The sequence below is a fragment of the Canis lupus genome, chromosome 19 (assembly GCF_048164855.1).
Source record: "Canis lupus baileyi chromosome 19, mCanLup2.hap1, whole genome shotgun sequence".
Lineage (NCBI taxonomy): Eukaryota > Metazoa > Chordata > Mammalia > Carnivora > Canidae > Canis > Canis lupus.
The window spans coordinates 26,327,009-26,814,595 of NC_132856.1; the positions used below are offsets into that span (position 1 = coordinate 26,327,009).

The window sequence follows — 487,587 nt, forward strand, 5'->3', positions numbered from 1 at the left end:
CCAGAGTCTCCTAACACCCAGTTTTCCAGCTTTAGTCATAAACCATTCATCATATCAAGAACCAGAAAAATTTCAAACAATTTATAAAGGCAATCAATATGTCTGAAAATCAAGATGAGAGGAAGGTTAAAATTACCTGATACGAACTTAAAGCAAACAAATAATCCAATTAAAAAATGGGCAGACAATATGAACAGACATTTCTCTAAAAAAAAGTACAGGTGGTCAACAGACACATGAAAAGGTGCTCAGCATCACTCATCATCAGGAAAATGCAAATCAAAACTACAGTGAGATACCGCCTCACACCAGTCAGAATGGCTAAAACCCAAAAATCAAGAAACAAGTGTTAGCAAGGATGTAGAGAAAAAAGAACCTTTGCTGGAAATGCAAACTGGTGCAGCCACTATGGAAAACAGTATGAATTTCCCTCAAAAAGTTAAAAATAGGACTACCCTACAATTCAGCAATTGCACCACTGGGTATTTACCAAAAAAAATATAAAACCACTAATTCAAAAGAATAGGTGCCTTGTTTATTGTAACACTATTTACAATAGCTAAATTATGAAAATAGCCTAAGTGTTCATCAGTAAATGAATGGATGAAGAAGATCTAGTGTATGTGTGTGTGTGTGTGTGTGTGTATAATTTCACACATAAAAAGAATAAAATCTTGCCATTTGCAAGATGAAGCTAGAAAGTATAATGTTAAGTGAAATAAGTCAGAGAAAGAAAAATACCATATGATTTCACACATATGTGGAATTTAAGAAAAAAACAAACAAGCGAAGAAAGAAAAAGAGAGAGAGAGAGACATACCAAATAACAGACTCTAACTATAGAGAACAAACTGATAGTTACCAGAGGGGAGGTGGGGGAGGATGGTGAAATAGGTGAAGAATATTAAAGAGTATACTTAACATGATGGACATTGAGTAATGTACAGAATTGTTGAATCACTATATTGTATGCTTTAAACTATTAGAATACTGTATGTTAACTATACTGGAATTAAAATTAAAAATTTCACGGAAAAAAATTTAAAGCAGCCATGATAAAACTGCTTCAGTGAGCATTCATGAGCAGAATCAAAACAAATTAAAAATAGAACATCTCAGCAAATAAGTAAAAGATACAGTGAAGAACCAAATGAAAATTTTATGACTGAAAAATACAATAATCGAAATTTTAAAACTCAGTGAATGAGTTTAAACGCAGAAGAGAGTGGACAGAAGAAAGAATAATTGAACTGACTGACAGAAAATTAGTAATTACCCAATCTAAGCAACAAAGAAAAAAAAATGGACTGAAAAAAAAAAAACATGAACAGAACCTCAGGAACCCGTGTTACTATAAAATTTGTGCCCTCAAAATCCTAGAAGGGAGAAAAAGAAAAAACTACAAAGTACTTGAAGAATTAATGGTTGGAAAGTTCCCATATTGGCAAATAAAGCTGCAAGAACCTAAGCAAACTCCAAACAAAATAAATCCAAAATCTACAAGACACATCATGGTCAAACTTCTGAAAACTAAACATAAAGAAATAGTCATGGTACTAGCAAGACAGAAATGACATTTCTGGGGGAAAACCCATTTGAATGACAGTGTATTTCTCATCAGGAACCATGGAGGCAAGAAGAAAGTGGTCTTTTTCTTTTTTCTTTCCTTTTTTTTTTTTTTTTTTTTGAACATTTTTCAAGTACCGAAAGATAAACAATTGTAAACCCAGATTTTTTTTTTTTTTAACACACACGACTGGGGTGGGGGGAACAGAGGAAGACTGGAGTGATTGAATCTTAAGTGGGCTCCATGCTCAGAGCAGAGCCTGACACCAGACTCAATCTCATGACCCTGAAATCATGACCTGAGCCAAAATCAAGAGTTGGACATTTAACTGACTGAGCCACCCAGGTGCCCCCACCCACCTCCCCTCTGGTAACTATCAGTTTGTTCTCTATAGTTAGAGTCTGTTACTTGTTTTGTCTCTCTCTCTCTCTCTCTCTTTTATTCAGTCATAAAAGGGACATTAAGACAATTTTCTTAGGAAAACAAGAATTTTTCACTAAAAGAATGGCTGAAGAAAGTTCTCCAGAGAAAGAAAATTATAAATTTTTTTAAAAACTCAAGAGTATTAGGAAAGAAGAAAAAAGACTATAGACAAAAATATGGGTAAATACAACAGATTGCCCTTCTATTGAGTTTCCTGTTATGTTTGATGGAAGCAAAAAATTATAATACTGCATATTGTAGTTCTAGGTATAGAAAGAGGAACTCTTTTAAGTTGATTATATTATAAACAGGGAAGGCTAATAGACATAAAGGGAGATAAAGTTACTACACTTTACTTAAATGGATATAATGATGGCACCAGTAGACCAACGAGTTATGTGTGTATATAATGTAATACCTAAAGCCACAATTAAAATAGCTATTAAAATACAAATGAAATTCTAAAAAAAAAAAAAGGTAGACTATAAAAGCCAAGAAATAGAAAATGGAATAGAGAAAAAAAAGAAAGCAAAAATTTAAATGGCAGACTTAAGCCCTAATATATAATTAATTATGTTAAATACAAATTATATATATACCAATTAGAGAAATTATTAGATATAGTATATTGTATGCAACTACATTTTTAAAATACACACATACACATTAAAAGGCTGAGATTGGGGGGGAGGAGCAAGATGGCGGAGGAGTAGGGTCTCCAAATCACCTGTCTCCACCAAACTACCTAGAAAACCTTCAAATTATCCTGAAAATCTATGAATTCGGCCTGAGATTCAAAGAGAGACCAGCTGGAATGCTACAGTGAGAAGAGTTCGCGCTTCTATCAAGGTAGGAAGACGGGAAAAAAGAAATAAAGAAACAAAGGCCTCCAAGGGGGAGGGGCCCGCGAGGAGCCGGGCTGAGGCCGGGGCGAGTGTCCCCAGGACAGGAGAGCCCCGACCCGGAGGAGCAGGAGCTGCACCGACCTTCCCGGGGGAAAAGGGGCTCGCGGGGAGTTGGAGCAGGACCCAGGAGGGCGGGGATGCCCTCGGGCTCCCTGGGACAGTAACAGCAACTGCGCGCCCAGGAGAGTGCGCCGAGCTCCCTCCCTAAGGGCTGCAGCGCGCACGGCGGGACCCGGCGGGACCCGGAGCAGCTGAAGGGGCTCGGGCGGCGGCTCCGCGGAGGGGGCTGCGGGGCCCCGGGAGCAGCTCGGAGGGGCTCGGGCAGAAGAAGAGGCTCCGTGCGGTGGGGGCTGCGCGGTTCCAGGAGCAGCTCGGAGGGGCTCGGGCGGCAGCTCCGCGGAGGGGGTTGCACGGCCCGGGAGCGCGAATCCACCAGCGCAGGCTCCGGAGCACAGGGCGCCGGGACACAGCCCAGGATCCCGCCTCCCCCGGGACAGGCAGAGGCCGGGAGGGCCCAGGACAGCGAGGACGCTCCTGCCCCAGCTGAGCAGATCAGCGGCCCCGCCCCGGAGCCTCCAGGCCCTGCAGACGGAGTTCCTGCCGGAGCTGAATCCAGGTTTCCAGAGCTGCCCCGCCACTGGGGCTGTTCCTCCTGCGGCCTCACGGGGTAAACAACCCCCACTGAGCCCTGCACCAGGCAGGGGCACAGCAGCTCCCCCAACTGCTGACACCTGAAAATCAGCACAACAGCCCCTCCCCCAGAACACCAGCTAGACTGACAACTTCCAGGAGAAGCCAAGGGACTTAAAGAACACAGAATCAGAAGATACTCCCCGGTGGTTCTTTTTTTGTTTGTTTTTGTTTTTGTTTTTGTTTTTGTTTTGTTTTGCTTTTTGATTTGTTTCCTTCCCCCACCCCCTTTTTTTCTCCTTTCTTTTTCTTTCTCTTTTTCTTCTTTTTTTTTTTTTTTTTCGTTTTTTTTTCTTTTTCTTCCCTTTTTTTTTCTCTTTCTCTTTTCTTTCCTTCTTTCTCTCCTCTCTTTTTCTCTTTTTCCCAATACAACTTGCTTTTGGCCACTCTGCACTGAGCAAAATGACTAGAAGGAAAACCTCACCTCAAAAGAAAGAATCAGAAACAGTCCTCTCTCCCACAGAGTTACAAAATCTGGATTACAATTCAATGTCAGAAAGCCAATTCAGAAGCACTATTATACAGCTACTGGTGGCTCTAGAAAAAAGTATAAAGGACTCAAGAGACTTCATGACTGCAGAATTTAGAGCTAATCAGGCAGAAATTAAAAACCAATTGAATGAGATGCAATCCAAACTAGAAGTCCTAACGACGAGGGTTAACGAGGTGGAAGAACGAGTGAGTGACCTAGAAGACAAGTTGACAGCAAAGAGGGAAACTGAGGAAAAAAGAGACAAACAATTAAAAGACCATGAAGATAGATTAAGGGAAATAAACGACAGCCTGAGGAAGAAAAACCTACGTTTAATTGGGGTTCCCGAGGGCGCCGAAAGGGACAGAGGGCCAGAATATGTATTTGAACAAATTCTAGCTGAAAACTTTCCTAATCTGGGAAGGGAAACAGGCATTCAGATCCAGGAAATAGAGAGATCCCCCCCTAAAATCAATAAAAACCGTTCAACACCTCGACATTTAATTGTGAAGCTTGCAAATTCCAAAGATAAGGAGAAGATCCTTAAAGCAGCAAGAGACAAGAAATCCCTGACTTTTATGGGGAGGAGTATTAGGGTAACAGCAGACCTCTCCACAGAGACCTGGCAGGCCAGAAAGGGCTGGCAGGATATATTCAGGGTCCTAAATGAGAAGAACATGCAACCAAGAATACTTTATCCAGCAAGGCTCTCATTCAAAATGGAAGGAGAGATAAAGAGCTTCCAAGACAGGCAGGAACTGAAAGAATTTGTGACCTCCAAACCAGCTCTGCAAGAAATTTTAAGGGGGCCTCTTAAAATTCCCCTTTAAGAAGAAGTTCAGTGGAACAGTCCACAAAAACAAGGACTGAATAGATAACATGATGACACTAAACTCATATCTCTCAATATTAACTCTGAATGTGAACGGGCTTAATGACCCCATCAAAAGGCGCAGGGTTTCAGACTGGATAAAAAAGCAGGACCCATCTATTTGCTGTCTACAAGAGACTCATTTTAGACAGAAGGACACCTACAGCCTGAAAATAAAAGGTTGGAGAACCATTTACCATTCGAATGGTCCTCAAAAGAAAGCAGGGGTAGCCATCCTTATATCAGATAAACTAAAATTTACCCCAAAGACTGTAGTGAGAGATGAAGAGGGACACTATATCATACTTCAAGGATCTATTCAACAAGAGGACTTAACAATCCTCAATATATATGCTCCGAATGTGGGAGCTGCCAAATATATAAATCAATTATTAACCAAAGTGAAGAAATACTTAGATAATAATACACTTATACTTGGTGACTTCAATCTAGCTCTTTCTATACTTGATAGGTCTTCTAAGCAAAACATCTCCAAAGAAACGAGAGCTTTAAATGATACACTGGACCAGATGGATTTCACAGATATCTACAGAACTTTACATCCAAACTCAACTGAATACACATTCTTCTCAAGCGCACATGGAACTTTCTCCAGAATAGACCACATATTGGGTCACAAATCGGGTCTGAACCGATACCAAAAGATTGGGATTGTCCCCTGCATATTCTCGGACCATAATGCCTTGAAATTAGAACTAAATCACAACAAGAAGTTTGGAAGGACCTCAAACACATGGAGGTTAAGGACCATCCTGCTAAAAGATAAAAGGGTCAACCAGGAAATTAAGGAAGAATTAAAAAGATTCATGGAAACTAATGAGAATGAAGATACAACCGTTCAAAATCTTTGGGATGCAGCAAAAGCAGTCCTAAGGGGGAAATACATCGCAATACAAGCATCCATTCAAAAACTGGAAAGAACTCAAATACAAAAGCTAACCTTACACATAAAGGAGCTAGAGAAAAAACAGCAAATAGATCCTACACCCAAGAGAAGAAGGGAGCTAATAAAGATTCGAGCAGAACTCAACGAAATCGAGACCAGAAGAACTGTGGAACAGATCAACAGAACCAGGAGTTGGTTCTTTGAAAGAATTAATAAGATAGATAAACCATTAGCCAGCCTTATTAAAAAGAAGAGAGAGAAGACTCAAATTAATAAAATCATGAATGAGAAAGGAGAGATCACTACCAACACCAAGGAAATACAAACGATTTTAAAAACATATTATGAACAGCTATACGCCAATAAATTAGGCAATCTAGAAGAAATGGACGCATTCCTGGAAAGCCACAAACTACCAAAACTGGAACAGGAAGAAATAGAAAACCTGAACAGGCCAATAACCAGGGAGGAAATTGAAGCAGTCATCAAAAACCTCCCAAGACACAAGAGTCCAGGGCCAGATGGCTTCCCAGGAGAATTTTATCAAACGTTTAAAGAAGAAATCATACCTATTCTCCTAAAGCTGTTTGGAAAGATAGAAAGAGATGGAGTACTTCCAAATTCGTTCTATGAAGCCAGCATCACCTTAATTCCAAAGCCAGACAAAGACCCCGCCAAAAAGGAGAATTACAGACCAATATCCCTGATGAACATGGATGCAAAAATTCTCAACAAGATACTGGCCAATAGGATCCAACAGTACATTAAGAAAATTATTCACCATGACCAAGTAGGATTTATCCCTGGGACACAAGGCTGGTTCAACACCCGTAAAACAATCAATGTGATTCATCATATCAGCAAGAGAAAAACCAAGAACCATATGATCCTCTCATTGGATGCAGAGAAAGCATTTGACAAAATACAGCATCCATTCCTGATCAAAACTCTTCAGAGTGTAGGGATAGAGGGAACATTCCTCGACATCTTAAAAGCCATCTATGAAAAGCCCACAGCAAATATCATTCTCAATGGGGAAGCACTGGGAGCCTTTCCCCTAAGATCAGGAACAAGACAGGGATGTCCACTCTCACCACTGCTATTCAACATAGTACTGGAAGTCCTAGCCTCAGCAATCAGACAACAAAAAGACATTAAAGGCATTCAAATTGGCAAAGAAGAAGTCAAACTCTCCCTCTTCGCCGATGACATGATACTCTACATAGAAAACCCAAAAGTCTCCACCCCAAGATTGCTAGAACTCATACAGCAATTCGGTAGCGTGGCAGGATACAAAATCAATGCCCAGAAGTCAGTGGCATTTCTATACACTAACAATGAGACTGAAGAAAGAGAAATTAAGGAGTCAATCCCATTTACAATTGCACCCAAAAGCATAAGATACCTAGGAATAAACCTCACCAAAGATGTAAAGGATCTATACCCTCAAAACTATAGAACACTTCTGAAAGAAATTGAGGAAGACACAAAGAGATGGAAAAATATTCCATGCTCATGGATTGGCAGAATTAATATTGTGAAAATGTCAATGTTACCCAGGGCAATATACACGTTTAATGCAATCCCTATCAAAATACCATGGACTTTCTTCAGAGAGTTAGAACAAATTATTTTAAGATTTGTGTGGAATCAGAAAAGACCCCGAATAGCCAGGGGAATTTTAAAAAAGAAAACCATATCTGGGGGCATCACAATGCCAGATTTCAGGTTGTACTACAAAGCTGTGGTCATCAAGACAGTGTGGTACTGGCACAAAAACAGACGCATAGATCAGTGGAACAGAATAGAGAATCCAGAAGTGGACCCTGAACTTTATGGGCAACTAATATTCGATAAAGGAGGAAAGACTATCCATTGGAAGAAAGACAGTCTCTTCAATAAATGGTGCTGGGAAAATTGGACATCCACATGCAGAAGAATGAAACTAGACCACTCTCTTTCACCATACACAAAGATAAACTCAAAATGGATGAAAGATCTAAATGTGAGACAAGATTCCATCAAAATCCTAGAGAAGAACACAGGCAACACCCTTTTTGAACTCGGCCATAGTAACTTCTTGCAAGATACATCCACGAAGGCAAAAGAAACAAAAGCAAAAATGAACTATTGGGACTTCATCAAGATAAGAAGCTTTTGCACAGCAAAGGATACAGTCAACAAAACTCAAAGACAACCTACAGAATGGGAGAAGATATTTGCAAATGACATATCAGATAAAGGGCTAGTTTCCAAGATCTATAAAGAACTTTTTAAACTCAACACCAAAGAAACAAACAATCCAATCATGAAATGGGCAAAAGACATGAACAGAAATCTCACAGAAGAAGACATAGACATGGCCAACATGCACATGAGAAAATGCTCTGCATCACTTGCCATCAGGGAAATACAAATCAAAACCACAATGAGATACCACCTCACACCAGTGAGAATGGGAAAAATTAACAAGGCAGGAAACAACAAATGTTGGAGAGGATGTGGAGAAAAGGGAACCCTCTTACACTGTTGGTGGGAATGTGAACTGGTGCAGCCACTGTGGAAAACTGTGTGGAGGTTCCTCAAACAGTTAAAAATATACCTGCCCTACGACCCAGCAATTGCACTGTTGGGGATTTACCCCAAAGATACAAATGCAATGAAACGCTGGGACACCTGCACCCCGATGTTTCTAGCAGCAATGGCCACGATAGCCAAACTGTGGAAGGAGCCTCGGTGTCCAACGAAAGATGAATGGATAAAGAAGATGTGGTTTATGTATACAATGGAATATTACTCAGCTATTAGAAATGACAAATACCCACCATTTGCTTCAACGTGGATGGAACTGGAGGGTATTATGCTGAGTGAAGTAAGTCAGTCGGAGAAGGACAAACATTATATGTTCTCATTCATTTGGGGAATATAAATAATAGTGAAAGGGAAAATAAGGGAAGGGAGAAGAAATGTGTGGGAAATATCAGAAAGGGAGACAGAACATAAAGACTGCTAACTCTGGGAAACGAACTAGGGGTGGTAGAAGGGGAGGAGGGCGGGGGGTGGGAGTGAATGGGTGACGGGCACTGGGTGTTATTCTGTATGTTAGTAAATTGAACACCAATAAAAAAAAATAAAAAAAAAAAAAATAAAAATAAAAACTAAAAAAAAAAAAAAAAAAAAAAAAAAAAAGGCTGAGATTGGTAGAAACAAACAAAAACATGAATAATGTAGACTTTAAAGCAAAGAAAATCACCAGATGAAGAACTTTACATGATGATAGTCAAACCACCGTGAAGACAGACTAACATTAGGTTTGTATGCACCAAACCTAGTGTTTGCAAACCTAGAGCTGCAAAATATGGAAAGCAGAAACTGATAGAACTAAAGGAGAAATAGACAAAGAAAATATTATATTTCAAGATTTCAACTGTCCTCTCTCAACAATTAATTGGACAAATGGACAGAAAATCACTAAGCATGTGGAAGAACTCAATAGTGCCAGCAACCAGCAGCAGCAAATCAACATTTATAGAAGACTCTACCCAATAACAGCAGAATACACATTCTTTTCAAATGCCTACAGAACATATAAAAAAAAGTGGTACATCTTGGACCATAAAAGGAACACTAAGAAATTTAAAAGAATTGAAATAAAAAAACTGACCACAGTGAAATCAAACTAGAAATCAATAAAGTTAACTGGAAAATCACCAAAATTTGGAAACTAAAGAACATACTTTTAAATAATCAATAGGTCAAAGGGGAAGTTTATAGAGAAATTAGGGAATCCAAAGGACTAAATGAAAATGAAAACACAGCATATCACAATTTGTTAGACACAGCTAAAGTATTGCTGAGCAGTAAATTTATAGTGCTAAATGTATGTAAAGATGAAAAATCTCGTATAAAGAATCCAAATTCCCACCTCAAGATCCTAGAAAAAAAAAAAACAAAAACAAAAACAAAATAAACCTAAAGCAAAAAAGAAGGAAAGAAATAACAACAGGAGCAGGAACCAATGAAACTGAAAACAGAAGAACAATTCTTGGAGAAAGGTCTATGAAAAAAAGAGCTGTATATTTGAAAGGATCAATGAAATTGACAAATCTTAGGCAATAGTAATAAATTAAAATTTAAAATAAATAGTAATAAATAAAATTTTTTCTCAATAAAAAAGAGAGAAGACATGGATTATCAATATCTGGAATGAAATGAGGTTATCACTACAGACTCTGCAGACCTCAAAAAATAACAAGTAAATAATATAAATAACTCTACACACACAAATATAGCAACTTAGATGAAATGGACCAGTTCTTCAAGAGACACAGACTACAGCTCACTCAGTATAAAAAAAAAATCATTTGAGTCGCCATTAAAAAAATTTTTGTTAGTAAGATTTGTTGTGTAAAAACTTCCAAAAACATGACCAAGTGGGATTTATTTTCAGGATGCAAGGTTGGTTCAGTTTTCAAAAATCACTCATTGTGATCCAAACTCTTAGAGAAATAGAAATAGAGAGAACTTCTTTAACTCAGTTCCTAGCATCTACAAAAAGCCTACATCCGGAATTATACTTACTAGTGAAAGTCTGAATACTTTCTCCCTAAGATCCAGAACAAGGGAGGTTGTCTGGGTGGCTCAGTGGTTGAGCATCTGCCTTGGACTCAGGCATGATCCCAGGGTCCTGGGATGGAGTCCCACATCGGGCTCCTCACAGGGAATTTGGCTACGTCTCTGTCTCTCTGTGTCTCTCATGAATAAATAAATAAAATCTTTTTTTAAAGATTAAGAAAAGAAAGATAAGGAGTAATGCTGGGGAGGAGACCTCTCTGTGTCTCTCATAAACAAACAAATAAATAAAATCTTTAAAAAAAAGAAAAAGAAAAGAAAGATAAGGAGTAATGCTAGGGAGGAGACCTCTCTGTGTCTCTCATGAACAAATAAATAAATAAAATCTTTTTTTTAAAAAAAGGCTCAGGAACAAGAGGAGGATGCTCATTCTTACCACCTTCATTTAACAATTTGCGTAAGTGCCAGCCAATGCAATAATGAAGGTAAAGGAATACAGATGAGAAAGGAGGAAATAAAAAAAAAAAAGAAAAGAAAAAAGAAAGGAGGAAATACAACTGCCTTTACAGATGACATGACTATCTCCTAGAAAATCTCAAGGAATCAACCAAAAAACTTCTAGAACTAATAAATGAGTTCAACGAGGTCACAAAATAAACATATGGAAGTTAATTTTATTTCTATGTAGCAATAATGAACACATGGATGCTGAGTTTTAAAATATAATGCCATTTAAAATCCTTCAAAAACAAAAATATTGTATAAAATACTTACAGAACTTCTATGCTTATAATAAGCACAAAATACTTCTGAAAGAAATCAAAGAAGATCTAAATAAATGGAAGGACTTAGTGTGCTCATGGATTGGAAGACTCAAAATAGTCCAGTTGTCATTTCTTCCCCCAATTTTATACAGGTTTCATTTGACTTCTGTAAAAAAAATCTCAGAATATTGTTTGTAGATGTAGACAAGATTATTCTAAAATTTATATGGAAAGGTAAAGGAACTAAAATGATCAAAATAATTTTGAAAAAGAATAGATGAGAGAGATCAGTCTACACATTTTCAAAATGTGTTATGTATCAATAGTAGTCAAGACTGTGGTATTGGCAGAAGGATAGACACATAGATCAATGGAACTAAATACAGAACTCAGAAATAGATTCATCCAAATATGCCCACTGATTTTGACCAAGGTGTAAAAATAATTCAATGGAGAAAAGAGGGTTTTTTCAATAAATGGTGCTGAAGGAAGTGGACATCCATAGCCGGAAAAAAACTGAACTTCAATATAAACCTCATGCCTTATGCAAAAACAAATAAAAAATGGACTAGAGAACTAATGTAAAATGTAAAACTATAAAACAATTTCAAAAATAGCAGAAAATCTTTGATATCTAGGAGTAGACAAAGAGTCCTTAGACTTAACATCAAAAGTAAGATCCATAAAAGAGGGAAAATGGTAAGTTGGACTTCATCCAAATCAAAAACTTGTGCTCAGCAAAATATCCTGCAAGGGGATGAAAACACAAGCAATATATTGAGAAAAAATATTTGTAAAACACATATCCAACAAAGGACCAGTATCTAGACTACAAAAGAATTCTCAAGCTCACCAGGAAAAAAAAAATAAGCTGACTAGAAAATGGGCAAAAGACATAAAAAGACATTTCCCTAAAGAGGATATACTGATGGCAAGTAAACACATAACATGTTCAACGTCATTGGCCATTAGGGAAACACAAATTGAAACCTCCTAAGATATCACTACACACCTATCAGAATGGCTGATGTAAAAAAAAGTAGAGACCACACCAAATGCTGGAGATGATGTGAAGAAACTAGATCACCCATGCATTTCTGGTGAGAAAATAAAATGTTATAGTCATTCTGGAAAGCAATTTGGCAGTTCTCCAAAAGGTTACATACTGAATCATTCCATTGATATAACGTTCTTGAAATAAGAAAATTATAGAAATGGTTACCAGATTACAGTTGCCTGGGGTGAAGAGGAGGGTGACGGTGGGAGATAAGTGGATATAGCTATCAAAAGACAACATGGGAGACCCTTGTGTTGATGGAAATATTCTGTATCTTGATTGTGTCCGTGTCAATGTGGTTGTGATATTGTACTGTAGTTTATAAGATATTGCACATAAAACTACAATTATCTCAAAAAGTCAACTTTTTTTTAAATGTATGTATTTTCTTTTGGGGTTTCTGGGTGAAAGATTTGTAATTCCATGGACTTTTACTTTAATGCATGATTAAAGGCTACTTCCTAGTAATCTAATAAGTGAATTACTCGGAGTTTTTTAAACCTGGTATTCATTCATTAGAACCAGAAGATTACTCTGGCTTTTAATTCTGCCTTCTGCTGAGAAAACTATCTGTCTTTCATGGTTTCAGAGAACTATATCGCTCTTACTATGTATGTAGCCATCAGCTAACTGATCATTGGAATCCCTGAGCCCTGGGGGTAGAATATGTTGGAGCGTTTTATCTTACTTGACTGTCATTTTCAATTTCTCTTCAAGGTGTTTTGGGTTTTTTTTTTTTAATTTTAAATTATTCTTGGTTTAGCCTCCCAGTTGATTGAGTTTGTGAACTTGTTTGCTTAACTCAACAATGTGTAAAAATTCCTATTTGTATGAGCAATATGTCTAGCATATAACTTTCCATTAACTCAACTTGCACATATCTTTTGTGTTGTGGTTAAGAATGAATCATCCTCCCCTGTATTGCTAAAGCCAATATACACAAACATAATTTGCTTAGACACTGACCCTTCTTATTATCACTGAATTGTCTTTCCACTAGAAAGTGAGAGAGCTTGGTTGGGGGTGACCGGGAAGACTTTTGTTCCACTAACTGCCCATGGCCAGAGAAGTGTGAAGGCTCTGATCATAGACTCTCTGGTTAATGACTCATTCTCCTAACTGAGTTGAATAGCAAAAAAAAAAAAAAAAAAAAAAAAAAAAAAGTCCCGATTGGGGTTGCCAGCAAATGCAGATATCATGGTGCTTGAATGAAACAAGACAGAGATACGTTGACCACCACATGCATAAAAGGCAATGATAGCTATTGTTATGAACGGTAACGATTCTGACTTACATTAACGTCCAGGTGGAGGCTCTTCCTCTCTCAGGCCAAGGATGCACTGTTAAAAATACATTTTTATTTCCTACGGAACAAAGTGGGCTTTGTACATTTGTTGGTGCCATTTGTGGTGGAGAAGGACTTTCTCGGATTGCTTTGGAATGATGAAGAGTGCGTCTCTCATCCAAGAACTGAAATGATACGTTCAGGTGAGTCTGGAGTCCAAATCCTCAAAGGAGGGATTTAGGAGGGATTTAGCATTTGGGAGGATCAGGTTTAAACCAAACAATCCTTTAAGAAGAAATTCCATTCAAGTTCTTTCTTTAAAACAGGAAATTAAACAGAGTCATTATAAGGCAAACTCCGGAGAGTGGTAGCACAGTTTCTCCCTACTGTTAGTGGCATGAATTTCATTTGGGGGTCATCTGTGAATTGAAAACTCTATTTAAATTTGATCCTGGTGACCACAGCTCCTTTAAAGTGCAATGATCACAATTCTGGGCAAAATGTGTCATTTTAGAAACATATACCTGAAGTACAACTCCTTGCATAATTATCAAGATTTAAATCCTCCTAGAGTATTATTTTAAGTATTTCATTAAATTCACGGGCCTATTTCCAAAAATCTTGTAGCAGGGGAGAGGGCCAGATTATAGAACATGAATTCCTTCAAGACCCTGGTAGAGTTAACATACTTTATTAAAATTACTTGAGGCAAGCCAGAGAACTAAACTGGTGAAGCAGGCATCAGTTGGCACATTTTCCAGATGTTTTTATTTTTTAAGTTTCATTAAGTGAATATCGGCAGAATAGCCAATGCTGTGTAAACGCAGCAAGATCGAACCCAACCCAGTAAATAACTCTTTCAATTGCTTTCAACAAAGCCTTCTCTCCAAAACTGAATTGCACATTGTTCTTTATGAACACAAGAAAGACTTCCTACACATCCTCTTAAATTCTTAGCAGGGCAGAACGTTGGTGCAAACTCCTCTTGAAACATTTAATAGTGAATACTTAAAATTAATCTGACTTTACTGGCATATTTTTTTCTTTGAGCAAAAATGAGGGCTTTGGGGAAAACTATTAGATTCAGTCAAGGTCTTCGCTTGTCTTATTCAGTGAGATGTTCTCCAAGAGATCCACTGTCTTATTCAGTGAGATGTTCTCCAAGAGAGTTAATGAGGGCCTGGGAGTGGGAGCATGCTTGCCCTATTTAAGGAAGAGCAAGAGAGGCTGTGAGGAGGAGCAGAGAGAGAATGGGGAGAGCTGTAGGAGATTGGGGTACCAGCACCACTCTCTATAGAGCCTTGCAGTCCAGTGGAAACACTTTGGCTTTTTACTCTGAATAAGAAAGGAGGCCATCAGAGACTTTCCAACAGAGCGGTGACCAGATATTGAGCTGGGCGTGGAGTCAACATCCTTGGGACCCCAGGTCCCCAGATGGAAATCAGGGGCTGTTGGGAAGAGCAGAGGGGAGCAGATGCTGGGGAGAGAGCCAACAATGTGTACTGCACACTGGGTTTTCCCACAGTGAATGATAGAAAGAAAATAAAAAGAAGTATGCTTTTGAAACCAGAGATATTCACACATGTGTAACACACACACACACACACATAGTCAGAGAGAGGGAGAAAGAGAACTTTACATCCCACAGACCTTTGTAGCCATGAAAAAGTGAACAACGTATATAGAAACAAAAGTCTTGAGTGCTTTGATCAAAACTAATTTTTTTTTTAATTAGGGTCACTTTGAGGAGTTCAGACTCCTCAGGAGTATATGTTCTGGTTCCATCTGTCCAATGTTGCAGGAAACAGTCTGTTTTGGCAGTTGACTGTGTCTACAATTCTTACATAAAATATGTTAAACATCTGTCCCTGATCAACTTAAATATCACTGCCTTTATTGTGTCTAATGCTGGCCCATCAAAATATAACTTCAAGAGAGGACTTTTTTTTAATTCCCAGCCCATCTTAAGAAGAAGCATAATCATATTCTCAGGACTAAACGGGAACCTTACAATATAACAATTTCAGTATAAGTTTCTTTGTAGACAAGTATCTTTAATTTGGAGACCACGTGGGATGAATTTGACCCAAACCCAATTTAAATATATGTCCATCCTTGTTTGTAGCTTGTAGCTTAGAGGTATCTCTTTTTTGTTAGCCAGAGCAACACCAAACCCAACATCCATGAACGAATGAACTTTCATCTGTGCTAACATGCGAGCCAGTGTGGAATTTCTACACAGCCATGACTCTTATACTCCCAAGGCAGTCCTTTAGGAAAGGTTCTCTCTACACATAACACCATGAATACTCTTTCCTGTTGACAGTCTACTGTGTGCCAGGTACTGAGTGACATTCTTCACATACAATAGTCCAGCTTCATCCCTATTTTATAGCTGTGTGACCTTGAATCATGAACTTACTAGCTATGAGCTTTAGTTTCCTCATCTGTAAAATGGAGAGAACTTTATAAGGTTGTTGTAAGGATTAAGTGAATTAATATACATAAATTGCTTAAAATAATACCTGGAACATCATAAGCACTAAATGTATAGCCTATTAATAATCATATTTAATAATCCTCACAGCAGAGTTATAAAATAATACCATTATGTTTCCCACCTTCTTGGTGGGAAAGAGAAGATAAATGACAATAGCGGCGATCATGATATACTACTAATAGCTGGGCTAAGCAAATCTATTATCACTAATGTTTCCCACACCTTTATTCCCACTGGGAAGCCAAGAAGTTAAGGTCACATGGTTGGATTGATGGAACCAGGATTCAAATCAAGTCTTCCAATAGAAATATCTGTGCTCTCTCTGCTATACCAGACTACCTCTATCCTTGAGGAGTTTGGTCTGCATGGTAGAAATCAATTCTAAATCGAGTCTTCATAAATTGGCCAGTGAGTTTTGAATCTCTTTTTTTCTTCCCCTGACCAAATGAGTAAGTTTGGCATCTTAAGACCATTATTTTTTTTTAAAGTTTTCAAACTGTATCCTTTTTTTCTCCAATGTTACGCTTTTGTCTATTTCTCCCTTTGGTTAAAAAGTGAAAGTAATTGTTAAAATGGATTTTAAAAGGGCTTCTTGATATTAAAGCCTATCTCAGGAAATGAGTTGGCCATGGGAGGATGGGTGGTGCATTAATACAGATTGAACACAGGCAGTCTCTGCTTGCCAGAACCAATATTTTCTTATGTAAGCAACAAGTTTCAAAGCAACAGAATATTAATATGACCATGGGTTAGAATCGTTTTCACACTGTGCGGTTGAGGGATGATCCTGCGTGGAATCATCTGGATTGCTGCTTAGTAAAGGGCAGAATGCTGGGCTGAACTAGCTGAGTCCAAAGATTGAGGGTAAGAGTCAACCATCTGTATTTTCACAAGTTCCCTATGTGATCCATATGCACAGTACAGGTTGGACTGTTGCTTCATATATCTGACTTCCCATTATCCTCATCATCTTTAGCACAGACACCCAGATTCGGAATGGAGACCTTTACACACAGTCAGATATCAGGAAAGCACTTTTCAGGGGCACCTGGGTGGCTCAGTCGGTTGAGCATCTGCCTTTGGCTCAGGTCATAATCTCAGGGTCCTGGGATCAAATCCTACATTGAGCTCCCCACGTCCCTCCCCCTCTACACACACTTGTATTCTCTCTGTCTCTAAAATAAATAAATAATGAAAAAAAGAAGGAAAGATCTTATCAGCAGTCAATAAGAGGTAGAGAGCAGAACAGGTGGGAAATTACACTGAGGAGAGATCGTGTCATGCTATATAATCCCTTGAAGCTTCTCTTCAGTGTGAAGTCTAAGCCCATGAATTCAAGGGTTCAGGGAACCCAGGATGTAGGGTGTCTCCTCCCCATTCCACATTGCCTGATCAGCTGCAAGATGGACAGGCTACAGCAGAGGACAAAGGCTGGGCCTCCTTTCAGCCTGCCTGATGCTACTAACACATTCACAGCTCTATTAATTAAACATAAGGTTTGGATATTCCGTTCCTGATTTGAGCCAAGCTCCAAAATGAGATGATGAAGAGGGCAGGGGAGGTAGAAATAATAGCAGTGGCCCAATACTTGAGGACTTACGATGGACTCTCTCTGGCCTCTGGCTAAGCACTTTGTGTGCAATATCTCATTTTATCTTCACAACCCAAGAGGTAGGTCCTCTTCTACCTTCCTTTTGTTGATGAATAAACGGAGGCACAGAGGAGCTGAGTAATTTGCCTCAGACCTTTCAGATAGGGGGACAGAAGCATAATACTACTGCTAAATTCTCTGCTCAGCTTCAGACGTCTGGCCTCAGTTAGAAACAAGATCCCATATACTGCTTGCCTACTGATTATTCACTTAGATACATATATGTAGAAAACAATAAAACAAGGAGTATGTTTTTACTCACATGCCTTTGGTGTTTGAACATGGTATAATTGGGTCTAAGTTGAAATTGACCAGCAGCAAGTGTCTGAAGACCAAATAGATCAGTGTCTGGTGAACACTGACCACATTTCAGTTTATAGGGATTTACCAAGATTGGGACAAACTCCGCAAAACCACAGCCAGCTCTAGGCCTGTGTCGTTAAAGGTAGATGATGCTTTTTGGGCAATCACTGTGTGCCAAGTACTGGGTGGGAACCTCTCATATATTTTTTTCATTTAACCATCAAAACAATCCCAGTATGGTAGTGACTACTGCAACCCCATTCTCTTGAGGTACAGAGTGAATCCTTCAGAGTGTGGTCTTCAGAGTGTGGTCTATGGTCCCGGAGCTGAGCTATCCTGCTGTACTGGTCAGGGTTCTCCAGCAGAACCAATAAGATTATATAGATGTGCATAAAGAGATTTATTACAGGGACTAAGTCATACAATTATGGGAACTGAAAAGTCCCACAATCTGCCATTTATAGGCTGGCGACCCAGGAAAGCCAGTGAAATATTTCAGTCTGAGTTCAAAGGTCTGCGAACCAGAGAAGCCAGTGAGGTTCCTGTCTGAGTCTCAGAGTCCAAGAACTAGGAGCATCCAAGTCCAAGGGCAGCAGATGGATGTCCCAGCTCAAGTAAAAAGAGAGCAAATTTGCCTTTCCTCTGCTTTTTTGTTCTATTCAGGCACTCAACAGGTTTGATAGTTCTCACACACATTGGTGAGGGCAATCTTCTTTACTCCATCTACAGATTTAAATGCTGAACTCTGGGGCCCCTGGGTGGCTCAGTCGGTTAAGCATCTGCCTTAGCCTCAGGTCATGATCCGGGGATCCTGGGATGGAGTCCCACACTGGGCTCCCTGCTGAGCTGCAAGCCAGCTTCTCCCTCTCCCTCTACTTGCCACTACTCCCCCTGCTTGTATCCTCTCTGTCAAATAAATAAAATCTTTTTAAAAATTAAAAAATTAAAAAATAAATTAGTAAATAAATACTGATCTCTTTCTGAGATGCCAACACAGACACAACGAGAAATGATGTTTGACCAGCTATTTGGGCACCCCTTAGCCCACTCAAGTTGACACATAAAAATAACCATCACACCTACCTTTCCAGTATGGACTATATTGGGGTAGAGGTCAGTAGGAAGAAGCAGGAGATTGGAATTCTAGTTCTAACTTTGTCATTTCCACACCTGGCAATGCTGTGACAGTCCCACATCCCCTACGGACTTCAGTGTCTCCTATTCATAAAATACAGATATTGCCCTAATTAAACCACCAATCACTCTTTCAAAACCCTGGAACTTACCATGGTAGACGCCAAAAGTCTACTTTTTTCTCTTTTTCCTGAGAAACACAATTTTGTAGTCACTCTGTCTTCACAGTGGCCACATATAAAGAGTTTTGAGAAACAAAATTGTAGTAATTTTAAGGAAATGCATTACATGGTGACATTCAGTTTTGTCTTGTAACTGGAATAAAATTCCCACATCCCATCAAGAAATCTTCTCCCCACTCCTGGGGTGAAAACTGTTCACCTAAATAATATTTATAATTTCATTCCTTCTGATGCTAAAATTTGACCAGCCTATGACCATGTTTCACTGTGAAGGAGCAAAGGGAGGGCATAGATCCTATAATTTGCTTGTCATGTTCCATTTACCCGTTGCTTCCTAATACAAGCAAAATCTTGGCTGGTAAGGATGCCCAAAAGATAGAGAAAGCATTGTAAGATGTCTAAAATATGCTGCGAAACAAGTGCCCTGGTGATACTTAATAACATATCATCAAATAAAACAGGTAATTAGCCATGATGATGGAAATATAAACATGACCTAATTAGCAGAACTTTTCATTACTATCTCTTAGTGTGGACAGTAAACATTTGGTATATTGTTATCACACCCATGTGCATAATTTCTTAGTTGATTTTGGAGCCACTGACCGGGCAGTAGTCAAGATGTCCAAAACAGTGGAGCGAGGTCACAATGCTGAAGCTTTTGTTTTCATACATTACCAGTGCATCAAAGGTAACATACGTAGGCACTGAAAGTGTTCCATGTGATCACATCAAGGGTCTTATAAGAATTACTTTCATTTGATGTCTGTGTTCCAGAACTTTCTGCAATCCCACAGAAACAGCACTTCACCCCATACCTTCCATGACTCTAGGATGAAAGAGAGGCTTAGTTCCTCAGCTGCAATCTGCCTTCCACATCCATCAGTCTACCAGACCCACTCAGGATAGAGTTCCCAATGGCCACCATATCACCAAGACCAACAGATTACATTCTCCCCCCATCCTTCTTGATCTCTTTAGTACTTCTGACTCTGTTTACCACTATCTCTTTTAAAACACACTCTGTTCTGTGATGCCTGTCTCTTTGGTCTTCCTCCTTCCTTGGTGGTCATAGCTTCTCCAGTTACTTGGCTGGCTCTCACTCTTCTGCCCACACTAAGTGGGACTTTACTGGTAATATTCCACCCTTTTCCCTCCATGAATAATCACTATGAAATCTCATGCCCACAGCATTTAGAACTAAAGGATTGTTTCCTTTACTTCTTACTGGCAGTTCCTTACCTCCATCTCTTGTTACTTGTCTCCTGGATTATCTCAATGCCCTCCCAATTTTTCTCCTTGCTCCCAATTTGACATCCCTGGCCCTTCAATCCACCCTGTACCAATATTTCCAAATTGGATGTTTGAGCCCATTGTTCCATGTTCTCTGTCCTCTGGGCTTCTTTTCACAAAGTCATCTTGAGTACAAGGCAATTAGGATGGTTTGTAACTTCCTGGTGACTCCAGGGGCTGAGACGACAGAATTGATGGCTCCTGTCACCAACAGGTTTTCCTGAGGGACAGCTGTATAAAGACCAGACTGAGGAGACAGTGACTTTCCCAGGATCTTCCAGGAGCAGGAGTTTTGTCACCTGAAAATGATCACTCAGAATGGATTCTGATCATAAATAAGCTGTTGTCTTGTCAAGTGTCCTTCTGGCATAAGGACAGTAGGTGGACAAACATTGCGGATAGGGAGAATCAGTAACCACCTGACTCAAAAATACTAGGAAGTCACTGAAAATCTTTTCATTTCCCTGCCAGCCTGTCATAGTGCCCATTTCATTAAAATTAAATTAAATTGTTATAAAACCCAAGGAGGGGATCCTTGGGTAGCTCAGTGGTTCGGTGCCTGCCTTTGGCCCAGGGCATGATCCTGGAGTCCCGGGATCGAGTCCTGCATCAGGTTCCCTGCATGGAGCCTGCTTCTCCCTCTGCCTGTGTCTCTGCCTCTCTCTCTCTCTCTCTCTCTCTCTGTGTGTGTGTGTGTGTGTCTCATGAATAAGTAAATAAAATCTTAAAAAAAAAAAACCAAGGAAATAGAAACTTAGACTGAAGTTTAATGCTCTCTTACATAAGCAAAGTCCAAAGGTAAACTGCCCAGGTGTGCTATGGTGCTCCCTGATCATAAGACACAGGCTTTTTCCAGCTTCCTTCTCCATTATCATCAACACACTACTTTAACCTCATGATCCAACCTGACTGCTTAAGCCCCAGCCTTCAGGTCTGTGTTCCAGCCAATAGGAGGAATCGGCATAAAAGATCAGACTACCTTCCATTAAGGGCGCTCCCTGAAAGATACACAGACCACTCTCTTTGCATACCGTTGGCCAAAACTCAATGACCTGGTCACCTCAGCCGCAAGGGAGGCTGGGAAATGTAATCTTTCTTTTGAGTGGTCATAGTCTCAGCTAAGGAATGGGCATTCCACTATGAAGGAGGAAGGGGCAGGTTCACCTATGGGAAAACTATCAATCCTTGCTGCAGCACCTGTAAATCCTTTGTTGGAGATGCAGACCTTTCGTCTGAAAGATTTTTAGTGACACGCAACTCTCTTTCTTGGGTCCCTTTGTGATTCCTCAACAGGCACTGACTCATCAGTTCCCTTCCAGTGTGACACCAAGATGCAGGCAATGTCAGGACAGGAGGGGAAGGTTACCACCAGGAGACAGAGGGGTTCGAAAACCAAAAGGAATGAAATGTCAAATACACATAATCCACTTGGTGATTTCAGCGAGGAGAACAATAAAATAGAGAAGTTAGAACCAATCCTGGTCTGCTGTGTGAATTTAGAGTCAATCTTCCTCCTATAAAATGGGGATAACTGGGTTATTGTGATGATGAAAGAATGAAAGAATTTGTGCTTTAAAGCACAAATACCCTGTCCTGTTGGGTCACAGACATTAATCAATGCTGCTGGGGCTAACTGCAAGTATTAGGTTGAACAAAAGCTACCAGAAAGAAACTAGATTCGAAATGTAGGTGTGATGTTATCTATCATCCCAGCTGATAGCAATTTGCTTGTTGTTCGCTTCATGAAGGCAGGAGCAGGACTTGTCTTGTCCCCCGTCCGACTGTGCAGAAAATAAGGATGTTATAGTAGAGACGACTGCAAACGAGTTCCAAATCAAATGAAGGGGAAACTAGTGTAGTGAACAGAAGAGTTTTTGAAGGTGGCTGGAAGACAAGCAAGAATTGACTATAGCACATTTGATGCTGGCAGATGTTTGGCAGATCGGTGATTTCCTTTTTCCACAACATTGGGAGTTTGACCATTTTTTTGGTTTCTGAATTTGGGGATTTTTTGTTTTTGTTTTTGTTTTTTAAGATTTTATTTATTTATTCATGAGAGACACACAGAGAGAGGCAGAGACATAGGCAGAGGGAGAAGCAGGCTCCATGCAGGGAGCCTAATATGGGAATCGATCCCAGGACCCCGGATCATGACCTGAGCCGAAGGCAAATGGTCAACTACTGAGCCACCCCAGGGGTCCCAAATTTGGAGTTTTTAAGTTCTTATTTGGTACTCTAAAAATTTGGATGGGAGAAAAATGTAAACTGGAGTAGATTGAATTAATCAGGCAAACAAATACAAGCTGAGAAACTCGTTACATTAAATGACAGTCATGAAGAGTAAAAGCCCTGTGAGCTATTGGCAACTTCCTCTGGTCCAGATTGTTTTTCCCTTGAATTAAACAAATCTAAATGTTTGTAAAATTCTTGAGAAAATATGGTGACCACATGAATAAAGTCAGTAAGCACTTTCTTTTTGTAGATTGTGAGGCTCTGTTAACGAGATATTTATGGTGTCAGTACGATCATTTCAGGTTCGTCACAGGGCATTTAATATCCACCTGGACCTTGTATCACATAACCACTGGAATGTGTAAATATTTCTCACCAGCATTGCTAATAGCTCACACTGGACTAATACCATATAACTCTCTTTTTGTCTTTATAAGAAAGTCATCTCTATTTGTCACCAGATGTACTCCTTCTGTCACATACACCTTGTCCCACCTTGCTATTAGCTTGCTGTGCCTTAGTAATCTCATAACAAAGAGTGAATCTCGCTTCATGATTCAAGTATGCAAGGAATAGAATTTTATTTTTCTCCACTTTGCCTTAATTGCTATTTGTGTTCCTTTTCAACAAAGATGGGAGAAACTTAACCCCCACTGATTCAGGATCTTTACTCTTTCCACAAGGTTGCTGCTAAGTTCTAGGGATAAGACTCATCCTCTGCCAAGGCAATGAAAGGACGTCCACCTGCTCCCCTGTTGATGCCTCTCTGTGTAGCAGATGCTGTGGGTGTCCCCGCCATAGCTGTCCAGGCACCTCTGGGAGGGGTGGGTCCAGTCAGTGAAGGGTAGTCCCCTTTAGAAAGGTGAAGGTATGAGGTGTCAGCAATAAACATCCTCAGCAGCCAGGAGACCAGAGCATCAGCCAGGTAAAAGGATCCATGCTAAGCACATACAAGCCCAGCAGGCTAAGCATTTGTCCAGCTTCTTGCTACCTCAGCCCCATTCCTACCATGAAACCTCTTCAGATTCAGCAGTTGCTCTACCATGCCTGTGGACACACTCTGGGATGCATGGGAATTCTTATCTTGGGGTGGGGTACACCTAATGAGGTCTCTAAGACCCTATTGGCTGAGACAACATATGGTCATCTCTTTTCTAGAATCCTGCTGCCGCAGAAGAACTCTGCCTGGCAAAGTTTGGAACCCTGGCTGCTTGATCCCAGCACCCTATCTGCAGACAGTGCCATCCCCCATCCAGGTCTTGGGCTAGAGAGTTACTGGTCAGGCAGCACAAAGGAATGAACCTGCATCTTAGCTCTCGTGGCAAGCCTTTGACTTCCTCACCCAGGCCAGAGATCCTTTTCTAACTTCAGGGGCAAAAAAAAAACAAACAAAAACAAAAAACTTTGCTCTGAGTGAATATTTTCTCCCAAATCTGTTGACTACACCATGAGTCTTTTCTATTCCCCCATTGTCTTGGTCAGTGCTACTTAATAGAAATAGAATGTGAGCCACAATGGTGAGCCATATACATCACTTTCCATTCATTTTTTAAGAAACAAGTGAAATTAATTTTAACCATATGTTTTACTTAACCCAATAAAATACTATCGTTTCAACACATAATCGATTTTTAAAAGTAATAATGAAGCATTTTACATTCTTTTTTTGTACTTAGTCTTTGAAATCCAGTTTGCATTGTATACTTACAGCACCAGAGCAACCACATTTCAGGCAGTCAGTAGCCACACGTGGCTAGTGGCTACCATATTGGTCAGCACAACCGTATGCCCGGAGTCTTCTTTTCTATTCCTTCATTGTCTAACTTTTAAAAATGCAAAATTCAGAAGAGTCTCCTTTTTATCTGCTTTTCTGCTGCTCTATTTCCTGAGGCAGTGAACTCAGAATGGACAACTTCCTGAATGAGGAACACGGTTATGAGATAAAAACAAATTCTAGAAGGTGGACAGGGAAACAAAGGTTAGTAATTCACAGATGTTATCCCACCACCGTTTATTAATAAATGATTTATGGCTTTTTATAAATTTATTTTATTTTACTATAGTACATTGTATTACATTAAAATAAAATATTATATATTAGTAAATGCTATCCTACTAGAATTTATTAAGTGCCTACTATGTGCACATTATAAAACTTATTTCTAAAACTTACAACAGGGCAGCCCCGGTGGCTCAGCAGTTTAGTGCTGCCTTCAGCCAACGGCCTGATGCTAGGGACCCGGGATTGAGTCCCATGTCAGGCTCCTTACATGGAGCCTGCTTCTCCCTTTACCTGTGTCTCTGCCTCTCTCTCTCTCTGTGTGTCTCTCATGAATAAATAACTAAAATCTTTTTAGTTATTTATTTAAAAATAAAATAAAATAAAATAAAACTTACAACAATCCAACATAGAAGTTATATGCAAATTTATCAACTAAAGCACAATCTCATAGAGGTTAAGTAACTTGCTCATGGTCAGAGATGACAGAACCATGATTCCAACCCAAATCTTTCTAGTGGCCCCCAAATCCTTTGCGCCTTCCACTGAGCTATACCAATTTCTTTCTCTTCTTGCTTGACCTACTTTTGTTTGTTTTCCCTTCACATAGTGGCTTTAGCAGAGCATATAGAAAAGGCTACCTCTGCCCCTGTGTGACCTTGGGTGAATTAGCTCTCAGAGTCAACCAGCAGGGAATCCAGCATGGCTGTAGAGCAGCTGTTGGGATGGCTGGTTCAACCAGAGATTGCCCTGGCCTTTGCTGCCATTCAGAGTGGGGCCATCACTGCTGCCCGTGTCAGGAGAATCTTCGTTTTTGATAAATGATGGCAGCTAGGATTGGAAAAGTCATGGCCAGCCTTGGGCAGCAAGCTATGTGCTTGTTCCCTCAAACTGACTGCCCACACATTCACAGGCACAATTGGATTTGAGTACTGGGTTCTCAGCCATCATCTGGGATGCAATAGAGATGTGACTTGGGGTTTTAATCCTAGCTTAATCTTTTCTATAATAATTTTCATTCTTTATCTGAAGACAGCTATTTCTTTCTATTCTGCTCTGTGCCACACAGATCTAATTTTCTTTTTCCTTTTTGAGAGAGGGCAGTCCACAGAGTTCAAAGGGCTGTTGGAATTACCTGCTTCAGTTCTGCTTAACTCTTATGTTGGTCTTGAGCATTCGGATTTGATTATCTCCTTCTTATTAACAATCCTAGGTTAGACCACATTTCATTTACCTACTACTCTATAAATACTTATTTAGGCATCTGTCCTACTCATTTTTAGCAACTTGAGGGAAGAGATCTTGTCTCATCAACTTTGTTTTCCCCTTGCTCAATGCAGCCATTCAGCATATATTTATCAAGTACCTAGAAGTATCCCAAGAACAGACCCGCCGAAAAAGATACAAAGAAGGACACAATTTGGTCCTTACCCCCAAGGAGTATAGAGCAGTGTTTTTTACAGTGGGATGTGTGTCAATTTTATAGAAGAGATTCCTTGGAAAATGCCATGTTATATTAACTTCATCTTTGCCCATTGATGCTGAAAGACTTCTCAGAGCCTTTAATATGCTGATGTGCACTATAAATCTCCAAAATGAAAAATAAGATATATAGTGTTTCTTGAAATGTTTTGACCATAGAACTGTTTCACGTCATACAATCTATTGGGACAAGTGTTTCATGGAACGCTTTAGGGAATGGTAGGGAATGTAGAATTGTAGGGAATGGTGGAATGTTTTAGGGAATGGTAGATTTGAGGCTGGTAGAGGATAGAGAAATGGAGAAATAATGACAATAATGCTAGCTAACAATTATGGAGTTCTTATTCCATCCCACGCTTGTGGAGATGTTGAGAAAGGAAAGTCTCCTGAGGCCAGTAGAGAAGACATCATCAAGGAAGGGACTCTTAAGTTGGCAATTGAAAGATTGGACAAAGACTTACATATAGATCTTGAAGAACATTTGTTGACAAAATGAGTAAAAAAGATATATCTGCCCTCACCCTTGTATGTACTACCATTATAAATTTTAATAGTTTTGTTTTTCTTGTATGTTAAGGATCCAACTTGTAAATAACTCAAAATTGGAATTATGGTAGGCTAACTAATGGTTCCCAAGATGTCCTTGTCCTAATTCCCAGAACCTGCAAATAAGTTATGTTAGATGGCAAAAGGGACTTTGCAGGTGTGATTAAGTTAAGGAGATACTCATGGGTTATTCGGGTCAACGAAGTATCACCACCATCATTATAATAGGGAAACAGGAGATCAGAGAGACAACAGACAACGTGACTACAAAAGCAGGGGAAAATTTGAAGAGATTTTGCTGCTTACTTTGAAGACGAAGGAAGGAAGCCAAAAACCAAGGGATGTAGATAGTCTCAGGTGCTAGAAAGGACAAGGAAGAAATTCCCCACTGGAGCCTCCAGAAGGAACATAGTCCTAGGGATCTCTTTGAGACTTCTGACCTCCAGCACATTCAGATAATAAATCTGTGTTGTTTTTAAGCCACTAAGTTTGTGGTATTTTGTTACAGCAATTATGCAGCAGTGGGAAACTAATGCAGAATATATTTTTTCTTTATTTGTAAAACCACACCTTTGAAAATTATTGACAATTCCAAATAGCTTTTTTTTTATATGAATTAGAGCTACTGCCATTTGCCATATTAGAAATACAAACTAGGGCAGCCCCGGTGGCTCAGCAGTTTAGCACCACCTTCAGCCCTGGGTGTGATCCTGGGGTCCCCGGATCGAGTCCCACATCAGGCTCTCTTCATGGAGCCTGCTTCTCCCTCTGCCTGTCTCTTTCTCTCTCTCTCTCTCTCTCTCTCTCTCTCTCTGTGTCTCATGAATAAACAAAATCTTTTTTAAAAAAAAGAAATTCAAACTAAGTATATGTTAAATAATTGATGTATTTAAAATAGCAATAATAACTTTACTACATGTTGATGAAAATGCATCTTTTTAAGAAAAATAACTACATTTTCTAAAACAAAAAAGACAAGAGTAGCATTATTCCATATTTTTGTTCATTTTTTAATGGTTAACTTAATAGAGGGTGGCTGGATTCTAATAACTGGAAAACCCCAATGAGTAAAAAGGCAAATCATATCTTAGTTTTAGCATGAACACCATTTTGACCTCACAGACAGACCTCCTGACAGATTCCCCAGAGTCTCCAGACCACAACATGAGGGTCCCTAATACTTAGAACTGACTGTGTCCATGGCACCCTTTGCCAAATAGGCAGTCTGAGTTAATCCTCACAACAGGCTGATGTGGTAGGCACTAATATTAACCCATCGCAGAGATGAGGATGTCGAGATTTGGACTCAGTAAAAAACTGGTCTCAGGCAACATACTGGTAGAGCCAAAATTCAAGCCCAAAAAGACTGACTCCACACCCCATGATGTTCCTCCCACCACTCCACTGTCCTGTTATCCTGATAGATTGTTGGTGGACATCATTAACGCATGTGTGTAGGACTTTCTCTTTTCTGACTTTTTTCCTTCTGGATCAAAACACCTGCCAAGCACTTCAGCCCACCAATTACATTTTGTCTAGATAATCTGCTTCTCAACTTTTTTTTTCTTCTCAACTTTTAATGAGTTATAGAATCACAAAGCTGTAAGATAGTTCAAAATCCTTTCTCCCTTCATTGGACCTTTGGAGAAACTAAGGCCTGAGGAGGAAAGTCCTTAGCACATGACAACCCAGCTAGTTATTAGCAGAACCAGAAAAAGAATTCAACTCTCCTGGCCACTCAATTGTGATTCCTCCAGATACCATGTTACGTTAGATCCCATAATTCAAACTAAGATTTTTAAATATAACAGAAAAATAGCAACCATCCTTACAAAGCATTTCTACTTTAACAGCTACACATCATTTCTGTTCTCCAGTAGGAGTAGGAATAGTTGAAATTTTCCAGGTTTTTGTGTCAGCTAATGAAGGAGCTATCTTTGCTTGATCTCTTACAGGTATCATATCCAACTGCATGGCAACAGTAATCTCGGTCCCCAATGCCAAGCAGGTACTTAATAAATATTGATGGGATTAGAGGGGCACATGGGTAACTCAGTTAGTTAAGTGTCTGACTCATGATTTGGGTTCAGGTCATAATCTCACCAGTCATGAAATCAACCCCACGTTGGGCTATGTGCTCTGTCTGTTCCAAATTCTCTCTCCCTCTCCCTCTGCCCCTCGCCTCACTCTCCTTCTCTCTCCAAAATAAATCAGTAAATTTTTAAAAGTAAAAATTAATAACAAAATAAATAGATAGTGATGGGATGTATAAGTAAATGAATCACTCCACCCCTTCATTCCACCTCTGTATTTTCTTAAAGCCTTATTTGCAGGAATGTGGTTGATTTTGCACCTCCACCTATGGAAGTGAGTGAGGTTTCTCCCAAGCAAAAAGAACCATTGAAATTCCAGACAGTAGAGCAGCTTCATGTTTTGCCATTTGTTTCCCTTTCAAATTCCTGCTCTTGATCGAGGCCTCCACCCTCCCTGCCAGAAAAGAGGGAGGAAAATTTTAAAAAAAAGAAGAAGAAGAGAAAGTAAAAGAAAAAGAAGATAAAGTGCCTTTGTAACAGCTCAAACTTATCTACGGCTTCCTCTTGAAGCTACCCAGCCCTTCCCTTTAGATTGTAATAACTGGATCTTTTATTTATTTTTTTTTTTTCGTTTTTCTTATCAAGGGGAAAATAAGAAAAAAAGTGCCTTTCCACAGGCTCTCAGAAGTCACCAGATTGCATCTCTGGAAGGGGTGAAATGTTCAGACATTCAGGGAATCAGGCCCAAGAAGGGCCTCCTCCCAGTTAAGGCACACCTGTTTCCCAAGAAGGTTCTGGCTCCTGTGTCTGGGGACAGAGGGGTTTACCGAGCCCAGGGGTGCAGCTGTTTGCTTTAGGAAAATAGCTTACGCTGTAAATACTCCAAGGTATTGTGCCTGGTGTACAAAAATCTTGGTTCCAGAGCAAATACATAAATCTGAGGCTGACGGGGGAGCTTAGTGGGCCACATGTTCGGAAACATTCGGAGTTTTCTTTAATGAAAGCAGATTGCCTTGCCCTGTGGACTTAGCGGATCCTATTTTCTTTTTTCATTTCAAATCCACAGGCTCTCAGAAGAATTGAAAGCAACTAGGTTATACCAGGTGCTTTGAGGACAATGAAAAACTGCCGCCGGACCTAAAAGCATTAGTCATTTGGGGAATTTCTCTTTTTCAAACAAGACCTGGTGGAATTAGATGCTCAGAGCAGTTATTACAATTTAGCTCGGCCAGGTGGTTTCTCGGGCAATGTCTGCAATGGACCAAGTTCAGTCGGTGTTGTCAAAAATCTGGTCTGTTTCATGAAAAAGGATATAGCCAAGCAGATACCAGAGTTCTCCCCTAAAAAAAAAGCAAAACAAAACAAAACAAAAATTAAATCAGTTAAGTTGTTGAATTATAGTAAAACCTGTCTTACAAGCTTTGCCACACTTGTGCTCAAAATCTTCACTGGATGAAACTAAGGATGATTTGTCCCAAGAAACACTCCAAACCAAAAATTAGTGCTAAAATCAGTCAAGCCTAAGCCAGGGACCCAACAAATTATTCAACATTGGCTATTTTGACAGTTCTGTTCTTTACAGTCACCTCCCTTTGTTACTTTAATTTCTTCCCCTCAGAAAAGAATGGTTAAAATTTATGGTTGGGAGAAATAACTGATTACTGCTGGCAAGTTAAGTGAAGGGGCCAATTGTTCCATACGGCAAGAATCAGAAGGCTAGGAAGCCATTCACCAGGGAAGACTGATGTGCGAAAGGGCACAGCAATGTTCCCTCCATTGTGTGATAAAGAGTTTCATGTTTGGTTCCAAATTCCTAAGGGCAGCCTGGTGTGCAACCGACCAAGCCATAGGGAGAGCATGCGAAAGTTGAAAGTATATGCTTCACACACAAGATGGGGTCAACTTCCAGTAGACAAAGGTTTCCTGTTCACTTTTGTTAGAGTGGTCCAGACATCCTGCGTGTTTGTCAAGACAAGAGAAGCAAAATGGTCATTTTGCTAGTTCACATGGAAGCTGAATGGCCCCAGGCCTCATCAGCCCCCTAGGAATGACGTCATAGAGACTCCCCTGGGACACACACACACACCACACGCCCTCCATGCACACAGCAGAGTGTTTCTAGAGACTCCAGGGGAAACTCACATGTGCCTAAGCCAACCTTAACTGACTGGTGGGGCTCCAGGAGACTGCCACACATTGCCAAAACTTCTCCGCCATCTCCCACCAGGCAATAGAATTGCAGCCACCAATCTCAGCCACCCCTGTCCCACTATTCCAAGGGACACCATCGTCAATGCATAAGGACTCCCATGAGCCAAGACAGAGCTGAGTTCCATCCAGAAATGGGAGAATGCTCTGCCCCGCGTAGAATCCTAAGCAACACTGTTTGCACCCACATTTCCAGAACTACCCCCACTCCCCACCCCTCCAGAAACAACTGCAACTTTTCCATGGAACTCCCCTGAAGGGTTAGGATGCATCTGTGGGATTGGGAACAGCCCCTGCGTTAGACTGGGCATTCTCATCCCACCTCCAGGTGCCTGCTCACAAAACATCCTTCTCAGGAAACCATTTTTTCGTCAGAGTTTATCAGTTCATACAAATAACACACCAAATAGACCCTGACCGCCGTAAGTCAATGAAAGCCAACTAGACCCTAAACCCCAGCGAAGATCATGTTCCACACAGTAGGTCCATGTGAAACCTCATCTAAAAAGGGTCCAATTTGTGTGGGTGGCTCTCTCTGTCTGACACACTTCCTTATTACTTCACCAGTCATTTGACGTGTTTATTGTACGTGTTGCTAAGAATGAGAAAGTCATAGAATAAGAAAATGTAACAAGTAAGAGGGAGCTACAAGATGATCTGGTCCAGCCAACTGCAGGAAGGAGAAACCTCAAACCTTATGTCCTCTGCGTGGTCGTAATAACCACAATAGCAACCATAATGACTAACAGACACCGATTGCTTCAGAATTTATGAAGCATTTTACATACATTATTTCATTTAAATAATGAACTGAACCCACCCGTTTGGACCCCTACTTGTTAAATAGCAATGAAATGGAACTTTCTGTTTCTAAGTAGGGAAGCTTAAAAAAAAATCTTATTAAAAATAGCTCCAAAGGCAATTTGAACATCAAAGAGTTTTTTATGAAACAGCATTTTGATGAGTTAAGTGTAAATGAATCAGAAACATATGGATTAAATTTTATTTAAAATAAACAAGGGTTTAAAAATTAAGAGGTAAAGTAGTTCGAAAACACATCTGACCTAATCCAAAGTGTCTGAGCACAAAAAGGGCTGAGGGCTTTACAAAGCTGTAAACTAGGGAGGTGAAAAAATGACAATCTTGTTACCTGGAGTTCTTGTCCTGGGTTCTACACCGAATAAAACTCTACACACCTTAACTCCTACACAAGAGGAGACCTAAAAGTTATTTTGAAATTCCCCTTTAAGTTATGAAACTATTGTATTAATACCAGATGACTGAAATCATGAATTAAGCCAGCCACAGATTGATAATGTCATTGAGCTTCTGTTTTTTCTAACATTTTAAGTCTTCGGTACAAATGCTCAGTTTTCAAAGATGTTTTTGAGATTTCTATCTCTTCCTCTCTGTTTCTTTTTTTAACATCCAAACATTTATTTTGAGCTATCTCTGTTATTTTTTTCTTTCCAACATGTAATAGGCAACCCACAGACTATGACATTTTTATTTCCATTTTATTCATCAGAATTGTTCATTGTTCACTGAGCCAGCTATTTTACGATTTGCGACTTTAAAAATCCACCTGCTTTGGGGAACTGTACTTGTGTTCCAGTTGCAATAAGAACCTTTGGTTCTAGCCAGTCACCAAAACTGGTACAGTTTGGGTTTGCATAAGTGGATTTCCTCTTGTCATGAGAAACGTTTACCTTACTGACAGTCCTTTATTTGTCTTTAGTGAACATGACAGCTTGGCAGATTTTGCACACATACCTTCTGTAAAGAAATCAGTTTTCCTACTCCATTGCAAACCTTAGTTTTTACATGAGAAGATTCTTTCCTCCTGCCTTGGTGATGAAATCCCCAAAGATATTGCCACTCTAGCCCGGCCTCAGTAGCTTCTAAATAAGTACCACTCCATAGAGTCATGATGCTTAATAGATTCCTAAGAAATCTTTTAAGCAGTGACTGGATGTCTGCAGTAAAATTGGACTGAGACAGAGATTCGTAGTACCAATTATCCTCTGCCCATCCATGTCATCCCATCCTTAACTGGGTTCCAGAAACCAGAATGGCCCGGAGCAAATTGTCAAATTGTCAAAATTTGTCCTCGGCAGTCTTCCAGCTTCTCATATTAATCCCACACACAGACGTGGTGCTCTCACTGTGATAGAATGGAAGACGTTGTACTGAAAGTCACTCAGACCCAAGTTCGAGACCCACACTTGCCACTTGGTGGTAGACTCAGTAAGAATTTGCCCCCACACAGCATGGCATTGCTTTATTTTCCAAGTCCCTTCCTTTCTATTTTGTGTTGGAGTGTCCTGGGCTTCAAGCAAGATGTGTTGTCCAAGTAGCTCCCTTTGATGTTGTCTATTTGGGGGGCTGTAGCTTTGAATGTGACATTTGTTCCATTCAGAAGATGCCATATTCTTGTCTCACAACCTGACCTCCACCTCAGTACTGATGCACTGAGTTCTCCTTACCTTAGTCTTTGCCTACATGCTTCCTCTGCCTGGAATTTACTCCCCTTTGCTGGCCACCGTTCTTGCTGTCAAGAACCTGTCCATCCTATAGGCTCTCCTTTCCTGAGTCTCTTCCATGATGGGCCTAGTCAGAAGTGATACCTTTGTTCCCTCAATTCCTGTGCCCCAACTGTGCACCCGCACACATACTGTATCAATATTTGGTCTATGACAATCAACTTTCCTTTTCTAAACCTGCTCTATCCGATAGGGTAGCTACTCACCATGTGTAGAATCTTAATTTTAAGTAATTAAAATTAAATAAAATTTAAAATTCAGTACCCTGATTGTAGTAGGGCCTTTCAAATGCTTACTAGCCACATGTGACTAGTAACTGTCATATCAGACAGCATAGACACGGCACATTTCCACCATTGTGGCAAGTCTTGTTGGACAACACAGTTCTAGAAGTTATGGGATTTAGAACCTTGTCTCTATGTTCTTTCTCTTCTGCAAACTCTCCCTACCATTTACTACACATACAATAGTGCCTGGCACCTGAGGTTCTATCTGCTTCCGTCCACTTCCTATCTTTCATGGGGCCAACTCAGGACCTTTCACAGAGTGATGATGGCAAATTTTACTGTTTTAAGTGCCTTATACCATACTACGTACTTTAAGTGGTAGGTATTAATAGCTTCTTTTTACAAATGAAATAATTAAGTGATCTAACTAGGTGACACAGGCATTAAGTGAAGAAGTCAGAATTCGAACCCTGGCATTTCTGACTCTGGCACTATGTAACTACTCACCTTGTTCTGGAGCAGGATTCCTCAACCTCCATTCTAGTGATACTCCTGACTATTTGAGGCCAGATAATTCCTTGTTATGGGGGCTGCCCTGTGCATGGTGAAATGTTTAACAACATTGCTGGCCTCTGCCTGCTAGATGCCAGTAGTGTTACTGGCCCACTCTCCAACCCCAGTCCCCAACAAACAGAACTGTCTTCAGATATTGCCAAGTATCTCCTGGGGGAGCAACCTCATCCCTGGTTGAGACTTACTGCTCTAGATGTTCAGTTAAGGTTGGTCATACGGATGAAGAAATGCTTCTCAAAATTCTGGCCCCTAGCTTTGAGCAAGTGAGAAGCAAGTTTACACCTCCTCTTTCAGGAGGGCAACCAAAAAAGAATCCTCTTAATCTGCAGTGTAATCCACCCAGCCAACTCCCCATCTGGGAAATGTTCCGCGGCTGCTTCCTTTCATGTGCAGCAGAGATAGGGCCTCGGGTTGCTGACAGCCCAGATGTTCTGCAGCCCCACATGACTCACGTTAACACCCACATGCCCTGTTCCATGGGGCCAGCCGGCCAGCTTTTCCTTGAGACCACCTGGTCTGGACAAACAATCTCAGCAAACAGCACCTCGGTGGAAGGGGGGCTGAGTGGGGCTGAAGACATGTGGCAAAGAAGAAAGAGCTAATATCTGGCCTCAGTACAGCCATCCAGGCAGACCTCAGAAGAGGAAGAGCTGTTCTGAGCTGTTTGAGAGGACCCAGGGCCTAGCAAATGAACCCAAAACCCACATAAGCCGCCTGGGAATCACGTTTCAGTGTTTGTAATAATCACAAGATGAATATGAAAAATAAGGTGGTCTTTGAAAAAGCCATGGGATCTTTCTGAGGCAGCTCTGTCTCCCCCAGAGATTCAGCGGTCATAACCCCCACCCCACATCCTCCACTTTGCCTTTGTTTGTCTTTTAAGTGTGGTTAACTGCAGACACCTCCTAAGAAAAACATTTCTTTTTTTTTAAGAGTTTATTTATTTATTCACGAGAGACACACAGAGAGAGGCAGAGACACAGGCAGAGGGAGAAGCAGGTTCCTTGCAAGGAGGCCGATGCAGGACTCGATCCCAGGACCCAGGGGATCACGACCTGAGCCAATGGTGGACACTCAACCACTGAGCCACCCAGGAGTCCCAACATTTCTTTTTTAGCGTGTATCCCTAAGGTAGCATTTCCCCCCACTAGCCCTATGAGGAGTGCTACAGAGAAAAAGTGGGTCGCACAAGCTAGAGAAATGCTGACGGTTCTTTCCCCTTCCTGGGGCCCCCAGTATACACTCAAATGTAGAAACTCCAAGAAGCCTCGCAGCAAAGAAATGTAGATGGTGAGCAAAATTCCCCTTTGCCAGCTAACTCAAGCAAAAGATGCCTACACCTGCCCAAAAGCCCTCTAGGAAGAAGCAAGGCAACAAGATAGCAGGTATGAAAATATTCGTAAACATTGAGAATATAAATGCAAACATCTAGTAGAACCCAGGAAGGCTGCTTTTTGTAAGGAAGCAGGAAAACTCAGAATTATGGGACCACTGGGTTCAAAACAAACTTCACGCTCAAAACCAAAAAAGAAAAAAAACAGAGAGAGAGAGAGATTTTTTTCCCCCAGTGAGCATATAAAGCTTTATTCTTACAAAAATAATCTGTTTGAAGAGTTTTATTTTAGGTTCAGAATTTCAGATGTTCTCCATGTCTCTTTTTAGGGCGTCCAACTCCTGACTTTAATTAAGAATGTTACACTCCTCTCTTAACGAGCAATAAAACCCAGAGAATGAGCAGTTGTAGTTTATGAATAATGACTGTCGTTAGGCTGAAGCCCTAACCCTAACCCGCAGAACCTGTCCTGAAGCTGTTTCCTCCTCTGCCTCCCTTCCCTCCCGTAGCCCTCCCGTCAAGGTTTCCAGGAGAGGCACCATGGCATTTCGGGGCCCAGGGAGGCCCAGGTCACAGGGCTAGCTTGTGGCAGAACTACCTCCCCGGGTATCATAGAAAATCTTCACTATTACCCAGGCCACCTCTCAAAATAACGGCAGTGACCACAATAACTAAAGTCGCTGCGTGCCAGGTGTCAGTGGAAGTGCTTTCTCAAGAACAGTGGCGCTAGAGACCAAATGTGTGGGTCACCTCTGGAATTCATGAGTTGAAACCTAACCCCCAGTGTGATAGGTTAGGAGGTGAGGCCTTTAGGAGAGGATGAGGTCATGAGGATGGAGCCTTCATGAATGGGATTAGTGTCCTTATAAGAGACCCCAGGAGGCTCCTACACCCCATCTTCCATGTGGGGATGTTGAGAAGACAGCCCTCTGTGATCCAGGAACCAGGTCCTCACCAGACGCCGAATCTGCTGACGCCCTTAAGCTTGAACTTCCCAGTCTCCAGAACTGCAAGAAATAAACTGCTATTCAGAAGCCAACTAGTCCATAGATTCTGTGGTAGCAGCCTCAACAGACTAACACAAGATCCACAGATGTCCAAAGGCTTAGTGGTTAGAAGTTTCTTTCTTTCTACTTGGATTAATTGTATTTAATTCTTACGATATCTGCCTAAATATTTTGATAACAATATTTGGGTATATTTGGTTTCCTTTGGAATCTTATGTATTTTATTTTATGCTTAAAAAAACTTTTTTTTTCTGAGAAGGGATCCACAGACTATACTGGACCACAAAGGGGTTAAAAGGATGGAAAAGATTAAGAAGACCTAGGGGTGTCTGGGTGGCTCTGTTAGTGGAGCCTGTGACTCTTGATCTCAGGGTTATGGATTCAAGCCCTACATTGGGTGTAGATATCTCTAGGAGAACAAGAAGAAGAAGAAGAAGAAGAAGAAGAAGAAGAAGAAGGAGGAGGAGGAGGAGGAGGAGGAGGAGGAGGAGGAGGAGGAGGAGGAGGAGGAGGAGGAGGAAGAGGAAAAGCAGGAGAAAAAAGGAGAAAGAAGAAGATAGAAGAAGAAGACCTTCCCAGACTGGGAGACTGAGGCACAGAAAACCTAAGTAATTTACCCAAGGTCAAAGGGCATATGAGGAGCAGAGTGAGCATAGAAACCCAGGTAATCTGGCTCCAGAGTATATGCCCTTAACCAAAACCCCACAGCTGCCTCTCTGAGGCTCTACGTCAGACCCTCTATGAGATTCTGGAGACCCCATGTTCTCCCCACAAGTAAGGTAGATTCTCAACCACGCTTCATGTAGCAGCCAGGTGTGTTCAGTGAAACCTTAGCTGGCTTCCACTCGTATGGTCCCACTAGCTCTGGCCTTCCCCTACTTCCACTTCCCTTCTGTCCTCTGCTTTCCAGCCCCATGGGGCTCCGTCCTCCACTTCCCAGCCTTTGAACTTAGCCTCTCCTCTCCTGGAATGCTCCTCCTCCCTTAATTCCTTCTCATCCTGTGACCTCTGCTTTCATGCCACCACCTCGCAGAAGGCTTCCGTGATTAATGTATCAAAATGAGTCCTCTGGGTTTTCTTCGTATATTTTACATATTAATTCTTTCTCTGTTCTGGGTATGGCAAATATCTTCCCTGGGTTTGGAGTTTATCTTTTCACCTTCTTTAGAGAATCATTTAGTGAGCAAAATGATTAGTTTAAATGAGCCCAATTGATGTACTCCCTGACAGTCTGTGCTTTTTGTTTCTTGTTTAATAAATCATTCTTTACGTCCAAGGGCATGAAGATAAACTCTTGTGTCTCTTCCTAAAAGCTTTGCGTCTTACATTTAAGCCCTCGATGCATCTGGAATTGACTTGGAAAGCTGTGAAAAGGGATTCAATTTTTTTTTCCCTGTATGGATAATGAGGTGTTCTAACATTAATTATCAAGCTATCCGGTTTTCTCCCACTGATCCCATGTGGACCTTTTGTCTCTGCGGTCTATTAGCCAATCCCTGTGCCAGCTACTCTGCTTTATTTTGTATAGTTTTAACATGTGTTATGGCAAGTTGCCTTTCTTAACATTTTTCTTCAGGAATGTCTTGCCAATTTTTGCTTTTCTATGTAAATTTTTTAAACAGCGTGTCCAGTTCAACTTTAAAAACAAACAAATAAAAAGCCTGTTTTGAGATTTTCATTGGAATTACTTTATATCTACAACATTATTTGAGAAGAATTGACATTTTTTTAACTTCTGAGTCTTTCTGTCCACAAATGGGAATTAACTCTACATTGATGTAAATCATTCGATGCTTTTATTTGGGTTTGCAATGAAATGCTTGGGATTTCTAATTATCTCTGTCAGATCTTATACATATTTCATTACATTTCTTTCTAAGCCAGATAATTTTGCTGTTATAAGTAGAATCTTAGTCATATTTCCTGTTTTTTTGCTAGTGCAGAGAAATATCATTAATTACATATAGTTGTATTCCACAAACTTACTAAGTCAAATTACTCATGGATTATTTTGTGTCTTCTTTCTATATAGACATATGTATCATCAGCAGATGGTGAGAGTTTGGTTTTTCCTTTTAATATTCATGCATTTATTTACTTTTCTTATTTTGTTGCATAAGCTAGAATCTCCAAAACACTGTTGATTAAAGTTCCTTTTCTTTCCTTGATTTTGGCTTTAAAGGGTATGTTTTTAACATTCCAACAATGAGTCTGATGTTCAGTTAAGGGTTGATGTAGGTTCTGTGGGGTTTAGGTGGGGGTTTTTTAAAATATATGTTATTTAAGTAATCTCTACCCCAATGTGGGGCTCAAACTCACAGCCCTGAGATCAACAGTCTCCTGCTTCTCCAACTGAGTCATCCAGGCACCCCATGTGTGCTTTATTTTATTAATAAAGTTGCCTTCTTGTCTTAAAATTTACCATATGTTTGCTGAGTTTTATTTAATGCTTTTACCTCATTTAACAGAGTTGATTTATTTCCTATGTTTTGTTGATGTAGTGATTTAGTACACTTTCCAACGTTGAACCAACCTTGCTCTCCTTCCTGGTTATGATGCATTATCTTTTTCTATTCATTGATGGATTTTGTTTCCTTAGATTTTGCTTGGAATTGTGTGTTTATGATCCTCAGTGCATTTGAGCTATTACTTTTCCTCTCTCACACTGTTTTTGTCTAATTTTCGTGTCTGGGTTTTATAAGCCTTGTAAAAATGCATTGTGGTGTGATCTCTCTTTTCCTATTTTTGAAGAGACCCTGTATGATTAGATTTGTCTGTTCCTTGAATGTTTGGTAGAACTTGCCAGTAAAAGCATCTGGGTCTAGTACTTTCTTTGGGAAAAGATTTTTTAACAGAATCAACATCTTTGGTGTTAGGATATGATACATTACAAAAACGGCCACAATTCTTCGCTCTTCTGTATATCTATGGCCCTTCACCAAAGAGGGATCTACCTCATCACCTTTGGAACCTAGGCTAGCCTTTGTGAATTTCTTAGCCATACTTCCCCTGTATTGTTTTCAACAATAGGTCTTTAAAGGCTTTTTACACTTCTGCTCACTCTCTCAGAACCCTAGCCTACCACATGAGCAGGCTCAGCCTAACCTGTCAGAGGATGAGGTATCATGTGGAGGTCAGTTCAGGTGTCTCGACTGAGGCCACACCATACCATCCTCCAGGCAGCTGCCCTTAAAATGTGTGTGATAGAGAGTTTAACTGCAATTAGTAGAGATACTTACCCAACCTGCAGCTGGCCAAAGATGTATGAGTAAGCTTAGCCAAGACCACAGGAACCATCCCAGTGACCCATGGATAAGTACTTATAATAAGTACTTATTTAAGTCATAGAGTGGTAGTAGAGTGGTTTGTAGATAACTAATGCATGGCACCATTCTTGTTTTCTTTTTGTTTCTTGAATCCATTTGGATATTTTTAAGATTTTATTTATTTATCAGACAGAGTATGAGAGAGCACAATAGTGGAGAGGGAGAAACAGACTCCCCACTGAACAGGAAGCCCAATGCAGGGCTTAATCCCAGGACTCCAGGATCATGACCTAAACTGAAGGCAGCCACATAACTGACTGAGCTACCAAATGTCCCCCAATTAGATAATTTATACTTTTCTAAGAACATATCCATTTCACTTGAATTTTTAAAATTTATTGATGTGGAATTATTCATACAAAGCTCACATTTTCATTTTTTCTTTTTTTGTCATTTTTCCCCTTATAATTGTTTTATTTGGGTTTTTTTTAATTTGATCAATCTTCTAAGTTGTCAGTTACATTGCTTTAATAAATCAACCAAAATATGCACAAGGAGATCATTTCTATTTTTATATTTGTGTTACCATTCATTAGTGTCTATCTTTTTGTAATTATGACCCCCACTCAACTTTATCTGGCTTTTTCTAGTTTTTGTTTGCATTGTTTTGTTTAAGATGTATATTAGCTCATTTATTTTCCACCTTTCCTATTTTTAAATATAATCATCGAAGGCTACAAAGACATCATATGAAGCTGTAAGAAACAAGCTGGCTGCATCCCACAAGGTTCACAAATAGTATTTTCCTTATCCCTCAGTTTGAATGCACATTGTAACTTCTTCGACATATTCACCACTGAGAAGAGTGTGTTTAGTGTCTAAATGAAGGAGGAGTTACACTTTTGTTATTAATAGCTAACTTTACCTTTTATAGACAGTGCTATAGCCAACTTATACAAACTCAAAAGATGTGATTATTGGAGATTCGGGAATTTTGCAAACCTATTGTTAATAAATCAATAGCCCAAAATCAGCTATGGTGGGACTATTTACAGCACAGAAATCTGGAAACATTATAAAGCGGAACTTTTTTTTTCCCCTCAACAGAGGTAGTTTACCAGCATTTGTCCGTATAATATCAACAGCTTAGAATGAGTTGATACTTGCTTTATGCCCCAATACATGGCCATATGTCATGTATGTTGCATGTATACACACAAAGAAAGGTTTATTACAGTTGTTAAGAATAATACTCTACATGTGTTCACTAGATCTGTCTTACTAATCATGTTAAGTCTTCTATATACTTTTTAAATTTCCTTTTTCTATTTTTTATTTCCTTTATCAATTATTTTTTTAAGATCTTATTTGTTTATTTAGAGAGAGAGAAAGCATGAGCAGTGGGAGGGGAGAGAGAAAGGGAGAGAGAAAATCCCAAGCAGACTCCGCACTGAGCACAGAGCCTGACATGGGGCTCCATCTCACAAGCCCAAGATCACGACCTGAGCCAAAATCAAGAGTTGGATACTTAACCATTGAGCCATCCAGACACCCCTATTAATTTTTGATTAAAAAGTTTTAACTCATGATAGTAGAGGACTTGTTCATTTTTCTTTGTGTTTTGAAGCTCTTGCTTTAGATATTTTGAAGTCATATTACTGGAAACATAAGTTTATAATTATTCTCTTTCTCATGAATTAAAACTCTTGTCAAGGGCAGCCTGGGTGGCTCAGTGGTTTAGCGCCTGCCTTTGGCCCAGGGCATCATCCTGGAGACCCGGAATTGAGTCCGTGTTGGGCTCCCTGCATGGAGCCTGCTTCTCCCTCTGCCTGTGTCTCTGCCTCTCTCTCTCATGTGTCTCTCATGAATAAATAAATAAAATCTTTTAAAAAAAAATCTTGTCAAAATAGAATGACCCTTTTATCCCTAGAAATATTGTTTCCACAAATAGTTGTACATATTTCCTTAGGTTAATAAATACCTGCTGTATTACATCTGACCTTTCATTTTCGATCTTTCTGTATTGCTGAACTTTTTTATGTCACTTAATAATCTCTGATTTCTTATAGAAATGTTTAGGTTATTTCATATATTTGATAGTAACTACTGATGTATTTGGATTTATTTCTACAATCTTATTTTCAGCTGTTGACTGACCTTCCACTTCAGAGTGGGGGACACTTTCCTAATTCAATTCCATTTTGTCCTCTCCACCAACATGGGAATTTATATTGTTTCTCCTCATGTTCATGCTAACCTTGTTTCCTAATGTTTGCAGTGGTTTTGACTGTGAATGTTATTTCTAGATATTTTCTTTTTTTTAATGAGTTTCTTTTTTTTTTTTAAGATTATTATTTATTTATTTATTTATTTATTCATGAAGGACACAGAGAGAGAGAGGCAGAGACACAGGCAGAGGGAGAAGCAGGCTCCATGCAGGGAGCCTGATGTGGGACTTGATCCTGGGACTCCAGGATCACGCCATGGGCCAAAGGCAGGTGCTAAACCACTGAGCCACCCAGGGATTCCCTATTCCTAGATATTTTCTGAGACTTGGGTTAAAACCCGATTGTTTTCTGCACAGAGGATTTGAAATTTTCTTTCTACCAGCCACCTTACCACCACCTATAGTTATATCTTTGGTACAAGGTCCTTTGTTTGTTGATAGCATAGATCTAACCCCAAACCTGCAGTTGCCTTTATCATGAGTTTATAATAAGGAATTCTAAAGGAATTCTGTTATCTTTTTTCTTCACCCAAATGTTGGAGCAGAAACTATGCCCCCAGTGTCCCCTCATTAGGTTTTTGTGGGATTTTTTTTAAGTTCACTCACTTGAACTGTTGTCTCCTGGATTTATGTAGAGGTTCATGAATCCAATCTTACAGCCTGCTTCTTGTCTCTAACACATGACTGATTAAAACTCAGGATTTGGGGGCGCCTGGGTGGCTCAGTCAGTTAAGCGTCTGCCTTCAGCTCAGGTCATGATCTCAGGGTCCTGGGATCCAGCCCACATTGGGCTCCTTGCTCAGGGGGAGACTGCTTTTCCCTCTCCCATTAACCCTCCCCCTGTCTGTGCTCTCTCTTCCTCTCTTTCAAATAAGTAAATAAGATCTTTAAAAAATAAAAATTAAATTAAATTTAAAAACCCAGGATTTAGGCTGCCAGAGACAAGACTTACCCCAGGGCAAATGCCAACTCTAGAGATACCTCTCCCCTGATAATTCTTGTTTTGTGGTCATTTCAGGTCTCCACAGAATTCCTGTCCTCTCCTTCCCAGGCAGCCATGTTTCTTTTGTTTGTTGTTTGTTTTTTAATGTCTTACTATTTTAAAAAAATTTAAGATTTTATTTGTTTATTTGAGAGAAAGAGCGCACAAGCAGGGGGAGGGGCAAAGGGAGAGGGAGAAGCAGGCTCCCCGCTGAGCAGGGAGCCCATGCAGAGCTCCACACAGGACTTGATCCCAGGACTGGAATCATGACCTGAGCTGAAAGCAGAACCTTAATTGACTGAACCACCCTGGGGCCCAATGTCTTACTATTCTTTTAGCCAAAACCAGAAATCCCTCCCTGCTCTTCTCTTTCTAATCCCTTATTTACTTCCTTTATAACACACAAAGTATTGTAATTTTCTTAATTTTCTTTCTCACCAGAGTATACCATCTATGAGGGTGGCAACCCTGTTCTCTTCTTTACCATTCTGACTTTGCACCTAGCTAGCATGACTAGGCTCTCAGTACATTTTTGTTAAATTTATATGTGAATGAATGAATGAATGAATGAATGAAAACTCAGCACCCTGAAGGACTAGCCTGTAGAGATAGAGGGAAGGCAGGTCCTCAGAGGAGGTACTTACTCCACACCTTATGTTTAGGGGAAGGAGAAGGCAACTGTACACCGCAGGTGTACCCGGGAGATGTCACACAGGAAACCGCGTTCAGACAGTCCATGCAGCTGCCAAACAGAAGAAACCTGTGGTCCTGCTCTCAGGGCATCAGGCACCTCAGGTCTCATAGTGCGAAAAAAGAGTTTTACAGGCTGACGTCATCTAAAAATATTCACTGTCTTTATGCAATCTACATATTACAAGTTTGATGACCATGTTGCAAAGTGTTTTCAGCTCCTTTTGTCTAAATATACATTTTCTTAAAGACTTTATGTATCTGAGGGAAAGAAAGAGAGCAGGAGCAGGAGCAGGGGAATGGGGGGGTGGGTGGAGAGAGGGAGAAGCAGACTCCCCACTGAGTGCAGAGCCGGATGTGGGGCTTGATCCCAGGGCCCCGGGAACATGACCTGAGCCAAATACTGATGCTTAACTGACTGAGCCACCCAGGTGGCTTAATATACATTATTTTTAAAGACTCGGTGTACCAATTTAGGTTAGTGAAGGACGAGATGCCCCAAGGTCATTATGTGCACTATGAGAACAAAGTACTAGCAGTACCGCTTACCCTTTGACCACCGTATCCCCAGTTTCTGCTCCAACAGGTTTTATTTATCTTGAGATTAAAGCAAATCACCAGTGGACCTACAGTCATTGCTTTATGGTGAAGTACAGACACATAAGCCAGAGGCATCTGTGGATTCTGTAACCTTTGAAAAATGATTTATTTTTTATGGGCTTTGTTTTTCACTCGTGGGTAACCTGATAACATTTCAGAGCCTGAAATCCTTCTCTAAGCTAAAATAACCTGTTGAAAGTTAAGTGTAAACCAAGTCTAGGCTGGAAGAGCAGAGATTTTTTGCTTTTTTTTTTTTTTTTTCCTGAAAGTTCCTTGAATCTGGAAACATGTCTGGTCATACTATTGCAATGTGGAAAATAAATCATAATTGGATTTTATTGAGTCACAAACGACCCTGAAATTGTCTAACTGTATTATATTAGAGAAGTCTAAGTCTCATAAATAAATACACTGATTAATAATCTACTCTAGACTCTGTGCCATCCTTTGTCAATTGTGGTGCTCCTCCGCTGGGCCTCAGAATCCTTCTTAACACAGAACAATAGAAGAAGCCAAAATGTCACTTCTGGTTCTCGCAAAATTAAAGCATCAACAGCGTTTGCCTTTTGTCAGCTAAGCAAATGCTAAATTCATCTCTTTAGTGTAAGGTGTGGATTTTTATGCTGGTTAACTTCATGCTTGGCAGTTCAAGGGTTGATCTCAGAAGTTTGGTGATTCTTGCTTTCCAGGTTTCTTTCCCACAGAAATAATCTATTTTTCATTGATTCTGCCTCTGTCCTACCATAATTTATTTTCTTCTCTCTCTTTATAGTAGTTCAAAACAAAAATAATATTATTTACAGGTTAAGGAAATTCCTAAACAGCTGAGACATGTGCAATCAGTTAAATGAAACTGTCTTATTTTCCATAAAATGAACTTAGTGGCTCTGGTCCCTCCTGAGCATGCTGGAAGCAGATAAGCTCTATACAGCAGCAGTGAAAATTGTAATAACAATCAGCAAGTGATTTTTTCCACAGTGAAGAGATTTTTCCATTAGATTTCATTTGACCTTGAACACTGTGTTAGCAATGAATAATTAATGGTACTTATTACAGTAATGCCCCCACTTAACTGACATTATCAGGGAATTAGATGCCCTAAATGAGTGAATTGGCCAGATAGGAAGATTTGTCCCCTTTTTGCAGATTGCACACATACACACACGTACAAAAATCTTTATTGGAACCATTTCTAGTGCTTTCGTTTTTTAAATGTGTGGCAAAATTTTGTGACTTATTGACATTCTTTGAAACATAAACATTTATCCATTCAATAAATAGATCCTAGTGAAGCCTAATATGTGCCAGGCACTATGCCAGGTGTGGGCAACAGAACAGTGAATGAAAGAGACAGAGTCTCTGTCCTTAGGAAACCTATGTTCCAGTGGAGAAGAGAGATAAGTAAGGATCATGCAGAGTGCTAGGACCAGGGCAGGAAGAACTCATGAACTACACTGGACTGAGTGGCAAAGTAGTTGAACTGGAACTTGGCTAAGTTCTCTAGGACTGTTTGCCACTAAATGGCATCTGATTGCTGTGTCTTAAGATCTTGTGGTTAATCCTGGTAATTTATCTTCTTTAAACTCAGCTATCATTTCTTGCTGTTTGCTAAGTGTTTGGTGCTGCTCCTATTATTTTTTGGTACCAAAATAATGTGCACAAAGTGGTTAAACAAAGGATGACAAATACATGGTATGTTAGTTATCCATTGTTGCATAACGAATTACTCTAAAACCTACCAGTTGAAAAGAACACCCATTTATTATCCTACAGTTTGTATAGGTCAGCAATCCAGCATGCTTAGCCGGATCCTCTACTTCAGGATGTGTAGACATGGCTACATATCCTCAAGGTGTCAGCCAGGCCGGAGTCTCATTTGAAGGTGGGACTCCATTCCTCAAGGAATGTTGGACTGAGAGCATCAGTTTTTTGCCAGCTATAGTCTGGAGGCCACTCTTAGTTCCTTGTTACATAACCCTCTCAAAAAGGCAGCTTGCTTCATGAAAGCCATCGAGATAGAGAGAAAGAGAATATGCTAGCAAAATGGAAGTCACAATCTTTTGAAATGTAATCACAAAAGCAAAATTCTTTCACTTTTACTCTATTCTCTTGATTCCAAGCAAATCACTAGGTCCTACCTACACTCAAGGGAAAGAATACCATGGTAGGAATTACTAGAGGCCACCATAGAGGCTGCTTTCCCCATATACCCAGGGTATTATCATCATTCTTCCCAGGGCCGTAGCAAATCTCACTAATCAATCATGGCAGTTTCAACCACTGAGCCCCAAAACGGCTTCAAAATCATACTTAATGGAGAATTCCAAGAGGCCCATTATCACTCAGTTGATGAGATAAGGCAAATTTTCCTCTCTTACTTAAACAATAATCATTCCAAGTGATTGTTGTGGGGAAAACATCTAGGCCAAGAATCAGGACAGAGATAGGGGTGCTAGTTAGAAGCAGATCTACCACATGACACAACAATAGCCATCATTTGCTAAGTCAATGGGAAAGAAGCAAAGCCTGTAGCAGAAATCGATTGATAGAGACTTGAAGACAGATATTTCACAGTAAGGACCTTGAATTGAGAAATACGTATCACAGCATACAAAAGCCCAAATAAGATCAGATCGTATTATGGTTGAACACACACAAGAGAAATCCAGTCCTGACCAGGACAGAGGTTATCCTCTTGGCTACACTGAGCAAGAGTCATCATCATTTTTCTCAATGAAAAATACCAAGGGTGCACAGCAGACCATGGCCATGCCATGGCCTAGCCTTATGTCTCTTTCTTAGACCTATCTCAGATTTTGGAGAGTCCCACTCTATCTATGATAGTGTTACTCAACCTTCCTTCATGCACCCTCCCTTTGCATAAACCTAAAAATCTCATTATCCACCTGCAAAGGAATGTCTCTGCTCCCTTCTCTGACAATCACTCACATCTCACTCCATGTTTTATTCCCATTACAAAGCAAGGACCTCCTCATTCTTCAAGAATCTGTTTGTCCACACCAGCTCCGACTCCTTAAGCTTCCCCTTTGTCTACAGGGCTTCTAAAAAAATCAGTGATTTTCAAACAAGGGGAATCACAGTCCCCAGGAGAATAAAATTTTTTAATGTTTTATTTTTTAAACTTTCAAACATTCAGAAAAACTTCAGTAAGTGTATAATGATTTTCTGAATACTCTTCACTTAGATTACATATTTTCCTTATTACCCTCTTAATATATAGTTATTTTCCTGAGTCATTTGAAAGTAACTTGCAGGGGCAGCCCGGGTGACTCAGTGGTTTAGTGTCGCCTTCCACCCAAGCTGTGGTCCTGAAGATCCAGGATCGAGTCCCATGTCGGGCTTCCTACATGGAGCCTGCTTCTCCCTCTGCCTATGTCTCTGCCTTTCTCTCTGTCTCTCATGAATGAACAAATGAATGAATAAATAAATAAATAAATAAATAAATAAATAAATAAATAAAAGTAACTTGCAGAGGGGTGCTTGCGTGACTTAGTCAGTTAAGCATCTGACTCTTGATTTCCGCTCAGGTCATGATCTCAGTGTGGTTAGATCGAGCCCCACAATGGGGTCAGTGCTCAGCAGAGTCTACTTGAGATTTCCTCCCTCCCTCTACCCCTCCCCTAGTTTGTACTCTCTCTGTCTCTCTCAAATAAGTAAATAAAATATTTTTTTAAAATAAAAGTAAATTGCAGAGATAATACCCCATTACCCCTTAATATTCTAATGTATGTTTCCTAAAAGCAAGGATCCTTACCTACATAGCCATAGTACAGCCATGAGACAATAATCTGCACATTTCCCTAGCATTTCACTTATGATCTCAATAAGGTACTTTATAGGTCAGATCCAACCCCAGTCACGTGTGGCATTTAGCTATCAAGTCTCTTCAGATCCCTTTCTTTGTAGAACATCCCTCGATTTGGCTTTATCTAAATGTTTCCCCAAGATTAAATTCAGGTTTTTCTTTTGAGGCAGAGCCATCAGAGAAATGATGGTATGTTTTCCGCAGTGCATTGTCTCAGTAGGTACCCATACACAGTGTCTGTCCATACATAGTATCTGCCAGCTTCTCCACTGTAAAGTTAATTATAAGTATTTTGTACTTAGGAGTTAATGAGTAATTCACTCATGCTTTGCGGGGAAACATCTTGAGACACTGCAACTGCCCTGTTCTTCATCAGACTTTCCCCCACCACTCCCTGCCTCCATTGGTGATTCTTGTCTGAATCTATTATTACTCTGATAGTTTTGCCAGAAAATATTTTAAGGGTGACTTTGGCATGAATGATTTTAAAGGACTAATTTTCAGATTGTGAGCTCCTCTCTAGATGAACACACCTGTGGCATGCCTGGTTCTCCTTCCAGGGCCTCTGACTGCCTAGCTTCGGGCCACACTTCCTGCAGGATGCCACAGACACAAAGGGAAGGGTGCCTCTGGGGTACTGCCTTAGGCCCCAGCTGGTTGCCCCTCTGACTTCCCTTTCAGAGCTGTCTCCTCCCCCTTTTATAGCAGAAAGGCCCACCTCTCACCCATCCAAAGCTTACTGTGGTGCACTCCTCCAGGCTAAAAACAATCCAGGACTCCAAACAAAGGAGTGATTCAGAATCTAGCTGTTAGTGTTGAGAAAGTGAATGATTCTAATGATTGGGTTACAAATCCTTTTCAACTCTTTGCTTTCAACAAAATTGAAGAAGGATCTGATGGAGTTGTCAGTTAGTAGATCATTAAAAATAATTTTTGATGATAGATCACCATACAATTTGGCAAATACCCCAGAAGAGTTTGAAGAATTGAGTGATGTTGCTATAAGGAAACTCTTTTTTTTTCCCCCACTACTTATGTGAGCAAAGTTTTTCAGTACTTACAAGTACAATTAAAAGTAGGAAAAAAAGGGTGGGGGATAAAACTAATACTGAACCCTGTCTCATTTGGACAGTAAGAAATATCCAAGAGTTATTAGGAGGGGAAAATCCGATTCATCTCATTTAAGGTACATACTTCCATAAAATTTTTCTTCCCATGTTGCATAATTATTTATCAAAACTTTTATAATGTACTTGTTGTTTTGAGCAATTGAGTATGAATACAAATAATTTAATAACAACTCAATGCACAAGAAATTGTTTAACAGAGTGTTAAATTCCCAGAAAAGATTAAAGATTTCAAAGTTTAACTTTGTACAGAAAATTGATCCAGAAAATTGTGACAGAGTGATCAATAAAAGGCCTTTCAAGCGTTAAAATACATTACATTGTAGTAAATTCTGTGCAGGAACTGAAATGGAAACAGAAAAAGGAGCAAAGTGTCAAATCTCAGTATTATTAACCTTCTCCTGTATGAATTCAAGAGTGAATAAAACAAATTTTGTTTTATAGCATCAACGTTAAAGTATACTAAAATTGCACAACTATATAACCTTATGATGAAATATTGTAGCCCACCATTTTAAGATGTAAGGAATAAATGATTTTTCAAACATTCTGGGAGCCACATGATCAACAGCATTAGAAGAACACTGCTAAGGAAGACCCTTTGCCTCTGCATGTATTACCTTCAGTAGTGCTCTGAGGCTTTGCCTCCTGTTTTCTATGACAAACCTTCTGCTTCCTATCCAGGGTCGGTCTCCATCTTGCTCTCGGAGTCCCACTCACCCAACCCCCACCCCATGGTTGCCTCACCCCCAAATGAAAGACCAGCTCGCCCTTTGGTGGGAAAGGCTCCAGATCATGTCCATTGCTTCTCAAATTAAAAATGGTTCTCTGAGTAGTGCATTTGTTATACCTAGATCACTAGAACACCTAGCCCCACCTGAGTGTAGTCAAGATCTCATAGCCAAAGAGGAAAAACTTGCCCTTGTGGCAGGTGCCCACTGGTCATGATTCTGTTTGAAGGAGGGCCATCTCACTGGGGGCATGTGCACCCTATCAGGCCAGTTGTATGGTGGTAAAGCACAATCAGAGTCCTCGAAAGAAGGAAGTCAGGAGGAATTCCTATGTTGCAGGATATCCCTGGTAACATCCAAATTCTGGGCCTCGCCAAGGAATGTGGAAGAAGGCCCAACACACCAAGTATAGGCCCCACCAGGTGACTTTATTGAGCATCACTGCCTCTGAGTGGTATCTTTCATACTGGTTTAAGCTCTTCAAATCCATTCTTTTGTTTCCATTTCTCAAAATGGTACTCAAAATTCCAAAGGGTTCAAATGGAATTGTAAATTAGCTGAAATGAAGGTAAGTGAGCTGCCAAAGTATGACATCTTTATTTTTGTAGTTTATTACAGCCTGATGATTTCCATCAAAGGATTTTACATATCACAATATTACTTTTTTTTAAAATGTTACTTTTAATTGGAAGTCTAATCAAGCACAAAGACAAAATTAATAGTTATGTAAGTTTAATTGAATTTTTAAATATTTAAGCTCCAGAAGAGATACATGAATGGGGAAAATAAATTTATGGAAGAAGAAATATAAAGGATAAACATATTTTAATTTAATCTTTCTAATTAAACATAAAAGCATTACAAAATAACAAAGTAAAAATATTGGTGAAAATCTATGGCGAGGGTGTAGTTAAAAAAAAAACTGTTAATGAAATAAGGGTCACAATTAATTTGACTGTACCTATAAACATTATTTTCAAATTCTGTACTCTTTTAGCCAATAATTGCCACTTCTATAAATCTAGTTAAAGGAAACACAAAGTTAAAGTCAAATTTATTTACTGTCAAATTGTATATTAGTTAACTGTAGAATGATAGTAGCAATAAGGGGATCCCTTATTGGGATCAGTGGTTGGCTGATGGATGGCTCAGTGGTTTAGCACCTGCCTTTGGCTCAGGGCATGATCCTGGGGATCCAGGATCGAGTACCACATCGGGCTCCCTGCATGAAGCCTGCTTCCCCTCTGCCTGTGTCTCTGCCTCTCTCTCTCTCCCTCTGTGTCTCTCATGAATGAATAAATAAAATCTTTTTTTAAAAAAAAGAGATAGTAGCAATAAAAAGAAAACAACTGATATAAGGGATTGGGGTAAATTCACTGGAATAATATACAGTTCTTCCAAATGTTATTGTCAAAACACATTTAATGCTGGCAGATAATATTCAGGACAGAATATAAAGGGATCAAAATGTGTTAAAGAGAAGGAAGAGTGGAGGGAGAAAGGAAGCAGGGGAGGGAGAGAATGTATCTAAAACACATATAAGAAAAAATAGGCCACCATGATGGTGAGATTAGGGTACCTTTTATTTTCTTATTTACATTTTCTTTAGCTTTGAAATTCTTTGCAATGCATGCATCAGTTTTATAATCCAAAACAGTGTTGCTTTAAAGACCATATATGCAATTTTAATTTTAACTGCTGGTTTTGAGGAAAAACAGATTTCATGGTCCACTTGGCAGCATGTTTGTACAGAGTGCCATAGAACTAGTCCATTCCCCTGCCCCCCCCCCCCCCCCCCCGTCTATGGACAGCAGCTTCACCTAGAGTTAGACCTAAGCTGATGTATCTTCCCCCCTCCTCACATACATACACACACACACACACACACACACATGCGCGTACACAATCGGACAAGGATATTCTAGCCTGTCCCTTGAGAGCCTGCTTCCTTTCCTTTATTCTGAATAATTTAAATGGAGCTGAAGGAAGCTATTCTTTTCCATGAGCTGATATTAAAAGATTGAGAGAACCATGTAATGAGTTCCTTTCATTTATCAGTATTATCGTGATTAAATGTCCTCTCTTACATTATTCATTTATTCAACAAATAGTTTTGAGAGCCTATTAGACATTCAGATAGTCACTCTGATGGAGACAAAGTGGTATTCTTTCATTGGTCTCTTTACTCAGTCAGTAAATCATATTTCCTATAGTATTTACCCAGTGTTTGACAGACATTGCTCAAGACATTGCAAAAACAAACAAAACAAAACAAAACAAAAAAAGACATTGCAAAAACAGTAGAAAACTAGGTAGCCATAGTCCCTGCCTTCAAGGAGCTCACAGTTCAGGAGGAGACAGACAAGCCAACACATAAAAGTCACAATAAGGGCACCTGGCTGGTGCAGTTGGTTAAGTGTCCGACTCTTGGTTTCAGCTCAGGTCATGATCTCAGGATCCTGGGATCAAGTCCTGCAACTGCCTCCACACTCATTGTGGAGTCTGCTTGAAACTCTCCCTCTCCCTCTCCCCCTCCCTCTCATTCTGTCTCTCTTTCTCTCTAGAATAAATAAAATGACATGACATGACATGTCATGACAGTATGTGCCATGCAAGAATGCATGGTGTTGCAATAGAGACCAGCAGGTGTGCCTAACCAGATTAGGTGGTCAGGAAATGCCTGTCTAAGTAGGGACCTAGAGAATGAGTCAGAGAGCAAGTCTGGCTGAAGAGTGCTGAGGAACTGTAGCTTTTTATTCCTCAGATATTTTGAGGGGTGAATAGGGGTGATCCCAGATCTCTACAACCTCATACACTACAGGGGTTGACATATATAAAAGTCATCACACAATCTCCTCAGCATGTAAGAGTCAGAAAAGGCTTCCCAGCAAAGGTGAGTCCAAAAATTAACTTTTGTTCCTTGACTGTAATTGTTTTATTTAGTGTTTGAATAGGTCTATATAGTCATATGTCAAAAAATACAAAAGTAAAAAAGGGTTTACAGTGAAAATTCTCTCTCCCAACCTCTGCCCCTCATGCCCACCCAATCCCGCTCCCCAGAGACCATCAGTGTCACCGGTTTCTTCTGAATCCTTCCAGAGATGGTCTATATTGATCTAAACACATGACTGTGTTTTGAGTTCTTTATTTCTCCTTTTCATTATGTGAGGATCTGAGCTGAATCTTCAAGTATGAATTTTCCAGAGAAAGGGATTTGGACAATGTAAGAAAGAATATGGCAGTGGAGGACAAGAGAAAGCCTGTGTCTCAAAGACACAGATGAGGTGCATAGGACAAGCTCTTCTGTGTTGTGGAAATATTAAGTGTGAGGCAGGAGGGCAGGGGAGCCAGATCATGGCAAGATCTGAGTACCATGCTGCGGGGCACAAATTTAATCTGGTTGGTAGCCGGACTCCAATAAAAGACTTAAGTACAAGAGTAACATGTACTAATTGGTGTTTTAGGAAGATCGTTCTAGCAGCTGGTGGACAATAAATGTCCAAGTGAGCCTTGCTCACCAAATGGAAAAGCTGAGCTTCTTTCCTTGAGGCAATGTGAGCCAGGAAAGGTTTTTAAATATGTGTCTTGCAGTATCAGAGGTTGTGTTAGGCCGACTGATCTATCAGCAGTGTGCTGTCCTGCGATATAGCACAACATTAGAATAATAACTGAGAGAAAATCAAGTCAGTGAGAATCTAATTGAACACCAACCCTCAGCAGGAATGTGGGCCTTTCCTCTACTTTTTAACACTAAGGAAGAAATCTGTATTAGTTACATATTGCTGCATAACAAATTACCCCAACATGTGGTGGCTTAAAACAACCCACATTTATTATCTCACAGTTTGCACAGGTCAGGAATCTCAGTCGGGTTCTCTGCTTCAGGGTCACTCACCAGCTAGAATCAAGATGAAAATCATGAAAAAAAAAAAAAAAAGATGACAGTCATGACTAAAGGTTCATCTGAAATCTTGACTGGGGAAGAATCTATTTCCATGGTTGTTGGCAGATTTACTGAGGATCGTTGGGTTTTAGTCCCTTGGCATCTGGGTCTCTCTCAACGCAGGCAGCTTGTTTCATGAAAAAAGAACAAATTGGAATAGCAATAAGAGAATCTGCTAGTAAGGTAGAAGTTAGAATTATTTGTAACTTAATCTCAGAAGTAACATTCCATCAGATAGCAGAGAGTCACTAGGTCCAGTCCATACTTGATGGAGGGCAGGGGATTATAGGTGGCATGAATCCAAAGAGGCAGGATCATTGGGGCTAATTTAGAAGCTGCGTATCAGAGAAGCTTAATGAGAACTGTTCCTGTGAGTGTTAGGAGCTGGGACCTGGTCTGGGGGGCTAAAGCCAATATTGTTCCTCCCCCATGATCTAGTCAGGAAATCAGCTGCTCTCCCCTGGCCGGCTGATTACCACCCTCTTTACAATCACCACCATGCTACTATCATGTTCATGTTTATCCACTGTCCCTGATGACAACACACCACCCCTCTGGAAGTCAGAGCATCTGGGAACATTTATATGTGCACTGGGTTGGACTGCATCTCCTTGCTGGTATTGGACACTATGAAACTCTCCTCACTGCTGCTATGTGTCACATACTTGTGACATCAACCCACGAAAAGAAACACCTTTGGGATCCCTGGGTGGCGCAGCAGTTTGGCACCTACCTTTGGCCCAGGGCGCCATCCTGGAGACCCGGGATCGAATCCCATGTTGGGCTCCAGGTGCATGGAGCCTGCTTCTCCCTCTGCCTGTGTCTCTGCCTCTCTCTCTCTCTCTGTGTGACTATCATAAATAAATAAAAAATTTTTCAAAAATTAAAAAAAAAAAAAAAGAAACACATTTAACAGTGAAGATCAGTTCTTAACACATCCCTGACATTTTAAACAGAGCAGCCTAGTTAGTTTGGTAAAGTAAGACTTTATCAACCATAGTGGTAGACAAGGGCCTTAGAGTGAGCAACTCAGGAAATGCCCAGGGGAACGTAGGGCCCTGAATGCAGGTGGTGTAAGCCACCACTCCAAACCAAGCAGACATCAGGAAAACAGAAATTACAACCGCCAACACTGAGTGTGTATACTGTGCATCAGCAACTAGGATAACCTGACCTTCATTATCTTGTCTTAGTTCACTAACTGGGCAAGGTCAATACTGTCATCCCCATTTGACAGAGGAGGAACCTGAGGCCCAAAGAGGTTAACTAGTTTGCCTGCACTCACAGCTAAGAAGTAGCAATACCAGGATTCAAATAGTTAGTCTCGTTCCCTGCATTCTTAAATTGAGAACCAGCAATAATTCATCATTATGAACAGTCATGTTTAGTCTTGAATTACAGGGAGGACTCATCACCTAAAGATAATTTGGGGAGGGTGAGAAGGACAGACATCATCTAGAATAAATCAACTTTAAATGAAAATCAAAATACAAGTGTAAATAATGGAGGATAAAACTTTTATTTAAACTAGAGCTTTTAGGGGCGCCTATGCGGCGCAGATAGTTAAGTATCCAACTCTTGGTTTCAGCTCAGGTCATGGTCTCGGGGTCATGAGATGGAGCCCCGCATCAGGCTCCTTGCTCAGCACAGAGATCACTTGAGACTCCCTGTCCCTTTGTTTCTGCCCCTCCCTCTCTCTCTCTCAAATAAATAAATCATCTTAAAAAAAGAAAAAAGAGCTAGATCTTCAAAAAACATTTTTAATAAAGAAGAAAAGTTTATTTTTTTAAAGTTAGGTCAGGAGTCAACAAACTTTTCTGCAAAGGGCCAGATAGTAAATATTTCTGGCTTTGTGGTCAATAAAATCTCTGCTGTAACTACGGAAGTCTCCAAGTGTGGTATAGAAGTGGCATGGACAGGAAGTAAATGAAGGAGCATAGCTGGTTCCAATAGAGATTTATTTACAAAATCTGGTGGCTGGCTAGATTTGGCCATTGAGCTGTAGTTGGTCACCCTTAATGGGGTCATAATTGTAAGGGATACTAATTCTTAGAAAAAGTAAGACTTGTGCAGATTTTTAGCACAATATTTCTGACAAACTATGTGCTATCCCAATACAATATCATCCCTCCCTATTTGGTTTCAGTAGTTTTATCAGAAAGAGTCAACTGTGCAAAACCAGGCTTCATCACTTTTCTCAGGGTTCCCACTATCCTTTCGTAGACAAATGACTTTCTTTTGAAACTGTTATAACCTCATCCTTCTGGATTTTCTCTTCTTCAGGTGTAAATTTATCTGACTCTGCTATATCCCTGTTTCCATGTCACTGCAATAGTTCTCCAATGTCGTTTCATCAACTATGTGAAATCTTGTGCCGTCGTAAGATTTCCTGTTTACTTTCAAGTTGGTTTTTATGGGGATTGTTTGTTGGCTGGGTGTGCATCCAATGGACAGCAAGACTGGGGAACCAACTAAGACTGTGACCTGCTGAGCAAACCAGATGCTAAACAAGGAAGGGTTTTGGTAAAACTTTGAAATAGTCATGTCATTGGTGAATATTTTCCACATTACCATGATCCCAGCTTCCCTTCACAACTGCTACCTACAGGTTCTCAAATAATGAATACACAGGTAATGAAGATCATCCCCGTAGGATTTATCCACCATTCTTATGCTCACATGGTTTTCTTACATTCTGTTTTTCTATTATACCATCATTTATCGAGCGCCTACTTTGTAACAAGTCACTTTACTTGTACAATATCCCTCTCTATTCATTTTTTCCCTCTCTATTCAAACTCTTACTAGCTAAGCTCAGTAACACTGACACAAATGTTTCAAAAAACATGACACAAAAGTCTTTGTTACCTAAAATTCAGGTGCTGAATAGTTTCAGAAAACACTATTTCCTTACTATAGAAATTCACTTCTTTCATCTCATAAACCAATTCATCTTTGACCAGGAAGAGATACTTTTAATTTTTTACTGTTTCCGCTAGCAACTGTGAAAAGTATTTTACTGTTCCCATCTAACAGATTCTGAGAACCTAAGACAGCAAATAACTTGCCCCAGTTCTCCTTGCCAGTCAGTAGTGAAATGAAATCCAGAGTCAAGTGTCACTGGCTCCAGAGCCCATGATCTTTCTTTCACATACCTTTCAAATATGGAATTCATGTTGTTGAAAAGCCCATCTATTTTTCTCCCACAAAATCAAAGCTAGAGATTCCTAAGTTCCTTAAATCACACTATAATTAATAATGCTGATTTTACAACATGAGCAGTAACACTGTCATTTTTTTTAAATCCCCCCATAGGAGCACCTGGGTGGCTCAGTCGGTTGGGCATCAGGCTCTTGATTTCAGCTCAGGTTATGATCTCTGGGTGGTAAAATGGACCTCTGCATCTGATTCTGCCCTCAGCGGGGAGTCTGCTCTCCTTCTCCCTCTTCCTCTGTCCTTCCTCCCTGATCTCTCTCTCTCTCTCTCTCTCTGTGTGTCTCTCTCAAATAAATAAATCTTTAAATCTCCCCATAAATCTGAATGTTAAAAAAAATGCACTTATAATGCAATCCCTCTACTTATTAGCACACTGGTTCTTAAACTGGGGTCACAGCACAGCAATATCAGCATCCCCTGGAAATGGGGTAGGAATGTTGATCTCAAGCCCTACCTTGGATAAACTGAATCAGACACTGTGGATATAGGGCCCATCAACCTGTATTTTAACAAATCCTCTGGGTAATTCTAATGCACACACAAAGTTGAGAGCCACTGAATTGTAGGATTAATGACAAGGTCTCTGGTGATTGTTGCAATAAGAACCAGAGCATACACGGATGCCAAAAGTCCAGATGACTTTGTGGCTGTCATAAAATTCTGGTTAATGCTCTTGCTTCCCTTCTCATTCATTCATCTAACAAATAAGTACCAAGCCCCTATTCTGGGTCATCGGATACCAAGCCAGATGCTGGGACAAGGTAGGGGAGAAAACAAATAAGGCAGTAGCCCCCTCAGACTTACAGTCCGATGTGTGTAACAGACCAGAAAACAGTCAATTCCAGTAGAGTATAGTCAGGGCCATGAGTGGTCAACTCAGGATGCTGGGGGCAAGGAGTTCACCTAACCGAGTCCTGCAAGTCAGTGAAGATTTCCAGAATAAATGGCTAACAAGGTCGGAGTCCTGAACTTTCTGTGAAGGTCCAGTGCCATGGGAGCTAGTTTTGTATCTCCCTCAGGTCCACAGCCTGCCTGAAGCAGCTTCAGATGAAATAAGGGAGGAAAAACACTCAACCTGTTGCTTCTAGCTTGTTGGAACACTTATCTCTGACGTGCATTAAAACCATATGGAAGGTCACAGCTCCATGTGTTCACGTGGTAGGGGAACAGAAATTGGGAAACAAGTAAGCATACCTCCAAATCCCAACTATTGGATGCCAACTGCCAATTTACGTAATTTCCTGTGCTTATTTCAAAATAGTCAGGAGGGCAGGAGACATTGTGAGCACCATAACCAGGCCATTTAGACTAGCAGCTGCTGACACATTCGCTTCTTTTGTGATTTAAAAAAAAAAAAAAAAATCTAGCAGAACTTGAGAGGAAAACATCTTTGGGGAATGGAATGAATAGTTTCTTAAGAGAAATCAGGTTAGATTTAACAAGCTACCCACAAACCAGATTCCTACCTACTCATTCAGCAAACGTGCTATGCGTGCCTGCTGTGAGCTGACTCAAAGCTAGGTGCTGGTCTTACGACAATTACAAGAAGGCATCTGACTTCCAGGAGATGAGAAGGCAGACATTGAACAGGACATTGAAAGGGTGATATTTAATAAGGAAATACCAGTACAAATAAAGATTGTTGAAATGCTGAAATACTTCTGGACTGGTTAGTGAGTGGTGTAAGTTTTTTATGTCCCCCAGAAATGCGCAGCCCCTAAAAAGGAGGGTATGAGGGGTGGGGCAGCTCCCACGTGCTCCCAAGTGGCCTGTGCCTCTGAGGCTGGGATGCAGATAGCAAGACAAGGAGCTTCAGAGAGGTCACTGTTGTCAGTGCCTGAGGCAGGGCTTCTCGAACCACATGGGAAGCTCTGGCACCCTCACACACGCTAAATGGGCAGATAGCACCCAGGCCGAAACAAAGCCCAACAAACAAGTCCCTTAGGACTACCGATGTAATGGGGAAGTTGTTGGAAGAACATCAATCCAGTTTCCTTTGTCAGGTCATGACCCAGAAGGGACACACGTAGCTAGTAGCAGTCACATCAGAGAAAACACCACATGAACTATTTTTAAAATTCAGGCTACATACTGTGTGGTTTTTTTTTTTAATTTTTTTATTGGAGTTCAATTTGCCAGCATATAGCATAACACCCAGTGTTCATCCCGTCAAGTGCCCCCAACCATGTGGTTTTAAACACACATTACATACTGTATGGTTCCATGGATACTACTTGCTAGAAATGACAAAATTACAGAGATGGAAAACAAATTCTTACTCTCAAGGGTTTGGGACAAGGTAGTGGCCATGAGATGGATTAAGTCTTACTCTAAAAAGCACAAGAGGTCTTTGTGGTGCCTTGATTGTGGTAGGAGTTATATAAATCTGCACATGTGAAATAATTGCATAGAGCTACACACATGCACACACACACACACACACACACATCCCACAAATGTAAAGTGTATATAAAACTGGTGAAATCTGAATAAGTTCTATGGATCATACCAATAACAATGTCTTGGTTTTGATGCCGTACTACGGTTATATAAATGTTACCATATAGTGAAGGGCCTCTCTATATTATTTTTGCAACTTCTTCAGAATCTATAAATATTTCAAAATAAATAGCTTTTAAAAAGCTATGGGCTGAATTGTGTCCCCCCCCAAACTCACATGTTGAAGCCTAACCCCCCTTGTAAGATATTTGGAGATGGGGCCTCTGAGAGGGAATTAGGTTTAGGTGAAGTCATGAAGACAACCCCAATGATGGGATTCATGCCCTTATAAGAAGACACTAGAGAGCTTGCTCCCCCTTTCTTTGTCACGTAGGGATGCAGTGAGAAGGCAGCCATCCATAAGCCAGAAAGAAAGCTCTCACCTGAACCCATTCTGGCACCCTGACCTCTGGGACTTCCAGCCTCCAGAACTGTGAGAAAATCCATTTCTATTGCTTAAGCCCATCTGGTATGCTATTTTGTTATGGCAGCCTTAGCTAAGACAAAGGGGGATTATTGTTAATTCATCCATCCATCCATTTGTCGGTGCCACCCATTCATGGTACCCAGCCATGATTACCTATTTTGGCTGTCACCGATGGTTTCTGGGGATGTGGGAGTGGGCCTCAGTATGGTCGTGACAGTCACGGAGAGCCTCCTTGGGCAGAGAAGGACTCAGGGAAAGATCAACAGACACCATCCAGAGAGATGGACACAAAAGGGTGTTCCAGGCAGGAGGTAGCAAGGTCCTGGAGTGAGACAGGGCCATGGGACACCAAAGAATCCTGCACAAAGTAGCAGAGAGTAGAGGGGGAGGGAGAAGACCGAGGAGGGAGGTGTGGGCAAGGATGGTGATGGCAATGGCCATGGCAACAGTGCATGAGTTATTGAGTCAGTGACAGCATGTCTTTCTCCACCTGGGACAGCCTCTGCACCTAGCCTTGGCCCTGGTATTTAAAAGGCACTCACCTCCACATTCAGAAATGTCCTTGTTTGGAGGATAATTTAAACAGCCCCGCTACATTTGAGCCACGGTGAGGATTGTACCTCACCCTGGGGACAATGGCTGATCTATGAAGGATTTCTAGCTAGACTCTTAGCATCTCATTTTTATTCTAGAAAGACCTAGCTAGCTCCGGGGATTAGTGCTCTTGCTGAAAAGGGAAAATAAGCTGACCTGAAGGTATTTGCCTCTGCTCCACAAAGGAAGGGGAAAAAAATTGGGAGTGGAGAAAAGGCTGCCAAGGGCTTCAAAACTTTACAGAATCTTTGTGGTCAACTCCAAGCCATCACCCTCCCACCCTCCGCTGCAGTTAGGATGGCCGCACCCAGCCACAGAGGTCAGTTCGCTGTTGACTTCACACACACACACACACACACACACACATCTTCTGATCCCCAGTCCTCCGTACCCTGCCCTCCTGCCTCCCAGACCCACCTCACAGAAAAATCTAGCTAACAAAGGAAACAGTGGAAGGGGGCAGGCAGCAAACAGGGTTGGCAGGGGAGGGCCAGGTCCCTGCTCAGGACTCAGGCTTGGAACTAATGAGCTGCAATGTTGAGTGCAGACACCCTTATGCAAAGCCCAGACAGTCCTGCCCCAGCCCTGTGCCTGAATTTTCCCCTGCGTGACCTCAAGAACCCAGTGTTACCTTTGGGATAATTGCACCAGTGCTTAATGATCATATTGAGCAGAGATTTCTTACAGGATTAAAAAAAAAATCAAATTTCCTCCCAATTTCTCTTGTGCATTCTATAGGAAGTTAGGTTAGTATAAGTCCTCTAAGAGGTTCCTCTCTTTCTCCTTTATCCTCTTAGCTCCATCCTCACTCCCCTGATCTTTTTACTTACCAACCACGAAAGCTGTTACCTATTGGTGATTTGTTCCCCCTGTCTTCTCCTGGTGATCCTTTAACTTCCCTGCAAATTCCTCCCTCTGACCGTAGGCCACAAACCCTGTTCTTAAGAATTTGCTGGGGTGCTGTACTCATGGTCACAACAAACACCATGAAGAAGGAAACATGACCAAATGTTCCATCTTTAATTCCATTTTAAAATTGACCTTTTTTTTCTGGGATTTTTTTTTTCTTTTAGTGTAAAACTAAAGTGGTCCTCTATCCCTTTAAATCAAATATCCCAAATGCGGATGGGAGTTTGTATTGGCATGATCTTGAAAAGAGAATTATTTCCTGACCTTGCTGGGGAAAGAAAACTTTCTGGCTATTCGTTAGTGCAGGCAATTTTGATGTAAACTGACATTTCTCGGATGCCCTTCTTGGGAATATTCAATGTGAAACCCAAAATCTCTGGCAGCTGAAACCCCAGCCCAACTGCCAGGCCCTGGGCAGAGATAAAAGAATGTCGATGAGCAGCAGGCAGATGGGATTACAACAAGAAGCCTTTTCTCTGAGCCCAATGAGATGAGCTGGGGAGGGGTCAAGGAGGAAGGGGGAGCCGTGCTTCCCAGAGAGGGGATCAACAAAAAAGGCGCTTTTTTCGGCTTTTTATGGAGAGGGTTTCCCCTGTTGTCCAGCCATTCCCCTGTTTTGAGCACCATTCACTGAGAGGCGCCTTTCTTCTCAAGTCTTTTATCCCAGGATGCTGAAAGCATTCCCGTGTCCTTCTTCCAGAAAGCACTCTCCCACACTCTGGAGGCCTCCAGCGGGTCGCCCCAGCAGTTCTCTGCTGGCTGCTGGGCTGGTGCTACCTATTCAGCTTTGAAAGCGGCTTTATATTGTTTTGCCTCTTCCTCCTCCTCCTCTTCCTCCTCCTCCTCCTTCTTTCCCAAGACCAGGAATTTAAAAGTTTGAAAAGATAATTCCCCAAAGTCCAGATTGCTCTTTGGGAGAGGACAATGGTTAGAGTTGAGAGAGGGAAACCCTGCTTCATATTTTTTTTTAAGTAGGCTCCATGCTGAGCGTGGAGCCCAATGCAGAGCTCGCACTCACAGCCACGAGATCAAGACCTGAATGAGGTCAAGAGTGGGACACTCTACTGACAGAGCTACCCAAGCGCCCCGGGGAAAACCCACTCTTAATTCACTCTTGATTTGTTTGCTCTTCTTTCATCTTCCAAATAATCTGAGAACTGTACTTATTTTTTTTTTTTTTGATAGTTAAAATCAAAAGGAAAACCATCAAACGCTTTCCTTTGCCACCAGGCTTTCAAAATTCCAGGTACCTGAGATAGGGATTTGTTTAAATTTGGGCTTGAGAGACAAGCCCTGAGTGAGTAATGGCAACAATGGAATAAGTAGTGCTTGGTCTCCTTCCCTGCAGCCAGCTGTCTAGATCCACATCTCAATTCCACTGCCTCAGAACTGTGTGACCCGGAGCAAGTCACTTCAGCTCCCTGTACATTACCTTTCTGTATGAATAAAATTGGGAGAAGAATAGCCCACTGTTAGGACAATAGAACACTAACAATAGAACTCTTAGGACGATTCATTAGAGCATGGCCTATAGATGCTCAAGAAATATTGACTTCGGTGTTTACTATCTAACTGCACATTTATTCCATATTAACTTAGATATTTTATTTTGGGTCATTGTTCTACAACAGAAAGCTATGTACCCTTGCATTGAAGGCCAGTTCACCTCCTGGTTTTCATATTTGCTCCCACCTGAAGCCTTAGGGCAGGAATAGGCCCCGGACAGTGTGGCTCACAGAACAGAATTCTAGGGCTTTGGGAATTTGTCACCGAAACAAATATGAGTCTCTGGATTATTTTTATTTTTTTCTTTCAAAGAAATTTCCAGAGTAAAAAACAGGACATGTTGGCTAGAAGGAAAGTCCCAAAGCCCCTGTGCATACTTTTGTCATTGCACTGAAGAAAGGCTGGGTGGGACCTCCCAGCTGTATTGCCCCAGGAGCCCTACACCCTTCCTTCAGGACCTCAAAGTCATTCAGGGTCGGGTGGGTCCCTAAGAAGCTCATGGTCCTCTGCACCCAAATCCAAACACTTGTCCTGAGGGAGAATGGATTTTCCAAAGCCCTGCCCATGGGTTTTCCAATGTCCCAATTTTATGCTTGTTGTTATGACTTACAAAAGCTTGCTGGGTTTGTTTTGAAGACAAGGGAAAAAATAACATTACGCTATTTTAAACGCCTGCAAATATTTCAAATATGACCCAAGGCAGTAAAAATGCCGTATTTCCCAAACCACAAACCCCACTCCTTGTTAAAATCCAATTGCCATCTGAGTGTGGGATGAAGAGTCAGGATGCCAAGTCCTGAGCATCACACATTCTATCTTTCTTTGGGTGACTGTGAAATACTCTCTCCTCCATCACTTTTATGCCTATTTTTCACAAGATTGACTTCATAAAGCCATTGAAAAACCGCACCCCACATGGACACTTTGGGACCCTTTGCAGCTGGATGTCAGGGAACAGAGCTGGGCAGAGAATGTAAAAGGAAAGCAAATCGCTTCTGGTATCTCTTTCTCGAGATGTTAGAGATGGAAAAATGCACGTCCATATAAAAACCATTCTTGCTCCTCCTGCTTCCCTATGGCGCTCAGAGCACAAGAACTGTTTCTGGTTCATTCTGGGTTATGTTGTGCCAAGCGCGGTGTCTGACACTGAGCACGCAGTGGATGGTTGTTGAATGAATGATCTATTTAAAGAATGAGGCCTAAACGGAAAGCAAAATTGGCATAACTAAGCTTTATTTTTACTGTATTTAAGTAAGTGGACTGTTTTATGTTAACTGTATAGTTTAAAATTTAAACACAATATTTGTGCCTACATAAATAGTTGGAAAAGGTAAAATGTCATAACACGGGGTGTTTGTTATTAAAGTTGGAGCTTGCCTTTGGATTATGACAACTTGATTTAAAACAAGGAATGGATTGTTCCTTGCTCCACTCACTGTAAGTTGCAGTGTTTTGCAACATCAGATCTTTCTTGGGGATATAAACAGATGGTGACAAAGGATAGGCGCCTTGTGGAGTCATTGCATCTGAATACTGGCGTTGCTGGGTGGTTGGAGGCAAGGCAGAGCCAGGATAGAGCAACTTTGAGGCCAAACCCATCCTACCTGCAGGGGCCAGAGAAAACCAGCCACTTCTCCCAAAGTCCCAGCACTGGAAGACTAGAACTTGACTAGGTAGTTAAAGGGGACAGAGAGGGGGCTATTTTTTCCCTTTGACTTTTGTTTTTCATGGGGGTATAATTGACATACCACATTATATTAGTTCTAGGTATACAGCATAGTGATTCAATGTTTGTGTGTCCATTGCAAAATGATCACCACGGTAAGTCCAGTTGGCAGCTGCCATTCTACATAGTTAGCAGAATTTTTTTTCTTGAGATGAAAACTTTGAAGATCTACTCTCTCAGCAACTTCCAAAAATGCCCTACAGTATTATTAACTATAGTCACCAGGCTATACATTACATCTCTGTGATTTATTAATTTTATATCTGGATGTTTATCAAGGATATGGGGGCGCCTGGGTGGGTTCAGTTGGTTAAGCATCCAACTCTTGATCTTGGCTTGGGTCTTGATCTCAGGGTGGTGAGTTCAGGCTCTGCACTGGGCTCCATGACCAGCATGGAGCTGGTGAGGTTACCACCTCACCCTCAAACTCCAACATGACCTATGCCTTAGTGCTGTTTTTGTTGTCTGCTTTGATGTAAAAGCAAGAGTATTTGGAGCAAGAGCTGCAGTACTCCAAATACACAATAGGCCTTTTCTTTATCATTCATACAACATTTCTGGTTTAGGTATGTGTAGATGGGCCATGTTGTTTGTCCACAGGAAGAGTGTGAAGGTATAAGAATAATTTTTTTAGTCCTAAATGATATTTTGTTTACTTTCTGTCAAGATATTTACCAGTGTCAAATTCAAACTATAGTACTGTGTAATTATGTATAAATTTTTTTTTATTTATTTGAAATTAGACTAGATATACATTTTTAAATTTAACATCTGGCAGGACAGTGTTCTATTAACTCATTGAATGTGTTTCCTTTGTCTTGTGTTAAGAAATATTGATGCTTGATTGTAAATAAATAAATAAATAAATACACACACACGTAAATAAGAATAAATTTTTTAAAAGCTAAAATCAAGGATATGTATGCAGAAGTTGTATGACCTCTATCTCAGCACAAGAGGATAGCTTTCTCTCCGAGCCTCTGCACCTCCATCAACGGTGCACGTACATGCACACACACACACACACACACACACAAGACCTGCTTTCAGCTACTGTGATAATCACGGACCAATTAAGCTTAGGTGTGATACCAATTGTCCTTCACTCCAGGGGGCTTGGAGTTCCAAAAATGTCCCCAGTGTGTCTGTGTGGCCACATTCTACCTTATTGTTGGCCTCTCAAGCTGCTTCTGTGCTCACTGCCTATCAACTGATGTGTCCGAGGTGTGCTACAGCCTTAAAATTAAGGAAGTCCCATCGATTCAAAACAAAAAACAAGTAACCCAGAAGTTCAAAGGGAAGAGCCTCTCAGAAGAGTCAATCGAAGTTCAGATCCCAGCCTACCACTCCCTGCCTATGTGGATTTAGGCAAGTTATCTGCTCCGCTGAGCCTCCCGCGATTGCCTCATACATAAAAATAGAAATAATAAGAGCACCTTCCCCATGGAGTTGTTATGAGACCTGAATGAGATAATGCATGTAAAGCGCTTAGCAAATTGCACGGCACACAGGAAGTGCTCAATGGAGATTTAAAGCAAATAAATAAATGAGTCATATTAAGTGAAAAAAAAAAAAACTTCGGGGTCTCCCCCAGGACCACAGCAGTGGAATTTTCTGCAAAAGAAGCATTTCAAAGGGAACCACTCAACCTGTTTCCACCCGGGAGGGGTTGGTGATGTTCTGTCAACAACCAAACCACAGGAAAAAACACCCCCATGCAACCTGTCTGGGCTTCCTATTCCAGCTCCTTATTAGGCTGCACACCTGGGGTGTGATTTTATCCTCTGCCAGCCAGTCTTTTAACCCTATCCTGGACTTCTCTATGAGGTGGGCAGAGCTGAGTCAGGCTTTCCTCATTAGAGGGGTGAGACTAAGGAAAGGGCTAGATTCATGAACACTCCGTGCAGAGCTCTTTACCTTCTCTTTGACATGGACCTTTGACAATCCGGTGAAGCCCAAAGACCCCTTCTCAGAAGAAGTTTTTAAAATGCAGAAAACAAAATACATTGGATTAAATACATTGGAGAAAAAACTATGTTAAGACAGAGTGTTTAAATTTAAAAAATTTAAAAAGCAGTGTTACAATAATACGTGAGCTTCTTTACTAATGCATTAAATAACATGATCTAGCAGCCAGGCTCATAACCACCACGATTTTGAAGAAGCGATGAGGGAATATGTTATTTCACTGCTCCCACCGCAACTGGAATATGATCTGAAAATCCCTGTGATTTCTTCTGGTGGCAGAGAAGCAGGTACTACCATGTGGGTATGGTTTGTTGCCTACATCATAACAAAAGGAAATGTTAAATTTCAGTTAGAGGTGGTTGAAAATGAATGTGCAATTTCTTCCCAGCCAGGCTTATCTAAGTTGGGAAACCCTGACCAAGATGCATCCAAACCTTCCTCTTTCCCCATCCTCTCAGCCTCTAGAACCAGGGCTGACTTGCTCACTAGGCACAGTAGACACAAAACCTAGGGCCCACAAGACTTTTAAGGGTTGATTTTTTTTTTTAAGTTTTCATTTTAATTTCTTTTGAAGTCAATAGAAAATAGAGAAGGTAATAATAATAAAAGGTGTAGAATAGTGAATCCAAACCAGATTTATATGTATCTTTATATAAATACAGTCTTAAATATAATTTTTAATACTTTTTTTCAGAAGGAATGGACCCACAAAGGCAAAAATGCACACGACCCATGGAAGTCATGATGCAGCCCTGCCTGGCACTGGTGGTGTTTCCTCAGGACGCTGTCTTTGAACCTCTAAGTCTAAAACAAGTAATGCCAAGGACATAAGTCGTATCCTCAGTTTGGCCATCCCTACTTCCACCTGAACAGTGGCCTGCTGTGAAGCTGCTCTCTCCCTGCTGGAGCTGTGTGCATCCAAGTCTCCTAAGAACGCTCATCTTTTTCCCTTTTCCAAGTAGAATCATCAGTGTCCTGATTTGCTGGGACTTCCCCAGTTAGCATGAAAATTCCGTGTCTCAAGAAACCCCTCAGTCCTGTGCCAACTAGAATAACTTGTCACCCCACTTCCAAAGTCCGCTAGCTCAAGCACCTACTATGGTATCACTGGGATTGTCTGCCTGGGTTCCTCTTTAAGGCCCGTCTTGAGAGATAGAAAAATGTAAACCCACACAGTGATCGGGATCACTGAGCTTTACCCACAGTTGCCCTCAAAATACAAAGGGACCTCTCTCCATCTTAAAATAATTTGACTGCTTTAGTACAGAAAATACAACAGTTAAAAAAAAATACAACAGTTAAAAGGATCATAATCCTAATGACAGGTAAACCCCACAGATATGTTTTTTCTCACCTGAAAGCCATGCATGTATCAATAAATTTTTTTCATATGTTACAGAAAAACATAAATACAGAAAAAGGAAAAAACATCTCCTCTACCCCGATGTTCTTTGCAAAAGTAGCCAACTTTAACACTTTCTTATAGGTTCCTTCCCCAAAAAGATTCTGAATTAGTCTCACATTCACTGTGCCTAATCCCAGAGTCTTCGTTTCTTACCACTTAGCTCCATAGTCTGCTGGCTAGGTGACAGTGAGTACCACAGTTTCTGTGTCTGTAAGACAGAGGCAGTGAGTAGACCTATCCAATGAGATATGGTCCATGCGAGATGCCTTGGAAGGTACTCAGCTCGCACCAAGTGCTCATAAGTATTGTTCACTATCATCGCAGTAATAGGAAATCAGAAGTCTGCATTGTTGGTATGGCCTCTTTCTTTCTCTTCCTTCACACTAGGTTCCTTGTGGTCCAGCAATGTGGGCCACAGTCTGGCACAGGACCACGTTTCTCCTGTCTGGCAGGAGGATCTGAGTGGGGAGTCATAGCACTTACGGCTTTCCTTCCCTATCGAGAGCAGTGAGCCCATCATCTCTCACTATGTTCTTAGAGAGCCTGAGGATCCAGAGACATGTGGTTTCTTCCAGACCCACACTCTCTAATATAGCAAGCACTAGCCACATGTGGCTCCTTAAATCTACATTAGATTTAATTTGAATTGCAGTTCCCCAGTCACGCTAGCCATAATTCAAGTGCTGTATGGCTATACGTGGCTGGTGGTTACCATATTGGACAGCACAGATACAAAATACCTCCATGGTTGCAGAAAGTTCAACTATGCAGTGCTGTTCACTGCTCTCCTTCATCCTCCAACTTAGACGTAGACCATGATCTGAGTGACCAGTAGAAGCCTCACCCCCTGATGCTAGAGTGTTTCAACCCTCTACATAAGAGGTCTACCCCAAGTCCATGAATGGACTTCACAAGTCTTGTGAATGGAAGAGTAAATAACATAGGGTTAGCCATACTTCAGCCCCTTTTGAAGCACGAGCAGACAACATGCATTCCTGCTTTGCTTCTTCCAGCCTGCAGCAATCACTTCTACTTATCACAGAGCCACATAGAGCCTCCAACCCCAAGGAGTTTCAATCAAGTCCCCATGCATCTGTGTCCCCACTTCAGTTTTACATTTAGATCCCTGTATACATATCCCAGTGTTTTGTGTGGACTCTCCCATCTGCCCCCTCTTCCACAGGAGAGTCTGCTCTGAGATGGAGCTCCAGCCCCAGGCTCTAGTGCACAGGGCAGCTATGTGGGGAAGGTTCTTGATTCTGCTCTTCTGTCTTTACACTGGATGTTCCATTGCTAGACTTCTTCTCCTTTCCTCCCTCTCTCCCTTCCTTCCTTTCTTTTTCAAACTTGATTGTGCACCTATGCCAGACATCAAGAATTTAAAAACAAAAAGGCTTGATCTCTGCCCCTCAAAAAGTTTGAAGTCTAGGAGGTTAAGGCAAAAAAAAAAAAAAAAAAAAAGAAAGAAAAGAAAAGAAAAAAAAGAAAAAGAAAAAGAAAAGAAAGAAAAAGTGATGATTTGGCAATAACAGCTTGCATTTATTGAGAGATTTATGTGCCAGTCTATCCTAAACACTCTATAAATACTTAAATATATTTATTCATATATTCACTAACTTATCTTTTTTTTAAGATTTTATTTATTTATTCATAAGAGACACACAGAGAGAAAGAGAGTGAGAGAGAGAGAGGCAGAGACATAGGCAGAGGAAGAAGCAGGCTCCATGTAGGGAACCCGATGCGGGACTCGATCCCGGGATCCCAGGATCACTCCCTGGGCTGAAGGTAGGTGCTAAACCGCTGAGCCACCCAGGGATCCCTCGCTAACTTACTTATCTTCACAATAACCCTATCAAGTAGGTGCTGTCATTATTCCCCATTATATAGAAGAGGAAACTGAGGCATGGAGAGATTAAATAATGTGCAAGTCATGCAGGTAATAAATGGTAGATCCAGAATTTGGACCAAGACATCCTGGCTGGAAATCTATGCTTTAGCAATTGTATTCTCCTGCACTTACTTTTCCCTCACTTGAACCATGCATGTACCAGTAAAATTTCCAGTAGTTCTATCTACTTCCAGTAGTCAGCCAATGACTAATTTTGCCCCTGATGGAACATTTGGCAATGTCTGGAAATATCTGTAGTTCTCACAATTTGGGAGAATAAAAGTGCTCCTGGCATCTCACGAGTGGAGACCAAGGATGCTAGTAAACATCTTGCAGTGCACAGGACAGCACCCCCAGCAGGGATTACCCAGCCCTGACTGCCAATAGTCTGAGGTTGAGAGACTGAGACATAGGTTAGTCGTCAAATGTAAAGGATTTGATAAAAGGCTCTTGTGTTATATGTATACATCCTCATGTTTATGTTATAATCCTTCAACAAAGAATTCAGAAATTAATATTGTTATTGTTACTATTTTCATTGGTTTCATTTGTATTAAACAAGAGAATGATAACATTTTCAGATTTTTCTCTGAGATAAATGTAACCCAATCCACCCAAATCTAAGAACCCAAATGTTGTTACTCGAGCACAAGCCTTTGGGGGGTGAAGGAACATGGATGAGCTGTTGACCACCCTCTCCACTCCCACCAACCAGCCCCAACTGGGAAGCCACACACATCCTCCTGACCCTGCAATCTCTGGGTCTCCTGAGTGCCCTTCTGGGCACCACCATAGGAAATAATTATCCCCTCTGGACTCCTGCCAATTAAATTCTCCCATGGCTTCTTGTTAGCAGAAAAGTGTGGGGAGGCGGGCTTGTTGGCATCCATTTCCTGTTCATCTCATCTGCCTCCTGCTTCATCAGCAAGTGAAGCTTTTTCTCAGGATGCCCACAGCTGCATTCCCAGCCCAGTCAGCCAAACATTCCTGGCCCCACCCGCAGACTGACTATCCCATTTATAAGGAAAAAGGGGAAAGAGGCAGTTTCTGGAGAGGCTTGTCTGAAGGTTCTGCTTCCTAGCATTAAGAGAACTCTCTCATCCAGGGAGTTCTATTTGGCTGTTGGCCCAGTGCCTGGGAATGGCAGCTGAGGCCACTAGATCTACCCATGAACTTGACAAATACTATTGAGGAAGAGGATCCTGGAGATTATACAGTCCAGCTTTACTCAAAGCATGATCCATGGAACACTTATTCTGCAGAACCTTAAAAGATCTTAAGGGTAAAACGTTCTGTGAGCACTGAATTTGGGGGACCTTGAATTAAAGAGTGCTGGATAGGTCTGTTTGCAGCAGGACTTGTCAGAGCTTTGAATATGTTAATGGGCATTTTAAGTGTCTGAGTAAGGAGCATAGCATGCAGTGTTTTCTCAAACCATTTGACCACATGTCTTAGTTTGAATTCTCCCAAAAGCAGAGATAAAGACATGGGTTCAAGTACAGCTTAGTTAGGAGTTTATTCCAGTGATCAAAAATAACAAAGTGAGCCAAAATAAGACAGAGAAAGAACCAAAGGCAATAAAGACGTGTTAATGAGCTGATTAGAAACATGAGCAATTGGAACTCAATACTGCTGGAGGCTGTCTGAGGAACCATAAAAAATATGCCAAAAAATTAGCCCACTAAAGGTCGAAGCTCCTCAGGCTCCATGCTCTGTTGATTGGAGGCTACAGTTGGGGGCATTTGATGCCCTGCCCTTCCCAGGTTGCACCTGCAGGCTGGCAGCGCAGCCCTCCGCAGCTCTCAGGAAAGTTCTGAGGCAGCAGAGCAAAGAGACACTGAGGGAAACACTTGACATGAAACTTGGCAACGTGCGTAGAAGTTTCCACACAGCTACACTGAAATAAGGTGGGCCAAAGGGATGTGGTATGGCACACAAGTCTGCTTACCACAAAAGACTTTCTTTTTTCTGCTAGAACATGTGATTTATAGCTCTTCTTGGAAGGCCTAGGAAAGTTTGTTCTCAACTGAGTGCCTTAAATTACAAGTGAGGGACAGAGATCCAGAGGAAAAGTGACTTGCTCGAGGCATGTCACAGTATTCCAAAAGAGGCTCACGGTGTTTCTCATTCTTTTTATCTGTATGGGGCTTATTATAGCACCTCCTTCCACAGTGAATTCAGATATGACATGCTTACAACAGTGCCTGGCACATAGTAAGGTCTCAATAAAATTATTAATATAACATATAAAATTGTTATATATATAATATAATATAATATAATATAATATAATATAATATAATATAAAATTGTTATTATTTGCTCCAAAATGAGAGTGGTTGCACACTCAGAAACTGCTACTGCAGTGTTGCTCACACCATACTTGTAGAAAGATGAAGTCCTTCTGTTCGAGAAGTTTACATACTTAAAATGAGCAAGGTCATGATTCATTCCCTCAACAGATTTGGTGGCTGGTATAGGTATAATAGTGAAGAAAGTAGAAGGAGCCTCTTCCTTCATGGAGCTTACAGCCTAGTAGAGGAGAGATAAATTAAATAGACAATTCAGTAACTAATTAATTACTTCAAATGTGATGATTGTTTTGAAAGAAAACTATCTATGCTGCAAGTCTACCTTCTGAACTTCTGGCTGCAAAACTCTCTTTCCTCCACCTACACACATAAATATCAACCACCCACAGGGGCTGCTAGCATGGCACATGCAGAGCTAACAAATAAAAAAAGCTAACAACACACACCATGTCTCTGTAACACCCACAATCCCAAGTCAGTTTGGTAAGAAAAGAAAAAAATTAAGCTTGTTATGTGTCTTTATTGCCAACCCTCCTCCCCAATCATATACCCAAACGGGACTCATTTGTGCTTTTCCAGGTTTTTGAAAACCATCTGCAGGAAAAATAACAGAAGACCCTGAGGGAGGAAAAAATGTTGACTCTGGCATAAAAATATTAACACTATCATTGTAATAGTTACCATTTGTTAAACATCAATTCAAGTGGTACTTCATATGGTACTTTGTATGTTATTTGATTTCAATAAATATTTACTAAGTACCTACTGTCTGCCAGGCTCTGTATTAGACATAGGACATGCTCTACCCACCCCACTCCAAAAAAACAGATAAAAATTTATACTCTCTTGGGACTCACAGCCTAGTTGGAGGAGAGGGATAGTACACATAGCAATTAAGTAAATTTTGTCAATGTATCAGGTAGTTTTTGCTGCATAACAAATTGCCCCAAATCTCAGCGACTTCAAACTATAGCCATATCCTTAGCTCCTGATTCTGTAGATCAGCTATGTAGGCTGATCTCATCTCAGCTGGGGTCACTCACAAGTCTGGCAGGCAGCTGGCTGGCTTGCAGCTGAGTGCTTGGTCATCCAAGGTCAGCTGGATCAAACCAGGCCATCCTGGCTCACGTGTCTTTCACATTCTTCCAACAGGCTGGCCTGGCATCTTCTCATGGCAAGACAGACATGCAAAGGTGAACAGCCCAGTCCTGCAAGAGAAAAAAAAAAAATGGCCATGTACATATACTTTTCAAGTCTCTGCTTGCATCATAGTTATTAATATCCCATTGATTAGAGAAAGGCATATGACAGAACGTAGACTCAGAGTGGTAGGGTATTACAAAATTGTAGAAAAAAGATGCAGATACAAGGAGGCCATTAGTTGGGACAGTTACACAAATCACTTTGCCATGGATAGAAATAAGCACTACAGAAATGAGGCAGGTCTAGTGAGATGGGGCATGCAGAGGCCTTGGAATTTCTAGTAGGAGGATTGGGTAGTCTTCCCAGGGAGGGTGGCATTTAAAAAAGACTTGTCTCTGTGTATTACTATCTACTAATATTATTTCTAATTCTCACAGCAAATAGCACATTAGAAATTGTTATTCCCATTTTACAGATGGAGTAATTGAAGCTCAGAGTGGTAAGTAACCCCAGGATCTCACAACAAGCAAATGGTTATAATACTAAACAGGGCTTTTGCTATTGCAAGCCTTAGGAAACCCAACCCAAACTTGCACATGCCAAGAAAAGGTAGGAGAAGGAGACCGGGTGGCTTACAAAATTGAAAAGACCATCAGCAGACACATCAGTAGAAAGACACGTTAATAGTGTGGCTTTCAGATACACTTGGAGCCAGGCCTTAGACTCTGTCACTAGGCTCTCATTTCTCTCTTCCTGTGGGAGCTTCCTCTGTATTGGTCCCATTCTTGGACAGTCTTCCTTGGGGTGGCAGGATGGCCACCAGCAACTGCTTCCAATGTCAAGTCCAAGAGGAAACACTGAACCTCTTTTCTGGCAGTTCCCACCAAAGTTTAGAGATTCAGTCCAACTGGACCAGTTTTGATCATTAGCATTCCCTGCCCATTCACAATGGCTAGCAGAATGTGATGTGAAACCTGCCTTACGCCCCACTCAGGAGGCAATGTAGTAAGCACTTGATGAGTTAAAATAAATGAATGAACAAATAGACCTCAATATGGCTTAGTAACTCGATGTGCATGAGTAGTATCATCTATACCATCTTCTTCTCAAATAATGTCTAAAACCCCTTGCTTCTTTATAATAAATGATAATAACTTTTTTTAAAATTTATTTATGATAGTCACAGAGAGAGAAAGAGAGAGAGAGGCAGAGACACAGGCAGAGGGAGAAGCAGGCTCCATGCACTGGGAGCCCGATGTGGGATTCGATCCCGGGTCTCCAGGATCGCGCCCTGGGCCAAAGGCAGGCGCCAAACCGCTGCGCCACCCAGGGATCCCGATAATAACTTTTATAGTGCTTTTCCTCACCCCCAACACACACCTACCACCTTTATGGATATCAACCAGCTTTGCAAGATTTGTGGATTTCACTCTGCATTGCACAAAGGTAGCTGATGGAGCACCTATGACACAGACAAGGAAATCGCTTTATCTGGAGTCACACAGCAAGCTAGTCCTGAAGTCAAAAAACAGAAAAAAATTCTGATTTCCAAAGGCAACCAACCCATCGCAAAAACTCAATCTGTTCTTCTATGGAGGAAAATAGAAGTGTTCCATTGAAGAGCTCTTTCAGAAGAATCAAAGATGAAATTCTCCAAAAGAAGGGCTGGTATGAAAAATCGTGATCATTGTAATGAGGAGGCCTCCTATTAGGGTAATATATATCCTCAACTGCTTTTCTGAATCTCATCGTTGGTAGTTTTGCAGAGCAGTCCTTTGAGAAATATCCTGGCATTGCATCTCAATATATGCAATTAAATTTGAGATCACAAGAGATATGTTATTCACGTTAATTCAGTTCAACAAACATGTGCTGAACTATATGATGCCTGGAGCTGTGCTATTCCATGATAAGGCAGAGATAGCTAAAGCTCAGGTGATTTCACAGAGTCAGAAATGAGCAGCATCTTCACAGCTGACACTTCTCGAACTCTGCGCTGGGCACTATTCAAGCTTTTGACACCTATTATCTCATGCAATCCCCCAAACGATCCTACAGGTGGGTATTATTATTTCAAATTAGGAAACTGATACAGAGAGGTTGAGCTACTTGTCCAGGATCACTCAGCTAGGAGGGGACAGAGCAGTGAATCAAACCCAAATCACCTCCTCCCCTCCCACCTGCATAGCCCTGCTTCCTTCTGATTCATGCCAGCTCTGAAGATGGTATGAGAATCACATTATCCTAGTGCTCTCAGACTCATGTTGCAACTGCCATTTCTTGAGGACCTCCTCTGGGCCAAACACCTGCATGCAGGGATAGTTACAGACATTAGCTCACTTAGGCTACAGAGCACCTCTATGAAGTTAGTGTTATTATCTCCCATTTTTCAGTTAAAGAAACTGAGGTTCAAACCAGTTCAATAATGATTGAATGACTACAAATTGGTGAGGTGATCAGAGGAAGGGAAATAGGAGCAGGACCTCCCCCACACACACCCCTAGAGATTAGAGCTACCATTTATTGTGCATTTACTTGCCAGCCCTTGGGCTAAATACTTCATATAAATTATCTCCAGTACTCTTCCTAAGGACAATGAGTCCTAGTATTTCACTAATTTGCTCAAAGTTCACACCGCTAGGAAGTATCAGGCCTAGAATTCAACCCATTGTCCTGCTGCCCCAAAGCCCTATGAGAGCCACTATGAGAGCATGCAAGACTTTCCCAGGTAAGAAGTGGTGAGGGCACTGGTCCTCCAGTGGGGAATGGTTGACAAACTGTGGTACACCCATATAATGAAACCCTACTCAGCAATTGAAAGGAATAAATTAACAATACAACAGGATGAATCTCAAACGCATTGTCCTAAGTGAAAGAAGCCAGATTCAAGGGCTCACTACCCCAGGGAGAGAAACCAGATCAATGGTTGCCAGAAACAGGGTGACAGGGAGGGGTTAATTAAGTAGTGTAGGAAATTTGGGGGGTGATGGAACAATTCCATATCTTGATTATGGTGGTTCCATGACTGTCGGCATTTGTCAAAACTTGGACAAGTGTACACTAAGATGGATTTTACTGTTTCTAATTGATACCTCTATTTTCTAAAAAGGGGAAAAAAAGAAGAGGAAAGGGTGGAAGACCACTTGAAGGAGCTCAGCTAGCATAGAGTCTTCAGAGAGGCCTGAATTCTTCCTAGAAAGTGTATCAGATGGAAACATTTGTCAATCTGGTCAGCAAAGGTTTGGTGAGCAGCTACTATGTGCCAAACACTATAGGCATACCCTGCAGATATTGCAAAGTTTGGGGCCAGACCACCATGATAAAGCAAATAGTATAATTAAGCGACTATTACAATGAAGTGAATATTGCAGCAAGATGAGCCAAATGAATTTTTTTATTTCCCAGTGCATATAAAAGTTACATTTACACTATACCATAGTCTACTAAGTATGCAATAGCATTATGTCTAAAAAAGCCATGTAAATGCTTTATTGCTAAAAAATACTTTATTGCTGGGATCCCTGGGTGGCGCAGCGGTTTGGCGCCTGCCTTTGGCCCAGGGCACGATCCTGGAGACTCAGGATCGAATCCCACGTCAGGCTCCCGGTGCATGGAGCCTGCTTCTCCCTCTGCCTGTGTCTCTGCCTCTCTCTCTCTGTGTCTATCATGAATAAATAAATAAAATCTTTAAAAAAAAAAAAAAAAATACTTTATTGCTAAAAATGCTAACCATTCATCTGCGCCTTCAGGAAGTAGAAATCACTGATCGTAGATCATCATAACAAATACAATAATAATGAAAATGCGTGAAACCCTGTGAGAGTTAACAAAATGTGACACAGAGGGACAGATGCCTGGGTGGCTCAGTGGTTGAGCATCTGCCTTTGGCTCAGGTTGTGATCCCAGGGTCCCGGGATAGAGTCCCATATCAGGCTCCCCACAGGGAGCCTGCTTCTCCCTCTGCCTAGTCTTTGCCTCTCTCTCTCTCTGGGTCACTCATGAATGAATGAATAAATAAATAAATAAATAAATAAATAAATAAATCTTTAAAAAAAAAGTGACACAGAGACAAGAAGTGAGCAAACACTGTTGGAAAAAATGGTGCTGATAGACTTGCTCAACGCAGGGTTGCCACACACCTCCAATTGGTTAAAAAAAATACAGTACCTGAAGAGTGCAATAAAGCAAAACACCTAATATACAGGCATAGAGAATACTATGAGTGAACAGAACAGAGGAGCTCCTGAACCTTACGGCTTATGTACTGGTTTACATTTTTTTTAATTGTTTTTAACGAAATAATATAATTTCAGCTAATAGTAATAAAATAAGCAAATAAAACCAGGTAACAAGGGACAGTGAATATATTCTAGGTTAGAGAATGCAACCCTCTGTGTTTAGCAGAGTGCAGGGCATGGAGTAACCACACCAAAAGTTATGGACGGACAGTAGTGGATTCAAGGTTTATTTGGTTTTTAACTCAGAAAAGTCCCAGACGATAGGACTTACAGTCAGCGCTCACTGAGGCCTAAGTTCTCCACAGGAATATTTTGACCTCGGGGAGGGTTTCTACATGCTGCCCAACACGTAGGCCACCTTTCTCCAGGCGACCCAGGGAATGCTCATTCATTTTAATGGAAAATTGCAGGAAACATACTGAGAAAGAAATATGCTGGGGCAAGACATCACATTATTCCTTCCCAGGACTTGAAGCAATGTTTTTTGGATTATTCATATGCTGCTCTTGTTGATTCTTTTTCTTCTTTTTTAAGGATTTATTTACTTATTTGAGAGAGAGTGTGTGTATGTGTGCAAGTGGGAGGAGGGGCAGAGAGAGAGAGAGAGAGGGAGAGGACCAGACTCCCCGCTGAGCATGGACCCCCGCAAAGTGGAGCTTCATCTCACAACACTGAGATCACAAACTGAACTGAAACCAAGAGTCGGGAGCCCAACCGACTGAGCCACCCAGGCGCCCCATTCCTGTCAATTCTAAATGGATTTATCATCTATTCTTTTGCATAATACAAAAAAGTTACAATTCCTTTCCAACCTGCTCTGTTTGCTTAGCTTTATATTTTATGAACAAAACATTCTTCCCTTCCTCTGGACTCTTTCCTATGCTTTATGCCAGGAAAACCACATGACTTTAAATGCTTTGGGGTTGGGTGGCTTCTTCCCCTTATATCCTGAGAACCTGATGCCAGAAGTCACCGCCCACATTTACAATGCATGTTCCTCATTTGACCAGAACACATCCTTCCTCCCTTGGCCTTTGTCCCGTGCTCACCTGGAGAATGCTTCAAGTTCAAAACATCCCCGTAGAGTCCAGCTATTGTCAGAGTTGAGAGTAGAAATGACTTTGGTATCTTCACAAATATATCCTGTTGTCTCCAACATCTTCATTCCAACTCTGTTTCTCTCCTTACCCATCCCCCACATCTACCCTGGTGTGGGCTGATTCCATGGCATTTTGGGGATCCAGTAAACCTGGTCATTGGTTCTGAAACCATTCCAGGAGTAAGATTATTATGCGATGATACCTGAACTCCTATGAAGTTTGCAAAATCTGCCACAAGCTGTTCCTGACTTTCCACTGCTCAGAAAAGAAAACACCTTGTCTTTTGTCTCTGGAAGCTGTTTACTTAGGGCTTTGACTAGGCTCCCCACCTTTCAAACACAGAAAAGATGACTTCCAGCCAGTTGGCATTAGCTGTTTTAATTTGTCCATGAGCACGTCTTTTTCTTCTTTAACTCTCTCAGAATGTCAAGAAGCTTCACTGGAAACTCCAAAAGAAGTTGAGAATTTTTGGAAGTCTCTGGCAGAAGAGATTATAAAGTTACTCCCTGCCAAAGGCTGGCCTGCCCCAGCAGGTTTAGACAATGTGAAAACCATGTCTCTAGTGAGAATTGGCTGTGCTGCTTTGCTTCTCTTACAACCTTGGCTCTCCTGTCAGTGCTATTAGGAGAGAGCAAACACTTGCATTTTTCGCTTGAAATGTTTGTGGGTTTGCTGTTGGCTATGTGATTTCAGTTAAATTCAGTGACACAAAGTGATTTCCAAAGCAGTTAGGACCAAACTGATTTTGAAGAAGCCACCAGGAATGTGTGTCAAGGGTAAGCCACAAAGATGTTCATGATGATGGTATCTATGATAGGAAAGGAAAGAAGGAAGGAAAGAAGGAAGGGAGGGAGGGAGGGAGAGTGGGAGGGAGAGAGGGAGGGAAGAAGGAAAGAAGGAAGGGAGGAAAGGAGGAAGGAGGGGAGGAAGGAAGGGGCAAAGAAAAGAAAGGAAAAAAGGTGATAAGGAGCAATCTAAATGTCCGACAATAGAGTATTGTTTGAATAAATTTTGGTACAGCCATTTGATGTTAATGGCATGCAGTCGTGAAAAAAATGCCACTGTAGAAAGTTACATGATGGCATGAAATTATTCTTTCTCTCTTGTAAGCACCAACACACTAGAAGGTAACTAGTAATATTAAAGTACTAAAATTATTTCTTAACCTGCAAACGCAAGTGATAAAAAGTATATGTATGATGCGATCTCATTTTTATTTAAAAAATGTAAGTAGGTACAGAACAATGTTTCTCAACCTTGGTATAATTGACAATTGGGGCTATCCTGTGCATTGTAGGGTGTTTAGCAGCACCCCTGATGGATTCATGTTCCAATTGTGACAACCACAAATGTCTCCAGACATAGACATATGTTCCCTGGGAGACAAAAATTGCCCTCAGATGAGAACCACTGGTCTAGTACATATTGGCAGGATGTGAGAACCATTACAAAGGAGAGGGATTTTGTGAGAGTCTGTTTAGTACATCTGGTCCAGTCTGTGGGGCCAGGGAAGACCTTCTTGCAGAAATGCTATTGCAGCTGAGGTCTGGAGGGTAACCGAAAGGTACATAAACAAGAGGGACCTCCAAGGAGAGCATCTGTGGATCAGAGACCAATGGCTGGAGCGCTGGGGATCATTTTGGCTCCATTTTGAGAACACTGGCAGGTCAAAATCTCAACGTGTCACCTCGGCTCTCTTCCAAAGAAGAATCTGAAGAGTTCTGACTTCTTTACCATGAAGAGAGCTTAACAGATCGAGAAGTCTAACCGGTGGGATTCAGGGTCAAAGAGCTCTGCAATGTATCCTGCCTCCTCCACTTACCAGCCACATATGCTTAGGGAAGTTATTTCAGTTCCCGTCAGTTCCCCCATCTGTAAAATGGGTGAAATAATCCCATCCTCACAGGGTTTCTGTGAAGATTAATTCCATAAAGCCGCTTGTGCAGTGCTGAACATGGGCACAAATCGTGGCTGCCGTTGATGACTCTCACTCTCTGACCCCTCATTAGGTGCCCTGCATCATATTTAGAACTTGATACACATTTTTTCACTTATTCTTCATAACATTCTTGTTTTAATATTTTCATCTTGTTTTACACACGTGGAAACCGAGACTTCTAGAGATTAGGTAATCGGTTCAAAATCACACAGCCAGGAAGTGGTGGAGCTAGGATTGTATCGGAGAAGTTCAAAGAAAAAGCCTATTCTCTTGATCAGCGTTTTATACTGCCTCTGGCAACGGATCTGTCATTTTCTGCACTACTGTTCTCTTATCGAGTAACAAATTGCCACAGGTTTAGCAGCTTCAAATCACACCAGTTTCTTATCTCATGGTTGCTGTAGGCCAGCTGTCTGGGCACAGTGTGGCTGGATTGTCTGCTCAGGGCCTCATTGGGTTGAAATTAAGATGGCAGCCGGGACTGCAGTTCACACGTGGGACCATGGCTCCTCTTCCAAGTAGACTGGTTGTTGGCAGAATTCATTTCCTTAGAGTTGTAGGACTGACGTGCCTATTTCTCTGCTAGCTGTCAGCCAGGGACCACTCAGCTCCCATATATGGGTCCTGGCCACATGGTTCCATAGACATCACACAGACACCCATGTTTGCTTTCTTCCGGGTCAGCAGAAACACAGCTCTCTGACCCCTTTCCACCTCTTCCATCTCTATTCTTTTTTTTTTCTCTATTCTTTTTTTCTTTTTTTTAAGATTTTATCCATTTATTCATGAGAGACAGAGAGAGAGGGGGGCGAGCAGAGACACAGGCAGAGGGAGAAGCAGGCTCCATGCAGGGAGCCCAATGTGGGACTCCATCCTGAGACTCTAGGATCACACCCTGGGCCGAAGGTGGGCACTAAACCGCTGAGCCACCCAGGGATCCCCATTTTCGTCTCTGTTCTTAAAGGACTCCTGGGATCCATCTGAATCGACATCCTATCTTAAGATCAACTGATTTGAGAACTTCATTACATCTGCGAGATGCTTTCAGAGCAGTGCGTAGAACAGTGATGGATTGAATAACTGCAGAAAGTACACAAACACCGTCTCAGCCTTCTGCCTACCACCTCCTATTCCTGTTTCGTTTTGTTTTTTAAGGCTTTACTTATTTATGCATGAGAGACACAGAGAGGCAGAGACATAGGCAGAGGGAGAAGCAGGCTTCCCCATGGGGAGCCTGATGCGGGACTCAATCCCAAGACCCCAGGTTCACAACCTGAGCCCAAGGCAGATGCTCAACCCTGAGCCATCCGGGTGCCCCTCCTATTCCTGTTTTTAAACAATGGTTGCTGAGACTGTCAAAGAGCATTGCCTGCCCTTATTGTGTGTCCAGGTCTAAACTCAGCTCTTTGCTGACATCTCCCTGGACAGGGGTCCTGTCCCGCCGCCCCCCAGCTCCATGCCCCAGGCAGGCATACAAGAGTTCACCTCACATTTCCTGGTGCAGATGCTTTATGCCATGTGTCCATCAGCTCTGTGAATTCCCATTTGTTCCTTTCTTAATCTGTTCTCTATTTGGAGAGGCAGGTAATTCCCACTGTGAAGAGGGGAAGTCTGCACTTTTGGAGAAGGGAGTGGGGTACCATCGCCAAGTGTGACCAGGACCGATTCCAATTCAGCTGGCCAGTGCCATTTTGTGGAATCCGAAACTTTTCTCTGACTTCTCAGGCATGGTTTGCACTCCCCCACCTTTCCTCCTCCCTTCTATGTTCTCTGGTTTCCCCTGCAAATTCCTGTGTTCTTACAAGCATGCCAAGAAAATTGCACTCAAACCATCTGGACAAGTAATCCCAGCGTGAAAATTATCTGGGTATTTGGACTTCCCAAACTAAAAAGGTTTTGGTTTGAGTCATTCATAGAGGCCCACCCTAAAACAGCCTCATTCTTCTGAAGGAAGGGAAGTGGCACTTAATAGAAGGGAGCATCCGGACCAGAAAATTTCACCTTGCCATAGATTTCTTCACATTATCTCTGCAAGAAATTCCACTAATTAAAAAAAAAAAAAGAAAGAAACAAAGAAACAAAAAGCAGGTGAAGAATGTGAAAGACAGGATGTAGAGAATTAGCTGTACCAAATATGCATATTAATAGAGGTTTAAAGGTAAAAGCCCTGGGGCACCGCCAGGTGGCTCAAAGGTTGAGCATCTGCCTTTTGGCTCAGGTTGTGATCCCAGAGTCCGGGCATCAAGTCCCACATTGGGCTCCCTGACCCTGCTTCTCCCTCTGCCTATGTCTCTGCCTCTCTCTCTGTGTCTCATGAATAAATAATTAAAATCTTTTTTAAAAAATAAAAAATAAATAAGGAAATAGTCAAATAAAGTAATGTCTTTGTTCCTCCAACCAGACCACTTGGCATCTGTTTATTTGGTTCTTGATCATTTCAAGAATATTGGTGGGATGCCTGGGTGGCTCAGCGGTTGAGCGTCTGCCTTCAGCTCAGGGCATGATCGCCGGACCCGAGATCGAGTCTCATATTGGGCTCCTTGTAGGAAGCCTGCTTCTCCCTCTGCCTATGTCTCTGCCTCTCTCTCTCTCTCTCTCTCTGTCTCTCATGAATAAATAAATAAAAATGTTTAAATTTCAAGAATATTGAAAGAAAAAAAGGAGAATATTGGTATATTGTTCATTTAGGAGAACCATGGAAAAGTATAAAGCAACTCTATGTCAGAAGTATGAGTTAGTCAGACATTCTTCATAGAAAACGGAAGCCAGCACAATTTTTAAATTCATGCATCTTCTGAGATGAGATTTAGTGAAGATAATGATCAAAGAAATGTTAGTTATGTTCTTGAGAAGAAACTATGACAAGAAATAAATACGTGGTTCTCTGATGACACCTGGGCTTGGAGGTCAAAACACCTGGGATCTTAAGCAAGTCTTTTTTCTGCAACTGATATCATCAAAGCCAACTCTCTCCACAGTTCCCACTGAGGAAGCAGGGAGAGGCCTGTGAAAGCCAGTTATGGAGAAGTTGGAACAGGAATACACCAACGCAGGATCCCTGGATGGCTCAGCGGTTCAGCACCTGCCTGTGGCTCAGGGCCGGATCCTGGAGTCCTGGGATCAAGTCCCACATCGGGCTCCCTGCATGGAGCCTGCTTCTCCCTCTGCCTGTGTCTCTGCCTCTCTATGTCTTTCATGAATGAAAAAATAAGTAAAATCTTAAAAAAAAAAAAAAAAAAAAGGAATACACCAACGCTGGTCAGTCATTGGCTGCGGGCTGCTCTCCAAGGGCTTTAACCCCCCAGGAGACCCACCTGCCAGCAGAGATGTTTCATTCCTCCAGGGAAGAGCTGTAACAAGTTGTGCTCTGACGTCCTCTTAGAACTTTTTTTTTTTAATATACAAAAACAGACAGAAATAGATTTCAAGAGAGTAAGTTACAATGTTAGAAAAAAAAAAAGGATAAAAATCAATATCCTGTATGTTGGGTCCCCAGCCTTATCCCGTGGTCTTCAACCTCAGCCCTCTGTGTCCTCTGTGATCTGGCCTTCTTTCAGGGACTTGAGCCCCTGTGCTCCTCCAACAGTAGAACCTCCATAATCCCTTCCACCCCAGACTAGCTTGGACCACCACAGGACACTAATCTAGCCCTTAATTAGGTCTATCAGTCAGTAAACTCCACGAAAGCAAGGACTACTCTGGCTTTTGTTTTTTACCCTATCTTCCCAGAGTCTGGCACACAGAGATTAGTGAATATTGCATGAATGAACGGATATTAAAAAAATAAATTCCAAGCATCAGCCATGCAAAGGGACTCAGTTGCAGATATTTGCAATGGCTCAGACATATATCCTTGTTTTTGTTTTATTTCTCTGAATAGGTTAATCTAGTCACAGACAGAAACTAAAGGTGTAAAACTATTTACCTTATGGTTTAAAATATGCCCTCTCATCCCCACCTCCCCAGCTCTGATGTAACTTCTCTCCAGCAATCTATTTCGAGGGCCTTCCTATATATGCACATAGTAAGAAATACTCACATGCATTCATTCTTCTTTTTTTCTACAACTGGTAGGAAACCGTAAATACTATTTATTACTTTTTTACCTAATGATAAAGTCCCCTTATGGGGACTTAAAAAGCTTCCTCATTCTTTTCCCTCACACTTTATGAACATTTCAAAATAAAGCAAAGAGTGGGTAGTTTGGCTGTCAATACCTATGAATGCTCGCCAGCTAGGTTTTACCATTCAGTAGCTTCCTGGGCTTGCCTCATCAAATACCCACCCACTCTGTCATCCTTCTGTCCTTCCATCAAACCTTATCATTCCTTGATTCACTTCGAAGTGAATCACAGATTTCCATACACAGTCACACAAATGCTTTAGCCAGTGGATCATTAGCTAGAGTTTACCATGCACTTCGTTTTTTTTCTTTTTCTGCAAAATACACTATAGTAAACTGTGCAAATCTTAAGTGAATATTCTGAGTTTTGACAAATGCACAACACTGACTTTTGACAAATGAATACATTTGTGTACCCAAGCTCCTATCGAGATACGGAATGTGAACATCACCCCCAGAAATGTCCCTCATGTTCTGCATCAGATAATTCCCACTGTTTTGTCCTCAGATACAACCATTGTTCTTTTCCTACCATCAAATAGCTTTGACTGTCTAGAATTTCCTATAAATGGAATCATACAGTACGGACTATTTTGTTTTTTGAGCTTCATGCATGTCATTGCAGGAGTCAGTAATTTGCTCCTTTTTTTTTTTTTTAATTGCTGAGTATTCTCACAGTGGGGAATATATGCCACAGCATTTCCACAGTGCATTTACCCTCCTCATTCTTCCTATTAAGTGCATGGAACACCATTACTGAGGAACATTTCGGCTGTTTCTACCTTCTGCTCTCACAGAGATTACCCTCTCTTTCTAGCCTGTCACATGGCTTGCAAATACATAAGCTGAATTCCAAGAATTGAAAACACCCAGTCATCGTTCCTGCTTGTTGACTCTCAAACCGGAGAGGAAAAGTTGGTGTGTCACAAATTCGGGACTGAGACACCCATCAGCTGCGTTTCAATGGCAGGTGATTTGCAAGGCATTTTAAGAGAATGAGAACTGTGAATTAGCACATCAGCCATCCCCACCCCCGGCCCTCCCAGGGGTGGGCGAGGAAGGGCAGTCAGGCCAAATGCAGGCTTCCCGCTAGCCAAGCCCTGCTGCATCACAGAGCACAAAGCCGAGAGACTGGTCAAAGAGAACATCAGGTTTCTGCACATATTGTGAGGTTTGAGCTCCTCTGGAGTGGGTGTCATTCTGTACGCATTCTTCTAGTTCCCGCACTAAACCTTTGGTTTCAGTCGGGCCGGATCCCTGAGACTTTGATTGCAGACTGGCTGCTGGTCTTGCTCTCAGCTACAGCCCTTTGTTGGAGAACTCACACCCCGGCCAGGCTCTGGGTTTCATTAGATAAGCTTACCCTCCACCCCTTTTTCACACCCATCATCCCCGGCCCCTGAACGTGGCAATGGGTTTTTCCTTACCTCCCTCCCCCTTTCTCTTTTATTTCTCACTGATAAATGGCAAAAGCAGCTGCCGGGTTTGCTTTGAAGATGCTGATGGACGAGCATGATGAATCGGGACGGATTAGAGCAGATGAATCACATAACAACGGAGAGGGGACCGGGGAGCTAGCGCGAAGCCGGCTTCCAGCTTTACGTTTTTCAAACTCGCCTTAAAAGCCTGCGTTGCTTTAATCTGGTTCCAGTTTCTGCGATGACTCTGCATATGTTTAAAAGAAGGAGAGCGAGAGAAGCCTTGTGGATATAAACAGGGAATTCCATTCTTCGGTGGGACTCTAAGAGCGCATTGTCATTCAGGGGGAGTCGAAATAGCTAGGAAACCACTTCAAGGCTCCCCCGAAACAACCGGGCAGCTCCAGGAAGAGGAACAGTTGGCAAACCAAGTGACAGAATTTAAAACTGTAAATCTTTAACATGAGGATTGACTAGCACAATACAGCTGTTGCTGTTGGTTAGCCAGCTAGCCCTGTTTGGACGGAAAGTGTATTGTTGAGCTGATTGTCATAAACTGCTTGCTTCCTGCGAAATGGTTAGCATTAGCAGGTTGGACCCGGGTCTCGTGTTGAACCCAGGAAAAATAAGAACAGTTATTTCACGGCCCCGTCGTGTTTTCTGGCCTTAAAGGGACAAAGGAAATAAAGCTGCAGTTCCAGGGCTGCACTCGGGGGTTTGAGACCCAGAGATTCCAAGTCCTCCTTTGAAATTCAAGAGACACTTAACAGAGAAGAAAGGGCTTGGTGAATGGATGGTTCCTTTGTATTTGAACAAGAGGGGCCCTCTTCCTCCCTGGATGGAAAGCCATTCAGAGGAAATCATTAAAGGACGTCCCTTTTTGCACAGCTGAGACTCTGGGGATACGGGCGAAACGAAGTGTCGAATTGATGTCGTTAAGTTCCCCAAACAACAAGGGCCTGGATAGAAAAGGGGGGAAATCGTGGCTTAGCCGTTTGGCTAATTGCTAGGATCCTGCGATTCCCCGACTCACCGCAACTCCCATGCAAGTTGTCATCACGAAATAGTTACTTAGCACTTTCCCATTTCATATTTTAAGTAGAGGAAATATTAAATGGTACAAAGGACTGTTGAGTGGTGGGGAGGGGAGTCTCGATTTGATGTATCAAAAACCTTTTGACCACAAGCGTTTTAAGATCTTCAGTACAGGTTCCAAGAGCAAAGATTTGAAAGGGGCTCTCCCAGCGCTGCTGAATACTAATAATCCTCACCGACAGTGTGATTGAACGCTTGCAATGCGGCCACCACTTTGCTAAATCCTTTCCGTGGATTATCTGATTTAATCTTTACCTCATCCCTACAGAGATCGTGGCATTTCTTTCTCTTGGAGAGCTTTAAGAATAAAGTGGGTCATTTTTTAAAAAACAGTTCTGGCTGCCCTTCTCCAGGTGGATCTAAAAACATTAAGCAGTGGTTCGGAAAGGCCTTTATTCCCCACCCCCCAACCCCCCACCTCTTTCCTTACTAGGCTTCTTGCATCTTCTTGCATCGGATTGCCTGAGAATGTGGGTCTAAGGGGGGCTCCGAAGGGGCCCATGTCAATTGTTGCTTATGCCCTCGGTTCATTTCTACACCTCCTGTTGCCAAGTACTGGACTGATCTTGGTCATGATGAGTAGAAGGATAATAAAAGCAGAAAAGAGGGGAAATGATGGAAAGGCTTTGTGTGCATTTTGACTGTACACATTTTATAAATCTGTTTACAAGGCGAGCGTAGCTCCCCATCTGTTTGGGGAATCCCATATAAATGACAGTTAACTGATTAGTCAGATTTTCCCCCAATTGTCGTGATTTGTAAATTTAACTAGGTATCTGGACATTAATAAAACTAACCCAGAGTCTGATAAAATGCATGTGGTTTGTTTATAAGTCATCCCCACCTACATCTTCCTTCTGACCACAAAGAGCATGTTAAGACTAAGTGTTTCTCATGCAACACATACTTATTGAAACACTGCTAGGTGCCAGGTTATCTACTTGCTAGATTCTGAAAATTTGTGAATAAATAAGATACACATTGCCTCCTTCACTCTGATAATGCAGTGGGTGGCTGACAAAGTATATAACTATATAAACAGATAAAAATATAGTTACCAACTGTAGCGAGTGCTAGGAAAGGGATCCGGGAGAAAAAGAAAGAACATACAAAGGATCTAAATTTTGATGGGGTGCCCCAGGAAGGCCTCTCTGGGAAAGTGACATACCGGTAGGGGTGTAAAATAAGACGTAGCCAATTCAAAACTAATGGCAAGGGTATTCCAGGCAGAAGGGACTTGCATTGGCAAAAGCTCTGAGGCTGGGAATTGTTAAGTGAGCTTAGACAACGGAAAGAAGGCTGGTATGACTATTGCTGGTTGGATGGGAGTGGGGGTGACAGAGAGCTGCAGGGCCAAGGGTGAGACCAGGCACCAGGCACCAAATGCCAGGGAGGGACTAGATCCAGCAGATCTAGTAAATATTTAAAACCTTAGAGGAACAGTGAATGGGATGCTCTTGATGGTTTTAAGCAGGGAGTGAAGTGATGAGCTTGCTCAGATGAGGGCCTGGAGACAGATTGAGGGGAGCAAGTGTGGTCTCAGGGAGACCAGCTAGGAGGCAAGTGCAGTTGTCCTGGGAGAGTTGAGTGTGGCTTGGATGAGAGTGGTGGTGAGAAAAATAGGACTTGTTTTAGACAGTTGAGGAAAGAATATGATTCCACATTCCCTGCATCCTGAACACAGAGCCCATAGGCACAATCACCAAGCAGAAGTAAGCAACAGATTTTGGGTTGTCCACTTGGTTGACCAAATAAACTAATTTACATCTATATAGGGTTTTGGTTTGTTTTTTGTTTTTTGTTTTTTTTTTTTTTTAGGGGGAAGAGTTTCCTAAATAATTCTGATTAGCTGTTCTCATCACGCTGTTAATTGGCAGGTACTTGTTGCCTAGATGTTGACACTAATATCAAGAAGCCGTAAACTGACTCAGTGATGAGCACAGCGCTCCTTCAACTGAATTGTTGAAAAGACTCTACAAGTACCCCGTATAAGAGGATAGAGACACTGTGTGTTTATTTATCTACCATGTTGTAGAAAGCACTGACTAGAATTCACTGTCAGCTTTAGGATCCCTCCTAGTAGTCCTACCAGCATGCAATTTTGATCTTTCTCAAATGCGATCACTCCCTTATCAACCAGAGGCCACTCCTTCATTCCTGAATCATGAAGTCTGTCTTCTGAACACCCTGGCTTATGATGAATTATGTCTCCGTGCACAGTAACGCACTGTTGCCTGGTCTGTATTAATTCTTTGGTGTCCATATCTGGTTACACATGTTGAGCTGAGCTCTTGTGAACTTTACTCATCCTCAGCAGAGTTGAACAACAGACTCTGCTTTATAGGATGTTTGTCTTTGCTCAACCACAGCCCTTAGCTGGATACAATCTACGAGTTGCTCTTTCAGTTGAGTTGGCAAGGGCTCATCATTTTGGAGGTGAAGGTTGCATATTCTGTTTCCAATAACACGTCTGTGATGAGCCAATAACTGGGACGCCTGTCTTTGCAACTGGGTCATTACAACACCCACCAAAGTCACAGCAGCAGTGCGGCCAATCCCCCATACAAGAATCAGAGGGACTTTCTTTGTTTTAATCTGTCATATTGCTGAGGACTTGTTTGAAGTTAATGTTTCAATATAGTTTTAATGTTTTTTTAACATTAATAACACTTTTATTCTATATGGGAAGGTAAACTTTTGATGAATTTCAATGCTGTCTCTCTAAAGTTATCCCAGCTGTGTCTACGCACACATTGAAATGGATAACAATGAGGACAATTTTCTGGATGATATGCCAAGAGCTGAGATAAGACTCTGAATCAAATCCAAAGTCCCTTTGCCTCACTGCATCTTTTCACTTGGCTGGTGGTCTCCTTTTTCCATTTCTTTTTTTTTTTTTTTTTTTGTGGTAAAATATACATAACATAAGGTTTACCATTTTAACCATTTTTGAATATACAGTTCACTGTCATCAAGTATATTCACAGTGTATGCAACCATCATCAGTGTCTGTATTTCCAGAACTTTCCCATTACCCTACACAGAAGCTCTGTGCTCCATTTCCTCCTCCCCTAAGCTCCCAGTAACCCCTGTTCCACTTCCTGTCTCTATGAATCTGCCTATTCCAGGTACCTCATACAGGCACATCTTGCTCTGTTATGTGCCATTTTATTGTGCTTTGCTTAACTGTACTTCACAAGATATTGTGTTTTTTACACACTGAAGATTTATGGCAACCTGTGGTCAAGCAAGTCTATCAGTGCCATTTTCTTTTCTTTTGTTCTTTTAAGATTTGATTTTTAAGTAATCTCTATACCCAATGTGGGGCTTGAACTTACAACCTTGAGATCAAGAGTTGTACATTCTCCCAACTGGGCCAGCCAGGCACCCCAATTAGTGCCATTTCCCCACAGCATTTGCTCACTTTGTGTCTCTGTGTTAGATTTGGATAATTCTCATAATATTTCTAACTTTTTTATTATCACAATACTTGTTATGGTGATCGGCGATCAGTGATCTTTGGTGTTACTGTTATAATTGGGGAGGGGAGCACCACAAACAGTGTTCATGTAAGAGAGTGAACTTAATCAATAAAGTTGTGTGTGTTCTGACTGCTTCACTGACCAGCTCTTCCCTAACCAACGCCCCCCACCCCCCGCCCCCGCCCTTTCTATTCCCTGAGACACAACAGTATTGAAATTAGGCCAGTCAAGAACTCTGCAATGGCCTCTAAGTGTTCAAGTGAAAGGAAGAATTACACGTTTCTCACTTTATGTCAAAAGCTAGCAATGATTAAGCTTAGTGAGGAAGGCACGTCTAAAGCCGAGTTGAACTGAAAGCAAGGCCTCTTAGGCCTAACAGTCAAGATGTGAATGTACAGGAAAAGTTCTTGAAGGAAATTAAAAGTGCTACTCCAGTGAACATGTGAGTGATAAGAATGTGACACAGCCTTAATGCTGATCTGGAGAAAGTTTCAGTGGTCTGGATGGAAGATCAAACCAGCCCCAACATTCCCTTAAGCTAAAACCTAATCCAGAGCAAGATCTTAACTCTTCAATTCTATGAAGGCTGAGGGAGGTGAGGAAGCTGCAGAAGAAAGGTTTGAAGCTCGCAGAGGTTGGTTCATGAGGTTTAAGGAAAGACTCCAAATCTGTAAACATAAAGTGCAAGATGAAGCGGCAAGTGCTGATATAGAAGCTGCGGCAAATTATCTAGGAAACCTAACTAGGATAATTACTGAAGGTGGCTACACGAAACAATAGATTTTCAATGTAGATGAAACAGCCTTCTATTGGAAGGAAATGCCATTTAGGACTTTCATAGCCAGAGAGGAGAAGTCAATGCCTAGCTTCCAAGCTTTAAAGGACAGCCTGACTCTCTCATGAGAGGCTAATGCAGCTGCTGACTATAAGTTGAAGTCCGTGATCACTGACCATTCAGAAAATCCTAGGGCCCTAAAGAATTATGCTAAATCAACTTTGCCTGTGCTGTGCCAATGATGCAACAAAGCCTGGATGACCACACATCTGTTTATAAATGGCTTACTGAGTATTTTAAGCCCACTGTTGAGACCTGCTGTTCAGAGAAAAAAAAAGATTCCCTTCAAAATATTACTGCTCATGGACAATGCACCTGTTATCCAAGAGTTCTGATGGAGATGGACAATGAGATTAACTCTGCATTCTTTCTGCATTCCTGGACCAAGTTGTAATTTTGAGTTTCCAATATTACTAAGAAATACATTCCATAAGGCTACTGTTCCCATACATAGTGATTCCTCTGTTGGTTCTAGACAAAATACATTGAAAACCTGGAAAAGATTCACCATTCTAACAGCCATTAAGAACAATTGTGATTCATGGGAGGAGGTCAACATATCCACATTAATGGGGATGTGGAAGAAGTAGATTGCAACCCTCATGGATGACTTTGAGAGTCCAAGACTTCCATGGCATAAGTGCTGGAGATGTGGAAGAAATAACAACAGAACTAGCATTAGAAGTGGAATCTGAGGATGAGACTGAATTGCTACAAGCTTATGAGAACATTTGAGTGGATAAGGAGTGGATGCCTCTCATGGATGAGCAAAGAAAAGTGGTTTCTTGAGATGGAATCTACTCTTGGTGAAGATGCTGTGAAAATTGTTGACATGACAACAAAGGATTGAGGATATTGCATCAACCTAGTTGTTAAAGCAATGGCAGTGTTTGAGAGGACTGACTCCAATTTTGAAAGAAATTCTAGTGTGGGCAATCTGCTATCAAACAATATTTGCTTGGTACACAGAGAAATTGCTCATGAAAGGAAGAGAAAATGGATGTAGCCAACTTCACCGTTGTCTTATTTTAAGATATTATCATAGCTGCCCTAACCTTCAGCAACCATCACCCTGATGAGTCAGCACCATCAACATCTAGGCAAGACCCTCCCTCTGCAGAAAGATTATGAGTCCCTGAAAATTCAGTTGATGGTTAGCATTTTTAGCAATAAAGTATTTTTTTATCAAAGAACAGTTGACATACAGCAACAAAATTTTTAATTAAGGTATGTACATTGTTTTTTAGACATAATGCTATTGCACACTTAACAGACCACAGCACCATGTAAACATAACTTTTACATGTAATGGAAAACCAAACAGTTCTTTTGACTCACTTTATTGCAATATTTACTTTATTGTGGTGGTCTGGAGCCAAACCTACAATGTCTCCAAGGTGTGCCTAGACTAGTGGAATCATACAACATTTGCCCTCCTGTGTCTGGTTTATGTTTTCAAGGTTCATCCAAATTGTGGCATGTGTCCAAATTTCCTTTCCCTTTTTGTGGGTGAACAATATTCCATTGCATGGATGTACCACATTTAGTTTATCTGTTCATCCATTGGTAGTTACTTGAATTTTTCCCATTAGCTATTGTAAGTGATGCTGCTGTGAATATATAAGAATCTGCTTGAGTCCCTGCTTTCAATTATTTTGGATATATACCTAGGAGTGGAATTGCTGGATCATATCGCAATTTTATTTTTAATTTTTTGAGGACCTGACAAACAATATCGCACAGTCGCTGAACCATTTCACATTCCCACCAGCAGTGCACCAGGGTTCTAGTCTCTCCACATCCTCGCCAACAGTTACTATTAACCATCCTAATGGCTATGTCCATTTCTTTTGAAGTGGTCCTGTGTCTGTCTATATGCCTCATCGTCTTGATAGAATCAAGAGACCACTCTATTCTGAATGACTTACGCAGATAGATGCAAATTTTCATTCAGGCAAAAAGGGAAGAAGAATCTATCATCCAGATTCAAAGTTAAGGAAGTAATGATGAACCATGAGAGGCAGTGTAACAAAGTGGCTAAAAGCTTAGACCATGACAGTCTGGCTACAACCCCAGCTCTGCTCTAGCTAGCCGTGAATGTGGGTGAACTGCATGATTCCTTTGCATCAGTTTCTTCCTCTATGAAATATGATTAATAAAGACACCCATTTCCTAGGGGTGTTGTGAAAATTAACTAAGTGGATACATGCAAAGCTCTTAGAACAGTACTCTGCAAATATAAGTTTAAACAACTCTAATTCACCAAATTTCTAGTTCAAATATGCATGAAGACTTTTGGACTGCATCTCAGGCAGTTAAGTCAGAATCTCGGTGAGGGGTGGCATCTACATTTTCACTGAGCACCCAGCACCTCAATGATCCCTACACACTATCATATTTGACAACCCCTGCTCTAACTCATAGCCAGCTGGTGCCACCTTCGGGTTTCTTTTTTTTTTTTTTTTTTTTTTTTTTTTTTTTTTTTTAAATAGTTTTTTTTTTTTTATATTTATTTATGATAGTCACACACACACACAGAGAGAGAGAGAGAGAGAGAGAGGCAGAGACATAGGCAGAGGGAGAAGCAGGCTCCATGCACCGGGAGCCCGATGTGGGATTCGATCCTGGGTCTCCAGGATCGCGCCCTGGGCCAAAGGCAGGCGCCAAACCGCTGCGCCACCCAGGGATCCCAACCTTCGGGTTTCATCTGACTTTCAAGCAAGCCAAGTCCCAAGATGTGACCCCATGTATGTCTAACATTGCAAAACTCAACTGGAATTTTATATTATTGAAACTAATAGCCTATAAATATTATGAGACTATTCCATGAAGGAAATTTGTTTTAAAATGTTGTACTCTGTTAATTCAGATGTTGCATTCTCTTCTTTTCAGAGCAAAAAGAGGGATTTTTTTTTTTTTTTTAAGAGAGAGAGAAATAGAGCATGGGGTGTGAGGGAGGAAGGAGAGAGAATCTTTAGCAGGCTCCCCACCTAGCCTGATGCAGAACTGGATGTGGGGCTCCATCTCACGATCCTAACTGAGATCATGACCTGAGGTGAAATAAAGAGTTGGAGGCTTAACCAACTGAGCCATCCAGATGCCCCAAGGCTTTTACATTTTTGTAACCATTTCTGGCACAGCCATTTAAAAATCTGAAAAGTTGCTCATTATTTTTATAAAACAGTGATTCTGACAGTCCAGAAAATGCCAGGGCACTCATGTGGAAAGTCACCTGGCCCTTCTCAGTGTCCAGATGTATGGCATTAGGCAAAACATTGAAACTGAAGACTTAACTTCTATCTGGCCTAAAAGGGCCACAGAAATGTTCCATTTCTCAAAGCATTTTAAACAATCCAGGAATAGGAGCTCTTGTGAAATGCTTTGCACGGTTTCCCATTTCAGAAGTTGTTTCAGCAACCTGAACTTTTCAGAAAACTGAAGAGTTTAAGAATACAGAGGCTTCACCCATGCAGGCCACACTTTTACAACCAGGCCAGTCTCATCAAATTCCCACTGGGGAAGCCATCAGAATTTCCACTTCATGGCAAAAGGAAATACTGGGTGTTTCAGGTGAAGATTTCCTTCAAGAAAAGCAAGGGTCATTAAACAGCAAGTAGGGGAAAAGAAATAAGGACCATTCGTGTAGAGAGCTCCAGAATCACTTTGAAAAGAAGCATCTCTCAAAAGAACTGAAAATAGTGGAAATATTTTACACTAAACACAGTAACTAGATACATCCTATTATCAGCTCACCAAGACTTCTCAAAGGCTCTGTCATTTTTAGGGGCAGCTGTCTGGAGACAAAGAGGCTGATGGAGAAATTGGAGTGTCACCTGCCAGAGCTCTGAAAGGACCCTAAGTTTCATAAACAGACTCTCAGCCCCTACACATATTGGAGGGCTTACCAACAACCATACACTCAGCAACCCTGCCCATAGGTTACCTTTGTGAATCCTCATGACTATAAAGTAGACCATTTTACAAATCAGAAAACAAGAAGCTCATGTATTTGTTCACCCCATAAATATTCACTGGGTACTTCCTACCTCAGGGACACTGGAAAACAGGAGATGGAAAATGAGGCAGGGAAAGAATTGCTAAGTGAAAGAAGCCAATCTGAAAAGGTTACATATTGTCTGACTCCAACTATATGACATTTTGCAAAAGGCAAACAAACCTATGGAGACAGTAAAAAGATCAATGGTTGCCAGGTGTTGAAGGGAGGGAGGGATGAAGCACAGGGGATTTTTAAGGCTGTGAAACTGTTCTGTATGATCTTAAAATGATGGATACATGGTATTAAACATTTGACAAAACCCACAGAATATACAACACCAAGGGTGAACCCTAATGTAAGCTACAAACTTTCATTAATAATGTATCAACATCAAGTGGTTCACCAATTGCAATAAATGTGCCACCCTCATGAAAGATGTTAATACCAGGAGAATTTAGGGAGGTGGGAGCACAGTGGGGTATGGAGGAAGCTTTCTATACTTTCCACTTAATTTTTCTGCAAACCCAAAACTGCTCAAAAAAAAAAAAAAAAAAAAGTACCATATTGAGTGGTTGGTTTTTTGTGTTTTTTTGTTTTGTTTTGTTTTGTTTTGTTTTGTTTTGTTTTAACAGGGAAGGAAGACCACAGCCCCTGCCCTTATGAAGACTTAAAGAGGATGAGACCAACACAAAGCAAGGAAACAAAGACTTGGAAGAACTGGTGCCCCATGCACTGAAGGAGGGAAACAAACAAAGCAAATGGCTGGACCCGTGCTGATGGGTTGGTCACGGAAGGCCTCTCTGAGGAGGTGACATTAAAGCAGAGACCTGAAGGGACCACCATGCAAAAACAGGGGGAGAGTGTTGCACATAGAGGGAACAGCATGTGCTAAGACCCTGAGAAAGAAGGGAAATCTAGGAACACGAAGATCACCCAGCTGACAGACAGCACAGTCAGGATTTGATTCTCTTCTGACCCCAGCGCCTCGTAGGTCATGAAACAGCCACCGTCTTGAATATGGAGCCTTACTCTTTCTCAAATTCTCCCTGTACTCCTTTCCCTATGGTGTGGCTGGACAGTGTAAACATTACTTAAAATGGGAATAAATTCTTCCATCGCTGATGGCAAAGTGTCCCGCCCCGTTCTTCAATCAGTAGAGAAGATCCCAGGGCTTTGCTTTCCCGACTATCTTTAAAATTCAAGAGGTTTGAGGGAGGAGCACTTTGTCATTTGGAGAAAAGGTCATCTATTCATCATTTTCCAAAAAAATCCAACACATACTGCTTAACTCTTATGGAGCACTTCTCTTTGCATTATGAGAGAGGTTCCTATGGTCTTTATAAATATTTATGATACCCGACTGGCCATGTTACATATACTGTGCTTTGCTAATATGAGTCATGGCTTAAAGTCTTCCTGCGCACAGAGCACGGGGATTGTGGATGTGTGGAATGATATCCTGGCCGGGGAGCAAAGACGCTCACTACGATTGTTCTGTGGGTCTGCTTAAAGAATTTGCGCATAACCGTGTCAAAATACAGGTACTTCTTTTCTTGAAGAAGAAGAAAAAAGCAATCTGTTTCGATCCATATGAAAAAAGCATTTCAAAACTGAAAACACGGCATGTAAAGAAGAAAGAGGTAAGTGTGTTATTGTAAATGGGAAAAACAGCTGCTTGGGGCAGATAGAAACCAGATGGGAGAGAAAGAATCAGAAGAGTAAAGCTGAAATGCATTCAGGAAGAAGACATCAGAGGTGAAATGTGCTCACAAGTCAGAGGAGCGGTAACTCCCAGACTTTTCTTCCTGTGGTGCTAGACCATATGGCTCACAGGAACACTCCTTTCTCCAGGAACACGGAAGAAAAACCGAGGTGGATGCACCAACTTATCCAAGGAACTGATCCAAAAGTACAACCCCGGCACACCCCAGATGGCTGGGTGTCTTCACTGGGGAGGTGCAGAACTTGGCATGTTCTCTGAGGGAATGGCTAGAAGCCTCAGAAGAAGGATGTGTCTGTCCTCATCCAGCCCCAGTGCTGGGGGAAACAAACCAGACAGGGACAACCAGGTCTTGTAAGCTTGCGTTTATAGGAGCTCTCCTTTGTCACAATCCACCTGTCTTTTTACGTGATTCTCCAGGGAATGTTGGGAAACTCAGAGGCATTGCTCAGATCCCAACCTTGGCCATCTTGTCCAGCAGACGTGAGGTAGAAAGTTCTGGTGAACTGTTTCCTCCATGCTGTGTTGTGGCTTTCTCGCACTGGGGAAGTGTATTATTTGAGTTGCCACATGCTGACCACAGGCTTCCGGCTGCACCACATGCTGGCCTCAAAGGGGAATGGCTCATGGTTGTGATTCCCACTAAGGCTTGCTGTGGTGCAAGGGGAGGAGGCTGTGGCCTCGGCGGCTGGCACGTCCACCCACACAAAGCTGCAGACAAGCCCGCCGATGACTGTTGAGGTACCATGCCCAGATTCATGTGGCCAGTGTAGTTATCTTATCTAGTTAGCATTATCTGAGCAGCTAATGATGCGTGAACAAGCCAGGTTGGGAAGAACAGTCAGCAGAAAAGACAGCTCGTTCCTCAACATGCCACAGAAGGACAAAGCTGGTATCCAGGCTTCTCAACCTAAATTCTTGAACAACAAGGGCTTAGCAGATAAAAAGAAAGGATCTAATAAAGAGTAATACAGGCGGCTTTCATAAAGCCCTGTAACCTCAGGCCAATGACTTAATGTCCCTGAGCTTCAATTGACACATTTATAAAATGGTGATCCTACAAATATCTAGCTCATAGGGTAGTTGAGAAAATCAAGTGGGATCATTTATATAAAGAAGCTTATATTATAAACAGGATCTTTATAGTTAAACAGGAGAACTTAAACTGGTTTAAACAGAAAAAAATAAAACGTACTTACTGGCTCCCATAAACTGTAAAGTTCTGGAGCACATCTGGCTTCAGGCGTGGCTGGATCCAGTTACTGAGATTATTTCTTCCAGATGCTTGCTTGCTCTTGTATTTTCTGTCTCAATCTCGTAATCTCTCTCTCAATCTGTTTGTCTCTCCTCCTCTCTTCCTCCCCCCACCTTCCTCTCATTCTTGCTCATTATCTCTTGTTTGGGGCTTTGTTTTCTTCAATGTAGGCTTCATCCTCAAGCAGTATCTTTCTTTCAAATGCCATGAGAAAGGTGGCCCCTTTTAGTTCCAGGCCAAATAGTCTGTACAGAGGAAGTGAGACTTCCATACATCCCACTTCATGGAGGTACTCTGGTTGGATCTGGAGGTTGCCCTTGCTTGTATCCATATCTACAAAACAGGCACGAAGAGCTCTGGTTGATCAGATTGAGGCATGTGCCCTCTCCCATATGGAGGGTTGGGGAAGGGGCAACTTTAGGGTCTTTTGCAGGTGGACCCACCAGAATCATATAGCATGGACAAAGAACGATTCTCTACAGACACAACAGATGTTGACAAAAATGGTTCAGAACTCCATAGGCAGGTCCTATGCATCTCTCGTATCTCTTGGTATCAAAACCTGCTCATCCTAGACCCTTTTCCCTTTTATTTGGCTGTTATTTGAGAAAAGAATTGGTTGTAGACTGGCTTCTAATCATGTGTCATGGAAAGAGCTTCTGCTAGAAGCCAGAGATCTGTGTTCTAATCCAGCTTTTACCACTAAGTAAGTGGCTTAGTGACTTTGGTCTGGTTAGTTTCACCAGCTCTGTGTAACCACCAACCCTGTCGTTATTTTTTGCCAGCTCTCACAGACACAAGAGCTGCTGCCAGTTATCTTCCAGAGCCCCTCCAACTCAAAGGCCAGTTTCTATGATTTCATCCTTGTTGCATGACACCACATAGGCGTATTCTCATTTTAACCGAGACTTACTGAAAAGGCAATGATTTGATACATTGGATGAGATGTGATCAGGATAGTTGGGCAAGAGAAAGCAGGAACCTCTTTCCAAATCTTCTAAGCATCATTTTCCATGGGCAGGTACCTAATCATGGTACAGGAGCCTCCATTATTTGCAGTTTTGCTTTCCACGGTTTCAGTTACCCCTGGTCAGCCTCAGTCTGGAAGCTGATGATCCTCCTTCTGACAAATCCTAAGAAGGTCAGTAGCAGCCTAACACTACATCACAATGCCCCTGTCATTTCCCTCACTTCATCTCATCACATAGACGTTTTATCATCTCACTTCATCACAAGAAGGGTGAGAAAAAAAAAAAAAAAAAACAAGAAGGGTGAGTACAGTACAATAATGTATTTTGAGAGAGAAAGATCACATCCACCTAAGTTTTATTTCAGTGTATTGTTTTAATTTTTCTATTTCATTATTGGTTTTTATTGTTAATTTCTTACTGTGCCTAATTCATATATTAAACTTTATCACAGGCATATATGTATAGGAAAAAACTTAGTATATATAGGGTGCGGGTCTATCCATGGTTTCAAGCATCCACTGGGGGACTTGGAACGTACCTCCTACAGATAAGAGGTATGTATTTTGAATTTGCTGTTCAAGGTAATGGAAAGTGTGGCTAGGTTGGCTTGTGTCCACACAATGGTGGAAAGCGAGGTTGAATGAACAAGGCATACTCTAGCCCACCTTTCTCTGATCAGATTGATGGCCTTCCACTTCTGCCAATGACTCCTGTCTTCTTATGGGACAGTCCTTCCAGGGCCTCCCACTGAGGTTTGTCCTGGGGCTATCCACAAAGCTCCAGCCTCCAAAGTGTCCCTACTCTTCAAATCTCCACCAAGACCTCCCCGCCTTAGTCCCCTTCCCTTTCAAGTCCTACACCCTGCTAAGTGGTAGATACTACATTCAATACACTAGCCACTTCTGTCTTTTAATGAGTACAGAAAAGTTACCCTCCAAAGCAATATATGCTTGTCAAGGATCTTGTGAAGATAATGTTCTAATACAAAAGAGTGAGTCCAATGGGGGAGCCCAGCACCCACAAAAGTCAGAAGGGAGTTAGCAGAGGAGCTAGACCTGGTGACCTCACTCTCAGGCAGTTCATATTTATTATTTTATACCCCACTTCTTCCAAACAATATTGGAGGCCACTTATGACTATAAAGAAGACATGTATAAAATGATATAAATTAAAGAAGAGAAAGCATATAGGTCAAGCCCCTAGATTGACATGTTTATTTGATATATACAAATTCACCCTGTAGGGTGCCTGGGTGGCTCAGTTGGTTAAGTGTCTGCCTTCCCCTCAGGTCATAATCCCAGGACCTGCATCAGGCTCCCTGCTTAGCAGGGAACCTGCTCCTCCCTCTCCTGACTGCTGCTCCCCCTGCTTGTGCTCTCTCTCTCTCTAATAAATAAATAAAATCTTTAACAACAACAACAAAAAAATTCACCCTGTTGAAAGCCAAGACAAAAGTAAAACATGGTGGACCAAATGACTTTCAACCACTAGTTAGAAGGAAAATCATTAGGTCCTAGTTATAAATTAGCAGAGGGAGAGGTTCCTGGGTAGCTCTGCTGGTTAAGCATCTGACTCTTGATTTCGGCTCAGGTCATGATTTCAAGGTTGTGAGATGGAGCCCCATGTCGGCTGGACTCAGTGCGGGGTGTGGATACTCTCTCTCCCACTACCATCCCCCGCACCTCCTGAGCTCACTCTCATGCTCTCTCTTACTCTCTCACTCTAAAAAAATTAATAATAACAAATAAATAAATAAGCAGAGAGACCCAGATGAAGGACTTTAAAAATAGTATGAAGAACAATGGTGGAGCAGCCCAGGTGGCTCAGCGGTTAGCACCGCCTTCAGCCCAGGGCCTGATCCTAGAGTCCCAGGATCAAGTACCGCATCGGGCTCCCTGCACAGAGTCTGCTTCTCCCTCTGCCTGTGTCTCTGCCTCTCTCTCTCTCTCTCTCTCTCTTTCTGTCTCTCATCAATCAATAAATAAAATCTTCAAAAATAAAAAATTTTTTAAAAAAGAACAGTGGCAAAGACTGCTGGTTATGTGATGTAGGTACGTTCTTCATATCAACTTTGTGTGGGTCTTTGAAAAAAGACAACTTCAAAGGGCAAAGGAATCCCAGTTTTCTCCTGTAACCCTGTGTGTACAGCACACGTGAAGTGGAGAATTATCAGTTATTGCCGACAACCAAAGTTAATTTAAGTCTCCTGCCTGATTTGAAGCATGGCGATTTGAATTATCACCAAATCCTGTAATTTCTATATCTTTAATGCTCTCAAACCAGTACACTACTTTTTTTCACCATTGGCCCTGGCCTCATGACAGACCGCCATCAGCTCTCCCTGGAACCAATTTGTCTCCAACCCTCCCAACCATTCTGTGCACAAAGCAGTTAGACACAACTTTTCCCAGCTGTGAATTTGACTGTGCTCCTTCAGGGCCTCCACATTGCTGCCAGAACATGAAGGTCCTAGCCTGGCCTTCCAGACCTTTTAAGATAGGGCCTCCTGTCTATGCTGCCAGGTTCACCTCCCTTCCTTTACTGTACCACTCTTCCACCTCTCTCTCTTCTGGAATATGTTTATCTGTTCCAGATGCCCCACAATCTCTGCCTGGCTATTCTTTCTCACCCTTCAGATCTCAGCCTAGACATCCTGTCTTGCACAAATCCTTCCTCACCCTCTCTCTGTGTCCGCTATCTTATCGCTTCTCAAACCAACTTGGAATCACCCATTTACCCACCTGCTGGCTCTACTAGACTCTCAACCTCATTGCTCATGAGCACAGCCCCCAGAGCCACCCCCACTTCTCTGCTTTCCAGTGTCCTGAACAATTCGTTTCATTCCTCTGTGCCTCAGTTCCCTTGTCTCTAAAATAGGACTTATGACAGCACCTGCTTCAAAAAATATATTACAAGGACTAAATGAGAAATTTCATTGAAAACACTTATACTTAACACATAGTAAGTATGAACAATTGCTATTATCATGAGTGGTGGTATTGTATTAGGATAGAGATTTTATCTGGCTTATTCACTGTTTTATCCCCACACCCAGCCCAATGTCTGGCACAGAAGAGGCAGTCAATAAACATTTGTCAGATGAAAGAATGAATGAGTGGGCATTGAATTATCTGGTTCTATCACATACATAGTTTTGTCTGCACTTTATTTGGGTCTGTGTAGACCAAGGAAACCAACTGTGCTAGCACCTCCCCCAGTTTGTTTGCTCTGGTGTTTTTTCCATTTACTCTGTTAAGAGAAGGATTCCATTTTACAAAGAAGGGAGGGAGGGGGAGCCTGGTTCCAAAGGCCTGTTTGTTCTCATTATTAATTTTCCTCTCCTCTTCCAAGCAGAGTTTGAATGATTTTGAATGTGCACTCATCTGGAACGGCACCCTCCTTCTCTTGTTTCATGCCTGGCTGCAATTAAAGTCAAAAGCAAAATTTGAAAATACAACTTTATTATAGAATGAAAGAATTGTTGATTCAGGGACTGGCCTGTAATCTCACAACATTTCAAAAAAAAAAAGAAGAAGAAGAAAGAAAAAAGGAAGGAAGGAAGGAAGGAAGGAAAGAAGGAAGGAAGGAAGGAAGGAAGGAAGGAAGGAAGGAAGGAAGGAAGGAAGGAAGGAAGGAGAGGAGAGGAGAGGAGAGGAGAGGAGAGGAGAGGAGAGGAGAGGAGAGGAGAGGAGAGGAGAGGAGAAGAATATCAAGCTGCCAGCTAGTGGGTTCAGTCTCACCAGCAGAGACTCGAAACTCCAGAATCAATAACTCAGTTAACTTTGCCAGTTTCTAACACAATTATAAGAATTGGAAAATTGCCCAAATGCTCAAAAAGGAATTAAGGTCTTATGAGAACATCCCCACCCCCTTTTCTAAGGAAGTACACGAGCGATAAAAGCAAAATAACTGAATGGGGTGGGGCTCAGCCGTTTCCAGTGTCAGATCAGAGAGTTGTGGAATTTCAGAGCTGGAAGAAGGCTCAGAGGTCATCTGGAGGCCATTTCACAGATGAGATAACTGAGACCCAGGGAGGAAGGAATTGACCCAAGTTCACAGAGTGCACATGAATCTTGAAGCATCTCTATCATGATTCCTTCCTCTGTGTGAGAAATAACTACTAAGAGTCTCTTTGGGGCCAGACATTGTGGTAAGAGTGGGGGCAGTTCATGGACAAGCCAAGCTGACATTTTCTCTGCCCTTACAGAACTTACCTTCTACTGCAAAGTCAGTCAACAGATCAACCAACAAATAAGGATGGAATAAATGGCCAGATCTAAACAGAGTGTAGTGGCGGAGAGCTAGCGATTCAGGGTAGTCAGGCAAGGCGATTGGGAAAGGAGAGCTAGTTCAAAGACTCCAAGACCAGGGCAAGCTTGGCAAATTCAAGAAAACGGAAGGGAGCAGAGTGTGGCTGGGGCACCGTGAGTGATACAACGTCCATATCCTGAAAATAGAACAGAACAGCTCTTGCACTCAAGCTCCTCACACCTGAGAGGCTGCTGGCCTTTGGTAGAATAACGAGGAGCTGGAACCCAACCTCTAACCCACTTTTCCTGAGCCCTGGGACATCTGGATCCACCAGCACACTCACACCTGTTCACATCACTTATGAAAATAGTTTCCATTCACCAAGGACAAACGGCATTGGACCGGACTTAATACCAGATTTCGTAGTCAGCCACCAAATCAGGAGAAAACCACGTTGAGGGGAACATGGCTGTGGTGAGAAAGGTCTGGAGGGGTAATTGCAGCATTAGGGAAGTGGTACAGAGCACAGTCTCTCATCAGAACCCCCTTGCAAAAAGACAAGCCTACCCATTATGGAGCCGGGCAAGTTGCCTGATTTCTTTGAACTGCAATTTTCTCCACTGTAAAATGGATACCTCACTGTGAAGTTGGAAGGAAAAGATGAGATCCTGCTCATAAAGAGCTCAGCACCCATCAAACCTTCACCCTGAGCCCCTTTCTAGCATCAGCTTTCTTGAGTGTGCACATCAACAGGCATTCTTGCTCCACGACCCGGCTAGGGCCCTGAATCCACAGCATCACTCATTATCCTTCCATTTGGTAGTGGCCACCGAGACCCACCGAATGAGAAGCTAATACTCTGGGGCCCAAGGACCGTTTGGCACAAGGCCCCATAGGCTGCCTGCCTCCCACCCACTACCCTGTGAACCCAACAGCAGATGACCTCAGCAGAATTAATAAAATGAATAGTACTGTTTTCGTTTAAACACCAATGAGGTGATGTCTGGTTTTTATTAAATATCGTAAGTAAATAATAAATTCATACCAGAAACAAAAGTATAAACATGGCTGTATTATAAACATTGATACTCACACAGTCTGTGCATCACAACAAGGGCCTCTGTTGGCTACACTCGAGGACCATGGGCTTAACTGACTGGAAGCCTTAGCTGCCATGAAACCCCAGCAAGCAAAAGAAAAGAAGAAAGAAAGAGAGAGAGAGAGAAAGAAAGAAAGAAAGAAAGAAAGAAAGAAAGAAAGAAAGAAAGAAGGAAGGAAGGAAGGAAGGAAGGAAGGAAGGAAGGAAGGAAGGAAGGAAGAAGAAAGAAAGAAAGAAAAGAAACCCCAGCAAGCAAGAGTCCTGGAAGGTAGGAAAATAGGATGCTCCACTGCTCTACTCTACACACAACCATCCTCCCCTGCAAAGAAGTCTTTGATCCTATTACTCAATCCTGAATAGCAATGATGACAACTATATCAATAATAATATTTCTGAAGCACCCCTTACGTGCTAGGTCCACACAGTCCACTAGGGAAGCCATTAGCCACATGGCTAATCAAAACTGAGATGTGCTACAAGCATAAATATTATACACCAGGGACGCCTGAGTGGCTCAGTCAAGCATCTGCCTTTGGCTCAGGTTATGATACCCAGGTACTGGGATCGAGCCCCACATCGGGCTCTCTGCTCAGCGGGAAGTCTGATTCTCCCTCTTGCTCTGCCCTTCCTCTCAACTCCCACTCGTGCTCTCTCTCTCCCAAATAAATAAATAAAATCTTTTAAAAATATACACCATATTTCAAAGATTTAGTGTGAAAAAAAGTAAAATATGCCATTAATAATTTTTTATGGATTGCATATTGAAACAATATTATTTTATATATATATTGAGTTGAAGAAAATATCTTATTAAAATTAATTTCACCTGTTTTTACTTTTTTAAATGTGGCTACTAGAAAAGTTTAATTAGCTATATGGTTCTCATTTTCTCTCTAATGAAGAAGCAACCAAGTGCAAAAAGCATGAAACATGCATTATCTTCTAGCTCCAGAGCAACCTGTTCAGGTTAGGACAGTTATTACCCCCATTTTCCAAATGATAATTCTGCAACTGAGTAGTGCTGACTTTAATCCCTCGTGGCCTAGAAGCTATTAGAGTATTTTGTAGATATGTCCTTCCCTGATTTTTTTCACTAAATTCTACTTATTCTCAAGGCTTATAACTATGTTTTCCTCCTCCTTGGAAGTCGTCAAGGATGACTGGACTTCTAGCAGTTGTCTCCTTTCTCTCTCCTCTTTCTCCCTCTCTCTTCCTGACCATAACTCTCCTTGCCTGTTCCCCACAGTTAGGTGCTTAAATTCCATCTGCCGTGTCCTATACACTTACTATTTCACATCAGTTGCCATTTTCTTTGCAAAATACTATGTTCTCACACACTGTTTTTCAGATTGTGGGCTGTAACCCAATCATTGTTGGGATGTGAAATCAATTTAGTGAGCCATAACTAAAAACCTTCAAGGAATGAAATAGAAGAGCATAGAAGAAAATAGAACAGGGGGGAAAAAATCAATGTACATGACACCATGAAATATTGTTTCCTAGTATGTGTGTCCTGGATCACGATGTAATTCATATTTCTGACTCTGCAGCTCAGTCCAGACAAGTTTGAGAAACACTGTGCTCATAATTAAGAGTATGGGTTCCAGAGCTGGGCTGCCCGAGTTTTAGTTCAGTTCTATCACTAGACATGCATATCAGAGTAGGTTCCTGACTTGATTCATTTGGCATTATAAGAAGCAAGCTGGTGCTAAGTATTTTTAAATGGCTATGTAAACAAAGGTGAACTCTAAATCTTCATTCAGGAATGTGTGTGAGGATTACAGAGTGGATGTAAGATTATTGGTAGGGGGAGAAAGTGGGTATGACTAAATGGATCTTTCATGGTCCCGTGATCTATCCTCTTTTTGAAATTTTTTGAAGAAAAAAATGGGAAGACCATTTTGTTGCATTCCTCCATTCTTGTTTTTAAGAGAGCAAGCCCCAAGCTCTCTACAAATGGCTTGTACTGAAATTTCATATTTGAATTAAAGGTCATTAAACATGATGGGGGTAAGGGGAGTGAGGATTGTACTCATCCTTGTGGGGCCCTTGGAAGGATGAAATGAGAGATGCATGGAAGAGTGTATGTAGCACAGGGATTGACACACAAAGCTACCAAATTGCCTCTCCCCACAAAAAATAATATTAATAATCATAATATGTGGTTAGGATTCCCTTGCTCAGAACCTCCCATGCCTCCTTATTGTCTAGGAGATAAAGTATTAGCATCTAATCCTGGAATTCAGGCCTACCTCAGTCTGACCCTAAACTACCTCTGCAGCTTTGCTGCCCACATACCAGGAAAGGCTCACCTTTCCCTAAAGCCCCCCACAGGCTGTCTGCCTGACCTGTACCAAGCCTGGTCCATATCTTTTCCCACCCCTCACCCCCACCCCCAACACCACTCCTCTCCTCCACCTAAATTCTCTTGCTTGTGCTCTACCTGGTCAAAATCTAGCAGCTTTCAACACCAAACTCAGCCCCCACTCTTCCGCAGAGTCTTCATTGATCTTTAACTCACTGGTCTCAACTAATGTGTTAAGCTCCAGAGCCAGCCAAGTTCACAGGGTCAAGTGGTTAAAGAGATAGGCAGAGAAGGGGAAGAACCAATGAGCAGTAGCTGTCACTGGATCCTCAGAATCTCCAGGAGGGCTTGTGCAACCCTGGATTGCCAGGCCCCGCCCTCAGAGTGTTTGATACAATAGGTATGGAGAGAAGGAGGGGTAAACATTTGCATTTATAACAGGGTCCAGGGTGATGCTGATGCTTCTGGTCGGAGAACCACACCTGGAGAACCCCTGGTGAAGTATTTGAAAATATAGGCCCCTTTAGATGGGCCTAGACTTAACATAGTGATGCACATCGTGCCAAATGCTCTACAAACTCAGGATTCAAATCTAGTCCCTTCCTACCCCCTCCCCCCATTTAATCTCTGTTTTAATAGCAGGATGTTCTATATCATTCTTTTAAGACATCTCCCCACATATACTAAGAACTCCAGAATTTGCTGAGTAGAGAAGTAATTCCTCTTCCACAGGCTACAGCAACTCTATGGGAATGGGTTTACCACTGCCATTGCTTCTCATGAACACACGGGGGCGTTGTTGAAGACTGGTCCACACCACCGTTGGTGGGGTTGGTGGTTAATAACTGGGCTGTCCTGACTGGTCCATGGGCCTACTGAGGTGCACTGAACCTTTGTTTTGGACTTTAATGTTACAGCTTTTTTTCGTTAATAGGCTCACAATTAGCCATTTTTCACCAAAGCATGACCACTGTGCTAACATGGCGGGGTCCAAGGGAGTTCAGATCATCAACCCTGACCACTATGCCCAAACCAGTTCACCTCTCTGACTTTTCAATCCTTTGAGCTGAACTTAATCATTAGTATGATTCTCCTCAAGGTAATTATTTTAGGGGTTCTGTTGTCCTGTCCCACCATTGGTAGGGCCATCCTGAACAGCCTGGATCTCCTTAAAAGAGATTGAAAGCCATTCACACAAAACCAGCCAATTCTCTGCAGGCCCAGCTTTACATAACAAAAGAGTGAAGCAGCTTTTGGTAAACCACTCAAAAAAACAAAAAGGTGTTCTTTATGCTCTTTTCCAAGACAATGGAAGTCTATTTAGGCTTTTCATTTGCACATTAAGAGGGGCTTTTCAAGGGCCTTTATCCTGACCTGGTTGACCTGCTCCAGAGACTCTGAGCCAGAGCCACTAACTCCTTTCATTTTTGCTTTGTCAACCACGAAACCCACCTTCAGTTTGCACCTCTAACGTCAATCTGCACAGCAGTCCCCGAGTGGGTCATAACAACAATTTGGTGGATTCCAACTCTACTCTTTTTTTTTCCAAATGAAAGTGGAAATTAAAGGAGTATTTTGCACGTATTAAAGAAAGAATTGATACACGGAACTTTTGTTTCCCGTGTATACAAAGACATCAAAATCTCAAGTGAATTTAAGTGGGGAACAAAGTCAAAAGACTTGCCGAAGATCAAATTTGTTATGCAAACATTTCCCTCTCTTTTGGTGCCCTCTTCCTTCTTTCACCTAAAGAATTGGAAGCCTATTATGGGCCCCTCTTCCTCCTTCAGAGATTGGCCCTCAAGCTCCCGCAGTGTTGTTTTGCAGTTATCTAAGTACTCCAAGACCCCTCCTCCTACACCCCGCTGTAGACCTTGAGCTCCCTGAGGGCAAAGATGGGGTCTTACTCTCTGCTGTACCCCCAGCATTCCCACACAGTGTTGGCACAGTAAGTATTTGCTGAATGTCCCAATCTGCCCTCATGAGTTACCTTTGGCATCTTTCAGATACGTTATGTCATAGTTGGTAGAAACTCTTCCCCAACCTCCAGTTTGGGAACTTTGATACTTTTTTGATACATTTCTCTCAGTAGAATGTAGACCCCTTGAGGTCTACATATCTTAATTCTATGGATCCTGAGTCCTCAAAAACTGAATGTAAAGGCACATGCACTGTAAATCCTAATTGATGAATGGAAGGTTCTGTTGAGCAGAGAAAAGGAGATTAGGCGTGTCTGACTTTCTCCTCCCTAATTATATCTCAGCTTTTCCAGATAGAAAGGGTGTTCAACAGGATATATTAAATTAAGCAAGATAACATAAATTAGAAGCCATGAGAATTTCTGGGAATTTTAACTGAAAGATCAGTATATATGCATAAAGATTCAGCTCTACAAGTATTTACTAACACTTTTTTTTATAAAAAGAGAAAAAAAATTTTTTAGAAACAGGGCAAAATTCAACAATCCTACATTGCTTGAATAAAATATGGGACATTTACAAGACCAAAGATGTACATAAGATACTGTAGGAAGTGGTTTGCATAGGACTATTCTAAAATACCATATATGGTACTGATTTCATTTTGTAAAAGACATATGTATACCAATGGGGGCAGGCAGAAGGAAGAAAATACTCCAGAACATGAGTGTGCTTCTCTCCAGGTGTGACTGAGTGATTTATACCAATTTTGTGTTTGTCTCCTGCGTTTTCTCCATTTTCTGAAAAGGAATTTATATTACTTTTCTAAAAGGACCGGGTAGGAAATTCTCTGTTCCTTTGTTTTGTATTTAAGTAGGTAGACCAAGAGAAAGGAAAATATGAGCAGGCTGCTAAGAAGGAAGCTTATTCCAAAAATGAATCCCTAAAAAGCTCAAACAGGCAAGTCACACACTTGGCTCTGAGTTTTCTAGCAACTCACACAAAAGGGGAAGTGGGATCAGCTGCAGAACTCTCATTGTCCAGGGAAAAACTGTACTCTTCTTGATTACGTAGGTATCTGTCAGTGTCTCCTTTGAAGCCCTCTGAGGATGTTGTGCAATGTAATTAATAACATCCTCTACAGATCCTATCCAGAGTTTCCTGGAGTTGGCCTCCAATAGAGCAGTCTCTAAATTAGACTAACGCGGTCCCTGCCCTTACTCCAAGAGTGGCCTCGGGGCAAGGTATTTAATTCCTCACTGAGTACCTCTACTTACTATTGGTGATTAATTACTTCATATCTAAATAACTGGCAGTTATTAATAGCCACAGTGAGCAAAAATAGTGATTAATCCATCCTCGCCTCTGGCTGGCTTCTCTGAATGGATTCCCTCTCTCCAATTGCCAGGAGCACCTTTCCAGGGAAGTGGTCTGCCCAGGTTTACACTGTAGCAGAGCCATCAGGTGACTCAGTGACTCACCTGGTCTCCCACCTTGACCTCATCCCGGGGTACAGAGGCAAGAAGCCAGAAAGACTTGTTAAGTATCTTCTATCTAAAGCTCAACGTACACAATAAGACCAAACTGGTAGCCTTTTTCTACACAGCCAGAGCTCTTGGGATAGACGTGTGGGGAAAAGGAGAGAAAGGCTGCAGAAGGAGATGTAGACTCCAAGGAAGTTCCCCAGACTGAGATCCCAAGGCCTGCTCCATGGGAGGCATCTGAGCTCAGTCTGATTTTTTACAACACCTGCCTATAAAGGTGCTGAGGTCCACAGGTGAATGTGGGCAGGTGAGAGGGCTTCTGAATTAGGGAGCAGATCACTTCAGTAGCATAGGTTTGAGAGGGCACAAGCAACCAGGGGATGTAAAGCGATCCTTATCCCATCCCCTGAGCATCAGAGAAGGCCTCCTGGCAGAGGTGATACCTGAACTGGGACTTGAAGCATCAGTGTGGCTTTGCAGAACTGAGGAAATGGTCAAGGGCATTCCAAGGAAGCAAAGGTACACTGTCTTCTGGGAAGCTCTCATCATCTTCTATCACCAAGGCATAAAATTCAGAAGGGGCTGGAGACAAGGCCGGAGAAGCCAGGTCATGGAAGGCTAGCAATGTAGCACCAAAGAAAACAGGCCTGGGTTTGTGTACACGAATGCCAAGACCAGGCAAGTGATATGAATCAGTGCATTGGCCTGAGGACAAGAGAGAATGGTGGATAGTGTAGCAAAGAGGAGTGCTCCTGAGTCACCTAAAGAGGCCAGTCAGTACTTCAGCCAGTTGTTACTGTGGAAAAATACAAGACTAGCATTGCTAGATGTCCCCACTGATTAAGAAGACAAATCCAGAGCCCTATGTACTCGTCTCCTCATTTGTAAGTGTTGGTGACTAATTCAAAGTTAAAACACAATGAAAAAACAAGAAGGGGGAGGGCCCCAATATTGTACCAATGACCATTGTCCTGTAAACCTACCATGTTGCCACTTTGGTCTTACAGTAGGAGCCATTAACAGCTCTAAGGTGGGGGGCAAAAGGTAGACATGTACGTTTCCAACCCCACGTGTAGTTATACGAACTGTTGGTTAGAAAGGGCAAGAGAGGAAGCCTGAAACATGTTTAAGTATGTAATTCTAAGAATGGGCTACCATGAAATGCCCAAGAGGCAATTCTTATCACCCCACTGGTTTTCACTATTAATATGCAGTATCAGACCCAGTGTTGTGAGGGCAGAGTCAAGAATGGTGAAGTGGGGGCACCTGGGTGGCTCAGTGGTTGAGCATCTGCCTTCACCTCGGGTCATGATCCTGGGGTCCTTGGATCGAGTCTCACATCACGCTCCCCTTAGGGAGCCTGCTTCGCCCTTGCCTATGTCTCTTCCTCTCTCTCTCTCTCTCATGAATAAATAAATAAATTATCTTAAAAAAAAAAAAAGAATGGGTAGTGAAAGGACATAGGATTCTGCTTGTCGGTGACCTCCTACTGTGCACTTAATTATGTGAACGGCTGGGCTTAGGGATATGAGGATAAGAGCTGTCTCACTCTTAAAACCTCAGCCTTCACCTACAACAGAATCATATGGAATTAGTGAGAATTTTAATGAATTGACTAATTTACTAATGATGTGGTGGCCAGAGATGAGCTTCAAGTTCTGCTTGGCCACCTGTTACCCAGACAACTCCGGTTAAGACGTTTGGTGTCGGCAGCCCCGGTGGCTCAGCGGTTTAGCACCACCTTCAGCCCAGGGTGTGATCCTGGAGACCAGGGATCCAGTCCAACGTCGTGCTCCCTGCATGGAGCCTGCTTCTCCCTCTGCCTGTGTCTCTGCCTCTCTCTGAGTGTGTGTGTGTGTCTCTCTAGTGAATAAATAAATAAAATCTTAAATAAAAAAAAAAGACACTTGGTGTTTCAGATCCTTAGCTCTTCACTCTGTAAATCAGGGATGCTAACACCTACTGTATCTACCTTGCAGGCTCAAAATCAAAATGCAGAAATGTCTGCAGGGAAGAACTTTACAACCTTGCAAGTGCTCTGTAAGGTAAACTGGAATGATTACTATTACTTTGCCAAACCTGGCTTTCTTTAAAAAAAAAAAAAAAAAAGAAGAGATTGTATTTGTTCATTTGAGAGAGAGAGAGAGAGAGAGAGAGAGTGAGAAAGAATGAGCAGGGTAAGGGGAAGCGGGAGAGGAAGAAGGAGACTCCTCACTGAGAGGGAAGCCAGATGCAGGAATCGATCTCAGAAACCTGAGATCATGACCTGAGCTGAAGGCAAACACTTAACCAACTGACCCACCCAGCCGCCCCTAAACCTGGCTTTCTTTAAGAACAATACATTTAGGTACGTGGGGAAAAAACAGAGAAAAAAATGTACAGCATCTGATAGGCCTTTGATGTAGGCCTTCCAAATCTTGACAGGTTCCCACCTTTTTACAAGAGTTGTGAAGCGGAGTCTCAAAGTTTCAACCCTGTGCCGACAAGCATCTGTAAGGCAAAGCACCCTCCCCTACAAACCACTCCATCAGCTATTGCTCTCAACCTGTGTGCTGTGAACTGTCCATTCTGGTCACACAGAACCACTTTGAGCCAGACCTGGACATGCACAACCTGCACATGTTTTTGCACATGCTGTTCCCTCCGCCTGCAACACTCTTGCTTTCTTAGCTTTTATGCCTACAAGAATGTCAGCTGTTAAGCATTATTATGAGCGGTTTTGAACTTACACATCACTTCAAAGATCTCAGGGACCCCAGAGGTTTCAGACCACTGCTGACTGAGCTGTTCTTTAGCAACTATTGTTTACTTATGCATCTCTCTTTCTGTCTCTCTCTCTCTCTCTGTGTCTCTCTTTCTTTCTCCCTTTCTCCCTCAAACATAAATGTCCTCTCAAAATGATAACAACCACATAGAATAACTGAGCTGAACTTTCTTCTTGGATCCAAAAGCACCTAAGGGGAGCCTGGGTAGCTCAGTCAGTTAAGTATCTGCCTTCAGCTCAGGTCATGATCCCAGGGTCCTAGGACTGAGCCCAATATCGGGCTCCCTACTCAGTGGAGAGTCTGCTTCTCTCTCTCCCTCTTCACCCGGCTCGCGTTCTCTCTCTCAAATAAATAAATAAAATTTTAAAAAACAAAAATATAAAACAAAACAAAAGCACTTAGGATGTCAATCACTCTGAAAAAATTTACTACTAATTTTTAGTCAAACAATTAATTTAACAGCAGTTCTCCCCAGTCCCTTTCTTTTTCCTTTTTCATTTTCTTTCCAAAATATTTTATTTTATTTTATTTTATTTTATTTTATTTTATTTTATTTTATTTTATTTTCCAAAATATTTTAAAGCAAATCTCTGACAACATGGCATGCACTCTTTAACACTTTTGTATGAATCTCTAAAAGGAACATTTTCCTACAAAATGCAATACAGTTATCACACTTAATAAATTAATGATAATTACTTAATACCATGTACTAGCCAGTTGGCATTCAGATGTCCCCTGTAGTCTCAAAAGTGTCTTTTTACAATCGGTTTATCCAATTATTGCATGAGATTGTTATGTCCCTTCCATCTCATAGTCTGGAACAGATTCCCTATTGCTTTTTTTTCACGCTCTTGACTTATTGCAATGATAAAACCAAACAATAATAAAACAAAGTCAGCAGTCTTACCCTTCCAGGATTCACTGATTGCCTTCAAATCCTAGAATAGTTGAACTTGTGCCTCTCTCCCCCTTGGTTGGCTCTGAGACAGTTGATTAGCCTTTTTTGCCAATAATATGTAATTCCTGGGTTGTGTATCTCACACACTGCACCTGCTCAGGAGTTACTGCACATCTGGTTGTCCCAAGAAAGATGGTCCTTTTTTTTTTTTTTTTTTAAGATTTTATTTACTTATTTAGAGAAAAAGAGTGTGAGCTGAGGGAGGGGCTGAGGGGGAGGCAGAGAGAGACTCCCAAGCAGGCTCTAAGCACAGAGTCGACATGGGGCTCAACCTTAGGACCCCAAGATCATGACCCTAATGAAAATCAAGAGTCCTACACTCAACCGACTGTGCTATCAGGCACCCCAAGATTGGTACTTTTTAATCATTACATGAATATCTTATTTGCTCTTCACAGCAACTCAGAGAGGTATGTTCCATAATTAGTCCCATTTACAGTTGAGAAAAAAAAAAAACGGAGGCACCAAGCAGTTCCAGGCTTTGCCCAAGTATACACATGTCTGACCTGGAAGCCGTAGATTGGCCTTAAAAATAGCCAAGTCAGTATTTTGTGTCTGCCACTCTCTAAGGACTCCATGTCGTAGGTGGGAGATCCACCCTGCCCTCTCTTCTTTCTTTATCTTGTGCAGCCTTTGTGGGCAACTCTTCCCAAGCTCAAGAGTCTTCTTCCTCCTGACTCAAGGGTTTTATATGAAGGCCTGGTGGAGAGAATGCCTCTCTTCATTTAGCTGTAGTAAACAGAGAACAGATATTTTGCTTCATCAAATAAGATATACAGGTATGTATGTATCCATCTAAATATAAACATGTATATATATACAGTCAATCCTCATTATTCTTGAGTTCTGTATTTGTCATTTCACCTGCTTGCTAAAATTTATTTGTAATCACAAATTCAATACCTTTGTAGCACTTTTGACATCATTCACAAACACATACAGCAGCGAAAAATTTGAGTCACCGTAGTCTACTTTCCCAGCTGAGGTCGAGGCAAGTGACACTCTCCCTTCCTGTCTCAGCTCTCATACTCTAAATAGATGTCCTTTCCACAGCCTATTTAGCACACATTTTTCATATTTCTGTGCTTTTCAATGGTGATTTTGCTGTTTGCAATGGCCCCCAAGCACAGCCCTGAAGTCCCGTCTGATATTCCTAAGCATACCACCGTGATGTGCCTTAGAGAGTGAGTGTGTGTGTTAGATAGGCTTCCCTCTGGGGCACCTGGGTGGCTTGGTCCATTGAGCCTCTGACTCTTGATTTCAGCTCAGGTCATGATGTCAGGGTTGTGGGATGGGGCCTGGTATTGGGATCTGTGCTCCGAGGGGAGTCTACTTGAGATTCTCTCTCTTCCTCTGCCTCTCCCACTGCTGGCACTCTCTCTCTCTCTCTCTCTCTCTCTTTTAAATAAATAAATAAATAAATAAATAAATAAATAAATAAATAAATAAATAAATAATTTTAAAGGCTTTGTTTAAAAAAGATAAGCTTCATTCAGACATGAGTCAGAGTGTTGTTGGCCTCGAGTTTAATTTAATGAATCCACAATACATGATAAATAAGAGATCTTTAAACAGAAATACACATAAAACAAAATTATGTGTTGATGTTTAACAGAATGTTAGGGCCAAGGCTCACAGGAACATAACCCCGTATTTCCCTTAGGGGCAATGATTCGCTATTCAGTAATTCAGTCTTTGCTGTGGCTTTAGAGAACACAACTTACCCCAAATAGGGCGAACTGGCTCTTTACACATATGCACTCACCTTAAGGTCGTTCTTTTTTTTTTTTTTAGTTTTACCAAATCTGATTAACTGTGTTTTCCAATTAAATATTTTGAAAAGGTTTTTTTTTTTTTTTTAATTGCAGAGAGTGGGAGATGCATAGAGCACATGATGAGGAGTAGGAGTTTAAAAATATATGTATCATATTTTGTTTTCTCTGCTCCAATCAATTCCGGATAAACTTTACCACTGAAGCGTATCTTGATATTGCTGACTCTTCCGAGGCAAGCTGGCCATGGGGAATAGGTTCAAATCTGCTACCAATTTAATGTTACTCAGTGCTGAAGTATTTATAACTTTGTTTTGCTGAATCATTATAAAGTATCTGAGTAAAATAAAATTAATCAATTCCTGAAGTTTTTATGCCTCCAGGGTTTGGGGAGGATTCAATGAACACAACTTTCTTTCATTGTAATTAGTTTTCAACCTTCATCAATGTCTGTAGCCCTTAATGTAAGTAATTTCATATTGATCCTGGAAAGTTCGGTTCCATTTGCAAATTTTCATTATTCTTTCATTCTTATTGCTGAAGGCTAGTGAAAAAGATGAAATGAGAGGAGATAAAATTAAATTTTAAAAAATCTATTTTATGATTCCACACACACAAACACCCCAAACTTTTCAGTTTGTTTGAAAACCACTGGTAAATTCTGTCAAATTGGCTGTCCAAGGTCATTTCAACTTCACACTATTTTTAAACTTTTGGTTGTATGTGGAAGGTGAGATTCAGAACTTGTAGCTAGAAAGCAGTGCTTGGGCTTAAAGGGGTTGCAAGCATGGCTTCTCTGGGTTTTAAAGAACTGTTCTTCAGATCATGGTTTTCATCAAAGTCATTCTCTACGTTTTTGTAAACACGTTTAATAAGAAAAAAGTTTAAATAGCAAAAACAATATGAAAGGTTGCTCTAAATATGGAAACGTTGGGATGAATGTTATGTTTTAAAGGCTCTCACTTATGAAAACACTAATTAAAAAGTCCACACCGTGTATCTTAGGGAAAGGAGACACTTCTTTTTTCTTTTTTCTTTCTTTTTTTTTTTAAGGGAGATACTTCTTTAACTGCTTTCTAAAAAATTTTTTTTTCACTGTCCTTCAGCAATAAGAATGAAAGAAGATAGTTTTTCTTTTACTCTTGCACTGGCTTGCTACAACCATACTCTTCATTTTTTAAAGTAATTTGAAAACAAGAAAGGGGAATGGGTCTAGCTCTCTGGATCCAGAGCTTACGTAACCCCTTCTCTTTCTGGCTGTGTAATTTGGGCATGTCACTGGGCTTCTGTGGCTCTTCTTCTGTGACATGGAGCCCTGACACCGACCACACACCATCATCCACGTCCAGCCTCACACCTACCCGCACAGCTCTGACCGGAGCACCCAGTACATAACAAGTGCTCAGTACAAGGTAGCTGTTGTCCTTCAAACTTGCACCCTCCAATAATCACATTTATAATGAGGTAGCTTTCCTCACATTAGTACAAAATGTGAGAGTCTACAATGAGTATAAAATGGCCAATTATACTTTAACCGGCGTGTATTTTTTTATAAATTTATTTTTTATTGGTGTTCAATTTGCCAACATATAGAATAACACCCAGTGCTCATCCCATCAAGTGCCCATCTCAGTGCCTGTCACCCAGTCACCCCCACCTCCCACCCACCACCCCTAGTTCATTTCCCAGAGTTAGGAGTCTTTCATGTTCCGTCACGCTCTCTGATATTTCCCACTCATTTTCTCTCCTTTCCCCTTTATTTTTAAATATCCAAAACATGTTACTGAGAAACAAATACAAGAATTTTCCACCTGGGATCCTTGGGTGGCGCAGCGGTTTGGCGCCTGCCTTTGGCCCAGGGCGCGATCCTGGAGACCCGGGATCGAATCCCACGTCGGGCTCCCGCTGCATGGAGCCTGCTTCTCCCTCTGCCTGTGTCTCTGCCTCTCTCTCTCTCTCTGTGTGTGACTATTATAAATAAATAAAAAATAAAAAAATGTTTAAAAAAAAAAAAAAAGAATTTTCCACCTGAACTCCTTGTTTACCAAATATCTGTGGGCAGATATTTGACTTTTTTTTAAAGGGAGGTAGGGCAAGAAGATTTGACTTTTTTTTAAAGGGAGGTAGGGCAAGAAGAAAAGAGAAGAATGCCTCCATAAAAAGGCTGTTCAGGGATCCCTGGGTGGCGCAGCGGTTTGGCGCCTGCCTTTGGCCCAGGGCGTGATCCTGGAGACCTGGGATTGAATCCCATGTCGGGCTCCCGGTGCATGGAGCCTGCTTCTCCCTCTGCCTGTGTCTCTGCCTCTCTCTCTCTCTGTGTGTGACTATCATAAATAAATAAAAAAAATTAAAAAAAAAAAAAAGGGCTGTTCAGTGTAGATTTTCTGAGTAAAAAGAAGACTGACTGCCCTGACTCCTGATTGTTTTTCCTGTGGCCACCAAAGCTACACATCATATACCACTGAAACTCCCATTTCTATGACCTGATTCTTCCCAATATGCCCCATGAACGTTTTCTTGGATGCAAGAAGAGAGAAAAATCTCCTCCTCAATTCTCCCCTTGGACTTCCAGTAAGAGTGTTTTTTTAAAACAACAAAAAAGCAGCATGGGGAATGATTGCCAAGCACACAGCCACTTCTTCCCTGAAGTAGAAATGATTTTCAGGCAGGGGTGTGCACAGCTTTGGGGGATGATCTATGATTGGTCTAAGCCAGCCATGACTAGCCCATTTCTCCTTGCCTGTTGTTTGTCAAGGGCAACGATTCTCAACTCAGTTAATTTTACCTACATGCATATATACACCCATAGGACATTGGCAGTTTCTGTAAACATTTTCATGTTGTTATACATGGAACTACGTTATTGGCATTTAGTGGGTAAAGGTCAGGGATGCTGATTAGCATCCTTCAATGTCCAGGATAAACCCTCACAAAAAAAGAATGATCAGGCCCAAAATGTTGGTAAGGCTGAGCTTCAGAAACACTGGTCTAGGAATTGATACATGACACAGTTCTGACAAAGAACTATGAAAGGAAGGAAGTGAAGGAACTTCTAATAAATAATTTCCGGCATAAAAGGAGGAATTTTTTTTTTTTTTTGCCCCCATCTCCTTTTCTTTTTGGAATGCTGGAGTGTGAAGATATGATGCTTGGAACTGCTGCAACTATCTTGGGACCATGAGGGGAGATATCACCAACATGCTGAGGATCTTTGAACCATGGTCTCCAGACTTCTTGTTGTATGAGAAAATTAATTACCTTTACTTTTAATACTGTTAGTATTTTGGGGGCTCCTGGGTGTCTCAGTCAATTAAGTGTCTGTCTTTGGCTCAGGTCATGATCCCAGAGTCCTGGGATTAGGCCTGAGAAGGGCTCCAAATATATATATATATATATATTTTATGATAGTCACACAGAGAGAGAGAGAGAGGCAGAGACACAGGCAGAAGGAGAAGCAGGCTCCATGCACCGGGAGCCCGACGTGGGATTCGATCCCGGGTCTCCAGGATCGCGTCCTGGGCCAAAAGCAGGCGCTAAACCGCTGCGCCACCCAGGGATCCCAAATAAAAATATTTTTTAAAAAACTATTAGTATTTTTGTTTCTTATAATCAAAAGCATCGTAGTTATTATATCTATGATGGCATATGACTTATCCCTAAAAGGTCCACATTAAGTAAGTAGAAAACAGCAAAACTTTTCTAAGATTCAGATATTGCTCAGAGAGTTGGGCTCAGCCTAGCTAAGTGTTTTGCTTCTTGCACGAATCCCCTCATAGCAACTGAATTTCATTGCATGCCTCTGACAGATGACATCTGACTTTATACTGAGTGACCCATGGGCATGGAAAATTGTGAAGCCATTCTGTTGTATTTCAAATCCAAGCTTTGCCACCTAGCAGTTGAGTGATCCTGAGTGAGTTTACTTTTCTGCTTCTTTGTCTGTAAAATGGGGATAATAGTCCTCAGAGGTTAAACGAGTTATCACATGAAAAAATTGCTCAGGATAGTGTCTGGCACATATTAAGTACTATGTTCATATCATTGTTATTATTAATTGAGTCCACTAAACCTTTTTCACAAATGTATCTTACCTGATCATGTGACCATTCTTTAAAGCTGAAATTGACAACCAATAGGGCCTTTTGTGTGGACTACTACTGATAAGGAAATGGATTAGCAATACTCTGTTCAGTCTTATCAAATGCCCCCAACGGGTAAGGGCACAGCCAGGTGGCCTGTGCAAACTCTTCCCAGGATAACTGTACCACGATGTTAGCAGACCCATTACAGGTATGTCACTTGCTGGCAAAAGAGTTAATTCCAGAAAACATGTCTCCTTGTCTTCCAGGATTAATGATTCCATCACTCTTTTAGGTGTAGACCCAGATAGCTGGTCTAGCATTATACACAATTCCCAATTCAGTTAAACCAATACCAGGACAGATGCCATTAAATTCTGCACACACTCCTGGAAAGAGTAGCCTTCCTCAGAGCCTTGCTGCCTTCTTCTCTGTCTTTAAAACCCTACTTGTTGTCTGAACATCTGCATAATGGGACTTTGGCATGAGGCATGCTGTAATTTGAATTGAGCTCTGCAGCTAAGTTGCCATGTGACCTCAGACAAGTTACTTTACCTCACTGTATTTCATCGTCCTTAAAATGGGTCTAATGAGACCCCCTTTTAGAGAGTTGCTGTGCATAAGCTAACAGTAAAATTCTCTAGCATGGCTTCTAGGGTAAGCTAGGTGTTTGATAAATGCTTGCAACTGGTGTAATTCTGTTTGGTTCTCTCTAACCCCTCTTCAATTATTTAATAGCAAAATCGGTATCATAGCATGGCTGAGGGCTGGTGCAAGTTGATTGCACTGAACTATGCTGGACCCCAGCCACACTTGATGCTCCTTTTTCATAAATACTTGAGTAATACTTTAACCCAAGAAGGCAAGGAAAAAGCAGTAGGGCCCGGGAGGAGTCCGCCAAGAATCCACATGAATTGTGTATTTGAAGTGGCTCTCCTACAGTCCTAGAGAATAAATCTTCAACACTGCAGGTCTGTTCTTTTTTGTAGACTCCAAGCACTACAGCTTGACAACCACTTTAATTGGTTGCCAGGTCTCCCTAGGCAAAAGTAGTCCTGTGCATGATGAGGTTTCCTGTCTTGTGTAAATGTTGCAGAGCTTGGCACCAATGTATCTATTTTCAGCCTTCCTGGAAAGAAACAGACACTTTCTTCATCTGCCCCCTCTGTGTCCTAGGCCACAAGTTCCATACTTGCCCCAACCCTGAGACAAAAGCATCAGCAAGGAACGTGATCCTAAAAGTATTCCTTTATATCCTGGTGTCCTCCTTCCAGTGATTCTCTGAGTAAGTTGTCCTCGTAGCACCGGGGAACCCACAGGATGACATTGGATGGTACATAGATAATCTTTTTGCACAGGGGCCATACTAATCTTCTCTGAATCATTCCAATTTTAGTATATGTACTGTGGGAGCAACCACAATAATCTTTCTGATATGAAGTTTCTTTTAAATTCAATTTCAATTGTTAAAAGTGAAAAAATACTCAAAGTAATGCAAGTGAATTTTTTTTATGGTGAGTTAATTTTAAGGACAATGTAATTTTGAGAACCTTGCTTTGTAACTAACAACCATGGAGTGTTCAGCACATACCTGCCCTGGTAGAGCTTGCAGAGCTTTGCAGGCATCGTGCCCACCATTTCCAGTAGTAGACACTGTTTTCACTCTACACATGAGAAAAATGAGGCTCAGAGAAGTTCTATAATTTACTCAGTTATTGCATTGGAGCTGCCTTAACCTCCATTGCTAGGTTCACTTTAAGTTGTTAGCCGTTGAAATGAGGCTTCAAAGCAACAGAATTAGGGGCTCAGTAGTTGTGGCATTGGCCCAGGAGCCTGTGTATTTACCCCAGCAGATGCCGATTCAGCTTTTGCCAATGCAAAGACCACTTTGTAGATCTTCAAAGTTGAACGATGTCTAAAATGCCTTCTAACTGGAAAATGTACCGACAAATGTCACGTTCACTGAGCAAAACACGTGCTGGACACTACCTAGGCATGTCCACTGGTAATTTTATCTTCTCTCCCAATAGTGTTATTTTCTCCATTGCAGAGATGAGGAAACCAAAGCTGACTCTTGCACAAAGTCCTGGCTCTTATGCAGCTGCCTCAGGATTCAAATCCACATCTGTTTACCTCCAGAGCCTGTGCTATTAATTTCTATAATGTAATCCTTTGAAAATATGACTAATAATTCCTGTTCTTCTTATCTCTTCAGGTCATTATGAAGATCAAGTATAATAATGTATGTTAAAGTGGTGTATAGTGTGTACAGTGCTGTATTTAATCATTCAATCGGGATCCCTGGGTGGCGCAGCGGTTTGGCGCCTGCCTTTGGCCCAGGGCGCGATCCTGGAGACCCAGGATCGAATCCCACGTCAGGCTCCCGGTACATGGAGCCTGCTTCTCCCTCTGCCTGTGTCTCTGCCTCTCTCTCTCTCTCTCTCTCTCTGTGACTATCATAAATAAATAAAATTAAAAAAAAAATCATTCAATCACGTAATTCCTCTACCTACAACCTTCCAGTGGCTTTTGTCTCACTCAGAGTTAAAGTCAAAGTTCTCGCAGTGAATGACCCAGTAACCCCATCACCTGTTAGATCTCACTTTTTACTACCCTCCTCTCACTCACCCTTTACAACCACTCCAGACTCCTTGGCATCCTCAAACACACAAGGCATACTCCTGCCTCAGGGCCTTTGCACTTGCTGTTCCCTCTGCCCAGAAGGCTTTTCCCTCATATATCCACACAGCCTACTGTCTCATCATCTTTGGGTCTTTGCTCATAATTTCAGTAAGGCCTTCCTCTATCTCCCCAGATAAAACTGCAACATTACTCAACTCTCCAACCCTCTATTCTTTTTCTCTGATTTATTTTTTCCCAAAGAACTTACTGCTATGGAACATACTATACACCTGATGAATTGGCTGATCTCTCTCCATTTAGACTATCAACTCCTTGCGGTAAAGGTCTTCTATTTGTCTCAACTACTTGAGAATGGTACCAAACCTAAAGTGAATACTCAATAAATAGATGTTGAATGAAAGAATGAATGAATGAAGTTAGTGAGTATTCTTATGTGCCAGGCATATCTTTTATCAAAGACAAAGTTCATGTATGCAGTTATGACCTTCCTGTAGCTTATTGAAAGATTCATTTTTGGTTCCCCTTTGACATTCAATATATTTCTAGATTCTTAATGCAAGAGCACAAATGATAAATAAATGTGACCTGAATAAATCTCTCAGCTTTAGGTTTCCCACACTGACAAAAACAAAGCTTGAGAGTGCAGCTCCCAAAACATCTACAATGCTGGTCCTTCCCTGTCCCTACCCCAGTCATAGAACCTCCCCTTTTTCCTTCCAGGAAAAGCCCTAGAGCCCTTGGCATCCACCCAGATCTCCTTCCCCAGGGAAGCTAGCATTCAGCTGGATTTCAGCAGCGGTGAACACTTGACTTATTCCCTGGGGATATGGCGTCTTAGTCACCCTATAAACTGTTAATTTTATTTAGCTATATTTTATAAGCTGGCTCTTTATCAGAGCTGTCTCTCTCTCTATGCCCTCAAGTGCCTTTGAATGTACCCATAATGCCTGTTAATTTTATGTCACTCTTTGCATCTTGTAAAATGTGGAAATACACAACAAGAGAAACTAGGAAAGACAGATGCTGGATGGGTCAGCCAAGAGTGCCTGTAGAAGTCCTCTGGAGGAATAAATACGTGCTCTTTCAAGTGCAATGTCTTTCTGGAAGGGGAAATCATGTAATGACCTGGACTGGGAGTGCCTGGGGACTCCCAGTCCACCCCCGTGCAAGACAGTGATTCTGTTAGTCTGTAGTGGAGCCTTGGAATTAGCATGTTAGCTTTTCATTGAGATGGTAAAGCACAGAAAAGTAGAAATGATGTCCAGCTCAGTGAATTCTCATATGTTCATGCAACCAAGAATATTGCCAGCACTTCAGAGGCCGGGATCCCCTTTTTGTCATTGCTTCTCTCCATCAGTTATCCTGTTATTATCCTGACTTATAGCCTACAGATTAGGTTCTGCCAATTTCTGTATTTATATAAACAGACACATACTACATATTCCTAGGTGTCCGGCTTCCTTTGCTCAACATTATATTTGTGAGATTGATCCATATTTTTGCATGTGGATGCAGCTTATTCATTTTCATTGCTGTGCAGATTTTTCTTGTGAATGCATATTTCTTATTTGTTCTGATACTGAGGACAGACAACTGGATAGACTTCTGTATGCAGCTGTTATGAATCAAGCTGCTATGAATAGTCTAGTACATGTCTTTTATTTTTTTTTAAGATTTATTTATTTATTTATGAAAGAGAGAGAGAGAGAGAGAGAGGCAGAGACACAGGAGGAGGGAGAAGTAGGCTCCATGTCGGGAGCCCAATGTGGGACTTGATCCCGGAACTCCAGGATCCCGCCCTGGGCCAAAGGCAGGCGCCAAACCGCTGAGCCACCCAGGGATACCCTAGTACATGTCTTTTAATGGATACATGTATATATTAATGCTGGGTATGTATCTTGGAGAGAATTGATGAGGTAAATCAGCACTTTTAACAAGCAGCTCAGACAATGTTGACTCATGCTGAAATTTAAGAGCCATATGAACAGACTAACAAGCAAATATCACTTACCAAGGAGATTAATCCACTTTGGATTATACTTCAGTACAGAATATGTGAACTGCCCACAAGAATATTACAGTCACATTATGGAGGGAGGAAAAAAAAAAAGAAAACAGACCATAGACCCAGAAAGCGCATAGTGAAGAAAACACTAAAGAAAAAGTAACTCAGGGATCCAATCCAGATGTCTGTTCTAGTCTAAAACAATATACACATATAGAGCAGAGTTGCAAAATGGCTTTCTATAAGAAAGATTCTAGCCTGGGGAACCTGGGTGGCTCAGTGGTTGAGCATCTGCCTTTGGCTCAGGTCATGGTCTGGGGGGTCCTGAGATCGAGTCCTGCATCAGGCTCCCCACAGGGAGCCTGCTTCTCCCTCTTCTCCCTATGCCTCTGCCTCTTTCTGTGTGTCTCTCATGAATAAATAAATAAAATCTTTTTTTAAAAAAAGACTCTGGGTTGTATTTGGCATAGTCAGTGTTTCAAAAATCAAGAAATGTCACAAAAAGTCTTTATTTTGGATTTCTTTTTGAAAATTAAACTCTAGCAGCACTAGGTCCTCCTTCCTACATAGCTTCAATTGGCTGAAGCTGAGCACCAACTGTCCCTTCAGATGGGACTCGTAGTCCCCAAGGGCCAGTAGTCTCTGCCAACCCCCATTACCTCACTCTGGCCTCCCCTCATTCACATTAGCTGCCTGACTCCTGTAGGCATTCAGCTTCCTAATAACTGATATGGAAAATGACAATAAACATTTTCCTGTGCAATATCTGCCTTCATCCACACAGGAACCCTACAAGCCATCAAGGGCTTGGTAAGATAAGTGCCCCTATTGGCAGTGGGAGCCAAGCAACTTGAGGTTGCAAGAGTGATTTAACAAAATTGCACAACTAGCAAGGGGTAGCCTTCTATTTCCTAACCTAGAGGGGCTGTTTTGAGTAGTATTTAAAAATTACATGTTTGCTTTTTTTATGTTAAGTGGTAACGAGTACATCAAGATATGTATAGTAAGATGCTTATAATAAAGTTTAGAGCAGTTTTTTTAAAGGCATCAGCAAAGGGAAAGCATTGCATGGAATGAAGTGGTCACAGACATGTTTCCCCCAAGGATGTGGGATCTCCTCTGAGCCTTGATTGATGATTGAGTAAAGGGGGACTGATGGCATTCTGAGCCAGGGCTCAGCTGGAGTCAAGCCAAGGAGTCAGGAACATGCAGACGGAGATGGATAAGAGAGAGGCCCAGATGTGTAATGAGAAATGCACCTCCTTACACTGCTAGCCATGGCTTGGACAGAGATCTCCACCTCTCTGAGTCTCTGGTCCCATTAAAGTTCTCTAGCTCACCCATTCAAGAAGACTAAAGGAAATTCTGCACGCTGTTAGTCGAGCTTTATTCATCCTCGTTAGGATGAATAGCACCGTGCTGACACTGGCAACCACAAGAAAGCATAGTGGTATTGATGGTTAGGGTGCTGGAGCAGAGAACGGAGGGACTCCCCAGGGCATCTGAGGTAGCAGCGAGCAAGATCTCCATCCTCACGTCATGCCCGCCTCAGCCTAACCCCATCACACCTCCCTGCTCCACCACCGGAGGGGAGTTCTTTCTATTTGAACTATCATCTTCAACTTTCCGTTTTACTTTGTTCTTCTTTTTTTTTTTTTTTAAGATTTTATTTATTTATTCATGAGAAACACAGAGACACAGGCAGAGGGAGAAGCAGGCTTCATGCAGGGAGCCCGATGTGGGACTCCATCCCAGGACCCCGGGATCACGACCTGAGCCGAAGGCAGACGTTTAACCTCTGAGCCACACAGGTGTCCCACTTTTTACTTTGTTCTTAAAGTCGCTGCCAGGAAGCATCATCCATTTGGCAAAAAATATTAAGACACGGTCTTCCCTTAGATGCACCCAACTTTAAACTGACCTTGTAATCCATGTAGCACAGACACTTAGGAAGGAAGGCAGTGCAGTGTGGTAAAATAGTGTGAACTCCAGTAGCTGACTTGGATTTGATTCTTTGAACATCTCACTGTGTGGCCTCGGGCAAGGCAGCCAGCCTCTCCAGGTTCCAATTCTCATTATCTGTAAAATGGGAAAAATAGTACCAGTCACTTGGGGGTGATTATGAAGGTTCAGGAGAAATACATAAAGTGACTGGCACACAGCGGGTGCACTGCTCATTGCCATTACTGTTAGTCCAGTGCAAGATCATTATCAGAAGAGCCTATGACAGATGCCTGGGTGGCTCAGTGGTTGAGCGTTTGTTTGCCTTTGGCTCAGGCTGTGATCCCAGGGTCCTGGAATTGAGTCCCACATCTGGCTCCCCAAAGGGAGCCTGCTTCTCCTCTGCCTATGTCTCTGCCTCTCTCTCTGTGTCTCTCATGAATAAATAAAATAAAGTAAATAAAATAGAATAAAATAAAATAAAATAAGAAGAGACTATGAATTAACTTGCCTTAATGTTGGGGTCAGACACAGAGCACAACATTGTGAATACGTTAGAAGTCAATCATATCCATTGACTCTCTAGTCTCTTTCTGATGGTGACAGACATCATCTCTAAACACGGAGCTGAGCATGTGATTCTTATGTCACCTGCCTGAATCATGACTGGCCCATGAAGTGGGAGTGTCACTCAATTAGGCCAATCAGAGTTCTTCCCAGGATTCATATAACAAACACAAAAAGGGAGAGAGAGCCAGAGAGATACTGTTGGCTCATTAAGCTAACATTTTATAAAACCTCCAAGACTCAGCAGGCACTGAGGATGTAGGTACATTTTCCATCTTATCTCTACCAACCTCTTTGTATTAATGATTCAAAGCCACTGCAGTTGCCATCATCACCTCTTCCCCTGAGAATGTCCAGGGATCTGAAGGAAGGGTAGTGAGTGTTTCCTCCTGGAATATTTTATCAGGAATAAAAGTCATCTTTTCCTCAGTTTTCTCTTTTTTAAAATCATATTTATTTAGATATAATTAACATACCACATTATATTAGTTCCAGGTGTATGAGATAGGATTCAGTGTTTGCATATATTGCAAAATGATCACCACAGTAAGTCTAGTTAACATTCTCCATCATACACAATAACAGAATTTTTTTCTTGTGATGGGAACTCATAAGATACACTCTCTTGGCAACTTTCAAATGCAATATAGTATTATAAACTATCATCACCATGCTGTACATTACAGCTCCATACTCTTTTTTCTCATAACTGAAAGTTTGTGTCTTTTGACTCCTTTCACCCATTTCGCTCTCACTCCCCACCAACTGCTTCTGGCAACCACCAATCTGTTCTCTGTATCTATGAGCTTGGATGGTTTTGTTTTTGTTTTTGTTTTAGATTCCACATATAAGTGAGATCATTGGATTTGTCTTTCTCCATCCAGTTTTTTCACTTAGCTTAATGCCCTCATGGTCCATCCATGTTGTCATGAATTGCAAGAATGCATTTTTTTTAAGGATTTTATTTATTTATTTGACACAGAGAAAGAGAGCATAAGCAGGGGGAGCAGCAGGCAGAGAGAGAGGGGGAAGTAGGCTCCCCACTAAGCAGGAAGCCTGATGTGGAGCTCTATCCCAGGACCCTGGAATCATGACCTGAGCTGAAGGCAGACACTTAACCGACTGAGCCACCCAGGTGCCCCTCATTCATTTTTTTATGCCTGAATAATATCCTATTCTACTTATGGCTGAATAATACTCCAGTATCCTATAATATATATTCTAACATTGTAAACACACTGTTATATATCACATTTTCTTTATCCATTCATTCATTAATGGACAGTGAGGCTCTTTCCATGTCTTGACTATTGTAAATAATGCTGCAGGGAACATGGGCATGCAGATAGCTCTTTGAGTTAGTGTTTTCATTTTCTTCAATAAATACCCAGAAGTGGAATTACTGGATCACCAAGCTTCCTCTAAAGCTCACTAGCCACAGTTTTATCACCTCGCAAAGGAAATGGAATTACTATGATTCATTTAGACCAAGATTTCTCCACTGTGGCACTATTGGCATTTTGGAGAAGATATTTCTGTGTCGGGAAGGCTGTCTTACAAAGTGTACAAAGTTTAGACACATCTCTGGCCCCTACCCACTAGATGCCAGTGGCAGCCCCCTTGTCATGATAACAACGTCTTTGGACATTGCCACGGAACCCTAACAGGGCAAATGCCTCCAGGTTAAAAAAAAAAAAAAACCAACACACACACACACAATGATTTGTACTAATCAGCACTCAATCCTCCCTGGAGATGGGAAAGATCATATTCCCCAAGTCAGTATCTGACATCACCAGAGTTCTGTCAGCCAGGAATGAAGCAGAGGGCTTAAGAGGGACAGAGAACATAGCCCTTGGGTCTGACATAGGCAGGAAATTGGTAGAAGAGCTAACGGTACTCTCTGGAAGTAAGAAGGCCTCCGAAGAGAGACTGGGAGCTGTCCCAGCATTGGTAACATCGGCCTGTAGACAGGAAGGGGATAGAATCAGCTTTACAGAGGACCTCCGGTTGCCAGTCCTTTGGGAGCCTCTATAAGGACTTTGATTTTAATCCTTAAAAGGCTGTAGTGAAGACACTAAAAATGGGCCATTTAACCCCAAGAGGGTTAAAACAGGATCCATGATATAGACCTTGCAGGAGACAAGACACTTTTTCTTGTTCCATGGATCCTTTTGGCAGTCTGGGGAAGATTAATGGGTCCCTTCTCAGGATAATGTTTTGAACTGCATAAAATAGAATATCAATATTTGTAGTTGTTTTGGGACAGTGCAAGGATGCCAATGAGTTCCTTCTGTCTGAGGACTTAGATGGGAGAAGTGGTTAAAGGGATCCTGGGGGGATTTTCTGCTCCATATAAATTTGGGCTTTCAAAGCCTCCTCAAACTAATTGATTTTTAATTCTTATTTTTCTCATTAAAAATTGAATGTATACTGATGGGGGAAAATTGAGAGAATATAGAAAAGTATAAAGAAAAAATATTGTTCATATTCCAATCACTCGGAAATAATCACCATCAACATTTTTATTGGTCCTTCAGACTTGTGCATTTATATACATATACACATACATACAAAGACATACATAGAGGTACAATTTTTTTCACCAGAATAAGACAGTGCATAATTATTTATCAAATAAAAATTATTTTTTTCATTTAGTAGTTAAGGAACATCTTTCTGCGTTAGAAAATAGTAATCTAGGGTCACCTGGGTGGCTCAGTCAGTTAAATGTCTGAATTCAGCTGAATTCAGTTCTGGGGTGGAGCTCCAGCTCGGTGGTCCCTGTTCCGTGGGGAGCCTCCTTCTCCCTCTCTGCTGTTCTTTACCCCACCCCCCACTTGTACTCTCTTCTCAGTCTTGTGTTCTCTCATGCTCTCTCTCTCTGTCTCAAATAAATTAATAAAATCTTTTTTTGAAAAAGAAAATAGTAACCTAGATTGGGGACAGCAAACTGTGTTTCACAAGACAAATCAGGCCCTCTGCCTGTTGAGTAAAGTTTTATTAAAGCACAACCATGCCTATTTGTTTACATATTGCTTTCTCATTACAATGGCAAAATTGAGTACTGTTAACCCTTGAACAACATGAGTTTGAACTGTGCTGTTCACTTACATGTGGATTTTTAAAAATAAATATAGTATAAGACTGTTCATGTATTTCTCTTCCTTATGATTTTCTTAATAACATTTTCAATAGTAGTCTATTAGTAGCTAAGTTTTGGGTGAGTCAAAAGTTATATGCAAGGGGCACCTGGCTGCCTGAGTGTTTAGAACATGTAACTCTTGATCTCAGGGTTGTGAGTTCAAGTTCCACATTGGGTGTAGAGGTTACTTAAAACTAAATTTTTTTTTAAAAAGTTATATGCAGATTTTTACCTCAGAGGGGTTCAGCACCCTTATTCCGTACATTGTTCAAGGGTCAACTATAGTTGTGACCCAGAATGTATGGCCCATGAACCTATCATATTTATTATCTGAAACTTTATAGAAAAGATTTGGGGACCGTGAGCTAGATCATGGATTTTAAAACCTGAGGGTTTATGAATTTGGGGGAAGAAAAAGATGATATATTTATTTTCACTGACTCTAACTGACATTTAACATCTCTTCCAGTTGTTGATATAGACGACAAATCACAGTCATGTTAGCAGTACCTGTGAATTTGTTTCGAGCCTGTCATGCATATCTTGATGTGTTTATGTTTACCAGTACTTTAAAATTATAATTATTAGACCTATTAGATCTTATTTTGTGCCTATAACAAGAATGACATTTATTAGTATATTACAACTTTTTAAATGTCTGATACTTTTATTTCCACATACTGTTTTCTTTGCAATCCTGTGTATTCTGTTTTATACAGTTAAAAACATTATTGTGAGAAAGGATCCATTAGATTTCTCCAAACTGCCAAAGGGATCCATAGAATAAGAAAAGTTTAAGAATTCCTGATGTAGGTAACTTTTTTTTTTTTTTAAAGTAGGATCCATGCCCAACATGGGGCTTGAACTCACAATCCCAGGACTGAAAGTTGCATGCTCTACCATCTGAGCCAGCCAGGTACTCCTGGCTAATTCTTTTTTTTTTTTTTTTTTTTTTTTTTTTAATTTTTATTTATTTACTTATGATAGTCAGAGAGAGAGAGAGAGAGAGGCAGAGACACAGGCAGAGGGAGAAGCAGGCTCCATGCATCGGGAGCCTGATATGGGATTCGATCCCGGGTCTCCAGGATCACGCCCTGGGCCAAAGGCAGGCGCCAAACCGCTGCGCCACCCAGGGATCCCTCCTGGCTAATTCTTAATGTAATTAATTAATGTAAGAATTACTTAATGTGGGATCCCTGGGTGGCGCAGCGGTTTGGCGCCTGCCTTTGGCCCAGGGCGCGATCCTGGAGACCCCGGATCGAATCCCACGTCGGGCTCTCGGTGCATGGAGCCTGCTTCTCCCTCTGCCTGTGTCTCTGCCTCTCTCTCTCTCTCTCTGTGACTATCATAAATAAATAAAAAAAATTAAAAAAAAAATAGAGTTCACCCCAGTACCTAAAAAAAAAAAAAAAAAAAAAAAGAATTACTTAATGTAATTCTTTTTTTTTTTTAAAGATTTTATTTACTCATTCATTCAAGACACAGAGAGAGAGTGAGAGATAGAGATAGAGACACAGGCAGAGGGAGAAGCAGCCCCCACGCAGGAAGCCCGACATGGGACTCGATCCCAGGTCTCCAGGATCATGACCTGGTCCGAAGGCAGTGCTAAACCCCTGAGCCACCCGGGCTGCCCACTTAATGTAATTCTTAATGAAGCTACATAGTATTCCATTGCTATTTAACCAATATGCAATCTATTTCAAAATTTTCATTCCTTTTCTTAAAAAATATTTTTAATCTCATGTTGTACACAAATCTTTATGTACTTGTCCAATTGTTTACTTAGAATGCATCTCTTAAAATGAATTGTTGGATCAATTGTGATACACTTTTTTCTCAAGTCCCCTGATGCTGTTGCCAAACATTTAATAATAACAAGAATGATGGTGGTGGTAATATGAACCTAGTGCTTATTTAGTGCCACACACTATACTAAGCATTTTTTACATAATAGCTAATTTAATCCTCTGAGGACACTGTTATCGTCCCCTTGTACAGAAGAACAAACTGAAACAGAGAAGGAAACTCTCCCAAAGTCACACAGCTGCCAGGTAGCAGAGCTTGGATTTAAACTCAGGCAGAGAGGGGATCCCTGGGTGGCTCAGCGGTTTAGTGCCTGCTTTGGGCCCGGGGCGTGATCCTAGAGTCCTGGGATTGAGTCCCATGTCGGGCTCCCTCCATGGAGCCTGCTTCTCCCTCTGCCTGTGTCTTTGCCTCTCTCTCTCTCTCTCTCTCTCATGAATAAATAAATAAAATCTAAAAATAAGATAAAATAAACTCAGGCAGGATGGCTTCACAGTTCTCAGTTTCCAGAAGACACTCAGAAAGCCCACTGCAAAGAAGCTGAGATACGATGACAACTCCTTGTCAGCCCAGACAAGACCAGGCAGGGTGAGTATCACAGGACAAAGGAGGAAGGGAACAAGTAGGAGGGATAGTGGAAGGATAATGTGGCACCAGAACACAGTGGTCAGAGGGAAGGAAAAAGCCCAGATATATGGACATAGATATAGATACAGATACAGATATATATAGATTACAGATTTTCCAATTACTCTGTGTGTGTGTGTGTGTGTGTGTGTGTGTGTGTATACATGTGTAAATCTGTAAAGACTTCAAATAGATTAGGGATTGCCTGGAGCTGGCTGACTGGGGAATCGAGGTGTGCCACTTAAAAGGAATCTCTTTTCAAGGTGAAAGATGTTCTAAAATTGATTGTGGTGATGGTTGCACAGCTCTGTGGATATATTGAATTGTATACTTTAAATGGATGAATTATATGGTTTGTGAATTATATCTCAATGATGCTCTTCTCTCAAAAGGGATGTCTTGGGCAGCCCCGGTGGCTCAGTGGTCTAGCGCTGCCTTCAGCCCAGGGTGTGATCCTGGAGACCTGGGATCGAGTCCCACGTCAGGCTCCCTGCATGGAGCCTGCTTCTCCCTCTGCCTGTGTCTCTGCCTCTCTCTCTCTCTCTCTCTATGTCTCTCATGCATAAATAAATAAAATCTTTAAAAAAAAAAAAAAGGGATGTCTTAGATGTTGTATCTAATCATCTAAGACAAGAAGGTGAATCATGAAGACTGTCATATGATGACCGAAAGAGTATCCAGGGCAGGGAGTCAGAACCCCTCACCTACGCCCATGTGAACATCTGATCCCGCATCCATTAACAGCACCTACACTCCCTACTTAGCCCAAAGTTTAGTTGAGATGGTAACATGACCACCTACTCTTTCATGTCACAATTTAGTGATTGTCTACTATGCACCAGGTATTGTTCCAGGTGCTGGGATATAAGAGTGCAAAAACAGGTGCAGTCTGCTCTCAGGAAGCCTTTTGTAGCAGAAGAGACAGGCAGTAACTAATTAAACAAATAAATATAGTGGATAATGTTAAGTGTTAAGAAGAAAAACAAAGCCAGGTCATGCATTAGAGAGCAATGGCTCTTACACATACCCAGTAGCACATGATACATGGAAGTGCTATTCAGAAAAGGCTGAAATGATGAAGTGGCATTGGAATGATCTGAGAAATAAGATAAATGAGCAACTGTTATGAACTGCAGAGTATTAAAGAACACTTATTACTACTGATGACATAACTACATATATGTACCCTGTATGACATAACTATAAATTTCAGATTTCTCTTTTTATCAATAATTATATCCGTGATGGACTGAATTGTGCCTCCCCAAAATTCATATGCTGAGGCTCTAACCACCAGTGTGACTGTATTTGGAAACTGGGCCTTTAGAGAGGTGATTAAGCCGGGAGCCTGCTTCTCCCTCTCCCTCTGCCACTCCCCCCACCTCTCTCTCTCAATTAAGTAAGTTAAAAAATTAAAAAGATACTTTGTGCATTTTCATCTGGGGAAGTTATTTTCTCAATGTGCTAACACAGGGTCAACTTTTATAAACATTAATGGACACCCAAGAGGAGAAAATAGTTTCAATATACAAAATACATATTAAATCTTATTAAGTTTATTTTTCAAATTCTCTCATCTATTTATATTTTCTAAATAGTAGATTTGTGAACGTATATGAAGAATGTTTTTACATCTCCCACAACAGCTGCCTCCTATCTATTTCTCCTTCTTTCTGGATCTGTGATAAGTACGTTTAGGTTGTTGACTATTCTCTTTGCTATGGATTCTAACTGTCATCAGTATAAAATTATCTCTTTTGTCCCATTAATGCTCTCTGCCTCAGGTTTTATATTGTCAGAAAATAATTTTGCCATCTCTATGCCTTTTCATTTGCAGTTACCAGAAAAACTTTACTCATCCTTTAATTTCTAAACTTTTCTAATTCCTTATAGGTGTGTATTTTCTTTTGGCACTTTTAACCTCTGTCAATTCATTTTGAAGAGCGTTTTCTTTTTTCCCTTTTTTGGGGGAAGCAGGCAGCACTATTTCATAACTGTGAGTTGTTTTCCTAATCCTGCATCATTTGATTTACAGTTGGTGAAAATCCCTCTGATACTTTGCACCTCATCATCTATCAGAACCGGTTTCTATCTTTTTCATAGTTTTTCTAAGTGTTTAAGGGGAAGTTGACAGATTCTGTGTTAGGTCCTGCAGGCAGATGCCATTTTAAATTAGAGTCTGTATAGCCAAATGTTCATTCCTCATCACAACTTCATAACTGAACCTTGTAACTTAACACAAAAATCACGTCACTGCTGGAGAGTGAACTCCAATCATATATTCACCTTCGTGTCACTCACTCAAGATTCAAATCACCTTCAAGTAAGCCTGATAGAAAACTATTACTAATTCAGGGCAGCTTAACAAGTTGTCACTGGCCTGCCACACACCGGGCTAGTTTTCACTTATGTATTCACTTAACAAAAGGGTATTGGGGGGCACTTGGGTGGCTCAGCGGTTGAGCGTCTGCCTTTGGCTCAGGGCATGATCCTGGGGTCCTGAGATCAAGTCCAGCATCGGGCTCCCCGCGGGCAGCCTGCTTCTCCCTCTGCCTACGTCTCTGCCTCTCTCTCTGAGTCTCTCATGAATAAATAAATTTTTAAAAATCTTTTTAAAAAAAGGGGTATCGGACACTCACTTTGTACTGGATACTATTATGGACTCTGGAGATAAAGTGGAGAACAAGACAAAAAGTTTGTGTCCTCATGGAGAATACATTTTAGTAGGAAAAAAAATTAAACAATAAAGAATTTAAAAATAAAGATATAATCCTAGGTAGTGATGGTCACATATAGAAAATTTGACTTAGAGAAAGCAGATGAGGTAGTTATTTGAGGGGAGGTGGTCAGGGAAGTAACATTTGAGCAGAGCCCTGACTGAAGGAAGAGCTAGGGAAGGGTTAGGAACAGAATGATCCAGGCAGAGGGAGCTGCATTAGCACCACAGCCCTAAGACATGAACAGACTATCTTGAATGAACATTAAGATTCCTCTTGCGACGCTCAATCACGATTCAAAGCCCAGTGGCTGCTCTGGGCTCACATGCTCTCCTTCTGGCATCCAGAGAGAGGAAAGCAGGACAATGTGTCATCTCTCTCCGACTTCTACTGTAGGAGGTAGAGCTCATGCCATTGGCGATTCTCCAAATTAGAAAGGGGAGAGCCGCTGAACAAGTGTCTACTACAGTTCCCTCCTTTCACTGTCCAACATGCCTTTTCATACTTATATTTTTAAAAAATATTTCCAACTAATATTATGCAGCCAGATTCCAGACAGCCGCAAGCATCTTTACCCACTTACCAGAGGAAGGCAGCAGAAAGTCTCTTCATTTCCTACATCCTCATCTCAAAGTCCAGGGTTTGTGCATGAAGGCTATTCTTTTGGATCTCATTATGCAATGTCTGCGCTCCATTGCAAAGTCAACCAATAAAACACATCCTGTATAACAGTGGAACAGGAAGAAAGAAGACAGACAAGAGAAATTAATAAACATGAGCATATATAAATATGCACACATTTTATTACAAAAGGATACCAAAGTAAATACAAGATATTGGAATATTTACAAATGGTTTTTAGTCTAAAATGTTTTTTTAAAAAAAATAAAAATTAAATTAAAAAAATAAAATGTTTTTAAAAATCTGTTACATTTAGGAGACAAAGTACACATTTCAATTAAGGTTGCCAAAATTTTAGATCAAATTTATTTTAATAAAGCTGACTTAGAAAATTAACTACTCACTACTCCTAGTTTAGGGGTATGAACTGATTGATGTCTGATAAGATTAACAGAAGTTGCAACAACAACAAAATATAAGTTCAGTTTTTTCACCTTTTGAAGGATTTAATTTGTTTTAAATTTTAATTCCAATAGTTAACTTAATGTTATATTAGTTTCAGGTGTACAATATGGTGGTTTAACAATTCTATACACTACTCAGTACCCATCATGATGAGTATATTTTTAATCCCCATCACCTATTTCACCCATCCTCCTACCCACCTCCTCTCTGCTAACCATCAGCTTGTTCTCTACAGTTAAGAGTCTATTTGTTGGTTTTCCTCTCTCTCTTTTTTCCCCCTTTGTTGATTTGTTTTGTTGTTTTAAATTCCATATATGAGCAAAATCATATGGTATTTGTCTTTCTCTGACTGACTTATTTCATTTTGCATTATACTCTCTAGATCCATCCATGCCATTGCAAGTGGCAAGATTTCATTCTTTTTTATGGCTGAGTGATAGTCCCATTGTATATACATACTGCATTTTCTTTATCCATTCATCTATTGGCAGACATTTGGGCTGCTTCCATAATTTGGCTAGCATCAATGAAAGGATTTTAAGTATTTTTGATCAAAAGTTCATTGTACATCAAAAGAAACAGCATGTTGGGGTGCCTGGGTGGCTCGGTCAGTTGAGTGTCCAACTCTTGGTTTCAGCTCAGGTCATGATCCTAGGCTCCGTGCTGGGTGTGGTACCTGCTTGGGATTCTCTCTCTCCCTCTCCCTCTGCCCCTCCCCCTTAAAAAAAATAAAAGAAGAAGAAAAAGAAAGACACAGCATGTAAAATTTACCACCAAAATGGTATTTCAATAAATAAGGAAATTGCAACAAGAAACAGAATCCTTTGCAGGACAGAAACTGTTCTCCAAAGTAATTGAACCGTTTTACATTCATACCAGCAATGTGTCAGTTTCTCCATGCTCTTGTCAATACTTATCATTGTCCGTATTTTTTTTTTTATTACAGCTATTTTACTGAGTGTGAATTAGCCTCCCATTGTGGTTTTGATTTGCATTTCCCTAATGCCTAATGGTATTAACACCTTTCGTGTATTATTTTTTTTAAAGATTTTATTTATGTATTCATGAGAATACACAGAGAGGAGAGAGAGAGAGGCAGAGACACAGGCAGACGGAGAAGCAGGCTCCATGCAGGGAGCCTGACGTGGGACTCGATCTGGGGTCTCCAGGATCACACCCTGGGCTGAGGCAGTGCTAAGCCGCTGAGCCACCTGGGCTGCCCCCTTTCGTGTATTATTGATCATTAGTATATTTACTTCAGTGAAATATCTTCTCAGATCTTTCAGTCATTACTTAATTGGGTTATTACTGACTTGTAAAGATACAAGTCCTTTACAAGATAGAGATTTACAAACATTTTCTTTCAGTATGTGGCTCATCTGTTTCACTTCTTAACAGTGCCATTTAAAATGTAAAAATTAAAAAAAAAATTTTTAAATAAATAAAAAAATTTTAAAAAATGAAATGTAAAAATTTTTAATTTTTATGAAGTTCAGCTTATCATTTTTCTTTCCTTTATCAACTGTCCCTTTGAGTGTCCCATTCAAGCATTTTGATTTTTGTTCAAGGAAGACAACACAATTTTGACTAAAAAATACATAATAGATACATTTTTCTTCCCTTCTCACCAATTTTGAAAAAAACCTCATATTATGGTGGCAACACTCTCCTAATGTAGCATCTGCTTTGCAAGGTAAAAAATAGTCACTGGGGAAAACATTTTGTTATCAGGGCACATCAAGCCTGCAGGTCATTATCAGGGTAGTTTTTGCCTATGTATCAATTCATCACCTACCTGTACCTTCCATCGGATTTCTTGGAGAGCTTTGCACCATTGGCTTAGTTCTATAGCACCTGGGGAAATGCTCCTTTTGAAAGCAAAGGTCAAACTTTGCATGCTCAGCCCCACTGAACCTACAATGAGACATCAGAAAATGAGAGACAGTTCTATTTAAGAGCCCATCTGTAGAGCCACACAGGGCTTGAGTCACTGCTGTGAAACTTCTGAGCAACAAGAACTGGAGCAAGTTCTTTAGTGTCTCTGAACCACAGATGGTCCTTGAATGAGATGGTAACAGTTACAGTTAGGCTAGGTTTGACCGTACCCACTAGGCCCTCCAGAAATGTTGGCCATCGTTATTTTCGTAATTATTATTGCTACCATCAATACTTAACTAGGACCAGCAAGAAAGAACCCCAGCATGTCAGCTCTCAGAAACTCCCTTGGAATCTAGGTTTTAACAATGCTTAGGAAATCAGAGCTATTCCTTGTTACTCGATGTGGCACCTGGACCAGCCGCAGCAACATCACCCAGCAGCTTGTTAGAAATGCCAAATTTCAGGACGCCTGGGTAGCTCAGTGGGTGAACATCTGCCTTTGGTTGAGGGGATGATCCTGGATCCAGGGATTGAGTCCTGCATCGGGCTCCCTGCAGGGAGCCTGCTTCTCCCTCTGCCTGTGTCTCTGCCTCTCTCTCTCCTAAATAAATAAATAAAATATTAGAAAAAAGATATGCAGAATCTCAGACTCTACCTAGATCTGCTGAACCAGAGTCTGGGTGATTTGTGTGCCATTTGTAGTTCAGGAGATGCTAGAATCTTCCTAGCTTGGGGGGAAGAGTGAACACTCTGTGGGGCTCCTCCTCCTTGGACTCTATGCACTGCTTGGCTGTTAAACAATTCTCCCTTCATTTAACTGGTGCTCCTCAAGGAGATCATGGTTTGGCTGAGTTTTTTTTTTTTTTTTAAATCTCCGTAAAGGGGGTTAGAGAGTCCTGTCTTATCTTAGGGGCACCATTACAGTTAATCAGAATTTCTGCCAAGAGGGGGTTTGCTGTGCCCTTTCAAAGAAAAAAATAATAGACAATTAGCATAGACAAGATATGGGCAGATAAGTAGAAGAAGTACATTGGTTTTCCTCTCCTCAGGAATGAATTAACAGGCTGATGAAACCAGCTATCAAAACCCTCAGTTAATCTTTTAAAGAAAGAGTCATCATCTGCTTAAAGAGTTTAAATGTGAAGTATGGCCTTTCAGACGGATATTTGTGGATTGGGGCTCTTTCCAAAATCACAGGCCCTTCTCAAAAAGAAGTCATCTTTTCCAGTATAAATTAATAAAAAAGATAAGACTTGGACTTCACTTAAATGCTAGACTCATCTGTCCCCAAATCCTTAAAAAGCAGTGCCTCCAACAGGAAAACAGAGTCCCTTCTCGTGTTTTTTTGATTTAGAAGCCCCAGAGAAAAGTGTGGGAAAAATCACACTTGAAAATCACACACTCGGGATTGTGTTTTGCTGAAACCAAAACTGGGATTTGCCCAGAAATTTCTCAGATCAAGGGTAGGGAGGAAGAGAACGGGAGGGAGAGAGTTAAATGGTGAATTCCACAAGCAAGGTTTCCCAACTTTTTTTTTTTTTTTCCCTTAACCCTCTCCCCTATATAAACCAGCAATTAAAACACAGCTGGATAAGCTATAGTAACTGAAGGCAAGGCATATGAAGGCTTTGGGGGCAACTCCTCATCTATGCTGAATCTTGCAGGACAAATAGGAGTTTGGTAGAAGAAGAGGAAATGTGGCCAAGAGGACAATTTTTAAAAATTGAGCTGTAATTAAACAAACTGAAACAAAGCAAAACATCAAGCTCTTAATGCAGAGAACAAACCGGTGGCTGCCAGAGGGGCAGGAGTGGGGGTGGGGAATGGGCAAAAGAGATAAAGGGATTAAGAGGTACCAACTGCCAGTTATAAAACAGGTAAGTCACGGAGACGAAAAGTACAGCCTACGGAACATAGTCGATAACATGGTATGGTGACAGATGGTGACTACACTTGTCGTGGTGAGCACTGAGTAATGTAGAGAATTGTCGAGTCAGTGTGTTCTACACCTGAAACCAATATAATATTGTGTGTTAATTATATTTCAATTTTAAAAAATGAAGTAAAGCTTAAAAAATTGAGCTGTAATTCACACACCACAAAAAAATTGAGCTGTAATTCACATACCACAATCTTTAAAGATACACAGTTTTTTAGTATATTTACAAAGTGGGGCAACCATTACTACCGTCTCATTCCACGATATTCTTCACTCCAAAAAGAATCCCAGATGTCCAGGTGGCTCAGCCGGTTAAATGTCTGCATTTGGCTCAGATCATGATCCTGGGACCCTTGGGACCTAGGCAGGCATCATGCTCCCTGCTCAGTGGGGACCCTGCTTCTCCTTCTTCCTCTACCACTAGTCCCTGCTTGTGTTTTCTCTCTCTTTGTTTGTCAAATAAATAAAATCTTAAAAAAAAAAAAAAAAAAAACTAATAAAAGTAGACCAAAGGAATCCTTTCACCATGTTGTAGAATGTGCTGGGATTTTGTTTTATTCCAGTATGCTGAGGCCAACAGATCAGGAGACAATTGTCACTGAAAAGATTGTTGCTCACAGTTCCCTGGGGGAGGGGGCATGCCACACCATGCCAGGCTGTACGGGCAAGTACTAGGGTGGGCAGGAGGCAGAGAATGAGGGAAAAGCCTGGGCCAGAGCCTTTACTGTAGTTTTCTTGGCACAGAATGGGCAAGTCAGGGAGGCTGATCAGGTTTAGGATTGGATAGTTTGAGTAATTACGGTGGGTTCTGGGCTCTAAGGTGGTCCCTAGTTCTCTGGTATATGGCCCAGGGTGATTTAGGGCTGGGGAATAATGTCTGGGACTGCAGGAGACTGATATAAGGAGGTGAATGGGGGTTTTGGACTCAGGATGAATTGGTTTGCATATCAAAGGTGTACACTCAGGCAAGGTGTTTGCTATCCCCAGGAATTAGCTAACCTGGGGTGGGGGTGGGGTGGGGCAGTCTCCCTGGTTCCCTGAGGCCCCAGAATGTTAAAGCATCATCACAAAATGTGGAAAATAACATGATTGATACACTTCAGTCAAGCTCATCAGCTGGGATACACATCTTAGAAAATCAGACCAGTGTCTGAAATAAAATACATTTTTGCTTCTTTCTAGACATATATATTTTTAGCCTTGTTTTAAGCAATCACATCCGTGAAATGGTGGGTCTAATAGGCTCAGTATCTTTTCCAAGCAAATATTAAAGTACATATATAACAAGACTACCTAAACCAGGTCATAGACCACCAGGATAATTTGCGTGCTACAGTGGGAAGCACTGACCTAGCTCATCTTCTTCATTTTACAGAGGAGAAATGTGAAGGCCAGGAAGGGCAAATGACTCACCCAAGATCATTTAACTATTTGTGGCAAAAGAAGAGTTCAAACTCAACCCAATGCATTTCCTCCTCTGCATGGTGGTGCTCACAGAAACTACTTTGAGTCACTTGACCAGTGACCCCTTGTGTTTTTCTGATGGTTTACTGGTCCAATTATCTCTTTAGAACTATGAATATTATGAGCCTGAAAATAAAAGCACTTCCCCTGGTGTATATCTTCAATGAATTCTTCATTGTCTACCTTAGGTCACTATGGAATGGGGGGGAGGTCTTCCTCAGATCTTGTTCCAGAGAGCAAACAACTTGCCTAAGGAAGTTGGAACCTCAGATTTCCAATGACTAGCACATCCCTTGCTTGGAAAACTGAGCCAGGAGTGCTTAGTATAATCCTGTCCTCAGAAAGTCTGATTCAATTAAAAAAATCCAAAGATCAGAATTTAAAGAAGTGATTAGTATTGTGGCACTAATAGTAATGACTCACCACTGATATTTGTAACACGTGATGTATTTCTCATCGTGCTTTGTAATAAAAAAATTTCTGTGCCTCCTTTATAAAATTGGAACAAAAATACATAAATTTTCAAGCCCTGCATCTAAACCCAACAAATTGGAATTGACACAGAAAGTTAGCCCTGTCAAAACATCACTTATATTCTGAGATGACTTCTGGATGAGGAGAGGAAAGAATGCTATCACTGGAACAGTGGTATTTCCCCAAACCCAGTTTAGACACATAGGAGAATTCTCCATCCAGTGTGTCATGGTAAAAATTGCAATGTCTGGAGCCACCATTTGCATGCAATCCCCTCATTTAACAGATGAGGAAACTAAAGCTCAAGAGGTTAAGTAAGTTGATCAAGGTCCCCCCGGTGGAGAGAGACCATTCTGAGACTGTGGTTTTCCTGTAGCAGGAAAATAGAACCACAGCCTAATGGAGACAAAGCTCATGAGAATCCTGTCAACTCCTAATTTTCAACACACTGGGCAGTGGTGCTCCAAAAATATCATTCACTAATTGAGATCTGTACTCGTTTCCTATCATTGCTGTAATAAATTATCATAAAGCTAGCAGCTTCAACAGCACAAGTTCATTATCTTACAGTTCTGGAGGTCAGAAGTCTGACACAGGTCTCACCAGGCTAGACTTGAGGTGTCAGCGGGGCTATGCTCCTTTCTGGAGGTTTTTACAGGAGGATCCATTTGCTTGCTTTTCTGGGTTGTTGGCAAAATTGAGTTATTTGCAAGTGTAGGACCAACGTTCCAGATTTTTGGCTGACTGTAGATTTTGAGGTTGGCTGCATTCCTTGGCTCCTAGACCCTTCCTCTAATTTCAAAGCGATGGCAGCTCTAGACCTGATCACGTCCATCTCTGAATCTTCTTCCGTGTTCACCTCTCTCTCTGACCACACCTGGGAAATGATCTCCATGTAAAGGATGCACGTGATGAAAGAGTGCCCATCTGGAAAATGCAGAATGATCTTTCCATCTCAGAGTCTTTACCATTAATCACATCTGCAGAGTCGCCTTTGCCACAGAAGCTAGCATATTCACACATCCCAGGGACTAGGACCTGGATATTTCTGGGGGTCATTCTTCTGCCAGCCGAGCCAGTTCCTCCCGTATCCACTCCTACCAGGGAAGAAGTCAGAATGAATCTCTAGCTCTCCAACTTCATAACCGGCTCATTCCTTATCCATTAACTCCATTTTCAATCCCACTGGTTTAATTTCTTCCAAGGCACTGGAGGAACATCCCTTCCCTGTTCAAAAAAGTGGATGGCTCCTCCTTGTCCAGTTAAATGAATCTAACTCCTCACCCCAGTGAGGAGTATCAAGGCCTTCAGTGATACATTATTTCATTTCAACTTCTCTTTTGTTCATATCACCATACATCTCTCCTGCAACCCATTTTCTTTGTTAAAATGGACTCCTCCATCTTCCCCACAGCCATCAGACACTCTCTTACCTCTGTGCCTTTACCTGCATTATTTTCTCTACTTTATTCCCTCATCTTTGAGTTTCCTAATCCTAAAGTGTTCCAAACTCACCTCAAATGTGACCACTTCCTGGAAACCTTCCCTGTTTCTTACCACCATCATTCAGGCTGGAAACAAAGTTTTCTTCTGATTTCTTTTTTTTTTTTTTCTGATTTCTTATGGCTCTCATGTACCCCTTTTTATTAAAACTAAGCAGGTTCTAATTATCTGTTGCTACACGACAAACTACACCAAAATGTAGTGGCTTAAATCTACCATCTATTATTAGTGTATTTCATGATTCTCTGGGTCAAAAGTCTGGTCAGGCACAGTGGGGATGACATATCTTCGTTCCTTGATTTCTGGCACCTGGCTGAGTTGACTTGGGTGTTTCTCTTGCTCACCCTCTCCCCAGAGTATTTCCACATGCTTAGCTCGGGCTTCCTCACAGCATGGTGGCCTTGGGATAGTGGGAATGTTTACAAGGCAGCTCAGGACTCCGGTAGACCAAAATGGAAGCTGTGAGTCCATGCAGAGGCAGGCCTGGACCTGGCATAGCATCACTCTGTCTTACTTCATCACCCAAACTATCACACACCAGATTCAAGGGAAGGAGAAGTGGATCCCCACTATCCTATGGGAAGAATATCAAAGAATTTTACAACATCTTTTAAATAACATAAATCATTTTCTAGGTACTTTGATACATGCCTGATCTTTTCTCTAAGACTATGAGTTCCGAGTGTAATCCATTGAGTAGCTGTCAAAGCACAGTGATTTGCCCATAATAGGAACTCAGTAAATTTTTTTGTGTTAATGAATAAATATGTTTAGCAGGTTCTTGCTAAAGGTAACTACAATTAATTTTACATCCTCTAGAGTGAAAATAGATGGGGCGGGGGGGCGGGGGCTACAATTCTTTTTTTAAAGGCTACTTCAAAGATTTTGAAAATGTGCATATATAAAATAGATGACCATGTTCTTTAGAGGGCAGACAGTGACTGTATAATATTTGTGATGTGAATCATGGGTAATCAATTCGGGGTTGTATGAACCGATCTTTCTAATTGAATTCCAATGAAGCACCTGCTTTATGTCAAACTCCAGCTCATGAGTGATCAAGTCATACAGAAACCCGTTTCACATCGATTTTCAATGCTGCTTAATAGTTTGTTTTGCTGATTCAATCAACATTTAAATCTATAATAACCATAGTTGAAGTGCTTGCCATAAAACTGTTTTTATCCTCTCTCTGCTCCAAGACTACATGGTATCAGCTTTTAGAAAGTAAAAGCCTTTGTCTAAATATATAATTTTGGGGGTGCCTGGCTAGCTCAGTGAGTAGGGCATGCAACTCTTGATCTTGGGGTCATAAGTTCAAGCCCTGTGTCTGGTACAAAGATTACTTAAAAAATTTAAAAAAACACTTAAATATACAATTTTCCCTCCAAAATGCATTTGGCAGCATCCCTTCCAATTTTAATTACCATTGTATCACAAAAAACTACTACCCTCCTTTTTCTTTAAGAGCATTGAGAAGGTTTTCTAGAAAATGTTATAAAAATTTAGTAATAGTAATAAGATAATAATCATAATAACAAGGCAATCAGTTTTATAAAGAGAAAATTGTTAGAAGGCACTGTGAAGTCTACATCTGAAACTAATGATGTACTATAGGCTGGCTAAATGGATTTAAATTAAAAAAAGAAAAATAAATTTTAAAAATAGGAAAAAAGGGAAAAAAACGAAATCAATGTAATGAATAAGAAAGCATAGGCTTCAGAAAAAGCACTCCAATTGCCTGTTGCTCAGAGCTTTTTTCTTCTCATCCACAAACCAGAACTAATAATCTCCAACTCCTGAGATAGTTGAAAGGACTTGGTGGACAATGTACATTTCTGATACCTCCTGGACCATCCTTTCTATGCCTCCTCTTTTCAGTATGACACTGGGCAGTTCATAAAGGTTAAAGGCACAAAGTGTTATTCCTCTGAGAGGGCATTTGTAATTTATCAAGAGATCTAGATTTCCCCACAAAGGAATGAATCTCCTATGGTAAAATCGCAACTCACAGAAGTAAGACTGCAGAATGGAGTTAGGGAAGAAGATACTTCAGGAAGGGTCCCTTTTTTTTTTTTTTTTAAGATTTTATTTATTTATTCATGAGAGACACAGAGAGAGGGAGAGAGAGAGGCAGAGACACAGGCAGAGGGAGAAGCAGGTTCCTTGCAGGGAGCCCAAAGCGGGACTCAATCCCGGGACTGGGAGATCACGCCCTGAGCTAAAGGCAGATGCTCAACTGTTGAGCCACCCAGATGTCCCAGGGAGGGTCCTTCTAATTACAGTGAGTAAAGACCTTCGACCTTACCTAAGGGTTAGGCCAACCCAGGAAGGCACTATCAGAAGAGGCCTAGTGGTCAGATATTTGGACTTCGGACAAATCCCCACTTGATCCCCACCTTAGCCATTTCCCAGCTGTGTGAACTAGCATGTTTCCTTTAACATCTCTGATCCTTTGTTGCCTCATGTCTAAAATGGGGCAAAAAGAGAACCTACTTCACTGGTTGCCTATGAGAATCAAAGGAGGTGAGATGAGTAATAGCATCTGAGAGCCAGTAGGAGTAGCTTAGTTGATTTTTTGTTTCCAGTGATGATGAAACTTAAGTTTTTAAATCCCCAATTCTAAATATCAAAATATGTGAATACGTTGTCAATCCATGGAGGGAACTCCAACCTGGCAACACCCGCTGTATTCACCTTTGTATTCTAGTCCCATACCCTCCCCTTGTCCACCAGCCTATTGCCTTGTATAGAGCATGTGCTTAGTAGGAGCTCAATTAAAGCTCCAGGCCCTGAGGAACAAGAAAGCGATCCTTGAATCATTGTAATGACTTAAAATTAATGTGACGAGCGAAACATATTTAATGCTTTGAGAAGAGCAGGGCTCGCTGTCAGAGAGGCAGCAGCAGATCTTAGCTGTGGAATCTGGCATTTAGACATTGCCGCCTTTGCCATAACGCCCACAAGGATCCCTTGGGACTTTGTTGTCTGAGATAGATTTGCAGAGGACACAGCATCTATCACTCTGGCTCCGGCTTCAGGCCTCAAAGATAGAACTGTGGTGGTCATTTTTTCCTTACAAAACTCACTTTAGCCTGGGAAATCAGTGTGGGGACTAGAATCACCTGGACTTGGAGCCCGTTCAGGGAATCTGTCATGCGCTTAGTGTTGGCAGGGCTGCACGCCCTGAAATGCTGAAATCTGCTCTCACCGAAACTTCAGTCTGCAACTAGGAGTACAAAAGCCCCTCCTGTGGGTGCAGGTCCTCAGTAGAAATGGAAGACTACTGCTTTTCTTTGGGGCTTCCATCAGGTAGATGAGCATTAGTGTTTGTCTCATCCACACTGCTTAGCTGACCCTGAGGGCCCAGGGAGAAACTTCTCCCGTGACCATGGGGCCGGGTGCCACTGCTCACAAAAGTTTTCACAGCCCATGCCTGTTCTCTCATGTATATTCTAGTGCCAGTCTGTGAGGAGTCTGCTTTCTTCACACCCCTGACGAGGCGCATCATTTAAGACATACTTCGATGTCTGATTTATTTATATGGGAGAAAAAATAATGAGCCCTCGTTGCTTAAGCTTTTCATAAGAAAGTGTAGAAACCCTTCGTTTAGTGCAAGATGAAATGTTTGCTCTTGGGATGATAAATACACTTAACTCCAGGAATGATGTGCATTATTCCCTCATAGCCACCCTACCTCCAATCCCATCCAAGCCCTTGGTATTTCAGGAAACTCTGCTCGACTCTAGATGAGAGAAATTAGGTTTTTGTTGGCTTGGGTTTTTTCTATGACTTGAAATTCCTAGGGGCTGCAGCTGGGTAATATTTTATCTGTGCAGCTCCTGAGCCATATAACAAGAAGTATGCAAGACAGTAATCTAAGGAAACATGAGATGTACTGCTGGAAACTTCTGTCTAGTCATTTATTCAAGTGCTTATGCCATGATGTGCCAATTACTGTTTGTTTGTTTTTTTAAGATTTTTAAAATTTATTCATAAGAGACACACAGAGAGAGAGAGAGGGAGAGAGGCAGAGACACAGGCAGAGGGAGAAGCAGGCTCCATGTAGGGAGCCCGATGCGGGACTCGATCCCGGCACCCCGAGTTGAAGACAGATGCTCAACCACTGAGTCACCCAGGTGCCCTCGGTTACTGGTTAGACATTGAAGACACAGCAAAGATCTCAGACAAGCTCCTTGCTCTCATGGAACTTGTAACTTCAGTACAGGAAGACCCCAATGGAAGCATAAACTAACATATGAATAAGAAAAATCTTTAAATAATAATAAGTATGGCTGTGTAATTTTATAAGATGTTGGGAGAGAAATGAACAGGAGGAAGGAAGCAATGTTTGGCTACAGGCATTAGGAAAAGCCTCTCTGAAAAGCCAAGAGCTAAGAGGGCCTTGGAGCATAAGAAAGCACTCCCCATTAGAAGACTGAAGGCAAAGGGTGGCCAACAGTGGCCCATCCCCAAAAGCCAGCCGACACCAGTTTTTGGTGTGGCCTGAAAGCTGAGATGGGGTTTTACACTTTTATTTGTTTATTAATTTTTAAAGATTTATTTATTTATTTTAAAGAGAGAAAGAGCACGAGTGGGAAGGGCAGAGGGAAAGGAAGAGAGAGAGAAGCTCTCCACTGAGTGTGGAGCCCAAAGTGAGGCTCGATCTCACAACTATGATATCATGACCTGAGCTGAAACCAAGAATCAGATGCTTAACTGACTGTGGCATGCTGGGTTTTATGTTTTTAAATGGCTGAAAACAAATAGAAGATAGCAAATAATTTGTGACACATAAAAATGATATAAAATTCAGGGGTGCCTGAGTGGCTCAGTCGGTTAAGCATCTTGATCTCAGCTCAGGGCTTGATCTCTGGGTCATGAGTTTAGGCCCCACATTAGGCTCCATGCTGGGTACAGAGCCTACTTTAAAAAAATGATAGAAAATTCAAATTTGGGGGGCACCTGGGTGGCTCAGTCAGTTCAGCATCTGCCTTCAGCTCAGGTCATGATCCCGGGGTCCTGGGATTGAGTCTTGTGTCGGGCTTCCTGCTCAGGGGGAGTCTGCTTCTCTCTTTCCCATTCCCCCTGCTTCTGTGTTCTCTCTCTCTCTCTCTCTCTCTCTCTATATATATATATATATATATATCCCTCTGTCAAGTAAGTAAATAGAATCCTTAAGAAAAAGAACATTCAAATTTCAGGCCCATCAAAGGTTATTGGAACAAAGCATGGCTCGTTGGCTTATCTGCTGTCTCTGGCTGCGTTGGTAGTACAGTGACAGAGCTGAGTAATTGTAACAGAGACCTCATGGCCCCCAAAGCCTAAAATGTTTAGTGTAGACTTTTCAGGAGAAAGTGTGGTGACCCCTAACCTCGGAGAGGAAGCACACATGCTTAGTCCCAGCACAAAGACACGGAGGACAGCAGGGAGGTTGGAGTAAGGGGTGGAGATGATGCCTGATAGACACACAGAGATCTGGTCCGAGGGACAAGGGGTATCAGTATCATCTAATCATATGCAACCTCTGTGATAAGCAATATGCTTTTGTCTAGGCTCTACCCCCAAACAGTCTCAACTTACTGAAAACAAAGCCAAAGTTTTACGATTATAATGGACAAAATTCCACCCCATCCTCCTGGACCTGGGAACTCATAAACCTTCCACCTGCCTCCCTTTGGCTCAGAGCAGTGGTTTACCAACTACAACAGATGATCAGAATCCCAGCTCTGCTATGTACTGGCTGCTTGACCTTGAACAAGTTACTCGACTCGTCTGGGCTGCAGGTTCCACTTTTGCAAAGTGAGGCTTCGACTACCTAACTTAAGGACTTCTGTGAAGTTTAAATGAGATGAAACAACGCGCATAGCAAGGGCTGTGAATAGCTGCCATTATTATTATTATTATTATTATTATTATTATTATTATTATTATTGAGCAAAAATGTCACTTGGCAACTGCGGCTCCATGGCCCCAACCTCAGAGATCCAGATTCAGTTAGTCTAGGGCGGGGCACGGGAATCTGCCACAAGGAGTGTGAACTGCGCCGTTGAGAAATACTGCCCCGGGAAGACAGGTGCGCGGCCATCTGGCCTGGCAACGTGACCTGGCCTAAGGCATTGATAAACAGTAACTATGTATCATTGAACAGGTAGAGTTTGGGGGTGGGATTTTTTTCTTCTTCTTTTCCCTGTGCAAGCCCAAGCCTGAGTTTGGACAAAGAAGTGGAGGTGGAGGTAACCATGGAAATGGGGTGAACCTCACATCAACCCCACTCTGTGTAAATCATATTAAGTGCTCTCCCATTGCAGGCAGGGGCCTGTGCCGGTTAAGTTGTGTATAGAAGAAGAGTTCCCTGTCATACTCTGTGAATCCAGGAATCTTCATGTGTTTATTTCCATTTTTACCCTGTGGATGACAGAGTCCTTTTTTGCACTTCCTAGGGGAGACATTACAGAGGGAGACAGGCTTCCTCTTTTTCCCCTTCCCTGTCAGTCAGGGTGGATGGAGCGGGGGTGGTCCAGGAAGGTAAGTAAATAAGGGAGGCGGAACTGGTGTGAGGCAATAGAGAGTGGTGGGGACTGTGGTCAACCAGAGAGCTCATGCTGCACCTAAGGGGCTAGCTGCTCCTTCTCCTCCAGCCAATTGTGGTCATGCAGGAATGCAGACTGAGGATGGCCAGAAATTCCTTATTTTCTAAAAGAAGCCAACTATCTAGATTTTTATGCAATATATTCCCATTAATAAACATTGGCAAGTAATTCAAAAAAAAAATGTTTTAAACCCCATATGGGCCAAACCAAACAAATCCTCTGGCTGGATCCAGACTGTGGGTGGGCCTCCAATTTGCAAACTCTGGTCTAGACTGACTAATGCAAACTCTGGGACCTGCACCCCCATTTCCACCCCATCCTGTAGCCTGGTATAGGGACAGGATCTGTCTGTCCTAGGGCCCTGGTTCTCAACCTTAGCTACACACTAAAATCACCTGGGGGTGGGGGAGGAAAATGCTATATTGATGCTCATGTTCCGTATCCCAAGAGTCTGATTTCGTTGGTCTGGGGTGTGGGTGTGGGGAGGAGGTCCCCAGGGAATAGGTGGTCAGAGTTGAGCTCTGTGGTCCAAGGCAGAACCAAAGGGACTTGTTTGGAGAAGGAAGTCCTGGGAACAGGGTGCCCAGGAGTCTGATAAACAAGGCCAGGCTAGAAACCCCTGTCAAGGTGTGAACTTTCTGTGCTCCCTTCCTCCCCACCCCCTTGGTCTATGGGCAACAGTCATGTAGACAGTTGTGAAAAGTTTGACATTATTATTTTTTAAATTATTTTTTAATTTATTTGACAGAGAGAGAGAAAGCACAAACAGGGGGAGCAGCAGGCAGAGGGAGAGGGAGAAGCAAGCTCCCCGCTGAGCAGGGAGCCTGATGGGGGCTCGATCCCTGGACCCTGAGATCATGGCCTGAGCCAAAGGCAGATGCTCAACAGACTGAGCCACTGAGGTACCCCATGAGTATGACATTATTAAATTGTTTGTCTTGCAGTTTGCATCAGACAACAGCAGGTATTCACAAAATTCTCATAGCCTCGTGCAGCCCTATGAGGTGGTGGTGGGTTTGGTCCCGGAAAGAAGGGACGAGGTAAAGGTATGCTGCTCCTCCGGCTCCCAGCTACAAATGCCCACGTACAGAAGCAGCTGAAGCCTGGGAGCTCCAGGTGACAGCAGCCCAGAGGGAAGATTCTTCAGCACAGAGGAGCTGTCAGGCTGCCTCTTTCAGCCGTACCACCTCTTTCCCAATCATTCCAGAGGAAGGTCACCCTTAAAGTTGGCGTGGAAGTTGGTGCTTGAGTGAAGAATTCTTTTGAAATGTTTGATCTCTAGCCCCCAGTTTGGCCCAAGGTAGGTCATAAATGTGCGTTGAAGGCATGGAAAGAGAGAATGAAGGAGTCAGTGGCTGCCTTTACTGCCTTTTTGCCTTTTGAGGCAATTCTTACTCCTTTTCTATGAGCAAATGAGGGAGGAGGGGTCTGTATGGGAATTGGGTCCACTAAATTTTGTTTTCCATTAGCTGCTGGGCTTTCCAGCAAGTTCGCGAGTTGCCAGGGTGGTTTCATACAAAGGCTTCACTCACGTACATTAATTGGCCCTTAACACACAGGAAGACACCAGTGAGTTTTTATAGTGTGTGCAGGGTTTTTGAACCGAGGAACCAGATTCCTAGTTTTCCCTGCACCCACTATTTTCCCTTTGAAGTCCACAGGAGCCTTGCTCAGGGTGTCTAGAGAGAAACGAGGATCTGGTCTAAGTGAATTGTTAGGAAAATGTATTAAAGTGCTAAAGTGAGATTAAGTTACCCAGAGAAAATACACTTTGGCCAGAAGAAACTGCAATCAGAACCATCTGAAGGGGGTCCTATGGTCAGAGAAAAGAAGAAAATGTATTTTAAAAATTCAATTAATGGGCTCGGTTGCCTCAGAGGAAATAAAGACTCATTGTCTTTTACGTGTTTAAAATATGAATTGCCAATTAATGATGCGATTGGCAAATTGCTCTACAATTAAAAACAGAAATGTTGTTTGAGGCAATTAGAATAATTGTCATATGTTAATTATGGGTTGATGGATTTTGCATGCTGCCAGCAATTACCTTTTGAGTCTGAGCTTTTCTGAACGGACTCCAAATCCATAAAGACATTGATAAAATAAGAACTGTCTTCCCTGTTGGCATGCCCGCCATATTTTTAGTGTCTTTTAAGGTATGTAATTATTTTTAATTAGGTCTCCAGAAGAAATTTTCTTAATACATGTTTTACTAGGTCATCATTAAAGAACCTTGTAACCAATAAGAAAGGAGAGGGGGATAGAAAGAATATAGTCTTGAAAGTCAGGCAAACCTTGGTTTAGGGATTTACTAGCTGGGTATTTTTGGGCAAATTGCTTAGCCTTTCTGAACCTTAAAGTAAGATGGGGAAAATATATATCATCACTGGGAGGTTTACATGAGGTAATACTTCTATATCCCCAAGTATTATGAGTGATGCATTGCAAATGCTCTATAAAAGTAATTATTGCTTTTCTAGAAAGAGCAGGATATTTCAAGCTGGGCCCCTCAACTATTTCAATATAGGTAAGTCCTTGCAGTTACTATTCTTACAACTAGGACTGTCATATGTAGCCATCCAGATTATGGTCTGCACCACCTCTAGGAAGAGTCACTGATATCGAAGTCTATGTGAACATTGTGCCTCTTGAGGTTGTGCAGTGTACAACATTCACAACTATACATGGCTGCTCTGCTTATGACCAATATCCTAAACTTAATTCTTTTAAAATTTTGGTCCTCAGATAAACACATCTTATTTTTGTTCATTAGACATTCTCCTATTTAGGCGTTTTTCAGCAGCATTTATCAGAAGTTAGCAGAGTTTTACCCGGAGACCTAATATGGCCTACAGCCTGTTTTGCAAATAAATTTATTTTGGAATGCAGTTACACCTGTTCATTTACATGTTATCTTCAGCTACTTACTTTTGAGCTACAGAGTAGAGTAGCTGCAACAATGACTCTGTGGGCCACAAAACCGAAAATATTTGCTATCTGGCTCTTTATTGGGAAAATTTGTTGACCCGTGGTGTTAATGACCATCCAGCCAAATATCTGTTTATATTAATTGCAAGGAAAGTTAATGGCTGGTGGCTGTGGTTGTTGTTTCTCTTCTCTCACACCTCTTACATTACTGAGCCAGCTTTTTCCTAATTCCTCATTGCCACTTCTAGACTCTTCTTTCTCCTTCCCCAAACTACTACAACTCTGAAATGCATGCTTTTAGGTTTTCCCATCCACCACCCTGTCCTTGTGGCCATCATCTACTCACCCCTGAAATTTTAGCTCCTGGCTCACTGCCACCCTCTCAATAATCTTCCCATCATAATTCTTGGTACTTCTCATAAGCATTTGCATAAATGATCTTTCCATTACACTGGCCTCTCAGGTCTTGAATCAGATTATCTCCAGTGATTTCACTTTCATCCAACAGTCGATGACTATTTATTAAGTGCCAGACCTCGCTCTCACACACTCAGCTACTTACTCCCATGGTCAACCCCAACCTATCTTTGCCAACTAGAGTGACCCCTGCCCATCGAGCCTCCCAGCTCACTTCCTGTAGCAATCTGACTACAATCACTTCCAACTCCCCTGGCACCTATTCCGCTGATCCCACTACCTTTTCATAGTCCCTTGCCATTTTCCTGCTCCATGGCCTCGTGTTGTAATTACTCCCTAGCCTATAACTTCAAGCCCCCTTGCTCCTTCACCGCTTCATCATGCTCCCCTGGCAAAAATTTAGTCCTGGTTACATCCAGTACCAGACCATACCTGCACTGGAGCACAAGCACTTGAATTTAGAGAAACACACAACCCAGCTGATCAGTTTCACTTTAATTCACGCCCTCTCACCTCCAGTGGATATTTATGCTACCTGGTAATCTTTAATGGCTCATTAAACTGCCAACACCTTCACGCTTATTCTCTCTCTCAATGATCTTGCCTCCTTTGTCAATCAGGAAAAGAAGCAATTTGAAGAGAACATCCAAAAGCCCACACCGCCATAGCCACCTGCTTCTTTGCCATATATTCTGCATCAGCTTTCAGGTTCTTCTACCTAGGACCAACCTCTCCACCTGTCCACTAGGCTCCATCCCTTCTTGCGCATTCAAGAATATTGCTTCCACACTTCTCCCCTTCCTTTTGTGCATTACTGGTTCTTCCATTTTATATAAGAATATTTCCATCATTACGAATATCATATTCTTTCTCCCATCTCAAAACAAACAAAATGAAACAAATTTTCTGACTCCATTTTTGTCTCCAGCTACCAAGGCAATTTCACTGTTCCCCTATAGAGTACAGCTCCTCAGAAGTATGATCTGTCCCTATTGTGCCCAATATTTATCTTTAGTTCTCTCTTTCACACTCAAATCATGCTTTTGTGATCTGTGTTCCACAAAAAGTACTCTTGTCGAGGTCAACAATGAAATCTTTTTTGTGAGATCCATTAGTCAGTTTTCAGTTCTCACTTTATCCTTCCAAAATTATTTGATATAGTTGACTTTTCCTCCTACTTAGCTTCCAGAACATGATGTTCTCCTCAAAGACAGGGAGTCATGGGAAAGAACCATCTAGAAGACCCCTGGGATTCACTTGGATTGATTATATTGAGAGTAGGAGACCTTTTGTGGAAGCCTCACCCTTGTAAAGTGGACCCTTTATCTAACACAAGATGGCTCTCTTGTTCTCATGATTCCTGGAGAAATCTAGTGGCTAAGGGAGTGGTGTGGTGGAGGGATGGAGGTAGGGAAGAGTTAGCCTGACTTGAATCCTGTTCTCCCACTTATGAGCTTATGAGCGTGGCTAGGTTACCCAGACCCTCCAAGACTCAGATTTTTCCATCTATGAAGAGTAGTTGGGAATGCCTCCTGCATAGGTTTGTTGTAAAGAATAAATGAATTAGTGTTAGGGAAAGCCTAGGATCATAGTCGAAAGCTCAGATGCCTTCCAGGGTAAGCAGGCAGAAACTATAAGCACATGCTTACTTTCTAAAGATAGGTCAACTTCAGATGTTGAAAATTAATACACTGGGCCAAATACATCCCACTGAAAGCCAAGTTTCGCCCACTTTTCACTTGGATGGTGGCCAAAACATGGCAGATATTTGGTTAATATTGGATCCCCTTTCTTTTGAAAACCCACCTCAATCAGCCATTCGGTCAACTTGCTACTGATTCCCGCAACATTCAATTGACACATCCATCTCTGTGGATGGGCGTTGTGCAAGTCAGGGTGGCAGGCAGTCCCTTCCATATGGTTCCATTTATTGCTAGAGAGAGTGGGATACCAAACAGGCTGACAGGTAGTGGAAACAACTGCTCCTAAAAGTGTCACCAAAAAAGATAGAAAAGGAGCTGGGAATCCACTATATTAAATAGAAAGTGTTTAAGAATGATGGTTAAGAGCTCAGGTTCTGGAGTATAATTTCATGGCTCAGTGACCTTAGGCACATTACAGTGGTCTCCCATTACCCACATTTTTGGGTTTTGTTTTGCACAGTTTTTGCACAGTTTTGGGTTTTGTTTTGCACAGTTTTGCACAGAGTACCACTCCCCTGCCCTGCATCTGCCCTGCCTCCAGTCTACTGTGGTCTGGAAACGGATGATCCTCCTTCTGATGTATCATCAGAAGGCTTATAGTAGCCTAGCGCTACATCACAACACCTACACCATTCCCCTCACTGCATCTCCTGACATAGGTGTTTTATCATCTCACATCATCACACAAAGAAGGGTGAGACAGCACAATAAAGTGTTTTGAGAGAGAGGGAGAGAGACCACATTCATATAGCTTGTTATATTGTTATAATTTTTCTTAGTTGTTGTTAATGTCTTACTCTGCCTATTTTATAAATTAAACCTTATCATAGGTGTGTATATGCAGGAAAAAAACATATAGAGGGTTCGGTACTCTCTGTGGTTTCTGGCATCTACTGCGGGTCTTGGAAGGAATTTCCCATGGATAAGGTGGACTACCATACTTATCCGTTCTCTGTCTCAATGTTCTGTTTTTAAAAATAAAGATAATAATAGTCCCTGCCTCAAAGAATTGTTGAGAGGATTAAGTGAGTGAAGACATTGAAATCACCCAAATCTTTCCCGGGCACATAGTTACTTCTTACGTAGGTTAGCTGTATGGCAGGCAAAGGGTTCTAGATGTGAAGTTGGAAACTAAGGTTCTAATTAAGGTGGCCAACTTGTCCTTATTTGCCTAGAACTTACTCTGGATTAGCACTGGAAGTCATGTAACCTGGGAATCCTTCAATTCATGGTTGGTCAGGCCGGTTCAACTTCCAGCTACTAACTAGCTGCATTGCTTTGAGGCCATCTTATCCTTCCTCTGGATCTGTAAAACGAGGAGTTTAGACTAGGTGAGCAGTTCTCAAACTTCATTGTGCATGAAAATCTCCTGTTGAAAAACATGGACTGCTGGACCCCACCCTAGAGTTTCTGATCCAGCAGGTCTGGGGTGGTCCTGACCCACTGTTCTAGATGATCCCGAAGGTCACTTTGTCTTCTACTCATCTTTGATTCTATGACTGCTTTCCTGCGACTCGCTTATAGTCTTTGTGGGAAAATGAGGTTCATGTACAGAAAAGCATTCATTCATTCCATCATTTATTCTTTCAACAGTATTTATTGGTCAGACACTGTTGGTTAGGCACGGTTGTAGATGCTGGAGATCTAGCAGTCAACAGAATCATAAGTTTGTAAACCCCTTGATGGCAGGGGCTCAGCTAACTTACTTTATGCCTCCCCATGCCATGCACAGTGAAGGCTCTTGACAAATGAGAGCTGGAGAATATATAATATATAGGGAAGAGCAAGATAATACATAGGGAAGTGGTAAGCTATGCCTTGCGGACGTTAAAGATAAGCTGTTGGGTAGGCAAGCTAGTCTGTGTCCAAGAGCTACAACTCTTACCTCCCTGACCCCCTACCAATCATGCCTACCCCCCAAAATCCGTATGTCAATGTCTGTCTTAGGGCTGGGATTCCATTTTTTGAGACTTATCCCCAAGTCTCTTATGAAAGAGAAGGACTTTTGGACTTACCTGATATTTTTAGGAAGAGTATAATAGGGCTTCAATGATTTCATCCATCCAATTAGTTATTTTACCTTGCTGTTAGCTATGAATGGGAGAACCTACCTTTTTTAAATAAGGCAATATGGTGTGTTTCTCTCATACCTATTTCCAGGAGAGGAAAAAGGGAGCTCATTTTGTGGCCTGCTAAAGAACCAGAATATTTATCATCCACGAAGCTTTGTTCAACTGCATCAGCTGGTTGGCATGCTGCATTCAATCAAGGATCCTGACAAACGTGTCAGCAAGGTCAACTGATAACACTAATTTTTGTGACACTCCCAATGACAGGTTTATTTGATTAGACTTTATTTCCCCTAAAAGAAATCCACTCATGTTTTATTGCATGTCCACTTAGTCACACCTGTTGCCTCGGGTCTCTGTGGCCACATAACAAATCACCCCAAAATTTAGCGGCTTAAACCAAGGTCCATTTTTATTGGTCTCCATTTTGTGGGTCTGGAATTTGGGCGAGGCTTAGGGAGGATGAATTGTCTCTGTCCTTGTGGTGCCAGCTAGGTTCATCCTTGTAGTTGCTTTGAGCTGAAGGCTGCCCTGGGCTGACAGATCCGAAATGGCTTCACTCCGGTGTCTGGGGTTATGGTACTGGTTGTTGGCTGAGCTGGTTTTGTTTTCTCCCTCACAGGCTCTCCCTCCTCCTGGTCTCTTATCCTCCAGGGCCTTTGTGATTCAGTAGGACAGTCTAGGCCTCTTTACATGGCAGCTCAGGGTAGGAAGAACACAGGAGTGGAAGATGGTAGGTTCAGAACCGGCAGCGTAACTTCCTCCACATTGTGTTGGTCAAAACAAGTCACAAGCCCTCCCGGAGCCCAGGAGAGAGGGGAGAAATTAATGGCCTTCTCTGGAGGTGATTCATCAACCTGCTTGCCTTCTCTGCATCTTAGTGCACTTCCAAGTAAGAAAGAATAGTGGGTTTTAGGTGGGAGTGGTGAGGGAAGGGGTGACTAGTGACAAGACGAAGACATTTCTTTGACTTATAGCATCTAAATCCAAGAAGGGTGTCAGAACCCCCTCCGGGAAATAAGAATACTCAAATGATTACGTAAACAATGTGGCAGAAGGATAAAAATGACAGTGAAAGGCACATAATGTGTGTCTGTCTATATGTTTATGATACATTTGAAATGTGTCAAAAACCCAACTGCCCTTTTGGAAACAAATATAACAGCCCATAAAATTCTCAAATGCTTCTCGTCTGAATGCATCTCAAAGAACAAGAGAGTTGAACAGCACGAGAGGACTTTACCAAAGTCTCAAGGGCAGCAGATGTATCGAATGCTCTCAGTGAAGGGGCAGTAATGCCAACCACATGCTTGCCTATATTTTTGAAATTATTTTATTAAGGGCTTGTGAAAATGTGGAAAACATAAACATGCACGCATGCTCATAAAAACACACAAAGTGCAAAGAGCTTATCTTTGTGGCAGTATTGGGGGAGATGGCCACAGGGTGTGTGGGGTACCTATGGTGACTGATGATTCTTAATTTTAAGTGTCCAAAGGAATCACCCAGGAGCCCTGCTCAAAGGCAGATCCTGATCCCATGGGTCTGGGACGGGGGCTGAGATTTCTGATGAGCTCCCAGGGATGTTGCTGCTGCTGGTGCATGCATTTGAAGAGCAAGCTTGTTGAATAAATGGAACGGGGTGCTTGGCAAGTGTCCTTTCCTTCAGAGCTTGCAGGGCTCGGGCAGCAAATGCTACCTCTGTGCAACCACGAGCCTGATACTGTGCTAGACAACAGGATACCAAGACAGGGCAGAGATGCAGACTCTGAACTTCATGAGCTGCGGGTCCAGAAGAAGAAATAAGCACAAAACATAATTCAAATAGAGAGTGTTAAGGATGCGGCTGGATGACTGCTAGACACAGGCTTTGTGGTCCGGATTCAATCCCTAACTTCGGCATGACTTGGGTAATCGGATTGACCAGAGTCTCAGTAGCTCCAATGTGAATTGACCTTCAGGGTGCCTACCTCATAAAACCCTCATGCGACTTTACTGGAATTAAACCATCATGTGAAATGTGAAATAATATCTAATGCATAGTAAGTGCTCTGTAAATACTAACCATTATAACTATACAGGTTTTGCTGTGTATGGTGGGGGCAGAGGCCAATATATTTACCATAAAATGTTAGCTTATTAATCATAGAAGAAATTCTGGAAAGCTATTAGCAAGTATGGAAAAGGAAAGAAATTATGTCCGTTTTCACAAAGTCCTTGAGAAACAAGCATTATGATGCACCTCTAAAGATGTGTATTGGGTATAAAGCATGTGTGGTGATGGGTGAGAAGGAACTTTGATTTAAGAAGGTTCTGTTTAGAGGCACCTGGGTGGCTCAGTTGGTTAAGTGTCTGACTCTTGGTTTCAGCTCCAAGAGTCAGGCTCCATGCTTAGCACAGAGTCTGTTTTTTCCTCTCCCTCTGCTCCTCCCCACTCCCTGAAGTACTCTGTCTCTCTCTCTCTCTCTTTGCAATAAGTGAATAAATACCTTTTTTTTTTTTTTTAGATTTTATTTATTCGTGAGAGACACAGAGAAAGAGAGAGAGGTAGAGACTCAGGCAGAGGGAGAAGCAGGCTCCATGCAGGGAGCCCGACGTGGGACTCGATCCCGGGTCTCCAGGATCACACCCTGGGCTGAAGGCAGCACAAAACTGCTGAGCCACCCGGGTTGCCCAGTAAATAAATAAATTATTTTAAAAAAAGAAGGTTCTATTTATTCTTGATCCTATGTGACCTTGACACAATCATTTAACCTCAGCTTTTTCATCTATAGGGTGGGAACTATAACAACCACCATATTCAAAATATATGAGGCTCAAATGTCATAATGGATCTTTGGTGTCCACAGAGCTGGCTTGGAACCTTGGCCTTATCACTTATTAGCTTGTGTAGCCTGGAGCATTTTTCTCAACATCAACCTCAATGAAAAAAGTATATAAAACACTCAGCTAAGTGACAGACACATAATAAGTCCTCAGTAAATGGTTGCTGTTGTTGTGATGTGAGTGCTTTGAAAAATATAAGGTGTATGACTTCACGAAGATTATTATTGTAAGTTATGATAAATGTGCTGTCTTTTATATGCATTGAAGTGTTGCTGCTCAGTTGCTGGCAGTAAGGTATAAACTATGATTTTCCATCCCTCCTCCCCTTTCAGGTGCTGCTCCAAGTGACAACTGGAAAGGTAGCCGAGGGAGGGTGAGAGGTCTAGTCCCTGTGGATGATGTAATTAGTGCATCTCTTCATCACTGAGGCTAAGAGGCTGCTTCTCATACTGACTTTCATTCCAGACTCTCAAAATTTTGAAATGCTGACAGCTTTCATAAAATTGTTCTCTATCCTTTCAGCGAACCAGTTACAATCACAAATTCGCGAGGCAAGGACAGGCGTGCAGGTTCGTCTGTGGTAGAAGGTAGAAACCACTGGTTTGGGGCCCAGTTGATGCTGCTCTGTAGAAGGGGGCAGGGACATGTGCAGGGTCGCAGGTGAGCAGTCTATCTATGGAAATGAAGCAACTGCTGCTTGGCACTGTTTGGGCATTAACCAATATTCCACCAGCCAGAGATTGCTCAACAAAGCACACCTCTTCCTGCCTCCACCCAGGGAAAATGTTGGAATGGGGGACAGAAATCTCCAAATGGATCATCTTAGAGTCAGTCCAATCCTGGACTCATTGGCTTCCTCTCTAGCCTTCTCCACCAATCCATCTCCTTGACAAGATTATTGCAAGGAAGGAGTTAATGAGTACACAGCTTTATTTTCCTTGGAAGAGAGATACAAAACAGGCTCAGAGCAGGGCTGTCATCACCCTGCAAGTCTTCAGGGGTTTTATAGGTAATTATTAACCCTTTGTGGCATCCCTGAGAAAAAAAAAACCTTTATGCTGAAAGCACCTACTAAAATTTTCCATGTGTCGTATGTATATGGACTCTCAATTTTTTCCAGTGTTATGATTCAAAAACACCTTACAAATCAGCCTTAAGTGTATGTAGCCCTAAACAGTTGAACTGCCCCTCGTGTTCTATATCAAAATGGATCCTTCCTTAACTGTCTTTGCACTCAGGTCAGAAGTACCATTATCTTTGTTTTCCATTTGACAAAACTGAGGCTGAAGGCAAGGTTTCATGGGTAATGAGGCCTGGCTAGAATCCAGGTCTTCTGACTGCTGCCCTGGTGCTCTTCTAATGTACTGAACATGATATAAAGCCTCTTCTAACAATGAGAAAGCACTTCTGAATCTCAGTGTTCTATAAAACCACCAATTATCACCACCCAGAACTGTAACAAACTGCCATAATTCGGTCCTCTGGAATTTGTGTTTAAAAAAAAAAAAAGTAATACCCATGATCAACCTGCTTTCTTGTTATTTTATCATTTGCTCCTCCCCCCCCCCCCCCCCCCCCCCGCCCCGCTTGGTGATTTCAGGCTATTTAAATTGGGGTTTCTCTTTTTCAATGGGTTTAAGAGGTTTAATGGCTAAGAGAGACATGTAGCAATTCTCACTGGGGATTTGATTCCATGCAGACCCCCGGAGATTGGTCTCTGGTAGGTTAAAATGAACCAGAAAACCTAAAATCCCTGCACGACCCCTTCAAGGAATAAAGAACTATTTAAAATCGTGAAGATGGCAGTCAAGGAAAATGGGGACCCAGAGTCACCAAATCCACTCTTGCTCTGTGCTAAGTGTGCCAAGACTTGCACTTTGATAAGCAGGGACGTGGACTCCCTTAGAAATTTGTCATTGTTGTTGTTGTTCAGGTCTCCTTGATCTCAGGTTGTGGCCACAGATGATGAATTCTCTCCTGAGCCCAACATCACTGCTCTCCAAGCTCACACTCTCAATCACAAGCAGGTTGCTAGTATGTGGGCAAACTTCCATACATGGTATGGGGAGCAGACATGACTTCATGCTCTGCTGTAGACAAGAGGAACTGCCAAGGCTCAGGCGCCCAGTCCCCCCAAGTGTTCCTTGGTTTTGGAATGCTTCTCTCTGGCTGCGTGGTAACTAGACCACAGGGGATGCTTTACATTTGTAGGCACACCCTTACCTTGCAGAGTCTCAAACCCAACTTCCAGAATCTCAGTGTCCCAAAAGAGCATCGTACGGGCACGCTCACAAGCATTTGGAAAACATCTGACAATAAATATCCATTTTATAATACTTCTATGGAAGAGACCTGCAAGATAATTTTAGGTCAGCCGCTCAAGAGGTTCAATGAGTTCAACATCTTTTTGCCACATATGTTGTTTCATTTGGGGGTAGGGGTGAGGCTGGAGGACCTGACAGTTTTGTTTAAGGAAATGTTCATGGGTATTCTACATAAATTACTGTTTTGTGTTCCTTGGTCTCGAAAAGTTTAAGAAACATTGACATAAAGGACCTCATAAATTTGGGGACCCTTCAAATTCCATTCTTAGGTTTATTATTATTTTGCCGAAAGGCATTACAACACAGAGATCCATTTCTTCTTGTCCAGATGGAAGGTGTATGTTTATGTGGATTACAAATGAAACATAAAAACTGATTAAAGCCCTGGGTAGATGGGTCCGGTGTAACATTTTTCTGATAGTGTTTCTTGGGAATCATATTTGGATTGATTTACACACATATTTGAGCATTGCTTTGGGCATCACTGCTGAGATCATGCATAAAAAGACAGAGAGAGAGAGAAGCGAGGCACCATTATATCTGATAGCGTACTTAATCAGAGGAGGTAGGTGGAGAAATAGAAGAGGAGGAGGGAAATAAGGAGAAAGGAAACCAGTAACCACCAGACATGCTCCTCTGGTTGAGGCAAAGTTTAACATCTCAATTAAGATAAGCCCTCTTAGAATACATCAAATGGGTAACAAAACCCTTTAAACACGTTTCGCTTTTTTTTTTCTTTTTCTTTCTGAGCAGCAGCTCTTCTCCTCCGTTTCCATAAAACACAAAGTCAGCTTTCATTTGCTGGAGCAAGTGTTTTTGGAAAGACTTGACTTGCTGCATTTGTGCAGTTATGTTAGAAACTTGCATACACTTGGAAAGGGACGGGAGACACCAGCAAAAACCAAAACGCCCAGAGGGGCAGCTATATATTAGGGTGCTAACCTTTCCCCTTTCTCACTGCACGCTTGCATGTGTGTGTGTGCGTGTGTGTGTGTGTACACGCGCGCTCGACCTCACGGTGGTTTGGACACACATGGCTACTATGTTCGGACTTGTAAGGGCTAAACTTAGAAGATCTGCCACAATCACTATTTTTCCCTTCTACTCTGTCTCCTGAAAACCGGCTTAAAAACACTCAGATTTAAACAAACGAGCAAACAAAGCAACTCTCCATCTGAAGCCTGGAGCATTTTCAGAGGTACCCTTTAAGCGAGGGTTAGGGGTGGGCGTGCGTGTGTGTGCACCTTTGAGACCTGGTTTCTGCAGCCCACGCTCCCTTTGGTAACTGAGGACGCACTGCTGGATTTGAGAGGTCAGGAACGAGTCAGGAGCAGGACGGAGCTCCAAGTTGCGCGAAGAGGAAGGCGGCCAGCCCTCTTGAAGTGACTGGTAGGAAATCTGCGGAGTTTGAAATCTGTGCCTTGGGTCTCGCAGGGCGCCTGGCGAGTGGGCACAGACTTTGCTCCCCATCCCCGGCCCTATTTACAGCCAGGGAAGAAGGGAAGGAAGCGGGTGGCCAGGACAACTGCAAAAGCGGAGGCGTTACCCTCTTAATCAACTTTCTCTCCTCCCCTAGACCCCGAGGGCACGTCTCGCCTCCACTCCCCAGCCCGCAGCCGGCTTCTCCGCCGCCAGACGGCACGTCCCCTTTAAGGGTCGGAGGCCGCCTCTCCCTTTCGCCTCCTCCGGGTCCCCCGCCCTTCACACCTTGGGTGGGAAAAGGGAGCGGGGCGGGGCCTCCCGGGGGGCGGGGCCTCCCGGGGGGCGGGGCCTCCCGAGGGGCGGGGGGCGGGACCGCGGCGAGCGCGCCAATGGCTGCGCGGCCTGGTCGCCCTGGTCTCCGGCAGCCAATGAGCAGCGGGCCGGGGGGCGTGGCGGGCGCCGCCGCGAAGTGTCCAACGTGGGCCGGCGGGAGGCGGCGGGCGCGGAGCCCAGGGGGTGTGTGAGGGCGAGCGGCGGGGGCGGGGCGTCGGGGCCCGCCGGGAGGCCCGCGGCGAGCGGCTGATTGTTCGGCCGCGAGGTCGGCGGGGCTCTCGCGGCGCGGAGGAGCCGAGCGCGGCCCGGAACTGCGCGCGCGCGCTCAGCCTGCGGCGCCGGGACAGCGGGGGCGCTCGGGCCCGGGGGTGACCGCGCCGTCCAGCTGCGGGGCGCTGCGGGGCGCTGCGGGGCGCTGCGGGCCGCGACGAGGATGCGTTCGGGCGCGCGGCTCGGGCTGCGGGACTGAGCGCCTTCCGTGCAGGCGAGGAGCGCCGGCCGAGCCGCTGCCCTGCTGCCGGGAGCCCGGGGCTTGCAGGAGCGCCGCCGGGGCGGCCCGGATGGGCGCGGGGCTCGCGGCCCCCGCCGGCGGCTGCGGAGCGGCCCGGGCAGCGCGGGCGGACTAGCGCGGCCGGCCATGCCCCGGCGCGGAGCCTAGCGCGCCGCGGAGCCCCCCGCCCGCCCGCCCCCCGGGAGCCTCGCAGCCTCCGCGCCCGGACCTCGCCGCGCGCTGCAGACAAGATGGCGCGGCCGGTCCGGGGAGCGCTCGGGGCCCCGCGCCGCTCGCCGCGTCCGGTCCTGCCGCCGCCGCCGCCGCCGCTGCTGCTGCTGCTGCTGCTGCTCCGGCCGGGGTCGGCGGGGGCCGAGCCGCGAGCGCCCTGCGCGGCCGCCTGCACTTGCGCGGGGGACTCGCTGGACTGCGGCGGGCGCGGCTTCGCGGCGCTGCCCGGGGACCTGCCCGCCTGGACGCGGAGCCTGTGAGTGCCGGCCCACTCCCCGAGCCCCGGGCGCTGCCCTCGGAGTCGCGGCGGCGGGGGTGCCTGCCCCCCCGGGTTGCACGGGCCGCTGGCGGGGAGGCTGGGCGCCGAGGAGCGGGCGTGGGCGCGGGGCGGTGGGCTCCGGGAGGTACCCGCGGGGTCTGCAGGTGAGCGACTGCCGGGGAGCCGGAGCGCGCGTGTGCGTGTGTGTGCGCGCGTGTGTGCGCTGCAGAGCGGGAAACATCTGGAAGCGAGGGTGTCAGGAAGCCCGTCTGGGGTCTGCGGGTCTCTACTTCTTTTTTTTTTTTTCCTTTCCCCCTCTCCTGTAACCTGTAACCCAACTCTTGGGTGTGTGAGCTCCTCCGCCTTCCAGTGCGCAACGAAGGAAGGTGACTCTTGGCTCCAGTCTTCCATTTACATTATTTATTAGTGAGAGTGCGTGTGCGTAGCTGCCTCCGAGTCCCACAGGACCGTGGTGGCCTGACTTGGCTCTGGCAGGGGTACGAGCCTGCCTACACCCACGTTTGGGGGCTTGCAAAGTTCCTGGATATGTGACTGCTGTGTGTGTGTGTGTGTGTGTGAGTGGGGTGTCTTGATCCCTTTCCACCTGATGGGCATTAGGGAACTGTGTTCCAGACCCTTCCTGTCTATTCCTTAGGGGCCCTGTAGGGCTTCCTGATGCAGTGGGGTGGAGCCCCACACTTCATTTCTCCCCCGTAAATGGTGCAAATTAGGAGTAGTGCTACTTCAGGAGAAGGTGCCAGGGTCCTGGTTGCTAATTTAAGCTGTCTGTTTCACCTGAAAGAGGCTCTTTTCTGGGCTGTCAGGATCTCGGCCTGTGACGACTTTAGTGGGACCCTACTTACAGGAGATTTGGCAGGAAGAAACCGCTTTAGACGTCTGTAAACATAGTAGAATAGAATAGGCGCTTTTCTATTCTAAGAAATCTGGTTCGAGAGTCAAAAAAATCCTATCCAGTTATGGGTAATTAAGCATCTCTGCAGAACTAGCAGTACCCTCTAGAAAAGGCCTCGCTTGAATCGTCTCCTTTTCAGTTGCATAATTGGACACCTTTCCTAGAACATATAGGGGCACGGGAGGAACCTCAGGCATGACATTCACCAGTTTAAAGAAGAGAAAACTGGTGACACAAGTTTTAAACGACACCTGTGGCTTGGTCTAAGAAAATGTGGTCTGGGTATCTGGAACCGGGCACGTGGATCTGTAACTTACCACGCAGCCTGATGATCAAGTACTGTGGAGTTTTGAAACTGGATTTTTGTTGGGGTTAGGTTTTTCTCTGCAATTTTCTGCTGCTTCTGTGTAATTCACTGACTTCGTGAAAATCAGTGGTCTTGGGGGGGGGGGAGGGCTAGGGGGGTTAATACAGGAGGTGGCTGTTAAGTAGTGGGAGACAGAGCCCAGCATTGCCAGATAGAATCCTGTTTACTTGGGGCAGTCTGGGGTATGGTGGTTTTCCCTTTACATATTACTAAGATAGTTTTTAAAATAAAATCATGTGGGCAGAATCAGAATAACTTCTGAAGTGTTCACCTGTTGGAAGAATGACTACCAGTGCCATGTGTCAGTGGCATTGTGGGGAAGGCACTTAGTACAGAAGTGGTGACTGCGCAGAGAGGACAGGGTGTCCTCTTATTTGCACTTCCCGGTGGTCACAAGATCCACTTTGCCTTGTCCTTTAATTTTTGGAGCAAAACTAGCCACTTTCGGGGCTTCCTGTTGCTTAGGAGTGACATTTCACATGACATAAGTACCTTTTAAATTGCAGTCTTTTCTCTTTTACTCACACATTTGATGACCAATAAATTCCAAACTGCCTGCTTTGAGCCTCACTAGATTTGATCATGCTGATTATGGTGTTAACCGATTAGATTTTGAGATATGAATGGTGATTTCTGATTAGTATGTGGCAATACCATGTTACAAAATGGGTATCTTTTGAAAAATATGTGTGAAGTCATTTTTTTCTGATTAAAGAAAAATGAAGTGTGTGTGTGTGTGTTTTCTAGACCAGATTTCTTCATTTAAGTCATTAGTCTTATTCTGAGTTTTCCATCGGGATATTTATATGGTTTAAATTCCTGGCTATGATTCAGCAAGACTTTAGGGGAGAAAGTCTCTGTATATAATAAAATAAAATATCTTGTAGTTTCACCAAGTTTATACCCTCCCAGTCCATTGTGTCTAGAAAATGCTTTGAGCTCATTTATAACCCCATGAACTAGATTTACTGCAGCTAGTTCAAACAATTTCAGGCTATGGGTTGGAGATAGAAGGGGACCTGTGGCTTTATGGAACTTTTTTTTTTAACTTTTGTAAACAGAGCATCTAATTTTGGAGTTGCTCCTAGGCCTAGTGTACAGAAAGTAAGACTTTTTAATAGTAAATGTAAATGCAGTTTGAATAGGAAAAAAATGGAATGGCAGTGGTAGAAGGGAAAATGCGTTCATTCCTGGAGCCTGAGGATAACGTCTTCACAATAACTTATGGTTGTAGTAGTTGAGCCATAACTGAGTCTGCCATCCCATTACGTAGGTGAGATTGGCATAGTCCAACCAGCACATTCATAAATAGCACCAAGCATTGCCAAGCCTTATTCCAACTTCCCAGAACCTTAGAAGAAGTTGAACTTCTTAGAACTTAGATGTTTGCTTTCTTTGAAATTATTTTTGAGAGCAGGGCTTCAGAAGCTGTTTGAGCAGTATTAAATACAATTTACCTTAGACTCTTCCCTGTGGCATAAAGTTGAGCACAGTATGTGGCTAGTGTAACTGTTCTGGGACTGAATGGTGGCTTATGGGATTGTGATTGGAAAGAGGGCAGGCCCCGGAGGAGCAAATCCAGATTCTCAGTCGTTCTTACTGGGGAGGGAAGGTGACACAGCATTTGAAAGCCAGGATTTTGACTCAAGGACTCCTCGTGCAGTTATCCGGAGCCACATTCAGATGAGTGTATTGATTTGGGTCTCTTTGTATTATGTCTCCTTAGGTATTTGCGGTATCAAACCTGGGGGCTTAAGTCTAACCTTGTCAGTTCTGGCACAAAAAGTGGTGCTCAAGATTGCATTAGAAAATAAACACCAGCCAGAGGTTGCCATTGTAGTTGTGTAGCAAAGAGGGCCTTTGTCTTTCAAATTTTACAGCTGTGCTAGAAGGGCCAGGTGTGCAGGGTGTTGTGAATTAAGGATTTGGAACGTACTTCCCATCCTGTTTATGCAAATTAGACTTAAATTTGACTTAAATCATTGATGATGACCAGATTGTTCCAGAACCTCAGGTGAGATGTGTGTGTGTGTGTGTGTGTGTGTGTAAGAAGTTGATGATTGTAAGGATTGTCCTCAGGTCTTCCCTTCGGCCCATTTTTCTCTTTGTGTCCCTATATAACTTACAAAGAACTCATCAGACATCATCCAATTTCTGAGGATGGACAAAGGGTTGTTGGGAATATGGGTTAATGGCCAAAAATCTGAAAGGTACAAGTGCTTTCAGAGTTTTGGGGACATTTAGCTTGGGCTCAGAGTCCTTTCCTTTGCAACAAGTGTCAGAAGCCTGGTCTCCCTTCCCCTCCAAGATGCAGTGTTTGTCTATTACTAGTTCTCTGACACCTGTTTTGAGTAAGGGAAGTCTGGCAAATAAAATTAGTTGCCTTGAGAGAAAGGCACACTATTTCAGTCCCTCTGATATGAAATGATAGCCATCAAAATCCAAATTTGTGAATACTGTGAAATTAGGAAGCGTATGGAGACTCCCGGGTTCCCAAATAAGTGAACTGTGTTGGCACACAGTGCCCCTCTTGCCTTCAGGATGTCAGAACTGTTCATGCCCCCTTTCCCAGGGACCGTTTTCAAAAGAAAATATCTCTTTCAATAATTACATTTGGTCACTAGATTTCACAAACTTTGGACTCTGGAATGTATTGTCAGGAATAATTCATCATCTCCAAAAAACTGAAGATGTTTCAATGTAATAAGAGCTCTTTCCTACTAGATGTCCCGATGTCCCGGCAATCTAGCTCTGCTCCTTTGGCTAGAGATTTCTCTCCCTGCAGAGCTCATTTCTTTGCCTGTGTTCCCCACGCAGCCTGCCCTGAGCGCGTTGGGATGGCCTCTGGCTGACCTTTCTCTCCCTCAGAGACCATGCTCACAATGAAAGGGCCTCTCCCCCATTCTGCAGAAGTGTCTCCTTGGTGCAAAGGCTGTTCAGCATCCTCCCTTTCAGGGTGGACAGGAATGCAAGAGAGCCACTAGGGTTTTGTGTCACTTAACAATGCACCTGGCCCAGTTCTGTGCACCTGCTGAAGCCCTGAAGGCCTGTTAGTCAGGGAAGGGGAGGTTATTTAACATAGCCTGTGGTTATTTTAAAAGTGACAACCACAGGAGAGACAAGTCTGGAAAAGGGATTCATTGAATTTAAAGTCTCTATAAGTAAATAATGGATGTTGGTTGTACCACCGTCTTTTCTTCTTTTTCCCCATTTGTTTAAAACTCCAAGGGATTCTTCTGACTTACTCCATAGGTTGAAGGACTTCAGGTTTTCCTAAGCAAGCCTAATTTTCAACTCCTTTTGAAAGAGCTTGGGGACATTTACTCGTTGGGGACCTTCCCCCTCCTCAGAAACTGCAATTTGAAACCCTGGGGGTCTTTTAAAAGCCAACAGGACTCTGGGCTGTGTTAATATTCAGAGCTGTTTACAATGGATGCAGTTTCAAAGGCTGAAGGCATTGTCTTGAGACAAGAGGGAGGAGGGGTAGAAGCAAAATTCCCAGGCAGAGGAGGGAAAATATCTAAAAATCCCCAATGTTCCTTGGCCTGTGGGAAATTCAGGGACTGTTAGTGGTGTTTTTCTATGACTTATGCATGACCTTGGGCCTATGCGGTCCCTTCCATCTGCCTCATGGATTCAGTTCATGTTGTGTGTCAGTAATGTGATTGTCCTCTGCTTATGTGTCCAGTTCAAGTTTGAGAATCAGTTAAGAAGCTCAGATCTGTTCGTGTCTTCCCACGCAAAGAAGTAGGACTTTAAAGACCAAAGGTTAAAATTTTCACAGTAGTTTACCCACTTGAAACCTTCACTTATTTTTTTATATAACTAATAGACTAATAACTAATAATTAGGCTAATAACTAATATAACTAATAGTAGAGTTTAATAGTACAGACTCACCAGTTAATTGGCCAATTCCATGATTGTGGCTAAGAAAGTTTTGACTGAAAATCTTTTTTTTTAATTTTTATTTTTAAAAGATTTTATTCATTTCTTCATGATAGACAGGCGGGGGCGGGGGGTAGACAGAGGGAGAAGCAGGGTCCATGCAGGGAGCCCGATGTGGGACTCGATCCCGGGACCGCGGGGTCATGTCCTGAGCGGAAGGCAGATAGATGCTCAACCTCTGAGCCACCCAGGGATCCCAAGAAGTTGCCAGTTTTTATGCTGGTTTTTGTTTCTCGTTTTTTAAATTTTTTAATTTTTTTTTATTTTTTGGAGGGAGTATGCTTCTGGATTTTTCTTATCCAAGGACTTTTTTGCTTTATATGTTCCTATATTATTACATTTTTTTTTTAATAATCTAATACTTTCTATGTGGTTTTTATCCAAGTATGTTCTGCATACTCTTCTGAAACACAAGCTGTAAGCCCAGCTGCTTACAGAAGTCACTTGGTTTCTTAAAAAACTGTTCCTTCATTTCACTGGGTTTCAAGCGTTTTTGTGTTTTGCCTTCAGTTGTCTTTGTCCTCAAAATGAGCATTCCCTGTGTTGGGTATTGGGTTGGGTTGTTGGTGGGGAGGAGACTGGGTGAGGGTGAAGCTTTCTTCACTTCCACTCTGTTTCATATGTGGATACCCTCATCCCTGGTGATCACACCCGGCACACACCCTTCACTAGGGAACTGTGATGAAGAGATTGCAAATTACTTCGAGAAGCCATCCCTGGCCCCACCACCCCACAGCTCCTGTGTGATTTGGGGCAAACGTCCTTCCTTTATCTCTAATAAAGGGGATTGTATTAGTCCAAGTGGCAGCTGCGGTGAAGACAGATACACATGTGTTTAGTCCACTTCCTCAATATAAGTCTGTCAGTTCACTGCTGATTCTGGAGCCCAGTTGCGAGTTGAAAGCCTCAGTAACTCAAGGTTTACATCTTCTCACGGCCAGTCCTTCCACGTCAGATTTCTTGGTGACAGATGCTTCCTAGGAAAAGCTGACTTGTCCGAAATGAGGACCTGTTTTGGAGTTGGCAGGTGGCAGGGCTCACATCCCATGCAGCCTTCTCTCATGAAGTTTTTGGTGATATGTATAAAGTGAAACAAGTAAAATTTCATATGCCCTTGGGAATCTTAGGCCAACCTGGAGGGCTGGCGGGAAGCTGTGAACAGTTGCAGCAAATTATACAAATTATACAATTAGCAAAAATTATTGAGGTGGTTTATAAATGTATTCCAGTTGTGCAAATACTTCTGTTCCTTTAGCATTATCCTTTGGGAGGTGGCTATGGGAAGGAGGCAGAGAAGTGAGAGGCCCTTAAACTAATAGTTTTATCCTATTATTTCCCTGGTTTCACTGAAACTGAACCCTACTGAGACGCAGGTCGTGCCTCTAGGTCGATAGCTTGGAAGCCTGCAGGTGCGCCCTTCCAGGCAGGGGTTAGGTTTCAGACTCTGGGGCCAGCTGAATGCTGCGCTGTACCCATTTCTCTTTGGAAATATTTGAGAGTGGAGGAGGGGTGAGGGGTGTTGATTGTTGGGTTGTACACAGAGAGCTGAAGAGCTCTGACATTTTTCATTTGTTTTGGTTTGTTTGCAGCTATATTGTATGGGACACGGGTGGTGAGCACAGGGTCATGTCTGGAATCTGGCAAGGATGCCACCTGAAAAGCCATTTGCTGTTACTCCTTCTGCACCTGTACCTGTGTCCTTTCCCCAGTGAATGGCCGTGATTCACAGCCTTGCCCACATGAACGGCTACGATTGTTGGCGTCTTTATTACTATTTAATCTGGCATAACCGGTAAAGCCCATTGTGTGAACAACCAATCCGTTCATCTCTGCAAGTCCTAATACATCTTGGTTTCCTTATGAACCAGGATGCAGGTTCCAATCACTGCTTGTTCAGTTTGTTTTGGCAAAAGGTGGCATTCAGGGAGTTTAAAGAAAGCATGGTCTGTCTCTCTTTAAGCACTTCGCATTGATTATTCTTTAAACTTCTGTGGTGGACAGGTCTCTAATCTTCTAAGATCTGCAGGGTTTTGTTTTGTTTTGTATTTTCCTCAAGGTCTCATTATTAGGAATTTAGTGAATGAAATGAATGAGGGTCTGTCCAGCAAGCAGAATTACCTAGTTGTTAAGAAACAAGGTGAAAATGAGGATTTTTTTAAGCTGATAAAAAAAATCCACAGCATCATCATCTTCTGAGGCTCCTTTATGCAGCATTTAGCAAGTGACCCCCCACCCCCACTTCCTATCCTTTGTTCCTTCCACCAATTTATAATCTGTCATTCAAATAATTTGTCACTTAAAGCATACATTACGCTGATAAATCCTCTCTCTTGGTGCATTCTTGATGATAGCCTGTTAGAGACTCTGAGAAGTATCTAACTTTTGAACTGGAGGACAGATAATCCTGCTTTCTGCCAAACCTTAATAGTTGCAGAGCTCTTTGCTTTCTTGAAAGCATTTGTGTATCAGACATTAGCGCTTTGGGCTGGTTGGAGAGAACTTGACCAGGCAACGTCTGCTGGTCTTGAGTATCTTTTCTTACCTTTTTTATTAAGGAGCTACCAGACATCTCTGGAAGTGGATAGGGAGAGGTAGTGAACTCTCTGTACCATCCACCAGCTTCAACAATGATCACCCCATGGCTCCTCCCGTTTGATCTGTGCCCCAACACACTTTTCACCTTTCATGTTTTTTGGAAGCAAATCCAAACATACCATTTCATGTGTAAATGTATCAGATATTATTATTATGAACAGCTTTATCAAGATATAATTCACATACCATACAGTTCACTATAGGGTGATTTTAAGAAATGTAAATTTGAACAACTTTTGGGGAAAAAAAAAACCCCACATCATTTAAGTGTGTTTTTCCAAAAGGAATTTTGGTTAAGCTGTCTTTACAGAATGTTTATTGAGCATGTACTGTGTGCACTCTGACTTTGTGTGTTCTAAGAATAGGATTCCCCCCCCCCACCTCCTTCTTCTGGGAGGTGCTTAGAAAGTTCTTTGGTCCTATAGGCCTTTGCCAGGAGTATGCAATTTTGAACTGTCCTCTCTCCCCACATAGCTCTTCATTGAGATGTTTCTACAATGCTATTAATTGCTGATTAGAAGCCACTTGTGAACAAACATAACTTCGAATGGGTCATTTAAAAAGTGATATTTCAGATCTTGTTGGTTAATAGAGGGGTAATTAGCCGTTGGGTGTAGTTAGGTCTCCAGTCTGAACCAAGTTAACTGTTGTTTACTTTGCAAGGCCTGACCCTCCAGCTGTGGCTACTTGAAGCTGCTTTAAATAGAGTGAGAGGCACCCTGGAAGAAAATCCTCCAAAAGCAAAGAACTAGGTTCCTGGAACCCTCTGTGCTTGATTTAAACTTCACAGTCTTGAAAATGCTTTTCTTCAAGTAGCTGCAGAATGGTTTTGTTTTGTTTTGTTTTGTAGAAGTTTAGTTTCTCCACAGCCTGCACTGCTGTTGTTATTTAGGAGAGACCCTTTGAGAGTTTATGCTGACTGCTGCTTCGTTAGGAATCTGAATGGGAGTTCCTTGTCTCCAAGTTCCGTTTGTGATTGTGCGCTCATCCTGGTTTATTGAATGATTTCCATATCCTATTTGTGAAAATTGAATTCCATATTGATTATGGGGCGTTCAGGGGTTTTAAAAGCTGTGCAGTGTGGTCATGTCAAACTCAGAGACAAAGTAAGCTTAATTAAACTTCTGTGATATTTGTTTAGATACCATCTTACAGTGAATTCTACCTTTGAAAAAGTGGAAGTACATGCCAGAGGCCTTATAAAAATTTTTTTGGGGGGGAGGGTTTAAAATTAAGAAATTTTGACTGTGAATTTAATAATCTGTTTTGCAATCTGGGAGAACTACATTCCTTCATCTGATTTCAGCGGTGTGATACGGTGGTCTATCACCATGCAACTTGCCTACGTTGTAGTTTGTGTTTTACCTTTAATTATTTTTTGTTGTTGTTAGTGATTTCCTCTCTCCACCTGGGCTGGTGTGAGTTTCTGGCATACAGGCTCACAGTGCTTGCAAAACTTATAAACAGCCAGAAGAGCTCATTGCTTCCAGGAAGTTGGTTGTTGATGCAGTGAAGTGATGGATGCATGCAGAAGCTGCAGTCTGGAGGGGCTGGGGTTTCCTTCTGTCTTTGGAGGAGAGGAGATCCAGAAAGCAAACTGAAATGTTGTGTAGCTGTTAAAGCCTGCCTCGTCCCAAATTCCTCTGAATGTTTGCTCAGATTTGGTGTCTGTGTAGGACTCTTGGCCACGGGTGATTTGACCTCATCAAGGGCCGTGCTTTGCCCAAGTGAAAAATCAAGAACTCTTCTAATGGAGATTTTTGGGTTCTTTCACAAGTTCATTTGAAACAGTACTTAGAAATGATTAAATTATATTGAATTCCAGATGCTCCTAAAATAAAGACTGGCTGACCTCAAATATTATTTGTTGTGGGGGGAGGTCTAGGGAAATTTATTATATCTGAAATCTTGGAATTCAGTACATCTTTCTGGGCAGAAAGGCGACATTTTCATGAAGCTTCATAAAGGGGTTCGTGACCAAAGAGGGATTAAAAACTATTGAACTAAAAGGAAAAATTAATTTTCTTAAGGCTATGAAGGCAGAAATGTGGTAGGATGAAAAAATAGCCTGTAGCTGGGTATCAGGAGACCTTGGGGTTTTGTCCCAGCTCAGCTCCTGATCGGTAGTGTAACCTTGGGCTAATGAATTAATTTCCTTTCTGGAAAGGGATGTATGACTTCTAAGACTCCTTATTTTCAGGTTTATGATTCTCTCCTAATTGAAGCAAAGAGGAAATAAGCTTACTACTCATTGGACGGTACAAATTAGAAAATTGAACTGTGTGTCTAGCATACTTCCTTAAAAGTGATCTTTGTATGTCTGGCAGTTCTGAGCAGAATCCTCAAATGGGTACCTGGGCAGCAAAGGAAAATGAGGTGTGCGTGAGGACTTCTGAATGAATAGGCCTTTGGGTGTTATTGAAGCAGAGCAAATATTCCATGGTATTTCTTTGGCCATTGCCTCTTTCTTTCCCTTTGGAAAACTCAAAACTTTGGAAGCTAATGAAGACCTACTTTGGACTTTTGATTTAGCTTTTTAAGATTTAGGTTAAAAAAAAAAAAGGCAAATAAATTAATGGCATGTTTTCCAAAGTTGCTTATCTCTGCTTACCTTGGGGCAGCATCTCTCTCAAGCAAGCCTTCAGTGCATACTTGGGATAAAGGAAGTTAGTTGTAAGCGATGCTGATAAACTGCCCTGAATTTCTAGATGGGCCATCTTGGATGGATTTCCATAGTCCTCTCCAGAGGAAGGGCAGTTACACACCACCTGGCCTGTCCTTTCTGAGCTGGTTCTCCATGGTATGAACATAGTGGATATCAGAGTAGCTTTTAACCGTTTTACCAGGAGATGTCTTGTGTGTATCTTTTAAGGCAGAAGCTCAACAGCCTAATATATGTAGTCCAGTGGTGTGGTTTCTCCAATTTTCAAAGTCTGTCGCTCACTCTTTTTGGGCAGGTTAATTCCAGAGCTACCCATCTGCCTGTGTTTTCATTGGTTTGCTCTTTGTTAGGCGCTGTTCTTGAAAATTGGGATCCTATCATCACCTGACTCCTTAAAAGACTTTTTTTATCATACAGAATCTAGATGTTTTTATTTTGTGATCTGAATACCTCCTTCACTGTCACCTGGAGTCCGTTAGTGATGTCAGTGACAATTCTTGGGTTTTTCTCTTTTTTTCTTTAGAACAAATTCTTGGAATTTGGAAGCTTGTTTGGGGATACAGCTAAAATGCAGTAAAGTTGGAGGTACAATTAGTGGTTTGGCACTTGTTGACAGGAAGTTTAACAGGAATTAGGGGCTACTTTCAGGCTAAAGGAAATAATCCAAAGAACTAGAATTTTTTTTTTTTTAAGCAGTCCCCTTTTAAGACCTGAAGATGGCCTTTTTTCATGGGCTTTCTGATCAAAATAGACCGAATAATCTTCCCATGATTATGTGAGTCCTTTTGTCAGTGTCAGACATAATCTCTGTTTTTCACTTGACCTTGTTCACTCATTATTTATATCTAGTCATCTCTCAGTGGCTTCTCCATCTCTCCAGTTAGGTAAGTTTTCACACATCTCTGTCTTCCTTCACTTTGATTTTTAAGTAGGAGGGATTGTTCAGGTTCACTTACCTAAGAATCCCCTGGCAATTATTTGTTTATTGCCCTATGCCTTTCCTTCTTGGGGCTAGGTGCATCTTTTCTGGGCAGAAGGGAGCTCATGTTTCCATTATTTTTCAAAGGGCATCTGAGGTTTAGCCCCAAAGTGTGATTACTCTTGATTAACCTGTGTGGAGGACCTAACAGAGGTGCTTTTGGAACTTAGATGTAAGGAGTTAGAGGACCTGTTTCTTTGTGCTGAGGACCTGTTTTTCCATCCAGTGTTAGCTGATGAGTAAAGGGATAGATTCAGAGGTGAGTCTGAATGGACTTGTATGGACCTTCAGTGAGAAGTCATAACTTGTGGTTTGTTTGATTTTATATGTCAGGGCGAACTTTTGAGAGAATATCTGACCTAAAACAAAAATTATGGATGGTCCTCCCTTCCTTTCTCCTTATTTTCTCCTTTCTGCTTGAGAACCACTTCAAAGAATCAGATGTGTTGGTGCCAGACGCCATGCAGTTATTGTTAAAAGAATTTGGAAATATAATTGAAAACAAACTTTGTTGAGCAGAGCAGATCCAGGCGAGTTCTTATTTTGAGGGAGAAGGGAATTCCAAGTTTTTCCTCTATTTGGAGCTGATGTCTCCGAACACTTGTTCTGTGAGATGAATCATCTGTGAATTCTACATCTGGGAGTTATATATTGGGAAATGGCATTCTTTTAAATGCAGAAGAAACACAAAAGCTTAAAGTTACAGTGTAGTTGGAAAATTCTAGTCAGAGTTTCAAAAAAAAATGAGCATTGAGGTGAAATTGGCAGAATCATTGGACATGAGATTGTGATACCTAAAATAGACATGCCCTTATATGGAAAGCAGCATGCCAGCCACACTTATTTATGGGGACCCCTCCCCTTTGTTTAGAGACACATGACCTTTTAAAAAATTTTGTAAACATCAACGAATTAGAATCATTAGTTGAGGCGAATGTGACTTGGGTCTGAACTGACTTAAGCATTTGTCTTAAACACTTCAAATAAATCCAAGCCATGGTCACCAATGAAAAACCCAGAGCAGTGCAGCGTTTCAAGGTCTCCTGGGGGAAGATAATGCTATGTCCTCATTCACCGTGTCCTCAAGCCCCCTTCATTCCACATGTGTGGTTGTGAGGAGCGGTGGTAATGGGGATAAAGCAGCCATGTTGTTGGGTGACACAATGGTCAGAGTGGTGGCTCTGGGGTCCAGGCTGCCTGGTGATCTTAGGCAACTGACTCAGGTTCCTCTTGCATTACCTGAGGATAATTATAATGCCCATCTCATTGAACTTGTTATGAGGACAAAACTGAAATAATTTGTAATTTTTAGAGGAGGGCCTAACACATAGCAGAAGCTTGGGTAAGGTTAGCTACTATTGTTATAATTCTAGCAGTAATAGCAGTTTACAGTTTTGCAGCTGGAATCCTGTCCTTTAATGTAATTATCATCTTAACTCTATGAAATGTAATACCTCTGCATCATACACGAGGCCGGGAATGGTTGGCTGATTTGCTCAGGGTCTAGCCGTTGCCAAAGTCAGAACTCAAACCTGACACTCCATGCTGGTACTTAGAATGACTATGGTAGAAACTAGTACTGTTTGTTTTCTTGTGTTTGTCTTGCTTCCCTTTCAAGTCTGCGTGCTCCTGGAGTCCAGGGATCGGTCCTTCAACTCCTTGGGACCTGAAGCACCTAGCACAGTTGTAGCCGAGCAGCCTGTGCTCCATAAATGGTGTCTTGAATGGGATCTTGAAGAGCATGCTTCTCCATTGGTAGACTCATGTGTCAGAATCCATTTTTGGTGTGCCCCTTTGGTGAAGGGGGTGGTAGCAGGCGCATATGTCTCACCATCTGTTGTTTATTGTTTCTCTTAGGTTGTGGTTTGTGTTCCTGTTCCATGTTTCTTTGGTTTCTGGAGCAACTGCGAATATTATATGCTCAGGGATCAAAAAAGTAAACTATTTATAAACAGTAAAGTATCCTTGGGTTTGGAAAGTGTTTTTCTCAAATGCGTGTATATTTGGTGGCTTTATTATAATCTCACTGATGTATCATTAGACAATTTGTAGACTGAGGCACATTTAAAAGATGGGCGAGTTGTAGGCTGGCCTTGTGTAACCAGCTTACAAACGGCCTTGGTGATAAGGCCCTGGTGTTAACGCTGACCTGAGTGGTGTATTTTTAACTCAAGAACATATAAACAGTTTAGCCTGCCGATGGAGTTTATACTCCGCCTGAAATCCTTGGCATGCCTTGAATCCTGCAGCCTTGGGAGATATATGTGGTCCTGGGAGACCGTGGTGGCCACCAGTGACCCTCTGGGCCCTACTCTTCACCTTAAAAAAAAAAAAAAAAGACCCCAGCAAAGATGATGAAAGGAAGAAAGGGAGAATTCCTCAGTAGTTTTGTAGGATACATTTTATATCCAGCTTTTCTCCTATACTATTTCATTGTGGTATGCGGATTTTCGGGGGCATGGGGAGAATTTTCTTCCGTTTTGCTTCCCCTGCCAGCCACGGGGTCTCCGCAGAGTCACAGATTGCAACACGTGACTCCCATTGCCTAAAGCTCTGGCTGTCCACCCACCTCTCCAGTGTTCATTGTTTATTCCTCTGTGGCTCCCTGGGTCCCGGCCGCCACGTGGGACTTTTTCCATGCCCTTATAATACCGCCTGTGTCGTGTCTCTCACATCCTCTTCCCTCTGCCTGGAGAAATGTTCTTCCCTCTTTGCGTTGCAAACTCCTCTTTGTCCCCCCTTAGCTGTCCCTTAGAAACTCTTCCTGACCTTCCTACTGAATTCTGCCTTGAGAACTGTGTAGTGGCTTTATACAGAATTGATGAGTTGACCGACAACTCTCCAACTCTCCAACTCCCCCCCACCCAATCCATCTTCTATAATCTTACCTGAAAGCAGGGACTGGTTTTGTGTCTGACCTACCATTGTATTTCTAGAAACTGGCCCACATTATATTTTGCGTACAGATATTGATGGAGATAGAGCCATTGGTCTTCATTCTATGTGGTCCTATAAACCCTATAGAGATACATCTCCCAAACACTTAGGATAATATAGACCTCCCAGAGGCTCATTTGTCTATACATTTTCTAAATATACCTTGTCTGCTTGATAGTATCCTCTATTCCCCACGAAATATTAATGTTGAGAGACTTAGAACAATGAAAAGGAAGAAGAAACAAAGAGTTGGAGTTAAAAGATAGGCAATTTCCGAGCCACATTAAGAGTTGATTGTTTTTCATTCCTCTGTTGTGAGAAGGTGGCTGGCTTTTAAATCCCCTATCCAGGGGTTGTTATTGAAACTCCTGTTCGGTTTGAACACTGCAAGTGACCTGTCTCCCACACGGGGTCCCCAGGCATTATTTCCCTTCTGGATCTCCGGTGGCTGTCGTTGGCAGGTGGGCTGGACCCGGCTGCTCTGCTCCATGTTGTGTTTGGCGAGGGAGCCCACAGTGCATTTCCCAACTGTCGACATGGCCTCTCATCTGCTCTTTTGCTAGAGCTGATGTTTGGAGTCTGTTTTTTGAGGATTGACACTGCAGGGGAGGGTTGTTTCTTACCTAGACTGAGGCTGTCTAGACACCCTTCCCCTTGTGGTTATTCTGCTCAGTTTATGCTGAGCCCTGGCCAGGGCAGCTGGTCTGGGTTGCTTGGCTCTTCTTTACTTTCCAAAGACCTCTACTTTGACAAAAAGGATGGTCAGGCCAAGGTCGTTTTTCTCGCTCTTTGCTGGCAGAGGAAAAGGCTGCTCTCCTTGACCGGAGTGAGTTGTGAGAACACTGAGGGCAGGTTACCGTGCCCTCCTTGGTTCAATCCAAACTAGCAACTTAGGTTTATAGAAGCTTCCGTGGCCAGAGACTTCTGAGCAGATAGATTTCTAAATCTGGCCCCTTTCCGCATGGACCTCAGGTGTGGGCAGTCTCCTGGAGATGCTAACAAGTAGTGGGGAAAACTGTGTTCAGCTCAGTGAGCTCTGCCTCAAATGTTTATTTTAATGGTATCAAGATCTTCTTGTAGGAGGGTCCTTTAATACCCAGTAAGTTATGATAGTCAAGGAACATGATTTCATGTAAATGGGATTTTATACTATTGACCTATAGTCTAGTTACCATGCCTTTATTTTAGTTACTTTTGATATTCTGGTGACACATGGTAGACATGTCTGTTGAATAAAGAGGAAACTACAAACGAAAAAAAAAATGATCTCATTATCCAGTGACCAACCAGATCACTCTGGAGTATGAATATGTCTGCGGTTGAGTTATATTTTTTAATACAAAATTAAGGTTGCTATACACTTGTAATTCTATTTTTTAAAAAAGACTCAATATCATAAATATTTTCTGTAATATTAAACATTTTTTAAAATACCATTTAATGCATAATTCAACTTTCCCTGATATTAGGCATCTAAGTTTTTTCCTAAACTAGGGTAAACATCCTTATAAATATATGTTTATACGTTTCATATTTCCATAGGCTGAGTTACTAAATTCAGATTGCCCTGGATATACAACTTCTTAAGATTTTTGGCACTGCTGCTCCTACGAGGCCACCAATTTACATATGAAATTGTACCCATTTCCCCCACACCATCATGAACATTTAGATGCTGCTTTATATTTTCGGTAACCGTACACCAGTTTAATACCTGAAAATTGCACTGGATTATTTTAATGTGCGTTTCTTTGGATGATGAGGCTGAAGATCTTTGCATATGTTACTCACAGACATTTCCTTTTTAAATTTCCTTCTTTTTCTGACACAGAGTTAGCTGAATAAATGAACTTCATTCATGGCCTCATCTGTGAACTCTGGGCTTGAACCACAGATCTATCCCTAATTCGAGAGACGATGTGTTTCTTAGAGTCTGAAAAGCCTCTTTCCCGCAGGTGTCACTGCCGAGAACACCGTGCTCTGTGTGGGCTCGTCACAGATTCACAGATTCTGAATCTGACCTAGGAAATGTTTTTGTGTTCTTCTTAAACTGAAGTTGATTATGTGTTCTGGAGGGGAATGTTGCGGTGGCTTTGCAGATACCCAGAAGTAGCCCCAGCCCGCTTGAGCCCTGCAGAGCCAGCCTGCCTGTGCCCAAGCCGCCCTGCCTGGGGCTGGCGTGCCTGGTACCTACAGCTGGTAGGAATCAGAGCAGATTAGCGTGGCGGAGAACCCTTCAGGAACAGCTTCCAGCAAATGGAAATTATTTTAAAACAAATTGATGTGGTTTTTCTGTCAAACCTACTTGGAGCATAAACAAGGTTGGACTGTACGCTGCTTCCCTTCTACAGACTAGGCCGTGTTTAGAATGTGGCTTTGAGCAAAGTAAACATGGTCTTGAAAGTGAGTTGTCATTGTGTGTGTCTGACTTGAAAAGTAAAAGTAGCGCACTAAACCCGCATCCTCAATGACTGTCTGGTGGCACGGAAGACTTCCCTTCTCTTTGGTTTGTCTTCTGGCCGCAGCTGTCACTGCTTCCTGGAAGGGTTTTAAAGGTAAGAAGTAATTTGCTGTTGAAAGGATTAAAAGGAAAGAAGTACCAGGTCAGTTTCTGCGGTGAGATAAGCATTTTAATCTTACCCCTTTGCCGTGGAGGAATATCAAAAACATCTTGTGAAATACTTAACTGTGTGTGTTTTTGAGCGGACATGCGGGCCCGTATCCCGTATCCCCCCCGCCCCCCCGCCCTGTTTGTGCATCTGAATTCTCTGCTAGTTGCAAGGTGGTTCCTCCACACTAGGACAGTGTCAGCTTTATTAAATTGGCCACAGGCTCCCTAGAAGGTGAAACAATGCTCTTAATGTTCTGATTATATATTAATGAACAACCAGGCCAAGGGGCACTTGCCAAAAAAGCTACAAAGTGAGAAAGCCACCAATATCAGAGTGAACTTTGCACTCTGAAAGTGTGAATGATGTTGGGTGAAAGAAGTTTATTGCACAAGGGGAACAACTGGAATCTCTTTGATGTCGGTTAGAATCCAGGCCCCATTAGACTTTCGGACTTCCCAGTTAACTACATCTTTGCTGGTCTAGGGGACATGCTATGGTCCAGGCATGACCAGCATACTAGTAGCAGGGCAAAGGAGGTGGGGGGCGCATTGGGCATTTATATCTGCTCTCAGTGATCTTCAACTAATTTTAATCTAAAATTGAAACGTATAGTCTCCAACCTTTCCACTGGAAAGACTTTTTCCAGAAATAGCATGCTGTGATTCTAAAAGCAGCCTGGGGTTAGATCTTAATCAATTAGATCTTCATCTTAATCTAACTAATTTATTTCTCCCCATTGTGGTGACATTTTGTCCTGCCTTCTGGCTTATTCTTAATTTTTGAATGGCTGGCAGTGGGGAACCCTGCTTTCCACGGCCTTATTAAATAATTACGCAAAAGAAGAAGAAAAAGAAAAAAAAACCCTGCTCTTTCCAAATCCTGAGAATTTGTTTTCTGCAGGAGGCTAATACTCCAGCTGAGGTTTTCCACCTGTGATGGCTCCCTGAGCAGAGCTCTGGTAGTGAGTCATAGTCGTTTAGGAAGCAGCAAGGATTGACTGGGTGGGAGGGAATTTTGAAGGTGGTATCATGGCTTTACCATTCAAAATGTGGGTATTTTGTCTGCTGTCCACTTCATTTATCTACTAGCACTTGGAAAATTATTTTTGCATTCTTGTGGTACAGAAGTAGCTAGTTGGCATTTTCCTTAGAATTTTGAGAGTCTGATAAGGCAGGCAGGTTTTTTTCTTTTTAAAAAATAGCTTTATTGAAATACAATTCAAATTCCATGAAAATCATCCTTTTAAATGATTTGATACAGGGTGTTTTAAGTAGGCTCCACACCTGGCACAACAGTTTGAACTCCTGATCCTGAGATCAAGACATGAGCTGAGCTATGATCCAGGGTTTTTAACATATTCACAGTTATACAACCATCACTACTAATTCCAGAGCATTTTCATCACCCCAAAATAAAACCTTGTATCCACTAGCTGTCCCTCCCTATTCTTTCTTCCTCCCGCTGGCAATATCTACTTTTTATCTCTATGAATTTGCCTATTCTGGACATTTCATATTGATGGAATCATACAATACTAGCCTTTTGGGTCTGGTTTCTTTCCCTTAGCATGATATTATCAGAGTTCTTTCATGTTAGAGCACGTATCAGCTATTTCTCCTTTTTATGGCTGCGTGATATTCCATGGTGTGGATACACCACATTTTGTTTATTCACCAGTTAATGGGCTCTAGGTTGTTTCCACTTTTTGGCTCTTTTGCAAAATGCTGCTGTGGGCAAGTGTTTGTGTGAATGTGTATTTTCACTTGCCTTGGGGTATGTGTATCCCTAAGGTGGAATTGCTGGGTCATAGGGTAAATGTGTTCAACTTTTTGAGGAACTGCTAGGCTTTTCCAGAGGCAGTATGCACTTACCAATAGTGTATAAAGTTTCCTCTTTGCTCTCAGTCTCACCAGTAGTAGTTGTCTGTGTTTTTCACGATAGCCATTCTAGTGGGTGTGAAGTGCTATCTCCTGTGGTTTTGATTTGCATTTCCCTCATGACTAGTGATGCAGAGCATCCTTCCATGGGCTTATTGGCCATTTGTGTATCTTTTTTGGAGGACTGTCCAGATTCTTTGCCTACTTTTTAATGGGGTCATTTTAAAAAGAGATTGTACGATTTTGAATGGCTTGGGGTTTTCCCCAGGTAGACATGCTTTTCTGTCTTACTTTCCTTAGGAGAGAGAAAGTGCATTTTTAAGATTTTTTTTTCAAAGACTTAAGGTCTTCAGGTAGAAATAAAATGGACAGTACTTACTGGTTTATCTGGTTTACTGCCCCCACCCCACCCCACCCCACCCCACCTCACCCCACCTCACCCCGCTGCCCAGTCTGGAATCCCAGGCAGGGGAGGAAATGCAAGAGAACAGAATGGTGGTTATTCTTGAAGTGAATCTAGGTTTGGGGGTCTTTGCGGGAGCTCATCACACACACAGGGTTCTCCACCAGGAGAATGGGAGGATTTGTCCACCTGTAACCTAAGGAAACTTGCTGTGCATGTACATTTATAGCCAAGTCTATTTTTTGTGCATTTCCTCTGCTCCAGGGCAAGCCTGCCTTTGCCGACAGAGCTTTGCAGCTATAAATTAGACAGAAATGCAGTATTGAGGCTGTCCAAAGGCAGTCAGGGTAATTGCTCTGGACGGGTTTACAATAGGGAGGTGTGAAGTGCTTGGTGGCAACCGGAAGCTGGGGGAGGGAAGACAAATTGAACTTGGCCGGCTTCGGTGTGGTGGGCTGACACAGCTAATTGAAAACGCTGGCCCTGGTGGCTTTTCATGGGAAAGGAAGCTGAGGCCTTACAAGCGTTTCCTTTACAACAAGAAACCAGAGGGAGAGGGGCTCATTGAGTTATGCAGGGTTTAGAACTGAATCTCTGTAAGCATTTAGAGCCTTTGGCTTGGATGTAGAAGATCAGATTTTCTGTGTGTTTTTTGTTTTTAATTTCCTACTCTTTAGCCCCATTCTAGATGAGCCAAGTGGATAGAGGTGGGGATTCCAGGTGGTGGGAGGGACCTTAAAAGAAGGTCTATAGGTCCACCTTGGAAAAACATTGACAGCACTACCTTTGGCGATCCACTGACTTAGGTAGACTGGCCAGTGAGCCATCTCTAGACAAGTGAAATAAGGGTTACTTGGTGGTTCCCTGTTAGTCTTCTGGGTAGCCGGTAGGTGTTCTCTAACTTCTCCATTGACCTTGGAGTCTGAATTTGTGGCGCAAGACCTGGAAGTCTGCATTTTAAAGCTGAGGGTGGTGGTAGTGGGGGGGGGAGGGGCTTGGCCTTGAAGTCTTAAACGTGAGAGCTGCCACTCTGGATAGTGGGCTTCTGTAGGCTCACTTACAGGTCCCTATGACTCCACGTCTCCCCCCTACCCCCCTGTGGTTGCTTGGTATCAGGGGTTTTCTGGAGCTTGGGCCCAGGCAGGACTGAGTGGTTCCTTGCCCAGCCAAGCCTTTTCCTCCCTTGAAGCCTTTGCCTGTGGTCTCGTCCTCCGTGACTCATCTTTATCTTCCTGTCTGAGGTTAAACATTTCCTCAGAGGGCTTTCCTAGAATGTCCAGGCAATGGTGGCTGCTATCTTATTCCAGGATAGCCTTCAGAGCACATCTCTGGTTACCTCCTCAGGGTCTGTCTTCTCCTCCTGATTGTAAACGCTCGGTGGGTAGAGGCCAGCTTATACCGCACGGTCCTAGAACCCAGCGCCAGTCCTGGCACACAGCAGGTGCTGAATGAGCATTTGTGTGTTTGTTAATTTCCAAACCAAATGTGAGTGACCACTGGCTTTTCTGCTGTGTGAATTATCCCAGGCACTGTTTCCCTATGTCCTTGAAGCATCCACCTACACACACTTGTAGAAATAACCCCAGGTTGGCTCTTCTGCACACATTTTCAGTGTGGTGTTATTGTTTCCCTCCCAGAGGTTCCCTTGATGCCTTTGAAGGATCAGCTGCACCTGCTAAAAGTAGCCATTTCCTAAAAACTAGAAAATGGACCCATCTCGCATTTACTTTAAACTCCGTGGTAGCAATTTCCAGAAAGCCCTTTCAAAGGCGGGATGTATAAGGTGTGGAGATGGTGGAGGTGATAGGATCTTCCTTGAGATGTGTGGTGGTTAATGTATAACCTCTTTAACAAGGCTTCTGGATATGCATGTGGCCTTGTGGCTATCATGGATTCATAAACCGTGCTGTGGTTCACATGCTTGTAGTAGGTCCATGGCTGTACACAGAACTCACACTTCCAAGCTTCAATTTCCTGTGTTTGAAAAACCACCACAACCAACAACTGGGAAGGCTTGGGTCTTGCAACAGGGTGGAGATACTCAAGAAGTGGTTGGCAAAGGCTTCCTTAGATTCCTTCTTCCTTCCCCTATTCTCAACATACATTTACATGATTTTAGAGAAGGTGAAGCTAAGGGAAATCAAGAAAGAGAGGTGGATTGTGTCTCAACTCTACTGAAAAAAAAGATCTCAGTATCCTATGGAAAAAAAATCAATAGTATTAAATATCCTGTTATAGTATGTTTATATTATAATGTAACACTAATAGTATATTATTAATGTGTTAGTGTTACTGGAGTTTTCATAATTTATAAACAAAAGGCACCATTGTTTCCCATTTAAAAATTTATTACAGACTATAAGACTATTTCATTATTCCTGAATAAGTAAAATGTATTATTTTATGACTTCTCAAACTGTTAAATTATGTTTAAAACTGTATTTTCTAAAATCAGGAAAACTTGTGCCCAAATTTAAGTAAGTTTATTTGTAATACAAATTTCAGTTGGTACTTTCCATGCCTGTAAGAATAACCTGATAATTTCACACACAAAAGAGAAAAAAGAGGTGGGGAGCTAAGGTCTGAGGGCAGAGTGAATCAGGCCTTCCTTTTTGGGGAGGTGTATCTTCCTCATGTAGAGAAGACATTCTGGTCTAAGATCCAGGCACTGGTCCCCAGGACGAGTGCTATTCCAACTGTACCTACTGCTCCTTCAGTACATTAGTATCTTTGAGGGTTGTTCATTAGGAGGGGCCAGATTAGAAATGAGAGAGCATGAATACAAGAAAGTAGCAAACTAGGATAATTTTGTCCCGTATTTTTGCCTCATGAGCATTGTCTAACTGTTCCATCTGAGGGGAAAATAAATACTGGAGTTTGAATACTGTGAAACTCAGAAGCTAAGCTACCCGGGTAGCTTAACAAATAACATTTTGAAGTACTACCTGCCCTTAATGGCAACACAAGCCATCAGTTAAATAAACCAGCTGTTAAGTAAGAGCAAGAACACAAGTGTTTGCACTAACCACCTTTACATTTTCTGATCCTTGAATGTCAGTTGGTTTGTGAATTATTAACTTCAATGTGCATGAGGAAATACTGGCTGCTTAAGTGTCATGTATATTTTTATGTAAGAAAAAAAAGAATTGACCACACCCTCAGCTGCTACCATTTTCGGCTCAGTGCTTCCCTGCTTTCACTCAACAGGCGTATTTAAAGCAGAGGTAGGAATGTTGGCCTCTCACAGACCATACGTGCACCATATATCATAGCTCATCAGTTGCCATCATAATTTTGCTTAGGAAGGAGCTGAAGTGATTTACAACCTGTTGGCAGATAGCAGCCTGATGATCTTTATCAGGCTACGTGGCATGTCTAGAATCCTAGTGAAGGGCTTGGTAGGGATAGCTGTCTTGTTAGGAAGAATTGTGTGTATTGGGTCAGAAAAGAAGATTTAGTAAATCAGGTAGCTGGCTTCAGACGTCTGTCACTTCCCAGCAACTTTGCAAGAGGGCTTTGAGGCAAGCTCTACAATTTGTCCCTGGAGAGAGAACCATCTTTGTCTAGTGCCTCAGCTTCCTTGGTATGAAAACCCCAAGTTGGCCTCCTCCACAAGAGCTCAGCAGTGGGTCTCCTTGGAAGAACCTAGCACAGCCCATGGAGGGAGTTGCAGTTAGCATCTGTTGCTAACTGATTTGAGGACTTTGATGGGGAAAGATTGGAGGATTCCATCTGTGAGCCTGGTTTCTACAATGCACAGCTATTTGTGGAGGTCTAAAGGTGATATGAATAGACTAGTTACCCCTCTGCCTTTTACCTAGGAAGGGGAATTGTGTATAAGCCTTTATTTGGAGGTGAAGGGAGGAAGACTTTGTAAAGGGTGAGGAGAAGGGGGCCCACCAGACAGGGCTATTGAATAAATAGCAGATGTCTTCCTTTGAGCATTGCATACCTTTGGGTATTGGTTGCTGGATTAATCCTGCAGTGTGAGTAAGTCACACTTAGAAATGCCTGGGCGTGGTTCTAGGGGTTCAATTACTTTACTGCAGGGTCTAGGCTTTGCTCATTTGCAGTGCTAAAAACATGCGTGCCATGGGAAGGGAGAGAGCTGGTGCTTTGTTTCCCTTTTCCCTCTCTTTATTGTCCTCAGGTGCAATGACATTTGATATTGGAATACATTGAGCACCTTATTCTCAAACTGCCGGAATTGTTGCTGACATAGACCGCAGGCCCCACAGCCAGCCTCCCATATAGAAATGGAAGAAAAGAAATTCAAGCTGTAAATGCATCTCTGTTTGGGGGCTTTGTAGTGGTAAATTACATGAATGAGTAAGTTGAAAAAGTGCCTGGTTTATACCATCATGAATACCTAGGTCTTAGATAAATATTGACACCAGCAGTGTGGCAGGCCTACCATTGGTCTCACGGCCCTAAGGAATAAAAGATCTTTTCTGAGGTGCTTGTGACCTTATAAACCACCCTGACAGGTTTGTGCAGGTGCTTTCTGCAGTAGCTCTCTGGGTTTGAGAGTGGGTGGTTTTCTCTTTGTGCTTATGCAAGCTTAAACCTAACCAAAGCCAACCCCCCTCTGGTTTATCGATCACCACTGAGAGTGGGGCAGGTAAAGGAAGTTGTTGGCGCTTTTTTGCAGAGTCATGCTTGTGTGGCCATGCAAACTGGACCTGGGACCCGAGGGTCTTTTATTTGCTTTGATAGTATTTGAGAACTGAGTGTTGGAGAGTGAGAAGAGAAAGCCAGCCTGGAGAGGCTTAGCTGGAGGACAGGTTGGGTGTCATAGCTGAATGCCTTACAGAGCCAGCTGTGCCACACCCCAAACCATCCTTTGTTTGATCTCCTATATCTTGTGGCACAGAACCAAATTGCCCTCTAACTACAGAGGGCTTGGCAATGCCAGTTTCATTAGTGTCAAGTATGCAAGAGCATCAGCCCCCCTCCCCCCCCCCCCAAAAAAAAAGAGGTAGTGAGATTATTAGAAGGAAGCCATGATAGGAGTTACCTGGCTAGGGCAAGCTCAACAGAGATTTTAACTCAAGTTAAGTTTTATTACGTCATCTTTAAAAAGGAGTGATCGTGGAAACTGGGGGGTTTGTGTGTTCATCACATCACATGTATTACGCAAAGATGTCCTACCTGTTCCTAGGGCAGCTGCCTTGATGTAGCTGATGTCTGGGTTTGGTGTGACACATCTGCCTTGGTTTCCTACTGAGGTGGGAATTGAATGGCTCTTACCTCTCGCTAGCATGCAGAGAGGATATGGAGTATCTCAAGGGACATGCGGTCTTCCTGAGGTTTCCCCAACCTGTCACTGGGACTCTGAAGGGAGTCCCTTATGATCAGTTATTGGTAGGGCTTTCATCACTGTTAGTGGCGATTTACTTTAAAAACAGACTCACATCCCACAGGTGCCAGTATTTGTTATTTGATCGAAGTAGAGTTTAGCAAGTGGAATTTAGCACGAGGACCTACCCTTTAAGACACACCTTTGGGAGTCAGTGACCTGGAACTGCAGACAGTGGAGGGGCAGGAAGAGATGGGGAAGGGCACAGATATGAGGGCTTCTCTGTGTTACAACGCATGGGGCCCTGCTGGATGTAGACGGACCACGTGGAAGAGGTGAGGCATCTTTTTAGAGGCCTTGGTAAATGATTTTAAAAAAAGAAAAAACAGAAATGGAAGTATATGATGGTGCTGTCATTTTCACAGCCAGCTTCCTTTTTGACACAGTAAAATTTTAATATGTTCAAGGATGGCAGTCACACACCTCATCTGATTCTTTGTGCTTGTAATTGTAGTGAAAAGGAAGTACTATGTTTTAATAGCAGAAAGCAGTGTACGATAGGGCATGCTGCAGTACTGTGTGGTTGGCACACCTTGACCTCACGTCTTCTCCATGGTTTGGCAACCAGGACCAAAGAAGTTGTACGGCCCCAGGAATACCATGTAGATGGGCTTTTTATGTGGTTGGCATTTCATGACATCCTAGAATCGTAGAAAGAAAAACTTTGCCTTTTGGCTTCAGCCAGGCACTTCATAACACACATAAACTTTAAAAAGCCCAACGGAAAAATTGACAGAACAAAATCCCAAGTTGATAAGCTAGCTAATAAAGTCAGTGACTTAACTGTTAGCCAGGAGGCTGACCTTTTAAAACTGCATTTTCTTCAAAATACTTAGCTAGAGATACTCTTGTGCCTCCATGTAATACAACAGGATGTATTCTTGAAAAGTTGTGGGTAAATTCAATTTTTGACTTTGGCTGACTTAATACCGGGGATCTGTTCCCTGTATCTGAGGGATCTTCATTTGTAAGTTTGACATAGCTGGGAAAGAAAGGAAGGATAAACCTAGAAGATATTATTTGAATATTTAAAATCTGGAAGACGATGTTGAAAACTAAGAAGAGAATATTATATTGATAATCTTTGAAGGAACCTTGCACTTAGTCTGTTTATAATGTCGAGTATCATGGTAAGTGCAAGTACACCTGGATTTTTTTATTTGCGTTACTGATTTTGGATGCTTGGGTTTCACACAGGCACAAAGAGATATCAGAGACGTTAGTGAGTAGTGGGTGTGATTTCCGTTGGAAAAATGAAAGATCCACATATGTTACAGTGAAAACTGATCAAGGACTCCAGCATTTACCCTTGGGAACTTCTGGTTTCCCAGAAGGATTTTTCCTTATGGGCAGCTCTAGCCTGGGAAGGTAGTTACACCCACTTATGTCATTTGTCCCTTAAATTGTGTCAGTGTGTGTGTACGTTTGTGTGTGGGCTGGGGAGGAAAGAGATGCTGATAACACTAAGGTAAGCTGCTGTTTGTACAGATGTATTTGCTTTAAAAAGAAAGCTTTCATTTCCTTCCTCCCTTTTAAGGGAGACAGTTAGGCAACTTACTATATATTGCTGTTTTGTAACCCAAAAGTATATTTGCCTAAAATCACCCTTCTAAATACAGTTGACCCTTGAACAGTGGGGGTGGTAGTTAAGGGTGCTGACCCCCTGCATAGTCGAAAATCTGTGTATAGTTTTCGACTTCCCCAAAACTTAACTACTAATAGCCTACTCTTGACCAGAACTGTTACTGATGACATAAACACATATGTGTCGGTTAACACATATTTTGTGTGTTATGTGTATTATATACTGAATTCTTATAATAAAAGTAAGCCAAAGGAAAGAAAATCCTAAGGAAGGAAGCTGCATTGACACTACTGTAATGTAAAGTGTAAGTGGACCCACATAGTTCAAATCCATGTTGTTCAAGGGTCAACTGTACTTTATTTAACAACAACAAACCTCGATCGTTAGGTGTCCAGAGGTGTTACTGCCAAGTTGTTTTGTTTTGTTTTTTTAATCTTTTGGCATATGTTTCTTTAACCAGAGGTTTGTGTACTCTCATTCTCATTGACTGGCTTCGTGTTCGAGGGGAGGGTGCATTGTCAGAAATGGGAGTTCGGAAAACCACCAAATGCCTTGACCCTTTCCTGCTTTGGGGAAACTCCTGGATGAGAGGGTTGAGGAGGGTATGTAATGACTCAGATGGAGGGAAAGAGTTTTTTTGTTTGTTTGTTTGTTTTGAATATTTTAACGTGTCTGTCGTGCTCGGGAAGTAATATATTATTGGAGTATTGAAAGTTTCATTTCTGAAGAATCCAGAGTCACTGGTGTAGAATTTCCTTATCCCTTTATCCCAGCGAAATCCTCGGCTGTACCTTCTGCCAGAAAGACAGGCTTGGAATTTGACCACCCTGTTCTTGTGACCAGGAGTACTTTTTATGGGGCTGTGTTAAAACAGTTATTTTCCGATCTGAGAGGCCTTTGGTGAGGGCGTGAAGTGTGTGAAATCACTCAGTGATTAAGTGGAGAATCATTTCAGTGTCTTGGGAAAGGAAATTGATCCTAGTATCACTTAGAATTGGTGGTTGTGCCAACGTTTACACAATTTTGTTGCGGGACACATTCAAAACGCTTATAGGATATTGCTAGTTTGCATCTTTCATATGTGAAACCAAATTTAATGAATTTTAAAGCTGCATCACGCTTTTAATAAACACCCTAAATTTTACAGTGGTGGTTCTATAAGATGCTCATCTTCCTGCAGATATTTCAGGGGCCGAGGGGTTCAGGTGGAGGTGTAAGTATCTTAACAGTATTCTGTGACCAGAAGGCACTGGTGGACTTCGCAGAGCACTTGGTGAAGCAGATTCCAAATTTATCCACCAGATTAATGTGTCCCTCACTTCCTGTCCCTTTTGACCGACTTTTAACTACTACAGAAGCAAAAGTCTGTTTCCTGCCTTAGTAGAGCATAGTTTTCATTTAGGAGAATCTCCCTCCATCCTTTCTCTGAAGGAACTCCATCCAGACCTTAAGTGTGATGCCAGAGGTGAGCACGCCTTCTTGCCGCGTTTCTGTCTTCTCTAGATCATGATTGATGAACCTATTGCTCACACTGGAGTGCCTGGTACCTCAGGACATGAGGGCATCATTGGACAAGAGATTGATGAGGCAGGGAGTGCCTGGCTCTGAGGCCCTAGGCTCCCTCTGTTCCACAGAATGGCTGGGTGTTCAAGAGCTAAAGATTAAACTGTTGTGCTGGATGGATGGTGCCCGGCAAGGGGGAACCAGTCCTATTACGGGCGTGATGAGTTTGGAAAGTCCTATAGAGCTCAAGCACTCCATGAAAGGGTGAATTTGTGATCCCTTTTCGGAAATGATAAAGTAGAGAGTAGGTGACCAGACTCCTGACCCCTCTTCTTCCCTCCCCATTTCCAAGTCTTTGCACAGCCACTTCTGTAACAGCAAAACCAAATGGTGGCTGTAGACACCTCTCCCCTCCTGGGGTGGTCATGGGTGGTGTTCCTGTGTGACAGGTTTGTGGGAGGGTCAGCTTGTGGCCAGCAGCTATTTCCTGCTCAGATTCCCTTTGTGAAATACCCACTAACTGCAGAGCTGGTGAGGCCAGAGTGCCTCTTAATTAAATTAATTAATCTTTAGAGGTTAATGATGCATGTACCATATTTACTCAGAGACTGTTATGGGATATTTATGGGCTTCCCTCTGGGACCACCCCTGCAGCCTGGCATGAGACACAACACACCCAATTACTTTGTCTCTTCAGCCAAACTAAGATTTGGGTAGGAAAGACAGATTTAAAACCTCTTGCTTTAAGGGATGTAATAGAAAGAAAGCAAATGCTGATTATGGTTCATGGAGCTGGGGCTCTTGACTCTTTTGGTCAAAACTTCAAGTAGATAAACAAGGAGCTGTTTTCTTCCTCTGGAAATCTTCCTTCCTTCCTTCCTTCCTTCCTTCCGTCCTTCCGTCCTTCCGTCCTTCCATTTTATTTATTTATTTTACTTTACCTTTGTGGCCTTACTTCCTGGCCTTCTTCCTTAAAAACCATGCTCCTTTTCTATTCTTCTAGAATTCACTAAGGTCTTTCATTTTCTGGTTAACCTTTCTCATCATAATTGATCTTCCTGCTCTGAATGCCATCTGGACACAGTGGTACCCATACCAAGGATGCCAAATACTTACAAGGGCCAGGAAGATAGTGCAAATGAGTAAGAAGGGCCTAGGAGAGAGAATAGGAGTAGCGAGGTCCATGTTCAACTGCAGTACTTGCTAAAAAAATGTTGCTGGTGGCTACTATTAGGGATGCTTTCCCAGTGATTATTTTCAAGAGAAACTGAAACTTTAATTTTTTTGGTGAAGACTTTTTCTCCAAACACTCTTTACTCACAAACAAACATAATTTCCCTGCAGTTCAGCCTTGGCCCAAGAGCCACCAATTTACAACTCCTGGTCTATCATTCAGAAGATGCTTGCCATATCAGAGCCTTTGGCTGCAATTATTTACAGAGTCTGTAATATATTCAGAGTCTTTCTGACCAGTACGTTACAAACTCCGTTAAGATCACAGGCTAGATCTTACCCTAACTTGTATCAGAATTTATCAGAGCACAGTACACATTGTAGACACATAGTCACTGAATATTTGTTGAACTTGATTGGTACTAAAGGACAAAGACTTAGACTTGTATTCAGATTATCCATGGGCCGGGGTAAGATGTGTGAACCATTAAGATAGAGAAGCACGTATAAGATCTATGGGATTATGGAAGCAGGCCTGGGTGACTTCTGTCAGCTAATATCTTAAGCATTGGAATTCAGAGGCCCACACCGATTTCTATAGCTGATTTTAAGGAGTAAAAGCAGGCACTCACTGTGAAGTCCTCATATGGCTAGAGCATATTATCTCTTCTTTTGAGTTGCTTGCGGGCCTCATGTGCATAGAGATTTATCAATGTAACCCTTTCAGAAATTGAAATAACTGTGATTCATTCCTGACTTTCTTAAATAGAACTGACCAAAAGTTTACAAGATGAGCTGTATGTAGTGAGTTGCTATCTGAGTGATTTTGCATTTGTTTGCAGATTGCGTTTCTTTTTGCAAGCCTCAGTTTAGGGAATATGGGGCTACTTAGCTTACTGACGAAAATGGCAGCAAGTACAGAACCTTCTCCTGAGTGGGAATTCTTGCCAGAAGAATAATTCCAATTTAAGGTGCAATTTTATTATTATTCTCAATATAAACCTTTAATGCATATTATCAGCTTGTTTAGTTGTGGCTTTTGGTCAATGAGGGGAAAACATCACAACAGAAAACAAGATAAGAGCATTCAATATTGTAGGTATAAAAAGAAATCCCTTATTCTCATAAAACCTATAATGTAGATCTAGGGAGTGTAATGTAGTGATTTCATTGGAACTCGACGTGTACCACACATAATTTCTCAGAAGGTAAGAATGCAGCAGAAATGGCTTTAAAAGCTTAAGGGATTAAGTAACTTTAACAAGTTGTATTTTCTTCTTCACTCACACTCCCTGAAATTTGAAAACCAATCACTTTTTTCCCCGGAGTCCTAAGCAGGTGACTCCTTTTCTAATGGGTGGCACGCAGTACAGCTTTTGAGGTAAGAAGAGATAGACGACTGGGGCCCAGGTTTTCTAAGAAATAAGGGGTTTCCAGGTCAGTCTTGGGTGCCCCAGGAGGGCTCTCCAGATGGGTCTTTGGATTGCTTCACACTTCTCTTTCTGGCTATATTATTCAGTTTAGCAAACACCTGAAGGCTTAACCTATGCAAAGTACTATGGAGTTCAGGGGTTCAGTTGAGTAATGGGAAATGGGCTGGCCTGGAAACCAAACTGAACACGAAAACCTCACTCCCCAGGGAATGCTTGTCATAGAGTTAGGACCTGCTTCCACTTTGAATTCTGATTCCAGTTAATGTTAAAGAACACGGCCATGTGTTGAGCAGGAGGTTTTGTCTGGATAAGTCAGTGGCCTGTGAGCAATGCCTGTATTTGAGGATGAAGTGCTAATTATGTTGGTGTAACGATGTTGGGGTTACTTCCTCACCACAGCTTACTCAATAGCAAACAACTTTTTATCCTTCGACTCCAAGGAGTCAATGAATTATTGTTTGCCAGCTTTGAATAGTGTTTGCCAAGTTTGTAATATGTGGTTCTGGTTGTAATCCAGGGAGGTGCTGGTCAGATTATATAAATACTGATTTAAGCCTATAGAATTACACTCAGAGGGCATTTTTTATTCAGTGTCTTCTTAGTGAATTGAATTTTCAAATGTCTTCTCTGTTGGGATGGTTAAGAACCTCGTGCGCCTAAAGGATATGTATGAGCTAATATTGTCGGTATCCATCTCCCACCACATTTTTAAGAAAGCTCTTGAATTATTGGGAAGTTCAAACTTATGTTTGAAATCCAATTTTCTTCTTTAAGTGCCAGTTCACTTTAGATATGTATTAATTCCTGCATGATTTCAATATGGTACAGTTTTATTGTTTAAAGACTTTATTTATTCACGAGACACACAGAGAGAGGCAGAGACATAGGCAGAGGGAGAAGCAGGCTCCCTGCGGGGAGCCCTATACAGGACTGGATCCCAGGACTCCAGGATCACAACCTGAGTCAAAGGCAGATGTTCAACCATTGAGCCACCCAGGTGTCCCCAATATAGTACAGTTTAATAGAAATTTCAGCTATGATGGAAATCTCCTGTCTGCATTGTGCCTCACCGTAGTGGGGAGCGTCACGTGGTGGTTGCACACTTGGAATTTAGCTAGCATGACCAAGGAACTGAATTCTTAGTTTGGTGTAATCTTGATTACTTTCCGTGTGAATGGGAGTAGCCGCCTGGCCAGTGACTACCGAATTGGACAGCACAGGTTTCCATAATGGTGAGGATTGCTCAGCTATTCAAAGACTTAGCTCTTCTCATTCAGTGGGGTCAGGGTCGGGGGTCTTTGTCAGGAAAAACGCTCAGCAAGCAGATTGTTGTCTCGCACTGTTAAACAGTTTGCTTCTCAGACACAGATAAAACCGGGATAAAACTTGAGCCATTCTCCGCAGAGGTACCTCTTGTGTGTTCTCCAAATGGTGGGCCGGACGGTCATCTTTCAGCGGATTAGCTGAAAGAATATCTATGGCTGGGCCCAATTGTTCCAAGCTCTGCGCACCCTTTGTACGAGAACAGGGAAAATTTGTGTTATGACAATGGCTGACAAAATGTTTAGTGAAAGCTGCAATTGGCAGTAACTGAATTCCCGGAGGTTTCTTTCCAGCCCTCTCTGCTACTGAAAGGTGCAGAAATGCTTTTGACAGCATCTGTCCTGCTGACAGATGAATTGTTTTGACAGGAGAATCTGAAACCTTCAACTGAAGACACATTCAGATGTCGGGCCTGGTAAGGGGCAATCATGTTTGGAGAAATAAGTGAGATGCTTTAGATTTGTGTGCGTGTCAGCTGCCACCTGAAAGAAAGACCTCATGAAAGTTTTTTTTTTTCCCCTTTTTATAATTAACCCTTTGATTGTTCTTCTGACCCAAGATGAGAATTCACACCCCTCTCTGCACAATCCTTGGGGTGAATAAACATATTTCTTTAATTGTTGAGAAATGAGTGATATCAAGAAGCATAACAGTGAAAGGGTCAAAAAAAAACTTTATTTAAGAATTGCACTGAGGTATCAAATCATTATGTGGTGTACCCGAAACTAGTATAATGGTACATGTCACTTATATCTTAATAAAAAATTATGCTGGGAGAGAAAAAAAACAGTGCTCATGACAGCATTCTTGATAATAGCAGAAAGGTGGAAAGAACTCAGTTGTCCATTAGCTGTTGAATGGATAAACAACATGTGGGATATATGTATACACACACACACAAAATGGAACTTTTATTCAGTCCTAAAAAGGAAGGAAATTGTGACACAGGCTACAACATGGGGGGACCTTGAGGATATTGTGCTAAGTGAAATATGCCAAACAAATACTTAGATGTCTTTTTTTTTTCTTTAAAGATTTTATTTATTCACGAGAGAGAGAGAGAGAGAGAGAGACACACACACACACAGGCAGAGGGAGAAGCAGGCTCCATGCAGGGAGCCTGACGTGGGACTCGATCCTGGGTCCCCAGGATCACACCCTGGACTGAAGGCGGCACTAGACTGCTGAGCCACCTGGGCTGCCCTACTTAGATGTCTTATACAGAGTAGTCCAATCCACAGAGACAGAAAGTAGAGTGGAGGGGGCCAGGGGGCGGGGAGGATGGGGAGTCCGTGTTTACGGGGTGCGAAGTTTCAGTTGGAGAAGAAAAAGTTGTGGAGCTGGATGGTAGTGACGGTTGCACAACAGTGTGACTGTACTTAATACCATGGAGCTGCACACTTAAAAAGCAGTTAAGTCGGTAACTTTTTATGTTTTGTATATTTTACCACAATAGAGAGCCATGCCGAGAGTTTGTCTCAGTGAGATGAGCAAACAAGAAAATGTCTCTGAGGATTTTGTTTCAGATTATATTTGTCAAGGAGACTGCAGTAAATATTTTCCCCATTTCCTGATCACAGCAGTTGGAGATCAGCAGCTTGTCCCAGGTTTTAGGACTGGTCACTTCTCAGACTTCAGAGCTGGACGGCTCTGCGGTGGCAGAAAGTTGAAGCTGTTGCAGGGGATCCGAGCTTCAGCCTCTGTCTTCTCTCTCTGATTGCTAATCGGCACTCTTGAGAGGAGAATGACCCTTTAGACCAGTCTGCTGACCCTCATTTGTTGATAACCTGGCTTTTCTAGTTCATTCAGAGGGAAAAAGTGGCCTCATTCAGGCTGACCCGGGGAGAGCTTAAATTTCCACTTACAGGTGTCTTCATCTTCTTTGCTGTTTACTGGAATCTCAGCGTGAGGCCCTCATACTGTTCAGCTTCTTCGTAAGATTACCTTGCAGAAGACCCTTTTCCAAGGAGCCTTAATCCGAAGAGCAGGATTCATATAACGTTTTGGAAATTTAAGTAAATTTTGTCTGTTCTTTAAGAGAATGACAGACCAAAGGGGTGTCATGATTTAAAAATGGTTTTATTCTAATACCATTCCTGGGGTGGGGAGTAAGGGAAGTAATTGCATTCCAGATAGTTTACCAGTTAATTGCCTGAGACTGGTTCCACCCCTGGCCACATCTATAAGCCAGAGACAAGACATGCATTTTGAACCTAATAGCCTGAAGAGTCAGTTGTCCAGAATTCAAGGTTAAAAGCTGGTGGTCCTCACTCCAGATGTGGCCTGCAGGCCTGCAGGAACGTTATGTTTGGCCCATGAAGAATTGTTTTGTTTTGTTTTTAAGAATTGAAAGGATTTCACCTAAGAATTCAGAGTTTGAACTTCTCTTGAAAATGAAGACTGGTCTGCATTGCCCTTGTTTTTGGACAAGAGCAAATGCCCCTTTTGATGGGCAAGCAGGTACTGCTGTGTCGGCCTCTTTGCACTCCTGGCAGGGTGACCATCCACATTACTTGCTTGCCCTCCAGGCTTCTTGCCTTTGTGACTTCTGAGTCTTCTCCTGATGTCTCCTCCATCTCCGTAACTCTCATTACTGATGATGATGCAGATGTCGTAGATATTGTAAACTCACGTTATCTCTGGACTCAGCAACAGTATTTCCCTCCCTCTTGTTTATGCTCATGTGCTCAAAATAGAAGAAAGTTTTCACTCTGTCCAGTCCTTTTTCTGATGTGGGAGTGTTTTCTCCATGTGTGGATTTTCTTTTTCAAGTCTAACCTGTTGATTTCTGTGTACCCGATCATAAATACCGCCAAGCACAGACAAGCTCATGCTTGACTTCAATATGTGGTTTAAAAAATTACCACCTTCAATTTTTATAGTAACATAATCTCTGGACAAATTGCTTTTAATTCAGGCTGTGCCCTGAACACAGATGTACCATTAATTTCAAATGCAGTCTGACTTTTATTTAGATGAATGTCTTGAGCCGACAATGAAATGGCTATCAGCTGTAGGTTAGTATTGATTGGAATGTCTCTGGAGTAAGTTTAAAAGCTAGTTGCCACTTACGTGCTGCCGAAATGATAGACTTGAAACTCATGATTTGCAGTACTGTTAATTGGCATTAATGCCTATGGAATTAATAGCTGAGATCAATACTGTTGACCTCTTTGGCATATGTGGGACTGGGTGTGTTTTGGTGGCAGGGAGCAAGGCACAGTATACACCAAGGCCCCCTCTGGACCATGTCTCTGGATTTCTGTTCCTGAAAGATCAAGCTGGTCTAGGCTGAGGGCTGATCCAAGAAGCTCGGCTGACTGAACACAGATCAGCTTGCTCCTTGTGTGCCTCTAAGGGTATAGCTGGGGGATGAAAGGAGAGAAGTAATTCTGAATGATCTTGGCAGGTGCTATCTTCTTGAGGAGGCTGCTTGCATGTATGTGAGCCTTTGGTTAAAACCAGCCACAGATTTCCCATAACCATAGCTCCTCTCTCCTGTGTGACTGTCTCTCCCAGTATTTATTCATTGATGGTGGGCATGTTGTGTTCATGGAAAGCCTTATGATTAGAGCCTCCTGAGGTCTCCCCTTTCTAAGCAGTTCCTTCAACTTTGAGTGAGCATCTTAGCGATTTTTAGTCCATAAGATCTTGCTTAGACTAGGATTTCTCAACCCCTGATTATTAGCATTGACACTTAGGGCTGGAGATTTGTTGTTAAGGGCTCTCCTGTGCTTTTTGTGGGATGCTTAGCAGCATCCTTGGCTTCCGTGTGCTAGATGTGTGTAGCCGACCCTGCCCCCGCCTTTTCCCTGCAGTTGTAACAACTAAAAATGTCTCCAGATAATTGCCAAATGTCTTCCCTGGTTGAGAACCACTGATTTGTAGACAGTAAAGGGTCAGTGCCTGACTATTCTTTTTCTTTACTACTGTGTGATACTTGATGCTTTAGTAAAATATTTTTAAAATGCCATTTGGAATAGCCTTGGACCCGATTTGGTGCAAAACATTTGGGTCACCACACTCTCATGTAGGTAGAGGACTGACTTACCTTAGAATTTCTTTGAAGTTGCTAAGTGGTGCAGTTATATTGATTGAAATCCATATGGGGTTAGCCAATTTCGGTGATTTGAGATTTTCACGGTGACTTATTCGTGGATGCAAGTGGGGAGGAGCTATATCTGTAAATCTCAGAATGAATAAGGTTACTTAAAATAATGTATGGGATAGGGGCAATTATGAAGGAGAGGGCCTGGTTTGGGGGGCAGAGTAGAAGATTCCTGAATTTGGGGTTTAATGTTGTATGTTGATTTAATTATTATTATTTTTTTGCTCTTCCTTTGCCAGAAACCTGAGTTACAACAAACTGTCTGAGATTGACCCTGCTGGTTTTGAGGACTTGCCGAATCTACAGGAAGTGTGAGTGCTTTCTCCTAAAACTCTGGTTGGAGGTGGGGGCCTAAGAGCTCCTTGGGAAACCGTTTCTCTCACTCCCCTGGATCAGGAGTCTAAACTGGCTGCCTATGACAGATTGTACTGCTTTCTGATCTCCTTCACTGCCGCCCTCCTCGTAGGCAGTCAGTGATGGGTGTGCTGTCATCCAGGAGAAGTCATGGGTTTGCAGTGGGCATATGGGAGGATCCCCTCATTTGTGCAAACCTTCTGGACCCACTGTGTTGGCACACCTGACAGGTGCTTCCCCCCACTTACTGGGCGGAGGTAGAGCAACCTGCTCAGCAGAGGCACATGTGCTAGCCCACTCCTTCTGCTTCCCAGGAAACAAAGGTATAGAAGAATGGACAATAGAGGCTTACTTTTCCCCTCTCTTCTCCAAACAGAGCCAGGCATTATTACTGCCTTTGGAACTCTCAGCCAGCCCCCCTGCCTTGTGCAATGTCCTGTAAATCAGGCATCCCCCTTTCCTTCTTGACTGTAAAGAATTTTGCTTTTTACATAGATGTCAGGGTTATCAGGAATGTTAGCTCCACAGGGACTTTAGAAAAACTTCTATATAAGCCCTGCCTAACCACTGCAGAAAACTTAGAAAGTCTAGAACTATGTAAAGACTAAAATCACCAGACATAATCATTATGAACACTTAGTGAAAAATACATACCTCTACAGGCAGAATTTTGGGATCAAACTGGTCTGGCTTCTTTCCCTTCTTATAGTTTTGTATCTTTTTCATACTTAACCCTTACATTTTTGAATACATTAGTATGTAAATTAAACTTTAAATGTCCTACTTAATTTTTATGTAAAATGACCACACGTGGATATTCCATAAATTATTCACCCCATGCTTCTACTGTCAGATATTTTTATTAGATATTATTAGGTAAGTGCTTTACATGTTTTGGTCATTGTAACTGATAGAAGCCCTTGTTTATTATTATTTTTTTATTTCATTGTTGGATGATTTATCTAAAGGAAACTTAATTTCATCACTTGGTACAATTGGCAAAATACTTGCACCCCCTAGCCCCATCTTCAGATTCTCCAAATTGTGTTTATAGTTTCTATGCGTCTTTTAAAAAGGTTTAAATTTCCAAAGTTAAAAGAACTTCATAGTTGGAAGGAGCCCTTGGAAATACTCTGGCCAGAACCCTAGTTTTGGCATAAGGTCAGCAGCCAGTGAAGGGAGCAAGGAAGTGTGAGGTGGGTCACTGTGCTAATTTGACGTAATAAAATACCCCCTTCTCCCTCTGCCTTGACTTTTCTCCCTCCTCAGAAGAACTCCTGTCTCATTTCTGAGTAGGATGAGGCTCCTGACAGCATCCTGGGCTCTTAATTATGTGTGTGACTGTTCGTCCTGTTGATGCACTCATGAGGATTGACTTTAGCTAGCTATTGTCCTAAGCACTGCTGTTTTCACTGCCACCTTCTCCAGACATTAGAAGGAACCAAGGCATGAGGACTTGGCTGAAATTATTTAGCACCTCGGTGTTTCTTTTCCCTTTTGGCAACATGGATGTATGAACACATTACCAATGGTACCATAGTTATTCACTGGAGATGATGTCTAGAGCTTGGCACACGAGGAGGCTACTGAGTGTTGTTATTTCCTTATGCTACATTTGGAACCACATAGCACCCCAAGCTGGGCACATTATTAAGAAACAAATCCTTGAGAGCCAGTTGATTGGGCTTTTTACCACCATGACCACCTGCAGTCACACTGGGATGAACAAGATGAATTCCCTAGAGCCCAGAGCAGTGGAACTTCTCACTGATGAAGGGCCTTTCCTGAAGGTCATTTTAACCCGTGGTAGAGGCAGATGGGAAAGAGGGAGTAAGGGGAGTAAGGGGTGGGGAAAGGATATTGAAGAAAAGAAAAAAAATCATAGTTGACACACAATTGCTTCTAAATTAACTGGGTTCAAGGCTTTCCCAGGAACTGTCAGCTCTCCTAAATCCTGCACAGCCCTCCCTCCAACTCTGGAAACCTTAACAAGAGGAGAACCACAGGCTGGCAAAGCAGCAGGCGGTGGTTTAGCAGTGGTTTTATTTTGGAGGCCCGGAACCGCAGTCCATCGTGGGCCGGGTGGAGAGAGAAAGCAAGCCGGTTGGAGGTCCCTGGAGGCCATGAGGACACTTGAGCAGCTGCTGCCAAGCCACACGGTCTTCGCTGCCCACAAGCTCTGTGGAAAGCCCACCAGGGAGGGCTTCCAGCCAGGGGTCCTGGGCGGCCAGGCTCCTCTGTTAATAAGAAGGGCTATTTATACCGTCCTCTTTAGAGTTGCATGCAGGTCCCGTGCTTGCTGCCTGGCCAGAGAATGCTTACTCTGGGTGCTGCTGTGTGCTTTCCAGGGCCATTGACCTAAAATGTTCCTCCAGGCAGCCGGGAAGCCTGCGTGTGCCCTGCCTTTGGGTATTTATGGCTCACCCTCTGGGGTCTCGAGATCATTCTCCCGTGTGTCTGTGTCTGTGTGTGTGTGTGTGTGTGTGTGTGTGTGTCTGTTGGGTGTTTAAGGGAGGGGTGGAAGAACCAGAGGGTATCTTTTTGAGGCACTGCTCTTTGGCTGCCAATTACCACCACCTGTTAGGCATTTGCTCTATTTCTGGCTCCATCCTAAGCCGCTAGGTTTAAGAATTTCAGCTGGGTCCTGCCACAACCCTCTGAAGTTGATACTGGTGTTGTTTACATTTTTTCCAAAGGGAAACTGAGGCACAGTAAGGTTAAGTGATGTGCTGAAGGCTCTTCAGTTGCTAAAGGGTAGGATTGGGATTGATTGAACCCAGAGCTACCTGATTTGAAAACCTGAACTGTAAAAAAATTCCCCTTAATAATCCCTGCTCGGCTGCTCTGTCACGGTGCCTCAGTTTCTTCTTTTAAGGTGGAGTGCTAATTTAGTACCCTCCTCAAAGGGTTGACGTGTCATTGAGTGAGATAGTGGGTGTAAAGCATTCAGCGGAGATCACCAAGTTCACCCATAACGGTCATTGTTTATAATGGTTAAATCTCCTCTATCCCCATACTAAAATAGGTACATCTGGCCATCTGGTGTAGAAGCAATGTATCATCAAGTCTTGCCGGAGTAATTATTTAGTATGCCTTATTCTCTAGTAGCTAAAAGCTCTAATAATAGTTATTGATTAAGTGGCTCTGACTCCAAAACCTGCTCTCCTCCCGGCTATTGATGATCTTGTCCCTTCTGAGATGCAGAGCTAACTGAAGTTTCAACCTCGTGCCCAACTTTGTTATGATGTGCAGCTCTCCTTGTGTTTGGGAACAACCAAAACGTCTCCCCAGTAGTGGATTGGCTAAATAAATGATAGTTCATTCTTGCCAGCAGAGGAGTACTCTGCAGCTGGTCAAAAGAACTGGGGAGATCTACCTGATATATTACTAAGGGGAAAACTGCACTGTAGAAAAGTCTGTGTAATTCACAAGCATCTGTGTAAGAGAAAAACATGTGCACATTTCTCGTAGCTGGCAGCAGGCACTTCCTCTTGGAAGCGGACCAGGGAGCTGAAGTGCGAGGAAGCCTCATTTTTCACTGTGTATTCCTGGTTATTCTCTTTTGAAACGGTTTAAAAATTTTACTATGTGCTTCTATCAGCTATTGAATAAATAATACGGCCATTAAAAAACCAAAACGGCCCCAAAGCCCCATAACCCAAAATCACTCCTTCGGTTTGTTTTTCATTGTTTGTCAAAGCCTCCATTGATTGAGATAATAATTACTCTGAAATCCCCCCCCCCCCTTTTTTTTTTAAACATTTGACTCTTACAAAATAAAAGAACTTCCTTTCAGCAAGCTGAGTAACTGGACACTTTTAGAGAGAATCCAGAAGGCCCATGATGACATTAGGATGGGTGAGCAGGAAAAGGCTCACCTCTAGATTCTCCCCTGGGGTCAGGAAGTCCATGTGGCCCTGTTTACCTTATGTACACCTCTTCTTCCAGCTCCAGAGTCAGGCCACAATTCGTGGTCTGATGCACCTGAGTGAGGCACTTCTTGCATCACCAGGAAAAGTGAGTTCAAGAAGCAAGACATTTTAGAAGGATTTTTAGGGCCTTGGATGGGAGCCAGTGTGGGGCGTGTGTGACACATAGAAAACTGCACAACCCCAGATACTCTGAAGATTTCATCAAAGACTGTCCTAAATTCCTACTTTCCTTATTCGTGGAGACTGTGCTAAACTTTCCCTCCGAACTCTGGCTGTGCTATTTTTGACTGGTCTCTATTTCAGTCTGGCAAGTTGGTTATGTCTCAGAGTGAGTGCAGTCTCCACTGCCTTCTGAGGATACTGTTCTCATGTCTACAGGGGACAGCGCCCAAAGAGAAAGCCAGTAATGGTGACGCCAACTGACTTACATTTTAGCTAGCGGTTCTTTTTATGTAGGAATGATCAAGAGTTACGCGGGCCATGCAGTTCTTCTCCTTTGGACTCCCAACTGTCCTCTGCATAAATCCAGCAGCCCTGTTGAGATCAGAGCCTGTGATCTCTGCCTAAATCTGTTTACTTGGGGCTGCCACTAGATCTAAAATGCCTCGTTTATCTTTAGCACTGGTCTGCTGCACCTGTACGCCCCACTTCCAGTAGTTTTTGTCAGGATTTGAACTATTATTATGATGCCCCTTTTCCTTGTTCATTTATTTCTGTGAAATTGGGTGGAGTACTTTGTCACATGTGCAGTCAGGCTGGCCCGAGACTAAAGTCATTCAGCAAAAGTTCCCCTGCAGAGAAGTCCATGCTGTTTATTTCAAGGTTTAGCATCAAGTCAGATCCTAAACAGGCTGAAGCACAACCACCATGAGGTTTAGGAGCCTTCTGGCTTGCTGGCCTTTCCACTCACTTGCAGCCGTTCTTGGGTTCAGCTCTTGCCCCTGTGACTGTCTGGTTGTGCGGCCTTAGCCTCGTGATTGCAACTGAAACTTGACTTAGAACACTTAGATATAGGGTAGGGACCAGCACTAGTACCTGGTACCTAACTCAGAGTTGTAATGATGAAGTTGCATCAGGCATGTGGAGTTGCTGCTGTAATTCTAAAGAAATCCAGGGTAGTGAATGGTTAGGAAGCTAGACTTGGGGGCTACCCCCCCCACCGGGCCACTGCCACTTACTGTAGGTGACTATCTCGTTGGTCAACGTCTCCATAGTTTCCACTTCCTCCTTGGTACAATGGAAATGTCCATGGGATGTACCTCCCTAGCAGTCTAAAGATGAGTTAATACACCGAAAAAGCTCTTAGAGCCATGCCTGGCATGTAGTAGCCCCTCCGTAGGTTAGCTGCTGCTGACATTATTATTAGCACCATGTTCTAGAACAGATCTCTAGCACTGAAGATGTTTTACGCAAGCTACCTTATTGGCAGGCAGCCCTGACCTTAGTTTTCCTTGCTCTACAAAGATCTGAGGGTCTCCTCAGGTAATGAGTACATTGATGGTACCGTGAAAATGTATTAGGAGAGATTAAAACCGCTGGAGAGTTTTCATCATCCCTGCATCAAGATAGGAAATGGATCACTGCGGGGTTGGAGGAGCACAGAGGTGAAGCAGAAACAATCTGATTCCGGGGGCAGTCAGATAAGAGACTGTGAAAGTAATTAATTGTGTACTTCAACACGCAGACAAGGGCCCTTTAAGTGAAGAAGGGATTTGCCACATGATACGGATCTGTTTTCTCTCTGCCAGATGCTTCAGTCATGAAGCTATTGAAACAGACATTCTGTGTCCCACGGCCCAGTAATTGCCAAGCCTCATCTCTAACTGGCTCTGGCGCTGCAGAAAGCAAATGGGATAATTCAAGGCCTTTTCCTTTTTTTTTTTTTCCTCCTGTTCACATCTATAGAAGATGGCAGACAACCAGATTATTCTATTCAAGCAAATACTAGCTGTATATTTGTATGAATGCAGCTGTTATTTCAGTGGCCTTGTCTTCAGAGAGTAACAAGATGGTCCGTGTAAGAGACACACTCTTAAGGGAAAAAAAAAAAAAATAGATAACCTAGCGTTATCCCTTTGATTCCGCATCTAGATACCGTTTCTTTCCAGCCTGTTGCCCAGCAGAAAGCTGGATCACTATGCTCTGGCTTTCTTAAGGATTTTTGGGCTCACTTTGCAAGTCTGATTTTGGAGTCTCTTCCCAGATTTGGAAATACATGTCCATGTAAGGAGGCTGGGTTGGAAAGCCTCTGGGGGCAGACTCGCGAGCTGTGTTTTGGTTTGTGGGCTTTCCCTTTCATTAAGAGATAAGAACTCTGAAAATACAGATTTAGGCTGCTGGAGCAGGAAAGGGTCTTAGAGAGCACATCTGGGCTGTGGTGGATTTTCAAAATGTCTTTGCACAAAAGTGTGTGTATGTACACATTCCTGGAAAACATGCCTGGAGGCTTCACCCAAGTTCAGGAAAGCTGGAATCACAAATAGATGAGACACTACAAGCCCAGCTCCCTTGTTATTTGTTGCACAGCTGAGGCACCAGAATAACTGGCCCACATATCCCAGGCTCCTGGAGATGAGCCTGGGTGAGGCTCTGGCCCTGGGTATGAGGGCATCACCCTTGGGTGACGGCAGAGCTGTGATTCGCAGAACCCCATGTCACAGAATATAAAAGCTTCCAGGAAAGGATGGTTTTTCTCCCCAAATCCTTTTCTGACTCTCAGCCCACAAAGAGCCTCCCCATCAATGACCTCAGAGAGCTTTTGTTCTACACCCCGTATCTTGTGTCGTCGCTGTGCCCTGTTTGTCAGTGTTGCATTTTGAGCTAGATGAGACTCTGGAAGACAGGTAGCACTCTGAGAGTGTTTGGTTCTAAACCATGTGTGTGATAAATGGTTTGTTTTTGTGAGCTCATGTGACTTGTCTACCTTTAAAAATTCTCTTTTAAAACTATCATCTGGGGCACCTGGGTGGCTCAGCTGGTTAAGTGTCTGCCTTCAGCTCAGGTCATGATCTCAGGATCCTGGGATCGCGTCCCACATTGGGCTTCCTGCTCAGCAGGGAGTCTGCTTCTCACTCTCCCTCTGCCTTTCCCCTTTTTGTTTCTCTCTCTGTCTCTGTCTCTCTCTCTCTCAAATAATTAAAATCTTTAAAAAAAAATAAAACTCTCTGTCTTTTATTGAACATTTCAGTATCGTCTTACCATGGCCAACTCAGCACTGCTTTTTGATTTACTTTGTTTGATTTCAAATTGCTAACTTAAATGACAAACTTCTTGTTGTTACAGGTACCTCAATAACAATGAACTGACAGCCGTGCCGTCCCTGGGTGCTGCTTCATCTCACATCATCTCTCTCTTTCTGTAAGTGGTGCCACGTGGGGAACCCTGGGCTGGGTCATGAGGCCGGGACATTATCTTGCTGACATTTGGTGCCAGGAAAACTTGTGTCCCCGTGCTCGCTGGTAAAGAACGGCCTTTCTCCACATGGCCATAATGCCCATGGCAAATGTCTTGCTGTTTGTAGAATTAAAACCTGGAAGACTTGCCTCACCCTAATTTGGGGGGAAATTAGTCTTCTCCCTGCCCAGAGGTACATAGAATTAATAAATTTCTTGGTCCTGGTGGTTAAATTGCAACTTGGAGTGAATGGAGTTAGAGGAAGCCTTGTGAATTACAAGACAGCAAGCTCGTGTTTGTGGCAGTGAATCTGGTAACGTGACCCAGTTCACTTTTACAGCTTTAAAAAAGAAAATACCCCCAGGCCTCTGAAGTCAAGCTAAAAGTAAGGAATTAGTTGATGTGATCAAGTGTTCAACAATGCTCTGGAAATGAAAAAGGCTATAAAGGAACTTAAAGAAGGAAGGAAGGATGCGAGGGGGGTGAGTTCTCTTTGGAGCTGCTAAGAGCCCTTGCTCATGATTTATGCCCACTTCAGCTCTCAGCTGGAGGTGCTTGCTTGTTTGAAACTTGCCCAGAGGTCTTTCCATATGAACCCATTGTGAGTCCAACAGTTTTCTCAACCAGATTCCATGGGCAGCCTCCTCCAGCAGAGCATCTCTCTTTTCACACTAAATTTCCCTTTTCCATGCCAGCCCTGCCTATTTTTATTTGATTTTGATTCTGCTGGTGTTAGAGCTCGTTTGCTCACCTGCATGTATCTTTTCTCCACACCGAGGCTTGGCAGGCAGAGCAGAGGGACTTGGTGGGAAGACGTCATCCCACGATGGCTGTGTAGCTTGCAGGTGTCAGGTTTTTACTGGCAGTAGGCCCTGTGTTCAGGAGGTGCTCTGTCCTTATAAGATGCAGTGCTGAGCTTAACCCTTTTCAAGGCATGGCAGGATTGAAATTGCAAGGGGTTAGAATTGTGGCCACAGCTCCATGTCCTGGACAAACAGCTTTCTATCTCTCCAAACCTCATTTTCCTCATAGAGAGTTCCCTTAATCCATTTTGCACATGGGGACGGTGAGCCAGAGGTTTAAGAGAAGTTCATTATAGTATATGAAACACCAGGCATCATGCACAACACCCAGGAAGTGTTTGACAGTTGGTGGCTGCTGCTTCTGGCTTGTGGCCTTGTCACCTGGCCCCTTGGGCCTTGGCATGATCTTACCTGTAGGACCATAGGATGTATGAGTCAGTCCTTGTTTCTGTGACATGCTGGAATGAAGGTTTTGGCCTTTTGTCCCAAGATGGACAGGCCAGGGTCTGACTGTGTCTTTGTACCATCTGCCTTTATGTCTAGCATCTGGAACATGTTGAACGACTATCTAAATTAAATGAGTTACCCATACCTGAGGCTAATTAAGGATGTGATGTTCTGTTGTATATTCGGAAAGCAAAGCACTAGAAGATGCTTTTGACTTCTTGCCACTTAATGTATGGTTTCTGGGCCAGCAAAGTTCTACCCGCACTGAACTCATTGGAAATGCAGAATCTCAGGCTTCAGCTCAGCCGCACTGGATCAGAAGCTGCTTTAATGAGGCCTCTTGGCCCTGTACCCACTCATTCAAGTGTGAGAAGCACTGCCTTCACTCCCCTTGCTCTTCCCTTGGGGAGGAAACCAGGGACACAGAGAACATCTTTGTGTCACCTACAGGAAACCAAGGATCCCTGAGTTCCTGTAAGTTGCCAAGTCGAGAGCTGGAACTGAGATTGGATGTGAACGCCCAGGCATGCTCTTTTCCTTTATCTGCCCCAATGTACCAGGTGCGGGAGTGTGGCAGGTGACTCTGAACTACCCGCTGCCAGAGATAGGCAGGGCCCCTAGCGTGCTCTGCGGGCCTGTATCCCTTTGAATCACGCCTTGCTCTGCTGACTAAAATTACATTTCTGTTCCTTGGCCCAAGTGTCTGGAGCCGTGGGGCTGGTTGGCCTTGTTCCTGCTATTCCAATTAGACAGCGTTAAACTATGTAAAGCAGGGAGAAGACATAAAGACTCCCTCCTGGTTTTGATTGAGTTTGGAAAATGCAGATTAACATTGGCAGCCACCTCTTTGGCCTGACGCTGGTCTCCATCTGACTTGGTCAGTGATTTCTCTGAAACCATGGAAGCTGAAGGGTGTTGATCTTCCTTTTCTCTGAGAGGCCTGTGCTCCCCTGGGTTTAGTGCCTGCAAAGTTAGGTTAGTGGTGTGACATCGGGGTAGCAGGGTTATGGATGGTTGTGCTACCACCATCCTTCATGCCTTTCTGTATTTCCCACGAGGGCTGTGCAAAGGACTGGGAAGAAAGTAACACTGGGCAGCGGATGAGCGTGTCTTTCCAACCTGGTCCATGAAGCGCTCAGCACCTCTGTCCTCAGGATAATTTCAATCCGTCAGGCTTAGAAGAGCTTGTTTTGCTGGTGTCTGTGGCTCTTCAGAACCAGTGAATTAAAAGGTGTCATATATTCAACAAACATGTAATAGGTCTCTTCTGTTGGGGGCCAGAGGCCATCCGAGAGTGTCCTCACCAGGGTTCAGTGCTGTCACATCTGGGAAGCTCCTAACATAGTGTGTGAAAACATGGTAGATCAATACATTTCTCATTTCATGTCCTAATCCCCAGATTCTCATTTCCATCTCACCTTCCCGTTGTGGGCAGGCAGAGGATCCAAAAAATCAGCAAAATGTGCAAAGAGACTAGCTGGCTAAGGCCAGCTGAGGTAGAGAAGATGGCACAAGTTTCTGGGGAGGTGTTTGTAGGTGGGTCCATCAGGGAGAGGGTGGATCAGGCATATGTCCTGGGACAGGTTGCTTTTGTTTCATCTGTTGAATGAGACAGATGGTAAAAGTCCACTTGCAGCTTTCATATTCCTCTGTGACCTGGAACCTGAGAGCAGAGGCAGTGAGGTCAAAAAAGAGATGACCGAGCCCGCTGTCCTGTAAGTATTCTGGCTGCAGCAGAAGTAGTGGGTTTGTGGTCTGCAGCTCCGACCCCTGTAATTACTCATGTTTGCCTGTGGAAATCAGATCATCATCTCATCGTCTCCATGCTTGGTTCCTAGTGTCCTGAGTCCATGCCTGTAACCTGGCTCCTGGACGGTGTTCCAGACACCAGGGTCCTTGTTCACAGGGGTCACAGTTTGGAGGACCCTGGGGGTGGGGCGAGGAGGGGGAAGATTTGTTGTGCATCCGGCTTTACTCTCAGGGCCTCAAAACAGACTTTTGCCGAGTTTTGGTAACTGAAGTCATTCAGTAAAATTTCAATTGGGTAATACTTTCTGATTAAAGGAACCTAATTCAATTAAAGTATTTGTCAGAGAGTAGATTTATTTGTATCATGTTCTGAAGATAATGCCAAAGCCATTTGTCCTTAATAACAAGCATGAAACTCAAGGAAAGCTATTAATAGGATTGGGTTGGGGAGTGAGGGAGCTAATTTGATAAAAACAGTTCTTAGGAAAAGAAACAAAAGTTTTGTTAAATGGGAGCAAAATCTGCCGGTAGGTTTTTACATTTCCGTTTTCTGTGGGTTTGTGTGTGTGTGTGTGTGTGTGTGTGTGTGTGTGTGTGTGTGTTTAATTTGAAGTCCAGGAAACTCATGTTACGATTCCCACGGCAACAGTAATTTTGTCTGATGCATAAGTGACATTTCTGGTGAAGAAAAATTTCCGCTTTTCCTGTGGTGTTATTGCACTTGTATCATTGAGAAGATCGGTTACAGTGGAAATGGTTGGATTTTTTTCAGTCCTAGGAGTAAAAAGCTTGCTGTGAAATCGACATTCCCTTTAAAGCAGGGCAGCTTTTTGTCTCGTGCGTGTCAGCTGTAACATGCTTCCCATCTGGCCCTGGGCTTGGTCCAGGTAACTTCTTTTCCAGTTCAGGGGGTAGTGGGTTGGTGGGTGTACTTTTTTTTTTTTTTTTTTTTAAGTAACCCCTATCCTCAACCTGGGGCCGTAACTCACCACCCTGAGCTGGCTTAGCCAGGGGCCCCACATTGGTGTATATTTTAAACCTTGTCCCTTCACTATGCCTGCTCCGTTCACTTCTAGTCATGAGAAAAAAACATTTTTTTTGAAAATTATTATTTTTCCTAGATTTTAAGTAAGCTCTACTCTCAACGTGGGGCTTGAACTCAGACCCTGAGATCAAGAGTCACATGCTCCACCGACTGAGCCAGCCAGGTGCCCCTTGAAAACTGTTTTTTTGGGGGACACCTAGGTGGCTCAGTGGTTGAGCATCTGCCTTTGGGTCAGGTTATTATCCCCAGGTCCTGGGGTCCTGGGATCGAGTCCCACATCAGGCTCCCCACGGAGAGCCTGCTTCTCCCTCTGCCTATATCTCTGCCTCTCTGTGTCTCTCGTGAATAAAACAAAATCTTAAAAAAAAAACCCATCTTTTTTATTAAAATCTTTTTTTTTAAGATATTTATTTATTCATAGAGACACACACACAGAGAAAAGCAGAGACACAGGCAGAGGGAGAAGCAGGCTCCATGCAGGGAGCCCGACGTGGGACTCGATCCTGTGTCTCCAGGATCACACCCCAGGCTGCAGGCGGCGCTAAACTGCTGCGCCACAGGGGCTGCCTCCTATCTTTTTTATTGAGCTAAAATTTACAATAAGCATTTTAGAGTATACAGTTTAGCGGCTTTTAGTTTATTCTCCATGCTGGGCAGCAATCATTAGTTTCTAATTCCAGAACATTATCATTACCACAAAAACAAACTCCATACCCCATTCCCTTCCCCTCAGACTCCTGGCAACCACTCATCTGAAAATTAATTCTTTTTTTTTTTTTTTTTGGAGAAAAGTATTTTTCTCTCATGTTAGCAAATGTATTTGGAAGATTTAGAATCTTCCAGGAAAAAGATCAGAGGCGGATATCAGTCTCCACAGTTACCTATTTTGCTGTGACCTCTCGCCTAAAGAAAAATGGATTAAGTGAAAGGGATGGTATATTTAACATCTCTTTATTGGAACTTCCGGAGAATAAACCCTGAAGGGAATGAAACCTGGTGTCCTGTCTGTGACCCCACTCAGAGCCAGCCCTGGCAGGGGAAGGAGCCCTGGGTGGAGTTGAGGGAGCCGGAGCCCGTGAGGGATGGAGCGTTCTCCTTGGCTGTATCTTCTGGGGAAGTAGAATCAATAGGAGTACTTCACTTTCCATGAGCCTGCCTGGTAAACCCTCTAGAAAAAAGAGGGGCCAAATCAATCTTCTTTACAGGCTCATTCAAGCGGAGATCGATGCACGTTAAAGTGTAATTAAAGAGCAGGCCTTGGAGGGGGGAGTCCGTGATGAATCGGTCGTGGCCTGTCAGGGCTGAGAAGAGTCAGTCTCTACATGGGCCTGGAAGCCATGGAGAAGGGGACCCAGAGCTCAGCTGGCTCGTCTTGGAGACCGGAGCTAGGCTGTTCGTGATGAGGCATACGGCACAGGGGAAATCACACTGAGTAGTAAACAGCTGGCTGTGATTCCTAAAAACGTGTGTGTGTGTGGTGTTCTCCCCCTAGTGAGTTGAGATGAGGCCTCTTGCCTTTCTCTTCACTTAGCTGCCTTTAAAACTTTCTCCATATTGCCTCACCTGGAGGAAGGTCATCATCTGCAGAAGGGGTGTTAAAAGCCGTTGTTGTTTTACACCCCATGTTTATCTGCAGTAGTATGAGATCATAGTTTATCTGGCAACTTAGAGTAGTAATCTTGGATGGTGAAGCTCCTTGTGTATGAATACGGGGGGGGGGGGGGAGGCTCATAGGTGTGTGCACGAGAGGTGAGGTGGGTGTAGCAATCCTCCCAACGGTAAAGGATCATCTGCCCTTCCTTCAGAGGAATTTGCTGGACCATCCACGAATCACGAGGCTAAGAGTGGACTGAGTCCAGTTTCTTAGGAAATGTGGAATTGGGTAGCCCTTGCCCCATTCTGCTTCAGAGACGCGTCCTCCAGCTGAGAGCCCCGCGTCGCCGTGCTGGTGAGGGAAGGCCAGTCTGCTTCAGTGTTGGTGTGCAAGGATACCCTGTTTGGGCCACTGGCGGCTCTTAGTGCCTGCTCCTGAGGAGTGTGGAATCCATAGTGACTGAGACACTTTAGGCAGGAACTGAACAAAGTTGCATTTAGAAAGTCCCGAGTCAAATTTAAGTGAATGTCCCTGTTCCTTGAGCGGCATGTGGCCTGTTCTTTTCCTACATGCAAAAGGCAAGCTATGGTCCTCGTCAGCAAATAGCATGTTATGTGGAAAAACCGGGCCGGGGTTCCTCTCCTGTGTCTTGAGGGGCGTGCTCACTTTCTGCCCCGTTTGCCCAGAGTTTCATTGGTGGGAACTGAAATCTTTGCTTTAGGTGAAACAGCACACCCGTTCCCTCGGGAGATCCTGGCTTTTCCCCCCAATCTCCTGTGTGATTCTCAAACTGAGCCACCTGTCAGCATCACCTGGAAGGCTTGCTGAGCTGCAGATGGCCAGGCTTCAAACCATGTCTGGAGTGCTACTAAAGAATTTGCCTTACTCACTCACAAGTTTCCAGGTGTTGCTGCTGGTCTGGGAACCTGCCTTTGAGAACCACTGCCCGGGCTTACATAGGGATTGTGGGGGTGGTGCAGGGCACCCCAAGACTCAGGTGTGGAATCCTTACAAAGCTGCTTAGCTAGTGGAGGGCAGTAAATTTCTTAGACAAATTCTTGAAGCCGCAATAGTCATTTGTTTGGGACAGCAGGGCTCAAAAGCCTGGTGAGGTATTTGCTTCTGAGGAAGGCGCTAGGGACGATGGACCATGAGGGAGCAGGGGCGGGACAGATCTGGCTGTGGCTGTGGGTTTGAGGCTCATGGCTGTTATAAATTTGTCTCTGCTAAATTTGCTGTTCATTGGTGATCACGCCGATCACCCCAGCAGACCTCCACCAGTAACTACGGAGGCAGGGAGCACTCAGCCAACAGCCGAGCCTGGCAGGAGACCAGTTACTGCCTAGGTGTGCAGGTATGAAAGACTCCGCATGCTGCCCCACCTCCCTGGGCCGGAAGAGCCAGCACAGGGAGGTGCTTTTAGCACCACTTACCTTCCTGCTGGTTATCAGTCAGTACTATCAGATAAATCTTTGCCCTCGTCTAAGACATGAATGGTACTGCTTTGTTCCAGGTGGAAGTTAAAGGGAGCATCTGAAAGGTGCACAGTCGTCCCCTGCCCTGATGGAATCGAAACTCGGCCCACACCTGCCTGCCCACCTGCCCCCTCACTCACCCACCTCCTGGTGTCCCCGCCTTCTGCCACTGGGAGGCCATCATTCTGGTCATCAGTGAGCACATGAATGGGGAGGCTGAGATGGGTTCAGGAGGGAGACCAGGGACTCCCAGGTGGGGCTGCTGAGGCTGGCGTGAGGTGAAGCCCCCTGTGAACAAACATGCCTTACAGGCTGGAGTTTCTGCCCTCCAGGAACTCACAGGCTAGCTGCAGAGAAAGATGGGTATGTAGACGGTCGTAAGGCAGGCGAGGGCTGCTGTCACTGGTAGGGTGGAAGAGGGGGATGTTTCCCAGATGGAGTGACATTTTAGCTGAGGCTCTCCCTGCCTGGATCTCCTTTCTTTACCCGCCTCCCAGCCCCGGTGAGTGTAAGATACAGGCGTCACATGGAGCCTCCGGCTTGCTTGACCATCGACCACCACATGGGGTACGTGGAGGAGTACTCCTGGGACATGGCTAGTTCCATTTTAAGGCCCGCTTGCCCATCCCCGTGTTTTTGCTTTGTCAGCAGGCAGGCTGCTACAAAGAGCCAGCAAGCTTCTGTTGGAAGGCAGAGCAGGACCCCTGGTTCTGAGAACTGCAGCCTCGTCAGCCGCTGGATACCACCGATGAGCCTCAAAATAGAAAATTAAACACCCAGTTGACAAGGAAAGCATTCTCCGTCCCGGAAGCTTCCCAGGGGTTCTGTCCTGCAGACTGCCTCTTGCCCTGAGTCTAAGGGAGCCTTTTGCTGGGAAAGGAGCTACAGTGGCCCTCACGGCGAGCCTGCCAAATCACACACAGTCATGACTTGTCATTTTCCTTCTGTGTTTCCTTTTTTTATTTTTTCCCCCTTTCTTTGTGAGTTGGGGGGTGGTGAGGCAGCCAGATGAGCGGTACATCTGCAAGTCATTTGCTGAGAAAGTGAAGCGAACGCCAGCTGTGGGTCTGGGGAGCCGATGAAGGGGAGGCCAGGGAAATAGCATGCTCATGGAGGTCACTGTCTTTTTTGGGAACTCAGTAGCTTAAGTTCTGTGGTTCAGAGTTGGCTTTTGTTGTGGGTGTGGCTCCCCCCTTACATGGTGACCATGTAAGCTTTAAATACAATCCAAGATCCACTGAGCACAGGGATGCTGATGGAATGTGGATGGTCTTGGAGGGAAGTGCCTCTCCTTGCAGCCGTGGGTGCCGAAAGCCCTCTGGGGCTCGTGAGCCCAGCCTGGAGGTGGAGCACCTCCTGGGTTGCTCAGTCTCCCGTGTGAAAGGAGCTGGCCCCTGCCCATATCAACAGTCTCCTTCCAAGCAGGACCATTTCCTCCTCCTCCTCCTCCCCCTCGCCCACTTCCTGCAGGTGGCTTCTGTAATCCACTTACCACTAGGGAAGCCCCAGGAGCGTGTGCACCTAATCCGAAAATGGCTGGCTTGACTTTGACCCGCGTGGTGACCTTGTAAAGAAGGCAGGGCCTATTGTGTCTGCGCACACCTGGGAGCCATTTCCAGCTTTTATAGCCCAAGTGGAAGAAATGTGTTTGCATTTATGCTGGGCCTTCCTTTCATAAGGTCTGTCATTGTTGGCTGTTAGGCAGGGAATATGAGATTCACCCTGCTTACTCAAAGGCAGGGGTTCTTCAAGATAGAAGAATTTACTCTTTGTATCGACTCGCATAGGATTGCCATTTCTCTGTAGTTCCAAAGCCGTTTCTCTGTAGTTCCAAAGTGATCAAAACATCAGCCATCTCAGGGTGCCTGAGTGGCTCATCGGTTGATTGTCCAACTCTTGGTTTAAGCTTAAGTCGTGATCTCAGGGTCCTGGGGTTGGGCTCTGCATCAAGCTCTGCACTCAGCAGGGAACCTGCTTGAGCTTCTCTCTCCCTCTCTCCCTCTCCCCATGCTCACATGAGCGTGCTCTCTCTTTCTCTCTCTCTGGAATAAATAAATCTCTACAGAAAAAGCATGAGCTGCCTCTTAGGGTTCCACCTTCCAAGATGAGACATGGCAGTGGTCAGTACATGGGTTTCCTGATGTCAGGAGGCGTTGCTCTGTGTGCCTTCACAGGCCCCATTTCATTGGAGTGCCTCTGCAGTCTCAGGAGATGGCATAGGGTCTGTTTTAAGCACCTTTTACAGATGAGGCACAGAGAGGGCCAGAAACCTGCCTGAGATCACACAGTAAGTGGGAAACATAGATCTTGATTTCTTTTCTGTCTACCTTTGGGGTTTGTACTCATTGAATAGAAGAAAGTATATGACCCTGGAGACCCTCAAGTGCTGACCTACCAAATTGTGTTAGGAGGATGAAGCCTAGAGTCAGGTAGCCAACAGGCTCTGATGGACCTCCAGAGCGCAGATGTGCGGTTGCTCCCACGGCAGAGGCATCTCTCAAAGCCAAGTGCATGCATGCTTCTGCCTCTGCAACGTTGCCCCCAGGTGAACCTACTTTGGGCAGCCCTGGGGTGATTTTCATTAGCTGATGCAGCATAACTGGAAGTCCTCCCCTTGCCCCCTGATCACACCCACAAGTTAGTTATTCTGAGCTGATTACGGTGCTTTTAAGAGTGCTGTGGGGGGAAACTCAGTTTGTTGTCAGGTTCCTGCAGAGGCCAACACGTGGTACAGTTGTGCCAGCAGCTTCTCGAAGAGTGGCAACCTGCCCTCGAAGACATAATTTCAAGGCGAATTCCTGCGACATTTCCTCACTTCCTGGATGCCTTTCAAACCCAAACAGCTGAGATAAAGGTGCCAATTTATGGTCCCATCTCTCCAACTCCTTTGACTAGGTTAGAAAAGTGTGTGAAGGCTGGCAGCAGGCAGCCGTGTGGCACCCATGGGGTGGCTGCACGTGAGGCCGCTAGTCTTTGCTCAGCCGTGTGGATGAAGAGTGTCTTTAGGGACTAAGAAGCATTTTATTGTTGGGAGGGATAGGAGAGGGCTGCCGGGAGATGAGATCCTAGAGACCCAGGCAACTGTAGGAAAGGATAGCTGCAAATGGGTCTTTCCAGCTTACATCAATGCCTGCATCACAGAGCTTTTATGGGGAGGAGCAGCTCTGCATAGTGCTTAAGAGAAGGTTCTGGATCAGCAGGACTCTTGGTTTAAACCTGCCCTTGCTGTGCTCTTGGCCTCAGTTTGCTTACTCCTACAAAGGTATTTGCTGATAGAGCAGGTTGTGCGGATTTGCTGAATACCACGTGCGCTCAACACAGTGTAAAGCGGATAGTGAACCTGCGCCTGGTGGGAGACACTGCTTTAGACCGACCCCTCTCCACAGAGCGCCCTCCATTGTGGGCAGAGCAGGGCCTGATTTTGCTGCTGTGTTCCAAGGGGCTTTCGTGTTAGACCGAGGCATAGGCTATATGCATCCTCTAAGAACAGACCTCACTTGCAGAGACCCATTATGGGTCACTCGCTGGTGACCTAGTTGAAGTTTATAGATCATTTCCATATTTGTGTGTGCATAGGTCCTTAACGTCCTCATAGGTGAATTCCTGTTAAGGGAACTCTGAGTGTAGCAGCATCATTGATTTCCTCTCCTCTCACTGCCCCTTTTTTTACCTGGGGTGGGTGCAGCAAGTCCCCGAAACACTCAGCAAATACCTAAAAGGGTCTCATTCTTGGCTGCACAGTAGAATGACCTGGGAACTAAAAAAAAAAAAAACAAAAAAAACAAACCCCAAACCTAGATTTCTAGGTCCCATCCCAGAGCAAGTAATATCAAAATGTTGGGCTGGGTTGGGGGCACTGGACACAGGAGGCACTGGTGCTTTTTTTAAATCTCCCCTGGTCATTTTGATGTGTAGCCAAAGTTTTCTAATGAGCCCAAGGTGGGTAACTGCAAGTGAAAGGTATTGTCTTCCCTTTGACTCCTTCCTTCTCAAACCTGTCACTGAAAGTGCCCAGGTTCCCCTACCTTCCTGGCCTGTGCTTTTTTTTTTTCTTTTTTTGGTACAGGTGGAGGGGAAGTAAATGCTAAAGCTGACCCCAGGATTCTGGGGCCTCTGGCAGAGGTTTCCACTCCTGATTTAATTGGAAGACACTGTCAAGTTAACCACTTAATGACTGAGAAACTGTGTTGCCTATGGGGTGCATGGGGGTGGGCTTCGGGTCTGCTTGGACATGCCCCCCTTTGGTGATTCACGGAGCTTGATTCTGGCTTTGCCCCCTAATCTGGGTCATTTGTTTGCCCTGAAAGCTGGCGTTCTGGACCATCTCTCACCTGCATTCCACCTGTAAGTCAGAGAAGTCCCCTTCTGATGGGGCGGGGGGGGGGGGGGGGGGAACCATCTTCCTGGTAAAATGATAGGCAAAACTTATTTCCATCTTTTCAGAAAACTTGTTCTTCATAATTCCAGAAGTAAGACTTTTTGCCCTTCTTTTTAAAAAGGAAAATCTGTAAACATGAGCTGTAGAAAGGGAAGGTCCCCTCAGATCCCACCCAAAAGCTGTACTGGGAGACAGCAGGATTCTAGTGCTAATGTTGAGTTTCAATGATCATGTGATGTATGCGATGGAGTTTTGTGAGGGTTGTGCTTGGAATTGGCCCTTCTGTAAGTCAGAAAGGTAGAATTTTGGAAATGAGGGGGAAAGATTTCCTGAGACTTTGCAGAATGTGGTGTTTGTTCCAAATCGAGTGTGTTCTTTTTTATAAGGAGAAAAAGCAGTGGCTCTCAGCACACATAGTGGTTTTTCTGCCTTGTAATTTCCTGGGAGTCCAAGTGAGGACCGGCCATCCCAGCAATCCCGGCACCCCCCTCCCTGCACCCCACCCCCAGCCGCTCCCCAGCCTCACCAGCAGTAGTCATCCACCCTTTCACCACCAAGGGCTCCTTCCAGTTGGGGACTGGCCCTGTTCCTCTTCTTCATTCTCCTGTGTGTGCTAATAGGAATTCTCCAGCAATTCTGTGGTTCCACCTAAGAGTACTGGACAGACTCACTAAATTATCTAGGGAGATGGATTCAAAAAGCAAAGTATTGTACATCGTGGAAATAATCAGATTAGCTTCCTGTATGAGGCCAAGGTTCGTCTTGTCCCTGCCTCGGTGGCCTCATGGGTCATCTCTGGGAAGAGAAGGCAGGTTGTTGAGGATCCCACCTGTTTCTCCTTTGGCCTTCTTCTTGTGCATTTTAACAGAACCTTGGCCCGCTCTTTGCCCACCTCCAGCTGGATGTTGTGACTTAGGGTGACTTATCGGCTGGCAGGCGAAGGCCCTTCACTTTCCTCTCGTCAGGACATCACCCAACAAAGCACATCCTACCTCTTGACCCCAGGATGCATGCCATCTATAGTGTGATGGGTGCTGGCACCCAGGGTTGAGGGATGGGGAGGAAGCATCCTTTCTTTGGGTGCACATAGCCTCCCCATCATTCAGTACCATTCAGAGAGGAACCAGTGTCCTGCCACTTGGCTTCCAGCCCTGACCCTGCCAGAGACCCTACTTCAGGGTTTTCCACATGTCCCCTCTCCTCTTCTGGGCTGCTGTTCCCTTATAGGCTGGTTCTATAACCAGAAGGGGCTGGTTCTACATCAGCCATGTTGAACCAGTGTCAAGAGGGCACAGGACCGCTTCCTCTCCTGTCAGCCTGTGAGACCTGGCTGTGGGGCCCTGGGTTCTGGGCAGAGGCCCAGATGGCTGAGTTCTGCCCAGTGGGCCCGCTGAGCACCATGTTGAAGAGTCTGCTTGAATGATGTGGGAGGTTAGCACCCTGGCCCACTGCTGCTGTTCACCCCAAACCTGGCACCTGTAGCCTGTCTCTCCAGGGGACTCCTTATGGTCTGTCTCCAAAGGTGCCCAGACTCCGCCCTTCCCTTCCTTCTCTGTTCCCCTCCCCACGGGGCCTGCAGGGAGCTCCACACCTACCATCCAGGGAACCGTCTGCCTTATGGTTGCCCCGCAGTCTGGGTTTGGTGAGGAAATGAGGGAAGAATCCCTTTGTGGCTTCCCCGTCACCTTTGAGATAAAGTCTTGGTTCTTGCAGGTTTGTCCTAGATTCCCTTTCTTCCTTGCCACTTACTGCCTTGACCTGTGTGTGAAACTGCACGGGGGGAAGCCCCCACAGACTGTATCTCTGGATTCTGGCCTCATTCATGTTGTCACTGTGGTCTGAAATGGCTGTTCCTGGCCTAGCCTCCTCCCCCACACCATTGTGTCCCCATCTGTCAGTGCACCCATCACATCTGTGTTTTTCCTCCTTGACTCCAGTGTGTGTTTTTTGGACACAAGGGTTGAGGAAAGCGGGATGATGCTGCTGCAGTCAAATATTTTATATATTTTATGTATATACATATAAGCTACACATAATAGGCGTCCTGTAGATGTTTGAGTGAATGAAAAACTGAAGGACTAAAGCGGTCAGTCCAAGAATAAGCGATTGTGGGGCATGGGACACATATTGGGTAGTTCTAGACATTTATCATCAAGATGAAGAGAATAAGTTGGAACAAGTGATAACAGAAGTAGTCTGTTGGGGGCTCTTGGGGAGGGAGAGCATGGCACTTTCCAGCCAAGAGATAGGACTTGCTTTTCCTACGAACTAGGGGTGGTGGAAGGGGAGGACGGCGGGGGGTGGGGGTGACGGGCACTGAGGGGGGCACTTGACAGGATGAGCACTGGGTGTTATTCTGTATGTTGGCAAATTGAACACCAATAAAAAATAAATATTATTAAAAAAAAAGGACTTGCTTTTCCTGATTTGTTGACAAGCTGGACAGAGTACTACAGGAGAGAAAATGGAGTGGAAACTCCTGCATGGTGGGCAGTGTGCCTTAGAGGAAGGAGGGTGGCCCTTGTCTGGTGAATCCTTATCTTGCTGCTTTCTAGATATGAAATTGCCTCACCCCGGTGCTCACCTGTGAGGGGCTAGCAAGTGGTTTGGGGAAAGGCTTTCTCCAGAGTGAAGCTGGAGAATCACGGCAGGTCCCTCCGTGCATCCAGCCCATCCTGACTACTTGTCTGAGTCAGAAAGTTCAGAAACTCTAGCGTTAGAGATCTGCGGCTTTCTTTGCTACAGGACATGTTAAAGCCTTTATTAATGAGGGAGTAGGGCACGGTACAGTGAGCCACCTGCCGCATGTGCTGTGTGAGATGAGTTGCATCATGTAAATTTGCCAAATGCAGAATCGAGCAGAATGGAAGGTAGTTTTATGGGAGCCCTGTCTATACCTTTCCTTTGCTGTGGCCTGCTTCAGGAGCCTGCAAGGGCCCACAGGGGAGGGTGTGTGCAGGTATTCCGGAACTGTTTCATGGAAGTCCTCCAAAGCTAGTGCTCCAGGGATGATGCCTGGGGACTCTCTCGCATGGCAGTGTAAGTCTGACCTGTGTCCAGATGTGGACACCTGCTGAGCCCCGCTGCATAGCCAGGCGGTGCTGGGGCTCGGCCAGGAGAGGGCATGGGACCGCGTGGTCACTCCTGATGCTCCAGGTTGGGGCCACACTGGTCTTCTCACAGGCTTTATCAACATCATCCCCCTTTGCACTAGGAGTCCGCACCCCCTTGTCCTTTCCTCAACAGTGGAAAATAATGAAGCAGTTCATACTTATCCCTAGATTTCAGAAATCCTAGAGTGCCCAGCAGTGTTTGGTGCTTGGCTTTCAGAATGGAGTCCTACTAGGTCAGTTTCTGCTGGTTTGGAGGAACAGCTGGAAACCAAAGAGGTAGCATGATTCTACCACGAAATCTGTCAGGGCCTCTATCTGATTCCACAAGGAATGTCATGACATGTTTTTTGGTGTTTTAGACTTTTGATTTTTGAGATAATTGTAGATTTGCATGCTATTGTAAATAATGATAATGTAGAAAGATTCTTCTATACCCTAATCCAGTTCCCCCCAGTAGTAGCATCTTATAAAACTTTTGTAACCAGGATATTGACATTGATACAGTCAAGTTATAGAACATCTCCATCCCCAGAGAGATCCCTCATTTCGCTTTTCAAAGCCTCCCCATTTCCCTTCTGCCCTGACACCCTGGGCAATGTCGGATTTGCTTTCCCTATATATAACTTCCATTTATATATTTCTTCCAAAGAATGTGATATAAGTGGATTCACATATCATGTAGCTTTTTGGGACTGGCTTCCTTTCAGGCAGCATAATTCGCTGGAGAGCCATCTACTATCAGTAGTTGGCTTCTGTTTATCGCAGAATAGTACTCCATGATACGGATATAGCACACCTTGTTGAACCATTCACCTGTCGAGAGACCTCTGGGGTGTTTCCACATTGGGCTATTAAGAATAAAGCTGGTATGAGCATTCATGTGCAGGGTTTGGAGTGAATGTCAATTTTCACTTCTCTGGGATGCATGCTGTAGAGTTGCTGCATTGTATGGTAATGGTGTGATTAGTATTTTAAGAAACTGCCGTACTTTTCCAGTGTGGCTGTACCATCTTGCATTGGCACCAGTGGCGTATGAATGATTGGGTCCTCCCCATCACGGCCATTGTTTGACGATGTTGTGCCTCTTGCCCATTTCCTAATTGGATTCTTTGCTTTTTACTGTTGAGTTTTCAGAATTTTTTTTCCTATATGTATTCTAGATACTGGTTCTTTGTTGGACCTGTGGTTTGAAAGTATTTTGTACTGGTCTGTAGCTTATCTTTTCATCATAACAGGACCTTTCTCGAAGCAAGTGTTTCTTATTTTGATGAAGTCCAGTGTATTAATTTTTCCTTTTTTGGTTTGTGCTTTTAGTGGCAAGTAGAACTCTGCCCAGCTTTAGAGTCCAAAGGTTTTCTGCTGGGTTTTCTCTAGAAGTTTGTGGTATATGTCTTACATTTGGATCTATGATGGTAGGGTTGTTTTTTTGTTTTGTTTTGTTTTTTGTTTTGTTTTGTTTTTTAAACCTGAAACAAAGAAGAAAATTGAAGCCTATGGTTTCAAGAAAGAAAGAGAGCAAGTGTTGGCTCCTGCAGGAAGCTACAACGGGCAAGGCAAAGGAGTGGTTTGGTTGTAGGTGCAGAGCCAAGGGTACTGGAGGCAGTGCCACTTTGATGTTCTAGCAGAGCTTATCGTCTTCAGGGTAGATAAGAAAGACTGCATTAAAAGGCCAGCTCCTTAATCCTACTGTACACATCCTTAACCCTCCCCAGTGCAGTCAGATCCTACATTGAAGGCATAGGAAATTGTGTGCTAAGAGATATCCTAAACCGTATGACTGGGGAATTAGAAGTCTTCTAGATGAAGCAGGAAGCAGGCCCGGCTTTATTTTTAAAGGCACACCAGTGGTGTCACTCCCAGAGGGGAGAGAGGGTCTTATCTCGGAAACTGCAGCCAAGGGCTAAAGTAACCTTTTCCTCTGCTGGAACCGCAGAGCTGCTGGGAAGCTGGCATGGGAAGCACAGGGAATGTTTCTATTGCCAGCAGAGGGCAAGTTCCATCTGTGGCCCTCGAAGGGATTTCAGGGGCACCCTGGCACCCACAGACCCATCTCTCTGTCCTCTTAACCACAGGCTGTCTGATAAAGCTGCTTTGGCCTCTTCCCTCCAGAGAGCAGCATGGCCTGGGGCCAGTGGGAAGAAGGGCTTGCATATGGGCTGAGTGGATGACCCCAGACCAGGACCTTACCCCTCGGAATCTGGCTTACCAGGGGCCTTCTCTGGTGTGGTAGGGCACAGTGCTACCTGTCCCTGCTCCCTGGAGAAGGCCCAGTTTTGTCTCGTCAAACTTAACGGCCTAAGGAACTGAGAGCTACTCTCACCTGTTTAGTGACCACTCCAGTAGAAACAGGAGGGGGCTGGCCAGGCCCTGCAGCAGCTGTGTGTGGACGCTGCAGGTCCAGGAGGCCCCTGTGCACCTGTGGAGGGGTGGGGGCGTGCTCTGTGGCCCACTGCAGGATTTGCGCCACCCCCGCCCCGAGTGTGCAGAGTTGGGTCCACCTCCAGTGGAGTCACAGATGTGGGGTGTAGCCTGGTGCATGCCAAGAGGAGGTGGGTGGCACAGGGTACTGTCCAGAGAAGCCCTGTTCCCCAGGAATCCTTCTACCCACTTACGTTCTTGTGCAGGTGCCACATACCGAGGAGGGCAGCAGGATAAGGACTCCTTCCTGCACTCTAATCCTAGCTGCCCTGCTTCCTGTTGTATTAACCTTCTGACGTATCTATAAAATAGGGGCAGCACCCATCTCTTGGGTAGTCATGGGGATTCAACGAGCTAGCCAAAGCTTGACTTCTGGTAAGCACTCACAAAATGTGAACATTGAGACCACTCTTGCTGCTACTCTAGCTCTTGCTATTCCTGCTCCATTTTTACTGAGAAAGAAGGGTGGTGTGCCTCCTTGGCGGGTAGCAGCAAGGGGAGGTTCCACTATGCAGCCCAGTCCAGTACTGGGAGTGTTGGAACCATTTCCAGGAGACTGCAGAGGCCCCAGGGCACCAGTCCAGGCTCTGACTACAAAGGCCCTTTGAAGTTTTTACCACCTGGAGGCTGCTGTGTGCCCTGAGACTGTTAGGATTCAAGGGGTCCGCGAGGAGACTCTGGAACCTTGTGCTAGCCCTGCCTGGAGATGAATGGGTACCTGGTGCATGAGTGGAGTAGCCCCTGCTGGCACCCCCTGAAGAAAGGCCACTGCTGCTTAGGCTGCCCCTGGGCAGTGTTCGCCCCAGAAGGCCCTCCACCTTGGGACTATTAGGCAGGCCAGGCGTTTCTGCACTTAAGGATCAAGTCCCAGAGTTCAGTGTCTAAGGTTGCACTAACAGCTTTGTAAAATAACAATTTATTTACATAATAAGCACATTAAAATAGTATGCAAAAGAGAGAAGAGGAAAAATTCTGTCGTTGCCCTACTATATCCAAGAGAAACGTATTATAGAATTTCCTACCTTTTTCCTGCCGGCCTCGTTGGGAGAGTAGCAGTCATGGGTATCCGTCAGCAGAGCACCTTGCTTTCTGCTCTGGATCGTGGTGTGGATGGCATCCTGAGTGCAAGAGCACTGCTGGCTGCAGAGGCCAAGATGGGGGCACAGCCACCAGAATGTTATGTTTTGTTCGGAAATTTTGAGTAAGGCTCCCTGGGTTAGAGGTTTCCCCGGCTATCTGAAAGAAGAGTGTTCCTCTGAAACCTTTTGTCAGCCAAAGTGTTGTAAATCAAAGAAGCAATTACCGTTTTGTCTAAGCAAAACTCATCTTTGGGTTTCCGGAGCTTAGCAAAAACAGGTCCTAACGTATGGAGGTCTTTCCTAAAAAACCAAGTGGTGGAACCCAGACGTGGGGATCCTCAAGTCCTGACTGGTGAGGTCTCCCAGGGGCACAAACTACTGTGGCAAGCAAAAGAGCCTGTTGGTCTTAGATTCTCAGGCTGCCCCTTGTGCCCACACCCCTCCCCCCGCTGCTGCCCAGCGTTTCCAATGGAGAGGAGAGGGGTGCTCACTCTGTGCAGTGCAGCAGTTGCATCACAGCACACGGCAGGAAGAGAGGGGACACTTGCAACCTACCCTCCCAGTCTTGAGATGTCAACCATTGCAGCGGCTTCACACCCTCTAAGATGAGCTGAGTGGACACCCCTTGTTGAAAGTTTCTGGGATTGGAGCCTGACTTTGAAGGTTCTCTTACCGCCTCCTTCCTTACCACCACCATCTCTCCACCTTGCCCACCTTTCTTTGCCAGCCCCTTGACTCTGGGAGGATCTGTGCCACAAGCTCACCATGAGGCACACTGGTTTTCCTCCCTGCTTCCTTTGAGGGACGCAGACACAGGGACCTTGAAAATGGTGATGAGAAGAAATTAAGTGAGCCCAATGCATTCTTGCAGCACCCGTGGGCTCCCCGCTGGCATCGGGGATTGTGGTTCTGCAGGACGCAGCCCCACAGCCTGGTGCTCTGTGCACTTCCAGGCAGGGCCCCTCATCTGTGAGGACTCCAGTGTGCTGGAGAGGAACACCAGCTGTGTGCTGGGTGGCAGCTTGCCAGGGCAGGGGAGAAAAGGAGAAGAAAAAACAAGGATGCATTGACTGACTTAGGGAAAGATAAAGCCAAGGGAGAGAACTGAGCAGCCATGTTGGCCTTGACCAGAAAAGAAACACTTGGGTTTCCTGACCCAAGGGTGGCCCTGTGTAGATGGGAATTTTGGGTGGAAGGGGCTCATTGTTCTTGGCTTTCCATGCCCTGGCTCAGCTTGGTGCCGCTCTGCCCTGCTCAGATGCCAGGGCAGGTAACCTCTGCATGGTCGTGGAACTGATTCTGCAAGCATTGGCCAACCCCTAGAGTCCCCGCTAATGTTAACATGGGACAGCCCTTCTCCCTGGGGACTGCAGCCCAGGTGTGGTAGCTAGGTGTTCCAGAGCTCACTGGTGTCTGCTAGGAGCTCCCCTAGTTGAATTCCTCATCACCCTTCCCCCTGTGGCCAAGGCATGATGGGGAACTGGGACAGGGCTGCTCCTCACTGCTGCCAGGTACGGGATGGGCGGACCGTTAGCCACCACACGAGAAGCAGACCTGGCTCACCTTTGCCAATCCTGGCTAATCTGTGAATGTCTGTTTGGGGTTAAACCGGGGAAAATGCACAATTAACCTTAAAGTCCATTTTATTAGGCATTTTCTTTTAAACATGATAGGTTTTCTACCTAATAAATTCTAGGTAGACTTTAACCTTTAATTTCTTAAAAAAAATTCTAATTGGATGGTTGCCTCAGTATTTTTTTCTGAATAACATTCCTTTGTTCAGGTTTGTGGTGGAGAATATAGGAGACCGAACTAAGATGGCAACTCATTTGTTTATTCAACAAATATTTATTGAGCACCATTATGTTCCAAGGATGGTTCTAGGTGCAAAGGATATAGCAGTAAAGAAGACTGCTCAAAATTCTAATTACATTCTAATGATGTAATGACCTCGGGACTTCTTAATACCTTAGGAGGATTTGTTTTCATCTGTTTGTAATTAATAGACTTTTAGAGCACTTTTAAGTTTATAGAAAAATTGAGCCGAGAGTACAGACGCTTCCCGTATACCTCGTCCTCTGGTTTTCACTATTAACATTTTGCACATTAGTGTGGTAAATTTGTTAGAATGGATGGGCCAATATTGATACATTATTAACCAAACCTATAGTTTACATTAGGGTTCACTGTTGTACATTCCTTGGGCTTCTGCAAATGTTCAAGGACTTGTATCCACCATGACAGTGTCCTGCAGAATAGTTTCACTGCCCTAAAAATCCCTAAGCTCCACCTAGTCATCCCTCCCTCCCCGTAACCCCTGGCAGCTACTGATCTTTTGCCTTTTCCAGAATATCCTATATTGGAATCACAGAGTAGACAGCCTTTTCTGATTAGCTTCTTTCACTTAGCCATGTAGGTTTCCTTTGGAGGTTCTCTTGTCTTTTTGTTTGTTAGCACACCATGGAATGGAATGCAGAACCCTGGTAGTTTGGATGAGGATTCTGTTGATTTATGGTCACTTGTGGGCTTTGTCCCTGTAGACTTCACAGAACCACGGTGGCTGACTCGACCATTCCTGATCTTCGGCTTCCAGCTCGATGTGTGTAAGGGTGGGGGAAACCAAGTGGGCTCTGCTGCACTGAGCTGCCTGGGGCCAGCCACTCCCATGGGGATGGGACATCACGTCTCCCTTGCAAGGAGTTAATCAAAACAGTTCGTTGAAGACCCCAAGGGGAGAGTGACCCTAGAGGAAGTGAAGGGGTCAGGAGGTTGGTTGACACAGCTCAGTCCTGCCTTCGGAGGGGTTGACCCCGCCTGGTGGAGGCTGTTTATCCCGCCACTGGGCTGCTCTTGTTTTTTATCCGATCTCCACCTGAATAAACAGATCCGGAACGTCATCTGCAGCCAGGCTGAGAATCTGCCAAAATTCCCCAGGGAAAGGATGATTCACCAGCAGCAGAGGGGAGGGGTGGGCAGTGAGAAGGAGAGAGAGAAAGAAACCTGCTTATTCTGATCCTCATTTCCTGTCCAGCAAACAACCTAAGCTGGGCCGTTTCTGAGGCGTCACTGGTTTCTTAGAGCAGATGATCAGTGTATGCAGTAGAACAGATGGTTTTGGTTTTTGTGCTTAAGAAGGTGAATGTCAAGCAGTCTAGTTGAGGGGATATTGCTTTGGACTGTCATTCTGGGCAGCGAAATGTTTCTTCACATTGGCCTAGGAAAGCTCTTCTGGACTTGTTCTTATAGCCTCCTTCTCTCCCTATTTCAAGTTGCTTGTGGTGTTGGTCCTGGTACTTTGGGCACATTAACTTCTTGCCAATTTGGGGCTTAGAATAATTGTTTTCTATCCTCTTTCTTTCCTTTCTTTCTTTCTTTTTTTGGTGCTCACTAGGCCCCCACTTAAAAGAATTCTGCTGGACACCTGAATGAGATTAGATTGAGCTAGCCATGCTCTGCGGCCCCAGGCTGTATTCCTGATGCTTTTTGTGGGGGACAGGTGCAGGCAGAGGGATGTGGGAGGGTGGCAGCATCTGACATTGTGGTTGAGTGAAGCGGCGGGAAGCATCAGACTTGGATCAAATGGCTTTTCAGACACATTTCAACTCTGGGGAATTTGGTTTAAGAGAAAACTAACAATGTTGGCTAAGGCCGAACCAATGCATGCCCTGAGATTGTGCATAGGTGCCACTCCTGGATGTAGATACTTGTCGCAGGTGAGTGCAAGTACGCACCCAAAGGTACAGGCACGAAGTGTGTTCATGGCTGTGGTTTCTGCAGTAACCCAAACTGGAAATAACTCCATGCCCATCAACAGTAGGAAAAGTAAATTGCTGTATGCTCTGTAGAGATATGGTGATGAAAAAGAATGGCAGCTCATACAACAGCGTGGATGGATCCCATGAGCAGAACGTTGAGTGGAAGTAGTCGGAAACTGAAGAGCCTATCGGGAGCGATTCCATGTGTATAAAGCACCAAAGTAGGCAAGATTAGTCATTGGTGGTAGAACAGAGCTGTTCCCTTTGGGAAGAAGAACTGCCAGGAGAGGGACAGGAAGGAGGCTGAATACGTTCTGAATCTGGATCTGAGCAGTTGGTACATGGCTGAACACGTGGAAAAAGGCATTGAGCTCTGCACTTAGGATGTATGCACTTCTCAGTATTCCTGTAATATTGCCATGAAAACATTTGCAAACAAATAGAACAGCTGCCACCACTGGGCCACATGGCCTGTTTGGCAGTGCTGTACTTTTCAACAAAGGAGAAATTATTATCTTCATCGGTGTTCTTGAAATGATTAGCATCTTTTGGCGCTTGCGATAATACAGCTACCCCCCTCAGGTAGGCATCGGAGCCTCCCTGACTGAGTTTTACAACGAAATCAATAATAACAAGGTCACAAATTGTCTAGTCTTCTATGGGTTCCAGGTATGGGCTACAGAATTACAGCATAGCCCCAGGCAGCACTGAAGGGTGTGTGAACGCCTTCATCCATTCTGGTCAGACCTTGGAGTGCCTGCTCTGGGGGTAATAAGTGCTGTGGTGCAGAACCATAGAACCAATTCTGGGACAGTACGGGATAGGCCAGGTACAAGATGCTTCTGGTCCTCCAAGCCTGCAGGGTGTGGATCGTAAGGATGCTCACCAGGATCACTGTGCTGAGTGCAGGGTGGGGGTGATGGTGGCAGGTGTATGACCGCCCCCCCCCCCAATGCCCACCCCATTTCAGGGCTAGATTGTGCGAAACTATGTCTTAGCCAAAGGTTTAAATAAAGCAAGGCCTGGAATCAATTTTGCTGATTTTGTTAAGGAAGACCTTTAAAAGTTTGATATTGAGATAACATGGAAGACATGCTGTTACTAGTGAGAATCAACACTCTGGGAGCTGACAGTGTCTGGGTGTCACCATAATTCTCTGGAAGAGCCGCAGGGTGTGCCTGCTTTAGATGTTAAGGACAGTGGGTTGGCCGGCTTTAGTGTGTTTGCCTAATTGGAAGAATTAAAAGGAGTAAGGATAAAGAGTGAGGATCTCCATTCTCTTAAGATCACCGTGTTTGCCTACCTGTCTCCACTGGCTCTCCCTGGTCAGGATCCTGGGTTGTCTTTTGAGGGACATAATGAAGATGAAGACTTAGGTCCCAGTTTACTTCCTGAAGAGGTAGAAAAGACATCAGTGGGAAAGATTCCAATCAGTGCCATCTGACATGGGCCCTAGAGGAACAATGGAAGGGTTCTCTGCTGTAGAGAGTCATTGAGTACCATTTTGCGGGTAGGTAGGCCGGGCGCAGAAAGTAATTTACCGACAGTTCTAAGGCTGCATCAGAGCTAGAGTTAGAATCTGGGTGACTCCCCCACCAACCCAAACTGGTTGCTATAGTGTAGACCAGGGGTCAGTAAACTAGGCAGCAGGCTAAATGTGGCCCACAGCTTATTTCTGTAAATAAAGTTTTACGGGAGCAGTCACACTCATTCATTTACATATTGTCCTGTTTCACTCCAGTGTCAGAGTTGAGTACTCATGACAGAAAATGCATGAGGCACAATGCCTAAAATACTCACTATTAAGCCTATTTTAGAAGACGTTTGCTGAGTCCTGGTGTAGACAATAGGAGCATAATTTCAGGAACCAGCTGTAATCCACTTGACCCCCGTGACCCTGCTTCTTTTGATCTGCTTTCCCTTTCTTCCTGGCTGTTGTCGGTGACATGAGATCTTTTCCACCACCAACGGGAGGACCTTGTAAACGAACCTTACACAGACCCATAGTGGAACAATCACTTATGATGAAAAGTTTTAAATGTTGGTTTCAAATGCCCCTGGCTGTTTTACCGTCCAATTCAACATCGACTCTGAAAATGTAGCCAAGTGGAGAGAGCTTATCTTGCCTGCCCTCTGCCTTTGAAGACCGATTTTATTTTTGAAGCCTTTAACAGGTGTTGGTTTAATAGACTTGTGCTGTATTAAGTTCTCCTTGCCCCTGAGGGCTGCCTAGGGGGTAAACCGACACGGGGTGGAGGTGGGCACCGGGGATCAGCACCGCACCTTCCCTGGCCCCACAGCCGCAGAGCCCTTCTCACTTGGTTTCAGTGGTGGAGAGAGCCTGGGTGTCCCTCTGCAGCTCTCCGTTCCCCAAGAATCAAGGCGGCCAATCCTCCCTCAGTTAGACATCCTTAAAGACATGATCTCAGAGGAACTATTCTTTCCACCCAGAATATCCATGAGTAAGGACTTGAGCTTCCCTGCCTCGTTTGCTGAGAGTCCAGAGGCACAAAGCCCTCTGGAGAGTTGCTCGCACAGGCCTCCAGGAAGCTGATACAAAAGCTAGGCCGAGCTGAGGCCGGTCATGCAGATGGGTCTGAGGAGACCAGGAAATAGCCAGCTAGCATTCAGACCCAGCCAAGCTTTGCCGAGGGCTTATGGATTGAATCCAGGACTGTGTCCTTAAAATTCTGCTGGGAGAGCCTCTGAGATGGCACGCCTGATAGTCCTGCCCTTCTGAATTTGCATTTGAGTTCCTCTTGCTTCGCAGCTGTGTGACCTCAGGAGATCTTCAAGCCTCAGTTTCTTTAACTATGAAGTACAGAGATTAATAGTACTTGCCCCTTTAGGTTGCTCTGTGATTTCCCTGTGACTTCACCCAGGACCTGCTGTGTACAGGTGTTGAGTTATTGGTCAGCTGTTGCTAAAGAGAACTTGAGCAAAGATCTAGAAGTTACTAAGCTAAGTGTGGGCCTTCTTGGGAACTGGACAGTCAGTTACATTAAAGGAGACATGATGACCACCTCCGTGTTGCACGTGGCATTCAAAACATGGACAGTTTCTTGAAAGTGGACCACCTGATGGAATCAGGGCAGCAAACACATTTTCACAGCTGTGTACTCTCAAGGGGGTAGGAGGGCTCCCCTGAATACTGCCACCACGTTGGGTCTGGCATTTTATGGATGGGTGTCTGGAGGGGGCATCTTGGGTAAGCCGACTTCCCGGGATCGGGTAGGATAGGGTTTGGTGGGCTGTGGTCAGGGCGTGCACATAAGCCACATTTACTGCGGGAGTGAGGAGGGGAATGTAACGCATCTGGTTGGGGATCCGTCAGTTCTCTGGCCGTGGAGTCCTGCAGAAGCTTTCGTCTGGGATTTGCTTTGAAGCACAGCTACCCAAGATGATACTCTCCAGCTGGAACACACTTATTTCATGCACGGAGCTGAGACTGAGGGCCCCGAGTCAACGATTTGTTCCTGAGAGAGGACTCAGGCCTGCCTGCTTTGCATTGAAATATGGCAGAGAAGTAGACAGGAACCAGTCATTTATTATATTTATTCATTCTTTTGCCAGAGCAGCTCCCGCAAACTAGATCCTGAGCCTGGCTCTGAGGATACAAATATGACTAATAAAAACAAGAACTGGTTTTATTGAGCAACTGTTTTGTGTCAGGTCACATCACCCGGGGGGTATAGGAACTTCACACCTTGCTTTATAGAGGAGGCTCCTCTCAAGGTTCACACCTAAAAGCTGTGTAACTGGGATTTGAACTCAGGCAGGGCAGTGCTCATGGCAGGTTCTTCAGTGCTATGCCAAATGCCAGTGATGAGCTCTTGGCCTTGGGTGGGGTTGTCACGGTCCACAGAGATCTCTAACACAGTGTGATTTTTTTTTTTTTTTTTTTTTTTTTTTGGCCATGTTGGGGGGTGGGTGGGTAGAGTCTACAGGAGCACAGAACTGTGTGGCCAGTTTTCCAGAGTGCAGGAGTTCAGGAAGAATTTGATCAGGGTTTTGAGCTAGAGTAGAGAGATCAGTCCGGGGGCGGGGGGGAAGGGGGGGTGGAGACGGCAGTGCATCCTCAGCAGCTGGGACCAGCAGTGTTGAAGCCCTGAGGACCCGTGAAGGACTAAGTGTGTTGTGTTGTCTGGGCAGGACTACCACTGGGCCACTGACACGCTTTCTTTCCTTCACATTCCCTGACTGAACTCATCTGCTTAATGATTTTCTTCTGCCTCAATGCTGACAAGTCCCAAATCTCTGAGATTCAGAAATTCAACTTGTATTCATTTTTTATGAATCATTCAACACGTATTTATTGAACACCTGTTATGTGCTTCACACTGTTCCGGTGGTTGGAGACACATTAGTGGACAGATCAGACAGGTATCTCCACCTTCCTTGAGCCATATCCTGGTCGGAGAGAAGGTGTTAAACTTAGAAATAAGCATATTACTGAATATATTAGGTGATAGTTAGAGCTTTTGAGAAAAATAAAGCAGGCAAGGGAGTGGAAAGTGTGTGTTTTTTTTGTTTTTGTTTTTGTTTTTTTTTTTTTTTTGAAAGTGTGTGTTAGAGAGAGATGGGCAGGAGGAGTCTGTGGGTTTAGAGAACCTGGCCAGGGAAGCCTCATTGCAAAGGCGATGTGTGAATAAAGATGGGAAGGATGTAAGGGGGCATCCTTCTGTGCATCTGAGGGGGCAGAGCATTCCAAGCAGAAAGGCAAGTGCAAGGGTTCTAAGACGTGTGTGTGCCTGCTTATCTGAGGGCCGTGTGGGGTGGTGTGTACAGTGGAATGAGGGCGGGTGTGTGGCAGTCACGTGGGCTTCGGAGACCACTGTGAGGACTTAGTCCTACATGAGATGCAAGAGTCATCGTTTTGAGTGGTAGGCAGTGGATTCTTGTGAACTGACTTGGGTTTTTTGTTTTATATTTAAATTGTGGTAAAATACACATAGCACAAAATTTAATCAGTTTTCAAGTGTATAGTTCAGTAGTGTTAAATACGCTCGTGTTGTACAGCTGATCTCCAGAGCTATTTCCATCCTGCAAAACTAAAACTGTCTACCCATTCAGCAGTTCCCCATTCCTACCTTCTCCAGCCCTTGGAAAGAACTACTTTACTTTGTTTCGGTGACTTTGACTACTCCAGATTACCTCCTAGAAGTGAAATCATACAGCATTTGTCTTTTTGTGACTGGCTTATTTCACTTAGCATAAAGTCCTCAGGATTCATGCTCATTGTATAACACGTGGGTCAGAATTTCCTTTTTAAGGCTGAACTTAGTGCATTGTACGTGTAGAGTGTGCTGTGTTTATTCATCCTTCGATGCACATTTGGGTTGCTTCACCTTTTGGCTATTGTGAATAATGCTGCTATGAACATGGGTGTGCTTATATCTCTTTGAGATCTGCTTTCAGTTTTTTTGGATATATAGCCAGAAGTGGTACTGCTGGGTTGTGTGATATTTAATGTTTTGAGGAACCACTATACCATTTTCTTCAACATGGCACCAGGGTTCCCATTTCTCCACATTCTTGTCCACATTCTTGTTTTTTTGTTTTGTTTTGTTTTGTTTTTAATAGTACCAATTGTATGAGTGTGAGGTTATTGATGTTGAGTTTTCATGTCCCACTGGCCATTTGCATGTCTTCTTTGGAGATACATCTGTTCAAGTCCTTTGCCCATTTTTTAATTGGGTTGTTTGGGGGTTTTTTGTTGTTGAGCTTTAGGAGTTCTTTATGTATTCTGGATGTTAATCCCTTATCAGATACATGATTTACAAATGTTTTTCCCCCATTCCTTGGGATGGCTTAACAGGTTCTCTCAGGTTACTGAGTTGGGAGTAGTCCACGCACACATAGGGATGGCAGGCACACCCACTAGCCTGCTAACCAGGTTATCTTCAGATCTGCAGACTAGAATATTTAGCATCAGTGTTTGATGCAGCCCCCAGCTCTCCTCTCCAGGTCCTCGGGGGCCTCTTACTCTTGTCTTCTGTCTGTGTTGCTGCCCCCTCTCTTGGACCGTGGTGACATGGAGTCCCTATTCCCCAGGTTGGCCTGGGAGGCCTCGCCTGCTGTGCTCTGCCTGCCTCCCAGCTCCTGGCCTGGGTCTTCCCAGTGTCCGCCTCCAGCCCCTGGAGTTGGCCCCCACACCCTGCTCGGGGCAGAACTCAGCACTGCCCCTGACACTTTGTGTCCCCGGTGCCTGTCACCTTCACTCTCACGCCCGGTTGTGTCTCATCCCTGGGGCTGCCTCTTGGGCCAACTGGGGATGTCTACAGCATGTGAAAGAGCCGCCTCCTCATCACCAAGTCCTTCCTCCACAGTGGGCCTGGTACACCTAGGGGCCCACAACCTGTTTGAATCCATGAACAAACAGACTGGCAAGAAAGACCAAAAAAGGTATAGGATGAAGGGCAGAGACAGAGGAGAGAGACGAGGCACAATGGGAGAAGCGTCAGGGGGGCTCCCAGCTGTCCCATGGCCCCTTCCTCTGTGTACAGTCCCTTTTTGCATGACTTCGGGCCACGGGTGCTCCTTGCCGGCTTTCTTCACATCCTCTATTCCTGGCTCCCTGGTCCTGCATTCACAGTTCCTTGGATGAGGCTCAGCTCTGTTGCCTTTCTTGTTCTTCTTTTCCCATACTTAACATAATAAAGGTTTTCTTTTCTTTTTCCCTTTTTCTTTTGGAGGCAGAAAACTGAAGAGACCATCTTTATTAAGAACATAATAAAGAACTCAAAGGACAGAGCTTTGGCAGGGAGAGGACGCGGAGGGAAAAATGGCCTTTCATTCTGGGGAGACTTCCCCGTGTGGGGAGTTGTGCTCTTGTAAATGGATTTTTGGGTTCAGGGCCTGGGAGAGTTGCAGAAAAAAACAAAGGAGTGGACAAGCAGCCCCAGAGCTTCTGGGAAAGAGAGCCTTGTTTATGCCTGTTGGAACCGATTTGGTCAAGTGTTTGTTTAAAAGAGATGCCACTTGGTAAGCGACGCCTGGCTTCCTTGTGTTGTGTTCAAGAATGCTTTGATTGGCCAGGGACCCTGACACTGTTGACTCAGAAACTGGCCTGAGTGAGTGCCTGGAACTGGAGGCCCAACAGTACCACCCAACAGATTCTGAAGTATCTGAATATTGGGATTTAAGGCTGCTGTGGTTTGAATCTGCCTGGCACAGCCAAACCCACAATTGGGGGCCGGGGTCCCCGTAGCCTCCAGCCTTGGCCAGCATTTGTTATCTTTTTCCTGATTGATAAATTTTGGTTAGTTCGTTAAGTTCAGGGGTTTCCAGAAAGAGGACTATAGGTGCAAATAAGTCATGGTGGTAAAATGCCTTTTTTGGGTGGGGGTTAAGCACTCTGAACACTTAGGTTAACATCTGCTTTCGTGTGGTTTCAGCTGGGTGATCCATGTCTCTAAAAGAAGAGGTCACGGCCCCATCTTCCATACGAGGAAACCGAGGAACAAAGCTATCAAGAGGGTAGAGTCAGTAGGGTCAGATTCACTCCAGATTCTACCTGGATCTAATTCCAGGTAGACTGAGCATCAATCCTGTTCTCCTTAGGTTGTCAGAATCGTGCCATTAAAAAAATAATAATAATAAAAAAAATCCCTTGTGCCTATCCTCACATGTGGCAAAACATGAGGTGTGTCATGAGCATTAAGTTGGATTAGACCTGAACTCTAGGCTATGGTGCCTGCAGTCCATAAGTGATGGGCTTGGGCTACATTCTGAAGATTCTAGATGAGAATCCCACCAGGAGCTGGTTGGTTTCACCAGGAACATTCTTTATGGGAATGCACACTTGTGAGTTCTGAGTTCTGGCTCAGTGTTCTCTGCATGGTGTACATAACCCCTGCATTCTTGTCCTTGGGGAGAGCAGCCTAGGCTTTGAACTTGGGCAGACAAACATGTCACTGCCAGGAAATTCGATCTTCTGTCTAGCACCCAGCCAGCAGGTGATAACTTTGCAGAAAGAAGAAGAGGAGACCTCATTTGAAGAGCAGCACCACTTTGAGAATTATCTGAATCAGGGAAGAAGGTGTCTGAAAGAAACAGTGGGGAAAATGTTGTTTCTCTGCAAACAGACTCCAGTCCCCTCCCTCTGTGTGTTTCAGGCAGCACAATAAGATCCGCGGTGTGGAGGGGAGTCAGCTGAAGGCTTACCTTTCCCTGGAGGTGCTGGACCTGAGCTCGAACAACATCACGGAGATCCGGAACACCTGCTTTCCCCACGGGCTGCGCATAAAGGAGCTGTAAGTGCCCCTGCTCTGCCGTCTGCACCCAGGGTGGGTGCAGAGCATGGGTTTCCCTCTCCCCTGTGCCCAGGCTGAGCCTGGGGTGGGGGGCTGGGCATGCACCTTTGGCTTTCCTCAGCAGGGCAGAGGGCGGGGGACCCCGGTCCACTGTCTTCTGTGTGCGTATTTGTAGAGCATCTCCTGCTTAAACAGCATTCTTCTTCTTTTTTTTTTTTTTTTAATTTCAATTAGTTAACATATAGTGTATTATTAGTTTTAGAGGTAGAGGTCAGTGATTCATCAGGTGCATATAACACCCAGTGCTCCTTATATCTCGTGGCCTCCTTAATGCCCATCACCCAGTTCCCCATCCCTCCACCTGCCTCCCCTCCAGTAACCCTCAGTTTGTTTCCTGTGATTAAGAGTCTCTTATGGTTTGTCTCCCTCTCTGATTTTATCTTGTTTTATTTTTTCCTGTCTTCCCCTTTGATCCTCTGTTTTGTTTCTTAAATTCTGCATGTGAGTGAGATCATATGATAATTGTCTTCCTCTGATTGACTGACTTTTCTCAGCTTAATACCCTCTGGTTCCATCTACATCATTACAAATGGCAAGATTTCATTCTTTTTGAAGGCTGAGTAGTATACTCAGAGTGTGTGTGTGTGTGTGTGTGTGTGTGTGTACACACACCACATCTTGATCCATTCATCTGTCGATGGACTTCCAGGCTCTTTCCATAGTCTAACTATTGTGGACATTGCTGAGCAGCGTTATCCTGACTGCATAGATGGAAGCTGAGGCAGGGAGGGGGTGAAGCAGCCTCACAGACCCATCACTTGAGAGGAGCCACTAGCTCTCAAGTACAGGTGTAGCTGGAGGACAAGGCCTGTGTTCTCTCTCATTGCCTGGACTGCCTCCCAGGAGAGGTAGGAGGGAAGATTCAGGGGTATGTAGCAAATGGCCCTGCAGGGAGGCCTCCCTGCCGAGGCTTACGTGGTGGGTGCTGATCTTCGTGGCACCCCACTCCTGAAGCCTGGAGTGAGCGCTCTTCGAGGAGGTGCGTACTCCCACATCTGGGTTCCCAGGACCACCTAGATCTTTTTGTTGGTGTGTGTCCCCTTTGCCTATCCCAACAGCCCTTCTCACACCCAGTGCATGGTGGAAGGGAGGAGGAACCATTCAAACCTGTTGAGCTTACTGTTTATTGGTAGAAAAATATTGCTTTGGGGAAGAAACTAAAAACCCAGGCTCCAGAGATAACTTCAAATGACATGTGAGTTTTCATTCCCCGTGTCATTACTCATCCTGACTCATTTTGGGGATCGTTCATGAGGGTGTTGTAGGAGTTATTTTGACCCCTCTGTTCAGGGAAGCCAAGGTATGGTACCCAGATTTTTCTGAGATCCCAAGGAGGGGATGTGATTTCTTTCTTAGGCTGCATCAGGGCACCAGAATTGGAAATGGGGGGGGGGGGGCCCTGGCCTTTGTAAAGCCAGCGTGACCATGCTGAGCCCCCACTCAGGGCTTTCCAGAGGTGTCCTGTTGCCACCTGGCACTCCCTTGCTTGGGACAAAGAAACCAACAGCCACTGAACTGAATTGCAGTGACCTCTCTCTGTATGAAAGCAGGAGGGACTTTCTATTTTGGCAGCTCCTGGCCCATGTATCTCCATCATACAGACTGTTCCCCTTTAATGTGGGGTGTTAGGAACAAGCAGTCCAGCCCTGCTTGCACAGAATCCTTGTGTGCCCTGTCCTGGGCCACCGCCTGACAGAAAAACGCCTCATCCCCTTCCCATCTCTGGTGAAGCAAATTCTCTCTGGTCTTTTTCCTTTATGCTTTAGCTGCAAAAAGCAGCGTTTGTCCACAGAAGGTGGAAGGAATGCGGCGGTAGCGGGAACTTCTGACAGGAATAACCTATATTATTCTTCCCTTTCCTCTCTGTTTTTTCTTCTTTTTATTAGCTGATAGAGTGTACACACAGTGGAGTCACAGGTACAATCTGTATGTCCCGGTGTGTTGTGAGGGGAAGTGCTCTTTACACACATAATCCTATAGGAGGACGTCCCATTGAGGAGTTGCTTGTTGTCCAAAGGGACCCTGGGCAGGTCTGTTTAACTAGTGTCTCTTTGATACATTTAACACGATTAAGATGAGTTGGTTTATACACATTTATGAGAGTGTAGATACAGATCTAAAGTTGTACAGTGAGACCCGCTTTAATGGGCAGCCCCGGTGGCTCAGCGGTTTAACGCTGCTTTCAGCCCAGGGTGTGATCCTGGGGATCCAGGATCGGGTCCCACATCGGGCTCCCTGCATGGAGCCTGCTTCTCCCTCTGCCCCCCTCTCTGTCTCTCTCTCTCTCTGTCTCTCATGAATAAATAAATAAAAATCTAAAAAAAAAAAAAAAATTCAGGCTGGTAGGGTGCCTGAGAGGCTCAGTTGAGCATCCGACTCTTGATTTCAGCTCAGGTCATGATCTCAGGGGTCAGGAAGTCGAGCCCCGAGTTGGGCTCCCCGCTCAGCAGGGTCCCTACTAGAGATTCTCTCCTCTCCCTCTGCCCTCCCACCCGCTCATGTGTGCACACACGCTCTCTCTGAAATAAGTAAATCTTTTTAAGAAGTAAATACAATGTAAGGCTGCCTCTCTAACTTATTAAATCGGTCTGACTGTGCCTGGAAGTGGACTTTCTGATTCCTAGGGCTTTTCCTGCCGACTTCGAACCCTGGGTCTCAGTGGGTGTTGAGGGAATCCCATGGGTGGCTGTGCAGCGGGCCCTCTCACAGCCCTGCTGGACGGTGAGGGTGCTGGGGTCAGTGACGTCGACCCTGCCCCCCGGTGGAGGCAGCCCTGGCCGCCAGCCTAGTGTGCACCAGGCTGAAGTGATCATCCCATCAGGGCCCGAAGGGCATGGTCCTGACGCACCAGTTTCCTGCTCCCCTGTCCAGGAGTAAAGACGATGAATGTGCCCTCGGACACCTGTCCCCCCCGGGTGTGTTTAGCTTTTGTCCCCAGCTCAGCCAGGTCTGGTGTCTGTACCAGGCTGAGGAAGGCCCCCTACTGACCATGACATTTTCTGCCCTGTCGCCGTTCCAGCAACCTGGCAAGCAACCGGATTGGCACCCTGGAGTCGGGAGCATTTGATGGTCTGTCACGGTCGCTGGTAATGCTCCGCTTGAGCAAAAACAGGATCACCCAGCTTCCTATGAAAGCATTCAAGTTACCCAGGCTGACACAACTGTGAGTATGGAAACCTGCACTTTAATTAAGGTTAGCCACACTTTATGGAGGCCAGATTTCCCCATGGCCCTCGTTGCACATGCAACCCCTTCCTCACTCCTCCTCGGCCAGGCCCTGTGTAAACTATCATTAATGGCCCTACGGTGACACCTCATAAAAACAAATTAGAAGCTGGGTCTGGTGCCTGTGGGCTGCCTCAGGTTGTGGAGGAATCGAGATCCACTGAGGATATACATGCTTGTCCTCATGGGCACTTTCCAAAATGAGATGAGGAATCCTGCTGCTTAGCTGATCCTGGCTGATGCTTAGGCTGTGTGGATTGGGGTATTTATCTTCGGGGTTTCCGCGTGTGTGTTTTTTCTCTAAAGTTCCGTAAAATCTCTACTGTAGACGCTGTGGTATCCAGCACTTTCTGAGCAGTCTGAGATGAAGTTAGTGTAGCCAGAGGTAGTGAGCAAGAGGCGGGCCATTGTCCTCACTTGCTAAATCTTATAAGGTAGTTATTGTTTTGCTTTTTTGTTTGTTTATTTTTATTTATTATTCATTCATGAGAGACATAGAGAGAGACAGAGGCAGAGGGAGAAGCAGGCTCACTGAGGGGAGCCCAATGTGGGACTCGATCCCAGGACCTCGGGATCATGACCTGAGCCAAAGGCAGATGTTCAACCGCTGAGCCACCCAGGTGCCGCTTCTTAAGAAAGGATTTGTTTAGTTTTTTGATTTCCAAAGCTGAGTGCACTCCTAGGATGGCACAATTTTTTCATTTTCTTATGTCCTTTTTATATCAGAAGAGTATCTCAGGAAAACAAGCCAGTGTCGGAGATTGGGTCTAAACAGAACAATTGTTCAGAGCCAGGTTCAGCACCAAGACGGGGCGCCCAACCCCAGCACCATCACACCTGTGCTTCACTCGCTCACACACGTGCTGTCACACACAGACACTCATTCACACTCTCTGACACACACACACACACACTCACACCCATGTGGGAGATCTCTGGTCTCTTCAGCTCTGGAGAAGGTCTCTTGATGCTCAGAAGGTTGTGTGAAGGAGCAGAGTCATGATGAGACACCAAAGAAGTATTTGGGGAAAACCAAGGGCTTTCTGGTTAGCCCTATGTTCCCCCCTCTTCCCCTAGTGTTACTAATGGATCCAGCCCACCCAGCTTCCTGAAATTTTTTGGTGAACTGTGGTTTTGTCATGTGGAGTTGGACGCCAGATGGATGTGCTTCATCCCCTCCTCTCCCACATTCACCAACTCCTCTCCATCTGTAGAGACCCCGGCTCATGCCTCCAGTGGGAAAGTCATTGCCATTTGCTATCCAGTGGTTAGGTTTTTCCCAGGTCGAGTCATCTGGTATGGATTGCTCTTGCTGAGCTAAGAGACACCTCACCTAAGATGTTCCCATCCTGAGTCACACCCACCTCCTCACTGCAGGGTCCTGGATGTCTGGGGAGGAAATGGAGCATTTGGTCATTTGGAGGCCTGGTGGGGCTGGCTTCTGGGGAACGCTGCGCCCTCCTTTGTTCACGAGCCATGGCTTAGTCAGCATCACTGCCTGCGTGGCAGGCAAGAGCAGCTTAAGACACATGGGGACCCCCGCGGTCCATTTGGGCTTCGCCAGGACAGCCTCACCCCAATTTTCTTTGCTGGCTCAGAAACCCAGCTGGGCCTGCATGGGAACAGTTGTGGGTGGGGTACATGTAGCGAGGCCTCTGAACCTGCTATCTTCATCCCTTCAGGGACCTGAATAGGAATCGGATTCGGGTCATCGAGGGCCTGACATTCCAGGGGCTTGACAGTTTGGAGGTGCTAAAGCTCCAGCGAAACAACATCAGCAAGCTCACGGATGGGGCCTTCTGGGGACTGTCCAGGATACACGTGCTGTAAGTGTGGTGTTGGGTTCCGGGCAGGGCCCCGGGTACAGGCACTGCGGACCTGCGTGTGCTCATTCAGCCTCAGCCCACACTGCCTTGCAGGGATCATTTAGGACTCTAGCCGCACCTGGCCCCCTGCGCTTTGGGTCTCAGGAGGCTGGGCACAGCTTAGTAGCTTTGGTGACTTTGCCCAATCTAAGGGTATTTTCCTCAGAGGTTAGGAAAATCTCGGGGCGGCGGGGGGAGAGTTTTGGTGGGTTTGGTCAGGGAAGCAGGTTGGTAAAGGTAGAAGGAGCCATTGTGCTTGGGCTTCTGTCCCCTTGCCAAGTCCTCAGCGAGCAGTGGGGTGCAGAGTGGGCCTCCTCCTGCACCCTCCCCTCTCCCACGTGCTACAGGAAGTTCCCTGTCTCCCTGTTTTGGATATGACCGTCTAGATGTGCAGGTGGGCCCCAAAACATCTAGTTCACCCTGGAGATTTACTTATGTTTAGTGAGCTAATCAAGCCACTCGATGCAGGTGTTCCACTGTTATCAAGGGAGCACTTTTTCCAGCCAGATGTGTACGGCCGCAGAGCTTGCTTGCCTGCAAGTCACGTAAAACAGAGAGGGGCAGAAAAGGCAGTTACTGATCTTCCATTTTTAAACATTTAAATTAGTTTCTTTTCAATGGGCAGTAACATGTACTCTCATAACTGAGTAAAATCAGAGGGTACAGAAAAGTGCCTGTGGCCCCTTGCTCCCCATTCTTTCTTTCCCCTGGTTCTCGTGAAGGGCAGTCTCTTGTAGCCCTTTCCTGGTTGGTTTTTCTTTTTTTCTTTTTTAAGATTTTATTTTTAAGTAATCTTTACACTGGGGCAACTGGTTGGCTCAGTGGTTGAGCGTCTGCCTTTGGCTCAGGTCGTGATCCTGGGGTCCTGGGATCAAGTCCCACATCAGGCTCCCCCACAATAAGCCTGCTTCTCTCTCTGCCTGTGTCTCTGCCTCTCATGAACAAATAAATAAATTTTTTATATTTTATTTATTCATGAGAGAGAGAGAGGCAGAGGCACAAGCAGAGGGAGAAGCAGGCTCCATGCAGGGAGCCAGAAGGGGGACTCGATCCCGGGTCTCCAGAATCAGGCCCTGGGCTGAAGGCGGAGCTAAACTGCTGAGCCACCCAGGCTGCCCAAATAAATAAAATCTTGAGAAAAAAATAATCTCTGCACCCAATGTGGGTCTCAAAGTCATGACCCCAAGATCAAGAGTCACAGGCTTCACTGACTGAGCCCACCAGGGACCCTGCCTTGTTGGTTTACTTCCCCCGTCTTGTTGATCAACTGGAGATGTGTTATGGTTAATGATGTAACTTGCTCAGGAACCTGCCATGCACACGCATGCACACACATGCACATGCACACATGCGTGCATACACACACCCTCCCTTCCAGACTGCAAGTTACGTTCATGTCTTTTGTTATCTTTGCAACGGAGACAGAAAACAAAAACTCTACATCCCGTTTCATCAGCTCTGCGCTGTGCTCATTATCAAAAGTGTCTCTGATGACCCCCTATTCCTACCCACCCCCACACCCACCCACACTCTGCGAGGTGAGGGCATCAGCATTAGCACTGCGGTCTTGCTTCTCCCTTTCTTCCTGGTCCTTGGCTTGGCCACTCGTCTGTTTCTATCTATTCAAAAGCACTTTTTCGTGACCTCCTAAAAACTTGTTCTAAACTTTGAAATCCAGGAGGTGGTGTGCTGAGATTTAAAGAGAGTTCTGAGAAGAAAATGGAGTCCGCACATGGCATTTGGTTTTTAGGTTGAGCAAATACATACATGTCGAGGGTGAGGAGGTGCCCGCGAGGTTATTTATAAACGGAGTGCTCACCTTTTGAGCAGCGGCAAAAAGTGAGACAGATAAAAAGAAATCTTGGTTGCCCGAAAGCCTTATAATACTGAACGTGGGGCAACATATGAATTAGTAACTTTTATTCAAGAAGCTAGTGCAGTGGGGTCATCCTGGGCTGGGCTGTGCAGGGTCGAGAAGCAGGGTAAGGTGTCCTCACCGGAGCCTCTTGGTGGGAGTGAAGTCCTCAGCGCCGTGCAGAAATTCTAGCATGGCATCGTCCTGTTTGCTTCTCCTAACAGCCTTGCAAAGTTGCTACCCTGGGGTCACTCCATCTTACAGATGTTTCAACCCTGTTCGGCCAGTAAAGTAGCAGAACTGGGATTTAAATCCAAGTAGTCCGACCCCAGAGCTAAGGCGTGTCTCTAGATGCCAGGGTCCAGAGCCTACATGTGGTTAGCCAGGCCTGGGTTTGAAATCTGGCCCCTCACAGCTTGCAGAGCTAGGGAATGAATCTTACGCAAGTTACCTACCTTCTCCCAGCCCCAGTTTTCTGATCTCTAAGGGGGGGAGATAAAAAGTACCCCCGTTCTCTCTCCTTTCTCTTCCTTTCATGGGTTCGGCCATCTGCTGTGCCCTGTGCTTGGAACCCCTCTGCCCATTTGTGTGCCTGGTTCACTTGTACTCGGCTAAGAAAGGTCACCTCAAGGAAGTGTCCCCTCGCCCTCCGAACTCCCGAGTCAGCCTGGGCGCTCACTGCCATCTGTTGGGTTTGCCTGTCTTCCCCAATGTCTGACCCACACACACACACATAGATGCCCCCCTGCACCCCCCCAGACCCCACGATCCTCGTCTGCGCTGTTGTCAGATCCTCAGTGCCCACTAGTGTGTGACCCGAGGACGTGATGGGTGTGCACATGAGAGCAGACCACCGGCGGGCCCGCCCTCACCCTGTGCGCTGTCGTTGCAGGCACCTGGAGTACAACAGCCTGGTGGAGGTGAACAGGGGTTGGCTCTACGGCCTCTCGGCCCTGCACCAGCTCCACCTCAGCAGCAACTCCATCGCTCGCATTAACCGTGAAGGCTGGAGCTTCTGCCCGAAGCTGCATGAGCTGTAAGTGTCCCGCCTTTGCTGTGTGTGGAGACACTCGGGGACTCTGCTCGTGGGTGACCCTGCTGGGGTGGGAAAGCTCTAAGTCCGGTGGGTCCACAGCGGCTTGGGAAGCTCAGGCACTCAGGGGCGGGCAGGCCTATGGCCTGTGTCGGGTTGGGACGGGGGACACAGCTCCGCCAGCCGAGCCCTGAGTGGGACCTCAGTGCTTTGAGCTGGACTCCCTCCTGATGGCCTCTCCACACCCCTGCATTCAGATTAGCTGGAGCTCCAGGGTTGGCCTTGGAGAGTTTCTGAGGTAGAGCGCTCTGTTCTAGAAGGGAAGCCTCTTGTACATTAGTGGGCACACCCAGTGACATGTGCTCCTCTAGTGACAGGGCTTATTGGGCCCTGGCCCTGAGAGATGGTGACACCCTGATAGTGGGAGAATTGCATGTCATCCTCAGAGCGTCCACCCTCCTTCCATTAGACAAGTCGTCCGGGCCCTTGGCTCCTTCTCTGTCCCTGCTCTGCAGCCCTGTGGCTGGGTGGCAGGGGCCCGTGCCGAGGCGCATGTGCACATACTCCTCCCTGGACGGCGTGTGGCCCATCCTTCCTTCCAGACACCTCCAGACCAGGCTGTGGGCAGGGACTGGGAATCCTGAGCCATGGACATCCCCGAGACCACCAGTGACGTCCCAGCTCCTGGCAGGAGGGCCTGGGCCTTCCACTGTGCCAGTGGGTCCCTGACGATGGAAGTGGCACTGCAGGTGCCCGGTGGTCATGCCTGTGTCTGACCCCTGTGCTGGGTGGTGCTTTTGGAGGAAGCAAGCAGATCCTTGCTTCTGACCAGCTCTCGGTTCAGGCCGTGGCCCCACCAGGGAGGCCCCAGGACTCCTGGTTGGTTGTTGTCCAGGCCTGAGAGCCGTGAGGAGGCGAGAGGAGCCTCCTGAGTCCACCGTGCCTGGGCCAGGCCAGTTGCTGAGTGAGGAGCCGAGCTCTGACTGGCTGAAGGCTGTGCGTGGCCCTGGTTTGGAGGCAGCAGTGAAGGTGTGTCCCCTGTGCCCCTCTGGCAGGTAGAGCAACATGAGCTGTCCTCCATCCCCATGACAAGGGGCAGAGAAGGTCACAGAAATGCCTCAACCGCCTATCAGTTTGCCAGACATCCAGTAGCCTCAGAGCCAGATTTAGGATTGCTTTCCAGCATTTCCGGCCCCTCCTATAAACTTAATTCTGTCGTGGCAGGTGAGGAGGTATTTTTAATCACTTGCCAGGTCTTCCCGACAGACAGACACCATGACTTATTTCTCCAGGAGGGAAATAATGTTACTCTCTGCAGCCTTTAAAAACTCCTTGATCTTCTCCAAATTTATTTTGCTTCCCCCTGGCCCAGCCCAGATTTTCCATTTTTCAAGGATGAAGGATAGGCCAAGTAACCAACCCAGGGCCGTGTGCAGGAGGCATGCCGGGAGGAAGGTTTGATTCGGATGCTCAGGGAAGATGTGTGGGGCATCGTGCGAGGAGGTCCCAGGAGGCCCGCTGGGGTGCGGGCAGGAGAGGGGACCCTGGCCCCCCCGCCCCCAGGCAGGAGTTTCTGGGAGGAAGGCTGGTTCCATGCAGTGGCTAGTGGTGCCCTCTGCTGGCCGGTGTCGGGAGTCTGAGAGGGCTTCCTTGCTCCCTGTCTGAGCCCGCTGGGTCCGGGCCAAGGTCTCAGGCCCCTTCGTGAGAGGTCCCTGATAGCCTGAGTCAGGACCCCCCACGGACCCGGCGTGAGGGATTGATTGGAGCTTGACGGTTCCTGTGTTGTATGACCTTGTGTCATCTTCGCAGCTCAACACACCTTCCGGTCTCCGTGATCTACACAAATATTCCAGGAGCCAAACTCTGCGGGTGTGAGGCCCTGGTGGGTTTCCAGCTGCACAGGCCCTCTGGGGGGGATCCCCGCGAGCCTGCCTGCGTCCTGTTGTCCCACCGAGACCCTGCTGAACGTGGCTCGGTGTTCAGGAGACGGCAGGGCGCGTCCGTGTTACGTGACAGTGACGTTTGCTTCTCTTCCCCAGGGTCTTGTCCTTCAATAATCTCACCCGGCTGGACGAGGAGAGCCTGGCCGACCTGAGTAGCTTGAGCATCCTGCGCCTCAGCCACAACTCCATCAGCCACATCGCAGAAGGCGCCTTCAAGGGACTCAAAAACCTGCGTGTCCTGTACGTCCTTCACGGCGGGGTGGACAGAATGCAGGGGTCCCTGGCTCAGAAGGCCGAACAGAGTCAGCCAGCTGCCGCCCTGAATTCCCTCCTCATTGCTTTCGTGTCAGAATCCGATCCAGAGCTGACCTATGTGTGCAGAGCATCACACTTTTTTCAGAGCTTCAACTGAAAAAAGAACCAGTTGAGCAGAAAAATGCCTCTCTCAATGGGTGGTGCCCAGAGGGTGACAGTGGCTCTGAAACCTGCCATTCGCAGAGCAGTAATTCCTGCCGTGCCCTTGGCGGGATGCTAGGGTCCCACGGTTGGGAGCATCCCCCCGGAACCACAGCCAGCGCTCAGGCTGTCTCATCTTGAATCTTCCCCCTGCACCTTCGGCACGCTCTGTGTCCAGGAGGCCCCATTTCAAGGGATGTAATGGGAAATCCTATTTCTGTCCTTGAGCTTCAGTAGGGTTATTTAACAGAGAGGCCATAACGTCCTTTTCTTTTCAGTTCCTTATGACGTGGGGTTGCCAGAAGTTGCTTCAGGATGCTTTTCTGGGAGCTACAATTTTTCTTTTTTTGGCTCCAGAGAACTTCCAGGCAGCCATGGGCATGAAGCCCCCAGAGAAGGGTGGGTGATTTCCACCAGACAGAGTGGGATACGAAGCCTCCTGCCTGACATGCCCCGCTGCACAGAGGGCCTGCTCCAGTGTGACAGGAAGGCTGTGCACTTGCACCTGGCACAGAGGCCAGAGCAGGCTTCAGTGCTGGGCCATTGTCAGGAGTGTGAAAGAGCCCGGATGCCAGGCTATTAAAGCCGAGGTCAGCCAGCCTTTGAGCGTTTGCGAGGCCCGAATAACAAGGCCAGCAACATTCAGATTGAGCCAGAAAGAAGAGAAAAGCTTTGGCAGCCAGAGCGAGGAGCAGGGAGACAGGCCCACAGAGCGGCAGCCGTGGGTCCCAGGCTTTCATTTTGAAGATAATAGGGAGAAACCCGTTGAAAGGAGGGATCCCTTCCAGCAGCAGAATCTCGGCGCTTCGAGCTTTCTGCTCTAAGATAAAGGTCAGAGCGAGCACTGCACTTCTCCAGTGGAGCTCCCCTCCCTCCTGGCAGTGCTGATTGCTCTGGAAGGCCTCTTGGGGGCCCGGAGCAGCATCCCTTTTTGTTCCTTGCCTGTGTCGTGGGCAAGAGTGCAGGAGAGGAAGGCGTAGGCACCAGAGAACCATGGGGGACATTGGGGCAACCTCTGGTGGGGCAGGGTGGGGGCCTGGTCACCAGGTGGGGGCCTCGCCTGCCGCTGTGATCTGCCCCGCGAGCTGGGGGAGGAAGCTGAGTCATCCGCCTTGTGATCTGCATTGTTGGAGGAGACTGGGCTGAGAAGTCCGCCAGCCCTGGCAAGTGGGTCACAAGTCTGACTCAGCGCCCAGATGTCGTCCCTGGCTCCGAGTCAGCGGCTGTGCAGGCCCCGCGAGGAGGGGCGACTCTGGCCTCCAAACCCACTTGCCAGCACCGAGTGGCCCCGGGGAGGACCCTGTGCCGGGGCCTCTGTCTCCGCCATCTCCTTCCTCCGTGTGCCTTCGGTGGCCTCTTAGTCAAGTCTGGGAGAGGGACTCTGGTTGGTGTGAGGGCAGACAGGAACCTTAAAGAGCCTTTCTGGCTCAGTCTCAGTGCCCGTGGGCAGATGCCTGCTGTGGGGCGGGCGGAGGGGCGGAGGTGGTTTCCCCATGTGCTGTCTGCACCCTTTTCCCGCCCCGGGGCCTGACCCTCCGCACGTGGGGAGCAGCCACAGAGCTGGGGAGCTGCGTGCTTGAGGCACATGGCAGCTTTGTGGGAAGGCTGAGGCGGCCAGCCTCTCGACGGGGTGTGTGGAACAGGCTTCTCGAAGCTCAGCGCTTGCTCTTGGGTTGACCGTACGTTACAGCTGGGCATCTAGAATACACACCGGTTTGGGGCTTCCAGGATGCACACTGGGCGTCCGTCTGTTTTCCCACTTGATGTTAAAGAGAGTGGAGAACTCGGGCTGGATGGTGAGCCGCCTTTCTGTCTCCTCCCCAGGGATCTGGACCATAACGAGATTTCGGGCACAATAGAGGACACCAGCGGCGCTTTTACGGGGCTCGACAGTCTGAGCAAGCTGTGAGTATCTCGGCACCGCCGTGGCTTCTGCGGAGCTGGTGCACCACGGTTCTGAGGCTCTCCCTGCCTCCTGTGTCCTGGGCCCAGCTGGAGCAGGGCCGCTCGCACTGATCTTTTGTCTGGGAAGAAAAGTCTGAACAAGAGCGCCGAGGCGTCCCGGCCTCTCCCTGGCCCGCCGTCTCCCACTGCCCCGGGCGCTGGTTTCCCTGCGGCTGAGACCTGGTGTTCCGAGGCCTGTTGGGTTTCCTCTCTTGCTGAACTTGTGACTGACGTGAAAACAACTAAATATTTTTTGTCTTGCTTTGCACAAGGAAATCTTGCCCTCTTCCAACTGCTAGAAAGTGTGTGAAATTCTAAAGCCAGGTACCGTTAGTGGTTTGGAACGTCTGGTCCATACTTTTGTTGTCAGTCGTAACGTTAAAGAGGAACAGCCGTTACCATGGGCTAATATGACAGCACCACAGTTTAGTCAAGGTTTCTGTATTTAAGCCCCTAGAATTTGTCACTCATTCCGCAGGGCGTGTGTGTACGTGTGTCGTATCTGACGACCTCACGAGCGCGCTCTATCGTGCGCCCACGTCGTGGCCGAGGAAAGGCAGGTGAAAGGATGTTGCCACAGACCGCACGGCGGGGAGGGTCGGCGCCGGCCGGTCCAGCTCCAGAGCTCGCGCTGCTCTCCCTCGTCCCTCCTGCTTTCCCTCCGTGCGTCACCAGCCCCCAAGGAGCCTCCAGGAGTGGGAACAGGAGTGGCTGTGACCACTGACTACCAAGTCGGAGGGAGGGTCCGGGCAGATGGCAGAGGCAGTCCCCACTGCATCACCCCCAGCCTGCTCGGGGACAGTGAGCCTAGCAGAGTGTGAGCATCTGACAGAGTGACCAAAGATCTGCCTTCCTTTTCCTTCCCCTAAAAAAGTGCCCCCTCCTCCCCGCCTCCTGGCCCCTTGACCTAGCAAGCCTGGGAAGAGCCAGGACGGCACAGAGGTGGTGCCACGAGAGCCGAGGACACGGGCCTCACTGCCCTGGGCCTGCCTGGCTGGGCCCTCAGTGACAGGTGTGGGAGAGGGCATGGGGGGAGTAGCGCCACTGGGACCTCTGTGGGGTCTGTCCCCCCAGTGGGACCTGCAGCAGGGCTTCCCAGAGGCTCTTGCACGTGAGGGCAGGTGGCCCCAGGGATGCTGGGGCTTCTGGTTCTGTGGAGTGCAGCCTGCGCCTGGAGCCTGGTGTTGCCTCTCCCCGTCACTGCTATGTGTTCCCGTGTTTTGTCATTCTTCACCCGCTGGACCAGGTTCAGCAGTTCTACCTCAAGTCCTAGCCCGTGTGCCTCACTTGCCTTGTGCTGTTTGACACGGGCTCCCTGAGGGCAGCGCCTTCCACGCTGACCTGGTCCCGAGAGCCCGGGGACCTTGGTGAAACATGCCATCTCCAGCCTCCTCCCACCCAGCCCCACTCATCAGAGTCTTGGGGCCGGAGGTTCTGTTCATGTTTCAGAATAAAGGCAGGAAGCACACAGTTGGGGGAAATGGGGACAGGAATTGCTTAATATGATTAAATATATGCACTTATTGAGATGGGATGGTCTTGTGGTTATGTTGCAAAAGAAAAAAAAAAATCCTCCTCCTCTTGGATGGAAAAACAAAATGGCATGATGCCTGTGACCTGGATTCCTGTTCCACCAGCCGGGCTGGGCGGGGGGACGCTCCAGAGGTGAGAGAAGACTGGCACCACTGGGCGATGGGTGCAGCTGTGTAACGGGCACGGGTGGCGTTTGTGACGCTCCAACTGCCTGTGGCGGTGTGTGGAATCTTCTCCGTTAAAGGGGGAAAGAAGGAAAGCATACGCCTTCCCTTGCTCCTGGGGCCCAGCTCTGGTTAAAAGCCACTCCCTGGGGTGTGAGAAGGTGCCGAGGAAACCCTTAATGGACGAGGGAAGGAAGGGGCCAGTGCTGGACTCTCCTCCCTTTGGTCCCCTCCAAGCACCGCCTGGAAGCTCCCAGCCGTGACCCCGCGCTGCGCCGTGTGAGCGGCCAGGTGGTGGGGCGTTGGGGTCGGGAGTGTGAGCAGAGAAGGGCTGCCTCTCTAGGGCCGTCACGCCACAGATTCCCTCATCCTGCGGGGCTGCGGTCGGCGCTGGGTCCCTCCGACCGGGTGCGGGCTTGCCCTTGAAGCACGTGCAGGAAGGTGTTTGGGGATTGAGGATGGGACCGGAGATGTTCCTGCCTTCACTCAGTTATTCAAGGACCTGGGGTCCTTCCTGCCGTGCAGGTCAGACCGAAATTAAAGTCCTTTCCAAGGAAGGAACAAGGGAGCAGCAGGGCCATAAAAGGCTTCCCTCTGTGCAGATGTGCTGGACGCAGCCCTGCCCTTCATGTTTCCACTTGCGGAATACAGCTGGACTGGATAGTTCTTCGGTCTGAGCTTCCTGGCAGGGCGAGAAGGTTACCAGCTCTGGCGAGCTTGCCCAGTTGACCTGTGATGATTTCGCTCACCTGTCACCTCACCGCATGGCCCCACTCATAATGTTGGTGGAACACTTCCTGGGGGTCTGCACAGGGTCATGGTACGGGAGGCGGGAAGGAGGCTTTCTGGAGCACAAGTAGGAGCAGAGGGGAGTGGTTAGTCACTTGTGTATGGGAGGGTCAGGCGAGTGGCTGCCCCATGGTTCCAGCTCTCTCCATGGCACTCCCTGGGGTGGGGCAGGGAGTGTGCAAAGGGGAGTGATGGGAGAAACGAAGAATTGGATCTTGCCACGAGGCCTCCTGATGCCAGTGAGGCGGCGCGGGCCTGGTAGGTGCTGCCCTCATGTCTTCACGGAGGATGGCAGGGCCTATAGGGGGCTATTCACTGTCACAGGCAGAGGGAGGGGTAGGGGAGTGGGGTCAACAGGGCACGGCTCCTCGGGTCAGTACAAGCACCACCTTAGCACCCGCCTGGCATCCGTAGGGCTGTTAGCAAGACCTGAAAGGCCTTTGGGAGCAGTCAGAATGCAGAAGACGGTGGATGGCTGACTTGTGGGGCCTCTCTCTGGGAGCCCCAGATCAGGTGCAGGCGAGGTTCAGCCGCCCACAGTCGTGAGGACAGAACGAGCCTCCCCCAGCCCACGGACCCGGCCTTCCTTTCTCCCCGCAGCCCCACTCTTGGCTGGAGCCGACCCAGCCTGCCTGCTTGAGCCGCGACCCCAGATGTCCGCCTGGAGAACGGAAGGGGGTATTTTAATCCACCAGCAGGATGATTAACCCCCACATAATTGAGAATTTGTTTTATTGCTATTGTTACCATTAGAAATAACAGTCTGCCCTCACTGTAAAAGAGGTCAGCGTGACTAATACGTTACGGAGGAAATAAAGCACAGCTTTTTTCCTGGATCTAGTTTACAGGAGATTTCCCTAAACAGTTAATAGGTTTTACTAGGACCTGGAGCACAGTGACCCGGCCCGGGGGATCCGAGGAAGGGGGAAGTCGGCAGGCTCTCGCAGATGCTCGGGTTTGGTGCCGGGCTAGCTTTGTGGTTAGGGAACGTCCGTCAGTGTGGCCACCGGATTTCTGCGCGCTCGGGTTATTTGTTTTAGAATAAAAGCGTCAGCTGGAGAGAACGCGTGGAAACTCTTAGGAGGAGGTCATTTTCACGTTCACACAGGCCGCGTCCGAGAACAAGAGAAGTCAGAGGGGTCCCCGGCCTTCAGGCCCCGCCGGCCTCCCAGAGGCGGAGGCGCAAGGCTGAGCTCAGAGCCGCTGGTTGGCTGCTCCCGGGGAGGCCCTGAGGGGAGGAGCCTGCTCTAGTGAATGGGGGGACCCGGCTGCCCCCCTGCAAGTGCCCCCGAGCGCAGGGCGGGGGACGCGCCTCCTGTGGCTTGTGGTGCCGGCCGGGCCTGTCCGCGGGCAGCCCCGTCGTCCCAGGGTCCCCCTGCGCTTGCCCGGGGGACCCCAGGAGCCCCGAGCCGTCGGCCGCAGCTCAGGGCCCGTGTGGCAGCTCCCGCCCGGCCGCCCTGGAAGGTGGCCCTGGGCTCGGCGGAGATCTCTGGTGGTCGGTGGGCTCCCAGACGGCACCGGGGCTCCTCGAGGGCCGCCTGCCACCCCTCCCGGAGCTGGGCCTCGGGCTCCGCAGCGGCCCCCGTTCCTAGGAGCCCTTTAGATGATGGCACTGGGCGTCAGGGTGCAGAGCCCGCGAATCTGTCGGCGTGGCGTTGGGGTGCGCCTGCAGGAGGTGGAGGGAATGCCCGCTGGGCTATCCCCAGAGTGTCTGCCGGTGAGGAGGGTGCCCCTCACCCCCCCAAACAGGCTTTCCTTCGGACCACGTAGCCCAGCAGCAGAACCAGCATTCCTTTGCTCCGTGTGTGTTGCAAGGGGCCAGGTTTTGGTTCCTGGGAAAACTCTGGGTAGTTTCCTGTGGAGCTTGTGGTTGGAATTGCCTGGAAGTAGGGGCCCCTTCTCATGGGTGGGCAGTCCGGGGGTACAGGTATCTGATAACCTTGGAGGTTGACCTTTGACGACCTGTCTGGGATTTAATGAACCTCGGGCATCATTTAAAATCTGCGCTCAACAGCAGCAGCAACGCATCTGGGCATCTGGGCTCTTGCTACCGAAAGGCTCTTGCAGGCCCGCCCTGCACCCCCTAGGGGCCTTCCCACAGGCAGAGGCGCAGCTCGCTGTGGCCACATCCTGGCTACCAGGGTGCGTCTCGGATGCAAAGAGCATTTTCCTGCCCTCTTTTTGCCTCCTTTGGGAACCTTTAATCCCCAGTTTTCAGCATGGGTGGTAGGTCACCCTGCCTTTGCATTCCGTTCCACGACTCCGCTGCTGTTCCCTGGAACGGCGATCAGTCCCCTCTTTCCCATGAAGCCCCATGGGTGGTCCACAGAGACAGCCCGGGCTGGTTGAGGGGGTTTCCACTGAACACCGCAAGGAGCCTTTTCAGGTGAGACGGTGTGTGCAATTGCAACCTGTCATCGCTGTTAAATTCGAATAAAGATAAAAGTATTTTATTTCAGAAAGGGGGAAGGCCTGCACACTTCAGACCCGTAATCTGAGTGCAGGTCAGATTTCTACCTGCCCCTCACAGGACAGTCTTATCAGATGGCAGTGCCCTAATTGTGTGTTCTCTTTCTCCCATTCCTCCCTTGTCTCTCCCCCTCCATTTTTGTTTTTTTTGGGTTTTCCCTGTCTCTGGATGTTTGGAAATGGCAGCACTCTGTTTGGAAACAAGATCAAGTCCGTGGCTAAGAGAGCCTTCTCGGGGCTGGAAGGCTTGGAGCACCTGTGAGTATCTCGCCAGACCTTCCCTGACCCACAGGCCTGCCAAATGCGGCTGCCGGGGAAGTCTGCTAGCAATTTAATCACATCTTTGTAAACTGAGAAACAGCCTATTTGGAAACGCCAGCTGCTTCCTTCTCATTATAAGTCAGCTTCAACTTTGGCCTTTATGTTGCCCATGCCAGGAACAGTTACAGAACATATGGCCAGTTGGTGAGCTCCTAATTAATGTGGCTGCTGTTTGGATAAATACCTCCTCCTCCCCGCTCCTGCCCTGCCTCACCATGGCCCTGGCTCCTCCACAGACCCCAGGCTCCTCACCTCGGTGCAGGCGATCTGGCCCGGCCCAGGCTGACTGCCCTGCTGCAGCAGCTTCACCGGGCCGAGCACATGGGGGGCTTGCCCAGGAGGGTTTCTCCTGCTGTGGCCGCCTCCGGGCGCCCCGGAGGAAGAGGATGGAGCCAGCTCGCAGAGTGGCAGATATTGTCACCATCGAGGGCAGATGCCCCTAGTACCTGATTCTTCATCTGTTTTGTTTGGGAGTCCAGTTCAACCTGAATTCTGTTCGGAAAGGTTTTGCCTGCTGACTTGCTGAGCGGGTCTCAAGCCAGCTTTGATGCTGCCCCAGGCTGGCGTGCCTCCGAGGTTGTCCTACGTGCTTGTCCCAGCCACGTAGAGTGGACTTGGGACGCGGGGTCTGGCTCGTATCTCTGGCACACAGGTGAAACCGGGACTACCCTGAAAGTTCCTGAGCCTCTCAGCTCCACACATGGCTGACTTGAAGGGGGCCCAGGGTTTGTCTGCATAAGTAAAGACTGTTCTTTTGCAGGAACCTTGGAGAGAATGCGATCAGATCTGTCCAGTCTGATGCCTTTGTGAAGATGAAGAATCTCAAGGAGCTGTAAGTACCTGGGACTCCATGGCCCTGGCTAACCTGAGCGGAGAATTCAGAGCTAGAATTGCCTTTATTCCGTGATGCCTCAGTTCATATGCCCGATGGGGCCGTTTGTATTTGTGGGTAGGTTGTCCTTAAAAAAAGTGCCCCATGGAGGCTTATTCTGGGTTAGGGTCAGCACACCTTTTCCTAAAGGGTCACATAGTATTTTCAGCTTTGTGGGCCACAGGGCTCCTGTCACGGCAACTGCACTGTTGTCACAGAGAGCCGCCATAAATAATACACAAATGGATGGACGTGGCTGTGTGCCAGTAAATTCTTATTCACGAAAACCGGGCCTGCAGGCCATAGTTTACTAACCATGGCTCTAAGTGAAATGAAATGAATTCTCTTCTAGAAAATGTATAATCATTCCTTTAACGATGTCGAGGGCAAATTTTCCTCATTTAGATTTGCGTAAAATGGAGCAGCTGTATTGAGAAGGGCTTCTAGAATGAGTGTGCTGGCCGATGAGCGAGGCAGAGAGGATGTGTGGGACGGTTACAGGTAGCCGCCGTAGGTGGTGGTGCTTCCGCCATAGACGTTCACCACGGGCCCTTGGGTAACGAGGGTTGGAAGAGCTTGCCTGTGCCCTGGGCTCTGGCCAAGGAGCTCGTCTGGGTATTTAGGTGGCAACACCCGTGCTTCCTTTCTTCTTCCTATACGTTAATCTGATTCTGCAACCAAAAAAGTCTAGCTGTGGTATTAGTTTCCGAAATATTGGGCTTTTGGCTCTTAGAAGAGTTGACAGAAGGGTGGATGCCAGAGGATGGCTGTCTTTGTGTCCTGACCTCATCCTCATTCCCGAGCCACTCCTGGTGGGCCCCAGGGAGAAATGGGGAAGCAGGAAGGCGGAGTTCCCATACTTTAAGATGAAAGCAGGCCCTGGGTGACATTCCTCCAGATAAGTGAGGGGACGGGACGCCTTTTGGCACCTGCTTTATGGCATTTATGTAGCTGTTGAGTAGCTGCTCTTTCTTAGAAGGGTCAGGATCTTAGATGGTGAGTGTTCACGTGTACTTCTTTCAACTTTTCTTTGCAATTTTTCAAATATAACATTGGAAGTAATCTGATTAAATGGGAAGAGGGTATTCTGAGAGAAAAAGGGAAGGACATGGAGATTTTCCTTCTGGCCTCCCTGAAAATTGAGGTTTCCTGAGATGCTTTCCTAGTTGGGAAGAACTGGCCCCTTCCAGGTGCTTAGGACTACCCCCCCCCCCCCCGCCCAAAATATGCTCCAGTGTGGTTCTGGAGGCTCAGCCTCAGCCCCTGCCTGGGTTTCCCACTGCTCGCTGCATGTGCCCTGCTGTGGCTGGCCCTGGGCCCAGTCCTCTGATGGGAGAAATGGTTAATTCCACTTGGTCATTTTCTTCCGCCATCTGATCAAGGCAGGTTGTACTGTGCACTTAGTCATGCTCTGGGTAAATTTCCACAAGCGATGATTAGAAACACACTTTGAGCTGGAATCATGAAAATGCACCGTAAGCCAGCACAGTGATGGGACGGCTGGAGGCGGGAGTTGAGGAAAGCTGTGCCTGTTGGCAGCAGACAAGAAGGAAGAGTAGTGGAAATCTGCAAAGCCTTGGGGTTGCGGGCAGTTCCCAGTCCCGTCTTCCAACCTCACCTTTGTCTTTAAAGCAGTGTGTGGGGGATCCCTGGGTGGCTCAGCGGTTTAGCGCCTGCCTTCGGCCCAGGGTGTGATTCTGGAGACCTGGGATCGAGTCCCATGTCAGGCTCCCTGCATGGAGCCTGCTCCTCCCTCTCCCTGTGTCTCTGCCTCTCTCTGAGTGTGTGTGTGTGTGTGTGTGTGTGTGTGTGTGTGTGTGTGTGTGTAGGGGAGGTCTGGGGGTCCTTACTGTGTGGCTGGACTTGTTCTTCATCTATCTTGTTAGTCCTTTGTCTTTTTTCAAGAGAGAGAACCAGCACACATGCTTATGAGAGCTGGGGGGAAGGGCAGAGGAAAGAGAGAGAATCTCAAGCAGGTTCCACACTCAGCACAGAGCCCGACACCAGGCTCTGTCTCGTGACCCTGAGATCATGACTGAGCTGAAGTCAAAAGTCAGACACCTGAATTAACAACTGAGCCACCCAGAAGCCCCCGTTTGTGGGTCCTGCCTTGCTCTTTAGGAAAGTTTTCTCTCCGCCCCGACTACCCACTCTCTTCCGAGGCCTCGTCTCCTCTGTGTGGGGCGGGCTTCCCTGTGGAGAAGGTAGGAAACCTGAAGCAAGCCAGGCCGGCACGACGTGGTGTGGGCTGTAACTCTTCCCACACGCGCTTCTGATCAGTGATAGATGCCAGACTTGCTTTCCTTGCTGTGTTCCTGGGGCTCAAATGAAATAGGTCCCTGTCCCCCACACAAGTGCCTCAGCTCTCACAGCCACAGCCCAGTGGCTTCCTCGAGACTGACTCAGGCCTTCCTGCTGGTGACACAGAAGGGGGCAGTCGTGCCCCGTGCCTGTGTGATGGGGAGCCTGTGACGGCGCTGCTGACAGCGGGAGAGCCCTTCTCCGGGCGGCGTGGACGTGGGGTCTCCCCGCCAGCCCCCCTGTGGCAGGCGCCCGTTTGGGGAGCCGGGCCTGCAGCTACCCCAGGGCTGGCTGTGGGAGCCCTCCCGGCCCCGCACCACTCCACGGTGGAACAGCCCTCGGGCGACACCTCGGAGCGCAGGGCTCCCTGCCCAGCAAGGACAAATGTAGAACTCGTTAAAAAGAAAAAGCTGATGCTGATGTAAAGGTCAGATGTGGCCAAACATCCCAGTTAGAGTGGCTCTGAGATCAATTATTTCAGTCTTTGAGAAAGCACCTTCCAAAAGTATTTTAGTATCAGATGGCTCACCTGGGAGCCGGGAGGAGGGGCCGGAAGAGGAGGTGTCCCTGACTTGAGCTTGCAGCGGTTCCAGGCTTGCACTGCACTCCCCCTTGTCGCTTACTAACTTGACAGTTCTCTGCTCGGATAGAGGAAGACAGAAAGCCGGCCTGTTTGGTGGCCTGTTGACACGTGAGGACCGTGGGGTGGGGCGGAGGGAGGAGAGGAGGTTCACGTGATGCTGTGGACCTGCTCGGGACAGGCGTGCGCCCCCTCTGTGGCCGTGCAGGCGGCTGCTCCTTACAGGGGCGCCCGGGCTTCCTCCGCTCCGGCTCCGGCTCCGGCCTCGAGTCTTCCAGGAACAGGCAGCTAGACTCTCCGGTTGACTTGTCTTCTTGTGACTCCTTGGGAAGGAATGTCCGCTGAGATGGCGATTCCGATTTCTGTTTAAAAAGCTTATCCTCAGTTGCTGAGAAATGAAAAAGAAAATATTCTCTGTTTTGGTTGGAGCCTCACAAAACCAGAGTTGTGCACTCTCATGCTCCCTGGGCAGCGGTAATCAGCCAGCAAGCACTGTTCAGGGGGCGGCCCGACTTCTGCTGCCTCCTGAATCGCCCTGCGTAGACGTAAACACGCAGGCAGGCAACCGCCGGCGAGGCTTAGGTTTTGGAAGTAAGGAAACCTTCACCTTTGCCAAATAAAAACCCGACAGCAATATAGAAAAAGAGCCCTCCTCGGAACTTGTTTCAGAATTTAGATCACAGTTTCAGATGGGGTTTAGAAGCCCCAATAGCTGGTCAGGAGTGGGGGGGCGGGGAGTAGAGAGGGGACTGCTCCTCACCCCGTCAGATGGGCAGCGGCTGCACGAGGTGAGCTGGTGCCCCCCCCCCCCTCCCGGGCAGATTAGAGCAGGGAGTGCCTGGCATTGAACACGTGTGAACTCCGGGGGTGGGGTACGCCATGGGGCATTAAGGCCGTGGTGTCCGCGTCACCTGGGAGCTTGGTAGAAAGGCCAGGTCTTGGGTTCCCCCTCTAACGTCCGAGCCAGAGATGCACATCATGAAAATCTCCAAGTAGATGGTATGTCCTGCCCTAGGTCACTGGAGAGGAACTTGGGAGAAAAATCTCCCTTTCTGGATTGCTGGTGTTAACAACAGACGGTCATCAGAGGGGACTGAGGGAATATCCCTTTCCTGAGGTCCCACCTCAGATGTCCCTTTTGTTTTGCTTTCAGCCGTATTAGCAGTGACAGCTTCCTATGTGACTGCCAGCTGAAGTGGCTGCCGCCGTGGTTACTGAGCAGGACGCTGCAGGCCTTCGTGACAGCCACCTGCGCGCACCCAGAGTCGCTGAAGGGCCAGAGCATCTTCTCCGTGTCGCCGGAGAGTTTCGTGTGTGGTAAGATTGTCTTCGTGATTTTTTTTTTTTTTTTCATGAAGGGCAGTGAGGCCAGGAAGAACCTCTCATTATGGGAGTGACTGCTGTGATCAGAGTAAACCCCAATTCCTGGTTACCAATCAGCTCCTGGATGCGATTTATTTCCCACTGAAACCACACATAGTATTTACTGTAGAGATGCCTCATTATGTGGTTCTTGGAGTATGTGCATTTAATCAGAAGGGAGCCTGTGTTGGTTCAGTTACAAATCAGAATAATCAGTTACTGGAAGAAAGTTGTGTTGTCTCAAGACGGCTCTAGAGCCCAGGTTGAGCTGTGAATTTACTCAGTGTATGAGGCTGGGGTTTTAATGTGTGTTTCTTTCCAGCCCCAAGAATGAAAGGTTAAACACAGGAAGAACAAGTCTCAGGAGAACAGTTACTGTAGTAAAAATAATTCCTTGTTGTTGACTTGCACTCTTGCTGTTCCTCCAAACCACTGAAATCTGCACTCGTAGCTTTACGCTCTTTCTCCCTTCTGACCGTTGGAGCATGGGTCTTGCCATCTTTGTGACCAGGGGTGATCAGAATCCCAGGTTTGGTTGCAAAGAGCACAGAAGATGCCGACCGGCTGGAGACTGTGCACGCGCACACACACCACACTCCAGCCGAAAGGCACTGCCTCTTGATCGATGAGACGTGGTCAGAGAAGGAGATGAATTCTGAGCGGTTCCTGGTTTCTAAGCAGGAGTGAGGGTGAGATCAGAAGGTGATCCCCACTAAGCAGGTGGGATCAGAACTCCTGTGCAGGCGTGAGTCCACCTGACTTTTGTCCCCCACCCAGTCTGTATGGGGTGTGCCTTGGGTGTGATGATCCTCACCAGGAGCTCCCCCAGCAGGGTGGGGACCCCTGCAGTCCACTTCTCCATCCTGCTTCTGGGGCAGAGCATTAGTTGATGCGCCTGCTGAAGTCTGAGTACAGCTGCCCCCTCTTTACACCTCCGTCCACCACCATTTCTATACATAGGCTTGCCCTCCTGTGCTAATCCAGTCCAGCAAGAAGCCTTAAGAACACCCAGTGAGGTACAGCCCTCCAAAATGAACTTCTGTACTGATCAGTCTGTTGGGACCTCTGTGCAGAATGTAAAATTGCATCTAGCTCCCGTTTCCTAGGACAAAATGATTGTGCAATCCACTGTTCACCAGGGAGCTGGGCCTTGTCCATCAAACTGTTAACCAACCTTCCTGCAATGGAGCTTTCTGTGCCTTCCTCCCTTTTCCTGTCACGGGGCATCATCTGCCCCTTTGGATAAGCCAGGGTGGGACTTGGCCCTGCCTTGCCCTGCCTCTGGCCTGTGGCCCTGGCATGTTCCGGGATCCAGCAGCCCTCTGCTCCCTAGCCCCGCCTCCACATCGTAGCTCAGGCTCACCACCAAAACAGTCACCGGCTCTAAATGGGAATCGTGAAAAACACCTGGCAGGAGATCAGAGTTTTAAGCTGTGTGGGAGTCTTCCCCCTCCTTTTTTATAAAATGGAAAAATTACCACTTCACACTCATGTGCACTGGTAGCATCAAAAAGTCAGATAACAAGTATTGGTGAGGATGGTGGGAAATTGAACCCTCCTCCACTGCGGGTGGGAATGCAGAATGGTGCAGCCCCCTTGGAACACAGCTTGGAAGTTTCTCAATTAAACATAGTTGGGATAACCTGCTTCTAGCTGTGTACCCAGGAGAAACAAAAATATGTCTGCATAAAACTTGGACACAAATGCTCGTGGCAGCATTGTTCAGAATAGCCGAAGAGTGGAAATAATCCAAATGCTCATCACTTGATGAGTAAATAAAATACGGTATAGCCACGTCCTGGAGTATTATTAGGCCATAAAAAGGAATCGTTCATACATAGATGAACCTTGAAATATGTAAAGTGAAAGAAGCCACCACAAAAGACCATACCCTCTATGATTCCTTCCATATGGCAAGTCCAGAAGGAGTGAATGCAGTGTCTAGAATAGGTCCCCATTTAGGGACTGCTGCAGGGGTGGGTGGTAGGTAGGTTGGTGATTACTGGTGGTTTAGGGTGGAGGGAGAAGGGATGGTAGTTAAAAGGTAGGGAGTCTCTTTTTGGAGGGCATGAAAATGTTTGGATATTTACTGTGATGATGTACCATGAACATACATAACAATCACCTGTGTTAAATGTGCTGATTAATAGTCTTCAGAATTTTGAAAAGCTGTATAATCCTCACTACTAATTTTAGAACATTTCCATCACCAGTAAAAGAAACTCTAGGTTCACAGCCGTCACACCCTACTCTCCCATGTCTAGGCCCTGGCAGCCACTACTCTACATTGTATCTCTAGGATTTCTCTGTTCTGGATGTTTCATATAAATGGAATCCTACAATATATGGTCTTTTATGATGAGCTTTTTAAATTTAGCATAAGTTTTTAGTATGTATTAGTTCTTTTTATTTTGGGGGGAGAGAGAGAGTGTGAGTAAGCCATGAGTTGGTGTGGGGAGGGGCAGAGGGAGAGGGAGAGAGGATCTTAAGCAGGCACCACACCCAGCACAGAGCCTGACTCAGGGCTTGATCTCATGACCCTCAGATCATGGCGTGAGCAGAAATCATCGGATGCTTGACCAGGGAGCCACCCAGGCGCCCCCTTACTTCATTTTTCTTCATTATTTTTTTTTAACGGCTGAATATTACATTGTATAGATAAACATTTAGCCATTCATCAGATGATGGACATTTAGGTTGTTTCTAATTCTTGGTTATTATAAATAATTTTGTGAACATTCACATGTAAATTTTTACGTGAATTCTCTTGAGTGCACACCTGGGAACAGAATTGTGGGTCATAGAGAGAACTCTGTTAACTTCTTGAGCAGCACCATTTCATATTCCCACTAACAAGGAGTGAATGGTATCCTGCAACTGTGTTGAAATCATTTCTTAATTTTGATAGGTTTTTACTGAATTGCTGAAGATTCTCTTTGTATTTTATTATGTCCTTTGCAAAAGACAGTTTTACTTCTTCCCTTCCAATTTTGATAGCTTTTTTCTGGCGTGGTTGCGCTGGGTAGAGCGCCTTGGGTGCAGTGCTGAGGGCAGACATTCTCGTCTCTTCTGATTGAGGGGGAAGCATACAGACTTTGACCATTAGATAGGATGGTGTGCACTTTTCTTAGATGACCTTTATCTGGTTAAGGAATGCCCTTCTATTTTTAATTTGTTGAGTATTTTCATCATGAAAGGGTGTTAACTTTGTCAAATGTTTTTTGCTGTATCTGTTAAGTGATCACGTGGAATTTTTTTTTTTCCCTTTTCCATAAAGGTCCCTAATTTTGTTTTCATCTAATTTTGTTATCTGAGAATACTTGGCTTATACAGTAGAGTCAGGGACTGTTCACTCCTCACCTATCTTTTTGGAAGAATATGTGAAAGATTAGTGGTAATTATTCTTTAATTTTGGGTAAAATTTATCAGTATAGTCATTTGGATCTGGCCTCTTATGTGAAGTTTTAAAATTTGTTTCTCTATTTGGATTTTTTCTTGAGTCAGTTGATAGTTTGTCTTTTTTAGAAGTTGTGCATATATGAGGTTATCTCGTTTGTTAGCATACAGATGGTTCATAGTGTTCTCATTCATTGCTGTAAGGCTCGTGGTCATGTACCCTCTTTATTTTCCTAATTTTAGTGTTTGAAATTTTCTTCCCATCTCCCCAAACTCTGCGAGTCTACAGTCTTCAATTTTGTATTTTCAAAGAAGTAACACGTGTTTTCATTGATTTTTTTTTTTCCTCCATCTTTGTCGTTTATTTCTGCTCTAATTATTATTTCCTTTTGCTTGGTTTGGATATAGCTTGTTTTTCTGAGTTCTTAAAGAGGAAGATGAGGTCATTAATTTGAGAACTTTCTTAATGTAGACATCTACAGCTCTAAATCTCTCTAGAAGCATGGTTTTAGGCTTGAGCTTTTAAGTTTTGGTACTTGTGTTTTCATTTTCATTCATCTCAAAATATTTTCTAATTTGTCTTATGATTTCTTCTTCAACTTAAAAAAGTGGAGTGTCGTTTCCACAAATTAGACTCCCAGTATTCCTTCTGATACTGATTCCTGACCTCATTTCACTGTCATTAAAGACACTTTGTAGCATTTCTGTCTTTTTAAAAATTTATCGAGATTGGTTTTTTTAGCATAACATATGGTCTGTTGGAGAATGTTCCACGTGCACTTGAAAATGTTTATTCTACTGTGGTAGGGTGGAATGTTCTGTAGATATCTGATAGGTCTATTTGGCTAATGGTGTCATTTAAGTTTTCTGTTGCCTTGTTGATCCGCCTAATGGTTCTATCCCTCATTGAACATGGAGTATTGAATTGTACAAATTGTTGTTGCATTTTCTGTTTCTTCAGTTTTCTCTGTTTCTGCTTCTTGTTTTGTGGAGCTCTGTTAGACGCACATGTTTGATGTTTAGTCTTTGAGATGATCGTTTTACATTATAAGAAGTTACTCTTTCTCCTTAGTTAACCCTTTCTGTCCTAAAGTCTATATTATCTGATATTAGCATAGATACCATAGCTCTCTTTTGGCAGCTGTTCCTATTTGTGACTTTGAATATAAAGTGTATCTCTTAAAACAAAAAAAAACATGTAGCTGGGTCATGGGTTTTTATCCCATTTTGGTAATCTTGCATTTTGACCAGAAGGTTTAATTGATTTGTTTAATGTAATTACTGATAGGATAGAATTTACTGCTTGCTGTTTGTTTCCTGTGTATTTTAGGTTTTTAGTTCCTATGTGTCTTCATTACTGACTGGTTTCGTATTAGGTATCTTTTGATGTACCATTTTCATTCCTTCTTGTTTATTTTACTATTTTTTTAGTTACTTTCTTAATGATCGCTGTGGGGATTATAATTAACATCTTAAAACAATCTAGTTCAGATTAAAATGAAATTAATCTCCGTGATTACAAAATTTTGCTCCTACTAAGCTCCATTTGTGGAGCTGCTCCTTTGTGGTACTGGTGTCCTGTAAATTACATCTTTATTTATCACAAGCCTATCAACACAGTTTTGTGGTTGTTACTCTATGTAGTTGCCTTTTAAATCAGATAGAAGAGTGTTACAAAAATATTCTGTACTTGCATACTTACATATGTAGTTATTTTAATGGTGCTTTTTATTTCTTTGTGTGAATTTGAGTTACTACTGTGTCCTTTCATTTCAGCCTGAAGGATTCTCTTTAATATTTCTTGTAGGGCAGGTGTGGTAGCAGTGCATGTCAGGTTTTTTGCTTTTAAATCTGAGAGTGATTTAATTTCTCCTTGACTTTTGAAGGACAGTTTTGCTAGATATAGAATTCGTAGCTGACAGTCTTTCAGTACTTTGACCATGTTTTCCTACTCACCTCCATGGTTTCTGATGAGAAATCAGCTGCTAATGTCACGGAGGATCCCTTGTATGTGATGGTCGCAGCTCTCCTGTTGCTTGCAAGATTCTTTGTCTTTGACTTCTGACAGTTTGACTATTAAGTTTCTGGGTGGAGACCTTTGAGTTTTACTTTTTGGGTTCATTTAGCTGCTTGGATGGTTGTAAATGCCTATTTTTCATCAAATTTGAGAGGTTTGGGGCTATTATTTCTACAAATATTCTGTTTCTTTTATTCTCCTTCTTGGACTCCCATTATTTGTATGTTTTGTGCTATCCCACAGGTCTTTCTGACTATTCCTTATCCTTCATTGCTTTTTGTTTCTTAGATTGGATAGTCTCAACTTCACTAACTCTCTACCTGCTCAGTTGGGCTTTTGAGCCCCTCTAGTGGATTTTTCATTTCAGTTATTATACTTTTAAACTCCCAAATTTATATTTGGTTTACTTCTACAATTTCTAGTTCTTTTATTTTTAAAAATTTTATTTATTTATTCATGACAGACACAGAGAGAAGGCAGAGACACAGGCAGAGGGAGAAGCAGGCTCCTCACAGAGAGCCCAATGGTGGGACTCGATCCCAGAATTCCAGGATCATGCAGAGCCAAAGGCAGACTCTCAACAGCTGAGCTACCCAGGCGCCCTAATTTCTAGTTCTTGATTGGTGTTTGGTGCGAAAGTATTCAGATACTTCTACTTTTAATTTTCTTAGGCATGATTTCCTTTAGTTCTTTGAACATACTTATAAAGCCAATTTAAATTTTTTATTAAGTTCACGATCTGGGCTTCCCCAAGAACAATTTTCATTGACTGCTTTTTCTTCCTGTTTCTTTGCATGTTTTGCAATTTTTTTGTTGGAAACTGAGCCTTTAAAATAATATGGCAACTCCAGAGATCAGATTCTCCTCTGTTTTCCCCCTGGTTTGCTGTTATTCTGTTTATCATTACAACTCGTTTAGTGACTTTTTTAGACAAATATTGTAGTCTGTTCTGTGCAGCCACTACAGTCCCTCCCTGGTTAGCTAATGACTGGACAGAAAATCCTTAAATCACTTCGGAAAGCCACTCATCCTTTGCCCAGCATCTCTGTTGTATGTTGACGGTATGTCACTACTTCCTGTTTAGTACCAAACCATACTCACAGATAAGAAATGAGGATCCTCTCAGGTCTGTCTTGGGCATGCAAATCGCCCTGCATGTGCACGTGGCCTTCTAGAGCCTTAAGAACATGTTGGACCTTTTCAGTGCCCATGGTCTGCATTTCATTCACTGTTTTTTCTAGTTTTTTGGCCAGTGTCTTTTTGGCCTCAGCTGATATGGCCTCACCATGGGCTGCTGCTTGTTTCCATCAGATGTCCAATGGGGAGGGCTTCCTTGCTGAGCCAACTGCCTCAGGTCACATAATGCCAGAGGATGGGGCTTTTGTTGGGGCTCCAAACCCATTCTGCCCCTCTCGGTGGTTGTTAAGCTGTTGGGTTTTAAGGATACTACAAAGCTAGGGAGAGAGGGATGGAACGTAAGCTAAGCTAAATTAGAATGCCACAAAGCTCATTTTCCTTCCTGAAATTCAGGCATTTTCTCGAGTCAACCCTCCCGTTGTTACGGCCTTTTGGTTGTTAGAGCCTTCTGGAATTCTTAAAAAGTTAATCATAACCATTTTTGCTAGTGTTGTTGTGGCTTTCATGGAGGTGCAGATTTTTGGAAGAGTTTGTCTTGCATTCTGGAAGTGCTTCCTACTCCACTCCTTTTGCAGTGAAGTTTGTGGGTAAGGTCTATGCAGTCATGACTGATGAGAATCACTTCCTGACTCTGTTAGTGTGTTCTGTGTTAAGGTAGTAAGCAAGTGAGGCGAACCGTGGCATTCTCATGGAAATTCTTGAAATAAATGCTTTGGTACACGCATGTCAGTGGATGGGTTTGTAATCAAGGAGTTTGGTCGTAGAGGTGATACTGCCCAGAGGTTTATAATTGGATAAGGCCAGATATCCGTGGTATGAGTCGCTTATGGTGTTTGGTGGAGCTGAGGGCAAGCAGAGACCCTGAAAGATGTGGTCCCTCTGTGTCCTGAGAACCTGGGTGGGAGACTCTTAAATTCGGCTCTCCTCTCCCCAGATGACTTACCAAAGCCACAGATTATCACCCAGCCAGAGCCCACTATGGCTGTCGTGGGCAAGGACATCCGGTTCACGTGCTCAGCAGCCAGCAGCAGCAGCTCCCCGATGACATTTGCCTGGAAGAAGGACAACGAGGTTCTGGCCAACGCCGACATGGAGAACTTTGCCCACGTCCGCGCACAGGATGGGAAGGTGATGGAGTACACCACCATCCTGCACCTGCGCCACGTCACCTTCGGACATGAGGGCCGCTACCAGTGTGTCATCACCAACCACTTTGGTTCTACCTACTCCCACAAGGCCAGGCTCATTGTGAATGGTAAGGAAGTGCTGTTCACTCCGGTGTAGGAGTCCCCTAGAGCCACCCGTGCTTCTCTGTGATCCGGGTGGGAAGGATACAGAGAGGAGACACGCAGCTTCATTGGCACATTACTGTATCACTAGCACCCGGCTGGCCCCCGAGCAAGTTTTGTAGATTTCATGAAGGCTTTTTCTCAGTGATTTACCGTTTTTGAGGACTTATTTTCTTATCCAGCTGTTATGTTAAATGAAATCATGGGGCCAAGCCTTGTATTTTTATCCATTTATTATTCTTCGCAAACTTTGACGTCTGATATCCAGATCCCAAGCAAACCCTGACTATAGTGAAGCACCTGCCCTTCGAGCTTTAGAGCCTATCAAGGTGGCTTTTCTCAGGGCTGCTATTTGTTAGTGAGTTTAGGGTAGAAGAAGACAAGTCAGTAAGTAGCTAGAGTAGGTAAGCCCCCACCACAGTAACCTGGTTATTAAACCTCCCGTTAAAAAGTGCTGGAACCACCGTGTCTTGAAGCCCTTAAAGATCACAGGAAAACACAGTCTTTACCCCACTTTGGCCTACTGTCTTGGCTTATCCTGAAGGAGTCCTCTTTGTTATCAAAAGCTCCGTGAGCAGTTAGACTTCCCACTGAAATGACCTTGATGGGAACTGCAGTGATGCCCCGGTCTGTGCTGGATGCTCACCGCTGGGTCAGGGAGTATGTGGCAGAAATAAGCTAACCAACTGCCTACAGCTCGTGAGCATCCGGTGACGTGGCCCCAACACCCCTCCCCTCCATGGGTTTCTTCAAGAGGGAAGGGCCATCCTGTTGCTCTGCCCAGGGTGAGGGCTGGTCTTCCTTCCTGCTCTCATTACATCCTGTTGGAGCAGATACCTTTGTTTCCCGGGCTCTGTTCCGGTGGCTACTTAAGGCAGGCAAGTGTCAGACCCCAGCATTTATGGGGTATCTCCATATGGAAAGATTGCCTCATAAGGGATCAAAGGGGAATGGCTTCATAGAAAGTTTCCATCTGAGGGGGTGAGAGCAGTCCTGGAAGGAAGAGGCTGGGCAGTTTTGGGAAGCCTACTGCTCTCTCAAAGGCGGTGGGCACTCTCACCGTCTGTTCTAGCCCAATGTTGGCACAAAGGGTGGGGAGGGGACACCCCCATATAGAGCGGGAGGTCTCTTTCCCAGAGGATTGTCCGGCCTTTGCATCCTGCTTTTCCGTAATGCGAGCCTGACGGTATGTATTTTGCAGTGTTGCCGTCATTTACCAAAATCCCCCACGACCTCGCCATCCGCACCGGCACCACGGCCCGTCTTGAATGTGCGGCCACCGGCCACCCTAACCCCCAGATCGCTTGGCAGAAGGATGGAGGCACGGATTTCCCTGCTGCTCGTGAACGACGCATGCACGTCATGCCCGATGATGATGTATTTTTCATCACAAATGTGAAGATAGAGGACATGGGGCTTTACAGCTGTACCGCCCAGAACTCGGCCGGCACCGTTTCCGCGAACGCCACCCTGACAGTCTTTGGTTCGACCACTCATCCCCTAAGTATATGAGTACACGTGTGCGGATGTGGGAGAGGGCCCTCGAATAGCACAGATACCTAGTGGCGAGGTTCTCAAACGTTCTGTGGAACCTACAGTGGCTGAATGTGGTGTCCTGGTTCTAGTTGTTTAAAATGTTGAGATGTTGAGCTAACGTTTTCTTGAACAAGTGTTTTTTTTTTTTTTTTTTTAAATAGCCACTGAATTAAGGGAATATTTCTTATAGAGCTTTGATATGGAACATTCTAGACCTGGCCTGCTGAAGAATAGAGGCCTGGCCCAGGAGAGGTGGGGGAGGAGGGGTTTCTGTGTGGCTCGGGGTTAGTTCCCCCTCCTTGTTGAAGCCACCCCCCCCAGGATGGTAATGATTTAGTCATTGTGTTCGGTCTTCTAAAAAGCTCGCCCCTCTGATAAAAGATCTCACGTGGCACTTCACTGAGGTGTTGGACTGTGCTTTGTCCAGAAGACAGGGCAGGCCCACAGAATAACCATATGGTCTCCTCTGACTTCTTGCAGAAACCCCGTCCTTGGTGGTACCTCTGGAAGACCGTGTGGTGTCCATGGGAGAGACGGTGGCTCTCCAGTGCAAAGCGACCGGGAACCCCACCCCCCGCATCACCTGGTTAAAGGGGGGCCGCCCCCTGAGCCTCACTGAGCGACACCACTTCACCCCCGGCAACCAGCTGCTTATCGTTCAGAACGTGGTAGTGGAGGACGCGGGCCAGTACACGTGCGAGATCTCCAACACCCTGGGCACGGAGCGGGCGCACAGCCAGCTGAGCATCCTGCCCGCCCCTGGCTGCAGGAAGGATGGCACCACTGTGGGCATCTTCACCATCGCAGTGGTGTGCAGCATCGTCCTGACGTCCTTGGTCTGGGTGTGCATCATCTACCAGACCAGGAAGAAGAGTGAGGAGTACAGCGTCACCAACACAGGTTAGCCGCTGCTGGCTGAGCTCGCCGAGGGGAGAAGAGCGGTGCTGTCCGTAGAGGAGGCAGGTCCACAGGGGCACCCTTGGCCCGTGCTTGGTGGCCGCCGTGTGCTGGCTTGTTGCCGCAGTGACCTCACGGTACTGTGCTTCTGCTAGTCCTGGCTCCACTGCCATCACTGCGCTCTCTTTTGCGGGCTCAGACCTCCGACTGCTCCATTTTTGCACCCAGGTGGGGAGCGAGGCTAAGCTGGGCCCTCCAGACAAGCTCTCTACACAGCCTGGGTGGCTGCTGTTGACAGATTCTGCTGTCTGGGCCTGACGGTTAACAAGTGTTTTCATTTCTTATCACCACAAAAGATCAGGGTACCTGGTATTTGACTGTCCTGTCTCCTTGCAGATGAAACCATTGTGCCGCCGGATGTTCCAAGCTACCTCTCTTCTCAGGGGACTCTTTCTGACCGACAGGAAACTGTGATCAGGACTGAGGGTGGCCATCAGGCCAATGGGCACATCGAGAGCAACGGTAAGGCCTCAGAGCCTGACGTGGCCATGTCCTCAGGAGCCTCCTGCCCCTTCCCAGGGCAGGTGCATGGCTGTACGTTGAGCACATCTGACCCAGAAAGCTGGGCGACTCAAGCCTTCTGTCGGGTTCTCTTAGCCCTGCCCTGTGCATGGTCTGCAAGGTTTTAAAAATCCAACCCCCAGGAAGTTACTACATGGGGCTTACATCTCCTAGTCAGGATGAGGTAGGATTGAAATAAGAAGCCGCAAAGGGCATTACAGGTCCTGAAAGCAACCCATTCGTTGAGTAGGGGATAGGCCCAGGCCTGTTCTGTGGCCCCATGTCTGCTACTAGAACATTCTCCTAGGGTGAGCTACCTCTAGAGGGGAGACTGCATGCTTGCAGGGGCAGGTCTGTCCTTCTAAGAACTGCTCACCAGCACGGCTCTGAACACCAAAAGGCCTGCCTGCGGGGAAGCCTGTTACAAATGCTCCTTGCTGGTCAGCCCAGGCACCTACCACCGTAAAGAACATTGTAAAAAGGACCATTTTAGTAGCCTTCCAACTTGTTCTCATCAGGCTGACTCTGAGGAGTGAGCCCCTCATTTCTAACTGTGGGAATCTACTGCAGGTGTTTGTCCAAGAGACGCAAGCCTCTTTGCAGAGGTGGACGCTCATGGCGTTACGTGCAGGCAGCCCCAGCTCTGCACCGGATGTAACAAGGAGCCGTGGGACGGGATGGAGAAAGCCCAGCGGAGACCTGGTCCGCAGAAGATGGGTAAGAGATGCTCTCATCAGGCAGCCTTCAGTTCTTGAAATTAAAATTCAAGTAGACCTGTTCATTCAGTGAGAGAGATGCATTACCGGTCTAAGTCTAGCTCAGAGTTTGGTATTCAGTGCATAAACAGGAAGCTGTGGCCTGGCTCTTGTAATCTGAAGTAGCATGTCTCCTAAATAAATCTGTGCTGTGGTGAGCCTGGGCTTGAACTTTCCAGATTTATAGGCAAATTAAATAAGGGGCAAGGCCCAAATCAAAGTCTCTTTTCACCAGGGCTGTTTCTGAGACTATTTGTCTAATTATTCCAAAGACTCCTGACACCACAGGGATGTCATGCAGTGGGATTTTTTTTTTCCCCCCTCTGTGATCAGAGCAGTAGGACCACTTTCTCTCATGAAGCAATTAATCTGAAATGCTGAAACATGGAGGGCCCCTTCTTCACTAATGGCTCGGTATCAGCCCAGTCCTTTCTCTGGGCTGATGCAACACTTGGGGGAAGAGGAGAGTTTTCATAGAGTTGGTCTGTGCAGGCCCCTGGAGCTCCCTGTTCCGGGTGGGGATGCAGACCTCGGTGGCCATGGCTCTAATCTGTCTCCGTCCCCGCAGAGCACAGTGGCCCGGCTGCGTGCGGTGACTGTAACACTGACTCGGACGGTTACTCCAAGGAACAAGCTTTCTATCCTCAGCCTGTGACCAGAGATGGCGCACAGCCCGGTACACTAAGCAGCCAGGAGCCCAGTCAGACGGACCGGGAACATTCTCTGCATCATATGACCAGTGGGACTGCTGACAGGTCCCGTGCCGACTGCAAGGGGTCCCTCTATCCCAGTAACCACGACAGAATGCTGACACCCTTGAAGAAAAAGCCAATGGCACCTCCAGATGGGAAAGGTAGATGTTCATGGTCTTCCAAGGAGGCACCTGCAGGTGGGGGCGGGGAGGGGGTCGGTAAGCAGCCGGACGGGAGGCTCTGACATGCCCTCTCCTTTCTCACAGGGGCCTCCTCTTGGACTTTAGCGAGGCTGTGTGAGCCAGACTCCATAGACCTCCAGCCTCCCTCGACATTAACTCCAGGCAGTCCTGAGCTCCCAGAAGCCTCCTCGGGCTTTCCTGACGTCCCCAGTGAAGGCCAGCACTTGCTTCTTTCCAACGGACACCTCCCCCAAGCGTGTGACTCCAGTCCCGAGTCCCTACCGCTGACAGGACAGCTCCCCGGGCAACGGGGCGTACCCCTGCTCTTTGCACCGAAAAGCTAGGCTTTGTCTACCTCAGCTCTTGTGTCCGTCTCTACAGGAAAGAGGTAGGAGAGGCTGTAAGGAAGCTTGAGTTCAAGCGTCACTGATGTGTACAGAGTTTTTAAACTTCCATGTGGAGTGTCCGTGGTCTAAAGGACTTGCAGCTGAAGCACAGAACCGCCAGAGGCTATTGTGTACAAAAGCAGAAAAGTATTTGATACCATTGTACATAAGAGTTTTCAGAGATTTCCTATATATTATATATCTTTTGCAGAGGCTATTTTAATCTTTAGTGCATGGTTAACAGAAAAAAAAAGTACAATTTTGACAATATTATTTTTCATATCAGGTTGCTGTTTAATTTTGGAAGGGGGGCAGGGAATAATAGTTCTGGTGCCTTAATGCATGGATGGAAGTTGTAGAAGCTAAAAACCACATTTGCTCCTAGGAGTATCTGGCGGGTGGGGAGGGGAAGTCCTTGGGTTTGTATTGCACTTCATAGGCCAGCCCCGTGGGAGGCTGTACGGCCCGAGCCTTCGTGTGCGTTGGAACTCACTTCCTGTCAGTATTGCTCACGTGTGGCTGCTCTCGCAGCTCCCCTCCCTGCAGAGTCCAGAGATGCCCATGTCGTCCTGTACCTCTGCCATACGTGACTTTCTTGAAAGTTTAAGTTCTTGCCAAGCAGGACGGGGGTGGTTAATCTGCCACGAGGCATTTGTTCCAAGCAATTAAGCACTGCCTGCCTTTCTTCTATGAGAAAAGCAAATGTGGTTGTCATCCGTATCGTTCGATTGTCATTCGAGGCTTTTTATTAAGGTAGAGGCTGCTGGTGTTGGTACCTGTGGATTTTTCAATAGTGATGTTTTAGTTCTGCCAATATAATTAATATGACATTGATCATGGGGGAGAAAAAGGATCGAGTCCTTACTTTTCAGGGCTAGCTTATCTCTACTGAGGATCCGGAGCCTGTCTCTCCACGTCCTTCCCTCCCACCGACAGACCCGGGCTGGGACTGTACAAGCTTAAGAAGCCCTTGACCGGGGCCTATTTGCACTTTGGAGACCTGTAGCTAACCATCTTGTGAGTGCCAATGTGTATTTCAGGAAAAACTGCATTGAAACAAGGTCCTTAAAATCTCAGAAAGCAAGTTCCTTTAGCCAAAAAGCTGAAGGTACAGACTGACAAAATGGTTGTTAAATTTTACTGTCCGGTGTCATCACTGTTCTAAAAGGTAAGCACATTCAGACTTGTGTTCTCAACAGTCAACTGATTAATGTTACTTCCACAAAATATGTGAATTTGCTGCTTCTGAGAGGCAATGTGAAAGAGGAAGTATTACTTTTATGTACAAAGTTATTTATTTATAGAAATTTTGGTACAGTGTACATTGAAAAACATGTAAAATATTGAAGTGTCTAACAAACGGCGTTGAAGTGTCTTTAATAAAGGTTCATTTATAAATGCTGATTGTGTGGCTGGGGCATTCTTCTACCTATGCTGTAAGCGGCACTGTTTCACCCCGTTCTGTTCCAAAAACTCCCTTACATTCTGCCTTTAATTATCTGTTTTCCCAAAAAGGGGAAAATTTCTTCTCGGCAAGCAAAATCATATACTTGTTTGCTCCGGGGAAGATACACCACCCCTGGATTCCTGAGATTTCTAACAAACACCTGGAGCTTATTAGTCAAGCTCTGAAATGGTGACCTCCCCCATTTCGTCCCTTCTAATTTCCAGTACTGCGCAACAGACCTGACCAGGCGTGGAGAAATGGTGCTGTCTCCCCGCTGGCCCAGGCCCCTCCTCTGGGGCTCCCGGGGAGAAGCGGGGAGGGGGACTCAGGTCCTCAGTGGGCCCACCACGCCCTCCCAGGCCCTGGGCTGCAACTGCTGGCTCTGTCTCACACCACGTGGGCTGCTGGACACTTCTCTGTAAAATAATACAGTCGTGTTCTTTAGGGGACATCTGAGGGTAATTAGGAACAGCAGCCTGGCTGCCAGAAGAATGCCTGCTTGCACCTGCAGTTCATTGTTTTTAAACGGAGCCCGAAGCTTCACCACAGGGAGACACCCAGTGGCGGGCATCACTTTCCTGCTCCCTGTCGAGCTCCCCCCCCTCCCCCCCGCCCACCACGACCCAGTGAGAAGCGTCTCTGCCTCCCTCGGTGTCCGCTAGCACGGGGCAGGAGGGGCAGGACAGCTACAGATCCAATGAAGGCTCTGGGCAGCATCACCACATGGATTTATTACGGGGGTCTGAGAGGAGGGCTGAGGGCACCACCAGGGCCAGGGCTCCGGTCCTCGCACACCCGAGCCTGGCGACTGCAGCTGCTCGCACGGCGTCCCCTTTCCTGAGAGCAGAGCATGGGGCACCGTCCGGAGTCAGGGGCTCGCTCTGCCAAGTTCCAACAGCAAGCTGCGGGTTTGCTCATAAGCACCAAGAAAGATGAAACCTCCCAGACTGATGGCTGCCGTTCGAGGGAAGACACCTGCAAATAATCTAGGGGAGGAAAAAAGCAGAAGGAAAAGATTTTTTTTAAATTGGTGTGTGTAAAAAAGGTTAAATTCCAACACCCACAGCTTGCACAGCTCAGCACACCATGCCCATTAAACCCGACCCAGCACTTAGAGCGTGTGCTTTTGCTCTCAGAATGGCACTGAATTACATTCCCAAGCAGACTCGTTGAAGTTGGGTCCCAGCTGCTTGTTAGCCAACGTGGCTAAATACCAAACCACTTACTCGTGAGCCTCACAATTAAGTCTAATAATTAGTTAAGAAAAACTCTGTCTCCACAACAGTCCCGTTGAAAACCTGCACACCGGCTGTGTCCCTGGGAGATGAGGAACCGGACCCTGGGAGTGGAGTCACAGGCCTAAACCGTGGGGCGGGCCTCGGCCCACCCTGGGGATGAAGGTAGGCTCTGCGTGTTGGAGATTTTCCCACAAATCCGCCGCTCCTCCCAGTGACTCAGTTGCATTTTGTCCTGACCCGAGAGGCCCCCGGATGTGATGCTAGACCAGGGAAGTGAGTCTCCATGCATTCCCTAGTTGTCTTCTCCTCTGGGGAAGGACCAGAAAGGCCAACGACCCAGGCAGAGCCTCTCGAAGGTTCAGTCCCCACACACCACATGAGGCCGGTCAGAGGTGCGAATAATCAAAGGCAGAGTAAAGAACAATATTACTGGGCATGCAAATTGGAGGTTCCCTCTTGAAAAACCACCCTGTGGCTGTGCACAGGCATTTGTTCGAAGGGGTTCGTCACAGCCCTGCCGCTAACCAGAGAGACTGCAGAGGCCCCGCCTGAGGCGGCCCACAGGAACCAACGCAAACTCCCACAGCAGGCTCTGACAAAAGTGCAGTCCCCAAGCTGTGCACGTGATCACGGCAAGGATGGGTCCTCAACTTTCTCCGGGGGGCCAGGATGACAGGAAACATTCCCTGTCTTTCTAGAATAACAGCCTTTTTACCAAGAGTGTGACTTCTGTAAGCAGAAAAAATCAGAACTAAAGGGCTTTGTAGTGAGGACGCTCTGGATGAGGTCTAGGGAAGGAAAGTGTAAGTGGTCAGGTTTTCTGAAATGGACATAACCCCTAAGAGGAGGAACATCCACAATAAGCTAAGTAGGGACTGGCCAAGAACGTGGATGGAGAGGGACCCGCGCCCCGGTTTCGGCCCCCCTGCTGGGACAGGTCAGCGGCCTCCTGAGCGTTGCGCGGCACTTCTGAGGAAAACGGACTTCGTGTTGGGGGGGCCCCTACTTTGGTTGGCAAAGTAAGGATTTAAGTCATTAAGTGAAGTACTACAGACGAGAATCTCTTGTTCTTGTCTAGAAGTAACCATGGAAGCGATACAAGGAGAAAAGCCGGCTCAGCGTCAGGCACGGTTTCTGCGCTCGGTGCTCGGTGAGGACAGAAACTGCTCAATTACGGCTTCGAGGCCCCTGGGACCCTCCTGCCCGACCTACAGAGAAGGGGGCCAGGAGGGAGGCCTGCAGGGGCCGGCACGGGGGGGGGGGGGGGGGGGCGCCTCTGCCACCAAAGCCTCCCTCCCTCCCTCCCGAGCGGCCTGTCTGGGTTCAGCCCTTGCTGCTACTGAACTCGGCTGCTCCTGGCTGCTCCTGGCACGAGGCAGATGGAAGCACTTCATGGTTTCACTAGATGACAATTGACTCTATGAACATAATTATAGCCTTAGAGCAGAGTCATTTGTAGAGCAAGCGCCCCAACCCACGAGGGGGCCGACACTTGAGCGGAGGGGGGCTGGGGCTGTGCGCACGGGCGGCCGCGGGCGTTACACGAAGGGCGCGGCCCAGAAACGGGGCAAGGCAAGGGGCAAGGAGCGATGCGGGCCCAACGGGCTTCGCCATCCGCTTTCCGGCTGGTGGACTGGGGAGCGAGTGGGGTTTTCATCCGGGAGAAGCCTGTCCGCCGCAGAGCGGAGAGCCAAGTAGGCGCCAGCACGTGGTCGTCCCTGTGAACCAGCATGGCACCACCGAAGCGTCCCCACTGCCCCGGGAGGCCAGCACGGGTGCTCCCGCGGGGCAGGTGTGCTCAGGCTGGAGGAGGGGCGGCAGGGGCCGCGTGGGAAGCAGACAGGTTGGGTCGGGGCCCTGGATGCCCAGGGCTGGGGGGTGGAGCAGGGGCCCAAGCTGGCAGGGATCTTTTTGTTTTGCTTGCTTTTAGTTACAATTCTTTTGTCAAGTTAGTTGGTGCCTTTGATCCTCTCAGTAGGAAGCTGGTGGAAAGGAGCATCTCTTGAAGGACAAGTGCGGCTGCTTGGAACACTCTAAGGACAGCACCGTGCACTACTGAGAGCCCCAGCTTGAGAAGCAGATTTCCACATTACCTTCGCAGGGCTGACACTGGGGACACTGGGGCCTCTGCCTCTCATTCTGGCGCGGCCTATTTACTTAACACCGAGCACGCAGCCCAGCTAGGACAGGGAGGGCTCCGTTGCCATCAGCTCCCCGAGGGAAGGCCTCGGCAACCCTGCCCACCCTGCCGTACCCGCCTCTGGCCGCGGTCTCAAGAAAGGCAGATGCACTGCAGCTCCATACCAAGTCCACAGAGCTGAGTCAAGAGCAGAGGTCTGACCCGTAGTTGCCATAAAATCAAACATGAGCAACAGTGAAACAGATCGGGCAGCGAAATTCAGCATACGGACTTTATGGTCTAAAAGAGCCACTGCAGGCAACATGTCTGTGACCCCAAACCTGCTGGAAACACTGAGAATCTTTCACCTGCTACTGAAGAGTGGCCTTCGAGCTCTCTCTTCTCTCACACCATTTCACTGTTCAGTGGGAGATCTGCGTCAAAATCCGTGTGTCTGAGCTACGAGCCACCAGCTTGCGCCAAGTTAGCTGTAAGTGGCTGACTTGCGGCGCACGTGCTCCCACTCCGCCGTTCCCTTGCGCATGCTCAAATACTCCTTCCCATTAAACCCACTTCTTGTTTCAAAATCCTTAAGTCCATCATCAACCAGCAGCAGTCCTTCACAGGTGGCCCATCCAACAAAACCACCTGACACGACCTACTTTTCAAACTACCAGTTAGAAATTTTGAATAGAAAATGGGGCCATTCCCCTGCAAAAACCTTACCCGGGTCCTGATCAATATGCCTCATGTTCCCCAACTATCAGCCAGCTGGATGAAAAACCTGGCAAGTGCACACAACACTATAATCAAATCACCAACATGGCACCTGGACGAGGAGGTGGCACTGCCTCAGCTTTGCTCTCCCCACCAGCCAAATCCTGCCACAACGCTCACTCCTGGCCCTCCAGGAGGAGGCTGAGGCTTTGCTCTCTCAGGAAAATCACTCGTAGGCCATTCCAAAGAGAACGCTGTAATTTCGCACACCTGTAGACCCGACACTTGGATCTCTTTATAGATTGTAAAAGCAACGTGAAAAGCACGTTTTGAAAAGCAGGCGTTTGAAGACACGATGCTAGAAGTCTGCGGTGCTGAGGAAAGCACAGAGTGGGTTCTAAGCAAGACCACGCGCTCGGTGGTACAGGGAAAATAGCTGTTACTGATAACAGTCCTAAGTCTCCCCAACCACAAGCGCTTTCCTTTAAATGTTACCCTGGCTCCCTTGCATTCCTAAATTACGTAACTGGAAGCCTTTTTGCTCAGAGCTGCAGCCCAGAACCTGTGGGGGGGGGTGGTGCACGTGGATGTCCTCCAACACTGAGATGGCCAAGTCTGGCAATCACGTGGCTAGACATTGCGTCAACCTGACTGTGCACTAGCATCTCACATAGGCGACATCGAGTATGTTTTATGTGGTATAAACAGAGACCCAACCAGGCCGACCAGAAGGAAGGAAAGGGGTTCATCCCGCTCGGGCTAAGGGAGGAAGAGCCGGGGGAGGGGCGGAAAGGCAGTTTCACCTTCCTTCTTGTCCTTACCCTGACAGCCCCTGCGTCCGCCAGACCCCGTGCAGCGCAGAGAGTACGTTGCCGCTAGCGGTGCTGGAACCAGCCTGCGTAACAGGACAACAGACAGAGCCATTATCTTATGAAATTCCCCAACTGATCGTCAGATGCACAGCTCCCACCACCACCCTCTAGGACAGTCTGAAACAGTGGGGAGCTTCTCGGGAGTCAGGGCCCCCAGACCGCACTAGACCAGAAGCCCTTCCACTCAAGCCCACAGGTAAGCCTCCCAGGAAGCTCCTTTCCTAGGCTCTCGCAGTACTGAGCTGGATGCAGAGCTCACTGGATAATCCACCGACAGCTGTTGGACCGGAAGAAGACTGAGAACAACAGTAACTGCTCTGAGAAGAATGGGCCATAATCATAGAGCCGGTCCAGCTGTGAACTCACCCAAGTAGCTAATAAACACATTCAGTAAAGAGAACTGTGTTCAGTTTAAAACAGGACCGACCGATACTCTCAGGTTTGGCCTTGTCAACCTACATAGTAGAATCTCGCATTCATCTTTCCACTTTTCCGTAAGGGTAGGACTTTCTTTTTTTCTATTGTTGTGCCCCAGATATGTTATGCACATCGCATTCCATGAGATCTTGGTCTAGCTTTTTCTGTATCATCTTTTCAACAAAAAAAAAATTTTTTAAGATTTTATTTATTTATTCATGGCAGGGGGGGTGGGCAGAGACACAGGCAGAGGGGGAAGCCGGCTCCCTGCGGGGAGCACAATGTGGGACTCGATCCTGGAACTTCCAAGATCACGCCCTGGGCCGAAGGCAGGCGTCAAACCACCGAGCCACCCAGGGATCCCCCGAAAAAAATTTTCCATTCTGACAACTGTCCTGATTCATCTGGCCTGAGTTCAGAGCCTCTAGCTTACCTGCTGCATAGCATGAAGCAAGTCAACTCTCTGGGCCTCAGGTCTGTCACCCGTAAAAACAGCCCCACTTGCTTACAGAATGTCTGAGGAGAATTTCATAAAGGTTAAAATGCTATACAGACACTGTATGACTACAGACAGTCTTATCAATGTGTCCATTTCACGAGTGGTCCAGGAGGCAGCATAAGGCTGCTATTACAGGGAAGTGTTACACTGCTTTTATTCACTTTATATACATAGGAGCCCTAGTGCTACCACGTACCAGCATCTGTTGTATCTACATTACGTTATTTTACACTTACCTTTGCCAACATGATTCTTGTTTTTGCCACATCCAGAGGTGTGGTGACTGCAGCTGCAAATCCACCTGTGCATATAAAAATACCCAACACATAAAGGAGGTATTGTTGTTTACTGTGTTACACGGTGTGGTCTTTTATTTTACAATTCCTCGCAACTCTGCCAAAATCCCTCCCTAATCATTACCCCCACTGGACAGATTTAAGAAGAGGATGCACACATGCAAAATCCACCTGCTGCATTGCTTTTGTAGTGATGGTAAACCACACATAAAAGAGATGACAGGATGATGCTTTATACACTCAGGTGAGGAAAAAAAAAAGGGGGGCCCATAATTTATCTTGCTCTTTTGTGGAGCAACAAACCTGTGTGTATACATGGTTGTGTGTCTATGTTTAGACACCCACTGTCAGTATGAGAAGCTCATTGCTCCCAGTGAGTCCTGGAGGCCCATGCCTTCTATGGACCACTGTTCTTTATCCCGACTCCAAAATACCTTTGTCTTTTCTGGGCTAAGACAAAGTGGGCAAACAGAAATATGCATACTGCTATAAGGACTTTTGGTATTAATGACTAAATTCTCTGAGTTAAAAGAGTAAAAGCTTTCTGTATATGCAGGCTTCAGATAACAGGCCAGGCCAGGGAGTGACATTTCTAGGCCCCACTCTGCACCCTCTTCCAGTTAGTCTTGATTCAACAGGCAAAATTCCTACAGCTTCCTCCCACCTTCTCTTCCATGGAATACCATGACTGTCAAACTGGTATTTTAAAAATCCACACATTTTAATACCCATATCTATGGACAGAGGAATTGGAGAACATTTTTTTTTAACAGAAATCACAGTATATGGTGTCTTTATTTGGTGTGATGCAAAGATGTATTTTAATCCCCAAGAGGCCTTAAGGAGATAGAAAGAATAAACCCAAAAGGGCTTTCTAAAGATTCAGCTTCCATGAGCTAGGCTGCACAGTTTTAAAGGGGCAAATGATGCTTCAGAAATAACATCTCTGTCTCTGATTTTTGTGGCATGTGAAGGTCACTTGATCTCCACCAAATATCTTTCTACTAACATGTTGTAGAAATAAGATCCTCACACTGAACTCTGGTAACATGTATTATGACACTGACTTTTTGAAAGATGTACCCATTCATGTTTTTATATTCCATTTTTTGATTACTCACAAAGGACACATACCGGGAGGCTAATGATGATCAGTTACATGAGTACTAGAGTCCCCTTTTGTTTTAGCTACTTTTGTGCTAAGAACATCTGAAACATTTTCCTTGGGATTCAAAAGCTGCCTGAAATTCAGGTACTTATTCAACTTCAGGCAGCGAACCATATTATCCAAAACGCCCCACCCTAAATCTGATAGTATCCAACTCTGTTTCCCTCACTGGCTGCCAGGGTTTGCAGGCCCCATCCCGGAAGAACTCTTTCAGAGTCAGGGAGGCCAAGCCTGAAACCCCTACTCTACTCATTGCCTGGCCTTAGATACAATACTTACTTTGGAGGTAAAGCACCACAGGAGTCAGGTACTTCTGTAACTGCTACCCCATGCTACAGGTAGGGAAACTGAGGATCACTGAGGAAGGATACAGAACTCACAGAAAGAAGGTTTTACTTAGTGCAGAGCTGAGACTTGAACATTACTGACTCCAGAACATGAGCTCATGGTCACTGAGTGTGCTACGGGCCTCAGTTTTTTCACCTGTAAAAAGCAGTTAACGGTATGACACAGGGACTAAATGAGTCTGTGCCAAATGTCTAGGACACTGCCTCTTTTCTGCAACAGCAGAGAGAATGTGTGATTTTCCTTCATGGCTCTAGCCCAGCACACACAGCAGGCATTCAAAAATGCTTGCCAGGTGCCCTGGATAAGCATCTGTAGTTGTTACAAACCCGAAGTTTCAACTCGTCCTCTCAGAGAGAGGAGGAAGGGGAAGCTCAGAGCTAATACTTTGGGCCTCCTTTGTACCTGGCACGCTGGGACTGTACCAGGTGCTGTCAGTAATTACTGTATCTTGTTTGCACGGGGATTACTATTCTACTTTATAGACAACTTGCTCAGGGCCACACAGTATAGAGCTGGGACTCAAAACCACATGCATCTTAGCTCCAAAAGTAGTGCTCACTTATTACATGATGACTCTGATACATGATAAGACATTAAAATGTGTCTGATTGTTAAAACTCAGAAGTGCATACACCATTATCCTATTTGAAAATGCTCGCAAACTAACCTAGACCAACTCTGAAGCCTTAAAAGTTGGCGATGACATTACCTGTCCCCTGTCTGACCACTCGAGCTTTCCTAACTTACCTTCACTGCCTAGTGTTTGTCTTCTCATAAATGTGGGCACCAAGCATCAAACTTGTCTTGGCCATTAGCAAAAGTGCACCTTTCCCTTACTGTGGCTGCCTGCCAATATGCTCTTAGACACTGCTGTGTCCTACCAGGAATAGGAAGAAAAGGCAAAGGAAAAAACAAATATGCTTAAATAGGTCCTAATTTTACTATGATGGTAGCTGTATTTTATGAGTTATTAATAAATCAATTCTAATGTCTTCAAATATCAAGGACTGCTTTAATAGACAGCCTTCACAATGTTTTTTATGAGGTTGCAAAGAAAGGCCTGTGAGGATCACGTAATAAAATAATGGGTTACAGTGCGGAGGGGGTTGGGGACCTGTGCTTTTAAAAGTTAAAATGCAGTGATTTTCTACATCTCACTTAAGGGAACTGTAAACTGCTAGTAATAAATACAAGGAACATGCTACCCTATTAGACAGGAAATAATTATTTGGTGCAGCCAACTGTAGGCTGCCTGTGTGCTCACATCACACATGAAATAACTTTCTAGGGGCTCCACAAGAGTTAGGTGTTTACAGAATGTTAGGCCAACTGCTTTCAAAGACCAAGTTCAGGGGAAAATGGATGTTTACAATGAAATGACATCTCATGCATCCTTAGGGAACAAATGTAGGTTCTTCACCACTCCAAACAAAGGGCCACCTCCCTACAACAAGTCTGGAGCTGTCACCTCCCAGAAGCAGCTGTGAAAGTGGTGGGGATAGCAGTGGGCAGTGCTGACATGCAAGAACCTCCCTGGCCTCCCCTCTCCTGATGAGCCTCAGCAAGAATAGCATCTCCATGTACCTCCTATGCACAGTCTCCACACAAGTATACAGACACAGAGTGCTTCAACAACAACGAAAGTGTTTTTGTTTGTGATTCAAAGTTGTGTTAGGCCTTCTCATTTGTTACCCAGATAAATCCTTTACTCTGTTCTGGAATTTCTTTCTTGTTTTAAAGATTGATTGAGGACAGGATACACCTGCGCACGAGTGGAGGGGCAGAGGGAGAAAATATTTAAGCAGACTCCCCACTGAGTGCGGAGCCCAATGAGGGACTCAGTGCAGGGCTCCATCTCATGACTCATGAGATCATGACGTGAGCAGAAACCGAGAGCCAGACACTTAACCAACTGAGCCACCCAGGCGCCCCATATTCTAGAATTTCAAACCATGGGAATATCTCTCCCTCTCTGTCCCTCCGACCCTCTGTCTTTGGGTCCTGCTCCTTCTCTCTCAGAAAACGTAAGTAGATGTTAATTATGAGAAACTGACCAAAGAACCCTAGAATAGTACATATCACTATAGTAGCAAATGTCATAATTACTTAAGCTGAATTATGGCTTTATGTTTAAAAATTAACTTGAAGTGAGGAAGTTGGCAAAATCTTTTTTTTCCCCCTAGTTTAACCCCTGACCAGAAGCCAAGGGAATTTCTGAGCATGACAAGCCATCAACACCTCCAATCTCAGGGGACATTTTTGGATATTTGTGCCAAGTAGTTTATAAAACAAGCATAGGCACAGAAAAGTGCCAGAGATAGCACAGAGCGTGGTTCATCCAGGATCATTTAACCAATTTAAAACTGGAAAAGTGCACAAGAATGAATAACCTGATTTCTGATAGAAGGCCAGTCTTATCACAGCCTTGGTGGCCAAGTGAGGCTGCAGGGTCTGAGCGTGTGGTGGGGAGGGACGTCAGGCCTGCGAAGAGTGGTCTGAGACAGCACGTCATTAGTCCTCTCTAGTGTGGTGGGCATACTGGCACTACAGACTCCCACAGTGCATCACTTTTTCACAAGCTGGAATATTTTTAAATGTTTATCCTTCACAAAGGTTTTTAAATAGTAACTGTATCCCTCAGGATCAACATACCAACTGAAATTTTAAAACAAGAGGGATATAAACAAAAATATACTTGTTTTGTCTTTTGCTATATATATGGGGATCTACCTTTAATGGATTTGTGCAGACGTAGACAAACTCCTTCACTTACCAGAACCTCAGCTGAACTGAATTGGAGGAGTTTTTCAGTCTGCATGATTATACGGAGTAAAACTCTATCAATATGTTATTTTCTCAATGCAACTGTCAATATGAATGTGAGACAGCTTTTCATGTTCTGGGTGTTGGCTGTTGCTATGGCAGTGGAAACATACCCCCATCGATCAGTTCCATTTCAGAGCTTACAAGGGCCAATACAAACATTATCCCCACCTATCCTTGCAGTGATCCCCGCTAAGGCAGCGGGGGCACATCTGTGTTACAGGTAAGGAAGAAGGCCCCAGTCTCCTTCCTTAGTTGGGGGCAGAGCTGAGACCTGACAACTCTTTGAGTCCAGCAAGCAGGCCCACACCAGGTACGTGGCTCTGGGCCAGCCCATTGCCTCCTCCACGATGCAGCTTCCATCAGCCACTGGGGCAGAGCGCTACCCAGCTGCACTTCTCAGATGAGCCTCCACTCTGAAAGGGCCTGGCCCCCCAGACCTACCGCCCAGTGGATGGCTGATAAAGTTTCTCTTCCTGTTCTTCTAATCTAAGCGCTTAGTGCTTATCACAAAGCATTATTTGGAAAAAGACTGTAGTGAATGCACATTTCCTTCATAGAAACAATGCTTGTAAGCAAAGCTTTGAATTAGCTACTTCAGGAACGGGACCAGAGAATATATACTTCTTGCTTCAACACATGGAAGTTTTATGGTATTGCTACATTTAAGATGTGCCCTTCCTTACCCAGGATGACTAAACTTCCATAATGCTCACTTTGTCTCTTGGAAGGACTCAAAAAAAAAAAAAAAAAAAAAATCACACATTTCTCTTAAGGACTGGGGAGCAAAGACTCTTGACCTCTGGAAAGTGAATCAAGACCACCTACTCATTTAACATAGCTAATGACTATGTGTCATGTGGAAACAATTACCTGTCATAATCAATCTGAGTGGGCTTTGTGTCTAGAGGCAAGATTCTTATTTTTGATTATCAATTCTGCAAGTCAAATGGGTCCAATTATTAATAAAGAATCCTATAAAATACATGTTTTTTGTTTTCCTAATCACTACAACAAAAAACCCAATCCAACAACCATTAAACAAATTGGAAAAAAACCAACCTTATTATTTTCTAATAAAGTGCACATCCTAAAACTACATATCTATTTACTGGCTACACATCTAAACTAGCAGTCTACAATTTCTGGCAAATCTCCACTTTGTTTTATTTCAACCATAATTCTAAATTACCTTTATTTGTAATGCAAAATGTACCTCTCTCTTAGGCCATTAAAACTATCACTTATTTAATTTTTTAAAGCACCTGAGTTCTTATTACAACCTCAATGGAAAATGCACACGATTTAGCAATGGATAACACAGTATTGCATATTGTCGCTTTGCTCTTGGTTTAATGTCTAGAAAATGCCCAGATGTTTAGATCTCCATATTTTCTCCACAGACCCGTTTAGCCTTTGGTAAGTTTGCTGAGCAGCGTCGGCTCTCCTGACACTAGTTAATCTGTGGGGCTGTCAAACATGTCACACGAACCGTGAATCATTGCCTTCTGCAGAAATCACTGAAACCCCCAAAGCACTGCTCAAGGCAGACAGCTGCACAGTTAGCCCTGCACCCACAGCAAGTCTCTTCCCAGAGAGGACTTTATAAATCATCTTTAAGATAATCCAAGGGCCTGAGTGAAGGCTTTAATAAAGATAAGAAGAAAAAAGAAAAATTTGTCAAAAACAAATTGGTTGTCTTTCAAGCAGACACCTTTTTAGCAGTTTTTTTTTCCCCTAAGACACTCTTTTCTCAAACAACTAATGGAACTCTCTTCATCTAAACAATCTGGAATTTCTAAAGAATGTTGTTTTTGCATAGTTAATATTTTCACATTTTTCTCCCCCCTTTGGTCTTTCCCAGTATAATATAATCCTTTGCACCTGCAAAAGCTCCACAGACTGCTGACTGCCAACAATCCACCACATGATCCTGCCTCCAGGACCAGAGGGCCTGTGTTAAAGGAGAAAGAAAAATACAAGTTATTAAATATTTGAATTTATCGGAACCTCCTGTGGGTTAGCTCTGGGGATGGGAACTTAAGTGAGAAGCTATTTTGGTGACATTCCTCACTGATGACATAAGTGATTTTCCCAAGGACTTAACTGCATTCTAAAATAAGTCAAAGAAACAAGAGTGACAGCCACATTCAAGTGCTCAAAGGAAACAATTTTCAGGAAATATGTATGATATACACACACTGGTGTGTATGTGTACAAATAAAAATAAAGATACATCTCTAAGACAATGTAACATTTCAAGTATTTCCCATTTAATTCTAAACATACAATAATTTGCAAATTAGTCCAGAGCAGGGTCTGCCACAGTCCTTAGTTCTTTTTTCAATCTTTATTCATACTGCACATGTCTGGAAGATGCTAATTCTGTTAGTTAAGTATGGGTTTAAAATCTGTGAAAACATTTTTTGCATTGGTCAATGACAGAGGTTGAGGATTATACCAATAAATACCCATCAAGTTTCACACTAGACAAGAAGGTGGCAGAGACATGGTACTTTGCTCTCAAAGAGCTGGTGACCCAGTAGAAGACAAGAGGCAGGACTCGTCTCTGAGTCAGACCCTGGTCTAGTCTCTGAACACATGTTAACACCAAGTCCTCACAAAACCCTAAGAGTTGGGCCCTGTTATTATCCATCTTTTATCCAGGCTTTCTAACAGCAGAGCTTGCACTGTGTTTTTTGTTTTGTTTTAGGTTTATTGAGGTATAAGAATGTGTCCAACCGTATCCAATAAACTACATATATTTAAAGTTTGCAACTTGTTAAGTTTTGACACACGCACAAAAAATCATTGCCATCGTTAATATAGTGAACAAATCCATCAACCCAAAAAGGCTTCTCTCTGTCCTTCCTCCTCTTCCTGCCCCTTCCTTGCCACCCCCTAACTAATCTGATCTGTCACTCTAGATTAGTTTGCTTTTTCCAGAATTTTATGTAAAAGTAATTAGACATTCATTTTTTTGTCTTTCATTTTTTTTAACCTGGGTTCTTTCCTTCAGAATTTTTGTAAGATTCATCCATGTTGCTGTCTGTATCAACACTTCATACCTGTTTAATTGTTAAGCAATATTCCATTGTGTAGATATATCATTATTTGTTTAGGTTTCTGCCTACTGAAGCATATTTGGGATTTTTCCAGTTGTTAGCTGTTACCAACAAACCTGTTATAAACATACATACACACACACACACACATACACACACATATATATTTTTATATATTTTATATGGACACATGCCTTCACTTCTCTTGGGGAAATATTTAGGAGATCTCATGGTAAGAATATGTTTAACTTGTTATAAGAAACTACAAAATCATTTTCCAAATTGGTTGTACCACTTTACATCCTGACCAGTTCGTTTCTCCACATCCTTTCAACAATCCCAGTATTATTGGGATTTTTAAATTTTAACCATTCATAAAAAGTGTCCAGTAGTATGCCACTGTGGTTTTAATTCATATTTTCCTAATGACTGATGTTGAGTTTCTTTTCACATACGTTTATATGCCATCCCTATATCATCATCTTTTTTTTTTTTTAAGTAGGCTCCACACCCACACCCAGCATGGAGCCTCAGTGTAGGGTCTGAACTCACAACCTTGAGGATCAAGACCTGAGCCAAGATCAAGAGTTAGATGCCTAACCAACTAAGCTACCCAGGTGCCCCTCCCTATATCTTCTTTAGTGAAGTGTCTGTTCAAATGTTTTGCACATTTCTATTGAATTGGTTTTTTAGTTACTGAGTTTTGAGAGTTCTTTATATATTCTAGATACAAGTCATTAGCAAATATTTTCTCCTAGACCATAATTTGTCTTCTCATTCTCTTAATGGTATCTATCAAAGGACAGAAATATTTTATTTTGATGAAGTTCAAATTATCCTTTTATGGATCTCACTCTGGTGGCACATAGAAGAAATCCCTAACTCAGACCTTAATTCACCTGTGTTTTCTTCTAGAAATGCTTTTTAGGTTTTATATTTAGATTTACCATTTATTTTGAGTTTGTTTTTATGTATTCTGCAAAGTACGGATTGAGGTTCTTTGTTCTGTTTTTACATATGAAAAGTTCATTGTTCCAGCAAATGGAAAAGACTATCCTTTCTCCAATGAACTGATTTCTCACTTTTGTCAAAAATCAGTTGTCCATATATGTATTGATCTGTTTCTAGACTCTATTCTGCTCCAATCTATAGATCTATCTTGACACCAATTGGAGACTACCTACCACAGCTGTACAGTAAATCCCTGAAATCATGAAACATTCTCCAACTTTGTTCTTTTTCAAAATTTTTCTTATTATTCTAGGTTCTTTGCATTTCCACAGAATTTGAGAATCAGTTTATCAATTTCTACAAAATAGAATGATAGATCATTCTGGAGAATGGAAGTACTGGCAATACTGAGTTTTCCAACCAATAAATACAGTATATCTCTCCATTTGCTGAAGCCTCCATTATTTTCTCTCAAAATTATTTTGTAGCTTTCAGTATATAGGTCTTACACTTGAATTTTCAGATTTGTCCCTCAGTATTTCCTATTTTGATGTTATTGTGAATGGCACTGCCTTAACTTCAAATTCTGATTGGTTGTTGCTAATATGTAGAAACAGAATTGACTTTTATATACTGATTTTGTATACTGCAAACTTACTAAATTTATCAGCTCTAGTAGCTTCTCTGTATTTTCTATATCACACTGGTAAATAAACATAAGTTCATTTCTTCCTTTCTAATATGGATTACTGCCTTTTGTTCTTCTTGCCTTACTGCACTGGTAGGACCTTTAACATAATGGTATGCACGGCAAAGCTGATGACAAATATTATAAAAAAGACTTCTTGAATATATTTATTAAAATTGTTAGGATAATATAATTACCAACTCATGGTGGCATGACATTTTTAGAGACGATCAAACATAGCACAACTGAAAGAAGAACAGCAAACTTAGTACTAATTTCCTATTCTCAATACTTCCCCACTGCAGTTATATCTGGAAGACTGAGGTTGCTAGAGAAATGAGAATGGTGCCATATAAATACATATATGGCCCTATTTTGTCAACTTCAATAACTTCTGTGTGTGATTTACCGCCTTTTTTCTTTTTACCTCTTGATCTCTTTCATCCATTACTCCTCTACCCCTACTTCCTGGCAACTACCTAAGTGTTCTCTGTACCTATGAACAGTTTTTTTTTTTTTTTTTTTTTAGACTTCACATAAAAGAGAGACCATACAGTATTTGTCTTTCTCAGATTTATTTCACTTAGCGTAATGCCCTTGAGGTCCATCCATGTTGTCATGAATGGCAAAATTTCAGATTTTATGGCTGAATACTATTCCAGTGTGTGTGTGTGTGTGTGCGCGCGCACACACGTGTATACACACAATTTCTTTATCCATTCATCCATCGATGCACAGTTGTTTCCATGTCTTTACTATTGTTAAATAACACTGCAATGAACATAGGGATACAGGTATCTTTTCAAGTTAGTATTTTTACTTCCTTCAGATAAGTACCCAGAAGTGGGACTGCCAGATGATATGATAGTTCTATTTTCAATTTTTTGAGAAATCTCCACACAATTTTCGATAGTGGACACACCAATTTACATTCTCACCAACTTCCTTTTCTCCAAATCCCCATCAATAATACTTGTTATTTCTTGTCTTTTTGAGAACAGCCATTATGACAGGTAGAAGGTGATATCTCATTATGGTTCTGAATTGCATTTCCCTGATGATCAGTGATGTTGAATATCTTTTCATGTACCTGTTGGTCTTCTGTATGTCTTCTTTGGAAAAATGTCTATTCAGATCTTTTGCCCATTTTTAAATCAGATTGTTTGCTGTTCTGTATGAATTCTTTGTTATTTTGGATATTAGGCCCTTATCTGATATATGATATGCAATTATCTTCTCCCATTCTGTAGGTGGCCTTTTCATTTTGTTGATGATTTCCTTTGCTGTGCAGAAGCTTTGTAGTTTGATGTAGTCCCATTTGTTTATGTCTGATTTTATTGCTTTTGCTTCTGGTGCCAGATTTTAAAAAATATTCTTATGTTTTCTTCTAGGAGTCTTATGGTTTCAGGTCTTGTGTTTAAGTCGTTAATCCATTTTGAGTTGGTTTTTGTGTATGATGTAAGATATTGGTCCAGTTTCATTCTTTTGCATGTGGCTGTCCAGTTTTCTCAGCACCATTTACTGATGAGACTGTCCTTTCCCCCACTGAATATTCTCGGCTCCTTTGTCATCAATTAATTAACTGTACATGTGTGGATTTATTTCTAAACTCTTTTCTGTTCCACTGTCTATATATCTGTTTTTATGCCAATACTCTATTGTTCTAATTATGATAGCTTTGCAATTTAGTCTGAAATCAGCAAACAGCTTTAAGTCAGACACCTAACCAAGCAAATTAGATATATAACAATATGTGTTATCTGAGGGCTCCCAACATTCCCTTCCACCTAAATGATAAGCATGATTACTTAAAAAGTGCATTTATTAAATTCACTAGACTAAGAGTGCAGCTGCCAAACAGATTTTTGTAAACATCATATGAAAGGAGAGAAGCTAAAAAAAGATTTACTACACACAGCTTTCTGAAGATAGTCTTGCCATTGAGTGTAGTACTTTGTATCTTTTCAGTGAACTTAGTATTTGCAAATATCTCTGTGCTTTTGCAGAAAGCATGATCTTCTCCAGAGCTCATACCAGCACTGGCAACAGCTTAAGAAACCAAACAGGAGAACATCTTTTTTTACTTTTGAGGTGGAAAAATGTGTATTTTATCAGGCTAAGGCCAATTCTAATACCATTACTTACTTTGCTGAATTTTTAGAAAAGGAATATGAAACCTGAACTGGACTTTAGTGCAAAGTCCTTCACTGAAGTCCATCTTCCATTAATCTACAGATATTTTCGAGTGCTCCACAGAGCAGAAATTTACTCAAAGCAGACTTACAAAACTAATGATAATGCTGTTTATAAGCAATAATAAAGAATAACAAGATGTAAAAAAAAAAAAAGAATAACAAGATGTGAATTACATGTCATACAGGAGGGGGAAAAATCAAAGACGTTATGTAATTCATCAATTCAATATTTACTGAGTACTGTACTGGATATCAGGCACTTTTTTTCAAAGGGAAAAAGAAGAGCAGCCATTCCTTGGTCTAATATTTGGCAGGAGTACAGTATGGGTAGAGAAGGTTTATAACATAGAGAAGAGAGGTGATAAAGGTTTCACAGAAGTGCCTGCTTTAATCTAGGAAGTAAAAAAACTGGTTTGGGGGATACCTAATCAAAACAGACTCAAATGGCTGAAGACAGTTTAAAAATAAAATCTCCATAGATTAGTATAACTTTCCACTATTACCTGGCCTGAATAGTTTAGTCTAAGAACATTTAAAGAAATCATTTTGTATTTGAAAAGAAATCTCCAGAACCAAAAGGTTTAGAATCAAGCGAGAAACATCAGTAGCAAACACACAGTATGATAGAACTAACATAACGGCAACCACAATAAACAATTCTGTAGAATTTACATGTATTTCAGGAACTAAACACTTCACATACATTCATTCATATCATCCTACCTACAATCTTCTGAGGTATGTATCATTTTATCTTCATTTTATAGGCAAGGAAGTTGAGGCTCAGAGAAGTTAAGCAACTTGCCCAGTTTAAATGGGTAGTTAGCAGAACTGGAAAGTGTATGAGACAATCTGGTACAAAGTATTAAAACATGTAGACTTGGATCTACAGGTTATAGCTGTCTGGACAGCAAAGACAATGATATTTGTAAGACATTTTACTTACACATATAGCCTGTAATTTCCTCTGGAATGATATTAAGATATCCAAGTGAATGAATAAACTACGTCACTGCCTCAAACAACTTATTTTAAGTGATATGACTGTAATGTTTTTTTCAAACGAGGAATTGTCTAAATAAAAAATTTTGGAAATATAAAGAGACCAAGCTAAAAAGATAAATGTTATTTGCAAATATTTCGCTTGGGAGCTACTTTAAAATTCATTAAACACCACTACCAATAACAAGAACGTGATTGGTAAAAAAGTACTGTATGTGAATTATGAAAGTATTGTGAAATGACAGATTTGCTCATGTATGTACAGGGACCAGAGGACTGAGATCAGAAAAAAAGAAAAAAAAAAAAATACTGGCCAGGAAGACAGGAAAGGTTACTCACTAGAAGTGTAAATATATTGTTTATGACTTTTCTGTAATTTAAGAGTAGACTGCAAAATGAAAAAACAAACAAACAAAAAAAAAAAAAAAAACAATGCAGGCCACAGTATGAATGATTACTACTGACTAGTAATTACCACTTGCTGAGTACCTAGCATGTTCCAGGTAGTATGCTAAAGATTTTACATTTCCCATTTAATTTTGGAAAATATGTATTATCAACAAACACAGGTGTGGAGGCAGTGTTTAACAATGTTAAGTAAATTGCTTAAAGCCAGAGATAGTAAGTGGGGTAACTAAAGTGGTTGGTGGCTCCCCCGCAAAGCCACAGGTCTTGTAGACAGGATAATATATATGTAACACTGTAAGATTTCTCACTACTATACATAGCTCAACTTCTAGTAAAGCTACATTATAATATATAAATGATTAGAGAAAATATTTTGACATCTATGAAAGTTGTTTAAAATCATGTGGGTTTATAATGAAGATTTTTTTTTAAGGATCAAAACATTTTAAATTGCCATAATTTCTCAATCTAAATGAGTATTTCCACTCCCATGGAGGTCTAATGGTTTCTTTGCAGCCAGATAAATGACTAGGGAGTGTGGGGATGAGGGACAGAAAGTAAGTCCAAATATGAAGAACCAGAGTCTTGGAAGCCTTAACTCTTACGATGGAGATTGTGTACCAAAATAAATAAGAATAAAAAAGCAGATCTCTATACTTTACGTAGTATTGATTTATTTATCCCAATTTAGTGTGCTGTTTCCTTTCTTCCCTCAAATAAAAAATGAAATTTTCAGATGAATCCAAAAACAACTGCTAATATCTCAGGTCAAGGAGAAATTTCAAGTGGAAGTAATTAGGCAGATATGCTCTTAATTCTGCTTCTGCAGTTTTTTGTTTTTTGATTAGGAATGTCAGTGAGTGACAAGAGGCAGGCATTTCCCTGTAGAGCTGCAAGATTCTAGATGAGAACGAGAGCAAATAATCTACTATGCTCTCACCATCTTATTCTCACAGCTGCCTGGGGGCTGGTTCATGGCTTAGTTTTTATAATGTTAAGTTTCTATACTGCAGCTTGATAGAAAATATTTCTAAGAGCTTAGAGATTTAACTTTGAAATAACTTTAGCCTCACAGAAAAGTTGCAAAAATAACAGAGTTCCCATATACCCTTTACCCAGCTTCCCCTAATGTTGACATCTTATATGACCAGAGTACAGTGATCAATACAGCAGACTAGAAACTACTAAAATACAGAGCTTGAATGTTATCATTCATATTGTTTAAAGGTATGCAAGTTTTAGCATCAGCTTTTTAAAAAATTAACATGATTTTTATCATCTATTAGGATATTATAAGGAATCCAGATATACCTAAAGGTAGCACTACAAAATAATCAGGTTATCTTAATTTTCCAAGTCAGTCCTCACTCATTGCTCAAAGCCTATTAGAGGAAGAAGGGCATGAGGTAATTTGGCCTCCCCTGCCATCTCCACCCCTACTTAACCCCCAAGATAATAGCTACTAGCCTGAGTATTCATTCAAAGGATAGAAAGCAAACACCAGGCCCAATACTATGAAATGGCTAGAAGTCCAAGTCTGGGTCAGGTGTTTTCTATTAAAGTAGAGCATGAAGAGAAGGCTTTGTTTTTCACTTTAAAAGACCCACCCAAATGTACACTATTGTCCTATGAATGAATAACAAATTGAAAATAAGTGTTTTGGCTTTCACATAGGAAAACTCAGTTTGGGACTTGAGCTGTTAAATTCAAAAGTAGTTATGTAGCTTCCAATTTTGCAAGATTATGAAATTTTACCAAATGCTTTTTGTGGTACAAGGATAGGAATGTGAACAGAATCATCTACTCAGTTCCAAATTAATACCATGAGATGATAATTTAAGACAACAGAAAAGATAATCCTCTGTGCGGGCCTTAGTATTGTCAGCCTACCACCAGAACTTTCTAACATATCAGAGACATTCAAATGCTCTCCAGGCAGTAGCTGATGGAGCTGTTGTGTAGCTTTTGCACATACACTTTAAAAAACAAAGCAACGATTGCTTAACATGTTATTTTTCAATTAAATGAATCATCTCTCTGTGCAGTATTCATATACTAACATGTCTTTATTATTATTATTAGTTTCATAGGTAGAGTTCAGTGATTCATCAGTCTTATATAACACCCAGTGCTCCTAACATCACATGCCCTCCTTAATGCCCATCACCCAGTTACCCCATCACACTACCTATCTCCCCCTCCAGTGACCCTCAGTTTGTTTCCTAAGATTAAGAGTCTCTTATGGTTTATCTCCTTCTCTGATTTCAGCTTGTTTTGTTTTTCCCTCCCTTCCCCTATGCTCCTCTGTTTTGTTTCTTAAATTCTACATGAGTGAAATCATTTAATTTTCTTTCTCTGTTTGACTTATGTTGCTTAGCATAATACCCTCTAGTTATATCCACATCATTGCAAATATAAGATTTCATTTTTTGATGGCTGAGTAATATTCCATTGTGTATGTGTAAAATACCACATCTTCTTTATCCATTCAACTGTTGATAGGCATCTGGGCTCTTTCCATAGCGTTACTACTGTGGACACTGCTGCTATAAACACTGGGGTGCAGGTGCCCCTTCAGATCACTGCATCTGTATCTTTGGAGTAAAGACCCAGTAGTGCAATTGCTGGGTCACAGGGTAGTTCTATTTTCAAACTTTTCAAGAACCTCCCTACTGTTTCCCAGAGCACAGCACCAGCTTGCATTCCACCAACAGTGCAAGAGGGTTCCCCTCTCTCCGCATCCTCGCCGACTTCTTTCATTTCCTGTCTTGTTAACTTTAGCCACCCTGACGGGTGCGAGGTGGTGCCTCATTATGGTTTTGAACTAACATGTCTTAAATGGAGAGTTTCAAAGCAAAGTTTTAAACCAAGAAAATGATTAGCCATAATTGAGACCACAATTAAGCTTTCGTTTCTGTGATACCATGGCTCTAGCAATAAAATCAAGTAGCTAAAAGCCTAAAATGGGTTTCTCCTACAGAACTAGCTTTCATAACTGAAGACAGATTTACCAACGGACAACTAGGTATCATTCATAACACACAAGCTGATTACAGTTACAATGGCAGGTTGATTTGAAAGCATTCGGAGATGTGTCAATAGCACCAACCCTGTGTGGGTTGATATGTACCTTGTTTGTGCTTAAACTATATTTGGTTGGTTGAGACATTAAGACACTTGCTTTCTAGACAAGTAAGGTGGTGAAGATATTAAGAATTTGTAAGAAAGGGGCGCCTGGATGGCTTAGTCAGCAAGTGTCCGCCTGTGGCTCAGGTCATGATCCCGGGGTCCTGGGATCGAACCCTACATCAGGCTCCCTGCTCAGGGGGGAGTCTGCCTCTTCCTCTTCCCCTGCCCCTCCCCCAGCTTGTACACACACTCTCTCTCCCCCTCTCAAATAAAATCTTTAACAAAAAAGAATTTGTACGAAAGCCTTTAATGAAAGATTATGCTGGTAATTAAAGGGAAAGAAATTTCACTTATTATTTTTTAGAGATCTATGAGAGAGAGCATGGAAGCATAAGAGCATGGGGAAGAAGGGGAAAGGAAGATAGAGAATCTCAAGCAGACTCCATGCTGAGTGTGGAGCCTGATGTGGGTCTCAAGATCCTGAGATCACCACCAACACGAAACTAAGAGTAGGATGCTCAACTGACTGTACCACCCAGGCACCCTTCATTTATGATTCTTGAGCAAAAGCAAGATGGGCCCAAATGCTGAGTTGTTTAGTAATATTTAGGATTTATAGTTTAAAAATATTATTTGGGGGTAATGTGGCTACATTTTACTAGAGGGGTATTTATTCTGAATGGGCATTTTCTGAGTTTTCTGAATCTGTGATTAGATGGCTTTTGTTAGTTTTGGGTAGGGAAAAAAGGTCTCTTTTTATTAACAATATCTAAATGTATCACAGAATAAAAATTAAAACAAATTACTGTAACTGATGTTCATGATGTTGACTGGGAGTCAACAAGAAAAGGTAGGATTATTTTTAATAATTCTGCCTGCAAAGGCATACCTGGAAGGCTATATTTAAGTACAGAACAATTGTTATAAAAGATCTTTAAGGTTAAAATGAAAGAACTGAGGTACTGCACTAAGGACTCCCATTTATCTGGAACAAATATACTGGGAAGCCTCTATCCTTAACAGTACCAGAAAAATATAAATAATAATGAGTCACGACTTTCATTAACCTTCAAAAGCTATCTCATCTCACCCCTAATTCTCTAGGACAGGGAGCTCACTACCTTCAACTCTGGAATCCCAGAGGCCCTGCACAGTTCCTTATACAAAGAAGGTTGGCAAATACCTGGTACTGGATGAGTGCCTACAACGTAAGCAGTGTTTGATGACTTTACTCTTGTATAAAGAACAGGGGAAGACAAGAACTGGCCAAACATAATCTCAAATGTTCATTCTTGGCTCAGTAGAGAACACTATAAACCAGGAATGGCAAGTAGGTTCCACCTCCATCACTTTGAGTTGTGGAGCTTTTCGAGGAGCTGTGCTAAGTGGTTCCAAGGTTCTGTTTAGGTTCAGTGGGATAGAGGGCTCTGATCCACCAAGATAGAGAGGCTGAAGCAGTAGCAAAGCCATCCCAGTGAACAGTCAAGCCAAACAGACTAAACAAGCCCCAAAAATGCTCACAAATAACCAGAAAGCAAGTTTAAAAAACAAAAACAAAAAGCGAACTCCTTTTTTCCCATTTTTCAAAGGAGGTTACATGTGAATCTAGAGCTGCATCCTTTGAAGTCAAATACTGGCAAAGTTTTCTATCTCTAAAGGAACTGGAATCATTATAGGCATTTTTTAAAGTGCTGTTTAATATATATCTATGTTTGATAATATGATTAAGCTAAAGTATGGTAAACTCCCCTCTTTTCTCACACTGTCGCAGCCAAAAAAGTCCATGTGACTCATCATAGTAATCTTCTATCTGACTGATCCTATTTATCATTTTAGTCACAAACTTGCCTAAGTAGGAGACAAATGTATAAAAGAAAGAAGACAGGGGCGCCGGGGTGGCTCAGATGGTTAAGCGTCTGCCTTTGGCTCAGCTCACGATCTCAGGGTCCTGGGATCGAGCCCCACATCAGGCTCCCTGCTCAGCAGGGAGTCTGCTTCTCCCTCTCCCCCCCCCCGCCCCCCACCCTCTGCTTGTGCTCTCTCCCTCAAATGAATAAGTTAAAAATCTTAAAAAAGCAAGAAAGCAAGAAACAAAAAAGGACTCCTGGCGTGCTTTTTATTGTTTTGACAGAGGACCCTGACTCCCTATCCTCTAAACTGTGGCACTGGTGAAGCAGGGTTAAACCTGACCTTCAGTAATGGAGCCTGCATGGAATGTGCTGGGCCTTGTCATTACTGCGACTTCTCAACTGCAGCTACTGTGGATGCCAGGCACCTGAGTGCACAGGTTAAACAAGGGTTGGGAGAGGAGCCCAGAGATCCAGAAGCCACACCCTTTCCTGCCACCTCTCAAGGCCATTACAATAGAGGACATGCCTTGACCTTTCACTATCTGCCTTGGACAAACTACACAAAACAAGAATTTTCAAACCTTTTGCTTACAGATTGAATCCCACCTAAAAGTAGGAGGAATTTTTTATTTTCCCAACTCCCGTATTATGGGATCCCTCTGCCTCTCCCTCAGTAGCCCTAGAAACAAGAAAATGTCACCCACTACTTTTATCAATCAAATAAAAGGACACTACGACATTCTGATTTCTCTTTTTACACAAAGTGTCCCATATCTTCCAGGATGAAAATTAAGAACTCAAATGTTCTTATAGTTTTGAATTGTTCAAGATCCCTGCTTCATTCTGTGATTTTGATAAAATCCTTACTAGCACTTTAGGCTCTAACTCGACTGGTGGTCTGGACAGAAAATTACTTTGCTCTCAATTTCAGGTGTTTTCTTCCCTGATGACATGTTATAGTTAATTTAGGGTACAAACTTAGTGTGGCAAAAATCACATACATACATACACACTTTTACTCCGTTATCATTCCCTTCTCCGTCTTTAGTATGCCTTTATTGGAAGTCTAAGTTCTGACCAAACATGTCCGTACAGACACCAGAAATGAAAAAGTGTACGTGGAGACAATGAGCGCTGAGCATCTTCTATACTATTATACAGACTGCTAAAGAGTATGGGAGAATTTTGTTGTCAGTTGGGATAGTGATAGACATTTTAACTATTATCAAATTAAGAATTAAGAATAAACAAGTTATTAACTCTTCCACTTGAATACAAAGTTTTTTTTATAAAGTACTGACAATACAAAGTATATATGAAAAACCTAAATCAGTACTTTATACATTGTATTATAATTAAAAGAATAATCCATTGGCCTCTGATTTCTATTACAAAGTTATGACTTCATCTTAAAAAATCATCAGCACGGTGTTATCCTCTTATGTAACCAAGATGATTTTATTTTATTTTCATTATGCTTCAACAATTGCATCTGTACTTAAAGATCGTATTTCTTCTAGTTACTGCTTTGCAACTTTGTAACATCCTGTAGCCAGAAGCCTATTTAGACCTGACTCCATTCTTAATAATCCTCTAAAACTGCACTGCACACTTCTGTTAAATATTCAGATAATACAAAAAAAGTAACATTCTTACATGGAATTTTATCATAACCTTCCAAAATATGCTTATTGTTTACCTAAAGCTCAGTAAGAGCTTTGTTATAGCTATGAACATACTTCTAAAAGAAACTAATTATAAATGAAACAGCATTAAAGGAGAGCACTTGATGTGATGAGCACTGGGTTTTGTAGACAACTGATGAATTACTGAACTCTACATCTGAAACTAAGTACACAGTGTGGCTGGAATATGTTGGGGTGGGTGGTAGGGGATAAGATGGTGGGGGGGGGCTGGGCAGAGGACATAGAACTGTATCAAAGAGATGTCACTGAAGGGTTTTAGTGGACAGTGGTATGATCTATTTCCTTAGAAGATCACTCTGGCTGCTATGGAGAGAGGATATTTTTGGGAAGCAAGAATGGAATCAGGGAGATTTTCTGAGCAGCGAATGTATACCAACTGAAACAACAGGTGTGTCAGAGGTCTCAACACCAACAGTGGACTTGCTGATGGGCTGGGTCATGAGGAGGGGGAAGGAGAACTGTGGCGTAATTCGTTGCCTCCTACTTCAGCAAGCAGTAGATATTCATGTTCTTTACTGAGACAGGGACAACAGGGAAGGAATAGGCTGGGGAGAAGGAGAACAAAACCCAAGAGTTCGGTCCTGCTCCTGCACTGGGTGGCCTGAGACATCTTGAGTGAACGTGTCAATTAGGAAGCTGGTCACATAAAGCTGTATCTCAGAGGAGGCAGTCCATGACAGAATTATACATCCACAAGTCATCTATATAAAGACCATATCTAAGGCCAAGGGGGCAAAATAAAATAATAAGCGATGGGTCTTTATCAGGTAATAATAACCATGGAATCTATCATGTTTCTCTTCTGGTTGGGCTGCCAAAAAGTTCCAAACACAACATGAATCTTAAAGGACAATTATCTTCTTGGGGATTCTGAGTATGATAATCTACCCTCTTTTATTTTTCTTCTTTTCTACGGTGTCTAGCCTTCTTTCATGCAAACTCTTACAGTCTATGTACTATGAGAAAAAAGGGACAGAAAAAAATGAGGTAGTGTAATGACGCAATTAGGGAGTCAGGAGGACTGGCTCCTACATCTGAAAAGTCTCCAATTACAGACACATTACCTTAACCTTATCTGGTGGTTTGTGCCTCTCTCATTGACTCCAAGCTCCTCAAAGGCAAGAACCCTCTTATTCACCTTTGCATTGTTGTGAAAGGGGCCAATGTCCAGCTCAAGAGTACGCGGGCAATGCTTAAATACTCCCAGTACCTGTCATATATCCATAAATGCAAGGGACTGAGGCCTTGCTCCAGTCCTCTAAAGCTTAGTTCTAAATTGTTTTAAACATTGCACACTGTGTGATTAAATACCAACAAGCAATGCACACAAATGTTAGGTAAGTTAGGGTAAATCTTCAGGGCCTAGATTGGAAGATTTCAAGGAGGGGGAAAAAAAACACCCCAAACTGAACTGGCTTTGGAAGATGCACAGTGTTTGGAGATGTGGAAGCATATTTCAGAAAGCAGCTAAAAAAAACAGAGGCAGTGAGGAGCCTGTTAGGGCTGGAGAGAAAGAATTTTGAAAAAGTATAGGGGGGAGGGAGCCAGAAAAAACAGTGTGGATATCTACTTCATGTTTCAGAGTGTCAGGAAGTTACAAATTTCTGAGAACTTCCAAGAGATGTTCAAGGAATATCACACAAATTTACTGTGTAGAATGGAGAAACTGTCAGGGCCTAGTCTAGGCATAAGTAAGAATCTGACAAAAAGGAGGCCACAGGTTCCAAAAAGTCAGAGTCCACCAAAACTTGGTGAGTGATGTGAAATGGACAGAGAGGAAGAGATGGTGAGATTATAATCCAGGGCCTGGACCCCACGGGTCAGATTAGTAGTATGATTAACAGAAATGGAGATAGGGGACACCTGGGTGGCTCAGTGGTTGAGCGTCTGCATTTGGTTCAGGGCATGGTCCTGGGTCCTGGGGTCAAGTCCCCAATGAGGCTCTTCGCCGAGAGTCTGCTTTCTCCCTCTCCCTATGTCTCTGCGCACTCTCTGTGTCTTTCATGAGTAAATAAATAAAATCTTAAAAAAAAAAAAAAAGACAGAGGTAGCAGGAGGAAGTGATTTTAGAAAAAGATAATACGCTTAATTGTAGGCAGAGTAAGTTTCAGAAAACAGTGGCCACTCCCTGTCTCCAGGCACTCTGCCCCTCACAGCACAATGTGTATGCAACCTGCTCGAGTCCTGGTAGAGAAAAATCTTCCTAAGAAGTATTCTCACAGAAATATAATAGAGAAATTCTTCCATATATTACAATCACTCCATGGCTGCAAAAGCAAACTTGATGGATAAAATCATAAACACAAAAATAAAAGAGGTGCCCAAAATTGTCTACTTCTATAAAGCACTGTGAGTTCACATTTAGATGTTTAAACAAAATATTATGTGAAAAGATGCTCAACATTGTTTAGCCATGAGAGAACTGCAAATTAAAACCACAATGACGTACCAGTACACAACTATTAGAATGGCTAAAAAGATTTTTTTAATCTTCTGATATAACAAGTGATGACAGGGCAGCAGAGCAACTAGAACTCTCATACATTGTTGCAAAATGGGACAACTGCTTTAAGAAACAGTTTGACAGTTAAACTTATTAATTAAACTTATACTTTCCCTATGACCTTATTCCTAAGTACCTACCCAAGAGAAACAAAAACATATGTTCCCTTACAAATATCTGTATGCAAATTTATAGCAGCTTTATTCATAACCATCAAAAACTGGAAACTCAAATGCATTTCAACTAGTCAATGGATAAGCAAACTGTACTTCTGTACACAATGTGATACTACTCGGTGACAAAAAGATTCAAACTACTTACAGGCAAAAATATGAATGAATCTCAAAAGCAAATTAAGTGAAATAAGCCAGGCACAAAATGCCATATATAGTGTATGATTCTTCTTATGTGATATTCTGGAAAAAGGAAAACTGGAAATATTTTGTATTCTGGTAATTGTGGTAGTCATAAACATTTGTCGAAACTCATAAAAACGTACATTAGCAAAGGGTGGATGTTCCTGTATCAAAATTACTCAATAAATGTGACTTAAAAAAAAGTATCACTTTAACATTTGCTCAAAGACAACTGTTAAAAGTGTAACATTATGATCTATGATTACTCTGAAAAATTCTAGACATTTCTTAACTAGTTAGAATACTATAAATGTCCTTAATACTGAAAAGAAATAAACCCCATGCTTTTTCCCTTTTAGGCCTCAAAACATTCCTATGCAAAGATAGGGTGTAAGGATGTTAGCGAGTGTGCAGAAGCTGCGTGAATGCTGGTTATTGAGACACTAATAAAGTAAGTCTTGTTTGCTGGACAGCTGTTGGCTCCATTGTTCTTTGGTCACACACAGAAAAGGAGAGCTGTTATGCTCATGGAATGTGACCTTCTCATTGGATAGCTGTTACATCATGCCCAGAAACACTGCCGAAGAAATCCATTCTCACCATGCACCACAAAGAAAATGGTCAAAACAAAAACAATGAAAGACCCAAGAAACTATATGTAAAGTATATCTATAAAATAAGCTGTGCTACTTAAAATCAGATCACTTGTAAGAATAGTTTGTTGATATGTAATATTCCATAGTTTCTTTTGTATGAGAAATGTTTTGTCTCATCTTACTATCCTTAGCGTATAACCTCCGAGTACAATTTTTTTTTGACTTTTCAAAAGACAGGCTTTGATTACTAATTCCATGTAACTATGAGACTAATTACTTTACTTTTTGTATTATCAAATGCCTACCTAGGTACTTTGCCATTTTACAGTTTGGTCATTTACAAACCATTTTCACTTGGACAAGGATTTTCAAAATCTTTTAATCATCATGCAAATGTACTAGACACATTTTACATCGCAACCCAGTACAGAGACGTGTCCAGGAGCAACCCACACTAAGATTTTACAAAATAAGACTTATCCTTACCACATAAGATGTTCTCTACTATTTCCTTTTCTATTAGTCTTTACAATGCTGTCAAATATCTACACAATCCATATCATGACCTACAATTTTCAAAACCATTGCCCCAGAAGATTAAAGAAAAACATTTCATGTTTTAAACACAGGCTTTTAAAAATCCATTTTATTATTTGTAATGAAACATATGAGTGACCTTCCCTGAGGCTGACTCACAACTCCTAACACTCTGTTCCCCCTAGGGAGTCCCATGCCTGGCTGGGGTGAGCAGCAGACATGGAAGGGACAGTCAGGGCCCATGGCCTCACTGCTCCCTCAGTTGCCAAACACTACATGTGAGTGGGGGAGGCCTCAGCCAGTGGAGGCCTACAGACACTGGAGGCCTACTCTCCACTCAGCCAGTGGAGGCCTACAGACACACTTGCTTTCTTTCCATTTACAAACACTGTTATTCCTTAACTTCTATACACATGCACACATGCACAGATGAAATAAAATTCAGCCAAGGAGAGAGTTGTTGCAAGAAGAAAGAAAGTAAAGCAAATTTTTTCCTTAACATCCGTGGGTTTCAGTTATGCCTGCTATACTCAGCTTCCACTACCACAGATATCAGAAAAAGATTAGAAGACTGAATTGGCATGTAAATCACATGCAGAAAGTATTTTCAATTACCAACAATTTTGAGTTTTTAAACTGCTAGTCAATATCATATTCTGCTACTCCATACTGAAAATGGTGGGTATTTATGATAGAGAGAAATTTTATATGAAAACTGGAAAACTTACTTTTAAGGACTCCCACATGGGAAACTGGACCAATGAGAAAGGAATCTGAAGAGGAAATAAAAAAATAAAAAAAATTAGGAAAGATCAGAGTTTGCCTAGCATTACTACATGAATCTATAACTATTATTTAGAAACCTTAGTTCATTTTTATTTTATTTATAAAATAAAGCTAAATTTATTAAAATTTAAAATTAAATTTATAGGTATGGTAGACACATAGTTTTCAGAGAGTTAAGCTGTAACTGCCTTTAGAGCTCTGCTAACTTTCTGAGCCCAAGGGACAAAAAAATGATGATATAAAACCCTTTTGAAACAGAAAGAGAAGCACAATACAGAGATCTGGCTACCGAAATGACAAAATAAATATTTCCTAACACAAGCAATAAAGACTTTAAAGACTTGACATTTTTCTGCTGAAGAGTTAGAGCTGTCTACTCCTTAGCAGGCCAAGTGTTTGAGCTTGAAACAGAAACAGGGAAGGGGAGGAGGGCGGGGGGTGGGGGTGAATGGGTGACAGGCACTGAGGGGGGGCACTTGACGGGATGAGCACTGGGTGTTATTCTGTATGTTGGTAAATTGAACACCAATAAAAAATAAATTTATTTAAAAAAAAGAAACAGAAACAGGGAGAGGGAGGAAAATGCAGAGGGAGGGGGAAAGAGGGAACAAGTGGGGGGGCAAAGGAGGGCGGGGAGCGGGGGAGGAGGTGGCAGTGAGGGGAGCAGGAAGACAGAGAAAAGGAGGGAAAGGGAAGGAAAGAAGAGGAGTGAAAAGGAAGAAAAGGAGGGGCAGGGAGGGAGGGAAGGACGGAGAGAGGGAGAGTAAGGAAGGGATGTCCAGGGGAGGCACAAGAATGAACAGAGCAGGTAGGAAAGAGAGGAGAGGAGACACATAGAGCCACTTACAAGAGGAAGCTGAGAAATAGGGACAGAGGAACAGAACAGCCAGTCTGACAGTGGGAAGGGTCAGCTTGTCAATGGTGCAGGAGTACAGGAGCACAAGTGGGCCTGATGACTGGCTAGTCCCCAGAGTAGGCAGGGAGAGGAGTCATCTGCAGTAGCCCAATGTGATGCTGAGGACAACAGCACACTGATGGCAAGTGTCTGCAGTCAGGTGGTTAACACTAAGAACTAGAATTACCAAGCGCTTCTCATGTATCAGGTACTGTGCTAGTAAGCACTTCCTGAGCTTTATTTCACTCCTCTCAACAACCCTGTATGGCAGTTAAGTATTATTACTACCTCCATGTTACAGATGAAGAGGAGGTTCAGGGAATCTGTGTAACTTGACTAAAGACACCCTACGAAGCCCAGACAATCTGACTCCAGAGCCCTCTGCTACTCTACCTAGAAGACATCTAAGTGCATTGATCTGCACATAAATTCACCCCCAGTAGAATCTGCTTTCAATGACATCTCCTAAAATTTGAAAACAGAACCACACCACCCTATTTCCTAAGACAAAAACACCTGAACTCCACTCAACACCACCCACTAGCCTCTGTGACACCCAGTCACTGCCCAAAAGGGCTGTGCTGGGATGATGCTGCTCTGAGCAGGCCATGGCCCCAGCATTGTTTTCTGTATTCAGCTCAGCTGTAAGTTAAGAGTAAAATATGGACTTTGAACATTATCAATATGCATATGGGTATGTGAGTGCTTGAAGTGTGTGTGTGCTAGAGACCACTACCTTGAAGGCATTAATGGATATTTACCTTCAAATGAATCAACGGCATTCAATTACTCTGAAGTATCTACACTTAATCACAAATTAAAAGTCTAACATCTTCTGTCTTACTCTGCTGGAGCAAATAATGGTCCCAGGTTTGAGAGTGGACATGGAGAAAAAAATCTGTCTTCCTGTCAGGCAGGAAGTGGTAATAAGAAAAAAAAAATCAATGACAACAATCCAGTTTAGGCTGACAAAAAGAATCTCAGAGAAGTTTGCTGTCTTCATAATAGGCAGCATCCTACCCTGGATGTCAAAATTGCTCAACAGGAGTGAAACGGAGTTTAGTTTTTTTGTCACCAAAACATGAAAGCAGTGACGAAAAATCTATTCTGAAACTAAAGTTCAATTATATTAGCTATTTAAACCCCCCAAACTGACTGTATAATAGTTTTCTTTTTTGAGGGAGGGAATGGTTTAAGATTTTATTTATTTATTTGACAGAGAGAGTGCACGCACACAAGCAAAAGGCAGAGGGAGAGGAGAAAAGCAGGCTCCCCTCTGAGCAAGGAGCCTTATGTGGGGCTCAATCCCAGGACTCCAAGGTCAGGACCTGAGCCTAAGGCAGATGCTTACCTGACTGAGCCACCCATGCACCCCTGTATAATAGTTTTCTAAAAGTTTTTCTAAATTTCAAACAAATGCATAGCATGTAATAGAATATCCAAGAAGACTAAGAGGTACTAGGATTATAGATGATTTTCATTTTCTTCTTTGTACTCACCCCTCCCAGATATAAGTTTATCACATTTTAACAAGAATGTAAATATTTCATATTTATAAAATTTAAAAAAGGCCTTATAACTTATTTTAATGGTCCACAGAGGCATTTTTTACTTCTGGATTAAAATAACCTGGGGTGCCCAGGTGGCGCGGTTGGTTAAGCATCCGACTCCTGGTTTCAGATCAGGTCATGATCTCACAGTCCTGGGATCCAGCCCCACAGCAGAGTCTAGGGTCTATGCTCAGCGGGGAGTCTGCTGGAGATTCTGGCTCTCACTCTCCCTCTACCCTACGCTCCCCTGTCCCTGCTGGTAGGCGCTCAGGTCTTCTTTCTCAAACAAATAAGTACATCTTTAAAAATAAATAAGTAAAAATAAAAATAACCTGTAAAACTTCATTGTAGGATATCTACGCTTTTGGGATACTTAATGTATTAGAGTTTGAACCCTACAGATGAGCATTTTGCCCATTTTCCTTTACTAAAAGCTACTCATTAAATTGTTCCTTCAAGTTTAAAGAAGTAATTTAAAAATCACACAGTTGAAATGGCCAAACTATTCTATAGGGTATTTATCTTAAAAAGTGAGCCAACAGTAAACCCCAGCTTTACTCTCTAAAACGAGATTAACTGACAGTCTAAGGTAATTAAATGCACTGTAAATGCTTAAATAATTAAATTTATTTCTGGTTTCTGGTAGTGAAATATCCCTCTTAAGATAAACTCCTGATGTGTAAAAAATTTTTCAAATATTCTTCAAGTCAAAATTCTATTGAATGCTTTTTGTCATTTACAAGATGAAGAAACAATAATGAAAATGTGTTCCACACATGTGAAAGGAGTACTGCCAGCGAATACAGCTCCCGGGCTAAAACAAACCCTTTTCCCAACCTCTACAGAACATGGGTCTGACAAAGAGCTAGCTCCCTCCCCATGTCTGGTTTGGAGTTACAGAACAGTGATGTTTCTTCAAAATGTGGAATTTTAAACCCCAAACAGATGTAAGCTGTTATTCTAAAATGTTTTATAGATGAAGAAAATGAATAGCTGCACTCAGAGGTCTTATATTCCAAAACACAACATACTCATTTTATTACACCAAAAGTTACAAAATGGCTCACTGTTGTGACCTTTTTAATGCCTCCATTTAAGATGTTGTGTTTGAATAAGGTTGTTACGACCCAGGGCACTAATAAGTTAGCAGCAGTAAACCCAGCTACCATCAAAGAGGCAGATGCAGAGGGGAAAAAAACCTGCTAAAATTCAACATGGATTCCACTTAGTAGTAATAAACACAGCAATAATGCTGTACAAGAGTACATGTGAGGATTTCATGTGAAGTAGATAAAATTAAATATAGGCGTGGTGAGCAGGGGAAGGAAGTGTTGGGCATTACTAATGAAATAAAGAATTTACAAAATTACATTATGAACATGCTTTACCTCTCATTAACTACTGGACCAGAATCATCACTGAAGCCAATCAATGCTTTTTTTAACCCTGAGATCTTAAAACAAGTGTCTGTGACCTTATGGTACTTAAAAAATAATGAAGTGATTTATAACAAACCCAGGGAATATAAAGATATGATTTCTAAGGTTTTATTTATCTCTAAAATTCTATTTTTCAAAAAAAAGTCTATTTTTCAGTGGAAAAAAATCACATTAGAATATCACCACTGTTTTAAAAAATACTTGATGGTTAGCTGCAATGAACATAATACTACTATGAATGCTCTAGGAAGCATAAGTTAAAAGCTATGAAAGCTACTGTACGTTGGCAGAAATAACCTAAAACTCTCTAGCAATAAGACAAAAAAAAAAAAAAAAAAAAAAAAAACGGAAACTTTTTGCTATGACTTCAAATTAATAGGGGTTTGAAGTACAGCATGGAATTGGCAGGCCTGCCATGGATACCACACTGGGTCCGAGAACTGACTCATTCCAATTTTCAAGGGATCCTACAAGTGACCCACAGAGATGTCTCCTTTTTGTTGCCTGACAGTGTCCAAATTTCTATGACTGATTTAGCGTTTTCCACTTTAATGTTGCAGCGGTAACAAAGCGATTCTCCTCTTAAATATGCTGTGCCTTTTTCCCATTCAATCCCAAAGGTAACAAAGGACAAAGCAAGTTGAAGACCTAAAAACCTTTGCTTCTAAGTGACTATTGTTCCAAAATTTAAAATTAAACAAAAAAAGGTGAGAAACATTCAAAGCTGGTCTGCTAGCATTTGACAGGACAGAAAAGAATTCTAACAGTCAATACACACTGATTTTTCAATTTAACAACCAGAATCCACTTACTCTCCATACATAGAGAACAGAACACCTACCTAATAAAGGAAATTAACCTAAAAGTAGGAAAAATCTAAAGTGAATTATTCCTTAGGCTTTTAAGAGATGTTAAAAGTCGTTCCAAAATATCTTTCCAAAAAAAGCACAAAGTGGACAAAAGAGTATCAAAATGTAACACGAAAAAGGAGAAGTGTGTAAGTGGTTTGACTCTTAAGTAAATCTTTTAAGAACTCATCCAGGAGCTCTGAGAATATTACCAATCACTAACTCCTGTGTGCTGGGCACAGCAAGTCCTTGACAAATGTTAGCACTGAAGGTCCTGATCAGATTTTCTTTCTCTGCATTCTACAGAATTATCACAGTAATTGTGTCTGGGTGGAAGGTGCTCCTAGTATATCAACGTATGTGTGAGTGCGCCAGGCACAGAGCACCATTATGTAGACAAGATAACAACAATGTCAAATTAGTCCGTGGTCCACTATACTTCTGAAGTCCTAAAAACAAGTTTCACTGTTTTTACAAGTAAAAAGTGGTTTTGGCTCAGATCACGATCTCTCAGGTAGTGGGATCGATCCTACATGAGGCTCCACACTCTGTTCAAAGGTTCTCTCCCTCTGCCCCTTCCTCTGCATGCCAATCTGTTCCCTAGCTCTCTTTCTCAAAAATAAATAAATAAATCTTTAAAAATAAAAAAAATCTAAAAAAATCTAAATGATACTGTGGCAGAAATAAAAAATGTTTTTACCTAAAATTCATATGGATTCTCAAGAGACTCCAAATAGCCAGAAATTATTTTCTTTAAAAAGAAGAACAAAGTTAAGGTCTCATATTTCATGACTTCAAAACTTACTACAAAACCATAGTAAGCAAAATGATGTGGCAGTGGCATCAAGACATACACATCGATGCAACAGAGAGCCCAGAAATAAACCCTTGCATATATACAAATGGTCTTTAACAAACCATTCCAGGATTGTACATGGGGGAAAGGCAATCTCTTCAACAAATAATGCTAGAAAACCTGAATATTCACAAGCAAACAAATAAAGGTGGAGTCTTACACCATATATAAAAATTAACTCAAAATGGATCAAACATCTAAATGTAGGACCTACAACTATGAAACTCTAAAGAAGAAAACATAGGGCAAAGTGTTCATGACAGTGCCAATGCTTTCTTGGATACAACACTAAAAGCACAGGCAACAACAGCAAAACAAGACAAATGGGACTACATTAGTATTTAAAACTTTTGTACACCAAAGTACATAATCACTAGATTGAAAAGACACACTATGGAATGGGAGAAAAGGTCTGCAAATCATGTATCTGACAAAAGGTTAAGATTCAGACTATATTAGGGGTCCCTGGGTGGCTTAGTGGGTTAAGCATCCAACTTTTTATTTCAGCTCAGGTCATGATCTCAGGGTTGTGAGATCAAGTCCTGCATTAGGCTCCGTGCTCAGTGGGAGTCTGCTTGAGATTTTCTCTCTCTCTCTCTCTCTGTCCCTTCCCCTGCTCAAGCCCTCTCTCTAAATAAAGAATATATTTTTAAAAACTTCTATAGCTCAACAGCAACAAAAACCTACAAATGGGCAAAGGATTTGGACAGACATTTCTCGTGAAAAGATATCCAAAAGGCCACAACCATATGAAAAGATGTTCAATATTATTCAACAAAATACTGTGTGTGTGTGTGTGTACACACACATACATAAATATGAGCCTTAAAAACAAGGAAATTCTGATAAATGCTACAGAAGGAATGAATCCTGGGGACATTATACTAATTGAAATAAGCCAATCACAAAAAGACAAATACTGTATGATTCCACTTATGTGAGGAATCTAGAGTAGTGAAATTCATAGACACAGAAAGTAGGACGGTGGTTGCCAAGAGACAGAAGAGGGAGAAGGAGAGTTCTTATTCAATGGGTACATAGTTTTAGTTCTGCAAGATGAAAGGAGTTTTGGAGACCAGTTGCACAACAATGTGAAAATTGTAAATTTTTTTAAAGGTTTAATTTGTTAAAATACACAAAGCATTTATCATCTTAAACATTTTTTACAGTTCAGTTGTATGAAAGTTACTACTAATAAAAAGGCAAGCCACAGACTGAAAGAAAATATTCACAAAATAACCTGAAAAGGACTTCTTTTTAGAATATATAAAGACCTTTCAAACCTCATTAACTAAAAATAAAAGTGGGGGGGATAATCCAATTTTTAAATTACACACAAGACTTGCACACGCACTTCACAAAGAAATACATATACAAATTGCTAACATAAGCACAGGAAAAGATATTCAACATCATTAGTCATCAGGGAAATGTTAATTAAAACACACTGAGAGAAAAGGCCACTGGTTCCCCAAAAGCTAAACACAGAATTACCGTATGACGCAGCATTCTGCTCCTAGGTATACAGCCAAAATAACTGAACAAAGGGCCTCAAACAGATACTTGTACATCAATCTTCACTGAAGCATCATTCACAATAAATCAAACAATCCAAGTGTCCACCAACAAATAAACTAAAAATTAAAATGGGTGCCACCCATACAATGGAGTATTATTGTGCCATAAAAAGGAATGAAGTTCTAACACCTGCTATAGCACGGAAGAACCATGAAAAACATCATACTAGGTGAAATAAGCCAGACACAAATGGGCAAATAATGTATTGTTCCACTTACATGAAATATCTAAAATAGGCAAATTCATAGAGACAGAAACCAGATTAGGGGTTACCAGGGGCTGGGGGGAGAGGGCAGTGGGGAGTTCTTCCTCTAGGAGTACAGAGTTTCTGTCTGGCGGGGGGGGGGGGGGGGATGACAACATCTTGGGACCAGGCATTGGTGACCGTTCACTAGATCGAGAATGACACTAATGTGTACATTTAATGGTTAAAGTGACAAGTGTTAGGTTTTACCTATTTCACAGCACGATTTAAAAACTGTTTTTCAAAAAGCACACACTGACAAGGCACTGTACAACCACTAACAGGCTGACATCAGAAAGACTGAAAAAATCAAATAAGAGTAAGGATGGATAGCAATCACAACTCTATTTTGCTTGTAGGAACTTAAAACAGGACAATTGCGTCCAAAGGATCAGTGTTTGATCCAGAAATTCCACACCTAGGTATTTAGTCAAGAGCAATAACAAAATATGTCAACGATTAAATTTGTCATGAATGTCATAGCAGCTTTAATCACAACAGTTACGGCCCATCAACAAAAGTAATGCTATATGTAGTGTGGTATAGTCCTACTGTAGAATAATGGCAATAAAGTGGAAAGAACTATTGATATTTGCTATCACATATAATGTCCCTCACACACGTTATGCTCAGCAAAAGAAGTCAGACAAAAAGAGAGTTCATACTGTATGGTTGCTTTTACATCAATTTCTAAGAAAAGGCAACACTATCCCAGGTGGGCAGACTGCCTGGGATGGATTACTACAGAATGCTCTAGGTTATGGAAATACTCAATATCATAATAGTGATGTGGATTATAGAAGTGTATCCATCCTTCAAAAGTATACATCTATCCTTTGTGCATTTCAACGAATACAAATTTAATCTTCAAATGTACTATAAAACATACAACAGTAATCAAAGTCAAGAGTAGGAGGTGATACAGATGAGTAAAAATGGCCGAATATTGACACCAGCTGAAGCCTGGAGAGGAGCACTTAGGCTTCATTATACTATTCCATTTACCTTGTGTGTGTTTTAATTTTCCCATAGCAAAAAAATGTGTATAGGTAAAGCAGAATTACATTCTCATCTAAAAATTCATACACAGAAGCCTAAAATGAAAAGGTCAAAGTGAGCTCCCTACCTCCATTTAACCAGTTAACTGACATTTGAGCCCAGGACACTTAGTTTTGGTTTGGGTTTTCTCATTAAACGTCAGTATAGGAGTCCTAAAACTGGATTTTTCTCCTAACAATATCATAGAGATATTACCATATTCATTAATTATAAATCTGTCATTTCTGATCAATGCATAGTATTTCACAGTATTTATCCTCAATAAATTATTTCTATTTTTCTCATAAAATGCTCTTTTTAATATTTCTAATATATAGCAGATCCTAGACATATCGCACAGATTATAAATATACTATTTCTGAACAAACTTATGACAAGGCTTAGAAGAGGAAGGCCCAACATTAACCCTTCATTAACACAATCATCCTTAAAAATGCCCAAGGTTAATATTCAAGTCTCTCAGAACACAAAGAAATTGTCTTTTAGGTATCAAGTTTAATTTACCAAATCAATCAAAATGAAAAAAAAATAAATAAAACCACACTGGCTTTTATACTGCAAGTGATTCTAACACACCATTCCACACTGACTCCTAGCAAATGTTCAACACTTGCATTAACACTTAATCCTGCAACCAGAGGTCTGTAAACATAACTTACATGGTAGGATTATGGTATCAAAAATTATACCAACATAGGTATGACTGAGCAGAATGTAACTATGGGGTCACAAGTAGATATAACCTGTGGTCTTCCTAAAAAGATGAACTATTTTTATCAGTTGGGGTTCTTAGGAAATAAAGTTAAAAATACTTTTAACAGTTTTCCATTTAGGGCAAGAAAAATTTTTTAAAATCTATCTTTAGGGGCAGCCCGGGTGGCTCAGCGGTTTAGTGCCGCCTTCAGCCCAGGGTGTGATCGTGGAGACCTGGGATCAAGTCCCATGTCAGGCTCCTCGCATGAAGCCTGCTTCTCCCACTGCCTGTGTCTCTGCCTCTCTCTCTCTCTGTCTCTCATGAATAAATAAAATCTTTTTTAAAAATCTATATTTATATAAATATATACACATATGCCAATGCCTTCATTGATAAATTTATTCTCACTGATTTCTTTAATGAACTGTGGATCACTCAATTTCTACAATGATCACTCAGCAATTAGTGTGATTCTTGCTAATGAAACCTGAACTTATCTTCTGGTGTATAAGAAGCAAATGGAGAAATTCATTTTTAGTTCTTAAGAGTCATTTCCAAAATGTTAAGCCATGTTGACTTAAGCCTTCTAAGAAAACAGCCAGAGAGTAGTTGAGGGAGGTGCTTGAGACAGAAATTTCACAACAAGAATTCCTGTCAAGATGTTAGAACTCTGGCACAGGGTCAGGAAAACAGATGCTTTCAGTTGGAATTTGCATGCAACTTTAATCCTTCACAAAACATAATCAGGTTGTTCTTCATATTTTTTTCTGCAGCTGGGAAAGGCATTCGCATGTATAGTCACTTGGCTTTCCCACTTACAACTCCATGCCTCCCTTTCAGCCAGCACGGCTTAGCTCCTTACTCAGAAAACAAAAAGAGGGGTGAGGAAAAAGTTGTAACTGACCCCTCAAGAAGTCCTACAAGAGAAAGGAAATTATTTTGCTTATTATTCTACCAACTATCCTTGTTAACTGAGGCACATGCTTATTTATCCAGGTCTTCCCCATATCTGAATCAATCTATTTTTTGGTAATAAAGACGTTCTAACTGATGGTTTCCCAAATTCTAAAAAATACAAATAAAATAAATAAATAAAATTTAAAAGACCAGCCAAGAGCAATAAACTTCTCATCTAATATTTGAATCATCTGTATACCTGCATCCTTTGGGCATTTATGCAGAATTACAACTTGAAAAGAATCATAAAAAAATAAAAAGATTTGCATAGTGGTTAGGCCATGTGAGTGGCTCACTTGCTCCCTCACTGCCTCCCCCACTTAGCTATCTTCCTCTCAGGACAGTCCCCAACTCTAGCCTCCCCTAGAATAATGTAGTAGTAAAGGCATATTTGAAAGCAGTTCCGTGAACATAAAATGACAACAAGGAGGCTGAGCAGTAGTGTGGCAGTGACCAGTTTACAAAATGGTCAGAAGAAAGGAGGGGCTGCAGAGCAGAAGAGAAGAGAAGGACAGTAGCTTGTTAAGGGCTATAAGGGAGAAATGTCTGCCTTACTCCTCACTGCATCCCAGGGCTTGGCAGAACAGAGTGCTCAGGAGCACCTGGATGGCTCAGTCAGTTAGTATCTGCCTTTGGCTCAGGTCATGATACCAGGGTCCTGGGATCAAGCCCCACATCAGGCTCCTCACTCAGAGGGAAATCAGCTTCTCCTTCTGCCTCTCCCCTGCTCATTCTCTCTCAAATAAATGAAATCTTAAAAAAAAAAAAAAAAGAAAAAGAAAAAGAAAAAGAACAGAGTGCTCAGTAACTATCACATAAGTGAAAGGAGGAAAAGCAAAGGAATGGAAGAAGAGAAGGTAGGCAATAAGGCCGGTGCAAAATTAGAGTAGAATCCAGCATCCAGTTCTTTTGGCTCATAGTTCAATGAATATTCTTTCCATTTATCAACTATTGATCTACAAATATTTGTTAGAACAATGTACCAAGAGCTGATCAATAAGGGGAAAAAAGTATCAATCAAGATGCAAAATGATAAAATATAAAAATAGATCCCATTCATTCCATCTGTTGATTAAGTCAAAAGTCAGATACATATGCATATATACACATCCCAGGAAATAAAAGCTTTGCATAGCCACTCCATAAATGTAACCCCAATGAACTCTTATTTACTTCTCATAGAACACAGCATTCAAGCACTGGTAGTAAGAACTACAAATAATCTTTTTTGTACCATTAAAGAGAAGCCACACTTCCAAAAGGGTAACTTTGGGTGGAGTTTAGGGCATTAGATAAATGAGTGTAATAAACTGCCACAAGGCACTGCCCTCAGTTTTCTGATTTCTTTATCCTCAGTTTTGCTACATGGGCTGAGTCCTATTATATAATTATATATTATATATATATTTTATATATATAATTGTAAACACTCCTCACAGGTAGTGTTTGACTATAACCATAATACTACTTTATGCATGTCAGCCAATTATGAGAATATTTAGGAGACAGAAAATAAACTGTAGGGTTTGATACAGATTTTTTTTAAATGATAGATAAAAATAAATGTTACCCAATTAAATGAGAAAGAAGAAATTATCAGTTAGCCATCAGCCAGATTTTATCAGTTAGCTGTGATGCATTACCAAAATGACCCTCAAATCCCAGTGGCATACATCAAACTCATTTTTCCCATTCACATTACATATGTCACCTGTAAGTTGGCTATGGCTGCCTTGAGGCTGTAGCTTTTGCTCCATGTGTCTTATGATTCTAAGACCCAATTAGAGGGAACAAACCATATCTGAGACATGCCATTCTCAAGGCAAAAGGTAGAAACTGAGAGGAGGTTGTCATATCTCTGTTCAGAACTAGAATACATCGCTTCCACATATGTTCCATTTATTAAAACAAGTCACAATGACAAGCCTGACTATGGGAGAGGGAGACACTGCAAATCACTTGACAACAGGAAGGGAAGTATAATTGATCCTTTTACATTGAAAGAAGTGGAGTGGAGAACTATAATATAATTTATCCCACAGACCTTCCAATTTCCCATCTAATGCTTTTATCCTTACTGTTGGTAAACCTAGGCCAAAGCATACATCTATAATCATTAAGAGAATGATAAAATGAAAATCTAGGGCCAAAAAAAGATTCCAGGAAGATGATGATGTGAAGTTAATACACCCCCACTTTCTGTGTTGTGACTCCCACTACAGTTTCAATCCCTGTGCTGCAAAAGGTATAGGCCTGATGCCTGTAGGTTACTAAATGGAATTGAAGGCTTAAGCTCTTTGGAGTATAGAGAAAGAGACTGGAATATGTGTCTCTAATTTTTCTAGGAGCTGGGCAAGTACCTGGAGTCTAGCCTTTCGGAACTTTGGAACAACTACTCTAAACTACTGGCTCTAGAAAAAGCCTGGTTTGAGGAGAGCTGATGACCCTTGGGTAGGGGGCAAGGTCTCCCTGAATCATTTGTGACCAAGACCAGAACTGGGCCCTTATGAGCTGACAGGGAAAATATGACAACACATAACATTGAGCATCTGAAAAGACAGTTACCAGTCATGACAAAGGGAGCAACCCCACAACTGAAAAGAGCTGTGTGAAGAGTAAGAGGCCAATAATGGTCAGAAAAATAATAAGCTAACTAAGGGAGATTTAATTACAGCAGACAGAAGTCTTCCTGCATCTAAAAGCACTAATTTTCCAAATAAACCATACAAATGATTAAAAGAAAGAAAGAGGGGATCCCTGGGTGGCTCAGTGGTTTAGCGCCTGCCTTCAGCCCAGGGTGTGATCCTGGGGTCCCGGGATCAAGTCCTGCATCAGGCTCCCTGCACGGAGCCTGCTTCTCCCTCTGCCTGTGTCTCTGCCTCTCTCTCTTTCTGTGTCTCTCATGAATAAATAAGTAAAATCTTTAAAAAAAAAAGAAAGAATGGATCATGGCAAAAGTCCAAATTTGTGGTATGAAAGATCAAATGGAAAAAAGAGCTCAAAGCAACAAAAGAGAAATCATGATAGAAGAGATAAGAGAATTGGAGGACAGAACTAATGAGATGAACAGCAGTTCCAGCAAAAGAAAGATGAACAGATAGTAGTAAGGCAATAATAAAACACATACCAGAAGAGAATTTCCTTGGCCCAAAGACTTCAATCTGCAGATTAAAAGAGCTCACTTTATTCTATTCTAGACATAGACCTAGGCATAACTTAGTAAGTGCCTAAACTCTGAGAGAAAAAAATTTACAAGCCTGCAGGTGGAAAGAACATATTCCTTACAGAGGGGAAAGCTTAGAGAGCTACCAGACTTTCCCACCTGCAACATCAGAAGCTAGAGCAGTGGTCCTAACAAGTATTGAGAGAAAAATGGATACCAAACCCTACACCTGGCACCTGGAAGGAAAACAGTATGGAAACTCAAAAATGTGCAGGGAAAAGGGGAAATATTTTTTTTAAAGATTTTATTTATTCATGAGAGACACAGAGAGAGAGAGAGAGGCAGAGACACAGGCAGAGAGAGAAGCAGGCTCCATGCAGGGAGCCTGATGCAGGACTCGATCCTGGGACTCCAGGACCATGCCCTGGGCTGAAGGTAGGCACTAAACTGCTGAGCCACACAGGGATCCCCGAAAAGGGGAAATAAAAGGTAATCATTAATGGAATGGAAATGTATAGTAGAAATTCCAAAGTAACAAAAATTAAAAATCCAAAATAACTTAAACCAGCAAAAATAAGAGCTAAGAAACCACAAGTTAAAACATATAACAAAGCAAGTTAAAAGAACAACTATTTTTATAATAGGTGAAGAAAGTAAATTACGCCACTAGAAGAAGGACCAAGTCATATTCTGATTAAAAAAAAATACTCTGTTTGGGATCCCTGGGTGGTGCAGCGGTTTGGCGCCTGCCTTTGGCCCAGGGCGCAATCCTGGAGACCCGGGATCGAATCCCACGTCGGGCTCCCGGTGCATGGAGCCTGCTTCTCCCTCTGCCAGTGTCTCTGCGCCTCTCTCTCTCTCTCTGTGACTATCATAAATAAATAAAAAAAAAAATTAAAAAAAAAAAATAAAAAAAATTAAAAAAAAAATTAAAAAAAATACTCTGTTTAAAATAAAACAAAATGGTAAAGAAATGGTTAAAATGACAAGCTTGGCATAAAAATTAGGTTTAAGGATTAAAATGAATAAATGGGATTTTTTTTTAAAGAACAATAAGTAAGGGGTACCTGGTGGCTTAGTGGGTTGATGGAGGCCAACATGGAGCTCCAGGCTCAGCAGGAAGTCTGCTTGAGATTCTCGCTCTCCCTCTCCTTTTGCCCCTCCCCCTGATCTCTCTCTCTTTCTCAAATGAATAAATCTTAAAAAAAAGAGAGAGAAAAAAATGCCCGGAAATAAAGTCAACAAGAGGGGCATGTGACCTATATCAACAAATCTATAAAATTCCATCTAACAAGATCTGAAAAAATGTAGAAACTATACTGTATTCTTGTCAGTTTTCCCAAGCTTAATATATATACCTTAATTCTTTCAGTTATAATTTTTAAGAACTGTATATTGATCTTAACAATTACAGAAGAATAAATGTCCATGTATAGCCAAGAATTTTCTTTTTGCCAAGAATATTTTTTTAAAAGGTATCATTTATTTATTCATGAGAGACACACATACACAGAGAGAGAGAGAGGCAGAGGGAGAAACAGGCTCCATATAGGGAGCCCGATGTGGGACTCGATCCTGGGACTCCAGGATCACGCTTTGAGCCAAAGGCAGATAGATGCTCAACTGCTGAGTCACCCAGGCATCCTGCCAAGAATATTTTTAGAAACAAGAGCAATAACTTTCAACATGTATGAGAATTTAACTTATGAAAAGATGGGGAAAGGTGCTGGCAATAATACACTACAGGCAACTATAAGCAAAGAGAATCCCATCTTACTCCAAGCACAAAAAGTAAATACTACACAGATTAAATGTTAAATAATTCCTTTTGTTAATAATCTTCCAGGGGAGATGAGTAGAGGTACGGAGTAACTGGTGATGGGCATTAAGGAGGGCATTTGATGTAATGAGCACTGGGTGTTTTATGCAAATGATGAATCACTAAATTCTACCCCTGAAGCTAATAATATACTATATGTTAACTAAATTGAATTTAAATTAAAAAATAATCTGCCAAAAAATCTAAGAAAACATATGTACTTTATATAAAGGGGACCTTTTTTTTTAAATTTTTATTTATGATAGTCACACAGAGAGAGAGAGAGAGAGAGAGAGAGAGAGGCAGAGACATAGGCAGAGGGAGAAGCAGGCTCCATGCAGGGAGCCCGATGTGGGATTCGATCCCGGGTCTCCAGGATCACGCCCTGGGCCAAAGGCAAGCGCCAAACCGCTGCGCCACCCAGAGATCCCTATAAAGGGGATCTTAAGCCTAGAAGCTATAAATGAGCAGACAGACATATTTCCTAATGAAAAAAATAAAAATTTCTTTTTTTTTTTAAGATTTTATTTATTCATGAAAGGGAGAGAGAGGCAGAGACACAGGCAGAAGGAGAAGCAGGCTCTATGCAGGGAGCCCGATGTGGAACTTGATCCCGGGACTCCTGGATCACGTGCCCTGGGCTGAAGGCAGATGCTCAACCACTAAACCACCCAGGCATCCCCCAAAATGAAAATTTCTATAGCAAATAATGGAAAAAACAAAAGAATAATAAGATTTGGAGAAAATATGTCCAATTACAGAAGACAGAGGTCTAATATTTACAAATACAAAGACCTCTTATAAACTGACGAGTACCCAAGGGGGAAAAGGCAAAGGACAGAAGCCGGCAAATTTACAAAAGCAATTCCCACTCTGTGGCCACTGTTGCCAACAAACAACACCCAAACTAGGTCAATTCAAAGTGAACTACAAAGGAGGTACTAGTTAACATCAATTAGAATAGTAAAACTGATATGACCTGTTCTACTTATTGTAGACAGAAATGCAAGGAAAAAGGTTCTCTCAGGCACTGCTAGTAGACGTGTGAGTTGTTGGTTTTTAAAGAATGTTATAATCTAGAAACATCTATTTTTTCTAATAATTTTTCTTTTCTTTTTTTTTTTTTAAAGATTTTATTTATTTATTCATGATAGTCACACAGAGAGAGACAGAGAGGCAGAGACACGGGCAGAGGGAGAAGCAGGCTCCATGCTGGGAGCCCGACGTGGGACTCAATCCCGGGTCTCCAGGATTGAGCCCTGGGCCAAAGGCAGGCGCCAAACCGCTGCGCCACCCAGGGATCCCTAGAAACATCTATTTTAAAAACATATCTTTAGGTACAGCAAACCCACTCTAAGAAATTTATTCCCCTGAGATAAAGCATTTCCATATAGGAATGTTTACTACAACAGTTTGTAGTGGCTGACACCTAGAAGCAAAGTATATGAACATCATTAATTGGAAAATAGTTTGGTATCTTAAAACAATCTTCTACCACAGAACAGTAAAACAGTCATTTAAAAGAATGAATCAGAACTGTAGCAGCTGACATGAAGAGACTTCTACAGGTATTGCTAAGACAGAAAAAGATAAATATGTAAAAATATGTATCACGTAAGCCACTTTTTACAAATAACAAAACAAAAACTGTATTTGGATATGATTATGATAGTGTGGAAGCAAAAGGATACACACAAATACATACCCATTAAGTTATTAATATGAGTTATGGAGGGTGAGAAGAGGTAGGGGAAGTTGAGTAAAGAGGTGGTAAAAACAAAAAAAATTTAAAAAAGCAGAGGATGGAAGGAGAACTATGCTTCTTGAAGAAAGAGCTGATTCTAGAAACAGAGCAAGCAATTATAAGATGAGCCTAGAGCCTCTTGTATGGCCAAAAATTAAGGAAATACTCAAAATCAAACAAGTAACAACAAAACCAACACTCACACTGATGAGGGTACATCAAAGGGACACAAGAACCAACTGAAAGACACCCAATGGCCCAAACTGCAACAATCAAGCACTATAGGATTATAACCCAAACTATAAAATAATTATCCGTGAATCATGCTAATATAATGATTGAATAAATGATGAGAGAAATGACAAAGCTCTACAGAAGAATTCCAAGTAATTCATGTAGATAAAGTAAAGCATAACTGCTGAACCCTTAAATGTGGGCTGCAAACAATGACTTCTTCTAAAGGAGAGTGTAGAATGGGGGAAAGAGTAACTTTCTAATGGAAACACCTGGCAAGTGATCAAGGCCAACATTAACAGTGATAAGTCATATTGGTGTATGTACCTTAACATCAGTCTATTTACGAGAAAGATATTATTAGACAAATCCCAATAGGCATTTACAACCAGAGGAGGTAACCAGAACTCTCAAAACTGTCCAGGTCATCAAAATCAAAGTCTGAGAAACTGTCAACCTAGAAGAGCCTACAGACACATGATAACTAAATGTAATGTATTATCCTGGATGGGATCCTGAAAGAGAAAAAAAAAGACATCAAGTAAAAACTAAGGAAAGCTGAATAAACTATAGATTTTAGTTCATTACAATGTATCAATATTGATTCCTTAATTGTAACAAATGTATCATATAAGTAAGATATTAAGAACAGGGGGAGTAGGACACAGAGAATACGGTAACTCTGTATTAACTTGTATTACAATTCTGTAAATCCAAAATTGTTCTAAAAAATAAAATTAAGGGGTGCCTGGATAACTTAGTCAGTAAGCATCCAATTCTTGATCTTGGCTCAGATCATGACCCCAGAGTGTGAGATCTAGTCCCACATCATGCTCTGCAATCAGCAAGGAGTCAGCTTTCCTCTCTCTCCTCGCTTTCTGTCCCTCCTGCTCATGCTCTCACACTTTAAGACTGGCTCACTCTTTAAAAAACAAAATCTTTAAATAAATAACATTTATTAAAAAACAAATAAGTACTCAACAAGTTTTTTTTAATAAACAAATTAGGGACACCTGGGTGGCTCAGTTGGGTAAGTGTTTGCCTTCGACTCAGGTCATGATTCCAGGGTCCTGGGACCGAGCCCCACATCAGGCTTCCAACTAGCAGGAGCCTGCTTCTTCCTCTCCCTGTTACTCCCTTCTCCTGTGCACTATCAAATAAATAAAATCTTTTTTTTAAAAATTATCCCTAGAGAGTGCCATAAATGGACATAATTTGGGGGTGGTAAGAGTTAGACTGTGTTGCAAATTATAACTCTGTAATTACACTAAAAACCACTGCTTTGTACACTTAAACGGAGGAATTATAATGGTATATAAATTATACCTTGAAAAAGCTAATAAAAAATGCCCCTGCGGTGCCTGGGTGGCTCAGTCAGTTAAGCCCCTGCCTGTCCTGGGATCAAGCCTCACATTGGGCTTCCTGCTCAGCAGTGAGTCTCCTTCTCCCTCTCTCTCTGCCTCTGTGATCTCTCAAATAAATAAATAAAATCTTTTTAAAGGGGATCCCTGGGTGGCTCAGCGGTTTAGTGCTTGCCTTTGGCCCAGGGCGTGATCCTGGAGTCCCGGGATCGGGTCCCACGTCGGGCTCCCGGCATGGAGCCAGCTTCTCCCTCTCCCTCTGCCTGTGTCTCTGCCTCTCTCTCTCTATCATAAATAAATAAAATCTTTAAAAAAAAGTAATAAAATAAAATCCTTTTAAAAAAAAAAGTCCTTGCATAAAAGAAGAAAAGTTGAAGATTATGAAGATATAAAGGCTGTTAAAACTGTATGTGCATTTTGGAGCACAATCATAATCACAGAGAAAAAAATCTAGTTTTCTCTTCTCAAAAATAAAGATAAGCTTCTCAAACACATGTTAAAGTCCATAAGCCTGGAATCATCATTTTATTGCCCCACTGGCAAACATCCTTAAATGAGAAAGTATTTTATTTGATAATTCTATTTCATATTTTAATTATAACATTTTTTAAAAGATTTACTTATTTGAGAGAGAGTGAGTGATCAGGAGGAAAGGCAGATGGAAAAGAAGAGAGAATCTCAAGCAGACTCCTCTCTGAGTATAGAGCCCAATGTGGGGTTCGATCTCATGACTCTGAGATCATGAGTGAGCCACCCAGGTGCCCCTATGACAACATTTTAATTAAGTGGTTTCCTATATAAAATCTGGGACATGTGCTAAAACTACATAAGCTACAAAATGAGTGAATAAAGTGACTAATAGTAAACATTTAAAAGCTCTAATAGTACTCAAAATGAAAACCTTCATGATACTAAAGCTACAGAATAAAATGCCACTGAATTATCTATAATTACAAAAACTGAAACAGTAACAAACACTTTATTTTGTAAGATTTATTTATTTTAGTAAGCCCCAGCCTTCTCCATGGTGGTGAAGACCCCAGTGGACTCCACGACACACTCAGTACCAGTATCACCCCATTTGATTTTGGCAGGATCTCACTCCTGGAAGATGGAGATAGACTTCCCACTGATGACAAGTTTCCCATTCTCAGCCTTGACCGTGCCATGGAATTTGCCATGGGTGGAATCATATTGGAGCATGTACACCATGTAGTTGAGGTCAATGAAGGGGTCACTGATGGCAACAATATCGACAACTTCAGCATCGTGGAGGGCCTCATGACCATCCACATCCATGCCATCAATGCCACCCAGAAGACTGTGGAAGGCCCTCTGGGAAGCTGTGGCGTGACAGCCGAGAGGCTGCCCAGAACATCATCCCTGCTTCCACTGGCACTGCCAAGGCTGTGGGCAAGGTCATCCCTGAACTAAACAGGAAATTCACTGGCATGGCCTTCCGTGTCCCCACCCTAATGTGTCAGTTGTGGATCTAATCTGCTTCCTGGAGAAAGCTGCTGACTATGATATCAAGAAGGTGGTGAAGCAGGTATCAGAGGGCCCCCTCAAGGGCATCCTGGGCTATACTGAGGACCAGGTTGTCTCCTATGACTTCAACAGTGACACCCACTCTTCCAAATTCAATGCCGGGGCTGATATTCCCTCAATGACCACTTCGTCAAGCTCATTTCCTGGTATGACAATGAATTCAGCTACAGCAATCAGGTGGTGGACCTCATGGTCCACATGGCCTCCAATGAGTAAGAGCCCCCGGACCACCAGCCCCAGTGAGAGCAAGAGGAAGAGAGAGGCCCTCAGCTGCTGGGGAGTCCCTGCCTCCACTTAATCCCCCAACACACTAAGAATCTCCTGGCCTCCAGTTTCCATTCCAGACCCCCTGAGGAAGGGGAGAGGCTTGGGGAGCTCTACCTTGTCATGTACCATCAATAAAGTATAGTGTACCCAGCCAAAAAAGAAAAAAAAAAAAAAAGATTTATTTATTTTAGAGAGGGGGAGGGCAGAGAGAAAGGGAGAGAGAGAATCTCAAGCAGATTCCTTGCTAAGTGCAGAGCCTGACATGGGGCTCAACCCCAGGACCCTGAGTTCATGACCTGAGCCGAAACTGAGTCTGCCACTTAACCAACAGAGCCACCCATGTACCCCAGTAATAAGCATTTTAACAGAGACTTTTCCCTTAAAATGTTCCATATATTGAAATGATAAATTATAATAAACTTAAACTTTTAAAAAATTGACTAAGATACAAACATTCTCGCAAACTCTCACAAAATTTAACGGCTCTTCTTCTTTCATAAACCACATCCTGTCTTTCAGCCAACTCACCAGAAATTCCTGAAATCAGCAGTCCATGGGAAGACTGGGAGCTGGGTAGGCTGGGGTGGGGTAAAGTATCTTAATGAATCAAAGCTCCTAGAACATTTGGCATATAATGGGTTCTCAACAAATATTTCTTAAATAAATGAACAGATCTCAGAAAAAAAATAGTAAAACAGAAGAATAAAATGCTTTATTCTAGAAACTATTAATTTCTAGAAGCTGTCTTATCTCCATCTCAATCAATATTAAAATAAAGTGGAGAAAAATAAAGACGAACACTCTGCCACAAAATATTAAGACAGACTGTCTTCTAGTGGTTTTCTTCTTTCATTTTACTTACATTTCAAAATGCAATAAGTATCCAATTCCCTTATAATGAAAAATTCCTTCAAAAGCCTAAATGGAAACTCATTACAATTTTGTCTAACATTTATATTCATTCTTGGGAGAGTGGGGGAAATGGAAGAGAGGGGAGGGATTTTTTAAGCAAATTTACTGCAAAGTTTGTCATTATTAGAATGGCATACAACACAGCTTGTTCCCGGGGAAAACAATACTTTGCTTTCAAATTTAGTACTGCTTAGATGAATTTAATTTGAGTGCTCTCTAAATTGTTTGGTTAACAGAAGTATGTAGAATTTTAAGAAAATAAAGAGGTTCTTAAGCATGATACATTATTTTTAAAAACTACAGAAAAATCCCAAAAGGAGGAAATGTGTAATAACAAATTATGATATATATGCAAAGTAAATATGTAGACATCTTTGATAGAGAACTTCGGTGAACTATAATTTTATCATAATGAACACTGACAGCATGGAATTTCAACGAAAAAATCAAAAAAGGCACTTCATTTCCATTTTCCTGTCTTTAAAATCAAGATAAGAATAATAACGGCAAATTCTTAGTGCTATGTGCTAGGCATTGTTTGAAGCACTTTATATAATTTATAAATAGGTTACAATATGTAACTAATTCTAATGCAACTCAACAATAACCAGTATGCATTTTGGATTTCAACAGAGGTTAGCCAAGAGAAAATAATATTGTAAATCACCTGCTCACAGGGTAATTTTTCTTTATAGATAGTCTTTTTTCATAATCCAATAAGGAAATGTTAATGTTTTCTTAAAACATTTTAAATGGTGCCATTTAGACAACAAATGGAAAATTAAGGATACAAATGTAAATGCAAACTATTATTTTTAAAAATTCCTTGTAAGGAGAAACATAAAACACAACTGAGTATACTGACACACAATTTTTATGGATTAAAGAATGTATAATACTCCTAATATAATACACCTAAGCTATTTCTTGCAGACTGGGCTTTCTTTAAGGTAAAACTTATAGTAGATGACTTTCAGAGCTCTAGATGAACGGATGGACTGTTAAACAGGAAATAGAAGTGGAAATTTTTGAGAATCTTATTGTTAAAGAAAACAGGATAACAACAAACCATTTGTAAAGATGTGAGTTGTTCAGAAATATACCTAAACTACAGTTGATCTCCTACTTCTTGGTAGGTGATGCCTTAGACCGCATGCACTGAGTTTAAGATCATGAAGACCTGGGATCCCTGGGTGGCGCAGCAGTTTAGGGTCTGCCTTTGGCCCAGGGCGCGATCCTGGAGACCCGGGATCGAATCCCACGTTGGGCTCCCGGTGCATGGAGCCTGCTTCTCCCTCTGCCTATGTCTCTGCCCCCCACCCCCCTGTGACTATCATAAATAAATAAAAATTTAAAAAAATATATTAAAAAAAAAGGATCATGAAGACCTAACACTGATTTATATCAGGAGTGTTTCACAGAGTGGTTTTTCACATCAAATAAAATTTCAAAGGAAAAAGGGGTGAAGTCCAACTAAAAAGAAATACTCATTTTAATGAAGTAATCCATTCTTTGAATTTGCATCTTAGTAGGACTTTTCATTCTATTGTATTAATAATGGTGTAAAAAGAATGCAAAATCACAATACTAAGAAAGGTCAACATAATTAAAAGAATCTGTGAATTGAGAGGTCTTAGTTTAATTCAATCTCCATTAACACCATCACCATTTACTGAAGGCCCGTAAGTATCCACTGCTAAAACAGACCCTCGGAATACGAGGATGAATAATAAAAGGTCTTTGGCCTCAAGGAGCAATCTAACATTCTTTTTTTTTTTTTTTTTTTTTTTGTGATAGTCACAGAGAGAGAGAGAGAGAATGAGGCAGAGACACAGGCAGAGGGAGAAGCAGGCTCCATGCACCGGGAGCCCGACGTGGGATTCGATCCCGGGTCTCCAGGATCGCGCCCTGGCCAAAGGCAGGTGCCAAACCGCTGTGCCACCCAGGGATCCCCAATCTAACATTCTTAACAGTGTTTTAAGAACTAACGCTAACGGATGTTCTGATGTTCCTCTACTGAGGAAGAGTAACTGGTTCCAGACCCTCTGATTATCATAGGGATCATAGGGCCTAATTGTTAAAGCAGTTGAACTGAATTGGAGCACAGCCAGAAGTGGCACCAAAAGCACAAGAGCATATAGGTGGGGGCTGGCTGCCTTTCCTTCTTTTATCTTCAAATACATATATATATATACACACACACATACACATATTTATGAGAGAGAGAGAGAGAGAGAGAATGCACACAAGCAAGGAGGAATGGGCAGGAGAGGGAGGAGACTGAGCAGGGAGCCCAATGCAGGGACTGGATCCCAGGAGCCCCAGACCATGACCAGAGCCTAAGGCAGACACTCAACCACTGAGCCACCCAGCCACCCCTGCCTCTCCTTAAGGTTGGTCCTTCTCAAATTCTAAGGCTGAGAAACAGTGAAGTTCTGTGGATATCCCACTCTCCTCCCCGCACTACACAGCTGCAGAAGCAATTCCTTATTTCAAGAAGGTTCTTCTCTAGCACCAGTTCTGTGGTGCCCCTTGATAAGAAGAGTCAGATTCTGGATCATAGGAAGGATGACCCGCCTATTTTAGCTACTAGTTTAATAATGGAGAACTGGTTTTGCCTGCATGTTTGCAATTGTTACTTTTGTATGAGGTAAAAAGAAAAAGAAAAAGAAAAAGAAAAAAAGAAAAAGAAAAAGAAAGAAACTGGGCCACTAGCACTGTGGGGTTGTCTAGTAACTCCATTTCAACTCTGATCCAAAAAATAAGAAAAAATTCACAAACAAGTAACATTACAAAAGAATTTTATAGAAACAGGGAAAGGGGACAGGTGGGGACAGGAAATACATATATTAGTTGATGTGTGTATATCTACTTGTATATATACACATATTCAAGCTTATATGCCAAAGGCATAACTATGTAAGAACAACCATGTCAACCACCAAAAATTCAAAACCCTTTAAGACATATATTGCTGTGATGGGAGACAGGATGAAACATCCATTTTCTACTTGTATAAGCTACAAAGCTGGGCTGAATACACAGAACTAACCAAGAATTTGTTTTATTTTCTTAATAAACGAAAATGTTCAGTGGAACCCTTTCACAATTGATCTTTTCAGTGTAAATATTTTTTAATCACTGCTAGTTTAAGTAACACAGAGCTATAACCTGTCAATCAATCCAAAAATTCATTCTCAAGTAAAAGGGAGATAAACCCAAAGAGAGAGACATAGGTACAGTTGGGGTTAAGACGAAGACCAGGTAGGAGGTTCCTGTGATAGGGGGAAGTGAACAGGCATGCAGAAGAGCAAATGATGAAGTTTTGGTAATTAAATGTGAGCACTGACAGAGAAGTCAAAGAGAACGGTAGTATATGCTGGTGAAGCAGGGACCAGAGTGTAAGGCTTGCATCGCAGTCTGCTTTTCCTATGAACAGGACCTGTGACCTTGAGGTCTTTGTTTCCTTATCAATAAAGCAAGGCTATTAGACACCAAGATCTCTCAAGTCCCTTTCCACATTACAGTTTTAGCATCCTAAGTTTCTAAGACAAAAGTCTGGTCAGCTGAGAGAGCCCTGGTATAAGAGACAGACAAGGAAGTCAAGAGGGTGCTACAGAAATAGAAGGCATGCCATTTATCTTTGGGACCACAGATGCTTCAAAAAATGAATTTATATTGCCTGAATAATCCAGGATACCTAGTTTTCTATAACAAACCTTAAAGGCAGGGTAGCCCCGGTGGCTCAGCGGTTTAGCGCTGCCTTCAGCCCAGGGCCTGATCCTGGACACCGGGGATCGAGTCCCATGTCAGGCTCCCTGCATGGAGCCTGCTTCTCCCTCTTTCTGTGCCTCTCTCTCTCTCTCTGTCTCTCATGAATAAATAAACAAAATCTAAAAAAAAAAAAAACCTTAAAGGGTAACCTATGCATATCAACATTTAAGAATCACTGAGCTAAAATAAAGCATAGAAAAGTGAACATCTTTGAATATTGTCTTTAATATTTTGAATATTTAAGCATTTCCGCTATCAATTCCTAGGTGACAGGTAAATGGAACAGTACTCTAAAGCAGCCTTCTTTGCCTGTGGGATTTATCTCATTTTGTTTCATTATTAAGCCTCTTCAACCTTAATATATGCTCATAGATATATGCTGGCTTTAATTCAACAAGTTTCTAAATGTGAAATGTACCAATATAGGGCCCAGTGCATAGTAGATGCTGGATTTATTTTTTTTTTAAGATTTTATTTATTTATTCATAGACACAGAGAGAGAAAGAGAGAGAGACAGGGAGAGGGAGAAGCAGGCTCCATGCAGGGAGCCCGATGTGGGACTCGATCCCGGGACTCCAGGATCACACCCCAGGCTGCAGGCGGCGCCAAACCGCTGCGCCACCGGGGCTGCCCTAGATGCTGGATTTAAATCCTTGGTTTGCTACATCAAAACCACACACAAGCTCTTCTCTAGAAAGCTGCAGGAAACATCACAATCAACTGCTGCCTCTTTTCTGGTTGGCATTTCTTGATGCAGTCAGTCCCCTAAAAAGCCACGATTCTCATGCCTTTGGAACCTTCCCAGTGAAGTTTAATTTTACATGGGGTTAGGTTCTACAGGTCTGTGGGTAAGTTAAAAACCACATGATGTTACTCTAGGCTCTACTCGAATCTAGTAGGACTTCTTGCCAGAAACCAAGGCAACTTAAAACAAGAGAGCAGGCAAAGTTTGGATTCTTGGTTAGGAACCAAGGGCAAGTATAGCATGTGTGTTAAGGGCCAGATGGGATGTGTGGGCACTGTGAAGCAGTAACAGTTTGCTCCTTCCAGCTATTCTTGCCATCGCACTTGAAAAGGAGGCAGTACCAGCATGTCCAAGAGCAAGAAAGGGGAACATGAGAAAGTCCCACATAGAATGTTTTTATGAATACAGGGGCAAAAACACAGAAACCACTGAGCAAAACAGGGGTGTTGGGGATGGAGACTCCTGGTGGTGCTAACCTATTCACAGAGTCTGAGCCAGTGTGAAAACAATCCCATGATAGTAAGTACTAAAGACAGTGATCCCATCTTCAGAGAATCCTAGGCTCCTTGTAATATTAGATGTTCTAAGCACTTCAACCATTCTGTAAGTGGTAACAGCCAGACCCCTTTCCCTGTGGCATGGATTTTCTTAACAGTCCTCTATAATCATACCATTTCACTTATCGAGCCAAGTATACATGATGTGAACACAAGAATAGCTTTCTTTCTACAGGGGGTCAGAAGATTCGAACAGCCTTGAGGGTCCCAAATACATTAAGAATGAGATTTCCAGATTTCCACATTAAGAGAGGAATTTAGAGACAACACCCCTAAAGCAAAAGTAAATCATTTTGGGGAGTTTTTCATTTAAATATAATCAATTAAATCACATACACAAAAAAGTCTCCTCTGTGCCAGGACACTTGAATAAAATCACAACAAAATTTTACCAGACAACACCCTCTTATCCAACCTAAAGAATTTACACGAGCTAAACAAAGTTGTTAAAGGAATGTACTGACTTTGAAATAGAATAACGGCATTTCCTAAACACCAGTATTTTAAGAATACTTAGATACACTAGGGGTACTAGGCCTCACCTACTGTCATGTTCCACAGAGCTGGTTTTTGTTACTTAATTATACAAAACAGTATTTCTCACAGTGAAGGCTACAGTTGGAAGATGAACTTACACCAGAATTTTTGCTAGAAATATGTAAAACAAAAACAATCCAACAAGAGAAGAATAATGACTTTTTGGGGGAGTTGTGAATTGGTTGAACCACTATTTTGGCAATATCTATTAAGTTAAATATACATCATACCCTGTGATACAGCCATTCTACCCCTATGTGCATATCCAAGAGAAATGAGTACTTGAACTCACAAAAAAAAAATCACATACTAGAGTGTTCATAGCTTTATTCATAATACCAAAAACTGTCCAACAACCCAAATATCCATCAACAGAGTGATACACAAATTGTAGAATACTGATATAAAGAGATACTGTAAAACAAAGTAAAAAAAGAATTATTACACATAAAATATGGCTGAATCTCAGTGAAGACAGGCTGATACAAAAGAACACACACAGTATGTGATTATATTCACATGAAGGCCAGGAACAGATAAAACATCTATGACGAGGAAAGTCACAACAGTGGTTAGTCAACTCTAGGGGAGAAAGGATGCAAACATGAAACAGGAAGAGCCTGGGAGCTTCTGGGTGATGAAAAAGTTTTTTTACCATCAACTGGGTGGTGGTTAAAGGGATATGTACATACATGCAACACAGCGAGCTGTACACTGAACACCTGTGCACTTGAGAATATGTAAATTACGCCTTGAAAAAATAAATCAACATAGGCCTTTCCATAAAAGCAAAGGAAGAAGTAATGATGGAGGGGGAAATGATATATTCATCTACATAAAAATATAAAACCTCCATATGGAACATGAAGGTCTTGGAGAAAAGTAAAAGGCAACTGACAGAACTATGCATATATTTACAACATGCATGACAAAAGACTGATATCCCAAATATGTACCTCCCAATTTAAGTACATCCACATACACAGAAGAATAAGTATCTCAAACATAAAATTAATAAAGGGTGTCAACCAGAAATTCTCAAAAGAAACTATAACACTCCAACATGAATCCCGAGCAGTAATCCCAAGCTAAACTGGGGCATCAGGTATATATGTCCTGCAGAAAGGCTCCAAATCAGTCAGCCAGGAGGCTGACAGCTACTCTACATGGAGTCAGTCACTTCCTAGTCACAAGCCACAGAAATAAAAGACTTCACTTTTATTTTTCCAGCACTCCCTTCATGGCAGATGGCATTTTCCAAGTATAATTACAAAACTGAGGAAAGATTTCTATTCTTCCTTCACTAGCAGCAGCCAACCTTGCCCTGGGATATGGGTAAGTTTGGGGCCTGTTCTCCTGATTACCACCTTATACTCATGGAGGGTCCAGAGCAGATGGGCCTTTCTGTGTACTCCTGCTCCACTCTCAAATTCTGTGCCACAAGGAGGCTCTCTCAGGTGTTCTCCCCTGTCCCCAAACCCTTCTTTTAAGTAGCTGGTAGAGTAACAAGAAATAAGCTGAATGGGTGCAGATCCCCCTGGCACTTGAGGCTTCACGGAATTCTAAGCTCTCGCAATAGACTGCACTGAGCCTTCCAAAATATGCTAAGATTTCAGGTATTTCCTTGTGACTCATTTTTGGCTACCACCTCTTCCTATCTACCAAAGGTGAAAACAGTCCCTATGTCCTGTCCCTTCCTAGAGGGGCTTGTGATCCTCTGTTATTCAGTTTCCTTGGTTGCCTTGCAATCTCAGCTCTATGATGGGTTCAAAAAAAAGTATTGTTATTTTATGTATTATCTGGCTCTTTTCTCCTTGTGGCACTATACATCCTAAGGGAAAATACCATCATTTCTATTCAGAAAATACTGTGAAATAAACAACAGAGACTGAAAAAAACAGAACTGGTGATTGCCAGAGGGGAGAGATGGTACAGAAATAGGTGAGAGGGATTAAGAGGTACAAATTTCCAGTAAGTCACAGAGTGTACAGCATAGAGAATATGGTCAACAATATTGTAATAACACTGTATGAGGTGTGGTGATGGTAACTATAACAGTGAGCACAGCATAACGTATAGAATTGCTGAGTCATGTTGTATGTTGTATACCTGAAGTTAATGTAACATTGAATGTCATCAACTATACTTCAATTAAAAAAATATCTATCATGCAATGAATGAAAGTGAAAACACATCATTACACAGTTTGGGAGATATACCTAATCTGGTGCTTAGAGGAAAATTTATAAACTTAAATGCTTACATGAGGAAAAAAAAGGAAGATTTACAAATCAATGACCTAAGCTTCCAACTTCTAAAGCTGGAAGGAGAAGAGAAAAATAAACCAAAGTAATAGGAAAAAGGAAATAATAAAGATAAAAGCAGAAAGCAATGAAATAGAAAAAATAAAAGTAGATAAAATCAATTTTTAAAAACTGGTTCTTTGAATAGATCAATAAATTCACAAATCTCCAGCTATACTGACCAAGAAACAAAAAGACAAGATACAAGTAACCAATATAGGGAATGAAAGAGGTGACATCACATTAAAAGGATAAGACAGGAAAAAAAAAAAAAAAAAGGATAAGACAGGGCAGCCCTGGTGGCCTAGTGGTTTAGCGCCACCTTCAGCCCAGGGTGTGATCCTGGAGACCCGGGATCGAGTCCCACAACACGCTCTCCGCATGGAGCCTGCTTCTCCCTCTGCCTGTGTCTCTGCCTCTCTCCCTCTGTTTCTCATGAATAAATAAATAAAACCTTAAAAAAAAAAAAAGGATAAGACCAACAACTTAGATGAAATGGACAAATTTTTTGAAAAACTGGCACAAAATAGAATACCTCAGCAGTCCTATCAATCTCACATGAACTCTTTTAGAAAATAGATTTCCTAACACATTTCATGAGGCCTGAATTACCCTGATATCAAAACCAAAGATATTCCAAGAAAAATCTACAGATCAATATTCTTCATGAAGACAGAAGTAAAAATCCTTAACAAAATATTTAGTGATCCCAGAAATACATAAAAATGATAATCATACATCATGAGCAAGTGATCTCTATTCCAGGAATACAAGGTTGTTTCATCATTCTAAAATCAATGTAATTTGCCACATTAACAGAATAAAGAAGAACAGTCATGATCAAAAGGCTTTTGAAAAAATTAAACACCCATTATAATAATTAAAAAAAAAAAAAAGCCAGCAGTAGTTGGGAACTTTCCCAACCTACGGAAGAACACCTCTAAACAGGCAGCTGACACCATACTTAATGGCAAAAGACTTTACCCTTTTCCCCTGCCTGAGACTGGAGAAACAACAAGGAGGCCCTTGTTGTTGCCACTTCTATTTAGTATTTTACTGCAGGGTCTAACCAATAAGGTAAGGCAGGAAAGAAAAAGAATGCATACTGGAACAGATAAGTAAAAAAGTAAGAAGACTGACAGTACCAAGTGTTGGCAAGAATATGGAGCAACTATAACTCTCAATCATAGCCGGAAGGAATATAATATAGTACAGTAACTGGGCAGCCCCGTTGGCGCAGTGGTTTAGCGCCGCCTGCAGCCCGGGGTGTGATCCTGAACACCCGGGATTGAGTCCCACATCGGGCTTCCTGCATGGGGCCTGCTTCTCCCTCTGCCTGTGTCTCTGCCTCTCTCTTCACTCTCTCTCTGAATGAATGAATAAATAAATCTTTAAAATATATATATATAGTACAATAACTTTGGAGAACGGTTTGGTAGTTCCTTAAAAAGTTACATACCATATGGCCCATCTTCTCCACTTCCAGGTATCTGCCCAAAACAAGTTATAACAAATACCCACATAAAGACATGCTTAAGAGGGACGCCTGGGTGGCTCAGCAGTTTGAGCATGCGCTTTGGGCTCAGGGTATGATCCTGGAGTTCCAGGATCGAGTCCTGTATTGGGCTCCCTGCATGAAGCCTGCTTCTTCCTCTGCCTGTGTCTCTCCCTCTCTCTCTGTGTCTCTCATGAATGAATGAATGAATGAATGAATAAATAAAATCTTAAAAAAAAAAAGACATGCTTAAGAATGCTCATAGTTGCTAATTTAATAGCCAAAAATTGACAATCCACATGTCTATCTACAGAATAAGCAACTGTGATATATTTATATTTACACAATTATACCACTCAACAACAAAAAAGAATGAACTCAGATACAGCAACAACATGGATGAACTTAAAAATAATGCTAAACAAAAGGAGCCAGATGCCACAGAGTATACACTGCATGATTTCATTTATTTTAAGTTCTTTAAAACAGACACAGGATTGGAGTGCCTGGGTGGCACAGTGAGTTCAGCATCTGATTCTTGGTTGTCACCTCAAGTCATGATCTCAGGGTCATGGGATCAAGCCCTGTGTCCAGCTCCATGTACAGTGCAATCTGCTTGAGATTTTCTCCCTTTCCCTCTGCCCCTCCTGCTTGTGCTGTCTCTCAAATAAATAAAAAATCTTTTAAAAATACACACACACACACACACACACAGGCTCTAAAGTGCTAGGTAGCTGATTAGTAGTTGCATAGGGCTGAATACAGATATCTGACTATAAAGGACACAAAGGAACTTTTTCTGGGGGTGATGAAAATGCTGTGTATCAGGGACTGGCTAACGATGGTATGCAGGCTGGCTGCCTGTCTTTGGTAAATCAAGTTTTACTGGAATACAGCCATGCCTATTAATTATATGCTGTCTACAACTGCTTTTACACTACAAGGGCAGAGTAGGGTACTTACAACACAGATTTTATGGCCAACGAAGTCTAAAATATTTATCATCTGACCCTACCCTTTACACAAAAAGTTTGCTGACACCTATTCTTTATCTCTATCTCACTTGGGATGATAGGTTATATAGTTGTATGAATAGGGCGCCTAGGTGGCTCAGCGGTTGAGCATCTGCCTTCAGCTCAGGGCATGATCCCCGAGTCCCAGGATCGAGTCCCACACTGGGCTCCCTGCATGGAGCCTGCTTCTCCCTCTGCCTGTGTCTCTGTCTCTCTCTCTCATGAATAAATAAGTTTTAAAAATAAAACAAGGTTTATGAATATGTCAAAAAATACTGAACTATTTGCTTAAAACAGGCATAGGTAAATGATAGCTCTATAAAGCTGATCTAAAAGTAATAAGTACTTTGAAGAGACTAAATTATAATGTAAAAACAAAATGTTAGTCCCAGAATTTAGAAAAAAAAAAAAAGACACAAAATATAAAGCAAAAGAAACAAAACTGAGCTATAAACAAACCGTAACAACTGAAAATATCTATTTATTTTTTAAAAGATTTTATTTATTTGAGAGAGAGTGTGAAAGAGAAAGACAGCATAAGCAGGGGGGAAGGGTAGAGGCTAGAAGCAGACTTCTTGCAGAGCAGGGAGCCCAATAGGGGACTCAATCACACGATTCTGGGATCATGACCTAAACCAAAGGCAGACACTTAACCAACGGAGCTACTCATGAACCCTGAAAATGCCTTCTTAAATATAATACATTATTTCTTTATTCTTAGACCGGAATATCATTTTCATTAGGGTAAAGCTGATTGGAAAATATGGTTGCAGATCAGCAAAAACTTGTTAAAGGCAAGATACTCAATTCCATATGTCTTCAATTAATTCTCTTTGTTTCATCACTCCTTCTATCCTCCCTAACCCCCAGCTCATGGCCCACCTGAGGAAATAGACAAATGTACACAGACTCCATCTCATGTTATTCCACCAGAGAGAGGGGAAAAAGAAGCAATGTCCACTTACACCTAATCCTGATACTTAAAGCAGCTAATGGAGTACATGCCTATTTGGATAGCCTCATGTTCAACAGGAACTTTTGTAAAGAAGTGAGTTTTATAATATGAAAGGGTCATTTTTATGCAATATAAACCATGATAATTAAAAAACAAGAAGGTAAAAAAGAGGTCAGAAAGAAATTTGTTCCCATCCCACTTAACCATAAAACTTCATTAGAAAGATACTATGAGAGGCGCCTGGGTGGCTCAGTGGTTGAGCATCTGCCTTTGGCTCAGGTCGCGATCCTCGGGTCCTGGGATCAAGTTCCACATCAGGCTCCCTGAAGGGAACTGCTTCTCCTTCTGCCCATGTCTCTGCCTCTCTGTCTTTCATGATAAATAAATATCTTTTTTTAAAAAATAAGAAATATACTATGAAAAACTTGCAGAAAATTGCTTACAAAAAAAATGTATAATTTTCTTTTTTTTTTTTTAAAGATTTATTTATTTATTCATGATAGACATAGAGAGAGAGGCAGAGACACAGGCAGAGGGAGAAGCAGGCTCCATGCCAGGAGCCTGACACAGGACTCGATCCCGGGACTCCAGGATCACGCCCTGGGCCAAAGGCAGGTGCTAAACCGCTGAGCCACCCAGGGATCACCAAAAAATGTGTAATTTTCAATCATCATACTCCAAATAACTGGTGCATGGAATGAAAAATTTCAAATAGTGACTGATAAATTATTTCACACTAACAAAGCTATGAACTGACTTAGAAGTTAAAGTCATGGTATATGTATAAAACTTCCAATTCCAATGCAACATTCATTTGCCCATGCTTATTTGTTATTGAAACCACATGTTGGCACTGAACCATTTTATGGTTCATCTGGGACAAACATGCAGAAAATTGTGGGAAACAAACAGAGCCCTAGGAGTCTGTTAACGGCAAGACACTCAACTCCAACACAACTTCAGTTTGGAGGCTTTATAAAACCTAAGCTAAAAAGCCAATCTGTGAGTGAAAAGAGATCTGTCTTACCAAGAAATGTCTATTGCAGCTGTAAGGTACAGAAGCTGCAACCACTGACCGTGTTTTCATTTTTAACCCAGAAATTGCAAAATACAGATCCCATTATTTAATGAGAGAATGCATGCCAAAACTAAATGATATCTTCACCTAGTCATGTATTTAAATATCGCAGGGTAAAAATATCCTTTAAAAAAAAAATCTAAAGTATGTTATCAAACTAGTAAAATAATACTGATACAAAGAACTTCCTTGAAAGACACGTTGCTATACACTAAAGATGAAAACAAAATCATCTCAGGATCTGCCTCCCATTTTCAAAATTCATTCCAGACAGCCATGTGTATTTTAAAACAAGTTCCTCCTGATAATTCTGAGTTCTCAACAGCCTACTACTGTCACAATAAGGCAAAATGCAATGAGGCAGAAAGGAATCTAAGCAATAAGAAAGCCTAACCCCACAAGGAAAAATTTTTAACAACTTAAATTCACGTTTTGCCATGATTCCCACTACCCCATAAGTCAAATAAATGGTTTCCCTTCTCCTTCCCTGTAATTACTCTATATATCTGTCCTTAACCCATAGGGAACACTATTCAAATGAAGAAACCTTTAAAGAAACTCTACAGTTTGCTAAGCATTATGACAAATAAACAATTCAAAGAGAAGTGAATCCCTACAGTGAAGGACATCTCAAACTGGAAGGGATACCCAATAAACTATCAGCATTCTACCTACACAGCAGAGACTCTGGGAGCCCAGAGCCAGAGGTGGCTAAATTAAGAAGGAAAGCCCTCCTAGAAGGTGCACAGACTCTCTCCATGCTCTCAAGAACAAGAAAAGCACTCAAACAGGACAGAACAGATTAAATTTAGCATGCATCATAATCCTATGGAGGGCTTATTAAAACACATCCTCAGGTTTCTGTTTTAGGCAGGGCCTGAAAATCTGCATTTATAACAAGTTCCCAAGTGATGTTGATCAATGGACCACACTCTGAGAACCACTGGCATAAGCAGATGTGCATGGCCTGTTTGCAGATTTCCGACTAGTTTCTTGTGGCTGAAATACAGTTAGCATTCATTTGTAATAAATTCCTTTTTCTTCACAAAGAATGTGTCCCACTTCATTACTTTCCTTTTTTTCTTTTTTTTTAAAGGGAGGCTATGAACACTTTAAAGATCATGACAACTGGGATAAAAATGATTCACATTAACATATAAAAGAATTAGAGGGTCTAACAAATTTTTTATTATGTAAAATATTTTAAAATACAATTTTTTAAAAATGGTTAAATTCAGGGTATTTTTATACAAGGCTTAAAGTTCTCATAAACAAATTTTCTTCAATTTACCTTCTAAACAACCAAATGGCTTAAATTACTTCACACCTACCAGGATGGCTATAATCAAAATAGAAAAATTATACGTATTGCAGAGAAACAAGCTCTCATACACCGTTTGTGGGAATTTTAACATGTTGCAGCCATTGTGGAAAATGGGCAGCTGCTCAAAAACCTAAACACAGAATTACTATACGACCCAGTAATTTCGGTCCTAGGTATATACCCAAATAACGGAAAGCAGGGACTCAGAAACCTGTGTATCAATGTTCACTGCATGCTACAGTCTGAGTGTTTCTGTCCCTCAAAACTCATCTAGTGGAATCCTAATGCCTAACATGATGGTTTTAGGTGGGGCCTTTGGAAAGTGATGAGGTTATGAGAGCAGGACCCTCATGAATGGGATTAGCACTCTTATAAAAGAGAGTCAGAAAAAAAATAATAAATGAATAAATGAATGAATGAGAGTCAGTCCATAGTACTCCCTACCGCTTCTTCCAGGTGCAGAAGAAAGCTCTCACCAGACCAGGCTGGTACTCTGATCTTGGATTTCCAGCCTCTGGACGTGTGAGCAATACATTTCTGCTGTTTACGAGCCCCCAGTTCGTGAGATTTTGTTATGGTGGCCCTAATGGACTAAGACACTGCAGTATTACTCACAATAGCCAAAAGATGGAAGCAACGGGGAAATGGATAAACAAAATATGCTATTTGGATAAAAAGGAATATTACTCAGCCTTTAAAAGCAATGAAGTTTTGACATATAAACCACATCATGGATAAAGCTTGAAAACATTGTGTTAAGTGAAATAAGCCAGACACAGATAACAAATATTTTATAATGCACTTACATACAACATCTAAAATAGGCAAATTCGTAGACACAGAAAGAAGCCTGGAGCACACTAAGAATTGGGAGAGGGAGGGGGGAATGAAGAATTATTGCTTAATGGTTATAGAGTTCATGTTTGGGGTGATGACAAAGTTTTGGAAATAGAGGAGTGATGGTTGCGCAACACTATGAAAGTAATTTATGCTACTGAATTGTACACTCAAAAATGGTTACAATGGCAAAGTTTGTTAAATGTATTTCACCATCAAAATAAAAAAGCTTCAAATGGTACAATCTCAAGTATTTGTCCTAAAAGTCCACTGAAGATTAAATTGCTGGTATTAATATTTGATGTCAGTTTAGCTGAGCACGTAAGTTACAAAGACATGTCATTTGTAGTTTCATTTTGTCTACAGGACTTCTATGCTAAGAAAACCTGCTCATGGGAAGCTATAGACAGCAGTTTTAATAAAATTTAGTCAAATGAGCTGTGAAAGACAGCAAGAGTTAATAAGAACTACCTTACTAATCGGATGCCAGGAAGGTACAAAATGTTGGTGAGTCTTTGTTTCACATAAAAATTATCTAAGTTGACTGTCCCCAAATTATATGAAAAATGAACTGCCTAATGAGAGCATATAAAGTGTTTTGATAAACACACCAGCTGGATGCATTATATATCAGAATGATATCTTTGGCCATAACTTTACTTGCTCCGCCATAATATGAATTTCCAGTTGCATATGATCTCACTTGCTTCTGGCATCCCTCACTTGCTTTCAGTATTTTCAGTACTTAAAAAAGAGAGAGAGAAAGAAAAAGAAACAATTTCATTAGATACAAATGATGTAATGTGGTTTCTGCTATACAGGAAATCTGTGATAAGCTGTGGACCTAATACATGCTTCTACCTCACTAACTTTGATTCTACAACTTCTAATCTGTTTTAAATGATGCTGACTCTTGATTTCCTACCTCAAAACTATGAGCTCCTTAAGGATAGCTGTGACTCTGCCTCTTCTTATATTCACAGACTCTGGCATATAGATAATATATCAGTATTATGTGAATGTTTATAAATACAGTGTAAGTCATTGTGGGGAGGGGGTAAGGATCATTCAAAATTATGAATCTAAAATCCTTCTAAGCTTAATATCTAAACTTGGTGTCTGTCCACAACATCTTAGAATCCTAACCAGGAGTCCCAGTTTTTATACCACTGGCTAAATTACTCAATTACATTACTCTCAGAGAAGCCATCTTAGAAGAAACATATGCAGATCCACGTAAGTAAAAAGATGTTCTCAGGCACCTGGGCGGTTCAGGCAATTGAGCGTCCATCCAACAATTGATTGCAGCTCAGGTCATGATCTCAAAGTCCTGGGATCGAGCTCCTGCTCAGGGGAGAGTCTGCTTGTCTCCCTCTCCCTCTGCCCCTCCCCTGGCTTGTGTACTCTCTAAAATAAGTAAATAAATCTTAAAAAAAAAAAAAAAAAAAAAAAAAGATACGTTCTCATCTGTCTATAAATCATAGCAATATACTTAGTAATGGAAAAGTACTCCATCCTTATGTCTGGACACTGCTTCTCTAAACTTCTCACATCCATGAGAACCCAAGAACATTAACAAGCTTGTGAATTATTATTCTGGGGAAGGGGGATGAAGATCGTTTGGAAATAACTTTGGCTTTTGACAGCTGCAAGTGTAAAATTTAGCTCCTAGAAAATTGTTAGTTGCTTAATAAAAATCCTAGGACTCTAACAACTGATACCACTGTTACAAAAACAAGATATACTTTTTAGTGACAAAACCTCTCAAGTTTCTTAATGTTACAGAGTAAAATGTTGGTGAGTCTATGAGGTCTTAACTCTAAAAAATCATAATACATGTCATGATTATTTTCCTGATCCTAATTCATCAAAACAGGCACAAGGAAAGAAACGTGCTCATGGCCATATAAGCTTGAGGGAGCACCCCACAGCTTCAGATGAGATCACAGCGCTGGCTGACACCTTGACTACTGCCTTGTGAGATCCTACGCAGAGAATCCAGCCACATCGCCCAGACTGGTCTAAGGAACTGTGAGATAGTAAGTGTTGTTTTAAGCCACTAAGTTTGTGCTAATTCATTATAGCTATAGAAAAATCAACACAGTCATCTAAAGCACTTCCGATGCTCCCCTGAGTGATTCTGATGTTACCATGACCCCTTATTGAAGCCCCTCATTTTAACAAGGTGAAAACTATGGCATATTCTTCTGGTTCAATGATCTTGACTATTAATGTTTGACTTCAGATGAGGGAATAGCCAAAATTGTGTGTGTGTGTGTGTACACACACACACAGTAAAGGTGTCAGAAATCTTACAATACTTTCCATCTTGCATCCTAAATTTTATCTTGAAGGCATCTTGATCATTATCTGATACAATCACCTCATTTATACACCAGCTGCAGAGAGAGCATGGACTGCCCCAAGCTCAGAGAGTTCCTGAGCAGTGGAGAAGAACAAGAGTCAAGATCCTCAGCATGTGGAGGATTCCCTTAGAAGTCTGTCAGGTGGCCTCCTGTTAAAGTTATTAGTTGGGCTTGACTGTAAAGGGGAGGGGGAGGAGGGAGAGAGGGAGCGAGAGGGGGAGGGGGGGGGGCTATCTCCTCTCTGCTCTGCATTAAAATGCCTACAAAATAAACACTGCATGTTTTTAGGAAAGTAGATTCTAGAAGATTCAAAGAATAAAAGCCGCATCAAAGAGGTCAATGGAAACTAGAGCAGAGTAACTACTGTATTATAATATAAAGCCTTCTGTATCTTTAAAACAGTGATTCTCAACCACGAACAAGTCTGCCCTCCAGGGGACATTTGGTTGTCACTACTGGGGGATGAGCTAAGGTGCTTCTGGCATCTAGTAGGTGGAGGGCAGGGATGCTGCTAAACCTCCTATATGCACACAGCAGCCCCCACATTCAGTAATTTATTAGGCCCAAAATGTCAACTGTGCACAGGCTGACACGGCCTGCCTTAAGGCATCACAGTTGTCACTCTTTACTCCTGCTGACAACCCCTTTGCACTGTAACTTACTTCAACTGTGCTCCCTTACATATTCAAGGCAAAATTCTTTCACATCCCAATTTTCTGTGGCTTGGGCTTCAATCACTTTTGCTTTGGCTTGAGTTTAAACATAGGCTGTACTTCTCACCTCTCATATATTTTTTTTAAGATTTATTTATTTATTCATGAGAGACACAGACTGAGAGAGAGAGAGAGGCAGAGACACAGGCAGAGGGAGAAGCAGACTCCCCATGGGGAGCCCTACGCAGGACTCAATCCCAGATCCCGGGATCACGACCTGAGTCAAAGGCAGGCACTCAACCGCTGAGCCACCCAGGCAGCCCTCTCATCTCTTATTTTCAGAAAGTTGTACCCTGTTTTTTTTTTTTTTTTTTTTTTTTAGTTGTACCCTGTTCTAATAGCACAGGGCCCACCTGCACAGCACAATGTTCTAATAGGCAAAATCAAAACACTATTATGTATACTTGATTTCAACAAATTCATGTTTCATACAGTGATCAAAATTTAGCAGCCTACCAGTGAAGGGGCAGTAGAATGTGAGTATGCATTATCATTGCTTAGTCTAAACTGCTGGCAACAAATAGTATTATGTGGCCCAAACTATGGTATAAATGGCTGAAGTGAGGAAGGTGTCAGAGACAACAGGGACTGGTAGAGATTCTGGTGATCTGCAGGGCACAGCCTCTGTCTAAGAAAGCAGCTGCTACTCAGCTCAAGTCAACTGCTGCCATGCAGGAATGCAGACTAGATAATGCCAGATATTCTGATTTTTTTCAAGAAAAGCTGGGTATCCTAGAATTGTGTTGAAAACTGCGAAATTTTAAGATGTTAGCTTACAGTTTTTTTTTTCTTTTTAAATTTTTTATTTATTTATTTATTCATGAGAGGCAGAGACACAGGCAGAGGGAGAAGCAGGCTCTCTGCAGGAGCCAGATGTGGGACTCGATCCCAGACCCCAGGATCACACCCTGAGTCAAAGGCAGATGCTCAACCACCGTGCCACCCAGGTAGGTGTCCCTAGCTTATAGTTTTAAAAAAGAACTTTATGACTCCAATATTTTGGTCACCTCTTTGAAACTTATGGTCTGAAAATTATAATGAGGGCAAGTAAGAGACTCCAAAAAGATCAAATTCAGGGTATACTCAGTATATTAGAGGGTACTGGAGGCACTCAGTTTGAAACTAAATGATAATGCCCTTGGAAGAAGCTAGTAAGTTTCAGGATGGCCCTGATAATGATGACATCATGAGGACAGCAGGAACAAAAAATCGTTAACAATTCTATCAGGCTATATTTCTGACACTCTCCTAGGCACTTTATATGTACAAACATGTCATCTTAACAATCTTATAAGTAGGCATTATTACCCTCACCTCACAGATGAAGAAAATGAGACCAGTGAGATTAAATAATTTGCCTAAGGACACAGGACTAGTAAGTACTGGAGCTGAGATCTGAGATCTGAACTCAGACAGGCTACCTCCAGAGGCCATGCTCTCACCCATTCCTGTATCACAATTCCCATGTTTATGTCTGTAGGCATTAAACACTGTATCTCTCACCATCTGTACCTGTAGATAAAATGTTTCATCAATCTAAGTTCTTAATGGCAACACTTAGATAAGAGTTAAAACAATACTCAGTATACTCTGCCTAGACATGTGTAGATAGAAGTAGAAGCATTTTTTTTCAAAATGAAAATGTTAACCCCTGCTCTCAAGAAATTATGTAGGTCTAGCAAGATTCAGTCCTTGTTAGTTGGAAGTTTTACTTTCCTAATGATAGTTTGGGCTTCTGTTTACTTAAGAATACCAACAACGAGATGTAGCTGTCACACTCTCTGGCATTAAAGTCAAAAGGTATACAAAATCTGGCCATGTCCTCTGACCAGAGAGGGAACTATGGCAAACAATTCTAAAACCCACCAAAGATTTATGGAGTAAACTTGTCTTACACATGGCAATTGCACAGATGCTACGCATGGAACCATCACTACTAAAATTCCTTTAAACGTAAGTATTAGAAATCCATAACAACTTAGCAAGCAAAATTATACTTCAAAGCAGCTAGGATATAAATTAACTTCACATTTCATTTCACTACAACAAAACAAGAATACTTGCTGTAACAAATTTTGGGAAACTAGCAATTCTGAGATGAATTTTAAAAAGAAAACTCAATGTTCATCATTAATACGAGGAGCTCTGCATTTGCTCTTCTTGAAGAACGCTATTTCCCATTTCAAAATCAAGAGCTCTGAAGAATGAGTTCTGTCATTTTATTCTTACAGATCAAAAATTGGTCTGGTATTATAAAACTTCATAGACTTTATTTGGAGATGAAAAGGAACTTAAAGTATTTTCAATGTCATTACCTCCAAATCTGCTCAGAAATCCAAACAAAATCTAACTTAAAAATAGAAATTTAAACTGTAGGGGGAAAGAGCTCTGCACATTCAAATAGTGTAAATACAGAGTAAAAAGTGAATTTAACAAGATGCTGAAATACAATAGGCACATGCTAGCAATCATTTTGAAGAATATGCTAAAAAAAAAATCAGTCCACCACACTTGAATATATGCTGCAGTCTAAAACACTCATATTTCCTACTTTCTTTCTAGTCAATAATATTGTTCCAACTTTTTTAGTGAAGCAAAAAGAAAAAATCTCTCAGAACACCTGGCAAATACGCATAAATCATGGTGTGTTCCCAGGAGGATGTCTGAAACAAACAAAAAAATAAGCATCAGCAACAATAAAACAGAAGGACTCTTTAAGAAAGTAGTTTTTAGATTTTAACTGTTTGAACTGTTAAAGATGAAGGGGAAAGGCTACGAGCAAAGCAAGAGAAATTTTACTTGACACTAATTCAGTATTTCCTTTAGAAAAGAATAAAAGTTCAAATCACATCACCAATATTAACAGAACAAAATTCTGAGCCTTACAAAAGGTCCCCCAAACTACAATCAACAGCCCGGCCCACTCCAAGTGCTATTGGTAATAGAGAACTACAGTGTAACAAACAAACAAAAAATTCAACCTAAGCTAGAAGCCTACTGGAGTTCACTGTAACAGGATTTGAGCTATAATTAAATTTGATTAGTTTGGTTCAAACCTCAAGTTCAAAAGAATTATCAGCATGAATGGATGAAAAGCCCTTTTACACGGGCATTTTGAAAATATGAAAAGGGCTGACACAGCAAGCATCAAAGACTTTAAAAGCAATTGACCCTTCCCAGAGCAAAGGAGAAATGCTAACAGCTGAAACTCAGATGCTGCGTGCAAAGAAAATAAAGTTCCAGATGGTTCAAAAAGCCTGGTATTTTATTAAATATTAAATGCTATTATTTTTAACTGGATTTTGCGCAGGAATAGCCAAATGTGTCATCCATAAAATGTGAAAAAGAAGTCTGATTCCACCTCCTTGAAAAACTAGAATAAATATTCCCCTTATCAAAAACTGCTAGCCTCTTAGAGGAAGGTGCTCAAGGAGTTACAAGACATTCAAACAATCATGATGTTTAGTAAGAGAGCAAAAACAAAAACCACCCACAACCTAAAAATCCAAACTTGTTTATATAAAGAAAAAAAAAAGACTTCACAAGATTTATCATGTTACTATTTGAAGACATTTAACTCTTACTCTATAATAAACAATGGTCAAATACATATATATACACACACACACTTTTCCGACTTACTTTATATTTTTGGTGCATTTAAAAAGGAAAGTAAAAGCAACCAGCATAGTAAATTCACCCTATAGAAGTGTGTCAGTGTCCAAGGGTTAATAGATCTTAGAAGAACTAAAAAAACAGTATTAGGTGATTAAATAAGTAAAATTTGTAATATGCATTGTTTAAAATATATATACATAATGAAAATGTGTTTATACATATTCACACACGCCAATGTATATAAATGTATATATAGTGTCCATGTACACATGTTGTACATCAAACCATGGGTTTCTTTTCAACAAAATGAAGGTGGTTTATAGGAAGTTCAGGTTATACATACCCTGAATTTTTAGATTGCACTTAAGTAAGTTTTTATGTTAAAAGTTTTCCCTTTTACTGTGCTTTATCTATGTACTTCTGGATTCGGCGGGTGGCCGGGGGGGGGGGGGGGGGGGGGTTCATGAGATGAAACATTCTTTGCCAAATGAAGCAGGTGTGAGATATCTCAAAGATGAAAGCAATTCTCCAAATAACAGCGTCATCCTGTAATGCTTTCTTGACATGTGCAATTTTGCTACTCCTCTCTTTGAGATTTAATACAAAGCACTATGTTTGTGATCTTTCCTAATGTAGATGAGTTGTCGGAATGGTGCTCATTTCTAGTGGTTGTTCACAATGAAAAAAAAGTCAATTCAACACTGATCTCACTTAAAATTGCAAAGAAAGGCAGCCATAGCAGACAGGCTACTGTATTCCCTAAATGCCCTTTTCTTAACCCATTTACTTTACAAGCAAAACAACTGTTGATAGATTTCTTTTACTCCGAAAACTATTTCAAATCATTAGTTTTAAAATACCACAATCCCCCACCTAAAAAAGAAAATCCCATGAAGAAATCAATCATATTGCTTACTTTTTTTAATCTGTTAAAAAAAAAATCATGCTGAAGGTGACACTGACCTATCTTTAATATATCTGTCATTATATTAAAAATTTATACATGGGGTGCCTGGGTGGCTCAAGTGGCTAAGCATCTGACTCTTGGTTTTAGCTCAGGTCATGGTCTCAGGTTGTAGAGTCAAGCCCGAAGGCAGGCTCCATGCTCAATGGGGAGTCTGCTTGAGATTCTCTCTCTCCCTCTACCTTTCCTCCTGCTCATATATGTGCATGCAACTCTCTCTAAACTAAATAAAATCTTTTTAAAAATTTATACACAATTTTTGACAAAAGGTTTTACTGAAGAAAAAAAAAGATAAAATATTAGCCACTGTTTTCTGTAGTAATATCCAACATTTTATTTTTCTCCTGATTAAACAGTTGTAGAATTTAAGTTTTTCTTTACTTCAAAACAGAACAAGAAAAACTTTTAAGTGAACTTACTTAGTATCAGCCAGTCCAATAGTTCTCACACTTTAGTGACCATCAAAATCACCTGGAGACCTTATAAAACACAGTTCTGTGCCCTATCCCTCCAGTTTCAATTCTTAGAATTTGTATTTCTAAATATCTCCCAGGTATCGCTGCTGCTACGGAAATGGAGACCATATGATCCAACCAGTATTTTCTTTCTCTTGATAATTAGCTAAGCAAGTAAAGGGGAAAATGAACATTGAAACATGGTATATGATATATCTTTTAGTCTTAGAATTTAAAAGGAGTTGGCATAGAGAAAATTTAAGCCAGGCAGATTACACATGATCTAGTTAAAGATTCTTTCAAGAGTCAGGTAATTAATATTTTAACCTTTGAGAGCCATACAATGTCTGTCACAACTACTCACCCCTGCCACTGTAGTGTGAAAGCAGCACAGATGAGACATACACGAATGAGAATGGCTATGTGCCAATAAAACTATTACAAAAACAGGCTGTGGTCCAGATGTGGCCTACAACATTGCCAACCATTTTAAAAATGAAAAAACAAAAAAACAAAACAAAACAAACAAAAACAACAACAACAAAAAAACGCCCTAGGAGGTTAAACAACCTCAAAAGGCACAAGATGATAAGAGGCATAATTACAACTAGAACTCGGGTATCCTAATGCATGATACAGTAAAGAAGCTACTGTTATGGTACTATTTTGATAAAAGTCACAAATGAAATGTCTTGTAAAACTTCATGTTAATAACCAAAAGGAAAAAAATCACTTTACTAAAGAAAATATGCAATACTGTCTAATTATTATTCAGAATTTCTATTATTTCTAGACAAGCAGCTTTATGAAGTGGAGGACATTTCTTGGACTTTATCACATCCTTTTATGTTAGACTGTGCTGGAACAAGGCCTGCGAGCCAGCCTTCTGATCAGGGACTGTGGAAAATGGGGACTCCAAGGGCTTCTCAAGTCTTACCATCTTAGTCCTTCATATTTCTCATCCTGTCCTCCACTCACTGAATGCCATTCCTTACAAAATTTATTCCCAATGATATTAAATTGTCACATAAAAGCCAAAAGAGGTAGTAAATTATGAAACCTAAGTTAAAAACAATGTTTTATGCAGACTAGTAGGCTTGCTCTCAATTCCAGTTATTAGTTACTAAAGTTAAACAGAATATTTAGCTAATAAAAATAAAGATTTATCTTTATCACAGACAGCTAAACATATATAATTACATGTATATACTACATACACATATAAGCAATATATGTTGTGCACGTATGCATAGTCACACACTCATACTCTTTACGCTTTCATAACTGCCAAGGCTTTTGCTCTTAAATCTGACATGTGAATAAGTGAAACTATTTTAGCAATAAAGTAAATTTTATGCATTTGCTTATTACTATTTATGTCAGTTTGTAAAAAATAATAAAGCCTGTGCATACATTATATGACAAATAAAATATTCGAGCGTTAACTATCAAACACAAACTCAAAAAAAGCTTTTCTAAAGTTGCTATACACTTACAAGTGTGTATACCCAATTCAGAATAAGAATGATGAGTCTTAAATCTGAGACAAAGTTTCAGACATGTTTGATGTATCCTGAACCATGCGTGAAAAAGCATCTGTTATTTACAGATCAAAGCAACCCTGAGTATCCTAAAACAACTAGAGTGAAAAATGTCCAAATCTAATTTCATCCTTGTCCACATGCTTCTTTGAACTAATAATTCAGAGAATTGGTCAGTATGTTGAACTAATTAGCATGCTTAACGCTTGCCAAATTTGATGGCTCCAATTCTTTATTTTAAGAACTAGAATATTAAAACTAGTTTTAAAAACGCATACACAAGCAAATTTGGAAAAATGCAAAGGCTAGCCCAAGCTAACAAAGTCACATAGGTTGAATAATAATTCCTCAAAAAGTTCCAAAAATGAGTGGCACCTACTAAATACTCTTTAAGCTATGAAATGAGTTGTAAATGGTTTTTGGTTTTTCATTTGCATGAAATGAATTCCACAACATTTTTTTTTCTGTATCCATTTTTTTTAAACAAGTTCAACATATATCTAACTTTATTTCAACACAAAGAACTGAAGTGTTCCTGATAAGAGATTAGCTTTTTTTTAACTGCAACAAGAATTAAGTTCATTCAAGATTTTTCAAGTGAAATCCCACACATTCAGAGCCAAGAGCAAAGCGTATGCCTGTACTATTCACATATTTGAGCCTCATGGACACATTTGCTACCCAGATTTTCCTAACATTTACTTCAGGTAATCAATGAAATGTTCACAGTAAATAGGTTACTGTCTATTAAATGGAGAGTGTTAATGAGCTAATACCTCCATGCTTTCTTTTTGGCTTACTGCCAGATTGATTTTTTTTTTAATTCTTCTATTTAATAGTGTTGATGCTTTAAGAAGACTCATTCCTTTCATTTATATGAGAACATTACACAGAGCCTTCCAAGCAAATTCCACCTTGTCTTGCAATTCTATTTTCCCCCCTCTAACTTGAGGCAAGGGTTAGTTGTTAAGGAAAAAAAAAAAAAGGAATGAACAAAGATCCCAACCCCAAAGGGGGCTTGCCACATGTGATGACAAGTCCAAACTCAGTGTTTCAGTTCCACTTGAAGTAAAAGGTAAAAAATAATCTTTACAAGGCAGTCAGCACACTTTTTATTAAATGCTTCCCAATATCGACACATCAACTCCATTATACTCCTCTTCCTTTTTCTAAGTTTTATAAAAGGCCATTACTGGAAATGAACTCATTCAGAGACAGTGATTCACTCCCTGATTATCAATTATTTCTACATTTGCAAGTACTTTAGCAATATCACAGGTATTTTCAACTATCCATGAGCTGCTTCACAAATGTATAAAGTCCTTCTACACACAAGTAAACAAAAGCCCTCAAAAGGTAGAATCTTTGATCTCTTCCGTCTTACCCAAACACTCTAATTCCATATCTCTGTACCCTACATGCACTCTGTACATGTTTTCAGGTAAGCTAAAAACCACTGAGTAACTATTTTTCTCACAGCCACAATGAACTTCTTTTGAACCTCAGAGTACAAAGAAAATTTCCGGGATGTCTTTCACATTAAAATTTTCATGTTAACTCTGAGGTTTGCAGACTGGCCATTCTAGGACAGCAGTGCTAGACCAAGAGTCACATAGCCAGGTTCTAGGTTTATCTTCACCAAAAATCACCAAGTTATCTTAGTCATGTGAGGTCTTGTATTTTGCAGGACATTGTAAAGAGGACAACTCTCAAAGAAAGATGCTTCATGCTTGGACAAAATAAAATACACAGCACCTTTGCCTTCTTCCCGTAATAAATGTCAAGATTATTTATACTGTGTGGCAATGTAACAGCAATAAAAAAAAAAAAAAAAAAAAACAGTGGTCCAATCTATGTAAGGAAGGGAAACTATCTGCTAAATCAGAGTTGAAAGAGAAGTGAGCTTCTATTCCACTGATGCATACATATTAAAGGTAGATTAATTTAAGAGAAAGTAGTTCGTTCTTAGAAAAATGGAAGAAAAAGGGGGAAAAAAAAACTTAAGTTTTGGAAAGTTCTTAGTCATTCCTAACAGTTTATTTGGGTTTTCTTTTAGACAATGTTTTAGGGAAAAAAAAAAAAAAAAACAAATGATGGAAGACATGTAGGTTTCGGGGGTTTTCTAAAACAGCTCTTCCTCTCTGTTAAAGAAAGAAACAAAGGGAAATGTCTTCAAAAATCAAAACATCATCTTTCAAGACTGGGATGGTCAAAAAATACAAATACCTGAGTGGGAAAAGAAAAACAAAGACTTTCCTGACACACAGGAAGGAACCAATACAAATTTGTTCCAGATACAGATCCACACAAATACGGCCAACCAATTTTTCACACAGGTGCAAAAGCATTCCAATGGAGAATAGACAGTGTTCCACAAATGCTGCTGGAATAGGACATCCATATGCAAAATAACAAACATTGACATGAACCTCATCCCTTAAATAAAAATCAACTCAAAATAGATCATAGATGTCAATGTCAAATATAAAACTATAAAACTTGTAAAATAAAACACAGGAGAAAACCTTCATGACCTGGAGTTGGGGAGAGTTCTAAGTCCTGACACCCAAAGCACAATTTATAAAAGAAAAAATTGATAAACTGGACTTTGTCGAAATTTAAAAGCTTTTATTTTATGAAGAATATGGTTCGGGGAATGAAAACACAAGCTACAGATTATCAGAAAATATCTGCAAATAATAAGTGATAAAGTACAAGCATCCTGAATATAAAGTACTTTTCAAAGCATTACAGTAAGAAATAATTCAACTAAAAAATGGACGAAAAACCTTGAAAAGATACTTCAACAAAGAATATCTAAGGACAGAAAATATGCACATGAAAAGATGTTAAATATCATTAAATGAAAATTAAAACCATTATGAGATATTATGCACCTATAAGAATGGGCAAAATCCTGTCCAAAACAAGTGCTGATGACTTATAGCATGTATTACTAGTAGGAATGCAAAGCTGTACAGTCACTACATAAACTTCTTATAAAGTTACCAAAAACTTACTATGGATCCTATTTCTGATTTACCAGCAATCCCATTCATGATTATCTACCCTAGAGAAATGAAACTAATGTTCAAACAAAAACCTATACAAAAATATTTATAGCTATTCTTTTCATAACAGCCCCAAACTGGAAAGAATTCAAGTGTCAATAGATAAACTGTGGAGTATCCAAACAAGAGAATAATTAAAAAAGAACAAACTATAGATACATGCAATGATGGGCCTGAATCTCAAAGGCATAGAGCATGCTGTATACTGTATGATTTCATTCAAATACCATTCTCACCAAGAAAAAACTACAGTGATGGAAAACATATCAGTCACTGCCAGGGGTTACAAGTAAGGACACGGAAAGGACTACAAAAAAGGGATAGGACAAGAGAGTTTAGGGGATGATGGAAATGTTTTGCATTCTGATTGTGCTGGTTGGTTATATGAATGGACACATGTATTCAAATTTATACCTCCAAAAATAGTCAATTTTATACCAAAATAGCCAAATTTAACAATATGGTAACTTAAAAAGTAAACTATTTGTTGTTCTTGTCTGAAATAAATATAGGGAAGCGGGAAGGGGATATAAAAACAATGTATTTCATTAAAAAAAAAACTTTTTGTCCAATAAAAAAGCCTAGATGCAATAATACACCTAAAGCCAACATCTTGGTTTCTAAATATCTCTCCCTACTAAAAGCAATCAAGGGGTCCTTAGAGAGGGGGCCCGTAACAGGATCAGGACACCCTGTTACAACAACGAGGAAGTTCTTCAAGATTAACAGGAGGACGCCTGGGTGGCTCAGTGGCTGAGCATTTGCTTTTGGCTCAGGGTGTGATCCTGAGTTCCAGGATCAAGTCCCACATTGGGCTCCCTGTGGAGAGCCTGCTTCTCCCTCTGCCTATGTCTGTGTCTCTCATAAATAATAAATAAAAAGCTTCTTTTTTAATTAAAAAAAAAAAAAGATAATCAGGGAAATGTCCTGAGAACAGAGCAGTGAGCTTGAAGAGGCTCCCACTGGCCAAATTTGGGACAGTTTGAGCATAGAAAAGAATAATGCTAGTGGCTTATAGTTATTGAATAAAAAAGAATCCATGACTGTGTGATCTATGAATATAATAGAATCCAATTAATTCTCACTTTACATGAGTGACTTGTATGTTACATGCTATACCTCGATGGAGCAGTTTTTTAAAAAAATCCATGAGTCCATATGACTATTTTTATTTTTTTTTAATTTTTATTTATTTATGATAGTCACAGAGAGAGAGAGAGAGAGAGAGAGAGAGAGGCAGAGACACAGGCAGAGGGAGAAGCAGGCTCCATGCACCGGGAGCCCGATGTGGGATTCGATCCCGGGTCTCCAGGATCGCGCCCTGGGCCAAAGGCAGGCGCCAAACCGCTGCGCCACCCAGGGATCCCCATATGACTATTTTTAAAAAGAGCTGGAGCTGGAGTGAGGAGCAAAAGAGGAGTAGCAGAGAAAAGCTTCATTACCGAAGACTGCCAGCTAACAAATTCAGAGAAAAATGACAGTATTAGGAAAATCATAATTTTGCAATCACCAATGTAATAAATGCTTCCGGCAGAAGTATCCAAAGACATTATAACTATTGGGTGAAAGATTATTGGGGAACAGGATAATCACATAGTCTCAAAATATCACCCCATAGATTACTTCTTAGTAACAAAAAAGAACTGAACCTTTAGAGTACAGAAAACTAGAAAACACCAACTTAATCTAATGACTAAACTTAGCTTCACCAACTCTTAGCTTCATAAACTCCTGATTTCAGCCCAGGTCACGATCCCAGGGTCGTGATGTCGATCCCAACATTGGATTCCATGCTCAGTGCAGAATCAGCTTGAGATTCCCTCTCTTCCTCTATCCCTTTGTCCCCTCAAATAAACAAAATTTTAAAAAGAGAGAACCATAACTCCATTCTTTTTTTTCTTACAGGAGGGGGAAGGACAGAGGAAAAGGGAGAGAGACTCTTAAGCAAGCTCCACGTCCAGTATGGAGCCCAACATGGAGTTTGAGCTCACAACCTGAGGTCACGCACGACTCCATTCATAGAAGACATATAATATTTAATGATGAAGTATCAGGTATCTGCTACCTTCTTAAAATGTTTCAGGAAAAAATAGAAAAAGAGGATAAAGCAGATAAGGCAAAATGTTCATCACTGAATTCTGGGAAAAGAATATATACTTTAAAACCTATTCATTCATACTTCCAACAAAGAAAAGGAAATATATACATCATTATGAAAAGAGCGTAAGTAAGTGCTCAAAGAATTCAGAGCCCAACTGTACCCTCTGTGAACAGTTATTTTATATAGATCAAGTTACTTACACCACCAAGTACCTGTTTTCTCAGTGGTATTAAATAGGCAAATATCTGTTAGTTCATAAAATGGCTTACAAGACAGTAAGAAGTCACTACTTACCAAGAAGTTACTATATTTGTTCCAGGCCCTTTGTTTCATGTGTTCACTTGATAAAAAGTTAACGGTTGAGATGTGTTATCTAAACAACATGCAATTTTTTCAAATTCACATTCAACGTCCGTAAGGATGAAGAAAAGAACCTCTGTAAACAACTGTGTGAACCAACAGATAATTGGCAAAGAGTGTAACTTTCATAAGATCTTGGTTGCTCAAGAGAACACATATCACAGCCTCCTCTACGCAGACATTACTGATATCTCCTACCAGGCCAAAGACATACTTCATTTGCCCCATAAAGAACAATAAACTTCATTCCAAAGTGATTTTTTAAAAAGATTTATTTAGAGAGAGAGAGCAAATGAGTGCGACACCATGTGTGTACATAAGTGGGGGGAGGAGCAAAGAAAGAAAATCTTCAAGCAGACTCCCCACTGAGCACAGAGCCCCCACACAGCACTCAATCCCACGACCCATGAGATCATGACCTGAGCCAAAACCAAGACTCGAACAATTAAACAACTGAGCGACCCGGGAGCCCCTCCAAAGTGATTCTTAACTTGGTTAGTATTCCATTCTTCCAAACAGAAGTATGGAATAATTCACAGACAACAGGGAAGATTCACAGCATGTGGATCTAGCTATAAGGGAGTTTTACTAGAATACTTGGTATCAGTTTAAAAGACATACAAACATAACCACTTATTTCCCAAATATAATTAGGATGCACCCTAAACCAGTAAGATCAAAATACTTCTCTAAGAATCCTAATTCAATGATATAATTCCCTCCTACTGAAAAAGAGAATTGAGGAAACACACTTAGGGCCAAAGAATCCTTATGAATGATTATCACCAAATGCTGTTAGGCAGTAGCTTTGTAAATTTTATTAGGTACTAAAGAAAGTTACATGGCAAAAAAAAAAAAAAAAAAAAAAAAAATCAGGATAAAATAAAGGCCTTAAACAAATAAACCAAATCCTTAATTCATTATGCCTTTAAGTAGATGAGGATAGTAAGGGACCAGAGACGTAAGCTTGTCAGAGGCAGAGCTATGGTAGAACCCAAGCAGTCTAGCTCCAAATCCCACACCCGGACTATACTCTAAGACCTCCAGGAAGTATCAAACCCACCCCAGGAAGGCAGTGCAAAGTCCAGACATAGTGACTGACCACACCAGATGAGAACACAATGATGGAAGAGTCCAAGATACCCAAGAGAAAAAGAAAGTCAGTACAAAAAATAAAAAGGGTTTTGAGGTTGTCCCACTTGAACATATGAAAAAGGTAAATAATGCATCCCCCCAAAAACAATTAGAAACTTCAAGGAGAAAAATAGAAAGTTCATGCCCCAAACGTTCAACAAATTAAAATATGAAATAAACTTTAGCGACTGATGGGAGTGCAGAAAGACAGTCTACTTGAAATCCGTCTTTCAGTGTGACACAAGACCAACACAAAAGGAAATGCAATTGACCCTTGAACAACACAGGTTTGAACTGCATTGGTCCCACTTAATGCAGATTTTTTAATATATATAAATACAGTACAGTACTTTAAATGTATTTTCTCACCCTTCCGATTTTCTTAATAACATTTTCTTTTTTCTAGTTTACTTTCTCGTAAAAATGCAGCATATAAAACACATAACACATAAGATATGTGTTAACTATGTTATCAGTAAGGCTCCTGGTCAACAGCCGGCTGTCAGTAGTTGAGTTTCACACCAGAGTTACCTGAAGGTCAACTATACAACCCCACCTCACTACTTGGCCGGGTGACTGGTCATGAGATCTCAATACCAACACTAGCTCACCGTGTTCAACTCTGAAAATCAATCCAGAAAAAATCATGGAAGAAGTGACTGTAGATTAAGGACAGGGTAAACCTGACAGGCAACCTAACAAAATTAAGTGTAGTGGGAGAAGCATTCCAGAAAGTGGGATTAATCTAAAATCAAAGAGGGTTAGGCAGCAAAAAGAAGTGAACAGCCTCAATTCGTAAACAGAAAGTTACAAGATGATGAAAGTCTGTAGGATAAAAAATGCAGACACAACACATGACTTAAAATTTCTAAAATGACCAAAGTTATGAAATTTATGTAACCAGAATGCTAGAACGAGCACGTCTGGGGAGGAGCATAAAGTGAGCAAAACCACATATTTCATTCCAAAGATTCAATAGATTTCATCTAAGGCTAACAAATTAAGAAACATGTTTAAATATATTGTCCAGAAATATGGATGTAATAAGATGAACTAAACACAGAAACTGTTAAAAGAGGTTAGCTCTAGAGAGTGAGATGGGAATGGAGAAGGAAGACAGGAGACCGTTGCTTCTCAGCCTATGTTCCACACTGTTGAACTTGTTACTAATTTCACTAACATTACTTGGATAAAAATTAAAAACTGAAAACATAAGTTTTAAGTTTAATTTGTCCTTATTTTAGAAGATCATTTAAAAAATAAAGTATTTCATATAATGTCTTCTGGCATTGTTTTTCAGCTATTTTTTTTCCAAATAATCTCCAGACTTTAATACAAGTCACTAACATAGCACAGGGAGTTCACGTATACCCCACAGCCAGCTTCCCCTGTTAATAACTTAAATAACCAGAGTATGATATCAAAACCAGCTACCAGTACTGCAGCGACACTAGTAGCTAAGTGCCACACCTTACTTGAATTTTATGTTTTCCTAATATCCTTCCTGTTCAGAATCAAGACAGTATCCCACACTGCATCCATGTGTCTCCTGCTACATGTGACATCTTTATTATTCATCTTTATTTTTCATGACGTTCACAATTTTGTACAAAGTCTCTCAGTTTCAGTTTGTCTGATGTTTTCTTATGATCAGGTTCAGATTATGCATTTTTGGGCAAGAAGATCAAAGCAGTGATATTGTGTCCTTCCTGGTACCTCATGTTGAGGATGTAGGGTGTCAATACATCTTATTAGTGATGATGTTAACCTTGATCACTTGAAGGTAGCATCAGTCAGTCTTTCCACCTGTAAAGTTACTATTTTCCCCTTTGCAGTTGATAAATATCTTGGAGGAAACACTTTGTGACTGGCTTTCATTTCTGGTTAAATATATACCAACATCCATATTTCTGGACAATATACTTAAGCATGTTTCTTAATTTGTTAGCCTTAGATGAAATCTATTGAATCTTTGGAATGAAATATGTGGTTTTGCTCACTTTATACTCCTCCCCAGACATAGTTCGTTCTAGCATTCTGGTTACATTTAACAATATAGCCACCTGTTGTTACTTTTTAGAGATGCACCCAGGGAAGGATTTTTGGATAAAATAAGGTAATATGTAATATTTGCATCAAAATAAGGTAAGTGGGGGAGGGGTGTGGGTCTGAGTAGAGATGAAACAATATTGGCCAAGAGTTGATACTTGTTGCAACTGAGTGACAGGCCCAGAGAGATTCATTTTACTGATCTATTTTTGTGTACCTTGACATTTTTCCATGACAAAAATTTTTAAAATTCGAACCCAAATAAAAATTTGTGCATACATTTACCAAAAGATAAATTTATTTATTTAGGAACCTTGGATTGGAAAACACTAATTATATTGGCGTTTCACTTCTTAACTCGAACCATTTTTAAAGGTACCAAGGCAATCACTTCAAGAGTTTTCCAAGATCATAAATGGAAGTTTCTGCCACTAACATGTAAAACACAGGCATTGTGCACCCTCTAGTGTATTATTTTAGTTCAACATCTGTATCAGCAAATTCAATTTAAAAAGCCAAGTATTTTCTCAAAGGAAAAGAAGTCTTCTCTCTCACCACTTTCCCCTTCTCCATTAGTCAATAAATTATCTATTAATTACTTAGCCTAATACCAAAACCATTTCAATGCCAAAGATGATCAGCTTTTTCCCACTGATCCCACTTTTTCCCATGTTTTCTCAGAACACATGTTGAAGCCCACGGAGAAGAGGACAGAGTCTAAAAGCAGCCAAAGCATTTTTAAGCCATCTTCACAAAGCCTGGAGGAAGGATGCTGAAATCATATTAATTCTAGTTTAGAAACATCTGGTTGTGTTCTACTTGAATATATGGCTCCATTTCTACATTTCAGAATCCTACCCCTCAGAAATAGTGCTCCATTTCAAGTCAACAGATTTGGTTCAAATCACTTTATTTTTCTGATCTACTGAAAAATTCCAAGAGGAAAGAACAGTGGATTTATCTGCAAAACATGAGCAAGAGGCAGGGTGTAACAAACGCAGACTTTGGATCACAAAGGCATGGCTTCTGCTTCCAGTCCTGCCACATACTACCTGCACTGCTTATCTTCCCAAGCCTCAGATTACTGATCTATAAAACAGGGCAAACATCCTAGAGTTTTAGCTAAGGCTTAGAAAAATATATGTGAAGTAAATGATCAGAATTCAAATTGTGACTATTAACATTATATAATCCTAAGGTAATATGAAACCAAGTAGTCAAACACACAATCATTTTCAAAAGGTCCTTTAAATGATTCCCTTCAAACACAATACTTGAATTACACACAAAAAATTCTAAATTTTTCCTTCAAACTTGGTTTTCTTTTGTTTCTTAATTCTCCTTATAAAATAATGTTTGTTCACACAGTAAGATATTATACACTACTCAGAATCTCAAGAATAATTTCTGACCCACAGTGTTCAGTGTATGTAACGTACCTATATCTGGTGAAAGATTTTCTTCATGAATAAGTTGTTTGCTATTTTCTTACATCATTTGAAAAAAATGTTTTAAATATATGAAACATTCATAGGAACAACCCTTAACTAGAAATGACAAAATCATAACAGACTATTTGTGGAAGGCACCATATACCAGGAAATATGGTAAAAGGCAAGGAGAAAATTAACTTCATTTGAAGTGCAGCAAGTTTACATGACAGAAAAACACTACCTTGCTTGGGAATTAAGTGATGATTCCATAATTCTTGCCAAATCCAACTTAGCCTAAGCATCTGCTAGAGATTTTCAATATCTAAGTACTTTAAAACTAGTCTACTTCTAAGAAGCAAATATGATTAAGTCATTGATTTGTCCATTAAATATTTTCTGAGTGTGCTACATGTCAAGCATTCCTGTAGGTGTTGAGCTAACAGAAAGAAGTTAATATATGCTCACAGTGCATATATTTTTATTTGGGGAGGGAAGCAGGTAATAAGTATATAAACAAGAAAAGATTATTTCAGATAAGAGTGCAAATCTAGGGTACCAAATGAGTGCTTGGGGCCGGGGCAAGAGTTTTAGCTAAAGAGGTCACAGTAGACCCCGTCAGAGAAGCAACATGTGAAGTACCGCCTATCGGATAAGAGCTAATCACACAAACATATGGGATAATATGCACTTGTGAGCCACTGTCCTTCATGAGCATCTCTATTGAAGCAGATTCTCTAGGTTTATATACTCTAACTTTTCTTTTAAAGTCATGTAGACTCCTCGTTGCTAAGAACATATTTTTCCCCAAACTCCTAGCACTAATGCCTACTTAAAGGTATAAGAATTGAAGAAAGATACCACTAATTTGAAATATGTTCCTCCCTAGAAAAATTTATTTGCATATAAATGCAAAATGTACAGGTGACCACAGGGATTCAGATCATGGGCTCAGGAGTCTTCAGTTCCCTCCCTTACTGGATCCAAGACTTTGAGTGAACCACAACCTTACCAAACCTCAGTTTCTATAAAGTAGGGATATTTCAGGTTATTGAGAGGATTCTATGAGTACTATACGTGAAGAACTTAGTACCTTAAGTGGAACAGGGTAAGTACTTAGCAAGCACTAGCCATTATTTCAATTGTGATTTATGTATATTTTTAAGAAAAATGTCTACATATATTAACAGAGGTATTCTGAGATCTTAACTTTAAAATTAGGGGTGCCTAGGTGGCTCAGTTGTTTAAATGTCTGCCTTCGGCTCAGGTCATGATCCTGGGATCCCCTGAGTACAAGATCAAGCCCTGCATCAGGCTCCCTGCTCAGTGGCAAGTCTGTTTCTCCCTCTGCCCCTCAGTCCACTTGTGCTCGCTCTCTCTCTCAAATAAATAAATCTTAAAAAAAAAAAAAGGTATTCTGTGATCTTAACTTTAAAATCAAAACTGTGTAAAAAATTAGTAAGTTTGAAGTAAACCTCCACTTTCAGAATAATTACAAATCAGAATTACAAAGGAACCACCAAGTGATTTTTAAAGAAAAGTTTCCACGCTGGTGCCCAAAAATACAAAGGCAACAAAAAGAACAGATATTACGGTTTAAAGAACAGACAAGTGCTCTGGATATCCTCAAGAGGGTACCAGAGAATGGGATGAAGTGAGGTATATAATATGGTTTCCTTTCTGAAGAAATGGACCTTGAGCTAGAAAAGCATGGGTAGCCAGAATATGGCAGACACTACAGGGCGACTCAGGAACAGCAGTCCCAACCCCATTTGCCAGGCTTCACTGCCTATACTGAAAAGCTCCATATATACTTAACTTCCTACTCCCCATTCAACTCAGGAAGGCACTAAGACACCTGGTACAAGAAAGCTTTTGTTTCCCAAGTACACAGAGTGACAAGCTAGTACTATCTCCAGCCCTTCCCCATTCTTCAGGCTTGGAAGAGGACCATGATGCCTAAAACGGAGCAGTCATTTTGTGACCATGAGTAAAGCAGCCAGAATATTAAAGTTAACCAAGTAGAATGAAAGAGCCTGTTTCCTGTATATGCTCTCATTTAATCAGCATCAGCCTCAGACTCAAATGACTACATCTTTCTTGTTACACAGGGAGGGGAAAAACCCTTGCCTGCTACAGCCAATGGCATCAGATTTTCTCTTGTTTGCAGCTTAAATGCAATCTACACTGATTACAGAGATGAAGAGGATATTTCATATAGGATGAAAAATACAAACAACAGAGAGAGAGAGGTACTTCAACATAATGGTTTATGATGCTAACATTTAAAATGAAGAAGAGTTATGAGATCATTTCTACCTTTAACCAGTAGCTTTCTTATGTGTGTACATAGAAGAGTGGGTAAAACCTATCCACAGGAACTGGTGTCCCTTCAAGACAGCATCGCCATCTTGCAACAATGGAAATAGGCAGCATTTTCAAAACTGCACAGAGCAAAGGAAATGTGTCCAAAGAATGAGAAAAGTAAATAGCAGCTGGTTTCTTGTAAACAAAACATGAGAAAATATGCACTGAAGGGCTAGAGTAATTTTTCTATATTAAGATAATTTTACTAAATGGTTCTTTCTAAAAATGTTTGTTTATTTAAGAGATGATGAAAAATTGCAGGCTAAAATTCATATCTGAGGAGTAACAACTTTAGGTTCTCAAAGAATGAACCATCACTCCTTCTCCATAGAACATCTCTACAGTATAAAGTTATGATACTGTAAATGCAATTAAGTGACTCATTTTATAAACCTCTGTGATTAAAGGGGGTATCTCATTTTCATTTGTTTAATATTCCCATTAATAAGAACATCCCGTTACACATTTACTGAGAGCCTGGACAATAAAACAATGGAAAAATTCCAAAAGCAAACAGATTTTTTTTTCTTTTCCCATGAAGCTAACATTATGGAATTTTAACAGATGTTCTGTTTGGTCATAGTTAATAAAATGAATTATGTAGGATTAAAACAGGGTTCAATATGTTTGCATTGGATTTTAAGCGAAAAACAATTTCACATTCAAAGTTTGAAAAGATTTATAATCACCTTTTTCCTTTTTGGTGGAATTACTAGGATATAGAAAATAAGTAAATTATTACAGCAATTCCTACTTTTGTGATAAAACCAGGCTTATAAAAATGATTCTTTAAGGTTTAAGAAGAATGAAATCTTAGAAATCTATATATGTACTTCGTCAGTTATCTAAAGCAAAGGTCTTATAATGGAGTGTATCAAAAGGCTGAGCCACCACCCTGCCTAATTTCCAGTCCCCCTAGAGCTGCCTCAGCATTCTAAAGTGGTCAATCATGGCTAGCAGCATCTGAATAAAAATTAATCAGACTTAAAGGAATGAAACATCAACAAATATTTACTGAGTGCTAATTCTGTGGAAGGCATTATGTTATGCTACAAGCCTGTGCATGCTACAGAGAGGCAAAAATCCAATAGCTCTTTTCAAGGCAAATTGATATGGTATCTAACTACACAAGGCATAATTGTACGAAGCCAAACAGAAAAAAAAGGTTAACAACAAACCACAAGAGAAAAAAGGAAATGAAAGAAAACAATTTAATATAAACATATGCAGAGAGATGGATACACGCAGTGACACCAGGAGAAAAAATTCTTTCTTATCAGATAGTGCTGGGTTTGGTTTTGTTTTTTTTTTTCTTTTTACTATAATGAAAGCAGGAAATAGTACACAGGCTGAAGGATGGTAAATAAGTAACAGAAGTTCTAGCTACAGATGCTTCAAAACATCTTTCAATGGAAAACATTCAAGTGTTGCAATCTCAGTAAGAAAGCCTTTCTCTAAATGTATAATCTTACTTGGGAAATAAATTCCAGCAAATTATCAATGTGACCCAAAAGAGAACAATCAAAAAAGAAGTTCCCAACATATTTACATTACTAATTTTGACCAACTAAAACACCAGTAAGGGCAACTCTACATTATTATAACCAATATGTTGTTTTTCCTACAGAAGTAGTCAGTGAATATAAAATCAGTTGCAGGTTGCATTTTGTTAACTGAATAGAAAATTCCTCTCTAAAAGACATTCTCCAGGGATCCCTGGGTGGCGCAGCGGTTTGGCGCCTGCCTTTGGCCCAGGGCGTGATCCTGGAGACCCAGGATCGAATCCCACGTCGGGCTCCCGGTGCATGGAGCCTGCTTCTCCCTCTGCCTATGTCTCTGCCTCTCTCTCTCTCTCTCTGACTATCATAAATAAATAAAAATTAAAAAAATAAAATAAAATAAAAATAAAAATAAAAGACATTCTCCAATTGTGGCTGAGAAGCTTTAAAAGTAATACCAACAGCTGGCCTCTAATTCAAACACAATCATTACTAATCATCATTAAATGGCATTCGGATGTTTAAACACAGACAGATCAAGGTTGTATGGCTGTTCAAGGACCTCACAACCTAGAGTCAGGTTTCTTCATCTGAGTCCCCTAGCAGACCATATTGCTGCAATACTTCTTTCGTAAGACTGCTGAGAGTTCAATGAGAATAGTCTATGCAAAGTTCTTAGAGCATATGGGCAAACTTGGGCTCAGAGAGGTTAAGTAACTTGCCAAGAGCAGGCAGCTGGTTCCAGGCAGAGGTGCCTTTCCTGTCAAAAGCCCTCCCAGTTGCTAAGCATACTAAACACATCCCACATGACAGGCTCTCTAGAAAGCACATGGATGGATCTTTCCATCTCATTCTCACCAGGACTTTAATTCAAACAACCAGTTCACAGTAAAGGAAATAAAATAGTTCTTGGATATATGTTCACATGCCCAGTCTCAGATTTAAAACTATACTGAAACTAGCTTTCACCTCTCAGACTGCTAGCACCGTTGGTAAGGCAGAGGAAAAGAGTTCCTAAATTGCTGACAGAAGTGTCAACTGGGGGGTGCCTGAGTGGCTCAGTCGGTTAAGTGTCTGCCTCAACAGACAGAGTCCTGGAATCAAGCCCTGCCCTGGGTTCCCTGATCAGTAGGGAGGCCTGTTTTTCCTTCTCCCCTCTGCTTGTACTAATAAATAAATAAAGTCTTTAAAAAAAAAAAAAAAAAAAAAACAGTGTCGACTGGTATTTCCACGAAGGGCAAACTGGCCATATGTATCAAAATTACCAATGTAATACACCTTTAGCCAAGCAATCTCACTTTGGGTATTTAATCTACAAACATCCTCAACCAAATACAAAATGACATAAGAACAAGAACATTCACTGCAACATGTTTGTCATGTCCACCAACAAGAAACCAATGGCTCATGTATACACTGGAATACTATGCAAGCATAAAATTGAGATGGTCATCTTTACAAAGTGATTAAAAAAAAGTCACCCCGAAAATATTTTGCTAAAGAAACAAATGAACACCTATGACATAAACACCTATGTCTCTGATAAAACATACAGATTTATATAACATCAAGAGTTTGAGGGGCAGGGCAGCTCGACTGGCTCAGCAGTTTAGCACCGCCTTTGGCCCGGGGCGTGATCCTGGAGTTCCAGGATCAAGTCGCACGTCGGGCTCCCTGCATGGAGACTGCTTCTCCCTCTGCCTGTGTCTCTGCCCCTCTATGTGTCTCTCATGAATAAATACATAAAATCTTAAAAAAAGAAAGAAAGAAAGAAAGAAAGAAAGAAAGAAAGAAAGAAAGAAAGAAAGAAAGAAAGAAAGAAAGAAAGAAAGAAAGAAAGAAAGAAAGAGTTTGAGGGGGAGAGAAACTGAGGAAGCAGACAACAGAGCTGGGGTAGACACTGAAGAATAATCCTGAGGCTTGATTCCTAAAGGTACCCATTTCCAGCCACTGCATGAGGGGAATTCTACTGTCTAAAATAGACAAGAAGGGTAACTACAATGGAAAAGCTACCTAGAAGTGAGCTTTTCAATCCGTGGTAATTTGGAGGCCCTAAAGGGACAGATCCAAGGCTTCAATGAACTTATAGAACAGGTTGAGTGATCTGTTTGGTCTGCTTGATTTTGACTGCATGTGTAACAGAGTTTGGTGGGAGAGCTGCTTTCATTGAAGCCTGGCAGCAAAGCTGTGGGGAGAGAAAGGAGATAATCCTTATCCATCTTACTTCTCCATAGCAGCTACTCTTATCTACCAAAAAGAAGTCTGGAGTCATTCATGATCACAATGGCAACATCTTCCCTGCCACTGAGGCAGCTCCAACCGCCATCTTACCATCAGACTTATGCAGACAAGAGTCAAACACCAGTAACTTAGCCTCCAAATTCTGGGGGACACATGCTAGGCTCTTCCAAGGCTTACTCGCATGTGCTGTACTACAGTCCCTTGGCAGGGATCCAGCTACAGGGAGGCTCAACCTCTTCTTGCAAATACCCTACCTGGTTGAGTGCCTCCTTGCAGCATCCTCACTTGAACTGAGGTAGAGGGAAATCACTCTTGCCTCTTCTGTAGGCATGAAAACCTCAATGCTGCTGAGCTAAGCAAGGTATACAGGTGCTTTTACACCCTTGTGCCTTTGCTCATAATGTTACATCTGCCACTGCCTGTCTCCTTGACTATTTCTAATTGCCACCCCTTTGAGAATTAAGTCAACATTTCATTTATATCAATGCAACAAATACTAAGTACCATTCAAGCACTGCTTCCTCTATACCCCAGCCACATTTTGTACCTATGTATCACCAGAGCACTATAAAGTTATCTATTCCTAGTCATTTTCCCACAAGAACATAAATCCTTGAGGACAAAAATGTTCTGCATGGTGTCCAACACAGAGTAAGGACTTTTAAAATGATGCTAAGGAGAATCTATGGATAAAATGCATTTGCAGAGCTTAACTCATTCTTACTTCTTTTGAAACAACTTGCCTTTCTCAGCTTTCTTCCTCTTTAGAAGTCCTTTTAATTCACAAAGAAGATCATGAGGCTGCTCTCCATAGAACTTTCAGGACAATGGACATTCTGAAATTAGTCTGACTAGGAAAGCAGCTGTGGTTTTGCTCCCCATTTCCATCTTATTACAATGACACTACTCCAGCACAGTCCTTGGCCGCATCTAATTTGTCCAAGATCATGAGACAAACGAATACTGAAGGGATGAGGTATAATCTGTTGACCTTGCTTAGACTCCATCTAAAATTCACAGTAACTAAAATAATTTAAGAGAACATAAGGGATAAACACTCGATCTCCAAAAACATCAAACACAGAAAAAAAGAAAAAAAAGGACGGCATTCACAAAATCTAAAGAACAGACATAATCTATCTTATAATGCATGGATTCAAACTTCAATCTCATTCTAATAGGCTACCACTAGGGAGATAAAACATGTTTTAAAGGAAAAATTGTACACAGAATAACCATATGAGTTTCCTGGTGATTCTCACTAAGGCTTCAATGTATTTTCTTATTGAAACAATCAGACAAGCTCTTGGCAAAAAGATTTGATATTGGTGTCAGAATAATGTAGGAATTGAAACTATTTGTAATGTAAAAATTTTGTTTAAAGTAGATATATCACTTCTTATATTTCTCATTCTGAAAAGAAGCTATGTTTCATTCAGTGATAATTCTTCTCTCGTTCTATCAGAAAATCTGTACAAAAGCAATATTTCACCTAAAATCAGTTCTGAAGGATCTTTTATGAATACGCATAATGCAGAAGACCCCAATTAAATTTCCAACAAAGCACTGCCATTTTCAGTAAACAAAGTCATCTTGGTAGGGTCATACTATTTGCAAAATCTGAAGCCTAGAAATTAATTATTAGTGTGACATATGTCAAAACAAATTTTTAAAAGAATAGAATGCAGTTGTAACCATGTGTTTTATCTGTTTGTATGCAAAACCAGTATTGCCTGGCACATAAATATATTCATTTATTCAGCATCTCTCAGAAAAATAAAAAAAAGTTCAGTGTCCCCCCACCCCTGGTTTGCTGCACTCTAGTGAAATCTGAGTAAATCACACATGTTTAGTGAGTTAGAAAATAAGTACAGAATGAAGATATAGTATGGGTGATAGTTTTGAAAAACAGAAGCTCACCATCACACAAATAAACTAATTTTGAAACATTCAGTTTTCCTTCAAAATAAGTTTTTCAAATATCTACATTAACCACACCACACTACCCTAAAGGCTGTTACATTGCAGAAATCAAAGCTTCAAATAACATGTACCAGTGTTGGTGTTTCATAAAAGAGACTGTAGTCTATAGTAAAAAAACAAAACAAAAACAACCTGGGAATAAAATTAGGGACTTCAAATAATTTCAATGTTCTACTAATTATAGCAATGTTTATTTACATTAAAAACATTTTTATAAATGCAAACATTTTAGCACCTAGGGAATTCCAAATAGAAAAAAAAAGAATACAGAGCATAGGTATGCAGATTCCTCTTTGTATTTTATTTAATAGAAAATCTGTCCCAATCCTTTTCACAATGTATATATGTATACATCAAATCATCACACTGTACACTTTGAATATCTTACTATTTTAGTTGTCAATCACACCTCAATAAAGCAAGAAAGAAAGGAAGAAAGAAAACTATATCCCAAACCAAAGACTTGTCATAAATCTTGTATAAATCAACTTTTGAACTTCAAAATATCGTTCTCTACGTGAGGTAAAAATTAAAACATACTTCCCATAAGAATATACTAAAATCATTTTGCTTTTTCAACTAAAAGAAGAAGAAATGTAATGGATCCCAGAATTTCAGAGTTAGAAGTCGCAAAAGGTTAAGTGGTTGCTGGGGCACACTGCGTGGCAAGCCACCCACATGGCCAGCACTCCAGTCCAGATGGAATTTCCCAGCTCATATCTTGTTATGAGGAAGGCAAGAGTTGACTGCATGATACAGACTTCTGAGACACTTGTCTCTTCAAGTGCTTCTTTCATTACCAATTTTTCATTAATTCTGTGTATTCTGATAATTATTAACTTGGTACGTTACCCTTAGTAGTTGTTTCTTAGTAGTTGTTTCGGCTATTTCAGCCGAAAACATCTGGCCACTCTAGCAACAATGAAGCGCAGGATGAGTGCCATTTTCATCTGGAGGACAATTCTTCCAGCAAACCCATTCTGCCCATTCATCAGGGCTAAGAACCAGGATAAGACTAAACAGTGTTTCAAAAAGTGATCATAATTCCCCTTTTTTATTTTTTAAATAAAAATTTCTCTGAATAAATTTACTCAAAAAGGCATAGCATTCTTTCATACTTCAATACTGGAAATTAAGTGAGTTACCTCTCTTAAAACTGTGCTTTTATAGCCTCGATACAATCCTTGGATGCCCTGAAACAAACAAAAGACCAAGAGCTCAGAAAGTCAGAATAGCATAAAGTTTGGAATGACATTCTGAGAAAGGCAAATTTACCTTTTCTGAAGTCAGAGTTTTAAAACATTCACAATGAGCACAGTTCCATAAGACGTTAAAGGTTACAAACCGACCTAAAGTATATAAGGCTCAGGTCAGTTCCCCTTATAGGAACATCTCTAAAATAATCAAACTGACCACTTCAATTGTTTTCAAAATTTCTGCTCCTGAAAATTATACTTGAGATGTTTTATATAAAAATATTCCAAAAAAAAAATTCCGAAAAGCAAATGCACCAAATGCCAATCGTCCTTTCATATAAAAATAGAATTATATTTCATAGTTTCAATCAGAAGACATCAGAAATTCATTAATAATCTCTCCATGGTAATAAATATCTCTGGACAAGCCCTGATTTATTTAACTGTCCACCTGACTAACAAGGTCCCTTTACTGAGTTGCTCTCATGGTCCTATGATTAAATACTCAGTATCTCCTCACCTAAGTGACAAAGGGACCATTAAGAAAAATGTTTTCTAAAACCTAGACACATTGAAAATTTCCACATGACTAATTACTATTAAAAAAAAAAGAAAAGAAAGGCTTCTGTAAAGAATACAAAGAAGAGCAGTTCGATGGTCCCTAGTGACATGGACAGCAAGATTAACTTCTGACCCATAACATTAACAAGTAAAAAAGGAATTAATTTTAATATAAACGTTATAATGCTAGTCTCTATATCCATTTTTTTAAGATTTTATTTATTTATTCATGAGCGACACAGAGAGAAGGCAGAGACACAGGCAGAGGGAGAAGTAGGCTCCATGCAGGGAGCCCGATGTGGGACTCGATCCCAGAACTCCAGGATCACGCCCTGAGCCAAAGGCAGACACTCAACCACTGAGCCACCCAGGCGTCCCTCTATGTCCATTCTTATACTTCTCTTCCTCAGGTCCTCAAATTTGTAGTAACATTTTAATATGACAGCTTTATTTACTCCACATTTTCACAATTTATTCCATGTCTGATTCTGAAACTAGTACAGGACAATTACAATGTAGAACATATACGCAACTCAATATGTGTTGTTTAGAAATTTGGGGAAAAAAATTAAAATTAAATTTGAAAACGGAAAGGCAGAGATATCGTTAGTATAAAAAGCTGCTGTGATTGGGCATTAAATTGAGCTTTATGGTCTCTTCTAAGACTTCTGATCTGAAAAATCACAGTATTCATATTAATTACTATAAAACCTTTCTCAATGAAGAAAAATAGTTTAAAAATACATCTCACCTCTGTATATAAGATGTTAGAGAAAATCTGAAATGTTCTTGAAGAAGCAGATACCTGTGCCCTCTGCTTAACCACTTCTGAAGGAACTCGAATCAGGCAGGCAACCTAAAATATATAATTTAATTACATCCTAAAAAAGAAGTAACTGCTGTGAAAATTGAAATTTTCTTCATAAGCAAAAAATTATAGTTAAAAAGGGATAATGTACATGCTCAGTGCAAGACATCAAAAGGTATTTTTTCAACCTAAAAAACTTGGACTCTTAATGGACATGCATTATTTTGTCAGCCCAGAACCTCTCCTCCCTTGTCTTGCCTGTATCAATCCTCATACTTTGTTCTAAGTCCATCTCTCCTCTCTATGAGGGCCTCAATGGCAAGAAACACTTTGCTTATTTACTTACTTATTCTGAATCCCCAACAGCTAGAACAGCATCATCTAGTGTTCACATGACAGCCATTTCAAATAGGTTGAAAGAAGGAATCAAAAGGGCTTTTCCTTTACTGTCAATAATGCACACAGCAATAGATCCAAGACTGCTCGTCAGCTGATTACACCTCATCTTCTATCCTACTAAGCACCCCAGCTTCAACTAGTTCCCAACCCCAGCACCCTAGACAGCCCCCTGCCCACATACACACACAAAGTGGGATTACAGGTAATTTTGCTACTTCTTTTCTGCCTACCAGCATTTCTAAATTCTCTAAACCCAACAGGTGTTACTACTTGATTACTTTCTTTAACATAATATCAAAGAGGGATCCCTGGGTGGCGCAGCGGTTTGGCGCCTGCCTTTGGCCCAGGGCGCGATCCTGGAGACCTGGGATCGAATCCCACATCGGGCTCCCGGTGCATGGAGCCTGCTTCTCCCTCTGCCTGTGTCTCTGCCTCTCTCTCTCTCTCTCTGTGACTATCATAAATAAATAAAAATTAAAAAAACAAAACAAAACATAATATCAAAGAGTAAATATATCTGCTATGGACCAAAGATTTTAAATGAGGGAGAAAATAAAATGAAAGGGCTAATTTGAAAAAACGCTTTTTAGAGTCCAGGTAGCTCAAGCAGTTGAGCATCTGATTTTGGCTCAGGTTATGATCTCAGGGTCCAGAGATTGAGCCTCGCATTAGGCTCCCCACTCTGCGGTGAGTCTGTTTCTCCCTCTCCCTGTGACCCTCCCCCAAATCATGTTCTCCCTCTCTCACTCTAATAAAAAAATAAAATCTTTAAAAATAATTTTAAAATATGCTTTTCAATGCAATCCTACTTATTAGCCTTGACAAATACTTATTTTTAATTTAGAGATAATCACACATGCAAAAAACAAATTAAACACCTTACCACTAAGGCCTAAAACTGGGCATAAATCATGTTATTCTTGATAAGTGTGTAAACTTTTAAAGTCATACTTATAAACAAGGACAGAAAATAAAGATCATTGAAACTTACATGAACCTAAAAGGATAGCTCCTACCATCTAAAACTCATTAAAGAAATGAAAATAAATAAAAAAGAAAAGAGAAAAGAAGGAAAAAGGCTCACTAACTCCTTGTATTTTTCAATTCAAGAGGTCAAGAGTGAAATACAACCCCAATATGTCAAGAAAATAGGAATTGTCTCCTTGTGTGGCTTGGTATAAATATTTATGGAACTTCATGCTTCATAACCCTTCATGTTCTTACATTATATTTTTATTTCTCAAAAATACAGAAGCAAAACAAAAACTTTGAAAAGGTTCTCAGATGAAAAACAATCTCGCTAACTGAAGAGGTACAAAGCACCCCAGCACGGCTTCCTGACTTGCACGGCATGGCAATTTTGGCATAAGAGAGAGGCCACTGTCTATTTCTTCCAGTGACTCCACTGCCTTCAATTTGGTTTTCTATTAACTCTGATCTTTCTTGGATTTGAATCTGAGCCACAACAGGGTATTTCACTGCACAAGAACAAAAACATGTTACAGGATTGTGATTCCATGAAAGGAAATAATGTTATCTGTGGGTCTCTTGGTAAATCCATTCTTTAGAGCATTCTTTCCTCACAAATCTAGGGTTCAGTATGATTCCATGACACAGGAATGGTGGCATTTTCATTAAACCCAAGAGTGTTTTATATGTCAGAGGTCTATCAGAAGACAAAATGACTAAGATTTTACATAAAGAAAATATATGTTCCCATCTTTTGTCAGCATTAAAATGTAATACTGGCTTCATTAGAATTAAACATACCAAAAAGCATGACAAACTTCAGATTAAAAATTGATAATGAAGCTGTCAAGGTTTTTCTTTCTTTGACGTAAATAAAAACTTACTTGACGTGTTTAACTTGAATTGTTTTTTGCAATGGAGACCTGAATGTCTCCATCTAGCATTAACTAACCACCAAGATATAAAACTATGGTGCTAAGACTAAATGTGTAAAAAGGGGAAAAATTACAGTGAACTTCACCCTCCCGTTTGATAAAAGGTATGAGGGCAGAGGAGGAAGAAGAAGGGAGAGAGATGCTGCTAAATCTGGTTCTTTCTGGTTCTTTCATTGCCACAGCCACCTACCTTCTACACAGCCAACCTGTCACTGTCTCACTTATCTTTTTTTTTTTTTTTTTTAAGATGTATCCATTTGAGAGAGGGTGTGTGCAGGCACAGGAGTCAGGGGAGAGGCAGAGGGAGAGGGAAAAATGGGCTCCCCACTGAGCAGGCCCAATTCAGGGCTCAATCCCAGGACCTTGAGCCAAAGGCAGATGTTTAACAGACTCAGCCACTCAGGCACCCCTGTCCTCTCACTCTTGAAATGCTCTTCAAGGTCACTGGGCATCACCAATAGTGTCTTCCATTAACATCCTTTCCCCAACCAGGCCAACGCAGCTCACAGTAACTTGTCTGATTTTTATTTTTCTTGGTGAAACCTAATCAACAGCCTGTTAATAGGCCTCCGATACTAGAAGCCAATTGTCAGCATGATTAAATACATATCAATCTGAGACAAAGGTTAGGGAAGGTCAGAGCACTACTTGGGTTAGGAAGTAAGGGTGAAACCCATATCTTTTGGTTATCATCTGGAGAATTATTTCTCACCAAAGATCTATCATATATATGTACACCCAATGAAATTAAAGTTTCAAAGTTCAGTATGAGTTAATTCTTCATGTTTAGACAGGCAAACCTACAGTAAGCTCAACAGAGAAACCTAAATAAGGGGAATACAGCCAAAATTTAATCACATTCAAAGCAAAGGCTGCTTTGGGCTTTGCAGAGTAAACTCCAATGTGATAAATGAGTAAGAGGGAGAGGAACCTCAACACCCTGAAAATTTCTGAAATGCACAACTTACTTAGTTGTATTTTATTTCACCTTCTTTGTACAATTCTCAAAATTCTGGGAAGCAGGTTTCCAAATTAAGAATACCTAACGTACCTTTCTAGACCACCATTTAAAATCAAAACCTCTAGGATGGAACAGCTCATCTGTGTGTCAACTCTGCCATCTCCTGGTTACTAATGGAATCACAGCTGCCAATAAAATAATCCTAACAGCAATTTTCTAACTCCTGATTTACCATCCTTAGAGTTTAAATTTTATCCACTGATGGGGCACCTAAATTCATAATACATTTCTTTTTTTTAAGATTTTATTTATTCATGAGAGACACAGAGATAGGGGCAGAGACACAGGCAGAGGGAGGCAGGGAGCCCAACATGGGACTCGATCCCAGGGACCCCAGGATCACACCCTGGGCTGAAGGCAGGCACTCAACCACTGAGCCACCCAGGCGTCCCCCCATAATACATTCTTTACATCTAGACTCTTTCCACTCATATAAACAGCCAATAGACACTAGAATAAAAATTGTTCATTTTTGTTAGTCTTGTCTCTGACAAAACTACTATCCTTGATAATCCAGACTCTAGGCAGAAGTCTGGATTATCAGGTTAATAATCTTTTCAACAAAAATAATTACATCATCTTTTAGGCTTTGTCTGTGAAGGCTGTTCACACAATTCTACAGAAAACTTTAGCCTTAAATGGCTTTTTCACTTTTGTTCCTTTCTGTAACAGAAATGAGCTGTGGTTTCACAGGAGGTGACAAAAACCCCATGGACAGAGGTGTAGACTTCAACACACATAAAATCTGATAGTGGAGGAGACTGACATCTAATGCTAACTATATTAGTTGCCTATTGCTGCTCTAACAAATTACCACACAGTAAGAGGCTTAAAATAACACAAATTTACTCGTAAAATTCTGGAGGTCTTACTGAGCTGAAACCAAATTGTCAGCCAGGTGGTATTCCTTCTGGAGGCTCTAAGGGAGCATCTATTCCCTCATTTTTAGAGGCTACCCGCATTCTGTGGTTTGTGGTCCCTCTCTAAGACAGAGCACAGCATCTTAAAGCCTCTCTCCTCAGCTTCCCTGTATTCCTCTTGTAAGGATGTTTATAATTACACTGGGCTCACCTAGATAATCCAGGAAAATCTTCCCATCTCAAGATCCTTAACTTGATCTTGTCTGCTAAGTCCTTTTTGCCATGCTAGATAACATATTCACAGATTTTAGGGTCTAGGATATCTTTAGGAGACCATTTCTTTGTCCACCATAGTAACCAACAGCACATTTTAGAACTCTAACCTTTTCTTATTTTAAGAAACCCACAACGGGGCATATGACCAGCTGAGTCAGTGGACCATGCAACTCTTGATCTTGGGTTGTCAGTTCGAGCCCCACTGGGTATAGAGATCACTTAATAAAATCTTTAAAAAACAAAACAAAGTGTTCAGAATTCACAATATTACAGAGTAATACACATCTCGTTGCCAATTCTGCATCACTTTTGCCATTTTTAAAATATTATGAAAAGTAAAAGACGAAAGTACTCCTGGAAGTATGCAGAGAAGTGTCTGTCTAACCATTCATTCTACAATAGTGTTTTACAGTCCACAGCAGCTGGGAAACCTTGAACGAGTCACTGAAATTCTCTGAATTTTCATCATCTTCTGAAGTGATTCCTTCCCCAAACTCTAAAACTCTAAAATTGTGCTACATCCTGCACTTGGTGTGACATGGACTGGAACCAATATTTACTGGACTAGATGCTAGGCTGAGCACTTAAGTGATGTATCACTTAATCCTTAGAAGAACTGTAAGTGAGGCACATTAATCCTGTTTTTTTAGATAAGGAAAACGGCAACACAGTGAGGTTAAGTAAATAGTCAACGGACACACAGCAAATAAGCTATGTGACAAGTCAGAGTTCCAACTCTGATCTGTGTTACTTGCCATCTATGATCCATATGCTACCTCGTTACAGAAATCCTCATGTATTCTCTAGTTCTATAATAAACATATCCAATTTATTTATACGTTCCCCAAGGACAGGAATCAAAATTTCTTATTCTGTGTTTTTAAGCACCCATCACAGTGTCCGACAGAGAATAGGCACTCAAATATTGAAAAGTATACAATTACAAATCAAAGCAATTTTGTAATAGTGGCATTTAATTCATTATGCCACCAAGAACCCTAATTTTAACAAAATAACATCTGAAAATGTAAAGGTTTGTCAAATGCAGACTTGCTCAGAAGTAACTAATCCTATCATCACTAGTTTGGTCCTTGGAGAGAAGTATTTGGTTTTCCTCCTTACACTGTAATGGCAATAACTGACCAAGTAACACTCTTGTGGCTTGAAACTATTTCAACTTCATCATCTTACATGAAAATCTTGTTCACTATTTCTATAAAACTGAACTTAATTTGTGTTCCAAAAACTGATGCTGCTCTTAAATAAAAAGCCAACAGAGCTTCCCTTCCCTCTTGACCACTAATTAAACAAGATAGTCAATGAAATACACTCTCCTAGATGATGAATCAATATCATCTGAACTAATGCTGCATACTATAACAGGGAAAGAAAAGAAAATCTATAAAACAGAAAACAAACTGAAATGTGTTAAAGAAGGAAGTCATTAAGAAACTAGTGGGATGGGGGAGCCTGGGTGGGTCAGTTGGTTGGGCAGCCAACTCTTAATTTCAGCTCAGGGCATGATCTTGGGGTCTTGGGGTCAAGCCTCACATCAAGCCCCACACTCTGCTTAAGATTCTCACCCTCTCTCTTTATCCCTCTCCCTGCTCAGTCTCTCACTCCTCTCTTGCTCTAAAATAAATAAATAAAATCTTAAAAAAAGAAAAACTGGAGGGATGGTGGGGAAAACTGTTCTTTATAAAGCTTCCCTGATAATTTTCTTTGTACATTCATGCTTATACTTTAAGCAGGATCATCACCAGACATGGGCCATGCCATGCCCAGACAGACTCTCAGGTCCTGTCCCCCTCTTCTCCCTGCTCTGCACATTCACTTTCACTCAGGCTCATATGGCGGAGACAGCTGAAAAGTAGGGTGTGCTTAGCTGACTGAACTCAGAAGACTGTCAGAGAGTTTAAATATGTGCACAACGGGACGCCTGGGTGGCTCAGCAATTGAGCATCTGCCTTCAGCTCAGGTTGTGTTCCCAGGTCCTGGGATTGAGTCCCACATCAGGCTCCCAGCAGGAAGCCTGCTTCTCCCTCTGCCTATGTCTCTGCCTCTCTCTGTGTGTCTCTCATGAATAAATAAAATCTTAAAAAAAAAAACCACTATAAATACATATAAAAAATTTTTTTAAGGAATTCAGGGTCTTTTTATAAAGATTTATTTATTTGAGAGAGAGTGTATGAGTGGGGAGTGGAGGGGGAAGAGGAGGGGAAGAGGGAGAGAATCTCAAGCAGACTCCCTGCTGAGTGAGGAGTGCGACATGGGACTTGATTTCACAACTCTGAGACCATGACCTGAGCCAAAACCAAGAGCTGGATGCTTAATCAGATGACCCACTCAGGAGATCCTTAATTTTTTTTAAAGAAATCTCTATATCCTTTGTGGGCTCAAACTGACCAACCTGAAATCAAGAGTTGCATGCTCGGGATCCCTGGGTGGCGCAGCGGGTTAGCGCCTGCCTTTGGCCCAGGGCGCGATCCTGGAGACCCGGGATCGAATCCCACATCGGGCTCTTGGTGCATGGAGCCTGCTTCTCCCTCTGCCTGTGTCTCTGCCTCTCTCTCTCTCTCTCTCTATCATAAATAAATAAAAAATTTAAAAATATGTTTAAAAAAAAAAAAAGAGTTGCATGCTCCCCTGACATAGCCAGACAGGTGCCCCTATAAATGTATTTTAAAACATATTAACATAATCAAAAATGGCCTAAGTCCCACTTGGGAAAACACAATGGTAACTAACATGTGTTTTGTTGCTGACAAACACTCCTCACTGAATCAAGGCATGAACTTCCAAATAGCCAATTCAGTGGGAAAGCTGGAAAAAAAAATGAGGTGCTAATGATGTACTTAATCCATATGCTTATAACCAATGAGCCCTGTATGGACTACAGCACATAGAAGGTCCAAGGACCTTGTCAGTTGGTAGATAAGCTAAACAACATAAATTGCCTTTGTTTTCAAGGCATCTTAGATGGCATGGGCCTTGAAGGAAATGTCAGGTCTTGGTGCCACCCTCACTTTATTTCCAAAATCCAAATCGACATGTCTGAGTGCACTGCCACCCTCAGAACTAGCCAGTCTTTATTAAACTAGGCCTTTTAGTAGGTCTAAAAGTTTATAATTCTGAGGAAGACAAAAGGAATTGCACTTCTGATCAGTATATGGCACTCCTTGAGCCACTAGCTAACTAACATATTCCTCAGTGTGGGACTGCTGAACCAATTCAGTAAAAACATTTAGTAGTGGAATATACATTTAAATTTTTGATGACTCTAAATCAGTGGTGCTTAAATATCACTGAGTACCAGAATACCTAGGAATTTTGTTTAAAATGCAGGGTTCCAGAGCTCCTGGGTGGCTCAGTCAATCCAGCATCTGCCTTCAGCTCAGGTCATGATCTCAGGGTCCCAGATCAAGTCCCACATTGGGCTCTCTGCTCAGCAGGGAGTCTGCATCTGTCTCTCCCTCTCTCTACCCCCCACCCCTCCCCACCGCTTATTCTCTCTCTCCCACTCTCAAATAAAAATCTTTTTAAAAAATAAAATAAAATGCAGGATTCCGGGTGCCATCTCCAAAAATCATCATTTGTAACCTGCCCAGGCAACTGAATCTAAAGTAGGTGCTCTCTGGGCTGCACTTGGAGAACTACTATTAGAAGCTGTCAGAAAAGTATCTACAAAACATGATATATTTCCTAGCTTTCTCAATCCCAAATTAGAATGTGGCCAAAAAGGATAATCAACCTGCATCTATGTATATAGGGACATCCACACATCTGTCACCCATGTACACATTAAATTCAGAGTGGCTACATTAGGCTGCAAAGAAATGTCAATGTTCTTTTATTTCTGCAAACAATATGAACTTAAGCCAAAAGTAGGATAAGACCTGGGAAAAGTAAAATCTTAAAGACTTAAAATATCACTATAGCTGTAATGTTACAGCATCTGCTGTATTAGAGTAAACCTGCCCCCAACCCTTCTGATCTAATTACAGATTCTACTTCTCACAGGGCTTCTTCTGTGTCTGATGAAAGCTGAGCTGCAAAATAATTGAGGCAGGGATTTAGAGATTTGGTGCAGCAAACTTCCTAATAAAAATGGCACAAAAGACTATCTCACTGTTGTTACATATTAAATCTTATTTGATTGATTTTACTGTATTCCAAATTACAAACATAAGGTAGAAGGTTGTAATTATAGTTTTATTGATTCATCATTAAGTTTTAATCAAGGTGCTGCTACAGGGGATGGTTATTAGGGCACTGTGCTTTTCTTTCTTTCATATACTTAGAAGTGCTACAACAAAGCAATTGTGGACACAAAGGATACCAACAATAACAATAGGTTATTGTTTCTAAGAATCTATTTGCAAATTAACAATCTTCTATCAAAGTATGTGTTACAGAACAATGAGGGAACGAAACTATTTATTTTCTCTAGGTCTCTAAACCTTTCTGACCATTGACAGCTTTAAATGTTTCCCATTGCTCTTTATTTTACCCATGAAAATTGCTTCTCCTAAATTCTCCTATTTCTTTCTCTTATTTCTAGCAACCACACCTGTATGAATCTGAAACCAAAGATCTTCAATCCATGAATCTGAAACAAGGTACTAAAATAGGAAGGCAGTATATACATTTCCCAAGCATTTATTGAGAAAATAGATACTGAATGGCTTTGGTAAGTATTTTTAAGAAAGTATAAAGACAGAACCCAGGTGGTTCAGTCCAAGCATCTGCCTTTGGCTCAGGTCATGATCCCATGATCCCATGATCCTGCAATCAAACCCCCTGAAGGGAACTTCTGAACAGGGAACCTCTGCCCCTCCCTCCACTCATGCATGTGCTCTCTTGCCCACGTGCTCGCTCTCTCTCTCTCTCTCTCAAATAAATAAATGAAATCTTTAAAAAAAAAAAAAAAAAAAAGGGATGCTTGGGTGGCTCAGGAATTGGGCATCTGCCTTTGGCTCAGGGCCTGATCCCGGAATCCAGGATGGAGTCCCACATCAGGCTCCCTGTAGGGAGCTTGCTTCCCCCTCTGCCTGTGTCTCTCATGAATAAATAAATAAAATCTTTTTTTTTTTTTTTTAAGTTGGTTAAGCATCTGACTTTGGTTCAGGTCGTGATCTCAGGGTTCTGGGATCGTGCCCCATATCAGGCTCCCCGCTAAGTGAGGAGCCTGCTTCTCCCTCTCTCTCTGCCCCCATTTGCGCTATCTCAAATGAATAATTAAAATCTTAAAAAAAAAAAAGTACAAAGATAACTGGAGCATCATAATCAACATTTCCACACACTCTAAAAATCTTTTCAACATAGGACACTGTAACTAAATTTAAAATCAATCAAATACCATCAAGATAAGTCTCACCTGTGAAGTCAATCTACATACCCGCTACTGATTGCTTCTCTTTTTAAAGTTCTCCAGGCACCACAGAAACTATAAAAAGGTATCTGACATTAGGCCTTACCATCTAAGGGACCACAGAAATCCTGAGAGACGTAATAAAAATATGACTGTCCCAGAACTGTTTATCTCTAGGGTATAAACACTTGTTTCCTAGCTCACATCTACCTACCCCAGCTCCTACACCCTAGAGTTCACACAAAGAACACAATGACAAAGGCTTCAGTATTCAAATTGAAGAAAACCAGAGCACCTGGGGGTGGTTCAGTGATTCAGTGTCTTCCTTTGGCTCAGGTCACAATCCTGGGATTGAGGCTCCCATTGGGCTTCCCGAGGGGAGCCTGCTTCTCCCTCTGCCCATGTCTCTGCCTCTCTCTGTGTCTCTCATGAATAAATAAATAAAATCTTTAAAAAAAAATTTTAAGAAAGCCTATCCTTTGACATGGCAAATTAGCTTTCAGGCAAGATGGCCCCATGTGAGATGAAGTAAGAGGCCAAGTTCTTTTTGCTGTTTTCGGCAAAATGCTATAAAATATAAACTAAATACTGAATTTATGAGAATATTTCAGCTTAACCAACATGCAATTCTAAAATAATGAGGCAAGAGCTGTCACAAGGACAGTTTCACATTCTGAGAGACACTGAAACTCTCATAACTTGTTATTCTTTTATATACTCAAAAAATACAGCATATAATGAGGTTCTAAAATCAGAACATAATCACAGAAAAAAATCTAAACCTGGGATAATAGGTTAAAGGATTGTTTTTAAATTAAGTATAAATTGCTTTTAAATTGCAGTTTAAGCTAATTTTCCAGTACACTTCAAGCACAGGAGTTCCTACTTCAAGTAAGAGTAGAGGGAATGAAAATGTCCAGAAATTCTATGCAAAATGTTCATGCATTCAATTTCCTGGAGAGACAGCCAATCATTAGATTCCTAAATGGGTCCATGGCTCATGAAAGAATTACCACTTGTGTTCCCTGCCACTCAGAAATCAATACACTCACTGCTGGTCCCATCATTTTTGTAACTTCAATAAATCATGAAAGCAATTTTTTTTAAAAATCCAGACTTAATTTGGGTTCTGAAAAATCATTTTTTTAAAGATTTTATTTATTTATTCATGAGAGAATAAATGGCAGAGGGAGAAGCAGGCTCCCCTCGGGAAGCCCAAGTATCATACATTTGAAACTAATATGACACTGTATGTTAACTATACTAGAATTAAAATTCTTAAAAAAAGAAACTCATTTCACAGTAATGAAAAAGTATGAGGTTTTATATATCCTAGATACAAGAAAATAATTTTTTAAGACACAAAAATAACAAAGAAGAGCAGAGATCATCTTTTGTCTTTATCAAACATCATAACCTCAACAATTCATATTATCACACAGAGGGATACTGCTTTTCTGTATAACAGACTTTTGCCCATAATTCCTTTTCTACTGGATTTCCCAGATATAATCTGATATGTTTTCATCAACTAAAATGATATAATTAACTTGACTATATATCTTTAAAATAACTTTCTTTTAAATGATCTTAACATTTCCCAATTCCTGCTATGAGGCCAGTTCTACCTCGATACCAAAACTAGCAAGACACAATAAAAGGTATAGACTTTTATCTCTTATGAATAAAGAAACAGAAGTCCTCAGTAAATAAAACCTAGCCCTAAGTAAAAAGTATTATATACAACGATCAAGTGAGATTTATTCCAATAATGCAAGAGTGGTTTAATGTTTGAAAACCAATTAATGTAATACACCATATCAGCAAAGTAAAAAACAAAAGTCTCATGATTACCTCAATAGATGAACAGAAACATGGACAAAATGCAACCTTCACAATGTAAAAAAAAAAAAAAAAAAAAAATTCATCCAACAAACTAGGAACAGAAGGCAACTTCCTCAACTTGATAAGGAACATCTATGAAAACCTCACAGCTAACATCATACTTAATAGTGGAACACTAAGACCTCCTTCCTGAGATCAGAAAAAAACGTAAGGATTCACACTCCCGCCACTCCTATTCTACACTGTACTAGAGCTTCTAGTCAGGTCAATTAGGCAAAAAATAATAATAAAATAGAAGGCATAGAGACTGAAAAGAAAGAAGTATAACTACCTCTATTTGCAAAGAATATGACCTCATGCATAGAAAATTCTAAGGAATCCACTAAACAGCTTCAGAACTGATTAATGAGTTCCCCAGAGTTACAAGATACAAGATCAATATATGAAAACAAAATCATTTCTACATGTAGCAATGAACTAATGGAAAATGAAATTTTATTTTTAAAAGATTTTATTTATTTATTTGAGAGAATGAGCAAGCAAGAGAGAGAACACAAGCAGGGGATGTGAGGTACAGAGAGGCAAAGGGAGAAGCAGACCCTCCACTGTGCAGGCAGCCCAATATGGGGCTCCATTAAAGGACTCCAGGATCATGAAGGCAGACACTCAAGGCAGATACTCAACCAAGTCACCCAGGTGCCCCAAAAATGAAATTTTTTAAAAATTTCCATTTAGAATAGCACCAAAAGGAATAAATGGAATAAATTATCAAGAGGAGTATAAAACTTATACTCTGAAACTACAAAACACTGTTTAAAAAAAATCAGTACCTAAATAAGTAGAAAAACACCATATATTTATACATCAGAAAATTCAGTATTTCTAATATAGCAACTGTCTCCAAAATTGATTTGCAGATTTGATGTGATCCCTATCACAATCTAAGTTGCCTTTTTTACTGACATTGATAAGCTGATTCTAAAATTCACATGAAAATGCAAGAGATCAGAATAGGCAAAACAATCTTGATAGAAAAGAACAAAGGTGGAAGACTCATACTTACTGATTTCCAAACTTAGCACAAAACTGCAGTAATCAAGACTATGTGGTACCGACATAAGGACAGACACAGATATCAACACAATAGTATTGAGAGAGGGACTGCCTATCTTGTCATTGCTTTCCAAGTTTATTCTACTATGATCAGACACCAAATGATCTGTACAACCTTGTCTTTACACTACTTGTTGAAATTCACTTTGTTGTACTACTGGTTCATACATTTTTATTCATGTTCCAAGTATGCTAGAAAAAAGTAAATAATCTTCAACTCTTAGGTGCAGAGCTCTAACATATCCATTAGCCCCATCTTGTCATTCTCTTGTTCAAATCTTCTATGGTCTCAATAAATGTTTCTGCCTGTCTGGTCTTAAGATTTTTTACAGATAGAAGTTAACATCTCCAACAAAAATTATAGTTTTGGTGGGTGGGAGGATGGGTGAAATAGGGGATGGGATTAAAGAGTACAATTATCATGATGGGAAAAAATTAAATTTTAAAAAATTACATTTCTAGTATTTCTCCTTGTTCTTCTGGCAATCTCTCCTTTATATTTTGAGATTATATCAAGTTTATTGCATCTCCCAAGAGAATTATTCCTTATATCACTATATGATAGTCTCTTTGGTTTTTGGCTTTCAGTGATTTTTTTGCCTGACACTAACATAACTCTATCAGCTCTTCTTCAGTGATAAGAATAAAGGATTATTATAGGTGTAAACTGTAATTGTGGGAGCTGATTAAGCAGGTTATGTAAAATAGTCATTCTACATCTAGCGTTAGGACAGAAATCAGAGGGCAGGCGGGGGAAGGATGAAATGATGTGAAATAGGGAAGGACAAAGGATAAACTGACCCATCTGTTTCTCACCAACCTTACTGATGTGGGTGACTTGTAGTATAAACTAGCATTCTTCACTGCAGAGCCCACACATCTGTCTCAGAATTTAGAGAAGCTGAAGGAGATGATCCAGTAGGAACTGGAGAGGCTGTAGACCAGATTCTAACACCAACCTTGTAAGCATCAACACAACTATTGCTTCACTTCCACCTTTCAAATCTTGTGCTAGTTTATCTTATAGCCAGCATAACCTGGAATGATCCTGGAAAGGGAGTTCTAGGAAATAGAGTTCCAGCTCAGTTATGTTGACACAACACAAAGCCATCACAATATGCATGGATATCTACTTCCATCTTTTTAATTTCATTCTTTCTGTATAAATATGTTTTAGGCTGTCTCTTGAAAATAGCATATTGCTGGATTTTTCTTTCATTCTATCTAGACTCTATCTTTTAACTATCGTATTTAATCCAGTTACATTTATTGGTGTTTTAGACTTTCATAACTTATAAGAATTGTCTTTTAAAAATCAAAGTATTATCTGCACCAAAGATATATGCATGGTTTCTGTAAGTATTTTACACACATAACTTGTTACTTACCACTTCTCCAGCAGAGGCCGCCAACATATGCTTCACAGGCATTAAATATGAAGATGAATCAGTATGCAAAAACCATTTCACATATTCATAGGTGATAAAAAAAGCAGCAGCTGAAATTTAAAACAAGCCAGTCTTTCAAAAAGTTTAAATATATATTCAAACTGTTAAGAAATAGGTGTCTCAAAAAAATTTACAACAATAATTATTAAATTGTAAGATATAACGATAATAGGTGAACACATACTCTTCCTCCCTGCCCCACTCTTGCAGAATTTACTTAGCCCATATTATATGCCCAATCCTGGATTTATAAAAATGCAGAAGACACGATCCTAGTTCTGAGGAAGCCTAACAGCAAACCTGGCATTCATCATTTTGTAGTAATAAGTCACTTGATATTTTTTTAGTAACCATTCTAGAATAAGATACAAATTTCTGTAATCCTAATTACCGTTACATAAAATAGAACAATCAGCTATGCTGATTTATAAAGAGGTTAAGACTGAAAATATATACTTTAAATAAAATATCTATTTGATAATGTTTTATTGCTGTTCACTCAAAATAACTATGGCTACTTTTTGCTATATCATCTCACCTTTACATCAAGGAAATAATCAACTATTTAATTACAACTGGAAATCAAATCTCAAAAAAGCTCTCACTGTCACCACAAACTTATCTTAGGCACAAGACAGCTTTAAAACCTGCCATGTACTGTTAATCAAAAGATGTTTATCACTTTCTTAAAAGATAAGGCATGAAAGATAAATGAAAGACAAATTCATCTTTTGAAGGACGTTTGAACAAAATCATAGTAAAGTCTAAAACACTTAGAAAAAGAGCTTCATACTGAAAAATCAGTTCTACATTGTTAAAGTCAACAAGCTTTTAAACTCTCCTCAGGCTGCTAACAAATAGAAACACTGGGCCAAATGAGGACTCCTGTCCCTGAAGGAGTAATGACCAATGCAAACAGTTTTACATAATTAACATAGGTCCTTAATCCCACAGTGGTTCTCAATAAGTCTTTCTTTACTTCAGCACACTCACTAAATGCAGCTAGAATTTCCTTAACTGCAATCAGCAGTAAGTTCCACCTGCTACACATTTCATCCTCCCACCCAAACCACAGGGAAGGAAGAAAGTGCTACAAGTTCCTAGGTTTTCCTGGTTAACCATTTCAACCTGCTCAGATTATATTGCCACTTTTGTGATACACAAAATCTTCTAGAAATGTAAATCCTGGGATGCCGGGGTGACTCAGCAGTTCAGCATCTATCTGCCTTCAGCTTGGGGCATGATCTTGGAGTCCCGGGATCTAGTCCCACATCAAGCTCCCTGCCAGGAGCCTGCTTCTCCCTCTTCCTATGTCTCTGCCTCTCTCTGTGTGTCTCTCATGAATAAATAGATAAAATCTTAAAAAAAAAAAAAAAAAAAGAAAAAAAAAAAAAAAGAAAAAAAATAAAAAAAATAAAAAAAAATAAAAATAAAAAAAAAAGAACTATAAATCCTACAGGCACCAACTCTTGATCTCAGGTCTTGATCTAAAGTCAAGAGTTCAAGCCCCACTTTGGGCTCCACGCTGGGTGTAGAGCCTACTTAAAAAACAAAAAACAAAACAAAATGAAATGTAAATCCCAAAATTCTCCAGACGACACCCAAGAAAACCCAACTAATTAGAAATGATGTCACAAGGTTCCAAGTGAGACTCTGGACAAGTTACAACAAAGAACAGAAATTGGGCTGATACCTAGGTCTCTTCTAGCTTTTTAAAAACAAAAACCTATGGTTTTTCTACATTCCCTTCTAAATCGAAGTAAAGAACCTGAATAGGGGTCTTCTGTCTCCTCCTTTTTCAACCCTTAGTCCTCTTCTTCCCCAAGTCTTCACCACTGCAGAATACTGCAGTCTCCCCTTATCCACAGGGGAGAGCCCCAGCACGAGACTGACATGATGGATAGTACACCCTATACATACTACATTTTTTCCTGGACATACACATCTATGCCAAAGTTTAATTTATCATTTAGGCAAAGTAAGAGATGAACAACAATAATAATAAAATAGAACTATAACAATACACTGTAATAAAAGTTATGTGAATGTGGTCTCTCAAAAGTATCGATACTGTATTCACCCTTTTTCTTGTGATGATGGCAGATGATAAAAGGCCTATGTGATGAGATGAAGTAAGATGAATGATGTAGGTATGTGACATAGTATTAGGCTACTACTGACTTCTGATGATGCATCAGAAGGAGGATCAGCTGCTTCTGGGCCACAGTTCATCACAGGTAAGTGAACCACTGAAAGCAAAACCACGGATAAGGGGGGACCACTATATGTTCTCAGAAAAGTCTACAGCCATGGAATGTTACATTGGTTTATTGCACCCGGACTAGAACCTTAACAAAGAGTTAAAGAAGAAGAAAAAAAAAAAAAAAAGGTGTCATGTAGGAAACTTCTATTCAACCAAAATTTACAGAAAATAACAAAAAGGCCATTTCTGAAACACAGGGACTTTGACTATCTACCCCGCATCATATATCTGCTGATGTTCTGTGGATGGGGAAAAAAAAAAAGAAGTAGAGCAAGAAAAGCATTTTCTCACAAATGCAAAAGTTCAAAACCACATGTACATTATTAAATCCTGCTGGCAAGAATCTAAAATAGTCCTGTGAGCCCAGAAGCACCATGTACTCCATGGACTATTGCTAATACTACCATCTACCAACACTAATTCCTCTGTGAAATTTGTAAGAGAAAAAGAACTTTTAGAATGATCAAGGAAATACCATAAAAAGTTTTTGTTTTTGTTTTTTTAATTCCAATGCCCAGGCCACACTTAAGATCAGTGAAATCACATCTTTGAAAGTGCAACACAGGCATCGGGACTTTTTTTTTTAAAAAAAGGTTTATTTATTTACTTATTCATGATAGAGAGAGAGAGAGAGAGAGAGAGAGAGATTGGCAGAGACACAGGAAGAGAGAGAAGCAGGCTCCATGCCAGGAGCCCGACTTGGGACTCCATCCCGGGACTCCAGGATCGCGACCTGGGCCGAAGGTAGGCGCCAAACCACTGAGCCACCCAGGGATCCCCATCGGGACTTTTTTAACCTCTTCAGGTGACCACACTATGATCAAATCTAGGATCACTGGGGATCCCTGGGTGGCTCAGCAGTTTAGTGCCTGTCTTCAGCCCAGGGCATGGTCCTGAAGTCCCAGGATTGAGTCCCACATCAGGCTCCCTGCATGGAGCCTGCTTCTCCCTCTGCCTGTGTCTCTGCCTCTCTCTCTCTCTCTCTCTCTGTGACTATCATAAATAATAAATTAAAAAAAAAAAAAAAAAAGAAAAGAATCTCCTAGAGGGCAGCCCTAATGGTCCAGCAGTTTGGCTCCGCCTTCAGCCTGGGGTATGATCCTGGAGACCCAGGATAGAATCCCAGGTCAGGCTCCCTGAATGGAGCCTGCTTCTCCCTCTGCCTGTGTCTCTGCCTCTCTCTCTCCCTCTGTCTGTCATGAATAAATAAAATAAAATCTTTAAAAAAAAAAAAAAAAAAAAGAATCTCCTAGAACAGAGGTTCTATAATTGTGTGTGTGTGTGTGTGTGTGTGTGAGAGAGAGAGAGAGAGAGAGAGAGAGAGAGAGAGTGTGTGTGTGTGGTGGTTGTTTGTTTGGTTTGCTTCAGAGTGCCACTGAAAGCGTCAGTAAGCAAAATGAGATAAGTATCTGAAAAAAGTACATCAACAAATGGATTAAATAAAACAGATTATATGGATTACAAAATAAGAGCGCCATAAATCATATAATGTGACTCCAAACTACAACAAAAGCAAGACACCTAAAGGAGATATCCAAGAGGAGGTTAGTGGAGTTGGCTGCATCATCTAAGAGCAATTTAGATAAGACAGAAAAGGTTTAAGGCCTCTTAGGTTCATGTGCTCCAAAAGAATCTCCAAGGCAGTAGTTATTAAACTCAGCCTCATACTGCAATCACCTAGGAAGTGACTAAACCCCCTGATACCCAGGCAAAGCCCAGACCAATTAAACTTAGGGAGCTGATACAGGCATCAGTATTTTTTTAAAGCTTCCCAAGAGATTCCATTGTGTGGACAAGGGTGAGAACCACTGTTCTGAGGTATGGCAACCAATATTAGAACAACATTTTCAAGATTCTAACTGCGAATTTTAACAAGAAAAACCATTTTAGAAAGACTGCTCCTAAAAAAAAAAAAAAAAAAAAGAAAGAAAGACTGCTCCTATTGTTGACAAATACAGTGGAATGGGATCTCTAGCACTAGCTGATACAAAAGCAATGGGTTAATGAATAGAAAATAAATTCAAGAGATAAGCTACAACACATGAGCAATTCTATGTGGGGTAACATCATATACCATCCTGGAGATAAATCTCATTATCTTGGCTTTCTGGCAATGAGAATATCAATATAATTTTTTTTACCATTAGGAAAGGATCCAATAGCAGCAGAAGGAACACCAGCATATATTCCACGAAAACCACCAGCCTTATTAAATCCTTGTGGACTCTGCAGCCTGGTTTTAATGGTATCCAGAGGAAATAATATCAAGTCAACAGCAACACCTGCTACCCCACCAGCCTTTAAAAAAAAGAAAAAGAAAAGAAAAGAAAGGAAGAAGGTTACAATTGAATAAGCTCTCTGCCATTTGGGGGTGAGGATAAGAAAAAAGTAATTTTTAAAGCCTGTTTCTCATACTGATCAGTCCACAGCTTATTTGGCAAAGTCAAAGGAACTTCTATCTAATTTTATAGATTTTCCTGGGGAAATAACCATTGTTGTGCTATATTCTTAAATTGTAATTTAAGTACATTTTTATTTTTAAAATGAATCAAATTAAATTTTTAATACTTCCAAATGGTTCAAAAATAAGCAAGCAATCTCAGGTTAAGAGTTCAAAGTCTCTTTCCCTAGTATAATAACTCAGGTAACCACTTCGGCCGGTTGCTTACTGTATCCTTCTGAAGTTACTCTAGGCATATATAAACAAATGTAAATACATATATTTTTTAAAAGATATATACAATATGTACTGTACTGCACATCACTTTTATTACTTAATTTATCTTGCTGATCTTTCCATATCAACCAAATTGTTGTATTTTTGTCTTTTTAACAAATGCATAGTAAAACTGAAGACTTTTTTGGGGAGAGACTTCCACCCTGAGATAGGTAATGGTCCTTGGGAATCTAGATCTGTATTTTAAGATCCATACATCTAAGGACTCCTGTGGTATTCACTCTCCTTTATGTATATTTAAAAATTCCTTGATAATTTTTAAATTAAGTAAAAAAAAATTGGGAAAAAAGAAGAATTACAAAGAGAAAAAGACTCTCAATATGGTTGCTATATAATAATTTTAGTGAATCACTAACTTTTCTCATCTTTTGGATTTTGAACATGAATGTATTATCTATTCAAAAGGTAAAATATATATATATGTTAAAACTACATATTAAAAACTAAGATACAGAAAAAGAAAATCAATATTATTCAAACATACAGGGAAAGTTCAAAATGATGTACTGTTTCCATCCTTTGGGTACACAAAATGCTCTGGCAGTACAAAGCTTAGTACATAGCAAACACTCTGCTCTACTTACCACTCACCAAAAAACCAGTGCAAGAGTTCACCGCAACAATGAAATTACTCTGATGAGAAATCCAGTAATGAACTAGGACAGGTACATAATTAAAAACTATTTTAATAGAAGCAGGAAAGTACATAGCCATAAATATTAATACTGTACTATGTGATCGGCCTGAGAGACATGAAACCTTTGGAACCTCAAAGACCACAAAGGTCTACTCTGTGAATGACCTAAAAAGATGTCACCAAAACAACACAGAGATATGCCAGAAGAAAACCACAAAGAATGACAACTGGGATTTCTTTCTGGAAATAAAGACAGCCTTTTCTAAGTCATTGGAATATGTTTGTAAGTAAAGTAGGAAAGTTTAAAAAAAAAAAAAAGTCAATCTTTTTCAATATTCTTCTCAATTATTTTTAAAGGATTTTGTAAAATTCAGTACATAAAATATTGCTCATGCCTCTTCATTTTTTCAAAACACAAGGAAAAGAAAAATCCCACTGGAGAAATCTGATAGGACTAGATTCTTTATAAACATGCTGCATTTCATTCTAATTTTCTCTTTAATCTTAAGAGAGGGTTCAGAGAGATGCTATCTACTGCTAAATTTTAATCAATAAGTTAATTAATCTTTTAATCTATTTGGCTACTTTGCATGCATTGATTCTCTAACCCTTCTTTCATCAAAATTCTTACCTTCAGAGAATAAAATAACCAGATTCAATCTGTTTATCTAGTAAAACACGAATCAGAAGTTACTAATTGCTTTTGCAGATTTCAAACTTCTGTAACTCAAATGTCATTTAAATTCATGAGACTGAAAAAAATTGAAAACAAAACAAAAAGCTAATAAAAAATAGGAAAAAGAAAAAAAATACTGATATATTTTAGCCACACAGCAACATATTTAAGATTTAAACAAAAACTTTTGGGACTGCTAATTTTACATGTAATACTGTTATGCACATAATTATATTCAAAATGCATAAGCCAACAGCAGTTGAATATAAGGAACTCCGTCAAATTCTTTTATTCTTTGGTCTGAGAAACTTGTTTTATTTATGATCATTTATCAAAAAGGTAGGGGTGCCTGAGTGGCTCAGTTAAGCCTCTGGCTCTTGGTTCCAGCTCAGATCATGATCTCAGGGGTCCTGGGATCAAGCCCTGAGTTAGGCTTTGGGCTGAACTCCTAGTCAGCTTCAGATTCTTTCTCCCTCTCCTTCCCCGTGTTCCTCCCTGCTCGCATGCACTTGCTCTGGCTTGCTCTCTCTCACTCTCACTCTGTCATCAGGCAAATAATTAGTTTCAAGATTTGTGGTAGCTTACACTGAAAACTGTAAGTAAAGAACTAGACAAAAGCCAAATATACAGAACATATCTCAGATAACCAGCAAGCCTTACTATAACATAACAATTTATTGAAACTTTGATATAAAATATGCCTCTAACTTAATAAATGTAAAGTGCTACAGGATGTAGAGAGGAAGTAACTAATGAGTGCTTTGAAACTACTCTGGGGGGATCCCTGGGTGGTGCAGCGGTTTGGCGTCTGCCTTTGGCCCAGGGCGCGATCCTGGAGACCCGGGATCGAATCCCACGTCAGGCTCCCAGTGCATGGAGCCTGGTTCTCCCTCTGCCTGTGTCTCTGCCTCTCTCTCTCTCTCTCTCTCTCTCTGTGACTATCATAAATAAATTTTTTTTAAAAATTAAAAAAAAAAAAGAAACTACTCTGGGAGTTGAAAAAATTCAAGACTTCATACTATTGAACCTTTCTTTTTCAAAAAGAGGCTGGCAAAATAACGGAAAAAAACACTGCTGCTCAGCTACAGGATAAAACCAAACTACCTGTCTAATTTAGATAAACAAAATCATCACAGGCCACTGGCTTAAACAACGCTAAGGCTTCCCTGAGGAACATCCCTCCTTGGTCTTCTCTACAACAAAGCAGTCACTAGTGACTCTGCCTCTGACAAGTGCTGCCTGTTTCCTGGCATCCTTGTCTTCTTCCCCACCTTGATTCACTCTCCTGCCAGTGCTCCTGGCCCCTACACACTAATGGCAGCATCATTTTCATGAAATGCAAATTTCAATTTCATCTAGCCACTCTCCAACCTATAAGTCTCCCAAATCTTCCAAGAGCCCTAAGAATAAAGGACAAAATCATAGGACAGCCTACAAGGTTCTGAAAGTTCAGGACCCCATCTACCGCTCAACTCCACTGCCATTGCCCTCTGCTTGGCACCTCCTTGCCACCTCATTGCTCTCTTTTCCTCCAAATCATCTGATCTTACTCATTTCTAGGACTGTACAGATGCTCCCAAATCTGCCAGTCTAGGCTTAGACCCTCTTGTTTGCGCATGCTAATCACAATTTTTTAATTCTACAGTCCCATCAGACTCTAAGATCCATATCTATTTTGCTAACCAGTATGTTCCCAGCACCAGTACACAGTAGGCGTGCAATAACTATTTTTTTAAAAGCTGTTATTTATTTATTCAGGAGACACACAGAGAGAAAGGCAGAGACAGGCAGAGGGAGAGGCAGGCTCCATGCAGGGAGCCCGATGTGGGACTCGATCCCCGAACTGGGATCACGCCTGAGCCAAAGGCAGACGCTCAACTGCTGAGCCACTCATGCATCCCACGCAATAACCCTCTTGCACTGTTGGTGGGAATGTGAAATGGTGCAGCCACTCTGGAAAACTGTGTGGAGGTTCCTCAAAGAGTTAAAAATAGACCTGCCCTACGACCCAGCAATTGCACTGTTGGGGATTACCCCAAAGATACAGATGCAGTGAAACGCCGGGACACCTGCACCCCGATGTTTCTAGCAGCAATGTCCACAATAGCCAAACTGTGGAAGGAGCCTCAGTGTCCATCGAAAGATGAATGGATAAAGAAGATGTGATTTATGTATACAATGGAATATTATTCAGCCATTAGAAATGACAAATACCCACCATTTGCTTCAACGTGGATGGAACTGGAGGGTATTATGCTGAGTGAAATGAGTCAATCGGAGAAGGACAAACATTATATGGTCTCATTCACTGGGGAATATAAATAATAGTGAAAGGGAATAGAAGGGAAGGGAGAAGAAATGGGTAGGAAATCTCAGAAAGGGAGACAGAACATAAAGACTGCTAACTCTGGGAAACGAACTAGGGGTGGTGGAAGGGGAGGAGGGCAGGGGATGGGGGTGAATGGGGGACGGGCACTGAGGGGCGCACTTGACGGGATGAGCACTGGGTGTTATTCTGTATGTTGGCAAATTGAACACCAATAAAAAATAAATTTATTATTTAAAAAAAGCTAGCAACTATAAAAATTTTTTAAATATTGAAGTTAAAAAAAAAAAATGACTGAGAGGCACCTGGTGGCTTGGTCTGTTAAACGTCTGCCTTTGGCTCAAGTCATGATCCTAGGGTCCTGGGATCCAGCCCCACATCTGACTCCCTGATCAGAGGGGAGCTTGCTTCTCCTTTTCCCTGCCCCCAGCTCGCACTCTCCCTCGCTCGCTCTCAAATAAATAAAATCTTTAAAAAAATCAATGACTGAATCAATGACCCTAATAAGTTATCTATCACCCATGTTAGAAGATACTATAAATCAACCTTCAAAAGGTATATCAAATTAAAAACAAATTGCATAATACAGGACCACACTATTCCCAAAAGAAAAATATAAACAGCCAACAAAATTATAAATATGTTTCCCCATCATTAATGATCAAATAAAAACAAATTAAAACTTTTCCCCATAAATCAGAAAAGGCTAAAAATATGAAGAATAGGTATGGGCACTATTAAGAGAAACAAATTATTATAGTTTTCTGAAGGACAATTCGGCAAAACGAAAATTTTAAATTATAAAGCCCCTGATCCCATGATTTTATTTCTAAATATTTCTTCCACAGAATTAAGTGCATAAATATACAAGATGGTTTACTACAGCATTATTTGTAACAGTAAAAAACTGGAAATAATCTAATGGTCCATCCTTGGGGACTTGTTAGATAAATTATGTTATCTCTGAGTAATGGATTGCTACACAACCTTTATGTATTTTTTTTTCTACACAACCTTTAAAAGAATGAGGTCAATCTGAACGCACTGGCACAGAAACATAGGTTATATTTTTAAATTAATCAAATAAGCTATCAAACAATATATCCCATATGATCTCACCTTTCAAAGAAATGTGTATTGATTTGTATATATATGCATAACTAGAAGTCTAGAACCATACACACTGAAGTGCTACAAGTTACTTCCTCTATGGAAATAAATTTGGGATGAGTAGTATCTTGCTAATTTTTGTACTGTTCCGGTCTTGTAATGAGTATTATAAACATATAAAAGTGAAGCTTGTCAAAATGAATACTGCTCCACAAAAAAAAAAAAAAAAAAAAAACATAATTCCCTGGTTGCATGTGGTATATAGGCAGCACCTACAGGGTAACAAGAGCCTTGACCCAAGAGCCCTACACTACGATGTATCTGGCTTCATTTTTCATATTCTTGTGGACTGTGAGCCCCATCCAATCTGTTTCCTGAACCTGTCCTTATACTTCTCACTTCTGCCCTCCTGCTTGAGTTTTTCTTTCAATGTGGGATGTCCCTCCTATCCCCATTGTCTCCTGTCTACAGCAGACCACCTACTCCCCCACCACTGTACGTACATACATACACACCTGCCAAAGTCCTGTCCACTATGAAGGCTGTGACCAAATGCCGCATCCCTCCTAAAGTCCTTCACAAGCTCCCAGTCAGAATTAAGTGCTACTTCCTTGACTACTTGCCCATCTAACTCCGTCTATATTCACTTTCAGTACTAGCTAACCATTATGTCTGACCTGACATTAAGATTCTTTAGACCAGAAGCGGGGTCAGTCACCTTTGCCCTCCTAAATATCTAACCCAGAACCTCCTAAGCTGCAGGGCTTCTGCACCTGTTTGCTGGTTTGAACCAAAAGGAAACGCGAGATGATGAGAACTTTATCAAAAGATCGCATCTTCCAAAGAAAAAGAGTACATCACTCACTGATTGTTCCTGTCGTGGTTTGCTGGAGCACTTGTGACAACAGAAAGCCAGCGCTATCTATCTACTACTATACTTGCAGGCATTCCACACTGACACTGACAGCTCTGTGGTCTACTTAGGGTGACTTCTCCAGAAATCCTGTTTATCATCACCTCCTAATGGAAAAGGCTGTGTCACTTCATTTTTGTTTAGTGAGGCTATTCTCAAGAACACAGTAATGGTTCTAAAATTTGACTTGAGTATCCTTCCATTTCTTCAGAAATTCGTACAGATTAAATATTGCCTGAAAACATAGTTCTGACATCAGACAGACCTAGCTTCAATCTCAACTGCATCTCCTTAGCAGAGCTATTTCACCCTAAGTCTATAGTTCTTCATACATGAAATGGGGAAAATAGTACCTGTACTTCATAGAGTTTTTCACAACTGAGATTAAATGAGAATTAAATATAATTAATAACCCGGTTATATGCTTGTTTGTAATAAAAAACTGGAAATACCAGTAAAAACAGCAAAACACCAGCCTCAATCACTTATCATTAAGCATGAATTATTATTTTTAGTGTTACTATAAATATCCTACAAAGTTTCCTGATGCAGTATTTCTGACGTGACAATATTAGAAGCCATAAAAAAAGACTTAACAAAGATGGAAGAATATGTTCATGTATTAAATTTCATAAATTTATAGAGAGAATACATAAATTCAAGTCTTTCATTAGTAATTATGATTTAAATGTCTCCTCCAACTCAGCTCTCTGGACAAGAATTGCCTGTGGACACATTCTACACAAAGCCAAATCATGTAATGCATGGCAGGAACAAGTCAGCACCAACTTAGAAAACTTAAGGAATATTTTTTTTAAAGATTTTATTTATTAAAAAAAAAGATTTTATTTATTTATGCATGAGAGACATAGAAAGAGAGGCAGAGACACAGGCAGAGGGAGAAGCAGGCTCCACTCCATGCAGGGAGCCTGACATGGGACTCAGTCCCGGGTCTCCAGGATCCCGCCCTGGGCTGAAGGTGGCACTAAACCGCTGAGCCACCAGTGCTGCCCTTGAGAAATATTTATATTCAAATTTCTTTATGACCATTAGATTTGAATTTATGGGTGAATTTTTTTTTAGATGTTATTTATTCATGAGACAGAGAGAGAGAGGCAGAGACACAGGCAGAGGGAGAAGCAGGCTCCATGCAGGGAGCCCGACATGGGACTCGATCCCAGGTCTCCAGGATCACACCCTGAGCCGAAGACCATGCTAAACCACTGAGCCATGCGGGCTGCCCTGGGTGAATTTTTTAGAAGCAAAATACAAAACTGTAACTATAGGACTTGGGCTATCAAAAAATTGCATAAGCACATGTTAAAATGCTCAGTAAATGGTTACTTTTTAATCACTCCTTGCCACTACACAGCTAATTTTTATCTTCCTTTTAAGGTCTGCCTCCTACTTGACTGCAAACTCAGGAGGGCTTCAAAGCAATCTTTCCAAGTCCCAAAGGCTGACAAGTAGGTCTTGCTGAACGGGTAAAAGATACCTAATTTGTGGAGGTGGAAAAGCTATGGGTGCAATTTTTATCTTTTCTGTATTTGACATTTCACTAATACTACTCAAAATCTTTATAAATTTTCAGTATTAAATTTTTATTTCTACATGTAGCATTTATTTGGGAAGTGGTAACAAAAGCACATTAACAAGTCTTTTACAATTACCAAATACTAAAACTCTCCCAGCAACCCCACTTATACCGAAAGAAAAATGAGAAAAGAAAAGTGGTCCCATCTTTTAGTACTCGAGACAAGAAAAAAGGCCTCCATCGCAGCAGCGGTTCTCAACTGTGGTCCTAGATAACTGGTGATCTCCAAGGGTGCCTTGCATGCTCCACTAACTGATCAAAATTCAGAATATACTTGTGTCTAAGTGACTGCTCAACACAAAAAGAAGCAAAAAATACCTGCTTGCTCTGACTTAAATGCCGAAAAGAAAAAAGTCACAAAAGCAACCTAGAGAATGTGGAAGCATAATTCCCAATTCCTCACAGATCTGGAGATAATACTTCATCACTGGATAGTAACCTCCCTTTACACCAAATTTAAGAGTAGGAGGCAATTTCCAGAAAGGAAAAATATGTGGCAAAGAACATCAAAAACTTCCTTTGAAGTATGTCCAATACTTCATTCTTTTCTTCTGTTTTCTCACCCCACCTAACAAGCCCTAGCAACTATAACCCCCGCCATTCCCCTCAAGTCATACTCTGCCAGGGGTTCTCAGCAGGAGGTCGGGCCCAGTGAGAAGATACTACTACATGAAGATTATGAAAAAGCTTTTTCAGAACCACCTCACTAAACCACAATTTAAAAAGAAAAGAGTCAAGCAAACAGTCCTTGCGCTACACCGTAACAACATGCATGAATTTCAATTCCCACAAGTAACACAAGTTACCAACACCATAGATGAAATTACAGTAAACACAGAGATGTTTTCCAAAAATAGATAATCAAAAGAGTGAACTGGCCAACAAAGATGAAAGTGCAGCAAATAAATGAAAAGTGGTAACACTGAAAGTGAAAATCAAATATAAATTTACAAGATATAGCCAGCCATGGGAATAGGGACACTGGTGTCCGAGATACTCTAGAGGATGAAGATGTCCCAGAGGAAGGGATGCCAGCAAAAGTCTTCCCACTAAATGAACTCTCAGAGGTATTTCCTAACGTTGAAAGCACACAGGATGGGACGCCAGGGTGGCTCAGGGGTTGAGTACCTGCCTTTGGCCCAGGGCGTGATCCTGGACTCCCAGGATTGAGTCCCACGTCAGGCTCCCTGCATGGAGCCTGCTTCTCTCTCTGCCTGTGTCTCTGCATCTCTCATGAATAAATAAATAAAATCTTAAAATCTTAAAAAAAAAAAAAAAAAAAAAAAAGAAAGAAAGCACACAGGATAAAATGTTGGAAGTTGATCCAAACTTGGTAAACATTATGACACTTTGCTAAGGCATAAAAGATGCTTGTTCTGTACTGTAAATTATCTGACTAGAAGACCAGCACTGGTCAAATTACTTTTAACACATTCTTCACAAAGAAATAAATCCTTGGTTTCTAATGCTTTAAATTACAATGCTCTCAATATTAGCTTTACTATTTTTTTCACTTTTCTATACATTTCTAATGAACAGTAAGAGTCTGTCATTTAACACTGACAAGAATTTTTAGAGGTCATTAAAGGATCATACACTTTCTCATCAGTTATAAAGACCACTCTGCAAGGTTTCCACTTGCACATTTTGACAACCCAGGCTACCACGCAAAGGACTGCCCATACTCTACACTGCGTAAAGTCCACACTTGCCAAGGTTCTTTTTCTTGTAAACAAGGACTGGTTAAAAGTAACTAGAGTAGGATATTTTTGGTTTCATCCAAGTAACAAGCCAGATGAATTCATGAACTACAAGGGCAATGAAATAGTTAAGTATTGAAGGGGAGAGAAGAGTCAGGCAAGAAGGAAAAGAGATGTAGTACAGGATGTGATGTTTTTAAAAATATAAAGTAGATTTTTGTATTTTAAAAAAACTGGAAGAGAAAAAGTAATGCTACTTCAAAACTATTTTGTATTAGAAATTTCAACAGTCCCTTCAATAGTCCCTTTTTAATGAGAACAGTGAATGTTTTAATTAAGCATGAGCAGATGTACCTAGTGTTAGTAGTAGTGTAGTGTTGTATTAAGTATTTTCCATGTTATAGCACTGTTGTTAATGGCCCCTGAATAGTTGATGAAATGCGTCTATTACAGTTTACCTAATCATTCCTGTGTTTCACTTTTAAGTGGCTTTATATTATCTTCACTGAGTTAAGTGTTATGAACATCTTTAGGTTACTAACACTTAGTTCCACACTGCTTTCCTGAAAGTATGTACCAGTCACTGTACTCTGAGGTTTTTCTCTTCTGAAAAGCCTACTCTGCTCCAAATGAACACTAATATCCCAGTGACTCTTCCCTTACTCTACTCTACAACCCTCAATCCTCCTCATGAAGCTTTAGGAAGGGAGTATTAAAATATCTGCTAAATGCTAGGTTCTGTATTGCATATCTGACAGTCTCGTTTAATACTCAGAATCTGAATTTCAAGACCAGCAATCATTTAGACTTTCATTTCATTCATTCAAAACATAAGGCTGAGTACCTATATAATGCCAGGCACTGGTAAAACAGTGTTAAGCAAAACAACACTCCCCAAGGAGCGTTCAGCCTGCCTCAAAGACACTTCCAACCGCCCCCCCCAAAAAAGGGCCCACTCTACTGCTGAACTACTTTGTAATAATGGCTTCCATTATGCTTCACATAAAATTCAAAATCCTTTCCATGGCCCACAAAGATTCACCTCAGCTGACTTTCTCTACCTCTCCAATATAACCCCCTGCCACTACCCTTTCCCACTAGGCCTCAGCCACCACTTTAACACCCTCAGTTCTTTCCATCTGAGGGTTTTCCTTCATGCTGCTCCCTCTGAAGTTTCTTCTCTTCTCAGCAAAATGTCTTGTGCTTTCTTATATTTTATGTCTTAGTTTGATGTCACCTCCTTGGGGGCTTTCTTGATCACTCCATCTAGCATAGGTTCTCCAATATTACCCCACTGCAGTTCATTTCTACTTTTTTTATAACTTTTTAAAATATTTTATTTATTTAAGAAAGAGAGAACATGGGGGGGGGGGGGCGTCAAGGAGGGACAAGCAGACCCACACTGAGTGGGAAGCCGGATGCAGGGCCACATCCCAGGACCCCGAGATCATGACCTGAGCTGAAGTCAGACACAACCAACCAGGTGCCCCTAGTTCATTTCTTAAATAGCACTTTTCAGTTTGGTTTGTTTACCACCATAAGTCCAAGGACTATCAGAGTGCCTGGTGGACAGAATACATGGCAGATAAACTATGTGCTTAATGAATAAAATCCTTCTTCTTTAGCTAGAAAGAAATCTATCTTCCTCAAAACTTCTACATACTGATCCTAACTTTATCTTGTGTAACTACAATGAAAAAAAATATTTTTAGGCATTTGTATCATACTTTAATAAATTTTTTTAAGATTTTAGTTGGGATCCCTGGGCGGCGCAGCGGTTTGGCGCCTGCCTTTGGCCCAGGGCACGATCCTGGAGACCCGGGATCGAATCCCACGTTGGGCTCCCGGTGCATGGAGTCTGCTTCTCCCTCTGCCTGTGTCTCTGCCTCTCTCTCTTTCTCTCTCTCTCTGTGTGACTATCATAAATAAATAAAAAATAAAATAAAAAAAATAAAAATAAAAAAAGATTTTAGTTGATGGGAAGAGAGGACAGGCAGGGGGAGAGGGAGAAGCAGGCTCCCTGCTTGATCATGACCTGAGCCAAAGGCAGGTGCCCAACTGACTGGGCCACCCAGGCACTCATACGTTAAAAAATTATTTATTTTTTTAAAAGATTTTATGTATTTATTCATGAGAGAGACAGACGTGGGACTCCATCCCGGGACTCCAGGACCACGCCCTGGGCCAAAGGCAGGCGCTAAACCGCTGAGCCATTCGGGGATCCCTGTTAAAAAATTTTTAAACTACTGCTCATTAACTCTGGCACTGGCCTGTTTTTAGCAACAGCTACTGCTGCTGACTTCAGAGACAGTATCAAGGAGTATTTATGGGCATGGAATCCCACCTTACGCCACCTGGATTGGAATCTGAGCTCCAACACTTGCACACATGAAATAGATCTCACTTTGGAGAAATTCCCTAACCTCTCTATACCTCAGTTCCTCATCTGGAAAACTAGGATATGACTTAACTGTCAGAATTAACAATTAACCCCAGTTAACCCCAGTTAACAACAACCCCAGTTCCTGACAGAGTAATGTTAACGGTCAAAACTACCACTGCTGTCTCACTGTCTAGAGAGGAAAACTTCAAAGAGATAACGCATCTCTTTGTATCCTTAAAACCTACCTTACACAAGTCTCGACAAACCTACATTTAAAACCGTCACCCCACAAGTGTGGCTAAGACACTCCCTTTGCATATATTTCCATAATACCCTGAAACTAGCCCTCACATCAGGTATCCTAACAGTTAACTTTGCTATTCTCCCTCCACCACCTGACTCGTGTAAGCCGGTCTGTCTTGTTCACCATAGTATCTCCAACACCTGCAACAACAAACGTTTGATAATTAAATGAAATTCCACTGAGCTTCCATTCCTCCCAGTGGGAGCCTTTTTTTTAAAAAAAAAAAAAAAGCATTTGTGGGGCACCTGGGTGGCTCAGTCCATTAACCATCTGTCTTCGCTCAGGTCATGATCCCCAGTCGGGGATCCTACCCCGCGACCAATATGCCTACTGCACCTGCTCTAACAGAGGCTTATTTTTGCAAAATATCACACAAATTTTTATTCTTGGGGTTGTTTTTTTTTTGGGGGGGGGGATGTGAAAACATATTGATTCTTCGTCGTTTCCTAAGGAATTAAACGCTACCATCTTACTGGCTCCGTAACTATCTGTGCTTATCACACTATACCTACAACCTACAAGAATGCTTGAAACACTAAAAAAAAATAAATTAATAATAATAATAATAATAATAATAAGCAGACTAATTATATATTGCATGAACAGATATGTCATTTTCCGAGAGTGAAAACAGATAAGGCTAAATGGAACCCACAGTCCTGGACAGGGAGGAGTCTGAGCGTTTTGGGTTTTGTTCTATGTATTTAATTCCCAAGTTCTCCATGGTATGGAGAACAGTTATAACTGAAGCTTTTATTTTTTATTTATTTATTTTTTAGGTAAACCGTCTTGCGGAAGGCTGTCAAGCACCCCGCCTCCCCCCTCCCCATCTCCTCCTGTTCTCCAGGTAGGAAGAACGCAACCTTGACACCACGCCTGCCTGGCTGGGGCCCAGGAACCGCACGCTCCCTCCCACACCTGCCCGGCGACCAGCGACCCAGGGCAGTTCAACGCGCAAAACCGGAAGAGAGCGCTCGGGCACGGAAGCCGCTGCGGGCTGCAGGCACCCCGAGCGCCCCACCGCACCACCCAGCACTCACCACCAGCGAAGCCGTGAATCCAGGCCTCTCCATGGTCCCGCAGACCCTCCACGGTTATAAATCGAGGCTGAGCAGAAGCAGGTCGCAACCCCATTCACTGGGCGCCGCCATCTTGGAGGCGGGCCCGTAGCTGCGGCGCTTCCGCGGTCACGTGAGACGGAACCACAACAACTGCACGTGCGACCCGAGGAGGGGGAGGGGGGCCCAAAGGAACGCTGGGAAGGAGGGGAGGAGTCGGAGGCGGGATGCGGTCGAGCCAAGTCTCGCGACTTTTCTCTGCCTCCCATTCCTGCAGCACCCTAGACGGATGAACTCTCGCGAGCAAATGAGCCTCGGTGGTGAAGGCGGGCGGAAGCCAAAGTGTAAACCTCCAAGGGGGCGTGGCTTAGTGGAGGGCGGGGCCTTCGAGCTGCAGGACTAATTCGGGGGACTTAGGCTGGTGGTTTCCAGTTACTTCTTTTTTTTTTTTTTTTTTTTTTTCCTCCCCTCTTGGTTTTGGGTGTACAAATTTTGTCCAGATCTATATAAAACAGACTCAACATCAGAAGATTGTTAAATAAAAATGTAGGAAAAGACTTTAAAAGTTTCTTTACTCCAGCTAAATTAGCATCCTCCACTTTTTTTTTTTTTAAAGATTTTATTTATTTATTCATGAGAGACACAGACACAGGCAGAGGGAGAAGCAGGCTCCATGCAGGGAGCCCGATGTGGGACTGGATCCTGGGTCTCCAGGATCACACCCTGGGCTGAAGGCAGCACTAACCTGGGCTGCCTGCATCCTCCACTTCTTACTGGCAGTTCCTGCACTTAATAGTATTTGCTTTTTAAATTATTTATTTGCTCATCTTGTTCGCTGTAGTACCAGTGTGCACACCTACCTAGAAGACCACTTTACTAAGTACTTAGGAACAGTTTCTTGGAGTGGACCTGCCTTTATATTTACTAAATCACCTTCTGTATTTCTTTATGTTAGGGGCCAACTGCATCTCCGCATGGTGCTAAACGATTGATAATTTTCACATTTAATACTCACAACCACCTTTAAGGGAAGCACCATTACCATTCTCACTTTACAGAGGATCCCGATGCTTCCAAGGGATTCATTAGCAAACCCAAAGCTACAGAGAACATAGCAGAGCAAGACTTGTAATTTTTCTTAGGGTCTTCATCGTCTTTCTTTCTTTCTTTCTTTTTCTTCTTCGTTGTCTTTCCTCAAAATCTTTGCAACAGCCTTAGCAGGCTTTTTGTCTGCCTTTCTTCAATTGATTTTTCATGCCATCGCTAAAATCTTTATTCTCATCTAGATGTGTGATCTAGAAATGATTAGCCTGCATACGTTTAAGAGTTTCAAATTCTGCACTTCACCTATTAGGTTTGGGAATGACTTCTCCAAGACTGAGTTTCCTCCATTGTGAAGTGGGAATAATAGTAACTGCTTCATTAGGTACTATTACAGATTCAGTGAGATGATGCAAACTCGTTCTCAACTTAGGTCCTGGTTCTTAGGAAGTGCTCTCTAAAGATGATGGTAATATCCCTTCCCTGCTTTAAATTCCTCCCTTTTGCTGCACGTGTGACAGATAGTCCAGGTCCTTAGCATGGTACTGACTCCCCCGATAGTGTCTTCTGTCACTCATTCTACTGGCTAGGCTATGCACAGACAGACCATACACCTTCAGGCCTCCATATTTTACGTATGTTATTCCCTTTACCAACAACACCTTTCCCTCTGCCACCTGCAGAACATTGGTCCTCTCCTGTTTACCACGTCACAATCCATAGGCCATCTCAAAATATGTTGCTTCACGCCCCCCAAACCAGCAGAAGAACCACTAACATGTCATTTGCTCTTTTAAGAGCTTATATGACTGAGTCAGGTCCCCAGGATAATTTCTCTTTTGATTAATTCAATGATTAGGGACCTTAACTATATCTGTAAAACTTTTTTTTAAAAAAAAAAAAAACTTTTTTTTTTGCCATATAATGCAATATAATCATGGAAGCTATATTTCATCATGCTAACACTCACTCAAGAGAAGTAATTGTGCAAAACACATGAATTACAGGGCAGGAATTTAAGAGCCATCTTAGAATTATGCCAACCCTATTAACCCACAACTCCTTGCCGGAAGGCTCCTCAAAGACCATCAAGTTTCTATCAGTAGGCTTGCACTAATGCTTTCATCAAAGTCCTTCCATTTTTTTATCTACTGCCTGGTGACAAAACCACTCCTTTGGTTTAAATGTTTGTTACAGCAGCACCTCATTTTCAAGTACCGAAATCTGGTACGGGTTACCTATTGCTGGGTAACGAACTACCCCAAAACTTAGAACAACAATAAACTTTTATTACCTCACACAGTTTCTGTAGGACAGGAATCCAAGAATGGCTTAGCTGAGTGGTTCAGTCCCAGAGTGTCCCTCATGAGTGTGCCATGAAATTATCTTCTAGGGCTATACCTAAAGACTTGACTGGCTTTGGAGGATCCACTTACAAAATGGCTCACTCCATTACTGGCAAATTAATGCTAGCTATTGGCATGTGGCCTCAGTTCCTTGCAACACAGACCTCTCCATAGGGTTGCTTGATTGTCCTCATAATATGGCAGCTAATTTTTTCCAGAGTGAGTGGTCTAAGAGAGAATAACACAGAAACTATAATGTTTTCTATGACCTAGCCTCAGGAGCCATTCAGTTGTCATTCCTGCAACAGCCATTTGTTACACAGGTTATCCCTACTTTTTATGGGATTGGACAAAACAAAGGCATGACCCCCAGGAGGTGAGAATCACTGGGTGTCACCATGGAAACTGGACACCACATCAGAGATATGCAAGTGAAAACTGTGATGAGATATGACACGTTCCTTAGAGCCACTACCATAAAAAAGGCCCAAGAGGCCAAGTGTTGTTGGCAGGGATGAAGAGCATCTAGAACTAGTATGACCACTACAGAAACCAGTGCCTCTCTTATTTTTATGTATATATATTTTATTGTTTTTTTTAATCTGGCTTTAATTTACTTTATTTTTCTTGTATGAAACTATGTGGTAGCCACAGCTGGAGCCTAGGTCCTCTGCATCGAGACCGATGTGGGTATTTATAAGAGCATCAGTGAATTCCTGATAGGGAGACTTGGTAAACACCGTCTCTCTCCAGAGGTCAGGGATGAGACAGCAGTAGGTCTTGGAAGTGGCATGAAAAGTAGCCTTGGCAAAATTGCCCAGAGTGGCAGTGCAGCCTCTGGCTGAGTTATAGCAGTTACCAATGCTGGCCATCATTGGTAGCTTCTTGGGCACAGGGGCTGAGACCATGCCAGTACCTCTGGAGGCAAGGGTGAAATGCACCAGCACAGAGCCACAGCAGCTGGTCACTTTGCTTAAGACAGTGTGGTGCTTGCTGCTCTTGTTCCCGCAGTAGCCTCTCCACATGAGAACAATGTGTCGTTCACATTGTGAACAATGTGTTGTTCAGCTCATTCTAGGTTGGCCAGGATGGTGGCCTCACAGATGGCAGTAGCTACCTCCTCTGAGCACTGAACACTGACACCAATATCTCCACTGTAATCTCCAATGACAACAAATGCCTGTAAAGAGCCTGAGATGGTTGGTGGTCCACTGACTTACACAGCATCCGTAATCACCACCCAGGACCTAGTGCACTCCTCAAGGAAAGAGTGGCCACCGTGAGACCAATCTGAAATCCTGAGGAGCATCTTTCTCTCTCCCCATTTGTTTTTATTGTTTTCTTACAATTTCTTGGCCTATAATTAAATCCTCCCCAAATGCTTTCTGTCCCCCATTCCCAAGCTTTCCTATGCCTCTCTTAGGTATTTACTCAAGAAAACTGAAAACATGTGTCCATTATTGTTCACAACATCTTTATCCATAATAGCAGAAACTGGAAACAACCCAAATATCTATCAGCTAGTGAATGGATAAACATCATATGTTACATCCAGACAATGGAATATTACTCATCAATAAAAAGAAATGAATTACTGACACATGCAAAAATATAGATTAATCTCAAAGCATTATGCTAAGTGAAAAAAGTCAAATTTTAAAAAGTACATACTTTGTAATTCCACTTATATGAAAATCCAGAAAAGGCAAAATTATAGTGACAAAACAGACTGGTGGTTTCCAGGCACTGGGGTGAAGGCAAGGGATTGATTATATATTTATATAATATATATGGTATATATTTATAAAAAGGGGCACAAAAGAACACTTTGCAGTGATAGAGATGTTCTATATAATTATTGTGATGGCCACTGCTTGGGTGTATACATTTACAAAAATGCCTTGAATTGCACAATTTAAATGGATGCATTTTACTGTAAGTTATACCTCAATAACTGATTAAAATATCATATTTGTCTCACAGTATGGTGATGATTGAATAATATATTCATGAAAAGTACACAGTCCAGTGCCTGGCATGTAGAAACTATTAAATTTATTCAGTATTTTCCTATTAATATTATAGATTCTGAATGCCATTGAGACTGATAAATTATTGAGATGCACAAGCACTTGGTGATAGATAACGTATAACTAACTCCCTCAGAGAAAAGAGATGTTATCCAGTTACTAATGATCTTGGAAGTTTCAGGTAAAACTCTTCTCCAAGAGAGAATTTAACCCAGACTATGGATTTTGATTTTGAGATAATATTTTGTTGGTTCTAAAATTAAGGGGAAACTCTTCCTTTTCAAAGTAATGACTGTCTTTAACTATGTAAAAAGAAATTATGTTGATACCATTTTCTGTTAACTTGGAAGGTAATACAATTCATTGGATGCCTTCCAGAATCAAAAAATATATACTATATTATATTATCTCCTTTTTACAAAGGTAAAAGCTTCATCAAATATTTCCACTAGATGCCCTTTAGGGAATACAGATCCTACAACATGACCTGGGACCTCCTTTTCAAGAAATGCTAGTACAGGGGCACCTAGGTGGCTCAGTCGTTTAAGCATCCAATTCTTAGTTTCGGCTCAGGGCATGATCTCCAAGACATGAGATCCAGCCCCGGGTCAGGCCCTGCGTTGAGCCCCACTATGGGCTCCATGCTGAGTATAGAACCTGCTTCCAATTCTCTCTCTCTCTTTTCTCAGCCCTCCCCCACTCATGCTCTCTATCAAAAAACAAAGAAAAAAATGCTAGCAGAAAAATCTTTCACCACTTGTGCATGCCTTTTAAATGGAGTATTTCAATGCATCAATATTTTTACCACATTGCAGGCACAGAATGTCCTCAAATCTTCAATTTTAAAAGATGCAGGAGGGGCGCCTAGGTGGCTCAGTCGGTTAGGCATCTGACTCCATCTCAGCTCAGGTCTTGATCTCAGGATATGAATTCAAGTGCTGCATTGGATTCTACTGTAGATAGTACTAAATAAATAAATATGTAAATAAATAAATCAGGAAATGAAGCGGGCACTGACTTGCATTAAATATTAGAAATTATAACACTGTCTTCTTCAATTAAATCTACCACTGGAAACCAAGTTCACTTGTAAACAAGTTCTGAAATCTCAATAGTATTTATAAAAATTCCAGTAAGTCAAAAAACGTACATCAACAAATAGATTAGGGCAGCCTGTGTAGCTCAGCAGTTTGGTGGCACCTTCAGCCCAGGGCGTGATCCTGGAGACCATCGAGTCCCACGTCAGATTCCCTGCAGGGAGCCTGCTTCTCCCTCTGCCTGTGTCTTTGCCTCTCTCTCTCTCTCTCTCTCTCTCTCTCTCTCTTTCTCTCTCTCTGTCTCTCATGAATAAATAAATAAAATTTTAAAAAAATTATTTTAAAAAATGGATAAGGTGTAGCTTAGAGGAAGTAAAGGATGTCATCTTCAGTCAGGACAAGGCCCAAGTTCCAGGCTCCTGTTACTAATCTTCATGGAAAAGTAAAGTAACGAAATCATGTTCAGTAAAAAATATTTACGGAGGTATTTAACCCGTCTGCAAAGGATAGCAAATACATATAATGGAAAGGAAGTCCAACAAAAAATATAAAAGGCCTGTTTTAAAGGCCCATTTTCCTGTAAGTTATAGAATCAAGGGTATACTTGTCAGGTGGCTTCTGTCTTTCTATTTTAAATCAGTGAGAAGAAAACAAGATGGTCCTTTCAATAAAATGGTTTGAGACAATCTGGTAGTCATTTAGAAGAAAATAATGTTTTAGAATCCTGTGTGTCATACTTTACATCCAAATACTGTTCCAAATGGATTAAAACTTTTACTTGATGTAATTAAACTATTAAAACACTAAAATAAAAAGGTCAACATTTTAATATTTTTCAGATAAGGAAACAAGTTCTATGTATGACTTTTTTTTAAAGATTTCATTTATTTATTCATGAGAGACACAGAGAGAGAGAGAGGCAGAGACAGAGGCAGAGGGAGAAGCAGGCTCCATGCAGGAAGCCTGATGGGGGACTCAATCCCAGAACTCCAGGATCATGCCCTGAGCCAAAGGCAGACGCTCAACTGCTGAGCCATCCAGGAGTCCCTATGCATGACTTTTTTAAACTAAGAAAAATATCCATAGTATATATGACAACAATGAATTGTTAACATTAAATACATCCTATAAATCAATAAGAAAGACTGATACCAATAGGGAAAAAAATGGGCAAAAGTCACAAAGAAATACAAGCAGCTAATTAACATGTTAAAAAAGTATTTTAAATTCTTTAGTAACAACAAAATAAAATAAGGCATATTTTTGTAAAGATTTTTTTAAGTAATCTTTTGACTCAATTTTTTTTTAAAGATTTTATTTATTTATTTATTCATGAGAGAAACAGAGAGAAAGGCAGAGACACAGGCAGAGGGAGAAGCAGGCTCCCTCCGGGGAGCCTGATGCAGGACTCAATCCCAGGACCCCAAGATCATGACCTGAGCCAAAGGTAGATGCTCAACTGCTGAGCCACTCAGATGCCCCTTTACACTCAATATTGAGCTCAAACTTATAACCCCAAGGTTAGGAGTCACATGCTCTACTGAGCCAGCCACGCACCCCATTAAAGCATATGTTTTTTATTTTTTATTTTTTTTTAAAGAGAGAGAGCGTGAGTGGTGGGGGGCAGGCAGAGGGTGATAGAGAATCTTAAACAGACTCCACACTGACCACAGAACTTGCCATGGAGCTTGATCTCCAGACCCTGAGATCATGACCCAGGTCAAAACTAAGAGTCAGATGCTCAATTGACTGAGCTACCCAGGTACATCATAAAGCATATTTTTTAATCTTATCAAATAGGCAAAGATATTTTTTTCTAGAAGGAGGGTAGAGCAATATTTCTGGTGAGCAATATGGCAAGTTATATCAAAAGCCTACAAAAAATGTTCTTTGTCCTTAATTATCTCTACTTCTTGCATTATGCTCTAAGAAACCATTTTCTTAAATCCATAGAAGTAGGACTATAAGGATATTCATCTCTGCTTATCATAGCAAAAGGAAAATTTTTTGTACATCCAAAAATGTTCATCAATATGTGACTGAGACAATTTGTAATAGTGCCCATATGTAGCTATTTAAAACCATGATGTAGAAGAATCTTAATGATACAGAAAGATGATAAACATAAAAATAATTGCACAAGAACATAGGCATATGCTGGTTTTTCTCTTTATGCCTCAGCAGATCTATTCTCTGCTTTCTCTGCCTTGTTCTCTGTCCTAGGGAGCTGACCCCTAGGAACTGCCTTCTGGCTTCCAACTGTGCTTGGCCAATGACAGTCATGGGCAAATCTGAGGATGGCAAAAAAAAAAAAGAGGCCAGAGTATTTCTTCCTTGCTCCCTACTGGCCTTGACCCAATTTTGTCAGGTGGTGTGTCCCTTGACAAATCTGCTCCCATAAGAGCTTCCCCTCTGTGGCTCCCCTCTTTTTGACCTCTTGTAACACATTTTCCTTTCCTTCCTTCCTCAGGGCTAAGGATGATAATCGCTTTTCACTGTTGTAAGCCCCAGCCTCCTCTTTCATAGGTAATTGATTTTCTTAACACTGCCCACAGCTCTCCTCAAAAATCCCAACTGAGGGGCACCTGGATGACTCAGTCAGTTAAGTGTCTGCCTTTGGCTCAGGTCATGATCCCAGGTCCTGGGATGGAGCCCCTCATCAGGCTCCCTGCTCAGTGGAGAGCCTGCTTCTCCCTCTCCTCCCCACTTGTGCTATCTTGGTTGCTATCTCTGTATCTTTATCTCAAATAAATAAATAAAATCTTTTTAAAAATCCCAATTGAGTGCCTTCTTTTGCTGATAAAACTCTGACTGACAAAAGACAACATAATCCAATTTTTATAAACATATACATATTAGTTATCTGTTATTCCATAACAAAAAACCCCAACACTTGGCAGCTTAAAACAACAAACACTATCTTAGAGTTTCTTTGGGTCCAATATCTGGATATTGTCTACCTATGCACAGGCTAGCTTGAAGTCTCTAGGATACTATAGTCATGCTGCCAGCCAGGGCTGCAATCTCATCTGATGGCTCAAGTGGGAGAGGATCCACTTCCAAGCTCACTCACATGGGTGTTGGCAAGATTCAGTTCCTTGCAAGATGTTGGACCAAAGGCTTCACTGTCTATCTTCACTGTCTTCACTGTCTATCTATTGCCTGGAGGCCTTCCTCAGTTCCTTGCCACACTGTGCTTTCCATATGGGAGCTTGCAACATGGCCCCTGGCTTTTATCAGAGGGAGCAAGCAAGAAACAGTGAAGCAGAACACCCAGGATGGAAGCCACAAATTTGGTAATCTAATTTTTGTGGTGACATCCCATCAACTTTGCCAGCCTGTGCTCAGGAAGAGGGGATTACACAGGAAATGTATATATGCAGTAGGAATCACTGGGGGCAATCTTAGAGGCAAAATATAATTTGAAAATGCACACCAAAAATGTCTGTAGGATGACTGGTTATTGTTGGGTACATTAGTAATGATCTGTTTTCTCTTTGCATTATTGGCAATTTCTAATGAATAATTAGTATTGCTAAGACCTATATCCAGCTGACAGCCACTCACATGACATTGCTTAATTTTTTACATTTTTCCTTGATATAAACCTGAGTAGACTTTACAAAAAATGAATCAATTATCTGCCATAATTGGATTTTGTTCAATATCTGACCCAATATGAAGCTCTGGCTAGGATTCCAAGACATGTATAAAAATAATCAGGATGAAATTTGTTCAGCTAATTTCTGCATTCTCTGACAAAGATCTCCAATCTATTGGACATGGAAATTATCTTAAAACCTTTTGCCTTAAAAAAAAAAAAAAAAAAAAAAAAAAAACCTTTTGCCTTGTGCATTTACTGCTCATCAGTTTGGCAAGCCTGTCACACTGAAATAGGACCCAGAAGTGCCCTGGCTGTAATTGTTCCTCTCTGCTGAAGAGGCAACAAAGAATTACAGGTCACCCCTGTGACACAGATGAGGACAGCAAATGATTTTTCTCAGCCATTCACAATTGTTATATTCAAGGGCAAATTGAGCTACTTTTTTTTCTTTGTAGTATAGGAAATAATGGAAAAACATAAATGGGGTTCACGATCTCCCCATTAGACGAAAATTAAAGAAAAATGTTCACCATTAAACCATAGTTTCAACTAAGCACAACAACTTTCATTATTCCTCCAATTAATTCCATCAGGCAAGTAATATATAAGCACCTACTGTGTGTGCATAATGTCCTTTTTTTCCCTATAAATATCTCACCCAACCAACTTCATTTTTTGTCATGGTTCCGTGATTCTTACAATCTGCTAGTTTAAGAAGGCTGCCTCTTACTCAATTTCTCATTTCTTTGATGCAAACCATTACCTAATTCTTCAGAGACACCCCATCTCTCCTCTCCCTTCTCTCTGCAAATCACCTCCAAAAATTATTTCTTGGGGATTGCCTGGGTGGCTCAGTGGTTGAGCATCTGCCTTTGGCTCAGGTCATCACCCCAGTGTCCTGAGATCGTGTCCACATAGGGCTCCCCGCAGGAAGCCTGCTTCTCCCTCTGCCTATGTCTCTGCCTCTCTCTGTGTATCTCTAATGAATGAATAAATAAATAATTTTTAAAATTGTATCTTGGCTCATTAATGGCTGAACCAGTTATAAAAACCTTCTCCTGACTCCACATGCCCCTGTCCAGTTCCCCTGGACAGCTCCACATGAGTAAAAGAAATTGCAGTCACTTTGTATCAGGCCCTATGAGATGATTAACTATTCCCCACTTACTTTCCCACTTAATCCAAACTGTCACCTGTAACTTTAGGTATGGGAATTGAGCCTGGACTCCTGGTTTCTTAAAGGAAAACAGCAAACCCAAAGGAATTCATTGCCACGTGGGAAAACAGTTTGGCAGCTTCTTACAAAGCTAAACACAGGGATCCCTGGGTGGCGCAGCGGTTTGGCGCCTGCCTTTGGCCCAGGGCACGATCCTGGAGACTCAGGATCGAATCCCACGTCGGGTTCCCGGTGCATGGAGCCTGCTTCTCCCTCTGCCTGTGTCTCTGCCTCTCTCTCTCTCTCTCTCTCTCTCTCTGTGTGTGATGACTATCATAAATAAATAAAAAAAAAAAAAAAGCTAAACACAGTCTTAACACATGATCTGCTAGTTGCACTCCTTGGTATTTACTGAAATTAGTTGAAAACATATGTCCACACAAAAACCTGCACGTGAGTGTTTATAGCAGTTTTATGCACAAGTGCCAAAACTTGGAAGCAACCAAGATGTCCTTCAGTAGGTGAGTGGATAAGGAAACTGGTCCATCCAGACAATGGAATATCATTCAGCACTAAAAAGAAATGAGCTATCAAGCCATGAAAAGCCATGGAGGAAGCTTGAATGCCTATTACTAAGTGAATGAAGCCAATCTGAAAAGGCTACATGCCATATGATTCCAACTACATGACATTGTGCAAAAGGGAAAACTATGAAGACAAAAGAAAAAGATCAGTCGTTGTCAGAGCTTGGTGGGAGAGAGGAATGAATAGAGAACAGGAGATTTTTAAGGCAGTGAAATAAATTAGTATGATAATGACGGATACATGTCATAATACATTTGTTCAAACCCCTGGAATGTACAATGCCAAGAGGGATGTAGCCAATGTAAACCATGGATTTGGGAAGATCATGATGTTTCACTGAAGGTTTATCAATTTTAACAATGACATCACTCTGGTGGGGACACCGATAGGCTGGGGAGGGGTGCAGAGAGTCTATGGGAACTCTGTGCTTTTTTTTTTTTTTTTTTGGTCAATTTTGCTGTATAAAATTGCTCTTTAAAAAACTCTACTGGGGTGTCTGCCTTCAGCTCAGGGACTCTGGGACCTATCCTTACATCCCCCACTCAGTGAGGAGTCTGCTTCTCCTTCTGCCCCTCACCCCACTAGTGCTCTGTCTCCTTGCTCTCTCTCAAATGAATAAATAAAATCTTTTTTTAAAAAGTCTACTATTGGGCAGCCTGGGTGGCTCAGTGGTTTAGTGCCACCTTCAGCCCAGGGTGTGATCCTGGAGACCCGGGATCGAGTCCCACGTCAGGCTACCTGCATGGAGCCTGCCTCTCCCTCTGCCTGTGTCTCTGCCTCTGTGTGTATGTGTGTGTGTCTCTCATGAATAAATAAATAAAATCTTTTTTTTTAAGAAAAGTCTACTATAATAAAAAAGGAAGTCACTGCACTATTCCTCAAGATTCCCAATGATAATAATATTTAGTCAAATTCTATCTTCTTTATGGCCAGAGAGAGAGATAGGGAGGGAAGACAAGGAGAGGGAAGGGATGGGGCAAAGAAAGGAGAAGAGGAAAAGGGAGATTAAAGAAAAAAGTGAGATAAGAAAACAAAGATCATGTTGATATTAAGACACTTTTTCCCCAACCCAAATGTCTGTTGGCAGATGAAAAGATAACTATATTGTGGTATAAATGTACAAGAGGATATTATTCAGCCTTAAAAAAGAAGTAAATTCTGACACATGGTACAGCACCGACGAACCTCGCAGACATTATGTTAAGTGAAATAAGCCAGTCAGAAAAGGACAAATGCTATATCCTTTTGCTTCTAAGAAGTGCCTAGAGCAGTCAAATTGATAAGGAAAGGAGAATGGTGGTTGGAGCTAGAAGGGGCCGAGGGAGATGGGTAGTTAGTGTTGAATGGGCACATCATTTCAGTAGGGGAAGATGAAAAAGTCCTAGAGATGGATGGTGGTGATGGTTGCACAACAGTGTGAATGAACTTAATGCCACTGATCTACATGCTTAAAATGGTTAAAAGGGTCATTTTCATGTTATGTATATTTTACTACCATAAGCAAGACACTTCTTCATAGGAGGTAGAACACATTTAATATATTCCATTTCAAAGATGAAATGCAACTCAGTCTCATAAAAAAAATGCTGATGCAAAACGGTTTTTAATCAACCAATAATCAAAGTGCTCCCTACCCCTCAATGCCATTTTTGCCTCAGGGGTCGGAGTCGCTGGAGTTCCAGAGGAGAAGGGGACACGGCAATGAGGGGAGCACTGTATCACACAACACAGAGCCCCTGATTGTGGAAATTCTTTTAAAGAATGATATTTATTATTTCAAATTTCCATTCACCAACTCCGTCATCAGGTGCCTCTCCTGACTCAATCTGCCATTTTATACCTTCTACCTTCCTTATTGCAAGCCTTCCAAAGAGCTCCAAGGCGCCATGGTCTTTTTATTTATTACCTTCTGCCAAACAAACAGCAGCCGTGAATTCAAAAGGGCACAACCTTTTATTGTTTTGAGCTAGCAGCAGGCATCCTAAATGAACGCTTTGGGCTTAATGCTACAGGCCAAGCATTAATCTTTTTGATCTTCCCTAGCTGAACCTGTTTAGAGTTCAAAGACTCATGAAAAAGTGAGTTCATACCTTTGTCATTTCTCAGATGCAATGCTGCTAACACTGCAAAATGGCCACAGTTCCCCCAAATAATTTATGAGAGAACACAATACCACCTGCAGAGCAATGTGTCAGTCAGGCACAATCCTACATCCTCTATTAATTCTTACTTTTGTTCCTCTTGCAAGTTTTATTTCTCAACAGACATTTTATATTTTTCCCTTTAGCCTGAGTGATCTGTCCCCTAACTAGTGCTTCAACTTCATGGCCTGCCAGCCACCTTTCTCTGCTGGTGAAGCTTTAGCAACACTGGGGGCTTTTGGTGCCTCAGATGAGTTGATCTTAGCCATACCTTCAGTCTCAGGGCCTTTGCACACGCTTAACCCCCACACCTACATTTCTCCTTCTTACATGGCTTTCTCTGGGGACTCAGTTAATGTGGTTTCCTTAGAGATTGCCTTCTCCCTCTCATCACCCAACTCCCAGCAGTTTTCTCCCATACCATCATACTTTTTCCTCAGCACCCATTACGACTTGTAATTATGTATGTGTATACTCATTTAACATCTTTCTCCCACACTAGATTATAAGATCCATTAACACAGGGACAATGTCTATCAAGTTCCCAACTGTGTACTCAGTGCCAGACACATAGTTGAGCTCAAATGTTGGAATGAAGGGAAGATAGGAGAGAGGAATGGAGGAAGAGAATGAAGGAAACTGACACAAGGGCATCTTCAGTTCTGTAATGAAGCTTATGTGCATTAAGGAGGGGCAGAGGACATCTGACATTCCTGGAGACCAATACTAGAGGATTAGTAACACTATTGAAATCTTCGGGCTGCCCTTCCTCCAGAGAACTATTCCTCCTGTATTTCAGACAGCTGGCAGACAAAGGATGTCAATTTGGAGTATGTGTTCCTGGCAAGAGAACATATGGACCCCATGGAGTGATCTTCATCCTGATTTCCGTGATCCCCATCTCTCCCAGAGTTCACTGCCATTGCCCTGCCATGATTTCCTTTCAAGAAATGAGCTCGCTCAGAAACACAGTTGAATCCAACCAGGGCGATGGGCAATCAGTTTGGCTGTGACCTTATGGACAATAGATTGACTAGTTTGCAACAGCTGGTAACACTGTATGTTGCTTGCAGAAATGAGAAGCTCAAAGAAGAAACTACATTTTTGTTTTAGTAAATATGGGGAAAGAATGATTTAAAATAACTCTCAAAAATAAAAGAATGCCATTAACTAATCCCTCAGAAGTAAATTTTCCAGAGTGTTTCAATTATAGTCTTTTCCCTTACAATATCTAAGTTACCCTCATTAAATACTCAGAGAACTCTGTGCTTACACGAATACCCATGGTGTACCTACTTCACACTTACATAGAATGAATTTCTGGTTCATGAACACCAGGCAGAACTATTTCTCTCTTGTTAACAGGCTGTTTTAACAATGGATCAAGAGCAATAATAGATGATCAACTGTGCTGTCCTTTTCTGCCTGTTTCTCCTCATCTTCGAGGGGCACCTGGGTGGCTTAGTCAGTTAGAAATTCAACTCTTGGTTTTGGCTCCAGTCATGATCTCAGGATCATGAGATTGAGTCCTGTGTCTAGTTCTGTCCTCAATGCAGAGCCTGCTTATCCCTCTCCTCCCTTTCCCCTCTGCTCTTCTCGCCCCCTTGATCTCTCCCTCCCTCAAATAAATAAATAGATTAATTAATTAACTAGTTAATTAATTAAATAGTTTTCTAAAAGACTGCTGAAACAGACAAGAAAATTAGGACAGGACTTACAATCAAGATGTAAAATTAAGTTGAGAAATGTATTTCTAAAATCTATATCGTGTGTCTATCTTCTTTCCCAAATATTCGGCAATAAACAGTGAGATTCATTTGCAATTTGAAAAAAAAAAGCAACTTGGTTTTAACTCTGCGTTTGTTTACATGAAAGTTCACAGCATATGTCAATTGCTTTGGGTGGGAATTTGGAGATGAGGGCAATTGTTTTATATGCACAGTGTTCTTATTCATCAAAGAACCATGTAGAGTATTTCAAGTAAAATGTTAACATCAGGCCCAAGGCTGAACCCAGATGTGCCTTTAAAATGAATTCAGAGTCTGTCTTCTCCGAGTACTGTCTCATTACAAATGACAAATTAAGATACATGGGGAAGGTTGTACCTGCTTCGTGTGCAGTAAAACCTCGAACTGTTGGGACCACGCTGAGAATGAAAGAGCCTCGAACTAGACTAGGATGGTCTCGAGGATTGGTGGGAAACTGAGGCTGTAGCCCCTCTGTGCTAACGTGACACAGCCCCTCTGTTCTAATACCTCAAACTCCATGTGTGACAAGGTGACAGAAAACTTGATTGTCCCTCACAAACTCATCAAAGCACACTCCGTTCCAGATGCAAATGAATGTAGCTTTATACAGCAGTGACACCATTCACATTGTAATTTCAAGCAGGGAGAAGTAGAAGAACCTTTGTGTTTGTGCAATAAAATGCCTCCTTCATCCCTCAAATTCTCTTCAAGCTCTTAATAAAAAACCTGCAAATACCTCCAGTCTGATTTTGGACATAAAGCCTTGAGATAATCTAGCTTTAGAAAAATTATGAGTACATCTGCTTCCTAACCAGAGAAAGATATGAGACTCTGGGGACAGGGAATTATAAATCCATTTCTTTGTTCTTTAAAATTATTCCTTTATCTCTGAACTTCAACAATGCGCTCTCTCTCGCTCTCTCTCTCTTTCTCTTTCTCTCTCCCTCTCTCTAATTCAGGAAAAATACATGTGCAAAGAGTGTGAAATTAACACAGTGCATGCACAATCTCAGTAAATAAACATGAAAATCTTTTTGTTGCACATCACTAGCTTCATTCAATTAGCAAAATGTTAAAATACTGTTGCACTGCACAACCTAACCTTTTAATTTGTGGGAAAACTAAAACAAACAAACAAAAACTAGCAAATAAGAGAAGCTTGAAATTATTCCTTTTCCACCAAGGTACCTAGCCAGATATAGAAGCTGCAGAATCTGTTTTCTAGAATTCTCATTTCCATCTCAAACCCTTTTAGTCTTTCCTGGTCAATACTCTTTCCTACCTTCTAGTACCATAGTCTTCCTCTTCGCAGTCAACTGTCTAAGATGTTAGATGGAAAATAAAGTGTTAGCTGACAGCTACGAGTGGCTTAATACATTCATGGTAAACATATTACAAAAACCCTTACTTTGCATTACTGTGCACACAGGAGACATCACTAATCTTTTGCTGAAAGACTACCACACTCCTTAACTCCTTAACTGCTGCCAGCAGCCAACAAGAGCCAGAGTTGGTAAAAGAAAGTCATTTCTTCAAGTAATCTCTACTGAACTCCTATGGTGTTCCAGTCATTAGTTTGATGTGGAATATTGTGATTAAAAACAATGTCCTTGGGCAGCCCAGGTGGCTCAGCGGTTGAGCGGCTTTCTCTGGCTCAGGGCCTGATCCCGGGTTCCCCACATCGGGCTCCCTGCATGGGGCCTGCTTCTCCCTCTGCCTGTGTCTCTGCCCCTCTCTCTCTCTCTCTCTCTGTCTCTCATGAATAAATAAATAGATAATATTTTTTTTTAAATAAATAAATAAAAATAAAAACAATGTCCTTGATGGCATGATAGACTGGTGAATGAGACAGACAAAATCCTGTCATGACCTATCGACATTTTAATAGGTGCTTTTAAAAACAGAAAACTCTAAAAATCCAAAAGGATGAACCTCCAGGTGTAAACAGTATGGGTATTTTTGGCCACAAACTCCATCCAATAACTCTTCTTGATGTTTTCTTTCTTTCTTTCTTTCTTTCTTTCTTTCTTTCTTTCTTTCTTTCTTTCTTTCTTTCTTTTTTAAGATTTGTTTATTTATTTATTTATGATAGACACACACACACAGAGAGAGAGAGAGAGGCAGAGACACAGGAGGAGGAAGAAGCAGGCTCCATGCAGGGAGCCCTACACGGGACCCGATCCCCGGGACTCCAGGATCGCGCCCTGGGCCAAAGGCAGGCACCAAACCGTTGAGCCACCCAGGGATCCCTCTTCTTGATATTTTCATGTAATCTTCATGCTGTAAGGCCAGGAATTCTAGCACCACATCATTAGGTGAATTGTCTCATTTTTTATACAAATTCAGATAAACGGGAACAAAAGAAATAAACTAGGTACAGTATTCATTTCCCTCTTCTTTCCAACATGCTGCATGACTGCTATGTGCCAGGTTCTAAATTAGATATGGGATACACACATGATTGGGTTTCATTCCCTGCCACCATAATGCTCCAGTATAATGAGGGATATAGAATCATAAACAGGTGAACTCAGAGTAATATTATGGACTACCAGAGCCTGAGCTCACTATGGCAGGTGACCAAGACAACCTTCGAGTGTAATTGATCCACTGTGGCACTGCTGTGCCAAATGCTCTCAAAGTAGTGAACTGTATGTATGAATGTTACAAGTAACTGCCATCTTTAAAGTAATCAACTTTTTCTTTCTTTTCTTTAGACACAAGAGACACCCAGAAGATAGAAAGTAAAAACCTGTCCTGGTCCCTGAGTTCAAACTAAATTACAAAGCTATAGTAATAAAAAACAGTGGGAGACTGTCGCAAAAACCATCACGTAGATCAATGGAACAAAATAGAAAGCCCAGAAATAAACCTATGCTTACATGGTCAATGAACTTACAGCAAAGGAGGTAACAATAAACAGTGAGGAAAGAAAGACAATCTCTTCAACAAATGGTGTTGGGGAAACTGGACAGCCAAATGCAAAAGAATGAATCTAGACTCCTACCTTACACAATACCCAAAAATTAACTCAAAATGGATTAAAGATTTAGACGTAAGATCTGAAACCATGAAACGCCTAGAATTAAAAATGGACAATAAGCTATTTGACATAGGTCTTGGCAATGATTTTTTTAAATCTGACACCAAAAACAAAAATGAATAAGTAGAACTACCTCAAACTAAAAGTCTTCACAGCAAAGAAAACCATCAACAAAATGGAAAGGTAACCTACTGAATGGGAGAAGATATTTTCAAATCAAATACTGGATAAGGGACCCTCTTACACTGTCAGTGGGAAAGCAGATTGGTGCAGCCACTCTGAAAAACAGTGTGAAAGTTGCTCAAAAAGTTAAAAGTAGAACTACCCCACGACCCAGCAATTGCACTACTAGGTATTTATCTCGACAACACTTATTTTTAGTCTTTTTGATACCAGCCATTCTGACAGCTGGAGGATGACACCTCACTGTGGGTTTTTGTTTTTAAAGATTTTATTTATTTATTTGAGAGAGAAATAGGCAAAGGGAGAGGGAAAAAGAGTCTTAAGCAGACTCTGTGCTAAGCACAGAGCCTGAGGCAGGGTTCTGAGGACACTGAGATTGGGACCTGAGTGGAAACCAGAGTCAGATGCTTAACCAGATGCACCCCCAGGTGCTCCGCCTCCTTGTGGTTTTGGTATCCATTTCCCTGGAGATTAGTGATATATAGCCAAGATCTTGAAACAACATAAATATCCATTGATGAATGAATGGATAAAGAAATTGTGGTGTGATATATTCTATGGAATGTTATTCAGCCATAAAAAACAATAAAAAAAGAAATCTTACCTTTTGTGACAACAAGGATGGGCCTTGAGAGCATTATGCTAAGTGAATTGAGTCAAAGGTAAATACCACATGATCTTTCTTATACATGGAATCTTAATATAAATAAGTAAACATTGGGGCACCTGGGTGGCTCAGTTTGCTAAGCGTCTGCCTTCAGTTCAGGTCATGATCCTAGCTAGGGTCCTGGGATTGAGTCCTGCTCAGTGGGGAGCCTGCTTCTCCCTCTGCTTCTGCCCCTCACCCAGCTTGTGCTCTCTCTCTCTCTCTCTCTCTCTCTCTCTTACTCTTGCTCACTCTCTTTCTCTCAAATAATAAATAAATAAAATCTTCCAAAAATTATATATATTTATATGCAAACTCATAGATGCAGAGAATATGTCAGTCATTGCCAGAGGTAGGGGTTGGGGAGATGAGAGAAATAGATGGATTGTGTTTGGATTTTTTAATTTAAATATATCAAATTTTAAAAATAAATAAATAAATAAATAAATAAATAAATAAATAAATAAATAAATAAATAAATAAATTTTTAAAACTATCCTGGGAACATTTTATGAGCACTTATCTCCTACTACTTTACAATTTGAAAAAAAAAAGCAAAACCAATTATATGTATTAGAATTCAAAGCCATTTTCATATTTTATTAATCTACTGACATTTTAAGAAATAAAGGGAAATTAAGATTCTATTTAGACAGCAGTCTTTGCATTTTTTCTTTTAGAAAGATTCATACATTTAAAGGTTATTAATTAAACATTAAATATGATTAAATTAATTATTTATTAATTAAGCTTTTTTAAAAAAGATTTTATTTATTCATGAGAGACACAGAGAGAGAGAGAGAGAGAGGCAGAGGGAGAAGCAGGTTCCATGCAGGGAGCCCAACGTCGCACTTGATCCTGGGTCTCCAGGATCACACCCTGGACTGAAGGGGGCGCTAAACTGCTGAGCCACCCGGGCTGCCCTATTAATTAAGCTTTTAAAGTTAGTTAAGAATCCAGAAATCACAATTTAATTAACATCAAATTTTTATGAATTGTATTGTAAAACTTTTATAGAATTAAGCCATTTAAGGAGACATCTACTATTATGTTACTAGTTAAATACAGTTTAATATATACACTCTTTAACTGTAAATTTAACTTTGGTCTTGAACAAAGACCAAACTTTTGCTTGAACAAGCAAAATATTGTGCATTCTTTAATGGTAAACTGTTAGAAACTGAATGATGTAGAAGTGTCGGGATTACCACTCAAATACTCAACACTAAAATTACTTAAATGAAAAAGCCAGCTGGGGTGCCTGTGTAGCTCAGTCAGTTAAGTGACTGACTTGATTTTGGCTCAGGTCAGGATCTCAGGGTTCTGAAGTGAGCCCCAGGTGGGCTTCTGCACTTGGCCTGGAGTCTGCTTGGAGTTTTTTCTCGCCCTCTCTTTCTCTGGCCCTCCCCACTCTCTTTCTCAAGAAATAAATAAATAAATAAGCCAGCTAATTTAGCAAAATTCTGTCCTCTATATCTTTTCTCTTCTCAAAATAAGATAACTTAATGGTTTTTCTGAAGCCTGATGATATAAACGATTACATGAGGTGAAATTAGAACTTTGGGAGGAAGGGCTGTGGAAATCCTAACTGGTGAAGACTGAGGTGATTCTCAGGGTGTAGCAAGCTTGGGACACTCAAATACCTTTTATTGAAGTCAACTTGGCCAATACTTTTTTTCTTCCTTTCTTTTTAAAGATTTTATTTTTGGGATCCCTGGGTGGTGCAGCGGTTTAGCGTCTGCCTTTGGCCCAGGGCGCGATCCTGGAGACCTGGGATCAAATCCCAGGTCGGGCTCCCGGTGCATGGAGCCTGCTTCTCCCTCTGCCTGTGTCTCTGCCTCTGTGTGTGTGTGTGTGTGTGTGTGTGTGTGTGTGACTATCATAAATATATTTTTAAAAATTAAAAAAAAATAAAGATTTTATTTTTAAGTAATTTTACACACAACGGATGACTTGAACTTACAGCCCTGAGGTCAAGAGTCACCTGCTCTTCTGACTGAGCCAGTCAGGTGTCCCTTTTTCTTTCTTAAACAAGCTTTTATAGGAAGCTCATAGCTTTACAGCAGCTGCTGTTTGCTTCTGCTTTTACTCTCCTGGATAGTTAAGGTGTAGATGATGTTCAAGGTCAATTTCAGCATCCGGATAAGGGTCAGGATTAGAATCAAAGTGAGAGTGAGGATCAGGGTGAGAATAAGAGTTCAGGGCAGGTAGCAGTGAGAGTTAGAGTCAGGTGAAAGTCATGGTCACATTCAGAGCCCCTGTGAAAAGTTCATGTGAGATTTAGTTCATGGTCGGTAATGTGTGATTTAGTTCAAGGCAAAAGTATGATGAGAGCCAGGTTCAGGATGAGAATAGGCTCAAAGCCAGAGTGAGCATCATGGTTAAAGTTAGGGTATTGGCCAGGTTCAGGGTGACGGTCGGGGGTAAAATCAAGTTCATTGTCAAGTATAGGGTATGGTAGGAGAGGTAGGGGATTCAGAGGCAGTGTCAGGGTTACAAATGGGCCACACTCAAATCTGAAGGTAAGGGTCATATGAAGAATAAGGATGAATATAAAGATCAGGATTGGGGGGGGGGGTCACCTGGGTGGCTCATTCAGTTGAGCATCTGACCCTTGATTTCACTCAGGTCATGATCTCAGGGTCGTGAGATGGAGCCCTTTGTCTAGCTCTGCACTCGGCATGGAGTCTGCTTGTCCCTTTCCCTCTATTTCTCCCCTCAGCTCTTGTTCTCTCTCTCTTTCTCTCTCTCTCAAATAGAGAAATAAAAATCTTAAAAAAAAAAAAAGATCAGAGTAAGGTCAGGTGCAGGGTCTAATTTAGGGCCACAGTCAAGGTGAAGGTCAGAGTCATGGGGATCACTTTGACAATCAGCTCCAGGGTCAGGGTCAAGATTAGAATAATGATCACGTTCAGGTAGGGGAAAGGTTATGCCACAGTCAGGGAGAGGGTCAGGATCCAAATGAGTGTAAGGGTCAGAGTGAGGGAAGAATCAAGGTAAGGACCACTGTGAAAGTAAATGTTAAGTATTAATGTCAGATTCAGGATCAAAGTCAGGTTCATAGTAAAGATGAGGGTTAGGACAGATTAAAGATCAGGGTGAACATCAGAGTCAGAATCAGAATACAGGTCAGGGTCAAGTGAAATATCAGGGACACTTAGAAGGTGAGGGTCTGGTCAGAATAAAGTTGAGCAAGGCTTCTGGGTGGCAACAGTCAGTAAAGCATCCGACTCTTGGTTTCAGCTTGGGCTGTGATCTCACGGTCATAAGATCAAACCCCATGTCCAGGGAGGCTGTTTCTGATTCTCTCTCCCTCCCCTGCTCCTCTCGTCTCCCTCTCAAATAAATAAATAAATAAATAAATAAATAAATAAATAAATAAATATTTTTTAAAAAGATATTAAGGGATGCCTGGGTGGCTCAGCAGTTGAGCTTCTTCTGCCTTTGGCCCAGGGTTTGATCCTGGAGACTCGGGATCAGCCCAAGCTGCATGGAGCCTGCTTCTCCCTCTGCCTGTGTCTCTGCCTCTCTCTCTCTCTCTCTGTGTCTCTCATGAATGAATAATTTTTTTTTTTAAAGCTGCAGCCTGAAGGTCAGGCTTCTTTTTTTTTTTTTTAAAGATTTTATTTATTTATTCATAGAGACAGAGAGAGAGAGAGAGGCAGAGACACAGGCAGAGGGAAAAGCAGGCATCATACAGAGAGCCTGATGTGGGACTCAATCCAGGGTCTCCAGGATCAAGCCCTGGGCTGCAGGCGGTGCTAAACCGCTGCACCACCAGGGCTGCCCGAATGAATAAATTTTAAAAAAAGATATTAAGAATGAGGGTCAGTATCAGGATCATAGTAAGGAATAGGGTCAGGTAAGAGCATTAGTGTCTGGTGAGTTTTGGGGCCAAGGGCAGGGTCAGGATGAGAATGAGGGTAAAGTTCTAGGTCAGGGTCAAGGTCATAGTAATAATGAGGGTCAGTGAAAGTCAGGTACACATCAGAGTCAGATTCAAGGTGAAGCTCAGTGTCAAGGTGAATGTGAAGGCAGATGTCAGGAATATAGTGAGGAATAGGTTAGAGTCTACATGAGCATGAGGGTGAGTGTCAGGGTTTAGCCATGGTGAAGTTTAAATTTAGGTTCAGATTCAGAGTCAGGCTCAGCTTCAGTATGAGGGCAAAAATCTAGCTGAGGATCAAAGGAAAAGTCAGGGTCTATGTGAGTATCAGTAGCAGGCTCACATCAAGGTTAGGATCAGGGCAAACTTCAATGTCAGAATCAGGAAGGATCTTGGTTAGGGTCAGAATGAGCCTCTGTGACCAACAATGTCAGGTAAGCCTTAGAGTCAAAGTCCACTTAAGAATAAGGGTAAAGGTTAGAATCAATATTGAGACGAACACCAGAGTCAGAGTCAGGCCCACATGACAATGAGATTCAGACCACAGTGAAGGTCAGAGTCAAGAGCAGGGTAAAGACAACGGTCTGGATGACGGTAAGGATGAGAGTCATGGTGAGTGTAAGGGCCAATATCAGGTTCATGGTGACAGATAAGGGAGGTATAGATAGAGTTGAATCTCAAGGTCAAGTGTCCCGTGCATATTTTGAGGTGGAGGGTGGTTCTAGGTCAGTGTGGGTAAAAATCAAGGTTGTAAAAAAAAAAAATCAACGTTATAAACATGGTGAGGGTAAAGATGGGGGTGAAGTTCAGGAGAAGGTTAAGGTCAGATTCAGCTTGTGTGTCACAGTAAGTGTGACGGACCATTTGAATAGGAGAGAAATGATGGTCAGTACCAGAGTAAGAATGAGTGTACATTTTAGGGAAAGGGTCTGGTTGATGGTCAGGTTGCATAACAAAGAAAGAGTATGGTCATGCTGAAGGTAAGGGGGATGGTTGGAGTCAGGTAATTTTCAGGGTCAAGTTCAGGATTAGGATCAATATAAGGGTAGTATACACGGTAAAACACATTCAGAGTAGAGTGGCTTTTGGGCACAGCCAGGTTCAAGGTAAGGATAAAAATCAGGGTTAGTGTAAAGGTCTGGTTCAAGGTGAAAGTCAGGGTGATTATAAGGTTTGAAAAGAAGATCAGGGTCACATTCAAATGAGGGTCAGTGTGAAAGTCAGATCAGGTTAAGGGAAAGGGCAAGGATCCTGGTGTGGGTCAGCATTCTTTGAGGGTAAAGATTAGGTGAAAGCTCAGATGAAGCTCTGTGCAGGGTAGGTTTCAGGACAGGGCCAAAGGGAAAGAAGTGTAAAGGTTAAGAACACCTCAAAGCCAAATTTAGGATTGTCAACCAGGGATTAAATCTGGTTGAAGGTCAATTTCAGGGTAACTTCTCATGGGTGAGAAGGTCAGAGAGTGTTAGGGTGACAGAATCAGTTTGAAGAGTGGGGACTTTTAAAGGGTGACTAGGTCAGGGACAAGGTAGAGTCAATTCTGGCTGTATCAATTCTGATGCAGGCTCAGGATCAGAATGATAGTTGGCGTCACAGTCAATTTGAGAGTAGGGTCAGGTTCAGCATCAGGTTCAAGATCAGAGTCTGCACAAGAGTCTACATGAATGCCAGGGTCAGGATAAAGGTCATAGTTAAGAACACTATGAGGGTCAGGTTTAGGACCTAGTGAGATTCAGGGTCTATATCATAGCTAGGGTGAAGGTCAGAGTGAGGACAGGTTCAGCGTAAGGATAAGTTGAATATCAAGGTCAGTGTCAAGGTGAAAGTTAGGTCAGGTGAAGTTCTAGGTCAATTTCATGAACAAGGTCAGTGTAAGAATCACAGTGAAGATAAGTGTGAGCATTAGGGACAGAGTGTCAGGATCAGAGTCAGGGTCAAGGTAGAGGTAGGGTAACATTCAGACTTGGTACAGTGACTGTGAAGATCAGGGTCTAACTCGGGCTTAGTGTCAGGGTCAGTTGAATGTTGGAGTCAGGTTTATAGTTAATGTGAATGCATATGTCAGTTTGGGATCAGGGAAAGGGGCAGGGTCATAGTAAGAGTCAACGTAATGGTCACCACAGAATGAAGGTGAAGATTAGCGAGAGGATGACATATAGTAGTAAGTCAGAAAAAGTATGAGAATGAGGGTCAGATTCAACGTCAGGGTCAGCATAAATGTCAGAGTGTTGGTGAGGGTAAGAGAGTCTAGTGAAGGTCAGAGTCAGGTTAAGGGTCACGTTGAGATTAAATATTAGAAGTGGGGTAAGGATCAAGCTCCATGCGCAGTGGAGAGTCTGCTTCTCCTTCTCTCTCTCCTCCCCTTTCTCCTGTTTGTTTTCTCTCTGTCTCAAATAAATAAAATCTTTAAAAGAAAAAAATATAAGTCTAGGGACACCTTGGTGGCTCAGTTGGTTAAGTGTCTACCTTTGGGGTCCTAAGCCCCACATCAGGCTCCCTGCTCAGCAGGAGTCTGCCTCTCCCTCTCTCTCTGCTCCTCCCCCAACACTCTTTCTCTCTCTCAAATAAATAAATAAAATATATTTTTTTTAAAAAAAGGTGAGTCTAAAATTCATGGTCAAGATCATGGTGAAGGGAGGGATGCCTGGGTTGCTCAGTGGTTAAGCGTCTGCCTTTGGCCCACGGTGTGATCCTGGAGTCTCAGGATCAAGTTCCACATCAAGCTCCCTGCCTGGAGCCTGCTTCTCTCTCTGCCTGTGTCTCTGCCATTCTCTCTCTCTCTCTCTCTCTCTCTCTCTCTCTGTGTCTCTCATGGGTAAATAAAATCTTTAAAAAAAAAAAAAAGATCATGGTGAGGGGCCATGTGAATCTGCAGTGCCCCAATAAGGATGAGAATCACAATTAGGTAAGAGTCATATTCATAGACATGGTAAGATTCAAACTCGAAGTTGGCATACAGAGTATCAGGTTGAGTTTAAGGATCAACTTGAACCCTGACCATGCCCAGAACCTGACTTTGGTTAGCACCCTATCTTGAAAATATCCTGCTGTTGACCCTGATCCTAAACTAAACTCTGAACCTTACTCAACCCTAACCTTCATGTTGACTTTCACCATGACACTGGCCCTGATCTTGACCTTCAACTAGATACTGACTCTGACTATCAAGCTAACACCGTCCCTGAAATATATACACTCACCCCTATCTTGACACTGACAATCACCTTTTACCCTACCCCTATCTGTGTCCATTTCCAGACCTTGACCCTTATTCTGAACTTCAGCATCAGTCTAACTCTGATCTCCCTGAATTTCTTTTCTTTTCTTTTTTTTTTATTTATGATAGTCACACACAGAGAGAGAGAGAGGCAGAGGGAGAAGCAGGCTCCATGCACCGGGAGCCCGACATGGGATTCGATCCTGGGTCTCCAGGATCGTGCCGTGGGCCAAAGGGCAGGCGCTAAACCGCTGTGCCACCCAGGGATCCCTGATCTCCCTGAATTTCACTCTCAAACTTACCATTCCTATAAGCTTAACTCTTACTCTCACACAAACACTAATGTAGAACCTCCCCCTCATCCTGTACTTGACCCTGATCTTAATCTTCAACCTCACACTGACCTTATCTCTGACCATGAAACTGACACTGACACTCACCCTGACTCTGGCCTATACTTTCCCTAACTCAGAGTCTTACCTTCACCCTACATCTGACTTTGACTCTCACCAAAGTCTGAAACCTACTCTCACATTGACCTTGACTCTCTTGCTCATTCTGATGATGACACCAACCCATTCTTATCCTTAACCTGAAGCTAACCCTAACTCTGATCCTCCGATACAGCAGCTGACCCTCCACCTGATATTGATCTGACCTTGAAGCTAACCCTGAGACGTATCCTAACCCTGACCCTTTATAATGACCCTTACACTCATAAGGACCCTGACTCTTATTATAACATTCAATTTGATGACGACCATTATACTAAGCCTGAGCCTGAACTTCACCATGGTCTAACCCTAACATCCTTATCTTCATCCTGACCTTAACCTTACTGTGTATGTGATGCCTACCCTTACACTGATCTTTACTCTGAATCTGACTCTGATCCTCACTGTGTACCTGACCTTCCCAGTGATCCTCACAATTCCCCCAATTACCTCACATGACCTTGACCCTAACCTAGAGCTTTACTATCATTCATCCTGACGTTGTACTTGGCCTTAAAACTCATCTGACCCTCACGCTCACCCTGATCCTATTCCTTACCATTTTCCTGACACCGACCACCACATGCACCCTCAACTTCAGTCTTACCCTTCATATGTCCCTGACTCTGCATTTGATCCTGACCTTCAATTGCAGCTTAATCTTTTGTTTATCCTACTTCTTTCTCTTGACCCTCACTTTTTGTCCAGTTGCTAATCCTGAAGCTGAAACTGGTCCTTATCCTTATCCTGACACTGACACTCTTGCTTTTACAATGGCACATTGTGACACTGACTCTTACCTTGGCTCCGCCTTCACTCTGACCCTCACACTCATGTTGACTCTAAGCTTCTCCCTGACTATGATTCTTACTTTAACTATCATCTGAACTTAATCATCACCCTCACCCTGAGCTGACTTGACACTGACTCTCAACATGACCCTTATCATGATCTGACCTTCACCCTAACCTTGATGCTGCATCACACTCTCACCCTGACCATCACTTTTACCTTCTCCAGGACCCTCATGCTTAATCTGACTCTGACCGTGACATTGCCCTGACACTGTCTCTGACCTCTTGACCCTTTGTACCTTACTTGACTGACACTCAACCTGACCCTGACCCTTACCAATACCCAAATCTTGACGACAATGCCGACCCTCACCCTGAACCTGACCTTAACCAAACGTTGACTCTGATCATGACTCTCTGCCCCTGACTCTGATTATACCTTGACTCTTATCTCACACTCATATTGAATGACCTTGACCCTCACCTTGACTCTCTCCCAAACATTGACTCCACATTTCACCTTGTCCTTGATCTTAAAGAACCTTGTTCCTAAAAACTGACACTAATCCTCACCCATAATTTGATCCTTATTTGGTCCTCACTCGGACCCTGACTCTTAACAGTGACACTAAAAGTAACCTTGATTCTTCCGGTGCCTGGGTGGCTCAGTCATTTAAGCATCCAACTCTCGGTTTTGGCTCAGGTCATGATCTGAGGGTCGTGAGATCAAGCCCCATGTCAGCCTCTACACTGGGTGTGGAGCCTGCTTATGATTCTCTCTCTCTCTAATAAATAAATAAGAGTAATCTTGATTCTTAACCTGACCTTGGGTATCACCTGGCTACCCATAATAAGTAGTCTACTCACCCTTATCCTGACTCTGACTTTACCTTCACTCTGACACTAACCCTGACACTGTACCTGACTCTCCCTTGATCTCACTCTGACAATAAACCCTTCACTGACTTTGATCCTCATTTTGACCCTGACATACACTTTGACCTTGATCCTGACACTGATCCTGACCCTTACTGTGACCATGATGCTCACATTGAGCATGACACTTATCCTTAATGATCATCCTCCCCTCGTCCATTACCTTCTCTCTGACATAAAACTTGGCCATTACCCTCATTGATATTCTGACCCTGACCTGAATCCTACTTTCATCCTGAACTTAACATTTCCTATTGTCATGAAATACTGGATCAATACCCTAATCCTGACCAGATTACCTGGTCACTGGTAATCCTGATTTCTGTTATGGTCACCCTGGCACTGACCCTGATTTCTGTTATGACCTCTGGCTCTGATGTGAACCTCATCATCATCATCATGAGTCTGAATATGAAATCTCATACACTTACATTCTAGTTTCTAGAATGTATTTTTGAAAACTGTGTATACTTCTGAACTTACACTTGAACCGCATGTTTTCAAATATATTGCTTTGATTTGTGTTAATATGATCCACCTCAAAATGAGAAAGAACGGTTGAGATGAATATGTGGTTCTCATTGATTTACCTCAGGTGGTGCATGGGTTCAACATTAACTGTTAATTGTAACCATCATTTAAAATTCTCTTTATAGGGGTGCCTGGGTGGCTCAGTCAGTTGAGTGTCCAACTCTTTACTTCAGCTCAGGTTGTGGTCTTGGGGTCATCATCTCGAGGTCAGGGGATGGAGTCCTGAGTCCATCAGTCAGGCTCCATGCTCAGCAGGGAGTCTACTTGAGATTCTTTCTCTCCCTCTGTCCCTTTCCCCTGCTTACTCTCTTTCTCTCTCTCTCTCAAATAAGTAAATCTAACAAAAAATTCTCTTTAGAGGCAGATGTTTGGTTTTGAGCTTGGTTTCTTCTTCACTGCTTGTCTGGTACACAAACATACAACTTTCAACTGTATTGGCTTAATTTGCAGTGAGAGCTTAGTGTGAGAACAATGTGTATGTATGTTCTCATTTTCACATATACAGTGTAAATTCCTCTTATCTTGTTGTAACTCATAGGAAGACAGAGAACTTGGGGTAAAGAATGTTTCTGAGCTTTTGGGGGTTTTTTTCTTCACAGAAATCTTACATAGGTCTCAGTTTAGGCAAACAAGAAATAGTATTGCAAACAATTCATATTCGTGCAAACTGGCTCAGTCTCTGATATTTCTTTCATAAGAAAGTTCTCATTGCTCCCTAAACTGAAATAAACATCAGGAAAGCAAAACACACTCATTTTAAAGGCACATTCTTACGTGCAGAAAAAAAGAGGACTATTGGGTCAGCCTGGGTGGCTCAGCGGTTTAGCCCCGCCTTCAGCCCAGGGTGTGATCTTGGAGACTTGGGATCAAGTCTTACATTGGGCTCCCTGCATGGAGCCTGCTCCTCCCTCTGCCTGTGTCTCTCTCTCTCCCTCTCTCTCTCTCTCATGAATAAATAAATAAAATCTTTTAAAAAAAGAGGACTATCTACATATTTTAATTGACCCCTTATGTCTTATATGCAAATGCCTCTGGATGATAATACATATATGTTCGTACTTACCTCCTCAAAAATTTTAATTAATATGAGCTAGTGCTCAAAATATTACCTGGATGGTCTTTAACTTTCTGGCCTCTAGGTGTCACTTATGTCTATAGAAAAAAGAAAGAAAAGAATGATTTCTTCAATTAATATAGATAATAGATATAGATAATATAGATAGTTGATTATAGTGGGTATAAAAATTACAGAGAGCTTCTACTTGATTTTTTACTGCTTAATTTTAGAAAGTTGTTGCAGTGAGTTCACATAGTAATTTAAAATGATATATATTGCTTTATTTAATATACTGATAAACTATCTTTTAAGCTTTATAGTTAAAAACTTTAAATTACCTAAGTATGTGTTTGTGTATCCACAAAGTACCCAATCACTGAATTGGCCCCACTTTCTAATAACACTCAATCTAGAGCAAACCCTCACTTCCTTAGGCCCTCCTAAAATCACCTGATTAAAGCCCAAATTCTATAATGGGTACTTTCTAATGCCATCTAACTGAGACATCCTATGGTTCCCAGTTGGTGTATTCTCTCCCAGTGCAACCAGTAACAAGCCCAATTTATTCAATCACAAGTATGTTCCCATTTGGGCTCAAAAGCAGTGACAAGTCAAATGCACACATGGACACAGACTGTGGTCAGTTTGGCCAGGGTTAGAATATCTTGGTTTTTCTGTTTGTTGGTTTTTTAAAGTCTATTTTTAAAATTTTTTAAAGACTATTTTTAAAAGATTTTATTTGCATGAGAGATAGAACAAGTGGTGGGGAGGGGCAGAGGGAAACAGAGCTGACTCCCTGCTGAGCAGGAAGCCCAATGCCAAGGCCAGGGCTGGATCTGAGGACCCTGGGGTCATGACCTGAGCTGAAGGCAAATGCTTACTTGACTGAGCCACCCAGGTGCCCCTAAAGATTTTATTTTTTTATTTGAGAGAAAGAGTGAGAAAGAGAGCACCAGCATCTGCAGGGGGAGCAGCAAAGCAAGAGGAAAAAGCAGGCTCCCTGAGAGAGCCCAACATGGAGCTCCATTCCAAGACCTGGGGATCACAGACGTGAGCCAAAGGCAGATGCCCAACCAACTGAGCCACCCAGGTGTCCCTAGAATACCTTAATTTGCATTTTCAAAACTTTAAAATAATAGGAGATAAGTGCTTATTTTTAAGAAAGCTCAATGGTGTTAAAACTTTTGTTCTCTGGGTGATTTTTTATGACTATAGAAAAAGGTGGGTGATTAATTAAAAATACTAATTAATACTAGCTATGAGGCTGGCAGAGATAGGTCTATGTATAGGATAGTGTGTTTTAAAGCCACAGTCAGGGGCAGCCTGGGTGGCTCAGCGGTTTAGTGCTGCCTTTGGCCCGTGGCCTGGTCCAGGAGACCCAGGATCAAGTCCCACTTCGGGCTCCCTGCATGGAGCCTGCTTCTCTCTGCCTCTCTCTCTCTCTCTCTCTCTCTTTCTGTGTCTCTCATGAATAAATAAATAAAATCTTTAAAAAAATAAATAAATAAAGTAAAGCCACAGTCAGAAACTAAATTATCACCTATTTAGGAATATATATGAACGAATGAATTCCCAAATTCATAAAAATAATGCATAACAATATATCATTCCCTAAAATTTGTTATATCAATAATGTGCCAAAGGAATAAATTAGGATTTTTTTTAAAAGATTTTATTTATTTATTCATGAGAGACACAGAGAGAGAGAGAGAGAGAGAGAGAGAGGCAGAGGGAGAAGCAGGCTCCATGCAGGAGCCGGATGCGGGACTCGATCTGGGGTCTCCAGGGGTCATGTCATGCCCTGGGCCAAAGGCAGATGCTCAACCACTGAGCCACCCAGACGTCCCTGATTTCGGTTTTTCTTCTTCTAATTTTTTTGGAGGTTTTTTTTTTTTCGGTTTTTCAAAGAAAAGTCCCTGAGTTATTTTACGGCCAGATCCACAGCAGTTCCTTTTGTCACCAAATCATCGGTCATTCTCAATGCTTTTTTGCACAGCCCTCAACAATTTGCGAGGCCTGACCTACTCGTGCTTGTTCTGGTCTAACACGGCCGCCGCGACGTCAGGTCTCCCTGGAAGCAGGGAGGTCAGGTCTCCCCAGCAGGTGGAGACGCCGAGCCGCTGCAGCGGTTGCAGCGCGCCCCTCGGGCCTGCCCAGCGCAAGCGCGCGCTTTTTTTTTTTTTTTTTTTTTTTAAGATTTTATTTATTTATTCATAGAGACACACAGAGAGAGAAAGAGGCAGAGACACAGGCAGAGGGAGAAGCAGGCTCCATGCAGGAGCCCGACACGGGACTCGATTCCGGGTCTCCAGGATCACGCCCTGGGCTGAAGGCGGCGCTAAACCGCTGAGCCACCGGAGCTGCCCAAGCGCGCGCTCTTGAAAGAGCAAGTCCGGGAGCCCCGCCACTGCCCTCTGTGTCCTTCCTCCTTTGGAGGAAAGAGGAGGATGCCCCCCATCTCCCCGCTAGCCCTGGCATTCGCTGGCAGGTCGGTAACGGGCAGCGGGGGGATTGCTGGGGGGCCCTGTCCGCCCCCGGCTCACAGGAGTGGGGCTCCCCGCTGCACACTTTGCCAACCGCCTGCCAGCGAGCATGTCTTGAGGAGCAGGGGGAGGGTGACTTGGGCCAAAACAATTAAATTGCAAAAGGAGGGATCCCTGGGTGGCTTAGCGGTTTAGCGCCTGCCTCCGGCCCAGGGCCTGATCCAGGAGACCCGGGATTGATCCCACATCGGGCTCCCTGCATGGAGCCTGCTTCTCCCTCTGCCTGTGTCTCTGCCTCTCTCTCTCTCTCTCTCTCTCTCTCTCTCTCTCTCTCTCTCTCTCTGTGTCTCATGAATAAATAAATAAAATCTTAAAAAAATAAATAAATAAATTGCAAAAGGATGCTGGGTGGTGGAAAACTTGCAACCCATCCCTGGGTCACGCTCTCTCTCTCTCTTCCTCCAAGGGAGGCAGGGCTGGGCCACAGGTAGGCCACCAGGTACAACCACCTGGCCCTTGGAGGAAGTTTCGCCCCTGCACAGGAAGGCGAAAACCAGTGAGCCCCAGAAAGGGTTGATCTTACAAATTGCCAAGCTGATGGGAGTTCAAGGATCTTTGAGAGCCTTGTTAATTTTACTTTAAAATCATGTTCTCGGGACACTTGCGTGGCTCAGTGCTTGAGCATCTGCCTTCAGCGCTGGGTGTGATCCTGGAGACGAGGGATCAAGTCCCACTTCCAGCTCTTTGCATGGAGCCTGCTTCTCCCTCTGCCTATGTCTCTGCCTTTCTCTGTGGGTCTCTCGTGAATGAATAAACAAATAAAATATTTTAAATAAATAAATAAATGCTCTGTTCTCTTTATATTTCTTGAGGACTTGGATATGACAAGGACAGTGAAGTTTCCACGTAAAAGTACTTAACCCAAGTACTAGTAAAATGAATGTCTCTGTCATTAGAGAGGTAAATGAAAATTTACCAGGTGGGAAAGCAAAACTAAGCCATTACCTCCTCCCCAAGTATGGGAATAGCTTTACAACAGGGTAAAATTTCACTGCACCCTGGAAGTAAACACCAATGAACAAAACATATTTCTAAATCACCATAGAAAGTGTTAGTATGAAGTCCATTTGGAGGTGTCCACAGGGCACCTGTCTGTGACCCACCCTGTCCATTTTATCAGGATTGTGTGGTTGCCATGTAAGACTTGCTTTGAAAACATCTGTGGCATCTACACCTAAAACGAGGCCACCAGTGTTAATTGAATATTATTTCTGATTTATCTTTGTTTTATGGGTAATATCATGAAGAATTTTTGCTAAACTCCATTTTTCAAATGTTTTGGTATAATCAGCCATCCTGAGGTGCAGGGAGCAACTGAAACTGAATTAGAGACTTCTTTCAGACAGTTGGTAACAGCGTCTTTGAATTTCTCCAAGAGTGTTCTTGTCTGTGTGATTATAAGGTATTTATCTAGGTTAACCTTGTTTAACATAATGGTCAGCCCAAGCATTACTGTCAAATTATAGGTCTTTGCCTTTGACCTTTTATTTTTATTATAGCTATTTTCTTAGATAATAGCAAAGCATCTAAAAGTTCTTTAATGTCCAATTTATATAGGTTTTTCAAGGTTAGAAACACCTTTGTTTCTGAATGATTCTGAATTTGTGGACTACCTCAAAAGCACATTTACTATCAGTATAAATATTTGCACTTTTATTTTTTTGTGAGCTGGCAATGGCATATGAAGTAATTTAATTTCTGGAAATTGTCTGTGTCTAAAGGGTTAATTTAACTCTGTGATAGCATTTTTAACTTTAAATAAATACAACTAGGGGCACTTTGGTGGCTCAGTCGGTTAAGCGTCTGCCTTCAGCTCAGGTCATGATCTGGAGTCCCAGGATCAAGTCCCACGTCTGGCTCCCTGCTTGGCAGGGAGCTGCTTCTCCCACTGCCCATTCCACAGTGTGCATTCTCCCTCTCTCAAATAAATAAATAAATAAAACCTAAACTAACAAACAAACAAACAAATAAATAAAAGTAGATCAAGGGTGGCCTAGAAAATTACTAAGAAAATGGTTGAAGGGTATGCAAAAAGCATGGCATTAATATTAAAAGAACAGTTAATAGCTGGTGACAAAAAAGAACTTCTGATCTAGGCATAAAATAAGTCATTTTACACAAAAGGCCCAAATTATCATTTTATTTTTTTGGCACATTACTTATGTAACAAATTGTCTGCATCAAGACCTACATAGTCGGTAGAGCATGCAACTCTTTCTTTTTTTTTTTAAGATTTTATTTATTTATTCATGAGAGACACACAAAGAGAGAGAGAGAGGAACAGACACAGGCAGAGGGAGAAGCAGGCTCCATGCAGGGAGCCCGACGTGGGACTCAATCCCGGGTCTCCAGGATCACACCCTGGGCTGAAGGCAGCACTAAACTGCTGAGCCACCTGGGCTGCCCAGAGCATTGCAACTCTTGATCTTGAAGTTGTGAGTTCAAGCCCCACACTGAGCATAGAGTTTACTTTTTTAAAAAGATATATAGAGATATAAAACATATAGATAATTTAAATGATAGCTTTAAAATATGATTGACAATATAATAAATAAAACAATATGTAATCTTAAATTTATTATGTGAATGAACTGCATAACTGTTAAAAGTAAACAGAAAGTCATATCCTGTACACACACATCTGTATATCTCTGCAGTGCTTGTACCCAGTATAATCAACTACCTATACCAAATACCTTTTTTATTATTCCTTTCTTTTTTTCCTCTAGATGTAAGAGATACCTAGAGGGCAGAAAGTTGAAAACCACCAGGTAATTTTTTTTTCTGAGCATTTACTTCACATTGATCAAAAGCTTTGAAAAAAAAAAAAAGAAACAAAAGCTTTGAGGACGCAAATACAAATTTATATGTATTGCTATCCAAAATTATTTGCATATTTTGCTAATCCACTGACATTTAAAAAACAAAGAGTCAATTAAAACTACATTTAGTAAACAGTATATTTTTATCTTCTTTTCTCTTTGTTATAACAATGTGTTTTTAAATGTTTTCTACCCTTGTGTTTATCTTGCTTTACTTGCAGAAACAATAAGGGGTTATTTTTGCAAGAATGTCTGAGACTGAGCTTGTTTATATTAGTACAGATTCTTTTCATCACTGCTCTTAGATTCTTCCTCATTTACCATACCCCATGGTAAGTATGTGCCTTGGAGATGAATGGCACACATTCATCCACGCTTGTGTTCATCTTTATTTACTCTATGAAGCACTAAGGAGTTTCTTTTAAGAGAAATGTCTGAGACTGAGCTTCTTTGCACTAGTACAGATTTTTTTCAATTCTACTTCTGTTTGCCTACATAGAGATGTATGTAAGGTATGACCAAGAAAACCTCAGATACGTTTATCTGCGTTCATCTGTGCATTCACTGCATTTTCTTCCTGTGAGTTAGAACAAGAGGAATCCAAGCTATATATGTGAAAATGAATTCAAATTTACACATTGTTCTGTATACAGTAACTTCTTATTGTGAGTTAAAGCAAATATCCTTGAAAATCATATTTGCTTGAACAGACTAGCAGTAAAGGAGAAATCAGACATTAGTTTCTACAGAATTTTTTTACTGACTGCTAGAATTAACCCATGCTTTATCTGAGGCAAATCAATGAGAACCACATGTTCTCCTCAACTGCACTTTCTTACTTTGAAGTAGACTATATTAATACCAGTCAAAGCAGCATGCTTAAAAACATGCATACAAATGTAAGCAAGTTCAGAATTATACATAGATTTTTAAACTATGTTCTTATTGCTAGTTATAAGAAATCTAGTTGAAACTAGCTTGTAAATGTACAAGATTTCATGTTCAAACTCAATGTGGTAATACTTAGGTCATTTTAAGGGTCAGAACCATTATGAGAATAAGAATCACATTGAGGGTTGGAGAGGGTCATTGGGTAAGATTGAGGGTCAGGGTCATGTGAGCTTTAGGATCATAGTAAGGATCCAGATCAGTGTTAGGATCAAGATCTGGGTCAGAGTGAAGGGTGCTTGGCTGGCTTAGTTAGTGGAGTGTATAACTCTTCATCTCAGGGTTGTGGGTTTGAGCCCCACGTTGGATGTAGAGATTACTTACAACTAAAATCTTTAAAAAAAAAAAAAAAAGATCTGGGTCAGAGTATATGTTAGGATCAAGTAAAGGGTCAGGGTCCGTGAGGCGGTTAGTGTCCAGATGAAGGAGAAGAGAAGGTCTGGTGCAGAATCAAGTGAGGGTAGCTGTAGATTTAAGGATCAGTGTCAAGGTGATGGTCACAGTGAGGGTCAGGTTGAGGATCAAAGTCATTGTCAGAGTCAGGATGAGGCTCCATGTGAGGTCAGGCTAAGAGCGAGGGTAAACATATGAATGAAGCTGAGGGTCAGGGTCAAAGCTAGGATTAGGGTTAAGGTGAAAATAAAGATGAGGCTGGGTAATAGTCATTATTCATAGGAAGGAACAGCATGAGGACCTGGGTCGGGATGAGAATTCTAATCCGATTAAGTGTCAGCGTGAGGTAAGAATCAAGGTATGTTCAGGATTAGGGTCATGTTGAGTTTCAGGGTCACACAGGATGAAGGTCAGGTTCAGGGTGAGAGTAGTGTAAAGGTTGAAGTCAGGGTATTGGTCAGTGTCAGAATAACGAATAGGGTCATGGTCAGGTTGATCATCAAGAACAGAGTGATGTTTGAGGAGTGAGGAAGTCAGATACAGTGTCAGGGTGACATCACAGTCAATATCGCATTGAAGATAAGGGTCATGAAAAGGTAAATATGAGTATTAGGATCAGAGTGAGAATCAGATTCAAAGTCTGATTCAGGGAAATAGTCACAGTTAAGGACAGCCATGGTGAGAGTCAGCATCGTATCAGCTTCAAAGTCAGGGTCAAGATCAGGATAATAATGTGGGTCAATGTAAGGATCAAAGTAGGAGTCAAAGTCAGAGGGTATCATAGTATTAAGGGTCAAGGTCAGCCTCAGAGATAGGGAAGAAGTGAAAGTCACTATCTGGGTGAGTGTCAAGGTAGGAATGAGAGTCAGAGTTGGCATCAGGGTCAGAATCAGGATGATGGTCATGTTGAGGTTGAGGTTCAAGTTCCTAGTGAAAGTTAAGGTCTAGTGCAAGCCCAGGGACACAGTGAGGGTGAGGATCTAAGTCTGAATAAGGTTGAAGTTTCAGGTAAGGGTCAGCATCAGGATCGTGGTGAGGGGTAGAGTCAGAAAAAGGTTTAGGGTCAAGTGAAGAGTCATGGACATGGTGAGGGTCAGAATAAGATTAAGGATGCAGGTTAGAGTCAGCAATAAGGTGATGGTGAGGGATAGGATCAGGCTAATGGTAAAATTTGAGGTCAGTTGAGTTTTAGGCTCAAATTTAGTCATGAAAGTAGGTTTTGGGCAAAGATGAAAGTCATGATAATAGTGAAGGTCAGAGACAGCATAAGGGTCTGGGCATTTTGAGGGCCAGCATCAGGCATATGGTGAGGGATAAGTTCAGGGTGGAGGTGAAAGTTGGATCATTGTGGTGTTCAGGATCAGGTTCAGCTAGAATCCAGTCAGTCTCAAGATGAGGGTGAGGGTCTCAAGATTTGGGGTGAGGGTCAAAGTAAACATCATGGTCAGGATAAGTCTCAGGGAAGATTAACATGCAGTTCATAATCAAGGTGATGGCCAAGGTAAAGGTCACTGGAGGCCAGAGTTGGCATCATGTGAGGATCAGGATAATGGTGAGTGTCAGGGTGAAAACATGGTCAAGTTAATCTTCAGAGTTAGAAGTGAGGCTTAAGTTAAGGATAAAAGGGAGCTTGGAATCAATTTCAGGCCAGGCATCAGGGTCAGAGTCAGATGAATATAAGGATGAGATTCAGACTAAAGTGAGGGTGAAAATCAAGTGCATAGTCAGAGTGAGGGTCTGGATCAGGGTAAATGTCAATGTTAGGGTCAGAGTCAGGGTAAGATCAGAATGAGGCTGTAGGTCAGGGTTAAGATTTAATAAATGTTTAATGAAAGGATGTTTCAATGTACATGTGTGGGTCAGGGTCAAGGTTATAGACACGGTGAGAATAAAAATTCAAGGAGAGGGTCAGGGTTAAGGACAAGTCAAAGAGAGAAGAAACTAGTCAGAGTAAGGGCACTGTCAGCTTGAGAACATGATGAAAATCAGAGTAACAGGATTAGGAAGGTTTAGGGCCAAGTTCAGGATCTGAGTCAGTTTAAGAGAAGTGTATGGTCAGGGTCTGCTTCAGGATGATTGGTTCAGGGTTTTCAAGATAAGGTGATAATTAGGGTCAGGTTAGGGCAGCCCAGGTGGCTCAGCGGTTTAGCACTGCCTTCAGCCCAGGGCATGATCCCGGGATTGGGTCCAACATCAGGCTCCCTGCGTGGAGCCTGCTTCTCCCTCTGCCTGTATCTCTGCCTGTGTGTGTGTGTGTGTGTGTGTGTGTGTCTGTCTGTCTGTCTGTCTGTCATGAATAAATAAATAAAATCTTTAAAAATAATAATGATAATTAGGGTCAGGTTAAAGCTGGGGGCAAGTTGAGAATCAAGTTCTGGTAAGGCTCAGGTGTGGGAAAGTCAGAGCCAGTGTTAGGGTGACGTCAAAGTCAGTTTGAGGAGATGATCATGGAGAATGTGAAGATAAGGCTGATAGTAGAGGTCAGATTGAAAATCAGCACCAGGGCAGCCCTGGTGGCGCAGCAGTTTAGTGCCACCTGCAGCCCAGGTCGTGATCCTGGAGACCCTGGATTGAGTCCCACGTCGGGCTCTCTGCATGGAGCCTGCTTCTCCCTCTGCCTGTGTCTCTGCCTCTCTCTCTCTCTCTGCATCTCTATGAATAAATAAATTAAAAATCTTTAAAAAAAAATCAGCACCAGGTCAACTTTTGGGACAAAGTCAGCCTGAGACTTAGGATTAGGATCGAGGTAAGGATAAGGTTAGTGCAAGTTCCAAAAAGGATAAAAGTGAGGGGTCAGGGTACCAGGAATAAGAGATAAGGAACAGCGTAAGGTCAGGTTCAGAATGTGTGTGAGTGTGAGGGTTATGATCAGAGTCAAATTATATGAAAGGATGAGGGTCAGTGACAATGTCATTTTATAATTAGGGTAAAGATTAGGGAGAGATTCAGGGTGAGGTTTTCAGAGTAAAAATTAGGTTGACAGAGTCAGTATTACTATTAGGGTCAAAGTGAGGGTAAGATTCAAGGTCAGGTTCAAGATCACTGTGAAAGGTAGAGTAAAGGTCTAATAAGGGTATCGGTCAAATTAGGGTCAAAGTGAGAATAAAGGTCAGTGTCAGAATTAGGGTGAGTATAAGGATTTGTCAGTATGAGTCTTGGTAGGATGAAGGAAAGAGCCAGGGTCAAAATGAAGGTCAGGGAGAAGGTTAGATCCGTGTCATGTTCAAAGTAAGGTTCAAAGACAGAGTGAGGGTAAAATTCAGGATGAAGGTAAGGTCAGAGTGAGAGCCAAGTTCAAGATCAGAAGCTTATTCAGCATCAAATTTATGGTTGGACTCAGGATTATGGTGAGAGTCAGTGTGACATTCAAGATAAGGGTCAGAGGTCAGGGAGGAAGAGAATTTTGAGTATCTAAGTCAAGGTCAGGGTTAAGATCTTGGTGAGGCTCGAGTTCAGGATCTGAGTTTTTGTATCAGGGTGAGGATTAGGATCAGGTTCGGAGGAAGTGTGAGGATAAGATTTAGAACCATCATCAGGATAAGGGTCAGTGTCAGTGTGAGGGCCATAGTCAAGTACAGGGATATGGTGAGGACCAGGGTGAAAGTTGGGATAAGGTAAGTTTCCGGGGTCAAGATTAGGATCAGCATCTGGGTCAGAGTCCATATAGAGGACAAACTCAACATGAGGGTAAAGGTGAGTCAGTCCATGTCAATGTCAGAGTCAGGGCCAAAATCTGGGCAAGCAACAGGCTGAGTTAAGGTAATAGTAGGACAGGGTGAAGGATTAGTTCATGTTCTATCAGAATGAAAACCAGAGTCAAAGTCAAGTTGAGAGTGGTTCGATGTGAGGCTCAAAATCAGGGTCAAGGTCTTGATGAGGGTCACCATATCAGGCTCATAAATGGTGAAGATCAGAGACAGGCTTTACGTAAGGGTCAAAGAAAGAATTAGGCTCAGCATCAGGCTAACAGTCAGAGTGTGGGCCACAGTCAAGGTGAGTGTGAGGATGAAGGTCCCATCGCTTTTGGGGTGGTTCGTTGTGCAGGACAGATAAAAACTATTCTCTGGGCGCCATTGAGCATCCAGCTTTTGGTTATGGCTCAGGTCATGATCTCCTGGTCTGGAGATGGAGCCCCATGTCAGGCTCCCTGCTCAGCAGGGAATCTACTTCCTCTCTTCCTCTCTCCCTGCCCCTCCCCCTGCTTATGCACACACTCTCTCTCTAATAAATGAACAAATCATTAAAAAACAAACAAACCTCTATTCCCTAAAGAGGCATTTTTTACTTGCACAGAAGCCAACAGCAGCTTCAGAATCGTCCACCTCCCTTCCTGTCCAACCCACTACTTCAGGTCTTTGGAAGGACCTACCTAAAGACTCATAGAAGTCACTTAGAACAGCAGGAGGAGTCTGCTTTTATGTCCCTACAGCCCTTTTAGCCTCATCTTTCAGGATCATTGAGCCAGCAACCTGGGATCAGTCCCAGCTTCCTAAAGACACATTTTAATTCTCTATTAGACTTAGAAGATTATTTCTTTAGAGAGTCTCTGGTCTTTCACTATATCCCTCCTACCCTGTCCCCCCTTTTAGGTCAAAGCAAGTGCTGGGTGAGGACGACTATTAGCCCTCATGCCAGTGACTTCTCTCAACACCTCAGCCACCTCCTCTGTAAAACAAAGGAGTTAGATTTGATGGTCTTTTTTAAACTCTATGGGAACCTTTCCGGCACTGACTCCTTCCAACTGCCCGGCCCTGCTTCCCTTCCGAAGACTCCGCATTAAAGCATTTCTCCACTTTTAGAATTCATGTCCCAAATGGCCAAAACTGCAGAGTAATGATCTCACCTCACAATTCAGAGCCCACCTCCTGTCCCGTTGGGACCTGCTGCAACTCCTACATAGCTTCAGGGGTCAAGATTCTACAGTTTTAATTTTAGTCATTTGTACTGTGAGAATAAGGGATTTTTTTTTGTTTTTTTGTTTTTTTTCCAAATATAAAAATTATAATATGGGGAGCACCTGTCTACTTGTGAGATGGGATGCCACCCCATTCGTGGATCACTGAATAAAACCAATTAGATTTTATAATTAAAACAACAACAACAACAAATGTAATATGGAACCTGCTATTTGAAACAATGCCCCATCCCTCCCTCCCTGGAAGAGCCCAGCGGGCTTTCTCAGGCTGTCATTTTCAGGTCTCCTCCCACCGTCCCTTTGGGATTCTCTGCTCTCATATCACTTAAAGATATTGATTATCTGCTCCACCACTGACCCTGTTCTGTTTCTTTTTTGTCCCGGTTGCCTGTGCTTGGTGTCAGCTTTCAGATAAGGAAAGAGAGTTGGCTGTTAAGGCTCTATTTATAATATGCCCTTGAAAGCTGAGTGCTGACTTCTATGAGCTAAAAAAACTGGCAGGTAAGGAGAAGAGACACATGGCAGAGGGTCATCCCCAGTGAGAAGGACAGCCCAGGATGGCAGAGCGTGGACACACATGCACACTCCCAGGCAGGTGCACACGTATGCATACACATACACACACACAGCATCCAGGTCGCAGTGAATGAAGAGAAAAGAAACACAGGAGTCCAAGGGAAGAAAGGGAAATGCCTGGAACATGATAGAAACTTGGTGTATATTTGTTGAGGAGAAAAAAAAAGACAAGAAGAAAGGGGAAGGGGGTGGTGCAGAGAGGAATTCAGACAACAAATTTAGTGAGGAGAGCACTGAGCTGGGAGTCAGGGGACCTTCAATGGAAGCCTAGGCCTCCTTGATTTATTAGATTTATTAGAAATTTGAGCTTGAGCAGGTTTCTTGGCCTCTCTGAATTTGGGTTTCCTCTTTCCTCAAGTGGGTTTAATATTTCCTTCCCAACGAATCTCATAAGATTGCTATAAAAATCAAATGTAATGATGGTTATGCAAGTACTTGGGAAGCGGAACCGACTCCACACAAATGAGGCCCTCCGCCTCGGTGTGAGAGCTAGCATTTTGCAGAGTACCATTTGCCAGCTACTGCAGCAAGCCCCACACGCATCAGTGCAGTATAAACAATTCACAACAATCTTGCAGTATAAACTATTCTTATTCCTCTTCTACACGTGAAGAAACCTACTGAGGGACAGTCGTTTGCCAGAGATCACACACCTAGTAAGTGGTCAACTGGGATTTGAACAAGGTCTGTCCAGTCCCACAGCCAATTCCCTTAACCACTCTGCTACCACTCACACTTTGATATATATCTGGTGCCTTTCATAGACCCAAATGAAATGAAATCTGCCTCCTGGCGCACCCAGGTGGCTCAGTGATTGAGTGGCTGCTTTTGGCTCAGGGCATGATCCTGGGGTCCTGGGATTGAGTCCCTCATCGGGCTCCCCACAGGGAACCTGCTTCTTCCTCTGCCTATGTCTCTGTCTCTCTGTGTCTCGAAAGAAAGAAGAAGAAAAGAAAGAAAAGAAAAGAAAAAAGAAAAGAAAAGAAAAGAAAGAAAAGAAAAAAAGAAAAGAAAGAAAAGAAAAGAAAAGAAAAGAAAAGAAAAGAAAAGAAAAAGAAGGAAGGAAGGAAGGAAGGAAGGAAGGAAGGAAGGAAGGAAGGAAGGAAGGAGAAATCTGCCTCCCAGCATTAAGCAACATTGACTATGTCCCCTCAGACAGCCCCTAATTGAAAACCACAGGCTGGGTGGCTTATGTAGCAGAAATGTCTTTTCTCGCAGTTCTGGAGGCCAGAAGTCTGAGATCAAGGCAGGGACAAGGATGGGTCCTGGCATGGCCTCACTTCCCAGCTTGCAGAACTTCGCCCTCTTGCTGTGTCTTCACGTAGCCTTTTCCCTGTGCTCCAGGTAAGAAAGTGGGATCTCTGGTGTCTCTTCCTCTTCTTATGAGGGCCTCACCCTTAGGAGCCCATCAAACACTCATTACCTCCTGAAAGGCCGTATCTGACATTGGGGTTTGGAGTATCAATATATGGATTGGTGGTGGGGCATCATTCAGTCCCTAAGAGACATGTAATAGACAAATATTCCTCCAGATAAAAAGGTTGTCCACTTTTCTGCCCCCTGCAAAGAGGGATTTTTAAGAATCCCATCAGATCAACAGCAGCCACTGCAGCAAAATTTCTCAGCTCTGAATCCTGCTCAGATAAATGCTCTCCCATAAGGCCAAGCAGCTCTGCTGTAAAGGAATGAAGTGGCTTTTGTACCAAATATTTAAGATATCCCTGCTCTCTCCCTCTTGCTCGAGAGCATTCAAAGGTCTGTCCCTTCTGCCCTTCTTGCCAAGCGTTCCTATTTATAGTTTCTGGTGCTGGCGGGTCTGAAGGAGTCAAGAGTTTTCAAATCACTCCCATAGCTTTGCCGCCTACTCCCCACCATCTCCCCTCAGCCCTCAGAAGCTATTATTCCTGGTTCCCCGGGTCTGGGTTTGGGGAGAAGAGAAACAAAGAGAACAATTTGCAGGATGCAAAGCAGTAGGTCCCTTAAAAAAAAAAAAAAAAAAAAAAACTCAGAGGAAAATGAATTGGGGTGTTTATCTCTGTAGTGTTTTGTGTTTAGATCTGCTTATAACCAAGCCCTTGGTCTGTTCCTGAAAACTTAGAGAAGTTCCATATTGACTTCATCCTTGAATCTTACTTCACAGAGATGCTGATGAGTCTGTGGGCAAAGAGAGAAAGGCCAGAAAGGTTTGTTGCCTAGATGCCAGAGCCATTAAAGGGTTTTACAATCCATCTCTCTTGCTTCTAGCGGCACATGATAAATTACCAGCATCAATCTATCTAACAGTATCAGGCTTCAGAACTTGTGAGCCATATGTTCACGTTATTGCTTTGTGCAAATAGATACTCTAAATATGCATCGATCTGGCACATTTCATGAGTATTTATCAAAATGTTCTCTTGTCTCCCAACACATGTATTAATAAAAATAATATTAAATAATACCAAGTTGCAGCCATGCACGAGATTCCAAACTGTAGGTTGTTTGCAGATTTAGTGAAGGCTATTTGTAATCATAAAGAGAAAAAAAATAGCCCAGTAACCGAAAGTTCTTATGGCAGATAGAGAAAACCTTGTATGTTATAGTTTTTATAGATGGGTGGCAGAAGAAAGATAGAACTATGGTTGAACTTGATTTAATCCTGATAAAAATTCTGGATTGGGTGTTCAGACATCTGGGGCAAGAACAAACATTCTTTACATTGGGAGCCCTGTCTGTGTGACCATGAAATGTCACACCCCATATTTCATCTCCTAGTGTTAATCTCACACTTTATGGGAAAAAAATTAATATATTTTTAAATTTTTTCTCTTATCAATACTTTCTCCCTAGTTACCCTAGTCAACAAGAGAAGTTCTAAGCTCTGAGGAGACAGCGAGACTAAAAGTTACGTTTCAAGTCAATGATATTCAGTTAGAAAAAAACATCTGGAAGAACATATTTCAAATTGGCAATACCTATTATGGTTTGGGACTGAGTTTGTATAGGTCATCTGTTATTTTTCAAGGCTTTGAATTCATTGAGTTTTATTAAAACATTTAAAATTGCTTTTTTTGAATTTGGGAAACCTTTTAAATGTGTGACAGCGAATAATATAACAAATGCCTTCATACTTTCCAACCCAAATGAACAAGTTAACATTTTGTAAAATTTTCTTCAAATATTTTCTTTAAAATATATGACAGGGGCTCCTGGCCGGCTCAGTTGGTAGTGTGTGCAACTCTTGATCAGGGTTATGAATTTGAGCCCCACGTTGGGTATGGATGTTACTTGACAATAAAATATATTTTTTTAATTTTTATTTATTTATTTATGATAGTCACACAGAGAGAGAGAGAGGCAGAGACACAGGCAGAGGGAGAAGCAGGCTCCATGCACCAGGAGCCCGATGTGGGATTCGATCCCGGGTCTCCAGGATCGCGCCCTGGGCCAAAGGCAGGCACCAAATCGCTGCGCCACCCAGGGATCCCAAAATATTTTTTAATTAAATAAAAATTCAAGAATAAAATATACGACAAAAGTTACAGATAGTGGCAGCCTGGGTGGTTCAGCAGTTTAGCGCTGCCTTTGGCCCAGGGTGTGATCCTGGAGATCGGGATCAAGTCCCACTTCGAGCTCCCTGCATGGGGCCTGCTTCTCCTTCTGCCTGTGTCTCTGTCTCTGTGTCTCTCATGAATAAATAAATAAAATCTTAAAAAAAAAAGTTACAGATAGAATTGAAATCCTCTGTAAACCACTTAGAAGCCCCATTTTCTGGTTTACCTCCTCGGGGTCTATCACCACAAATCCAGAATGTGTCCTTCAGCCACAAATATATGTAGCCATCAATGACATGAGATGTCACTTTGTATGACTTTACGCAATTATATAAGCATCTTAATGAATCATTCTTCAACTTATTTTTCATTCTCATTATGCTTTCTTGAAGGCTTTTCTCCTATGTTACTTGCTGGCATTTTAAACATATATATTACTCATTTAAAAATTTACATTTCTTACTTTAATTAGGATAAGACATATCATAACTTTAATGAGTCAAAGTAATTGAGGGACACTTATAGTCCAAACACAGGACAGAATATTATCAGAAAATGCCACTCCCTTGATTTATTTCTTTGGGAACCCCTAAGACAAGGTCTTGAGTATAAGCAATCTATTGGGAGAATCCCAGGAAACAAAAGAGTAAGGAAGTAGGGGTGGAACTGAAACTGGCATTGGCAGGGCTAGTCATCAGGGGCTCCATTCCACTAGGCCGTCTTGAAAAGCCCATGAGGGGTACCTGGGTGGCTCAATCAGTTGAGCATCTATCTGCCTTTGGCTCAGGTCATGATCCTAGAATCCTGGGATGGAGCAGCAGCTTGGGCTCCCTGCTCAGCAGAGAGTCTGCTTCTCCCTCTGCCCCTCACCCTGCTTATGCTCTCTCTCTCTTTCTGTCTGTTTCTCTCTGAAAGAAAGAAAGAAAAAAAGAAAGAAAGAAAGAAAGAAAGAAAGAAAGAAAGAAAGAAAGAAAGAAAAAAGCACATGAAATGCTGCCCAGAATTTTCTGTCTAAAGGAAGGCAGGCTAGAGGATTCATCCACAAGCCCACAAGCTCCACTGCCCCATTGATTGAAGATGGCCCATGCTTTTGAGCTACACCTTCCGTGCGCCAGGGGGGCATCAGAAGAGACTCTGATGCAGAACAAGAAGGTTACGCAGTGCACACATCAGTGGGATGTGGCCAGCCAGGATGGGTCAGAGCATGCCCGGAACTGTTGGCCTTTAGCTTGGGCCAACTATCTGCTACACAACAGTTACTGGCAGGCCTTTCTTCCTTATAAATGAATCCAATTTGACCGCACGGAACGGGATTAGTATCCTTCCTCAAATTCAACAAATGACAAGAAAATTTCCTATTCTCAAGAGTTGCCTCAGAAAATTCAGGCACAAGGTGGGGTCCATGGTTCTGAGTACATTTGCTGAGCTACTGCTATGTACTAAAGTTTTAGAAATAGCTGTGGGTCCTTCCCTTTAACTGTAATCAGTACAGGCAGCAAGGAAAATATTGTTGACTTCCTCACACTATGGGACAGCTGCTTTTTCATTCCAAGCATGGGGAAGAAAGTGGTAAAGATGGGTATTTCGGATGCCTCGGTGGCTCAGTGGTTGAGCATCTGCTTTTGGCTCAGGTCATGATCTCCATGTCCTGGGATTGAGTCCGACATCGGGCTCCCCAGCCCCCTGCAGTAAGCCTGCTTCTCCCTCTACCTGTGTCTCTGCCTCTTTCTATGTCTCTCATGAATAAATAAAATCTTTATATATATAAAAGACAAGTATTGCTTTTTGGGCTATAGGTGGTAAGTGACTTCAAAGATGGTGACTCCTTGTTTGAAATGAATCCGAATCATCCTACTCATTCCTATCCCCTGAGCAATCATAAGACAGGGGAGAGCACATCTAAGAAAGAAGGTTCCATAGCATAAGTAGGACCAAAAGGCAAGAGCGGGTATTCAAGGTGAGTTGGAGGGGAGAAGAGATGCTTACAAGGAAGGGGAATAGCCTCAAAAGGAGAGAGGGTAGAACTAAAGTGTTGCAAATTGTTGCTAAACAAAAGTTTCTCTATCTCAACAATTTTGCTAGGCGCCTCCTGTGTTTCTTATGTGCAAAGGTGGTTTTTGGAATAACTTCTTTGTTCAGAGCCTTCTTGTTACTTGTCATTATCGCTAAGATTACCCAAACCTATAAGGCTCTCTACTGTGTTCACTCCAGCTATGTGAGCACTTTCCAAATTCTGCAAGGCAGACACCCCATCAGCTGTGGTACCCAGCGTGTCTGTGGTTCTCAGTGAATCTGATGAACCATCCATTCGCTCACTCAAAAGGGTCTTTCTTTTGATTAAACATTCCAGGCTTCCAATGCCAAAGGGAAGCAGAGGATTATAGTAATTATCTGGATGACTCTGGCCATAATCTCACTTTTACCTGAGTGTGATCCTTACCTTAATTGCCTTGATAGCTAGAGAGAGACTTTATTCTTGGAATTACAAAGTTATAGGGCTAGAAGGAGATCTCAGGTCATTAATCATCAGAATAATAGGGTCAACTATCTGGCACATAAAGAGACTAGACACCTCTTCCCTTGCATGTTTTTTGGGTAAGGGGGGCTGGATTTCTTAGCATCTTCCCCTTTACCCCATCTTAACACCTCTTACTCCTTCTGCACACAATTAAGGTGACCAAAATTGAAATCCTCATTAGGTCCTACAAAATTATGAGGGACCTTTAAGAAAAAAGACAATATAAGGCATCCTTTGATTCCTGTCCACAGTAATACCGCTTACTTTACTAGCTAAGTGTAATGTGACATTAGACTTTGAAAAGGTGAATCAAGTAAACTAAACTCTAGCACCTTGTTTTTAGTTGGCATTTTTTTTCCCTCAGTGGTGTCAAAATTCAGGTAATATCCTGTAACTGCAAATAGGTTTCAGGAGAAGACTGATTTGATATTTTTATTTAATCAATAAGGTTCAAATGTAATTTTGATTTACTGGGCTCCAAGATGTCCTCTGAATTTATATTATAGCAGCGTATTATAGGAAACCAGAACTGTCACTCCAAAAGGATGCCACCATCTACAAACTCCCTCTCTGTTTCCCCCCTTCTGGCTGTAACAGTGTCCATCATCCCTAGTCCTTTACGCTTATATAACATCTCAACACTTTTCTCGGTTTTGATGGAAGATGCCAGAATATTTGCTCCAGTTTTTTTCTTAAAGAACTCTGCACTGGAAAAAAAAAAAGAAAAGAAAAGAAAGAAAGAAAGAACTCTGCACTGTATGTATGCATGGATGGCTTTTCAAAAACAGTTAGAGATATAACTTAGTCATCTACTGCAGACTACATACACAATAAAACACTCCTTTTGTAATGTGATAGGGTACCTCTTTTGAGATTTAAAAAAAAAAAACTCTCCAGGTGTGGTTTTTCAGAGATTCCATTTACGTCAAGATCATATTCAAGCCAAAGGATCCAGGACACTTATGGCTTTCTAATTATTAAAGGAAAAAGTTGTTTGTTTAACTTCACAGTGATTGCCATTTTGCTGTGTGTATTCTATAGACAGGTGCTCTGCAATATGATTTCATAGGTTAACTATTTGATCCTCAAAACCACCTTATGAGTGAGGCATATTATTTCCATATTGCAGATGAGGAAGCTGATGCTTCCAGGAGTTCAGTTACTTACCCAGAGAGCCCAAGGGCTGGAGCTGGGGTTAGAACCAGGTCTATTATCAAAAGCCAGATTTGCCAATAATCTTAATGCTCAGTGTATCCATTGTGCTTTATTTACCATATATACTCACCTGCAGCTCTACTCGCCCTCTGGATTAATGAAAGTGTGATTCTAAGTAGGACCAGAATGTACTGAGTGTACTTTAAGGCTTTAGGCGCATCCTCTGCATAGCAATATTTGGTGACTTTTCATAATGCATTTTTATAAGCCTGACAACATCATCTCATTTTGGTCTTCATTTAGAAATAATGATGAATATTAATAAGTGCTCAAGGCACAGTGTCTTTTCTCGTGAGAACCTTGTCACATGAGTGAGTGAGCTTCCAGGAAGTTTGGTTCAAAATGGAAATGTGGATATAAATGCGTAAATGGGGAGATGTGAGTGCTCTGGGCTCCGTAACTTAGATGCAACTTTGGAAGTACTGCTTCTTTCTGCCGAGGAGTTTGGGAAGACCCCAGGTTTTTTGAGGATAGCTGTTCCTCAGCCAGGAACCTTCTATCATGGAAGAATTAAATCAGTCTCGTTTTGTGGAATGCTGGATGGAGGCATTCTATTTTCTGCTACTTAATATTTTAAGCAGGCTCATTTCAAGGAATACCAAGGATTGTGAGCAAACCACTAGAAGCTAGAAGAGAGGCATGGAACAGATTTTCCCTCACAGCCCCAGAGGGAACCAGCCCTGCCCACACCTTCATCTGGAACTTCTAGCCTTCAAAACAGAGGCAGTAAATATCTGTGTGAGACCCTAGTATGTACTATTTGTTATGGCAATCTGAGCACACTAAGTGCAGAGCCACTGGCCAGCCTGATGGTGACAGGCCCTAAAATGTTCAGTTTCCTGAACCAATACACATATGTGTATATATATACATATGTGTATATGTGTATATATATATATATATATATGTATGTATATGGACTTAATCCAATTTGATTGAGTCCCTGGTACTCTCTATGTAAGATTCCCCACAAATATTCTGTGTCAAGCATCAGGGGCAGGGACCAGGATGGTATCAGAACTAAAACTTATCACTTAGGAAAGGTTGAAGGAGCTGGAGCTAGTTTACCAGCAGAATGACCCCTGGCAGGAAAGAAGGAAAGGAAGAGTAAGGCTGGTTTTCAGATAAGCTCCTTGAGAGCAGGAAAGTTTCTCTGTGGCTCTTGCTGTACCCAGATCCTGTCAGAGAGTAGCTACTCTAGAAATGTTTGACGAATTTTCAAATGCAATGAAAATCTCAAGAGTCCTTAGTTGCAAGCAATAGAATACAGTGAACAAAAATAAGGCGGGGGAATGTTTACTAAAAGAATATTGAATAGGGGCACCTGGGTGCCTCAGTGGTTGAGCATATGCCTTCGTCTCAGGGCATGATCCCAGGGTACTGCGATCAAGTCCCGCATCAGGCTCCCCATGGGGAGTCTGCTTCTCCCTCTGCCTATGTCTCTGCCTCTCTCTCTCTCTGTGTCTCTCATGAATAAATAAATAAAATCTTTTTAAAAAGAATATTGAATAATTGCAGGGATGACTAGAGAACCTGACCAGAACAAGTAGTCAGACCATATTCAAAGTCATGCCACACAGCCAGATGTGAGGACCCCACAACCGCTGCCCTGAAGACTACACATCACACTTTGGGCTGCACTTGTCACTGTCACCTAGGACAGAGACATGTTTCACAAACATCTTGCAGTCTAGGTTGGGTTTACCCGTATTGCATTTCTGTCCACAAAAATAGAATATTCATAATGTCCTTTGGGACTGGGCTATATGTAGGGTAGCTCTGATGCCAACTATTTCAACAAGGAGAACTGCTCTCAAGGAAACAGTCACCTCTATTCAATGCTTGCTCTGTGCTGGGCTTCAGATACCACATTCATCTTTTCATATAGTCATTTCAGCAACTCCAGAGACCATATGACATGCCCACTATCTGTCAGGCCGTGTGGAATTGTATATGTATGAGACATTTAATAATTGTGTGTCATTGTCCTCTGTGTCTCAGTCTTCCACTCTATAAAATGGCAATGATTTTTAAATGACCTACCTTACAGATTCGTATGAAGATTACACATTATGTTATGTTATGTTGTGCTATGTTACTGAGCAAATATATATGAAGTAGCAAGAACAGTGCTTGGCATATAATACCCCAATTCCAACCCTCCAAGGCTAGCGTACCATTTTGTTTTGTTTTGTTTTGTTTTAAAGGACTTTATTTATTTTCTTTTTAAGATTTTATTTATTTATTTATTTCTGAGAATACACAGAGAGGAGAGAGAGAAGCAGAGACACAGGCAGAGGAAGAAGCAGGCACCATGCAAGGAGCCTGACGTGGGACTCGATCCTGGGTCTCCAGGATCAGGCCCTGGGCCAAAGGCAGTGCTAAACTGCTTGAGCCACCTGGGCTGCCCTAGTATACCATTTTGTGATGCTGTAACTGAAGAGTAGCCTGTGCGGGATCACACAGAGTAGTTGCGCCTGGATTTGAACAGAAGTCCACCTGACTCCAGAGCTGAAATCTTAGGCATCCATAATACTGACAGTAGAAGTGAACTACATTGAAGTGCTTCAACATATCTATAGTACAAACCCATAGAGTTTGGGGCAACAAAGAAGTTATCAGAGTTTTCAAAACATGTTTTCTGCTTTATTTTTGCACTTCTGTCCACAAAATTCTTTGGAACTTCTGTAGTTTTAAGTATTTCTTTCATATACAATCAGTTTTGAAAAGCCCATAGAGGCAAGTAAGAGTACTCAATTTGCAACTTGCTTGGAGTGTAAATGTAGAATGCCTGAGCTGGAAAGGCAAAAATGCTGCCTGCCCAGGTGTGTGCTTTGGTGTGGTGAACTGGGTTGGACTCAGTCTAAATTAGTGGCAAGTCAGCTTTAGACAGTGCTTCCCATCCCACTAGGAACAAGAACATTATTTCATTTCTTTGCAGGAAAATATGTATAAAATTTCAGAAGATTCACAGGCTTCTAGAACCCATCTATGAATTCCAGTGAAGAGCCCTCTTTATTAAGTTCTATTTTCATATAAGTAATCTCTTCACCCAACATGGGACTTGAACCCACAACCCCAGGATCAAGAATCACATGTTCTCCCAACTGAGCCAGCCAGGCACCCCTCTAGTAAAGAACCCTTCTTGATTAGTGACTCTAAGCCTTTTAGAAAGCCTACAATCAGGGTGCCTGGCTGGCTTGGTTGGCGAAGTGTGCAACTCTTGATCTCAGGATTGTAAGTTTGACCCCCACATTAGGTATAGAGATTACTTAAAAACAAAATCTTAAAAAGAAATAAAAAGCCTGCAAACATTCTTTTAGTGCAGCAAAAAACACCATAATCTACCCACACTGCTTCCTCACAATGTCCAGGAGGAATCTAATATCTGCAGGCAATTATGTAAAGTTGCATGGAAGCCAGATTTTTTCACCTAGCAAATACTTACTGAGTGTCCACCTTGCATTTGGTATAGTTTCTAGAAGCTGGTGATATAGATATGAAAGAGATGAACAAGGCCCTTTTTCTTAGAGAAATTCCAGGGATGAGACTGGCAATAAACATAAAAAGCAATGTAGAAACAAAGTAGGATAAGGTGACCGAGAGTGACTGGTAGGTGGCTACTTTAATGAGATGAGCAGGGAAGGCATCCCTGAGGAGTCATTTGGGCTGATACCTGAGTGGCAATATGGAAACAAATGTGTGAAAAATTAAGAAGTTGCATTCCAAGGCAGAGGAAATAGCAAATCCAAAGGCCCAAATTAGGTCATGAGCTTGATCTTCCTGGAATAAGGAGGAATAGAGACAGGATGGGTACAGCTGGCACATGGTCAACTAACACTGAATCTGAGGCCTCAGTAACTGTGATAGCACACTAAATTCAGTTTCTGGATGTCAAATTTGTTTTTTTTTTAAGATTTTATTTATTTATTCATGAGAGACACAGAGAAGGAGTGAGGCAGAGACATAGACAGAGGAAGAAGGAGGCTCCATGCAGGGAGCCCGATGTGGGACTCAATCCCGGGACTCCAGGATCAAGCCCCAAGCTGAAGGCAGAAGCTTAACCGCTGAGCCACCCAGGCGTCCCTGGATGTCAAATTTGAATAAGCATCAGTAATCTCTTAGTAATTAATAGGTTTTTTTTAGGAAAAGACTCCATGTGTAATAATAATGAAAACTAGGAAACCAGCATTTTTTTCAGTTATTAAATTCCTTATCAGAAAAACCTACAAGCTATAGATCAATTTTTTTTAAGTACTGTTCTTTTTTTTTTTAATTTTTTTAATTTTTATTTATTTATGATAGTCACACACAGAGAGAGAGAGAGAGGCAGAGACACAGGCAGAGGGAGAAGCAGGCTCCATGCACCGGGAGCCCGACGTGGGATTCGATCCTGGGTCTCCAGGATTGTGCCCTGGGCCAAAGGCAGGCACTAAACCACTGCACCACCCAGGTATCCCTATAGATCAATTTTTTAAAAGATTTTGTTTGTTTATTTAAAGACCACATGAATGGGGGGAGGAGCAGAGGCAGAGGGAGAGAGAATCTCAAGCAGACTCCATGCTGAATGTGGAGCCCCACACAGGGCTCAGTCTCATGACCCATAACATCATGACCTAAGCTGAAATCAAGAGTCATTTGCTTAACCAAATGAGCCACCCAAGCACCCCTAGATTAGTTTTTAGGAATTCCTGAGCTCAATGGCTTCTGGAGGGCTCAAAACCACCTGTATCAGCTGGAAGCTCAAATCCACCAAATTTTGAGACCCCACTTCAGCCCTCACTTCAACCTTCACACCTTCAACATGTCTAAATCATGTTCCAAATATGTACGTACTTTTGGAGAAAAGGCCAAGTTCCATGTTTCCAGCAGAGATATTTTAAGTTTGGAGGCAAAAATAAAACTAACTACAATTCTGACTATAAGTCAAGACTCAATGGACTTCCTAAAAACGCATTGGAACAGTTAAGTTTTTTCTAAATTGCCTCTGCCTCCCACAGGAGAGAGAGAGAGAGAGAGAGAGAGAGAAGGTCGGGAGAGAGAAATTAATTGGAGAAAACACCTGCCAAAGTTTTTGCCCTGCCTCAGTATTTCAGGAATGCCACTGTGATGGATTCATCTTAGCGCAGATGCAATCAAGGGCAGTGGATGGTGGAGGATTCTATCCCTCAGAGCAGCAGCCATTCAACAGCAATTTAAGCAAAACATCAAGGGGACAATGATTCCCTTAAGGTTCTTATTACCAAGTAATGCCAAAAGCTGGTTGCACTTAACTTTGAACAGCTCTGCATTTTTAACCCATATTGAAAGAACATGGAGATCTTTTCAGGTTATTTATTTAGTTCACGGAGAAATTTAATAAATAAAACACACTAGCGTAATGTCAAAAGAAGGAAAATTGAAGATTTTCCCCATTATCAGATCATCAGGCTGCAGGACACAATTGAATGCAGTAGAATCTATTTATGCACTTGGAAATGTATGGCGAGAGTAAAGGGGTTAATTCAGAGACCGTTACCTCAGTTATTATACTTTTTCTTTTTTTCTTCCTTTTTTTTTTTTAAGAGAGCAGGGGGCGAGGGAGGGAGCAGAGAGAGGAGAGAGAATCTTAAGCAGGCTCCACACCCACTACGGAAGCTGACATGGGGCTTCATCTCACAACCCTGAGATCATGACCGGAGCCAATATCAAGAGTCTGATGCTTAACTGACTTTGCCACCCAGGCACCCTGCAGTTTTTATATTTTGTGTTTGATGAAGGGCTTTCAAATATTTTACTTGGTCCTCATAATAACTCTTATAATTAGCATGTAAGGATTCTTTTAAGCTATAAATGAAAGAAACTATCTTAAACGTGCTTAAGCATAAAAGAGAATATATCAGCTTATATAAAATGTGCTATGTTCAGGCCTGGCTAGATCCAGAAGCCAAACTACTCTACCTCTCTCATTATTCTCTCTCATTTTCTCTTGCTCCTTCCCTCTCTGTATCTTAGCTTCATTTTTTTCAACATTTTAGCACCATCTTCTCCTTTTGTAGATGTCTTCCTACAAGCAGCTAAAGCTTACATCATCCTTGTAGACTGTAATTCCAGATAAGGCAGTAATCATATCATGTGTAGAGATTTTAAGTGATCCTGCTTTGGCCTTGTACCCACCCCTCGAACCAATCTCTATGAATGGTGGAGCTATGGCTACTCCAGTGGCCAGGAAGTAGATTTGATTGACAGTCCAATCATAGCCACATGGAATCACAGGGTTACCGTCTCAGCCCTGGAATGAGGAGTGCCAAGCTGGCAAAAGCTACAAATAGGCAATGTTGGGGAATATGGGTGGCTTAGTTGGTTAAACTTCCCGACTCTTGATTTCAGCTCAGGTCATGATCTCAGGGTCGTGAGATTGAGCCCTCCCACAGGTGCTGTTCTGGGCACGGAGCCTGCTTAAAATTCTCTCTCCCTCTCCCTCTGCCCCTCCTACCCCACTTGAGTGCTGCTCACTCTTTCTCTCTCTCTCTCTCTCTCTCCCTCTCTCCAACAAACCAAACAAAACAAAAACAAATAGGCAGTGTCGATATTGTTAGCCTCATTTTGCAGATGAAGAAATTTTAACAGTGGACTTGACCAAACTAAAAGATGTCTGGTGATGATGGGTTTAAATTTCTTTAACAAAAAAAAATAATAATAAATAAAATAAATTTCTTTAACAGATGATTAAATCTCCCATTCCATAAGATAGATGAGGTTTAAAGTGCACAGTAACACAGTGAGTTAAACCCACACCAAAGTAAAAATGTCTGTTATAAGATCATTCTCTGAGAGTCAGTCTTATTTAAGGAGATGAGTACAGTGCATATATAAAGGAGGAAGGAGAAATGCAGAAAGAAGAGTTATTTGAGTCCTTGTCATTTCCCCTCTAGACTGCAGACTTTTTGTAGAAAGAATCTGTGACTTCCCTCCTTTATCCCCTGCAGGGCTTGGCAAATGATAGCAAACAGCAGTAAATGTGAGCTGAATAAAAAGAAATAAATTAGCACCCTTTGCTTGTCCTCGTTTCCTCAGTAAATTGATGTGAGTTCAATATATCACCTTTAATGCTATGTCCATCTAAGAGACAGAACTGACCTTCTGCATTGGCAGAAACTGAACAGGGGATTTGACAGGGATTTGAGAGCTGTGCACATAACCTGGAATCATGAATTTACAGATCAGAGCTGAGTTTTAAATAGCATATGATTCAACTCTTCTAATTTTATATATCAAAGAATGGATGCCATAAAATGCATATCAAGCCCCAAGTGTTCTGTGGGGGGAAGTGGTAGAGGTATGTAGGCTACTGTCCTTGGTTCTGAACCAACTACTCCCTGCATAGTCTCTTTTCCTGACGTCGGACACTTATAATCTGCCCGCCCTCACCCGCTGCCATGGGTTTTTCTGCATTTTTGTTTTCAAGGTGGATAGGAAAGAAAGATACATTATTTACTACCACAGAGAAAATAGAACTGAGCCTTGCATCACAATATATAAGTTATTTCACCAACTTTTGATAGTTCTCTCATTTTTCTTCCCCAGGATTTGCTTATGCTGTCCAAAGAAGTGAGTCAGTGTGCCCCAAGTTCACAAATGAACTGGAGGTTCCAGGTTTCCTAAATCGAATTCTGTTGCATCCCCCCTCCGCCGCACCTTACTGTCTAAACTAATATTTGAAAACTCCATACTAAGAGTCTTAACAACAAGACGTTGCCATCCCTCCTCCTAGATGCCTGTGTATTTGTTGTCTGTGGCTGCATAATAAATCTGCCCCAAACTAAGGAACCTGAAACAAATAGGGATTATTTTGCAGGATTTCAGAAGCAGCTGAGCTGAGAAGTTCTGGCTCAGCCTCCCTCATGAGGTTGCAGTCAAGGTACCAGCCCAAGCTTCAGTCAACTGTAGACTTGTCTGGAGCTGGAGGAGCTGCTTGCAAGGTGGTTCATTCACATGGCAGGCAAGCTGGTGCTGGTTGTGGGTGGAAAGTCTCAGTTCCTCACTATGTGGGCCTCTCAGCAGTTGAGTATCTTAAAATATAGCAGCTGGCTTCCCCCAGCATGGGCACTCCAAGAGAGTGAAGTAGAGGTTGCAATGTGTTTTATGACCTGGACTCTAAAGTCATATACTGTCTCTTCCATTAGCCCAACAAACCAACCTGATACAAGAGTATGAAGACTAGGAGCCATGGACCATGGAGGATTATCTCTGAGGCTGGCTACCACAGCTTCTTGCATGAAATCTTATAGCACTTGTACCACTGTATTACAATTACGTCGTACTTGCACCTTTCCATGGCAGACACAGTTATCTGCCTACCAACAGCCATTATCCCCATCCTCCTTGCTAATTGAATCCTGATTTTGTACAGGTATTGGAAAGCACTTTTTCCAGGGATCAGCAAACTGTGGTCCATGGCCTGTTTTTCTACAACCCATGAGCTAAGAATAGTTTTAACATTTTTAAAGGTTATAAAAATTAAAAGTAGAAGAATGTGAACCACAGATCATATATTACACACAAAGTCTAAAATATGTGCTACATAGCACTTTACCAAAAAAAGTGTGCTAAGTCCTGGTCTAAGCCACTCATACCAATCCCATTCCCAACTTTCTCTGCAGGGTTTAAAGACAGGCAGGTATCCCAATTTTGGCATGAAGCATATGAGGGTCTTGGGGAGCTTCTGGAAATAATTTTTCTCCCTCATAAGAATGGATTCATGAGGGGAGATCCTTATGCCTCTCATCTGTCCTGCCTTGAGGGTTGTCTGGTGAGAATGGCAGGGTGACAGCCATTTTGCAACCCTGAGGGGAAAACCAGAAAGATTGTGGAGAAGCTGACCCAGCCAGACATCTGAAATTGTTGAATCGTTCAGTTAACCAATCCCCAAACAATCTACTTCCAGATTTTTTTACATGGGAAACTTACAACTATCTTTAAGCCCTTCTTTGGGCATTTTGTTACTTGTAACTGAAAACATTCTAAGTTATATATAATGCCTCTAGACTGAGGGGCAACAATATGTTTCTCACAGAATCCCTCATTTCCACCATAGGGTTTGGCATAGAATAAAGTCTTAGGTATTAGTGGTTGTCTAGATCATAGTTTCCTAACTTCAGCACCACTGACATGTGGGGCCAGAGAGTTTTCTGATTGGGGGCAGGGGTGCTGTCCTGAGAATTGTAAGGTGTTTAGCAGCATCCCTGGCCTCTGCCCACTAGATGTTACTGACACCCTTCCCTCACCTTGTGATAATCAAAAATGTTCCCAAACATTTTCAAATGTTCCTGAGGGACAAAAATCCCTCCTGGGTTGAGACACACTAGTATAAATGATGCTTAGGATATTAATTTCTAGTGTGGATTACTTATTAGGCTAAACTTCAGGTCAAATAATAGGGTTTAGTCAGACTCCTGTCAAGGCCAAGTGGCCTTGGAGATAGTGGGGCCTTGAGAAGGCTAGATGGGACCCAAAGGACAAAGGAAGGGGAGAGAGGTAGGCACTGTAGAAATCTCAGCTGGGTCACAAGCCGGCAGTACTCAAAGATCATCACCACCACCAGCCACCTCTTCTGGTTCTTTTTGGCATGGAGAAGTTAGTGGAGCATAATGAGAAGAGTTTCTTAGTCTAGGTTTTGGACAAAACAGTCCTGGGGACCACAGAGGGCCAGATGACAAAGATGAAAAGAAAAGAAGTGTGATTTTGCTAATGGTACCCAGAAAGCTCAGGGAGGCTGCAGCCCTTTGGGGCATAGATTTTGATAAAGGACAGGGTGGGGGGCAGGGGGAGATGAGAAGATAGCACATAAAAGTGGCTGAAAAAACACAACCCAGTAATGAGCAAACTCTATCAATGTATCAGTGTGATTCCCTGTAACATGCCTGTCTCTTTTGAAAATACAACAGAAAACTTTCCATCAAACTGTTTTCTGTCAAATGCTGGCCCCTGACAGATTGTGGCATATGGTGGTTTGTCTTTTAAGTCACTGGGGTTTTCTCACTCAACTTCGCCAAATGGTGGCTGTAATTATGGCAGTAAATGCCTCTCAAATGACAGCTTTTTTTCCTCCTTGAAAGAGTGAACATTTTAACAAGGATGTCGAGTAGACCACAAAGAACTATGTGCTGCAGGGCTTCTTGGAAGAGAGGCTAGAGAATGCTGTTCATCACTCAGAAAGGAGGCTGATTTCCTCAAAAGGGCTGGAGCAAAGAGGTTGAAAGCCTAGAGCTCCAGTCCAGGCTCGCCGCATGCTAGCTTCCTGACCTTCCTCCAGCAACTCTCTTGACCTCTCTGAGCCCTGGTGTCCCCAGCATGGAGTTGGCAGGATCCAAAAAGATCACCTACAGGAAAAAGCTTCCTTAACTGCACCCAGGTATGCAAGGAGGATGGTCATCCTCGGCCCCTCGGTCTCTCTGTGACAGGGGAACAGCCTACTGCCAGCTTATGGAGGGCTCCTGCTATGTGTTCAGGCACCCATCAGCGCCCTTGAGGTATTAGATGAATGCAAATCCGATCCTCAGTCCCTTGCCTAAAATTCTTCCAAGTGCCCCCTTGTCCCAACCATAACTTGGGTGGCAAGAACCACCACAATCCAGCCCTCCTTATGCTCAGCCTCAGATTTTGACCCTTCTAGACTCTAGCCATCCCAGAGAGCTTGCTGTGTGCCACACATGCCACTTTCTCTTGCCTCCAGGCTTTGATGTGTGGGTTACCCTTGACACAGAATGTTCTCCCTCTTCCGTGGTGCCTGACTTGAGTAAATTCTACTTTTACTTCAAGTCCTGCTTTGAAGGTCACTTTCCATGTGTTACGAACTAAATTGTGTCCCCTTTAAATCCATATGTTGGACCCCTAACCCCTAGTACCTCGGAATGTATTTGGAGATAAGGCCTTTAAGGTGGTAATTTAGGGGACTTGAGATCATAATCCAATGTGACTGGTGGCCTTCTAAGAAGAGATTAGGATCTAATATGCGGAGGGAGGACCGTGTGAAGACAGCTGTCTGCAAGCCAAAAAGAAAGGCCTTAGGAGAATTCAATTTGCCCGCACCTTGATCTTAGATTTTGAGACTCCAGAACTGTGAGAAAGTAAATATCTGTTGTTTAATCACCCCTGCCCCCACCCTGTCTTTGGGGTGTCTTGTCATAGTGTTATGGCAGCACGAGCAAACTAATACACTCTAAGAAGACTGACATGAACTCCCAGAGACCACCCATCACCTTCTCACACCATCCTTTATTTCTCTTTTCAAAATACTTATTGTATGGTATTGCCTCCTTTTGACATTTTCTAACTTTTTCTTTTTTCTTTTTTTTTTTTTTTTTGGTGAGGGGGGAGAAATGAAAATATTACTTTAATACCAACAATGATGCAATATAACAACACAGAGAAGAGGTAGTGAAGATAAGACTCAGGCTTCCTGTTCCCTAACCAGCCTTGACTGTAATGGCAAAGCCAAGCAACTTGGAAGCTCCTACCTCACCTAGCCTCTCAGTGGAGTGGGATGGGGTAGGGAATTGGAAATCCAGGGCTCAAAACTTAGAGAAGGGCTGATGGCAAGTGTGGGGAGACGCTGCATGGCTATGGGGAGGGCCCATGAACATGTCCCCGGCCCTGCACAGGATGGAGTCCTTGGCAGCATCATAGGGATGCTCCCAGGATAGGATCTCCAGAACAGCATCAGTGGAGCACTGGTGGGTATCAGTCACATGTCACACCATCTCTGCAATGTATTGGTTGGTGAGCATGATGTCACTGTCATCCCAGTTTAGAAACTTCGATCTCATTGATGGTGTATCCTTCTCCACCACCAGGAAATGGCAGGGTGGTTGTTCTTGTTAAGCTCCCCTATGCTACCCAGCAGGAGACCACTCACCATGTCCTTGGAACCAACCACTGCAATTAGCTTCCCCCTGTCATTCTTGCCAACAGGCAGAGCTCAGCTGCTATGGCCTCTACACTTTGCCTCCTTTTTAATATGTGGGTTTGTGTTGGTTGATGAAATGTCTTGAGGAGTAGGTGACTGAAGGTCTTGAGGTCAGGGATTGTGTGTCCCTGCATGATCAAGACTGACCTGATTCCCTACAGGCTTATAGATGATATGGAGTATGTTTTCTATAGGTGGATAGATATGAATGAAAAAATATTATGTCAGTTATCCAGATAATTTAGGCCAACAAAAATTCTCATTGAAGAATAGGCCTGGATTTGGAGCTGCATCTTTCTAGGCAGTTTACCTAAATTCCCTGAACTCTAATAAAAGCATCTATCCTTCACTAGACCTACGAAGTCACAGATTTCAGATGTCTCCCAAATTTGGCTCTGGAAACATTAGCAGTGAAAGTAAATTTTCTGGTGGGTTTTCCATTATATATCTTGGTTCTGTGTCTTGCCATTTCTACAACACATTCCCCACAAGAGTAAGGAAGGGGAAGATAGAAGAGAAAAGAAAGATTCTTCCAGTAATTAGGAATCCGCAATCAAGAAATTGTCAAATAAAAAAAAAAAAAAAAGAAATTGTCAAATATCTAAACTTGGTACATCCTGCTACATCCCAAATCCATTTATACTGATTTCATAGGAAAGCAACTGGTCACCATTTTCCATGTAACCATCAATCATAGTGCTCATTGACAGAGTTTAGAGGATAAATCCAAGCTTAGTGAAGTTCTTTTAAAGAAAGGGAATGCCAGGATGCCTGGGTGGCTCAGTGGTTGAGCATCTGCCTTTGGCTAAGGTTGTGATCCCGGGGTCCTGGGATTGAGTCCTGCATCAGGCTCTCTGCAGGGAGCCTGCTTCTCCCTCTGCCTCTCTCTGTGTGTCTCTCATGAATAAATAAATAAAATCCTAAAAAAAAAAAAAAAAGAAAAGAAAAGAAAGAAAGGGAATACCAATTCCTGCTTTTAGTAATTGAAATTATCCAGGAATACCCACACTAGTTCAGTTTTTTGATATTTGGATAGCAAACAATTAAAAGCTGTGACAGCCAGAGGTAACAATTAAGGGGGAAAAGAAAATGAAGAGTTCACAAATACATTCAGTTTTATCAACTTTGTCAGCTAAGTGTTCCCTTTAATTACTATTGATTTTCATAATAGTTTATTAACCCAATATGCCAATTCAAGTTTGTCACAGACTATTGTGCATGTAGGAGAATTGATTTTATGGTTTTGGAGGGGAGGAGAGGCCAAGTGTTTGGGGAAAAAAATGCATCCCCTTGCTCATTTGTATCTGATTTTTAAAATTGTTTTGCTTGGGCAGAACTTTATTTTATTTTAACTGAATAGATCAGTCATCCTGACAGTGTTTTAGCTCTAAGCACTGGCTTCTGAAGTAGTATATTTACCCACTGGCTTTGTGGGGTGGAGGAGAGATGGAGGACAGAACTAATTTGATAAATCAAGTCAATAAAACCACCTTATAAATTTCATTATGAAGATTTTATAAATGCAGCACAGGACTTGTGTAGAGTTGAGAGAATCAGGACAAGATTCACGTTTTGCCACTTGCGACTGCTCCTGAGCCTTTACGTGTCCTTATGAGTTAAAATGGGGCTTTGTGATATCTCCGTTACTCTGACTTTCAGAGTAGGCATGGGGCCCAAGTGAGATCATAGAAGGGCTTCTTAAAGTTTAAAGTACATAGCAAGTTAATGCATCATAGGCTTCCTTGTGTACAGAGAAGTATCAATAAACGACATAGGAGCCTCTTTAGAGTAAATGCCCAAAACCAGAATCTCCCAAGATTTACCAATCCTGGTTAATAAAATAAAAATTAAACACCAATTACCATGGGAGGGAAAGCAGATTAATGTGGTGGCGCTTTACCTGAATATTAATTATGAGTTGGGAGATTCCATTACAAGGCTCAGGCAGGTCATGCTTTATTGGTTCATCAATAAGGAGCTCATGCTAATGGACTGGCATAAAATATCCTCTGAGGAACAACCCTGGCTTTCTAGCCAGAGACCATAAACTCAAAATAATTTACATGGCACAAAATCCATTTCCTTCCAGTCTGTAAAACAGTAATGAGAAACACCAGGCTGGGTAGAAAAATGAGCATTTAAAAGGTCACGGATGTTTCTACCCTCCCTTTCTTCACTAGGGTCAAAGCTATAGATACCTCTCAGGCCTAGAATTCCCTAGAACGCAAAAAGTAAAAATATGTGGGTTTACACAGGGCCTTTGAGGCAGGGCCATGTGTAAATGGCACTCATGTTTGCCCACCTGTGGGTCAGTTTCACTCCCAGGTCATGTTGACTCTGACCTCCTAAGGCAGGACTTGAGCCTCGCCCTGTCACAGTAGATTCTTGTACCCTGGCCCCCTTGTGGAAGTCACTGCCACTAGCTATTTGAGGACAGCTTCCAGACTCTGCTTCCTCCCAAGTGCCCTCGATTAACATTGTCAATATACCACCACCAGGTTGGTATCTCTCAGCCCCTCTCCCTGCTGTCCAACATCCCAGCATCAATTAGTGGGGAGACATCCTCACACGTGATGAACCTGGTCCCTGGGCCCCAAGGTATCCTGATAGGGCACAGTCTTATAAGCTCTTTCAGGAATTTCTTGGGTTCTGAGCCATCTCCTCTCTTCCCTGAGTCTCAAGATAAATTCATTAGACAATGTTGGGTGACAAAACTCTCTATTGTCCTCTTCTCTCCTTTCTCCCTGCCTCTCCACATACAAATACATAAATAAATCCTCACTTTCCTTCAGCCAATAAAACCAAAGCCACCTAATAGAACCATTTGCAAACCAAATATCTATAAGAATCTCCAGCCTATAACCAGAAAGAAGGATGACAGCAAGCATTGGTGAGGTTGTGGGTAAACCAGAACTCTCACACTCTACTGTATACATAAATGATGCACCACTTTGGGAAAGAGTTTGGCAGCTCCTCGAGATATTAAACATGGAGTTACCATATGACCTCGTAATTCCACTCTAGGTGTGTACTTGAGAGAATTAAAAATAATTAAATTAAAATAATAACAAAAATAATTAAAAATCCACATAAAACTAGTACATACGTGTTGATAGCAGTATTTGTCCTGATAGTCAAGCAATGAAAGCCACCCAAATGCCCATCAAATGATGGATGGATACATAAAACAGGGTCTATCTATACAACAGAATTTTATTAATCTATAAAAAGGAATGAAGCCCATACAGAAACATGCTGCAACATGGATAAAATTTAAATATACTGTGCTTAGTGGAAGAAGCCAAACACAAAGGCACATATGGCCTGATTCTATTCATATGAAATGTCAAGAATGGGTAAATTCAGAAACAAAGTAGACCAGTAGTTGCCAGGGATTAAGGAAAAGGGAAACTGGAACTGATTGCTAATAGATATGGGCATCCTTTTGAAGTGAAGAGGATGTTCTAGAATTAGATCATGGTTTTGGTTGTACAACAGTGAATATACTAGACTTTGAAAGGTTAATTTTGTAGTATATGAATTACATCTCAATTTAATTTTTTTAAAAAGATTGTATTTATTTATTCATGAGAGAGAGGCAGAGACACAGGCAGAGGGAGAAGCAGGCTCCATGCAAGGAGCCTGACGTGGGACTCGATCCCGGGTCTCCAGAATCAAGCCCTGGGCTGAAGGCAGGCGCTAAACCGCTGAGCCACCCAGGGGTCCTCAATTTAATTTTTTTTTAAGCTGAGAAATAGGAAAAAGAAAATCATGAGCTCTCCTATTTCTTCTAGTAAATCAGACGTGGGTTCAACTGATACATTGAACTACACTTACTGAGGATTGTAGTTAGAAGCTTCTAAAAGCTGCCCTGCCCCCTCTACTGCCCCACCTGCTTACTGATGCCTGAAACTCTTCTGTGGAGCTTCTCTTTGTCTTAGTATCTTAATACTTTCCCAGTCTCTACTTTCGTAAGGCAAATCTCTGGAACCAATCAATCTGTGTTTCAATGAAGACAAGTGTCAAACAATACTTCCTCCCCTCACTGGGTATCAGACTATAATGGTTTGATGGAAGAGTTGCCAAAAAAAAAAAATCAAACCAAACTCACACAAACACGAATCGTTCTATGTTGGACCTAAAATTCAAGATTTTTCGCTCTCTGTTTCTGTATTTGAATAGGAGCTTTGAAAGATATTGGATATGCATATGGCACTTATTTAGTAGAAAATTCAATGAAGATAGTAAGCATGATGTAGTCATTTAGTTGATTTAATACTTACTTTGAGAGAAGCCAGAGACAGTCTGAATCAGCTAGAACTGGGCATTATTCATAAAAAAAAAAAAAAAAAAAAAAAAACATGGTTTTTTGAAGCCAAAACACCAAGATTTGAAGTCTAGTTCGATCATATGACTTCAAGCAAGCTTTATAAACTTTTTGGCCTTGACCTCCTCACCTGTATTATGGGGATACTAGTAGTACCTACCTTGTAGTAGAATTACAGAAATGAATTAAGTTACTACACGTAGAGCTTTAGAACCCTGCCTAACATATACTAAGCACTCAGTAAAACTTAGCTTGTTGCTATTTCTGAAAATGGCTGGAGAACAGCCCTGCCCTTTGCAGCAGGCTTTCTATAGAAGATTAGTGGGGAAAGTCTGAGAGGACTGACACTGAGGTAATTAGGTGAGTCTGCTCGCCTGCCACATCCCCTCTATTTCCCCTGAAGCCTGTTTTTTTTTTTTTTAAGATTTTATTTATTTATTCATGTGAGATACACAGAGAGAGAGAGAGAGACAGAGATATAGGCAGAGGGAGAAGCAGGCTCCTTGCAGGGAACCCCATGCAATACACAATCCCTGAACCCGGGACCATGCCCTGAGCCAAAGGCCGCTCAACCGCTGAGCCACCCAGGCGTCCCCCCCCTGAAGCCTGTTTTAGGCAGGCCCCCAAATCAAGCAGAGGCAAGTGGCTCTTGGAATGTGGCATGTCCTGAGCCACTCAGGACTGCATTAATAAATTCCAAAAGAGGGTTAGAAATGGTGACTCCAGGGCCTGACTGTCCCTAATCCAGCCTAAGCTAGATGCTTTGTCCCCCCACATGACAAGCAGACGGAAAACTGCAAAGAACATTCTGAACTCTATTTCACTTCCTCCTTTATAAACAGAACAACCAGATCTGAGCACTATTTTTAGTATTTTTAGCCAGTTGACAGAACAGGACACTCTAAATGGCAATTTGAAAATAACTTTCCCATCTCTCGACCCATCACCTTATATCAAATTGCCAATTTCTCCATGTACTTACCACTATTTTTTTTTTTTTTACTTACCACTATTTGCAGTTATCTTGCTCATGTTCTTATTTGCTATAATGTAGAATTGTTTGTAGTATGGAATGAGGCTTCCAGGAGGGCATGGTTCTTATCTGTCTTTCTTGCCTCTGCTGTATCCTCAGCATCTGGAACAGCGCCTGGCACAAAGTAGGCATTGAATGAATAGTTCTGGAATAAATGAGTGGTGCTCACCCCGGGACTCAGCATAGTGCGTCTGTTCTAGACAAGCCTCTACCCGTGATGACCTCTCAGCCTCCACTCTCACTTCCTGGGGAAACCTGCCCATGCCCTTCCTGTCAGCACCTACTTCCTGGGTCTCCTACACAATGGGGGGCAGGCTGGAGGGCCTCTCAGTCTGACATCACCTCATGATATCATCGCTGATTGGACCTGAGGTGGACTCCTTCTCTAACTAAGACATTCATCATTTCTTTCTTGGAAATTTGGGTTTGGCCCTCAGAGTCTCTTGCTAATAAGAGAGGCTGGAGTGTTCTGGTCTCAAGTATGATCAAAGCAGAAGGAGCCAGTATGCAGTAAAGAGCATAAAACTACCTGCAGAGAGGAAGTGAGGAGATGAGAGAGGATGGCAGTAGAGAGAGAAAGAGATGGAGTCCAGGCAGGTGGACTGGCCGATCCAAGTGTGCTGATTTTTCAGCACTCACCGAGTCCTTGAAGACCTGGCCATACTTCCTTGATGAGGACCTTGGTTATAGGGCAGCCCAGGTGGCTCAGGGGTTTAGCGCTGCCTTCAGCCCAGGGTGTGATCCTGGAGACCCAGCATCAAGTCCCATGTTGGGCTCCCTGCATGGGGCCTGCTTCTCCCTCTGCCTGTGTCTCTGCCTCTCTCTCTCTCTCTCTCTCTCTCTCTATCTGTGTGTGTCTTTCATGAATAAATGAATAAAATCTTTAAAAATTAAAAAAAAAGAACCTTGGTGATAGGGTACCTGAGGTGGCTGTTGGTTGAGTATCTGCCTTCAGCTCACATGGTCCTGCTGTGGATCCTGTGGTGGACCCTCTGCTCAGTGGGGAGCCTGCTTCTCCCTTTCCCTCTCCACCCTGCTCATGCTCTCTTTCATATAAATAAATAAATTTTTTTTTTTTAAAGAACATTGGTTATATCTTTGGCTGGGTTTCTTTTTTTTTTTTTTTTTAAGATATTTATTTATTTATTTATTTATTTATTTATTTATTTATTTATTTATTTATTTTTGCGAGACACAGAGAGAGAGGCAGAGACATAGGCAGAGGGAGAAGCAGGCTCCATGCTGGGAGCCAGATGCAGAACTCGATCCCGGGACTCCAGGATCACGCCCTGGGCTGACAGCAGGCGCTAAACCTCTGAGCCACCCAGGCGTCCCCTGGATTTATATTTCTTGCATACAAATAATTCCTGACTACAAAGCCCTAGCATATAGCAGGCATCCTCAAAACCTCTGTTGACTTGAATTCATTTTTCATTTATTCCTTTACTCACTCAACAAATATTTATTGGGCCAGGTACTGGACTAGACGCCAGAGGCAAAGAGATGTGCAAAAAAGTGGGCACTGTCCCTGCCCTTGAGGAATTCTAGCAGGAGATAGAGATGAATTGAATTAAGACAGGAAGAGAGGGGCACCTGGGTGGCTCAGTGGTTGAGCATCTGCCTTCGGCTCAGGTCCTGATCCCGGGGTTCTGGGATCGAGTCCCACATCAGGCTCCCCACAGGGAACCTGCTTCTCCTTCTGCCAATGTCTCTGCCTCTCTCTGTGTGTCTCTCATGAATATTTTTTTTTTTTTAAAGACAAGAATAGAAACAATGGGGACGCCTGGGTGGCTCAGTGGTTGGGCAACTGCCTTTGGCCCAGGGCATGATCCTGGAGTCCCAGGATCGAGTCCCACATCAGGCTCCCTGAGTAGAGCCTGCTTCTCCCTCTGCCTGTGTCTCTGCCTCTCTCTCTCTCTCTCTCTCTCTCTGTGACTATCATAAATAAATAAAAAATTTTTTTAAAAGTTTTGAAAAATAAAAAAAGAATAGAAACAATGAGTTCAACTTTGCATCAGACACTGCCTGGTATGTATCAGGAATGTCTTGGAGTGCACAGATACTGAACTCATCATTGATACTAAGGGGACCACAGTGCTCAGAATGAGGAACTCTCATACTGTCCTTCAGCAAATAGCTGATACATATTCTATCTGATTTGCCCTCAGGCTGATTCCATGGGCCTGGTCTGAGAAGATGCCTGTTTCTTGGGCGAGTCTGTAAAACTGAGCCCCAAAAGGGTTAAGTGACTTATCCAGAGGCAGGGAGGCTGGTCGGGGCAGAGCCAGGACTCCGCTGCTGCCTCTAGTCTCCAGAACCCCGTTTTCCCTTCTCCTCCTATGAAATGTTGTCTCTTCGGTGAGATGGTGAGTGTGCAAGAACCTAACAAACACACTGTACAACCCTGCAGAAGCTCAAGGCAGTAGGCCCCCAGGCGGGGCTCAGTGGGGCTATTTTTAGGATAAACTCTGCCAAAACAATGCAAGCAGCAAAGAGAAGAGGCAAAGAGAGAAGTCAGCTCTAGGCTGAAGCTGCTAGAGTGCGGTTCTCAGTGGGTTTATTTGCAGTGCAGGACCCGATGGAAGCCTGGAGGGCCCCCCAAGGCTGAAGTTTGTGAAGCAGTCCCTTCACCAAACCTCCCAGGGTCTGAGATCCCCACTGCATATTTAGGTGCCACAGAGAGATCATGCCCATTGAAGCTGGGACAAGGCTCCTGACAATTACATTCAAGGCCTCAACTAAACTGTACACCCCCCAGGGTGGGTGGCGGTGGGGGGTGGGCTCATTTTCCTCCCTGTTTACCTCACATCACTCACAGATTGCAGATGTCACCTCTCTTGAGGCTATTTCTGTGCTCAGGCTGGGCTCCTACCTGAGAGCACAACACTGGGGATTCTCTATGTGCATTTCTCAAAGCACAGTCTGTGGAACACCTGCACTCTAATCAACTTTATCAAAATGAATGTTAAGATGACTAGGCCCCACTCCAAACTGGATGAATCAGGACTACAGGGTATGAACTACTGGGTATTTACCCAAAGAAAACAAAAACACAAATTTGAGAGCACCCCTATGTATATTGCAGCATTATTTATAATAGCCAAGAAATGGAAACAGCCCCAGTGTCCACTGAATGATGAATGGATAAAGATGCCCCCCACACACAGAGAGAGGAATATTATTCAGTCATTAAAAAGAATGAAATCTGGCCATTTGCAGTGATGTAGATGGAGCTACAGTATACTATGCTAAGTGAGCAAGTCAGAAAAAGATAAATACCATATAATCTCACTCATGTGTGGAATTTAAGAAACAAAATGAATGAGCAAAGGAAAAAAAAATACAGAGACAATTCAAGAAACAGACTCTTAACTACAGAGAACAAATTCATGGTTACCAGAGAGGAGGAGATGGGGAAGAGGGTCGAATAGGTGATGGGGGAGAAAAAGAACAGTTTTGTGACCAAAAAAAAAAAGACGTTTCAGGGCATGAAACCCTGAATTTTTCTTTTCTTTTTTTTTTAAAGATTTTATTTATTTACTTTGAAAGAGAGAGTGCAACAGGGAGTGGAGCAGAGGCAGAGGGAGAGAGAATTCCAAGCCGACTCCGTGTCGAGTGCAGAGCCTGACAGAGGGGTTAATCTCACAACCCTGAGATCATGATCTGAGCCAAAATCAAGAGTTGGACACTCAACTGACTGAGCCACCCAAGTGTCCCCCAGAACTTTCATTTTAAACATGCCTTCTTGTTATTTCTTGAAAATTCCTTATTTTTTTTAAGATTTTATTTATTTATTCATGAGAATACACAGAGAGGAGAGAGAGGCAGAGACACAAGCAGAGGAAGAAGCCGGCTCCATGCAGGGAGCCTGACGTGAGACTCGATCCAGGGTCTCCAGGATCACACCCTGGGCTGCAGGTGGCGCTAAACCACTGAGCCACCGGGGCTGCCGAAAATTGCTTATTTTATACTATATGTTTCCCTACCAGTATGTCAGAATATGCTGCTAATAAATCATCCACTCTAACGTCTTGCTCCTCTAGGTCAATAGCTCTCCATGTTAATACTATTAACAGTTGGGCCAGGTGATTTTATGGACATATGTTGGGGCGGGGCTTTATTTTGTGCATTATGAGATGTTTAGCACCATTCCATTAGATACCAGAAGTCTAACTACTCTCCAGCCATTGGTTCTTAGCATTGACAAGTGTCCCCTGGGGGCAAACTTCTCCTCCTTACCCCCACTGAGAAGCACTGCTCTAGGTAAGTGGTTTCCAACCTGCTTCACATTAGAATCCCTCAAGGATCTTTGTAAAAATGTATTTATTGGACCTTACCTCCAAAAAATTCTTATGTGTTTAATCTAGGGTGGAACCTAGGCAACTATAATTTTTAAGTTTCCCGAGTAATTCTAATGTACCACAGATGAGAACACTGCTCTAGGTAGACACTTGGAGGCAATGATCCAGTATATGTTTGTGACTTCATAGAAAGTACAAAACTCAAGCCACACGGATGGGATAGTTTGAGAACCTATGTACCATCAGGACCAGGCACCCAAATAGGACAACACTAGTCACCTCTTCGGAAGCTAACAAATGGACAACTTCAACCAAATGCATTATAAATTCTTCCCACCCTACTCCACGTATAACCTAAGTTGATCCAACTAGAATTAAGAACAGAACTTATAGGACAACTGTGTGGCTCAGTGGTTGAGCGTCTGCCTTTGACCCAGGGCATGATCTCAGGGTCCAGGATCGAGTCCCACATCAGGCACCCTGTGAGGAGCCTGCTTCTCCCTCTGCCTATGTCTCTGCCTCTCTCTGTGTATCTCTCATAAATAAATAAATAAATAAATAAATAAATAAATAAATAAATAAATAAAATCTTTTTTTGAAAAAAGAGAACAGAATTTATAAGGATGGCTGGGGAGACAGATAACCTCTTTTCTACTGGATGGTCCAATATAGAGATATGAGAGCTGAAAAAGCTGCAGTCATTTTGCTTCCATTGAGGAAGTCAATCAAAGGATGGAAAGACAGAAAAGAAGGCAGCACCAAGAAAAATCAGAGAAACTGGAGCCTTGATCAAATTGTACCTGAGCTCTATCCTTCCATAGTCCTCTTCAGTTATATGATAATACAACATCTTTATTTTTTAATTAGGCCAGTTTGAGCTGGGTTTTCTGTTATAACCCAAAGCACCTTGGGGTGCCTGGGTGGCTCATTTGGTTCAGTGTCCAACTCTTGATTTAGGCTCAGGTCATGATCTCAGGGTCGTGAGCTAAAGCCCCATTTTAAGCTCTGTGCTCAATCAGAGTCGGCTTGTTCCTCTCCATCTGCTCTTCCCCCTGCTTGCATGTGCTCTCTCTCTTATAAATAAACAAAATCTTTAAAAAGAAGAAGAGAAGAAGAAGAAGAAGAAGAAGAAGAAGAAGAAGAAGAAGAAGGAGGAGGAGGAGGAGGAGGAGGAGGAGGAGGAGGAGGAGGAGGAAGAGGAGGAGGAGGAGGAAGAGGAGGAGGAGGAGGAGAAGAAGAAGAAGAAGAAGAAACAGCAGCAGCTGCACTATAAGAAGACCCTAAGTGACTTGAATGAATAAAGGTTTTAGAAGCACTGGCTTAGATAAGTGGTCTCTCAAGCACTGGGCTAGGTGATAGACAATGATATGCAAAAAAAACTAAGCACAGTTACTTGACTTCTCCAACTAGGTTAGATGCTCTGCCTTTAGGAGCCAATACCTCAACTTCATCGATTCATTCGTCCTTTCATTCAATCAACAAATACTTATTTAGTACTATGTTTACAAATTTAGCAAAAATATTAAAAAGTGAGCAAAGAAGAGAGAGGAGGCAGTCTCTGACCTTAAGCAGCTCACTGTCTATTTGAGAACACAGATACTAACTAATCTTAAGAATGAGAAGGTATCAGTTATATAAGTGCTACCCTGGAGAGGTACATGGGGGAGATGTGATCTGATCAGGGTGGTAAGGCAAGGCTGGCCAAGGAGATCTGAAGGGTGAGTTGAGAAGGGGAGACAGGTAACGTGAATACCCAGAGCAGGAGGAAAGGACACTGCATAAGCCCGTCCATGTGAGAAAAAGCAGGGTGAACTCAATGAGCTGCCAGAGGATAGAAAGCCCAGCATGCAGAGCTGCTGGAAATAGGAAGTTATGCGATGAGCTTGGAGAAGTAGCCAATGGCCAGATAGTACAACAATTTAAAACCCATGCTGGGGAGTTATACCCCTTAATCCTCAAACTAATACAAAGCCACTGATGCATTTTATTTTATCTTAATTTTTATTTTATTTTGGTGGCTAAATTCTTTAGCATATATTTTCATTGACCATATGTTGACAATATTGTACGGCAGAGCTCTAGAGCATATTCATCTTCATCACCTGAAACTTTATGCCCGTTGATTTTTACTTCCCCATTTCCCTCTCCCTCTAGCTCCTGGCAACCACTATCCCACTGTGATTCTATGACTCAGACTATTTTAGGTACCTGAAATAAGCAGAATCATGTAGTATTTGTCTTTCTGTGACTGGCTTATTTCACCTATGATAATGTCCTCAAGGTTCATCCATGTGGTTACGTGTTGCAGGATTTCATTCTTTTTAGGTACACACCACATTTTCTTTACCCATTCATCTGTCAGTGGACTTTTAGCTCATTTCCACAACTTGGCTATTGTGAATAGTGCTGCAGTGAACGTGGGAATGCTAATATCTCTTCCAGATCCTGACTGCAATTCTTTTGGATAAATACCCAGAGATGGGGTTGCTGGAACATAAGGTAGTTCTATTTTTAATATTTTTGAGGAACTGTCATACTGTTTTCCACAGTGGTTGCACCATTTTGCATTTCTATTAACAGCATGCAAGGGTTCCAATTTCTCCACCTCTTCACTACCACTTGTCTATTTTGATGATAGCCATCCTGACAAATATGAGGTGCTATCTCCTTCTGGTTTTGATTAACACTTCCCTAATATTTAGTAATGTTGAGCATTTTTCATATCTGCGTTGGCCCTTTGTATGTCTTCTTTGGAGAAATGTCTTTTTAAGATCTTAGCCCCTTTAACCAGGTTATTATTTTTTTGCTATCGAGTTGTAGGAGCTCCTTATATATTTTAGAGATGAACCTCTCATTGGATATATGGTTTGCAATCCTTTGTCCCATTCCATAGGATTCCTTTTCAATCTGTTGGTGGTTTCCAAGCTCTGTAGATAGTCACTGATGCATTTTAAATATAGTGCTTTCCAGCATGGCACAGCTTATTGATTGAGAATGATGTACAATCTTCTCCCAACACTTTTCGCTCGTCTTTTTCCTCTTGCCTCATAACCCAGCAGAGTAGACCAGTGTAGTTTAGCACGTTCACACATGCTTATTATTTGGGGCTGACAGGCAGAATGGAGCAGTTGGTCTGGCTGACTTGCATTAATTCAGTTTCTATACCTTCTTTGCTTTGAGTGCCACAATGACAGTGACCACAGTGTCATCATGACTCCACTTTCAGCACTCTACCAGATACTCTGGCCCAAAGAAGGAAGTAATAAAGACCCATCGGATGAATGGCCCAGCTTAGTTAAAAGAAGATAATAATACCAGCTTCCTAGGGGTGTGTGAGAGAGGTGACCCTGTAAGTACACAGCACAGTGCAAGGCATGTGCCATGTTTCCTCCACCCCGTCCACACACACACATGTGTGTGTGCAAACACACAAACATACACACACCCAGAGAGAAGGCGGTGTGAGCCACTGGTTCCCACCACGAGCTACTGCAATCTAAAACAAAGGATCTATTAAATATTAAATAACTACCAGACAATCCAGAGGGTTTTGTGAGTGGATGGAGCAAAGGAGAAGTCCTCATTTACTACTATCTCAAAGTTTCCAAGACAGTCTCAAATTCACCCTATTAACTGCATCTCTTCCAGATGTCATATGTTTTTTAAGGTTCATATTTTTGTTATTCAAGCTACTCAATAAGTACGTTTTAACCAATTCACCTTTGTACATCAAGTTCCTCTGCTTTAAAGACTTGGAGGCAGGCCTTTGTCAAAGGCTGCACTTTGCTCTCCTGTGCCTTAGTATTGATCTGTGAACGAGGAGGCAATGGGGCCTTGAAAAGCCTCACAGTTGGGTCACAGACTAGACACAGCTGTGGCTGATTGTCACCTTCCCTAATCCTTTTCCTCCCCAGCCACGGAGCTGTAATGTGGGCTAGCATGTGACCTTGGATAAATTACTTAGCCTGGCTACATCTCAGTTTCCTCAGCAGTAAACCAAGGGGGGCAGAATGGAGAAGTAGATGGCCCAGCTTGCCTGAGACAGCCCTGGTCTAGGTTAATCAGTCCAGTGTCATTATAAAAGTGCTCTAGCCCAGCTGATCGATTACACCGCTGCTTTACTAAGAACATGGGTTCTGTGGGTGTGCCTGGTTGGCTCAGTAGCTTAAATGTCTACATTTGGCTTAGGTCATGATCCCAAGGTCCTGGGATCAAGCCTGGCATCGGGCTCCCTGCTTAACCAGGAGTCTGCTTCTCTCCCTCCCTCTGCCTCTCCACCCTGCTCATGCTCTCTCTCACTCTCTCTCTAATAAATAAATAAAATATTTTTTTTAAAAAAAAGAAAGAAAGGAAAGAACAGGGGTTCTGCAGGATGCCTGGCTAGCTCAGATAGCAGAGTATACAACTCTTTTCTTTTAAAGATTTATTTATTTATTTATTTATTTATTTATTTATTTATTTGAGAGGGAGAGAAAGAGTGTGTGCGTGTGTGTGCACAAGAGTGAGAGGAGGAACAGAGGGAGAGGGACAAGGAGACTCAGTGCTGAGGGTATGCAGGGCTTGATCCCAGGGCTCTGAGATTACGACCTGAGCCGAAATCAAGAGTTGAACACCAAAGTAACTGAGCCACCCAGGTACCCCTAGAGCATACAACTCTTGATCTCAGGTTTGTGAGTCTGAGCCCTACCTTAGGTGTAGAGAGCATTTAAGAGAAAAACTAAAATCTGGGGCACTGTGTGGTTAGTCAGTTAAGTGTCTGACTCTTGATACTCTTGATCTAAATCCAGGTCTTAATCTCAGGGTTGTGAATTCAAGCCCCATGTTAGACTCCATGTCAACCAGGGAGCCTACTTAAAAAATAAAATAAAAATCTTTTTTTAATAAAATAAAATCTGGGCAGCCCAGGTGGCTCAGCAGTTTAGTGTGGCCTTTGGCCTGCGGGTGTGATCCTGGAGACCTGGGATCAAGTCCCACGTCGGGCTCCCTGCATGGAGCCTGCTTCTCCCTCTGCCTGTTCTCTGCCTTTCTCTCTCTGTGTGTCACTCATGAATAAATAAATAAAATCCTTTAAGAAATAAAATAAAATAAAATCTTAAACAAACATGGGTTTTGCATTTGAGTCAACAAGCATTTGACTGACCATTTAGTCCCTTACTGACATTAGCAAATTACTTAACTTCTCGGCACCTCAGTTTGTTTCCCTGGGAAATGGCAATAATAATATTTTCCTCAAAGGATTATTAAAGGAATAAGTGAAAACATAGGTAAGAACACAATGAACAGTAGCTGTTATCACCCTCATCTTCCTTATTGGAGATTCCATTTCTCAGGACTCTTCCGGATTCAAGTGTGAGAAATATACCTCAGAGTAACGTAAGCAGAAAAGAACAGTTAAACATAAAATGGAGATGTCCCAGGGTTTGCTGGCTGCAGGTGGTACTGGGCTCAGGACCTAAAGGACGCCTTCGGGGATTTGTGTTCTTCTTCTACCTCTTTGTTCTCTCCTTCCCTGTTGGCAGCATCCACCAAAGGCTCTCCAGATGGTGGAAAAGGTAGCCACAGAGAGCTCCAGATTTTGTCTTTAGAGTTCTTGATTTGAGAAGGAGAAAGCTCCTCTATCGCCCAGTGTTCACACTGGTCTTTGGAGAAGGACCTTGAGCTGCCCCAACAGCAGGTCCCCTCATCCCCATGTCCAGGGACAGGACGCACCCTAACGGCCTGCTCCGGGCCACATGCCCACCACACGGCAAGGGAAACAGGTACCCTTGATTAAAGGCTCCATCACGGTTTCTGACACAGACACACGAAATTTATTTCAATTCCATGAAGAGCCAAGAAGAAGAAAATTATGGATAAAAAAGCAAAATAACTTTTTTTCCAAAATGGTGGAAACAAACAAAGCGATAGCCTACATCAGATGGCGTATCTTTAGAGCAGGGTTGCCTGCATGCCTGCTTCTCCATTTGCTCCAGCACATTCACTCTCCTCTGCTCTCTGCCCTGCTCTGTGTCTTGAGACCCATCTCTTAGGAGTACCTAACCTGGGCTGCAAGGGGCTCAGATGGGGGAAGAAAGGAGGCTAGGTAACTGTCTCCCCCCACTCCATCTCTGCCTTGAGGTCCTTTCTGAGGTCCTATGAGTCTCAAGCTCTCCGCAGGCATTAGAGTCAGGTTGCCATCCCTTCAGCCTTTTGTAAGGCTGGCAACGGCTTCCTGCTGTGCTAGTCCTTGGGTGCTTCACATGGCCTGTTGGTTCCTTCACCCTGCCCACTTCTCTCCACAGAGTGCTTAAACTCCACTGGGGTCCTGAGCATACCATCTGTGTAGAGCCAAGACTCTGACCCATAGTCTGCCTACATTTGTTTTCTTTCCCCTCCCATATTATTAAACAAATATATATCATTGTAGAATATGAAAATACAAAAAAGAAAAATTATACCTAATCTTACCCCTCAATGTGATGATTATTCACATTTGGGGATATACCCCTTCATGTTATTCTTTGGATGTAAATATATATACGGATTTTTTTTAACAGAAGTTAAACATTCTTAGATGTTTAAACATCTAACATTCTTAGATGCTTAAATGAAAAATTCTCAAAAGCAAAAAAAAAGTGTAAAATAGTTTACCTTTCCTGTTAAGACAGGTAATTAGGAAGGTAATGTTTTCTCATTCAGCTTTAATCAAATAAAAATTAACTTTATGGTAGTAGAATATTATTATGATGATTACTATAACTTCCCCTTTTCTGAAACAATTACAAAATGATTATTTTCAGAGTTCACTCTCATAAAAAGTGACTGAACTTTCAGATTCTACTCAGGTCAGGAAAAATCAATGGGGGAAATATTTTTTGATTTGACTGGTTTCCTGTGAATTTCTTATGGTATCACAGTAGAGAAAAAAAGAATTGAAATGAGATGGAACATTTTCTAATTTCTATTTCCATCTGGAGGTGTTATATTTAGCTCTAAATGAGAATATAACATTTTCCCTAGGTACTTCACTTAGAAAGAATTTTTAAAAATTGCCCAGTGATAATGAGTATTTTTTAAAAACACAAAAGTTACATATTGTACAATCTAAATACAATGGTGATTCAGCAATACCTGTTAAACAGGAAGGATTTGGGACTCTGTATTCTGCCCAAAATTGTCTTAGAGCTGGACCCCAGGCATGGCTGACACCACTCACAAATGTTCTCACTGATGGGTAGTGCCACGAATGCAATGAACATGAAGGCCATGCCGAACCTGACTATGGTCTGAAACATCATGAATGTCTGTGACCCCCAAAATTCATATGTTGAAATCCTAACCTTCAACATGTTGGTATTAGGTGGGGGGCTTTTAGAGGTAATTAGTTCATGATGGCAGAGCCCTGGAGAAGGGGGTCCGTGCCCTTACAAAAGGGACCCCAAAGATCTCTCTCATTGTCTTTTTGCCATGTGAGGGTACAATGAGAAGCTGACAGTCTGCAGCCTTGTCGAGGGTGTTCACCAGAACCCAACCACACTGGCACCCCGATCTCACTCTTGAGCCTGCAGAACTGTGAGAAATGCTTTCCACTTAAGCCACCCCATCTATGGTGGTTTGTCACAGCAGCCCCAACTAAGACAATGTCGTTTAAACAGACTATGACCATATTTGTGAGAAATGTTTACTCACATAAACCTTATGGAGCGTTCAAACCTGCTCAACCACTTCCATGATCTGGTATCTTTACCTTCTCCTTAAAATGAAATTTATTGCCCTTCTCTCACAGTTTCTAATACCGCTTAGGGAAGACATGGCAAATATAGATTTTTTCCCCCCTTGCTAAGAGACAGTCTCCAGCCTCATTAATTCAGTTTTCTAAATCATTGATTTTACAGTGATTCCTAAGGGAATCCTCCTGGACTGCATCATCTCTGTGACTCACCTCACGGCTCCAGACAAGTGTTGGCGTGTTGTAAGCCCAATTTCTTGGGGTTGGCCTTCCCCAGTTGCAAAGAAAACTACTAGGTTAACAAGATGGCTGATTCTTGAACCTCTACAGTCTTTGCAAACTGACTGGAGAAGTGTCCGACACATTTTTTCCAGTTCCCAGAACTTGAGGAAGATTAGAGCTTTTGAAGGCATGCTTAAAGGGAGGAGAAGATGGTGAAACAGTCAGCAGTGAAGGGAACATGGTGTTGACTCCAGTTGAACACTGGTGGCGTCTACGAGAATGTGCTCAAAAAATCCTTCTATTTTCCTGGCCTCATGTCAGCCTCCTTCACTTTCAGGACTTTGCTCTCAGAAACCCACATTCTCTGTAGATCCCAGAAGACAGCCTGGGGCACTGTGTTGACATGATGGCATGCTTCTTATCATTTATTAGCATCATATTGTCCTCCACACACTCTGCATCCAGCCATCCTTCAGCTCAGCATTCCTACCATACTACTCCTGCAAATATGTTCTCAGTTGAAGCAGAATAAATTGTACACATCAGGCAAAATCTGGGACTCACCGGGTAAGTACCTGGGGAACCTCAGTGTGCCATGTCCTGCTCATTGAGAGCCTGGGTCCAGGCTTGAAGTTATGAAGACAGTTTCACTAGCTTCATTCCAAAGAACACCCTCAAATTCATGTTGATTAGAAATGTAAAGAGTTGGATGCCTTCTTCGAGAAATGTAATATTAGAAAGCACACTTAGAGGCTAAGGATAACCAGGCTCCAGCCACACTGGAGCCTGGTTTTAGCCTTGTTTTGTCATTTTGGTTTCTCAACCACGCCAAGTGCATTCACATCTCCGGGGCTTTGCTCAAACTGTCCACTCTGCTTGGATATTCTGCCCATAGACCTTGATACAGCTGGGTTTTTTGTATCATCCAGGTCTGAGTTTGAAAATGACCCTCCCAACCACCTATCCAAATTACTTCACGCATTTCCAGTTGATCTCTGGCATGTTACCCTGTTATGTGTATTTGCGGGTGGTTGGCAAATCACCCTATTCTATTCTTACCGTCAGCATTGGTTTCAGGGTGAGTGACATGTAGTCTCTTAGAGCTCCACACTTTGAAACACCCTACTTGGGGTTTAATGCTCTCCTGTTACCATCATGAAACTTTTTTTAAATTTAAAATTTTTTAGAGATTTTAAATTTTTATTTGACAGAGAGAGAGAAAAAGAGAGCACAAACAGAGGGGAGCAGCAGAGGGAGAGGGAGAAGCAGACTCCCTACTGAGCAGGGAGCCTGATGCGGGGCTTGATCCCAGAATGCTAAGCTGAAGGCAAACATCCAACCAAATGATCTACCCAGTCTCCTGCCATCATGAAATTTTTAATAGTTGCTTGGCTTTTTTTTTTTTTTTTTTTAAATTTTTGTCTGTTTGTTTTTACCAAGAAGACCTGTATTTTCACTTTTCAACTTAGGTTATTTTTTACTGTCTCTTTGCTATTAGAGTATAAGCCCTAGGAGAACAAGGATCTTATCTCTATATTGTGTTACCAGCACTACAGGGAATATTTATATTATATTATATTATATTATATTATATTATATTATATTATATTTATTATATTTATTATATTATATTATATTATCCCAATAAATATGTGTTAAAGTTAACTATAGGATTATTGTATGAGGGCAGCCCTGGTGGTGCAGCGGTTTGGTGCTGCCTGCAGCCTGGGGTGTGATCCTGGAGACTCGGGATCGAATCCCACATTGGGCTCCCTGCATGGAGCCTGCTTCTCCCTCTGCCTGTGTCTCTCCTCTCTCTCTCTCTCTCTCTCTCTCTTTCTCTCTGTGTCTATGAATAAATAAGTAAAATCTTTTTAAAAAAGGATTATTGTATGATATTTTATTTTATATTTTATTCCCAGGTATATAATGAAAAGGATCAAACAAATATTTGTATATAAGTGTTAGAGCAACACTACTTATAATATCCAAAAGGTGGAAAGAACCTGAATGCCCATGAACTGATGAATGGACAAAAGAAATGTGCTATATCCATACAATGGAATATTATTCAGCCGTGAAAAGGAATGGAGTACTGATATGTCCTACAACATAGATGAACATTTTCCTTAGCAAAATATTAAGTTAAACAAGCCAGATGAAAAAGATCACATGTTATATAAAGCCATTTATATGAAATATCCAGAAAAGGCAAAATTCCTAAAGATAGGAAGCAAATTCATAGCTGCCAGAGGCCAGAAGCATCAAGGGAGGAAGAAGAGGCTGTATAATGTGTATAGGATTTTACTTGGGGGTGATACACTACTGTTTGGACTGGATAGAGATAGTGGTTGCACAACACGAGGAATGTAATAAATGCTGCTGAATTGTTCACTCTAAAATGGTTAATTATGAGGGCACCTGGGTGGATTAGTTGGTTGAGCATCTTCCTTTGGCTAGATCATGATCTTAGGGTCCTGGACCAAGCCCCACATCAGACTCCCAACTCAGTCAGGAACTGTGTCTCCCTCTCCTTCTGCTTGCCACTATACCCCCTGCTTGTATCCTCTCTGTCCAATAAATAAATATTTTTAAAATTTTTAAAAAAAATATCAAAATGGTTAATTATGGGGCATCTAAAAGGCTCAGTTGATGGAGCATGCCACTCTTGATGTTGGGGTTGAGAGTTTAAGCCCCACATTGGATGTGGAGATTACTTCAAAATAAAATCTTTAGGGGCACCTTCCTGGTTCAGCCAGGGGAACACTTAACTCTTAATCTCCAGGTCATGAGTTCAAGCCCCATGTTGAGTAGAGATTACTTAAATAAAAATTTTTAAAAAATTAAATGGTTGGGATCCCTGGGTGGCGCAGCGGTTTAGCGCCTGCCTTTGGCCCAGGGCGCGATCCTGGAGACCCCGGATCGAATCCCACATCGGGCTCCCGGTGCATGGAGCCTGCTTCTCCCTCTGCCTATGTCTCTGCCTCTCTCTCTCTCTCTCTCTTTCTATCATAAATAAATAAAAATTAAAAAAAATTAAATGGTTAATTATAAATTTTAAAATGATTAATTTCATGTTATATGAATTTTACCTCAACTTAAACAAAGAAAACTGAAAAACTAAATACTTGTGGAATGAATACATACTTACAAAACTTGTTTCAGAACTCTTTCCACAATTGAGTCTTAACCTAGTCTAGGGCTTCAACAATTTCAGTCCAAAGCTTTTGAGTCTGTATGAAGGTAAGAATGTGTTTACAACATTATTTAGAAAAGCATTTCAAATACTTGCTTCCAACAAAAGGGAAGCAAGTATTTGAAGGGAAGTGTCCTACATAGGACACTATTATCATCATAGTGCTAACCCTATTACTACTTTTTTGGGTATTGTTTTTGTGTTGTTGGGCTTATGCTATGTTTTTTAAGATTTATGTATTTGTGAGAGAGAGCTCAAAACCACATGTGGGCACAGAGGAGGGGAGTTCACTGAGCTCGGAGCCTGATGCGGGGCTCAATCTCAAGACCCTGAGATCATGACCTGAGCCGAAATCAAAAAGTGGACACTTAATCGACTGCACCACCCAGGTGCCCTGGTCTTATGCTTTTTATTAAAAAATATATATATATTTTTTTGAGATAGTGGTAGGTTCATGTGCAATTGTAAAATACTATAGAGAGATCCCCTATTCCTTTTACCCAGTGTCCCTCCCCCTTCATGCTAACTTCTTGAAAACTATAGGATAATATCACAACCAGGAAATTGATGTTGATAATAGTCCTTCTGGCTCATTCAGATTTCAGTGGGTTTATATGTCCTCTTGTGTGTGTGTGTGTGTGTGTGTGCGTTTGTCCTATTTTCATACTGAAGTAAAACAATAGTTCCTTTTAGGATTGTAGTCTGTTATCTAGTAAGAAATTCCAGAGAGATTGTGGCACCACCAGAATAACCACAGTAAATGGTTCCAAGTACAAGTTAAAAGAAAGCAACGTTTCTAAAGTGGTGGCAGGGGCTTAGCAGTCTGGAATCTGTTAGTTCAGCCATGCCTTTTACACGCACTTGACCCTTTCAGCACCATGATTCTTAGAAGGGCCG

The 487,587-nt window shown here is 42.3% G+C and overlaps 2 protein-coding genes, 1 long non-coding RNA gene, 1 other non-coding gene and 1 pseudogene across 32 annotated transcripts; 2 read left to right on the forward strand and 3 right to left on the reverse strand.

Moving 5' to 3' along the window:
* Nucleotides 1–71,422: 71,422 nt before the first annotated feature.
* LOC140611300 (uncharacterized) lies at nt 71,423–97,056 on the forward strand. Its single transcript, XR_012012580.1, has 3 exons — nt 71,423–71,571; nt 74,220–74,243; nt 96,604–97,056. It is a non-coding gene; the product is annotated as an uncharacterized lncRNA (long non-coding RNA).
* Nucleotides 97,057–121,871: 24,815 nt separating this feature from the next.
* Nucleotides 121,872–121,968, reverse strand: LOC140611527 (U6 spliceosomal RNA; annotated as a pseudogene).
* A 43,717-nt stretch (nt 121,969–165,685) lies between these two features.
* LRIG1 (leucine rich repeats and immunoglobulin like domains 1) lies at nt 165,686–276,528 on the forward strand. Of its 2 annotated transcripts, none has more exons than XM_072785461.1 (19): nt 165,686–165,936; nt 201,955–202,026; nt 209,284–209,358; nt 239,368–239,505; nt 242,585–242,728; nt 244,473–244,616; nt 247,403–247,546; nt 249,583–249,726; nt 251,767–251,847; nt 257,028–257,099; nt 257,923–257,994; nt 262,068–262,231; nt 269,761–270,081; nt 271,317–271,619; nt 272,132–272,551; nt 272,945–273,070; nt 273,680–273,826; nt 274,433–274,717; nt 274,823–276,528. In XM_072785461.1, the coding sequence occupies exons 1-19, from the start codon at nt 165,701–165,703 to the stop codon at nt 275,080–275,082; spliced, it is 3,348 nt and encodes a 1,115-aa protein (XP_072641562.1). In that variant the 5' UTR covers nt 165,686–165,700; the 3' UTR covers nt 275,083–276,528. The 2 variants fall into 2 exon arrangements, with proteins under 2 accessions (XP_072641562.1, XP_072641563.1); XM_072785462.1 differs by having other exon boundaries at nt 271,317–271,598.
* On the reverse strand, nt 275,419–471,498 carry SLC25A26 (solute carrier family 25 member 26). 28 transcript variants are annotated; one of them, XM_072785471.1, is made up of 14 exons: nt 471,238–471,498; nt 434,546–434,588; nt 410,244–410,403; nt 391,725–391,881; nt 387,261–387,370; nt 373,027–373,131; nt 371,664–371,711; nt 306,783–306,827; nt 288,953–289,022; nt 282,670–282,734; nt 282,368–282,450; nt 281,467–281,540; nt 277,367–277,557; nt 276,397–276,987 (listed from the first exon to the last, which is right to left on the reverse strand). In XM_072785471.1, exons 3-14 carry the CDS (start codon nt 410,325–410,327, stop codon nt 276,742–276,744), a joined length of 1,278 nt encoding a protein of 425 aa, XP_072641572.1. In that variant the 5' UTR covers nt 410,328–410,403; nt 434,546–434,588; nt 471,238–471,498; the 3' UTR covers nt 276,397–276,741. The 28 variants fall into 28 exon arrangements, 26 of the variants coding, with proteins under 26 accessions (XP_072641576.1, XP_072641572.1, XP_072641564.1 ...); XM_072785463.1 differs by lacking the exons at nt 410,244–410,403; nt 434,546–434,588; nt 471,238–471,498 and adding exons at nt 404,055–404,103; nt 405,004–405,305; XM_072785466.1 differs by lacking the exons at nt 373,027–373,131; nt 410,244–410,403; nt 434,546–434,588; nt 471,238–471,498 and adding exons at nt 404,055–404,103; nt 405,004–405,305.
* LOC140611532 (small nucleolar RNA SNORA64/SNORA10 family) lies at nt 408,654–408,727 on the reverse strand. The gene has a single exon (XR_012012681.1). It is a non-coding gene; the product is annotated as a small nucleolar RNA SNORA64/SNORA10 family (small nucleolar RNA).
* Nucleotides 471,499–487,587: the final 16,089 nt, after the last annotated feature.

Coding starts and splice junctions, on each gene's coding strand:
- LRIG1 (XM_072785461.1), top strand. CDS start 165,701: ATGGCGCGGCCGGTCCGGGGAGCGCTCGGGGCCCCGCGCCGCTCGCCG. Junction 273,071..273,679: donor TGGGCACATCGAGAGCAACG/GTAAGGCCTCAG, acceptor AATCTACTGCAG/GTGTTTGTCCAAGAGACGCA. Junction 273,827..274,432: donor ACCTGGTCCGCAGAAGATGG/GTAAGAGATGCT, acceptor CCGTCCCCGCAG/AGCACAGTGGCCCGGCTGCG.
- SLC25A26 (XM_072785463.1), bottom strand. CDS start 405,290: ATGGGAGGCAGAGAAAAGTCGCGAGACTTGGCTCGACCGCATCCCGCC. Junction 391,882..404,054: donor GACCGGCTTACACGAGTCAG/GTGGTGGAGGGA, acceptor TTTTTTTTAAAG/GCTGGTGGGGTAGCAGGTGT. Junction 289,023..306,782: donor CCATGTGGGAGTCCTTAAAA/GTAAGTTTTCCA, acceptor CCTTTAACACAG/GCCCTCTGGTCCTGGAGGCA.